The 480,634-nt window shown below is 55.9% G+C and overlaps 156 protein-coding genes across 156 annotated transcripts; 75 read left to right on the top strand and 81 right to left on the bottom strand.

Annotated features, from left to right (window-relative positions):
• Window positions 1-3,814: 3,814 nt before the first annotated feature.
• On the top strand, window positions 3,815-5,195 carry CH63R_08673 (Cell surface protein; the record flags this gene model as incomplete). The annotated part of the gene is made up of 2 exons (XM_018303647.1): window positions 3,815-4,950; window positions 5,030-5,195. The coding sequence occupies 2 exons, from the start codon at window positions 3,815-3,817 to the stop codon at window positions 5,193-5,195; spliced, it is 1,302 nt and encodes a 433-aa protein (XP_018155670.1).
• Window positions 5,196-10,775: 5,580 nt separating this feature from the next.
• Window positions 10,776-11,978, top strand: CH63R_08672 (Autophagy protein 5; the record flags this gene model as incomplete). Its single annotated transcript, XM_018303646.1, has 2 exons — window positions 10,776-11,081; window positions 11,427-11,978. 2 exons carry the CDS (start codon window positions 10,776-10,778, stop codon window positions 11,976-11,978), a joined length of 858 nt encoding a protein of 285 aa, XP_018155669.1.
• A 1,653-nt stretch (window positions 11,979-13,631) lies between these two features.
• CH63R_08671 (C6 zinc finger domain-containing protein) lies at window positions 13,632-17,785 on the bottom strand (the record flags this gene model as incomplete). The annotated part of the gene is made up of 6 exons (XM_018303645.1): window positions 13,632-14,097; window positions 14,215-14,868; window positions 14,936-15,037; window positions 15,109-16,686; window positions 16,749-16,858; window positions 16,979-17,785. The coding sequence occupies 6 exons, from the start codon at window positions 17,783-17,785 to the stop codon at window positions 13,632-13,634; spliced, it is 3,717 nt and encodes a 1,238-aa protein (XP_018155668.1).
• Window positions 17,786-21,126: 3,341 nt separating this feature from the next.
• CH63R_08670 (uncharacterized protein) lies at window positions 21,127-21,512 on the top strand (the record flags this gene model as incomplete). Its single annotated transcript, XM_018303644.1, is given in 2 exon segments — window positions 21,127-21,392; window positions 21,398-21,512. Coding segments are annotated over 2 exon segments (381 nt in total).
• Window positions 21,513-32,997: 11,485 nt separating this feature from the next.
• Window positions 32,998-33,823, bottom strand: CH63R_08669 (Membrane protein; the record flags this gene model as incomplete). The annotated part of the gene is made up of 2 exons (XM_018303643.1): window positions 32,998-33,617; window positions 33,688-33,823. 2 exons carry the CDS (start codon window positions 33,821-33,823, stop codon window positions 32,998-33,000), a joined length of 756 nt encoding a protein of 251 aa, XP_018155666.1.
• Window positions 33,824-34,535: 712 nt separating this feature from the next.
• On the top strand, window positions 34,536-36,050 carry CH63R_08668 (WD repeat domain-containing protein; the record flags this gene model as incomplete). Its single annotated transcript, XM_018303642.1, has 2 exons — window positions 34,536-34,753; window positions 34,826-36,050. 2 exons carry the CDS (start codon window positions 34,536-34,538, stop codon window positions 36,048-36,050), a joined length of 1,443 nt encoding a protein of 480 aa, XP_018155665.1.
• Window positions 36,051-38,536: 2,486 nt separating this feature from the next.
• Window positions 38,537-40,816, bottom strand: CH63R_08667 (Het domain protein; the record flags this gene model as incomplete). The annotated part of the gene is made up of 1 exon (XM_018303641.1): window positions 38,537-40,816. One exon carries the CDS (start codon window positions 40,814-40,816, stop codon window positions 38,537-38,539), a length of 2,280 nt encoding a protein of 759 aa, XP_018155664.1.
• A 686-nt stretch (window positions 40,817-41,502) lies between these two features.
• Window positions 41,503-41,812, top strand: CH63R_08666 (uncharacterized protein; the record flags this gene model as incomplete). The annotated part of the gene is made up of 2 exons (XM_018303640.1): window positions 41,503-41,549; window positions 41,620-41,812. The coding sequence occupies 2 exons, from the start codon at window positions 41,503-41,505 to the stop codon at window positions 41,810-41,812; spliced, it is 240 nt and encodes a 79-aa protein (XP_018155663.1).
• Window positions 41,813-42,543: 731 nt separating this feature from the next.
• On the top strand, window positions 42,544-43,534 carry CH63R_08665 (Methyltransferase; the record flags this gene model as incomplete). Its single annotated transcript, XM_018303639.1, has 2 exons — window positions 42,544-43,303; window positions 43,365-43,534. 2 exons carry the CDS (start codon window positions 42,544-42,546, stop codon window positions 43,532-43,534), a joined length of 930 nt encoding a protein of 309 aa, XP_018155662.1.
• A 298-nt stretch (window positions 43,535-43,832) lies between these two features.
• Window positions 43,833-44,990, bottom strand: CH63R_08664 (uncharacterized protein; the record flags this gene model as incomplete). Its single annotated transcript, XM_018303638.1, has 1 exon — window positions 43,833-44,990. The coding sequence occupies one exon, from the start codon at window positions 44,988-44,990 to the stop codon at window positions 43,833-43,835; it is 1,158 nt and encodes a 385-aa protein (XP_018155661.1).
• A 1,792-nt stretch (window positions 44,991-46,782) lies between these two features.
• Window positions 46,783-47,853, bottom strand: CH63R_08663 (Malate/L-lactate dehydrogenase; the record flags this gene model as incomplete). Its single annotated transcript, XM_018303637.1, has 1 exon — window positions 46,783-47,853. One exon carries the CDS (start codon window positions 47,851-47,853, stop codon window positions 46,783-46,785), a length of 1,071 nt encoding a protein of 356 aa, XP_018155660.1.
• A 466-nt stretch (window positions 47,854-48,319) lies between these two features.
• CH63R_08662 (Fungal specific transcription factor domain-containing protein) lies at window positions 48,320-50,762 on the top strand (the record flags this gene model as incomplete). Its single annotated transcript, XM_018303636.1, has 4 exons — window positions 48,320-48,418; window positions 48,483-48,577; window positions 48,626-49,694; window positions 49,755-50,762. The coding sequence occupies 4 exons, from the start codon at window positions 48,320-48,322 to the stop codon at window positions 50,760-50,762; spliced, it is 2,271 nt and encodes a 756-aa protein (XP_018155659.1).
• Window positions 50,763-50,847: 85 nt separating this feature from the next.
• CH63R_08661 (Dehydratase) lies at window positions 50,848-52,887 on the bottom strand (the record flags this gene model as incomplete). The annotated part of the gene is made up of 3 exons (XM_018303635.1): window positions 50,848-52,050; window positions 52,134-52,345; window positions 52,440-52,887. 3 exons carry the CDS (start codon window positions 52,885-52,887, stop codon window positions 50,848-50,850), a joined length of 1,863 nt encoding a protein of 620 aa, XP_018155658.1.
• A 598-nt stretch (window positions 52,888-53,485) lies between these two features.
• CH63R_08660 (Oxidoreductase ucpA) lies at window positions 53,486-54,295 on the top strand (the record flags this gene model as incomplete). The annotated part of the gene is made up of 1 exon (XM_018303634.1): window positions 53,486-54,295. The coding sequence occupies one exon, from the start codon at window positions 53,486-53,488 to the stop codon at window positions 54,293-54,295; it is 810 nt and encodes a 269-aa protein (XP_018155657.1).
• Window positions 54,296-54,656: 361 nt separating this feature from the next.
• CH63R_08659 (Stress responsive A/B Barrel domain-containing protein) lies at window positions 54,657-55,171 on the bottom strand (the record flags this gene model as incomplete). The annotated part of the gene is made up of 3 exons (XM_018303633.1): window positions 54,657-54,780; window positions 54,841-55,069; window positions 55,153-55,171. The coding sequence occupies 3 exons, from the start codon at window positions 55,169-55,171 to the stop codon at window positions 54,657-54,659; spliced, it is 372 nt and encodes a 123-aa protein (XP_018155656.1).
• Window positions 55,172-55,468: 297 nt separating this feature from the next.
• On the top strand, window positions 55,469-56,840 carry CH63R_08658 (uncharacterized protein; the record flags this gene model as incomplete). The annotated part of the gene is made up of 5 exons (XM_018303632.1): window positions 55,469-55,677; window positions 56,168-56,251; window positions 56,358-56,438; window positions 56,486-56,728; window positions 56,789-56,840. 5 exons carry the CDS (start codon window positions 55,469-55,471, stop codon window positions 56,838-56,840), a joined length of 669 nt encoding a protein of 222 aa, XP_018155655.1.
• Window positions 56,841-57,850: 1,010 nt separating this feature from the next.
• CH63R_08657 (Heterokaryon incompatibility protein) lies at window positions 57,851-58,894 on the bottom strand (the record flags this gene model as incomplete). The annotated part of the gene is made up of 1 exon (XM_018303631.1): window positions 57,851-58,894. One exon carries the CDS (start codon window positions 58,892-58,894, stop codon window positions 57,851-57,853), a length of 1,044 nt encoding a protein of 347 aa, XP_018155654.1.
• A 1,813-nt stretch (window positions 58,895-60,707) lies between these two features.
• Window positions 60,708-61,574, bottom strand: CH63R_08656 (Glutamine amidotransferase class-I; the record flags this gene model as incomplete). The annotated part of the gene is made up of 2 exons (XM_018303630.1): window positions 60,708-61,004; window positions 61,092-61,574. 2 exons carry the CDS (start codon window positions 61,572-61,574, stop codon window positions 60,708-60,710), a joined length of 780 nt encoding a protein of 259 aa, XP_018155653.1.
• A 521-nt stretch (window positions 61,575-62,095) lies between these two features.
• Window positions 62,096-69,713, bottom strand: CH63R_08655 (Non-ribosomal peptide synthetase; the record flags this gene model as incomplete). Its single annotated transcript, XM_018303629.1, has 3 exons — window positions 62,096-69,202; window positions 69,292-69,448; window positions 69,535-69,713. The coding sequence occupies 3 exons, from the start codon at window positions 69,711-69,713 to the stop codon at window positions 62,096-62,098; spliced, it is 7,443 nt and encodes a 2,480-aa protein (XP_018155652.1).
• Window positions 69,714-71,680: 1,967 nt separating this feature from the next.
• Window positions 71,681-73,965, top strand: CH63R_08654 (Asparagine synthase; the record flags this gene model as incomplete). The annotated part of the gene is made up of 4 exons (XM_018303628.1): window positions 71,681-71,837; window positions 71,920-72,389; window positions 72,493-72,576; window positions 72,646-73,965. The coding sequence occupies 4 exons, from the start codon at window positions 71,681-71,683 to the stop codon at window positions 73,963-73,965; spliced, it is 2,031 nt and encodes a 676-aa protein (XP_018155651.1).
• Window positions 73,966-74,257: 292 nt separating this feature from the next.
• CH63R_08653 (GA4 desaturase) lies at window positions 74,258-75,451 on the bottom strand (the record flags this gene model as incomplete). Its single annotated transcript, XM_018303627.1, has 1 exon — window positions 74,258-75,451. The coding sequence occupies one exon, from the start codon at window positions 75,449-75,451 to the stop codon at window positions 74,258-74,260; it is 1,194 nt and encodes a 397-aa protein (XP_018155650.1).
• A 1,521-nt stretch (window positions 75,452-76,972) lies between these two features.
• On the top strand, window positions 76,973-77,764 carry CH63R_08652 (Short-chain dehydrogenase/reductase SDR; the record flags this gene model as incomplete). The annotated part of the gene is made up of 1 exon (XM_018303626.1): window positions 76,973-77,764. One exon carries the CDS (start codon window positions 76,973-76,975, stop codon window positions 77,762-77,764), a length of 792 nt encoding a protein of 263 aa, XP_018155649.1.
• Window positions 77,765-78,277: 513 nt separating this feature from the next.
• Window positions 78,278-80,058, bottom strand: CH63R_08651 (FAD binding domain-containing protein; the record flags this gene model as incomplete). Its single annotated transcript, XM_018303625.1, has 4 exons — window positions 78,278-78,913; window positions 79,008-79,408; window positions 79,489-79,705; window positions 79,810-80,058. The coding sequence occupies 4 exons, from the start codon at window positions 80,056-80,058 to the stop codon at window positions 78,278-78,280; spliced, it is 1,503 nt and encodes a 500-aa protein (XP_018155648.1).
• A 3,203-nt stretch (window positions 80,059-83,261) lies between these two features.
• CH63R_08650 (X-Pro dipeptidyl-peptidase) lies at window positions 83,262-85,139 on the bottom strand (the record flags this gene model as incomplete). Its single annotated transcript, XM_018303624.1, has 2 exons — window positions 83,262-84,141; window positions 84,196-85,139. The coding sequence occupies 2 exons, from the start codon at window positions 85,137-85,139 to the stop codon at window positions 83,262-83,264; spliced, it is 1,824 nt and encodes a 607-aa protein (XP_018155647.1).
• Window positions 85,140-86,358: 1,219 nt separating this feature from the next.
• On the top strand, window positions 86,359-89,187 carry CH63R_08649 (C6 transcription factor; the record flags this gene model as incomplete). The annotated part of the gene is made up of 5 exons (XM_018303623.1): window positions 86,359-86,533; window positions 86,591-86,671; window positions 86,736-87,361; window positions 87,413-88,089; window positions 88,176-89,187. 5 exons carry the CDS (start codon window positions 86,359-86,361, stop codon window positions 89,185-89,187), a joined length of 2,571 nt encoding a protein of 856 aa, XP_018155646.1.
• A 102-nt stretch (window positions 89,188-89,289) lies between these two features.
• On the bottom strand, window positions 89,290-90,975 carry CH63R_08648 (Unsaturated glucuronyl hydrolase; the record flags this gene model as incomplete). Its single annotated transcript, XM_018303622.1, has 1 exon — window positions 89,290-90,975. One exon carries the CDS (start codon window positions 90,973-90,975, stop codon window positions 89,290-89,292), a length of 1,686 nt encoding a protein of 561 aa, XP_018155645.1.
• A 637-nt stretch (window positions 90,976-91,612) lies between these two features.
• Window positions 91,613-93,522, top strand: CH63R_08647 (putative Vitamin H transporter; the record flags this gene model as incomplete). The annotated part of the gene is made up of 6 exons (XM_018303621.1): window positions 91,613-91,792; window positions 91,870-92,039; window positions 92,100-92,974; window positions 93,026-93,061; window positions 93,112-93,252; window positions 93,305-93,522. 6 exons carry the CDS (start codon window positions 91,613-91,615, stop codon window positions 93,520-93,522), a joined length of 1,620 nt encoding a protein of 539 aa, XP_018155644.1.
• A 677-nt stretch (window positions 93,523-94,199) lies between these two features.
• CH63R_08646 (Secreted protein) lies at window positions 94,200-95,887 on the bottom strand (the record flags this gene model as incomplete). The annotated part of the gene is made up of 3 exons (XM_018303620.1): window positions 94,200-94,752; window positions 94,821-94,957; window positions 95,015-95,887. The coding sequence occupies 3 exons, from the start codon at window positions 95,885-95,887 to the stop codon at window positions 94,200-94,202; spliced, it is 1,563 nt and encodes a 520-aa protein (XP_018155643.1).
• Window positions 95,888-98,620: 2,733 nt separating this feature from the next.
• On the bottom strand, window positions 98,621-99,244 carry CH63R_08645 (uncharacterized protein; the record flags this gene model as incomplete). Its single annotated transcript, XM_018303619.1, is given in 3 exon segments — window positions 98,621-98,766; window positions 98,772-98,956; window positions 99,177-99,244. Coding segments are annotated over 3 exon segments (399 nt in total).
• Window positions 99,245-100,849: 1,605 nt separating this feature from the next.
• Window positions 100,850-101,341, bottom strand: CH63R_08644 (uncharacterized protein; the record flags this gene model as incomplete). Its single annotated transcript, XM_018303618.1, has 1 exon — window positions 100,850-101,341. The coding sequence occupies one exon, from the start codon at window positions 101,339-101,341 to the stop codon at window positions 100,850-100,852; it is 492 nt and encodes a 163-aa protein (XP_018155641.1).
• A 1,077-nt stretch (window positions 101,342-102,418) lies between these two features.
• CH63R_08643 (C2H2 type zinc finger domain-containing protein) lies at window positions 102,419-105,286 on the bottom strand (the record flags this gene model as incomplete). The annotated part of the gene is made up of 3 exons (XM_018303617.1): window positions 102,419-102,497; window positions 102,604-103,753; window positions 103,867-105,286. The coding sequence occupies 3 exons, from the start codon at window positions 105,284-105,286 to the stop codon at window positions 102,419-102,421; spliced, it is 2,649 nt and encodes an 882-aa protein (XP_018155640.1).
• A 793-nt stretch (window positions 105,287-106,079) lies between these two features.
• CH63R_08642 (subtilase) lies at window positions 106,080-109,530 on the bottom strand (the record flags this gene model as incomplete). The annotated part of the gene is made up of 11 exons (XM_018303616.1): window positions 106,080-106,224; window positions 106,300-106,469; window positions 106,528-106,705; window positions 106,796-107,008; window positions 107,075-108,387; window positions 108,456-108,515; window positions 108,576-108,636; window positions 108,710-108,818; window positions 108,871-108,934; window positions 108,989-109,310; window positions 109,475-109,530. The coding sequence occupies 11 exons, from the start codon at window positions 109,528-109,530 to the stop codon at window positions 106,080-106,082; spliced, it is 2,691 nt and encodes an 896-aa protein (XP_018155639.1).
• Window positions 109,531-110,738: 1,208 nt separating this feature from the next.
• CH63R_08641 (Gpi16 subunit) lies at window positions 110,739-112,535 on the bottom strand (the record flags this gene model as incomplete). The annotated part of the gene is made up of 2 exons (XM_018303615.1): window positions 110,739-112,131; window positions 112,186-112,535. 2 exons carry the CDS (start codon window positions 112,533-112,535, stop codon window positions 110,739-110,741), a joined length of 1,743 nt encoding a protein of 580 aa, XP_018155638.1.
• A 414-nt stretch (window positions 112,536-112,949) lies between these two features.
• CH63R_08640 (U1 snrnp splicing complex subunit) lies at window positions 112,950-113,824 on the top strand (the record flags this gene model as incomplete). The annotated part of the gene is made up of 2 exons (XM_018303614.1): window positions 112,950-113,306; window positions 113,372-113,824. The coding sequence occupies 2 exons, from the start codon at window positions 112,950-112,952 to the stop codon at window positions 113,822-113,824; spliced, it is 810 nt and encodes a 269-aa protein (XP_018155637.1).
• Window positions 113,825-114,516: 692 nt separating this feature from the next.
• CH63R_08639 (uncharacterized protein) lies at window positions 114,517-115,869 on the bottom strand (the record flags this gene model as incomplete). The annotated part of the gene is made up of 1 exon (XM_018303613.1): window positions 114,517-115,869. One exon carries the CDS (start codon window positions 115,867-115,869, stop codon window positions 114,517-114,519), a length of 1,353 nt encoding a protein of 450 aa, XP_018155636.1.
• Window positions 115,870-116,277: 408 nt separating this feature from the next.
• CH63R_08638 (uncharacterized protein) lies at window positions 116,278-116,778 on the bottom strand (the record flags this gene model as incomplete). Its single annotated transcript, XM_018303612.1, has 1 exon — window positions 116,278-116,778. The coding sequence occupies one exon, from the start codon at window positions 116,776-116,778 to the stop codon at window positions 116,278-116,280; it is 501 nt and encodes a 166-aa protein (XP_018155635.1).
• Window positions 116,779-119,048: 2,270 nt separating this feature from the next.
• Window positions 119,049-122,006, top strand: CH63R_08637 (WD repeat domain-containing protein; the record flags this gene model as incomplete). The annotated part of the gene is made up of 3 exons (XM_018303611.1): window positions 119,049-119,058; window positions 119,285-120,315; window positions 120,366-122,006. 3 exons carry the CDS (start codon window positions 119,049-119,051, stop codon window positions 122,004-122,006), a joined length of 2,682 nt encoding a protein of 893 aa, XP_018155634.1.
• Window positions 122,007-122,578: 572 nt separating this feature from the next.
• Window positions 122,579-124,062, top strand: CH63R_08636 (asparaginase; the record flags this gene model as incomplete). The annotated part of the gene is made up of 2 exons (XM_018303610.1): window positions 122,579-122,716; window positions 122,800-124,062. The coding sequence occupies 2 exons, from the start codon at window positions 122,579-122,581 to the stop codon at window positions 124,060-124,062; spliced, it is 1,401 nt and encodes a 466-aa protein (XP_018155633.1).
• A 666-nt stretch (window positions 124,063-124,728) lies between these two features.
• Window positions 124,729-125,483, bottom strand: CH63R_08635 (Mitochondrial import inner membrane translocase subunit tim-17; the record flags this gene model as incomplete). Its single annotated transcript, XM_018303609.1, has 5 exons — window positions 124,729-124,770; window positions 124,843-124,944; window positions 125,008-125,061; window positions 125,126-125,349; window positions 125,441-125,483. 5 exons carry the CDS (start codon window positions 125,481-125,483, stop codon window positions 124,729-124,731), a joined length of 465 nt encoding a protein of 154 aa, XP_018155632.1.
• Window positions 125,484-126,019: 536 nt separating this feature from the next.
• CH63R_08634 (Acetyltransferase) lies at window positions 126,020-126,538 on the top strand (the record flags this gene model as incomplete). The annotated part of the gene is made up of 1 exon (XM_018303608.1): window positions 126,020-126,538. The coding sequence occupies one exon, from the start codon at window positions 126,020-126,022 to the stop codon at window positions 126,536-126,538; it is 519 nt and encodes a 172-aa protein (XP_018155631.1).
• Window positions 126,539-128,151: 1,613 nt separating this feature from the next.
• CH63R_08633 (uncharacterized protein) lies at window positions 128,152-129,420 on the bottom strand (the record flags this gene model as incomplete). The annotated part of the gene is made up of 1 exon (XM_018303607.1): window positions 128,152-129,420. The coding sequence occupies one exon, from the start codon at window positions 129,418-129,420 to the stop codon at window positions 128,152-128,154; it is 1,269 nt and encodes a 422-aa protein (XP_018155630.1).
• A 32-nt stretch (window positions 129,421-129,452) lies between these two features.
• CH63R_08632 (uncharacterized protein) lies at window positions 129,453-129,659 on the bottom strand (the record flags this gene model as incomplete). Its single annotated transcript, XM_018303606.1, has 1 exon — window positions 129,453-129,659. One exon carries the CDS (start codon window positions 129,657-129,659, stop codon window positions 129,453-129,455), a length of 207 nt encoding a protein of 68 aa, XP_018155629.1.
• A 2,024-nt stretch (window positions 129,660-131,683) lies between these two features.
• CH63R_08631 (Ankyrin repeat protein) lies at window positions 131,684-136,045 on the top strand (the record flags this gene model as incomplete). The annotated part of the gene is made up of 4 exons (XM_018303605.1): window positions 131,684-132,341; window positions 132,501-132,695; window positions 132,910-133,444; window positions 133,504-136,045. The coding sequence occupies 4 exons, from the start codon at window positions 131,684-131,686 to the stop codon at window positions 136,043-136,045; spliced, it is 3,930 nt and encodes a 1,309-aa protein (XP_018155628.1).
• Window positions 136,046-136,521: 476 nt separating this feature from the next.
• On the bottom strand, window positions 136,522-139,543 carry CH63R_08630 (Immunoglobulin a1 protease; the record flags this gene model as incomplete). The annotated part of the gene is made up of 4 exons (XM_018303604.1): window positions 136,522-137,118; window positions 137,174-137,508; window positions 137,628-139,127; window positions 139,192-139,543. 4 exons carry the CDS (start codon window positions 139,541-139,543, stop codon window positions 136,522-136,524), a joined length of 2,784 nt encoding a protein of 927 aa, XP_018155627.1.
• Window positions 139,544-139,713: 170 nt separating this feature from the next.
• Window positions 139,714-140,520, bottom strand: CH63R_08629 (uncharacterized protein; the record flags this gene model as incomplete). Its single annotated transcript, XM_018303603.1, has 3 exons — window positions 139,714-139,818; window positions 139,930-140,256; window positions 140,305-140,520. 3 exons carry the CDS (start codon window positions 140,518-140,520, stop codon window positions 139,714-139,716), a joined length of 648 nt encoding a protein of 215 aa, XP_018155626.1.
• A 796-nt stretch (window positions 140,521-141,316) lies between these two features.
• On the bottom strand, window positions 141,317-142,186 carry CH63R_08628 (uncharacterized protein; the record flags this gene model as incomplete). The annotated part of the gene is made up of 1 exon (XM_018303602.1): window positions 141,317-142,186. The coding sequence occupies one exon, from the start codon at window positions 142,184-142,186 to the stop codon at window positions 141,317-141,319; it is 870 nt and encodes a 289-aa protein (XP_018155625.1).
• Window positions 142,187-143,405: 1,219 nt separating this feature from the next.
• On the top strand, window positions 143,406-145,205 carry CH63R_08627 (Heterokaryon incompatibility protein; the record flags this gene model as incomplete). Its single annotated transcript, XM_018303601.1, has 1 exon — window positions 143,406-145,205. The coding sequence occupies one exon, from the start codon at window positions 143,406-143,408 to the stop codon at window positions 145,203-145,205; it is 1,800 nt and encodes a 599-aa protein (XP_018155624.1).
• A 514-nt stretch (window positions 145,206-145,719) lies between these two features.
• Window positions 145,720-147,397, top strand: CH63R_08626 (Salicylate hydroxylase; the record flags this gene model as incomplete). Its single annotated transcript, XM_018303600.1, has 5 exons — window positions 145,720-145,848; window positions 145,923-146,298; window positions 146,348-146,666; window positions 146,785-146,866; window positions 146,921-147,397. 5 exons carry the CDS (start codon window positions 145,720-145,722, stop codon window positions 147,395-147,397), a joined length of 1,383 nt encoding a protein of 460 aa, XP_018155623.1.
• Window positions 147,398-147,644: 247 nt separating this feature from the next.
• CH63R_08625 (Major facilitator superfamily transporter) lies at window positions 147,645-149,294 on the bottom strand (the record flags this gene model as incomplete). The annotated part of the gene is made up of 3 exons (XM_018303599.1): window positions 147,645-148,138; window positions 148,225-149,018; window positions 149,116-149,294. The coding sequence occupies 3 exons, from the start codon at window positions 149,292-149,294 to the stop codon at window positions 147,645-147,647; spliced, it is 1,467 nt and encodes a 488-aa protein (XP_018155622.1).
• A 2,915-nt stretch (window positions 149,295-152,209) lies between these two features.
• Window positions 152,210-153,168, top strand: CH63R_08624 (uncharacterized protein; the record flags this gene model as incomplete). The annotated part of the gene is made up of 2 exons (XM_018303598.1): window positions 152,210-152,385; window positions 152,445-153,168. 2 exons carry the CDS (start codon window positions 152,210-152,212, stop codon window positions 153,166-153,168), a joined length of 900 nt encoding a protein of 299 aa, XP_018155621.1.
• Window positions 153,169-154,068: 900 nt separating this feature from the next.
• On the top strand, window positions 154,069-156,753 carry CH63R_08623 (Serine threonine protein kinase; the record flags this gene model as incomplete). The annotated part of the gene is made up of 4 exons (XM_018303597.1): window positions 154,069-154,724; window positions 154,781-154,886; window positions 154,945-155,731; window positions 155,789-156,753. 4 exons carry the CDS (start codon window positions 154,069-154,071, stop codon window positions 156,751-156,753), a joined length of 2,514 nt encoding a protein of 837 aa, XP_018155620.1.
• A 552-nt stretch (window positions 156,754-157,305) lies between these two features.
• CH63R_08622 (Amino acid transporter) lies at window positions 157,306-158,556 on the bottom strand (the record flags this gene model as incomplete). The annotated part of the gene is made up of 4 exons (XM_018303596.1): window positions 157,306-157,638; window positions 157,714-158,143; window positions 158,200-158,355; window positions 158,429-158,556. 4 exons carry the CDS (start codon window positions 158,554-158,556, stop codon window positions 157,306-157,308), a joined length of 1,047 nt encoding a protein of 348 aa, XP_018155619.1.
• Window positions 158,557-160,806: 2,250 nt separating this feature from the next.
• Window positions 160,807-161,358, top strand: CH63R_08621 (uncharacterized protein; the record flags this gene model as incomplete). Its single annotated transcript, XM_018303595.1, has 1 exon — window positions 160,807-161,358. The coding sequence occupies one exon, from the start codon at window positions 160,807-160,809 to the stop codon at window positions 161,356-161,358; it is 552 nt and encodes a 183-aa protein (XP_018155618.1).
• Window positions 161,359-163,727: 2,369 nt separating this feature from the next.
• CH63R_08620 (Integral membrane protein) lies at window positions 163,728-164,599 on the top strand (the record flags this gene model as incomplete). The annotated part of the gene is given in 2 exon segments (XM_018303594.1): window positions 163,728-164,568; window positions 164,583-164,599. 2 exon segments carry the CDS (start codon window positions 163,728-163,730, stop codon window positions 164,597-164,599), a joined length of 858 nt encoding a protein of 285 aa, XP_018155617.1.
• Window positions 164,600-175,547: 10,948 nt separating this feature from the next.
• On the bottom strand, window positions 175,548-176,921 carry CH63R_08619 (Peptidase family M20/M25/M40; the record flags this gene model as incomplete). Its single annotated transcript, XM_018303593.1, has 3 exons — window positions 175,548-175,665; window positions 175,732-176,055; window positions 176,110-176,921. 3 exons carry the CDS (start codon window positions 176,919-176,921, stop codon window positions 175,548-175,550), a joined length of 1,254 nt encoding a protein of 417 aa, XP_018155616.1.
• Window positions 176,922-177,342: 421 nt separating this feature from the next.
• CH63R_08618 (Fungal cellulose binding domain-containing protein) lies at window positions 177,343-181,085 on the bottom strand (the record flags this gene model as incomplete). The annotated part of the gene is made up of 8 exons (XM_018303592.1): window positions 177,343-177,568; window positions 178,170-179,581; window positions 179,642-179,817; window positions 179,935-180,357; window positions 180,408-180,528; window positions 180,578-180,653; window positions 180,711-180,925; window positions 180,978-181,085. The coding sequence occupies 8 exons, from the start codon at window positions 181,083-181,085 to the stop codon at window positions 177,343-177,345; spliced, it is 2,757 nt and encodes a 918-aa protein (XP_018155615.1).
• A 1,780-nt stretch (window positions 181,086-182,865) lies between these two features.
• CH63R_08617 (uncharacterized protein) lies at window positions 182,866-183,144 on the bottom strand (the record flags this gene model as incomplete). The annotated part of the gene is made up of 1 exon (XM_018303591.1): window positions 182,866-183,144. One exon carries the CDS (start codon window positions 183,142-183,144, stop codon window positions 182,866-182,868), a length of 279 nt encoding a protein of 92 aa, XP_018155614.1.
• Window positions 183,145-185,475: 2,331 nt separating this feature from the next.
• CH63R_08616 (uncharacterized protein) lies at window positions 185,476-185,721 on the bottom strand (the record flags this gene model as incomplete). The annotated part of the gene is made up of 1 exon (XM_018303590.1): window positions 185,476-185,721. One exon carries the CDS (start codon window positions 185,719-185,721, stop codon window positions 185,476-185,478), a length of 246 nt encoding a protein of 81 aa, XP_018155613.1.
• Window positions 185,722-185,812: 91 nt separating this feature from the next.
• CH63R_08615 (uncharacterized protein) lies at window positions 185,813-186,236 on the bottom strand (the record flags this gene model as incomplete). Its single annotated transcript, XM_018303589.1, has 2 exons — window positions 185,813-186,040; window positions 186,093-186,236. The coding sequence occupies 2 exons, from the start codon at window positions 186,234-186,236 to the stop codon at window positions 185,813-185,815; spliced, it is 372 nt and encodes a 123-aa protein (XP_018155612.1).
• A 3,634-nt stretch (window positions 186,237-189,870) lies between these two features.
• Window positions 189,871-190,456, bottom strand: CH63R_08614 (uncharacterized protein; the record flags this gene model as incomplete). Its single annotated transcript, XM_018303588.1, has 3 exons — window positions 189,871-189,907; window positions 189,982-190,241; window positions 190,316-190,456. 3 exons carry the CDS (start codon window positions 190,454-190,456, stop codon window positions 189,871-189,873), a joined length of 438 nt encoding a protein of 145 aa, XP_018155611.1.
• A 1,150-nt stretch (window positions 190,457-191,606) lies between these two features.
• Window positions 191,607-192,260, bottom strand: CH63R_08613 (uncharacterized protein; the record flags this gene model as incomplete). Its single annotated transcript, XM_018303587.1, has 3 exons — window positions 191,607-191,807; window positions 191,874-192,062; window positions 192,129-192,260. The coding sequence occupies 3 exons, from the start codon at window positions 192,258-192,260 to the stop codon at window positions 191,607-191,609; spliced, it is 522 nt and encodes a 173-aa protein (XP_018155610.1).
• Window positions 192,261-193,531: 1,271 nt separating this feature from the next.
• CH63R_08612 (Hexose transporter) lies at window positions 193,532-195,378 on the bottom strand (the record flags this gene model as incomplete). Its single annotated transcript, XM_018303586.1, has 4 exons — window positions 193,532-194,161; window positions 194,234-194,655; window positions 194,731-195,087; window positions 195,156-195,378. The coding sequence occupies 4 exons, from the start codon at window positions 195,376-195,378 to the stop codon at window positions 193,532-193,534; spliced, it is 1,632 nt and encodes a 543-aa protein (XP_018155609.1).
• Window positions 195,379-197,730: 2,352 nt separating this feature from the next.
• Window positions 197,731-201,106, top strand: CH63R_08611 (Glycosyl hydrolase family 2; the record flags this gene model as incomplete). Its single annotated transcript, XM_018303585.1, has 3 exons — window positions 197,731-199,542; window positions 199,596-199,899; window positions 199,962-201,106. The coding sequence occupies 3 exons, from the start codon at window positions 197,731-197,733 to the stop codon at window positions 201,104-201,106; spliced, it is 3,261 nt and encodes a 1,086-aa protein (XP_018155608.1).
• A 261-nt stretch (window positions 201,107-201,367) lies between these two features.
• Window positions 201,368-202,117, bottom strand: CH63R_08610 (IgE-binding protein; the record flags this gene model as incomplete). The annotated part of the gene is made up of 2 exons (XM_018303584.1): window positions 201,368-201,736; window positions 201,863-202,117. 2 exons carry the CDS (start codon window positions 202,115-202,117, stop codon window positions 201,368-201,370), a joined length of 624 nt encoding a protein of 207 aa, XP_018155607.1.
• Window positions 202,118-203,427: 1,310 nt separating this feature from the next.
• CH63R_08609 (Mitochondrial phosphate carrier protein) lies at window positions 203,428-204,491 on the bottom strand (the record flags this gene model as incomplete). The annotated part of the gene is made up of 2 exons (XM_018303583.1): window positions 203,428-204,279; window positions 204,387-204,491. 2 exons carry the CDS (start codon window positions 204,489-204,491, stop codon window positions 203,428-203,430), a joined length of 957 nt encoding a protein of 318 aa, XP_018155606.1.
• A 1,358-nt stretch (window positions 204,492-205,849) lies between these two features.
• Window positions 205,850-207,500, top strand: CH63R_08608 (Trichothecene 3-o-acetyltransferase; the record flags this gene model as incomplete). Its single annotated transcript, XM_018303582.1, has 3 exons — window positions 205,850-205,934; window positions 206,010-207,000; window positions 207,119-207,500. The coding sequence occupies 3 exons, from the start codon at window positions 205,850-205,852 to the stop codon at window positions 207,498-207,500; spliced, it is 1,458 nt and encodes a 485-aa protein (XP_018155605.1).
• Window positions 207,501-208,438: 938 nt separating this feature from the next.
• Window positions 208,439-209,715, top strand: CH63R_08607 (Nuclear pore protein-like protein; the record flags this gene model as incomplete). The annotated part of the gene is made up of 2 exons (XM_018303581.1): window positions 208,439-209,138; window positions 209,252-209,715. 2 exons carry the CDS (start codon window positions 208,439-208,441, stop codon window positions 209,713-209,715), a joined length of 1,164 nt encoding a protein of 387 aa, XP_018155604.1.
• A 1,053-nt stretch (window positions 209,716-210,768) lies between these two features.
• CH63R_08606 (C6 finger domain-containing protein) lies at window positions 210,769-212,659 on the top strand (the record flags this gene model as incomplete). The annotated part of the gene is made up of 3 exons (XM_018303580.1): window positions 210,769-211,252; window positions 211,395-211,663; window positions 211,781-212,659. The coding sequence occupies 3 exons, from the start codon at window positions 210,769-210,771 to the stop codon at window positions 212,657-212,659; spliced, it is 1,632 nt and encodes a 543-aa protein (XP_018155603.1).
• A 316-nt stretch (window positions 212,660-212,975) lies between these two features.
• On the bottom strand, window positions 212,976-215,039 carry CH63R_08605 (Peptide-n4-(N-acetyl-beta-glucosaminyl)asparagine amidase a; the record flags this gene model as incomplete). The annotated part of the gene is made up of 1 exon (XM_018303579.1): window positions 212,976-215,039. The coding sequence occupies one exon, from the start codon at window positions 215,037-215,039 to the stop codon at window positions 212,976-212,978; it is 2,064 nt and encodes a 687-aa protein (XP_018155602.1).
• Window positions 215,040-216,206: 1,167 nt separating this feature from the next.
• Window positions 216,207-219,300, bottom strand: CH63R_08604 (Sodium/hydrogen exchanger family protein; the record flags this gene model as incomplete). The annotated part of the gene is made up of 4 exons (XM_018303578.1): window positions 216,207-218,462; window positions 218,546-218,875; window positions 218,995-219,078; window positions 219,163-219,300. 4 exons carry the CDS (start codon window positions 219,298-219,300, stop codon window positions 216,207-216,209), a joined length of 2,808 nt encoding a protein of 935 aa, XP_018155601.1.
• Window positions 219,301-222,195: 2,895 nt separating this feature from the next.
• Window positions 222,196-223,188, bottom strand: CH63R_08603 (uncharacterized protein; the record flags this gene model as incomplete). Its single annotated transcript, XM_018303577.1, has 1 exon — window positions 222,196-223,188. One exon carries the CDS (start codon window positions 223,186-223,188, stop codon window positions 222,196-222,198), a length of 993 nt encoding a protein of 330 aa, XP_018155600.1.
• A 1,481-nt stretch (window positions 223,189-224,669) lies between these two features.
• CH63R_08602 (C6 finger domain-containing protein) lies at window positions 224,670-226,292 on the top strand (the record flags this gene model as incomplete). Its single annotated transcript, XM_018303576.1, has 1 exon — window positions 224,670-226,292. The coding sequence occupies one exon, from the start codon at window positions 224,670-224,672 to the stop codon at window positions 226,290-226,292; it is 1,623 nt and encodes a 540-aa protein (XP_018155599.1).
• Window positions 226,293-226,574: 282 nt separating this feature from the next.
• CH63R_08601 (Major facilitator superfamily transporter) lies at window positions 226,575-228,641 on the bottom strand (the record flags this gene model as incomplete). The annotated part of the gene is made up of 3 exons (XM_018303575.1): window positions 226,575-227,489; window positions 227,612-227,747; window positions 227,830-228,641. 3 exons carry the CDS (start codon window positions 228,639-228,641, stop codon window positions 226,575-226,577), a joined length of 1,863 nt encoding a protein of 620 aa, XP_018155598.1.
• Window positions 228,642-230,722: 2,081 nt separating this feature from the next.
• CH63R_08600 (SIS domain-containing protein) lies at window positions 230,723-231,532 on the bottom strand (the record flags this gene model as incomplete). The annotated part of the gene is made up of 1 exon (XM_018303574.1): window positions 230,723-231,532. One exon carries the CDS (start codon window positions 231,530-231,532, stop codon window positions 230,723-230,725), a length of 810 nt encoding a protein of 269 aa, XP_018155597.1.
• A 5,561-nt stretch (window positions 231,533-237,093) lies between these two features.
• On the bottom strand, window positions 237,094-239,069 carry CH63R_08599 (Sugar 1,4-lactone oxidase; the record flags this gene model as incomplete). The annotated part of the gene is made up of 3 exons (XM_018303573.1): window positions 237,094-237,820; window positions 238,033-238,651; window positions 238,763-239,069. The coding sequence occupies 3 exons, from the start codon at window positions 239,067-239,069 to the stop codon at window positions 237,094-237,096; spliced, it is 1,653 nt and encodes a 550-aa protein (XP_018155596.1).
• Window positions 239,070-240,410: 1,341 nt separating this feature from the next.
• Window positions 240,411-241,688, top strand: CH63R_08598 (L-galactose dehydrogenase; the record flags this gene model as incomplete). Its single annotated transcript, XM_018303572.1, has 1 exon — window positions 240,411-241,688. One exon carries the CDS (start codon window positions 240,411-240,413, stop codon window positions 241,686-241,688), a length of 1,278 nt encoding a protein of 425 aa, XP_018155595.1.
• A 2,347-nt stretch (window positions 241,689-244,035) lies between these two features.
• Window positions 244,036-244,707, top strand: CH63R_08597 (uncharacterized protein; the record flags this gene model as incomplete). Its single annotated transcript, XM_018303571.1, has 3 exons — window positions 244,036-244,132; window positions 244,205-244,587; window positions 244,672-244,707. The coding sequence occupies 3 exons, from the start codon at window positions 244,036-244,038 to the stop codon at window positions 244,705-244,707; spliced, it is 516 nt and encodes a 171-aa protein (XP_018155594.1).
• A 477-nt stretch (window positions 244,708-245,184) lies between these two features.
• CH63R_08596 (ergosterol biosynthesis ERG4/ERG24 family protein) lies at window positions 245,185-246,812 on the bottom strand (the record flags this gene model as incomplete). The annotated part of the gene is made up of 3 exons (XM_018303570.1): window positions 245,185-246,275; window positions 246,389-246,696; window positions 246,766-246,812. 3 exons carry the CDS (start codon window positions 246,810-246,812, stop codon window positions 245,185-245,187), a joined length of 1,446 nt encoding a protein of 481 aa, XP_018155593.1.
• A 600-nt stretch (window positions 246,813-247,412) lies between these two features.
• On the bottom strand, window positions 247,413-248,974 carry CH63R_08595 (Peptide hydrolase; the record flags this gene model as incomplete). The annotated part of the gene is made up of 2 exons (XM_018303569.1): window positions 247,413-248,778; window positions 248,862-248,974. 2 exons carry the CDS (start codon window positions 248,972-248,974, stop codon window positions 247,413-247,415), a joined length of 1,479 nt encoding a protein of 492 aa, XP_018155592.1.
• Window positions 248,975-253,256: 4,282 nt separating this feature from the next.
• CH63R_08594 (Glycosyl hydrolase family 61) lies at window positions 253,257-254,359 on the top strand (the record flags this gene model as incomplete). Its single annotated transcript, XM_018303568.1, has 7 exons — window positions 253,257-253,349; window positions 253,407-253,415; window positions 253,482-253,511; window positions 253,575-253,828; window positions 253,884-253,944; window positions 254,015-254,264; window positions 254,316-254,359. 7 exons carry the CDS (start codon window positions 253,257-253,259, stop codon window positions 254,357-254,359), a joined length of 741 nt encoding a protein of 246 aa, XP_018155591.1.
• A 1,291-nt stretch (window positions 254,360-255,650) lies between these two features.
• On the bottom strand, window positions 255,651-256,798 carry CH63R_08593 (Endopolygalacturonase 1; the record flags this gene model as incomplete). Its single annotated transcript, XM_018303567.1, has 2 exons — window positions 255,651-256,535; window positions 256,598-256,798. The coding sequence occupies 2 exons, from the start codon at window positions 256,796-256,798 to the stop codon at window positions 255,651-255,653; spliced, it is 1,086 nt and encodes a 361-aa protein (XP_018155590.1).
• A 5,275-nt stretch (window positions 256,799-262,073) lies between these two features.
• Window positions 262,074-264,009, bottom strand: CH63R_08592 (putative Salicylate hydroxylase; the record flags this gene model as incomplete). Its single annotated transcript, XM_018303566.1, has 8 exons — window positions 262,074-262,156; window positions 262,236-262,457; window positions 262,558-262,667; window positions 262,735-262,953; window positions 263,029-263,219; window positions 263,318-263,596; window positions 263,665-263,790; window positions 263,869-264,009. 8 exons carry the CDS (start codon window positions 264,007-264,009, stop codon window positions 262,074-262,076), a joined length of 1,371 nt encoding a protein of 456 aa, XP_018155589.1.
• Window positions 264,010-264,630: 621 nt separating this feature from the next.
• On the bottom strand, window positions 264,631-267,228 carry CH63R_08591 (C6 transcription factor; the record flags this gene model as incomplete). The annotated part of the gene is made up of 2 exons (XM_018303565.1): window positions 264,631-265,941; window positions 266,038-267,228. The coding sequence occupies 2 exons, from the start codon at window positions 267,226-267,228 to the stop codon at window positions 264,631-264,633; spliced, it is 2,502 nt and encodes an 833-aa protein (XP_018155588.1).
• Window positions 267,229-267,918: 690 nt separating this feature from the next.
• Window positions 267,919-272,720, bottom strand: CH63R_08590 (uncharacterized protein; the record flags this gene model as incomplete). The annotated part of the gene is made up of 2 exons (XM_018303564.1): window positions 267,919-272,398; window positions 272,461-272,720. 2 exons carry the CDS (start codon window positions 272,718-272,720, stop codon window positions 267,919-267,921), a joined length of 4,740 nt encoding a protein of 1,579 aa, XP_018155587.1.
• A 1,056-nt stretch (window positions 272,721-273,776) lies between these two features.
• Window positions 273,777-275,038, bottom strand: CH63R_08589 (GTP cyclohydrolase II; the record flags this gene model as incomplete). The annotated part of the gene is made up of 2 exons (XM_018303563.1): window positions 273,777-273,824; window positions 273,893-275,038. The coding sequence occupies 2 exons, from the start codon at window positions 275,036-275,038 to the stop codon at window positions 273,777-273,779; spliced, it is 1,194 nt and encodes a 397-aa protein (XP_018155586.1).
• Window positions 275,039-277,328: 2,290 nt separating this feature from the next.
• CH63R_08588 (Camk family protein kinase) lies at window positions 277,329-278,288 on the top strand (the record flags this gene model as incomplete). Its single annotated transcript, XM_018303562.1, has 1 exon — window positions 277,329-278,288. The coding sequence occupies one exon, from the start codon at window positions 277,329-277,331 to the stop codon at window positions 278,286-278,288; it is 960 nt and encodes a 319-aa protein (XP_018155585.1).
• Window positions 278,289-280,004: 1,716 nt separating this feature from the next.
• On the top strand, window positions 280,005-282,346 carry CH63R_08587 (Chloride channel protein; the record flags this gene model as incomplete). Its single annotated transcript, XM_018303561.1, has 2 exons — window positions 280,005-280,973; window positions 281,057-282,346. The coding sequence occupies 2 exons, from the start codon at window positions 280,005-280,007 to the stop codon at window positions 282,344-282,346; spliced, it is 2,259 nt and encodes a 752-aa protein (XP_018155584.1).
• A 528-nt stretch (window positions 282,347-282,874) lies between these two features.
• Window positions 282,875-283,297, bottom strand: CH63R_08586 (NADH-ubiquinone oxidoreductase B18 subunit; the record flags this gene model as incomplete). Its single annotated transcript, XM_018303560.1, has 3 exons — window positions 282,875-282,976; window positions 283,092-283,216; window positions 283,273-283,297. 3 exons carry the CDS (start codon window positions 283,295-283,297, stop codon window positions 282,875-282,877), a joined length of 252 nt encoding a protein of 83 aa, XP_018155583.1.
• Window positions 283,298-284,813: 1,516 nt separating this feature from the next.
• On the top strand, window positions 284,814-286,872 carry CH63R_08585 (Serine carboxypeptidase S28; the record flags this gene model as incomplete). The annotated part of the gene is made up of 8 exons (XM_018303559.1): window positions 284,814-285,038; window positions 285,093-285,210; window positions 285,265-285,419; window positions 285,480-285,775; window positions 285,839-286,029; window positions 286,091-286,256; window positions 286,312-286,509; window positions 286,608-286,872. The coding sequence occupies 8 exons, from the start codon at window positions 284,814-284,816 to the stop codon at window positions 286,870-286,872; spliced, it is 1,614 nt and encodes a 537-aa protein (XP_018155582.1).
• Window positions 286,873-287,423: 551 nt separating this feature from the next.
• CH63R_08584 (Short-chain dehydrogenase) lies at window positions 287,424-288,191 on the bottom strand (the record flags this gene model as incomplete). The annotated part of the gene is made up of 1 exon (XM_018303558.1): window positions 287,424-288,191. The coding sequence occupies one exon, from the start codon at window positions 288,189-288,191 to the stop codon at window positions 287,424-287,426; it is 768 nt and encodes a 255-aa protein (XP_018155581.1).
• Window positions 288,192-290,872: 2,681 nt separating this feature from the next.
• Window positions 290,873-291,112, top strand: CH63R_08583 (uncharacterized protein; the record flags this gene model as incomplete). Its single annotated transcript, XM_018303557.1, has 1 exon — window positions 290,873-291,112. The coding sequence occupies one exon, from the start codon at window positions 290,873-290,875 to the stop codon at window positions 291,110-291,112; it is 240 nt and encodes a 79-aa protein (XP_018155580.1).
• Window positions 291,113-292,284: 1,172 nt separating this feature from the next.
• On the bottom strand, window positions 292,285-293,020 carry CH63R_08582 (uncharacterized protein; the record flags this gene model as incomplete). The annotated part of the gene is made up of 2 exons (XM_018303556.1): window positions 292,285-292,597; window positions 292,716-293,020. 2 exons carry the CDS (start codon window positions 293,018-293,020, stop codon window positions 292,285-292,287), a joined length of 618 nt encoding a protein of 205 aa, XP_018155579.1.
• A 3,108-nt stretch (window positions 293,021-296,128) lies between these two features.
• Window positions 296,129-297,564, bottom strand: CH63R_08581 (NACHT domain-containing protein; the record flags this gene model as incomplete). Its single annotated transcript, XM_018303555.1, has 3 exons — window positions 296,129-296,157; window positions 296,181-297,200; window positions 297,252-297,564. The coding sequence occupies 3 exons, from the start codon at window positions 297,562-297,564 to the stop codon at window positions 296,129-296,131; spliced, it is 1,362 nt and encodes a 453-aa protein (XP_018155578.1).
• Window positions 297,565-298,002: 438 nt separating this feature from the next.
• CH63R_08580 (WD domain-containing protein) lies at window positions 298,003-298,359 on the top strand (the record flags this gene model as incomplete). The annotated part of the gene is made up of 3 exons (XM_018303554.1): window positions 298,003-298,016; window positions 298,077-298,179; window positions 298,249-298,359. The coding sequence occupies 3 exons, from the start codon at window positions 298,003-298,005 to the stop codon at window positions 298,357-298,359; spliced, it is 228 nt and encodes a 75-aa protein (XP_018155577.1).
• A 558-nt stretch (window positions 298,360-298,917) lies between these two features.
• CH63R_08579 (Dynactin Arp1 p25 subunit) lies at window positions 298,918-299,676 on the top strand (the record flags this gene model as incomplete). Its single annotated transcript, XM_018303553.1, has 3 exons — window positions 298,918-298,956; window positions 299,033-299,262; window positions 299,358-299,676. The coding sequence occupies 3 exons, from the start codon at window positions 298,918-298,920 to the stop codon at window positions 299,674-299,676; spliced, it is 588 nt and encodes a 195-aa protein (XP_018155576.1).
• A 400-nt stretch (window positions 299,677-300,076) lies between these two features.
• Window positions 300,077-301,450, bottom strand: CH63R_08578 (5-methyltetrahydropteroyltriglutamate-homocysteine methyltransferase; the record flags this gene model as incomplete). The annotated part of the gene is made up of 3 exons (XM_018303552.1): window positions 300,077-300,639; window positions 300,699-301,013; window positions 301,081-301,450. The coding sequence occupies 3 exons, from the start codon at window positions 301,448-301,450 to the stop codon at window positions 300,077-300,079; spliced, it is 1,248 nt and encodes a 415-aa protein (XP_018155575.1).
• Window positions 301,451-302,672: 1,222 nt separating this feature from the next.
• Window positions 302,673-303,959, top strand: CH63R_08577 (F-box domain-containing protein; the record flags this gene model as incomplete). Its single annotated transcript, XM_018303551.1, has 1 exon — window positions 302,673-303,959. One exon carries the CDS (start codon window positions 302,673-302,675, stop codon window positions 303,957-303,959), a length of 1,287 nt encoding a protein of 428 aa, XP_018155574.1.
• Window positions 303,960-304,515: 556 nt separating this feature from the next.
• Window positions 304,516-304,899, top strand: CH63R_08576 (uncharacterized protein; the record flags this gene model as incomplete). The annotated part of the gene is made up of 1 exon (XM_018303550.1): window positions 304,516-304,899. The coding sequence occupies one exon, from the start codon at window positions 304,516-304,518 to the stop codon at window positions 304,897-304,899; it is 384 nt and encodes a 127-aa protein (XP_018155573.1).
• Window positions 304,900-306,290: 1,391 nt separating this feature from the next.
• CH63R_08575 (PRELI-like family protein) lies at window positions 306,291-307,010 on the top strand (the record flags this gene model as incomplete). Its single annotated transcript, XM_018303549.1, has 1 exon — window positions 306,291-307,010. One exon carries the CDS (start codon window positions 306,291-306,293, stop codon window positions 307,008-307,010), a length of 720 nt encoding a protein of 239 aa, XP_018155572.1.
• An 890-nt stretch (window positions 307,011-307,900) lies between these two features.
• Window positions 307,901-309,259, bottom strand: CH63R_08574 (RF-1 domain-containing protein; the record flags this gene model as incomplete). The annotated part of the gene is made up of 2 exons (XM_018303548.1): window positions 307,901-309,084; window positions 309,256-309,259. The coding sequence occupies 2 exons, from the start codon at window positions 309,257-309,259 to the stop codon at window positions 307,901-307,903; spliced, it is 1,188 nt and encodes a 395-aa protein (XP_018155571.1).
• Window positions 309,260-310,334: 1,075 nt separating this feature from the next.
• Window positions 310,335-311,027, top strand: CH63R_08573 (Glutathione S-transferase domain-containing protein; the record flags this gene model as incomplete). The annotated part of the gene is made up of 1 exon (XM_018303547.1): window positions 310,335-311,027. The coding sequence occupies one exon, from the start codon at window positions 310,335-310,337 to the stop codon at window positions 311,025-311,027; it is 693 nt and encodes a 230-aa protein (XP_018155570.1).
• A 1,597-nt stretch (window positions 311,028-312,624) lies between these two features.
• On the top strand, window positions 312,625-313,874 carry CH63R_08572 (uncharacterized protein; the record flags this gene model as incomplete). Its single annotated transcript, XM_018303546.1, has 6 exons — window positions 312,625-313,084; window positions 313,143-313,228; window positions 313,314-313,341; window positions 313,399-313,441; window positions 313,571-313,713; window positions 313,774-313,874. The coding sequence occupies 6 exons, from the start codon at window positions 312,625-312,627 to the stop codon at window positions 313,872-313,874; spliced, it is 861 nt and encodes a 286-aa protein (XP_018155569.1).
• Window positions 313,875-314,946: 1,072 nt separating this feature from the next.
• Window positions 314,947-315,396, top strand: CH63R_08571 (uncharacterized protein; the record flags this gene model as incomplete). The annotated part of the gene is made up of 2 exons (XM_018303545.1): window positions 314,947-315,191; window positions 315,249-315,396. 2 exons carry the CDS (start codon window positions 314,947-314,949, stop codon window positions 315,394-315,396), a joined length of 393 nt encoding a protein of 130 aa, XP_018155568.1.
• Window positions 315,397-315,919: 523 nt separating this feature from the next.
• CH63R_08570 (RNA polymerase Rpb7-like domain-containing protein) lies at window positions 315,920-317,410 on the bottom strand (the record flags this gene model as incomplete). Its single annotated transcript, XM_018303544.1, has 1 exon — window positions 315,920-317,410. One exon carries the CDS (start codon window positions 317,408-317,410, stop codon window positions 315,920-315,922), a length of 1,491 nt encoding a protein of 496 aa, XP_018155567.1.
• Window positions 317,411-318,140: 730 nt separating this feature from the next.
• Window positions 318,141-319,153, top strand: CH63R_08569 (NmrA-like family protein; the record flags this gene model as incomplete). The annotated part of the gene is made up of 2 exons (XM_018303543.1): window positions 318,141-318,739; window positions 318,805-319,153. The coding sequence occupies 2 exons, from the start codon at window positions 318,141-318,143 to the stop codon at window positions 319,151-319,153; spliced, it is 948 nt and encodes a 315-aa protein (XP_018155566.1).
• A 659-nt stretch (window positions 319,154-319,812) lies between these two features.
• Window positions 319,813-321,442, top strand: CH63R_08568 (Hexose transporter; the record flags this gene model as incomplete). Its single annotated transcript, XM_018303542.1, has 2 exons — window positions 319,813-319,917; window positions 320,018-321,442. 2 exons carry the CDS (start codon window positions 319,813-319,815, stop codon window positions 321,440-321,442), a joined length of 1,530 nt encoding a protein of 509 aa, XP_018155565.1.
• Window positions 321,443-321,562: 120 nt separating this feature from the next.
• On the bottom strand, window positions 321,563-322,510 carry CH63R_08567 (Hydantoin racemase; the record flags this gene model as incomplete). Its single annotated transcript, XM_018303541.1, has 2 exons — window positions 321,563-322,243; window positions 322,397-322,510. 2 exons carry the CDS (start codon window positions 322,508-322,510, stop codon window positions 321,563-321,565), a joined length of 795 nt encoding a protein of 264 aa, XP_018155564.1.
• Window positions 322,511-323,078: 568 nt separating this feature from the next.
• On the top strand, window positions 323,079-324,475 carry CH63R_08566 (Actin-like protein 2; the record flags this gene model as incomplete). The annotated part of the gene is made up of 3 exons (XM_018303540.1): window positions 323,079-323,100; window positions 323,226-323,648; window positions 323,745-324,475. The coding sequence occupies 3 exons, from the start codon at window positions 323,079-323,081 to the stop codon at window positions 324,473-324,475; spliced, it is 1,176 nt and encodes a 391-aa protein (XP_018155563.1).
• Window positions 324,476-327,787: 3,312 nt separating this feature from the next.
• Window positions 327,788-329,215, top strand: CH63R_08565 (Serine threonine-protein kinase ssn3; the record flags this gene model as incomplete). The annotated part of the gene is made up of 2 exons (XM_018303539.1): window positions 327,788-327,833; window positions 327,912-329,215. 2 exons carry the CDS (start codon window positions 327,788-327,790, stop codon window positions 329,213-329,215), a joined length of 1,350 nt encoding a protein of 449 aa, XP_018155562.1.
• A 1,831-nt stretch (window positions 329,216-331,046) lies between these two features.
• CH63R_08564 (40S ribosomal protein S24) lies at window positions 331,047-331,878 on the bottom strand (the record flags this gene model as incomplete). The annotated part of the gene is made up of 3 exons (XM_018303538.1): window positions 331,047-331,123; window positions 331,294-331,541; window positions 331,796-331,878. 3 exons carry the CDS (start codon window positions 331,876-331,878, stop codon window positions 331,047-331,049), a joined length of 408 nt encoding a protein of 135 aa, XP_018155561.1.
• A 670-nt stretch (window positions 331,879-332,548) lies between these two features.
• On the top strand, window positions 332,549-333,685 carry CH63R_08563 (uncharacterized protein; the record flags this gene model as incomplete). The annotated part of the gene is made up of 2 exons (XM_018303537.1): window positions 332,549-332,794; window positions 332,873-333,685. 2 exons carry the CDS (start codon window positions 332,549-332,551, stop codon window positions 333,683-333,685), a joined length of 1,059 nt encoding a protein of 352 aa, XP_018155560.1.
• Window positions 333,686-336,142: 2,457 nt separating this feature from the next.
• Window positions 336,143-337,253, top strand: CH63R_08562 (uncharacterized protein; the record flags this gene model as incomplete). The annotated part of the gene is made up of 2 exons (XM_018303536.1): window positions 336,143-336,681; window positions 337,172-337,253. The coding sequence occupies 2 exons, from the start codon at window positions 336,143-336,145 to the stop codon at window positions 337,251-337,253; spliced, it is 621 nt and encodes a 206-aa protein (XP_018155559.1).
• A 2,070-nt stretch (window positions 337,254-339,323) lies between these two features.
• CH63R_08561 (uncharacterized protein) lies at window positions 339,324-339,836 on the top strand (the record flags this gene model as incomplete). The annotated part of the gene is made up of 1 exon (XM_018303535.1): window positions 339,324-339,836. One exon carries the CDS (start codon window positions 339,324-339,326, stop codon window positions 339,834-339,836), a length of 513 nt encoding a protein of 170 aa, XP_018155558.1.
• Window positions 339,837-341,079: 1,243 nt separating this feature from the next.
• Window positions 341,080-342,794, top strand: CH63R_08560 (RNA recognition domain-containing protein; the record flags this gene model as incomplete). The annotated part of the gene is made up of 3 exons (XM_018303534.1): window positions 341,080-341,159; window positions 341,224-342,282; window positions 342,326-342,794. 3 exons carry the CDS (start codon window positions 341,080-341,082, stop codon window positions 342,792-342,794), a joined length of 1,608 nt encoding a protein of 535 aa, XP_018155557.1.
• A 7,603-nt stretch (window positions 342,795-350,397) lies between these two features.
• On the top strand, window positions 350,398-352,328 carry CH63R_08559 (C6 transcription factor; the record flags this gene model as incomplete). The annotated part of the gene is made up of 3 exons (XM_018303533.1): window positions 350,398-350,571; window positions 350,838-350,945; window positions 351,036-352,328. 3 exons carry the CDS (start codon window positions 350,398-350,400, stop codon window positions 352,326-352,328), a joined length of 1,575 nt encoding a protein of 524 aa, XP_018155556.1.
• Window positions 352,329-355,349: 3,021 nt separating this feature from the next.
• On the bottom strand, window positions 355,350-356,788 carry CH63R_08558 (Mannose-6-phosphate isomerase; the record flags this gene model as incomplete). The annotated part of the gene is made up of 2 exons (XM_018303532.1): window positions 355,350-356,564; window positions 356,639-356,788. 2 exons carry the CDS (start codon window positions 356,786-356,788, stop codon window positions 355,350-355,352), a joined length of 1,365 nt encoding a protein of 454 aa, XP_018155555.1.
• A 1,050-nt stretch (window positions 356,789-357,838) lies between these two features.
• On the top strand, window positions 357,839-358,879 carry CH63R_08557 (SAGA-associated factor 29; the record flags this gene model as incomplete). The annotated part of the gene is made up of 1 exon (XM_018303531.1): window positions 357,839-358,879. One exon carries the CDS (start codon window positions 357,839-357,841, stop codon window positions 358,877-358,879), a length of 1,041 nt encoding a protein of 346 aa, XP_018155554.1.
• A 2,263-nt stretch (window positions 358,880-361,142) lies between these two features.
• CH63R_08556 (ADP-ribosylation factor family protein) lies at window positions 361,143-361,932 on the top strand (the record flags this gene model as incomplete). The annotated part of the gene is made up of 3 exons (XM_018303530.1): window positions 361,143-361,392; window positions 361,506-361,652; window positions 361,769-361,932. The coding sequence occupies 3 exons, from the start codon at window positions 361,143-361,145 to the stop codon at window positions 361,930-361,932; spliced, it is 561 nt and encodes a 186-aa protein (XP_018155553.1).
• Window positions 361,933-363,157: 1,225 nt separating this feature from the next.
• On the bottom strand, window positions 363,158-363,868 carry CH63R_08555 (uncharacterized protein; the record flags this gene model as incomplete). The annotated part of the gene is made up of 1 exon (XM_018303529.1): window positions 363,158-363,868. The coding sequence occupies one exon, from the start codon at window positions 363,866-363,868 to the stop codon at window positions 363,158-363,160; it is 711 nt and encodes a 236-aa protein (XP_018155552.1).
• Window positions 363,869-365,073: 1,205 nt separating this feature from the next.
• Window positions 365,074-366,755, bottom strand: CH63R_08554 (Carboxypeptidase 2; the record flags this gene model as incomplete). The annotated part of the gene is made up of 2 exons (XM_018303528.1): window positions 365,074-366,467; window positions 366,527-366,755. The coding sequence occupies 2 exons, from the start codon at window positions 366,753-366,755 to the stop codon at window positions 365,074-365,076; spliced, it is 1,623 nt and encodes a 540-aa protein (XP_018155551.1).
• Window positions 366,756-368,531: 1,776 nt separating this feature from the next.
• CH63R_08553 (C-x8-C-x5-C-x3-H type zinc finger protein) lies at window positions 368,532-370,293 on the top strand (the record flags this gene model as incomplete). The annotated part of the gene is given in 2 exon segments (XM_018303527.1): window positions 368,532-368,897; window positions 368,908-370,293. 2 exon segments carry the CDS (start codon window positions 368,532-368,534, stop codon window positions 370,291-370,293), a joined length of 1,752 nt encoding a protein of 583 aa, XP_018155550.1.
• Window positions 370,294-372,042: 1,749 nt separating this feature from the next.
• Window positions 372,043-373,199, top strand: CH63R_08552 (Capsule polysaccharide biosynthesis protein; the record flags this gene model as incomplete). The annotated part of the gene is made up of 2 exons (XM_018303526.1): window positions 372,043-372,276; window positions 372,348-373,199. 2 exons carry the CDS (start codon window positions 372,043-372,045, stop codon window positions 373,197-373,199), a joined length of 1,086 nt encoding a protein of 361 aa, XP_018155549.1.
• A 385-nt stretch (window positions 373,200-373,584) lies between these two features.
• On the bottom strand, window positions 373,585-374,404 carry CH63R_08551 (uncharacterized protein; the record flags this gene model as incomplete). The annotated part of the gene is made up of 2 exons (XM_018303525.1): window positions 373,585-373,873; window positions 373,998-374,404. 2 exons carry the CDS (start codon window positions 374,402-374,404, stop codon window positions 373,585-373,587), a joined length of 696 nt encoding a protein of 231 aa, XP_018155548.1.
• Window positions 374,405-377,375: 2,971 nt separating this feature from the next.
• Window positions 377,376-378,067, top strand: CH63R_08550 (Phosphotyrosine protein phosphatase; the record flags this gene model as incomplete). Its single annotated transcript, XM_018303524.1, has 3 exons — window positions 377,376-377,517; window positions 377,597-377,688; window positions 377,795-378,067. The coding sequence occupies 3 exons, from the start codon at window positions 377,376-377,378 to the stop codon at window positions 378,065-378,067; spliced, it is 507 nt and encodes a 168-aa protein (XP_018155547.1).
• Window positions 378,068-380,851: 2,784 nt separating this feature from the next.
• CH63R_08549 (Mitogen-activated protein kinase) lies at window positions 380,852-382,505 on the top strand (the record flags this gene model as incomplete). The annotated part of the gene is made up of 5 exons (XM_018303523.1): window positions 380,852-380,964; window positions 381,096-381,228; window positions 381,348-381,414; window positions 381,489-381,803; window positions 381,874-382,505. The coding sequence occupies 5 exons, from the start codon at window positions 380,852-380,854 to the stop codon at window positions 382,503-382,505; spliced, it is 1,260 nt and encodes a 419-aa protein (XP_018155546.1).
• Window positions 382,506-383,719: 1,214 nt separating this feature from the next.
• On the bottom strand, window positions 383,720-384,565 carry CH63R_08548 (Malate dehydrogenase; the record flags this gene model as incomplete). Its single annotated transcript, XM_018303522.1, has 2 exons — window positions 383,720-384,363; window positions 384,442-384,565. 2 exons carry the CDS (start codon window positions 384,563-384,565, stop codon window positions 383,720-383,722), a joined length of 768 nt encoding a protein of 255 aa, XP_018155545.1.
• A 2,574-nt stretch (window positions 384,566-387,139) lies between these two features.
• On the top strand, window positions 387,140-387,838 carry CH63R_08547 (uncharacterized protein; the record flags this gene model as incomplete). The annotated part of the gene is made up of 1 exon (XM_018303521.1): window positions 387,140-387,838. One exon carries the CDS (start codon window positions 387,140-387,142, stop codon window positions 387,836-387,838), a length of 699 nt encoding a protein of 232 aa, XP_018155544.1.
• A 2,435-nt stretch (window positions 387,839-390,273) lies between these two features.
• CH63R_08546 (Metalloprotease 1) lies at window positions 390,274-391,074 on the bottom strand (the record flags this gene model as incomplete). Its single annotated transcript, XM_018303520.1, has 2 exons — window positions 390,274-390,795; window positions 390,859-391,074. 2 exons carry the CDS (start codon window positions 391,072-391,074, stop codon window positions 390,274-390,276), a joined length of 738 nt encoding a protein of 245 aa, XP_018155543.1.
• A 771-nt stretch (window positions 391,075-391,845) lies between these two features.
• CH63R_08545 (acetyltransferase) lies at window positions 391,846-392,619 on the bottom strand (the record flags this gene model as incomplete). Its single annotated transcript, XM_018303519.1, has 1 exon — window positions 391,846-392,619. One exon carries the CDS (start codon window positions 392,617-392,619, stop codon window positions 391,846-391,848), a length of 774 nt encoding a protein of 257 aa, XP_018155542.1.
• Window positions 392,620-394,388: 1,769 nt separating this feature from the next.
• CH63R_08544 (uncharacterized protein) lies at window positions 394,389-395,522 on the top strand (the record flags this gene model as incomplete). The annotated part of the gene is made up of 1 exon (XM_018303518.1): window positions 394,389-395,522. One exon carries the CDS (start codon window positions 394,389-394,391, stop codon window positions 395,520-395,522), a length of 1,134 nt encoding a protein of 377 aa, XP_018155541.1.
• A 999-nt stretch (window positions 395,523-396,521) lies between these two features.
• CH63R_08543 (NADH-flavin oxidoreductase/NADH oxidase) lies at window positions 396,522-398,058 on the top strand (the record flags this gene model as incomplete). The annotated part of the gene is given in 5 exon segments (XM_018303517.1): window positions 396,522-396,734; window positions 396,823-396,876; window positions 397,012-397,074; window positions 397,134-397,352; window positions 397,357-398,058. Coding segments are annotated over 5 exon segments (1,251 nt in total).
• A 453-nt stretch (window positions 398,059-398,511) lies between these two features.
• CH63R_08542 (Snoal-like polyketide cyclase family protein) lies at window positions 398,512-399,015 on the bottom strand (the record flags this gene model as incomplete). Its single annotated transcript, XM_018303516.1, has 1 exon — window positions 398,512-399,015. The coding sequence occupies one exon, from the start codon at window positions 399,013-399,015 to the stop codon at window positions 398,512-398,514; it is 504 nt and encodes a 167-aa protein (XP_018155539.1).
• Window positions 399,016-401,459: 2,444 nt separating this feature from the next.
• On the bottom strand, window positions 401,460-402,431 carry CH63R_08541 (3-ketoacyl-CoA reductase; the record flags this gene model as incomplete). Its single annotated transcript, XM_018303515.1, has 1 exon — window positions 401,460-402,431. The coding sequence occupies one exon, from the start codon at window positions 402,429-402,431 to the stop codon at window positions 401,460-401,462; it is 972 nt and encodes a 323-aa protein (XP_018155538.1).
• A 1,680-nt stretch (window positions 402,432-404,111) lies between these two features.
• CH63R_08540 (Duf6 domain-containing protein) lies at window positions 404,112-405,713 on the bottom strand (the record flags this gene model as incomplete). The annotated part of the gene is made up of 1 exon (XM_018303514.1): window positions 404,112-405,713. The coding sequence occupies one exon, from the start codon at window positions 405,711-405,713 to the stop codon at window positions 404,112-404,114; it is 1,602 nt and encodes a 533-aa protein (XP_018155537.1).
• Window positions 405,714-407,152: 1,439 nt separating this feature from the next.
• CH63R_08539 (Aldo/keto reductase) lies at window positions 407,153-408,335 on the bottom strand (the record flags this gene model as incomplete). The annotated part of the gene is made up of 3 exons (XM_018303513.1): window positions 407,153-407,848; window positions 407,919-407,939; window positions 408,000-408,335. The coding sequence occupies 3 exons, from the start codon at window positions 408,333-408,335 to the stop codon at window positions 407,153-407,155; spliced, it is 1,053 nt and encodes a 350-aa protein (XP_018155536.1).
• A 1,207-nt stretch (window positions 408,336-409,542) lies between these two features.
• Window positions 409,543-411,845, top strand: CH63R_08538 (Ank-repeat protein mbp1; the record flags this gene model as incomplete). The annotated part of the gene is made up of 2 exons (XM_018303512.1): window positions 409,543-409,593; window positions 409,821-411,845. 2 exons carry the CDS (start codon window positions 409,543-409,545, stop codon window positions 411,843-411,845), a joined length of 2,076 nt encoding a protein of 691 aa, XP_018155535.1.
• A 1,090-nt stretch (window positions 411,846-412,935) lies between these two features.
• Window positions 412,936-413,280, top strand: CH63R_08537 (uncharacterized protein; the record flags this gene model as incomplete). The annotated part of the gene is made up of 2 exons (XM_018303511.1): window positions 412,936-413,024; window positions 413,067-413,280. 2 exons carry the CDS (start codon window positions 412,936-412,938, stop codon window positions 413,278-413,280), a joined length of 303 nt encoding a protein of 100 aa, XP_018155534.1.
• A 4,752-nt stretch (window positions 413,281-418,032) lies between these two features.
• Window positions 418,033-418,875, top strand: CH63R_08536 (uncharacterized protein; the record flags this gene model as incomplete). The annotated part of the gene is made up of 4 exons (XM_018303510.1): window positions 418,033-418,282; window positions 418,332-418,369; window positions 418,428-418,585; window positions 418,629-418,875. The coding sequence occupies 4 exons, from the start codon at window positions 418,033-418,035 to the stop codon at window positions 418,873-418,875; spliced, it is 693 nt and encodes a 230-aa protein (XP_018155533.1).
• Window positions 418,876-419,380: 505 nt separating this feature from the next.
• CH63R_08535 (uncharacterized protein) lies at window positions 419,381-420,193 on the top strand (the record flags this gene model as incomplete). The annotated part of the gene is made up of 2 exons (XM_018303509.1): window positions 419,381-419,725; window positions 419,891-420,193. 2 exons carry the CDS (start codon window positions 419,381-419,383, stop codon window positions 420,191-420,193), a joined length of 648 nt encoding a protein of 215 aa, XP_018155532.1.
• Window positions 420,194-420,318: 125 nt separating this feature from the next.
• CH63R_08534 (uncharacterized protein) lies at window positions 420,319-421,362 on the top strand (the record flags this gene model as incomplete). Its single annotated transcript, XM_018303508.1, has 1 exon — window positions 420,319-421,362. The coding sequence occupies one exon, from the start codon at window positions 420,319-420,321 to the stop codon at window positions 421,360-421,362; it is 1,044 nt and encodes a 347-aa protein (XP_018155531.1).
• An 11,352-nt stretch (window positions 421,363-432,714) lies between these two features.
• On the top strand, window positions 432,715-434,433 carry CH63R_08533 (uncharacterized protein; the record flags this gene model as incomplete). The annotated part of the gene is made up of 1 exon (XM_018303507.1): window positions 432,715-434,433. One exon carries the CDS (start codon window positions 432,715-432,717, stop codon window positions 434,431-434,433), a length of 1,719 nt encoding a protein of 572 aa, XP_018155530.1.
• A 781-nt stretch (window positions 434,434-435,214) lies between these two features.
• CH63R_08532 (Short-chain dehydrogenase) lies at window positions 435,215-435,673 on the bottom strand (the record flags this gene model as incomplete). The annotated part of the gene is made up of 1 exon (XM_018303506.1): window positions 435,215-435,673. The coding sequence occupies one exon, from the start codon at window positions 435,671-435,673 to the stop codon at window positions 435,215-435,217; it is 459 nt and encodes a 152-aa protein (XP_018155529.1).
• Window positions 435,674-435,928: 255 nt separating this feature from the next.
• Window positions 435,929-436,150, bottom strand: CH63R_08531 (Short-chain dehydrogenase; the record flags this gene model as incomplete). Its single annotated transcript, XM_018303505.1, has 1 exon — window positions 435,929-436,150. One exon carries the CDS (start codon window positions 436,148-436,150, stop codon window positions 435,929-435,931), a length of 222 nt encoding a protein of 73 aa, XP_018155528.1.
• A 2,279-nt stretch (window positions 436,151-438,429) lies between these two features.
• Window positions 438,430-438,943, top strand: CH63R_08530 (uncharacterized protein; the record flags this gene model as incomplete). Its single annotated transcript, XM_018303504.1, has 2 exons — window positions 438,430-438,708; window positions 438,773-438,943. 2 exons carry the CDS (start codon window positions 438,430-438,432, stop codon window positions 438,941-438,943), a joined length of 450 nt encoding a protein of 149 aa, XP_018155527.1.
• A 1,957-nt stretch (window positions 438,944-440,900) lies between these two features.
• Window positions 440,901-441,263, top strand: CH63R_08529 (uncharacterized protein; the record flags this gene model as incomplete). The annotated part of the gene is made up of 1 exon (XM_018303503.1): window positions 440,901-441,263. The coding sequence occupies one exon, from the start codon at window positions 440,901-440,903 to the stop codon at window positions 441,261-441,263; it is 363 nt and encodes a 120-aa protein (XP_018155526.1).
• A 1,180-nt stretch (window positions 441,264-442,443) lies between these two features.
• Window positions 442,444-444,340, top strand: CH63R_08528 (Multicopper oxidase; the record flags this gene model as incomplete). Its single annotated transcript, XM_018303502.1, has 3 exons — window positions 442,444-442,681; window positions 442,739-443,222; window positions 443,275-444,340. The coding sequence occupies 3 exons, from the start codon at window positions 442,444-442,446 to the stop codon at window positions 444,338-444,340; spliced, it is 1,788 nt and encodes a 595-aa protein (XP_018155525.1).
• A 3,006-nt stretch (window positions 444,341-447,346) lies between these two features.
• CH63R_08527 (Dimethylaniline monooxygenase) lies at window positions 447,347-447,613 on the top strand (the record flags this gene model as incomplete). The annotated part of the gene is made up of 1 exon (XM_018303501.1): window positions 447,347-447,613. The coding sequence occupies one exon, from the start codon at window positions 447,347-447,349 to the stop codon at window positions 447,611-447,613; it is 267 nt and encodes an 88-aa protein (XP_018155524.1).
• Window positions 447,614-447,956: 343 nt separating this feature from the next.
• CH63R_08526 (Karyopherin kap123) lies at window positions 447,957-451,629 on the bottom strand (the record flags this gene model as incomplete). The annotated part of the gene is made up of 4 exons (XM_018303500.1): window positions 447,957-448,830; window positions 448,942-448,986; window positions 449,041-451,342; window positions 451,584-451,629. The coding sequence occupies 4 exons, from the start codon at window positions 451,627-451,629 to the stop codon at window positions 447,957-447,959; spliced, it is 3,267 nt and encodes a 1,088-aa protein (XP_018155523.1).
• A 1,865-nt stretch (window positions 451,630-453,494) lies between these two features.
• On the bottom strand, window positions 453,495-454,359 carry CH63R_08525 (EC5 protein; the record flags this gene model as incomplete). Its single annotated transcript, XM_018303499.1, has 2 exons — window positions 453,495-453,680; window positions 453,787-454,359. The coding sequence occupies 2 exons, from the start codon at window positions 454,357-454,359 to the stop codon at window positions 453,495-453,497; spliced, it is 759 nt and encodes a 252-aa protein (XP_018155522.1).
• A 2,499-nt stretch (window positions 454,360-456,858) lies between these two features.
• Window positions 456,859-458,138, top strand: CH63R_08524 (Homoserine kinase; the record flags this gene model as incomplete). The annotated part of the gene is made up of 3 exons (XM_018303498.1): window positions 456,859-457,288; window positions 457,375-457,673; window positions 457,788-458,138. 3 exons carry the CDS (start codon window positions 456,859-456,861, stop codon window positions 458,136-458,138), a joined length of 1,080 nt encoding a protein of 359 aa, XP_018155521.1.
• A 253-nt stretch (window positions 458,139-458,391) lies between these two features.
• On the bottom strand, window positions 458,392-459,612 carry CH63R_08523 (PfkB family carbohydrate kinase; the record flags this gene model as incomplete). The annotated part of the gene is made up of 3 exons (XM_018303497.1): window positions 458,392-459,128; window positions 459,182-459,376; window positions 459,483-459,612. The coding sequence occupies 3 exons, from the start codon at window positions 459,610-459,612 to the stop codon at window positions 458,392-458,394; spliced, it is 1,062 nt and encodes a 353-aa protein (XP_018155520.1).
• Window positions 459,613-464,950: 5,338 nt separating this feature from the next.
• On the top strand, window positions 464,951-465,693 carry CH63R_08522 (uncharacterized protein; the record flags this gene model as incomplete). Its single annotated transcript, XM_018303496.1, has 2 exons — window positions 464,951-465,121; window positions 465,202-465,693. The coding sequence occupies 2 exons, from the start codon at window positions 464,951-464,953 to the stop codon at window positions 465,691-465,693; spliced, it is 663 nt and encodes a 220-aa protein (XP_018155519.1).
• Window positions 465,694-466,423: 730 nt separating this feature from the next.
• CH63R_08521 (WD repeat domain-containing protein) lies at window positions 466,424-467,628 on the bottom strand (the record flags this gene model as incomplete). Its single annotated transcript, XM_018303495.1, has 3 exons — window positions 466,424-466,781; window positions 466,848-467,299; window positions 467,362-467,628. 3 exons carry the CDS (start codon window positions 467,626-467,628, stop codon window positions 466,424-466,426), a joined length of 1,077 nt encoding a protein of 358 aa, XP_018155518.1.
• A 1,483-nt stretch (window positions 467,629-469,111) lies between these two features.
• CH63R_08520 (uncharacterized protein) lies at window positions 469,112-470,547 on the bottom strand (the record flags this gene model as incomplete). The annotated part of the gene is made up of 2 exons (XM_018303494.1): window positions 469,112-469,856; window positions 469,925-470,547. The coding sequence occupies 2 exons, from the start codon at window positions 470,545-470,547 to the stop codon at window positions 469,112-469,114; spliced, it is 1,368 nt and encodes a 455-aa protein (XP_018155517.1).
• A 3,204-nt stretch (window positions 470,548-473,751) lies between these two features.
• On the bottom strand, window positions 473,752-474,967 carry CH63R_08519 (Phosphoglycerate mutase; the record flags this gene model as incomplete). Its single annotated transcript, XM_018303493.1, has 3 exons — window positions 473,752-474,471; window positions 474,537-474,761; window positions 474,815-474,967. 3 exons carry the CDS (start codon window positions 474,965-474,967, stop codon window positions 473,752-473,754), a joined length of 1,098 nt encoding a protein of 365 aa, XP_018155516.1.
• A 1,304-nt stretch (window positions 474,968-476,271) lies between these two features.
• On the top strand, window positions 476,272-477,834 carry CH63R_08518 (Cytidylyltransferase; the record flags this gene model as incomplete). The annotated part of the gene is made up of 4 exons (XM_018303492.1): window positions 476,272-476,371; window positions 476,431-476,548; window positions 476,617-477,391; window positions 477,481-477,834. 4 exons carry the CDS (start codon window positions 476,272-476,274, stop codon window positions 477,832-477,834), a joined length of 1,347 nt encoding a protein of 448 aa, XP_018155515.1.
• Window positions 477,835-480,634: the final 2,800 nt, after the last annotated feature.

Here is a 480,634-nt window from a genome sequence, read left to right as displayed (position 1 = left end):
CATGGAGCACAGCAGCGTCGGCACGACGCAATAACCAGGGTGCCGACTTCATCCGTTACGGCCTTTGGGTGAATCGCAGGACCGGTGGTGAGCATTTACATAGTTCCTCCGCATGCAGGCATCGGGACCTGAAGTTGCAGCAGTGTGATTCTGCCTTTGGATCGTGGTTAAAGTAAACTGGAGCCACTTGCCGTCGCACAGTGCCACAGACAAATGGGCGTCTTACTAGAGGTCACCGGCGGCATCGGCTCTGGATGAGCAACCGGTCCTGAGTAGCTTGGGGGAGCCTGAACTGGTTTGACCTCATCATGGACCTCGTTCTACTCGTCCGACTCCCATGTTCAAACCTGAGGCATTCGACTCATTGTGGCGTCGAGGACACTTCGAGCATTATCGCCACATGTGTGGCATCGCCTCTTGATGGGGGGGATTATGGGCGCAGCAGACGGCCTCATGTGGCAACCTTGCAAGATGACGTAGACGCGCTGGGAGGAACCCCCCCCCAATGGGAGATCAACCACGACAGCAGAACGAAATCAAGGAAAAATTTGCTTGCCGGCTCGAACAAAGACCGAAGGGCAGACGAACCCGCCGTGGCAAGCGAGATGAGAACGAAGCGGGCAAGGCGGCCCAAAGGAGCCAAATGTAGAGAAAATTAACCCCCCCCCCCCAAAAAAAAAAACAACAACAACCAAGCAACCGAGTGCTGCATACCATCACGATTCACCCACCCCGCCTCGGTTACTGACCGCCTCTCGTATCAGTATTTCAGCGGCCGCCATGCCGTTCCGAAAACAGCCTTGTGCTCCGTGAGGAGAGCGTTTGAAATGAAAGAGAGGACACATGGCGTCTTGTTCCTTGGGCCGCCCCTCCCCCTCGTGACCACACTAACGCTGGCGCCGCCCCCGTTTGGGAGCCTGCCCGTTCTGGACCGCTCCATACCACAGGTGCGAGCATGTGTCTCGGTTGGTTATGGCTGTCGGATGGACACTTGACCCTATTGTTCCTAACTTCATCTCGATATCAACCCCGATCCACTGCAAGTATTCTCCCGTGGGCGGGGCGGTGCACTTCTGGGGGCGGACCGAGCTAGCAGAGATGGAATCGTTGTATCGTTTCCAAATGGGCGTTACGTAGGATGGTCGGTAATCGAGATGGCTTTAGGATTCCACGATCTACAATACAGAATGCCACGACGTTCGGGCTGAGAGGTCAGGGCTGGGTGGGGAGGAGAGAGGAGAGAAGACACGTCCTCTAGACCGCTTTCAAGCTGCCGTGCCGTGATTCCCTTAGCTTTCCCCTCTCCCTCCTTCGTGTTTGGACTAGCTCTCCTGCGACCGCTTCTTCCCAGGAGGGCGCGCGACTGCCGGGTCGAACGGGAAGGCGACATGCGGGAAAGCCGAGCGAGCGCGTTTCATCGGCTCTGGCGACGAAAAACCAACAGGTCACGCAGCATCCGTTGCGCAGGGTCTGGTGAGGTAGTGTAGTGCGAAGGCAAGGGGTTGGGGAGGTTGCGGGACAGTGAGACGTATGTGGCAGATCACTGTAAGGAACAGCGGCAGCGCAGGTCCTGCAGGAAAAAGGTTGGAGGGGATCGGGGATGGCGCAAATAGGACTTCACAATGACCCAATTCTGGCGATCTTCACCCCCATTTTCTAAGGTTGGTAGGTAGGGAAGAATGTTTATTTTTGTTTTTGCTGCGTCGTATTGAGTTGAGGGGCAGCGGAAGGGGGATAGATGGATGGGTGGATGGCTCGCTACCTCGTATCCACATCCATGTACATATGCGAAGGTAGTCAGCTCAACTCTGCGCTGGCAGCCAGGAGGATCTCGAAGCAAACAGAACAATCTCCTCCCTAAAGACATGGAGGGGAGGGAGGGAAGTGCATGTACCTGACTTTCTTGTCCGATGAGAGCCGCATGGCGTAATGCCCCGCTGAGCGGCGTCGGAGCAGGTTACAGGCTTAACAGCTAGCGCCACGGGGCTGCAAAAGCTGATCCATCTATGACCGCATAGCAGCTTTGCATTATGTGGGGTAAAGTGACGCCACAGCGTGCCTCACCAGCCATATCATAGTCTCCTGGAGCTAGCTGTCCCATTACCTTGAGGATCCAGCCAATGATGAAGCTTGCGCCACACGCGGGGCCGTCCAGCCCAGCTTCCGAGCTGCGTCATTGGCGGGGTTTCTTCCCCCCCTGGGCCCTGCCTTGGTTCTGTGGACTTCACATTTCGGGAACGTCAAACCTCGACCCATGTCACTCCTTCCGTCGCCTCACGCCGCACACGCCTCATCTCTCCCTTCGTCAACGTGCAGACCACCTCTCAGACCTCCTTTGGGAGCTCGTCCCAGGCCATCCCCATGCGGGGGGGGAGAGAGAGAGAGAGAGAGAGGCGCGAGTCCAGGTACAGATACACACACGAACGAATAGATGGCTCGGATCACGTCTTTCCTCGTACAACCGCCGCCTTGGATTGCGTTTTTCTCGGCCTGGCACCCGACCAACCGCCATTGAAACCACGCAAACGATCTCCGATGTCTTACAGATTGATTGACTGTTGTCCCTTTTTAGCCTGTGCTGGCATGGGCCGACACAATAGCTGGACACACCCCCGTGAGACACGACGCGCGGCAACTGGTATTTCAACGACCGCCGCACTCGGATGCCCATTCTAGCTTGGCGATTTTCCAGACTTCCCCCCCGTCCGCTGGGGGCGGCAACGAGAGACGAAAAGGGACAGGAGCCGCCCTCCCCCACCACGTGTAGTAGCGTACCTGATCAGAAAGTTAGGTGCTCCAGGGTGAGCCACAATGAGCCAGTCGCCATCGCCCTTGCCACATTCCGTGTCCATCTGCCATCCCACGCAGCCTTAGGACGTCACTAGCCACAGATCTTCATGGCTCTGCAACCACCGTGACCCGCCCTTCTTCCGCTCATGACGACAAACCCTCGATACATTACGTCCTTTCTCTCCTCAAGAGACCCTGAATTCCAGTATGCCCCACTGTCAACAGCTAGGCACTGTATCCCGTACAGCGATCCACCACGCAAGATATGCGAGATTCGTTTTCATAAGGCAGGCGAAAAGAAAAGGCTTGACAAGAACAAGCGCCGTGTCACGCCAGACAAAGGTTCTGGGTCGTCATCCAGCCATGGCAAACTGGGGCCCAGACCCGTCGCCTCGCCATTGGCCGTGGGTCCCGGCCCCCAGTCGTCGGCGGAGTCCACTCCATGTACCGGCGTACCAACACCTCATCCCGACTGGCCGACAGTTGAAGCTTGTATTCCGAACGAGACACCTGCGTCCAAGACCGATGACGACGTATCAACGTAACGGTTCAAGCGCGCCTGTTCCTTCCCTTCCTCTGCGGTCCTTCTCCCAGACCCATGCCGGCACGACGGATGATGGGCATTGGCGCTGACCTGGCCCAGGCAAGCCGAGCATGAGCATGCCAATGCTGTTGCGGATTCCTTGATTGCTGTCAGTCACAGCGCGCCGCCAGTCGACCTGCGTTGCATAGGCTGCATGGGTGCAGGGCAGCCGCAGGCTTCCTGGATCGGCATCGTAATTCTCTCTGATCTGCCATCGGCAAAGGAAGGATGAGATGCGGCCTTCCAGATGCCTTCTCACCTCTATATAACCACCTCAATCTCCCACCCTCATCGCCTTTCTTTTCTTCTCTCCTCATCATAACACAAGATACCCAAACAAACCAACCACCCACTCTAAACACTACCAACAACAAAACCCAACAACTCCTAAGCATCTACATTTGATTTTATTTGATACCCACATCGCGAAATCAGCCCAACATGTCTTCCATCGTCAACAAGGTCAAGGATGCTCTTTCCTCCGACAAGAAGCACGACCAGCCTGAGGGCACTTCCGGCCCCCACACCAACCGTGCCGCCAACGCTGCCGACCCCCGCATCGACTCTGACCGCGACCACCGCGCCAACCCTGCCGGCACCACTGGCACGCACACCGGCACTCACACCGGCACCACGGGCTCCGGCCTGACTGGCAGCCACGGCACTACCGGCTCCGGCCTGACTGGTAGCCATGGCACCACTACTGGCTCTGGTTTGACTGGCAGCCACGGTACCCACGGTACCACTGGCTCTGGTTTGACCGGATCTCACGGCACCACTACCGGCTCGGGTCTCACCGGTAGCCACGGCACTACCGGCTCCGGCCTCACTGGCAGCCACGGTAACACCACTGGCTCCGGCCTTACTGGTTCTCACGGTACCCACGGTACCACTGGTTACGACGACCCCGATGGTGTCCACGGTCCCCACAGTGGCCGTGCTGCCAACAAGGTTGACCCTCGCGTCGACTCCGACCGGGACCACCGCGGTGCTCCTGGCTCCGGTTTGACCGGTAGCCACGGCACCACTGGCTCTGGCCTTACCGGCAGCCACGGTACTCACACCGGCACCACGGGCTCCGGCCTTACTGGCAGCCACGGTACCACTGGCTCTGGTCTTACCGGCAGCCATGGCAACACCACAGGCTCCGGCCTCACTGGTAGCCACGGCACCACCGGCACTCACGGCACTACCGGCTCCGGCCTTACTGGCAGCCACGGCACTACCGGTACCCACGGCACCACTGGTTCCGGCCTCACTGGTAGCCACGGCACCACCGGCTCTCACGGCACCACCGGCTCCGGCCTCACTGGTAGCCACGGCACCACCGGCTCTCACAACACCCACGGCAACTCCAGCTTGACCGGCAACCCTAGCACCGGCGCCACCGGTGGTGTCTCCAACACCCACAACGCTGCTGGCCACGTTGGTTCCGCCGTTGCCGGCACTCACGGCACCGGCCCTGCCCCCAACACCGCCGGACCTCACAAGTCAGATGCCCTCAACAAGGTCGACCCTCGCGTCGACTCTGACCTCGACGGCTCCAAGACCGTCGGTGGTAACAAGACCTACGCCCAGTAAGCGACCATCTACGAACGCGAGCCGATGTACGACCGTCGAAGCCGAGAGAGAATGGGGACTGACGAGCAACCTCAGGGATACCACGGGCGTTGCCAAGGACCCTACGGATGCCGCTCAGGTCCCTCCCTCGGTGCTGGCTAAGCACATCGGTGAGCCCGAGATTGCTCACGACGACCACTCCCACGGTCGTGCGAGACGCAACAGCAAGGTGTCAGCTCAGGAGTTGCACCGCGGACTGTAAAGGTTCTCAAATAATGCGAAGGAATGGAGGGATTGATACCTAGTACTTGCTGTACACTAGCCTGATACGACTTAATGATATTAGCATCGTTAAACTGCTACAACTTGTTCACTATTTGTGCTCCTATGTGAAAAGGTGCTCTCACCACACAATGTTGTGCAGGTTTTAACCTATGATTTACCATGATGCTTCTTCAGCGACATGTTAAATTATCAAACTGACTATTTCAACTTTGCGTTAATATTTATTTTACAACCACAGGATCATTTATAATTCTGAAGCTAAATCTCACATGACGGGTTGAGAAAGGCGAGTCGATGCACAAAGAAGCTCTGCTAGCTATTTCATCATGGAATGTCGAGGACATATCCTGTCTTATCCATCCAATTACCACCTAAACTCCGTCGATTACAGAGAGCTTGATCCATCATGCGGATGGTAAGACAAAAAACCATGGGCTCTCACCCCGCAGGAGTGAGTCCTCGGTCGAGGGGTTGGTCGGGCTGGGTTAATTGGTAACAACCGGCCTCATCATCCTCCCATCATCTCTAGGTCATTATTCACCCGCATGCGACTTTCGACGGGCTCGTCGTGCCCGCTTCTCGACGACACCCAGAGGAGAAAGGGGGAGGGAAGAGCATGCATGCCCAGTATGTAAGGTCACACGACAGTTTCGCCGTCGCAGGTCACGCACAAGAACCGCCGGCGGCGATCTGGATCGTGATGGCATCTCGTTTCAAAGCATACTAGACGCTGCAATGAGACGCATCCCGTCGTCCTTTGCATTGTGCCGCTTCCCCCCTTCTGAAGCGTACATGCCCCCCCCACCCGGCCCCCCCCTTTCTCCTCATCCTCACCAATACGTTTCCACACAAACGGAAATCGCGTTGCCATGATTTTTCCCCCTCAGGTGTTGAGCCTCATCGTCTTTTTTGTTTTGTTTTCGTGGATGGTTGTGTTGGAGGCGAAGAGCAAGTGCCGGTCTCACGTCGTAGTCGTCCTGTGTCGTTTTCCCCCTCCCCCCGTGTCGTTAAAGTGGGAGCGATGCTGACTTGCATGGTTACGGCAATCGCCCGGCACTGTCCCGGACCATCATATCTGTCGTATCTCTCTTTCTCTCTCACACATCTCATACCCCGTGGAATCGTGCACCCCGCCGCCGGCTTTTCTGGCGCGAAAATGCTCCGACGGACTACGACGTGGGCACATGCAGTACCGTTGGAGACGTAGCCCACCCCCCGGCCTCCGGGACCATGAAAACCTTTGTCACCATTCCGTCACGATGCCGTAGACGGGGCAGGGCCCGGGGGGGGAGGATGTGAAGGAGCGGAGATTGGGGCTCGGCGATGTTCGGTGGTGTCGAATCAGTCAGTCGCCTCACACATCCGTCCGTTTCGAAAGGACCGGACCATGCTTCTCTGGAACAGCATTGCCAAGACGTGGTTGTCGCGTTAAATGCCCGCGTGGTCGCATGCAGTGCTGTCAAAAAAAGGGGGGGTTAAGGGGGTAGAGCGATGCTCGGTGTTTGCCTGAGTTGTCATCTGGATCATCACTGAGAACTGAGCGATGGAGAGGTTGAGATCCACCTTTCGAATATCGAACAGGTCGTCTCGGAACCTTCAACAGCTAGCAACGATGCGGCCGCTGCATCTCGCTTGACAATAGATGGAGTGGGAAAAAAGACAGCGGATTGTGTTTTATTCGAGCACAGTATCCATCCATCCATCCATCCATCCATCCATACATCCACCACTCCCGATGGAGTCGCTTTTGGAGGGCCGGCGCCTTAGAGGTCGCCTTGCTTTCTTTTTAGATTGTGTGCTGGCGAACGAGTGCAGTGGTGTCGCAGCGCATCGCCTCGCCTTACGCGCGCGAAAAGAAACCCGACCGATTGGAAGGAAACGAAAAAGGGGGGCCACTGCTGCAACATTCGATGACTCGCCTCACTTAGTGCAGTTCAGAAGGATGCTGTCGAACCGGAGTTTGGCTGGGTGTGATCGATGCACCGGGGAACTTGGCGGCATGGAAATCGCATCGCATCGCATCGCACCGCACCGCCTAACCCTCCCCTCACTCCCCGACATCCGTCAACTGTCAAAACAGGTTGACAGGCAGCACCCCCTTTTTTGTTTTTCCAAATGTGATGGGCCTTGAGGCGAGAGGATCTGTCTAACCCTGCACATTGCCGTCCCCCACTCAGTATCTGGCCGGGGGATGTATCGTTTGGTGTAATGGAGCCTTGGAGGAGGAGAAGCGGTGGCGTTTGTAGAGCGGACTCCCTAAGGACGTTTCCATCTGGGAATCACCCGTCCCTGCCGATGCGGCGAATTGGAGGAGAGGAGGATGGATGGATGGATGGCTAGGCAAAGCAGGCCGGCACAGTAATCTGTATGCACGGCAAGCAAGACACAACCCCAGCGTATGAGGGTTTCTGGACTTAGTTGGTGATTGATTGGGGGGGGCTTCGTGAGGGTTTGAAGGGACCTGGACAAGAACCACAGAGCCCGGAGATTGGGAAGGGAGGTGGAAGTGGGCGCCGTTGTGGCGTGGGTTGGTTTCCACTGGGTGGTGACATGTGCCTTTTTGGGACGAGAATATGATCATTCGCCCCTCGGAACTGAAAGACCTCGGACCCAGTGCCTCGGGAAACTCGTCGAGCCTCGTCTCTCTGATGAGAAGCGGGCTTGCCTTGCTTGGTCTACCCGAAGGAGGCGGCTCATCTCTGCACGGCTGACGGGATGGACGGATCAACACTCACAAGGCAAGGCGGCGGTCGACGCAGGGCGGGACGCGGAAGGGGGGCTGGTCTGTCTTCGAAGGGAATTCCTTCGGGAGGTGGGGAGGGGACCCAGGCCAAAGGACCGAACACCCGGGCAAGGGATAGCGGTAAGGCACGGGAAGGCCAATCTCTGTTTGGAGGACGGCCGGGGGGGGGAAGGGGTGGGAGGAGGGCTAAGATGGATCAGGGGACCTCTCGATTTGCAGATTTTGCCGTTTGACGGCCATCGTGGGAGATGGGGAAAAAAGACTCGAATGTGATGGGAAAGTGATGGGGACGAGCTACGAGGGAGCTATGGTCCATGGAGGTAGCTAAGCAGGGGAGGGGTGTGTATATGTGTGTGTGTAAGCAAGGCACTTGAGGTTGGTCGGTGGCAGGGGGGCAAAGTGAGGGAGACTGTAAGTGTGTTAGTGTCCAAGTCAGTAAGAGAGAGCTTCGCGTCCGCAGAGGTGATCTGACCCTGTAGGCAACGGGCAATGTCACTCCAGGTCACTCAACCTAAGAGGTACATTGCGTTGGGCCAGGCCAGGTTGATGGGAGCTTGAGGGGCGGCTGGATGCGCAAGACGCAGGGAAGAAGAAGGTCGCAGCGCATGTGCTGCTGCGGTGTGCTGCGCAGCTATCTCGTTTGAGTGATTTTGTCAGGAATGATAAGTGACAGCTGCGAGGGAGGGGCGTGTGCAGGCAGGCAGACACGCCAGATATGCTACTAGCCAGCGCGTCAGCCTGCAACTCATTGCGAAAGGAAAGGAAAAACAAAAGCAAACAGAGTCCAAACCCCGAGGAACCCTGAATAGTGTCTCCCGTCGCAAAGCGCTCCCCCAGGAGCCCCCCCCCCGGCCAGCAGCAGCGCAATACCGACAGGGATGCGTTTTTTGGTACTCATCTTTTCGAGAGTCTGGGAATCTGATAGCTCGCGCCGATTGCCGATTAGTGAACCGCGCTAGGACGGCATCAAACGCTAATATTGGCTTTGCCTCATGCTGAGAGATGAGGAAAGCGAAAAAGGGCTGATTGAATAGTGTTCAGTGCATCGCATCCCCGGTGACATTGGGCGCGCAATGCACATCCAGACTCGCCAGCGTTTGACCGCCCGGCGAGAGAGCTGGGATACTATGGATCGCACCAGCTCCCGCGCATCATGCACAAGGAACGGATATATGGTCCCCTATCGGTCGTACGGGGGGGGGGTCCGGGGACTTAAACCCCCGTGGGCCAACGGTCGAGTTGGTTCGTGGTGGTTTATCTCGGAGGAGTCATGGACGTAACGTGCTGGCCACGCGTGCGTTCCAAGACTGGGGGAGAGAAACTCTGCGAGAAAAAGCAAACACAACTTCGAGAGCGAGGTGATCGTCTTGGGGGTGGAAGGATGGGGTGTGTGAGAGCGCTACGAGGTCGCTTGGTTGGCTGGCCGCTATGTTGGAATGCTGTGTAGACTCAATCAGCTACCAAAGAGGGGCGCCTTCGTTCCCGTGTAACCAGAAGGTGCGCGTATTGGTGCTGTTATTTGCTTTTTCCTTCTTTCTTGTTCCCTGCGCCCAAGTGCGCCTACTGCGCATGTCGTGTTGCATCGTGCCGGGTTGGGACGAGGGCGTGCTTTGTGTGGAATGGTGAGGCGTGCCGCCGTAGCTTATACACGTGTTCTTCGAGTGAGAGGCCCGCGTCGGTGTCCCTTTTCGGAGGTGGATATCCAGGAATATCCAGACAGGACGAGCGATTCGGCCGTGGACGCGAAGCGAGGGCGATCGGTCGGGTCATGTGGTATCTGGACGACTGGATGACTGGATGAGCTCTGCCAGGCAGAAGGCAGAGTGTCCAATCGCTTCATGACAATGGCTCCAACCCCCCTTCCCTCGCCCCCCCTTGGGAAGACGTGATGATTCTTGTCGTGTTGTATGGAACCTGTCATACCTGCGCTTATCACGTTCGTTGCGGCGGAAGATACGCGGGCACCAAGGCTCCGACGATGTGCTCCTGCTGTGATTGGGGTTCGTCGGGACAATCATGGCTTGGGGTCACTGTATGACATCTCCAAAAACAAGAATAAAAAAAAAAGCCACACACACCCCATAGGTGGAAGGGGGGGGGTTGCGTGTCAGAGCTTCAGAAGGCAGATGGATGGATGTTGTTGAATTTTGAGTGTTGCGGTTGCAGTAGGATTTCTCAGCTAGGGGCGCCTAGACCACCCCTTTGTCCCTGTAGCGGCCAGGGAAAGAGCCGCTGTCAGTGCTGGGAAGCTCCCTGGAAGGGAAGCCTGACGACGAATAAGCCGCCTGGGCCCTGGGAGGCCGGAGCTGACCCTGAGCCGAGCTGAGCTCCAGCCCTCCAGGATAGCCCCAGGTGGCAGCGAAATGTCGCTTATGTAATTTGAAAGATGCTAGGGTCCATGCATCTCCTCGGAAAGCGGGGCTTCGGTTCGGCCGGGCTGAGCGAGGTCGCCCCACACTCCCGTCCGCATCCCGTCGTACCGTCGTCCGTCATCCGCCCCCGAACCTCATTCACCCTCCACCGATCCTCCGGACGCCCCTGCAACCTCATTCCCCGCGCCCGTCTCCCCGTCGGGACTGCTTCCAATCCTCAGCACTTTCTGGAAAACGGCGTAGCGGCTGCCTCGTGGCACTTCACCAACCCCCTCCCGCGCAGACGACAACTCACGATGATTCCCTGACCGCCGTCTCTCTCCCCCCTCCACCGGAACTTCACCTCATCTCATCCAATTCCGTCTCATCACATTTTTTTACCGGCACCAAAGTGACAGTTGCAAGCCTCATTCAGAAAGAACATCCCTAACCCGGCACCACCATGGCCTCCATCCCCCAAGCCCTCTGGTCCGCCCAGATCCCCCTCCACATCATCCACCCCTCCCACCCCAACACGCCTCTCATCACCTCCCTGCCGCGCTTCTCCTACCTTGCCCTCCTCGTCCCGCGCTGCTCCTCCTTCTTCCGCGCCCCGGTCTCCGCCTTCCACCATGAGGACCTGCTGCTCCGGAACCTGCCCCTCGGCCTGCTCGTCGACCTCTACCAGCCCCCGCTGCCCTGGCGCCTCACCGTCAGCGACGGCGACAGCTGGGACATTGGCGACACCTTTCTCAACTGCGTCAAGGAGGTGAGTCGAGCCGCTTCTGATGAGACCTTGTCTCGCATTTCCTTTTCTCTCCCAGCCCTCCCCATTCCCTGTCTCATTCCTCACTCACCGGAGACCTACACGCTGCCAAGAGGACATGGCATGCCATCCGGATGTCTCTCGTCCGGCTGTTTTTGCTTTTCATCAACGCCACCCAATCCATCACCTGCCCGTTCGTTTCCCCCTTCACCTGAACCCGTTCTTTCCGTGCACCCTGCCGCGAAGAAAGCTCTCCACCACCACCACTTCACCTCACACCCCCCACCTAATCATCTGCATCTTCCGTCTCTCTCTCCTGAGACCGACGCTAACGACAGAGAACCACAGGCAGACTTCGTCCGCTACGGCAACGCAAAACGCATCATGTCCCTCTCCAAGGCCGACACCTCGGCCCTCTGGAACGCCGTCCGCGACAACGACCACGCCTCCTTCGCCAAGATCAACGCCCTCCTCCTCAACGCCCCGACACCCCTCCGCAACGTGCCCCTGCGCGTCTACATCCCCTCCTCGCCGCCCCCGCCCCCCTCGTCAGCACTGGCGGCTCCTGCGGCAGCCTCGTCCTCGCCGTCACCTACCCCGGACTCACCGCCCCCGGCTCCCGCCGCCGCCGCCGCCGACCAGCCCCCCTCCACGGGCGCCTTCAAGGTCCTCCAGGCCCTTGTGCCTCCGACCGTCCCGGGCACCCGCTCCACCCCGCAGACGCTCGGCCGCGCCCTGCAGTCCCATTTGCCGTCCCTCTTCCCCTCGAGCCGCGACCCGGTCCTCGCCAACGTCGTCCTCCACGGCTCGCCCGTGCCCTTCTCCGCTCCGCTCGAGGACCTCATGCGCGAGGCCGCCTACCCGGATGGCTGGCTCTGCCTCGCCGTCGTGCTGCTGTAATGGTAGTGGGGCCGGGGGGGCCTGTACTTAATGTGACTGGAATGGGAGTGGTGGCATTGGGCGTTTTTTGGGAGTTTCAAGCTGAGGGGGGGGGGGGGGGGGGAGAAGTCTTCGTGTTGGTATTGTATGGCAGTAACGTTCATTTCTGTTTTGTAGATAACCCTTGAGAAGCAGGGGCAAGCATTCTTCAATACAGCCCAAGTAATTCCGTCACACCCTATCTGTCTGGTATCATGTTCCAGCCATACCCGTTCTCTTCCTCTCGATTCGTGTATCTGTCTGTTTCCCTTCGGCCTTCGCCGCAGCCAAACCGAGACCGTCGACGCGTTGATACTGAGAAGCCACTCCGTGGAGGAGGACGAGAAGGGTGTGAGACCTTACGCCTTGTCAAATGGCAGCTTCTCCTCTTGCCGAAACACGCCCAACTTTTGATTTTGAGATGGATGGGAGATGGAGATGAAAACTGGTATTCTTTTTTGTCTGTCATGGGGTTTTTCTTCTTCTTTCAATATGATGGAACGTCCCGCCCAGAAACACCCTCCACTCCCGATTGAGAAGGGAAGAGAAAACCAAGAGGAAAAACCGACAAGACACCACCTGTCGACAGGACGCGCGAACAACCCAAACTTCTCCCGATATGCATGTGATGCGGCTAGTACCCAAGAATGCAGACATAAAACAACAACGAAGTCGCCATAAAATAAAATAAAGAAAAGACGAAGACGAAGACGCGAGCGGTGTAATGCTTGAAGGATGTTTGTGTTTGTGTGGGCTGTCCAAGGCTTTCCCTCATGTACGAACAAAAGGCCTCGCAAGCCGGGCAAAACAAGATATAGAAAACAAAAATCCAAAGAAACAACGAGGGGAGGGAAACCCCAATAAACCAAAAACAACCAAAATAAACAAAGCGCAGAACCGGACTCAGTCTCCCGGAGTCACGTCTTTATATATATGCAATGTTTCCCTCCCCCCTCCTCCCATCCCCTCCCTCCTCTTTCCGGCGGCCTCTTTTCCCTCCTCCAGACCCCCCAGTTCCATTCCAGAAAGCCCGTGAAAGAGATGTCGTCTGATAACGACCGGCGCGTGCTGCTTTTCAATGAGCCCCCACCTTTCCCTCCTTCCCTCCGTCAGCCGGCCTGTTGTATCCAGATATGCTGCCCCCCCCCACCTCATTAACCCCCCAAAATCCTTGCTTCGGTTTCCCCCCAATGATTGCCGGGCTTTCCTGGCAACGACAGACCGAGTGGCGGCAACCCTGGACGGGTGTGGCCCAGAGGGTGTCGTTGCCGTGCGTCGTCAATCTTGTCCAGTCGAGGTTGTTTCCGTCCCGGGGAGATCGAAAGTAGATACGAGAAGTGAATCGAATTCGCAAAATGAAACAAAAACGCCGATTCATGTATAATGATGATGATGATGACGATGTTGTTTGGGTATGAAGAGAGGTTCGTGACCAGGAGCGGGGAGAGGCACCCCTGGCCCGTATCATCAGGTTCGTGTCCGGTTTTCCTCCCAATTAGTTATCCCGTTCTCCCCATAGCCACCCGGCTCCTTTCCCATGTGACTGGTCCATCCGACCTCGGCTGACATCTCGTTCGTCGTCGCACGCAGGCCTTTATCGTGTAGGTTTTGACTTCCGCGTATGGGTTGCCCCGTCTACATCTGCATAGGCTGCTGGCCTGGCTGCGCGGGGTATACCGCGTGGCCGTGATAGCTCTGGGCGTGGTTCGGCGGGTGCCCCGATCCGTTGCTCAGGATACGGGGGCCCTGGCTCGGGGAGTTGTGGGCGCTGTGGTGGTTGGGCTCGACAGCATAGGACATGGACATCGGGCCCTGGTTGTGGTGAGTCGGCGGCGGAGGAGGCGGCGGGATGGTTGGACCCGTCATGCTGGCCGAGCTCGAGAAGCTGCCGGAGCCGACCCTGGGCTCGTTGAAGAAGAGCTCCTTCTCGATGTGCTGCAGGATGTGCATGTCGATGGCCAGCGCGCTGGAGGATTGGGCGTGCATGTTGAGCATGTCAATGGTCTTCCTAAAGAGTTCCTGCAGCTGCGTCCGTTCGATGAGGCGATGGAGGTAAGGGTCTTTGTAAGCGGCGGCCAAGATCAAGAGGTTGCCCCATTGCCTGCAAGAATGGGTTAGCCGTTGTTCGCTTCTGCTTCGCAAGAGGAGGCCAGCCAGGGGGGCCAGCCGGGGGCGCCGAGGGGGGGTTGCCCTCCAAAGGGTCTAGCTATCTACTTACGCATGTGCTGTGCCAAAGATGTTGGTCACGAGGAGTCGCTTGCTGTCAACGCCGTGGAAAGCCCGGGTGCTCTGGATGAGGGCCTTGATGCCTCTCTCGGCCCAAGCCTTCACTTCCGGGTCGAGCTCGTCGTGTCCGCGGATGCCGTGAGAGCCTTGTCCCACGAGAGCGGAGGCGTCGTGCGGGTTGAAGGCGCCGATGGCGGCGACGTTTTCCTTGTTCAGCATACCCGAGTCGTCGGATCGTTGCTTGAGCCTCTCCGAGACCTCCAGGATGAACCTGATGAAGGGCCGGTAGATGATGACCCGGGCGCCCCAGTACTTGGCGCGCAGTCTCGCGTCAAGCAGGTCAACCGCGGGGGGGTCTTCCTCATTGAACCTAAAGTCATTGGAAACCCACGTCATGCTTCGCAGTTGTTGCTCCAGGGCCTGGACCTTTCTCATCTTATCGTACACCGATACGTGTTGTTCTTTGGGATCGTACAGCAACGTGTGGATGGTGTTGAGCGTCTTGCGCAGGTACAGCTGTCCGATGTAAGAGTCGCGGACACGGACCGAGAAGTCGGCGTCCATGAGCGCCATGTTGGGCCAGGGCATCTGTTCTTCATAGTCCTGACACCTTGACCGTGGGAGTTCAAGCTCCGCAATGATATCGCTGCGAAGTAAAAGTCAAGTCAGTACGGGTTTGGGGTTGACGGCAGGCTAGGCTAGTCGCCACTTACTTCTCCAACTGCAGGCAGCTCCAGAACGCGAGGAGAATAAGGTTGTCTCGCTTCTTTTCCGGAGGGTTATACACTCCCATCTTAAAGAAGCGGCTCATGTCGCTGTATAGTAGAGCTTTCGTCAGCCGGTGACTCCTACCCCAATCCACCTTTGCCAGTCTTGCATTACTTACCGGCGCATAATCATATTCAGTGCTCGGGCGGCGTTAAAGAACATAGCGTCACTTTCTAGAACCCGACCTAGCTGGCCGTAGTACAGACCAGCAAAGATGAAGGTCTGCGCATGCTTCATAGTCCATCCGGCCATGTGGTTGCCCATAATATCGGAGGCGTAGGCGAAGTACTCCAGCCCCGGGATGATGTCGTAGTTGCGCCTCAGGGACTGGCCTGTCTTGAGGGCGCTGGTGCCCTGCATGGAATGCCGGCGGCTCGGCAGGCTGTTGTTCTGCTCCTTAGGCGAAGGCAGCCCCGAGGACTGCGAGTGCGCCGAGTAGGAAGGGGGCGATGCCTGCGCGCCGGGGGAGGACGGGTATCCGTTCCGGTTGGCCGGCGAGTTGTGGTTGTGCTCGGGAAAGTCTCGAGGCAGGTCGGGGATCTTGGATTCGTGCTGGCAGATCTTGCCGAGGGCGAGGATGACCAAGACAAGAGCGTTCTCGATGGTCCTGTGCGGCCGGCCGGGCTTCCTGGGCAGCGGAGCAGGCTCGTCGGGCTGGTCGCCTGCGGGCGAGCGCTTCCGCTTGTTTGACATTTCCGAGAAGTTTGTCGGCGGCACGAATTTGGCGACGCCGGGAGCGGAAGGCTTTGTCTTCTTCTCGGTCTGCGCGAGGCTGTCCAAGAAGCGCTTGACCAGGCTCCTCAGGTCGCCGAGCGGCAGGATGGGGTGCAGGCTGAGGATGTGCTTCTCGAAGCTGTGCACGTACGACTTGACCGTCTCTTCGGAGAAGTCCGGATGGCCGTCGCCGACGAGGGTGCCGCTGGTGTAGCCAACACTCGTGGGCGGACTGAGCCCTCCGACCTGGCCCCAAGCCTCCCCCGGCGAGGGTGAGTTGCCCGTCTCGGAAAAGTTGTCGTCGATGGCGTCGACAGTGCCAAACGCCTCGGCGGCGTTGCTCCGTTCGTATGCGGCGGCCGTGGCATTGGTGGCTGGGGTCGTTTTCTCTTGGCCGCTGCCCTCGCCTCGGCCGTACAGGCGCAAGACTCCGCGCTTCTCCTCCTGGGCGATGGGATACTCCTGGGGGAACCTGACGCCCTCCCTCTCCAATATGCCCTGGGTCATCTCCTTGATGCCTGGCCACGATAACAGCATGTCGGCTCGGGTAGTGTGGTTGGCGGGGATGGACGGCGCGCCCGGTGCCACGGGTTCTCCTGGCGGCGAGTGGTAATCGGCATCTTCGGCTTCGTGCATCTGCTGGGGCAGGTCCGTCTCGCCCACGGCCATGGGCTGCGGCTCGTCCATGTCCACATCGGGCGCGGGCGGGGGATACCTCTCGAGCATGGGCGCGGCGGCGGCGGCGGCGTCGGCGTCAGCGGCGGCGACCGGCGATGGCGACTTTACAATGGACTTCTGATGGACAGGCGAGTGGTCTGCCGGCTGCATCTCGGGTTCGATCTTGATGTTGTGCATCTTGAGCGTGTTTTCCAACTTCTTCATCCACCGCTGCTGGGCGTCGATCTGGGCCTCGAACTTGGCCTCCATGGCGCACTTCATCTCGGAGATGGCCTCGAGGATGTCGGTCTGTCCCTTGTCGATCCTGTGTTGTCGACCGGTCAGCAAGATACGTTAGGAGCGGGAGGGGAGGCAAACTCGACTGACGCCTTTGGGATGGGGTCGCGATATTTACACTCGACACCCTTCTCTCTGCAACTTTTGCAAGGCTTGGTTTCATCACATTTCGCCTTGAGCTGTCGACAGCTATCGCAAGCCTATACACGTCGAACACGAGGGGGTAATTAGCGCCAACCGGAACATCAAGCAGCGCAACATGGCGCAACGGGGGTACAGAGGGGGTTGGAGGAGGAGGAGGCTGTCCGAGGGCTTCGCACCTGGGAGGCTCGTGTCGCCTTGCGCTTCGCGGTGGACGAGTATTGGATATTGTTATAGATGGACTCTGGAGGAGCCTGGTACTGAGGCGGTTGTTCGTAGTGCTGGGGAGGAGGAGGCGGCGGTGGCGGCTGGGATTGGGCCATGGGCGGAGGGGGGTAGCTGCCTCGGTAGCCCCCCGGCGTGGGGGGCATCTGCTGGGGCCCGCCGTCGTAGCTCATGTGTCGTCTCGAGTCGTCGGGGTAGGATTGATGAGGTTGGTGAGAAGGGTGAGGCGGCGCCGAGTGCGGCGGGGGAGGTAGGCCGTCTGGCGGCGCGCCGCCGCCGGTCGAGTGCGGGCGTCGCGGGTGGGGGAGGTTCTCTTCGTGCGGCTCCCTCTTCACGCTGCCGGGGTCTCTGTTGTTATTGCTGTTGTGGTAAGGAGGGTAGTGAGGGTGGGCAGGCGAGGGCGGGTGTCGGTAGTGGTCCTGCATCGGCGCGTAGGGAGGCTCTTGGTCATGGTGTCGTCGGTCGTCGGGGTGATGGTGTTGGGGCGCCGCGTGGGAAGGGTGGTGAGGCTCGACGGAACGAGGAGGATAGGGCGGCTGCGGCTGGTGGTTGTTATATGGCGCGGGCTGCTGCTGCTGCTGCGAGGGGTGATGAGGCGGCAGAGTATGGGCCTGGTGAGGCGTCGACGGGTGCGAGGAGGATGGAGGCGGAGGCGGCGGCGGCGGGTGGTGGAGTGGCGGTAGTTGTTGATGCTGCGGTGACCACGAGTTGGTACTCGACAGACGGGGGCGTTTGTTATCAGGCTGCCCCGGAGGATCCATGCTTGATATATATGTACATGCGTACACAATGTTTATGAAAGAAAAACAAACTAAAAAACAAGAGACGAAGAGAAAATAGGGTCAGGCCGGATCCGAGAGGAGGGAGTGGGAGCAGGAGGAAGCGGAGGGAAAGGAGGAGCAGGTGGCGGCCATGGACAGACAAGCTATGGGCAACTCGAAGGAGTAGCTGGTCCCAGTTGCAGTCCCGGTCGCAGTCCCAGTCGCAAGTCCCAGTCAGTCAGGACCTTGTCTGGTCCGGTCCGGTCCGGTCCAGTCAATGTCCAGTTACTTGGGCCAGCGCAGCGCAACGCAACGCAACGCGACGCAGACGGGAGGTAGGTGGCGGGGATGGTGAGAGGAGACCAGGAGGAAGGGTTAGGGGAGAAGGAGGAGTCAGGAGGAGGCGAGGGGGACAAGCAATCAAGCAATCAATCAATCAATCAATCAAACAAGCAGGTAGGTAGCCTGTGTGAGTGAGTGAGTTGAGAAGGCCGGACGGGAAAACGGAGGGGCCAGGTTGAGTTTGGTTGGGGGGCGTGTGTGTTGTTTCTTGTGTATGTGTGTGTGTGTATGATGTGTATGTTGTGTGTATGGATAGTTTGGTGTCCGTGGTGTATCTGATCTGGATCCCAGGAGGGAGGGGAGGGGGGGGGGCAGGCGGCGCAACGGCAAGCAATGGGAGGAGAAGCTCGCCGTGTTTGGAAGAAAGGTCGAGTGTGCGTTGCCTGTCTGTGCCTGAGCCTGAGCCTGAGCCGTTCCTCTCCTGACGAGCAGTTGACGGTCGACGGTCGACAGTTGACGGCGGCGTGTGTGTACCGTACACTATACTATGTATGCAGCGTACCTAGGCAGCACGTCGCGCGGTGTGTATCTTGTACTGTGTACGATGTACGTAGGCGGAAGGGGGAGAGGAAGGGAAAGGAAGGGGGATCCTGTATCCGCAGGTTGGTGTGAAAGTCGGGACAAGAGAAACAAGGTACTTTGTCGTTGGTTCGCGTTCGTGGCCGGGATCCGGGTATGTCGTTGGGTTGGGAGGAAGAAAAGGTGCGGGATGGCGAGGGGTGGTGGTAGGTAATCCCGTCCGAGGCGAGAGTAGGTAGGTAAGTAGGTAAGGTAGATAGATGGAGCTTCGAGGTTTGTTGGAGACTTGCGAAATGTCGGTTTTCTTCCCTCTCTCACTTTGCGCCCGGATGCCCAAAAAGGGAACTGACTGGATAAGATGGATGCGCGGCAGAGAGCGTGCGAGGGGCGGGGATCAGCGCCGCGTTGACGTTGGGCAGTGATGGAGATGGAGATGGAGACTCGTCTCTATCTGAGAAGAGTCTGGAGTCAGTCAGTCAGTCAGTCAGCCTGTCTGTCCGTCTGTCTGTGTGGTTCTCTCTTTCTCTCGCGCTGTCGTCGGGTAAAAGATGCGAGCGAGGTGGGGGAGGGATCTCTATCTCTTTTCCTCTGTCTTTCTCTCCGTGTTTCTCTCCGTGTTTCTCTCCGTGTGTGTGCGTGTGTGTGTGTCTCTCTCTCTGTATGTCTCTGTCTCTGTCTCTGCCTCTGTCTCTCTCATTCACTTTCTCTCTTTCGCGACGTGGGAGGTGGTAAGAAAAAAAAAAAGCACGAGCGAGGAAAAAGGTCAAATTGTCTAGCGGCGGCGGCAGGCGGAGGATAGTGGGTGATGGGGATGGAGATGGAGTTTTCCAGGCCGCCTTGCTATGCACACCACCCACCATCCAAGTACACCACCACACACTTTACCCGCCCCAAGACAAGAGATGAGTGGAGTGAGGTAGAGGTTACGTGCTCTAGCGTGACAGTAGTGATGCTTGGGAAGGTATCAAGTACCGACAGAGGGGCGTGTGAATATAGCGAGCATGTGTGTGTGTGTGTGGGGAGCCATGGATACAAGAAAAAAAAGTTGGAGGCAGAAAATGGACACACCCACCACACTTTGAAGGCGGTCTGACTCTCTCTCTCTCTCTCTATTCTGTATTCTGTACAGAGTACAGAGTATCCATCACTCTTTCTCTTTTAACTCTTTTCCTCTCTCTTCCTCTCTCAGACCCCCCCTTCTCCCCCTTCCTTTGCGTTTCAGGGGTCTCAGAGAAACAGCCAGGATGGGGTATGGAACTCGTAGGTCGCATTGTGTGTACTTGGCAGCACTTGAGGAAAAACAGACCCCCGGAGAAAGGGAAAAAAAAATTGATTGAAGAAAAAGAAAGCAGGACAGAACCCCCCCCCAAAGAAGGCACACAAGTAGCGGCGGCGACGACCAGCTGGGATTGGAGGGGGTGAGGAGGAGGTCTGACCAGGGTAAGAGGGGGGGGATCTTCGTGCGAGCGAGAAAGACGAGACGAGAGCGAAGGGAGGGCGTGTCGATAGCATCGCAGCCGTTTCTTCTCACCTCCACCTCCACCACGCGCCGCCAGCAAGTGCGTGCGTTCCTGGCCCCAAGAAAGGAGACCGGGGGGGGTGGGCTGTCATGTCATGTACACACCAAGGCATGGTACGAACGCTCGACCTGCAGGTGCTGAACCGCCTAGAGAGTACCGGCCGTCTGTACCATACCGTCACGGGACGTCTCTCGATGCTTTTGCTTGGCCCTCCTCCTCCCCCGGGAAACTCTCGGGCATGCCCTTCAGACTGGGAATTCACTTCTGCTCTGCTCTGCTCTGCTCTGCTCTATTTTGTATGTGGGCCGCACTGCGTACCTGGACGGCGGGATACCATCTGTGTCATGGTTCATTCATGGTTCATTCATGGTTCATTCATGGATGCGTACCAAGTATCCGAATGCTGCATGCCAGACACCAACACACCGCGTGGGCGTGCCCAAGTATGTCTGGGGCAGAGACTCCTCCTCGACTACCTGTACATCGTGCTCTCTCCCGTAGCTAAGGTTTGTCGCACGCCTCGTAGTATCCGTACCGTAGTCAGGGATGGGCGGTGACCGGCAGAGCTGACCGACTCATACTCCCGACGACACCGCCCTCTCTCTCTTTGTCTCGCACGCGCGCGCACACACACACACACACACACTCTCTCTCTCTCTCTCTCTCTCTCTCTCTCTCTCCCAGTCTTCCACCAGTCTTCCGACAAGTTCCTCGGCGGCTTCCCAAGGCACAATGCCAGCCCGGACGGGACGCGCCGCCCGGAGGAGGAGCTGTCGGAAGCGAAAAAGAGGCGGGGGGCCAGCGACTCGAACCATGGATGGCCCATCCACTCAGCCACGGGTCCGTCCTGCTGCCATCTGACCAACCCCTCTCTCCTCCGCGGGGTCTCATGTTTTTATTTTATATATTTTTTTATATTTGCCTTCTCTTGGTGTCTCTAGTCCTTCCTCGACACAAGTCATGGAACGGCGCATTCAGTCTGGATCATCATGGCCCATGCTCCTGCTCCAGCCTCCAGCCTCCAGCCTCCGTGCCAGACAAACTGGGTATAAGGAGGGTCACGGGGCTCGACAGGGAAATTTGCTTTCCTGGCAAACGCCCGAGCAGAGGAATGACGAGGTTCCGCTTTTTCTTTTTTTCCCTCTCTTTTTCTGGAGACACTCTCTCTCTCTCTCTCAGGAGCTGCTCGAGGATGCCCACGCCCCCTCTCTTCTTCGTCTTTGCCGGTGAGCCCCGTCGGCCCGCGCGAGTCGAGTCGAGTTGCCGTTGACGGGTGCCAAGTCAAGACGATGCGCGCGCGACCCGAGGCGGCGGACAAGAAAATGACGGCGGAGCAATGGGGATAGGTTGGGTAGGTAATGCATCGCTTCATCCCTGCGGGGAATCAGCTCCATCGTCACTTGACCGCTGAACTGAACTGAACTGAGCTGAGCTGAGCTGAGCTGAGCTGAGCTGAGCTGAGCTGTGCTATGCTGGTGCTGGTGCTGCGCAGCTGCTGCGCGATATCTTGGGGTTGTTTTTTTTGTGAGTGTATGCATGTTTCTGTCATGGTTCACGCCGACCGCTACATTGGCAGACGGCAGACAGCGGGCATTACGGTGTCAACCCTCCCGTCCGTCCCGTCCCCAAAGCAGGCGAAGTCAAAGGCGAAAAAGTGAATCGAGTGCGTGCTCGAGTCGTGGAGAAAACAAGCGCCGACGACGTTATCTTAGCGAAGACGTTATCCCAAACACAGTGCCTGCTCTCCCCGCCTTCTAGGTGTGGCAACGTCGTGTCAGTCTCTTGTGTGTGTCTCTTTCTCTCTCTCTCTCTCTCTCTCTCTCTCTCTCTCTCTCTCACACACACACACACACACACACACTCACACACTTCTATCTGCGTTCGAGGCTGTTGTTTGTCAGGACGCCGACAAAGCAGCACACGCCTCGTCCTGGGAAGGAAGGGAGGGGAGGGGAGGAAACACCCCTCCAAAGAAAAGGACAATGGCCAGCGCGAGGGCGATTGTGTGTGTACAAATTATACAGGTATAGGAAGCCTCCGCCCAGCAGCTGCGATTTAGTGTGGCGGAAGACGTTTGGAAGCAAACATGCGCCGACTCGGCGGTCCAAGGGACCGGTACCTGGAAAGCAAATGCCCGGGGGGGGTGGAGGATGGAGGGGGGAAGAAACTCTCGGGGCGCTCAGAGGGCCCTGCCTGCCTGCCTGCCTAGCTTGTCTCGAGGGGTCCTGGGGGAGGGTTGAGCAGCAAGCAGCGCAGCGAGACATTGTGCATGTGGCCGCGGGATCAGATAGGGATAGATAGGATGGAATGGGGGGGGGGGGGAATGGAGGGGTCGACGGCCGAGGGGCCAGGGGGCGTGCGGGGAGACAAAAGGGATATTGCTCTTTTTTGTGCTTCTGCTTCTGCTTCTGCTTATGCTTCGACTTCTACTGCTCTTCGGCGACCACCACTTTTTAGAGTTGCTCACGGAGCTGGCAGAGCTGGTGGTGGTGATGATCATGATGACGGGTGCAAAGGACCTTTTGCTTGCTGAGGTTACGTGCGAAGAAGCAAGGGGAGCAAGGATATATGCTGTTCCTGCTGCTGCTGGCCCCGTCAGTCAGTCGTGAACTCGTCGTCGTCGTGGGTTCGCTGCCGAAATGGAGGGGGAGGGGCACACCCGAGACAGATGCAACAGTCGGCCGGAACACACAGTACATTGTATGTGGTGGTGTTCCTGGTGGTGGTGGTGAGTTGAATTCACTCTCTGAATGGTTGGAGCTGAGGTCCGACCGGGCTGAGAGAGTTTGACGTTGACATCGAGTCTGTAAGTAAGGTACAATTGAAGTACCTACTTGTAAACCTGTACAGTAAGCAGTGCAGTGCAGTGCAGTGTATGTGTACATCATCGTACGGATACGAGCAGGCAGGCTTCGTTTGCCGAGGAAACTCTGATGCGCAGTCGAAAGAAGTGTTTCCATTCTCCGTCCAGTCCACCGTCCCAAAAGGCGCCTTGCTTGCTTGCTCCCTTTTTTTTTATTTGGTCTTGTGACTCGATTGTTTGAGTCTGAGCTTACGCCCGAGCCTGAGCCTGAATCAAGCTCTTACTCCTTCTGGCCTCGTCGCAACAACCCGCAAGGAACTCCAAGCCTCTCCTGGCTGATGGCGGTGTTCGCAACGGCGCCAAAGGGGGGAGGGGGGTGTAGGCGGGGGAGAGATGGGAAAGCCTAGCTGTTGGAGCTTCCTCTCCCTCCCCTTTTGGATCGCAGCCGAGAGAACGCTGCCTTATTGTCGGCCGGTTCGGTCAAGGCTTGAGACTCTCTCAACCCTCCTCCAAATCATCTGGCCTAGCGCGCGATGGCCTCGGGACATGGTGGTGAACTCGCGTTTGGCGAGGCCGGGTGGAGAGTGCGAGGTATTCCTCAAGTCCCGGCCAGCCGCCTCTCATTATGCTGCAAATCTTCTCCAATATGGCTGGCTGGCCGGCGGCTACTCCGTCCTCCCCAAACCCACGTATTCGGTACTCGCCAACCCCGTCCGTCGACGCGCGGATCGCGTCCCAAAATCCGGACGAGACTCCGTACTCGGTACTTTGATGCCCGTCCCCGCCCGACTCGACTCTCGACGGCTCTCGACTTGGAGAAGCTGAGGAGGCCTTCTCTGTCGTCGGAGGCTCTATCAACACCCATGATGTCCATATCTCCTCTCGGTCTCGGTCAGTGTCATCAATTCCCAAAGACCAAGAACAGAACATGAGTCTTCATTCCTCACGCCTTGTCGTGACTCGGCAAGAAGATGGGTTTCCCACGACGGTCGGTGGAGCAAGCGGCTGCCGGTGGGTTGAGCCCAGGAGCCCAGCACGACGTTGAAATTTTTCCTTTTTTTCCTTCTTTTCCCTCCTCCCCCACCTCCGCGTCTCCCAAAAAAAGATGGAAAAAGAAAAGAAAACGGAAAGGGGGGGAAGAAGAAGGAAGGGTTGCAGCGTGCGCCGAGTCCTGACGCTCACTTACTCACTCACTTTACTCACTCAACCACTCAATCACTCACCTCCTCCCGCCCACCACTGCTCGGTCGGTCCGCATTCCCACTCAGAAGAGAGAGCGCCCAGTTCTGCCCTGTAACTTTCGCAAAGAAGACGATGTCTCGGAGTTTGTGGTGAGTTGTGACCGTCACTGGTAGTGGTGATTGCGGCGACCACCCCCCTCCCCCCCTTTGGAGGAACAGGTATCTCTCTCGTCGTCTGCCCCAGGAGATTTGCCAAGGTGCGAAGCGAACCTCGCTACACCGCGAAAGTGTCCGTACGGCCGTTTGCCGAGTTTCCTCAACGTCGGCCTGCCACCCCCAAATAAAACGTCCAGAAGTTGAGAGCCATGGTGCCCACATGCCTTCATGATCAGAATCGGTTGCGCCATGCGCTCTCTCTCTCTCTCTCTCTCTCTCTCTTCCTCTCTCTCACACACACACTCCCTGAGGAACCTGGCCGTCATCTTGTGTCCGTGCCCCCCGGGTTCCGATTCGGCAGGGCCGGCGAGCTTCGCCGCACGTGGAATGTTCACCGTCCGTGGGCCCCAAAGTCTGCCCATATTCTGCTCCTCACCATTCCTACAGCACTAGGTTCTCTGTAGACGTCGCCCATCCATTCCGTGTCATGGGGAAACTAGCTTTCGTGGGGTTATGACGGGTTGTGTTGGCCGGGCCATCATCAACGATGCCGCCGCCACTCTCAAGGCACCTCTGCCTCTCTCTCCCCTCCCACTCGGGCCGTTCGGACCTTGGTGCGTCTCGTGTAGTGTACCCGTTACCGTACAGCAGCCATGTTCGGTTGCTCGTCAGTGCTCAAAAGTTGCGTCACGCCCGACCGAGAGGCTCTGTGTTGTTCCTCGTTGCAACCCACGCCCGAACCCTCCCCCAAGGTCGGTCACATGGGACATCTCGTCACTCCGCGAACCATAGAGACTGTCGAGAGCTGACAGCTCATCGGGGCCTTTGCTGCAGGGTAAGATGGACGCAAGATACTGCGCGCGACAGAATGCGACTGCCGATGAGTGATGTGCCGGGCCCGGGTGGCCCGCAACGGGCTGCCGCCCTGCCCAATCCTATGGACGGCTGAGGCATGCTGTGCTGCACTGCCGCTGCAGGCTGCTTGTTGGTCAGCTGCTCGTCACTCGGAACGGGTCAATGGCTGCCGAGACTAAACCCGAGCACAAAGCTCCGTCATCGCTGAAGGGGCGAATCCAACCGAGGATCGATGATGCTCCACCCAAGTCAACGTGTTGCTAGCCGTTGGCTGCTCTTTGTCGGCGAGGCTGCACAGTGAGGCGTACGCACAGAGCCAAAGGCATCACGGCACAGGGCAACCCGCGGGGCGGAGGGAGTGATGCTCCTGCAGACAGGTAGAGCAAACGTGACAATGAATGCCAGCCATGTCAGCCACACAAGTCGTATCTCGTACACACCCAACTCGCGTGTCCTTATCAACCCCGTCCAAGCTTGTTCCCTGTACGCAAGCTGTCGGCATCTGCAGTTCGTCGCCGGAGGTTTTTCTATCATCAGAGCATCCCGTGACGTTCGAGAGCCGCCGTGATGAAATGGTCCGACCACAGTCGTTGTCGACTTGTCCGTCCATGGCTAGATGGTGAAAGACCTGCAACAGGAGGGTTCGTGTTCATTGCGATTTGTGTAACGGCCTCCATACCCATTCTCCCCCTCCCGTCCGCAAATAGGCACCCCACGCTGCCGCTTTCCACTGCATCGAGTTCGTATCCCCTTCGTCGGCCTTGTCATGCTTGACCTTTATGGGTGTCTGCCTGACGGGGCTCCCTGATCGTGTCAACCAGCACACCCAACGACGACGCCTCAGCGTTTCTTGCCGGTACTTCCACGTCCTTGTCGAAGGAGCGTCAAAGAAAATTTTTGATTTCGAACCCCTCGCTACAGCATAGTCCGTTCTCGGCAAGGTTAAGGCGGCTGAGCGGATGAAAGTCGTTCGGAGCCCGCTCCGACAATATTGACCACCCATGTGTGACAAGGGCTCGGTTGGTCGAATCGGCTGCTGGGCAGACCAAAGACCTGATAACCGACCAGGCTCTGCCGAAATGAGGTAGCTTCGTGATCGAAAATACCTTTTACTCAGCTGCTGACAGACATGCCGATATCATGTGCCCCAGACACGCCGTTACCGTCACCCATGGCTGGTTGAACGCGGTATCTCATCGAGCATGCAGAAAAGAGATAGACAGAGCAGGAAACATGCCGAAATTGACCTATTGATGTCCAATGAGATGCCCGTCTCTAGTCATGTCGACACTGGTGTGCACAACTCTCTGCACCACCCTGCGTCTCCTCTCTCTCGTCTCCCTCTCTCTCTCCCCCTTCCCCTCAAACATGACGTGAACATCACGAACACGCAGTCGCCGAGCTTTGTTGCTGGCCTCGAATCAGTCACCGCCTTTTGTAATCTTTACTACGGTGAGGAGAGTTCGTGATCTGCGGGTTTTCGTCGACCGCCAGTGGGCCGTATGGTCGACGATAAGAGAGGGGAAGCGCACATCCAACTGGCTGGGCTCGAGGTTCCAAGTCAAATCGGCAGACAGATAGATGTTGGTCTTGTGCGACCGCCCACCCGAACCCCAGCAACGTCGTTGGGAAACCGAAGCCCGCTGCCCAATTCCCTCACGGCGCGAGGGGATTGCGCGGGTTTTCGGGACCCCGACTGCAGTACATACAACTGCCGTCGAGGAAGATCTTGCACGCACCCCCTCCTCAGCCTGACCGGTTTCTTGCCAGGAAACCGTGCTCGAAGAGCTCTCCAATTTTTTCGTCGTCTCTTGTCAGTGGGAATGATCGCTTGCTAGAGTTCTGGGGCGCAGGAGTTCCGCCGTTGAGTCTCAGCCCGCAACAACGTATCCCGGATGCTTAATCTTCTCGTCCATCAGCGTGATCGGCCGTCTGGTTCGAGCCCGTGTGGACCGTTTCCTGGCGCCTACTGTGTGTAGTAGTAATAGTAGCTAGGCCTTGCCGCCTTATGCAACAATATCCCCTTGCGTTCGAGCAGCTATTCTGTAGCGCACTCGATAAATAGTACCGAAAATGGCGTGAGTTTGAGTCAAAGAGGTTGCATTGCTAGGCCTTTTCCCTGCCCTAAGAGCCTGCCAACCTGCCCCCTCGACGTCCGTGTGCTTAGCTGCAGGAGGGTGTGCAGCAGAGAGCCACGCACTGCACATCAAGCACGCCAGAGATAGGGCCTTCGTGAGTATCCGAGAACGAATCCACCATCAAGTCACGGGATCGGAAACCGACGTCTCGTACGCTGTTGCTGGATGGGAAGTGTTCCAGCGACAAGATGACAAGGGAGTGGGGGGGGGGCACACAACCTCTGGGTTCCAGAATCAGCCGTAGAGAAACTCAAGGATCGTTGGTCGGCGGGCTCGGCCGGCCGGGGAAGGCGGAAACTGGACTTCTGTTCGTCCCGTCTCGGCTTACAACCGCCCATGAGTATCCGTAGTGTAAGGCTATCCGTACTTGAGCTCCAGAGGCGTGCCCGCGAAAGAGAAACGGCTTTGTTTTTCCAGTCTGGCGCGGAATGCGGGGAGCGAGTCTAGTCGTGAGATCGACAGGGTTCGCGCCCAATAGTTTGCATTGACGACCGAAGTTTGTCCATCGCGAAGCCTGCTACCGTTCCTGGCCGTCCCGAAACGAGCCTACTTCGTACGCAGCCACACTCATCAGCCGGGCATGACGCCCAAAAAAGCAGGCCGGAGGCCTTACGCAGTCACATACGCAGGCAGGCAAAGCAGACAGGAAGACAGGTAGACGGGCAGGCAAACGACGCCGAAGCCCGGCATCTCCCCCTTCGGCAACGAGACCTTGCGTGGATGGATCGAAATCGGTGATTGCAAGTTGACTTTTCCCGTGCTAACTGACTGGCACCGCCTTCTGCCTGCCCCAAAGACTCAAAGCGGAAATCCGAGGAGACGTTAGAGATCCGGAAATTGGCGCACCGTAGACTGGGGACGAAGGTTTACCAGGGCCTGCCGGGACCTTGATGAAGTCCAGGCGGCCATGTTGCAGAATTCATATGCCAGTCTGGCATTGCGCTTCCTGTTCACCCCCCCCCCCCCCCCCCCCCTACCCCTCAACCTGGCGCGTCCATACTCACCGGTCGACGTCGGACGGCGGGCAGTAAGTTGAACGGAGTCGGATTCGTTCCACGAGATGCCACCATCGTTTTGCCTTCTTCTTTGGCTTGATTTTAAATGACACCTGACGACGTTGGCCGTGTGTCAAACAGCTGTCATGATTACGGCCTAGGTCGCCCGAGATGAGCCGAGCCATGCCATGTTGCACTGTTATTACGTCGGCGGCTACATCGTATAAGTCGTCTGATTGTTTATCGTACGCCCGTTACGAGTACAGCATTCGTTGCAAAAGGTTTCGTCCTGCCCAATGACACCTGCCACACTGCCTCGGCGGACAGGAAGTTTTTACTTTCGGAAGGGTTATCATCGACCACCGCGGCGCCTTGCTCCTTTGGAGAATTCGGAGACCCGGCCACAATGACTTGAACTTGCCCAGGGTATCAAGGTGTGTACCCAATGGCAGTTGAAGGTTGATTCCGATACAACGGTGCCAGCAAAAAGATTGCATGGTCCGCCCGTCATCCCACGCTTGTATCATTTCTCAGAATCGTGTAGCCTGCAGGACAGATGAATGACTTCGAACCTCGAAGCGGCCCCACAATGGAAGCTCAAATCCCTTTGCCGGTCACTTTCTCACAGGGCTGTCCTGGACAGAAGCCGGCCCGGAGCCTCGGCGGTGAGGGAAGTCGGTCAACGTCCAGGCTTGATCCCTTCTCCAATTGTGCATTGCATTGCTGCAAGTACTTTGTGTGTAGGCCGTTACCGTCATGTCGAGACCAAGAGCGGGCATCAGTCGTCATGATCGGACAAGATGACAATGTCGTCCAGTTGTTTTCACGCAAGTTTCCGGGTGTGAGATTTGCCGGTCATCGGGGCAGGCTTTACGACCCGTGTTATGACATTGATTTTCAATCGGCCTTGTGAAGAAGATCCCAAGCTGCACGAGGACTTCTTCCTCTCTCTCGCATGGCGTCCAAATTTCGGAGACAGCGCCATAGGCGGGAAAAGAAGTACTCCAACGAGAGCGGAGCACCCTACGTCTGAGAATAGCAACCACGGCGTCTAGCCGGTCCTTGACAATGCCGTTGCCCTCTCCCTGGCTTTAAAAATGCGGCATGTATCCGCAAACCCCGCCGCAGTCAAACAGCGAGATGTCGGTCAGGACTGGCAGCCACGTGGAGGAGGCGGCGCATCGTTATTGTGTGCCGTATGCGCTTCGTACTCCGCACAAGCAAAACTTTTGTGCCGTAGCTAACGAGACGCCGGGTCCAGCTTCGACACAAGGCGGGGCCAGAGAGGGCTGCCAATACACTAGACAATATCCGTACACTAGAATGGCTTATGAACTCCATTCCTCGAGACGAAATCCAGTTTTAGCTCCGGCGCCGAGAGCTCTAGAAGGATGGACCGCCGTTCCACCCACCGACACTACTTGTAGAACAGCGTTGTCGCCACGCCATAATCTGAAACTGGCCGCCGGTCCACTTCGATAGAAAAAGAACCGTCGGTGAGCGTGCAATTCTTGCGAATTTGGAGCAAACAAGTACGAATACTCCCCTCCGTCCCGATGTTGTACTGGTGCGGATACTATGGCCCAGCTCAGGATGGCTGGGACATGCCTGCTTCGCTTCTTCTTCTTCTTTTTTTTTTCTTCTTTTCTTTTTCTGCGCTCGTCGGTAGATGCCGTGCCGACAGCTAGCCCTATTTACCTTGCGTATATCAAGCAGTCGCGAAACCCAATGGCCGGAGACTTGGTGTGCGCCTTAGCCAAAGAACCCCCGGAGAGATGGGCCACGAAGAGGAAACACCAGCGTAGTCACGTATTTGGCTGTGACGCGACGATCATTCTCGTGAGTGATGCCGTCGTTTTTCGAATAGAGAGAAAGAGGCAAGGGAAAAAAAGAAAAAGAAAAAAAAAAACTTGATGATTCTGCTGCCGTGATCTGCTGTTGTAGTGAGAACCACCTGCAGTTAGACTACCGTGACCGGTAATATGGACAGTTGCGCGGCCCACCGTCGAATCCATTTGCCCCTCTCCGAGCATGACACCCAGTCCGTCCAGAGGTATTGCCGACGTTGACGAGATGCTGCCGGATTACCACATAGGAGGTGTAAAGAGCACTGCACACTGTTGTTGCATCGACAGTCACATGACGAGACCGGCACCGAAACTGTGATACGCCCCCTTGCGGATCGCGTGGCCCGCCAGGGATGAGTAAAACTCGACGCTCAGCCGTGATGCCTAAGTGTTGCAAAGCAGGGTGGGAGTCTGGGAGATCCCATCAACCGGTCAAGGGGTTCCGTTGCGCGAGGGCTGTCAAGCGGTCAATGCGAATTATACATGGTACAACAAACTTTCGTCGCAAGGTCGTCAAATGCTGATCTCGATGCCCAACCACAATCACGGGCGGCATTTCCGACTTCATTGCTGTTAGGCGACCGCACGATGCCTCCTTCAGATAGTGAGCCCCTAAATGTCTCCGCCAGCGTTAGTGTCGTCGCCATGGGCAAAAATTTCGCCTCCCAAGGTGATTTCGTGAGAGGGGTTTCCGTGGACTGTATCGAAATGCGCGCGCAACTTGCTGAGTGCAGCAAGACGCGAAAGACTGCAAGTAGGGTAAAGAATCCCAGTGTCTCCTCTTGTCCTAGTCACCATGCCTGTCGAAGGAGGCCACGCCAATCCCTGGTCCCCCATACGATACCTAGTCAGGAAGATACGATCAGACCTCGGAAGGGGGGTTGCAGTCCCCTTTCATGCCACTTTAGGGGTTTTTGGATTGATCAGTGGGTGGCCTCAGCAAATTCTTCCTCAGATGCCATTTCAAATGATCCCCTGAACCAGAGACTTGCTGTCCGATGCCGGCAAACTTGACGTGAGGGCATGGCGCTGCGGCCTTGGTTGCTACACTATTCTACCTCTCTGCTGGACGAGAAGCGGATCCGTCAATGTTGTTTCGCCACCGATATCGTCGAGAAAAGCCCCCTTCGCCCAACAGCAGGCATGGCCGGAGGAAATGATCGGGCTGCGTGCCGGATGAGTCCCCCACGCCGACATCAGGAAAGCCACACACGCCCGTGCCCACCTCCACTTCGGGCCCGATGCGCCGGGTGTCACTTGATGGCGGTCAATGACAGACACGAAGCGTCCAGTGAGGTCTTCTCGGATCTCGAAACAACCATCGCCGGCAAGTTTGGCTGGACTCTGAGGCCAGCGACCTAGGTCCGATTTTGGTCGCTCGCTTTGTGTTTGTTTCAGTCAGTATCTCGGTGGATCCCCAACGCTGAGCCCGAAGCAGGATGAACGAAGGCTTCCACTTGTATCAGGGTGTCGGCCATCTCTGCCAAATGAAAACTTCGTAACAACGGCCGGAGCGTCCAGCGTGCGGAGGCGCTTAACGTGAATCAATGCACACCGTTGGTGGCTGGATTGTATTGTCGGTGGTATGCGTGGCATGTCTGTCGAGCCGCAAGTACAGCGACAAACGAGTGACTTTTGGACCGCAGACCAAAATAGTTGTCAAAACCAAGTCTTTTGAGAGTTTGCAAAGTAGCTGTTGCCACCATGCTTGGGTCCTAGTGGCGAGCTCTTCGCTCTTAACGGGATGCCGCAAGCCGTGTGTAACGAACGAAACGCAAAGGGCGTTGCTATTTCTGTCATGTTACCTCCATTCGGGGCTCAGCAATAGACCGGGAGGCGAGAGAAGATCCGCTGTACTGCCGACGTTTGTATCCATGGATGACATCGCTCTTGTCGAGGCCGGCAACGTCAGCGTCCCACACGTATGGAAGTGCTGTTCTCGCCAGCCATATCCACCGCTTCGCAATTCGATGGGCGACCGGTGTCTTTTGGTTCGCCAAACCCCTTTGCGTCTAAATTGTGTGATACAAAAACGGCTAATAGCAGACTGTATCAATCAGCAGTTGACGCGCAAACCGGCGGGGGCGACCATCATCGAGGGGTGAAAGCAAACAACTTCCAGGTTTGTCCCGGTCTGCGCCGTGTTTGCACGATGTGAGTGGCCTCCCAACAAATGTTTCTTAGCAGAGAGCATGCTCAAAGGAGCAGCGTCCAGCGCGTGCCGGCGACGTCATTTATACAATCGTAGCAGGAACAGTCAAGGAACCAAGTGCCCCAGGAAAGTTCTCTCTGGGTTCAGGCGCGCAGATCTGGTTGCGACGACAGGAGGAAAGACAACCAAATGTAAGTGGGGGCGCTAGCTAAACAGCTCTGATTGCACTTGTCCAAGTCAACAGGCTATTGTAGTGGTCCAACGGCCAAACCCGTCTCGATCTGTCGTAGGAATGGGGTTGATAGATGGAAAGCAGCTGGCGACTAGCAGATTTGTGTAGTTGGGATTGGTCGGCTAGGCTCGGGCGTAGAGCCCTCTGCAAGTCACGCACTCGGGCTTATTTAAACGGTGCTTCCTGACGTTGACTTTGCAGGCTGATATGTTTGTGCTCCAAATTTCAGGAGAAAACAGGGCTTGGTATGGTGCAGATCAACAGATGTCCTGGTACATTGCGGTACCATCTGCCAAGTTGCCGTGGTACGATTATTCCCTGATCAACCAGCGAAGATCCATTCTTTTTGCGGGATGCTGGCAACGGCGACCAACAGAAAAAGTACCAACAAGCCAACAATCGTCAGGGGCTTCGATTTGGGGCGTTGGGCATCGGAGCCAACGGCGTGAACACAGCAAGATCTGGCGGGACTCTAGAAGTCGTCGAGATCGGTCGTAAATTTTCGGCGTTTGGGAGCCCTTTTCCATGAGCCATGGTCGATGAAGTCAACAGACGACTGATGGGGGCTCGAGTGAGCGGCCAGAGGTTGACTCGGGGGGTCGGCGGTAGTGCGTGAGTCCGAAGATGGGTTGGCGTTTGAGGAGATTTCCAGGCCTTCAGTGAAGACCATGTCTCCTTTGTTTCCCAATACATCTCTGCCGGCTTCCTCAAGCAGAATGCCAAAGGCCAGCAGAGCCGACTCGTCCATGCTTCTCTCATCAATGTTTCGGCGGCCGACTTGGTACGAGGGATTGCGCTCGGCACCGCCCAGGGCAGAGTAGAAGTGGCTGGTGTATGAGTGGATGGACTTGAGGAGGTCAGAGTCTGGCAGCGTTGCAGGGCTGTCAGCCAACAGGTTCCGCTCGTGCGCCATGTAGAGATCGAACTCGGCAAAGCGCTCAGGTGCGGCCTTGCGGCGAAACAGCACCTCCTCGGGGGCCAGGGCAGAAGCGTTGACGGGATGTCTGCTCAGCTTGGGCGGTTTGGCATTGGTGTCGGGCCTCTTCCCGTCCTTGACGGCGGCATCCGATTTGCTCTCAAAAGTGATCCGACCTGTGCAATGATTGGCATCGCGTTCAAATGACGGGGGAGAGGGGGTCTGGTTGATTCATCAAGTGCTTACCTGCGACGGCATCGTAGACGTTAGCATGGCGCAGCGAGCGCTTGGCTTCGGCTGCCGGAGGTTGAACGGGACCCAGCTCGCTCGCTTCAGTCTGGTCTTCCATTTCCGATTCGTCATCAACTCTTTGAAATTCCATTTTGAGTGAGATTTGTCGATCGAAACAGATCCGGTCGGCCGACCAAGGTGATACGTTTTGCAGGTGATCAAGACGTGGCTATACTCATGCGATTGAATGCGATCGATGAGCACCGAAGGATGCTCCCGGGTTGAAATCTTCGTGCTTCAAGGCTACCGTGGTTTGACATGAGGTGGCCAAGCACCAGCAGTTCCGGGTTGATTCTTTCTCTCTTATCTTCTTTGCTGGAACAAGAAGAGTAAGACAAGGACGTTTTAAAATTTGAAGTCGAAGAGACGGACAAAGAAAGGAAAGAAAACTGGAATTGCAAAAAGAGTAGGATTATGGACGCTCAAGTCCCTTCACAACTCCCGGTGGCCTCTGAATTGGGCAGGAACCAGCGTCGGTGAGAAAGTTTTGGGAGGTGGGTCTATCAAAGAGATGTGGCCAATGATGTGGCCCCAGTAAGCAGCAGCAAGCAAGAGCAGGAGCAGCAACGGCGGCAGCAGCTTCCGCAACAAAAGAGACTGCTGACATCATCACGACCTTAGACTTACCTTAGGTAAGGTCGATCGATATCTTGGTAAGTACATCTCTATCCATCAACTTCGACTTCCCCTAGTATCAACAACTGTAGCACCGACATCGACATCGACAACGGCTTCGACTTCTGCTTCGGTTTCCACACTAACGAACCCTAGACTTATCCCTGCTGGGTGCTCCACGCTGATGAATGCAGGCCCGTCTGTTTGCCCGCTCAACGGGTGAGCTGAGCCCGGACGGATTCGCGCGAGCCACGACCTCGGAGCTCGTCCGGTCTTTTGGCGCCGCCGCCCACCACCGATTCGACGGCGAGGGCGCCGAACCCGAACCGGAAGGCCGCCGTGTATCCATCTGGGCTCACCGCATTGGCGTCAATGCCCTGGCTCTCGACAAATTCGATGGCCGCCTGTAAGTCGTATTGTTCCTCGCCTAGGTACGTCGGAAGCTCCCCGTTGTCTGACGCCAAACGTCGGACGGTAGCCTTCTTTCCGGCGGCGCAGACGGCTCTCTGAAGCTTTGGGATCTTCATCAAGAGGGAAACGCGCGTGCGTCTCACATATTTCGTCCCGTCGCCAATGTCGCCCGCTCTGTGGGGGAAGGGGCTAACGCCCACAAACACGGCATCACCCACCTCGCATTTTACCCCTTTGATGCAGAGGCGTTTCTCTCCAGCTCATTCGATCGTTCAATCAAGTTATGGTCCACTCAGCGCATGACCGTCTCGGCCAACTTTGACCTGAACGCCAACATCTACACTCACGCAACCAGCCCTGTCGCTAACCACCTCTTGGTTGCATGCGCAACCCAACATTCATCAGTTCGCCTGATCGATCTTAGATCCGGATCTTCTGTTCGATCTCTTGTGGCACACGGAGGTGCTGTTCTCTCGGCAGTCTGGAGCCCCCGTCACGAGCACGCCCTCGCCACAGGCCACGTCGATGGAAAAGTTCGCGTGTGGGACATCCGGCGCGCCTCTGGCTTGGTCGGCCAGCTCGATCAAGAAGACAGTCTCGGAGTCGTACACCGCTTCGACCATGCCGTGGCATCTGGACTTGATTGGAACCATGTTCCTCATTTCCGCACCTCGGCTCGTGCACACAACGAAGGCGTGAACGGCTTGGTATGGACCGACGACGGCAAGTACATCGTGTCAGCCGGCCTCGACCGTCGAATCCGCGTGTGGGATGCCGCTACAGGCGCAAATACGCTTGCCAGTTTCGGCTCCATCGTACAAAACCGACAACCCAAGACGGTCGATATGTTCGTCACGCCCGCCCGGCTGACTCCGATACGTCACGACCTCCTGTTTTACCCAAACGAGCAGGAGATATTGGTCTTAGATCTTCACGAAGGCACCTTGGTATCTCGCTTACGTGTGCCTGGGCTGTCCCGAGCGGCTGCAAGTCAGGGCAGTGGCAGCGGTCTAAACGTGAAAAACCGGACCATGAGCATGGTATGGCGTGGCAGCGGTGGCCATGGGCTTCACAACGGCCCCGTGATGGGTGGTGGGAGTTCCTTTGGCGCAGTCTACACCGCTCACTTGGACGGCCAGATACGGCCCTGGATGCCACTGTTGCCCGGATCCGATGAAGACGATGCAGCCCCTGATCCCCAAGATGCAGACGAGGAAGAGAAAACACGCAAGCGCAAAGCCCTCGATGATGCCTTCAGAAGTTTAATGGGCAGACAGGTTACATTCAACTGATTCTTTTTTGCCCGTCTCTGGCCTGCCTCATCTTGATGCCCAGCTCCTCTCATTAGTGCCTATTGCGAGGTGTTCGAGGCAAACCGAGTCGGTCTGTGAGCCGAACACTTCGCCGACATTGTCTCGACTTCTTGCTGAGGCTGCCCAGAGCACACCCTCTCAACCCTCAATCAGGCATCATGATCCGCAGCTCCCCGATGTCGAGAGGCTGAAACTCGCCGTCCTCCCCTATGACGAACTACATGAAATCACTTGCAGGTTTGACTCGGGCTTTGAAAGGAGAGTTGGGGTGATGCTGACCATCTATTCGCTGGATGGCATCGCCAAGTATCTATCTGAATGGCGCCTCTGCAGAGACCCTTATTCCATCAACCATAGGATTGCATCCTTCTAGCTATGCTGGTGGCTATCTGCTCGACCACTTGGCGACCATCCAGGATGCCAAACTCGTTGTGGCCTCATAAAAAACACTAGCAAGATGATGAAGGGAAGTGCGCCTCATCAACACTTCCTCCCAGGGGTGCCGAAATCAAAATCACATTGGCACCTTATGCTTGTCTCGATTCACCCCATCTCTCAGTCGGTACGAACAGACCACTCAGATCACTACCGCTCGGATGTCCATGCATGAACAGCCATCCACTCGCCTATGGTCCGTCGTACGACGTCTTTCTTGCTATGTCGTTACATCGCTCATCTGCCGCAGATTCCGAATTCAACAAGCTTCACCTTCGTCGCCACCACCCCCCCTCCTCTATCATTCGCTCGGCACTAGAGCTGACGGCCAAACCATCCCGAACACCCCCGAACGCGCCGGAAGCTTCCCCGGCGCCTCTTTCGACCTCCTCTTACATTAGCTCCCGCGCGCCGTCCCAGCATCGTGGTTCTGAATGACCCACACTCCCAATGAAGCCATGGTACAATTTCTTCAAGCTAACCGATTGATTGTACCAATATGCGTAGATCAGCGGCATTTAAAAACCTGCAGCGGGCGATGGCGAGGGGCTGCCAATCGCCATCCACCCAGTATTGACCAGGCGATCCAATAACACCATCGTCGTCGGATCGGAGCAGGGTTCCGGACCGGGTTACTTGGAGATCTTATTTACAGAACGAGCGTCACCCGCGACATCTAAACCGGCATCCAGCCCTCTCGTGTCCGAATTCGTGGGCAATAAGCATTTGAGCCCTTGTCAGTTGCAAGACTATGGGATGAAAATCTGGGCTAGCTTTCACTAACTTTTCACTAAGCTCTCACTAAGCTCTCACTTGGTTCCTACTTGGTTCTCACTTGGTTCCCACTTGTTTTTCGCTCGCTCAGCCAACATGTCGACGGCCCCTTCTACTGCAGACATGATGGTCGCTCAGCCCGCATGGCGCCGTGACGTCCGAATCTCGCCAACTGCGCACTATTTCTGCAAGTCGAACGCCAGAACACGCTATCTTTCGCTCGAGGCCTACATTCCGTGCTCCCGGGGCCTCGTCATCCTGCAAGCTGAACCCTCCCCCCTCTCTGGATGTGTGCTACATCAGGCACCGGATGCTCTCCGCCCTGCCCGACGAACCCCTTTCCCCTGACCGGTCTGAGACTTTCTTCTTGGCACGGAGCGGACGATGCAGGGGCTCTCATGACAGGGCGTGGCCGTGTTTTTACCCCGCCCACCGAGCAAGAGTGAGTGATCGACGGACGGCGTCGAACATCGTCTTTCGGCCCCTCCCACTTTCCATCACACCGGTGCCCGTCCGGGAGAGCAGGCGCCATCAGGTCCTATGTGCAATGTCTTTGCCTGCAAACCGCGGTTTCGGGCGGGGTTTTTTTCTTTCTCGCCAAAGGAGTGGGCCAGCTACAACCGGTGAAGATGGTATGGTCGGCGGGCAGGGTGACCAAGATGGGGAATGAGATGTCACATCTCTCGAATCCGTGCCACGGTAGGATTTTGGACGATACGGATAGAGCAATCGACCCAAAGAGCAGCAACGTGAGGCTTGGTGGTTGAGGATTCCTAATGACCAATTCCGCCCCCCCCCCCCCCCCCCCCCGGCTGTCTTGTATTGTTGGGGGGTTTAGGTTGATCTGGCTCGCCGGAATTCAGCTCGTCTCGAAAGACGTTCGCGAGTTATGGACGTGTTGTATCGCTTCAGAGCCAGGACCCAGCTTGCATTCCAGCAAACGTAGAATGCCACAAGTGGTCAAAGGCAGATGCAGATGGAAGTGTCCCACAGGGCAAGCAACGCGGACCGTGTTTCGTCTCGGCCGGATGGTACGTTTAACGGCTTGAACTTGGTCAAGGCAGAGAGAGGGGAGAGGGGAGAGGCTAATTACGGTATGCTTTATATCGATCGAGCATGTTGTTCATCGCTATAACTATCAACGTTCCCGCCCACCATTGCCTTCCCGATTTAACTCCGGCTCCGGCGCCGGTTCCGGACACATTTCGTGACGGCCAAAACCCCAAGCCTCACAGTCTCTCTCACATGCACAACACCTACTTCATGGACGACGTCGCCGAGGGGCCTCCCCAGCCGTGCTGCTGGTCCGCGCCGGAAAACATACTCTCGAGGTCGTCGAGGAGAAGGTCCTGCTCGCGCGAGTCGTAGCGCAAGCCGATCCCGAAGTCGAACTCCCCGAACCCCTGGCCGGCGAACTGCAGGTCGGTCGCCGGCACGGGCTGGATGTCCTCCGCCGGGCGCGTCTGCGAGGGTCCTTGTGAGAACGAGTTCCCGTGCGCCGAGGACGCGCGGCTCGGGTTCTCGGACTCGGTGGGATCCGACTGCGGCGGCGTGAGGTCGATTGCGTCGTGGGGCGGCTGCCGCAGGCCCCTCCGGGCGGCCCACTCCTCGTAGATCCTCTCGAGCACCCCGTCCCTGACGAAGCGTTCGTACAGGCTTGCCCTGTCTCCGCGTGCGAAGTCGGGGTCGTGGGCGCTGAAGTAGCCGACGACAATGTCGTTGCCAGAGTTGGCGAGGAATTCGTGGAAGCTGCAGACGTCTTCGGAGAGGACGCCGTCGATGTAGGCCGAGGAGGGACGCGGGGTGTTGGGGAAGATGGTGTCCCAAATCACGAACCACTGCTCCTCTTCGGTGTGCCTCGGATCCGCTCGTTTCGAGACCTGCCTCATCCGCCCGGGAGCCAAGCCCCCGCGGTTCGCGATGCAGACCGGCTCCACGACCTCGCAGCGCCTGGCCCGCAGGTGCTCGTCTCGCACATCCTCGCTCTGGAACTCGGCACCGCAACAGGGGCAGGTGATCGGGGCGGCATGGAAGCGGTACAGATGGGTCTTGACGTATTTGATCTTGCTGAGGACCTTCTTGTAGCACTGCCGGTGGTTTTCGGGGTCTTTCTTCCAGAAGGGACAGGCGAGCGTCCTCGCAGGAGGCGCGGGGACCTTCGGCCTCTTGTGTCCTGGAACCAGCTGGATGTCGTCGTCTGAAGCAGGGTCATCGGGGAGGCCGGAGTGCGATCGCTTTCTCGAAGAGCGGCCAGAGTCATTCGTGTTGAAGCTGACCCGTCGAGCCTGACTTCGTCCTTCCTGCATTCCACTTTGCCCCCTTTGCCGGGCTTGCCAGTCTCTGAAACGGTCGAACGCGAAGGTGACGACAGCATCCAAGTGCGGCACGAACGGATCATCGTCATCAAGTTGAAAGGGCTCAATCGGGGAATTCGGTACCGAGAACATGCCGGATTCCACAGAGGACTCATCGCCGCTTTCGTTGAACACTTCGTACTGCTCTTCGACGGACGAGAACACCAGTTTCGGCACGGCCGTTGAATGCCCGTTTACGGGCAATGCGGGCGGTCCAGATACCGGCCGCGGCTGTCTCTGGACCATGGGTCGAGCTGTGCCTTGGCTGGTAGGAGACCACGTCGAGGTCTTGAGGAGGAGGCTTGGTATGCGGGCTTGAGGGCTGTTCGAAACACAGGTGTTGGGTTCGGTCGTGGTCTTGATCCCCGGCCTCGGTGGCCGAGGCTGAGGATCGATCTCTGGCCGCAAAGTAGTTGTCCCTTTGACTCGTCGTAATCCTTTGGGCGAATGGGATGGAGAACGTGTCAGACCAGTAGTCTCCACGACTGATTGCTGGTGCTCATTTGGTGCCACCGATGTCGCATCGCTGATGGTCTCGGTGGCTGCTGCCAAGCTGTGCCGTCGGAGGCGTCTCCTGGGCCGTCTAGGGATGCCCAAGGTCTCGTCGCTGTCGGAGTCGGATGCCGGGCAGCTCGTGACAACCACCTTGGACTTGTTGGAGAGCATCTCAATGTTGACTCTCTGCGCATCGGAATCAGCTCGTCTTTGCTCGCGGCGTCGACGCCGTGAGTCGGAGCCATAGCCCGAGTCGCCCGAAACCCTCTTGCAGTGCCTCTCCTCCGTAGAATCCATCTGTTCTTCCACGTCATCGAGCGAAGGGCTCCCCCGCTGATGCTTCCTCGGATTGTTGGGCTGTTCTTTGACGCGGTACGCCAGGCCCGAGGTTGTCCCCAGCTCGAAGGACGAGTGACGCCGGCTTTCGGGCCGAGTAGATTCGAAGGAGAAGGTGACGCGATCTCTTGATGACGCGCATCTGGTGGGTGTGACGGAGTAATCGTCGTCGACGAACACCACACGGCGAGCGGTGCGGTTCGTTCTAAGAAACTGATAAGCCAGGTCCCTGGAAGCCTCGTCGGTTCGTGCTGATGCGTCAACAGACGTTTTCTGGGGTACAGCACTCTCGTGCTCTCCCGCAGACCAGGCACTCGCCACACGGCTGTTTGCGACTGCTTGGTGACTCATGGTAACGGGTATTTGATATTAGAGCGGTCTCGCAATTGCGCAAAGCGACGTGTGAAAAAAAGTCGAATGGATCGGAAAGAAGAGGGGGAGGGAGGGAGAAGGGCTTTGAAATGCCTCGAAAGGCACCGCCGTATGAATTGCTCAAGAGCGCATTCGCGCCCTCTGCTCTTATGCGGGCTGCGCCTTTCCAGGGGTGTCATGGTGCCCAATCCAGGCATTCGCGTGCGAGTGCAACCAATGATGGGCATGCTGGCGACCGACAAGTCAGCCTTGAACACGCGCCTCGAGGGAGCGTTTGCGAGACGGCAGACAGAAATTGCGCAGTTTCGTGCAAGTACTGCGTGGCATTTCCCCCCCGCGATTTTTTTGTGCAGGTTGGAGGACTCGATAATCTAGCGGATGTTGAAAGCGCGTCCGTGCCGTTCTGGATATTCTCAAGTGAGCAGAACACAGTTGAAGCCGAGCAGAAGATGGAACGGGAGGCATCCTCAGGACGGTATATCAACGAGTGGTCGTCCGGTCAGGAAGAGAGGAAGCATGCATGTCAAAGACAACATTGACGAATATACTCAACCGAAAAGATCCAGACGAAGCCTATCAGTTCCATCGTACAGTGCCGTATCCCAGGTCTGCTACTGCTTTCGGTCGTTAGAAACACCAAAATCCGGCAGCCTTTTTACTTCAAAATGCCCCAAAGATCTGCATCTTCCGCTGCCACTGCATCAAATGGCGGGTGAGTATCCGTACAACCACGACTGGCAATGGCTGGACTTCGGACTGCGTGCTGACATCGGGTGTGCCAGCTCGGTCGCCTACCACGGCGCAGCGCCAATGATGGATGCGTATTATCAGAGTCCCATGGAGATGCCTGAGAGACTGCTCTCCGTCGCTGCCGGCACATCAACAAGGCGAACTACCTCGAGCAGCCGCAGACAGGCGCAGCAGGCTCTGGCAACATGGGACACGCAATGGCACCAAGCTGGCCAATCGTCGTGACCGGCCCTCCCTTCCCCCTTTGCGAAATGCCAGGCAGCGAGCGGCACTAGGTAGCTTGGTTGGCCAGCTTCATGCACGAACGGCATTCGTGTTCTTGCCCGGTCAGACAGAAGAGAACTTCTAGATCGGATTTGAACGAGATTGCCGTCGACGAGGATATTGTGGCAGAAAAGAAAATGTCTTGTCATTGTGAAAAAAGTATTGCAGGCGAACGCGAAGGAGGTAGTCGAAATACAAGGGAAGATGGTCTGTGCTTTAGAAGGTATGGATGGTATGGAGACATTTGAGTGGGACAGGCGGGGTGATTGCGTGATATGTGATAAGGACATAACGTCTGGATACGGCGATATATATCTTTTTGGAGCGGTTTATGTTTGTATAGAGAGAACGTTCTAATCAAACACCAATACATGCATACCCCACTTAGTAATACTTCTTCTCTCTTCTCGCCCCGAGAGGTCGGCGGGCGTCCTCACCCACTTATACGGCAAACCCGGCCAGACCCCGGCACCGCATTGCATCCTTCGCACACCATTTCACGAGTGAAGCCAGGGTTGAGACCTCCTTTCCCTTGACTTATCAAAACCTTTATCATTGCGCTGCATCGTCCACCTCCCTCCATCTCTTTAACTTTTACCATCTATTGCCCACTTACCACCCACCCTTCCCCTCCCCCTTTCCCCCCTACTTTCCCCCCTTTCACCACCAAACATTTAGCTATCACGCCCGTCATGCCCACTCTCACCGAGATATCCGAAGTCGTCGGCGGCCTCGTCGGCCCCTGGGTCTTCCTCTCCTACTCCTTCTACTACCTGCCCGGCACCGTCCTCCGCCTCCTCCGCTCCGCCGACTTCGCTACCCTGACGTCCCCGTCCCGCCTCCAGGACGCCTGGTTCTCCGCCTTCTGGGCCTGGGCCGGCCCCAACATTCGCGAGGGCAACTCGGACCGCATGGTCGCCCTGCTCGAGGGCCGCGTCACCCATGGCGACGTCGTCGAGGATCCCGTCCATCCGCCCGTCAGCGGCGTCGTGCTGGAGATCGGGCCCGGGTCCGGCTTGTGGGTGGACCTCTTTTCGAAGCGCGGCGAGAAGCCTGACGCGTCCCGGAATGGCGGCGGCGGCGGCGGCGGCAGCAGCAGCAGAAATGGTGGCGTGAGACGCAGGGTCGCCGAGGGCGTGACCAAGGTCTACGGCGTGGAGCCCAACACCGAAGTCCACCCCGCCCTCAAGAAGCGGGTGCATGACGCCGGGATCGATGGCACGTATGAGATCGTCCCCACGGGCATCGAGTCGCTCTCCGACCCAACGGCGTGGGGCGGCAAGATCGAGAAGGGCAGCGTCGACTGCATCGTCTCCATTCTCTGCCTTTGCAGCATTCCCGAGCCTGAGAGGAACATCAACGAACTGTATTCGTATCTGAAGAAGGGCGGACGCTGGTATTTGTTTGAACACGTCAAGGCGACACACAGCTGGCCCATCCGGCTTTATCAACGTAGGAGCACCCTGATCGAAGTCATCCAACAAGGCACCTCCCATACTAACGCCCGCTGCAGGTGTCGTTAACCTCGTCTGGCCGCGCGCCTTGAATGGCTGTCAGCTATGTCGCAGCACGGAAAAGACATTGAGGTCCGCTGGACCCTGGCATGACATTGACGTCTTGCAGCCCCCGTCCGAGCCGTGGTTTCAAGTGGTGCCGCACATCCTCGGAACACTCACCAAGTAAATCCGAGTATGGGCATCCCACCAAGGTCGTGGAAGACCCTAGGCTCTAACCCCCCTACCAGCTCGACTACATGTCACAGACAAACGTAAATGATCGTTGCATAACTTGTAAGCAATACTCGCGGTGATTAACGTAGGTAGGTAGCTAGCTATACTGCGCGGCCCTCAGTTCCCATTATCATACAACCCCTCCCTTCGCTCATTACCGGTGCCCATCTCGAGATCTCTGCCACAGTGGCCACCCAACCCCGTTCCGTCAAATTCGCTTTCAGAACTAAGCCAAAGCGGCGGTTACCATGTCATCTCAACCCAGAAAGCATGGCCTGGGCAGCGTGAGACAACGCTTCGCAGTCCTCGTCGGTGCTTTCGAGAATCTTCCGGATGAAGCCGAGAACATTGGGAACATATTGACACAAGACGGGAAAGTTCTTCTCGCAAATGCCATTCAGCCTGCCCCGAAGCCATTCGATGGCTTCTTCCGGAGTCATTTCTGAGGCATTCTCCATATTCGACTGGCCAGCTGAACCAATTTCAATGTGAGCAGTCCGTAGTGACCTTGAGAGAGCACGCATATCAATGCTGTTGGTGCCAACGTAAGCCCGGACGGCTTGGCCGAGCCTTGAACTGTCTGAGAGTGCTTCCAGGATTGAGAGGGCTACGTCCATGACCAACGGAATGAAAGGACACAATGGGTCAGCGACCTCGCATGCCAAGTCCAAAATGTCCTGGAAGCCCTGGATGGTTCGCCTCAATTCGAGCTTGGGCACGACGTCCTTGATGTTGGAGGTGACAGGACATGTGCCGGGCAACCACCCACAGAGTTGGTCCAGGATGAAGCCGATTCCGAACCGGAGTGCGTCGCCGTTGTCTGATTTGATGGTTTGAGAGCTCAGCGTCCAGGGGAGCCAAGGACATCTGTCCGAGTTGGGATGTTGCTGACACCACTTCAGAGCCCGGTGCCAGGGAGGGAGACAAGAGTGTGGCTCCACGGAACACTGCACGTCGACATCATTTCGGGCTAGGATGGTGGCAAAGGCACTGCCCTGCTGATGATGGATGTTGAGTCGAAAGTTGGTCTTCCCGGTGCAATTGTCGCAACAGTGAAACTTGTGGCTGGCCTCGTCAAAAATACAATGGGCGCCATTGGTGTCCTGGACGATGCCTGTGGTATGGTTGAGGCAGAAAGGGCCTTGGCCAAGATGAGAACCGTCAACCAAGGACTCGCCGACGCTTCCATCAAGCAGAGACAGGGGGTAGCGGCCCGTGGAAGGGTCAAAAGAGCCGAGAGTGAAGCAGCAGTGGTCTTTGTGTTGTTGATGGAGGGGGCCATCTTGAGAGAATGCTGTCAATGGCTCCGGATAGAGTGTTGGAGAAGAAGGATTATTGTAGGCGGCTACACGGGCGGCCGTGGCGGAAGCGAGCAGCAGCGGAGAGGCCGAGACAGCGTTGAACTTCATGATTGATGTTGTTGATAATGAAAGGAGTTCCAAGAAAGCAAGAATGACGAAAGTAGAGTAAAGAGTGGCTTGGTTGGATAAACAGGGAGAATGGGGGTTGGTGGTCGATGGAGTCAATGTTGATGTGTTGATGTTGATGTTCGGGGGATGTGTTGAGGCACGAGTCGACGTCCGCTTGGCCTCATGTACCTGTGTGTCTGTCGTCTTAATCGAACGGCAGGAAGCTGCTGTGAACATTGCAGGTACATATGAGAATGGGAAACAGCCAACCTGACAACTCCACCCCGCCTTGCCTCTGAGGAAGGAACGGAGAGAGGGGCATACACCTGAAGGCGTCATGGCCCGGACGCACGCACGTGCTTCTTCACACAACGGGAAGGATCAAAACTGCATTAAGGGGGGGTACCGTCTGCACCTAGAAGGAACGGCCAATCTATAAATGACTTCAAGCAGGCAGGGAAGGTGCACAGTGACGGACATCCCAGGTCCGACTTGTACTCAATCTGTCAGACTGTAGCTTCTCTGCCTGCATTCTTCCAGTACTCCAAGGTTATATGAGAGTCGGGAAATTTCGACATGCAGGAACGTGAATGGTCAAGTTTGCACGTTGAAGGAGCCCGGCGGTGCTCGCTCCTGCTCAAAGTCCTACCTCACCAGAAGCCACACTCCCACGTCTCTCGGCGTCCCTGGCGGAGCCGTTGACGTTGTTCGCCAGAACATGTGTAAGCTTTCTAATCTGTGTAAGCATGGTATTGAACAGAAGACTGAGAAATGGGGTGACCGTTCAGTCACGTATGTTGCTACAGTAGGTTACAATGTTGCCGTGCTGCGTCGTTGATATTGCCAGCCATCTGAACCTTGATACGGACATCAATTGCCATCTACCTATTCAACATCGCCGGGTGATTCCTGGTATCAGAAACCCATCTACATTCATACGTATTGAAGCCGTTTACCGCATTTTCGGCGTGGTGCAACGTTACGAAAGACCGACCGGCACTGGCCGGCACTGTCCCGCAGCGGAGTGGGGCATCGGCGTCCGACTGATTTCGGCCCGAGACGGCACATACCAGGGGTCCTAGTAGGAATTCGCTTATTCCGCGCCGGCCGATGCGTCACTTCCAGTCTTGAACCCCAAGTCCGGCCTTGATCGTATTATGGCACAAACCCTGATGAAACGGGACCCATCGACCCCGGAACTATTGAAACCTACCGACTCTGTACTTTCATTCTAGACCACCTGCGGCACCTGAACAAAATCATCTATTGAAGCCACAGCGAGGCCTCTCCATGAGAACTAACCGTAGGACTAGCTAGGGGAGCAGAAAATTGCGCCAAAGACGGTGCCATGAATTCTCACATCCCTTTCCCTTTGCTTGCCACCCGAAACCTGAACGCTGTTCTTGGTCCGCAGGCTCGTTCGACTCTTGAAACTCCCTCAAAGCCGACTCATGGTGGAACTCTGGCTGCTCTCATTGTTTGGATTTCGAGAAATGTTCGTCCTTGCCAAAAAAAAGCAAGCGTATTCCGGTTAAAAAAGCAGCCAGTTTCGTTGACCTCAAACGGAGGATGGACGATGCATGCTGAGACCCGTGATTGCGAAATGAGAGTTCCCAAACAAAACTTGGACGTGAAATGGAACTTTGTACCCATGAAGAGAAAAAGAGCATCGTAAGCAATGAGGAATGACTGGATCAACTGAATTTTCCAGCTGTATCGCGACGAGATCCCTCGGGCCATTCCCGTTTCATTAGATAATAGGGGAAAGACCTCCTCATAACGGGCTTGCAATTCAACTACTCGCCAGTGTTGTCAGAGGCTGCGCACCAACTCTCACAGCTTCTGCGTTCAGGGCGTCAATCTCTGCCTGCACCAGTGGAATCCCGTTCTTCTCCCGGTCCTGCTGATTCAACTGCTCAATCTCGCCGGGGAAATAAATCCTGTCGACCCCGGCCGCCTTGTCCGAGCCCACGACGCGCTGGTACAAGTAGTCCATCCTCTCGCGGAAGTCGTCCAGGCTCATGAAGAGGTCCGGCTTGACGGCGACCAGGAAGTGGCCGACGTCGGCGGGCTTCGAGGGGTCGTACGGGTTCGTCACGTGGCCCGCGAAGGCCGAGCCGGAGAGGACGCCGGAGAAGACATCCATCATGATAGACAGCGCCGAGCCCTTGGGGCCGCCCATGGGCAGCATGACGCCCTCCAGGGCGGCAGACGGGTCGTCCGTCGGGCGGCCGTCGGCGTCGAGGGCCCAGTCGAGGGGGATCTTCTCGCCGCGCCTCTTGGCCTTGTAGATCTTGCCCCTGGCCGCCACCGACGGGGCCATGTCGAGGATGAAGGGCTTGTCCTTCCCGGGCGCGCCGCAGGCGATGGGCGAGACGCCCATGAGCTTGCTCTTGCCGCCCCAGACCGGCAGCGCGGGGCTCGAGTTGGTGAAGACCAGGCTCATCATGTCGGCGTCGAGCGCCTGCTGGACGACCCAGGCGGCCATGCCGAAGTGGTTCGAGTGCGACACGCTCGCCATGCCGATGCCGAACGTCTTGGCCGACTCGATGGCGGCCGCCATGCCGATGCGCGTCGCGACGAAACCGAAGCCGTTCTTGCCGTCGACGTGGGCGACGACGGGGGTGACCTGCCGGAGCTCGGGCTGGGCGGCGGGGTCGAGGACGCCCTGGCGGACGCGCTCCATGTAGGAGGGGACGCGGTTCATGCCGTGCGTGTCGACGCCGCGGAGGTCGGCGGCGACGAGGCAGCGGGCGACGACGGCGGCGTTCTCGGCGGGCACACCGTTGCCCTTGAGTATGTCCTCGACGAGCCGGCGGGCCTCGGAGGCGGAGACCGGGATCTTTGTGGATTCGTCTGCCATGTTGATGATGTCTCACTTGTGCTGGATGTGGTGGTCGTGTGGGCTCTTGGACATGTGGATTTAAGACAATGCCGAATTCCCGCAAGGCGAAGTGATGATGTGTAGTGTATGATTAGCGACGATTATGTTTTATTTGATTTTTCATATCCGACGTCTGTTTTAGAAAGGTGACATTGATTCACGGCTTTGTATGTGATGGGTCTGTCGTTGAACACGAAGCGGCGGGAAAGACGCCCGAGAGCGGATTTCGCCCGTCTCAACAAAACTCGGACACCGCGGGGAAACCCCGCACGTGTCGTTTTCTCGGCTGTCTTTTCCATCTTCATCATTCCCCGTCCCACTGCGGACATTTCCCGAAACCACCATTTGTCGGAGCTCCCAAGCAGCAACATCAGTTCAGCGCAGAAACGCGGCATCGCAGTCCAAGCCCAGCGTCGATTCAAGGAGAAAAAAGAGGCCCCGGAACATGGCCGACGCAAGCAATCACCGCCACGAAGCCCGACAGTCACGGAGAAACCCCAGGTTGAGGCTGGCCTGTTCCCGGTGCCAGCGGAGGAAGATCCGTGTAAGTGGTTGGATGGACACGCGGGACGACGGGACATGGAAACCGGGGTACTGATCGAACGCAGTGCGATGGACAACTCCCGGCCTGCAACAATTGCAAGAAAGCCGGAGTGGCCTGTACCGACGGCGAGAGTGTCCGTCTCCGAGACCTGCCAAGAGCGTGAGTCGAGCACCCGCTTCCGGTCGGTCTGAGAACCCCGTCTGACAGCGGACCCAGTCAGATCGCAAACCTCAAGGAACGTATCAGATGGCTTGAAGGCATCGTCCGTGAAAGGTGCCCCGATGTGGACCTCGGCCAGGGCCCGGCCGGGGACCTCTGCATGGATGTCGACGGTGACGAGCCCTTCGTATCAGACTCGATGATCGAAGCCAGCAGTGAACAGCCCGACGACACCTTGACAGTTGCAGAACGGAACGCTCAAAGTACCAGGGGGCGATCACTGACGTCCCCGGACGGACAACAAGTCCCACAACCCATCATCCGCTCGGACCCCCGACTGACCGATCCCGCCGCCAGCAGCACTCTCTCCCACGAGATCGGGCTCGTCTCACTCGGCAGCAGCCAGGACCCCAAGTACATCGGCCCGTCGAGCGGCTACTTCCTGGCCCGGATCATGTTGACTTCGAGTCGACAAGACGACCAGACGGCTTGGTCGAGCAGGCCTCCGGAACCCGTCTTCTCGATACCCGCGGCCCTGGTCGAGGCGATGCATGGCCCGATGCCGTTGCCGACGAAGGAGCAGGCGAAACTGCTGGCAGAGAACTACTTCGACGTCATCAACTGCCAGTTCCCCATCCTGCACCAGCCAACGTTTATGGCCCTGCTACAACAGGTCTACGACAGCGGCGTGGACGCGGACCGTGGGCCCACGGGTGCTTTCCAGGTCTTCATGGTCCTCGCCCTCGGGTCGACCGTCCTGTCTCGCAGGACGAGGGTGCGTCTCCCGGCGGAATCGTACTGCCTGTCGGCGATGCAGTACTTGGACCGGGTCAGCGTCGACAGCTCGATCCCGGGCCTGCAGTGCCTCCTCCTGCTGACCATCTTCACCATGCACAGCCCCAACATGCGGCTCAACGTGTGGTACCTCAACTACCAGTGCATCGCCGCTGTCCTGGACCTGGGCCTGCAGCGCGACATCAACACAAACTCCGGGATCTCTCTTCTCGAGCAGGAGATGAGGACCAGGATATTCTGGGTCGTGTTTTCACTCGACAGGATGATCGCGACCATGATGGGGCGTCCGATTGGGCTGCGAGATGAAGCGTGCGACCTTCGAGTGAGTTCTACCGGCCTTATGTGTGTGAGATGACCGATATCATGACTGAAACCCTCTCAGCTGCCGCAAAACATCGATGATGTCTCTCTCCAGAGCTTCAGCCAGCAGCCGTCGGATACTGCAAGCCCCGGCCGCATGGCCTTCTCGATCCACCTGTTCCGGCTGGCGAAGCTCAACTCGGAGTTCAAGTACGTCGCCAACAGCATCGTCCGCGACACCCCCAGATACGCCTATCCCGCGGTGATCGACATCAACGAGTGGCAACAAGGGATGCTCCAGCAGCTGGACGAGTGGCAGAGCGGCATCCCCGAGGCGCCGCCCGACTCCGACTACATTCGCACCGTCTGCCGGATCCGATGCCACAGCCTCCGCATGCTCGTGCTGCGGCCCAGCCCGGCGATCCCGAACCCGTCCCCCGGGGCGCTGCGGAAGTGCTACGCCGCGGCCCGCGAGGTCCTGTCCCTTTTCGACCAGCTGTACAAGCAGAACCTGCTCATCCACACCTGGAACACGTGCCACTCCGCCGTGCTGGGCCTCATCACCATGCTGTACTGCATCAAGATGGTCCCCGACATCGCCAAGCAGACCTCCCTGGACGTCCTGCTGTCCGACTTCAGCGCCGGCCTCGGGGTTCTGGCCGCCACGGGGGAGCACTGGTCCGGGGCGAAGCGGTGCAGGGACATCCTCGACGACATGATGCGGGCGACCGTCCGGTGGATCAGGGATCTCGCGAACCAGCCGTCCGGCGCCGAGGCCCCGGGCCAACGTCGGTCGTCGAGGCTCGAGTCGGCGGGTGTGCGAATGATGAGCCCTTACGACGACACCGCCGGCCTGAACGGCGCGTCCGAGGCCCGACTCGGTTTCTCTGAAGGGATGTCTCACCCGGTAGTCATGGCATCCGTGGCGGCGGGAGGCTCCTCTAGTTATCTGCCGCAGGATCCCTTCGAGGCGTTCCTTGCCAGCACTTCGTTTGGGGAACAGTTGCCGGTGGGAGACGCGGCGAACCTGGACGGCATCATGCGCGGCCTGTTTGACGATTTCATACCGACATACCCCAACTTTAGTTGAAAGGTTCTTTGTGTATACTGTTCCGAAATGAGTAGATTTGTATTATAGTGGATGTGTCAATGTTACAGGAAAAGCAGGAGAGATTCTATGAAGGGCCATCAGCTGTGAGGAAATCAAAGTCGGCGCCTCCCTCGGCCTGCAACACGGAACGCAGATAGAGCCCGCGGTAGCCACGGATCCGCTTCTTGGCCACCCACGGCGCGTTGCTGCCCCCGTTCTCCTCCTCCCTCTCCAACGCCTCTCTCCTCTCGGCTATCCTCCTCCGGATCTCGTCGTCCGAGACCTCGACCCGGATGACGCGCCGCTCGACGTCGCACGTGATGACGTCGCCGGTCCTCACGACGCCCAGGACCGATTCGGGATCGGCCGCCTCGGGGGAGATGTGCAAGACGATGGTGCCGCCCGCCGTGCCGCTCATGCGGCCGTCGGACAGCCGCAGCATGTCCTGGACGCCGCGCTCGGCGAGCTTCCGCGGGATGGGGATGAGCCCGGCCTCGGGCATCCCCGGGTTGCCGACGGGTCCGATGTTCTGGAGGACCAGGACGCTGTCCGGGGTGACGTCCAGCGCCGGGTCGTCGATGCGCAGGGCCATGTCTGCCGAGCCGGCGAAGACGACGGCCGGCCCGGAGTGCCTGAGGAGCCGGCGGTCCTTGGACGCGCTCTGCTTGATGACGGCGCCGCCCGGGGCGATGTTGCCGCGGAGCACGGCCAGCGCCGAGGCCGGGTACAGCGGGTCGTTGAAGGGCTGTAGGCAGTTGACGAGGCTGTCGCGGGGGATGGGCGTGAAGGGCGTGGCCGCGAGCTCCTCGCCTAGCGTGCGGCCCGTCACCGTCATGGCGTCGAGGTGCAGCAGCGGCTTCAGCTCGTGCAGGAGGGCCAGCATGCCGCCCGAGTTGTGGAAGTCGTCCATGTAGTTCTGCCCGCTGGGCTTCAGGTCGACCAGCAGCGGCGTCCGGCGGCCGATCTCGTCAAAGGTGTCGAGCGTGATGGTGCCGGCGACGGCCGGGTGGCGGCCGACGATGGCCATCATGTGGACGACGGCGTTGGTCGAGCCGCCGATGGCCTGCAGCACGGTGATGGCGTTGAGGAACGACTCGCGCGTGAGCAGGTCCTGCGGCTTCAGGCCCTTCTTGTGCAGGACCACGGCGAGCCCGCCCGTCTGCTCCGCGATCCGCAGCCTGGCGGACGAGACGGCCGGCGCGGTGGCGCCCTTGAAGGGCATCATCCCCAGGCCGACCAGGATGCACGCCATGGTCGACGCGGTGCCCATGACGCCGCATGTGCCGCCCTGTTTGTTTGTTTGGTTGTAATTAGCGCGGATTCTGAAAGGCCTGAAGCTTGAACGAACGAGAAGAAAAAGAAGAGACTTACTGTCGGGGCAAGCTCGTCGTTGATGGCCGAGATGTCCTCAATGTCAATCTTGCCGGCCCTGTAAGCGGCCCAGTTGTTGCGGCAGTCGGTGCAAGCGCCGATCCGCACGCCCTTGTGGCTTCCCGGCATCATAGGTCCAGTGACGAGATGCAGGATGGGCTTGTTGGCAGATATGCCGCCCATTAGCTGCGCCGGGGTCGTCTTGTCGCATCCTTGTCTCGTCTGTCAGTCTCACTTCTCTCTCTCCCCTTCCGCCGCCCCCACGCCTCACAGGGGGACTATCGCGATGTCGCCGCACTCACTCACCTCCGATGAGCAGCACCGCGTCACACGGCTGGGCCTTGATCATCTCCTCCGTGTCCATGCTCATGAGGTTGCGCAGGTACATGCTCGTCGGCGACGCGAAGCTCTCGTGGATGCTGATGGTCGGGAAGTCGATGGCCAGGCCGCCGCTCAGCTGCACGCCGCGCTTGACGGCCTCGATCAGCTGCGGCACGTTGGCGTGGCACGGGTTGAAGCTCGAGTACGTGTTGACGATGCCGATGATGGGCCGCGAGAGCGCGTCCTCGCTGTACCCCAGGGCCTTGATGAACACCTTGCGGAGGAACAGGCTGAAGTGGTTGTCCCCGTACGAGGTCAGGCCCTGCCGCAGGCCGACGCTCGAGTCGATCGGCGTCGAGAGGTCGTAGTCGCCCGTGACGACCGTCGCGGGGGGCTTGCCGTCCTTGCCCGGCGTTGACGATTGTTCGCTCATGGTTACTTACGGATGGATGTTTTGGGGGATATCTGGGGGAGGGGGCGGGGGACAGGGGGGCAGGGGAGGGGAGGGAAGGCCACCGTGAAGATGTAATGCGGTGTCGAGAATTATAATTCCTCATCTTATGGTTGGCCAGCAGGATATCCAGTTCATTACTTATCCGCCGTCTCCCTCGTTCCCCCCAAAACCATCCCTCCCTCATCCTGTGGAGTGGGTGGGCGGTGCGGGGACTCGGCATGTCGTGATCGTCCCGTCGGCAATAGCGCGGCCGAAGGTTTCGGCGACTGGGCCGTGAGGCGACGGAGTTTCCCCGTCCGGCGGCCACCGGAGACGGGAATGCCGCCAAATTACACAAAGGAATGGGTGGATGGCCTTTCCGTGTTTTCCTTCTTTTAGATGTTTTTCTTTGTTGGAATAGAGTCGCCTAGCTCAAGCAATACAAACTCATTATCAACCTCGTCATATAATAGTCATATAATAGACAAACACTCACGGTAACCCCGTCGTCAAGCCCGCTCCCCCCCGCCGACCTCTTTTTCCGCCATAGTAACCTACCTATTCTTCCATTTTCCGTTTCCGTCTCCCTTCCATCGCCATGCTCAACCTCCAAGGAAAAGTCGCCCTGGTCATCGGCCTCGGCCAATCAGGCTCGGACGGCTGGGGCATCGGCGCCGCCTGCGCCGTCACTCTCGCCAAGCAGGGCGCCCTCATCTTCGGCGGCAACCGGACCGTCGAGTCCACGACCAAGACCCGGACGGCCATCGAGGAGGCCGGCGGCGTGTGCGACGTCGTCGCGACGGACGCGACGTCGTCCGAGTCCGTCAGGGCCCTCGTGGACGCCTGCCTCGCCCGCCACGGCCGCATCGACATCCTCGTGACCAACGTCGGCCAGTCGCAGCCCGGGTGCCCCGCGACCATGGCCGAGGCGACGTGGGACGCGCAGATGGACCTGAACCTCAAGAGCGTCTACCTTGCCTGCCACCACGTGCTGCCCGTCATGGCGGCGCAGCCGTCCGGGGGCAGCGTCGTGTGCGTGTCGAGCATCGCGGGCATGCGGTACATCGGCAAGCCGCAGGTCGCGTACAACACTACCAAGGCGGCCGTCATGCAGTTCGTCAAGGCGACGGCCGTCATCTACGCGGGAAAAGGGGTGCGGCTGAACACGGTCGTGCCGGGGCTGATGGACACGCCCTACACCAAGGGGCTGTCGCAGAGGTTCCCGCAGGAGGGCGGCTACGAGGCCTTCCGGAAGATGAGGGACGACCAGGTGCCGATGGGCCGGATGGGGGACGCGTGGGACGTTGCCAACGCGGCGGTGTTTCTGGCCTCGGACGAGGCGCGGTACATCACCGGGCAGAAGATTGTGGTGGACGGCGGTATCACTTCGTCCACGGGGCGGGTCTAGAGATGTCATTGCTCCTTTGTTTTCTGTTGAAATACCGCCAGTGTTGTTCTTCGGTTCTCGGCGAAAACTTTCCGTGTATCATGATACCAAAGCTGCAGTCTGACTGAGTATGTGGAGAAGTTATCGCAATGATTGTACGGTTCAATGACAGACGCGGATACCAGCAGTCTGTTGAAGCGAACTCAAGACCAGTTGCGTTTTAGACTGTGCCAGTATTATAGCTGGAAAGAAAACAGACAGTCTTCATTTATGTACATCAAATTAACCAGAGAGTTTCTAGCTTTCCGACTTCCATCGCTTACATCTATTTTTGTGCTACATCGTACTTCCTACTCATTACAACATCACAAGCCTTGCCCTCCTACGCCGAGCCGTTTGCCAGTCCGTTCGCAACAAACTGGCACATGTATTCGTCTTCCTCTGCCACCTCAAAGTCAAACCGCGTGACGTCCTCTTTGAACGGCCAAAGGTAGGTGCTGGTGACCCTGATTGAGATGAGGGTTAGCATCTCTTCCGTAGGTGCAAAACGGGGCCTTCTGGCTTACCTGTGATGCTCCGCGCTTGCCTGGTACTCTTCGAGCGCCTTGCGGTCTTGGTGGAAGCTCAGCAGGGCGAAATGGTACCCCTTACTCTTTTCGATGGGATCCGTGACGGAAGGCCCGCCGACGATCAGGCGGTGGTCCTTGACGCATGGCAGGGACTTGAGCGTCTTGAGCTCTCGGACAAAAGTCTCCTTGTGCTCCTCAGAGACGTCCGGGCGAAATTTAAAGAGAACTGCAGGCACCAAGATAAGATCAGCACTTCTCTCCAACGTGTCCATAGGAAGTCATCGCTGGGACGACGCGATTGGGTCTCACCAATGTGAACCAACGTCATGTTGAGAAAGGGTTGCCGGTAACGAGTCGCTTAACTTTGTTTGAGCGTCCAAATGACTTTGCCTGAATCCAGTAACCTTAAAAAGGGTTCGATGGCTTGAACTATAGGATGACAGATGAACAATGAGTTGGTGGTTGCCTGACTCGAATTTCCCTCCCACAGCGGATCTAACGGCAGGCCAAGCCAATCTGTTGCTTCGGAGCGAGACGGACAAACCCCGCGAGCCACTTAGACAACCCCCCGCATGGCGGCGGGATTCGTCCGCTTGCGGCCCACGCCTAATAACGGCGGACATCTATGCGCTTCATCACGGGGTCGACGAGACATTCGGCACTTGGAAAGCTCCTTCGAGGTCTGCCATTGTCAATGGTCGAGGCTTCTAGGTCTTGCGATGACGACGGAGAAGGCGTTGCAACGCGCCGCTGGGCCTGGGCGCAGCGGGATTTGGACGTACATATTCGTAGACGCACCAACGCACAAGCCTGGCTTCAGCCAAAGGACTCGAGGTCGGTAAGAGGACTAGCGGGTCTTCGGCGCATCTAACGGAGTCCGGTTCGGCTGGGTGGGTATGAGCCATATGCCAACATGCCCCGTAAGTCTAAACGTCGCCCGAGATCTCAGCGCCGGAATCTGCCCCACCCTGCTCCGTGACACGGCCGGTTGATTCTATTTATATGTTTCTCATGCTTTAAGGAAAAGGAAAAAAGGATTTCGTCTTTGAAACATTTAAAGAGTTTCATTGGTTTATAACACAAGCATCTTGTGTGTCTTTGGTTCTTTCTTTTCTGAAGTAAAAGACATCCCAAGTATTGCGTTAGGGTAGAGCTTCAGATGACTGACTACCTCATCATTTTTTCAACTGTTTTGAACTGTCATTTTTCTCTTAGTGTCTTTTTTTCACTGACCGCTTTTATTAGGTGGATATCCCAATATGGAAATATCAGTTGGCTGACTGGGGGCACGCAGTACAGACAATCTAAAAACTATTCCTTCCAGCCTCTTCTTCCTCTTACCTATCCACAACCCATCTACCGCCGTCACCACCATCACCACCACCATCACCACCGCCACCAGCAGCAAGTAAGAATCAACCCCCCCCCCCCCCCCCCCCCCCTAAATCTGCTCCTCTCATACGAATGCCGTTTATTTCTTTCCTCCTTCCTCCACCTACTGACACTCTGCATAGCCAACCTCAAACATGCCAGGCCACAACAACAAGCGCGGCGGCGGCAGCAGCGGCGAGGGACGCGGCGGAGGACGCAACTTTGTAAGCACGACTCTGCTTCAAATCCCTCTGATTATGCACGCTAACAGGGTAATGTATCAGAGACCGCAAAGGCCCACGATCGAGGAGCGCGTGGAGCAGAAGAGGAAGGACTTCCAAAAAGCGCAGGCGGAGCTCCTGCAGGCGGAGGAGCTCCACTGGGCGCGCGCCCATTCCTTGGAACTCCTGGCGGCGATGCCCGAGGGGCCTGGAAAGGAGGCCTTCAAGCGCATGCTCCGCGCCTTCCAGACTTTCCCGAAAAACAAGCCGGAGCTTGTCGCTGCCGAGGGCCCGTACGTACTCCCGACACGCGATCGTACTGTTGCGTCGTACTAACTGTTGTGGAACACCAGGGCCGTGACCGACGAGACGCCCGCCGCCGCCACGACCGACAACACCGAGTAAGCTTCTTCTCATGAATCCGTTCTCCACCTAGGTACCACGCATGTCACTGACATCCCGACCAACAGAGAGGCCGATGCCTAGCCTTCCTCCGCGGTGAGCGCAACCAAGCGCGCTGTCTTTCGGTTTTCTCTTCTCCAGGGTGGTTTACGACTCGAAGTCTTGGGATTTTTGGGGTGTCATCTGGCGTTAATAATGCGTTGAAGAACAAGTAAAGACAATGAGGAATGAATAATTCCCAAAAAAAGCACAGATGTCGCGACTTCGGCGTGATAGTACATGTGCCTATATATCAGTGACTCGTGAGTTTATGGGTCTTGCCTGGATTATTTCCCCTTCCAGCCGTGGTCTGAATATGTCTGTTTTTTGTCTCTCAGCACCAAACCGTCTGATACTTCATTTATCCACTTACAAGTCCAGCTCGGTTGGATGTAGCTCTTAAAGAAAGAAAGTCGGTAGATGTCTCGCTGAACGCACTGAGTCGAGAAATGCCGGGTTACCCTCCTTCTCTCTTGTTGCCAGTCTGCTGCTATCTTCTCAAAAGCGGGCGCCACAGGTTGAAGAGCAAAGCTAACAGAAACCTGAAATGCGTGGCCCAAATAGTAGAATCACTGAATAAGATAAACTAGCTATGTAGGGCCGGAGGGTACATCAACTTGGTTCTTGGAGGCGAGCCGCCGTCCAGCGCGTCAAGGCCCTTTACGCGTCTGAGGTAACGCGTTTTCTCGCAGATTGCCTTCACCTTCACGACTCTTTTGATTTGGACCCTTCTTCACCAGATGCACTGATACTGGGTTAATTTACCGGCTGAGCGCTCTCTTGCTCATTTCATAAAATTTGGCGAAAACACAGAGCCTGCTGACCGGCTAGAATTGCCTCCAAGCCAGGCAACCCGATCTTGATATCTGACTGTCTCCGAACCAAGATGGCTTGAGATGACTCGGAATTGTCTGGATCTCCGTGAGGGGGGGGGTTCGATCTATCATCTATGAAACCCGAGCATCTTGTTTGCACTAGATCAGATTCAACCACATCCATTCCGGATCGTCGCCGACGCACTCTCCATACATGAAACCGTCAACGTACGCATCCCCAATGAAGCTATGAGTCACGAGACCATTCCCAGTCTCATACCCCGGCTCTTCGTGGAGCACGTACGGCACCCTACCGCCGGCAAGTACCATTACCACATCACCAAGCCGAGAATCCGGGGCCACCATGCCAAAGTGCCCTTTCCCGGTCCGCATGAACCTTCGAGCTGAGAGCGTTGCCACCAATGCGTCTTCAAATGCAGGTCTGTCATCGAGTTGGGGGTCCGCGGATGGCACTCCGTTGACGATGTCGCTCCATTGTAGGTAGGATTCATAGTCAACCGCGGGGTCGGCAGCTCTCCAATCGCGGGATTCCTCTCCAACGTGAACAGCTAGGTTTCCACATAGAGTCCTCCAGAACGCGAGTTCCCGGGCACTGGCCGCTTCGGACGATTCGGGTGGGCTGCCAGGCAAGCCCGCCAATCGACGGGCCTCCTTCACGTAGTCTTTTGCTTGGCCGCAACTTGCCAGGTCCGAGAAGAAACACGCAGGGCCGAGGGCCTCGATCCGGTCAATCTCGATGCCTTTCGTGAGCGCCCGGTTATCAGGCCCGATGTGGAACTCTGCCGGAAAACCACCCGACGCGTTGTAGTGCGGCAGCGTCATTAGGTGGTCGACGGACAGGTGGTGGGTGAGGATGTTCTTCGTCATGAGCGTCCAGTCGGGCACGTACGAAGGGATGCCCAGGGACGTTCTCCTCTTCCCCGGGACGACGCAGCTGAGTACGTCCAGGGTCCGCGTCTGCTCCAGCTGCTCCCGGGCAACATCAACGAAGAGCTGCTCGACCGAGATGTCGTAGTTCGGCTGGAGGCAACTTGCCCGTCCCTTGAACTCCATGCCCAGCATGCCGTAGATCTTGTCTCGGGGGTTTGTGCACCGTCGCTGACGGCAATGATGCAGCGTTTCCAAAAAGCTCGCCGCTTGGGGGAAAGCCCTCATGGCGTGGAGCGCCTCCATCTGAGCCATCACGTTGAGGAACGTCTCGCCACACGCGAGAATGGAATGCGGCCCGCAGCATCTGCTTTGTGCGTGTTGCCGAATGTTGACGATGCCTTGTTCCAGCCGCTTACCGTCGACAATAGTCGCTCCGCAGAAAAAGGTAGTCTTTCGGGCGAGGACGAACTCTTGTACTGTCCACACTCGAGAGAACCACGCCGACGAGAAGAGCCTGAGGAGGTTGTCTCTCAGGTAGGGCGTTGAGATGTTTTGACCACGAACCTAACATAGGTCCATCAGCTTCATGTCATTTCAAATCACAGCTGTGGTATTCTTTCGCCAACTCCCTCTTCTTTCACAGGGGGGGGGGGGGTGCGGACCAACCTCTAAATGCGGTTGAAGTGACGGGGCGAAGTGAGCGTCCTCTCGCTGCGCGGCGAGCTCGAGGTATTCGCAAGCGATTCCCAGACCTTCCCATTCGTTTCCGAGGTAGATCAAAACACCGGAAGCTTCTCGGTATATGTGCCCCATGATGCTGACCTGGTGGCAGCGCTCACCGAGGTCTTCTTGGTTGATGCATAGTGCATCGATCCAGACAGTACGGAGTGAGTCTTGCCGCCGTATGTTGAGCAGGACGTCGAATAGGTTGCTGGTGACTTGTACGTCGGCGCCATCCACCTCTACTATTTTTGCACGGCACTTATCTCCCCAGACGTAGGAAATCGCCTCATAATCCAAGGCTTGGCCAAGCGGAACTGTTCGTAGATTGCATCGGATAGGGTCGAATCTTTTGGTTGCAGGCTTCAATTCCAAAAGGCGAATATGCTCGGGTTCGAGCTCCGAATATGTTAGATAGCCACGTCTAGTTTTCTGCTTTTCGCCCATTGCGTTCTTCATGTGCTGGCTGCTCACCCCCAATCGGTCGAAGAATCAAAACGGGGATGTGGGTATTAGACAAACTGAAGGTGGGTTTGCTGCAGTTATGAATGGACTGCTGTGCCGCAAGATGCCCATGGCAAATTTGCCAATTAACAGAGAGGCAATCAAACTTGGCCCACCTTTACCCCTTGCTACCGTTTTCACGGCAGCGAGGGTCTTCTCATGCCCCCCCCATTGGTTCAAGCAGATCGAGCGGTTAGCCCATACGTCAAGAGTCAGCGCTTACAACACCCCGACAGTTACAGGGCGGGCGGGCCATATCGTGTGACTCGTGAGCGCTGTATTCCACAGCCACAGCACAAATTCGAGGACGAAAGAAAAACATCGAAACTGATATATAGAATGAGGATGGATTTGTGGTTGAATTTGTATCGAAGACTTTGCCCTGTGTTCGTACAGCGGAGAGTGTTGCGGATGAGGTTGAAACGTACATGTTGGACATTACAGCCCCGATCGGATTATCGATAGGAAAGTGGAGACGATGGACTGCCTTGGCCAATCAGACCACACGGATCTGTCTTCGTCGCTAGTCCACCCTACGGCAGCCTGCAGGGACAAATCAAGTTTTGAAGGGTAAAAAGCTCCAACTTATTAACACAGCTACACTAACTACTCTGCAAAGGGAATCCACTCTAAACTCTAAGAGCATTAAATACAGCATGTAATCAAAAACTGTTGGTATTACGGATCACTTGAGTGAACAAACGGTTCATATGAGTGAGTATAAAGGTATTCGCGGATTCTGGGGTGTAGATATGTCGTAATAGCTAGGTTATCAATGCTACTAAGTCAGAAGAGCTGGATCCCTCACCGCTTCTGGACAGACAGGTGGATCCTACGTCGGACACGTTCGTCCACTAATATGACCCCTCAGCAGACCCCAATTCAGCCTCGCTTATTTCCACTACTCGCTCGCCCACGCCACCACCCTTCTCAAGATCGCCTCCCCATCATGTACGTCGTCGATACCCTTCAGCCCTTCCGACGGAATCCAGTCTGCACGGTCCGACGCGCCCCCTGTCGCAAATCCGGCAAATAGTCTTGCAAGAGCGGCATCCATCTCCGGGTGGCCTTGGAAGCTGAGAATAGGAGGGCTGTGGGAGAGGAGAACCTCGTTTTGAGAAGAAGATGAGCCGGAGGCGACAGGTGTAAGATACGGCCCGGGGTGGGTCACAACAAGGGCGTGATTTTTTTGAATATTCTATAGTTAAGATAGAGGCACATGTTAGTTTCTTCTGTTGGTTTCTGGTGAGATTTGGGAGAGGGTATTGGGTAGGTAGGTCCATACAAGCGATTCAGTTTTGAAGAAAGCAGCGCCTTGCGAAGTGAGAGGGACGGTCTCAACACCGATTAATTGCCCGCCTCTCTCCTGCGGCACCTGTCCCAACCGCCCTCCAAGAGCCAAGGCAATGGCTTGGTGACCCCAGCAGATACCCAGTAACTTGGTCTTCTTCTTACCACCTGGCTCACTGAGCCCACTTGCTTCGTGAATTTTCACAGTCTCCTGGATCCAGCCAAGTGTTCGCCGCACCCACTCCGGTCTCTCATTCTCCTCGGCGTGTTTCAACAGGTTGAACGGTCCTCCTGTCAGAATCACCAGGTCGTACTCGGACGGGTCCGGGAAGGCATCGCCGCGGATGGCGGCGTGGATGGCGGTCTCAGTAGCACCTGTTCGGGAGCAGCGGAGGAGGGTGGTGATTCTGGATAACATTTCGCTTCCGCCTTGTTCGTCCGGGTCGAAGTTCGCGAGGATGGCGACGCGGAACGCCATTTTTGGCTGGTCTGTTGGGGGGAAATCGTCAAGATTGTTCCCGAAGAGTTGTGTGCTTGGATGATGGAGTTGTGAAGTTAGGGTTTCTGTGTTGGATTAATAGCTGATTCACCTGTCAGACGTAGGGGTTCCACCCTAAACCTTTCTGCCTAAAAGCGGAGAGGGATTCGGCTCTTCCGACCGGCATTGCTGAACTTCAGAGGTACATAGATAGGGGTTATAGGCAGAGTTACGCGCAGGTCATAGTACAAGAGATTTCGCTAGATACACACAAGACAACACACTGAAAAGGAGACTTCTAAAGTGCCTTCCGTTAGGCAGGAAAGGTTGTATTGGTGAGAACGTAGGGTGTGTGGAATGGTGTGGGCGTAATAGGCGCCATAATGAAGACCCTTCCCAAGTTACGCGTAACGTCTGACAGGCAAACCTTTCCTAACAGAAGGCATAACAATAACGACAAGATATACCAATCCATCCCACTGTCTAACGTGAGCCTAGCCGAAACCATGAAACTAACTCTCTCACATGACCTTTTCCCGTCCTGCCAGACTCTCTAGAACCTCCCTCAAGCATCCCACAACATGGTCCGCATCCCGTTGGCCCAACACCATGTTCCCTATCGTCAGCGTAATTTGCAAATTCCCCTCCTTCTTCGGCCTAATCAACACATTCGCCGTCCTGGAGGGCTTATTGGGCAGGCTCCACAGCCCGGTCTCGCAGCTCTCTCCATTCAGAGAACATCGCATGCCGTCATCATCCTCGAAATTCTGAAACCTCACAAAACTCCCAAACTGTGTCCCCGGTGCCCAGTGGGTACAGTGCTCCGTGATGGTCGAGAGGGACAGGTTCTCTACCGGGAGCGTGGCCATGTGTTGCGACTGGATCTGCTCCAAAAGCACCCGCGTGCTGACCGGGTCGTCCAGATTGGGCGTGGTGGGTGGTAGAAGAACCCGGACGGGGATGATATTCAGACACGGCCCCACGATCCTGTCTTCGTAGGGGAGCGAGAGCGAGCGGCCGTGGATGACTTGACCAAAGACCACACTCCTTCCGACCTCCGGCCCCTTTTCGTCGGGTTGGTTTGGCAAGAAGAGCCTCGAGAGCGTGAGAGCCCAGGCCAGCTTCACCAACGTAGCCATCGTGGTACCCGCTGGCGCCACCAACGGCGCTGTCTCGGTCATGGCTGTCACGACGCTCAACTCCTCCTGAACGCTCTCCTCACCCTCCTTTTTTCTGTCCGCGCCATCTCCGCGGCGCAAAATCTGGCCATCCAACCTCGTCATCTCCGCATCGTCAAGGACGTCTTTCCAAACTTGGTATGCCTCATGTGTCGTCTTTGTTTCTGTCACGCACTTGACTTGGTCCGAGAACTGCGCGCAGGGAGCTAGAGAATGGCCTGTATTATCATCATAGGCGGCCGACAGGTCGTCGATGAGGACGTTGAGGGACAGGCCGTCAAATTGGGCGTGCGGGAGTCTCAGTGCCAGGTATCTCTTCTGCCCGTCACGGAGTGAGAGAAGTTGCACCTGGAATCCTTCGGCGCCGTTGATCGGGGGCCCATGGGACATGGAATCGGTGGTGAAGTGCTGTTCCAATGACTCGATGTCTTTGTGGTATTTCAAGCCCACTGAGAGCCTGCGGAGGACGAGCTGGACGACGGAGGCAGTGGTGGTGGTGGTGGTGGTGGTGTAAAACACGGTCCGCAGAATCGAATGCTTCTCCGTCAACCTCTGGCACGCCTGCTGCAACCTTTCAGTGTCGATGGTGTCCGGAAGTGAAACCCACAGATAGCGCGAGTAAAAGTTGTACAGCGTCATTGTCTGGAAATCCGTCGCGGGGAGAGCCAATTCCACTTGCTGCGCCACTTCCTGCGGCAGACCAGGCGGTATTAGTTCACATCCCAGGGCCTTTTCGCTGTTGCTGTCGGTGGTCGACGAGCTTTCAGACGAGTCTTGAGACGTGCTGTCGGTGGTCGACGAGCTTTCGGACACATCTCGAGAGGTGCTGTCCGTATCTGGCTCTGGACAGCAAGAAGCCGCGATCTGTGATAGGATCTGGTGCTTGAAGATCTCGGCGACGCCCAGCCGGAGTCCCTTGCGTCGAGCGAGCGCAGCCACACGCATGGCCGAGATGGAATCACCGCCTATGCCAAAGAAGTTGCCGTTGATGGGCACTTGCTGCGCATCCAGATGCAACACCTGGGCGATGATTTGGAGGATCTGGGTCTCGTGTTCCGTGAGAGGAACCAGCTCTCCGTCCCCTGCTTGCTCGCGTGCTGTGCGGGTGCGAAGTTGGTACTTCTCCCTGTGATCCCGGCTGCCGAGGAGAGTCGTCGATTCTTCCCGTAACAGTTTGCGGTTCACTTTCCCGGACAAGCTGAGGGGAACGTTCAACAAGGGGAGGAAATATGAGGGGAGCATGTATGAGGGTAGGGTGTCCTGGAGAGAGGTGTAGAGGCTCTCGATGGTGGTGTAGAAGTTGTCGTTGGGGTCCTGGATCACTTCCAGTCCACCCTCCTCTCCGACTTCTCCCCAATCTTCAAGCTCGTGCGGCGCGACAAAGGCCACCAAAAACGCTCTCTTCCCTCCTCCTCCTTTCTCCGTGATCTTGACACAATCCACCGCCACCTTGCGGACACTCGAGCACAGCGAGGTGATGCTGTGTTCCACCTCCTCAACCTCTAGCCGCTGCCCGTGTAGCTTGATTTGATCGTCCTTGCGTCCGAGGAACAACAAAGTGCCGTCTTCTCTTTGCCTCACCAGATCTCCCGTCTTGTACACCCTGCCGACCTTGCCGCCCTGGGCCTCGCCGCGGATCTGGGTCAGCCATGAGGGTGGATCCGAAGGAGAAAGGAACGCAGCATCCGTTTTCTCGGCGTCTCCAAGGTATCCAGACGACACGACGGGGCCTTCGACGAGCAGTTCGCCAATGGCCCCGATCGGCACGAGCTTGCGGTGATCGTTTTGGCTGGCCACCCACGATACGGCGCCGGGACTGCGGCCGATACACGCCGGCGGTGTATCTGCACCTGGTAGAATGCGCGAAATGTGCGAGATGACGGTACACTCGGCCGGCGCATACATGTTGAACAACCTCACCCTCCCTGCCCATCTCTCCACAATCTGCGTCGTAAGCTGCTCCCCCGCCGACGCCAGGACTTGCAGCGTAGGCACCTCTTCGGGGTCAAGCAGGCCGATCACGGAGGGTGTCAGCAAAGCCCACGTCACGCCCAAGTCTCCAGCGGCTTTGGACGGGTTCGCTCGTCTCTCTTCCTCGGTCGGCACACAGACCGTCGCGCCCGCGCTGAGTGAGAACAACAGCTCGCCGATGGAGAGGTCGAATGCAAACGAGGCAAAGTGGAAGACACGGGAGCACTGAGAGAGATGGCCGGTGGTGGAGAGGTGATACGCCGAAGTGGACAGCGCGCGGTGCGGGAGCTGGATGGCCTTTGGGAGGCCAGTTGAGCCAGACGAGAAGACGACGCAGGCGGGGGCATCCATGTCAATCTCTGCCAGTCCAGCGGGAGAAGCAGCATCTCGGGTGCTTTTGGAGACATCTGTGACAACCTCCGGATCGAAGACCACCTCCGGCAGCAACAGATCGTTCTCCACCATCGTTTGATGGTGAGGGAAACACACGACTCTTTTGGCCGACAGCACGGTGCACATCGTGCGGAGTCGCTGGACCGGGTGTGAGAGATCAAGCAGGGCAAAGGCTGCGCCGAGTTTGAGGACGGCAAGCATCAGCACCGGCGCCCATGGAGAGCGTTCCAGCAACAGCGGCACAAAGTCCCCCTTGTTCACGCCCGCGGCGAGCAAATGCTGCGAGAACAGGTTCGAGTAGCGCTCTACTTGCGCATAGCTCAAATGTAAACCATGAGAGTGGACCGCCGCCTTCTCCGGCTGCGAATCGGCGTTCTTGCGGATGGTGTGGTGGATGGGCGTCTCGACCCCCGCTGGTAGAACGCCATTCCACTTGCTCAGCCTTTCCACATCCTGCCGTGGCATGAGATCGATGTCGTTGATGATCCGCAAACCACGCGCCTCGGAGGAGGAACGGGAGGAAGTCGAGGACAGGATTTGTTGCACAACATGCGCCATCTGCCTCAGTATACCGCGTGCGGTGTCCGCATCCAACAGGGTGGGATCCACGGCGGCGGTGAAGGTGATGGAGTGCCGGGAGGGGCGGCAAGTGAGGACAAGCGGATAGCTCGCAAACGTCTTTGCGTTGTCGGGCGACTTTGAGCCCCCTGTGCTTGCCGAGGTTTCGAAAATCCTGCTGCGTGAAGAGTGTTGGCCGTCCATCTTTGCCGTCTGTTGCTGGACGACGAGGAGGTTTTGGAACCCACACGCGTCAGCCGCCTCGCTACTCGCTGCTCGGATCCGCGGCAGGCCCGTCTGCTGATGTGCCATCATATTGGCAAAGCCCCTTTGCGCTTCCTCCAGCGCCTTGTGGATGGCTTGGTCTCCCGGAACCTTGATACGAACAGGCAACGTAGCAAGCGTGGGCCCTGTGAGTTCGAGATTGTCCGCATTCCGACCTGTGACTGTTGCGCCAAAGACCACATCCGGAGAATCAGTCTGGTGTGAGAGTGTGATAGCCCACGCTAGGCGGAGAGTCGTGGAGAGTGTGTATTTGGAGTGGGCACTCGTCATGGTCGTCGGGTCGAGAGAGAGGCTGTGTTCGAGAATGATTTTCTCGGCGGTGGAGGACATATTGCTGCTGCTGCTGCTGCTGCTGCCGGGAGGAAAGCGTTCAAATCGTAGGCCGGCAAACTCTTCCCTCCAAAACTCCTCAGCGGCGACATTTTGCTCTTGGGCAAGGAGGTTTTGCACAAATGGTGAAAAGGGTCGGTGAGGCAGAGGTTGTCCGGCATACGCCTCTTCAACCTGCGCCAGAAGGAGATCCAAAGACCATTCGTCAAAGAGCGCGTGGTGAATGTCCAGCCGAAAGGCTTCTTTGCTCAGGTAGAAGCGCACTAGAGGGCTCTTCCCATCAACGGCAATTTCCACCGGTAAGCTTGATTCGTCGTCAACATCGTCGACCATTATCCATGGTATATCACAACCACTTTCAGCCACAACTTGGAACACCCCCTCTGGAACCTGCAAAACACGGGTCCGGAGAACGGGGTTCATCCGCCATACCTTTTCCCATGCCTGTTTGAGTTGTGCGGCAGAGACTTCATGACGTACGGGCCAAGTGTAGCTGCCGATGTACGCACTGCTATGCTGTGCCGTAAGCGCGATGAGGCCCGCTTGGATGTGTGTTGCCGGATAGATGTCTTCAATCTCGTCTCTTGAGAGACCGACCTCCTCGAGAATGATTGGGATGATTGATTGGGGAGCTTCCAGCAGCGAGAAAGGAGGCGGGACAGCTGATGGCTGTGGCGATGATGATGCTTGGGAGAGGGCGGTGCTAGCAGCGTTGACGCCTCCTTGGGCGAGGACAGGAAGGGCGGCCATGTCGGCGAGGGTGGAGTGTTTGAAGACATCCTCGACGTTGATCTGAATCCGTTTCTCGCGAAGATGTGCGGCGAGTTTGATGGCTGCGATCGAATCTCCACCTCGTCGGAAGAAGCAGTCTTCCCTCGAGATGCCCTCCTCGTCGATGTCAAGCGTTTTGGACCAAGCTTGGACAAGAATCTTCTCCGCGGCCGTGGTGATCTCGCTCCCAGCTTGTCCACCACCACCACCAGACGTTCTGGTCCGACGGTCGGAAAGTCCACGAATCGCTGTCTCCTGAAGCAACCCCCTGTCTATCTTCCCCGATGAAGTGAGCGGCATATGCTGAAGGAACATGAATTCAAAAGGAACCATGAACGCGGGCATCCGTTGCGAAAGGTGATTCTGCATCACCTCTTGTAAGCCCCAGCTGCCTTCAAGTTTCGTTTCGAGGCTTGCTGCAGATGACTTGCGGGAGGTTTCGACGCCGAGAAATGCAACAAGCTTCGTGCCACCTCCTCCTCCTCCTTTCGTCTTCACGGCCACCACGGCAGCATGCTGGAATTGTACTGTGGACGGGTCGAGTTGCGTACAGGCCACAACATGCCCTTCCACCGCCGCCAACTCGAGTCGCTGCCCATTGACCTTCACCTGATGATCTCTTCTGCCCATCAACTCCAGCGTTCCGTCCAGACGGGGACTGTACCGGACCAAATCACCCGTCCGAAACGCTCTTGTCCAAGGGAACCTCTCATCGCTCTTCCCGTCTTCATCCTTATTCTCAACAAGCCGTTGAAGAAAAGCCCTCTTCCACTCCGGCTCCGTCTGGAAGGATCTTTCCGTTCGCTCCGGGTCGTTCAAGTACCCGCGCGCAACAGATGGCCCTTCAATGACGAGCTCACCCATAGCGCCGACGGGCGCGAGGCGGGACGGGTCGGTCATGGAGAGAACCCAAAGCGTGGAACCGTTGCCACGGCCAATGTTGGAGGGCGAGGAACCACCACCTGGCTGGACATCCCGCGCAAGAGCTGCGATGCCGGTGGATTCGCTGACGCCGTAGGCGTTGAAGAGCCCGACTTTGTTGCCTACGTCCCCCGTCCAACTCTGAACGTGCGATTCCGTCATCTGTTCTCCGCCGAGCACAAGCCCCTTCAAGCTGGGAACCGAAGCTGGCCGCAGCGTCCCCGCCATGCTCGGCGTCAAACTCGCCAGCGTGACGCCCGTTCTCTCGATGAACCCGCCGAGATCCTCGACACGCTCGCGCTCCGAGGGCACGCACACGCAGCCCCCAAACATGAGCGGGATGAGCATGTCCCGGTTCGCGACGTCGAACGTGTACGAGGCAAACTGCAGCATGCGGGTAGATGGCGAGATGTGCAAGGCGCAAGGGGAGGCGGTGGCGATGGCCATGTGGTAAAAGGCGTCATGAGAGGTGGTGATGGATTTCGGGGTCCCAGTCGTGCCTGAGGTGAAGGTTGCGTACATTGCTTGGGAGGGGCTTGGGGTTTCTTGGCCTTCTTCTTCGGGGGGGTCTTCGTCCGCTGGTGATAAAACCTTGAGGTCCTCACCGGCCTCGCTTCCCAGCTCCACGAACCTGGGAGCAAAGTTTTGCGCCAGTGTGTGGTGTTTCGGCGAGCAGACGGCCAGCTTGATATCAAACGGCTTACACAGCGTCTTGTTATACTCGACTGGATGCGTAGGGTTCAAGAAGAAGTATGCACCGCCTGCCTTGAGCACCCCAAGCAGCGCCACGATGGCCCACTTGGACTTGTCGAATACAAGTGGCACAAAGACCTCTCTCCGAACGCCCAAGTGCCTTAGAGACACCGCCAGCGCAGAAGAGAGGCGTTCGAGTTCGCCGTAGGTGAGGTCGCCATCCCAGGAGGAAACGGCGGTGGTGGAGGGCCGGGAGCTGGCTGTGACCGAGATGACCTGGTGGATGCATTCCGCACGCCCAATCTCCCTGTATGGAATGGAGTTCCATTGCGAGATGCGGGCAATGTCGGCCTCACTGACGAGGTCCAGGTCTGAGATGATGGAGTTGTTGTGGCGTACAATCTGTGCGACTGCTCTAGCCGCTGTTGCCGCTATCATGCGGGCCTGCTCGGGTGCAATAACGGCAGGATTGTGCTGAAGACTGATGCTGATCGTGTCTTGGTGGAAAGACACGGCAAGATCGAATTGCTTTAAAGCTTGTCAGCCTTGCTCCTGGTCTTCTCATGATGCCGAATCCGTCCTGACGAAGCTGGGAGAGAGGGAGACGGGAAATTTACCTTCACAATGTCCTGAACACCTTCTCCCTCACCCTCGAAAACAACCGAGCTTTGCCCCCAAACTACCTTTCCCTTCTCCTCGGGGGCATTCTCGCGCGGCTGGATTTCATAGAGCGAGCGCACGGGTTGCGTCGCCGAGGCGTGAGAGTGCCACCAACTTGATTCATTCCATCAGCCTCCTGAATCCGCTCACTGGCTCACTTAAGAACGAAGCTTGGGGGGGAGAGGGGGGGGATCCCATACCTATTCCCACCGCTCTGACTGTATGAACGAAACCACACATCTTCAGACCCTGTATAGCTCACCAGCGTGACCCCCCATGCCGCTCGCAAGAGGTCTAGCAGGGTTTTGTGCTCCGCTTGAAGCCAGGAGGTGAGGGTATCGCCAGAGAGGTCTGGCACCGTAGTGGTGACGGTGGCCATTGGTTCTTCGCAAGGGCCCTCTTGACTCTGCGCAGGCGAAGAGTGCGTTGTTGGTGTTGGTGGGATGGTCCTTGTGAGTTCTCGTAAGGTTGGGATGGGAAAGTAGGTGGTAGTCAGGGAACGGGCGTGGTTGGTGATGAGTGCCAACTGACTAACAGTATCTCCAGAGTTTAGCGGAGCGGAAGAAATGCTGACCAGACCGGCTCGGGCCCCGGGACAGCTGCCATACAACCTTCGCCTCCTGATGGAAGCAGTTAGTCGGGATGAATCCCGCGAGCTTCTGAAGTCCGAATCAACCGCCGCGGTGTAAATGTGACTTGGGTGGCTGACTGTTGCATCTCGGCTGCTCCCCTGTCTTCAGGAGCTGCTGATCAGCGGGTACACAATACATGGTATAAAATCCTGCCAAAACTCAAAGCGCAAATGTATCATCCGAGGCATATAAATCACGCTTGGCGCTAGGTAAGAGCGCGCTTCTCCTGTGACCTGTCATGTTGCGTAGATCCTGTAAACAGACTGGAAAAGTCTTGGTATTGTCCCTTTTATCTGCCGATCAGTGCCCAAAGGTCGTGCTGATGAGCGTTGAAGAATCCCACATGCAACGAACAAACCAAAAGTCTAGACCGTCGGCTTGTGCTTCCGGCCACCGTTCGAAGAGAGGTGTTGGACTATACGGTGGTGTAATATGAGCCAGCCATAGCGTCGGATTGCGCGGCGGCTGAATACACGTATCGTTCTCAAGAGGGACTTTGAGTTCAGAGAATCTGTCATCGTGGCACCTTTCGTCCTTTGGAGGTGTACGCAATGGTACAGAGCCCCGGTGGTTTTCCGGGCTAGAGCCGCGGTATGCGTTGTGAAGTGAGGCATTTGGTACAGGCCAGTCTCAACAAACCCACATCTTCTTATTCCAAATAAGCACTACAAGAGTACGCTGCAGTATGGCCGGCATAGTGCGTCAAACAAAACATCATACCGCAGTAGTATACGAGTCAGGTAATGTAACGGTCCAGACGCCCGGAAGTCCTGCTCGGGGCCCCCGGGCTTTGCCCGGGCCGGCGCGAAGGCTGGTCAGGCTGTCAAGTCGCCTGGACCCATCCTCTGGACCGCGTCGATCAGATACATCACAAGTAGGGCCGATTTCTTGCGGAGCAGTTACACTTCGCTTGCGTATTACTAAAGAGTTGGCAACGCTTGGTACTACGTGAAGCTTCAACAGTGGGTTCAGGATGCAGTCAAACGTGACCCACTAGGCCCATTATGGGAGTTTGTGATGAATCTAACACAATACGGGTCAAGATGTGAGATACCCGATGGTTACGGTCTAGGTTCAGGAGATGGCATAAGCTCCTGGACCCATAACACACGCTTCAGCCCCCCCGCCTCCCCTCCCCCCCTGCCATCCCGACTTGTCATACTTTGACAAGGTAGCGGAAAGTCCACAAATCTATTCCAGATGCACCCTGCTTTGTACAAAGTACATTCTACTATGTACCCTTGTAGCATTCGGGAACCGTAGTTCCTCCGCCAAACACTCTCTTCCGAAGATGGAGGCTTCCGTGATCCGCGCTCGGCTGGCTGACTTCGGGTGAGGCAATGGTGGAAGAGGAAAGACCCTGACACTTTGCAGTGGGGGGCAGGTGGAAGTCTCATGCTGTGCTTCCGGCCAAAGCAGCATTAGTGCCTCCATCTCCATCAAGACCTTGGTTTCGATCTTGTGGACACTACCAAAGTACTTCTAGAGAGCGGGCACGAGGGGTTTGGGGCATCTGCTGTCGACTCAGAGTAGCTTGTCTGAAATCCGACATGCCTGTGTTATCGATAAGTAGATGATGACTTCGTGAAATGTATAATTATATCCTCTACTGGATTCGATGTTGACTAGCTGCCAGAGGCGTGAATAGCGAGGCTACAACGTCGATTTTCCCCCCATGGTACGCTTTGTTTGAGGCCATTCCAACCCAGCAAACATGTGCGGAATCAGCGCCTTCATGAGCCACGGCTCCTCCCACCGTAGCCCCGAGGAGACCAAACAGGTCGTCGACGAGCTCGAGAGCAGCCTCGACATCATCGTCCATCGCGGTCCCGACGCCAGAGGAACATGGTACAGTGAGAACCACCAGGTCGGTCAGTAGTAATGCCCTTCCCTCGTGAAGCGTCCAATCGACAGCCGTTTGTCCTGACACCACCCTTTCTTTCCAAAAAAAAGGCCTCGGTCACGTCCGTCTCTCCATTCTAGACCTCTCTCCCACCGGCAACCAGCCCTTCCACGACTCCCACCCTCCCGTCGCGCCCACCGTCTCCGCCGTCGTCAACGGCGAGCTCTACAACCACGAGTACTACCGGGACCTCCTCTCACCCGAGTTCCACTTTGTCGGGACTTCGGACTGTGAGATTGTCATCGCCCTGTACAAACACTACGGCCTCTCGTTCCTGGAGCACCTCCGCGGCGAGTTTGCGTTCGTGCTGTGGGACGAGAGCAAGAAGAGGCTGATTGCCGGACGGGATCGGTATGGCATCAAGAGCTTGTACTATACATGGCACGACGGGAAGTTGCTGGTGGCCACCGAGATGAAGAGCTTTCTGCGGTTTGGAAAGGGAATGGAGTGGGGTGTGAGGGAGTTGCGGGAACAGAGTTGGCGGGTGGGAAGCGAGACTTACTTCAAAGGTATCTACAGGGTGAGTATATCTTCCTCTCTTCCTTGGACTTTTGGGCGCTCTGTGGATGAGGCGTGGGGAGAGAGATGACGGAATTGCTGATGAAACGTGATGTGCTCTAAAGGTTCTCCCGGGACATTACTTGGTCGCGAGACCTGGTGAGCAAGAGTATCAGGTGTCTTATTGGGATGTCGAGTATCCGGACAAGGTAAAGACTCTTCCTGCATCTATCTGTCCTATCATTATGGCACATCAACTCTAACGGCCCACCTCGCAGTCAATCCCTGATTCTCGTTCCGCCACTGAACTCACGGAGAACGTCCGCACACGTCTCCTGGAAGCCACCAGGATCCGCCTCAAAGCCGACGTGCCGGTGGCCGTCTACCTGTCTGGCGGCATCGACTCGTCTTCGGTGGCCGGCATGGTGGCCCACCTCATGAAGCAAGGCCACCACCTCGGCTCCGAATCGTCGACCGTGCCGTCCAAGATGAAGTGCTTCACCGTGCAGTTCGACGAGGGCACCGGCGCAGACGAGTCGGCCGTGGCGCACCGCACGGCTGCATGGCTGGGCGTGGACATTCACATGGTGAAGATGGACGAAGAGGCCCTGGTCGCGCGCTTCGAGGACACGGTGTGGAACGCCGAAGTCCCGCTGCCGGACCTCAACGGAATGGGACGGTACGCGCTCGCCGAGGCCGTTCACAAGCAGGGGATCAAAGTCGTCATCACCGGGGAGGGCTCGGATGAGCACTTTGGGGGCTACGACGCCTTCCGCGCCGACTGGCTGAGCGAGGCCGATCATTCGTGGGCGGCGCAGGAAGAGCAACTCTCCGCGGGTGACCGTGACGAGGCGCTACAGACGGCCGTGGCCGCCAGCAAGCGCGGGATCTTTGGGGACTTCACGCCAGAGATCCCCGCTTCCTCCGAGAGGATGATGAATCACGGGTACGTCGTCCCCTCCATCGCGCGCGTGGGCTCTCTCCCCTTCGCAGAGTGGACCAGGCATGCCCACGGGGACACGGCGCCAGAGACGGCCCTTGTCGAGGGCCTCGACGGCCGCGTGCGCGAGAACATCCGGAAGCGGTGGCATCCGTTCCACGCGGCGGAGTACATGTTTGTGAAGACCTTCATGCCGCACTTCATCCTGCGGTACAACGGCGACAACGTCGACATGAAACACCAGGTCGAGTCGCGTTGTCCGTTCCTGGACCACCATCTCACCGAGTACGTCAACAACATTCCGCCGGCGCTCAAGATCCAATACCACCACGGCACCAAGTCCTGGCGGGAGAAGCACATCCTGCGTGAGGCGGTGAGGCCGTTTGTGACCGATGAGATTTACAACATGAGCAAGAAGGCGTACATGGGGCCCAGGAAGTTTTGGGTCGGGGGCCCGTTGTGGCAAAAGGTGACGGAGCTGGTGACGGAGGAAAACGTCCAAGAGCTAGGCTTTGTGGACTGGCAGGCGGCCGAGGAGGCGGTGAAGAGGGCGTTTGAGGAGCAGGATGCATTGTCCTTGAGGAGAGCCATTACGGTGGCCCAATTTGTGGTGTTGGGGAAGAGGTTTGGCGTCAAGAAGGCGGTGCCGGGGCAGTAGAAGGAGAGTTGCATAGATCCATCATCGGTATCCGTAGAAGGGTTTGGCCAGTGGTGATAATTTGCATCCCTCAAGTTCACTCGTCACTCGTTCTTCCACGGGAAACCCATTGCTGCGGGCGCCCCTTTTGCCCCTAGGTATGGGGGACGACCCGGCGTTAAACAATACAACAACAACAATGACAACTCCACACGGGAAACCGATTTACAATCTGTGTTGCCAAGTTATGTACCTGCCTAGGTAGGTAGTTAGTAGGCAGTTCCAATATCATCCATGTCCCGACTCCCCCGCCTCACCAGAACGCCGCAACCCTCACTTCGATGCTCTCTCGGGCCTCCTCCGCGCCATCCTGTCCCACGAGTTCAAAGGCACTATGCACCGTCCCGCCGACGCCCAATCCCCCCTTCCCTCCATCTTTGCGCGGTGCCCTCGCGTTCGCCTCCATCTCATTATCAAACAACTGGATCACCAGGACCTCACTCGGTTCCTGGTCTGCAATGAAATGCCAGTCATGCGCTCCACCCTCCTCTCCATCCTTTGGTGCGTAGGCCAAATACCCCTCGGTATCATACGTAGTCTCCTCGGATGAAGAAGGAGCGAGAGTAGAGGCGGAGGCGGAGTTGGGACTTTGGGGATCAATGACTCGCGACAGGTGAGCTGGGATGGTCCGGTCAAGCGGCTCCAGTTGGGCAGAAACGACGTAGTCCTCCTCTGGAAACTTGTTGGCCGGCGCGAGGGCCAGCGGATCCCGCTTGACTGTCTTGATCGGGCGCCAGATGGAAAACAGCGCAAAGCGCGGGACGCCGGCCTCGTGGTAGTGGTCCTTGAGATCTTCCAACCGCACCCCGGAGGAAAGCAGGGCGTTTTCCGCCGTGATGACGTGCTCTGCCGCCGAAGTGACTTGGTGGGCGTACTTGCGAATGTGCAGTCTTGCGCCCTTGGGCGTGAGGTCGAGGTGGACTTTGGGGGCGGGGGAGACGGTGTTGGACTTGGCGAGGCCGACGATGGGAGGGAACTTGGCAGTAGTACCGCTGCCGCCCTCTTCTTCCTCCTCCTCCTCCTCCTCCCGTTCCCCTTTTCCTTTCCCGGCGTCTTCTGCTGAAGAGCCGGAATCGCCGGTGCCCTCGCTGTACGGCTGCGTCCGCACAACCGCCGCACTCACCACCGCAGTCTTGCAGCCCGTCAATTTCTTCACAAACTCCTCGACCTCGGGGAAATGGACGTCCCTGAGTGCCTTTTCATCTTTCCAGCTCGCGTGGCCGAATGGCTCAGCGTGCAAAGCCGAGTGGTGCCGACGGGCGGTAAACCCATGCACCGAGAGCTTGTAAGGCGAGGCATCGCCCAGGTCGAGCGTGGGCTTGAGGTCTGTGAGTGGAAGCGTGACGACGGAGCTGAACTCGGAGAGGGAGGGCAGCAGGTAGGCTTCTTTGGCCGAGGCGGGCCTTGCGTTGGGAGGCAGGTAGCGGAAGATGCCTTGGTGGGACATGATGATAAGTTGGCGTTGACGATGATCAAGCAAGCGTGTGAACTTTTTTTACACTGACAGGTTCTTCTTCGTTTTACTTATTTCACTACGAGACTCTTTAAAAAACGACGAGGTAGGTACATGAGAAGAACCTGGGGCGCGTCAAATTGCCTCACGCAATTATGCGAGACATTTCTTGAATCTGCACAGTAACCATGCCAAATCCAACAACACGCCAGGAAAGGCAGGCAGCCTTATTAGAAGTTGCACCCCGTAAAACGGAGACTGTTCGTGTCGCCTTGACAGAGACCGGCCCGACACGGTCACACGCTCACTGAACAGCTCTGCCAAGCAGGAGATGTCGTTCCAGCCAACCCTTTCCCGTCTTTTGCCCACGAGTTGTGCTGCCAAACGAGGGTCTTTCTTGCACGCAACGGATCCACCCAGAATCCACTGCCCACTGCAGTCCCATTACTCGGGGATACCCACCCCACGATTCATGCGCAACAAGCACTGAGTACTGTGCGCGTAGGTAGTACATTGGAACCGGAAATAGACAGGCCGCGGGACGTAATAACAGGTACCCCTCCCAAGTGGTTTGGGGAGAATCCTCCGGCCCACTGCTTGGCGCCTAGACAACACGACTCAGGGGTGCAGGGCAGGCAGGGCTGACAAGATATGCCAAAGCTCGGATGGCATAAGTGCGGATGAAAGGGTACAGCCGAACGATGGGCCGTGCCGTGGTGGAGCTTGGAAGAGCATTTTCAACGTCATGGGTAGTAGTACGCAATATGCCCTGGGGCACATACCAGGGGTCCCGAGGTCGGCGTGGCGTCGCGTGTCACGGGCCGGTGCCCGAACGCGACGCCGGGACTCAGCCCGGGCCATCCGGAGCTCAGCGGGGGCTCAGCGGGTCTGTCAGCCTAAACCCCGCCGGTTCCCACCAGGTGTTCTCCCCATTGGAAACACCCCTCACTTCACGTTGCCTGCCAAGATGGAACAGCAAGGCTACGACGAACCAAAAAAGGAAAAAAAAGAAGAAGCCAAGCAAGCCACCCTTGCCTGCATAACATGATGATATCCACGCAGACTTGAACTTCCCCTTCTTCCCTTCCTTGGCTTGAAGTAAACAGTACGGAACGGAACGGACGAGAGAATACCCCGGGCTAATTAGTACCTGGTACAAGATCAACTCGGCCGGGTAACCTCTCTCACTTCTCACTCCGATCCAAGCCGATGATGATGCGCAAAATGCCTCTTGTGATTGTTGCTACAGAACAGATCCACTTTACCTTCAAGGATTTTTCTTGCTTCCGCCGCGGTTGAATTTCCCAATTTCCCCAACTCCACTCCCTGAAGTCGTGAGGACCTCACACATCTATCTCATCTCACCCCGCCGTCTTCCACATACCATCGGTGCCCTACAAAACCCTCCCTTATTTCTCTTAAGCTCCTGGTCGTCAAAATCACACCCATCCCAACACAAACATCAAATCCCACCCCCCCCTGCAAACCCTCACAAGTCACCCACCCGACTGAAAGATGGGCCGCATCCTCATCACCGGATCCACCGACGGCTTCGGCCTCGGCGCCGCCCGTCAACTCGTCGAGCGCAACCACACCGTCTATCTGCACGCGCGCAACGCGGCCCGCGCCGAAGAGGCCAAGAAGCTCGTCCCCGGCGCCGCGGGCGTCTTCGTCGCCGACCTCACCAGCACGTCCGAGACTCGCTCCCTCGCCGAGCAGGCCAACGCAGTCGGGCAGTTCGACGCCGTCGTCCTCAACGCCGGCTTGCTGTACGGGCCCTTCCGCGAGACCGAGTCGGGCGTGCCCGCCCAGATCTTTGTCAACCTGGTGTCGCCGTACATCTTCACCTGCCTGTTGACGCCGCCGAAACGCATCGTGTTCGTCGCGTCGGTGCTGCATCGCGAGGCCAAGCCCGAGGTCGACGACATCTTCTGGCTCGGGAGGGGCGAGAAGGGGTGGAACGACTTCGAGGCGTACTGCAACTCCAAGTTCCACGTCATGTGCCTCGTGAATGCGGCCGCGAGGAGGATGCAGGCCAAGGGCACGTCGGTGGTGGCGATGCACCCGGGCTACGTGCCCACCAAGCTCACAAAGTTCGAGGCGCCCGACAAGATGGAAGACGGCCTGGAGACGTATGTCATGCTGGCCGAGGGCGAATACGACGTGAGTGGAGAGACGGGCCGGTACTTTGATCCGAAGAAGCAAAAGGGCGAGCCGTTGCCTGCTACTGAAGACGTGGGCTTGCAGGAGGCGGTGGTGAAGGCTTTGGAGGACTTTACGGGACTGAAGCTGCCGGGTTCTGCGTGAGGGGCGCCGCTGGTCGATAGATGACTGTCTTTTTTTGCGAGTGGAAATAAAGACGTCTGTTCTCAATTCCATGTTCGTTTGTGATGACCATCTCAAGGCTAGGATGAGAATCTTTCCGCTAATATGACAGTTGTATTTCACTTTCCTACCCGTGGTTCATATGACGAGTACCTAGATCAGCATATGCCAAACCCCCCCTACCCCAAGAGTTGGGTGTTGGTTTCTATCATGACCCATTTCATGTTCAGATAGTCAGTCAGTCACCTTCCTCATTACTCTCAAGTCAGTAGTCTTCGAGTAGACTCATGTCTGCGAGATTATCCTCGGAAAAAGTACGAGACAAAGCGCGTGGTGTTTCGAGCAAGTTCATAGTCTTAACATTGAATTAACCAAACCCTCCGAGCCGAAATAAAGAAGTAGTGCACTCGTCCTGCAAAGCGAAAAGAATCCAAACACACCACCACCAAAGCTCTACGCATAATTAATCTAACATCCCCCCCCACCTCAACTCACCTAAGCAATAGGTCCATAAAAGCTAAACAAGCCATTGGGATCATACGCCGCCTTCACTTCCCGCAGGCGGGTCATCCGCCACTCCTCGTGCCCATACCACTGCTCCGGCCCCTCATTTCCAAACGCGTAGTTCAGATACGCGGGAACGAAATCACGACCCGTGCCTTGGTGGAGAATCTGGCGGAACTCGTTCCCCAGCCTCGCAACCTCCTCGTCCAGCGCCGCGTCCCCGGGCATGTACTGCAACAACGGCCCGACCAGCACATTCTGAGCGCGGTGCCCATAGGCACTCGAATCGCCTGCCTTGGCCTTGACCCCTTGCATGGGATAGTCATCAAAGGTGACCAACGAGGCACTGAGCGCCGGGTTGGTCACGATGCTGTCGGCGAAGAAATCAAAGGCGAGCTTCTGGGCGGTGGTGTTGTAGGTCTCGAGGTAGATGGGGAAGCGCGGGTTGTTGGCGCCGGTGTTTTGGCACGGGCCGTCGGTGGTCCGGACGCCGACGAACTTGGCGAGGTCGGTGTATACGCCAGATTCCGACGAGTTGGAGAGGGGCCCGAGGGCGTGGAATGGGGCGGTGTAGGCCGGATCGACGGCGGTGACGCCTTCTTGCATGAGGAGGATTTGAACAATGGGCTGAGAGAGTAAGTTAGATATAACCCTTGACACACTTTGGGGGGTGGGGGGGGGCCGAGGAAGACGAGAGAGAGAGAGAGAGGGCTGGACTGACTTTCTCGGCATCAAGATCCGGGCTCATCATCCAATAACTCCAGTTGATCAAATCCACCGGCTGCGTCCCGTTCTTCAATATCTCGTTGTTCGTCACCTCGTACAATTCCTCCACCAAGTCGCCGCTGAAGTTCATCAGCTCGAGCGCCCAGTCTGGATGTTCGACGTCGTAGATCTGGGACGTGACGCTGGTGACGATTCCAAAGTTGTGGCCCGCGCCGTTCATGGCCCACCACAGGTCCGGGGTCGCGGCCTCGTTGATCGTCACGAGGGTGCCGTTGGCGAGCACAACGTTCATGGAACGGAACTGGTCGCCAATCAGCCCGTGGCGGCCCTGGAGGAATCCGTGGCCGCCACCAAGGCCGGGTCCGAGATACGAGACGCATTCACATGCACCAGTGACTTCCAACCGCCACATGTTAGCATCATCAGAGGTACGCACACGGGATCTAGATGGGTGTAGGAGGGAGGGACACACTTACCTGCCTGCTTGCCGGCATCCCAAAGCGCGTGAGAGAGAACATGCGACTTGGTTCCGCCGGCCACTGTCACCGTCTGGCCATCTGCGGCAATTTCCACACCCGTGAGCTCATCGAGGGATAACAGGATGCCGCTCTTCATCTTGCCCAGAGTGGTGATGGCGCCATGGGCGCTGTTTGTGGCCAGGAAGGGGAGGCCTTTCTTGTTGGCAAACTTGACCTGTGCGCCAAACCGCCCGATTCCATTATTAGCCATAGATCTACTGGGGAAAGGCGGACAGGAAGTATGAAAAATAAGACAAAAAAGTGGACGATTCTTCTTACCGTCTCGACAACATCGTTTTCGGTGGTAGGCCTCACGACCACGTTCACCGTCGGCATCTCCAAGTTTGACCACCGCGTCGTGATGTTGTTGAAGTCGTCGGATCCCGCATAGAACACCTTGGCGGTGCTCGAAAGCGATGCGACAAGGGCTTGGTAGTCGGCGTCCTGCCGGGACCAAAGAGTGTGGCCATTTACACCAACAGCAGCAGTCAACGCCGCAGCGAGAATTTGCGGGCCGCTGGTATGCATCGTGACTGGAACTGTGACCCTGAGGGCTGTCGAGGAAATGAGTACGAATATGACTGGTGAGGTGATCGGGGAAATACCTGAGATGGACTCAAGATATAGTGCGGGACGACGCATAGTGCAAAAATAGCCCTTCCAAGGGAGACCGGCTCACGACTCATGAGCCCTCACCGACGCGGAACCGGGACTAACGGTAGCCTAATTTCGGAAGCAGGACGGAAGCTGGCAAACCCCATCACCCGCGTGCGTAGGATGCGGATATTGACATCGCGGCGAGTTGTCGGTCAAAGGCCGGGGGGGGGGGAGGTGTTCACAAGTTGACAAGAACAGGCATCAGCTCGAGACATCGGTCTCCTTTCGAACAGCAAGCGAGGCTCATCGCCATCATGGGCCACAACGTGAAGGAAGCTGACTGCATTAGCGCTGCGATACCAAGATATCAACTCGAGAGAGTCGAGAAAAGCAGGAAAGGCTTACAAAAAAACATCTCGTACTGCGATGCGTCTTTGCTCATCCCAAACGGCCCGCTTCGATCGCGGGAAAAAAGTCCGTGCAAGTCCCGCCGTAAAGAACGTAAGCCGTAAAAACGTAAGAGAAACCAGGGGGGTCCATGATTGTGGGCTTGGCGGAGATTCCATTGGAACTTTGGAAAGTCGCCCCCCCGGAAAGAGAGAGTCTAGGGGCAGGCCAGGTACGGTACGTTTCGGGGCAAAGAGTGGCACTTTTTGACCATCACACCGTAAGTCACTACCTGTACACAATATAAATCCTAGGGCCCGGGATGGGGATCTCTGACCAAGTTGGAGAAGTATTGGCGATCATGCCGACTATCGCCGAGTGTGCGGGAAGCCGGGCTGTTTTTGTTGCCGTTTCGGTTCTAGGAGATAGTCGACCCCCCCAGTAAGCTTCTGCTCGCAAGGGACCCAAAGACCGTGGCCGGTCCTATTCCTAGCTTCAAGTACCTATCTAGGCATTCGGCACAGAGAGCTTGGGCCCGGCCGGGGATTAGAACGACTCGGTCAACATGACGCCGAACGCTTGGGGGGCTAGCTGATGTGAGGGAGCCACCAGATAGGAGCATCGTGGAGTATCTTTCTCGCAGAGAACAAGGGAATAGTCACGGGGGAGGCTGTTCAGTCGACACGACGCAATATCAGTGACCAGGAAGTTAAACGTGCCGACTGTCAAGCATAAATCCTTGGCCGGGTCTGAGAAAAGAACGAGACAGAAGCAAGTAGTTTGGCCTAGGGTAGTACCTGAATGGACACCTCTTGATTGAAGCCTGGGAAGAAATCGAGGACCTTCAATCCTTGAGACTTGTGTTGGTTGGGTGAAGGTTGGGCCGACCAACCGGTTGCTTGGGGTGCATTGGTTGTTCGCTATGGAAATCGCCTCATGGTCACTTAACAGTAATATTAGGAGATATCTTTTGCCACGGCCTCGAAAAAAAAACATTCATTCCATGCTATACCTTTATGCTCTTTTCCTCTTGCTTTTGCTTTTCTGCGACTTCGTTGGTGGCTTGTGTCTGCAGACTGAGTTCGGGCTCACATCCTTCTCAGCCACCCAGGTGTCCTCCTCGTGAGGCCTACCATCCCAGCGAATCTTCTATTCCATCTTTCCCTTACGAAACCCAGTCTTCACCACTTGCACACCATCCTCGAAGCCCTCGTATTCTTTCTCAAACGTCTCGACCAGATCGTCATCAAGTAGGTCCTCCCGAGGTTCCCAGCTGTAAGTGCCGTCGACCCAGCGTAGGAAGAATACGTTTCTACCCCATCTTCCTAAAATTCGATCAACTGTGAAGGTCTCATCGACGTCGTCCTTGGTTGCCGGCTGTCGCTGAATGGTCGAGTCAGGCAAAGGGCTATCTGACCGGGGCATAACAACATCGCATTCTTCCCCAGCGAGGAGAGAAGGCCGGATAGATGTCACACACTTCCTCTTGTTTGATGTGTCGCACCACGTCTGCAACTCGTTTCCAGGAATGTAAACGTTCGGCTGGGCTTTTGCCTTCGGTAGCCAAACACCACGGGCAGTAAGCCGGTCGAATCACTGTGTGCGCCGTGACTCCATAGAGCCAGCAGATCTTCGAAGGTGGATGTAGATGGGAGCGGCAGTGGTTGTCCCAAGGCCCTCCTTGGACGAACCATTCAGCGCAGTCGTGGCAAAATATGGCATATCCTTGGGTAGAGCTTGTTGTTCTGCAGCAACATGCTTCCTGTCGCATCCATGCGTATGAGAGCTTGGAGCTCTCGGTTGACTTATCAAGTTAGTAGTTACAGTATAGTAAAAGATAACTAGCAAGATCACTCACATCTTGAACGGGTGCGTGCCGCAAAAACGACAACCGCCACCAGTGGGCTCCTCTCCAGGATATTACAAGACAGTGCAGTCCTTGGAAGCCAGACTATAAAGATCTTGAACCGCTTGGCGCATGGATAGTTTGCCAAGCTTTCTCATTGAGACCATCAACCTTTCGACGCGTTCTAAGTGTAGTTGCATAGACTATAAGAATGAAGTGCAGTTGTATTGTATCCTCATTCTTTCGTGGCCGACATTACGTCCGCTCCAAATCACGTGGAGAACGCGATCAAGAGCCACAACATCAAGATTGTGTTTAGGCTTTTTCTTATCCTCAATAACACGGTGGGCAGTTAGAACATGTCGAAGCCACTGGATTCTATAAGCATAGTGATGTTCCATTTCGATTGTAGGGTAGGACGTACGTGGTAGACCTCACTTCGTTGTGCCCCGCTGGCCTCTGTGTCTGAGTCTCGTAGGTGAACGTTCGACAGAAGATCTCTGCAATGCCAACCATAGACTCTGCTGTTGGCTTCTACAGTCTGAAAACTATTTACAGGATTAAGAAGTTAGCTCTGAGTGACTTAGTGCCTGAAAGCGCTAATGTGACTAACAACCCCCTGTCTATCTGCTCACCTTCGTCGCCTTGCTCATCTCAGGCATCACTCCGCAACGTCAAAAGCAGCCACTTTTTAGTGAGCTCCAAAGTGAGCGAAGGGTATTTGGACAGTGTATTGATGCGCCAATATGTGGAAACAGTCTGGGGGTATTGCGGAGAAAAGGAAGGTCGTTTTCTGGACGAAATGATTCATCATTGACGCGAATGTAACATACATGCGTACACACACACACGTACAGACATACATGAAGGTATGGCGGAGCCACATGCGTGCAGCTGAGGCTCAGTCGTAGAACCTCCACTTGGAGGTCTGCTCCGGGCTGAGACTCTGGTTCAGGAGCAGCGCGCGGAGCAGCTCGATGGGCATCGTGTTGGCCCTGAGGATCCTGTCGTGAAGCTCCTTCTCGCCCATGACACCCTTCGTCAACACCTCCTCCCGCAAGCCGTGCATCTGTAACGCGCCCAGCATGTAGCCGGCCTGGTACAGGGGGGAGTAGTCGCCGCCGAACGACCGGGTGACCTCGCCCTCGGCGTTGGACCTCTCGTGTCCGACCCAGTCGACCAGCATGTCGACGCACTGCTGGGGCGTCATCTCGCCCAGGTGGTACTTGAGCGAGAAGATGATCCTCGCGCACCGGTGCATGCGCCAGAACAGCGTGCCGATCTTGTCCTCGGCGCTGACGAAGAAGTCGCCCCGGTTCCAGAAGACGTACTCCCAGTACATGGCCCAGCCCTCGACGAAGAAGGGCGTCGAGAACAGCTCGCGGTGGGGGCGGTGGCGCCTCCCCATGAACAGCTGGAGCCGGTGGCCCGGGATGAGCTCGTGGAAGGCCGTGGCGCGCGAGAAGTGAGGGTTGTTGCCGCGCATCACCATCATCTTGAGATCGTGGTCCATGGCCGGCGTCGGGTACGAGACCCAGAAGGACGGTCCGCCGAGGAAGAAGGGTGACTCCTTCTGCTGCTCCGCCGAGATCATGAACATACGCCAAGTCTCGGCCACCTCGGGCACCGTGACCAGGTCGTGCTTCTTGACGAAGGCGATGCCCTCGAGGGCCAGCCGCCGCACCATCTGCGGCTGCTGCCCCGGCTCCACGTAGCTGTTTTTGACGTATTCCATGGCGGCCTTCCAGTCATCGCCAAAGCCGTTATCGGCTTCTTCGAGGCTAGATGGCTTGTCAGCGCTTCCTCGAGTCATAAAGAGATCCGGCTTCACTTACCACGATGTATCGCCAGTCCCATGTCCCTCTGCCGCCGCTGGAACGGCGCTCACTCTGTCGCGACGAATGCTTCGCGACGCTTTTTTCATCTCCCGCTCGCACCAATCGTACTGCTCCCTCGCCAGCTTCAGGAGCTCCTCGGGCGTGTAGGGGATCATCTCCGCCTCGAGCTCGTTGAGGAGACCGTCCCTCCCGATCGGCTCGACCGCGGCGCGGATGGACCCGGACCCGTTCTTCTGGGTGAGGCGGGCGTCGATGGCCCCCCTCAAGCCGCCTAGCGCATCGTCGAGCTGCTGCTTGGGCACCGAGCACCACCAGGGGAACAGGGGGTCGTACGGGGCGTAGAAGCCGTAGAACTCGTCGACGTGGCCTCGCAGCTGGTCGATGGTGCTCATGGCCCGTGAGAAGGTCGAGTCGGCTGCTTGGATCTCATTGGCTTGGATGGCCCTTGTCGTCGTCGCTATTCTCTTGACCGTCTCGTTGATAATCATGGCCGTTTTCTTGCTGTCGATTGGGGCCATGTTCTGGCGAGCCTCACAAATATCGACGAGGGCCTGGGCAAAAGGCAGCACGGGTGCCACTTGGCCGTCTCGCTTTCGATCCAGGAGCAGGACACGGATGTTCCGTCTGAGATAGTTGCGAAGCAGCAAAAAGTCGACCTTGTCTTCCTGGCTGAACGTGTCGAACGGCGCCTTGAACAAGCTCTCGAGCTCATCGTTGTAGAACTTCTCGAGACGCCGAGACCTCGTAGGGGAACATTTGATGTTGTAGAAATCCGTGAGATCCCTTTCATCCTCGGTGATTCGTACAATGCGTTCCGTCATGGACTCGAGGTTGGCTGCGGCAGGTTCATGCTGTTTGGCGGCATGGAGATGGATCCAGTCGCCGTCTGGGTCTTTGATCACTGCCAGATGAGGCCTTGATGCAAGGTGTTCTGCGGTCATAGTGATAAAGGGGATGGCTCGTACAGAGATGAAAACCTGTTGGAATGACGATGGATCTATGAAAAGACTTGACGTCTCTCGCAGTGATGAGGGCAGAGGAGTGCGGGGGAAACGATGATGTTGAAGCAAAGGCACGGGATCCAACCCGAGTGGCTTATCTCGGCTCCGGATGCCGGTCCCCTGGAACAGAACAGGACAGGACAGGGGACATAGCACCCATACAAAGCATCCTTCAGTGGGGCCGATAACGACCGTAGCGGGCAGGTGCGCCAAAGCGAAGCTTTTTGGTGACGCCGGGGGTTCCTTGCATGCGCCTGCCTACTGCTGTAGCAATGAACTGCTGTAATTAAAGCAGTGCTAGCAGGCGCTAGCAGCAGTAGGTAGGCAGATACGATGCAGTACTCTATAAGACATGTTTCAAAAAATAAAACCAGGTTATGTAACAATACAGAATCTGACTTAGCACTTAGAAGGGCGTACCTAATTCTTCTTTTATTATATCTTATCAATTCAGCCGAGTCGTCCCTGTAGGCTGCGCTGCCAAACCCCCCGGCCCGGCCCCCGCTCCGGCTCCGGCTCCCCTGCCGCCGACACCGCCAAGGAAGTTCCATGGCATTCACGTCCTATCTCCGATATGATGTGTTCAGTGTTAGGCATGACACTTATACTATATTTTCTTTTACCGTGTTTTTTTTTGTACCGTGTTTCTCTCCATATTGTGTACCTGTACGACCTTTTAAAGGACCGCCTTGGCAACGGACCTTAGTCCTATCTCGGATGCACGTTTCTGACATGATTCTCTCGACAGGGATCATAATATCTAGTTCTTTTATCTTTGTTTTTCTCTCTTTTCGTGGGTGGTTTACGACTCGCGCTTGGGAATGCTTGACGAATAGACCGTCACGGCTTTGGGGGTAATCGGGCGTTGACAATTCGTTGAAGAACAAAGCAAGGGCTACCCATCACAAGAAATCAATCCAATTTCTGTCTCTTCCCGTTTCTCCGCAACAACCCCAGACTTGTTTCCATGCATTGGCGTTAAAAATGCGGGGGACGACGATTGCGGGGGTGCCTCGGTCCTTCGGGGTATGTCGACCGGGCCGCCGGCCCATTCGTCCTGGAACCATATCTAGACCAGCCTCCGCCATACTTGACGCGGGACTGCCAAACCCGCGTGTACCCTGGAACATTCTTGGGCCCCAATGCTCCCCGATCGACCATGGATAACGGGAGTGAGCTAAGCCACCACGGCGAGGCCGCCGACGGAGGCGTTCTCGACGACTCCGGCGGCGCCTCCGAGGCGGCGGCGGCGGCCCTGGCCTGCAACTGCTGCCGGCGCCGCAAGCTGCGATGTTCCCGAGAAGTGCCTACGTGCCAACACTGTCGCAAGACAGGTAGGTACTACGACACGAGGCCAATCTTGGTCGGAACATGAGGTTGACATGCAGCAGGGAGCGAGTGTGTTTACCAGAAGCAAAAGTCCAAGCCAGGGATGAAGGCTGGGGCGATTGAGAACTTACATCGGCGACTGGGTTGGTCTCAGCCACATTCTTGAATAGTCCCGAGTCTCTCCACTAACGCTGGACCAATTATCAGATGCTTTGGAAAGGGCTGTCCACCAGCAGGGACGCACGAACAATACGACGCGGGAGAGGAGCGGACATCCCGAGGCGGAGCATTCGCCCGGCCAGGAAGACTCTCCTGACACCAATGGCGGGCTCGAGAAGAACGCGTACAACATCATGGCCTTCTTCGCCAAAGAGTTGCAAAAGTTCAACTCCAGCAACAACACGTTGGCCGACGATGAACGACGGCAGCAGCGAGAAGCCCCCGAGCAACAACCCACCCGGGCCAAGAGACGTCGAATCAACGACGGCGAGCCCAGTGTTGTTGCCGGCAGCATACCCGCATTGCCGGATGCAGAGACCATTCAGGTGGTCCTGCGAGCTTACTTTTCCCATGTCCATCAGTGGATCCCCATGATCCACGAAGCGAGGTTCCGTCGGCGGCTCGAACACTCGAGTGAGGCCGACGCCCTTGATGTCGTACTCCACGCCATGATCCTGTCTGCTTCGAGGTATATAGACGATGAAGACGTTGCTTCCAGCCTTTTCGGCTCTGTGCAGCAACGGGATGCCGTCAGAGACTGGGTCGTCTCGAACGCTATGCGTAACCTGAGCGTAGAGAGCCACCAAGCCCTTATTATTGTCGCCTTCAACGATGTAGGTACCTGACCCTGCTTACTCTTACCATACAAACTCACACGCCCACAGATCGGCAGCGGTGAAGCAGCCAAAGCCTGGTCACTAGCCGGCTCCCTCACCCGGACCGTCGAGTATCTCCAGCTGACGGTCGAGCTCGACGACGCCGAGAGGCCGTCCCTGTCGCAGCCCTTCGTCTCGCTCGCCCCGCCGGGGAGCTGGACCGAGGCCGAGGAGCGGCGGCGCGTCTTCTGGAACGTCTTCAAGCTCGACCGCTTCATCTCCGTCACCATGGGCTGGAACACGAGCCTCACCTCGGACGACGTGCGCCGCCGGCTCCCGTGCGACGGCATCCTCTGGCGCAAGGAGGACAAGGTCGCCACGCCCTACTTCGGCATCTGGGACAAGGCCGCCGGGCGGATCGGGAACCCCATCGCTTTCATCCCGTCCCACTACGCGCCGCCGGTTTCATCTCAAACCGTGGCGACGACGGCAGCGGCGGCGTCGTTGACGGCGGCGGCGGCCGAAGAGGAAAACCGGACCCCCTCCGAGGCGGCGACGTCCCCCGGGGCCGCGTCTGCCAGCGTCGACATGTCGACCGTCGGCGCGTTTGCCTATTCACTCGAGGCCACCGAGAGCCTCAGCCGAGTCACCAGCTACTTCCTGCAGCAGAAGATCAACATGCGAGACCAACGCGATATCAGCAGCTGGCTGACGCGTTTCAAGGAGCTCGACCTGCGTCTGGTGCAGTAAGTCGCACAGCCCCCCTCTCCCCGTATTATAGCAACACATCAAGCAGCGATTCTGACTTTGAACCCCTCTTTCATGATGCTAGTTGGAAGATGCTCCTCCCCCTCAAGTGGCAGGCCAACACGGCCCGCCAGTCGACGCGGATGGACCCCAACCTCACGCTGGCGCACCTCACCCACAACGCCTCCATGATCCTGCTCCACCAGCTCATCGCCTTCCCGCCGGCCGAGTGGCCCTTCCGCGCCCGCCTGCCGAGCGTCCTGAGCGCCGACACGTGCCAGGCGGCCGCCGTGGAGATCGCCATCATCACGGAGAACTACCTGAAGCACGCGCCCCGCGCGGCGCCCGTGTCGAGCCAGTTCGCCTTCTGCGTCTACGTCGCCGCGCGCGTCCTGCTACTCCGGTGGCGGCACGAGCACGAACACGAACACGGCCCCGGCGGCGGCCCCGCGCCCGAGTTTTGGTCTCTCGTGCGGATCCTCGACCAGATGGCGAGCCAGTGGGCCGGGCCGCATAGCCTGGAGCCCTCGCGGAACAACCTGGCCGGCAAGTACTCTATCAAGCTGGCCGAGATGCACGCTCGCTGCTGGGAGGATCCGTCGTTCACCATCAACGTGCTGGGATACACGACAGAGATCGACCATACGGCCACCTTCAGAAGCTCCCAGGTATACCCACCGGCAAGGGAAAAGTGTATCCAACACCAAGCCAACGCCCCGCGAAGTAATACAGGGCTTGGCAGAAATGGCCAGCCTGTCACGGGTTTTGGGCACGTATCTGCCCCTCGGGAGGATGCCAGACCGACCCACATGGATACCATCGTCGTGGGCCAGCAAATAACTGCCAACGCCCCGGTCATGAACCCGAACCCGAACCCAAACCCGTCGTCGTCGTCAGTCCTCGTCCCATCCGGGATGGAGATGAACGGCGTCGAAACGATGCACCAGCCGGGCATGTACCACAGAGGCAGCGTCGGCAGCGGGGAGCTGAGCAACATCTCCCAGATCCTGCTCGACCAGCAGTTCATGGACATGGACAGGATCATCAGCTTCGACGACGGCATCTTCGGCACGGAATACGAAGGGGGAGGGTGGTAGTCTAGTGTAATATTCTCTATGTCGCGTCCATAAGCCCCCCGTGGAAGCGGGCAAACAACTAAACAACAAAATTGTAACATCTACCCAAATAGTAATCATACTCTACGCCAGACCCATGTTCAAGAGCCTGTTCCCGAACTCCACGAGGTAGTAGTCCCCGTACACGAGGCCGTGGTTGCAGTACCTCCGCCTCGCGTTCTCGTTGTTGTTGGCGGTGCCGTGCTTCAGGATGCCGCCAAAGGTCCTCCCCGCGGCGGCGACCTCCTCGACGAGGATGCCACCGCCGGAATCCCCGTCCCTCGCGAACCGCGCCTTTTCAACGGCGAGGGAGTGGTCCAGCGTGTCCCTAACAATCTCGATGGAGGCTTGGTAGAACCTACGCCCTAGTGCGTGCTGTTGGACGCCCCTCAGGGCCTGCGAGAGCAGCAGCATGCCGTTGGCCGCAATCACCCCGGCCGAAGAGTCTCTCAGGGGGTCCGACTGGTCCTGGATGGGAGCGTCAAAATCCCACAGCGGCACTCGGCGTCCCACGGTCTTCTTCGGCAGGCCGTGATACAGGCCGGAACCCCGCCGCCCCTCTTCGTCCGCAACCGGGATATCGACGCACGATGGTGCCGTGTCGAGCCTGTACAGGAAGTACTCGGCGACTCCGCAGGCAGCTTCGAGGAACACCCGGTCCTTCGTCCAGAGGTAGGTCTGCGCGTACCCCAGGACCGCCCACGCCTGGCCCCGGGCCCACGTCGAGTCGTTGGCGTAGCCCTGCGCCGTCCAGCGCCATTTGAGGTCCCCCGTGGCCGGGTCGATGTTGGCGACGTGGCACGTCGAGTAGTGCTGGCCCCTGTACCCGTCCTTGGCGAGCGTATTCGTGGGCTCCGGCCGGAGGTGCGTGTGCAGAAGCGTGCGGGCGTGGGTGGTGGCCATGTCCGCGAGGGTCACGTCCCCCGTGTGCGCGGCGGCGTAGAACAGCAGGTCCAGGTTGCAGAGGCTGTCGATGATGGCCAGGCAGTTGGTGGTCTGGTCCGTCACGGTGATGTCCTTCTTCAGAAGGCAGTCCCAGCTGCGGATGGCGCCGGCGGAAGGGATGTAGCGGGTGGCCAGGCTGCGGGCCGCGCGGACGATGGAATCGAAGCTCCTCTGGTTGCCGGTCAACTCCCAGTCCCGCTGCAGGGCCGGCATGATGATGAACCCGATGTCGTGGGTGTCGGTCCTACCGGCCATACCGTGCAAGGGGTCGGCCCAGGTATTGCATAAGTCCCGCAAATGCGCGCGGAGACTGGCCGTCTGGAGCTCCGGGCCGGCGTCCGAGAGCCGCATCGTCTGCGGGTGTTTAACGCCTCGCTCCAGCAGGGCGTAGAGCGTCCCGGGGAAGAAGCCGCAGGTCCAGAAGTCGGCGTCGCGGAACTCGTACTGCCCAGCGTCGGGGCCCTCCTGAGGCACGATTTCCGGGTAGGCGATGGGCGTCTTTCGCACCTCGCTCGAGGCGAACGAGACGTTCTCCTGGAGTGATTTCGTCGCGGTGCGGCAGATCTTGGCTGTAATGTTCTCCTCGTAAAGCTCCGAGAGATAGGATGAAAGAGGGAGCACCGGATCGAAGGCCGGCCAGTCTTCGGTCTCAACGGCCGCATCGGACCAAGACGTCTCGCTGCTGACTTCCAGCGATCTATCACCCGGTGTCGAGGTTGGTGGATCGGATGACATGCTGTTGTGACGGCGGGCGGAAATGCTGGCTCTGGACGAAGGTGTTGTATCCACGTCGACTTGAAATGGTTCGGCTTCTATTTCTGCCATAGTCAAAATGAGTAGAAGATTTTAGAAGGGTTTACAAAAAAATAAAAGTTGGGTTCACTTTCAAGAGAAGGTGTGCAAGAAGTTGGGTTGATGGCCAGCAGGGAAGTCATTTTGTATTCTTACACCAAACTCCCAAAGCTTGCCCCCTGATCACCGAATCCTCGAGGCAAAAGTTAGTCATGGGCAATGGTCCGTCGCGGTCAAAGGTCTCTGGTTCCCTGGGGTCGGATCCACGGTCTGTCGGTGGAAAGTTCCCGCGAAGTATCACGTACTGAAGAGGTATTGCCCGGCACCCATGTTTCGGGGCAATCATACCCCTGCGCCCCGAGGACAATCCTCCGAGAGGCCGTCACCGTCTCGCGATGGTTGATCAACACCGGCCATGCCTGCAGGCACGCGGTCTACTCCGCAAGTTGCCCACTGCGGGGTCTGGGGAAATCTGGGCCGAAGCAGATTCCAGCCCGTTTGGTTTTCTTTGTCGAATCCGGGGAATCGACTCTTGACCAGGTCATGCTGGTTTACTTAAACACGCCCAAGCGCTCGAGTTCATCGTCATCCGCATCCATCTACACTATCACATTCATACTTCTACCTTCTTGACATCAACTTTGCAGCGCAGCAGGAAATCACCAGCACCATGGTCCCTCTCCGCTTGGCAGAACGCCTGAAGGCCACCGGCTACGACGACAAGATCGAGCCAGTTCAAGACCTGGGCGGCAAAACTATCGTCAGAGTCAACGACACGGAGGTTGTCGTCAGCTCCGCAACGCAAAAGCCAAACCGCTCCCTGTGGGTGGCATGGATGTACATCTTTGACGTGAGTGCACATTTCCCAACCTCTCTGCCTCTTGGCCGATGCCTTCGGTGACTTTGCTAACATCGATGCGATCGCAGTGGTACCCGAGCCATTACTCCAAGGAGGAGAAGCATCTCGTCAAAAAGCTGGACCGTGTCTTGCTTACGCTGTGCTGCCTGTGCTTCTACATCAAGTGGCTCGACCAGAGTGCCTTGAACACTGCGTACTGGTCCGGTATGAGGGAGGAGTTGAAGATCAAGGGCAATGAGTAAGTTTAATTGTCTATGATAACATGACCATGTGCCTTTCCTTAAGCTAACCGTGCCAGGTACTCCCTCTTCGGCACCTTCTACAACATCGGCTACATGATCTTCGAGATCCCCAGCATGATGATCATTTCGCGTCCCCAGTTCGCCCGCTACTATGTTCCGACGATGGAAACGCTTTGGTCCATCTTGACTTTCACACAGTGTACACTCTCCAGCGTCTCTCAGATCTACGGTACCCGCTTTTTGCTCGGGTTTCTCGAGACACCGGCAGCGACGGGGTCCATTTACCTGCTCACGTCTTGGTACCGCGCCGACGAAGTCTTCAAGCGCGCCGGCGTCTGGTATGTCTCTAGCAATGCTGGTGCCATGATTTCAGGTTATTTGCAGGCCGCTGTACACGTTGGTTTGAACGGAACGCACGGCATGTCTGGCTGGAGGTGGTTGTTCATCATAGACGGCTGCATCAGCATCTGTATTGCCATCGCCGGATTCTTCCTGTATCCCGGCCTCCCGACCACACAACCCAGAGTCTGGTGGTTGACGGAAGAGGAACGCCTACTCGCAGTCGCCAGAATGCAGAGTCAAGGCACCAAGCAGAGCTCCAAGATCGGGAAGCGCATGCTGAAGCGGGTCTTCACACACTGGCACTTTTACGTCGCTGTCCTTACATACGTCTTCTTCCAGTGTACTTCGTATGTATCAGGGCAGATGCAAGCGTGGCTCAAGAAGGAGGCGGACATGAACGGAACTTACAGCATTGTTGAGATCAATCTCATCCCCACTGGCGTCCAGGGGGTGGCCATTGTCGCTGGCGTGCTGGTCACCAGTCTCGTCATGATCTACCCATTGTGGGCGATCTTCTCCGGCGTCACGGCAGTGCTTCTTTTCGCCAACGTCTGCCTACGCGTTTGGAACATTCCACTTGGTCTTCACTGTAAGTTCGGAATCGAAAGCAACATCAGAGACTCTTGCTGACGAAACACAGTCACATGTTACTACCTCCTCGGTCTCACCTCCTGCAGTAAGTTTTTTTAGCTGCCGGCTATGTCAGCTTCAGCTAATTAGTCCTAGTGACACCCATTATCTACCCATTTGTAAACCTGATCATGAAAGACGACAATGAGGCACGCAGCTTTACCACTGGTGCCATGATGACCATCGGCTGGGCCTTTTTCAGCTTCTATCCCATCACCGTTTTCCCCATTCTAGAAGGTAGGCAAATCATCGTCATATGTTTTCCTGTTCAGATATTAACGATTTATAGCACCCGAATGGAAGAAGGGATATTCTGTGAATATCGCGTTCATCGTTGCTTACTGGACAATCTTCATGATCGGGCAATATCTCTGGCGCCGGGAGGAGCAGACCAAGAAGTTCGACATCAACCAACATGGGAACTCCGATGCGGACGAGTTTGTCAAGCCGGAGGCAATCGAAGTAGAGATTGATGATGAGAAGATGAAGAAGGAAACAAAAGCCTAAGGGGATTATGTCTTGGGAAACAACTGGGGGTATCCGGTGCTCCGGAGCGGAGCGGAGCGGCGCGGCTGTATTGGGACCGGGCCGGAACGGAGCGACCGCCGCCCTAGAATATGAGAAATCGTTCTGGGTCGGTTCTTTTCCAGATTGGTCAGAATCTCATCAATTATTGAGAGTCTGTTTAATAGTTTCATCCGAACTCTGTCCGACTTTCTTTGTTGTCGTGGAAAGATTTTGGAGGATGTTTCCTTGTTTTCCCCTGAATGAGGAGGACCTAATTCAAACAATTCCCCATCGCCCATTAGCCTTAGCATGCTTCGATCACATTGTTGCTAAGCTGATGGAGTCATTTAGTTTCTCTATTTCGCCGTACGGGATGACAATGAAGATAGAGACCGTTTGCTACCGGAGATGTGGAACGACTCAGCGCCGCCACAGCATCGATAGACGGTTGCCATTCTGCATTATTATTAATGCCAAGTAGAAGAAACGCAGATGGTGTTTCTCGCCTTCTGTTCGATCACAGTTCTCATTGCTATGATGATCTCCGAGTGTCTCTGCACATTCGGCCGTTTTGCGAGCCAGGAGAATATTTGGCACTAACAAGACTTAGCCAGCTTCTAAACCCAGTCGGCCAACAACGTTGCTTCGTAAACACCAACTTACGAACTGCTGACTTTCTAACACTGACCCTCAACAGCAACAACCTCGGACATGCCGGTCTCGATGCCCTTGCCGCTGCTCTCGACGCGAACAAACCGAGCAGACCCGGCAAAAGAGGCCTTGGTCTCGAAGCCCGTCTTGTCGACCGCCGCCTTCTCCTCCAACACGTCCTCGGAGGCGCCGCCGAACACGGTCCACCTCTCGTTCTCCGTCGCGCCGTTCCAGCTCATGTAGACCTCGGTCCGGTTGTTGCCGGCGCCGCAGGCGAACGCCTTGGGCGCGTAGTGCGGCCTGCCGACCCACGGGTACCGATGGCCGCGGTAGCTCTGCACGAGCCTGTCGGCGCCGAACTGCGCCGTGAAGACGCACTCGCCCGCGGCGTCGAACTCCTTGATCTTGGGCGTGCTGCCGTAGCCGACGACCACGTGGCCGCTGCCGTCGTCGAGGACCTGCACGTTGCCCTGGGAGACGGCGAAGATGGCGTCCGACGGGTCGATGAGCTCCCGCTGTAGGGCGGCCTCCCAGGTGGCCGTGTTGACCGTCAACAGAATGCCCGAGGTCTCGTTGACACTGTATTCGTGAGTCAGTGGATTTTGCTCTAGGACGAAAGGCAGTTTAGAAAAGCATTATCGCCTTACCCAGAAGCAACGCCGCTGTTGTCGTTGTTGAACAGCGAGATCAAGGCAGTGCCATTGCCCTCCGAGTGGATGCGGGCATCGTGCTGATAGCAGAAGGACAGACCATTCTTGAGGGCGAAAGAACCACCGGTGCGACCCTAGTGTTGTCAGCTTGATTTCATCGGGGCGATTCCAAGACAGCAAACGGAACGTACGTTCAGAGTCCACTCGACAGACCCGTCCTGAGCAATCTTGAAGATGGAGCAGTAGTACCGCGAGGACACCAGGAAGCCGCCATCGGCAAACCGTTCGATCGAGTTGATGTGGAACGGGCCCCAAGGGTAGGTCTGGTTACGTCCGAGATCCCCCAGGGGGTAGACCGCGGCAGAGTCGGCCAGGGGGATCTCGTCGAGGTGATCCAGGTGGCTCCACCGGAAGAGGATCTCGTTCGTCTTGATGTCCATCTCGAAGAAGAGGGAGTCGACGACCCAGCCGTCCGCGGGGCCGCCGACGGAGGTCAGGTCGGCCTGCGTGACGTTGTTGGCCGGGACGTACATGGTGCCGCGGGGCGTGATCAGGTCCTCGTGCATGTCGATCCAGCTGCCGTCCGCGAGGCCGGACGCGTCCCAGCCCGCGAAGGTCTGCAGGTTAAGGCCATCCTTGTGCCTGGCAAGGGTGACGTTGTAGATGTTCCTGTAGGTCTGGTCGTAGATGAAGACGGCGCCGTAGCCGAAGCCGTAGGGCTCCGGCATCGTGATGCCCGTGTACATGGTCAGCACCGGCTCCCCGTCCAGGGTCTGGGCGCGCCAGGCCGAGACGTCGCCATAGGGGCCCTCCCAGATGAGCTCGTTGTCGTTGCTCATGATGAAAACGGAGTAGTTGTGGGCGCCGGAGCCGGACTGGTCGAAAAACAGGTGACCTTCCGCAACCTCACCGGTCTGCGTGATCTTGAGAGACGGGGGCTGCAGCGCGGGCTCGGAGCGGTAGGTCTGCCATGGCCAGGGGTCTGCGGTGCTGTTCTGCGCCGAGGCCAGATGGCCGAGGCCAAGGGCGGCCGTGACGGTGAGGAGGAGGGCAGAGCGAACCATTGTGACTACAGTCTGACGATCGGTTAGTCAACAGGAAGCGAGGCCTTGGGGGGAAAGAAGTCAAGAGGCAGAGATGACGATGGGCGCGAAGCCTTTTGTATTCCGCAAGATGTGGGCGCCGTTGTGCATTTTCCCGACATCGGTCATTCGAGTTCGAGTCTTCGACTTTGACTTGAAACTTTCTCCATGGCATTGATCTTGCTACCCTCTCCGGTCTGCTCCTGACCGTATGTCATGCGGGGCACATCCGAGGAGCAGTCTGGCTTTTCCCAGACCATCATCGTCATATGTCTCCATCAGATAAGATGAGATTGATTAATCAACAACCATCAACGGCCTCACGGTTCCGGGTTGTGGGGGATCCTCGCATGTTTTGGTGGCATCGAGCCCCAGTATATAAATCAAGGCACCCACCGTGGAGGCTTGTTTTTTTGTCAACACGCATCCACAACACTTCGTATCGACATCCACAGAGGCATCCACAGCGGCAGTCGGGAGTCATCGCGACTGAGATGGTAATGAGGACCGACTGCCGTCTACCCTGGTGCTTCGTTGAGTCTGGTGGGAACCGGGGGGAAGGCTTTTGTGTTTGTCGGTGTCTTGCGTCAATCCCGATGGGGTTGGAAAAGCATGCCGCGAAGACTGCCGAGACGAGGTGCTCGGGACTCCGGAGTTCCTCACGAGCAGGTGCCGCCAAGTCCATCGATCGCCAAGGTGCCGGACTCGGGCCTCTCCCGACTGCCGGATCGGAGAGTAATTGCAAATGGAGCCCGGTGGGCCCTCGAAGCTCCCAGGGACATGGCACCTCGGAGATTTCTGGGCACGACCCGGGCAGACAACCTCGTCGTCCGACTCCTGCTCCGGTTTCCGATATTAAGACCGGAGCCAAGTGAGAGCAGGCGTCGAATCCTGTTTTTAATGTTTTCCAGGGTCTGGCTGTATGGTTATTGAATACTTGGTGTTGGCTGTCCAGGTAGATTACACAAACGTCACCTGTCTGGAGCATCACTGTGAGCAGTCTCAAATGACCTGACGGTTTTGCCTAGGGCCCTCTCCGGTGCCAAATGCAAATCTCGGGAAGAGGTGCATTGAGTACCAACCCATGCAAACTACTATTTAAGCTTACTCACTTTGTTGCAACAGATGTATGACGTGCTTGGTCCACAGTTTGATGTCAAGGAGTGATCGTTGAGTGTAAGTTCGACACTATACTAGCCTCATCTGCGATCTATATGAATCGCTACAAGAAAGACATTGCAAGTAAGTCTTAGGCAACAGGAGAGAAAAGTAGAGACATGAGTTACTCGTAGCGGTGATTTGGTCCAACTTTCTGTAACAAAAAGCCTCTAAAACGAGACCCTATGGTCATGGACTAGAAGATTTCATCAAAACTTCTGACTGCAACAGCAACGAGCCAAGCCTACACATCCGCGTCGCAATCGTTTGAGAAAGGACTGCATCTCTTAACACGAGCAAACCAACGGGCCTTGGCCTGACAACTGGGCAACCCTCAGTCGGCAGGGTTGCCTATCCGGGGTGCCGCGGCACCTCCAAGCCGGCTTCAAATTCCACAATATATGCCTTGCGACAGTTCAACTGGGCGCGGGCAAAGTCCGATGGGTGTCGACAAGCAACAGATCCATGTTCACTCTGACGACGTATCACGCTTCAAAGACACAGCGATCGTTTAGGGGAGTAGATGAGATTGTTCGTAGTTGCTGGGTGTGTTAGAGTGTGTAGGAGGAAAAGGTTCTAAGTAAAGGGGCAGCAATCGACGGAGGCCATAATATGGCTGGTGGATCCGCGTGATCTGATTGGCTCAGCCAGGCCGCCATCTCCATTTTCCCGATCGATAATCCGGTCGGCATTCCAACAATTTTGATACAATGTTTGCTAGCCACTTACCATGAATGGCTGAACAAGGCGAGAGTCTGATTGCGCCCATGCAGGTCATTCCAAGGGTCATCAAGGAGCCTTGCAATCCAGGACTCGTCGTACGAGAGGCAACCAGCCGCAAGCTCAACCCCAGAACTCGTGTCTTGAGATCCTGAGCAGCCCACAATGGTCTCTCTCTTCCTCGCACCTGTCGCCTACTGTCCGAGTCCGATCGAGACTGGTCTTGACACAGACAGACAACCGTGAAGGGGACGGTCATGCAAGAGAGATTGGAGGACCACGGTGCAGCCATGCCGCGGGAGGTCTTGCACAAATTCATTGGGGGGAGGCTCTCAAGAGCCCGTATTGCATAACGGGACGCCTCTACTGATCTGGTTCGGTTTCGACAGTACCGTGGAAACGGCAGCTGAATGGGCCCACCCAGGTCCTGTACACAGCTCATTGCCAACCCATGTTTCGTAACTGGAAAGAACAAGATTGGTTCGCGGACAACCGCCGACCTTATTGACCAGTCGCGTTGGATGCAGGAACCAACAAGTGGAAATGACGCCACGAAACCCCCTGGAGGATGGTAACGACCCCCCCAGCGTTTCGACTCGTGCCCGTCCAATGGGGTACGGTGCGTTCATGTGCCTCACATTGCGATGGAAGAGGACTACGTGGGTGGCTTGCACAGGGGCTTGGTCTAGTGGAGAAAAGCTTTCCAGCGAGCGACGGATCGACGGGAAAATATGGTCGACCCGGCTCGCGGCACTTAGTGAGACGCTAGGAAGATTGTGTCCCAACGACCGCTCGGACGGGCAGGGCGGCTTCCAAAGGTGAGGTGGGAAGAGTGGCTCAAGTACAATGGTTCATGTTGCTGCTCACCACCACCTCACTGTGGCTTGCTTCAAACACTGGTATGATGGTGATCGACGTGGGGCAGTGCGCAAAAATAAAAAATAATAACTTTGGGCAGAGACCATCCGTGTCAAGGTAGGCAACTTACGAAGGAGACAGTTTGATGAACATTGGAATCCAAGCGTCTCGTGGCGTGCGGAATGCTTACTGGGAAATACTCCTTTACCGGGGTAGAAGGGTGGTGGCGTGTGGCCCAGCGGCAATCTCTCAGAAGGATCCGAGAGACTCCATTCCCGTCCGTGGTTGTGTTTGTTGTAGCAATAGGCTCGAGAACTGAAACCACGGTCAGCGGTTGTTTCAAGACGAATTTTAGCGTCATTAAAAGAATGAATCAACACCCAAAGTCATACATCCAATGGAAGTAAAATATTGGCGCTCATCGCACGTCACAAAGGCTCGAGTGACAGCTTGCGTGGAAACTGCGAATAGTAGAGGAAATCTAATCATGTGGTGTGGGAGGGGCAGGAAAGAATGAGAATCATGTAATACTCACGTTTGGTTCAAATGCTGACTCCGTTTGGCGGTTCGGTGACCGTTGTTGAGGATGAGGAGGCAGGCCATATTTGTAGTCGGGAGAAAATTTTATCATTAAATAGGCAACTTTTAGAATCTCACTGTGGAGTGGGACTAGCAAAGGGGCGAAGGACCATCTTCCGGAGATACTCCGGGCCGGTCAGTCGAGCAGGGAGCGCACAGACCCCCAAGTAGACCCATCTTGTTCATTTATACAAGGGGCGTTAGTCATCATCTGCTACCCCTTCTCATAGGTAGTACGTGCCCAAGGGACTTAGGTACATACATACGCTAAAATCCTACGGGGGCAGAGTGGCGTGCCGTCTGTCGTCTCAGACTGGACCAGACCACCGTCTAGGCCTGGTTCAAGGCAGGCAGCCGTTGGCGCAGCCGTTGGGATTGGTGTGTTTGGTGTGTGTATGCGGTTGGAATTGGGAAATTGGAAAAGATCAAAAAGGATCTTTGGTGACGCCTGTTTTCCTTTTGTTCTGGTTCCCCCCCTCTCTCTTCTCTCTCTCCTCCCTCTTCCTCATCAGCACACACACTCGTTCTTTTCCATCCCATCCCATCATCACATTCGTTTGAACACCAACACGATATAGCCCATCTGTAGTGTAATCGTCCACACTAGGTACTTACTCAGTCACTCGTTAACACCCAAAAGAAAACGAAAAACAGATACATCATCATCATCAAGAAACTCCACAACAACGACAACAATGTCCTTCAGAATCGTCTCCTCCCTCGCCGTCTTGGCCACCGCCGTCCTGGCCAAGACCGACCTCGCCGGCTGCGTCTCCTCCGACTCCATCTTCACGCCCACCCAGGGCGGCACCCCCTACGCCACCCGCGTCTGGTACCTCCCGGACACGGGCGAGATCTGCGCTGCCCTCGACTGCGGCGGCGGCCGCGCCCCTCCCAAGACTACCGTCCCCGGCTGCGCTGCCTACGAGGGCACCGAGACCTACTCGCCCTCCTTCCTGCCCCTCAAGACCACCGCCGCCGCCGTCGTCGCCCAGACAACCCTGCCGACCATCACCACCTCCGTCCCGGAGACTGCGGCCGTCACCACCGCCACGGGTATCGCCAGCAGCACCGGCACCGCCACCGGCGAGAGTGCCCTCTCGACAGGCACCAAGGCGGCCGAGACCGAAAAGGTCGAGAGCCTGACCGGAAGCGAGGTCGCCACCTCGCCCGCTTCGGAGCCCACCACCACCACCACCGCCGTCGTCTTCCCCGACGTCGGAGGCAACGCGACGGCCACGTTCTTGGTGTCGACCACGTCGGGAGCCAGGCGCCAGACCTCCATCCTGGGCGGCGGTTCTGCTGCGACGGCCGTGACTTCAGCCACCAACAGCCCCAACGCCGCCGCCGCTCCTACCGGTGCGTCCCGTGAGCTTTTCGGTCTCGTCGCCGGCGTGGCCATTGGTGCGGTTCTGTTGTAAACATGGGGTTTTTTGGGGGGAGTTTTTTTTTTTGGATTGTTTTGTTGCTTTTCCTGGTTGGAATGGGCGCTGGTGTGACCACGTCTCATGAGACATACGAACCAGACCTCATGAGAAAAAAGAGTCATGATTTATCCATAGACAGCTTTGTAATGCAATAATACACACACACACACACATATACACACACGGATCCGCCTCGTGTCCTTCATACGGTCCCGCCCTTGAAAAAGTCCGGGACCCTCTCCAGCAGCGTCTGGAACTCCTGGTCGGCGTTCGTAAACTCCCACCCGCCCTCGAGCCCGTCGTCCCGCCCCGTCTCGACCCGGAACCCGTAGACGTTGGTCCACGTCCACCTGCCGACCTTGCTCGTCCGCGGCGGCACCATCTCGAACGTCACCCAGCAGAGCGCGCTCTGCGACGAGACGACGTCGACCCGCCCGCCGCCGCACAGCCGGATGTCCGTGCCGAGCCCGCTCTCGTTGAGCCGCCGGAGCTGCTGCAGCACGCCCTTGGCCGCCGTCTCCCCGCCGCCGACGACGCTGACGCCGCCGAGGGTGAAGCTCGTGAAGTTGGCGAGGTAGAAGGACGCCAGCGACGAGGCGACCTGGGCCAGCGGGACGGACGCGTTCCCGCCTTGCTGCGTGGCGAGGCCGTAGGCCGTTATCGCGGCCTGGGCGGCTTCTTTGACGTTGACCATTGGAGATTCACCCTTTTGGAGTCACCCTGAGAGAGAGAGAAAGAGAGAGAAAGAGAGAGAGAGAGAGAGAGAGAGAGAATCGGGGGAAGCGAATTGGATGGGGCTTTATGAGTCGCGTGACTAGGTGAATTGCGCGTTGGCTTTTGGTGGAATAGAGGGCTGGTGAAGCTTTTGTATGACTGACGTCGGGGAGAAGAAGCGTCGTCTTTCGGATGTCCTCGGCTTCCGCAAGCGGCCGGTAGGGGCACGTGGGTGGCTGGCCGCTTCTGACGACGGCGGGCCACCGTTACTCTCCGGACACGGTTGCCATCCCGAACGATGCGAATGGCTCGCGACGACTTTCGGTGCGAGCAAACGCTGAACGTCTTGGGCAGTGGGCGTCACTAACAGTACACGGATGTCGGCAGTAAGGTTCGCGTGCTGTGCTCAACTGATTATTAAATCCAAGGAGCGCCCGCCACGGGGCAAAACCTTGTTCCCCACGGGGGTTGGTAGACCCGACCCCACCTGAACGGCATACTGTATCATTCGGGGCCTGTCTAGTTGAACTCCCCCGGCAGGACAATGCACAGGGGCGGTTCTTGGGAGCGTAGGTTCTACCTGTATTGAGGTCTTGTAGGTGGTCAATAAGGTTGCTGGGGCTGCCGAACCGTGTTTCTGGACGGGATAACTCCGTGGCCATCCATGCAAAGCTTGTTCGCTGGACTTTGAGTCGATTGCTCCGTGTTTCTATTCTAACTTTATTCTAGCAACGTGCCACTTGTGGTCTTTATACCTGTAAATTAAGAGGGGGAATCCCCGGTCTCGCTCCGCCAAAGCCCGTGTGCCTGTATGAAGCCAGCGTCGCTGCCCGGGCCCCGTGTCCGCCTTCCCGCTCCGACCGGGCCGGTTTTTATGGGGCGGTGTGGGACAGCCGGCCCGAGATTTCGATACGGCCCGCCGACAAGCCGTCGGTCAAGTATCCAAAATTGGGTGTGGGGGTGAGTACTGATGTTATCTTTGCAACATAATTCGAGATCATCATGGCATCGTTCGAGGCGCAACGCACGTAGCGGACTTCCACGCCTTTCCGAGCTTTTACGGCAGCCCAACCTGCTTCTTGAACTCGGCCAACCACTCGGGCGTATCGGCCGGAGTCTGGTTCCAAGGGTCGTCGCTACAAAAAGAAGAAAGTAATCCGTTAGCGAAGACCGATCTTCCATCAAAACATTATCCTCCCCCTTTAGTCAATATGGGGGGGGGGGACGACGTCGTTCACTCACTCGTCGTAAAAGATCCAGCGCGCCTGGTACCGGATCTCGTCGTCCGTCGGCACGTGCTTGTTGGGGTTGTTGGGCGACATGGAGCTCGCGACGAAGCGCGAGAGCTCCCCGGCCAGCCGGCCGTACCGGTTCGGGTCGTTGAGGAAGAAGGGTATGCCCTTGGCGCTCGGCTGCTCGGTCCACCCCAGCGAGAACCCGGACCCGGCGAAGAGCGTTTTGCTCGTCTGCAGCCGCGAGTAGAAGTCCTGCGCGCCCATCACCGACGCCGATGCCGACGCCGACGCGCCGTCCTTGAAGAGGTCGTCGGGCATCAGCCCGGGCCCGGCCCCGGGCGGTTGTGAGTACATGACCGGCTCGAGGAAGCTCGCCAGAGCGTCGCCGCCGCCACCGCCGCCGCCGCCGGTGGCCATCCTGTCGCCGGTGCCCGAGGGGACCGGCTGGCTCCCCGACCCCAGGGTCATCTGGCCCAGACCCCCCAGCCCGCCGCCAAAGAGCCCGTTCATCGGGTCGTCGGCCAGCGACTCGAGCGTCGCCTGGACGGGGCCGAAGTCGAGGTACGGGTCCCCGACGAACTGCTCGGCCCTCTGGCGCAGGGACTCGATCCAGCCGGTCGACTCCGAGATGAGGCGGACCAGGAACCCGGCGAAGCGGCGCGAGGGGTTCGTCGAGGACGCCTCGACGCGGTACAGCGTGGCGCAGGCCTCCTGCTGCAGCTCGGCGTCCGAGACGGCGAGGCCGAGGCTCGTGTGCTCGCGCAGGTGCCGGCACAGCTGGGACTCGAGCTCGCAGTCCTCAAAGATGTCGGCCTTGCCCTTGATGCGCAGCTGGCTCATGCGCAGCTTGGCCAGCTGGTTCATCGGGCGCAGGCGGGCCCGCGCCGCGATCTCGGTCGCGTCCATGAACAGGTCGCGCAGCCAGGAGCTGGCGGCCGGGTCGAGGTCGGGCGAGAAGAGCTGCGAGCCGAAGATGATGGTGCACCCCTCGTAGACGAGGTCGTCGTCCGACGGCAGGGCCTCGTGCGCCTCGAAGAAGTTGCGCACAAAGTACTCGAGCTCCAGCTTGAGCAGCTCGTACGCGCTGGGGCACGTGTCGGCCGGCCCGTCGTTTGCGCAAAAGGGCACCGGGGCGCTCTGCTCCCACTGGATGAGGTCTGTTTTCTGGCGTGTCAGCGAGGTCGAGGATCATTGGTTTTCTTCTTCTTCTTTTCACGAAGAGGGGAGGAAAAAGGGGATAGTGAGGTAGGCAGCAAGGGTAAAAACTTACATGGAGGCACCGCGTTCTCCAGCTTCGCAAGCACCGAGGGCTCGAACCCCCAGTCCCCTTTCCAGTCCGACATGGTGATGCCGTCGCTGCGGTAGTGGTCGGCGATGTGGTCGCCGCGATGGGACCACGACTCGAGCGCGGCGTCGCAGAACCCGCACCTCGACCGGATGGCGTCCGTCGTGACCTTCCACTTCTCGGCGCACTTGGTCATCTTCTTGGTCCTGTGCACGAGCTTCAGGTGCTGCCGCAGGTGGTCTTTGCGGTAGAACGTGCGCTCGTCGAGCGGCCTGTCGGAGCAGGCCGCCTGGTGGTGGCCGTCGAGGTGGTGCTGGTCCGGGCCGACCTCGTCGCAGTAGACGCACAGGATGCCTCGCTCCGGGTCGATCTCGATGGCGCCGCCGGGCGAGCACACCCACTCCTCGAGCGAGAGGTGGAGCGTCTTCTCGTGGCGCTGCCAGTCGTACTTTGTCTTGAACGTCTCGGCGCAGAAGGTGCACTGGTAGAGGTTGCGCGTCTGCATCAGGCTCTTGGGCTTGTCCCTCTGGCCCTTGGCCATGGCCCGCCGCCTCCGCCGGCTCGAGTCCTTCCTGATGCCGTGCGTGGGCACGGGAGACGCGTTGGAGCCGTACGAGTACGCGGAGCCGTTGGACCTCGAGCCCCTGCTCGAACGCGAGGTGCCGACGCTGCTCACCGACGAGGCGTTGTCGGACGACCTGGCGGACGACCGCGACCGGTTCGAGAGGCCCGACCGCCTCGACGACGACGCGGCGACGGCGCGCGAGATGTCGGACACCAGGGCGGGCTCGTGCTCCGGCGGCGAGTGCTCCCACCTCTGCAGGGGGTTCATCTGCTCGAACGGCATGGGCGTGGGCCGGCGCGCGGGGATGTCGATGGGCCCGGAGCCGGGCTCCGTGAAGGACGGGACCCGCGGGGAGGCGGTCCCGTTGGCGCAGAACCGCTTGCGGCGACGCGTGTTGGCGAACCAGTTCGTGAGCTGCTGCTTGCTCAACCCCGTCCGCTTCTGCAGCCTCTCGACCTCCTCCGGCGTCGGGTAGGGGTACCGCTCGTGGTTGTCGAACCACGCCCTCAGGACCCTGATGGTGGTGGAGGTGAAGCGGCTGCCGGCCTTGGATGTTGTCTCTGCCGCGGAGGCGTTCGTGTCGTCTGCGGTCTTGGGGTCCAGGTTGCCGTTCTCGACGACGTCGGAAAGCATCACACCTCCGGAGATGCTTGAAGACGGCGATGCCATGGGCTCGTCTGGTTGTTGCGTGTCACCGCTGGTGGGTTGAGCCTGGTTATGACTGGCGGAGACATCCTCGTAGACATCTTCTGCGGAGGGGAATAAGCAGAATTGACTGAAGTCGAACTCGATGTCATCCGGGAGCACTGGGGGCAATTCCGTTGCGAAGGGGTCCGCCATGCTTGCTTTTGGATGTCTTGGAGGATGTTTGGGTCTTAGTCTACGCCCTACGAGTGACAATATTGATTTCAGGGCTCAACGAGAAATCGATTCCAACCACACAAAGCCAGGCACCGTTATGTGCCCAATAAAGTCAAAGTTGAAGAGAGGGAGACAGAGAGAGAAAGAGTTCGCGAGCTGCAAGAACACGTTCAACTCGCTCGTCCTGTTCCAGGAGAAATTGGGGACGCGGATGTGGGGAATCGTGGGTTGACATGTCAATTCAGGGCGGAAGTCTTGCATGGAAATTCCCTCCATCACACTCTGCCAGCCATCCAATAGAGAGTCGCAAACAACTCATCAGCGCTAGCCGCCGTGCCGCTTTCGTGCCGCTATTGTGCCTCCGAGTCCGGTCTAGACCATGCAGAGCGGCCAACCCCGTAGGTGTAAGACCGCCTGATAGTAAGACCGAATGGAACCCTGAAAAGCTAACGGTTATAAAAAGGATCTTCTAGAAGATGGGGGGGTCCTGAATGACTGTTGGCTTGACTACTAGGTGAGTTACTAAAAGCAAGTTCCCAGGCTATGATACGCACTGGATTTTGGAACGTGGACATCACAACGTCAACACCATCTTTGGAAATGCATATTTACACATGAACAGCCAACGCCCAGCCAAACGCAACCTTCTTCTGCGATAAGCTCAGCAAGTGGTAGGCGACTGCGCCGCACGGAAGTGTGCCAGTTCTTCCACTCCCCCTGGGCATCATCTCCAACTGCGGACGACGGCAACCTCTGCAGAAGGTATCGAGCCCTAGAACCCGGATACACCGCCAGGTAAAAGACGCCTCTCATCAGGCTCCGTCTGGTTGCCAATGACCTCAAAGTCGCGTCTCCAAATATCCCAGTGGCCGCTCTTGGTGGCATCGCCAAACGGAGACAGCGCAGCAATGCGCATCCTGTCATGTGTCAGTCGACATCGGAGACAGCATTACACCGAGTCCGCCCCCCCCGAATACCAAACATGTACTTACGTGTACTTCCCCGCCTTGATCTTCTTGCCGTTCGCCAACCGTCCCAGCCACCACGCCGCGTACAGGGGGTAGTTGTAGTCGTCGCGCGACAGCTCCGTCAACGGGCCCCTGACGAGGTCGAACTCGTCGTGGAAATCCGGGTCAAAGTACGCTGTGTGTCTGTCGTTGTCCTGGCCCGGAGTCAGCACGTTGATGTAGTGAAGTGTCTCAAAAAAAGACGAGACCTACCCAGGTCGCCGCCATCCCGACGAAACCACCTTTGCCAGGGATAGGCGGATACGTGCCCCAATCCGTCTCCTTCCAATCGACCTCGAAAATGTCCCACCGGAGGACCTGGGCGCCGTACCGGAGCCGGACCTGGAGCTTCGGGAAGTCTTGCTCAAAGTACGAGAGGTTGAACGTGAAGCTGCAGACCGCCGTTAGTCTTTGGAATCCATCCTAAACACCACCCAAAGTCCAGCATTTAGAGAAAGTGCCATACGACGGAGCGACTCACTTGGACTTGTGCAGGATGGGGATCGCGCCCCGTCCCGAGTACATGGTGGGACTGTTGTCGACAAACATTTTTCTGAAATTCTTGCGGACGTCCGAGGCGACGCCCATGTACGGCACGGCCAGCTCCTCGCCGTTGGACCCGTGTACGAGGATCTTGCCGCTGTAGAGAGGCATCACCGTGCCGTTGAGGCCCTTGGGGGGCGCAAACATGAACCTACAGACACACACACAAAATGTTAACTCGGTAAGGATTCTGGTGTTGAGAGACCGGTAAACTTACTTCGCCTCCCTGGTCTCGCCAGGTCCGACGACGAACTCGCCCTCGGGGAACGTCACGTTCGGGACGGGCGTCACCTCCGTCGGGACGAAAGCCGTATACTGCGGCCCCATCTTGATGGACGCCGCCGCCGTGTCGTCCAGGACCTCGTACCCACCGGCAGCCTGGACACAGAACTTGTACGTGACCGGGCGGGTGCAGTTGTTGGTGATGTTGACGTAGTGCTCCGGGACGAAGTTGACCGTGTCGTTGAGCGCGAACTTGGCAAAGGACAGCTCGGAGCGGTAGTCGAGCACCTTGGTCGCGTTGACCAGCCCGTTCCCGAGCTGGAAGACGGGCGCCCAGACGCCGTAGTCCGTCATGTTGTTGCCGTCGTACCAGCGGGCCGAGTCGCAGCTCGCGAGGATCCGCGCCGAGAGCCTCTTGCCGAACCCCGGGCCGTGGGCCGCCCTGCCGCCGTGCTTGCCGATGTAGAGCGCGGCGATGCCGGCCACGTACGGCGTCGCCATCGACGTGCCCGACATGAGGCCGTACTTCCCGCTCGGCAGGGTCGAGAAGATGTTGGACCCGGGCGCCGCGACGTCCGGCTTGATCTGGAGGTCGTACAGCCCGCCCATCGAGGTGAACTTGGAGCCGACGACGGCCGGGTTCCGGAGGCTGACCAGCGACGCGTGCGACTTGTCGAAGAACCGGGCCGTGACGTTGGCGCCCTGCTCGAGCGCCGCGAGGATCTGCACGCCCGCCGCCTGGTCCGTGATGCCCTCGACCCGGAACGTGGCGTAGTCCCCCTCCAGCGGGAACAGGCTGCCGTCGTTGAAGAGCATGACGTGCTCGGCCCCGGCGGACTGCAGCGCGTACCGCTTCGTGGCGCCGTTGCAGCCTCCCCTGGGCGCCAGCACGAGGGAGCCCGACAGGTTCCGCGCGTCGGGCCCGAGGAAGCGGCAGCCGACGGTGACGTTGTAGGGGTCGAACGACAGGGCCGTGACGGGCAGGCCCGAGGCGTTGGCGTTGACGGGGAACGGGTGGGCGAGGCTGCCGTGGAAGAAGCCGAAGCGCGTCGTGTTGACGTCGCCGTTCGCGTACTCGAACGTCACGTCGAACGGCATCCCGGGGACGGCCTCCGGCTCGGCCGAGGCCACGGAGAGCACGTTCCGTCCGGACTGGCCGTTGTCGGCGAGAAAGGCACCGCCGGCGCCGTCGTTACCCGCCGAGATGGTGACGACCAGGCCCCTGTCCACGAGCCGCGAGGCGATCTCGGCCCAGACGTTGTTGGAGAAGCCTCCCCGGCCTCCGATCGATGAGGTGACGATATCGGCCTGCAGCGTGGTTAGAAGGGGGGTGAGACTCGGCGGTTGTTATGTGTTTTGTTAGGTTTGAAACGTACACCGTCCTCATACGCCATCAAGAAGGCCTCGATCAGAGTTTCTTCATCCGTGCCGCCGCTCTAGAACCACAATGTCAGCGGTGGTGGATGGTTGGTCGAGAAGAATAGAGTCCCGGTTACATTTCCGGCCCCAAAGACCTTGTAAGACAAGATACTGGCTTCAGGTGCCACGCCTTGCCAGCTATGCATAGGTCAGCCATGGTGCCATCCCAGAAACCTTCACGAGGTGTGAAAGCATGAATAAGAAGTCTTACCTGTCTGACCGTCCCGCAAGGATGCCGGTAACGTGTGTGCCGTGCCCTATCTCGCTTTCCTCATAGGGGTCGCTGTCCGGTTTCTTGAAGTATCCCTCAACCGGCCACTCTGTGGTACAGATCAGTCATCCTACTCCAACAATTCCAGCTCGATGTCCTACCTGAACCGCCTACAAGATCATAACCGCCGACGACTTTGAAACCCTCGCCAAAGCCCCCGCCAAGCTGGACACGAGTATCAGCATCCGTCGTCTCACGACAGAAAAATGGCCTACTCACGGCAGGATGGTCGTAGTCCACGCCGGAATCGACGACGGCGACCCTGACCCCCTTACCCAAGATGCCCTGCTCGTGGAGCCTCGCGACGCCGGTGGCGCCGTGGATGGAGTAGTTGGCCACGGACACGTCCCGGCCGAAGGTGCGGCCCTTCTCGGCGAGGGCCATCTGCACCGGCCTCGACGGCCACACGTTGCGCGCGCCAAGAAGGATGCTGAGGTCCTCGGCGCCCTCGCTTGTCGTCTCGACGCTGACGCCCGTGAAGACGTCGCTGCTGAACGTCTTGTACACTTTGCCCACGCTCGGCAAGGCCGCAAAGTCGGACCTGAGCCGGTTCAAGTCTGAGTTCTGTCTCGTTTCACCTTGTCAGCGATTGGCTATCATGGACATGTCTGGGGGAAGGGCATATGTGCCTGTGGAAGTTCCAGGATGAAGCGTCTGGGCCCGGCGGGCTGGACCTCTTGCGGGTGTTCCGCCGTGTGTCCGAACCGAGCAAAGCTGGCGCCGGCCAGGGAGAGGATCGAGACGGCGTTTCTCAGCAACATGATGGGCCAAATTCAGTTGTCGTCCTTTCCTCTGTGCTCAATCACGATGAGGATGAGAAGTTGGCTTCAGGGAAACCGGCCGTCGTCCTCGGGCCTTCATATGAGAATGCGAGACACCACCCCGCCAGGCCGCTGTCTGCCTCTTGATCCCGGCCCGGGTTCCTGTGGCTGAACATCCATGTGCGATGCCGGCCGCGAGGGAGCCTGCAGTTCTCGCCTCGTCCAACACCCATGGAGAGACAAACATAAAAGGCCCGCACGTCTGGCAAACGTGACCTCGGAAGAAGGGTCGTTCTACGCGTCCGGCGAGCTTGGAGAGAGATCACTGCCTCCAGAGCTTGTATGTTGCGGGAGCCGGGTGGACCAAAAAGGCTCATCATGATGCTGGGGCCCAGGAGCAAGCAGACGGCTCGCCGCCTTTTGTTTGCATTTTCTTTTCAGCTCGACTAAGTCCGACATCCAGACTCGGAAAACAGACCAGCATGTCTTGGCCGAAGCCGACGATCTTGCCTTCACCGCACTCTATCTAATGGCTGTGACCTGTACCTGTATGACGACAAGAATCAGCGTTCCATAGCAATCTCGCAGAAGGGTGCACCCCGTGGCAGTCCGCACGTTCCCACCGATGTCCACAGCATCCGTGTAAGACATCGGCTGGGAAGCGTTATCAAATCATGTTGGGTCATGCTACCCGTCTTGAGCGACCTTGAAAGACACGAGCGTGGCGAGGTTCTCCATATACCTGTATCAGGAAACCGGCAGGCGACAGTGATCAAATAAATACCCTTGATCTGCAGACCGGCCCGAAAGTCGAGAGACATGATGACCCTCAGAAATCATGGACGCATGCGAGATTGGGTTGCACGGGCTTCATCGACTGTTCCATTCATCCGCGAGGCTTATACGTGTGATGCATCTAACCGTCTCCTGAGATCTCATTACAAGGGATGGCAGCGGATAGAAACGTGACGCTACGCGTGAGCTCATCCGTGCTTGTGGTCGCATAGCGGGTCATAGCTGTTCACTCTCCGGCATTCACGTTCAGGCTCACTCATCTTGCACGGGATAACACAGGGGCTCTGGGTCGGGACCTAGAACATCTACGTGAAACGGAACACAAGCCTGCCGAAACATATGGCAAAGTCACCCGATGCTTGTTGCAAGTAGCGAGAACACAACCTTTGCGCGGAAAACATAAACATGACTTTCTATTTTCTGGAGAGCAACCCTTTGAGCTTTCCCAAAAGTGCGCCAATCTTGGCCTTGAGCACCGGACTGGGACCTTCGTCCGCGCCAACCAGCCTGCGAACTAGGATGTTATACATCCCGCCGAAGGCGAGGGCGATGGCCGTTGAGGTGAAGATGATGACATTGTATGGCATGCTGAAGTCTGGTGTGGGAAGATTCAGCAGCAGGGTCGTGGTGCGCGTGCTCTGCGTACGCGGGCTCAGCGTGGTAATGACAGCCGCAGCAATGTCGAAGCCGCGGTTGGCGTCGGGGGGGTATTCGGTATAACGCAAGATTGACTTCTCGAAATCGTAAGTAAGGAAAACGGTCGAGGCGGGAGGGATCCGCATGCGCAGCTCGAGCTGGGTGCCTCTGGCACGGTCGACGGCTGGGCGATAATATATGTCCTCGACGATGGACGGCTGCGAACCGGTGGATCCCTCAATGCGAGCGTTCAAAGTGTGGAGGTAGACCCTCATAAACCACGGCAGAGATTCCATATAGATGAACTCAACCTCGGTATCCTTGCTCGGGTTCGTGAGGATGGCCTGCATGCCGCCATGCTCTTGCCCGTGTCCAGTGAAACTGCGCTCGGCATAGATGAGAGGTGTCGGCGGCTCGACGAGTTCCTTGGTCGGATCCTGACCTTCCTTGTCCTCGAGAGGGAGGACGATCTCGAGCTCCGACTCTGAACCAATCTTGAAGCATCGCGATACGCCGTTCGGGTTCAGGATCTCGGTAGCGCCGCCAGAGGTGAAGACGCCTCTCGAGTGAGGGACTTCGATGCACACTGGGGGCACATCGTCGTCTGTCAAGGGGCATGTTCCCTTGATCGACTTGCCAAACAGCTGGAACAGCGTCCATTCTTGACCGGTGGTGAGGCCAAGCGGATAACACGTGTCATCGGAGTGGTAGGGTTTCGTGGTGTCGCACTTAAGCTCGTGCGCTGGCGGCGGGCGAGGAATCGGGTTATCTCTCGGGCGTTTCGATCGATCAATGTCGAGAACCATGTCGATGGTCTGTTCAATCTGCAGAATGCACTCCTTGCCCTGGGGGCACACGGGCTTGATGTCAATGGCCATGCTCTGGAACGAGGAGTCGAAGAGCTTGTGACCGTCCAGGAGACTCGAGATGCCAGCCTTTCCTTTGCAGGGGAGCAGCTTCAGGAAAGGAGTCAGATTCTCTGTGCAGACCACCTCTTTCGGGAGAACGCCGTGCAGGAGCTGCATGTTGGGAATAGAGGCCTCGGGGTGGTCGCCCTCGGGTTGAAATGACATGACGGGTCGGGTGGTGCGGGTTCCGTCGACGAAGTTAAGCGATGCGCAGAAGAGACCCGAGAGTGCATTGGTGAGCGTCAACCACTTCTGATCGGCCCTGCGAAACGATTAGTATTTCGACCATGCTGAAAACCAGAGAATCGTGCCATACTCCTCGTCCGTCTCGGCTTCGAGCCATGCCCACAGCTCTACGCCCGTCCCGCCCTCGCGCTGACCATCCCACGGCCGACTCCCCCAACTCTCGGAGTCCCACCGTCCCAAGCTGAATCTCAGGTGCAACTCCCGCGTGCCGGCATATTGCAATATCTGGCCGAGCGACCGGGGAAAGTATCGGAAGTTCTGCGACTCGAAATCGGAAAGCGACGTGTTGGACCGAAAGTTGAAGCTCGCGAGCAACGCGGAAAGGGGCAGCGGCCGGAGGTTGAGCTGTTCGTGGTAATCCGCGGCCAGGCCGAAGGACGCCAGGAAGGAGGCAAGAACGATGACCAGGAAACGGCGCATCTTGACGCGGCCGAAAAGAAGAGAACGAAAGTGACGTCTGCTGCTTTCGCTCTCTCCCCTGCACAGCAGCGCATGGATGGTCCCCTAGGAGTGCAAGTGGGAGCCGCGGTCGCGAGGGTCGCTTGGAGATGTCGAGGAAGGCGGTGGACACTGGCATAATTAGCCTTACGTAATCGACCTTGTGCAGCTCTCCACTTTCCGCCCCGTGGGTCCACTCCGACTCGGACCTGTGGCCCATTCCGCGTGCGCGCGACACGCTTTCTTCGCCCAAGTCTAAACTTTTGAGAGATTCTTCACATCCCAACGCCAAAGCACCCAATTCTCCCCCACGAAACGCACCACGATCGACGACGTAGCACGGCCATTATCAATACCGACGCATCACGATCCCCGGTACTTCCTCCACGACACACAATGGCCGCGGAACAGAGAAAGCTGCTCGAGCAGCTCATGGGCGGCTCGGCCAGCAGCCGTGGCGCCTCGCTCTCCATGACAGACCCCAAAGTTTGCAGGTCGTTCATCGTCGGCACATGTCCCCACGACCTCTTCACAAACACCAAGCAGGACCTTGGTCCGTGCCCGAAGCAGCATTCGGAGGCTCTCAAGGCCGAGTACGAGGGGTTGTCAGACAAGGAGAAGCAGAAGTACGGCTTCGAGTACGACTACATGCGCGACCTCCAGAAGTACATCGACGACTGCAACAGGAGGATAGACTCGGCGCAGCGCAGGCTTGAGAAGACACCCGACGAAATTCGTCAGACAAACGCTCTGGTACGCCGCTCAATGCTTTATTCTTCTCGTAGCCCATCCCGTCACATTAGCTAACTATGTTCTAGCTGAAAAGCATATCGGAATTTGGCTCCACCATCCACAACGGTACCCTCGAGGTCGAGATTCTGGGCGAGATGGGTGAGGTGTCCCGCGCCATCGACGAGTTCTACCGCGTGCGACAGGCGCAGCAGACGAAGGTCGACCGCGAGAAGGAGCTCAAGGCCCTCTCCGACACCTCGGGCCCCTCGGGCCACCAGAAGCTCCAGGTCTGCGACGTGTGCGGCGCCTACCTCAGCAGGCTTGATAACGATCGCCGCCTGGCGGACCACTTTTACGGAAAGATGCACCTGGGCTACGCGCAGATGCGCAAGACGTTTGACGCGTTTCCCAAAGACATGCGCCACCGCCAGCGGGCGCCGGTTGAGGATGACGGCATGGGGCCCGGCGGGCCCAGGGGTCCCAGAAGCGGCGGCGGTTACCGCGGGAGGGGCGGCAGGGGATACCGTGGCGGATGGTAGGCTTGTGAGGAGGCCGCAACTAGAACGACATCGAAGACGACGCCTCTGCCGACAAACCGTCCACATCAAGGGCCGGAAGTGAGGAATCGTCGCGACGTTTTCCTACGTATCCCTACCTATCTCGAGCCAGGGTGAATTCCAAATACCCACGACTGGCACAATCACCTCAGCGGACGACGACCAAGCCCCAGATCCGCCACCTCAAGGGCATGGTCTCCAGCATCTACTCGAACAGAATGCAAAACGTGGGTGACGAACCACCGGAGTTCCGTTTGCTTCATACTAAGTCTTTTAGGACTCGATCACGCCATCCGAGGGCGACCCGGCGCTGGTCAAATGAGTTCAACATACGCGCATGGTGGGAGACGAAGATTACCGGGTGCTTGTTGGCAATGGTGTATTTGGCCTCAGTCGATAGGCGACGAGGCCCGGACAACTTCCATATACTTACGTCGACGATGGGGGAGCGCCCTTTTACATTTCGACGCCCAGGTGCGCCTATCCAAAATGTTGGGGTTGGGGGGGACCATGCTCGGAAGCGAATTATAATAAACCCCCTAAAAAAAGTCCTACTCATTTTCTCGTCCGTCGCGGCATCCAAAAGAAATGCATCGTCGCTTGTTTTGTGATCCAATGTGATCCAAACCCATCTCCGCGCCTCGCGAAAACAAAACCCTGGCCGTACGCATGCTTTATTTCGCAGCGCCAGCAGCAGCAGCGCTCTTGAGCTTGGCGTCGAACGCCTCCATCTCGTCATCCCACCTGCCGAGGGGCGACAGTACAGGCGGCGACACATCGCCGCTCGTCGTCTTGCCGGGCAGGGCGGGGAACTCGTCGGTGCTGATAAGGGGTGCCGGTGCGGCGGGCTTCGCGGCGGCGGCGGTGATGGGCTTGGTCTCCTGCGCGCCGTTGGACGCTGCGGGGTGGTCGCGTTCGTACTCGCCGCCTCGGCCGCCCCGCCCACCACGTCCCTGACCGCGACCCCGACCACGTCCGCGGCCACCTCTGCGGTCCTCGCCGGCGCCGCCGTACCGATCTCCACCGGCATCGTCCTCGCGAGCGAACCTGCTCCCAGAAAGCCCCGCGCCGGATCTGGTGCCGCGAACGCCGCCGTTGGCGCCGCGGAAGCCCCGCTTCTCCTCCTCCTGGGCGAGCGCGTCTTTGCCTTCGTCCCAGCCGCCTTCCTTCATGCTCATGGCCTTGAGCTTTCGCTCCCTGTTCTTGGCGCGCTCGTCGTCCATGCGCTTGCGCTCTTCCTCGCTCCGCCGCCGCCTCTCCTCGTCGAGCTTTCTGCGCTGCCGCGCCGCCTCCATGCCGCGCGCGTAAGCCTCGGCGTGGCTGCGCTCGTCCTGCTCGGCCTGCTCGAACTTGCGTGTCTTCTCGGCATTGAGGATGCGCATCTGCTCCATCTTGGCGGCCAGCTCCGACTCGGTGAGCTTGGTCCGCGGGTTCGCGCCGGACCCCAGGCGCGCGGCGGCATTGAGGGCCGTGTTTGCGCCGGGGGTCGCGCTGCCGGTGGTAGTGCCGGCGGCTGGGCCCGTGGGAGCGTTCTGCGGCGGGTTCGGTGCGGGCGATGCGCTCTTGACTGTGGCAGTGGGCGAAGCGCTTGCTGCGGTAGCGGGCGCGGCTGGTGTCGTGGGCGCTGTCGCGGTTTGCGCGGCGGGACCAGTGGGCGGTTGAGGAGTCGGCGTCTTCGTGATCGGAGGTGTTGACGCGGGTGCTGGGGCGGCGGGTGCTGGGTGGCGGGGTGAACGCGGGGCAGCGGCGGGCTTGTCAGCGAACCTCGAGTTGGCCAGCCCGCCCCTAGGTGCGGTAGGCGGTCGTTTCGCGGCGGGTTGCTGTTTGGGAGGGGGTTGCTCGACAGTCTTCGGAGCGACTGGTTCAGGTTTGGGAGCCTCGGCGGGGGGTGTGGCGACGGCGGCGGGAGGGGCAGCGGGAGGAGGAGCTGCGATGGCGACGGTCTCGACAACCTGGGAATCGCTCACAGGTTCAAAGTCGTCGAAGAAGAGATCGTCATCCGTGCGGCCTCCGAATTGGTCGTCCATCTTGATTAGGGATAAGTTGAACAGATATCGTGGCAAAGAGTTGAATGATTCTTCCAGAAGTCCACTGCGGCAATACTATGGGATATGGAGCAAACGCACGAGAAGTTGGCTGGCGAAGTTCGAAGCGCTTGGTTATTTGGATCGCTGCGAACCATGTCTGATTGGGTAAGTGGGGGGGCAAAGCCCAGCGCGGATTGAATCCTAGAGGGAAGGACGGATGGAGAGAAGGAACGAGGGGTCATTCGGATTTACTCTCGGCCCGAGAACCATCGAAGCAGGTCCATGCCTAATCACACAGTGTGGATCCATTCTCCCATAGCGCATGGTGGCCCTTTCCAACCCGTTGAATGAGTGACATTTCCTCTCTCCCTGAATTTTGTTCCATCCATCATCTAACCTGTCCGAATCTCATCGAGTCTTGGAATTGATGCTAGCCCCCTGCAGCTCGCTGACCAGCCTCTCTCGCAAAGCATCGTAGCTGTCAACCAGCGGAATGCCATACCTCGCACACACGACCTGGACGTTCCCTCGTTTCTTGTATCCCTCGGAGCACGCGACGATGGCCTTGCCAGACCGAGCACATAGACCCAGCTCGAGCAGGCTGATGTGCGCCTCGGTGTCTGGCTCGAAGTAAACGACGATGATGTCGGCCCTCTCTTGCATCTCGAGCTCCCACTCGACCTGGCCTTTGAACCTCGCATCCGAGACGTCTTCCCTCCAGGTGCTGTCCCAGTCCGGGCGGAAAGGGTTGAAGACAGTCACCGGGAGATGGGAGATGGAGTCGGCGAGATGTTTGCGCCAGTCTCCTTTGCTCGTTGTGCCGGCGAAAAAGACGGACCTGCCAGTCATCGCGGGTGGCCGCTCTAAAGGACAAACGACCTTGCCGGGGTTCGGTGGCGTGCCCTCCATGCCGCTCGATTGCTGGTGCACTGTGCTTGATATCGATGCGTCAATGTGTTGATGAGCCCGGTCCGGTTGTACGGATGCTTCCTGTGTATCGTGATGAGAAACTTCCACGGCTTCCTGGATGCGGTCAGGTATCTGGTATTGTCTGGACATTGAGTCGCCCGGGTGAGATCGGCTACCGGATCCTACAACTGATACAGGCAGCCTTACAACGGAAGATGGTTGCATTCGGGCTCTTCCATTGGCCATTTCCTGGTGGATTCGCAAGTTTATGGTCCACACAGCTCCAGGGCCCGATGCACCCTTATCCGGCCAAGTCCAACGCCGCTTTGGCGACCCCACACGGCCGCCGGGGTCGAGAAGTTGTTGGATTGATGTTACTGACATGCCCGGTGTTATCTTTACAAGAAGAAGCGAGGCAGGTCCATCGCGTTAAGACAATTGCCTCCTTCGTGCAGTGAGATATTTGGCCAACGACGAATTCCCAGGGAGTAAAGGCGGAATCCGAGTCATACCTAATTTCAGCAAGAGGGACGACCCACCGATTCTCCGGCAATTTCTCCAGATGTCCATCTCCTTGCTCTGTGCTGTACTATAGGATTAATCTGAGGATGAGGATGATGGACGGCTTCCGGCGGACTTCTGCCGAGTGGTCTGCGGGCAAAAGAGCGACAAGTATCAAGAATAGAAGAGACGCACGGAGTCACTAACACCTTTTGTGACATGACGACACAAACAGTAGGCGGCTGATAACACCCATGCTATCAAACGCGCCGCTCACCGGCGCACCGTTTTCGTCAGTGGCAGTGGTCAGCGGTCACTCCTCCCCCCCAACAGGGCAGCTGACAGGGTCTTCGGAGGATCACCATACGCACCCTAGATTGGGAGGATTTATGCCACCTTACTGCAAAGAAGCTCCCAGCTCAGCACACCATCTTGCGGTGAGCTACGCGGGTGTTGAGGCCCTCCCCAATCCTCGCATCTCACACCAAATTGCCCTTCCCCCAGGGAGATTCGGCGAGCTTTCCGAGGGCTGTCTCAGCCAGGTGGCTCCCCCCGACTAGATCAGGCGGCCGGCCCCTCTCCATCGAGTGGATGGGAGAGACAGAGCGAGGGGTTCGGTAGAGATTCAGGTGGGAGCTTGGCGGCCCGGAGAGGCACAATGCGAAGCGAACGGGCATATGTATCTGTCTGTAATACGAGAGAAGATGTGCAATCACGCAACCCGATCTCGGGCCCCCTTTTGGCATTTTTACGGACGTCGTCCCCCTTGGGCTGGGGCTCGTATGTCCCGCCGGGGCAGCCATTCTTCCTTTTCTTCAAGCAATCTCGTTTCTCAAATACCGCCTCATACCAACAACCAAGACGATTGTCGTAACCTGCGAATGATACCATCCCTCCGAGTGTTGCGTCATAAAGCGGTGAGGGACCCAGGAAAGTTCAAAGCCATCGAGACCGCCGTCCCGTACAAATAGACAAAAGGCTCTCTATCCACCCGCCGTTGGCCCGCTCTCGTTGGGCTGGCTTTTACCCCGACATCGAAGCGGATTCAACTTAGCAGCCGCTGCGGACCCCCTTTTTGCTCGGAAGCATAGCTGCGGACATCGCTATCGTCGTCGTGTGCCGCGTCGTCTTTTGAGAAGCGATGGCGGTGGTGTACAAGTCGGGAGACCACGCCCCGGGCGAGGACGACTGCGAGGGATGCCGCAAAATCCAAGAGGAGCTGACTGAGTTATCGGTCGGATCCGAGTCCTCTGAGGAATACGAAGATGGTGAGCCCTCTTCCTTTTTTCTTCTTCTTCCATCTGTATAAGCCGTTTCATCTATCTATCCTGCCCTTCAACCAAGAGTTTTTCCCCTCCTCCCTCTTCACTCCCTAAGGGGACAAGATTGTAACCAGTGTGACAAGTGTTACAGGTGTTCAAAACAGGATGAAGAGGAAGAGAGGGACAGAAAACAAGCCAGTGGGAGAGGGAGAGAGAAGCAGGTAAAGCATGACAGCCAACTGCCCCTGAAAATACAGCAGTGGACCTGGGAGGCGCGGGAGCTAGAGCCCTTAGAACTGCAGAGGAGATCCACCCCCCAAAACCCAAAAGTTTGGCAGTTCCGGGGGATCCACGCCAGGGAGTGTCCACTGTCGAGTGCTGTCTTTCCCTCTTAGCGCATTTCGTCATTCGCCATTTTTCTGTTGCGATACCGCACCCGTCGGTCTTGTCTTGTCTTGCCTTGCACATTGACTCTCGCCTCTATCTTCCTCTCCTCCTCTCTTGGAAATGCGTCACGGTCAGCCACTCCTCCACCTCTCCCTCTCCTCTCCTCCCCTCTCCTCCTCCCTCCCCTCCCCTTTCCATTGTCTCAGCCGATCCGGAACCATCTCTCTACCTTGAGCAGCCCATTCCTCTGCTCTCGTCCGGTCCAGCCGCTGCCCGTTATCCGTTACCCGTTACCCGTTGCATTCTCCCGCCCTGAGAGAGCCACGAGACTGACGAGCCCGCCTCCCGCGCGACAGAAGACACAATGCCCTCGGTCATCGCGCCCTCGGACCTTTCAACGACCCTGAGCGACACGGAGGACTGCCCCCAGGTCGCCCCCGAACTCCTGCACAACCTCAAGCACGACAGTTCCGTGCTCGCCCTTGCCGTCAGCGCCGAGAACGAACGCATATATGCCGGCACCCAAGATGGCGAGATTGTTGTGTGGTCGCTGGCTACCTTCCACCAGGAGCGTATCGTCCAGGCCCACAAACGCAGCGTCCTAAGCCTGTACCTGACCCCCGACGGCTCTATGCTGTTCTCGAGCGCCGGCGACCCCATCATCAACGTCTGGTGCCCCAAGACCATGAATCGCCTGTATGAGATCTACAGCACCTACGACGTTGGCGACATCTTCTCCGTCGCCTACAGCGCCCAGCACGACACTGTCTACGTCGGCGCCCAGAACACCTCGATCCAATGGGTCAGCCTGACGGATCCCAACAACCGCGTGACTCACGACTCGTCCCAGCATCCTGACCGCCGGAACCACCGCTTCTTTGACTCGCGAGCCGTCGGCGGCACCTCGACCCCGCGCCGCAACGACGAAAGATGGGCCCTGATCCCGCGCTCCGAGAAGGTTGTCGAGATACACCCGGGCGCTCTGCAGATGTTCGCTCACTACGGCTACGTCTACTCGATGCTCATGGCCAAGGGCCCGACCGTTCTGGTGGAACCCGATGAGGAGGTGCTTATTTCGGGCGGAGGCGACGGCACAATCAAGCTTTGGAAGCTGGGCGCCGAAGGAGACGACCAGGCGGCCGAAAATGATCGTGAGCCGGGCTTGCAGGAGCTCATGTCGCTTGGCGCCGATGACGCCGAATCCGTCATGTCTCTTGCCATTGACGGCTCGTTTCTGTACGCCGGCAAGCTTCAGGGGGTTATTGAGCTTTGGGACCTCGACACGAAATCCAAGTTGAGGGTGATCAAGGGGCACAGGGGAGACGTCATGACCCTGCAAATGAGCTGGGGCTACCTTCTCAGTGCTTCGCGGTCTGGCTCTGCGAGCGTATGTTCCCCTTTGTATCGTTCTCACTGTTCCCTGCTGACGACATTCAGAAACACACGACCGCTCACTATGGAAAGTACCAAGACAAACGGGCTGCCAACATCAGCCAGAAGTACCAATGTGTCGCACGCTGGAAGGCACATGAGGGCAAGGTCCTGTCGTCAGCAGTGACGACCTACAACAACAGACAGTACTACATCACGGGCGCCAATGACGACGACGTCGCTATCTGGCACATTGACTGCTCGTCTCTCGAGGAGCAGAAGGAGGTTGACGAGGCCAACGACGTGATGATCAAGACCCTCGGAGAGTTTGTGTCATACCGGACTGTGTCGTCGCGTCCCGAGTTCGCCGAGGATTGTCGGCGAGGCGCGACATTTCTCGGATCGTTGTTCAAGAGGCTCGGAGGCCATGTTGAGATGCTGAGCACGGAGAGCAGCCCGCACAACCCAGTCGTTCTGGCCAAATTCGACGGTACGCTCGAGCCGGCCGAGAAGAGGAAGAAGATTCTCTTCTACGGCCATTACGATGTCGTCCCGGCCGACACCAAAAAGGGCAAGTGGGAGACGGATCCCTTCCAAATGAAGGGCATCAACGGGTATCTGTACGGCAGAGGTGTCAGTGATAACAAGGGGCCAATCATGGCCGCACTGTATGCAGTGACGGACCTGCTGCAGGCGAAGAAACTTGCCAACGACATCATCTTCCTGATCGAGGGCGAGGAGGAATCGGCGTCTCGCGGTTTCAGAGAGATTGTCCGCAAGAACAAAGACCTGATTGGCGATGTCGACTACATCCTCCTGGCCAACAGTTACTGGCTCGACGATGAGGTTCCCTGTCTCACTTACGGACTGCGCGGCGTTCTGCATGCCACCGTCTGCGTCGACTCCCACCTGCCGGACCAGCATTCCGGCGTGGACGGCTCTTACATGAACGACGAGCCTCTATCAGATCTCACCTCGACGCTGTCGAAGCTGAAAGGCCCCGGTAATAAGGTGCTCATCCCCGGGTTTTACGATGACATCTTCCCGGTCACAGCCGAGGAGGAGACACGCTACGACGACATCGCGTCAACGCTGATGCGGCAGAACCCAGAAAAGGGGCCCGCCGACAAGCTCAAGGGCGCGTTGATGGCCCGCTGGAGAGAGCCCAACCTGACGATTCATCGATACAAGGTGTCCGGGCCCGACGGCAGCCTGGTGAGCAGCCACGCGAGCGCCAACATCAGCCTGCGCCTCGTACCAGGCCAGGAGGTCAATGACGTGATTGCGTCGCTGAACTCGTACCTGGAGAGCGAGTTCGCGACGCTCGAGTCCAAGAACTCGCTGACCATCAAGGTCGATAATAAGGCGGAGCCCTGGCTCGGCGACCCAACCAACGCCATCTTCCAGACACTCGAGGAGGCCATCATACAGGCCTGGTCTTCCGTCTTCGAGGGCGGAGCGGCCGACGACGGCGCCGAGGGGGCGGCAGCAGAGACGAAGGAGAAGAAGCCGAAGAAGCCACTGTACATTCGCGAGGGCGGCTCGATCCCTGCGATCCGGTTCCTCGAGAAAGAGTTTAGCGCACCTGCCGCTCACCTCCCCTGCGGACAGGCGAGCGACTCTGCCCACCTGGACAACGAACGTCTCAGGGTGCTGAACCTGGTGAAGAGTAGGGAGATTATCGGGTCTCTATTCGCCCGCCTGTAGGTTGCAAAGAGAGAGACGGAGACGGAGAGGGAGAAGATACGGATGGGATGCATTTGTTGGTGTTCGTTCATCGGCTGGTGATTACGGCGTTCCGGAAAGGGGAGCATAAAATCAAGCACGGCTCATTTGAGGATCTGCATCAGAAAAGTAGAGATGGATACCCAAAAAATCAAAAGTATTTACTAGACTGAACAAATGCCTGCTTCCTCGAGTGTGAGATGTGCCGGGACTGGTGAGATTTATGATTTATGCGCAGCGCCGACTGACTCGCCCGGCAATGTCACCTCACCACCCCTCCGTTGACGTGATCCGAACATCGGCGCGCGCTGAAGCCGAAAAGCCACGCCGTGTAGAGCTTCCCAATTTGGTCCTCGGGGGGGACTTTTATCTTATCGCGAACAACAACACACCTCATCCACTATCAGTCTCCGTAGGTCTTAAACTCATTCACACCTGTTCGCATCACTCTTTTTTTTTACCAATTTGCATCTCCAGCATCAAGTTGGCTCTTGGTCTCTTCGCAGTTCCCTTCATTTGAATATTCACTCAATTCTGTCCCAAAAAACCACACAATGGAGTATAAGCACCAGTCCCCGGCCGCCGTCAAGGTGAAGCCGCGACTCATCATCCACGGCGGCGCCGGCAACATCAAGCCGTCCAACCTCGCACCGCCAGAGTACGAGGCCTACCGCCGCGCCCTGCTGACCATTGTGAGACCCTTCACTCACCCCCATTCTCCCTGACCTGGCTCGTCCCTTGGCTCCGGTCCTAACACAATAACCCCTCCCCTCAGATCAGCAAGACGAGCGCCTACCAGACGACCCCGCTCCCGTCGTCGTCGACCGGCAAGCTCCCCTCGGCCCTGGACGCCGCGGCGCACGCCGTGTCGCTGCTGGAGGACAACCCGCTCTTCAACAGCGGTCACGGCGCCGTCTTCACGCGCGACGGCATCAACGAGCTCGAGGCCTCCGTCATGGTCTCGCGCGGGCTCAAGAAGCGCGGCGTCGGCGTCACGGGCCTGCGCCGCGTCCGGAACCCGATCCTGCTGGCCAAGGCCCTTCTCGAGCACGGCGAGGAGGACCTCGGCGGCGACCCGGAGAGCAGCCGGCCCTCGTTCTCCTCGTCGTCGTCGCCGGTGCCCGCTCAGGGGCTCGACGTGCCGAGCGCGCAGGGCCACACGCTGCTCCACGGCGAGACGGCCGAGACGCTGGCGCGGCGGTACGGGCTCGAGATCGTCGACCCGGCGTACTTCTTCACGCAGCGGCGGTGGGACGAGCACGTGCGCGCGCTCGAGAGGGAGAGGACCGGCGAGGCGGCGACCTGCACGTGGAGCGCCGAGGAGTTCCTGCCGCAGGGCACCGTGGGCGCCGTGGCGCTGGACGAGGACGGGGTCGTGTGCGCGGCGACGAGCACGGGCGGGCTGACGAACAAGCTGACGGGGCGGATCGGGGACACCCCCGTCGTCGGGGCCGGGTTCTGGGCCGAGGAGTGGGCCGAGGAGGGGGATCCGACGGCGGCGGCGAGGGGGCCGTTTGGCGTTGCGGGCCCGGCGGTGACGATCTCGGAGAGTCTGAGGGGCCTGATGGCGGACTGCCTCCCCTCGTTGGCGATGTACAGCCCGTTGCCGACGGGGCTCGGACGAGGAGGCGCAGTGACGACGACGCGCGCGATCGCGGCCTCGGGGACGGGCAACGGGGACTCGTTCATGCGCGTGGCGGCGGGGCGGACCGTCGGCGCGGTTGCGCGGTGGAAGCCGCTCTCGGGCGCCGACGCCGTGTCCTTCGTGGCCGGGCCGGGCGGCGAGCTGCAGCGGAGCGCGGGGAACCGGTGGCGCGTCACGGGGGAGGGGGAGGGCGGCATCATCGGCATCGAGGTCGTGGTGTCGCGCGACGCGGAGAGCGGCGGCGTCGTGGGCGCGCGGTCGGCGATCCTGCAGGACTTCAACTGCAACGGCATGTACCGGGCGTGGATCGACGACGACGGCAAGGCGTACGCCAAGATCTACCGCGGGGACGTGGAGGGCGTCGACGTCGGGGAGTTTTGCGAGAAGTGGTAAAGTGAGCCTTTTCAAGGTCTGAGATCTTGGAGAGGTTGGGGGGGGGGAGGAAGGGGGAGGGAGGGGGGGCAAAATTGTTCAGCGTTTATGGGCCAGGTAGACGGCGTGTTTGATGGTACAATATTTGAACAATATCTCTATCCACACAGATTCAGTACGCCCATCATCAATAAAAGGGGGGATTCTGCCGTCCTGCTTCTCGGATCCATCCAAATCCTGGTCATATCAAGATGCGATTCCTTGCCACCTTGAATCTGCCCAGTCGTACGAAGTTCCCCCTTTCTTCGTCCCCCCCATGTCTAAAGTCCACACCCCCCCTCCTCTTCGCGAAGGGTACCGGTGGGGGAAAAGTCCTGCCTCAGTGATCCTAGTCACTCCTCTCCCCTCCGATGACTGGAAAGCTTTTTATAGTACATGGAACGCCGCTTCCCGTCCTTTTTCCTATATGCAGATTAAAAAAGAACGGCGCCGTTCGTTTTCGGTGCTGGTGAAAAAAACAAGAATAGATCGGGGCCTCGCATCAAGGGGAGGCATCGAGCTGGAAGAGTAGAGGTGGGTTTTTTGTTTGATGTGCTATGGTTGTTGGTTGTGTTTGTTTCGTCGGCGGCCGCTGGATGCCGCTTTTCGGTAAATATAATAGCAAGAAGCGAGAGATCGGGTCGGTTTTTAAGCAAGGGCTCTCTCGTCCGACGGCGGCGGCTGAGGCATCTGGTACGGTAACGTCAGCACATTTTGACTCCTCCATCCGGGAGTGGGAAGGGGGGAGGCGTTGCAACTCACCTCAAGCTTCGTGCTTCCCGCAAACATCTTCTGGAAACCGATACCCACGCCTTCAATGACGGCGAGCAGGACCGCGCAGCCGATGGCACCGTTGCGGGCGGCCTGGGTTTCCCGGCGTTAGCTTGGCTGTGCGCGCAACGGGGTGTTAATCGCAAGTGTACGAACCTTGTATCCACCACGGATAGCCAGAGCTCCTCCGGTGAAGAAACCGGCTGTGATCTACACCCTGGTTGTCAGAAAAAGACTTGTCGAAGCTGCATCAGCCGTGAATTGGAGTGCGTACGCTGTTCCAGGGGTCCTCCTTCTGGCGGACGCCCTTGACGGCGCAGTCAAACGTCGAGAAGAGGCCACCCCAGACGCCGAAGTTGCCGCCGAGGACGGGGGCGCGCATCTTGATGGCCGAGATGGCGCCGATGCGGCGCTCGCCGTAGGGGCTGTTCCTGTAGCCCTTGATTCCGTGCCAGATCGTTCCTCCTATCGCGCCCATGGCGAAGGCACCGCCGAAGTCTGTCATCGCATCGCGTTAGTTTCTATCTCGGTCCGCGACGGCCTCCGCGTTCGGGGGAGAGAGAGAGAGAGAGAGAGGGTGGTCACCGACCGTTGAGGATGACCCAGGGGCAGGGGTCGCGCGTGTGATCCATAGCGAATGTGTTTGGGGGGGAAAGATGCGATTAATAGGGTATTCGACGATGGAGGTTCTCGTGACGGCTCGAAATGGCAGGCGAGCTGTTGGTGGAGTGGCGTGCGATGGCGGCGGTCGTGGAGTTTTCGGTGATGAAGGAGGGATCTCGACACGCGGTTCGGATTACAGCTTTGCTTGCGGCCGTGGCGGACGTGCATGCGATGGATGGAGTGACGAACAAGTCGAAATTTTTCGGCCGGCGGCTTTTCGGTAATTCCGTCTGTTCTTTTTTTTCTTCTATATTCTTTCGTCAGACTCCTTATCTTATCGGGTCAGCTTCGGAAGCCCCGCTTCGGATCGGATAGCTCTCCACTATCGGAGGGGGTGCGGAGGTACCTCGCAATCGTCTCAAATAGGAAATCTGCTTACTTTAGCCTGTCCAGGGACCGGGTTCTTCGATTATCTATGTTCCGTTATTTAAGTAAACCCAGAGAGTCAAACAGAAGAGTCATACCCAACCACAACTGATTCCTTACAGTTTCTGGACTTGCCGAAATGGCCGAACAAACTTATGAGCCGAAAGCCTCTGTTGGAGGCCACACCCTCGCGAGAGCTAATCTCGACGATGTCCCGGCGATCCAGTCCATGACCAGGGCGGCTTATTCCAAGTACATCGACCGCATCGGCAAGGAGCCGGCGCCCATGAAGGCCGACTACAACGAGCTGATCAAAACGCAACTGGTCTACGTGCTCCGAAACGACAAGACAAACGAGGCAGTCGGCGCCATTCTCCTGCGACACGACCCCGCGACGAAAGCACTCCACGTAAACAATCTAGTCGTCGCCCCGGATGCCCAGGGGCGCGGATACGGACGAGTTCTCATGAGGTGTGCCGAGGACGTGGCCAGAGTTTGCCGGTGCACGAACCTTCAGCTTTACACCAACGTCAAAATGTTTGAGAATCTCGCCTTGTATCCTAAACTGGGCTTCGTCGAGACGGAAAGGAAGACGGAGGATGGGTACGAGAGGGTCTTCTTCCGCAGGGACTTGGAGGAGGGAGTTCTGAGGCACTGATTGGCTGTTCCCGACGATGTCTTTTTCTCGGCATCTAACCTTTCCTTTCCTTCAACTTTGATATCAAGTTAGGATGGCGACAACGAAGTCTCTTTACTCCGGATGCATGTGAAGCAAAACAAATTTTGAACACTGGGTGGGCAATCTACCCGGCGCAAGCTTGGCAACCCGAGGCTCAATTGTAGTATAAAGTATTGATCACCCAACAAGCCTTAACTATGTCACAGCTTTTTGTCTGGCTAGGAATTGATGGCCTGCTATCGAAACCTCATGTAAAGCGTCCTTCACGATCCCGGCCGAGAAAATCGTCAGCATTATGCCGCAACATGAAAGCAGAGCCGAACGTCGGGATGTATCACTTGATAGGGTCATCAGCGGCGAAATGATGCATCTGATGTTCGAGTCTCCCCCAACAATCTCCTCCCCTCTCGCCACTCCTTCAACGTCGACAGCGATGGAAGAACCCCATGGACGCGGCTTGAATGAGCATGGTGAGCGCTGCCCGACTTCATCCCTGCCCATACCCGAAATACCCATTGCAACCCAAACACCTACCTACTCCGAGTCTGTTGTCATTGCTCTTGTTTTCTCGTCACATTCAATATTGATTCCAAATCCAGAGAATCGTCATTCTTCTACCACGGTGTTGGAGAGAATGGGTCCCGACACCGATCGGCGAGATACCCCATGGCCAGGTAACACCTTTCGAATCATTGAAGGATCAACACGCAAGGCAATTACCTTCGCGGACCAGCAGGTCTCTCTTAGAAAGCCCAAGGGCGACCGCAACCCGAGCGAGATGTGGTACTGCATTGAGAAGGATGGTTACTTTGGATTCCAAAACCCGAGAACGGGTAGGTACCTTGGGCACGACGGCAAAGATATAGATAGCGGTATAAGGACAACGAACTACCTACGTGAGTGGGAGTTATGGACGCCGCGGAGGCACCCGGAGGGCGGCTACCAGCTCCTATCGCCGTCGGCATCCGGGTCAAGCGCATTGAGGGTGGTATGCGTTGCAGAGAACGGAACCCACCTTACCAGAAGACACCACGGCACAACTGTGTGGGAGTTTGTTAGGGTTTGATAGGGTCTTGAGCTTTGTTATGGAACTGCAACTTGGGAGCACAAACCGGGAGTCAGGAAGAGCAACAAGCTGTCAAGCTGCCTCCTCTGGATGTACGTAGGCTTAGGACATTGAAGACTCCAGTTACAGAGACAGGTGGAAGTCGCGCTACGAGTACTGAGCACCCAATAAGCCTACACTAAGAGAGCAAAACTCTGAAAATTACTGCAATGCCAATGCCTCATGTGCATTGAGATCTCCCTACTTGTCCGGTTTAACCAGTAGTGCATAGGGCACATCTCGGTAGGGTCACTGACAGTAGAGAAGCTGGCAGCGCACTCCAAGGAGAAAGATGGCGACGATGACATCCTGCGGGCTGCAAGTGCTTTCAGTGTTGAGACAATCATTCCAGAATTTAGCACATCTGCTTACAAAATCTATTCAAGGAAGCATGGTCATAATATTTTACTTTATCATTACAGACATAACACAGCACTCTTCTTTCAAATCTTCCCCTATTCGTCTTCAGACTGGCACCAAGTCACAGCTACTGAATACCAACTCGTCGCAGGTGCGGTCTGGGATCCGGAACCCTAGGCAGCTGGTGTCTCAGGTCCGGATGGCCGGCCAGAAACTCGGGATAAGTAGCGTCGCGCTTGGGAAACACCTCACCGTTGTCCGACTCGTCGTCATCTGTAAACAACTCGCCGGCGTCTTCGTCCTCATACGTAGCAGCAGCAGCAGCAGCAGGTACGCGCTCGCCGCGCCGACCCAACGGCCTCGCCGGGTTGCCTTGCTCGCCCTGCCGCACCCCGCTGTTGTTCATCCTGTCCTGGTAAGCCATCGCGGTTGCCCCGGCGCTTGAGACGGCCTCGCCGTTACTCCCTCCGGCCCAGTGTCTGGGATCCGGCGCATGCGTGCCAGGTTGAGTCCTCAGGTTGTTTGCCTGAGTTGCTAATGGCTGCTGCTGAAGACTGGGGCCGTAGGTCCGAGGATCGCTCGGCCCCGCTACGTCCTCTCCTCGGCGCCGCGGCCTTCGCGACCTATGCGGTACTCCTAACCATGGCCTCTCGTCGGCTGGGTGACTGGGTGCCGCACTTGGTATAGTGTAGTCGTTCTGGTCGAAGGTCACTTGACCTGGCGAGCGTCGAAGGCCATATCGATTGGCTAGGGCAGGGTTCACCCCGCCGTCGTGGGTGTCGCGGTACCGGTTTCGCGGGTAGCCCGACGCTTCGGTGCGAGGATCGTAGTCGTCTGAAGCTGTCCCTCGGTTGAACGAACGCGAGGACGGTCGCCGATAGTGTCGCTGTCCCGGATCAGATCCTCCAAGTATGTCGTAGATGATGGTCTCGACCTCGCTCCGCAACTCGGGATCGATCCGTGATCCTCGCGCCGACCCCCGGCCCGCTTGCGTTCCCCCGCGAAAGGCCGCTCCCGAGGTCGAATCCTGTGGTTGGAGCATTCTCTTCCCGTCCATGATCTTTGCGATCTCCTGCATCAGAACGTCCTGATGCTCACCGTCCCGGTCCACCCACACATCTCGATCGCCGTGTACGGACCGCGCCGAACCCGCGTAGCCTCTCCTGCTGCTATCCATCCGTGACGGCGCTCTACCAGGCTCCGACTGTGACTCGGACAGGCTTGTCTGGATCTCTTTACGGATATCGTTGACAGCGTCGCGGATATCGGCCTTGAAGCTCCTCTCAATGTCTTTCCGCAGTTGGTCAACTTTTACATCCATTTCCCACTTTTGCCTCTCGGCCTGGTCCCGCTCTCTACTGGCTTGACGCAGGTCCCTTTCGCGATGGCCCTCCATTTCCATGGCCCTGACCCGCCGCCGAAGGCGGTTCACCTCGTCTTCTTGCGAAGGAACTTCGCCAGGGGGAGGTCGCGGCCGGCGTGGTCGAAACGGAGAGGCGTGTCTGGACTCGCGAGGCGGATCGGGTGGGTGCTGGGTGGGCATGTAGCCCCCGTAGGGCTGGGTCCTTGGGGCGGAATAAGCATATGGGGTGGCTGGTGCGACTGGAGAGAAAGGTCCTGGGCCTGGCGGGGCATACTCAGGGGCCGGAGGCCACATCGGTTGGGGACCGTATGTGGGAGGTAGCGTGTTGTTGTGATACGGGCTAGCCTGTTGGCCGTTCCAGGGCCCTGGAATCGGCGCAAAGGGATTCTCATGTGCCATGTTACTCTGACCGGGTGGCAAAGGGCCACTGTGTGTTGGGTGATGCTGAAAAGGATGGAGACCAGGTGGCGGCTGCGGTTGTGTATATCCGCCTCCTGTCGAAGCGTACGTCCCTAAGGGACGAGTGTATCGAACAGCTTGACCACCAGATCGCGGATTGGGTTGGTTTTGGTTCCAGTCACCTTGGTCGGCGTAGGTCTCGTTGGGTATCGGGTTCCTGAGGTGAAGTGGTCTTTGCCGTCGGGAAAGAGGGTTGATACCGGGACCAGTCTCGGCTCTGTCGTCGCGGTAGGCAGACTCCTCCGATTCTGAATCGCTCCAGTTGCTGGCGCTGTCGCTATCTCCAAAAAGACTTTGCTGATGGTGAGGTGGTGCGTTACGATGGCCTTCATTTCCCGGGTATGGGGATGGAGCCAGTTGAAGGTGACCCTGCAATTGCGCAGGCTGGTGCATAGTTCTGCAGTGAGTATATCTCTGCCGATGATACTACCGAGAGATACGCCTTTCTTGCGCAGCTCAAAACTCTACAGTCGCTTCTCGTGATAGCTGGGGCAAGCGGGCGAGCGCACGAGGTCGTGAATCATAGGCGAGGAGGAGCTGAATTGCAGAATATGGACGGCTTAATCCCCCTAGTCTGTAACAGAAGGACGGTGTCAGATTATGAGAAAGAGGGGATGTGGCACTTGGGGACATGGCTGATGATGCTGGTGGTGCATCGACGTTTGTCGGCACTCGATTCGCCAACTCTTCATCCATGCTACCGATGGTCTGCTGGCATTGCATGTTGCCAACTCGGGTCTCTTTGGTGTGAGCCTGTCTCAGCCAGGATCTTGATGGCGTAAAGGACGGTGTCTCGCAACCCTTTCGTCGTTGTGATTTCTTTCCCCCAGCAGCTCGGCACGTCTTGGGCCGCCTCCGCCTTCGGTTGCCTCACGGGGCGCAGAGTCTGCCTAGCCATTGCCTGCTTCTGTGGCTGCAGAACTTGGCCTTTATTTCATGTAAAGCTCGATGGCCATCCGGAGTACTTTTCTGCTTTTGACAGTCTGCATTGGCGCTAGAGGATGCATGAAGCCATCCATGTCAGCTTCACGGCGCAGCATCGGAGTCTAGCAATGCTGCCGGGTATTCCGGCATCCCATTGCAACGGCGACTAGGCGCATAAGAAGTAAGGGACTTGAAAGGCGCTGCTGGATGACCTATGGTAGATATCTCGGCAACACTTACATCGATGTCAAACGATGCCGCCTGTTGTGATACAACAGATCCCGCTAGAGACACCGGGCCTTGATTGAACAATCTAGAGATTTTCGGGATGGCAGTATTAGCGTAAGGCTGGCTGTTGAACCCGAAGATTTAATGGTGTAGGCAGACTGACATGGAAGATGGCATGCATGCAGTGAACTCCAGTAGTGGCAGCCTGCTCAGCCCACAGCAAGGCGATGCATGCATGCTGCTGCGCATTGCGAGTTGGTCTCAAACGAGGCTGTCGGACCAATGAGGGTTGATCTGGCTATCGATGGTTCCCTTTGACTGAGGGGTCACTTGACCTCTCGAGAGCTTCCTGCTTACCGGAATGTAAAGCGAGGGCATGCTCATGACGTGCATTAGCCGATGTCCACTAAAGCATGATGGGACGTTACTGCGGAGGTTCGAGTATATTGCTTTAGAGTGTCTCGAAACAATCGGATCTATGGACAATTGTGGCCCTTCTAATTATCTTGCCTGTGAGCATCTTGTCGACATTGTTGCTGGGTTCGTGTCTTTGCTGCCATCATCTTACTACTCGTCTCATTGCTAGGTAAGTTACTGATCGGTGCGCCCCCCAACAAGTTGCATTGTTAGATAGAATCTCCTAGACGTTGACAGTATCCCATACAGGACGACGCTGCATTGTCCAATGGATCCCCTTAGCATCACCGCCTCGACTATTACCGTGATACAGTCGCTTTTGGTGACTTACGACACGATCAAACACATCAAAGACCTCCCTAAGGCATTCGCCGAGGTGGGACGCAACCTCCCCTTGGTGAAAGAAACGCTTGACCTCGCCCAGCAAGCCCTCAGCATTGACAGGCCCGACGAGAATGTCAAAAGTGCGATTCAGCCCGCTCTCGCGGACTGTTTGAAACGAGCCAAAATCATCGAGGATATCTTCAGCGAGATTGAGCCCGGAAACCAACAGAACAAGGGCGCCAAGGATTGGTCCGCCTTCGTCCGTTTCTACCGCAAGAAGGTGGTGCCGTACGGCAAGGCGAACAAGGTCGAGGCGCTGATGCAGGACATCCTGAACAAGCTGAAAGTACTGGCCATCCACCAGGTCTTCAAAGCGCACGCAGAGTCTCTGGGGCACATTGAGAAGTTGGAGGATGCCATCAAGTCCCTAGCAGAAGTCGAGCCGTCCCTCCCAGACTCGGAATTCGATGGTGGCCCTGCTACCAATGTCACGCAGCACATTTCCGACAGCGGGAGGGGCCTCGTCTCTACCGGACACTACTCGGAAATCTCCATGGGAAACACGGCCAAGTATCAATCGGGGGGCGGCGCTATGAACTTTGGTATGGATTTCATGAGATCCCAAACCAGAGACTGAAGGGCCCGTCGTTGGAGAGCTGACGCGCAAGTTGGGATAGCGTATTATGGGTATGAATCTAATCGGATCGGTTAGTTCAGTCATGAGGATTCTGTTTTCTCGAATAGTCGTTCACATACGATAGAGTGCGATCCCAAATCCAATCCGGTCGAATGGCTGAAGCACATCTCGAAGCCGCTTGATTTCGACAAGATTCATATCGAATCGTTGCAGATTGCCCAAAAAACTCCCAAAGCCGGCCGGTGGTTTTTAAACTCTGCAGAGTTCAAGGACGAGTGGTGCGATGGCACCTTGCGGAAGCTGTGGTGTCATGGCATTCGTAAGCGCATGCCTCCAAGCCAGCTGAGCGATAATGTGTGGGCTGGAAACTAATGATACATCTCCAGCGGGTACAGGCAAGACTGTCTTGTCGTATGGAATCATTATTTCCTCATCTCTACATGTCGTCTGTCGAACCAAAGCTGACAAGGTCGTGTCTAGGTCCATAGTCATAAATCATCTTCAGACTCGCTTCTCGTCTAACCACGAGATAGCCTGCATCTACGTCTACTTCAACCACAGGCAACACCAAGACCATTGCCTGACAAGGCTGCTTTGCACCTTAATACTTCAACTACTACATGGCACCAACCACGTGTCACCCAAGATTCAGGAAGCACACAGCGCCTGGAAAAGTAATCAACAGATGCCGTGTGAACGCGACTATCTGAAAATTCTCAAGTCCCAATCAAAAAGCTTCAAGAGGATCTTTTTCGTCGTAGACGCTTTGGATGAATGCCTAGACGACACGGAAACCAACACACTAAACAGCTTCCTAGAGGCCTGCCAAGAGCTCCCCGACAACTTTCGGCTGCTGTTTACTTCGTGGCCTGATCCCAAGCTCTCAGCCCTGATCAGGCCGGGCTGCGAACTCCCTATTACCGCCAATGATGACGAAATCAATTCGTATCTCCGCAAATTCATCGAAAGCCGTCCCCAACTGAACGGGATAGTAGAGAAAGGCTGCAAGACAGACCCTCTGTTTAGGGATAAGACTTTGGAGACCATTGTTCAGAAGTCACAAGGAATGTAGGCGTTTGAGTTCCTAGCTCGCCAGGTTTCCGCAGATCATTGACACTCCTATTTAGGTTTCTCCTCGCTCATCTACATATTCAGTCCCTGGCTTCTACTCACAGCCTGGCCACCCACAGCTTGGCTGAGTTTAAGAACAGTTTGGCTCAACTGTCCACAAGTCCAGATGCCGTTTATGCAACGGCGTTGGAGCGAATCAAGAAGCAAGACAGGCCCCAGCGCCAGTTGGCGATGAAAGCACTCAACTGGCTGGTACACGCGGAAAGGCAACTCAGCGTCGACGAGCTGGCACATGCCCTTGCGATCCACACTGGCGTGGATGAGTCCAGGTCTGAGCCATGGCAACTACCCAAAGCCGCCGAAATCATCGGTATTGAAGACGCCCTGATATCAGCATGCGTCGGTATCGTGGTCGTCCTCCCAGCCACGGACAACAAGAAAACTGTTCGTTTAATTCACGCAACCGCCGAGGAGTACATCAAGAGAAACCAAGCGATTGGCTTTCCCAATGAAGAGGCGATGTCAACGTCAATGCTGACGAGGACCTGTCTTGACTGTCTCACCAGGATACCATTGAGCATCGGAAGCCCACCCGAGTCAAGTATAGATGACATTTGTCAACAATACCCTCTCTTCAGGTACGCCGCAAACTTTTGGGGCATTCATCTGGACAAAGCAACGAGTTCCAAGGGAGATCTGTACAAGCTGGCCTGGCGTTTCGTCTCGGACAAACTCAAGCTCGACACCGCGGTGCACGTCATGTCTGACCCCCGGATCTCGCACGAAGCAAACGTTTCCGGAGTGCATATTGCCGCCTTCTTTGGCCTCGAGAAGCTGGTCCGGAAGGCGATCGCGAACAACAAAAACGTCAACTTCAACGCGCAGACCAAACGCGGCGAGACGCCGCTGCATTGGGCCGTAACCCACGGGCGCCGTTCCTTTGCGGAGTTCCTCATCCAGGAGGGCGCCGAGCTGAACGTCCCAAACGTCGACAAGCGGACGGCCCTGCACAAGGCGATCATGGCAGGAGACAGAGACTTGGTCGACGTGATTCTGACTTCTGGAAGCCTGAACCTCGAGCTCGAGGATTCCGAAGGCTACACCTGTCTGAGAAGAGCGGCCAGATACGGACAGCTCAAGACCGTGGAGGCGTTGCTGAAGAGCGGAGCGGACGTGGACGCGGCGGACAAAGACGGCTACACGGCGTTGCGATGGGCAGCCCACGAAGGCTACAAGCCCATAATCAAGTTCCTTGTACATCACGGGGCGTCCGTTAGGACCTCGGGTCGCGGCAGCTGGACCCTGCTCAACTGGGCGGCGCAGGAGGGCCAAGACGACATGGTCAAGTTTCTCGTCAAGTGCCGCGTTGACCTCGACTCGACGGACGCCGACGGCTTCACGGCCTTGCGATGGGCGATGAAGTACAACCGCTCGACGACTGCGTGGCTGCTGATACAGGCCCGAGCGGACGTCAACAAGCCGGACAACCGAGGCACGCAGCCGCTCCACGCGGCAGTGCAGAGCTGCTGCGGCCCGGACAGCAGCAAGGCCTCGATGAACCTCCTGTGGCTGCTGTTAGAGAACAAGGCTAATGTCAACGCGCAGGCCGGTAAGCTTGGCCAGACACCTCTACACCTTGCCGCCGTGGGTGGAAGCAGCTCTGTCGTATGGCTGCTCCTGGAGAACGGGGCGGATCTGAGGCGGCTGGATTCCAAGAACCGCACGGCGCTTCACTGCGCCATAACGAGCAAGAACGCGGCGGTCTGCCGGACACTGCTCCAGAAAGACGGCGACTACCTCGTCCACGCCGTGGATCAACACGGGCTCACCCCGCTCCATGACGCCGCGCTGGGAGGGAGCAGTGCCATCGTCAGCCTGCTGCTGGAGAACGGGGCGGATCTGAGATGCGTCGATTCGAACCGACGCACAGCTCTCCACTGTGCCATCCAGGGCGAACACGCGGAAGTCTGTCAAATCCTGGTCCAGAGAGGCGGCAACCATCTTGTGCTCGCGGTAGATGACGAGAAGCGGTCTCCCCTGCACCACGCGGCGTCTTGGGGCAACCTCTCCGTCGTCGGCATGCTCCTGGACCACCAAGCACCCATCGATAGCCAGGACAGCAAAGGACTGACGGCTCTGCACGTAGCGGTCTCCCAAGGGTACGAGAAGGTCGTTGAGCTCCTGCTGCAGAGAGGGGCCGGCACGCACGTTGCCATTGCCAAGCGGAAGAGGACGGCGATGCACATCGCGGCAACCTTGGGGCATCTGGAGATTGTCGAGACGTTGTTGCGGCATGGCGCGGAGGTGGATGTGCGGGACAGCAGAGGGGAGACGCCGTTGCACCTCGCAGACGCCCACGGCCACAGAATGGTCAAGAAGTTCCTGGTCAAGCGTGGAGCCGATGTTCAGTGTTTGAATCGCAGAGGCTCGACGCCGGGGTTTCCGAAAGCCATGCCCAAGGAAACGGGAGTAACTGACACGGTCCTCCCGGTGGTTGAAGATGAGAGGGTCGGACTGAACGGGGCTCCCATCCAGGAGGAAGTAAAAAACTGGTGGAAAGGGGACAAACGGTTTGCGGCTCGGGTAGAAGACGAGTAGCACAGGTAGCAACTTGGCGGACAAAACGATGGATACTGCTGTCTGATAGCAGCATTGTGTCTAGAGAACCGGCGCACACGTGAAAAGATGCTGGATATCTTATCATGTAAGAGACGGGCTCACCCGCCGCGTGTTAAAGGTCGTTTACCTATTCTCGATAGTCATGGCTTGATTATGAACGCCGTGCTTATACCCTACTCCGCTAGAAAGACTTCAGCTCCTCGAATAGGAAGAAGTTGCCATGAACATTACAGTTCTCGGAATGAAGTGGTGGCCATGAACTACATGAAAAGCTTGTTTCACTCGATTCCATTCACCTCGAGCACTAGGACCGACTAGCCTAGATCATGGTTGCTTTGAGACTAACGACTCTTCATCGTCAAGTGTTATTGGCGAATTACCAGAGCGTCAATTATCGTCTTCTTCTCTCTAAACCTTTCCACCAGAATCCCAAGATACGATCGGCCGTTTAGCCCTCAAGGTTGACCGACGGCGTCCTTCATGTTCTGAGTACGCCCCGCCGGCTCCAGCACCGGGAATTTGCGCAAGATGCGAGGCTTGAAACTCTGCTCCGCCTTGGGGTGCGACTCGCACTCGAGCAGCTTCTTCGCGCGCGGGTCGCTCTCGCAATCAAACTCGGGCACGTCGTCGCACGACATCTTGCCGAACCCCCGGGACCCGTTTCCGCCCTTGTATTTGCACTTGCGTCGGTCGAAGAAGGGCTTCTCCCCGTCGATCGGCGGCGGCCAGGGTACGCTGTTGAGATTCAGGGGCTCGTGGAGTTGCAGGTGGCCCATCGGGTACTTGTTGCACGGGTCAAAGTTGGCGGCATCGGCCGCCATGACGGGGAACATGTACCACGCGCCTTCACGCAAGAGCTTCTTGCCGTCGTCGTCGTCGGGCGCGAGCGTTTCGGTGTAGAAGATGGCTACGGCCTCAGAGGGGGCTGGGACCGGCTTTTGGCTGGTGGTTGGATTGTCTTTGATTGGTATGACGACGAGGGTGTCTTTCGATGGTGTCGTGGCCGGCTTGAAAGTTTTCGTCGGTGTTACGGTGGTGGGCATAGTCGGCATCTGCGAGGATTTGGCGGTTGTGTAAGTTGACGATGGAGAGGAACTGCGTCCGTACGGTCCTCGTGTGAAGAAGATTGAAGTTGATGAGGTTTTTGTGATGACCGATGTGGTGGTTTGCGAGGAGGAGGAGGAAGAGGAGGGAGAATAGGAGAACGTAGTGCTTGTCGACACGGTGCTTATCAGGCTTGTTGACGAGGTTATTGTGATGGCCGATGTATTGGCTTGCAACGAAGAAGAGGAGTAGGAGAAGGGATAAGAGGAACAGAACGAAATGTTCCTTGTAACGGTGTTTCCCAGGCTTGTGGACGAGGTTGTTGTGATGACCGATGTGTTGGTTTGCAAGGGAGAGGAAGGGAAGGAAGAGGAAGAAGAGGAAGACAACGAAATGTTCTTTGAAACGGTGTTCCCCAGGCTTGTTTGTGTGATCGAGCTGCTTCCATTACCAGGCAAGATCGGAGATGTAGTCGGTACCATGAGGGTGATAGTATTCAATATCGATGAGGACACACCAGTCATCCATGTTGTTACCGAGGAAGAAGAATTGCGTTCGTACGGACCCCCTGGAACTAGGGTCGACGTTGGTAGGAACCCTGTGCCCAACGACGTGAGGGTTTGCGAGGCCATTGAGCCATTCCTCGACAAAGTAACTTCGATGCCTGCTCGTTTACTAGAGCCGCCTTGAGACACGGGAGGCGAGGCAGACACTCCGACAGACGCGGGCGTGGCCGAGATCGGATTCTTGCTTTTGTTGGGAAGCTCACAAACCTGCCTGCGTTCAACCTTCTTGTCCGACGGATCCTTCTCGTCTGACGGGTCCGACTTGTCCGGCTCGGACGAGGAAGAGAAGATCTGCCCCGGCAGCGGCGGCCACTTATCCGCCCGGTCACCCGCCGGCTGTCCCTCCACCCAGAGCCGCCACTCGGCCTCGTCCTGGCAAGTCGCCGCGGGCTGGTACTGCAGGAGAATCTTGCCCCTGACGTTGCGGCGGGACAGCCTCCCGTGGTACTCCGGAATCGGCATCAACTCTCCGTTGACGATCAACTTCCCCGTCCATTGGAAAGCCGCCCAGTTCTCCGGCCTCACGATCGTAGGGTTGTAGTCGACCACCTCGACGGGTATGTCGCCGTACACCTCCGTGACGGCCGTCTGCAGAGCCCTGACCTGGTCCGGGTACCTGACGGTGCCCTTGCGGAAGTCGACGTGCGCCAGGACCTGGTGAGGTATCCTTCGGCCCCTGGCGTCAAAGTACACCTCCGGGTACGTCCATTTGCGTGGCGTGACGATGAAGGCCTTCATGTTCAGGCTTGTGGGCGTGTCGGTGGCGCCGTCCTTGCTGTTGCCGAACATGACGCCGGCGTCGCCGTCCTCCGGGTGGTCCTTCATGTCATTCAGGCCATATTCGTAGAACTTGTAAAACTCCATGTCGGGCGGAATTCTGTTAGGGAGTTCTACTTCGATCAAGTGCTCGAAGGGGTCCATGGTAGAGTCATCCTCGTCCAGGTCCTCTTCCTCGGGGTCCATGGTCGTCTGCCAGATGTGGCTTATCCACGCGCCCTTGCGGGAGACGAGGACGATGGAAGTACACCCGAACAGCCCCTCGAGCCCGATCGCCTCGACGTTGTCCTTGAACGTCGTCCAGTTCGCGCTGGGGCCGTCGTTGGGGCCATGTTCGACGAGCTTCGGGGTGTACCTTTCCTTCTTCGCGGTGTCCTCGGCGATCGCGTCGATCTGGCTGACGATGAAGCTTTCGTGGTTTTCGTGATCACTCGGGTCAGGCCACTTGCCGAGGCTGGGGTCGCCTCGTCTCACAAGGCCTTGAGCGGCAGAGTCCTCGGATCTCTCGATCTTCTTTATAGCGCAAGCTCGGCCTCCGCAACTGTCGGGGCCACATAGAATTGCCGATGGCATCGACGTATACGTTGATGTTACTGTCGTTGCTGTAGCGATGACACTGCATTGCTTGACGGTTGTGTAGGCGCTGGTTGAGCACTCTGCTTCGGCAGTGTTTCCTTTCCAAAAAAATGGAGATCAGCAAAGCTCTGGAATCTGGCCTCCTTGACGAAAGTGGCTCACCTCGCGCCACGGAGCAAAATATGCTCTTTTGAGTGGCAGTGACGGTAGCAGTGCACGATGATGATGTTGTGGTGGCTGTCGATGAATGTGTCTTGGTCCGAGTCTTGGATTTCGACTTGTCATCATCGTCGTCCTTGTCGTTATTGTCGTCCTCATCGTCGTTCTTGTCGTCATCTTTGTCATCGTCTTCCCCATCCTTGTTCTTCTTGGGCGGACAGTTGCCGATTTTGAGTCCAAGCAGCTGGATGCAAAATTCCGGGATGTCGATCTTGATGTTGGGCGGGAACTTGACTATGCATCCAAAACAGATCTGCGGGGGGCCAACAAATGGAATGATGACTAGGTTGATCATCGTCAGTAGATGATTGGCGAACTTGGGGTGATCACTTACTTGGGACGATCGTGGAATGGTCACTGCCCGGAGAAGTAGTCGTGATATACCTTGGGGATGTGTACGTAGCGCCTGTGAGAGTTTGGAAGCTTACCCCCGTTGGCAGAGTAGTCAAGGTCTCGGGCGGCGGTTCAGTTGACGTAGAAGAGGCTGTTGAGGCTGGAGAAGCAGTCGACAGGCTGGTACTCGACCTGGTACTCGACAGACCAATCCTCGAAAGACTGGTACTCGAAAGACTGATACTCAAGGAACTAACGGTTCCCAAGCCTGGCTGAATGCTGGGAGGTCTGTTTCTTCCTGGAAGCAGTTCGGTTTCAATGGCGGAAGAGGAGGTTATGCTGTATGACACTGATGAAGATAACGAAAAGGGAGCCAGAGAAGTAGTGGTCTGTGGTGTTGACGACGGCAGCACAGTCGGCGGTACAGTCGGCAGTACAGTCGGCACCAAAGAGATCACCGGTGGAACGGACACCAAGGTTGACGACGGGTCTTTGACTATGGTCGTCCCGAATGATACCGACGAAACCACAGTTTGAATATCTACGACCGTTGTCGTGACCTTGGCAGTGGTGTTTCCAACGCTGGGGACACCAGGGGTGCTTCCTGTTCCCAACGTCGATGCGGATGTCGTAACGATCGTGGTTGACGAGATGTGTACGGCCGCCTGCGTGTAGCTAGTCAGTCATCTCTACTGCCTCGCAAGAGGTCTTTCTGGGGCTTACGCTAGTGGTGTTGGGCCAGATAATGCTGTTGACCTTGCTGCAAGAACCGACTCCAATTTGGCATGTGGTGTGCACTCCTTGGCCCCAGGTGGTGGTGGTGTTGGTGGTGGTGTTCTCGAAACGGCGAACATAATAGAGCTGGCCTCGAGACTCTGGACTAGCAGGTGACAGCCCGAAAGCGAAGGCTTCCAAGCAAGCCAAGAGAATGAGGAACATTTTCGTGACTCGAGAAATCCAGGGACAGTCAGGTTCAACCAAAAGAACGAGCCAACCTTAAGGGGCAACGTCGGAAGGTGGTTCAGTGTGAAGAACAAGAGGTAGTTTGCTTCAATTTATGGGACACACTATCCAGGCTCTGCTGTTTACGCGGGGTTTCTCTGTTTGGTCTACACGGCGTTGATATGGCCGCATTGTGGGGAATCTTTCATTTCCTCCTTGAAGTCAGAAGTGGTAGTCGAGTTCTCAAGTGTTACACGAGCTAAAATGAGCCGCAAAATGAATGCCAAACGGCTTTGAAGCAATTACTCCTGCAGCTTGAACATCCTGCTTGTTTGCCCGTTTGACACACCAAACCTCTGTTGAAGCGAGAAATACGACACTCTGTATGACATTGAAATGGATTGGGAGCAGAAAAATTGTTTGCGGTCTTTGTGCTTGGGAACAGGTTTCTTCCTGTCTCCATCTGTGGTTCAACCTGTTGAAAGAACTCAGTAATTCTGTGATCACCCCCCCCCCCGCCCCCCATGTTCTTGCATAACGTTGTTTATGGCTACTCCCATATATGTCTGTCAAATCTGGCTAACGCATCTTATGTCTATGGGTCGCGCAAAGAGTGGCCAAACCAAAGACTTAGCAAATCGACGGGGGTAAAACATCTCTCGTGTAGTACGCAGTGTGTAAGACAGGTAGGAATGGTAGGGACTAACAGTCAGAAACACAATTGGGGACGAAATTCTACAAATGAATGATAGGACGCCTTCACCATCTTTGAGATTAACAGTCCACAGATCCCTCAACGTATTCTGCCTTGAAGGTGAAGGAGCCATAGTCGTATCGCCGTAACGAGCGCCATGACAGACCACCGGTCTCCCAAGCCACCAGTCGCGCCGTCTCCCAGAAACTCGAACCTGAAGGGCTTCTTCCATGACAAGGAGCCCTTGAACCCAGCAATGGCAACGACATCAGGCGTGTCCCGACTGCTCTCGGCTTCGCCCACCTGGTTTGTCCGCGACTTGAGTCGCACAAGCTTGTAGACGGCCTTGGCGTCCGCCATTTGATCCTTGTCCGCTTTCTGCCATTCAAAGTCCTCGCGACGGAGCAAGCCACCGTGTTCCACCTCAACAGAGAACCGGAAGCCGAAGGTGACCTCGTTGTCGAAGATGCCCGGGCGCATTATCTCCGTCACACCGTTTGATATCCCTTGCGGCGTGGCGGCTGCACCAGCTGGGGAGTTCAGCGGTGGTAGTGTGATGATGCTGGCCGTCGAAGCGAGCGTCCAGCTCGGCTCTTCGCTGATGGTTGCCAAAGCGGCATCCTTGTCGTCGGGACCATTGTGGAGAACTAGGCACGGTTTTCCGTCGTACGTGCCGCCGGCAGCGATGAAATGGGACGACAGGGCGTACAGCTTGTGGTTCGTACTGTCGCCGACATGAATGGTGCGAGTAAGCTTCAGCTGCATGTATGCGCTCAGAGAATGGGGGATCGGGTGGTGCAGAGAAAGAGACGAGCTAGTAGAGACGTTGGCACTCTCTGAGGCTGGAGAGAAGCCAAGTTGGGCTGCGGAACTCGATGAAGCTGTGGCGGCATCGCTCGGTGCGTAAGGAGGCGGCGGAATGCTGCTCTCGAGGGTAGCTTCAGCCCCAGCTTCGGTGGGCTTGCCCATGGTTGCGGTGACCGGGTTGGTGCTTCAATGTGCGTGGGTAATGTGGAAGATTGTAATTAGCGGGTGACTCGGCTTATCCCATGCCTGCTCCCATGTAGAGGTGAATGAGACCTGTGCGTGGTTTATGAAGACCAAAATTGTGCAGAAGGAATTTGGAAGCCTCGACTTCTCTTATAATTGTTGTCCTTGGTTGGCGTTGGTGCCTATTGAGGGGGCGCAGCGGAGCAGGCAAACACACATCCCCTCCCCTTTGCTCACACCTGCAATATTTACTGGGTGTCAAGGGTGTGACGGACCCAGCAGGAGTGACATGGGGCTGCGGATATTCAATGGATCCTCCAGCTGCGGCCGCTTGAAGGATGCAGATCTCGGAGACGTTCCGCCTTGAGGAGCAGTTGAAGAGCTGCAAAAGGGCTGAAAGAGTTCATAACTCATGAAATGGTCCTGCTGCTGGTTTAATATACTTTGACCTGTTTGGTCACCGACATAGGACTGACCTGAATAAGAAAGTGGAAGTGGTAGGTAGAGTAGTCGCCGCGTCTATCAGCACATTTTAGAACTGTTCTGTGCGATTGTTGCGATGTCTAGTTGTGACATAGAGAATTTAACAGATCAGTAGATCCAAAACTGTGTATATGTAATACCTCAAAAGCAACAACACAGCCAGTGAGCACAAACCCTGGGTGAATAGGTGAATACAAGAGCACTCTATCGAACTACGAGTCCAGGGCCTTCATACTTGTTTTAGTGGCAGGTGAAATGGCTGTATAGCCTAGGTGCTCACTTCGATTATGGCCCTAGATTTCTTTCAAGTTGAGGATTGGCATTTGGACTTTGTACAGAGCCAGTAGAAATTCCGAAAATAGGAGGGTCAGTCGAACGATGGAAATAAACCAACCCTTCCAGGAATGAAGCATTTTTCACTGCACGCCGATTCTACGCACCGCCTATTACGCAGTGAACCTACCCCAACCAACACCGATGATGATCATTGACTGTTTCATTCGGTGATCTTAGACTTGAGCCTTCAAGTTATGTCTGCCTAAAAGGAGGCTGGGATTCGATGTTAGTGGGGCTGAACCTGGCGTACATAATTGATTACCCCGCGGCTTTAAGAAAGGATCGGGCTAGAATATCTTGCTGACTCTCCTACTTCGTGTCGGCTTTTCTTTCTCGCCTCCTCTGCGGACGCATGGTATTCACCAAACTGGCCTATACGATGTATAAACCCCTCAACACCAGTCAGAGGGAGACGAGACTCGTCACAATCCTTCCAGGTCGGTTTGATGATGCGGTCTATTGCGAGCTGCATGTCATATCTTTGTCCAGCAGCCCTGTTTACGACGCGCTGTCCTACGTCTGGGGCGATCTGAGAATCACGCGAGAGATATTCGTTCAGGGAACTGCCCACCAAGTCACTGCCAACCTCGAGGTTGCGTTACGCTATTTGCGCCAGGTCGATAAGCCGAGAGCTCTGTGGATAGACGCCCTTTGCATCAACCAGAACGACATTCCTGAGAGGAGCTCACAGGTCGCCCAGATGGGCCATATCTACAGGGGTGCTCGGGAAGTCGTTGCCTGGCTTGGGGAGGAATCAGACAACAGCAACCTTGCTTTCGATCTGACAGAAGCTGGATCACGTTTGTCATATTGGTGCCGCGGCCTCCAGTCGGACGGCGATCCGACAACATCGTCCTTCGGCTCGGAGCACATCCGTTCTTTGGAGATTTTAACAAAAAGGTTGTGGTGGAAGCGAATATGGACGTTTCAAGAACTCATCCTGGCAAAATCCGTCCATTTTATCTGCGGAAACCGCAGCATGGACGCTGCTACACTCTTCGCGTTTGCCCGAGTGTATTTCCAACACGTCAATACTTGCGACAAATGCGATGCCTCGCAAGCTCCGCACCAGGAAGATATGCTGCGGCTCGGCGAGATACTGGCCCCTCTAGTCATGCTGGACCAGTCGCGCCAAGATGCTGCGGGCTTGTATATCCCCCACACGGTACTCCTATACCGCAGCCGAGACTGTACGGATTCGAGAGACAAGATCTACGGATTCATCGGCTTGGAAGCAGCCAACAACGCTTCACCCTCCCGGCTACCAGACTACTCTCTCCCAGTGTCCGATGTCTACGCTCAAGCAACTCGCGACTTTATCGCCACAGAGAAGCAGTTGTCCGTCTTCTCTCAGCTGCTGCCCCGATGTGCGCCGCACAAGAGCCCTATATCAGACGACCTACCGACCTGGGCCCTCGACCTGACTGCCGCTGCCACTCCTCAGGTCTCGATAGACATGTACACACGCATGACGAACCTCCGGCTCTACAACTCCACCGCACCCGGGACGTTGACGCTGGGACGCCGTGTGGGGTTGAAGAAGCTCGCTCTCATGGGCAGGGTTGTCGGGACGATAGGTTCGCCCCTCGGCGAGCCGTGCCCGGCGGACCGTCGCGCAGACGCCAACATTTACTACGCATGGCGGCACTTTGCGAGAGTGGACGATCGATACGACGAGCCCTACGCCGGGCAAACGCACGTGGCGTACGGCGACGCGTTCTGGCAAACTCTCTGCGCTTCCGTCGTCCCTGCGCACTCCAGGGTCGCCGACTACGGAGACCTCGTCCGCGCGGATCCGGAGAGACACCGCGGGCTCCACGACGCGTGGTGGCACTCCCTCTTACCCGACGACCTTGCGGACGCCAGGAGGAACCTCCGAATCGACCACGACATCACTGCGAACGAGATCGCGCAGTTCTTCTCCTGTGTCAGCATCGCCACTACCATGAGAAGGCTGATGGTGGAGGAGAGGGAGCATGGGTGGATGGGGCTAGTGCCCCAAGATGCCGAGGAGGGCGATCGCATCGCGGTCATTGACGGTGGCAAAGTGCCATACATACTACGCCCAAGTAAAGAGGAGCCGGGATCATGGTGTTTGGTCGGCGATGCCTACGTTCACGGAATCATGGACGGCGAGGCCGTAGCGCTGGGCGAGCGTCGTGAAATACTGCTTGTCTAGATTTTCTTCAGTCTTGATTTACGCCCTCCTCTCACCACGATCTTCATCCTGAGGGCTTTTCTTTCCACTCGTATAGCCTTCCCAGACTGGTCTTTGGCAATTCACCACGTTCCGTCCAGGAATGCAAAGTCGACGCTTTCATGTCTACACTGGCTCGGTGGAGTGAGCCAATGGCTTTCTATTCAAGCAGAGGTCAAGTGGAGAGAGTGATGTTGCGTCGAGAGCCCGAAAGCAAGATTTCAATACCCAGGAGGCCGCCTTAATATAGACTTGGCGATGTGTTTCAACTGTGCAAAGTCCAATGCCGAGAGCTTTATATCGCGCGTAACTGGTTGTTTACAGTCTGGCTCGGTGGGGCTCCCGTCCGCGGGGTAATGCAGACCAGGGTATCTGGCATGATGCGCCTCAGCGAGGCCTTAAAGTAACGGCTACTTGCATCTTCAATCCGCAAGGCCTCTTCTCTTTTTTCATCTCGTTTCCATTGCATATTTGCTTCGACGTCACTCACTTAACCATGAAGGCTGCTTCGAGTCTGAAAGTCATCATCGTCGGGGCGGGCATCGGCGGCCTAACTTGCGCGATTGCTTGCCGGCGAGAAGGCCTCGAGGTCGTGGTTCTTGAAAGAGCGAGCAGGATCGTACCGGTAAGTCCACCGATCTACTCAAACCAACTCACCCCATCTCGTTACGGCGCAAAGTATCTGATCAACTACCGCAGATGGGTGCTGGCATGCAGATACCGCCCAACGGCGTGAAAGTCGCGCGGCAGCTGGGCTTCCTGGAAAAGCTACGACAGGTGGCGACCACGATAAAGGCGGTAGAGCTCCGCCGATACGACAACGGCAAGCAGCTCGGCGAAGTCACCGAAGAGCAGTGTCGGAAGGAATACGGCGATCCGTGGATGGCCGTCCACCGCGCCGATTTCCACCACGCGCTGTGGCGGACGTGTCAGGAGCTGGGAGTGAGCCTCGACCTGAACATGGAAGTCGAGAGGATCGACTTTGAGAACGGTACCGTGTACATGGAGGACGGGGATGAGATTTCCGGCGATGTCATCATCGGCGCCGACGGTATGGGTGGTGGTGGTGGCCCTGGTAAGACGTTTGCGCAAAGAATCGTCGCTGACATGTCACATGGGCAAAGGTCCTCAGTCCGTCTGTCGCGCGCAGCTCCTCGATACGCCTTCGCCGCTGATTGACACGGGTGATGTTGCCTATCGGGCGGTGCTCCCACTCGAGTATCTCAAGGCCCTGAACGACTCGCGGGTCGACAACCTCTGCGCCCAAAACAAAGTCATCACATGGCTGGGCCCAAGTCAACATGCAGTCCTTTACTCGGTCCGAGGAGGGCGAGAATTCAACCTGATACTGATTCGGTCAGATCATGGTGAGCCCGGGGACCTACCACACCAGGGTGGCGATGCGGGGGAGATGAGGGACTACTTCGCCGGGTGGGATGGAATGTGAGTCTATCTATGCGTTATCTTACTCTCACAACTGTTTGATGAACAGGTGATGGGCGGTATACGACACGTAAACAAACACGCAATTTCAAGATTTGCAGACACTGACGGATTACAGACTGACCAAAATCATGTCTTTGGTATCGCGAGTCCAGAAGTGGAAGATCTGTACACCATCAAAGGTGGACCCGGCATGCAGGGTCTGTGTGGTCCCCTGGTCCTTCTTCAAAGTCAGAATACTTACAGGCTTGCAGGGCTGTTTTGCCATCCTCGGTGATGCTTTTCACTCGAATCTTCCATACCAGGCGCAAGGAGCAGCAATGGCCATGGAAGACGGCGCCTTCTTGGGCAAGATCCTCGGCCTGGCCACAGAATATGTGCTTAGTGGCCGTGAGGATGCCTTGGATGCGGAACCTTCCGGAACACAGCTTCGAAACAAGCATAAAGGAGATGTCGATTTGAAGAAACTCGTTCCCGCTGTGCTGGAGAGATACGGGGCGGTGCGAGGCACGCGAGCATCCGACGCTGTACGCGGCGAGGGTCGCACGGAGCCGGTCCGGAAATGGTTCCATCTGCCCGATGGCCCCGAGCAAGAGGCAAGGAATGCCGCGTTATCGCATAACGACGCGAGGGACAGGTCCGCATGGCGTGATGACTGCCTCTCCTTGCTCGGGTACGATGTTGTTCAAGAAGCTGAAAAGGTCACTGCAGCGGTCTTGGAAGTACGATAGAGCCCCTTCAGCAAAACATGCTCAACACTCTCCATCTCCTCTTCATTTGCTGTTTCTATGGTAAACAAGGGAGCATTGCTCTATTTACGACATTATTTAAGTGCAACTTATACTCAACTCCACTTCCCCATCAAGCGAATAACACTTCTACGATCTAAGTAGCAATAATTCCCAATCATGATAGTAAATGACTTTTCCGATCCTTGATAACATTTAATCGACATTTGTCTCGTGAACTCATGGCAGCTCAGGCATCTCTCGTATACTCGGACTTTTGGCGCCAGACGTGGCCGTATCTCATAATGACGACCGGGATGGGCGCCAAACACATGCTGAACGCCCCCAGCATCGTGAAACCCCAACCGTAGCCGAATGTCTGCACCAGCGGCCCGCTGGCTAGCGGCAGGAAGGTGCCGGCGAGGCACCGCGTTACGATGACGCCGGTCATCGCGGAAGCGGAGTACAGCCCGGCGGCGTCGACGACGTAGGCCGAGAGCGGCAGGGAGGCCATCAGGAGGGTGAAGCCGAGCATTGCCACCGACAGCAGAAGGAAGCCGACGGGCAGGTGGAGCTGTGCGATCCAGCCGTACGCGGTGATGGAGAGAGGCAGGGTGAAGGCGCCGATGATGACGAGCGGGAGGCGGTACTCGGGGCGTCCTACAGGGTCGTTTCCGCGGAGCTTGATGTAGATCCTGTCCAGACTGAAGTTGCTGACCAGGACACTGATGAAGGATCCGACGCCTGGGGTGTGTTAGAGGGTGAGTCGTCGCCAGAGGGGGGATCTTTCTGAGACCGAGATCTTTCTGAGACCGGAATCGAGAACTTACTGAACGACATGAACGAGAGACCGGTGAGGGCGGGCGAGAACCCGTACACATCCTGCAGAATGCCGGGCAAACTGATGGACATGACATAGAAGAAGGCGAAGGTCACGCAGCCAAAGAGAGAGAGCCCCATCAAGACGTGGGATTTGAACAGCACGTGGAACGGCCGCTTGACGGACTCCCACAGCTTGAGCATGCTCTTGTGGTCGTCGACGCCGGCCGGGTGCAGGGGCGCGCCGTGCTCGTCGGCGTGCTTGGCGGCGCGGCGCCTCAGGATGGTCATCTTGTAGGTCTCCCGGAAGCAGGTGAGGAAGAGCAGCTCGCAGACGGCGGCCAGGCCGGCGCTCATCCAGAGGACCTGGCGCCAGCCGAGGGTCTGGGCGATGGCGCCGCTGATCATGGGGCCGACGGCGCCGCCGATGAGGGGCGCGAGGGAGACCATGCTCATGGCGGAGCCGCGGTTGTCCGGGAGGAACATGTCGCCGATGATGGCCGGGTTCAGGACGTTGGAGGCGACGGCGAGGCCGGTGAGGCAGCGGGCGGCGATGAGGAGCGGGGTGCTGGCGCTGAGGGCGGCGAGGACGGTGGCGGTGATGAAGAGGATGTTGGCGGCGTTCATGACGGGGTAGCGGCCGTAGATCTCGGACAGCGGCGCGATCAGGAGGGGCCCCGCGGCCTCGCCCAGCTCCCAGATGGTGACGAGCAGGGCGCTCGCGGGGGAGTTTGTGCCTTCATTATGGTCCAGGTCTTCTATGATGCGCGCGGCGACGGGCACGACTGAGATGCAGGTGAAGGTCCTGTAAGTGGGTTAGCCCCCGGCCGGGAGGGGAGGGGGCGGGGAAGGGAAGTCGATGGGAAACGTCTACTATGTACGAGGTGCTTGGGTCAACTCACACAGTGAAGGCCGTGAGGGCCAGCAGGCCGACAATGGTCCACTTGAAGGGCGTCGGCCACTCTCTGGGGTTGTCAGAGTCGCCGTTGGGATCAAAGTCGAGCAGGTGCTTCGATAGGTCTTCCTCGCAGAGAGGGTCCTCCACCAGCAACGGCTGCTGCTCTGCCGCCATAGTCGCCATCTTCCTTGTATGTGTGCTTGTGGGTGCGTGTCTGCGCTGAGAGCGAGGGTGGAGGGTTGGTTTGCTGGTCGACAGGCAACAAACAAACAGGATTGGATGTTGGTGTGAAGAGAAAGCAACGGCGATGGGCGCCAGAAAACAGAACAATGGACGACGACGTTACCGCTCCTGCAATGCGCGAGTTGCGTGCTCGCCCCACGGCCTTGGTCTATCATCCTGGACCGGAAAGAAAAAAAAAAGAAAAGAAAAATTCGATGGCCGGGGGTGGGTGGGTGGCAACAGTGGGGCCGAGATATCGACCGTCCCACGTGACACCCGTTTGGGTACGAGGAAACCGTGGTTACCCTCAACCACAGTAACAGAAACAGATGGTACGTGAATAAGCCGACACCGCCGCAAGAGTCACTAACCAATTCGGTGTTGTATTGTGCCTTGGCGCGGATTCTGGCTCTCTGTAGTTGACGCCTTTCGGTGGGGGGGAGGCCGCTGTCGAGGGAAAGGCGCGCCAGATGGCCCAACACCCCCTAACACATCAGCACTAACATCACGGGTCATTGTGAACCGACGCAGACCGACCGCCGGGCCGGCCGGAGGAACCGACTCGGAGCGCCGACTCCGCACTACGCTAAATCGGGAACTCTGCAGGGTCTCTGCAGGGACCCCTGCGGCCAATCAGCGACGTTCCCCGGCCCGGTAAGATTCAGGGACCAAATGCCCGCTATACCTCGGAATCTTATCTTGGTATGTTGTTTTGTTTTGGGCGGCATTCTTTCCGCTTTCTAGCTCTTGATCATTCTCAACAGGTGTGTCCGAACGAGTTGACAACCTAAATTGGAATCAAGGCTTATGTTGTACACACCGCTTGCTGCATCCTTCAATATCATGAGTTTGAGATATTGCTACTCTGGTTAGGGAAGACAGGTCCGAAAGCTTGAGTACAGATCCGCTGAACTAGGGCGATCGATGCCCATCGCCAATCACAATATAAATCCAACCATTAAGTGCTGACTACGGGCTGTGCTGTTTCTGAAGAGATAATTGGCGGTTTTCTCTCTCAATCGTCGGAGGCCCTGTCCTTTTCCATTGAGTTTCACAAGGACGGGCGACTGGGTTTCTCGTTCCATTCAAAAACAGAATGCAAAAGCAAAACAGCAAGAAGAGTCTAGCCATAAAATCCCTCTCTTCATCGAAAGGTCAAGGTGCCCGCATAAATCATCGTCATCATCCAGGCAAACAACATGACGTAGCAGAGCGCGAGCGTAAGCTCAACCTCCCTCTCAGACCCAGCCAGCTTCAGGAGCGTCTGTACAAGCATGGTGATCTGTATGATCAAGAGAACTCTATGTCCCGAAGGCTATTGTCAGTAACGGCTTATGATTTCATCATTTTCAACATGTCTACAGCTTGAGGTACGTACGGCAGGCGACTTTGACCTATGCGTGAGATGATTCGGAGCATCCTAGGGGCGGTTTGGTGGCAGATGACGCTTGAAGGTGGCGTATCGAGGGCTGAGCTGTTTGGTTTGGAGCCATTTGCGTTGCTTGAAACCGTGTAGCCACTCAACTCGGCTCGTGGCTCGGCAGTAGACTGCCCTCGAATATGTGCCATAACAGGGTTCGTAAGATGTCTGTACTTTGAAAGTACTGGTGGCGATGGAAATCAGATTCGAGTCTAGAGCATCCATGAGATTTGAGAAAATCAGTTGAGTCATTTGAGCTCATGAGCGATGAAGGAGATTGAAGTTTGCGAATGAAGCAAGTGGTTTCATACTGGTTTAAGCACATTCAGTATGCATATGTCCAACGATCGGATCTAGCTACCGGCTTGGCTGGGACCCGGAAGGTGGCGCTGAGGCCCACATCACAACAAAAGAGGGACAACCGACAGGAACGCTCGTGATTGTGGACAGTGGAGAATGAAAACAAGACTGGCCCTAGGACCTCATCCCAGTACCTCATCGAAGCAGACGAAAACACATGCTCTCAAAAAACCTCATATCTGGATCTGGCGGCATCCAAGAACTTCGTACTTTGGTGTTGCAAAATATCATCGGGCCGCGGACTTGAGGCCGCATTGGTCCACATCTGAGATCGGATGGCTGACCCCGTTAGGTCGTGATGTAGTTTTCAAGAAAGGATCTTCCATAGACCAGAACCCGGTAACGAAGGAAGTGGACAACCTAAAAGATTACAAGGACGTAATGTGACAGGTTGCTAGAAGCACTTTGAGGGGCAGTGTGGATGCAGCTGTTGGTTGACGACCAACACGTACCATGCATAGCAAAAGGTATCGTCTTAGGCCCGCTGAAGTAAGTTGCCGAGAAATTCGTTAGCCCGGATTAAATTGGGAGCCTATGAGCAATTTAGTGGCTGACTGTGGATATAACAGTTGGTTGGAAACCCATACGTACCATGAATTATGCGGGAATGAGACGACAAAGGTGGGTCGCAGAACGTCGTTCCCCGTAACCTCGCAGGCATTGCAACAAGATAGCCGTAGGTTCAGGAACTTGGATGATCAAAAGAGATCAGTCAGTATACTCAATGGTGTGCTGTGGAGTCTTATTTCTCAAACAGACAAAGTGGCTTGTTGAAACATCCAACCTAAGAGAAAGAAAGACATTAGCGTAGCGATATAGGCCTTAATTGTATGACAAGAACAGTATTCAAAATTCCGGGTTGGATTTACCAAAAGCTTCTTCTGATTGAAACAGACTGTAAGGTCTCTCAAGAAAAAAACATAAATACTGGACAAGCTCCTCATTACCGTTTTTATACCCGTCCAAGCTCACCCCAGCATCAAATCCGATCTTATCAGCAAACCTCTTTTCTTGATCTGCTTTATACCAAGTATCTCTCGTCTTTTTGGCCATCAGAGTCACCACAAAGCTTCTTGTTTCTGCTGCCTTCGCCTTGATGGTTGGCCAGCTTGCCGTAGCTGCGCCTTTGGTGGATGCAGGAGGGCCCAAAACCGTTGTCGAGTTTCGGACTGTCAACAAGGTACATGCCGTAAAGGCCGCTTTGGAAGAACGTGCGAACACCTGCCAGAAGATTGCTCACACCCTCCGCACCATTGGCACCAGCGCGGTCGCGTAAGTTTTCATGGGCCCCAGACGCTCCTGCTGATACCGTTTCTGATCAACCACTCTAGTGTCGTTTCTATGTCAACAGGATCGGATCTGGCCGAGGTTGTCTGTCGACTTGCCGGCGGACTGAACTGCGAGGATTGGGCAAAGGCGATACGGCTCGGTTTCTTGCCGATCTACTCATACGCCTCTTACACCAGCGGGGCCGTACCCGAGACTGGTATGAGACGCGATATTTACGGTGACTTTGGCAATGTCATGCTGCAGGGGTGGGAGAGTGCGTTCATCGACAGCGGCCTGGTTTATGCCTCCATTGAGGTCTTGCCCCATGATGCCGAAGACGCAGCACTTGAGAGGCGCGACGGCGATCCTAAACTCTTGACCCGGATCCACTTCAGCGGCGTTGTCGATAGCGAGACGGGCAGAAAGCACGAGATTATTGCTAACTACTTTGAGGGCAATAATACCGTCCTGCACCTGCCCGCATTGGAACAGGCGGCCATGGCCTCTCGGGATCTCAGCAAGTGCGTGGGTGCTACTGGCTTTAAGATTTCATACACTACGCGCGCCCAATCCCTTCTTACGCGCAGCCACCAGCAGGAGATGTCGGGATACATTGCTTCTGCGTGGTCAATTGCTGCAGAAAACTACCGTCTGGAAGACTACATCGGGCTTGCCAAGACCGATCACAATGCGAACTTCTACTGGCGTATCATTCCCGAGCTCTACGGATTCGGTCTGAACTATGAGTCTGTAGACGTCTGCGGCGGTATGGCCGGTTATCTATAAGCTATAGGACGGCTCAAACTTTTTTAAGGACCTTTTCCTCGTAGATAGAAACAGGGTTTCAGTCGTGAACAACGAACTGTGTGTCAGTTTCACCACATGGGTGTTTTGGCTGGAATAACGCAGGGTGGCTCGCCTGAGGGCAATTAGTATCAATAACTTGTTCCTTCTCCATTATGAACTCATCTACATTGATACTAGGACAAACAAATCAATTCTGCTCTATTTCAAATTGTTTAGATGCTGGAGGTGCAGCATCATCCTCCCTGATGGCCGATGACAGCCCCTCCTGCATATCACAATTGTCTGCTAGAACTATCAAATGAGAAGGAACGGAAGGAATCTCGGCATTTGAACAAATTCATTTCCAAGACAAAAGAATAAAATGGCTGCCTAGAGGCTCTTGTGCTCAAAAAATTTGAAACTTCTTTAATAATAACTAACGCCTGTGGCGTCATTCGAGACGGCAGCATGAAATTTTCGAACCAAAGTTGATGAGCAGCGTTCCATACTTACGCCACAAGGCAACAGGTTGATCCGAGCGCATAATTAAGTGTGGGGACAGACATGTTACTGAAAATGGACTACTTCCTGCGCTGGTAGTCGCTTCAATGAGAGATCAAGTGCATCCGCACTAGGAACTAGCGGCGCTTTGAAGCTTGTTCGTGTGACGGCAGACACGGTCCTTTCGGCTGGGTCCAGCGAACTAGAATCCTGCCCCTCTAAGTGGAAGATCCGTGAATCTGAGAGCCGCATTAGTCTAGGTCGATACCCCGAATCCGGGAAATGGATGGCGGATGACGGTTTGTGTCGAGGCATAATCACAGGAGGGGCCCTCAGAATGTGGCTGACCCTCGATTGTACAGCAAAGTCATTAAAACAAGACGAATGTCCCCCAAATGAATGACCTCGAATCAGACACCGGATTGCTTACGACGCTCTTCATTGACGTGGCTGCATCTTCCTCGCAAGAACCGTGGAATGGATGGCACATCGAAGGACAGCTTGCCGCCGAGCTATCCAACGCCCTCTGCCAAAGATCATCCTCAGCCAATTCCGCCAGTGTCCCAGCCTCTCACTCCCGGGTCCGGTTCTTCGGCTCAGTTCAACATGCCATACAGCCCCTATGAGCCTTTTCACAACGCCCCGATGATGCAACAAGAGTCTTCGCCGAAGCGCTGGACAGAGTCCAAAGCATACAAATCTGGTCCGGAGTCGCGGGAGATCCCAAGCCGCGACAACTATCAGAGCGCCCAACAAGTTTCTCAACAACACATGCCGCCCATTACCGTGGCTCGGTATCGACGGGAGCTCTTTTGGTGGGCCTTTCGTTATGCCGTCATCGCAGTGGTCGTCTTTGTGGCTTTTCTTGTCCCCATCATCATTCTGAGCAACGACGCCGATGTTGTAGAGGAGAGTACCCCTGAAAGAATCGAAGCGGAACAGTACCAAAACCTCATGTTTTACATCTGCCTGTGGTTAGAAGTCACTTGGCTGGGAGCCGTCGGTTCCGACTTGCTTGGCCTAGGACTTCCATACCTCTTCAGGTTCATCGCAAGGTAGCTTCCCAGTCTCGCATGAATCTGGTTTGTACAGCCATCCCTAATCTCTCCAGGTACACCAACTCGGCCCATCAGAGATACTGGCGAGTTCTCAAGTTTATGCGGCGACCAATTGCTTTCCTCGGAACCACGGTCGTCACTTACATTTTCTTTGCCGCTGTCAGTCTCCCAAACATCCCAGTCTTCGATCCCAACCTAATCCCCGCCTCGCCCACAGTGTATCAACGAGAACGAGCTTTTAGCCGTCAATATCAACAAAGCCCCAGACACCTTCGCTTGGGACGATGCCGTCGCGGACGTCCTGGAACAGATGACGCTCTGGGTAAGCTTCTACTTCCTCGAGAAGCTCTTCATATCCTACATCGCGGTCCACTATCACTACCGAGGCGACAACGTCAAGATCGCTCGGACCAAAGACCTCCAGAATGCCCTGATCGCCTTGTACGACGCCTCGGTTTTTCTGCACCCGCCACACCGAGAGCCCTTTGCCGAAGAGGACATGCTCATCCGCAACGCTAGAGGCGACTCCCACGACCCAGGCCGTGTCAGGGTCTCTAGCTACCTCGCCCGGCTGGGCATCGACGGGTACAAGATGACCAGTCTGTTCGGAAACTTCATTTCCGCCGAGCCCAACGCCCACTGGCTGCGTCCAGCGAGCACCTACTCAGTGATTGAGCGCGCGTGGGCCAACCCCGTGTCCGCTGCAGCCTTGGCGCGGCGAATCTGGCTCTCCCTCGTCGCCGAAGGCAAACCAGGCCTCACCGTCGACGACATCATCGAGGTTCTTGGCCCTTACCGCAAACACGAAGCGGTCGCGATCTTCAAGACGTTGAACGAGAACAACAGCCCCGACATCCGAGTCGAGGAATTCATTGGGATCGTCACGGAGGGTGGTCGGACGCGGCACCAGGTCTACAAGAACATGGAGAACATGGACCACTGCATCAACACTTTCGACTGGTTCTGCCTTCTGATACTCGCCAGCGTCATGATCTTTTTCATCAGTAAGCCAGGACGATGCGTTTTCTACCGAGAAGATCGAGGGCTAACTCGTGCTGCAGTGGTCGCCTATGTGCCGGCGATCAAGCAGATTCAAACCATCCTCTCCAGTCTCGCCATCGGCCTCTCGTTTGCCGTTGGCCGCACGTTCCACCATCTTCTCGTGGGGATCGTCTTCGTATTCTTCGACCACCCCTACGACGTCGGCGATGTCGTCAACGTCTACAACATGAGCTCGACCAACGGCACCACGTGCCTCGTCAAGCGGCAGTCGCTGTTGTACACCGTCTTCCGGCGACTCGACAACGGCTGCGACCTCCAGATCCCCAACGAACGGCTGTCGCAGAAACGGATCGAGAACTTTTCGAGGTCCGGAATCAACCGGCAGGGCGTCTCCCTGTTCGTGGACTTCAAGACCGGCTTCAAGGACATCGTCCGCCTGCGCACAATCTTGGAGGAGTTCCTGACCCAAAACTCGAGGGACTACGTTCCGGACAGCTTGGGTCTGAACGTGGTCAACCTCCACGAGCTCAACAAGATGGAGCTCCGGTTGGCGTTCACCCACCGCAATAACTGGTCCGACGACAAGCTCCGCTCTCAAAGAAGCAACAGGTTCCACTGCGCCTTGGTTGCCGCCTGCCGAGCCATCCCGCTCTACAAGCCCGGCGGTATGGCACCGAAGTCCGGAGAGAATGGCAATCCGATGTATACTGTTCAGCTCGACGCGACTACTGAGCTGAGCGACAACATAAAGAAGGAAAAGGATCGTCGACAGGGCCTTCGATGGGATGAAATCAAGATGGACGTTCCACAGAACGCATATGTCAATGTAAGCGAGGAGGAGGCTCTGCAGGCCAGGAAGGATGAAGAGGCTCAGAAGGAGAGGCTGGCCAAATTGTCGGAGGAAGATGCCTTTTCCAGGCTTGCAAGACTCCCAACAACCTCCGGGAGAGCAGGAGTCAGCACTGCGATTGAAGTTGAAGCCACAGCAAGGGGATTGCGGCAGACTACAAGACCTGGCAACTGATTGATACCAACGGGGCTCGGGATGCCATGTCTTTTGACATGGTAGACATGGTAGCGTGCCATTGACATGGACTGGCTGTAAAATAACGTTGAGAAAATAACTCGATTCCGGGAGGGGCTTCAGAACCCAACCCGAACTTGACTTTGATCAGGAGTATGATTGCATCAGGCATATATTAGCTGACAGGTTTTCTTGCAAATAGACATCCGACTGTATTGATGGTTACCATGCAAATGGATTTAGTGGAAAGCGTCAACGTAAGGGGCCGAAATAAAGTCATTGTTAAGGTGTACGGCTCCGTAGGCGGCTAGGTGAGGGATGAAGGAAGCATATATCCAGTTAACGATTTATCAAGACTTATTGATGAAGTCTCATGACATGCGAGTGAGCAATGCAAGAACAAAAATGGCAGAGGACTATCGCAATCGGCTGGCTTGGATTACGAGTTTCTATTTCCGTCAAAATCTCAAAGGCTTGACGAGGACGTTTCTCGGCATCAGAATATCCGCCACCCTGCAGATTGCAGTGATTATCCCATGGCGCATTATATAACTACTTCTCCGCAACAACGTACTCGGCGCAGATGACATCGCCTCTGAGATCCATGACATCCGCAATAGTCTTGTTGGGAATGATTTCAGCCATCCACAACACGTGGTTCAGAGTGGTGTCGTTGCCCGGATCACCATCATAGTCGAGGTACGCTTTGGAGGGGGGAAGCCAGCGGTTCTGCTCCATAATGAATGTCGGAGGAATGAGTTGGCCGCTCATGTCCGTCAGGCGGGATGAGAGGTTGGCGAGTTGCCAATCCCACCAAAGTCGGTCCAGGTTGGCGTGGTGCAGGAAGAAGAGGGGGTCACCAGGGCTAGCATTTTGGTTTTCCATCTGAGAGACCGGCTGTTAGTTTCCATCGTACAACATGAATGGGACATCTGTAAACCAGTGTAAGAAGATACTTACAGTTCCGCCGGTTGCCAAATGACCGCAAGAATGGGGCGAATCAACGTAACAGAAATTGGCCTCGTTGTAGTTCGTCTTCTCGAAGCACACATCGACATACGACTGGTTGGCAAACGTGAAAGCCGTCTGGTTCCACTCACGAGACAAGCAGTACTCGTCGTAGTAGTTGACGCCCCAAATCTGATCCATGCGCAGGGTTGTGTTGGCAAAGGGGCCGTCGACGACGCAGTTGGTCCCGCTGGTGGTGTTGACGCCGTTGGTGCCGAAACTGAACTCGTCGGCGCCCCAAACGGAGGCCTTGTCGAGTGTTCCGTAAACCTCGAGATCATGCTGCTCGTCCCAGTATGGGAGCGCCCCAGTGTAGCCGCATTCATCCTGGAGGAGCATTTCCTGCAGACGCAGATAGAGACGGTGCCAGGGAAGGAAAGCACTGCATTTGAGATTAGCAATCTGTCTTTTGTCATGCCGCGAGGAGGGAGGCCGTACCCGACACCGTGGATGAAATTCGATTGGACCACATGGCACCATTGGAGCTCATCGTAGCGCGTCTTCGCGCCGGTGATGCCACTCTTGGCAGGGGAGTCCATCAAGCACTTGACTGCTTGAAGATACTCGGACTTTTCATCGTTGCCGAGAGTATGCCTGGAGAAACATTTTAGCTTCGAAGCGAGACTAATGTGTATGAGAAGATGTTCCATCGAGTGACAGAACTTACCATGCTTTTCTTTGATTCAGCGATGTGCAAGCCGAGTTCGAGAACGTTCCGTTGCCGGCAGGGAACAGAGGTGAGGCGCCAGCCAAGCCGATTGCCGAAGCCAGGCTAAAAAGGGTGAACCACTTCATGTCGATTAGTGACACAGTTGCAGCAGTCCAGAAGAGTTCTGCAAAAAGACTAACAGTGAAAGAGGCAAGAGACAATGTGCAAGATTCCTTGGGTTCCCCCATACTTATCAGAAGACGGTTTTGCCAAATACCATAGTCTGCCCCCCTGTCCCCTTCAGACCTACATGTCATGTTTAATCATCCTCCGGGGTCTCGGACTTCGGGTACCCACCATCTACGCAAAGGATTGCGAAGGTGCCACGAAAGATGTCGGCTATGCTACGCGAGGCTCCACAGATCCCGTTGTTGATTTAGCGATGCTTGAGATAAAGATCCGACCACCGTGCTTTTCCCTTCGAGTTGCCTATAGAGTGGCGTACTACAGGGATGTTGATGAAGTGGTGTTCATCCCAAAGCTACAATTGGCGTGGAAGTAGACCGAGAGCGGGATGCTAATTTCTATCTTGTGGGCCCCAGTTTCCTGAACAGCTTCCCACATACCGAAACTCTGGGCCTGCAGGGGTTGAAAGACGGCTATTTCAACGAATAGGGTCTGCATCGTGGAGGTGTTCGCATCACGGAACTTCTCTTACTGGACGTTTATCTTGCAGATGAGTAAGATAGACTCGGGTCCGGAATCCCACATTGTATTCGCTTCTCTGGTGGAACCCGAGTACTCGTAATCAGGCTCAGCAACAGCGATTAGATAGATAGCCCCGTTCGTACCCGAACCCATAGCAGGCTCTCTCAAGGAGTACGACACCGTTCCTCTTCACGGTTCAGAGTGTCTTCGCTAATTTGGAATGTCTTGCTATGGTCATGTACTCTTACGTAGATAATAACTTGGTCATGGACCGCACGCAATTCGTGCTGTTAGCACCGCGGTTCGTAGCCTGTGGGCACTTTGAATGTAAAGTTGTGGCTTGGATGGCTTGCTTACACAAAAAGCTGCCACTCCTTCCAAGTCTAGTCACATAGGTTGAGTTCATACTGAAAGACTGTAACATGTCCTAAAGACTCCTGGTATGCAACTCGATTTCATATAACGTTACTATAACTAAACCTTTAGTAGCTATGGATGATGACTAAGAGAATCAGTATAGCGAAGCAGGTGCCCCGTTGCACCACCAAGATATGCATCACCTCGGGTTAGGATCTGGTGTCGATTAGAAATGAAACATCATTAACAAAAGCCAGATACTTGCTAAGTTAAGGACAGCCTTACTTCAAGATCTTGAGGGGGTGTGGGGGACAGTTCTGTGGTGACTGAGCGGGGTAGATGCTGAAATGAGAAATTTTGTTTGCTTTACCTGCCTTGTGTCCTTCCTGTGTGCCGAACACGGAAGCAATAAGAGTACCCTTACAAGGCTCGAAGACGCCTGATTTGATATGGTTTTTTGAAGCCCCCATCCGAGGGTTTCTTTTAACCCTTATCTCATCCTGCAGGATTGCTGTCTAACCAAGAACGGAACAGACTGTGTCTAATTTTCTTTGGATTTCTCGAATAGGGAGAGTGCTTATGGACTACATCGCTCTAACCGAAGAAAGGGTCAGAATTTCCTATTTTGACTGTCTAGACTGGCTCTTCATGTAAGTCCCTCGCTAGTTTGATTCATTCTAGGCAAGTCCAAGAAGAAACATTGTGTACCTTGTTGGAACGACACGGTGCGTGTGCAATCTCTAGGTCTTGGATTACTTTCCAAGGTACACTGTAGGATGAAATACTTCTTCCGTGAAGAAAGCTTTACATAGTTCTGTAAACTGATGGTTTGAAAAAATTGTCAACTTGTCTTTATATTTCATCAAAACATATCGACTGCTGGCCCAAACACAACATGATGTAGGTCACGCGTGTTTTCTGGACAAGTTTAGCTCAGTCTTTCCTAACAAGATTTTAGATAATGAAGATGTAAGCTGACTGCGTTGAGGGTGTGAGTGGGCTGATAATTCTCTCTCGTTATCCAACAAGATACCGCTTCAATCGCCCGTCGTGATTGTCACAGCCCTCTTGTGGTCAGGCGACCCGAAGCTCTCGTGACATGGGCTTGGTATTATATATAGGCCGTGAGTCTCCTCTGGACCGTCGCACTATCTTTGCCCATCACAGTCAGAGATCAACTCAGAACAGACCCCTTCCGACCACAAATCCGACCTGCAGTGTTCGGCCCTGGGTAGCTGCCCTACTCTGTTGCTACTCTCATCGCTACATTGCGAATCCTTTTTTCAAGTTATCAATAGCAACGCCCCTTTTCTCATTTCCCAGCGAAAACAATGAAGCTTCAATACATTACCCTTTTGCTTGGCGCCGTTGTCCATGTCCAGGCATGCATCCGCATCCATGCACGTCACTTTCAGGCGCCATGGCCAGAGAAAGATAGCCTCAGCATCGAAATCTGGGACGACGACAGGACTTATTACATCTGTCCTGCCTGCAGCTGGGAGTCCTTCTCCGACCAGGGGTGCACGGTGCAGTGCCATCAGTTCAAGATCGAGATGGGGGAGTACGGGAAATCTGGCCGAGTCACCAACACCAACAACGGATACTCGGCCAAATTGTCGATCAAGACTCTTGCCAAACCTGAAAACTGGTGCTGCCTCTTTGGCCAGAACGGCAACTGTCGAGGCCAATGCACGGTTTGGGATACTTGCCTGACGGACAACTTCAGCAACTGCGACCAATACGCCTGCAGGTTGTGTGGGGGAAAACAGATTTGCGGCATCAGGGATAAGCGGGACCTGGTTGACGGGTTTGAGTATGACGACTTTCTCAACGGCACAGCGAACCAGTTGGATGTCAATGGTGTTTTTGGCAATAAAGAATAAGGCGAATTCAAAGAGGCAAGGTCTCTGCTGGGATATACGTTGAGGACATGGGGCCGTTCGTAGTTGCAGAAGAGTGAACTCAGGGGATGCTTGCTTCATTGATACACGAACATATCTGATCAAAATTCCGGTCCCATCCTTTCCAGAAGATCTAGTTCATCCAAGCTTCTCCACGTAGCAATTTTCACACACCAGGTTTCCGCCGACAGTAGCAGATTCTTTAGGCAGCAGTATAGTAGAATTGATCGACCGGGGGTAGCCAGCAACCAGGCCGAGCTAGTGGGACCAATCTCATGAGAGAATTACACCGTTGTTTGGACTGAAGATTAAACTAATCTGGAATGCACGTTATGCCACGTTCAAATAAGTCAAACTGCTAAAGAAAGACCTTGATTTACTGATTGTTCTTACCAAAATATTACCGTTGCCAAGTTTGGGCGACTTCGATTTCTAAATGCTTTCATCCATGTATGAAGCTTACGGCAGAACGTGCGTCTCATCGTTCTCGCGATTCGTGGCATCAAAATTCAATAACGCTTTCCATAACCCAAGAAGCATCTCGTTGTAGTATGAGCTGATGTCTTTTCCACCTTGAACGGGGTTTAATCTCGGGCTGGGGCTGTGCACGACTGCTGGAGCACCGAGGGCATTTGCTAGAGTCCATAGCCGCGCTAATTGAACCTCCTACGAGGGCCGCGGCTTTAGTGTGAGTCGAAATGAGTCAAGTGAAGTACCCATTGCTCGTGTTGTGTGTCCCACCGGCATTGGGTCCTAGGCAGCAGCATTTCGACATCTCCAATTCGACATGACACTCTCCGTCGACGAAACCTTCGGACTGAGACACCGACGATATGATACCAAGATACGTCCCTCCAAAAAAAAAAGCGTATACCAACGCCCTGACCTGCCTCTGATCAGGCCGTCAACAAGTCGGGGTCTTTTCCAGGATCCGATTGCGCTTGAGATCCTTGATAGGCTGAAATTTACCGCTGATCAAGTTCACAGGGCTAGCTCAAGACTCCCTCGACTTTTTCTGGACAACACACTTAGCAAACGATTATACTACCAATTTTTTACCCCTCATGATGCGCCTAGGAAAGGGGAAATCAAAAGGAGAAGAACCCACAGACACTAGTTCTGGCAGGAAAACTCCGAGAGGCTAGATTTTGTGGTCCGGAGTCCTGATTTTCGGTTCAAACCAGCGGTACGCGTATATTTTGCGCGGAAACCTTGACAAAACGAAACCCCCCTGGAATAATTCCGGGGAGCATACCCCATTCCTGGTGTTTCCGGCTCTGCGTCCTTTTGGCTTGCCAGCTTGCTGACGCAAACATGCTCATTGCTCAAAGGGCGTTTGACTGATGCCTAAAACCCAATGCGCAACGCCTTCTTGGCAACTACAGAGTCTCCTTTCTACCTGTTGGGAATTCCTCGAAATGAAACCCTTCACAAGGTAGTACCTGGTTCTGTGGAGTTAGGTGACCAGCTCAGAGGGTTCGCTGACCTTTACGGTCGTCTGAAGGCCTTTGTGTCCTCGGCAAGAATCACACTTTTCTTCTGCCAAACTCAACAGCGGTTACTGCCTGCCGAACCACCTTGCTGAGTGCTTTGAGAGCTAAAGCATTTTAAAACTGTACTATAAGCGGGAATAACCTCTATGGTCAAGATACGCGGCAGTGTCTTTTCGTGCCGGATTCCATTCACTGACATCAATGGGACGGGTATCGGGCCGCATCATCTGGGCGGTGGGATGCGTATCGACACGAGACCAGCAGCGGGTCTTTACACAGCCCGTCGAAGTGCACAGTCCGCCATGAATAGTAGTCGTGACTCGTTCCCTATACGACAGTGGCTTGTTGCAATGGATCTCCAGGGTAATTTCCTGAGAGAACAAAGGTGTCTGTGACGTGGAAAAGGGTCTCTCGAGGACGTTCACGGGAGAACATAAATGCCTGAGAGAATCCGGGTCTTGTCTCAAACAGCTCAAATAACCACTGCCGTTGGCTTCATCAGAACCAAGAAGCATCATCATGTCCTTCGCTCCATATCTTGGGACACCATTTCCAGTGGGGAGCCTTACCCAACGCTTATCATTTTGCGTATTTCACTTTCTCTCCGGGTCTTTTTTCTATGACAGCGTCCACTGGCTGGCTCACCATTCCCAGCGGTCTCGGTTCCGGGTACTTCGGCTGCTTGCAAAAGCGCACGCCATCCACCATCAGTACTTTGACCGCAACTTGAGATACAATGAACGGTTTCGCTCTCAAAATCTCATATGGCACCTGACACTAGAGCTGTTGTGCCAGATGATCGGGAGCTCAATGAGTTGGACATTCTGTCTCCTGGCATTCCGCGGACTCGCGCTCGACATGGCACCGGACTTGATCCTGGTACTCTTCCTTCAGGTTGCTCGGACAGCTGTGGTTGCCTGGAACTCCGGCCACGATTCCAATCATATTCCCTACCCGCGACTTCCAAAAGACCCCTTCACGTTTTTCGTTGGGCCTCAGTACCATGCGCTACATCACATCGACCCTCTCAACTACTTCGGGTCGATGACACGCCTGCTCGACTGGTGGATGGGCACCGCGGTCTCACTCAGGGGCCGGCGCGTGACGATGACAGGGTCTAGCGGAGCACTCGGGCAGGCTTTGGCTGAACAGCTCCGCCTGGAGGGCGTGCGATCCATCTCAGCCCCCAAGTTCGGAATCGACTGGGCGTACGACGACTATTCCTACTTCGAGTCGGCGCTCCAAAACACCGACGTCCTCATCCTCACCCACGGCTCCAAGAACGGCAAGCACGACTTCGAGGCGAACTGCGAGTCCGCCGTCAAGATCATCGAGATCTTCAGAGAGTCTTGCAGCCGCCGCAAGCTCGGCCTCTTGCCGGAGGTCTGGTACGTCGGCAGCGAGGCCGAACTCCACGGGGCCTGGACGAGCGACATGCAGACCTACACCGGCTCGAAAAGGGCGTTTGTCCGCCACGCGAGGGCCTTCTACGACGAAGAAACTTTCAACTACCGCCACATCGTCCCGGCCGCGTTCGCCTCCAGCATGGGGCCAGGGCTCGTGAGCGCGAGGTGGGCGGCCAGGGTGGCGCTGTGGTGGATACGGAGAGGAGCAAGATACGTGCCCGTTACGTACACTGGGTTGGCGTTTGTCAACTTTTTGAGATTCAAGCTGGGGAGGAGGCTTGCAAATGAGCAAGGTCGCAAGCCGCAGCGTTCAACGTCGCTTGAAGGCGCGGAACCGGGCGGCAAACAGGCTTTGTCATTAGGGAGTCTTTGAGGAGGTGTAGATTGCAGACATAGAAATAGGTTCAAAATCTGTTGTAAAGTAGAACTACTTCGTAAGTTACATTAAATTACATAAGTTATGCAAAGGTAATATATAATTAGTCTTATAGGTATTTCAATTTAAATTTTTATATAGAATAGATCTTAGGAAAAATTAACTACTATTTACTCTCTTATTTCTAAATATATAGTACTTATTATAGTTATAAGCTTAGCTCTTTAAGTAAAACCCTACTATTATATTAAATACTAAAGTCTTAAAAAATTTATATTTAAACTCTAAGCCTTAAGGAAACTATAATTTAAAGTACTATTACCCTCTTAATATATTTTTCTTAATAAATACTAATATATTATTTGCAATAACTACTATTAATAAGTTTATTAAGTTACTTATAAAATAATAATAGCTATAATAGTATATTACATTTAAATTTTAAGCCTCTAAACTAGAAGTATAGGAGTATATTAATTTAATAAAGGAGGTAGAAATAATAAATTAATTAAATATATTTATTCTAGTATATTTCCTAACTTTAAGTAAATACTTTTTAGAAATTAATTAAGGAAAAAATAAAGTAAATTGCACTTAAGAAATTATACTTAGAGTAATTAAATAATTTAATACCTACTATAAAGTAAAAACTATAGAGGAAGCCTAGTAGAAAGAGAGAAAGAAAGTAATTCTTACTTTATATACTTAAATTAGAGTAATTATTAACTAATTCCTACTAGAATTAGTATAAATAGAACTTCTTAATAAGGGGAAGGTATTACTTTATAATTTTATTATTATTTTAAGATATATACTTAAATTAAATAAATTAGTAATTCTTATAATTACTTAGGAGGAATATAATAGAGTTCTAGTAAAAGCTAACTTAAATATAAACTCTACTATTTAGTATACAGAATAGTACTAAGTCTTCCTCTAAATAAAGTAATATAAAATACTTAAAATAAAAGGTATTTTAATAATTAAGATTTTCCTTTAGGTAATTAGTCTTAAATTCTCCCTAATATAGGGAAATAATACTCTTATACAATTTATTAAAAATAAATAGACTAGAGAGAAAATTTATTCCCTCTAGACCTTTAGTAAGATATTTATTTCCTTATAGTATAAGAATATAATTATAAAAGATAAAAGTAAAATAAGTAGAATATATATATTCCTTATTAAATAATTTAACTTAAATAACTTAAATAACTACTAAGGAATGCAATTTAAAAAGAGTTAGAGTAGAAAGAAGATATTTTATAAGTATTCTTATAATTAAAAGGACTATTATTCCTATTAACCCTATAAGTATTCTAAAGTAGAAGTTACTTTAAGAGAATAATTTAAAAAGTTCCTAAAAGTAAGAGTTAATAAGAAAGTAGCTACTAATATTCTTTCCTACTTAGAATTAGAGGAATAGTTTAACTTAAGGGTAAAATTAATTAGTAATAATTAGTATAATTTAAAGAATAAGACTTAAGGGGGGGGAAACTAAAAAGCTCTAGAATTAGTAGTATGTATTAGTATTAATTTAAATCTATTAGACTCTAAAATTAGAAATTCCTCTAGTACTCTAGCTATTTTTAACTATAGCTCCTTTAGACTTTATTTACTCTTAGACTCTATAGTTCTTAATAACTATAGTACTACTTACTTAATTAATAATATTAACTTATTAATTCTAGAATTCTATATACTTTATATAAAGAATAAGTTTGTAGAAGTAGGAATAGCTACTTTTCTAATTAGGAGAAAGGGGAAGTAACTACTTAAAAATACTCTTATAAAATTAAATAGAAAATAATTATAGGACTTTATACTTAAAAATATTATTTATATTAAAGACTTCTATATTAATATTATTTTAAAAGTAAGACTTTAAAAAGTAGAAATATAGTATTATAGTCTTAATTATACTCTTTAGTATAGAAATATAAAATTATTAAGAATTATTAAGAAGCTTAATAGAAAGTATAACTTTATCTTCTTTAAATATAACTTTATTTTATATTACTTTTCTAAAATTCCTATAAGTACTATAGGAATTATAATACTAAGTAAATAATACTTAAAAAGAAGAATAAGACTATTATACAATCTAAAGGGTAATTATATTAATAATACTAAAATTTAGTATAAGAGGGCTAGCTACTTTAAAATTAAAACTCTAAAGTATTTAGTATTAAATACTTAGGGGGTAAGAATTAAAGGACTAATTAGACTAAAATATAAGTACTATATAATAATATATACTTTAAAAGTTATTTTAAAATATACTTTAGAAGGAAGATTAATATAATTATACTATAGAATTAGTTTAGACTTATTCTACTACTTAAAAGAGTATAATAGTAGTATATAAGTACTTATAATTAAAAATAAGTACTCTAGTAGGTTCTTTATTTTCCTAAAGGTAAGTAAGACTACTAAGGAAGTCTTTTCCTCTATATACTACTTTAAAAAGTAAATTTAAAAGTAGAGAGGTCTCTTAATTTATAAGATTTAATACAATATTAAATACTCTCTAATTGCAATTATAGGAGAAATAGTATACTAGAAATAAGTAAAAGAATATAGTATTAAAATTAAACTCTCTCTACTCTATATAAAGGAACTAGTAGGAGGATTAAAAAGGGCTAACTAAGAAATTATAATTAGAGTACTTAAAATAATAGTTTTAATTAGCTTCTTACTTAAAATGTAGTTAGAATGCATTCTTATAGTAGTCTTCTTATATAATATAAGCCCCTATAAGAACTCTAGTTAGTACTTACTAAATAAAGTAGAGGAATTATAGTATAAGTAATATTTCTACTAGTAGTTACTATTATTCTTAATATTTATAATAAGGAATTTATACTCCTATTAGGGAGGGATTTTTATTTATAGCTACTAAGTGTACTTCTTAAAATGTAAATAAGAGTAGAGTCTAGAGAGAAAATAATTTAAAGTAGTTCTCTAAGTGTATATTAAGTACTTTATAGAATATATACTAAATATATATAATCTATATAGAATATAGATTCTATCCCTTAAATAAGTAATTATAATATATAATATTACTTTTAATAAAATAAAGATTTATTTGCTTAAAAATGTGCATTTTGCACTCTAATAGAATATTCTAAATAAAATTCTAAATAAGGAAAATACTAATTTAAGTAAAAATTTAATTCTTAAAATACTTAGAGTAATAGAAGAAAGTAAATACCTATTAAATAAGGAAAATATCTCCCTACTTAATCTCTTTAATAAGTTAACTAATAAGGAGAATACTATAAACTTAGTACTAAGTAGTTAAGGGGATATAATACTTATACTAATAATTATACTAGAAGTAATAAGAGTTTAATAGGGTAAATTAAATTTTATACTAGAATTTACAATCTCTAGTAAAATCTAAAGAGAAAGTACTTAGCCTAGTAGCTTACTAGAAATAAACTCTAGAGAATTATATTAAAATAATATACTACTTACTCTAATAGGAGAAGTAATATAAAATGTAATATATATATATACTAATAATTTACTAGTTAAACTATATTATAGTACTATACTATATAGGGGAGAATTCAACTTTAAATTAGAAAAACTACTTAGTAATATAAGGGGGGTACTCTCTATAGTAAGGCTATAAGTAGGAAATACTTAGTATACTATAAGCTAAAAGTAGAATACTCTACTATAGAGGTAAAGTAACTAAGTAACGAAACTAATAGAGAAATCTTAAAATAATATAATACTATATAGTAATTTACTAGAATAGGACTTATAATAAGTTACTTAATTATCTTATAATACAATTATATAAGCTAAAGAGAAACTCTAGCTTATAATTTATAATTAGAATATATTTTTTAATATATACCTACTTAATTAGTAGAAAGTATATAAAGAATTAATCTAAGAGTATATAACTCTTTACTGCGCAATTTAAAGTACAGTAAGAAGAGTATAGAATTAGTAAAAGTAGAATTTGTACAAAGAGGACTTACAATTACTTAAAATTTAAATTGCAGACTTCCTACTACCTCCTAACTACTAGAAAAATATCTTTAAACTTACTCTAATATTAAGAAAGATATTCTTTTAAGCTTATAATAAAGAAATTAAAAAGCTATATAATAAGAGTACTTAAATTATTATTAATAAATATAATATAGAAGGAAAGCTACTTCTACTTAAATAGGTATTCTTATATAAAGTAAATGCAAATAAATTTCTTATATAATATAAAGTAAGAATATACATTAGAGGGGACTTACAATTAGTAGACCCCTTATAATTAACTTATGCAGTTATACTTATAGCTTAAATTTTCTATATAGTAATAGTAATTATAGTATAATTTAACTTAGAGGAATACTTACTAAAATTATAAATGCATTCCTTAATACAACTAAGAATAAATCTCTAGTTATATACTTACTTCTAGAGGAATATAAAATTCTAAGTAAGTTAATTAAATTAAAATGCGCACTGTATAAATTACAGGAGGTACTTATTCTATAGTATAAGGAATTTACTAAAATACTAAAGTGCATTAGACTTATCCCCTTAGCTAAGGACCCCTATCTCTTCTATAATTTAAGTAGAAAAGTCTATATAATATTCTTTATAAATAATATTCTTATTCTATACTATAAGACTAATATAAAGAATAGGAGAAAAGTAATTAATAAGCTAAAAAAGGCGTATAAGATAAAGAATTAGAGTCTAATAGAGTACTACTTAGGAATTAGAGTCCTATATAATAGAATATTCTAGAAAATTTATTTTATTTATAATAAGTATATTAAAAAATAACTAATAGATTTAAATTAGTAGATAAACTATCCCTAGTAATTCTACTACTAATAATTAACTTTAAAAAGAATTAAGGCTAAACTATAAAGGAAGAAATAAAGAAGTACTAGGAGAAAGTAGAATTTATACTATATACTGCAATTATAGTCTACTTAAATATTACTTTTGCATTTGCAATTATATTATAATTCTTAATAAATCTATTTAAATTTTACATTTAGGTAGTAAATTAGATAATATAATACTTATATACTACTTAGTACTTTAGAATTATATTTAGTAGTACTAAGGGGGTATTAGTATTACAAATTGCATTTAATACCTCCTTTACAAATAACTCTAAAATATAAAAATTATTATAAAGCTATATTATCTTAATATTTAGTAGACTTATTTAGTAGAAGGTAAATTAATAAGTAATAGTTACTACTTTAACTACTAAAGCTAAACTACTAAACTTAGAAATTATAGGGAAAGAGATAATTACATTAAAAAGGCTCTTTAGAAATATACTTCTAAATATAGGGGATATATAGAAAATCTACTGCAATAACTAGTAAACTATTTATTTAATTATAAGTAAAGGAGAGTACTTACTAATAAAGCTCTAATATATTAATATTTAGAATATATAGTTAAAGTAGGAATACAGTAAGGGGAGCTTAAAAGTAGTCTATATACTAATAAATAATATACTAGTAAATAGATTAATAAAGAACCTACTAAGAGTAAAGTTTAAATACTTTAAGTTACTTCTAAATTTTATTAATATACAAATTCTAATTAAGAAAATTATTCCTCCTAACTAATAAGCTTAAATATAAAAAGTAAAATAACTCTATAGTCTAATTAATTAAGTATTTAGAAGTAAACTCTTACTTAAGAACTCTATTTAAATTAAATTCCTCTCTAAATACTTATTCTAAAAAGAAATAGTAATTGTACTCTATAGTTTATCTATAGTAAACTAACTACTTAAACTTATTAAGTAAAGTAATTATAGAATTTACTATTATAGGGGATAGAGAAAATAAAGTTATAAGTATAACTAGTATAGTATATAATTTAGCTAACTACTTACTTTAAATAATAAGTCCCTTAAGAATAAGAGTTATAGGAGTAATAATTATACTTAGAGGGAATTTAGTTTAATTCTAATTTCTACTAAATTAACTACTAAGTAGAATATTTAACCTAAAGGGAGGGAGTAGAGTACTAGTAACTTGCATTTTAGTATATTCTTAATAATACAGTCTAATTGGAAGAATAGTATTAATAAGTAGAATTTAAAATTCTAAATTAATTAGAGTAAAGCTACTTTTAATTATTGTATAACTAGTTGCAAGTATATTTATAGTAGTAGACTCTCTATTTAACTTAACTTTATTAAATTTAAGACTAGTAGTATTTAATATATAATAAATTAAATTACTATAGAATTTCTTATTCTATAGGAATATTAATTAGTAAGGGACAATTTATAATAGAAAGATAAAATATATATAAAGCTACTTATTAGTTAGCTTCTCTAAGTAAATAAAGGCTAGGAAATTTAAAATAATTAGTTAAATATAATTTAGAGTAGAAATATAAATAATCTTCCTCTAGTAGTATTAAATATACTTCTAGGAGATACTATTAGATTTGCAAATTCTATTATAATACTCCCCTTTAGAATTATTATAAAGAGTACTCTTAATGCAACTAATACAAATAATAGCTTAAACTAAGCCTTTAAGTACCTCTTGCAGTTTTTAATTATACTTCTCCTAGTACTATTACTTAGAAATAGGAAGTAAATAACTACTTAAGCCTCTAGAATACTTTAAGTTAAGACTACCCTTAGGAATAAGCTTCTCTTTAGGAGGGGGAGTAAAATAAATATCCTCTTTAGATAATAAATTGCAGTAATTAATACTCTTACTAGTATAATTTTTAGTATTATCCTCTATTTAATTACTCTTACTCTCCTTATTATTACTATTTCTACTACTAGTACTACTAGTAGAAAGATTATCTCTACTAGGAATAGTAGAGTAGGAGGGATTATTACTAGTAGTATTTTATAGCTAAGGAGTTTAAATTAGAAGGTCCTCTTTAAGGGGGAATTTATTCTTAAGGAATTAACTAGAATTATTATTTTTACTAGAGGGGTTAGTAGAAGAGCTAATTAGAGATAATATAATTAAGATTTAATTAATTAAATAGGGAGGAATCTTCTACTAAAAATAGGGAAATAAGTAAGTACTTTTAGAATTAGTATTTAATTTCTACTCTTCTATATAAATAAACTAATTATAATAATACTTCTCCTAATACTAATAGTAAGCTTATACTTTCTTCTCCTATTTTAATTAATTAGACTCCTTAAAAAGCTTATTTATAGGAATAAAATTAGGAAGAGGCTAATATAAAGGGGCAATTAGCTTAAGTATTTTAAGACTAGTAAATATACTAATAGAGGAGGTAGCTTTAGCCTTATAATAGTATATATACTTAGAAATATAATTAATAATAGGAGACTTAAGTTAATTCTTCTCTCTAGAATAATAGTAATTAGAAGAATTAGTATTACTAAAAGAAGAATAACGTAGTTCACAAGTGAGTGAGCCACACAAGTGAGTGAGCCACTTTTCTACTACCCGTACAACAATGTGTAAGAGAAATCAACCACAACGCCTTAAATTAATTTAAACTATTTAGAATCCTCTTCTTCAGAGGTAGATTCAACTTTCTGACATGTGCGAGCATTATGTCCAGTCTCTCCGCAGATGCCACATCGTCGCGCGCGCGTTTCTGTCCTCCTCGCACGACCACTACTTTGACCTGTTTCTACCTGTAACTGCTCTGTTACATCAATTTGAGACTTTATATCTTTTGCCTGATTGATTGTAAGTGTTCCACCTTTCTGAAGCTGTTTTTTTTTCGTACGGCGACGGCGGCTCATACGCTCATTTGCCTCTTGATACTCAGTCATTTGTGCCTGCATCAAAACCTGGTTATGGGCTACCACCATAATTCCTTTCTTCAGCTGCTGCATATACCCAATAATTGACGTTGGGGAGCTATTCTGATGTCGTACGATGCGATTCGTAATAAAATCAGAATGTGAATCGAATTCAATTGGGTTGTTTGGCGTCTTTGGGACCCAAGCTGCTGGTAAGCCAGCAGAAGAACCTGGAGGTGATGGCGTACGAAGCTTCACATCTAGCTGTGAAATCACATGTTCCGGATCGTACGGGACAAGGCCAGTTGCTCTAAAGCCTGCTTGAATGTTTGATGTTGTCATTGCCTTGTCGTACGCCTTATAAAAGGCTGGGAGGAAGTCTTCCTTTGCAATATGCGTAATGTGCACCCGCATAAGGACCTCAATTTCTTGGCCGTACGCCCGTTTTAAGGGACTAAAGCACCCAACATCAAGCGGCTGGAGCTTGTGCGATGAATGAGGGGGCATACAGAGCGTAATAATGTTCTGCTCCTTGCAGTATAGCTCAAAATCGACAGAATGGTGGCTTTCGTGGCCATCAAGGATGAGGAGGCGGTAAGCACCCTTCGTACGACTCCTTGTATGGAAATCAAAGTGCTGTACCCATTCTAGGCCTTTCTCATTTGTCGTCCAACCATTTTCTGTAAGTGTAATTACCCAGTCGGGTGGGAGGGGGCTGTTGCACGTCCAGGAGTCAAGATGGACCTTGCCTGCAAAGATGATGTACGGCGGGATAGAATAGCCGCACGACCCAATGCCCTGGATTACTGTAACCCATTCCTGATTCCCTTGTTGTGCTCCTCTTGGCTTGCCACGTCGTTCAGAGGCTGTAACAACCATTTCAGAGGACATCTTGCCCATCGCAAACCCAGTCTCATCAAAGTTATAGATATCGGTATCGTCTATCCCGTACTTCGCAATTGTGTTTCGTACGAGGGAAAACCACGCGCGATACGCGTCCGGATCTTCGCAGAGGACTCTCTGATAGTCGATTCTTCGATTAAAACGCGTCTGGAGCTCAGGTCGTCGTCGTACGAAGTTTGAGGCCCAGTTTGTTCCGACGCGTCGCGCGCCGCGGTCGCGAAGCAGTCGATCGGCCATTTCTCGAACAGCACTAAGGCGTGGCGAAAATGCTCGCGAATCCAGGTCAACGATGTATCGTACAATGGTCTCCTCTTCGTACGAGGTTAAATTCTGGCAGGGTGGTCGGATATCGCGTCTGGCAGGTTGGCCATGGTATCGTCGTTGGAGGGTTGCACGAGATACTTTGTAGTGAGATGCAGCCTTTCGCACGCTTAATTTTGGGTCGGATCTGAGCGCATTTAGCGCTAGGACTAAATCGCTTTCATTTGAATGTTGTACCATAGTTGTAGGTGGAGAAAAATAAAGGGAAAAGTAGGTTGTACGAAATTCTAGAAAAGTGGCTCACTCACTTGTGTGGCTCACTCACTTGTGAACTACGTTATAGGGAATTATTATTATTAGAGATAAAGTAATTAGTATTAGTAGAATAAATAATAGGAATAATATTATTAAATAAATTTAAAATTTAAAAATTAGTAGCTACTATACTACTTTGCAAATAAAAGAACTTATAGTTAGAATTTTTATTTATAAGAGAAGGAATTAGACTAAAAGAATAATAGAATTTAATTTCCTTACTTTCCTATAGGGGGGTAGAAGTAAATATTCTATAAATTAGGAAGTTAAAAATAAAAAGTAAAAAGTTAGAATTATTAGAATTCTTAATTTTAGTAGGAGTAGAATTAAAAGAGTTAAAGGGATTAATTAATTTAAGTATTCCTATATATTAAAAATTAAATATTAGTAGGAAAATAGTTAAAAGAAACTATAAAATAATATAAAAGTATAAATTTAATACAAATAATAATTTACTTATTTAATAATTTAGAGAGAATAAAGAAGAAAAAGAGAAAAAAGGAAAAAGAATTATAAGCTAAAAAGTTAAAATAAATACTAATTTAGCCTAACTGCCTACTAGTAAAAGTAGGAGCTAAAAGGAGCAATAGTACTTTCCTAATTATAATAAAAGTAAGTACTAACTACTAAATTTAAAAAGAATAATTAGAATAATTATTATAATCTACTAAAGGAAATTGAAATCCCTTTTAAAATAGTTATTTAGTTATATAGAGGCTATTTAAAAATACTATTTACTTAAAATTTCCTTTATTACTAGAAATAGAGTCTATATATATAATTATTTAAATATAGTTATATTTAGGGGGGTATATTATAAAGTAGAACTACTTTATAAGTTATATTAAATTATATAAGTTACATAAAGGTAATATGTAATTAGTCTTATAGGTATTTTAATTTAAATCTTTATATAGAATAAATCTTAGGAAAGATTAACTACTATTTACTCTCTTATTCCTAGATGTATAGTACTTATTACAAAATCTAATTGTAGTTTAGCGTCTATATATTTTAAGTCTATATAGGTAGTTAAGTTTCTCTTTTGTATACTTCTAATGTAGCTTAATAGGGGAAACCTAGCTGCCTTTAATAAGCTAAAACCTTAATTTAAAATACAATAATGTTTCTCCTATTAAGTAGTGGGCCAAATTAGCCAGTTATCTTTAATGAATAATATGTGTAATTGCGCGTCGGCTGAAATTCGTCCATCTTTATTGCAGTCTTTTGTTAGGCTACAGCTACCGGCTGTCATTGGTGTTTTTTATGCTGCTTCTCCTGCAAACCTTGAGCAATAACCTGGATTGACTTGATCGCCGGCGCACTACGAGGTAATCAACCTTGCCGTACTTGCGGACTGAGCTTTGACACTCATTGCATAAGCGAAATCGTAAGGCGAGCAAGGTTGTCCACGGCCTTCTAACAAAGCTCTGCCCTACGGTCATACCGTCTCTCACATGATCTCTGAAAAGATGTACCTAAATAGCCCCTGCTGGTAGACCTGCTACCAAAAGCTATCCACTAGACACCCTGTTCTTATTCTCACGCCACAAGGTTCCTGCCTCCCTCAGGTAAGACCCGTAAAGCTTGATGGCATTGATGCTGTTACCCCACGTCAGCCACATCCAATAATCGATCGTCCACGGATAAGCCACTCACTAGTTGCTCTTGTCAAGCTTTTCGTTGGTGCTGTGCTGCCCGTCCGTGGGCCTCCCAACGGGAAGCAACAGGACGTTTTTCTTCAGGATCTTCTTGAAGTCCAGGGCGATGGGTATACTGAGACGATGTTAGCCGCCGAGATCAGTAGATTGAGAGTCTCCAAGGCCGGAAGTCACTACTTACCTGCCACCCTCGCACGTCATGGCCGGGTCGACGCCCCAGACATTCCGTGTTGCCCGGATCGCCGCCTCGTAGTTCCAGTGGCCGGCGTCCTCGTAGAACCAGTCGCTCGGGTACGCCTCGATCTCGATGTCGTTCTTGCTTCCGAGGCTGGCGAACCGGTCTTGGATGTGCTTCCGCACGATTACGTCGATCTCCTCCGCCTTCATAAAGGGCACGGTCCGAATGCTGAACTTTCCAACCAGCTTGGCAGGGATCGAGGTGACAGCCCCGGCGCCGGGCAACGCGTTCTCGATCCGGTGGAGGCTAAGGGACGGCTTCTTCCATCTGTCCGGGTGTTGTTAACGCAACGTTCAGGCGCCAGACGGAATAGAGGCTTACCGAGCGATCAGGGCATCGGCCTGGTTGTCGTGGAGACTTCTCCCCCCCGTACCGCCGTACAAAGAGTCCTCGGAGATGTTGAGCTCTTTGTAGCTCTCGTACTCCTTTTCCGTGACGGGTTGGACGTTGTCGTAGATGCCGGGGATCAAGATCTTTCCGTTCGAGTCCACCAGCGACGCCATGATGTTCACCATGTCGATCATCGGCTCCGAGATCTGGCCGCCAAAGCCGCCGCTGTGGGCGTCCTGCTTCGCGCCGGTGATGGTCACCAGGTAGAAGATGATGCCCCTCAGGCCCTGCGGGATGCTGAGCTGCTCGTCGCTGACCCACACGACGTCGGCGATGCAGACGACGTCCACGTCGGCGAAGTACTTGTCCGCCTCCTCCTCCAGGGCCTCCCGGAGACCGAAAGACCCGTTCTCTTCCATGCCCTCGAAGCAGAAGACCAGATTCGCCGGCACGTCGACGCCGACCTCTTGGAACGCCTCGATCATGTTGATCCACCCGATCAGGGGGCCCTTGTCGTCCGAAGTGCCGCGCCCGCAGAGCCTGCCGTTGTCCTCGACCGTCATCACGAACGGCTCGTGCTTCCAGCCGTCCTCGAGGGAGGCGGGTTGGACATCGTAATGGCAGTACACGAGGACTGTCGGCTTTTGGGGGTCGTTGCCGTATCGTCCCAGCACCAAGGGCGGAAGCTCAAGGTCGGTGCCCGTTTGCTTGCCAAGAGGTTTGAGTGTGACGTCGATCCCGACAGCTCTCATCTTGGCGGCGACCCATTCACTCATCTGGCTTGGGGTCAGCACCGGCAGCATGACGAGTTCACGCTCTTGCTGGGTCTTGTAAGGTGTGAAATTTGTGTTTGGGTTCGTACCTCGAATACATCCTTCCTTCGGTCTGCTTGGGCAGAAATTGATGGGATCTTGACTGCATCCCCAAGTCCTGTAGCACATGCGTGAGTAAAATCGGCGTGCTCCCAGAAATGGGCGCGCGGTTACATACTTTCGATGAAGACGCTTTCGAGCTCATCAACTCTGGCAGGGGTCAGCATGGTAACCTTAACAAAAGCTAACGAAAGCGTGCATTCGATTTACTTTGCATAAAAACTAGCCAAGGGGTCGTTGGCACCCGGGGTAGGAGTCGACGTCATTGTATTCCGTTTTCCGTATTCCGTACGTCGTTTCGCACAGACAAAGGCAGATACTCGACAATGATTCAAGATACTACATAGCACTCTCACCAGCTTAGTCTTGGTCGAGGCGCTATTTTGACGGCCTTCGCGAAGAGGGGCGGGAAGAGGGGAAGTCGATGATTCCCAGCTGGGCCTAGCTGCATCGGGCCCACGTTGAAGCGAGATCGGACACTGGACGCAACTCGTGCGTCGGCAGCGTGGGGGGGCCCGGTGTTGCGGTCCACAGGCGATAGATTGCGGGTGGAACGAGAACGGCTGGTTCCCGCTGCGCTATAATTATGTCATGGGGACAGTATTCCGTGATTTCATCATGGCAGACAGGCTGAGCTTTGAAGTGCATACAGACGAATCGGCAATTGTGCTTCACAGGGGACATTTATGGCTTGGCGTTCTTTCGCCGGCCTTCGCTCTCCAGCCTTTGTTATTCGTTACCTAAAAGGAGTTTTTCGGGCGGCTACCTGAAATGACATCTGGCTTTAGTGGGCACATCGCTCGTTGCATGTCACCCCGTTCAAGCCCGGTGCGAACACCGGAGTCAACGGACCGAAGTGGGGCCGGTCGGACGTCGTCTCCGGCACATCAGAACCGATCAGGAATATCCGGATAGCTGACCACCGACTGTATCTTCTCGACGCAAGGCTTCGGAATGACCGCGAAGTAGGCAGATGTCTACTAGGAATAGTCCATAAAACATGATCTGCGCGAGTTGGGCTTCCAGGATCAAAGTTGTGACGCGGTTGACACGAGGTTTATTCCGACTACCTGATTTTCTACAAATAAAAAGCAGCCATGAAAACCTTCTCATTGATATGTGACTGCGAATCTGCCATCAAATACGACCAATTGCTCTCACGATAGTGCTTACACGCACTGGGAGTACCACTCGTTCGCGTACTTGCAGACGAACGGCGGCACGCACTGCGTCGGGCCGTTCCAGTTCGGCCCGCCGGCGCACTGCTCAAACTGCTTCGCCAGGTTGGTCGCCGTGGAAGCCGGGGCAGAGCTCGTGGAGGTGCGGACCGCGGAGCTGGAGGAGATGCGGATCGTGGAGGTAGAAGTCACGAGGGTGGTCCTGACCGAGGACGTCGAGGACGTCACAACGGCCGGCGAGGTGCTGCTGCTGCTGCTGGACGGCCTGCTGGACGACGTCGGGGCGGCGGAGGTCTGCCCGCCGCCGGAGGAGCCGATGACGCCCGAAGCGTAGAAGGCGCCGCGGCCGTTGGTGCCGACGTAGACCAGGTTCTCCTCGTTTCCGGAGCCGGCGAGCTTGGCGCTGTCAATGGCGCCGAAGCTCTGGGTGCCCTGGAGGTCCGTCCAGGACGCGCCGAGGTCGGCGCTGCCGTAGAGCCGTCGGCCCGCGGGGCCGGTGCCGAAGGCGTAGAGGTTCCAGTTGGAGCCGGAGCCCTTGCCGAGGGCGACCTTGTTGGTGTTCGTCAGCGTAGTGGAGACCAGGGTGAAGGAGGAGCCGTAGTCGGTGCTGTGGAAGATGCCGACGTTGGTCGAGACCCAGACGTCGCCGGCCTTGACGGGGTGCGCCTCGACGTGTCGGATCTCGGAGGCGGAGCCGAGGGATCCCGCGGTGGCGAAGGTCGCGCCGCCGTTGGTGGAGCGGTAGAAGCTGCCGCCCGAGCCGCCGTAGAAGACGGTGTTGTTGCGCTTGTCGCTGGCGATGACGGCGCCGGCGGGGATGCTGGCAACGACGGCGAGGGAGCCCTGGTTGGCGCTCCGCTGCACGCCGAGGGTTGCCGTCGACCAGAGGATGATGTCAGCGTCCGCCGAATAAGCCACCGATCCGCCGTATTGGGTGGTTCCCGCGGCGTAGTTGATGTACCAGCCACCGCCGCCGTCGGAGCTCACCGCCAGTTGCTGGGTTCCAGCAACATTCCCAATCCTGACTACGTTCGCAGGCTTGTTCCCGGCGTAGTCGACGCCCACGGCGCTAGCCCACATCGGGGTCGTCCAGGTGGTCTGGGGCGAGACGTCGAGGCTGCTGCGCGTCTTGTAAGTGAAGCCGTTGTTGTCGTAAGTGGCGGCGAGGAGCTCTGACCCGCCGGGGGCGCTGGCGAGGTCCTGAATGGACATCTCCTCGATGCCGTCTGCCAGGGACTGGATGTTCAACTTGGCTCCCGTGTCCCAGTTGGTCAGGTCTCGGCCGCCGAAGATGGTAAGGCCAGTGCCCCACAGCCAGTGGTTGGAGTCGGTAGGGTCGATCTCGAGGGACTCGATCATCCAGCCCAGGTCCTTGGTGTCGACGTCGAGGAAGTTGGTCTTGATCCAGGGCGCCTAAGGTGTGTCAGTGGTTGAGTTGCGAGCGTCCACCAAGGAGAACGGGAAATGCCTTACCTTGGGGGAAGTCTGGACGTAGCTCAGGTTCTGGTTGCCGTCGGTGCCCCAGGTCCAGATTGGCTTCCAAGTGTTACCAGAGTCGGTCGATCTGAAGAGCTTTGCGTCGGGCCACCAGCTGTTCAGAGAGGCAACGATCAGGGTGCCGGGCTTTTGCAAGTCCACACTCAGCCCGCCTGGGTTGCGTTAGCATCTGATTTCGCAGTTTCTAAAAGTTCCTCTTCCACGTAATAGCCACAGATACTCTGGCCTGCCAGGGGTAGAGACTTAGCAGGGGTGTTCATTTGACTCACCAAAACCGTGGTACAAGTCCGGACCAGGGGCAACAGGGGTGATATCTTTCCATGTCCCGGCAGCAATGTCGTATCTCCAGACAGCACCAGAGGAGCCATCATAAGGGCCGGTGCCGTCAGAGTAGCTGATGTAGAGAGCCTTTTCGGCAGGCTGAATCCTTCCCTTGTGGGGGAAGTATCGGCCAGGCTGGCCGGCGACAGCAGACCAAGTAGATCCAGCGTCGTTGGAGACGTAGATGGAAGACGTGGCATTCTCGGCAACGCCGACAAAGATACGAGACGTGGCACCGCCAACGAGAGCAGAAGTGGGGTCGAAGGTGACGAAGTTCAAGCCCTGGATGTCACCGCTGTACTCGTCGCCGGCAGGGCCAGCGCGGAACGTGCCGACGGCGGTGAAGGAGGAGACCTTGGAGAAGCTTGCGCCTGGGTAGTGTGAGAGGACGAAGCCTGACTTGGGCGTGGGTTTTGCATACCTCCGTCGGTGCTCTTCCAGAGCCCGTTGCCACTTCGGGCGCCGAAGTAGACGATGTTGGAGTTCTTGGGGTCAACGGCAAGACGCTCTCCGTTTCCTCTTCCCGGCATGTTTCCGCCAACCTGGCATATGTGTTAGTCTAGCGAACCCAGAGGCTTCTGTCATTGTTACCTTGAAGGGGAGGCTTGCGAACTGCCATGTCTGTCCCCTATCTGAACTGCGTGCAATCTCTCCGTTGTTCGGGTCCCTAGAAGAGGGTCAGCAGACATTCCAACACCAACAAGAGGTCCAAGCCTATTCTCACCAGCTGTTGGTGTAGGTTCCCACCGCAATGAAGACCTTCTTGTCGTCTTGCGGATCCAACGCAAGTGCGTCTACGCCCCATCTCGACCATTTGGAATCCGAAGCGAACTCGTTGGCGTCGGTAACAGCAGTCCACGAGTCGTCAGCGTTGAGACGGTAGAGGCCACCGATGTCGGTCCTGGCGTAGGCGACGCCCTTGGTAGTAGGATGGAAAACCTTTCGAACATAATCAGCTTGAGCCTTTTGTAGCGACCTCTTGGAATCCTACAATGGAAGGCACAAATCCGCCACCAGCACCCGTTTTCACACTCTTCCATGTGAAGGCGGCCTGGATTGGAGCCGCGAGGGCTGCCAGAAGGAGGTTGGCGTACTTCATCTTGGGCCACCGACTGTTATCGAGTCGTCGAAGAAGGGACGCTGAGTGGCCTCTGAGACTATACTCAAGGTGAGATATGGATCTTTGGAGAATACAGAATAGGAGAAACAAGATCGACGCCGGCGGCTGAGCTCAGTACTATAAATGAAAGCCTAGTGCCTCTAGCCGTTCCTTCAACGGACCTTGGAGAGAACGCGGGGCCACAACGGTGAGAGCGGATAATCGCCTCCTTCCTGTGGGGAAGTCGAGCACATTATCGCGACTCCGCCCCCCCGGAAAGGGGGCGAGTCAAGACTGCCACGCTCAAATTTCCATCAATCAATCAGACTCTGTGACGCCCCGCCGGATGAGTTCGCGGCAACAAGCTTGCCGACGTGCCAGAGGCACTACGCCCGTTTGTATATGAAGGAGGGAATGCTTCCGCTTGGAGGATCCAAAGCTGAGTCGAGGGTCAGGAAAAGGGAGAGGAGAGAGGTTCATCCGCGCACGCAGGTCCCAGGCACCCCGTTGCAGCCAAGGCTGTCTTCATCCGCCAGTTCCAAGATCTTGGAGACCAGAAAAGGAACGCGAATCCTGTCATCCGGGTCATCACATGATGGTTTGTAAGAGGAATGGTGGGTGGTGTGGTGGGTGGTGCGGTGTGTGATTACCGGGTATGGCGTGATGTGACAACGGTCTGGTTCCTCGGAATCGGGTTTTCCTCTTCGATCACGAGACGCGTGGGACTTGCTCCCGCATTCCCAAATTGAGGGTTGTTTTCCTACATCCGACGCGAATCGGCAGCGGTGGCAGCATCTAGAGCAACTCTGCCAGGGGACCGCTGTCGGCAGCAGCTCATGCGGGGGGCATAGCCGACAGGAACAGCTTCGAGGTTGTGTCTTTAAGCTTCTGTTCCCGGTCACATCCCTTCCCACTCGTCAATATTCTCGGTCCTCGTTCGTCTGGTTTTCAAGTTCTTTCTCACTTTCGTCGGTCCCCTTCAGTTCCTTTGATTCGCGTTGTCTGAATGGGACTCAGGGAGCAGCATCAAACGAAGAAAGAAGGCGACGCCCGGCTTTCCGCCCCACGATTCGGATCCCACCGGATCTGCATCCCCATGAGCTCGCGGGGTGGCATGGAACCAGGCCAGATGCGGGAAACGGTAGATGGCCGAATCGGGAAGAGGTGGACGGCAGGGTCCGAATCCCCCCTCAAAGCGGGAATGCCGCCGCGTAATTGGTGGATCCGATCGGGATTGTTGGTCTGGGGTTCTTCGGTGTAAAGATATGGCCACCCGCGTGGTTCGGGACCTGACGAGGAGACGACATGTCGGATGACGTGAGAGGAAGTCCAGATTGTATTATCCAACGGCGAGTGCGGAACAGGCTTCCTGACTCAGTGTCCGTATAAGGCTGGGGTGCTGCGCTTTTGAGACAACTGCAAGAACTATCACGGTAATGAATCTCGCTGTAAAATTATTTGGCTCGCTCCATGTTTAACTCTTCCTAGACCGACTGGGTCGCGTTGGGAAGATTTTTGGGTCTCATTAGACAGTTGCTGCTTGATATCATCTCTTCCGAATCCCAGCAGTTCGGAGTCGGTAACTTAAGAACGACAGACCAGAGAGCAAACAGAGCCTCCAACAGGCTCTCTAAAATTCTCATTTTTCTTTCCCATTACGTTTGAGTTCCCAAGTATTCAGGTGTTGTGCGGGTAGAAATGGGTTTCGGGGTGCAGCCTGGGTAAGAACTGATGTAGTCCCCCTAATAGCAGATCAATTGGTCCGCGATAATACGCAGGATCAAAGGTTTGGAGGACAACGGCTCACAGCGTCGACAACCGCGGCATGGCTCATTGCAACGCCGGCAAGAGTACAGTCAAACGCTGCGTTCTTAATAGTGCAGCTGCAAAGGGACTCAACAGCCTGCTTCTCTTTGCAGGAAAGATCAGGCTTCTCAGCCGTGTAGCCGCGCAGCTTTAGGACCTCGTCCTTAAAAAGGCGGCGGACAACGACTCTAATATCGTCTCGGAAGTAGCTCGAGCGGATCTCGTCCGCGAACTTCCTCTCCACTTGCTCCATTACCTTCTCCGCAACCTGACTCTGTATGAACTTAGGGAAGTATCTCAGCTAGTAGTATTCTAGGTCCAGCATGCTCTTGAGTTCCTAGGCGACTATTGTCCCCAAGACTGGAGGCATCACAGGCGCCGAAGCACCGCGGAAATACTCAATCGGAAAGAGATGGGGAAGGGACGGGGAAGAGATGGGAAAAGAGGACACCACTCACACACGAGCATCATTTCACAGGCTCGCAAGATGGCTTGACGGAGCTACGGGAAACGGAGGAGGTTGTGGAAAAGACTGGGATGAGCGCGAGGAGAGAAGGACTAGGAGATGCGCAAAGACTGGGGTGAGCCTGGGTAAAGGGCACTGAGGTTTGAGAGAAGAGGCAGAGAGGGAACATGCTGAGGCGAATCTTGGACAGTGAGGAAGTCTGGAAGGAAAGGGAAAGGGGCCTGCTGGAAGATGGATTTGGGATCAAGTGATTCATTAGATCACGATCATATTAACTGCTGCAGACACCACACCATGGTAAGTTGTTGCCTCCCAAACGAAGGCACAGGCTAACGCTGCACAGTAACCGTCTATAATGCAGTCAACAGCTTTACAAGACAATTCGAGGCTTCGAAGTCACATCCACTGCCTGCAATCAGAAGTCCAAGAATACCAACAGGCGACGTTGTGGCGTTCGTCTACTCGCTCTCGCGACACAAACATACCCATTCAACCGGACGCTTTGCTTCCATGGCCGACGCGGCAACATACACAACACCACTCCATCACGCATGCCCAAAGCGCCAGCGAGGCTATCGTCAGCAATACACTTCTCGAGTCACTAGACCAACGGGACACACTTCCACTCTACCACGCGTCCCCGAGGCGCCAGTGAAGACATTGCCAGCCATGCACTTCCAGAGCCGACGCGGCAACATACACAACCTCACTCCACCACGCGTCCCCGAGGCGCCAGCGAAACTATCGCCAGCCATACACTTCCCCAGTCACTAGACCAACGGGACACACCACAAAAAACTTGGACGGCACTCACTGTTCGCTTGAAACAAAAGCTCGTTTTCGCATAGTCGAAAGGCCTCCGGACGCCTATCCGCTTGCGGGAAAACTCTACAACCTCGACTGAGGCACTCGAGCACCATTGGCAGGAGTCCGCTTGCGGGAACACTCTACAATCTCGACTGAGACGCCCAAACACCATTGGCCATAGTCCGGCGTCATCATCGACGCTTTCCGTCACACAGGGCAGCCAGTCTGAATATCAGAACCACGCATGAGTCCATGCGACGCGACATCCTTACAAAGCGTCATCCACCGTCCACACGATCTAACACTACTCAACACCATCCAACACCATCCAACAATACAAAACACACATCCCCATTGAACCAAATCGTCCAAAAGCAGGCACCGGACCCCTCCCAGCCAGATAGAATCAATGTTCATAGACATAGACTAGGCAGTAAACATTTTGATGAACTTATGCTCCGTGGACTTTGACCTGCTGTCGTGAAAAGGGATAATTGCGGGAAGGCAGTTGTGGTCCCACTTTTGTCACAGCAACTGTCTCTTTGGGATTGTGCCACCTTCCTCACGGCTGGACCGACGTAGATGGTAGTGTATGACACTGAAGATAACGATGGCACAGGTGCAGGTGTCACGAGGATATTTATAAGTGATGGTTCGCGGGAATCGGGGCTGCCAAAATGGCGGTTCGGAGTTAAGTGAAGGATCGGGGTTAGGGTGGGCTGCCCCACTACGGGCCACTCACTCACTTCGCGGGCCCGCGGCAGGCTCATAGCTGCACCAATCGAACCCAACGAAGTGAAGTTATCACCATATCTATCTGTCGTGAAGCAGAACTGCTCCGTAGGTCACGTTGAATGACACGAGTCACTCGAAGGTGACACGTGACCGATCTCACGGGTATTTCAACCCGAATCTTCGTGTAGAATAGATCTTAGAAAGATCAACCACTGTTCACTCTCTCATTCCTAGACGTATGGTGCTCATCACAGATCTTCTTGCAGAAACCCTGCCTGCGTTCAATTTCATGCCAAATGCATACAGTGAGTCAGTCCCCTCGTCATTCTTCATATACTGGAGTGTGGTAGGGTAATCAGTCCTACCAGTTCGACTTTCTTTTCTTGATTGCGAATTGTAGTTACATAAGTAAGGTTTGATTGGAAGAAGGATATAAGGACGTAGGACGGATTAGAGTTAGACGAAGAACAACGCAGAATCACACACTTTTCTTATAATCATCCCTTGGACTGAACTAGAGCCTTTCCTATGATCTATCTACCTTGGGATGTGATAACACATGACGATCGGAAGAGTTTACTCCTCTGATCGGACTAACTTCTTAGACATAAACCTGATCGGGACTTCAGTTCCTCTAAAGCCAACGCCATTGAGACCAAGTACGGCCTCGAGAAATGTGAGAGAGGGTTTGCTGTTACGGCGACCGCTGCTGCCCTCTCCATCACCAATCCCACCAGAATCCTTCTCAACTTCAGTACTGGCCCGGCCCTCGTCGCTCTCATCACTAGCCTGCGGCTTAAGGACGTTAGCGAATGATACCATCTCAAGATTATGATACAGGCAAGAAAGCCAAGGGGAACGGGATATACAAGGACTGCCATGGATCGGAGAGAGCACTTACATTGTGCCGGCTTCAGGTTTGGCTGTGATCAGCGCGGGCGCTGTTGTTGTGGTTGTTGTTGATATTGCTGCAGCGGCTAGCATCATCTCCTCCATTCTCAATCTCCGCGGCACACTTTCTTAGCTCCTCCGCTTTCTTGGTGTGCTTCTCTGCTTCGGCTTTCAAGCGGCTGACCTCGGCCTCGAGTCGTTTGACTTTGTCTTCGTCGGTCTCTTCTGTGGCTGACTGGTCTTTGCGCTTCTTCAGCTCGCAGTTAGTAGGCAAAACGAGTTTTGTAATCCGTTTCACTTACATTGCGGTTGTTTTTGCTCCGGCGTCGGTGGGCGACGTCGCCACTGCTACCGCCAAGCAAGCCGTTGATGAAGTCCAAAGCTTCTCTCTTTCGGTTGTCGTTGCGGCGACTGCCAAAGGCGTCGAACAGGACTCTTTGGGCCATTTTTCTGTTGTCGACGCGGGGACGCGTCATCTTCGTTTTGTTTGGGGACTCGCGACAGAGACTGCGGGCGCGAAGTAATAGATTTGTGAAAGCCTCTCAGCGAAACTCTCGGAGCAAGTTGTCACAGGCTGGGTTCGCACAGAGTAGTAGAGTTGCTAACGGGCGGGTAGGGGTCAGTTGGTTGTATTATTTCGACCTGCCCCTCCTATCCAGGAGGGCAGAGTTCCTCGCCTTTTCTACCTAACTATCCCCTCCTCAGCCAAATAATCTTCCGGGCCGTTTTGTTAGGGCACTACTGCTCCCCCAGTGCCCCTCCAGTGACCCCCACCTATAACGTGTGTCCCCCATACCCAACTTCACTGCTGTAGGATACTAGCCCAGCCATTCGGCCCTAACACAAGTTACGCCCTTACGGTAATGAGTAGTCGGACCATTCGGCAGGGCCTTCTGAAGGGCCTCCTTCCCTCCTGTCCTCCTGACTCCCTGTCCTCCTGCCTTCCTTCCCTCCTGACTCCGTGTCCTCCTGCCTCCCTGCCCTCCTGCCTTCCTGCCTTCCTGCCCTCTGTCAAGTGCTGATTTTATCACTCAGTGAGGCTGATGCGTGAGGGAGCAATCTAATAGTAGATAAATCTGCTTCGGGTTTGGAAGAGGTAACGTTGTGACGCATAAGAATCCATGGGCTTGTTGACTCGAGCGCGTTCGACTGAGGATAATGGGCCTGATCGCGGCATTGACAACAATACCATTGCCGCCCAGACAAGCAGTCTCAATTCGTGTGTCCGATTGATACATATCATCGAACACGGACAGGGTGCCGCACAAAAAAAAGACAAGTCCTGTCTTGTCGCGCCGAGTGCATGAATCTCAAAGCCCTTGAACGATTGAATTTCGACCGGCAGTAACTTCCGTGCAATGACCTATGGCGTTGGACTCGCCCATGGCCTAAGCCCAATTGCCTGACTTGAGCGACAGACCCCGGAACTGAAGTGCGTTCTAAAGTCGTGTTTAGAGGCTCAAAGGCCAAGGAAAGGCACAGAGAAGCACAAAGTGTCCCAGTTTCCACAACCTCGTTCCCCCCTTCGTTCAATGTTTCGATGTGCTTCAGGCTTGTTGGACGCTGCGCCGCGTCTCTTGGTCTTGTTTTTCGCGCTTTCCAAGCCTCTCCAGCATTCCGAATAGTATGCTCACGTGTGAAGTAATTGATGAGCTGATGTTTACAAGTATGCGCCCCTTTTTGCGGCGGGTTTGATTGGGCAACGTTTGCACGGTGTTCAGTCTGGGATCCCGACTTCTGCTAGTCAGTCATTAGGCCTGAGGGCTTTTCCTGGTTCTTGGGCGGATCACCAGCGCTGTTTTCTCTCCATGGTATCTTCCGGCTATGATGGACAATGATGCGAAATGTGCTGACGTAATATCGTAGGGCATCCCTTACCTCAGTGGTGGCAGGAGCTAATGGCCCCTTCAGGTTCCGGGGGATGTCCCCACTTATCTCGACCACAGCCGAACATCCATGCTCCACCCGGCACCGGGACAGCTCCGGTCATCTCCTTATATGACAATCCTGAGCAGCAGAAATTGGAGACTACTTGGTAAGAATAAGACAAATTTCACTAATGATACTTATCTGCTCTGAATAGCTTGAGCTGAGGTCTATATTTCTATTAAAACTCGGATATGAGATGCTAGGTTTAGCTAAGTAGGGCTGGAAGTCTGATCCCAGACAACCTGCCCCTCGCGCCCAATCCGGTCTACTCGCGCTCATCCCAGTCTCCTCCACATCCTCCTTCATTTCCCGTAGCTCCGTCAAGCCATCTTGCGAGCCTGTGAAGTGATGCTTTTGTGTGAGTGGCGTCCCCCTTTTCCCATCTTTTCCTATCTCTTCCCCTTCCCTTTTTCTTGAACCCTTTTCCCCCGAATCATTTTCATGTGGCGTTCTTTCTTCGTTCGCTCTTCTTCAGGTTGTTGTGTATTCGTGAAACGGTCTCCTCGCCATGCTATGTGTTTGTAAAGCAGAATGTGTATGAAGTGCAGTTTTGTGTGTTTGTAAAATGCTACGTTCATGCGATGGTATTTTTCGTAGAGCAATGAGTCTCCCGAGCCTTTTTTCGGGTTATGAGTTTGCAAAGCGGTATTTGTAGAGTGGCGTTCGGGGAGGGGTGTTCGTTGGCGGTCTTCGTGAAGTGGTACCTTGCGGAGGCATGTACTCGTGGAGCAGTGCATGTGTTTTCGAATGGTGTATGTGTGTACAATTTCAGAGCTAGACTTCAAATCTGCTTGGCGATGTTCTTGTTTACGCTGGATTCTTCGCTTCGTGCCAACGATAGCGGTCAACTGCATTTCTCTGGACACCTGTCAGCATCGTGAGATCAGGACTCCAAGCGACCCATGACCGGATCTTACCTTTCTTGAAAGTAGTCATAGTGAGATGGGTCCTTGATGCCTAATCCTGAAGCTTGCGAATTCTTTGATATTGGTGAATGGCGAGCTGAGGTGCCGAGGTAGATGTTGGAGTGTGATGTAGTCAATATGTGCCAGACATGCCGAGATTTGCGTGGCTGCCTGAGAAGAGCTGGTGAATGTGTCAAGTAAATGAAGAGCTTCAGGCCACAAGTGACAGAGGCATTGGTTTCCATGGGGAACATGGGTAACCAGTGTGTGTCATTCCTGACCGTATACTTCACGGCCTGTTGCTTTCGGCGCTGGTGGCCGCGCATCGTGGTCGAAAGGTATGGACTTTCTCTTGAGTCTGGAGTTGGGTCCTGCTCGAGTGCGAGGGATTTGGAGAGATCGGTCAGAAGACGCGCCTCGTGAGTCTCGCGCGTGTGTGTATGTGTGTGTGTGAGTGTATGTGTGAGTGTCTTGCTGTTGCGTGTGTGTGTGTGTTGTTAGCACCGATGCATCCGATGCTGTATCCACACCGCCCCCCCCTCTCTCCACCCTCAACCCCCAAGATTCCCTTGACGGCTTGGCTGATCAACGAGGCCATTTACCTCATCTACAACCAAACAGTCAAGGCATCATCCCGAGTAGCCGGTTGAAGCGAGCAGCCCCTAAGGTCCTCGAGCCTCGAAACCATGCCCCGTCAAGGGACGGCATCATCCCGAGTAGCCGGCTGAAACGAGCAACCCCCAAAGTCCTCAAGCCTCGAAACCATGCTCCTTCAAGGGACGGCATCAGCCGAAACACTGTCATGAATCGGTAAGCCCAATCCACTCCAGCATCCAGCCGGCGGCCACCTCATGAGGGGCCGGAAGAACACGTTGAACCTTTTCGAACGTCGGTGATGTGACACCGGAAATCAGAAACCCACAAGTCCTGCAGGCCAAGATTCAATACAAAACATCCAGAGATCCCCAAAGAGGGAATCCTTTTGGTCAAGATCGGCGAGGGAATTATGGAGAACGAAATCTTATGCTTGGAATTGAATGCAGTCATCCTCCACTGTCTTGTAATGTACAGCCCTTGCGTTGTTCTTCGACGCATTATACCATATTACCCCCAAAACCAAGACATTCCGTTCGTCAAGCATTCTCAAACGCGAGTCGTAACTCACAGAAAAAGCAAAAGACAGCGGGAAAAAAGAGAAGAAGAAGAAAAAAAAGAAGGAAGGAAGGAAGGGGAAAAAAAAAACCAACTAGGCCTTGGGGCCGGCGGTCTCCTTCGTCATCTGCCTGTAGGTAGGAAAGGAAGAAAAGTCAGTGTCATGGAATGGATAAAGTAAGATAAATAGCGAGTAAGTGCTTACTGGTCCTTGGCGGGCAGGAGGGCGGGGATGTCTCCCCAGTGACCCAAACCCCGAAGGGCCTCCTTCAACAACTCTTTTTGATGGCCTTCGGCCATCTTGCTGACATAAGTCAGCAAGAAGGCCTTGCCGTTCACGAAGGCAATTGCCTTCTCGAGCTCGACCGCTTTGGCGGCGGCCTTCTGCTGGGCCTCTTCGGCCTCGGACTTGAGGCGCTTCACGCGGGCCTCGTCGTCTTCGGCCTCTTCCTCGGCCTTGCGTTTCTGGGATTGTTGTCAGCATCATGGTTCATGTAGAAAGGGACCCTTTCCAAGGGCACACACACACATAGACTTACATTGTTCTGATTGCGGTTGTTGCGGTCGCCGCCCCACCCGCCACGACCGCCGCCGCCGCTGCCGCCGAAGGCCATGGCCAAAAGATCCTGCGCCGCACGGGCGCTGTTGTTATTGCTGCTGTTGCTGCGAGGCATCTTCATTGTGCCTAAGTTAGCATCTGAACTATCAAAAACGCTGACGAGAAACTGGAAAAAGAGTAGAGACCACCTAAGGTTCTTGAGGGGAGGAAGGAAGGTCGATAAACAGAGAGGAAGAACTGTTACTTACGATGTGTGTGTGTCTGTGTGTGCGTGCGTGTATGTGTGTGTATGTGTGTGCGTGTGTGTGTGTATGCGTGTGTGTGCGCGTGTGCGTGTGCGTTTTTGATCGAAAAGAAATTCGAGGGCGAGAAATTTTCGGGAAAAAAAACGACTACAACGATGGGCACGAAGAAAAAAAAAAGAAGAAGAAGAGAAAGGTCTGAGATTGAGAAGACCAAAGGCAGCCCGGCGGCAGCCCGGCGGCAGCCCTGCGGCGGCCCTACTGCAGCCCTAGAGCTAGCCCAATACAGTAACTCAAATACCAAAGGAAGGAACGACTCTTGAAGGTATTGATGATCTTGTTCAGCATCCGTCATTGATGGTCTAGGAGATGCAGAGAGACTGAAGTGAGCCCGGGTAGGAGGACACTGAAATTTGAGAGAAGAGGCAGGGGGGGGATATGCTGAAGTGTATCTTGAACAGTAAGGAAGCCTGAAGGGAAGGGGAAAGGGGCCTACTGGAAGATTAGTTTGGGATTAAGCAATTTAATAGGTTACAATTATATTGACTACTGCAAATACTACACTATAGTGAGTTAGTTGCCTCCTGAATGAGTACATAAGCTAATTCTGCACAGTAACATTCAATATAATGCAGTCAGCAACTTTATAAGACGATTCGAAGCTTCGAAGCCACATCCACTGCCCGCGATCACCAAACTGACGGGTTGTTTTGAAGACTCGAAACGCATAAACAACCTCCATCTCGAAAACCCAAAACACACTCAGTGGTACGGGTTTACCGATTCAAGAAGTCCAAGAATGCTCACAGGCGACGTTGTGGTTGAAGGGGGCACAGCACCGGGTGCAGCGGTGCTGGCAAACACACACACACATGGCGAAATTTTCGAGCGACGCTGTACAGGATGCGCGAGCTCTAGGGGATTCGACATACGAGCTCAAGCGATTCGGTCCGCGGAAACCGTACAGTGAGTCAGCAGACGGTCATGATTGACACACACTGGTTACCCGCCCCCCGCCCCCCCTTCCTTTCAGCCTTTCCCATCCTTAACTGGTCCTCGGCGGGCAGCAGGGCGGGGATCTCTCCCTAGAGATCTAAACCCTGGAGGTAGAACCTCCTTGAACTCTTTCTTTTCATGGCCCTCGGCCTTCCTGCTGACATAGAAGGCTTTGCCATTGATGAAGGCAACTGCCTTCGCGGCCTCAGCCACTTCGTCCTCGGCTATGCGCTTCTGGGATTGTTGTTAGTACCGAAGTTTCTCTAGAAAGGGACCCTTTCAGAGGGCACATAGACTTACTTTCTTTTGATTGTGGTAGGCGAAGGCCTCCTTGAACTCTTCTTTGTCTTGGTTGTCGACTTTCGCCAGCAAGGCGGCCTTGCCATTGATGAAGGCGATTGCCTTCGCCGCCTCAGCCGCTTTGACGGCGACCTTCTTCTGGGCCTCCTCGGCCTTCTTCTCATCGGCCTCGACCTCGGCTATACGCTTCTGGGATAGTTGTTAGTACCGAAGTTTCTCTAGAAAAGGATCCTTTCAGAGGGCACATAGACTTACTTTGTTTCGATTGTGGTAGGTGAAAGCCTCCTTGAACTCCGCTTTGCCATTAACCAAGGCTTCGGCCTTCTTGAACTCGTCCTGCCGGGCCTCAGCCTCGGTCGCCAGCTTAGGTCTGCGGGTGCGCGGCATTTTGATGGTCTATTTCGTCTGACTTGTTCACGCGTGCAGATCCAGGGCTGGCGAAAATGAAGAAGAGAGGGAGGTGGTTAGACAGGTGGGGCGCTTTGATTTAAAGGAAGGAGCTCCTGCCACAGACCTTTATGGCTTCCGGGTTCTCTCTTGGGAGAGTCATGTTAGCTGTTACCCCAGTTTCTCTCTTGCCCCTTCCATCTCAGTATGGTAGGCATGTAAGCAGGCTCATGTTGAAGGTTCCTTCTTCCCAAAGGGGAGTCAACAACATCACGTGAGAGGCGCCTTAGCCACCCCAAGGAAGGAACGAGCTTCAGCTGTTTCCAAGCAGTTCAGCCGATGTCTCTCTTCTTTTAATCAGTTTGCACCTTGTGGTTTATCTAGTTTTACAAAAAGAGAAAGTCGATGAAGCAACTAGCATGGCGCTCCCTCAGAGCAAGAACGATCTCACAGGCAGCGCAAGTCGCACCAACGACACCAAAAAGAGCTTGCGCAGGAAGCCGCCGAGAGAAGAAGAAAAAAACCAAAGGTTTCAGAGCGTCACTTCTAGATTGAAAAGACCACCTCGAGGATGATTTATTATGGTTTTCTCGAAGGACAAGTCGTCGAGATGAAAGGACGGGCTTGCTCTGAGGCCCAAGAGGATATGACTAAGTCCTCCAGGTCGGAGCAATTTCATCCCTAGCGATGGATGGAAATATATACAAAAATTGTTTACCGCGTGTCCTTGTTCTCCTTTTGATGTTGTTGTTGAGGACTCCAATACTGGCAGGCCGCCGGAGCTGTCCCGGCGCCGGGTGGGGCACGGATTTTGGCTCTTGTCCGAAAAGCGGGGCACCGCGGGGTGTTCGGCAATCGGAGGAACCGGGAAACCTTCTCGACCCATCAATTCGCAGACACACCACTTTCGAGACCGGGAGGCAACAGGTCTTAGGAACTTGGGAACTAACATAAGGTCGAAGTTTCTTGGTCCCATGCTTCGGGTCCGTGTTTCTCGCGCGAACGCCGCGACCCCCGCGGCATCGGCCTACGCCGGCCTGCCATACTGCTTGACGCGCAGTTTGCGAAGAACCTTTCCGCAAGCCCTGCCACTGTTGCGGGTTGGAACGATTGACATACTCTAGAATTTTCAAGTTCTGGTGATATGTAATTCAAAAAGTGTTCCGCTCGATGTAAATCTTACTAAGATACGTGACCCGGTCCGGCCGTCACCCCGGGTACTACTATACACACAAACCTTGACGCTGTACACTGTAAGCTCCAAGGAGAACCTAAAGGCCAGACGTAGTCTCTCCAACATTTACGACATTTCCAGCTCCGTCGACCACAACCTTAGTCTTCTTTGTCGATTCCTTCCTTGGGTTGCGTGCCTCGAATATAGACTTGAGCTCTTCCAAAGTCTTGCCACTTGTCTCCACGAAAAAGAAAAATATGATGACCAGCTCGATACAGATCCAAATTATAAAGACAAGGTAGAGACGCCAGCCTATCTCGGCGATCCCTACACTGATGCCGTAGGTGTTGATGATGATGGCGATGTTCAAGAAGAGAAACGAAGCCGCGGAACCCTTGGCGCGGGTTCGGTTCTCAAGGCACTCGACAGCGTACAGTGTCTGCAACGGTGTAAAACCCCAGGAAAAGAAAATTCCAAAGAGGTAGATGGACACAATGACACCGTATGACAGGTTTTGGTTCTTCTCGGACTCGGCGGTGAAGGCGGTCAGCATGACGTATGAAGCAAGAGCGCCGATAAGCCCTGCCATCATCATAAATCTCCTGCCGAGCTTATCGAGAAGCGTGGCGCCGTAGATGGCTGCGATGAGACTGAAGATGGGGTTGATAGCCGTGAGCAGAAGCTGGGTGCTGTCGCTGGTGATTCCCGCCTGCTTAAACATCTCCGGCTATTGCAAATATTAGTTATAAGCTCTCTAAGCCCAAGGCATTAACAGCAGCCTCGAATGGGTTTGACGTACCATGAAGTAGGATACGACGTTGTTTCCACTCCATTGGCCGAAGAAGGCCATCAAAACCACCATGGCGAGCCGGTAGCGGGCCGCCCTGGTGTTGAACAGCTCACGCATGTCCCACCACGGGTTCTCGTCTCTCGTGAGGCGGTCATACTCGACGATTTCCTGGTATTGAAGCTGCACGACGGGCGAGCTGGCGTCGCCATCACCGTGGTACTTTGCGAGGATGGCAAGAGCCTCTTCGGCGCGGTCGTGGGAGATGAGCCAGCGGGGCGATTCGGGGAAGAACATGATGAAGCACATGACAACGGCGGGCATGCCGGCCTGGACGAGGGTTGGGATGCGCCACGCCCAGCTGTTGTTGAGGTGCTCGTTCGTTCCGTATGTGGTCCACCCGGCAAGGATGTTTCCGAGCCACCAGAATGTGTCTAGAGAAGAAAGTACGGTTAGCAAACGGCCTCAAGAGAAAAGACGGCAATGTCAGCTGAGAGACGTCTACGTACTGTAAGCGCCGGCCATGGTTCCTCTGTACTTGGGGTGCGCCAGCTCAACGATGTATGCGGGGCCGGCCGCTGAGGCGAGTGAGGCACCGAAACCCAACACAAACCGGCCGGCTATAAATTGACCAAGCGTATTTGCCGGAGTCTGAATGGCAGTGCCGACGAGGACAATGAAACAACCAATCCAGATACAAACGCGACGGCCATAACCGTCTGCAAGCGGAGAGCAGAAGGGGAAGCTGGCGACTTGGCCGACCTGGTAGATCATGAAGACGATGCCGGTGGTTGACCCGGCGCCGGAAAGGCCGAAGGTCTTTTGGTACTGGGGCATGGCGTTCTGGCTTCCCATGAGGGAGCTGTCTGTAGGGGCATTAGCTTCTCGCGTCCTGTTTGTGGTCTGGTTGGTTAGTGCTTTGTGGGAAACATACCGAATCCGTTCATGGTCGAGACCAAGTAGCCGATGGAGAGGATGAAGTACAGCTTCAACATGTTGGGCGACCAGATGTTAGGCGGCCGCTCTTCAAGAGCAGCGGCGAGGGCCACGGAAGCGGCATTGATCTCCTTGACCTCGCCGGCGGCGGCCTTTTCGTCGAACGGGGTGTTGTCATGCTCGACCTCGGGGTGAGACTTGGAATCTTGAAGGGTCGCCATGATGACTGAACCTATCCTCGGGTGTGGATGGAGGGGGGAAAAGAGGACGGGGGACGGAAAAAGACACGAGACGCGTACAGAGAAACGCGGGAGGGACGATGGACTCTTTTTAAGCAAAAAGACATACCCGACCCCGGCCGTGGGCATTGAACCAGGGCCGGCCACCGGTCAACGGCGGTCCAACCAAGGGACCGGGACTGGACTGGACTGGACTAGACTAAAGACGACTACCCACCGTTACATGACATCTCCATTCTCCTCCCACACAGACGCCCCCCTGTCCCTGTCCTCCATGGGGTTACTGTTTGACAAGTCCCCACATGGTTCGGGGACGAGCCAGACAATGCCACAACGGAGCGAGCTGCTTTTTCGTACGGGGAAGACGGAGCCGCGGCACGTGGGCTGGTCTTTCTGAGCGGAGATTTTTTAGTGTGCGCACGATATGGGGCATGAATGGCCAGGAAATGATGTGACTTGGTTCATTCTACATAGTAGATCCAACAAGTGGTCTCAGCACGTTGGAGTAAAAAAGGTGCCTCCGCAAGTGTTGCCTCTTCAATGGGCCTGGTGACCGGCCTACCCCATTTCTTCCCCAAACTACGGGGGGAGAAGTCGGCACCCGGTGTCGAGGATATGACGTGTGATTCGCGCGGTCGAACCATGTCTGTCGACCTGCGATGCACAAAAGGGCCGACATGGGGGCTGGGGCAAGTTGAGGGGGGGAAAAAAGGTCAAGCAGGCGGCGAGAGGTCAGGTTTGGACACGGTGAGTGGCATCAGCCAAGGTGCGGGCGAACCAACACAGGTGACGGCATGCCGATCCGGTGGTGTCCCTGGCCGGCACGAAGCCCGCCAAGTTTCTTGATTGTCTATGTACAAATGTCCGCAGACTGCAGTCCCACGCCCGTTGCGGGTGCGGCGCAGCAGGACAGATCGATCGTGTGACGGAACGATACGCTTCAATGCCGAGGCTCAACTCGCGGCGACCAGGGGGGGTGTTGGTGAGAAATTCACGAGAGAAAAGAAGAAGAAAACAAAAAAGGGAAGGGGAAAAAAAACCCTTCTCCTGCCTGCCCCGAAGGACGACGAGGGGGATGAAGTCCGATGCGGAGTCTCCTCCCCGATCCCCAGACGGGGTAGAAAGCCGAGGCCCAGTTTCGGCGCTAGCCCCGACTTGGGGGCAGTCGGGTGGATCCTGGGGGAATTCTTTCAGCGTCTTTTCCCACACAACCCACGGCGGAAAGCACCGCGCGCGAAAGAGTGGGGAGACCTTGGGAAAAGTTCACGTGCGGGAGGTCGACAGAGCGGCTCATTGGCTCTGTGGCCGGGTGGGCGAATGGAGAAATTCTCGGACGGGGCCCGAACCTGACTCGGGGGGCTGGTCTAGAACGGAACACGAACGGCTCGCGTTCAGGGACACGGTCAGTAATCGGGTGGGATTATTGAAAAGAGTGAAAAGCGACGATGGTGTCCTACTCAGCTGCTGCTGTTGTTGTTGTTGTTGTTGTTGTTGTTGTCGTCGTTGTCGTTGTCGATACTTTGTACTGGATGCCACCAGTCGGCGACGGAGTCAGTATGACAGTTCTAGACAGCTGGTGCCAAGTACCCTGTGGACCAGCTCGAATAAAGCACGCCGACGATATCCGAACTAATCCCGGCCGAAGCTCGGTTTGCCATCGACGGTCCGTGCCCCTCCGGGTGTTCGTCTGGAACCGACAGTCACATGATCTCGGCTGAGAGTCACGTGTATTGTGTATTCCCCCGCAGCCCTCAGTCCTCAGGCCTTTGCGTTGCAACTCCAACTCACTCATTACATAACGCATGTGGTGCCCCTCCACGACCAATCATCAGCTCCCCCGCTTCCCCCAATCCTTCCCCTTGCAGCTCGCAAGCGGTCCCTCGTGATTCCCCCGCACTCCCAGACGCTGCACCGTCTCAGGTGACGTTCTGGACGGACATGAGCGACACGCAGCTCAGAGCTCGGCCTGCGTGAGGTGAGACAAAGAGGGAGCTCTCGTTTCCTCGTTTTCTCGTTTCCCAGGTCCAAACACACAGCTCCAAGCTCCATCTCCATCTCCATCTTCTCCCTCTCCGTCTCCGTCTTAATCTCAATCTCCATCCCTCCTCCTCCACTGTCAGGCCCTTCGTGAACTGCCTACATCCCGTCCGTCCTTCATATCCACCTCTCGTGTACACCACCTCTCCTTGCATGCCCTCATCTCCGTCCGCCGTGTCGTGTCTCCACTGACCCCGTTCTGTCTCTCCGTCCCTTTGCCGTACCTGAATCCCCTCCCGAGTCCTCCCCACCCGCAGCGTTCCACCCTCGGTCGCCGGTGCCGAATCTCGTATCACCATGTCCGACATCTCCGATCAAATCTCGGATGACTACGTCAACATCTCATCCGAGACCGACCTCCATCTGAGCGTCTACATGGAAAAGCTGGGCCGCCATCGCCGTCTGGATAGCTCGTCAAGTGACGCCTCATCCAGCGAGAGCCTATCACTCACCGCCGCCCGCGACGCTCCCACGCACACCTTTCCCAAGAACCTGCCGGACTGGAGCAACCTCAAGGTGATCCATCGTGGCACCCTGCCGCCACGGAGCTACTTCTTCCTGTACAACAATGAAGAGGACGCCCTGACCAGGGACACCTCCAAGTCCAAGTCCAAGCTGCTGTCCGGGAAGTGGAAGTTCCACCTGACCACATCACCCTTCCATGAGCCCCGCGACTTTTACAAGACCGACTTTGACACGTCTGAATGGGACGACATCGTCGTCCCCGGCATGTGGCAGTGCCAGGGATACGGCAAGGGCCCGCAGTACACCAATCTCAACTTCCCCTGGCCCGTCGACGCTCCCAACATCCCCTACGATGATAACGAGTGCGGCCGACACGTGACGACGTTCCAGGTTGGGGACGACTTTGCCGACCACCAGCTGAGGCTCCGCTTCGAGGGTGTTGATTCCGCCTTCACCGTCTGGGTCAACGGCAAGGAGGTCGGCTACTCCCAGGGCGCCCGCAACCCTAGCGAGTTCGACGTCACGGACCTCGTCAAAATCGGCGAGGACAACGTGCTCGCCGTCGAGGTCTACCAGAGGTGCGACGGCACCTACCTCGAGGACCAGGACCAGTGGTGGCTCAGCGGCATCTTCAGGGACGTCTACCTGCACGCCTTTCCCAAGTTCCACCCTGTCGACTACCACGTTCACACTCTCCTCGATGATGACTACAAGGACGCCACCCTCCGGGTCGACATCGAGCTGGAGCGCGGCGCCTACGTCGACATGAAGCTCCTCGACGCCGACGGCGAGCTTGTCGCTAAGGACATGCAGATCTTTGACCGCCACAACAGCTTCAACATCCGCGTCAAGAACCCGCACAAGTGGACCGCCGAGACTCCCTACCTGTACACCCTCGTGCTCAACTTCAAAAACTGCAGCCTGGTCCAGCGCGTCGGCTTTCGTCGCACCGAACTCATCAAGGGCGTCTTCTGCATCAATGGCGACCCAGTCAAGTTCCGCGGCGTCAACCGCCACGAGCATAACCCAGACTCGGGCCGCGCCGTGCCCTATGAGTTCCTCAAGCACGACTTGCTGCTGATGAAGCATTTCAACGTCAACGGCATTCGCACCTCCCATTACATCAACGACCCGCGCTTGTACGACCTCGCTGACGAGCTCGGCATCTGGATCCTCAACGAGGCCGATCTCGAGTGCCACGGCTTCGGCGTCCTCGGCAACAACGCCGGCGACTGGGCCTCCAACAACCCGGACTGGCGCGAGGCCTACGAGGACCGCGCGCGGCAGATGGTCCAGCGTGACAAGAACCACGCCTCCGTCATCCTGTGGTCCCTCGGTAACGAGTCCTTCTACGGCTCCAACCACCAGCACATGTACGACGTCATCAAGAGCATCGACAAGTCCCGCCTCGTCCACTACGAGGGCGACGGCGGCGCCCGCACTGCCGATATCTACAGCCGCATGTACGCCTCCGCCAACGACATCGTCAACCAGGCCTCCGAGAGGGACTGGAGCAAGCCGCTCGTGCTGTGCGAGTACATCCACGCCATGGGCAACGGGCCTGGCGGCATCAAGGAGTACATCGATGCTTTCTACAAGTACCCGCGTCTCATGGGAGGGTTCGTGTGGGAGTGGGCCAACCATGTAAGTCTAACCACCGAAGTGACTGTCGTCTCGACTGACACCCTATCCTTCAGGGCCTTCGCACCAAGAACGAAGAGGGGGAGGAGTACATGGCCTACGGCGGCGACTTTGGCGACGTGCCCAACGACTACAACTTCGTCTTTGACGGCCTCTGCTTCGCCGAGCACACCCCGACGCCCGGCTTGGTTGAGTACGGCAAGGCCATCGAACCGGTGCAGACGCTCGACATCAAGGACAACGAGGTCACCATCATTAACCGTTACGACTTTATCTCTCTCGACCACCTCACCGCTACCTGGCACATTGTCGCTGACGGCATGGTCATCGGCGGCGACCAAGAAGTCGACATCCCCAAGGGTTTGTTCACCCCACTCCTGAGTTAAAGTTTTATCATCCCGACTAACAAACCATTCTCACAGGCATCAAGCCGCACACCGAAGCCCGCCTCAAGATCAAGGGCCTGCCCAAGAACCTCACCGCCGAGGCCTATCTGCACATCGACTTCGCCCTCGCTCACGACACGAACTGGGCCAAGGCCGGCCACCGCGTCGCCTTTGGCCAGCTCCCGCTCTCCAAACCCCCATCCATGGCCGCCATCCTCTCCTCCCTCTCCAACCCCTTCGTCGACCCCGTCCCGCACGTCACGCAAGCCTCGCCCTCGCTCCTCGCCATCACCTCCTCCACGGGCCAGTCGACCTGGTCCCTCCACCTCCAGCTCGGCACAATCACGTCGTGGCGCAAGGCCGCTCGCCCGCACCTCGAGCTCCTGACCGAGCCCCCGTACATGGACTTCTACCGCGCCCTCACCGACAACGACCGCGGCGGCCGCTTCGGCCAGAACTGGCAGGACCGCCGCCTCCACCAGACGCGCCACTCGGTCAAGCGCGTCGCTTGGCGCAAGGAGAAGCGCGGCCTCGTCGTCGACGTCCACTCGCGCATCGCCCCGCCCGTCCTCGCCTGGGCCGTCGACACCTGGACCACCTTCACCTTCCACGGCGAAGCCGTCTACATCAAGGTCAAGGGCAAGCCCAACGGGCCCCTGCTGCCGGACACCTTCGCCCGCGTCGGGCTAACGTTTGGCCTCAGCGGGGTCGAGGAGGTCGCCTGGTGGGGCCGCGGGCCCGGCGAGAGCTACCGCGACAAGAAGATGAGCCAGGCCTTTGGCAACTGGGAGCAGACCGTCGACGACCTCTTTGTCGACTACGAGTTCCCTCAGGACGGGGGCAACAGGACCGACGTCCGATGGGTCGAGTTCCGCGGCCGGCTGCCCGAGGGTGACGATGACAACGACGGCAAAGACAACGAGGAAAAGCCCGTCGAGCGCCTCATCCGCGCCCGCTTCGGCGACCTCGAAGGAGCGTCCTTCTCGGCCATGCATTACACGACAACCGACCTCGACGAGTGCACGCACCCGTACGAGCTGCACAAGCGCAAGCGGGAGGACACGGTCGTCAGGCTCGATTGGGCGCACCACGGGCTGGGGACCGGGTCATGCGGGCCGGCCACACTGCCGCAGTATGAGCTGCGGTCGAGAGACTTTGAATTCGAGCTTGTTCTGGACTAAAGAGCTGGACGGCATGTATATCTGTACGGCAGACGACAGGCACGCAGGACCTTGCATCAGATTGTAAACCAAATGATCCGTTCACAGAGCGCACAGCATCAAATCATGTCATGACAGTGCTTGATGGTGATACTTTGTATTATACTACTACTGCTAATCGCATGGATGTGTCAGGCCCACAGCCTTGGCCCCGTAGGGTCTCGTTGGAATTTCAATGCCACACTCTCTCATACGAGGTTTCAGTACGCAATGCCATACTTCTCAAGCTCTGGTGTACTCGTACGCCCCGATCTTGGTCTCACTCGGAACGGCCAACACGCCATCCAAGGCGACACACTGGCTGTCCCACACCGCGCCCGGCTTCGAAGTCCACCGGGCCCTGAGATACGACAACCCACCCGCCTTGCTGTCGGGGCAGGCATAGATGTTGGAGTAGGCGGGGTCTCCGCCGAACGTGTAGAACCGCAGCAGATGGGTCCCCTCGATGTGGGGGGCCTTGACGGGTGTCTTGACAAAGGCGTTGAAGTTGGAACCGGGCGGCATCGCCGTGATGGCGCTGTCGCCGCCGGGGGTGTAGGAGATGACACCGTCAGGGTCAGCGTAGACTCTCTGTCCACCCGGCTTGGAGATCTGGGGTTTGAGAGTGAAGCGTCAGCGGCTGTGGGGTGGAAACAGAAGCACACAGGGACCAGTGGAAGTGACCAGTGGAAGTGATCTGCATGTAATGTGTATCACGGGGAAACATCTGACACGAACCTGTAGCTGTCTGAACAAGTCATCAACGACCGTCGTGTTGCCGGGCGGGCAGTTGGCGCCGGAGAAGTCTGGGCAGTACGTCGTTGGCCGGAGGGCGCCGATCCAGAAGCGGCCGTCGCGCGCGTTGATGGTCAGCTCTTCGGGGCTCTTTGTGCAGTCTTCGAAGGGCCCGGAGGTGTAGGCGAGCAGGGTGAATGACTCGGCGGCGACCAGGGCCACGGGGACCAGGATGAGGGAGAGTGGCTTGAAGAGCATGGTTGCGGAAGTGGTCTAACAGAGTGGTGGTTGCGGGGAGTCTTGCAATGCAAGTCTTGTGGCTGATTGATGGAAGATGCTGGGTTGAGGGGTCTGGGTGGGATGTAGTGAACGATGGATGATGAGGTTGGAAGAAGATGCTCCTGTCACACACTTGTGGGCTAGGATTGATCAGACCTTGGAGCCAGAAGTAAAGGGGGCGATGCCTCAATGGGTAAGAAGGAGGATGGGATTCGAGTGAAGAATGTTAGGCAAGAGAGTGTCGTGTCTGAGCGTTGTCATAATCTTCGCCACCGCCGTCGAGCAGCAGCCACTCTTAGATGGCTGTGATTCCTGCCCAAGCGGTCCAAGTGTGCTCATTGGAGTTTCCTCGATTTCGACATGTTAGCCGTGGGAGGTGAGATGGTATCCTGCCTCATTCCAGTCAAGGGCCCTGAATGCGGCGGACTCCTTCCATCACCTACACTATTAGTCTCGCAGGTATTGCCCTATGAATGCCGCTTTCCTTCCCAACAGGCTTTTGAAGCCGGCTTCCCTGTAAAACATCATTGCAATATTGACAAAATTGGAAGCATGAAAGAGGGGCATCTCCAGAACAGCGGCGAAGCTTGTGTTCAACTTTTGATTCGCTTGCTATCGCTGCTCTCGGCGCTCGCTCGGAGGCCGTGGACTGAGATTACCATTGCTGGGCCGTGGGTATGGATAACTTGTAATAGTTGAAAGGAATCTCCGCCTTGGGTCTAAGATGCTCCACGGCTTGTAGGGGCAGATAGTTCATCTTGTTGCCGTGCTTTACAGCGACCAGCTGGGCATCGTAGACGCAACTCTTGCTCCTCAACTCCCCCCCAGCCATGTTTTACTTGCTTCCAGGTACAACATGCGAAGGCAAGATCCAAGCATACAGAAAAGAGTCCACACGAGTCAAGATCCATGAGCTCCGGCTGGGAGAATTGGCGGGCCCGGACAGAGTAAATGCCGTAACATCCGCGCGTTCCACGGGCCCCATCCAGGTTTGCGTGCGAGGGAATAATCATGGTAGGTTTCTGGGCTGATCGAATTCGTTTTCGAGAGTGAACATTTAACATTTGGATACGGTTAGATGTCTCACGAATGTAAACAAGTATGACAGTATCTCGAGAGAATAAGTTGATGGATTATGTCAAGTGTAAACCAAGCAATCGCTCATCTGCCCGCTTCTACCAGCCGGAACCAATGCAACCGAAACGCCAGACCGTCCCATACCCCTTTCTACCCTCTAGACGCGTGAACGCAACAATCCGAAGTGGTAAAACTAATAAAAAAGGTCCCATCTACAGAGACTGTTCCTTGTGAATCTCAATGCCGGCCGGCGCACCAACCAGCGTCTTGCACTGCGCGTAAATGACAAACTGGCCGGCGACCAGACCGCAGGTCATGACGATACGGGGGCCCAGGCCCGTGAGCAGCAGGCGCTTGGGACCAAACTCCTTGGCGAGCTGGATCATGCGGCTCGTGGCGCCCTGGTTGGGGTCGCCGGCGCCCTTGTTGATGGCGGACAGCAGCGTGTCGGCCGGGTGGGACAGCACGGCGGCGGCGACACCGGCGACGACGCCCGAGGCCAGCTCGACGCCCGTGGACTGCAGCTGGGTCATCTTGGCCTTCTTCTCGGGGCCCATGGCGCGGTAGATGACCTCGACGGCGGCCTCGTGGACGGAGAACTGGCCGACGGCGTAGGGTACCTGCTTGAACAGCAGGGGCACGAAGCCCGAGTAGAAGCCGCGGAAGCCTTCCTCGCGGGCGAGGCGGGCGAAGCCGGGGACGAGGCCGGAGGCGTAGTTGCGCTGGGAGACGAGGCGGATGCGGGTGGCCTCGAGGGGGCAGAGCAGGACGTCGGCGAAGACCTCGGCGGTGGCGCTGGCGCCGAGGTAGATGGCGGTGCGCCTGTCGACGGCCTTCTCGGGCCCGCCCGCGAGGGTGATGAACTTCTTCTTGAAGAACTCGTAGCCGGCGAACTTGCCGCCGCCCTGGACGAGGTAGCCGACGGCGGTGGGGCCGAAGCCGGTGAGCAGGGCGGAGGCGCCCTCCTTGGCGACGATGGTGCGGCCGGCCTTGAGCATGTTGAGGCCCTTCATGGCGTCGTCGACCTGGATGCGCGTCTTGACGACGTCGATGGGCGTCGCGGCCTGCGCGAGGGTGTGAGTATGGTCGTCGTGGTTGTCGTGTGAGAGGAGGGAGGGGAGAGAGAGAGAGAGAGAGAGGGAGAGAGAGAGGTTCATAGGCAATGGCTTACACCGTGGGTGAGAGTCGCCGCGAGGGCGCCGGCTCCGAAGAACTTTGCATAGTCGACGGGGGAGAAGGTCGGCAGCTCCGTTTGTGGTGATTTTGCGGCGGCCATGGCGGATGTGTGATGATGTGTGCTCTTCTCGGTCCTACTGCTTCTGAATCTTCTCTCTTCTAGACGCGTCTCGTTGGTGGTGATGAGCTGGTTGGAAAATGAACTGAGTGAATTCAACGGAAATCAACGTGATCAAATGGCAGGCTTGAAGAACGAGGATGGAACGTGGCTGGCCGTGAACGGACGATGTAGGTTTAATAAACCAACCCCAAAGAAAAACGTAAAAGGGGACTAAATCACCTACCCGGGCATCATCGTCATTGTTCCCGGAGACCTTGGCCCTGATCCGGGAAAGTGGATCCGCAGGAGTGGATCCCGAACAGTGGAGCTGAGTCATCATATGCCAATGACGTCAGCTACCCGGTTATCTCCTTTTTTTTGGGCAAGTGACGGAATCGCCGGTCGGCTTCTTCGGGGAACCATTTGCAGGGACTTACAGAGCGCGCGCATACACACACACGCACACGCACAAGTGACAGCACATGGCATGACTCTGTACACATCACATACAAAACGTCAAGAGACAACGGACAAAAAAGGCCGAACCCCGATCCAAGATCCACCCTCTCTGCGATAAGCTTCCCGTCCGATGCCGTTCGTCCCGACCTGCGGCTGCTCCCGCGCCGCGATTTCAGGCGAGCCTCCGACGTCTCGAGTGGCCATGCTTCGAGGTCCTGATCTTGACCCGGGACCCCATAGTCCTTTGTCTGTCTTCGATCGATAGTCTGGTTCCTGGGTCTTGATCCACACGAAGGGTAGGCGGGCTGACAAGTGCTGCCCTCCGGCATCATTCCCAACCAAGTGGTTGAGGGTACCCTTTCCGCTTCCCCGTGATAAGAACTGGCCGCATCTTCCTTCTTTCTCTTGGATTACGGGATGCCGGCTGCTCCTCATTCCATCACACCGATGCCTTAATGTCAACTACGGCAGACGTGCCTACTCACCCGTCCTTCCCCATGGGCCGTGCTTGTCATGGTTGGGCGAGAGCGACCCTGGTGTGAAGCTGCAGGCATGGGCAATGAGCCATGAACCAGAGTCAGGAAGCACACGACTGAGAGAAGGCAGAGTCCTCCAACCCAGCTCAGCTCAGAAAAAGGTGACGCCAGACATATCACGTCGGACAGGCCCGAGTCGATCGTTGCGACGTTGCCTGCAATACTGGCAGATCCGTGCGGTCGTGATACACCGGTGACCGGACTTCATTCTTCACCCTGGTATCCCATACCACGTCGCATCGTTTGACTTTCCAAGCACTCCTCGCTCTTTTTTGTATTTCCAGCATCACTTCGTCAGACCACATCATACGCATCACCACTTACACGCCCGTTTCCATTACCCCCCACGCGCGGCACGCCATCATGTCGAATCCCCCTCCACCGAGTGGGCACAACGCGCCCTCGCTCGATACGGTAATCCATACTCTCAGTCCTTTCGACCAGGCCGGTAAGTTTGCTGCTTCCTGTTGTCAACCACCATGTCGTTCTCGAGTGGCACTCGGTTCTGATCGTCAACACCCAGCACCTCGTTTCAAATGCCTCCTGAGATCGTTCGTTTTCCGCCTCTCCAAGCTCCCCAGCGACAAAGAGTTCGCGATTATAAAGTACAACATACTCGAAAGGCTCGAAGCCGTCATGCTGGAGTATCCGTTCTTGCGCGGCTACACCAAGTGCGGCCCAGATGGCCTGATGGAACTCGTTCCCGGGCCACAGGACAAGCCCGGTTCCAACCGATTTCGGCGGTCGTGTCCACGAGTCCTTTTGACGTCTGAGGATTACGCCGACGATTTTTGCAGAATCAGGCATCGAGATTCATATTCTGGCCTGACGGCAGCATCCATCCGGGATAGCGGTTTTCCGCCGTTGCCCTCGCGCGACGCAAACCACAACTACTTTTTTCAGGAAGGCAGACAGCCTGCCATGACCCTTCAGGCCGACTTTCTTACTGGGCAGGACACTTGTTATCTCATTCTTTCTTTTGCCGTCCTTTGTACCCTGGCCGACAATGCGTCTCTGGACTTGATCTACAAGACCTTCGGCGTAGGTCTACCCCCAGGTGACCGGCCCTTCTCTTGCGTAGAACTCAATCCGCTCAACCACCGGTTGGACCTCAGCCTGTACCGGCCCGCAAGACCCTCGACCGTCAATCGCATTCCCGAGTGGAAGGGCAGAAGGATGCAACGTATCAGACCAGAAAATCTCTCGGCAAGTCCTGTGAATGTCATCTTCGCCATATCATCCGGTTCCGTGGACGATCTGGTCTATCTGGTCAACGAATACCTCAAAGGAAAATCCAAGCTTAGAATGGATCACGATATTTGTGTGGCCGCCTGGTGCTGGGTTGCCATTACGGAAGCCAGGGTATGGCGACTCGACCCCAGGGCCGAGACATGCTTTGGCATTTCCATCAACTGCCGGTCAAAGCTGAGGCCGCCCTTGCCGGTAACCTTCTTTGGTAACATGACGCTCAAAGCATTCGCGAGGACCACCGTTGGGGCGTTGGTCGGGCTCCAGTATGTTGCGCACTCCATCTTGCAGCGGCGCATGTACCCCTGCCTTGATTGCCTATGAGGCAGTCTTGTTCGGATTCTGGACGTTGATATCTTCACAAGATTGCTGACAGGAGCGCAGACCACTTCCGCCCTGCTGCGACCCAGCCCGATTCCACCGTACCAAGTCGCCGGTCGAAACCATCGCTGCAGCTGCGCTCTTGCTCCGCGAGGCCATCGATTCGCTCAACCACGAGTACATTTGTCGGCGACTCTGGGCCCTTTCAGGAGCTACAGTCAGTGCTATCAGAAACGTGAGCCGTTCTTCCAACCGAAAGACGCGCAGCAACAACGAGGGCGTCCAGTTCATCCCCCTTTCCGACTTCGCTGCCGAAATGGACTTTGGCATACCTTTCACCGCAGGTGGTGGCCTCCCAATACACTGTCGCCAACCAGCGGGCCTCCAGGAAGGAGTCGTCTACCTACTCCCCCGCAACGCGAGTAATGGGAGCAATGCGTCGTAGGAGATGCAAATGTGCCTCAACAAGAATGACTGGGCAAATTTTGGCCAGTACGGAGATATCTGGGCCGAGGCAGTTTGGGTAATGGCGAGTTCTTAGACTCCTTGTCAGTGATCAATAACCGGGGAGAGAGAGATGGCTTTTTGGGGGTTTGTTCCTGCAGACGCTGGTCGTCGCGGCGGTCGACTTTCCAGGCGACTGAAGAGTATTGCTGTCAGCAAGGAGAGCGATATGTTGTATCGTGTTGAATAGTTACGAGTATCGTACAGCGTACATGAAAACTACGAGATAGAGAACTGAAACAGCGGCTTTTGACCCGAGAAATAGACTCGGGGTCAGTGACGTATACAGGGTACATTGACGGATGTGGAAGCCGGTGGGAGGATCAGACCACCGCCGGGATGCTTCCGAGATCTCGGGGGCCGCGCTCTCCGAGCCAGCCCTACCTGGACCTTTCAGATCGGTTTCAATTGACCGAACAACGGCAAATGGCCCACAAAGAACAAAAGGCATGGATGAGCCCCCTTCTAGCGCAGAGGTCTTGGCCAAGCGTGGCGCAATGGCTCGAGGCTCGGAGACGAAGCCCTGCGCCACGGACGAGACGGAGTTTTTGCTCAATGCCCACGGGCTGGAACGCTTTATATAGCAACCTGACTGAAAAAGGATACGAGACCCAACCCCCCCCCTACCCCCTATAGAAAACTAACTCTGTGAGATCAAAGCATCAAGGAGCCTCAAAGGGATATAAGCTCGCGGCATTCATTAGGATATTACTTGGACTGGACGAACGAGACGGCAACCGACGGCGCAGGAAAGAGTCAATCGTTTCACAAGTTTCTTTCCATCTCTCTTCGCCCTTTAGATCTCTCTCTTACCCTGGTCTCGTATTCAGAACCACCCAACCCACTCGCTTCCAGAACTCACAACAATTGCAAGGCAAAATGTCGCCGCTTCCGGAACAAGGCACCCCGGCACTCACGGAGATGGATCGGAGGGGGGACGTCGTCTTCGTCGTCGGGTCCGCCGGCGACGACACACCGGCCCGGAGCTTCCGCGTGTGTTCCCGGACCATGGCCCGCGTGTCGCCCGTGTTCGACCGGATGCTATTCGGTCATTTTGCGGAATCCAAGTCGGCGGTCGCCGCCGCAGCCGCCGACGCCGTCAACGCCGCCAACTCCACGGATCTCCTCTCGTTTCCCGGGACACCCGCCGCCGCCGCCGCCCCGACGGCCAAGGAGTGGACTGTCCACCTGCGCGACGACCGGCCCGAGGCGTTCGACCTCTTCGCGGGCATCGCGCACGGCCAGTACCGGCGGGTGCCGCGCAGCCTGTCGGTGGACCGGCTGTACGAGCTGACGGTGCTGACGCACTACTACGACGCGACGCCGGCGCTGACGCCGTGGCTGCAGGGGTGGGTGGCGGGCGTCGGGGAGGGCAGCCACAACGCCGAGATGAGCAGCGGCCACGTCGCGGGGCGGGACGGGGAGCTGGTGATGCCCAAGGTGCTGTGGATCGCGTGGGAGCTGGGGCACAAGCAGCTGTTCGAGGGGACGGCGCGGAGGTTGGTGATGGAGAGCTGCGGGAGCCTGTTTGGGGAGGAGAGCGGGCTCGGGGAGCTGAGCATGCCGCCGGATGTCATTGGTATGTTTGTCGCCCTATTTTCTCTTCTTTCCGAGCGGCCGCTGGGTTGCCCGTAGAGGCTCCATCTATGTGACCGGGATCCTCCTCGCTGACACAAACACACACACACGCAGAACGCGTGGCGGCCATCCGCATCGAGACGATCCGGTCCATCATGGACGTGTTCCGCGACCTGGTGTCGAAGCTGGTGCTTGTCGACGAGGGGCCGCGGTGGTGCCGGCACGCGTCGTACATGGGGCCGCACCGGTGCGAGAGCATGATCCTGGGGAGCCTGACGTTCTGCCTGACGCGGGCGGGGCTCTGGCCGGTGCCGGCGGCCGAGGACGTCGAGGAGAGCGTGCTGACGCTGTACTCGACGCTGATGAACCTCGTGATCCACGACATCGGGCGGCCGTCGGTGGACGGTAGGGGTGGCGGCGGCTCGTCGTCGTCGGGGGTGGTGGTGGACCACGCCGAGTGTAACCCGCGCGGGTTCCTGATGGAGCGGATCAAGAACATCCTGGCCGAGGTGGGGAGTCCCGTGTCCGAGGGCCACCGGAAGCATCTGGACCGGCAGATTCAGAGACTGCTTGTTTGAGTTGTGGATAGGCTGTTGGGTTGGCGGTGGTGCTGGTGGTGCTGGTAGTAGTAGTGGTGCTGGGATAGAGGAATGTTTTCAAGAGGAGTTTTTCGGTTCGATAGAGGTTGGGGATCTTGGGAGTTGTCGTGATGGGCCTGTTGTGTCCAGAGGCCCCGGGGTGGAGTTTTCGGGGAATGGATGGTCAACGAGCAGAGATGGATAGCTGCCATAGGATGGGTTTTTAGACATTCGGCCGCTTGTATCACCACTTGAACAACATAAACGGAATCGGAATATACACACAGTCTGGCCTGGGCACTGCAAGCTGTCAACCTTTGGAGCCCGGTTCTAGTCCAGACGGACAAGTTGGAGTCATGTTGAACACATGATCCCTTGATTCTGCCTTTTGGATTCTGTCAAAACAGTCTCGATAAATGAAATGTTCACCAGAGTATTTATCAAACGGCTTCCCCATGATAAATGACGTTTTGTGTTACGATGAGATATTACAGATTGAGCACAATCATCCATCCCGGCTTCACGAGCTGCGAGCAACCGAGATCATGGGACATGGTAGCGAGACGGCATTCGGATTGGAATACTGCAGTCAGTTGTGAAGTTGTTTGAGTGGTTGCTGCTCATTGTGTGGAACTCTCTTAAGGTTTGAGATGTTCCCATCCCAGTTGCCCAGGAGACCTTGGACTCCACGAACCCCCACCCGCCTCGCCTTGACTCAACTCAAGTGCCGGCACGGCATCCCGGTCCATCCTTGTCAGCGGGACCGGCAGCAACTCTGTTTGACGCCGCTAACTGCGGCGCTGTCGCCAGTGCATGACAGACCCTGGAACGAACAAACCATGATTGTCCGTTATCTTAACAGGGCCAGGTTCTTATCCACCGACGTATCGTTCGCTGCCAGCACCGACGACTGCGAGTTTGCACGTCGATGCCTCACATACACTCTCGATCCGACGACTCTAGGTAGTCCCTCCTCGTCAGAACTACTTGAAGCGACGCAGGAAGGCTCGTCGTCACCGTCGCTGAAAACCCCCTCACAACGATCAACAAGCCATGTCGCGAAGCAGAAGCGGCTGTCTGACCTGCAAGCGCCGCCACCGCAAGTGCGACGAGACGCGGCCCGACTGCCTCCAGTGCCTCGGCCAGGGGGTCGAGTGCGGGGGGTACCGGACCATCCTGCGATGGGGCTCCGGCATCGCGTCGCGGGGCCGCTTTGCCGGCGCGCCGGCGCCCGTTGATGCTGTCGCTGTCGATGCGCCGAAGCCACCGAAGCGGAAGAGGACGACCTCGGCGCCGGACCGAACGGCCGGGGAGAGCGAAAGCCCTGGCGTGTCCTCCGAGTACAGCTCCCCGAGCTCATTTCTTCCCACCAGTCGCAATCATGGCATCGGCACGTCGGCTTCTGCGCATCCCGGGTCGTCCGCGGCCGGCCCGAGACCGACGGACCGGACTGGGCTGAGGCCGGAACCGGAGCTGCCACCAAGCCAAACCCTCTCGCCAGGTCGTACAGAGCAGGATCGTCGTCTTTTTGAAGAGTGTAAGTGTGTCACGGTTTCCAAGCATGGGGGTTCCTCTTCCAAGCATGCGAATTCTAGAATCCTGAGCGTCTGATGCCCACCCGCGCGCCAACACAACCGTATGACTTACATCCATCCTCCCCTTCCTTCCCCCCTTTCTAGTCAACGAAACCACCGTCTTTCTTCTCTACTCGGGTCGCCGGGACGACGGGTTCAGGGACGAGCTCCGCCGCCTGGCACAGAGATCCGAGGCCCTCTGCTCCATCCTGCTGGCGACGCACCTCTACGTCTCCAGCCCGGCCAGCCCGCCGCCGTTGTTCGAGGAGTACTACGTCCGCGGGCTCTCGCTGTTCCGCAAGCAACTGGAATCGTCCGACGGGACGGTGAACGTGGGCGTCATGCACGCCGGGCTCTGTATCTGCACTCTCAACGTACGTTGCCCCCCGCACCCCCGCCTCTCCCTGCTGCCTCGGCACAGCTCCTATGCAACACACACCTCGCGCCATCAAGTTCGCATTTGTGTGACTCACTCGCGTCTTCCCGCACAGCTTTTCCAGAGCGCGCCCTGGTCCATCCACCTCGAGCTAATGACCACCGTCTACGGCCTCGGCGGCGCCCTGCACGGCTCGCCCGTCCTCGCGGACCCGGACGCGCAGTTCTCCCTGGAGATCATGGCGCTGATGGACATGCCGACCTTCGTCCGTGGCCGCTCGACGCTGACGCTGGGCATCTGGAGTCGCGTCCGCCAGGCGCAGCATCTGTGGCAGGACGACGCCGGATCCCCGCCGGCCGAGAGGTGGAGGAGGGGCGGCGTCGAGCTCGTCTCCGGCCTGCCGCGGTCCCTTCTCGACATCTTCTCGACCGTCGAGGACGCGTCCTCCGAGGCGGCGTTCCTGGCCTGGCCGGGCGAGGTCGGCGAGGTGCCGCAGGTTCACCTGTGGGAGGCGTACCGTCTCGCGGGCGTCCTCACGGGCCGCCAGCTGAGAAGGAGGAGAAGGAGGAGGAGCACGGGTGGCGGTGGTGGCATCGGCGGCGGCGGCGGCGGCGGCGCGACGGCGGAAGACGTCGCCCCTTCTCCGCCGGAGATGGTGTCTATACCGCCGACAGACGTTCTCCTCTGCCGCCTCGTGGCCGCCGTGGACGCGCTCTGCGACACGCGCGGCCGGCCCGAGCACGCCCAATCCCTCGCCGTCAACTCGCTGACCTACCCGTACGTGGCCGCCCGGCTCGAGGTCGCCGCGCTGCTTCGCCACCCCGACTGGCTGCGCCATCTCCGCCGGGCGGCCGACGTGTGCCAGCCGTACGGGAGGACGGCGAACGCCCTCCACATCGCGGAGATGCTCGACGAGGCCTGGGCGCTGCGGGACGACGAGTACGACATCGACGAGGGTTCCCGGAGGAGGAACGTCGAGGTCGCCCTTTTCTGAGCGCGGCCGGCTGGGTCGATGGCCCCGTCCGGCCTCGCCGGAGGGCGATTTTGGCGCTCGATACTCGGTAGGACATGGTAATGCACATCAAGGCCTTTATGTGACTCCGTATGCGAGGTATGGCCAGTCAGTGGGCGTTTGAGGGTGGACAGGCAGGGGGGGGGGGTCTTGATCACGATACGAGCTTGAGGAGTGTCCGATAGGAAACTGTTTAAACGAAGGGGCCTTTCCATCTAGGCCATTGTACTACCGTTCCAAAGCAAGCCAGATAAAACATGAGTGTTACTTGCTACTGTCTTAGAGTCCACCTCCTCTCTCAGGCAACCTTGTCCGCGATAACCTCTTTGTCGGCCACGACGGTGTTGTTGTACGCGGTGACGTCCCGCGAGTACAGCTCCGTCCCCGGCGTCTCGTACGTGCCGTCGCCGTCGAGCCCGCGGAGCCGGAAAACCTGGCGCGTCCGTCCCGCGCCCGACGTGACCGAGTTGTCCGCGTACCGGGAGTAGTTCGCCGTGCCGTTCCTGTCCGTGGCGACGACGCTGCCGGCCCATCCCGCCCCGCCCTCTCTCCGGAACGCCTCGAGGCCCGTCGGGTAGACGGTGTTACCCTGGACGTGGAGCCTCAAGCCCTGGTCGAGCCGGGCCCAGAGCGTCAGGTTGCCCTGCGGGAGGAGGAACGTCGTGGTGTTGCAGTGCAGCGGGTACGAGAAGGTCCTCTTGTAGCCCCCCCAGCCGGGGCTCCCGGACGTCTCCTCGCCGGTCGTCGAGAAGGTGTTGACGGCGCCGTGGCCGTGGGCGTAGAGGCCGCCGGCGTTGGAGTACGACAGGCGCTGGCTCCAGGACGCCGTGCCGCTCCCCTTCTGCGTCGTCACTTGCGAGGTGATGGAGAAGTGCCGCGTCACCGCGACGGCGTACTCGAGCGACTCGTTGAAGCCCGTCGCGTTGCGCGTGAGCGTCTGCGAGAACTCGATCTTCGGGTCGTCGTCGTCGTCGTGGTCGTCGTCGTCCCCACCTACGACGCCCGTCGTGACGCTGTCCTCGTCGTCGTCGAGCCAGAGGAACACCTTGCCGACGAGATACCAGCTGCTCTCCGTCGTGTCCGACAGCCTCGCGCTGGCCTCCCCGTCGTCGACGAGCCCGACGACGCGGAGGCCGATGGTGTGGTCCGCGCCGTCGCACAGCAGCGGCAGCCAGGGCGTGATGTCGATCTCGTGGTCGCGCAGGTCGAAGGCGTCGATGCCGACGACGGGCCGGTGCAGCTGGGGCACGACGCCACCGGTGTAGACGACGGGGAACGGCCAGCGCACCCCCGCCAGGCGGCCGTCGATGAGGACCTGGACCTCGCGGAACGGGGAGTAGCCCGGGTAGGTGCCGACGTCCGGTTCGAAGGCGGCGGCGGCGGACTGCGGCGCGTTGGACCACCAGAACTCCTCTTCGCCCTGCGCCTTGACGGAAGAGGAGAAGACGGCGCGGTTCACGTTGCGGGGGAAGCGGAGGAGTGCGGTGGCGTCTTCCTCGGGGTACGTCCAGTAGCCGGCAGAGGCGGCCACGACGACGGCGGCGGCGGCGGCGGCGGTGTTGGGGTTCCCGGCCTTTCGTCGCGCCGCCACCGCCGCCGTCGCCCTCGAGACGGGGAGGATGAGGTCGGCGGGCGGCTGGCCTCCCGTCTGCACGGGGCTCCTGAAGAAGGTGGCCGTGAGGGTGGCGTTCAGGAGGCCGGTGTAGACGTCGTTGACGACGTTGTCGAGCTGGAAGAGCAGGGTCTGCGGCTCCCTCCAGAGCGAGAGGTAAGGGGTGACGTCCTTGGTCCAGGTCCAGGTGATGCCGCGCGGCGTGGGCTCGGCGGTGGAGGTGGAGAAGAAGTTGACGTCGCCGAGGTAGGCGCTGCCCCAGCGGTCGAACTGGCGGCCGCGGACCTCGACGGTGAAGTTGACGACGACGTGGTCGAAGTCGAGGCCCCGGGGCGGCGCGTAGGTCCCGACGAAGGGGTTGCCGTAGCTGTTGGCGAACTGGTGGTCCATGAGGGTGACCGTGACGGCCTCGTCGGCGGCGGGGCCGGACGGGAGGAGGACCGGCTCGGCGACCTGGAACGTTTCCAGCAGCGGCGTCCTCGTCCTCGTCGTCGCGGCGATGGACGGAGGGTTGTCGTCGGCGGCGGCGGCGTCCATGTCGTATGCCAGGCGTCCCATGTGCGCCAGGGGATGCTCCTTTCGAGGCCGTGGCATCTCCAGTTCCGGCTCCTGATATCGGACATCACCAGGACGCTGAACTTGGAACTGCGTGCCGCACACCAGGTCCGCCAGGGACCCGATCGCAAGGGCCATCAAGAAGAGAGCATTGTTGCTACCCCGCCCGCCTAGCCGCCGGTTGCTGTTAGACATGGTGTTCCCAAGCTGTCGCCCAGCTCAAGGTCAAGAGATGATGATATCAAGATGTCGTCTTGTGTGTGAAGCAAGCACCTATAGGCGAGGGAGACGGATGGATGGAGGGGGATGGCAGTGGTGTTGTAGTTGATGGGGGGTTGTGAGGGGGAGCATATCGCCCGGCATTCCGGCGACTGGCGGGGCCAAAGCACCCAAAGCGGCAGAGCCGACAGTGGCTATGATGCGATCGCCATAGCGTCTCGTCACCTGGACAAGGGAGAGAAACTCGGCCGGGGCTGTTGCGTGAGTTCACTGAAGGAACCTTGGGATTGGACGTGAGGGGATGGTGGTTGAAATGATATCAACCCAGCATTTGTTGTGCTAGTTGTTTGTTAATGGCTAGAATATTGGAATATTCAAACATAACGCAGCATTATCCAAGGATAAATAAATAAATGCTCGCTCATCCATAACGCTGAGAGGAAGTCCAATACCAACACAACAATCTTCTCGTACACGATTCCGAGACAACCCGACGTGTTTCAAAGGTCGCAACTTCCTTCGCATACAAACCAGCATGCTATCTATTATAAAGCTGCAAAAGAGGAGAGAACTACTTATTGCAATTCACAATAGGTTATTACTGCTATACCCAGTGCCTTGTAAAACAGAGAGAGTATTGTAATTGCTAATCTTTAAGAAAGGATGTAATAGACTACAGATCGGAGGAGAACGTTCTCTAAACCCCTATAACTGCCGCAGACTAGTTATGCAACCAAAAATTGATAAACCACCTTGTCGAACGAACGGTCAACCATCACGACAAAACAAAAGATTGCGCCGAGGGAGAATCGAACCCCCGGCTCCCCGACGCTGCTGGATGGCAACGGAGAATTTTACCACTAAACCATCGGCGCTGATGATCCGTCTGTTGGATGATAGACGAGCTAACTTGTGGGACTATCATGTGTGCGTTGGGGTGGATCGTTAGGGCAACGGGATTTGAAGAGGAGGATCCATCGCGACGATGCCCTCATCTCCCGCACTCAGGGAAGAGGGTCATTGGGAAGTGGGGGGCAGCAACATGGATCAATCAGATGTATTTCAAAACCATCGGAAGGAGGGGAGGGATATCATATCATGCTCAGTCTTGTAAAACAAACAAACAAAACCACGGCCCGGCATCTAGTCCCTGCTCGAATCCACGCTCGTCTTGCGCTGCATCGCGTTCGGGTCCTTGGCCGGCCGCTTCGCCTGCACCACCAGCAGACTCACGTTGGCCGCGCCGGTCTTCTGGACCTCGGAGATGAACTCGGCGGCGACCGGCCCCAGCGTCTTCCGCGGATCCACGACGGACGAGTCTCCGAGCGTGTTGGGCCCGGCGCTCTGCTGCTGCTGGTACTGCTGCTGCTGCTGCGTCGTGCCGGACCGGCCGAGGACGTACGTCGTGGGCCGCTTCTCCCCGGCCTGCAGGGCAAACAGCCCGGCAACGATGGCCGCCGTGGTAGTGTCCTTCCCGGCGGCGCCGGCGGCACCGTCCAGCTTGCTGAAGGTGACGCGGCCGGCGACGGAGCCGTGGATCCGGGCCCGGATCCGGACGAACTGCATGTTGGCCTCGGCGTCCGGGTCGGCGGCGTCGACGACGTCCACGTCGAGGTTCTCGTTCTGCGCGAGCTGCAGGCCGAGCCGCACCGCGAACAGGTCGTCCTCGGCGCCCGTGTAGAGCACGCGCACCAGCTTCCTGCCGCGCCTCTCCGCCGAGAAAAACCGCGCCGCCGACGGGTCCTGCTGCTGCTCCGACACGCTGACGGCCCCCGACGCGGTCCTCGTCAGCTGCTGCTGCTGCTGCTGCCTCGCTCTCCTGGCACTGCCGCCGCCGCCGGAGGACTCCGCAGCGGCCGCCTCGTCCGCCTTCTCGAGGAGCGTCGCGTCGATATACGTCGCCACGGCCGCGACGGGCCTGGCCTCCTCGAACACGTCCGCCACGAGGCTCGGGAAGTCGCCGCTCGTGATCGGGTTCCCCCGCGTCGTCGCGCTGTAGAAGGACGGCAGCTCCGAGACGGTGCCGGTCTCGCTCCAGGGCACCAGGACGAGGTCGCTGCCGAGCCGCGCCGCCTGCGCCGCGAGCGTGCCGGCGTACGAGTCCTCGGGCACCACGGCGATCTGGCCCGAGACGAGCACGTCCCTGCTGGCGGTGCTGGCCGACGTGCCGAAGGCCTTGATGATGGGGTCGTGGCCGGCGTACTCCTCGATCTCCGAGACCTTCATGACGGACGAGTTGCGCTCCGTCAGTCCGACCAGGCGGCAGCCGTGGATGCGCAGGAGTTCGCGCGGTGGTAGTTCGTTCTCGTCGTCGTCGCCGCCGTCGCCGTCCCCGGGGATGTGCACCGGTTGCTCGACGAGACCTTTCTCTCCGCTCCGATGAGGCTTGTCATCGACGACTGCTTTTCTCGAGTCTGGACCACCCCCCTGCCCGCTCGTGAACAGGGAGATGGTGGATAGCAGACTCGACAGGCCGTCGGTCCGGAGGTAGACCAGGAGCTTGGTCGCGGGCTCCCTCCTCTCGTTGGCCTCGTCCTCGCCGTCGGCGCCGTGCCGGACGACGGGCGTGCCGTCCCAGTTGATCTTGCCCCTCTTCCACAGCTCGAGCTTCTGCTGGTAGGACGGCGGGTAGAGCCACATGACGAGGGGCGTCGTGGCGAAGGTGGTGACGAGCGCCATGACGACGAACATGGTGAAGGTCCGCGTGCTGAGGATCTTGGCCTGGAGGCCAATGTTCAGCACGATGAGCTCGACGAGCCCCTTGCAGGACATGAGGGTGCCGATGGTGAAGGACTCGCGCCACACGAGGCCGTTCATGCGGGCGCCGGCGGTGCCGCCGACGACCTTGGAGAAGAAGGCGACGAGGATGATGGCGATGACGTACCCCCACGTCTTGCCGCTGTCGAGCAGGCCCAGGTTCGTGTTGATGCCGGACAGCGCGAAGAAGAGCGGGACGAAGAGGGTGGCGATGAGGTCCTCGATCTTCTCCGTCAGCTTGATGGCGAAGCCGCCCTCGTGCGGGCACATGAGGCCGACCATGAAGGCGCCAAAGATGCTGTGGACGCCGATGATGGAGGTGAAGAAGGCCGAGGCGAGCACCATGACGAGCGTCAGCGCCACGACCCCCTGCGTCGGCCCGTTCTCGAGGCTGCGCGTGCGCCGGAGCACCCACATGAAGCAAGGGCGGACGGCGTAGGCGAGGAAGAGGGCGAAGCCGACGGAGACGAGGAGGATCCAGACGGCGGTGACGCCGGCGCCCGAGTTGACGAGGGTGACGCAGAGCGCGAGGAGCACCCAGCCGACGACGTCGTTGGTGATGCCCGACGTGAGCACGATGACGCCGACGGTCGTGTTGAGGAGCTTGAGGGACGTCAGGATGCGGCAGAGCACGGGGAATGCCTGGTGATGTGTTAGTTGGAGGAGGGTGGGACAAAGAGTTACTTGCTATGGAGAGTAGGAAGGGGAGTGAGTGTTTCTCTTACCGTGATGGCGATGGCGACGCCGATAAAGAGCGCAAAGACGCCAAACGAGATGGGCGCGATGCCCGGGTCGTCGCTGTACTCGTGGTACAGCCCGTAGGCCAGCCCAACGCCGCAGCCAAAGGGGATCGCCATGTCGAGCGTCGCGACGCTCACGGCCGTCCGCCAGTTGCCGACGAGGAACGACAGGTTGATCTCCAGCCCGACGAGGAACAGGAACAGGACGAGGCCGATGTTGGCGACGAGCCGGAAGGGCGCCATCGAGTTCGCGGGGAAGATGGCGTCGGTGAAGCCGGGGATGCGGCCGAAGACGGACGGGCCGAGCAGGATGCCCTGCGTGCCGGGGGTTCAGCTTTTCTGACGCATAGATCTCAGGGGAACTTATAGGAACTCATGGGAACGCAAGGGAGCATATGAAACGCATCATAGAACAGAGGAAGGAGGATACTCACGGCGATGACTTCAGCAATGACCTTTGGCTCGTTGATCTTGCTCAGAGGCCAGTACAGCAGCCTCGTCAGGGCTATAACGATGGTCTAAACAGCGGCATGGCCACTCACTGTTAGCTGCGCGACTCTCGGGAAACCCCATTTGCGAGGTTCGTTTGGGCTTTTGCGCACCGCCTGGATGATGAACAGGATGATGGGGTCCGACGGGTTGTAGACGGACGGGTCCAGCCCTTCAAAGATGCCACCCTGCGAGGGGGCTCGGTTGCCCGTCGGCGTGGGCGTCGCCGCCGCCGCCGCCGTGGTCGACATGATGTTTGTTCTTTATCTTGCACTGGCTGCCTCGTCACGGAGAGGAGTAAAATTGTCCGATGTGTGTGTGTGTGTGTTCTGTTCAAGGCGAGGGTCGATGAAGGACGCCGGAATTAGATGTATATATCCTCAACGGCGTTTTTCTCTCGACCTTCTGAACAAGAAGGCTATGAGGAATCAAAAACAGCTCGGAAGAGGTGGAGAGGAAACAAACCAACTTTAAATCCAAGAGGCGGAATCGGCGGGGTGAGCGAGTTTAAGACAATACATCCCCCCGTCTCCCATGGCCCATGCCCCCCCGCAGAGAAGAAGCTGTCTTGTAGCTCCCTTCGCTGCTTAGCCGTTGAGCTGCTGCGGCTCGCCATGGTGGGATCTAGACCTTTCCGTCTTCGGCACCGTGGTGACTGGAATTCGTATCCCCCCCTCCAGAGAAAGTCAGAGACAAGCGGCTTGGCGACTGGAAAGTGGCTTCACACCTCAAGAAGGGAGGGATTGCACATCTCTTGGGGTTGGCGCCAGGGGTCCTGGACTCCTTGGGGGGGAGGGTGGGGCTGTCATTTGTACGAATACACCATAGGATTCAAACGATCAACACGACGAGAGAATTAGAGATGCCCCCGGAGTGGCTTGGGAGGTCTTGGGGAGGGGGAGAGGGAGATATTTGGGGAAGGGTTGCGCCCGTCGTGTGATGTGCAGCCGCATCACGCCCGCTTCCCTGTGCGTAAGCCGGCGTGTTGACAAGCCAACGGCGGCGTGATATGATATGGGCGAGAGAGCACGTAGTCGGTTTCGGTCCAGGGAAAAAAAGCCAAGATGGCGGGACACGGCCAATCCTTCTCCAAATCAGCCAGCTCGCTTGCCAAGGAATGCCGTCGGGGAGGGGCCCGACGAAAGATGAAGATGGAGAGGGAGATAGAGGGGGTCACGCTCCTTTCCGGTGGCTTTTCGGCCAAGCAGACTGGACCGCAAAAGCGCGGTCTTGGAAGGGTTTTGTTCGTTACCGTACCATGTGAAGTTGAGATTCGACATCGACTCTTGAGGTTCCGTTAGACTCTTGGAGTTCTGTTAGACTCTTTAACGCGTGGTCTTTGACGTGTCTCGACTAGTGTCGTGGTGGTGTGAGGAGGCGCCGGCTGGCCACTACCACTGCTAGTTCTACCACTTCTAGTTTTACCACTTCTATCACCACCACCACCACCACCACCACTACTACTACCGCAGCCTGGATTCCCGGTTATTTGGTTGAGTTGGGGGGTCTGGACCTGTCATCCACTGCGGTCCGAGGTGGATACTACCCTCCCCCGCATCGGACTGTGGTTTCATGGTTGGACAAGTTAGACGGACTCTTGGAGAATGGGGCCGGTTTGGCATGGCACAGAGTCAGCTGCCCGACTTTGTCTGTTCACGAGAGGGGGTTTTTGTAGAAAAAAGAAGAAGAAAAACCGCCAGTTGATTCTCGACATCCGTGTTCCAACTTCTCTCAGCCCGGCCGACGGTAAGCTAGAGAATGCGAGTGCCCAAAGCCCGCCCCTTGTGTGGCGTCATCGAGCCCTGGTTGTCCCAAAACCAACAAGGCCTTTTAGGGGGGGAGGACTCGGCGGGTTTGGAAACTCGGCGCCTTTTGGGGGAAACTTCGGCGGGTTGCAGGTAAGTTGGGCCTATTCGTATGGTTGATGTCTCCAATTCCAACCGGGACGGACCCCAACTGCACACAGCCACAGCTACAGCTACAGCAAGGGGGGCACCCTGGGGCGGGGGTTGTTAGAGTCACAGCAGCAGACAACATACCCACGACTGTCCCGAGGGCTTCCCTACTGTCAAGACAAAACACCACCACAGAGTGCTTCCTCAAGTTTGACTTTGGGGCTGTGCCCCCCGAGCCTAACGGCGCCGATTCCCATCCCCAACTGAGATTGCGACGTACGTACCAGGCCAAGAGAACCACCGCCCGGATGACTTTGGCAGCACGTCGCCAAGACAAGCAAAGAGCTTGGCCCCGACTGTCGACTGCGGTGAGCAAGCAGGCAAGCATGTGTACATGCATGCATGCAATGCAATGCAACAAGGAGGAAGTGGGAGAAGCATGTGCTTGCGGCACAGCAGATATAGTACACCGCCCAGCCGCATCGCCAAAGTCCCTACTGAACTTTTCCGAGACGAATCGTCACTAAAACAGGCAATATATATCTTAAAGATCTAATGTCAGTCTCCCCTAGCATTCGGCACCAACTTTTCTACATGATGACATGTTATTCACCCTTGCCTTTGGTGGGCTTAGGGAGGCTTAAATCGGGCTCCAGTGGGATCGCGGTACTTAGGGCAGTGCCCCTTGTTATCGCTCAGCAATCACATCCTTGATAGTCTAGTGGTTAGGATATCTGCTTGTCATTTAAACGATTCGCAGGGGACCGGGGTTCAATTCCCCGTCGAGGAGATTCTTTTGACTTTTGCACTTACATTTCTTCCACTCACCGAATCTAGTTTCTTCTACACCGAACCCTTCCACGGCAATCATCAAGCAACAACGTCCTTGATAGTCTAGTGGTTAGGATATCTGCTTGTCATTGCACAGCAACAGCTCGCAGGGGACCGGGGTTCAATTCCCCGTCGAGGAGAACTTTTGCCGTTGCTATCAAACGTATCTTTTTGATGTTGAATTATTTTTCTTCGTAACCTATCACGGGTCCAGCGTCTCTTGAGTTGCAACTGTTTTATCAGTTAGGGCTGTCGATCCGCAGAATATGTTGTGGAGTTGCGTTACGGTACGACGTTCTGCTGCGGTGTATGCACATTTGTTATCACTAGAAAATCACATAAAAGACTACTAACATGATCGCTGGCTCCTCAACACAGACAGAGTCTCTCTCTCTCTCGTCCACTTTGACGGACTCTTGTTCAAGTCAAGATGTGACTCCCGCCGTTTCCGACCACGACGTAGTTGGGCCTCCGTTGCTCCCCGCCCTTCTCCCTGGCCTCCTCCTCGAGCCCCTGCTCCAGCGTCTTCCGTCCGTATTGCATGAAGTAGCCCAGGATCCCCGTGTACTGGAGCTTGTCGTCGTGCGTGTTGACCCAGTGGCGGACGCCGTTCTGCCGTTCAATCTTCAGCCCGTTCGCGACCCCCTTGGAGATGACGCCGACGCCGCACTCGTTGAGCGGGTGCAACATCGCCACGACGCCGGCCCCCGGCTTCGCCCTCATCGCCGCCTCCACCATCTCGGGCTCCACGCCGTGCGGCGTGTACAGGATCACCTCGTCCTTGGCCCCGTCCGCCGCCGCCGACGACGACGTCCCGATGATCATGGCGTGGTATATGTACGGGTATGCGCCCTTCTCGTCCTGGAGGCGGAAGACGGACAGCCACGCGGGCATCCCGGGGGTGGCCGGCCACGTCTCGCCGCGAACGAAGTCCGGCACGACCGCGACGTTGTCGAAATGCTTCAGCGCCGACACCGCGGCGGCGGCGCCCGACACGGCGAAGACGCTGATGGACGGGTCAAAGGTCCGCAGCGTCGGCTCGTGCAGGTGGTCGGCGTTGAGGTGCGTGATGAGCACCGCGTCGAGCCACCACCGCTCCTCCGCCCCCTTGGCGCCCCCGCACGCCGTCTCCGTGTCCCGGATCCAGTCTTCGATGGCCCCGATGCTGCCAAGCGCCGCGTCCTGCTTGAGCCGCATGCGCAGGACCCATTTGGAGAAGCTGTCCGAATGACCCCCGAGCCAGGGGTCCAGCAGGATGTGGTAGAAGGCCTTGCCGCCGCCGTCGCTCGCGCCGGCGTCAGGTCTCGGGATCGAGATGAGCCAGGTGTTGTCGCCGTTCACGTAGGTCAGGATCGGTCTCCTCGGCGACGCTTCCGCCGAGGCGAGCGTTTGAAGGAGTCCTGCACGGTCCATGACGGTGTATGCAACGCTCGTCGTGTGTGTGTGTTTATGTGTGGATTTGTGTGTGTGTGCAGTTGGTTTGCTGTAGGTTCCGTGGGTTCCGCAAGTCAAGCGGGCGGTCTGGTGGTGAGGAGCAGAAGCCGTTCGCTCTAGATGCGGGGGAAACAACCAGATATATGAGAGAACCTTGAAGTGGCACAAGGGACGTTTTCCAGCGTGTCTATGCAGGATGCCTATTTGAGAGGTCTCACGGCTGATTACGAGAGATGATACATAAGCTGGACACGTCTTTAGCGCCAACTTTAGTGCTGACTCGTGGGCTGTGTTGGGAAGGATCTCCGTCTCAGTGTGTGTGTGTGTGTGTGAAGCCACACGAAGAGAGATACTTATATCTGACCACCATTACTGGTACCGTGGCTCCAGGGCAATCTTCATTTTTATCATCATCGTTGAAGGGTCCGATAAAGCCTCGTCAATGTCTTTGCAATGCCATTTAGGTGAGGGCAAAGTCGCCGGTTGCCGCTTAATGATAGACGCGGCACTTGTACCGCATCTCTGCTTTGAGAGCTTTGATTCCACGATATCCGGTCCCACTTCACATTGATATCGAGAGGCAAGTAATGTTCAAGGCCGTGGACGCTCCGCTTCAAACGGCTCTTCATTCGCTAAATTTACAGATGTTGGAAATTTTTAACTAGCTTACGCGCAACACATGGCCTTCAGAGAGCATCCCAAGCTCTGTGCGGAATAACTTATTCATTAAAGGCAATAGTATTCAATACCCTAAGAGCTTGTGTTGGCTTAATTCCGCAGAGATGCTGTTAGTCGGTTCTACTACTGAGAAGTCCTTCGCAGGATCACAAAGTCATAAAGAATTCGACATGTGCATGTCTTTTGTTTGTAACCACACACACCAGCCTTTTTAAGTCTTCTCCGAAGTTCAATCTCTCCATCACTTTCTCTCACAGACCTTCCCTTCTTTCCTTCTTACCGATTACTACAATAATAGCCTTGTTTGTCTTGTCAATGTCTAGCAGTGTCAATTGTACATGCATACAGACAGAGACTTGCTATTGAATCAGACGGCTGACTCGCCTGCCGAGTTTCTATTGGACGCGACCCCTTGGGAATCCACCGTCTCGGAGGTAAAAAGGTATCTGGCGTCGGAACCAAGGTCGCGTTCCATCACGATTCATGCGACCAAAGAAAACACTCTCGACCACCGATGTTGTCCATACTCGATCCCCCACAACCGTCGCTCGTCGGCAGAGCCAGGGCTTAATTAGTGACGAACAACTGAAGACTATGGTTATAACAGCGGCGCATGCTGAAAAGTCCCGAGGCGTCCTATCAAAACTATACACACACCATCCGCGTCAAGCCATGAACTGGCGTCACGATGGCCTCTCAAGAAGTCCGCAGACGCTCGAGAAAGGGTCAGTCAGCCTCACGCCGGACACGGCCGCTCCGAGGCCCGGCGTTTCCCCCTCGACATGTGCCGAGCTCCGTCTTACCGTGAAGCAGGATGCGGAACATGTCGAACCGCCCGCATCAAGTGTGACGAGACGCGGCCGTACTGCACGCAGTGCGGCCGTCGCGGCGTAGCGTGCAGCGGCTATCAGGTCCAGCTCAAGTGGGTTGAGATCAGCGACATCGACCCGGATCCCCGACGTCCGGTCAAGAGCATCATCAAGCCGCGAAGCTCGTTGACGGTCGGCCCGTCCAGGACGTCCGCCGGGTGTCGGAAGACAACCGGTCCGCCCCCGTCGATTCCACGGAATCCGTCCCCCGGCCCGCGCCTCCACTCCTCGTCGGACGTCTACATCTTCACTCACTGGGCCGAGTCCCTTCCAGACCTGGTATACCCCAACCCCGACGAGTACGCCAGCATACGCGGCCCCTATCTCGCCTTCGTGTTGAGGAACAACTCCGTCCTCCTGCCGGCCGTCCTCGCCGCCGGGGCCTCCCACCTCCACACCTTGGGAATCGCTACGCCGACCGATGTCCTCGAGAGGAAACAAAAGGCGCTCGCCAGCATGGTGGCCTGCGTGAAGCAGTCCGCCTTGTCCTTCGCGCACAAGACACTGCCGGTCTACCTGACCGAGGAAGCCATCGCCGCGACCTCGGCACTGGTCGGCCTGGAGGTGATGCAAGGGTCGCCTACGTCGTCCATCGTACCCCTTCTGAGGGGCATGAAGGCCCAGCTGGAAGAGAGACGGCGGGCGATACAAGGAAAGGGCGGCGTTTTCCACGTCGATCAGCCGACTCCCATGCTTGCGATAAACACAAAGATGATGGCCTACATCGACGCGTTGTGCTGCGTCCCATGCGCGAGGAAGCCGGTCTTCGATCATCGGTTCTGGCGAGACTTCGTCGTGCCTCACTGCCACGTCTCCTTCGACGGGGGTCCCGACATTGTCTTTGGCTACTCGACGCACATTCTTCCCTTGATCGGGGACTCGGCGTCTCTGGTCAGCGACCTGATCAATAAAAGGGTGACGCCGGAGGAGTTCGTCCAGTCTCGACGCCGGCTACTAGAGGCGCTCGATTTCTGCCGCCGAGATCTGCCGCCAGTCCGACATCAACCGGGCTGTGCCGAGCACCTGGTCGCCTCGGCCGGGAGTCTCCAGATAAGGGACTCAAACGCCTGCCTTGCGGCAGCCCTGGCACATGGCCTCGCGACGCAGGTTTTCCTGCTCCGCGCGGACGAGAACGACCCGAGCACGCTACGGACAGAACGGCCGTTCAAGCACCCGTCGGCGTTGGCCGAGCAGCTTTCAAGTACGATCGCTGCTGTGCCCATCGCCACGCATGCTGCCACCATGATGATATGGCCGCTGTTCGTGCTCGGGTGTGAGAGCGCGGCGACGAGTGCGAGGCGGTGCCTGGTGGAGGGGTGTTTGGAGAGCATGCTGGCTAAACACACGATGCTGAACATTTCTGTCGCCCTCGAGCTGCTGCGTACCAGGATTTGGAAGGATGGCAGGAGAGAAAGGAAACCAAGCCATGAGGAGAGTTGTCTGCTTCACGAGGAAGACCCTCCATCACCGCCGCAATCCCAATCCGACTGGGTCAGGTTGTGCTGGAGAGAGAAGCTGGAGCTGTGTTCGGCGTAAGAAAGCAGTCAGTCCGCCTCGACTCCCCAATGATCAACGAAACCGCGCGCAAGAAAGATCTCTTATGATCATTGATGATATTTAACTCGAAGAAGAGCTCTTTAACTACATGGTATGGGAGGAAACTATTTCTACAGGAATATGGTTGGTGACTGGGTTCACAGCTCAGTTCAGTTTGGGTTTTTGTTCAGTTAATCGACATAAGGAAAAAGGGGGTATCTTTCCGGGCTGCTTCTTCCGTGGCACAGAGGAAGAGAGAGTTATAAAAAAGAGAAAAAAAAATCACGCCATCTTCTTCGCCTGCTCCTCCAACGTCCGGATCAGCTTGCTCCTCTGCCGGATCTTCTTCCCCCACTTGAAGAAGACAAAGGGCACCGGCATGAGCGCGACCTCGGCGACGCCGACCGCGATGCCGGCGACGCGCGGCGTCAGCGCGGCGTACATGCTCTTGCCCACCAGGACGAGCACGGCGCCCAGAATGGAGCGGAACACGAGGTTCCCGGCCGACGCGGACGTGGCGTACATGCCGAAGACCTTGGAGATGTAGCTGGTGCCGTAGATGAAGACGAGACCGAAGCCGTAGCCGAAGGGCACGCCGGACAGCACGCTCCAGTAGAAGGGCACCTCGACGGGCAGCGAGGTCAGGGCGAAGGCGAGCTGGCCGACGGGCTCGAGGACGGCGCCGATACAGATGAGCAGGACCGTCGCCTCGGGCTCGGCCTGGCCGGTCTCGGGGTTCTTGGGCTGGCGGTTGACGAGCCTGCGGAGCAGCGGCTCGGTGGCGAGGACGAGGGCGATGCCGACGAAGACGCCGACGAAGGCCAGCCCGGAGATGGCCGTGGTCCAGCCGCGCTCGTTCTGGTAGACGATGGGGAAGGCGACGTAGGCGAGCTGGACGATGGCGTAGATGACGGAGATGTAGACGTTCCAGAACATGAGCACGGGCTCGGTGAAGGAGAGGATGAAGGGCCGCGAGACGGCGGTCCGGATCCGGCGGAGGATGGGCACCGTGTCGTCGAAGTCGGACCAGTACCGGTGGTCCTCCTCCTCCCGCCGCTTCTGGGCCGCTTTCTTGCGGAGGAGCGTGGGCCGGTACGTCTCGGGGACGGTCATGATGAAGAGGGCGCCGACGGCGGTGGAGATGAGGGACATCCAGTTGAGGGATCGCCAGCCGAACGCCTCGACCAAGAAGCCGCCCTGTCACACACTGTTAGTCTTTGTGGGTTTTTTGGTGGGTTTGTTTTTCCTTTGCCTCTACACCATCTGTGTGATGATGATGATGATGATGATACCCGTAACGGAGGTCTGGTGCTACTTACCATGAGCGGTCCGAGGACGGGCCCGTTGAGAGGGCCAAAGGAGTACACCGACATGGCCAGGGGTAGGTATTTGGGGTTGGTGATGTCCATGATGGAGCCGCCGACGTTGGACAGCATGACGCTTCCGGCAACGGCACTTCACGTTTCGTCAACATGTTGATCCTGGAGCAGCGCGCGGTTTGTACAAGGGGAAAAAAAAAAACGGGAAGCACACTCACCCCAGGAAACGCGCCACAATCACCGTGGTGAAGTCGGTCGCGAGCGCGGCGACGGGGATCAGCCCGAGGAATATCGTCAGGCCGCCAATGTACATGGGCCTTCGCCCGAACGTCTCGCTCAGCGGCGCCATGATGAGGGCCCCGAGGGCCAGGCCCACGAGGTAGAGGGAGATGCCCAGCAGGGGCAGCGACGGGTTGGTGATGTGCAGCTCCTCGGACATCTGGGGGATGCCGCTCGAGTAGGCGGTCGAGTAGATGCCCGTCGCCAGCGTCGTGAAGGCGAACATGCCGACGACGAACACCCGGTACGCCGTCGACCAGCTCTTGGGGTCGGCCGGGTCGCCGTCCCAGAAGTCGACGCGGAAGGCCTTGAGCGCGGTGGGCACGCCGCCGTAGTCCTCGTCGTCGTCGCCTTCGCCGCCGTTCTCGCCGCTGACGGCTTTCTCGTACTTGTCAAACTCCTCGACGTCGAAGTCGAAGTCGGGCACATAAAAGGACCATCGCGGCGGCAGCGCCGTCTTCTCGTTGAAGACGCCCTCGATGTACTCGTTGGCGACCGGGTAGTACGACAGCCGGCTCAGGCGTGGCAGGCGGGAGAGGCGGCCGGAAGGGGGAGGCGGTTGGAAGCGCTGGCTCTTGCGCATCCACGAGCTCCGGGGGTTCACGCACGAGTGCCGGCCCAGCGGCGGTGGTGGCGGGAGAGGAGGCAGAGGAGGCCTCGGCGGGAGGGGGGCGAATCTGGTCTGCTTCTGCCCCTTCAGAGGGGAGGACTGCAGCCTGGCGGGATCAGGCACTTGCAAATAGTTCGACATATTAGTTAGTGGTGGTTCATACTGCTATGTATGGTATGGTATGGGTATGGTCTGGCATGTGTATGTAGCCTTTCTCTCCTTCTTTCCAAGCGGTGAGAAAAGGAGGGAAAGATTCGGTCAACAATGGAAGTGATAAACTAACTGGCAGAGCCAGAGAGAGGTAGCAGGGGAAATCGAGCCCGCTCAAGGACGGGGGACTGACCCTATCAGGACGGCAAAGAGGTCCGAGAGGGCCGCTGTTCTCGCTTGCTGTGTGCAAGACAAGGCATGGTCTTGTCTTGTCTTGGATGAATTGACGTCTGGTGTAAGTCTCACTCTCAGCAACCCAACCCAACACTTCCCCTCCCCACATGGCATACGTCGTTGTAGACGCCAGCCCGCGCGGGTGGCTGACGAACTTGCTCGAGGTTAGGGACCCCCCCGGCGCCGTTGATCGACCGGGGGGGGGGGGGGTCTCGTCTCCTTGGGCGCGGATCAGCGTCGCCGCAGCGGTAGACCCAGACACGATTAATCTCTCTGAGGACTCCTGAATCAACGAGATCCTCGCGGCTCCACCGGTCGAAGTGGCGTGCAAAAGCAGTGCACGCACATACAGGTAGTAGAACATAAAGGCCCTCCCCGGTCACTACGCGTCGAAACCCCACGTGCCGTGACGGGCTGGGCGTTACTATAACAAGACCCATTTTAAGGGACTCGCGTCTCGATGTATGCGGTGGGCCCCCGCGCGCTGTTCGCAGCAATGCGAATGCTGGGCTAGACCCGTTGCCGGGAAGCCCCTGTCGGCCCTTGGTCCCGACTCAAATGGATTACTGGATATGCACGGGCGATCTTCCTGCAGGGGGGGTGGGAAAGGATGAAGACGAGATGGCATGGCATCCCATCCTCTGCCAAAGTGAGATTGACAGGGGGAACAAGACAAGGGCGGCGAGAGCCGCGTCTGGGGCTGTGTGGGAGAGAAATTGCAACTGAATCCGTCCAAGACAGGGGGGGAGGAGATAGAGAGATGAGGGGGGGGAGGGTCTGGCTGCAGAAGCCAAAACAAACTCATGGAGATTGCTTGTGACAAGCAGGTGGATGTCCCAAAGTCCCAGATCTCTCGCAAGAGAAGCAAGAAAGCAAGCAGGAATAGCAAGCAGAGCAAAGTGAAGCGCCCCCCCCCCCCCCCCCCCCCCCTTCCCCCCATCCCACCAGCCTGTGGCAACAGCTCCGCAAAAGAAACTTGTTCGTTTGGGATTCTCTGCTGGTGAGACCCGCGGGAGTTTGGGCAAGTCTACCTACCTGCAGTCGGCATCGTAGACCGGCAATAAGCTTTGGGGGCTTTTGGGTGGGAGGGTGGCATCCCGATCTGGAGTTCCTGCAGGCGATAATGTAATACACGTGGGTTGTGTACGACGGAGAACGAGGGGCCCAGGCAATCAGGATGCAGGAAGAGAAGAAAGCTGAGCACTCAACCGCAAGTAAGCTACTGTGGCAGTCGTGTCAATGCGAGACAGTCTCGCCATTGCCCTGCATTAGCGTGAAGGCAACTGCAACGACGTCCATCCGGATGATATGGTTATCATCTTGGCAAATCACTGTTACTTCCTGTTCTTGGTGAGGTTGAACAGCTACTGGTACTACATGTCTCAACGTGGGGAAAATCCCCCCAAGTTCGATTAGGTTTACTCGAGACCTTGTGATAATCATGACATCGGGGTTGGTTTATACTGGTCCGGCTCCAGCTCTTGCTTATTCAACTCACTAAGAATGAGTTACTCCCCGGAGTTTTGTATGCACCAAACAAGATGAGAGTTTTGGTCTGAATTGTGGTATCGAATATTTGAGAGGAATTCTACGGTGATCCCCAAGAGACGCGCTTGATCTGATAAAATGATACTCATCCCAGCAAGATATATGTACAAAGAAGATTGAGGGAGAAAGAAATAAACACCCGGTGAGCAGCATGAGCTCTTTGTTTCCCTACAGCCTGACGGAGATCCTGTACCCCGAACAAGTAAAAAACGCCCCGCCCCTTTAAAGCAGAAGAAGTGACTTGATCCGCTCAACAAAAAAACACACAAAATCCCCCCCCAACTGTCGCTCTATTTGGTCTTGAAGGCCTGGCCGATGGCGCCGCCCGGGTGGTTCTTGGCAAAGACGGACGAGACGGACGGGTACATCTCCTTGGAGGCGACGTAGGCCAGGGCGTCGCCGACGGCGATGGCCATGGTCGTCGACGTGGTTGGGGCCGAGACGCCAAACGTCTCCTTCTCGGACTCGGGGATGGGGGCGGGCAGCAGGATGAGGTCGGGCCGCTGCCTGGCGATCTCGCACGTCTCCATGCAGGTGGGCGAGGTGAGCAGGACAAGCGGGCACTTGCGGCTCAGGTGGGGGAGCAGCAGCAGCAGCTCGGGCGTGCGGCCGGAGAAGGTGATCATGATGAGGGTGTCGTGCTCGCCGACGATGCCGAGGTCGCCGTGGAGCGCCTCGGTCGGGTGGAGGAAGACGGCGGGCAGGCCCAGGCTGCTGAAGGTGGCCGTGAGCTTCTTGGCGATCCAGCCCGACTTGCCGACGCCGATGAAGACGACCTTGCCGCGGTGGTCGCGGTGGCGCACGAGGGCCTCGACGGCGCGGTGGAAGCCGTCGCGGCAGACGCGCTCCGAGGCGTACAGCTGCGTCAGCGCCATGAGGGCGTTGGCCTCGGTGCGGAGGACGTGGATGGCGCCCTCGAGGCGGTCCTCGTACGAACCACCGCGGCCGCCGCGGTCCTCGTGGGTGACGTCTCTCAGGGGGGATCTGGGCATGGGGGACTTGGGCCCGCGGATCTCGTACGACTTGGCGAGGTTGACGTTGAGCTCTACCGGGCCGCGGCTGCGCATGCCCATGGCGGATCCAGAACGAGGAGGGACCATTGTGAAAAGGTGATGAGATGTCTTTTTGTCTTTGTTTTTTTTCGGGTGGGGGAGAGAGAGAGAGAGAGAGAGAGTGAGGAGAAAGATGGAAACGTTTTTGGTTTGTTTTTGGAGAAGTGAAGTAGTGAAAAATGGAGTCCCGCTCTGAGCTGTTGAAGAATCAACCCTGTTGATGTTTGTTGAAGGAGAATGAACAAGAAGAAAAAAAGAAGAACCCGTGGTGAGGCGAAGTGTGACGGTGATCTATCTTGCTGATGATGATGATGAACCATTCGAGATATGGGGGGTGAGGAGATCCGCTCTTTAATACTGGTCAAAGGGGCCTTCTCAGCCTCGAATTACACACACCTTGGATATGTCGATATCTCCAGTGTAAGCGAAGAAGAGTTGAACGTTGGACGTGGAGCGGAGTCCCTCAATTTGGTCCACAGGGAGGCCCCCGGCTCGAGCCCGTCACGGACGATCTGCCGTCAATTTTTTTCATACCAATGGCTGCCCAAGGTGAACCCATGCTTCACCGTCGGGGAGACAGACGAGCCCTTCATTTACTCGGAGGGTGAAGGAAGTCGCAGAGTCAAAAATAGCCCACAATAAACAACGGGCCAAGCAAACCCGTCTGTATCCCGTTCCCTTCCCTCCCCTTCTTCCCTTCCTTTCCACTTCCCTCCCTCCCTCCCCTTTCTGCAACGGCAATCTGACGCGAGGGATCGTGCGCCCTCGGGGAGCCAGGCGTATGCCGGATGCTGCCAGGGGAGACCCGCGATGTTGATATCGTAATCAGGGACCCGACCCCCTCGGATGGTCGGACGTATAGCTTCATCTGTCGGGGACGCGGTCAAGCCACACCGACCAGGTCCTGGTCCCACACAACGCACTATCCGTGCTTTGCCATGACATGAATATCATCTCTGGGCACCGGCGCACCTGCATATGCGAGTAAGGGGCGACCGCAGGTCTTGGCTATCTCCCCCAAACTCACCTCATCTCCGTCTAGGCTCTAATCCTGGATGAGATAGAGAGAGAAAGAGAGAGAGAGATACTCAGATCTCTCACCTGGAACATCTGACTAGACCAAACTCTAATGCTTATCAACCTCCTCCCCCCTGCATGCCCGCATACAGCTTTTCCATCCTGTATATTGCCTTATTTTTTTGGTTTCCAAACGGCCGGCTCATCTTGCCCTCGGGCGTCATCTTGGTCATGAGCTGGGCGCCAAGGGAACGGCACGTTGGACGTATACTAGCTGGGCGCTGGGCAAACATGCTGTGCATATGGCGGTGCATCACAGGGCATAGGAATTCTAGAGGGGGCCGTCCGTGTTGATCTCGTAGGTTGTGGTTGTGGTTGTGGCTGTTGCTGTGATGGTCTTGACCTGCTACGTCTCGTCTGATGAGAGAAGTCAGACGGAGCTCTCTTGGGTTTCCCTATTCTGTTTGAGCTTCCAGAAGGACGCTATTGATCTTCTTTCTTCGTGACATCTGAAACCGCCTCTGCTTCGATCCGCTGCGGAACTCGGCGAGAGCGTTGGGAACTCGCCCCCTTTAGTCGAATCAAGAGACAGAGGGAAGGAAGACTGGCAGCAAAGTAATTAGGATGGGAACCCGGCGTCCCACCACTCTCCTGCGGCGGCGGCGGCCCGATTTTGGTTGTTGAAACGGCGCTCTGGAGACGGGCTGTCTCTCGCGCTAGCGAGTGTCTGCCGGTCCCTCCCCGGTGGGCACAGGTGAACGAAAGGGGGGAGCCGCAATATGGGAACTGAGAGAGAGAGAGGGGGGGGGGGGCAGGGACTGCGCGCCAGCACGGGAAGTGGAGGATGGGTGACCATGGGTGGTGAAAGGCTGCAATAAACTGACTGACCTGTGTGGGAGGAGTCAAGCTGGAGGGGGGGGGAGAGAGGGGAGGAAGACGCAACGTGGATGGCCGGGCTGTGTTTCGGCAGCTTTAACCGATAGATTAGCGCCGAGAAGCGCTGGCATGGCAGAGCCTCCTTGACCTGTCACCAGCCACAGAAGGGTGACCTTGGGAAAGCAGGAAGAGAGGGTGTGTGTGTGCGTACTTAGGGGAGAGTGGGAGTCGGAGAGTGAGTGAGAGTGAGAGTGAGAGTGAGAGTGAGAGTCGGTTTCATGTTCCGGTCCAGTTGTTGTCGATCGACCACATTCTGACTAAGTCGAGCTAGGTTCAAGGGCCTAGTTCTGCGCTGATTGTCCGCTTGGCAACTTTGCTGAACCCGACCTTTTGGTCGGGAGGGGCCGTCTGTGCTGGCCGGACTGTACAGGCATGCACTACGTATGCAGCAGTGTAATAGTACGATGTATAGGAACCACTGGAAGCTGTCAGGGAATGCCCTTGGTTGCTCCTCAAGAGACAGCTTGCGCAACTGTACAACGTAGGTGCACCGGTGTACCATCGTAGTAGTGTACTGTAGGGTCAAGGACTCGAGTCTCACGCATGGCAGCACTCTACAGGTACTGTACACAGGCCGGTAGGCCTAGGCCGATACTACAGACAGCCATACCGGACTCCCGCATACATGGACAAGAACACAAACCCCAATTGCGATCACCGCTGCTGCGGCTTGGCCTTGTCTTGGCTGGCACGCGCGGGGCCTGGTTATGAATTAGCGTTTGCTCTGAAGACGATTTACTTGAAGTTGGCTGTCTCTTGGTATGTCTAAACACGGACAAACTCACCTGTTCTCTCGGTCGCAGATTAGGACCGGGGGTCGATGCAGGCCAGCGATCGAACCGATGGGTCCGGCCGATCCTGTTGGGACTTGGTCGTCCGAGACTCTCTCTCTCTCTCTCTGTGTGTGTGCCTAACTGAACTAACGAAAGGAGAGCGAGTCACATCCACCCCTTGGGGGGAACTATTCTGGGAGTGCAGATAGAGCATAGAACGGCAAGCATGTGTCGTACGCCAGACGTATATGCTGCACGTCACCTTTGGCCTTTGACGTGACAATCGCTGAATGACAGGACGAGCTCCCACTCCCATCCATCCCCGCCCCCCCGTCCCCTCGGACGGCGGCCGTGCGGGACGGCCTTTCTTCTGATCTCTGGCGTCGTCTTTTGATGCAACTGCTGTCGTGTGCTCGCTGACGACTGAAACGCTCAAGTCAGAACCTCATCAAGCGCGTCCCTCCGTCTTCCAACCGTCTCGGACCTACCGCCCAAACGACGAGAGATTCTGCGGAAGTTCAAAACAAAGGATCCAGAAATTATTATGGAGTGGCAACAGCGCAAGGAAACAAAAAAACCGTGTGAAACCCAGCGTGTCTTCTTTACGGGGGGCCCAGTTCAGAAAAGCTCTCCTCTCCTCTCCACCGGCGAAGCAACTCCACCATACGGGTACGATGGGCGGCATTGCATTGCCAACACGGGCTACTCGGCCGCGCCCTGCTCGTTCAGGTACTGTTCCCCTGGGCCTGTCCTGTTGCATCTCCCACCAAGCTTTCCCTAGGTTGTGTTTGTTAACTTCTCACCGCTCACCAACTGCCGAGATGTCGGTGGTGTCCATGAAGTGTGGAGCATGTCTCTCTCTCCCTTTCAATACCGGGGCAATGGACCCCCCAAGACCCCCCCTCCCGGTCCCCCCAAGTCCAGTCTCCAGAGCACGTTCTACGCGGCCCCGGCCATCCCCCCCCTCCGTAACGGCCGCTAGAAGCCTAGCTCAGCACAAGTGCCAGAGCTTCTTGTAAGCCCCGACAGGTTTAATTTGACGGGGCCACGCAACAGAATAGCGTGCTGGCCGGGGGGAGTGCCTCTCGAGATATCACATCGAGGTAACCGGACAAATCACCACTTCGCGGGTACCCGCCACAACAATGGTCGCGCGGGCAAGCGGTTCATCTGACGTGACCCCCATACCAGCCTCTACCTGTAGACTCCCGGTCATTGATATGATTGACACGGCCAAATGCTGCGCTGATGGGAAAGTTTTCGTGCTTTCCGCCGTACCTGTAGGATTGAAAACCAGGTTGCCGGGATGTGGGCGGTTTGGGTTGTTGAGTGGCCCTTGGGGGGCGGGCGGGTACTCGGGTGAAACTGAGAGAAAAGGGAAAAAAAGATATGGCGAGACACACGGGCAGACGGTACACTTGCCAGAGGAAAACAAGGATAGCCCTTCATTAGACGGGCGCCAACATCGTCCATTTTCGTCAAAGGCCCCGGGCTCTGCTGGAGTTGCGCCACGCGTAATGGCTGAGGGAGGCAGGGAGGGGGTTTCTCTTGTTATCGAGAGCCATCGAGTGTTTTGCTACCAAGGAGGATGTTGCCAAATCGTCTTTCCTTCTCCCACGTTCTCATGCCAGACCTTTCTCTCTCTCTGTGACTAACATGGAGATTACATGCGACGATGCGACAGCCCCTGTAGCCTGGGTGCATCAGGTCCTTCGTGTTGTTGTCGTTTGGCATGTGAGAGTCCCGGCAAACACATGCCGGATCGTCATACACGCCTAAAAGGTGTAATCATTTTAGGTTTCTGCTTTATTTTCTCCGGCTGGCATGAGGGTAGGAATACCCGGGGCGCCCTCCCCGAGATTCACGGCACACATACGTCGTATAGTATAGTATAGTAATGCTCAATCTGTAGTTGTAAGCACGCACCAACCGCGAGGGCCTCGAAGGCTAGCTATACAATCCAGGGATCAGTCATTCTCTCGTCCATGCACCGTTATTCACAGCCTTAGTAAGAACACGATAACAGAAGAGCGTTGGCTTGATGAGTGAAAACGTACGAGCCGGCATGGACTCTGGACGGTGATCAAACCCCCGTCGATTGTCGCTCACCCGTGCATCCCAGCGGCCACCACCGGCTTCCCCTGACAGGTATGACAGATGACAGGTACGGTGGAAAAAGACGCGACCCATAGAGTTTTCCTCCATTCCTCGGAAGAAACTGAAAGAGAATGAAACTAGAAAGGGAAAAAAAAAAATGACAGCAATGATCGTAGCCCGGGGCAGTGGTCACGGACCCCCCTCCCCCCTCCCCCCCCCTGTGTTGCCAACCAAGATTAAAGGGCGACGATCAGAAAATCGGGCAAGGGGGGGGACACAACGTCGGACTGATTCTGCGAAAAGGGTTGATGGAAATCACTAGGGTAAAGATAATCATTACAAACCAGCGACCCGCCCCCGTCTGCGTGCCCATCGGGGGTGGATGCCGGTGATAGCTGGACGCTGATAGCTGGACGCTGATAGCTAGACGCTGATACCGAAAAAGGAAGACGACTCCTAGATTCAAGGGACTGGCTGGCTGCTGTGGTTGGAGGCAAAGCAGGATGATGCGGGCAAGCGTATAAGCGAACACAAGCTGTGCCGTGATGCCGAGTCCCGGTCCAGGTCCTGGGTTCAAAGAAGAAGAAGAAGAAAAGTGGCAGTCCTTCTTTTTTGTCCGCGGAGGAAATCAACATCTCCCGCCCAAAACACGGTACGCTGATTCAGGATCAGCCTCCTTGCGTTCCCATCTCGGCCTCAAGCGAGCCGTGTGTGTTGTCAAACGAAGTGGTGGGTGCCAAAAGAAATCATAAAATTAAGTCTTATGGTGAGATACTACTGTCCCTCTCATGCCTTCTCGGCCTCCCCGGCCGCCTCCTCGTCCCCTAACTGCGCGCGGGTGCCGTACACGGTGACCCCCCTGCCGGCGTCGTGCCTCGTCTTCTCAACCTCCTCGAACGCGAGCAGGGGCGTCTCGGGGTCCAGCACGAACTGGCGGTGCCAGGGCCCGACGAACAGGCCGTCCGGGTCGACCTCGTCGCGCACGCGGCGCCACCGCTCCAGGTCGTCGCCGTACCACGCCGCGAACTCGTCGTTGCGGACGTCAAAGTTCTTGGCCCAGTGCGGCTTGCCGCCGAGGTCGCGCATCAGCCACTCGAAGCCCTGGAACCAGCGCCGCAGGCCGGGCGGGTCGAGGTCGTAGGGGCGGTACATGGTGGCGTTGAGGTTCAGTGTCGGCCCGTCCTTGACGGTGCTGTCGAGGAACGGCCGGTTGCCCTGCTCGGCGCTCGTGTGGACGGTGGCGTCGCAGACGCGCACCTCGACGGGCGAGTGGATGTACAGGCCCTCGGCCGAGTACGGGATGCCGTGGGCGACGTAGTTCGGGTCCCCGGGCTGCAGCCTGTTGATCCAGGACCCGAGGCGCATCAGGGCCTCGGGCCCGCGGTGGAGGGGGATGGCCCACTCGTTCACGTACTGGCTGTACAGGCAGTTCATCCACAGGGCTTTATCCATGGGCTGGACGGCCGACGAGGTGTAGCCGTTCTTGAAGCCGTACTGCATGCCGAAGACGAACCTAGGTGTCCTGTTAGCTTTTTTGTTCCGGCCCCTCTTCGTCTGAAATGCGTTCCAGGGTATCTCTCTCTCTCTCTCTCTCTCTCTCTCTCTCTCTCTCTCACACACACACACACACACACACACACACACACACTCATTCTCACTCTCATTCTCATTCTCACTCTCATTCTCATTCTCACTCTCACTCTCACTCTCACTCTCTCGACTTACCATTCTACCCAGGGCAGGATGCGCGGGATGTAACGCGACAGGTACAGCAGGTTGTGGTAAATGTGGTACCCGAGCGCGCCGTCGTAGTAGCCGACGGGCGGGTCCCGATTCTTCTCCCGGCCGGACTCGAGGTCCTCCTTGGTGACGACGTCGGCCTTCCAGACGACGGCCCGCCTCGTGTACGGCAGCCACCAGACGCGGACAAAGTCGGACTGGGTCCACAGCTTGTTGTCCTGCTTCCAGGCGTCGAGCATGGTGGCGTCGGCCTGGATCGTCTGCTGCCACCGCAGGCTGAAGGCCGGCACGGCGCGGAAGCTGACCTCGGTGATGATGCCGAGGGCGCCGAGCGAGAGGAGGGCGCCCCGGAAGAGGTCCGGGTTCTCGGCGGGCGAGCACGCCACCGTCTCGCCGCTGGCCAGGACGATCTTGAGGGACGAGATGGCCTCGGAGAGCAGGCCGTGCTTGAGGGTGCTGCCGCGGGTGCCGGTGCTGATGACGCCGGCGATGGTCTGCTCGTTGACGCTGCCCAGCACGGGGAACGAGAGGCCGTGCTTGTTGAGCTCCTCGGTCAGCTGCCAGAGGCGGATGCCGGCCTGCATGACCACCAGTCCCGTTGCCTCTGTTGGAAGAGAACAGAGCCGTTAGCATGTGATTGGTCGCCCATGTGATGATGCTCCCCCCCCCCCCCCACCAAGGCTCAAAAAGGTGAAGAAGGGGTTTCTGTGCTTACCATCAACAGACAAGACCTTCTTGAAGCCGTCTAGGTTGACGAGCCAGTTGCTCGTGCACGTCAGGTCGGACGGCGAGTGGGCGTGGCCGACGGTGGTGATGCGCCGCCGGCATCGACGGGCGAGCTTCACGGCCTTCTCGACCTCCTGCTGCGACTGCGGCTGGATGTACAGCTCCGGCAGCGAGGCAAAGGTGCGCGCCCACGTCGCGTGCATATGCGCCGTCCGGGCCCGGAAGGGGATGCCGTCGGCGGCGGCGTCCTCGATGATGCCGCGCACATGCGGATCCAGAGACGCGATGGCAGACATGGTGTTCTCAGACAACACGTGGCAAACCGTCTTGAGAGGATTCGAGATGCGAAGGCGATGCAAGACCCTGAAGATCTCTCTCTGTCTCTCTTTCTTTCGTTCTTTCTTTCTCGCTCTCAACAGGTTGGATGAGGCTTTGTAGAACTCCTCTTCGAGACAATATTGTGAGGGAAAACACTCACTCAGATGATGTGAACAACGCGGCCCAAGGGAAATTTTGAGGCTAATGACGGGTTATATTACAAGACTAGTTTAGCGTCCGCTGCGGGGGGGTGGCGGGGCCTGGCCTCGCCTCTCACTGCTCTCCCATTGAGTTTCTTTCTTCTGGTGTCCCGATGGGCCGATGCTCTGCTCTGCTCCGCTGTGCTGTGCTGTTCTCTGCTCTGTTCTGCTCGAGCCTCTTCAGGGATCCGGTTCGGTGGATGACGAGTCGAGTCAAGGACTTGGAGGAGTCGAGGACCGTGGCTTGTAACGGGAAGTTTCAGATGAACATGGATGGATGCTTGAAGATCTCCTCCCCCCCCTCCCCCCTCCCCTTGGCCGGTAGTTAGTGTGAGCTAAGACTAAAGGTGCAGATACTGACATACAGGTGCATCGTACTCAGGCACGAATAACAGTGGGAATTTTGCGATACACTCATCTTACAAGGGGTCCCGGTTTTCGAGGGTCCTTGATCCCATCCCTTCATGACATGCCAGTCAGTCACTCTCATCAACCCCCATGTTTTGCGCGGTTTGTGGCAGGTTGAGACGAGGCCACAACGCGCAATTCGGCCCATTGATCCATTAACCCTTTGAAATGGACGCCCAAAGGCTTGGCCAGGCACAACAAGCTAGAAAGTACCCAGACGCATTCAACTCCACACACGCAACAGAACCTTACGTTGTAAGTATTGACGAGACAACTCGCTCCGAGTCGAGCAGAGTCTACATACAGCAAGACGATGGACAAGCTGGGATACCCGAGGCGAGTCCCCCACGGAAGACGTGCCGGAAGAGCTGCGAGCTGTGAGCTGCTGCTGCTGCTGCTCAACCCAGGTGTCCCTTATGGTTAATAAGATGGTGTTCCTGGACCAAGAGCCTGGCAAACCCCCGTTCAGACCCTTGAGGACCTATTTCTAGACCGATCCCGCGGTGGCCCCCTCTTACACAAATCGTGACAACCATTTACACACTTTCTCTCTCTTTCCCTCCAGCTTAACGCTCGACGTTTTCCAAGAACCTCCCACGTTTTTTTCCTTTTGTCCAATTTCTCATGAAAACGTCGCATTTGCAAACCCCAACATCGAAACCATCTTCCCTGCTCCGGGACCTCATCGTCAACCCATTCACATCAGAAACCATGGCCACCACAACAAGCCTCGACCCGGCCGCCCGGCCGCCCATCTCCTCCGTCCTCCCGCCTCTGTTCTTGGGGACGGCGACGTTCAACACCCAGCACGTCAAAGACCCCCTCCAGATGCCCTACCGCGAGATCGTCTCGAGGGCCCTCGAGCTCGGCGTCAACGGCTTCGACACCTCGCCGTACTACGGCCCCTCCGAGGTCCTCCTCGGCGACGCGCTGGCCGCCCACGCCGCCGCCACAAACGCCCCCAGAGACTCCTACGTCCTCGTGACCAAGGCCGGCCGCATCGCCGGCAACGAGTTCGACTACTCGCCCGCCTACGTCCGCCACTCCGTCCTCCGCTCCCTCAAGCGCCTCAACACCACCTACCTCGACCTCGTCTACATGCACGACGTCGAGTTCGTCTCCCCCGCGGAAGTCCTCGCCGCCGTCCGCACCCTGCGCCAGCTGCGCGACGAGGGCCACATCCGCTACGTCGGCATCAGCGGGTTCCCCGTCCACGTCCTCTGCGGCCTCGCCGAGATGGTCCTCGCCGAGACGGGCGAGCCGCTCGACGCCGTCCTGAGCTACGGCCACTTCACCATCCAGAACCCGACCCTCGGCCTGCCCGAGGTCGTCGCCGGGCCCGACCACAACGACGACCGGAGCCCGCTGCGGAGGTTCCGCAACGCCGGCGTCCAGGTCGTCCTGAACGCCAGCATGCTCGGCATGGGCCTGCTCACGTCGACCGGCATCCCGCCGAGCTGTGGCCCCGAAGGCGCCGCCGAGCAGGGCAAGGCCGGCGTCATCGCGTCGTGGCACCCGTCGCCTGACGAGCTGCGCGCCGCCTGCAGGCAGCTCTCGACGATCGCGACTGCGGCCGGCGAGCGCCTCGAGACCGTCGCCCTCCACTGGTCCATGGAGGAGTACGCCCGCGTCGGCGCGCTCGCCGGTCTCGGCGTCCAGCTGCCGGGTCAGAGCGGCCTGCGGGTCGGCGGCAGTGTCATGGGCGTGACCAGCACCGCCGAGCTGGAGCAGACGGTGCTGGCATGGCGCCATGTGCTCCAGGGGCTCGCCGGTGGCGGCCCCGGTCGGGCCCCCTCGACCGCGAGGTACGAGAAGCTCAAGGCGCTCGTGGAGCAAGAGATGTGGCCGGCGCTGGGCGTCTGGAAGGGCTACAGCTGGGCCAGCCCGGACGACGGCTTCGAGAACGAGAGGGCCGCGGAGGACATGGGCTCGGTGCCTGAGGAGGATGAGCTGATGAACTTGGTGACCAGGATCCCGAGCAACTTGTAATTTGTAAAGCGATGAGCGTTGTCTTTTTTTCCTTTTCGGTTTCGATATCATGAAACCAATCGAAATCTTATCTCTTTCTGGCTTGATTATGAGAATGTGTGAGAGTCATATGCAAATTACTGGAAGGCTTGTTCAAAGATGTTGACTAGGCTTGTGGTTGCATTCTGTCTCCCTTGCCAAGGCGTCAACTCACCCAGCCACTCAACATCAGCTTGAGAGTATTTTGAGGCGAAAACCTCTCTCTCCTGTGTGAATATTGATTTCAAATTCATCTCGTTTGCTGGTGAGTGGACCATGTCATGACCTCGCCCGAGGCACGTTCCCCTTCCAACCGTCGTACGACAGCTTTAGGATCGAAGTATGATTTTCTGCAAACCATTATACTTATCTCATTAGCAACTGTGAGCGGCTGGTAACCAAAGGATAGTAGACTCTTTTGGCTCCGTAGCAATTTCATTTGGTTCTATCGAATCTCGGATGAGCTTTATATGGTGTTGAGCACTGCCAAAAACAACCGTAGACATATCTTCAAGACTACAAGCGATGCTGGTTAAAAATTCCACTGTCGAAACCAGACTGAAGAGTCTTTGATCATCCAGTGCGGCATATGAAATGATACCTACCCAGAAAAGGGATTTAGGTCAGTTGAGGGTGTCAAACGCCAGTGAGGTCATGTTTCAGTTCCGCCAAACTGAAGTCAAGCAGAAGAATGTGGTGGATCCAGGCAATGACGATCCATAGCAACCCAGTCTACCGCAAGCTGCCCGGCATGTGAATGGGTCGACGCCGGAAAGCTATTGGAAGCCTGCAGAACACAAATTGACCGATGACCTTCCAGTCACCACAAACTCTGCGTAACACAGGTTTCCACCCAGTTGCGGGTTCGTATCTACACTTGACCCTTGTGGAAACTACTCAAAAGTTCTATCCTGGTTTCATTGAAGTCGACGCCTTTAGTGGAATCGATGTGGACTTTGGTCCGCCTGGGCTGACTTTGCCTAGACCTTTCCAACCTATGGGTGTATATGTAGAGTTACATTACTTCTATACCCCATTTTCATACGGAAACACAGGAGCGTACTTGTCAACTCCTGTTCCCAGCTCCTTAGCGTTTGTGGTCACGATGTAGAAAAAAGACCTTTGTGTAGCCAGCTGGGTCTCCCAGAGTGAGGATCTAGCTGGTTACTTAGTGCTACACTGGTCCTCTTGAGGTTAACTTGCCCTGGCCTTGATATCAGAAGGCCTCTCGTATCCATCAAACCTTTCAATCATTGCCGTAAGGTCTTTGCCCTTTCTAATCTCTATGGTTCAATGGCAAGAGCCTAATGTAGCGATCGACGGAGACCGGATTCTACCTGACTCTGAAATCCAGTGAGACGATGTAATGTGCAAACTGTCGCGTCTGGTTTTTCTATCAGATTGAGCTCTTCCATGGAAGAGGAGCAGACGCAACGTCCGAGAACAAAGTGAGGAGCAAGACACCATGGCTGGGTCACCTCACCGTGACAATGGTACACAGTCAAGTTGAGTGCCAACCCCTCGTGCCACCCTAGATACTTGCGTTCTGAAATGGACTCGAAGACTTATAGTTCAAATTCCTGTAGTTAGGTAGTCATTGACTTCGCATTCTTCTGATTGTTTTAAGCAAATCCCAACGGCGAAGTGAGTGGGTAGTGAGCTAACTACCGTCCTCCTTCAGAAATCACAACCTAAATCTTCGCATACCTCTCTAGCTTCCGCAGAGTCCTATGAACTGGAACCTTCTTGATCTTTCATCGAACACCGGTTTGTTGTCAGCTTGCACACTAGGCCGGAACCTGCGGATCGGTTCCAGACCATCTCTCCAGCATCCTGAGCTTGGCAGGAAGGGCGGCGGCATCGAAAAAAGGCGGGGGAATCCTAAGCACCTGCGAACAGCTTCTTGTCGAAAGAGGAAAAAAAGCACAAACATTAGGTTCGCCGTTACAAACATGTCCTAACGTGGAAACGTGTGCGTTGTTATATATAGGTGGCGGAGCCGTTCCCCTTCATTCCGACAGGCGATCAGCGTTTTAAAATCTGACTCATTGGCAATAAGCTAGGCAACTCTATATAGATTATACGAGTAACGAATGACCGCCAACGCATAGCCGGCTCCCACAAAATTTCATGGCGAACCTTAACCTGTTAATTACAGCCCCTTTCTTGGTTTGCTTGGCACATCCATTCTCCCTTGTGGAGCTCCCTTATAAACAGCCCCCAACCTCTCCCCGGGAGTCCCGGTTGGCATCTTGACGTCCTCCGAACGAACTACACCATTCCCTTACCGTTACGACTCCAACAGACGAAAACAGAAAAGCAGCTCGCCATGTTCGCCTCCATCATCCTGACTTCCCTTGTTGCCGCAGGCAGCGCCCGCGCCGCCATAGCGCAAGGCAGCTGGGGCATTCGTGCCGACTTCTCGCGTAAGTAAATTCATGCCTCCGACGTAGCTAGTCTCCCAACAACAACCCCCGCTAACCGGAGATATTTGCTAGGCTGCGACAGCGGGACCCCGCTCGAGGTCGTCCTCGACGGCGCAAACGGCCCGTCCTCGCCGGACTACACGCCGGCCCCCGGCATCGTCGACTTCAAGATCTCGTCGCCCTTTGACGGCACCCTCGTCATCAAGGTCGCCGGCGCGGTGGGCCTCGGCTCGCCGTACCCGCCGCAGCAGGTCGGCGTCCACGTCTTCGCCGAGCCGACGGCCGGCGACCCGGGCGTCTGGGCCAACGCGACGGTGACGCCCGGGCTGGGGCACCCGGCGCCCATCTCGCAGATCTCGTGGAACACGCGGAGCGACTTCACGGTCGCGCCCGTCGACGGCGAGGTCGTGTCGCTGGAGACCATCTTCGACGGAGGCAGCTTGGAGGTTTTCTACGTGAGTCTATCCCCGTGTCGTCTGTGGGAGGGGGGGAGTCGGGGTGATGTTGAAAACGTTTTTGCTAATGGTGGTGAGTTGTAGTGCGGCGTTCCCGACGGTGTGCGGCCTGTCGCGTAGAGAGGTTGTCGTAAAACGATCCGGCGTTGTTGGTATAGGTGGAGGAATATGTATTGCCGTAGGCAAGAAGAACTACCTTAAGTATTCACATTTACTAGCATATGCCTGATATGCTCTGCAGCAACGAGATAATGATACTGAGTCACCGGAAGATCAAATTAAACACTGTCATGATCCATTAACGCTCCAAAGTGTGGTCAGAACGACGGGTCAAAGAGCCCTGCTCATACTTCAACAAGATGCTGCAAATGTTTTGCAATCTATTTGACGAAAACATGTTGGTTAACACCGGCGGCATGACGCTTCTTAACCGACCCAGCGCTGCGTGGACACGGCGCAACTTGCCTATTCTGTCTAGCCTTTTTATGTCAACCCCGAATTACCACATGGCAATGTGAATAGGGTCCTTCGCCATTCGTCCAACTGTGCGTTAGACTAGCAGTGCGGAGGCAGGAATCCCCCCTTGTCGAAACCGATCTAGTAGATGCCGGGCAGGATCCTCCACCTGACGACCTTCTTGTACTTGACCCAGTCCTCGCCATACTTCTCCGCGCAGGCAGCGTCGTCCCGGCCTTCGCGGTGGATGAGCAGGATGGCGAAGTAGACGACGTAGAAGTAGGTGAAGATCATGCCCCAGCCGCGCGCGGCGCCCTGGACGACCTCCCGGCCGTCGAGCATCGTGACGGCGCCGGAGACGGCGCTGCCGGCGGTCAGGATCTGGTAGCCGGCGATGCCCGTCGGCAGGCTGAAGGGCGAGGCCTGGAGCCAGTCGCCAAAGTAGTTGATGTGGCGCGACACGCCCCACCAGCCGCCGGCAAGCAGGCGCGTGCCGCGCTTGGTCTGGATGAAGGGCATGTCCTTGACGCTCGGGTGGTCGGGCTGCGTCCGGAAGACCTTCTTCTGGTTGTTGGAGGCGCGGAAGATGTACAGGCCGGTCGCGAAGACGGCAGAGACGGCGGCGACGCCGGCCCAGCCCAGCTGGACGGGGAAGACGGAGAGGTAGCGGGCCTGGGTGGAGTAGAGGAAGGGGACCCAGGCGATGTCGCCAAAGGTGAGCATGAAGCCCAGGCCGTCGGTGGTGATGTCCATCATGGTCAGCAGGCCGGCCTCCATGTACTGGCCCTCGAGGACGTAGTAGGCCTGGACGGCGGTGGTGAAGAGGATGCTGTCGGAGAGGTAGCCGAAGGAGCGGTACTGCTTGGCGCAGAAGGCGAGGTTGAGGATGACCCAGCCGGTGAGGCCGGGCCGCATCTCGAGCCAGGCCTTGATGTCGACCTCGCCGAAGAGCGGCAGGCTGACGCGGGGGTTCAGCTCGCGGCCGATGTACAGGTCGTAGATCAGGCTGCCGGTGTTGCCTCCGACGGCGAGCTCGCGGAGGTCCGGGTTGCCCGGCTTCACGCCGAAGCTGGCGACATAGACGTAGATGGTTATGACGTAGGCGATGATGATGTTGGCCGTCAGCAGCTGCAGGTAGTTGTCCGAGATGTAGGTCCAGACGACGAAGTCGGCGCCGTGGAGGTAGGTGCCGACGGCCAGGGCGGCGAGCTGGACGACGGATGCGCCAAAGGCTATGCGCGGTGGAGTGTCAAAAATTATAGCTTTCCCAAAGAAGGAAAAAAAAAAAAAAAGGAAGAAAAAAAAGGAGAAGAAAAAGAATTCGCGAAGCTGTGGTGGGACTTACCATTGAAGCGATACTTCAAGGCCTTGCCGGACTGAAGCAACTTCGTGCCGACCAGCTCCTGGGCGGGGAGGACGCGGTAGAGCACCAGACTGAGGAGGTAGTAGGCCAGAGTCCAGCCCATGACCTCCCAGCTACAGAAACCCCAGATGCCGTCGGCGGGCCACGGCGTCTCGGCCCTGAGCTTCTCCAAAGTCAATGTGCGAGGGCTCAGGGTGGACGGGGCCGGGCAGCCGGTCTTGTCGTTGCAGACGAAGAAGAAGGCCCACAGGAGCACGGGGAGCCCGAAGACGATAGCCGTGGCGCCGGGGCTATGCGCGGTGAGGTTAGCGGCGAAGTCCAGCCAGACGTATCCGGGTGCGTATGTGTTGGTGACTTACGGGCCGCCAAACTCGTAGTTGTGCTGCTTCTTCTTCTGGGGAGCCATGGCTGCTGCTTGGCTTTGCGTATGACCAAGTAACTGGGGAATACTGAGAGTTCTAGTCTCTTGAGTCAAATTGATTTGAACGTTTTGAAACACCGGGATTCCCTGCGAGTGAGGAGTGTTTGTTGGTGTGGAAAAGCGAGAACGAGCGAAGCACGCTTTGGTTTTCCCCTGAATTCCGGATTACTTTCAATGCCTATTTATTAATTAATGATTTTCTGTTAGGGGGGGGGAGAAAATTGCGGAGGTGGCCCGTGCATGTGGCCTCATTTTCATTTCATCGTTCCCGGTGCCGAGACGAGACGCTAAACCGAGAAAGGGGGAATTATATGTGGATCCCCGGTGCCCGGAGGACGCGATGAGCGGGGCCGGGCCCATTCCGCGTTCCGCACCGTCCGGATCCGATGGATGGGCCGGAGCAGCTCGATTCTCACACAGCCCAGGGTTTCGTATTAGGATAAGTTGTATTATCATTCGGCATCAACACACCGGCGCCATTATCATTATTATGACTATTCAATACATCAAACTTCGTCATCTCGTCGTTCTTCACCTGCCCGACCACAACGCCCCCCGAGTCACACAAGAAACAGCAACGCTCTTTTAGTAGATCTTGTTCACGTCGTTGTGCGAGCACGTCTTGCCGTGGCGCGAGTGCTCCGCCAGCTTCTTCCACCGGCGGAACTGCTGCAGCACACCGGCGCGTCCGCGGAGGACCGGCGTGGTGTCGGCACGGGGGGGGACGCCCTCGAGCGAGTTGGCGAGCGTGGCAAGGGCACGGCCGGCAGCCTTGGTGTTAAGGGTAAGCGCCTCCCAGTTGATGTTGTCGATGTCGTCGCAGGCCAAGTGGTAGCAGGGGTCGTTCTCGCCCTCGCCGGTGAAGATGGACGCCGTCGGGATGCCGAGCTCGACGAAGCCGGCGTAGTCGGACCGGCCGTCGAACTCGGCGTCCGAGACAACCTTGCCGTTGGCCTCGAGGTAGTCGGCCAGGAGTTTGGGCCCGATGCCGCTGTTGTTGTACGAGGCAAGCTCGTAGATGGGGTTGGGCGACGCGATCATGTCGTAGTTGAAGTAGTACTTGATCTTGTCGGCCTCCTCCGAGCTGAGGTTCTCGGTGTAGTAGTACGAGCCGACCAAGCCGGCCTCTTCGGCCGCCCACCACGCGAAACGGATCTTGTGCGGGAACCCGCTGTACTTCTTGACGGATCCCATCAGCTGGAGCAGGCCGGCAGTGCCGGAGCCGTCGTCGTTGATGCCGGGGCCCTCGAGCACACTGTCAAGATGAGCCCCGAGCATGATGACCTTGTCCGGGTCACCCTCCTTGGTCTCGGAAATGACGTTCCACGTCTCGCGCTCCTCGAAGATGGAGTCGACGATGAGCGTCACGGTGACCTCGTCGCCCGCGGCAAGGGCGGCGCTCCAGGCCTCGCCCGTCTCGAGCGTGATGATGCCCAGGGGAACGAGGAGGCCGATGTTCTCGGCGCCGAGCGTGGGCTTGACGATCTCGTTACCGGGGACCTGGTTGTACAGGATCACACCGAGGGCGCCAGCGGCCTTTGCGTTCTTGATCTTGTCAGAGATGGCGCACACGCCGCGCTTGACGAGCGCAAGCTTGCCGGTGGCGTCGATCCCCTCGAACGCCTCGGGCAGGCACCCGGAGCCGTTCTCGTCGTCGACGGGGATGTCGACGAGGGGCGCGGTGATTCCGCACGGCAGAGGGGTGGCGGTGTTGTACTCGGCGCTGAGGACGATGACGTCCACGCCGTCGGGGCCCGTGACGGAGATGGCGTTGGTCTGCTCAAAGGTGTGGTTGAAAGGCTGGAGCCAGGTGTTCATCTGCTTGGCGAAACGCGTCTGGGCGCGCTCCAGGACGAAGTCGACCGAGGCCTTGTATCCCGGCGTGCCGAAGGCGCGAGTGCCGCCGTTGTCGCGGCCGATCTTGTTCAGGTTCCAGAGAATGCGCTCAAGCCTGTGCGAAAAGGAGCCGGGTCAGTGATGATGCCTCCCTCAAGCGATGGGTTATACAATGGGCTTGACAGGGTTCAGACTCACTCGACGGTCTTGATGTCGGCCTCGATCTTGTCGGCAGTGAGAAGATCGGTGGCCAGGGTGGTCGAAGCCAGCGCCAAGGCGGCGGCGGCGGCGGAAAGGTAAGTCGTCTTCATCTTGGACAGATGACGATGAACAACAGGGAGAAGACCAGGTAGGAGACCGCGAGAGAAGCAGGGCGGGTTGATCTCACAATAGATCCCGACGCACCGAGCAGCGTTGACGCCTTCTTATAACCCACCAGGCCAAGTCAACGACCTCCAGCCGAGCTGCTTGCCCCTACATGCTGCCACCCCCCCCTGGCATGCGATGTTACGCTGCTGCGGCAACACTGAGTTGCCAATCGACAGTTCAAGCTTTGAGCTGAACTTGGCATGCCTGCCCCTCGGACCTGACCGAGACAGGACGAATGAAATGTCTCAATTGCTGCTGCTGATAAGCACTTCTCGAAATGGTTGCCGGGGGATCTGTCAGCGTTGACTCGTCAGGTCGAGTTCGACCAACGGCATCATCGCCTGCGATATCATGCAGTTGACAGGGGAGCCCCGCTGCAAAGAGGCCAACTTTTGGGGAAGAAACTACAGAAACTACAGATACAAACGGGGACGACAACCTCGGCTGGATTTTGCTGGGTATTGCTCGTACGCCACGACGTAGCCCCATGCGGCAGGTGCCAAGTCTTTTTTTTAAATCATATCGCCAGTCTGGCCGGCTTGCAACCAACAGCCCAGCCCCCCCTCGTCAACCAAAAACACCTGCCCATCCTGCTTTTCTGCCGCGACAGGGGGTGGGCTGATGGGGCTTGCATTCTCCATCTTTCTCCATGGTCTCCGTCCAAAGACACCACGCGACGCCTCGCATGTCTTGTCTTGTCTGCGGGGGTTTTGTTAGTTGGCCGCTCTGTGGGCCATCTCACTATGCACCTGCTATCTTGGGGCCTACTACATCATGCTGCCAAGCCATTAAACAAGGTCTTTGGCCGGGAAGCCGGCTCGGTCTACTACCGTGACAGTCATGGCCAGCATCGTGCCAGAATTCCGGGCGGTTGGTTCTTCGCCGTCGACCTCACATGAGCTCCCGCCTTGGCTGTGTCCCTCTTGTTATACGGAAGGAGAGATAACGCATCTATCACTAGCCTAAAACATGTCATACTTATGTGGCATAATCTCCAATGCATGGGATGTTGACCAGGGACAAGACATTTGAAGACATTATTACCCGAAGTTCCAAATTCCAGCCGATCAGCATCCCCTTGCAAAGTAACGACGGGCGATGGATAAAAGGGTTATCGCTAAAGACTTTGTTTGCCAGCCGAGACCAGCAGCGTTTGTCCGACGAACCGTTACATTGCATATGGCCTTCAATGATCAGTCTCGCCTGACCCGGTTTCTTGTTCCGGTTTCCGAGATCGTTCGACTCGGTACATGGCAGCCAAGAGTGGGGGGGGGGGGGGGAACATGCATGCTCTGTTGACGGACTGGAGATCCTGGATTAACTTTGCGATAAATAAGCTTATGACTAGCCCTTTGCTTAAGCAAAACACTACGAGCTTGATTGAACGCGCTAAAAAGGATGTCAACCCGCCCCTCCCGTCGTGTGCTTTTTAGACGTCTCGCTCGGCTTTCCGGCTGATCGAATCACTGTTTATGCAAACTTCGCTCCAGTGAACGTTGGCTTAGAACACACAGTGCTGCTACATGCATCTTTCCGAAGGATTTCTATGCCTTCTCTGTCAAGTCCTTCCTTACTTTACTTCCGTAGCGGACGAAAATAGCACTACCCACCCCGTAGACCGATCCACCCAGGTCACAATACATAATACCTTCCACATTTCTACTCACTCATGAGCTCACGCAAATCACCCTCCGGCCATTGACGGTTGTCGCAAGTTCCAAATGGATCTCACGCCGCCCTTCAATCTGCCACTGAGCCTCCAATCAGCTCTGTGTGTTGCGCTCCAAAGCTTGGAGAGGCATCATCTTCAAAAGTTGTTTCGCACCCCAGGACAAAGCTCATAGGCATCGGCCACTATCCCTGTACAGTCCTACTGAGACGAGTTATCTATCAAGCCAACGTAGCTTCCGTCGTTTTCTTTCTTCCTCCATGAGTCTTGGTCATTAAATCTGTTGCTGGAGTTGCCGTTTGCCATAATATTTTTGAAACAGCACTCCGGTCACGACCAGATCGGCAGCGATAGCGACGGTGGCGACAAGCAATCATCCGGCTGTACCTTCTCCCGCCGAGATGTTGACTTAGGTTCATAATCGAAGGTGATAAGTAGCGATAGCTGGAAGGGCGTTATAGTTTGCTGTTCAAGATGTGACTGGGCTAAAGTGATGATCACAGTTTCACTGACATGGGCGTATCCCAAAAACGACTTCAGTAGAAACTGAACGCCATCCTATCCAATCACTTTAGTGAATTTAGTCCGATATGGTAAACGCAGAGAATCGCCGGCCTTTAGGCGTAGCCGACATGAACATGCAGCGTCTGTTTCGAACCGGACGCATTTCTTTGGTTGGCCTTGGTGCCAGTTTCGTTGGCCGCAGTGTCCTGCCACTCACTTGTCGATCTCCTGGCCTTGTGTTCTACATTTCATAGCACCTGTCTTGAGTCCTGGTGTTTCTACTCGACGATGCGAGGCCGACAAGCCGGCCAGCGTGGAATTCCTACCCTGACCCCGAAGACGCTGGGCACGAAGGGCATGGCTCAGCCGTTCAAACAGTCTGTGCACCGTTTGACCACGCTCAGCTCTTACGGGAACCCGTCCAATACAATCTATCCCTCAAGCTGTGTATAGCTGCAGGGCAGTCACTTTGAACCATTTCCGTTGCGGACGCGACGGCCTTCACAATTGGGTCATATCGCGGAGCCGGAAACCCCGAGGAGCGCCAAAGCCATCATCACCAGGCGGACCCAGACACAGGTCATGTGTGCTGCGAGCGGTGGACGTCGGCGTCGACCGCCCGCGTGCAACCGCCGTCAACCACTTCAGAATGGCCCATCTGCTCTGCCGCATACATACGGGCGGCCGCGGTTCCGGTGGCTGTTTACCAGCTGGCAGCCACTGTTGTCATCGTCACGTCGCCAGAGGACATCGTCAATAACGGCCCCCCATCATGTCTTTTTAGCATACTCATCCGCCAATGGGATCTTGCTTGAATAGAGAACATTCAAACTGATCCTACTCCTCGGCAAGGTCTGACACTGTCGAAGCAGACAAGTCGGCCAGGAAGTCACCAGCATGGTCCCAAATGAGTTGGCGAAAAAGCTAGCTTTGAACGCCCGCTTAACGATCGGTGGACGCCAGTCTATAGGCATACGCAGGGAGAGTATCACTATTCTCCTTGTATTTGGGTGGCAGTCATCCCTGGCTGAACCAGGTAGTCAAAGTTGGCACGGAGGCAAGCGGTACGACACTGTGGACGTGAACCAGCTTAGGATTCTTCACAAGATCCGAGTAGTAATTGTAACAGAACCATTACTACTTGCTTCCTTGAGTCTTGTATGTAACAATTCGTATTTTGTTCACTCAAATAGTTACCACGAGGTCATCCGAGACTGGGTTCTTTGTGGGGAGAAATTCTGGTTCTAAATGCACGACTTGACTGCGGATGCCGGGCAAGCCTGGGGCCTCAATCCCGATCATGATTCATTATGTAGTCCCGGTTCACAGTTTCTCACAATTATATCGCTCAGAACCTGCGTAAGCCATGTACGTAGCGCACCAAGCGAAGGGTGATGACATTGCCGACTCCCCCGCAATATAAGTCAATGGCACATGGCATCACGAACCACCTACCAAGCTTACCATTTCCTGCAGTCAAGACACCCCGAGTTCAGGTTACTTAGTCTCTTAGCTGAACCTTTATATTAAAACACGGATTGTATTGGCGGATGACTACCGACGATGCCAGGTTGGCCAAGTCAGCTAATTGGTGGAATCCCCGCCTTTAGAGTGTTCGTCGGGTTATTCCCAACCTCATTGGCAAACGGCCCTTGTTGATATAATCAACGCGAGCCATGGCGCTCGCTCTTCTGGTTCCGATGTTTCCTTTTGTGTTCAGCCACACGGTCCCCGTGATGGGATGCCGCGGCTGCTAGGCGGCACAGGAGGCGCGCCAAGCACACTCTCAGCCATCGCGGTGTATTGGATTGAACAAAGGGTGAAGCTGACGGAGGTAAGCAGGTAAGAACTATCTTTTCGAACAGGGCGGGCATACTGATAAATATCAATGAGATTTCCCCGATCATGAGCAAGTTTCCGGATTAAACTGCTCAGTCTCGGCTAGGATTCGCAACTCACCCCTTGCAACTCATCTGCAGTGACTGAACGCCTTTTCGCCTCGAACAGCCTTTGAAGAAGAAGAGGAAGAAGAAGACGCATTCCTTGACAGTATGCAGATCGCTGCTTGCATTCTGGGCCTGGCGGCTCTTGTCGCCGGTCACGGGTACGTCGATAACGCCACCATTGGCGGAACCTACTACCAGGTATGTCACTTCTTTCAGTGTGCACCAAGCTTGACTTCGAGGCTGACACTCTTTTAGTTCTACCAGGTGAATGATGATCCCTTAACTTTCCAAGATAGAACGTCGTGCTGTCCAGATGGCTAACAAAACCAGCCCTACGCGGACCCTTGGACCAACCCGGCCGTAAGTTTGAAAACTGTTCTCCCGTTGAATAGGTTCGGTGATGTACTAATATCCCGTTTCCAGCCCCAACGCATCTCGCGCCCCATCCAGGGCAACGGCCCCGTCGAGAGCGTCACTCTGGCCGACCTGCAATGCGGAGGGTACACCGCCGGCGGCATTTCCGGCTCCCAGCCCGCGCCGCTCCACGCCCCGGCCGCCGCCGGATCGACCGTCACGCTCCGCTGGACCCTGTGGCCCGACTCGCACGTCGGCCCCGTCATCACCTACATGGCGCGATGCCCCGACTCTGGCTGCAACAGCTGGCAGCCCGGTACCTCGTATGCATACCCGGGGGGTCTCATGGTGGCGAGCATGGCTGACTCGAGTCCGTAGCGCGGTCTGGTTCAAGATCAAGGAAGCTGGACGCACGGGAACCTCCAACACATGGGCTTCTGTACGTTTCAAACAACAAGATTAGTCGCCTAGAGAGAAGGCCGTATCGCTGACCAGACGCCTTCGAACAGAGCGCCCTCATGGTTCCCAATTCTGGTTACCAATACACCATCCCGTCTTGCCTGAGACCCGGCTACTACCTTGTCCGCCACGAGACGATCGCGCTCCACGCCTCCTGGGCCTACCCGGGAGCCCAGTTCTACCCGGGCTGCCATCAGCTGCAGGTTTCCGGCTCCGGCACCAAGAACGGCTCGCCGTTGGTGGCATTCCCCGGCGCATACAAGGCGACCGACCCCGGCGTCACCTACGATGCTTTCAAGGGTGGGTGATAACCAGTTGTGAGCTTTCTGATGATGGCTGACCGTCTCCCAGCAACCCCTTACACCATCCCGGGTCCCGCTGTCTTCACCTGCTAGAAACCCTGACCCATGGTTGTCGCCGGCCAGGTTGAGATGCGGGCATTGCCCATGGTTCATTGACTCTGCATCTCTTATTTCTCTTCGTGTACATAGTAACTACCGCAATGCATTTGCGGTCTCTGCCTCGAGTCGCTTGGATATTAACAATCATAAGCAAGCAGTGAATTTATCTATTGAAAACCAGCCACTGCCCGCAATCTTCTTGAGCCTTCTGAGTTCTAGGCACGTGTCGGAAGCCTTGCTGCATAGGCGCCATGCATGCATCCCTTACTAGCCCCTGCATTCTGCAACGCTGCCCATTAGGTGAACCACCCTTTGAACATGACCACGCATTCCTGTGTAGACTTTATCAATGTCAAATCCCAACATGCGATCCAAAAAGCACAATCCTGTCCACAGGTCAGAGGTAATTGAAGTAAATTTTGCAAATTAAGTCATCAATCATATCCTTGATAGTCTAGTGGTTAGGATATCTGCTTGTCATTCACACGATTCGCAGGGGACCGGGGTTCAATTCCCCGTCGAGGAGATTCTTTTGCCATTTCTTTTAGTCCTTCTGAGGTAGGACACGCTTGCTTGTTGAATGCCAACCATCGCCGCTTCATCATCAACTAATCCCCGATAGTCTAGTGGTGAGGATATCTGCTTGTCATTGCTTTGCAACAACTCGCAGGGGACCGGGGTTCAATTCCCCGTCGAGGAGTTCTTTTGATTCTATTCTCTAGACACAGAGTCGAATTTTTTTCTTTAGCTCCATCCTCTCTCCACAGTATTTTTTCCCGCCTTGTATGAAGTAGATGGCAGCTGTTTTGTTAGTGCTTTCGGAAACGGGGATCTTATTACAAGGCCCGTTATTAACGCCAAGGATGCCATGTCGAGATCCTTGTCGTTGAGGTGGAGAATGGCATGTCGTTGATCTCTTGGAAACCATGGAAGCGGATCAAAGAGAGTCAAAATTGCGAGCAACGAAGACGGGTCAAGACGGAAGAGAATTGCATCCAAAAAAGTAGGCTGGATTGAGTATGTAGGCCGGCCGGAGACATCCAAAAGGCGGCCGGCAAAAGAGAAATATATACACGAACAAATTTTGCGCTCAGCCAAACGTTCTTAGACCAAACCACTCAAAACTCGTCCCTACAAGAGCATCGGCCAAAAATAAAAATAAAAGGCACTGCTGATGTCGTCGACGTCAACCGTCAGAGACTAGCTCCCGCGGTAGACCGCCCGACGACTCAAATCAGCCCCTGGGCCGAAAATCTCAAGTCCCGCAAAAGGGGGAGAGAGACGTTTAGCAGGCAGCGCCGCCGCTGGGGATGCCGGAGCACTTGGTGGACTTCTTGCCGCCGGTGACGCTGACGCCGCTCCACTTCCAGTTGCTGCAGGCACCGGAGGCGCAGAGGATGTAGACGTTGGTGCCGGAGGAGGCGACGGTGCCGGTGACCTTGCTGAGGGTGAGGCCGGTGATGGGGACGCCGGCGGTGGGCGTGCCGGTGGGGGAGCCGTTCTCGTAGTCCTGCTCGATGACGACGCCGTACTTGGCGATGTTGGACAGGGTGATGCCGGTGTACTGGACGTTGGAGACGGAGCCGGTGGCGCCGTAGACGGTCTTGATGCGGACGCCGTTGTCCGAGTTGGAGATCTTGGAGTTGGAGATGACAATGTCCTTGACGACGTTGTTGCTGCGGCCGCCGACGGAGCCGATGGACAGGCCGTGGCCGCCGGAGCAGCTGCCGCCGGTGAAGGTGATGTTGGTGCCCGAGTTGATGGCGAGGCAGTCGTCCTGGTTCTTGACGACGGCGCCCGAGATGTAGACGTTGGTGGAGGAGCCGACGTCGAAGGCGTCGGTGTTGTGGCCGCCCTTGGTGTCGCCGAGGGAGTTGTCGAGGGTGACGCTGAGGACGCTGAGGTCGGTGACGCTGTTGATGGAGAAGGCCTGGACCGGGGTGTTGAGGGCGTTGAGGTTCTTGATGGTGGACTGCTTCAGGCTGTGGGCGTAGAAGAACTTGGGCTTGGTCTTGCCGCCGTTGCTTCCCTTGGTGTCCCACCAGCGCTGGCCCTCGCAGTCGATGGAGTGGCCGGAGGCGCCGTCAATGAGGATGTTGGTGCCGGAGAAGGAGATGAGGGGGCCCTCCCACTCCTTGTAGCCGAAGGTGGTCTTGCCCTGGAAGGTGACCTATGCTCGCGTGTTAGTGGGATTCCCGACCTGGTGAGCTAATAGGCTCGGTTAGTACGTACGTGAGTGCCGGACTTGAGGCCGGTCAGGTCGAGGGTGGTGCCGGCGGGGACGACAATGTCCTTGAGGATGATGGCAGTGCAGCTGGCCTTGCCCTTGATGGCGGCGGCGGCATCGGTGAAGGTGCAGCTGGCGCGGGCATCAAGAGGCGCGGCGATGACGGAGGCGGCCAGGGCGCCGAGGGCGAGAAGGGTAGAGACCATGTTGAAGATGAGGATGATGATAACAAGAGCAATATAGGAAGATTTGTAAGGGAGTGTGTGACTTGATACCCAGTATCAGTATGTTTGAGATATAAAAAAACGGAAAAGGAGCTCGCAAGGAACAAAAGAGCCAAGAATTGAGAATGGTAAGCTGGAAGAGATCTGAGTGGGTTGGATGTCTTGGATCTTTCTTGGCAGTCTGGGGGAGGAGCTGCAGGTCGGTTTATATCCAAGTCGAAGGATCTCTTGGCACAGCCCTGCCAAGGCCTGTCAACGAACGGCTCATGTTTCCCGCGCAATATTGGACGCTCCAGAGTCCCAACGTTCCATGGACGAGGGGGAGGAAACACTGACTGAGTCAGGTAGATTGGAAATGGAGCCTTTGGGCTCTTGCGTGAGGCCATCATCTCAAGAGACAAACGTGAGCGCCGGGGTTAGACCTTGCATGGGGGGTGAGGGGGGAAAGGCCATCAGAGCGACAGAGACCCCACCGCCGACTCCTGAAATTCGGGAATGACGCTGGATTCTAACCACTGGCGCCGGCTCCGCGATTTGACTTAGACAAGCTTTTGCTGTCTGCGCCGTAGGCTAATGCCTGTTGAGCAGGGCCGCCCGGCACCTTTCCCGATCGAATCTAGCTGTAGGCCCGTTTGGCCAAGTCGACACCCCTTTCTCCAGCTTGCCGAGTTCCGTCGTCGCAACGCGGGATCGGGAGGAGGAAGGAGGAGGATACTGTTACCGAGAAACAACGAGCGCAAACGGCACTCTTGGTTCTTGAAAGGGGGGAGCTCAACATGAGCCCGGGACGCGTCACGGGACATCCGCTCATGGCAGGGGATGCCCCGGCACAGGCCAGGTGGTTGGTGGAAGTTTGTGGTCAGACATTGTGAGCTTTAAATTGATCAGAGTTGTACTGATCGTATCCTACCCCGGTGGGCCCGGGAGGCTGTAGCTTGCTTGTAGAGACTGTGAGTTAGTTGGGCGGTGGTATCACGGCTCGATCGCGTATAGTTCAGGAACTTATGGGAGTGGAGATTGCGTTTGGTTGCAGTCGAATTGACTTTATTCGGAGAGAAACTCCCTCCATTTCAGACGATGTGGCATATGGATGGATGGCCTGTCCTTCCCTGCCCCCGCCTCCCCCCCCCCCCCCCCCCCCTTCTCCTCTGTCTGCCCACGTTCATTGGCGGGATTGTCTCTGTCCCTGTTCACATTGGAACGGTCATCCTCGACTAGGAGTGTTCTCGAGCGAGTTTAGCTTCACTCGTCACGCGTCCAGCCAGAGCAGCATACGAAAGGACAATGATGCCACCCAGAAAACCCGGGGCCGACTGACGGGGCATGTAACTCTGCGTGTTTATCCCACGCGGGCCACAGCAGACATTCTCCCTCTCGCGGCGCTTTCTGAGCCGGATTAGAGTTTGAGCTTTATTCGTGTTGACGCGATGAAACACAGGTCATCTGAATGGCAACCGGGGACCGAAGTCCTGAATTCGCACCAGTCAAAACTCAGTGTGTCCAATTTCAACGTCGCATCTGTCAACTGTTTTTCCGTCTTTGCCCCGCGGGGGGGGAAGGTCGTCAGTGTCTTTTCAAAACTTGGAAATCGACCAACACATGACTCCCTGTACGCATCACAGCTTCGACACCCGTTGTCGTCGCCAGTCTCGGATCGCGAGCACGAGTGATTTTTTCTCGACCGTCGGGGCAGAGACACGCGTACTGACAAGGAATTACTTATTCCGGAGGGGGGCCGTCCCATTTACCTGGAGTTGCTACCCCAACAGCAATATGGAACTCGGCACCCAGAGGTAGGTGGGCAGCAAAAAGGAGACGAACACAATGCGATACACTGGGCCCCCCGCCCGGTAGGCGACGGCACCAAGCTCCAAAAAAGCACTATTCCCATAGTCTATTCGACGCGCATGAGATGTCTTGTCTCCTCTTCTTCAACGACTAGGGCAATCCACTGACTGACTGGAGCGAGCAAAAATAAAACTGGGCCCTCTCTCTCTCTATCTCTCTCTCTCTCTTTCTCTCTCTCTCTCTCTCTTTTTCTCTCTGCACGTTTCATTCTCCCCTGATCTATAGTTTTCAGTGCTGGGTATAGCAAAATGCTGTGTTTCCTACTTTTTTTTTTATACACATTACTGTGTACCTGTGCGACCTCAAGAGGGACCACCTTGGCCGCGTATCTTAGTTTCATTCTCCCCTCTCAGAGCACATACACAATTGGAGCGGACCGAAAGGTGACGGTGGCGGCCCAGCAAAAAGTTCGCTCTCGCAAACTCCGCCAGCTCTAAGGAGAATTAAGGGGTCTAGACCCTTTCAGTCTCCCTCGCCGGAGATTTAGAAGGAAAATTGGCAAAATGGGCCCATTGATGATGCACACGTGCCCCCGGTGGGAAAGCGGAATCCCGAGTCCGATCGAGTTAGTACTGGGCCCCCGGTTTCCTCATTTCCCTAATCTCGCAACTGGTTACTATGCGCCCACCCTTGCTTGCTTCGAAAACCTCGAAGCAGACTAGTCTCCTGAAGACATGCGCGGTCTAGATCGTTCCGCTGAACAGGTCTTGGCCGCAATTCGACGTATCGCCGCTGAAGGATGAAGAACGTTGCCCGGGGTTTTATATGAGATGCTTTCGACGGCGTCCCGCGGATGCCTTCACGTCCCCGTTTTTGTCGACGAGGTTATTGTTGATGTTGTTGTTGTTGTACGAACCTCATCCGTTAGAGTTCCGTGGCGCGGCTCTCGACCAATATCGGTAGAGTTGCATTTGCCGCACGGAAAAAGAGCGCGCGGCAAATTTTGGCTCCGACTCCCCATGTCACTCGGCGGACTTGAGAGCAAGCTTTCTAGTTGCAGGGACTCTTTGTCCGTTCCCAAAGTGGGAGAGAACGACAGAGAAAAAGAGTTCCGCTCGCGGCATCACAGGCTGTTGCGCGGCAGACACCACACGGAGCGACGAGACAGGCGCTGCCACAATGGCGGTGTATCTATCCAACGGCTTACCCGGTCGTCGGTCTCTTTGTTCGGCAGTTGCCTTACGAAGTACTCGGAAATCCAATACCCCCAGCCAAAGTCCCCAGCCCAGATGCCATCATTTGGCCGAGCCCCCTTTCCCCTACCCCGGCCAGGTTGCAAAGTCTCATCTCCTCCTCGCCCACCCTCCGCTCCTTCGATGTTGGGCCTTATTTAAGGACCGGAAATCCGTGCCGTTGGGATATGGAACAGATGCCCCTCGTCATCATAACTGCTGATGAATGCCCGTCGTTTCAGTTTCTGTAAGTCCTGTCTTTTGCTACGCGCATAGACTCCTCCCGATTCGGAGGGTAAAATGATTCACCCCGGCTGTCAGAGACAGCAGAGTCAGTGTATCGTTGTAAATCCTTGGAGGCTGGCATGATGCGGTACTGAGCCAGCCTTTTGACTTTGGGCGTGCCACGTCTAAGCATCGAAGAGATTCAAAGACAGGCAGGCGTCAATTTAAAAAAAGAACGCAGCATCTGTACCAATTTACTCCTTCTACTTCACGTGATGGTTCTCCCCTGAACGACACATCTATAGACGCACTGGTAGAACATCAGAATGGTTGAGGAGCGATTGCCCTTCAGATATCACTGATCGTACTTCTTACCTTCTACGGGAACGATCGCGTGGGTGTCGTGCTCCACGCCACGGGCGACATGAGAAACAGCTTTACCCTTGAGACCAAGCGTAGCCACGACTTGGAGAGCACTTTGAATCAACCGATGAAAAGGATTTCGCTGCAATGGGTCGATGCAAGACATTTCGACGTGGAGGCAATGCTTATCTACGGAAAGCACAAAATCGACGACAAGCCTGTCTGCGGCTTTGAGGCCAGTGCACACAAGGCGAAGGCGCTCGGGGAGACTCTGAATACAGTTGGGGATCAGGTAGGCTTGGCACTTGCTGCTTTCTCTACGCGCCTGGAGCCAGGCAGAGCCCCTTTATAATTCTTTCTCACCTATTTCCTTTTCTTAGCGGACCTCGGCACACACCACTAACCGGGCTTCCAGACCATTCCGGGCAACGAAACCAACCGAGAAGGATTGCCAGTCGTGGATTGTAGAGGCCGCCGGCCACCTTATTCAAGACGGTACATCCAGTCCCGAGGTCCCTGTTATCTTTTGGCAATTCGACAGTAACTGTGTGTGAGGCACAAAAGCACCGTCAGTCAGAGGAATGTCATCGCATGCTTCTAGCTTCCTCTCTGTTGTGTTGTGTAGTATTTTGACTGCAACATGTTTCCATACCATCTTTGGCTCCGTCTTTGCCCTGAAATACAAGAATTGCATCCATCATCTAACTTCAAGTGTCCAATTCTATTATGTATGCTTTTGTGCTGTCCTTAAGGCGTGCACTAGAAATACTGGACACATTTCAAATCTTGCAGCGAGGAGGCTCTTAGTTGGCTACTACCCTTTATTGGAGCTATCTTGCAGTTAGGGGGACACGACTGCAGAGAATACAAACTTAGTATTCGTTGCTAGGAAAACAGTGTAAAAGCAATAGTACTTAGCTAATGCTAAAACAATATGTGCAATTCCCTTAAAACTAAGGATTACAGAGGGAAACACACTTACACCTACAAACTACTCTAACATTGTAAATTCATAGGTATTTGGGAGCACTTCAGCAGGAAGCAAAACCTTAGATGCAAAAGAACTCCTCGACGGGGAATTGAACCCCGGTCCCCTGCGAATCGTTTAAATGACAAGCAGATATCCTAACCACTAGACTATCAAGGATGCGCTTGATTGATGCCTGAATTCACGATCATTGTTTTCAAAACAGGAGGAAGAGAACACAATGTAACTAGGCAAAAGAAATGGCAAAAGAATCTCCTCGACGGGGAATTGAACCCCGGTCCCCTGCGAGTTGTTGCGTTGGCAATGACAAGCAGATATCCTCACCACTAGACTATCGGGGATTAGTGGATGTGTGCATCCAGTGATAGTTGGTTGAAGATAACTTGGAAAAACGGCGTACATAAAGTCTGTGCACGATTTACTAACAGTGCCAGCCCTAGCCCTTTCAGTGCATCATTGCCCGACTCTGGACACTCATGTCTTGCAACGTGCAGTAATGATGTCCTGGTCTAGCGTCGATAGTCGACTTACACACACGTAAGGATTGATGATATAGGTTCCCTGCCAGCTGCCTGCTGGGTAAGACCTCCTCCCCACACGTGTTGTGCAAGAAGTTGGAACCCCCCATCCGCCACAAGCATCCACAGCGTGCAAGTTCTTTTCAGCGATCCTCCTTCAGAAGCTCAAGCGCATCGCGGATGACGTCGTACTCATAACTGTACTTCTCCACGTCATCTTCGGTGTCTAAAAAGAAAAACACACACACAAGTCAGCCGGGGGGCCTCTACACACATCAGACACGGGGGACGAAGGCACGACTCACGGGGAACATCGCCGCTGAAATACCCGCGCTGCTCCGCGGAGAGCTGAGACGGGTCCCACCTGTGCTCCGACGACAGTAACTGCGTCGCCGCGACGCGACACCACCTGAGCTTGTTGAACATGTCCATCCGAGCCGGGACCTCGTCCGCCGACTCGACCTGGGAGAGGAGCACGCCGAGCGCGGCCGCGTCTTCGATCGCCATCGACGCGCCCTGTGCGCGTACTGGAAGAGTAGTAGGTCAGATGACGGTCGTTCTGAAAGAAAGATGAAACGACATGGCGTAAGGGGAGGGGATGGAAGGGGGGGGGGGGGGGGGGCTTACGGGGAGGCATAGGGTGTGCTGCGTCTCCGATGAGAACCACGCGGCCACGGGCGAGCCTCTCGAGCGGCGCCCGCGTGAAGAGCTGCCACTGACCGACGTCCTTTGCTTCACTGAGATCACGGCGTGTTAGTTTACCAGATCGTACAATGGGCTGGCACGCAGGCGTGGAAAACGTACCGACAGATAGACTGGATCGTCTCGGGGAATTCGGCCATGACCTTGCTGGCAAAGCCCTCGCTCTCGGATATGTCGTTTCCTGCGCGAGAAGAAGGAGAGAAAGATGAGTGAGCGACGAACAGGCATTTCACGGCCGGGGGGCGAGCAAGGTTCGACGTACCAGCGGCGTCCATGCCAAGCCGTGGAGGGTAGATGAGTCCGATGTTCTGGAGGGATCCCCTTGAGGCCGGTGATTTAGTTCGCTGTTGGCCAGTATCACAACATGGGAAGGGCGGTGCGAAAGACATCACGTACCCTCGGCAGCCGTAGATGATGACACGCTTGTCGACGTTATCAACCACCCGGAGCGACTTCAGGCCGTCGACGAAGAAGCCAGCAACCTCCGGGTCGGCCAGCACGGTTTCGGAGGGGACCAGGTAGCGCATGATGGACATGTGGTGCTGCGCCCGAGGTGCCTCCTCCACGACGCGAGACACGAACGCGGACTGGGATCGGTGGCGGCGTCAGTAACGATACGGGCGAGAAACGATCACCCCCGTCTGAAAGGGACGCTCGAGAGAGATGAAGACGAGAAACAACGCACCCGGATACCGTCGGCCGCAACCACGAGGTCCTTCCGGACGCTCGTGCCGTCTTCGAACCAGAGCGTCCCGTCATCATCGACGCCGGTCACGGACGTGCCGAGGTGGAGACGGGCGGACCGCGGCCTCTTGTCCGTCGGCTCCGTCGCCAGCCTCCTCAGCTCGCTGTGCAGGTCCACGCGGTGGAAGAAGCAGAAAGGGGCGCCGTACTTGGGCGTGAAGTCGGCGCACGGCACCACCCGTTTCTGTCCGAGGTCGGAAGGGTCGGTGAAGTATATGGACTAACATGCGAATGCGGTTAGTCATCACGTTCAGTACTTTGGGGGGACTCTTTGGTTCGAGGACTTACGTCTTCCGAGGTTGTGGCCCTGGCTTGCTCAAAGTCGAAGCCGTAGTGCGCCAGGATGCGGGACGAGTTGGGAGGCGTGCAGATGGCGGCTCCGACCTCGCTCTTGAACCGAGACTTTTCATAGATCTGCCGCGGACACAAGTCAAAAAAAACTGTCTATGGATGACGGGAAAAGTGACGGGAGAGGTAAGGTTCGGGACCAACTTCGACGTCGTGGCCGCTCTCCAGCAGCGCTACGGCCGCCATCAAACCACCAATACCGGCGCCCACGATGCCGATCCGCAGCTTCCCCCCCCGAGTCTCTAGTTCCAGAGACCGTCGTTTGCGGGATCTCATTGGATTCATGAAGACTGCCGTCGCGGATGGTCATGGCTACTGCGGGTGGTCAGAAGAGGCGTTGCGTATCGGTATTGATGACTGCGGGTATCAAGACACCTGTCGTTGCTCGGAAAGGTTTGTGAGACAGGTTGCAGGGACAGATCATAAAGGAAGACTTGAAACCGGCTTAAATACCCGGAATCGATGCGGCAACATCGCGGGTTTGAAGCGTATCGGCCCATTGCACCTCAACGGGAGCCGAAGGTGGAGAGCCGAGCCAGCCCTCCGTTACGCCGGCTCAAGATCTCGGCTCCTCTTACACCACTTCCCGGGCCCATACATTGCCAAGAAGGCCGATGATCTGCCTTGGCTCTCACGGCCCGAGCCTACATGTGCAGCTGGACTATACCTAATGTATCTCCGGACATGCCTCATCGATGATCCACTTCCTCTTTATCCTCAGTCTCATCATGGCGTACCACATCCCGTCGCCCCGCCGCCTTCGGCATATGGGGGAAGCAAGCCGAACACGTCCTCCATTGGCCATCAAGCCAAATCGTTTTCACACCAGAGGAAGCCAAATACGCCAAGGGTGAATCATACGGCACAACTGGGGCCCTCTTTCATGACACGGATCTACATCATACTTTACCTATTCGCCGGCCTCTCAAGATCACCCAGCACAAGACAAACCTCCTCAACACCAGACGGCATCCGCACACCAGTCCAGTTCCCCTCGACCACACCCCTCACACGCCTCGCCACGCCCGCTGCGTCCTCAAGCATAACGGCCGTCGCCTCTCCCTCCGCCCCTCGTAACGCGAGATGGACACCCTCGCGCACCAAATGCCACTCCTCCACCCCGTCCCCGTCCACGACGCAGACCCCCATACCGCCACCCAGACCCAGCCCCTGACCCGGACCCGGACTCTTCCCCAACACCCTCGACGAATCGACTCCGTGCCGCCAGAGAACCGTAGCCGCCTGCAACAGCGCAACCGCGTAGACATCACACAGCGTCCCGGCCGGGAACCGGACCGCCGCGCGCACCGCCCTACCCGCCCGCCACAGCGCGCCGCGGCGCTCTGCCGACTGCAAGTCGGGGACCAGCGCCGCAGGAGTTGACTGCGATCCAGAGCCGTCTGGGATCGCGAGAATGTGCATGTGGAGGACCTCGACCAGCAGTTCCGCTTCGGGGGAGACTTCGACCCCGGCGGTCCGCGCCTGGGAAGTGAAGAGGTCCAGCACCGAGGCGAGCTCGACGCGCCTCGCCGACAATATCATCGAGCTCCAGTGTCTTCCGGCTCCTCCCGCTCCCGCTCCACCGCCGCCCAAGGCGGCGAGCTGCTGGACTTCTCTAACAAGCGTCCAGAACCCAGCGAGGAAGCCGAGCACGGCAAAGCCCTCGTCGACCAGGCCGCGGCACTTGGCCACCAGTGTCGGATCATTCATGACGTCCCTTAGACACAGAGACGACGGTGCCATTCCCTGCTGCTGCTGCTGCTGCTGCTTCTGCATCCACGACGCCATCTCCTCCCTCCACTGAACCGCAGTCCGGGCCTTCCACATCCCCCTCGGCGTTGGGAACGGGACCCTCATGTCGAGGTACGACGACAGAACCTGCGTCTCGTGCGCCATCGAGACGTGCGCGTCCATAATGTACGCAGCGTACACCAGCCTGCGCCGCGCCTCGCGCGCCGCCCAACGCCGCCACGCGTCCCCCAGTTCCTTACTGTCGTCCCCGAGAGCGAGCAGGTCGTCCAGCGCCGGGCCCTCGGCACAGGATCCAATGGCGCCTTTCAGATGCCCGCCGTTCTTGATGAGGACCTGTATGCTGTTGGCGCACGCCTTGGCGAAGGCCACCTTGCGTCGGACGCCGCTGAAAAAGGCCATGTGCTGCTGGAGGAAAAAGGCCTGCGAGAGTCCAACGTCGCGCAGGGCGGCGTTGTTGCCTTCCCACTGTCCAAGCAAACGTCAGTGGAACGTGAAGAACGATTAGAGAGAGAGAGAGAGAGAGAGAGAGAGAAGGGGGAAGACAAATGTCATAAAACTCACGCTTCGGAATGACGACACCCAGACAACCTCCTGCATCGCGAATCCGAACCTCCGCGCCACCACCGACCCGGTCCCGAGCGCTCCGAGCGCCACCACCATGCCCAGCAGCTCCGGCCGCTGCCCATCGAGCTCCAGCGTCGGGAGATGCACGACGCCGTTGATCCCGCCGGCCCGGCTCGCCTCCGCCCATCCCTGCGCGTAGACGTCCACGAGCGCGCCCAGCGCCCCCGTCGACGGGAACGCCGCGAGCACCGGCGCCGCCGCCGCGTGCGACGTGTTGTCGAGGATCATGCGCACGAGCGAGTTCCGCGCCGTCGCCGAAAAACGCGGCTCTGCCAAGCCGGCGCTGGGACCTGGGCCATGGCTGGGCGGTCCAAGGTTCGCCTCGTCCGCGGCCAGATGCAGCCTCTCCATCTCCTTGTTCTCGCTACTTTGCGGCTCCCAGAGGCCCGTTGCCGTTGACAACGTCTCGCAGGTCTGCGTACTCGCGGGCGAAAAGCCGTGTTGCTGCACAACGTTGGGCGCGAAACCCGGGGTGGCGGCGGTGTCTGTCGCCGTCATATCGAATTGGCTCTGTAGGTACGCCATGTCCGCCATCGCGAGGTCCCAGTCGACCCCGAAAGAGAAGTCCCCGGCCATGCAGCCGTCTTCCTCGTGCGTTGGTGTGCCCTCTGAAGCGTGCGGGCTGATGAGATAGGGCATAGGGGCGATGACGGGCAAAGGTGCGTTGGGGAGTGCTCGGCTGGCTCCAGGAGGTATCTCATTCTGGCTAGGAAAATCGGCGTCGATCCAGGCGGGATCCTGCTGTCGTTGCCCTTCGTCGGCCTCGCCATAGTCCCTGACATCCCCGTACTCGCACCTCGCCCCCTTGCCCGTACACCGCAAACAGGGCTTCCTTTCGGAACACTTCACCTTGGCCTCCTTGCACAGTCTGCAAGCCTGGCCGACTCTGACGCCTGCACCTAGCACCCGCGTTCCGGGCTCGTCGTCGTGGGTCGCCTCGTGTCTCCTGAGGATATCCAGCCTCCCAAATGCCTTGCCGCACGACCTGCAAGGATAGGGCCGCTGCTTGGTATGTATGGACCGCACATGCCGTGCGAGGTGCTCCGTCCGATGATAGCGTCGTTGACACTGAGAGCACTGATAGAGAGCTTGCTTTTCTACTCCCCGGTTAGATTCGTGTATATGCATGCCGAAGGATGGTTGCCGGGTTGTGGTGTTAAGGGAGGGAAGACAGAGTTCTGCTATGAGTGGGATGGACAATAAGCTTATCTCGTACCCGCGGAATGATCAGTGAGAGAAAAAGTATCATTACACGCACTAACCCTGTCTGTCACTCGCTCATCTGCCGGAGGACGAACCAAGCCGGTACTTGTCCGTGGCTCCGCCTTCGGGCGTCGGCCAACCTGTAAACTCCGGCTGCCGTTCGCGCTCCGCTCTCGGCGCTTGCGGATGACAGACGAGCCGAATTGTTGCCCGCCTCCAAGTGGCGAAGAATACAATCGTCAGCCCAAACGGAAACAGTACCCAGCACGACGTACTTCGGCGTTGACGAATCTAGATGATGTCAAGAGCCCTTGTGCCATGCAAAAACGGGCCCACCTATACACAAGTCACCCGACAGGAGACTAAGCCACGGGCCGTTGAGGCGCATATACACTGCTATCGTTATTCATACGAATCAAGTAAAGAAAGTACCTGCTGGGTACGGGTATCGACGCCCCAAGCCAAATTTCCACGTCGGGGAAAAGCTAATGATACAGGTCCGATCCGCCAATGCCTTGTTTACAAATATGCTCACGAACACACACACACACACACACACACACACACACATCCCGCGCACACTGACAATCAGCGACTGCCAAAGAAAAGCCTATCCTAGAACTTTGGCGATGGCTTGCGTTGTCGTCTCCCCCTCGTACCAGGCCTAGGAGGCAGTGAGCTGGAGGGGATGAGTCCCCTTGCGCTCGCTGACCCTGTTGTCCGTCTCTTCGCCGGCACGCTCATGGCCCGCGAGCCGGCCCTGGACGACCTCCTTAGACTGCTCTTGTTGCTGTCGTCCTCATAATCCGCATCGATACTGTCTTCCGCATAGCTCTCTTGAGGTGGTGAGCTGGGCGGGCTCGACGACAATGTGACGACCTGAGAGCCGGGAGGAACCAGAAACGGAGATTCCCTCCGTTCTCGCCTTCGCAGCAGAGGCTTGATATCCCGCGTCCCGGCAGATGGCGAGCGTGTCGTCGATATTACAGCGGGCTTGATGTCGGGCATGTCTACAGAGTCGGATAGAGATGATGGGTCTGGCTGGCTGGAGTTGGGAAAAAGCCGCTTTCGTGTGCTTCTTAGATTCTGCGGCAGCTCATCGTGTTCCTCTTCTTCGTCCTCATTGCGAGCCTCGTCAACCAAACGCATGGCCGCCTCGTACTCGTCGTCACATTGTACGATCGGTTTGCGAGATGCGATGGCCGACACCACTTGAGATTGGGAAGGGCTTTGTGTATGCTTGTCCAAGTTTTGTTGCGAGGCGGTTCGGGCCAGGCTTTCCAGCGACGGGAGCGACTCGTCTGTTGAAGGCGCAACAGAGCCCTCCTGGGCCCTCGTTGGCGTCTGCGCTCTGGGTTTCGGGGTCGACGCATCAGCATCGAGGAAAGAGCCGTCCCCCGTGTCGCTGATCTGCGGCAGGTCATCGCCCAAGTTGAAGCTGTAGTCATCAGGATCAAGTTGCCGACCGCTTCGAACGCTACTCGCAGAAGATAGCGGCGCGGCAGCTTCTCCGCCGTCACCAGTGAACCCCACAACAGGATTGGCCTCGTTGCCTGCTTGCGACGTGCTATCGCCGACCATGCTCTCCTGGGAAAGAGGAGACTTTGACACGACGCGGGACGCTCCCGCAGCCTCCTGCATGTCTAGCAGCTGGCGGGAAGGGCTGCTGGTTTTACGGCGGATGACGGAGGGTGAGACATCCTTGCGGAAGCCCGCTTCCTGTATCATGATGCTGATCTCATGGCGGCGGTCCGAGGAAATGGAGAGAGCATTTCCATTCAAGCTCTGGGAGTCCGCTTCTTCCGTGGTTGGCGCCGGGAGTTGGTCCCTGGAATTGCTGTTCCTTCCAGGGGTAGGCACATTCTCTTCGTCTATGGGTTCCGCACTGTCCATCTGCATACCGGAGGCGTCGTGACTAGTGTGAACGTCTCCCGAGGTAGCGTCAAGGTGGGGGTTACTGTCCATGACGACTTGAGGCTGCGCGTCATCCGTATTAGCCTTGGCTTGACCATCCTTTGCATTGACTGGTAACTGACTTCCATCTATAGGCGCCTCGGACTGGCCGGGATTCTCCGCATCGATGTGGAATGGCTCGGTGTGGCCGTCATAGACCGTCTCATGAACGATGCTGTCCGTCGGAGCAGCGCTTGAGTCTTCCTTGCCGGCGGCTTCGGCCTGGTCCTCCAAGGGTAGCTGCAGGATCTTGGGCTCGATGAGGTCTGTGTAGTTCAGTCTGCGGTATCCCTGGTCGGGTTCGTCGTCCACTTCATCTTCATCGTCGTCGGGCGCTTCAAACCGATCGTAAATCCTCTCTCCCGTGTCTTCGTCGTACTTCTTCTCCGTCTGGCCAACATTTCGATCTCGCCGAGCCAGAAGGAACTCGAGATCCATCGCTTCCTCATCATGCACTCTGACGAGAACGCCAGTCAGGCTGACAACTTCGGGCTGCCAGTTGGTCGCAGAAGACAGGAGCCACTGCTTCCAGGTGATAACCATGCCCAACTTTGCTTCCCCTGCCCGGAGATCCGAAAGGGTGTTCAGGTCCGAAGGTAGCGAAGGGAGATCGTCAATGTCTGTCGCTTGGCTCCCCTCAGCAGTGGCTTTGGCAACTATAGGTTCTTCGTCCGGCGGGTCATCATAGTTGAGAGTCGTGTCGCCCTCCTCCAAAGACTCGACAGCATCCGAGAAGGTTACGCCAAAGCTCTCCCCAGCTACTCGGCGCTTCTTGGACACTTGGGAGTCTCCGTCCTCGTAATATTGAGCCTGATTGCGCTGTACGCGCTTACGCTTGCCCCCGCGCTTATTCTTCGAACCAAACCATTCCTCCACTTGCTGTTGGGGGTCCCACCGCTGGACAAAAGGAAATGGCGGTTCCGAGAGCTCGATTCCGTCATGACAGCATTCTACGGCTCGGTAAGCGATTTTCTCGCGCCAGGCTTCTGGGTCTTCCTCTACCGGTTCTTGTGTTCGGGACGATTCGCCAGGATGCGGCGCCGCCTCGATCAGACGAGTGTTGGTGTGTGGGCGAACGCCCTTCATCAGGTCTTTTCGGATCCGATCTTCATCGGCTTTGGTTTTGGGGTTCTTGAGGCCCAGTGACCCCATTAGCATCCGGCGAGTGGCCCCGATGTTTGGCTTCATCCGGCGCCGGGCAGTTGCTTCTTCCACTTGCGCATCAGAGGGTTGCGGAGCCTCTGTGGCGTCAGCGCCGGCGATGGAGGGTTGATCAACTTCCATCTCTTGCGGGCTAGGGCCGGACATCTCCAGTGATGATTCTTGGCTGAAGCGCTCGGCTGGACCGTCAGATGCAATCGCGTTGAGCAGTGCTTGCTTTCTCGCGAGGAACGCTGCCGCATCTGCACTGGCCGCGAGAGCAGGATTCTGAGATTCTACGCCGTCTTGATCCGACATGGACTTGCCAGCCGCCAGTTGCTTGGCAAGTTTTCGCCTGGCATTCCTCTTCTGAGTTTTGCTCAACCCTTGGCCTGGAGGAACATTAGGTTGCTCCTGTGCAGGTGCGGCTGCCGCAACTGGGGCGGCTCGAGGTGCCTGTGCGGGTATCTGTACGGGCTGTTGTGGTTGGGAAGGTTCCAAAAGTCGGTGCTGGCCGGAGAGAGTCTTGCTGGGAATCTCCTCAGGCTCAGAGTCAGACTCGGAATCAGAATCAGAGTCGTCGCTGCTGCTGTCTGCCTCTGAAGAACCCGAGGATGAGCCTGACGAAGAGACAGAGACAGCGTCATGCCTTCTTGAGGGACGTTGCTTCGCGGCTGTAACACTTGCGTCGGCACTGGCAGCGCTTTCCGAGCCCGAATCATCATCCGGACTGGAATTTCCCTGGCCATCAGAGTCTGCGTTGTCTTGGTTCAAGACCGGCCCGGCACCCTCTGATTCATCGGAATTGTCCTCGTCGTCTTCATCGTTATCGTCGTCATCGCCCCCATCATCGGAAGAGGGTTCTGACGAGTCGGCTTCGTCCTCGTCATCGGAAGGTTCCTCCACCTCCTGATCCGAGTCGGATGCTGCGGCTGCGGCACTGGAACCAGAGCTCGAATCCGAATCCGAGTCAGAATCAGAACCAGAGTCAGAAGACGAACCCTCTTCTACGCTTTTGAGGTCACTATCCCCATGGGCATTGTGGTTGAGAGTTGTGGACAAATTCTCGTCGTCGTCCTCTTCATCGTCCTCATGCTGTCCGGAGCCATGCGAAGCCCTTTCGGAGGGACTCGACTCCCTAAGAACGAGTTCCCGTCCCGCGTTGGGTTCGGCGTGTCGGATGGGGCTGCTAGACAAGCTTCTTGCCTGGTGATCCAGGGTTTGCTTGAGACTGAGGCGTGCGCTGAAGGCTTTACGAAGCTTGCGGTATGCCTTTGCTGAATCCTTGTTGTATCTTAACAGAGCCTCCTCGATGGCGGACACCTGGGCATTCGGGAACGCCGCTCTTAAAGCTGCAATCTTGTCCAGAGTATCCAGATCGAGGCGGTGTCTGGCAGCTCGTGCGTTTGACCTGACGAGCGCGTTGCTGGCAGAAGGCGCTGGAGAGTGATCTGAAGCGTCAAACGAGTGAAGACTGCTGCCTGGTCCACTCGATGCTCTCTTGCGTTGGATATTCCATAACTCCTCGATTATTTCCCCTTCTCGCATATCGGCGTTGTCTTCTCGAAGCAGTCGCAGCTCATCCTGGATGTCGGCGTCCTCTGAATCCATGTCGTCGTCCTCAGCTGCATCGGGGCTTGGTTCGAAGTCCTCCTCGTCCTCAGAATCGTCATCCGTGTCGGCGTCGGCGTCGGCGTCGTAGAATCGAGTGCGAAGCTTGACGCTCGCTGGGTCATCGTTGGCTCTCGTGGATCCATACTCTAGCATCGGAAGCTCGTCACCGTCCTCCGAAGGAGAGTCTTCCTCACCGTCGTCGTCGCTACCGTAGGTGATTCGAGCCTTCTTCCTGGGTGGGAGGGTGACGGCAGGGCGGTCTCGAGGGGATCGTAGCCAGGAGCGCCCGAAAGCAAGGCCATCAACGAGGTGTCTTCCGTCGACGGATATTTGGTGTCGGCCGCTCAGTCGTCGTCTCTTGAGATCGCCGGTCAGAAGAGGTCGAATACTAAGAAGCAGGCGTCAGCTTGGATCAGGCGGAAGGGCAGGAGCGAAACAAGAGGGGCTTACAGGACTTGGTCATCGTCCTTGAGGACCTTGTTCACAAGGTGGAAGTGGACGCATTCGAAGCCGTCGCCAGAGGCATCCTTAAGCTCGACGGCGTAGTCTTCCAGGCCCCATTCGCCGCTCTCTAAGGGAACGACCTCATTGACCTGGGCCAGAAGCTTCGAGATGGTCAAGTCCTCGTCGGCGGTCGCGTTCCAGAGAAGTTTGACATCAGGGACGCCGTGGCGTCGCACCACCAGGCGCAAGCGCAAGTCCTTCGCCATCTTGGCCGCGTGGAGGGGTATTAATTCGTATGGCGCGCGGTGTGATGCATGAAGGATCGAAGAGATCGCCGTCGGTAAGTTTGTATCGTCGGATTAGAAAGAGATAGAAAGGGAAAAAACCAGTGAGAAAGGGATGGAAAGAGAGGCAGAAAAGAGAAGGAATCCGGTAGAATGAAGCACTGGAAGATGGCAGACGGATGCGAGTTGATCAATTAGACGCGTCGCAAGGTCGGACACAGAGAAGGGCAAGAGCTGTGGCAGCTCCAACCAACCGCGACTTCTACGATTGACGCAAATTTGTGGAAAGTGGGGCCGGACCGTTGAGACCAAGCCGATGTACCTCTGTACTTGTATACGTACCTGTGCACCTTTCTGCCTACCTAGGTACCTAGGTACCCAGGTACACCCAGGTAGGTGGGCACGATAGAGGGCTGCCTCGGTAGCAAACACCATCAATCAGGCTTCTCTCGGAAGGGTATCACCAAGTGAAGTGCTTCCTACCTATACCAAATAGTCTTCATGCAAGACTATCTCGGTCCAGTACAGGATATCTAGGACCTGGCAATGCGACGAGAACCAGAACGTTGGCACGACCTGGAAACTCATGAACACTGAGGTCCATCTCGAGAACTGCCCCAAGCCAAGCAGTGTGTAGTACATGCTGCGACTGTCCTTCACCTCGCTCGGTTCAATGATGCTTTATTGCGCCAGCATATCTCTGCCTACTGGCCTCCTAGATACTCAATCATGACTTCTTAGTCCATCTTTTTTTTTATCCATCAATTGCTGCGAGTCCAATATCCAACGGTATTCGTGAATACCTCCAAGTGTTGTTTTGGGGATTTTCAAGATGACAGAACATGCCCAAAGACGCCCGACCCCCCAGGTATTCGTCTCACAAAACAATCCAAACGCCGTGTGTCTACCCCCCTAGGAATGCTTTGATCACTTCGACCGCCGACCAACACAACCTCCATATCTTGTCCACCATCAGCGCAGCGCACCTATGTAGGATATATATATATACTCGTGCCGCTAGTCACCCAACCCAAGCCCTCACGACGGCATGCCGCCCATGTCGAGCATGTGTCCCATCTTTTCAATCTGCGTAAGATAAAAGTTAGCAAGGCCTATTCGCACTTGGGAAATCGGGGCCTGTAAAACAGGCGTACCTTTGTCTTGAGGTATCCCTCCACCTCGTTGCTCCGGAACCCGCCCCTGCCCTTCCAGGAAAGCGGCACCATGGCCACGCGCTCGGTCACGCGGACCTCGCGGTTCGGCCCCTCCACCGCCCGGATCTTGTCCGGGTTGTTGGTGAGCAGGCGCACCTCGTGCTGGCCGAGGTCTAGTAGCATCGACGTCGCGAGGCCGTAGCTGCGCGCGTCGGCCGGGTGGCGCAGCAGCAGGTTGGCCTCGACTGTGTCGGAGCCGAGGTCCTGCAGGTTGTACGCCTTGAGCTTCTCGCCGAGGCCAATGCCGCGGCCCTCCTGGCGCAGGTAGATAATGATGCCGCCGCTGGTGTTGCCGGGCAAGCTCATAAGCCGCGCCGCCTCGTCGAGCTGCTCGCCGCAGTCGCACCGCGCCGACCAGGCCGTCTCGCCCGTGTAGCACTCAGAGTGGATGCGCACGAGCGGCGGGCCGCGATGCGCGGGCGGCTCCTCGGCCACGGGGGTTGCGACACCGCCGGACATTCCGCTCGTCGAACGTCCCGGAAACAGGCGGCCAGTGTAGGCACCGCGGATCATGCGGTCCATCTCGGTCTCGCCCGGGCGCGGCGCGTCGAGCGAACTGCTCCGGATGTGCGGGCCGAAGACGATGGCTAGGTGCTCCTTCTTGTCGACGTTGTTCTGATAAAGGTGCAGGAACATCTCAGTGCCGTTGACGGTGGGGATGCGCGCCCGCACAATGCACTGGACCTCGGGCAGGGTTTCGAGGAGTCGCGGCCGCTTGGTGCCGCAGCCGCCGGTGGGCACGGAGCTGTCGACGGGGACGCCACGCGGGGCCTCGCCGGTAAGGGGCGTCGAGGTGCCGGGTGTCGCGGGCGGCGTGAAGGCGGGAGACAGCAGGGAGGGCGGCGGGATCTGGGCGCCTGAGGTCGTCGAGACGGCGTCGTCGTCTTCGGCTCTCACGGAGGCGACGGCGGGGTTGGATAGGTCCAATTGCTGGGGCTCCGAGTTCGCGACGGCGGCCGAGGCATTGTCGGAGGGGCCGTCTAGGGGCTTCGTTTTCGGAGAGTAAAAGGACGGGAGCTGGTTGGTTTCTTCGTGCCAGTCCTTGGGCGCATCAGCGCCGTCTGGCCTTCCTTCGAATCCGGGCATCGCAGGCCGCGGGGAGAGGGTAGATTTGATATGAAGTCGCGGAAGTGGGGGGAGTAAGAGGAGGGGGGTGGGTGGAATTGATGCGTGGATTAAGTTGAGATGTAGAAGGGCCAACTCCGATAGGTGTCCGTCGGTTGGGTGTAGAAAGAAGAGAACAGACACGAATGGGTGAGCTTGGAGTGGGAAGAAGCCAGTGGTCGCAAGCAGGTTGAGCAGGGCAATGACGGCGAATACAATTAAACCGATGACCGGTTCCGCTCCGAACAGCGAGGTGGTGAAATGCGGTGGATGGTCGTTGTGTCGCTGGTGGTGGTGGTGTCAATTAGTCATGCAGCGAGGGGGATGACAGTGCTAGGTGCAGTGAGAGAGTGCCCTGCGCATTTCGCCGAGGTTCCGCTCACACACGCGCGCGGGGTGTTCCAGTGTTCCAGTGTTCCAGCGTCCAAATGTGTCTCGAGCCAGGATTTCAGGGTCTCTTTGGCGGGGTCGGCTGTTTTCCGCTGAGTGTTCGCCGTTCGGGAAGCCCTATATGCCAATCAGAGCGCCACGGCTTTTGGGTGGGGCTCCGGTCAGCGGCTGATTACATCATCACATCCTTGAATTGGCTAATCCAGACCGTCGAACTTCTCATTTGGACGGACTGCAGCTGCGCAGGTTCACTCAGCATTTACCCTTCATCAGGGGTTTTTTTTTTTTAAGTTTCTAACAAAGAGGACAATCAAAAAGCTACCAAAAATTCACCGTAAAAGAATGAAGCGGACTTCGAGAATGCAAAACAGCATACTGCCATACTTGAACTACTCGGAACCCGAGGGCAACCGGACCAAGACATGATCCAATGAACGGACGCCCCGCTTATGGAATGTTCAGTCCTTAGTCAGCCTTGACAATCAACCGCGCGCTGCACGAAGCCAGAGTTCTTGGCAGTAGCCAGCCAGTAAGCCAGAACCCACCCTCACCACCATCATCGACATTGCTCACAGTCCCTCTGGCGCATGGCAACAAGACTCAAAACGTCGCGTTGGCAACCTGGCAAACCCGGCGTCCTCGACAGGTCGTCGGCGCCCGAAGGTGCACACGGCCTCCCATCCGATCTGCCCCTTTGCGCGGGTTCCTGCATCGGCTGCATGCTCTTTGCTCATCCCGGCCTGCCGAAAACCTTTCCATCGGGCGGGATGCACATGGATGATGGGATGGTTCCGGTAACATCAAACCCCTCTAGGCCTCGAGCAGTTGTTGGATGTCCGTCCAACCGACACGATACCGTATGTATGGTTGACCAAGAGTGTATCTGTACTCGAGTCGCGGTCCCGTTCTCTTGTGCCTGAGTGAGTGCCTTTGGGTCAAATCACCATGGAGCGGCAAACACGCTAGCCGAGTCAGGATGGCTTAGGTCGCCCCCTGTCCGCGAAACACAGACGTTGGCGTTTGGCGTTGGCTGGCGTTCGTCGCGTTACAATGCATCATGATCATGGATGTGCTGTCAAGTGAGTCACAGCCGCAGCAACAACCAGTGACCACAACCTCCCGTTTCAATCCTTTCCTGACCGCATCCCCCTCCCCCCAGTTCCCGTCCAGGCAGAACGCGGCTCTCGCCAGCCAGACTCCAGACGGCCAGAATGCTATGCCAACAGCCCGTGCGAGTGACGCGGGAACCATTGGCCGACACGCTCCCGTTGTTGCTGCAAGCCTGCACGACGCTACGCACCGTAACTGGATGACAGCCATCGTATGCGAGGCTCTTCCCGGGCCGACATAGTCGGTTGACTGCCTTTGTTTACACTCCGACTGTATCCACCAGAGTAGCACGATGAAGCCAACCTAGTGGTTGTCGTCGATTTGTTTCTTGTTGTGGCCAACACGCTGCCCTCATCCAGTGGATGTGCCCTCCCCCCTGCCACATGTGCCTGGGATACGAAAACATCGCCAACTGGCTCACTCTTACTTTTACTCTCACTCTTATTCTCACCTCTCACTGTCTCACTCACTTACTCGTGGTATAAGAAGTTCGAGTGACTTCTTTCGTCTCACTGCATCTCCCCTACCTTCTAAACAACACAATCTGCAAGCATCATACAACAATTACACCACTCATTTAGGGGACCTCGACAATATCGACTGTTCATAAGATCACCACCACGAAGCGATACCACATCTCGCCCACCGTCACTCAGCAACATTAAATCATACTTCGTAAACTTTCACTCACCCACATCAACTTGACTTCATCAACATATCACTGCCATCACTACACTCCCTCGAGCATCTCGACTTACACACGTTCTTGAAAATGGAAAACACAAACGTCATCGCCTGGCTGCTCCCTTCCACCACCAACCAGCCCGCTCTCGAAGCCATCCGTATGCCCCAAAATAACACCAGAAGGGTCGACACGATCCCCTCATCATACGAGCCCGTCGTCCAGACACCAAACCCTGACGCCGCCGCGCCCTCGACGCCCACCATCGACCCCTCCGTCCTCACCCAGACCTCGTCCTCCTCATCGCCACCCCAACCCAGACCCCGCCCGGCCCTCGAGCTATCCTTCACCAACCCCCCCAAGAACCATCTCGGCTTCGTCCTCGGCACCGATCCGGATGCCTGCGACGTCGTCCTCCCCCCACTCCCGGGCATCAGCCCCGTCCACTGCCACATCACCTTCGACTCCGAGAAGCGCCTCATCCTCCGCGACACCTCTGACGCCGGCACCGCCGTCTGGTACGACGCCGACAGCAACGGGGACCGTCGCCGCGAGTCCTGGCTGCTGAGCAGCGGCTGCACCTACGGCTTCCCCTCCATGGTCGATCGCGTCGTCATCGACATCCAGACCGTGCGCTTCCACGTCCTCGTCAACGACGCCCACCTCCTATGGCCCGACATCTACCAGCAGAACGTCGACGCCTTCATGTCGAGCCTCGCGAGCGGCGGCACTGTTGCTGAGAAGGCACCAACGTCGTCGTCGCCGCCCGTCGTGATGGACCGAGACGGCGACCTGGACGTGTGCGACTTTTACTACAACTTCGACTTCGAGCTCGGCTTCGACCTGAGCTTCGACTACGACTACGACTTCGACTTTGACATGTCGGACGCCGAGGACGGCGACGAGATGGACTTCCTCCCGCCGGTCCCCTCTGTCGTTCCGCCCGTGTACGTAAAGTACCTGCTCACCTCGGACGACGGCATGCCGCCCGAGACGTACCTCTGGAACACGACGCGGCCTTGGGAGCCGATGGTCAAGGTCGCTTGCTGAGGGGGGGAGCGCCACTTATACGTTTGTCTAATAGGAGCAAGGATATGCATGAGAAGCGTTGAAGATTCGTGTACCATCAGTCTACGGGGTTAATCGATACCATTTTTCTTTGTACGGTGAGTGTTGGGAGCGACGGTTTTTTTGATAGCACAGTAGGCTGTGAGATTGTAGATCAAATAGCAAAGAACAATCCAAGAAACTAAGACCAACCATGTAAATGAGAAACTCTCCCATGACGTCGACTTCGTGAGAAGACCTGTTTCGAAGCAGCAGCAGCAGCAGGTATCATCGAAATGCGTGTAAATGGTCCCGCTTAGCTCACAAGCACACTCACTCGAACAACCCCCATTTCGATGCGTTCATCTTGCAGGCCACTGTCCACATTCCCTACGATCCACATTTCATCTTTGAGATCTGGGGGGGCAGAGATCTCAGAGAGTATTGACATCGCACCCACAACTTCCCCGGCATCGCAGGATCGGGTCCGGGGATCCTCAACAACAATTAGTAGAAATAGCTGCAACCCCAGGCCGGGGGCGCTTCTTTTTCTCCTCCTGACCCTGACAGCAGTCGTATTTTACCCAAGGGGAAGCCAAGGGGGAGGACGATTTCCCTCCTTTCAGCCCTGATAGATGATGTTGCTCTCGGGCATCCTGGCCGCGCCCAAGATCATTGCGAGTTGATCGCCGCGCTGTTCTTTTTGTGACTCGAGACGTGCAGCTGGCCTGGTCCGTCTGCTGCGTCCCCCGTGTCGGGTGTAAAACCTAGACTTTGATCATTGCAAGTAACTGCACATGTTACCCTTCACAAGAACACCGGTGTGAGAACTTGTCAGTCGAGGATGTGCAAGTGCATGTGTAAGAGTTCGCGACGCCTTGTAAGACGGTGAACGGCCATGTCGAATGTGAGAGGATCACCTCGTCAACCGCGCACACCTGACTCGTCACCTTAATCGAGGACCATCATTCCCAGCCAGCAGTGCCTGTACAGTAACTCCAGCAGACACAAAACAGCATGGGTGAATGGCATCCGCGTGACCATCTTACCTCCGCGGAGAAGACGAAATCAGATCCGCTTCCGGGTTTGGAGAAGGCCGGGGGGGCGGGGCGTTGGGAAAAGTTGGGGTTATGCACTCGACGGGAAGATCCAGGGGACCAAAAGATAGCGCGGGGAGGACGAGGAGAGACGCGAGATAGAGGGCGCATGACCGCCCGCAACACTCCACCGCCCATCTCCAAAACGCCCGGCGACGCCGCATACCTACATGCCTACATACATACCGAGGCGGCGGCGGGCGAGACAACGATGGGACTACACTATCTGACAGTGACCGGGCCAAGGGACTAAGATGATACCAGGCACCCCCAAAGACCTTATCTGTCACGCACCGCCTCCCCGCGGCCTATCTCCACCACCATCTGTCTCCCTCCCCCCCCCCCCCTTCCCTTGAACCACGCGCCCTCATAGCGTCGAGGTCTCTGCGGGGGCGAGGCTGCTTGCTTGGGAATGACGTCCGTGGCATGGGGGGTGGGGGGGCTCACAAGTGAGATAGTAGACCCAGGACTGCTTATATAGACTGTGCACGACGCCCGACATCTCGAGAGGATGGTTTCGAAGCGTTGACACCACGCTGCCCTGCTCCCCCTTGCCACCGCCGGCTCAGAGATAAGAAACCAATCCGGCCGGAGAGATAGCAGATAAAGGGAACAAAAAAAGATGGCCTCCGATAACACGCCGTCACCGCCGCCTAACGAGACGAGCGCTCTGCTCCCAAAATCCACCAGCCGGATCTCCATCCCGGGCTTCTTCCGCTCCGCCTCGCTCTTCTCCCTCTCCAAGGCCGACCAGGCCCTCGGCCAGTCCGCACCGTTGGGCGACCGCCTGCCCTACAACGACTACACCACCATCGATTGGCTCCGCGACTTGACCAAAGACTCGTCTCGCGCCCGCCGTCTCCACGCCCGCCCGGGCATCCGCGGCCGGCTGTTGCGCTGGTTCGACCAGAGCCAGGGGTGGATCGCCGCCGCCATCATCGGCCTGCTGACGGCCCTTGTCGCCTTCGTCGTTGACGTCTCCGTGGCGACGGTGAGCGACTGGAAAGAGGGCTACTGCGGGACGAACGCGTTCCTCGACCGGGGGCGGTGCTGCTGGGACGTCGCCGAAACCGACTTGTGTGATGCGTGGAGGCCCTGGGTCGACGGGGAGCAGGAGGGTGGATCGTACGTCGCCGGCTACGCCATCTACGTCCTTTTTGCGCTGCTGTTTGGCGTCGTCGCGGGAAACGTAACGATGACGACGAAGACGTCCCTCCCGGCCGTCGACGCCGACAGCGTGGTCACGACGGGCACCATGGCGGAGGGCAAGACGATGTACATGGCTGCAGGCAGCGGTATCCCCGAGATCAAGACGATTCTCTCGGGGTTCGTGATCCCCCACTTCCTCGACCTCAAGGTGCTGGTCGTTAAGGCCGTCGGTGCCACGTTTGCCGTCTCGACGGGTATGTGTCTGGGAAAGGAGGGCCCCTTTGTGCACATCTCGACCTGCGTCGGCTGGCTGGTAGCCAATTGGTTCCCCAAGTACCGCGACAACCCGCGCAAGATGCGGGAGATGCTGAGCGTGGCGTGCTCGTCTGGTCTGTCTGTGGCATTCGGCGCGCCGATTGGCGGTGTGTTATTCAGCTACGAGGTATGTAGGATATCGTGGATCCAATCGACCGACCGACTGGGTGTGTGGTGTTATTGGTGTTGTTGATGTTGACGATTGGACAGGAAATCAGCACGTACTTCCCACGACGTGTCTTGTGGAAGGCCTTTCTGTGTTCTCTCATTGCGGCCATCGCGCTCAAGGCCTTGAATCCCACGGGGACGGGCAAGCTGGTGCTGTTTGAGACGAACTACGGCGTCGACTACGACCCCGTCCACTACATCGTATTCGCGTTCCTCGGGCTCTGCGGCGGAGTGTTTGGCGGCGTTTTCTGCCAGGCCAATTTCCTCTGGTCGAAACGCTTCCGCAAGTACGACATCGTCAAGAAACACCCCGTCTTCGAGCTGTGCGGCGTCGTCCTCGTCACCGCCCTGCTGCAGTACCCTAACGTCCTCATCCGCGACACGGGCGACGTGTCGCTATCCAAGCTGCTGGTCGACTGCAAAGACCCGACGGGCGAGTGGATCTGCGAGCAGGAGCAGGGCAGCGACAAGACAGCGTACATGCTGCGGCTGGCGGGCGGCGCCGTCATCAAGCTCCTGCTGACCATCATTACCTTTGGGTGCAAAGTCCCCTCGGGTATCATCATCCCCGCGCTGGATGGCGGCGCCCTGTTCGGCCGGCTTATTGGTCAGTTCATCGGGGACATATCGCCCGGCATCTTCGCCATGGTCGGAGCGGCAGCTTTCCTCGCGGGCGTGAGCAGGATGACGGTAAGTCTGGCAGTCATCATGTTCGAGCTGACGGGCGAGGTGACGTATGTGCCGGCCTTCATGTGCGCCATCTTGACGGCCAAGTGGGTTGCGGATGCCATCTCGTCCGAGTCGGTGTACGACCTCTCGCAGCACCTGCTAGGCCACCCATTCCTCGACGCGGAGCAGGCCTATGAAGTCGTCCGCCATCGAGAAGCCACGGCTCGCGAGCTGATCCCACCGCCGGCAACAATGAAGGAGATCACCCTTCGGACGGGACGGGAGTATCGAGTGCGGAAAGACGTGCTTGCAGAGAAGCTGCGGAAGCTCAAGGGCAGAGGGCTGATGGACGCGGGACTCGTGCTGGTTAACGCTTCCGGCCTTCTTTTCGGCTACTGGCCCGAGGTGGAAATAGAGTACGCCTTGCAGATGGAAGACGAGGGCGAGGAGGAGATTGACGTGCGCAGCGAGACCATGACGGAGCTGATTGACCGGACGCCCATCACCGTCAGCGCCGAGGCGCCCATGGAGTATGTTCTGGAGATGTTCGGGAAGCTGGGGCCGAGGTACATCATCATCGTCGAGCCAGAGACCGCCAAGGTGCTGGGCGTCGCGCTCAAAAAGCGGCTGCTAGACTTTTTAGATCGGGTGAAGGAGCATTGATGCATTGACTGGGACTTTTTAGGCGTAAAACTTGAGCGCGGGGTTGTGTTTTCGGGAGTTTTCGTATCTAAGAGAATCTGAATGCGTTCCTCGTTTGCAGTCTGAAAAGAGAGAAACTGGTCAAACTGTCATAGGCGCTGTGTCGGGGCGTGGTCCTACCGTGCCTTGTTCGGTCTATCGTGCCGCGCTTGTCATGATGCCGAATGTAGGGCTGAGTCGGTGACCTTTTCTGACGAATTTGATTGCCCCGGCCATGGTTTTCTTTGGGCCCTTCTCGTGTCCTTCTCGTCCCGCCAAGCTTGCCCCCCCCCCTTCATCAACGCAGTGGAATCGAATACTCGAACGAACGGCTGTAATCGCAAAAAGACGTGAATTCGGCTCTCGATCTCTATGGCCCACGCGGCAAGACCAACCCTCGTTTGCCCTTTTTCTTTTGCCCGGGACCTCGGATACCAGGTTTATGTACACAGACGCGCGCCGCCTCCGGGCTCGTTTCGTCGCCTTCCCACGCACGCTATCCCGCCTCCCTTAGTTGCTTCTCGTACCCTTCTCGGCGCGGAGCTCGTTCATCTTGGCGACGCGCTTCTTGAACTCGTCGTACTGGCACTTCTCGTAGCTGTGACGCTCGTCCTATTTTCAAGGGGATCATTGGTTAGCGAACAACGTGGTCCTTTCGGGTGATGTGATCGGCACGGTCGGAAGAAGATGGACGTCCCGAGACGCGGGATCGGGAAGGAAGACGAACATTGCACTTCCACGGGAGGTACCAGGAGTCGACTCGGCAGCGGTTGAGGGGGATGAGGAGGTGGGCGCAGCTGTCGCGGTAGGCGAGGGGGAGCTTCGCATCCCGCATCTCCTCGCGGGTCGCTTCTGTGAGGGGTTGTCAGCCATTGCGAGGGATTTTCAGTAACAGAGACATAACGAACCCCTTGGTGTCGAGTCTCCGGCCATTTTGACGGCAATTGGGGGTCTGTGATGGGCGAATGAGGCTGTCGTCGATGGGCAATTGGCGTCTGGATCGTGAAATGTCGTCGGAGCTTGCGATTCGACGGTGGAGACTGGTAATTCCCTGGCGGCCTGGTTTGTGAGGCACAGTAGGTGATTGCTTTTTGGCGTTTATGATTGGTCGCGACGAGAGAAGACCCACCCTACGACGATTGTCTCGAGGTGCGCAGCGCAGTGCAGTGCACTCAACTCTCTTCCCTTCATGTTCATTCACTCGAATACTTGAAAACAAGGCTTTCCCTCTTTCTGGTACTGGTATAGTTTTTGCCGTTACTTTTCTTTCCTTTGAAACTACTTTCCTATTGTTCATTTTGCGTTGAATCAATTTTTTTTAGAAAGATTGCCTCGCATACTCTGCAACGATGGCCATCGTATTCCAAGTTTCAAGAGCTTCAACAGCACTAGGACGAAAGTCTGTCAATGTTCCAACTCGAGTGAGTTTGGTATCACTAGACACAAAGCACAAACACGCCTTTCGATTCAAGGCTTGGTTCTACCATACAACTATATACAAATCTAGACATTATCTCCAGACCATATTGCCATTAAGACTAGAGACGGCCGAAGCCGCAAGTGTCCAAGAAGTCATTCGATAAGAGCTCAGCATTACCCAGGTGTTCTAGTCTGGCAACTCGTTTGCTGAATTCCGAATTTGGCTCTACTCTCCATTTACTTATCCCGATAGGAACTCGGTCTCCTAATGTCTTATCATCCCAACCCACATCCGCCTCTTCTCCTCATCGGCACATCGGCGTCTCGGAGACCCAGAAAACAACAGGACCAATCTCTCGCAAGGTCACAACCAACTCCCACCGACCCTGTCCTACCTTTTCCACCTTCCCATTGACGCAGGCCGTTGCGTGGACCGGATACAATAGTTCCTGCCGGACTGCCGGAGCGTGCCAACCGACCTGGGGCCACCGCCGTGTCGACTTGCTCACCTTCCGCTTCCGGCTAACCCATCGGCCCACGCCGCCAGTTTTCACGACTCTCCAGTGCCCTATCAGAGCGACCCGGTCACTCGGCCATTCTGCAGTCTTCAGGCTGTTCTCGTGGAGGCCGTTGCATTCGGCGGGCTTTTTTGGTCAAGCGCACCGTTCCATTCGGACCCCCCCTGTGCGACCACCGGGATCATGTTGCGGCTTCTATCTTCCGCCATCTCTTGGAAAGCTTGTTCCCCCCAGACGCTGCGATATGGGGCGCTTCACATTCGCAACTACGACGTAATGCATGCCCAGTGCATGGCCTATTGAATACTAGACTGCCCAAATCCTTCCGATCATCGCTTCGTCTGCCGTCAGGGAAACCGATACACGCTCTGGACCCATTTCAGTCCGTCCCCTTATAATGGCCGGCCCCTCCGTTTCTCGTCCGGCGGGCTGCTTGTATGCTCGACGAAACTCCCTTGGTCGTGCTGTGCTGTGAAGTCTAGTCTGGTCTCCAAACCAGTGTCTCTGTCGCCATGAAGGTCTCCCTCGCCTTGCTCAGCTGCCTAGCAGCGGCTCAGGCCCATCTGGCTTTCCAGCCCATCCAGCCCCCTCTGAGAGCCGAAGACGACGAGGGGCTTCTTTCCAAACGCGAGGCAGGGTTCTTCGAACAGCTCATCGACCACGATGCCCCGGAACTGGGCACCTTTCAGCAGCGCTACTGGTGGAACGCCACCTACTGGAAGGGACCTGGCTCTCCGGTACAGACATCTCTTGTGGACAAGTTCGACAATCGATAAACTAACCGCCTCTAGATCGTCCTTTTCACCCCAGGCGAAGTTGCTGCCGAGGCGTACAGCGGTTACCTGACCGATCGCGCCCTCACCGGCAACATTGCCAAGGCAATCGGCGGTGCCGTCGTCATGGTCGAGCGTACGAGCATCTGCCACCAAACAGGCTCATGAGGGTGAGACTGACATCGTGCAGACCGCAACTGGGGAACGTCTTTGCCCTACACCCTCCAAGACACCAAGAATCTCCAGCAGCACACCATGACGAACGCCGTCCTCGACTTTGTCAACCTCGCCCGCAACCTCGAACTGCCTTTCGACACCAACAGCAGCAGCAACGCGCCCCAAGCTGTAAGTTCCCGCCCGCTCCGATAACGTGACGAATCCGGAAGAGCTCATTGTCTCTGTTAGCCCTGGGTTTACACCGGCGGCTCCTACTCGGGCGTTCTGGCCGCCGCCATCGCCAAGCTGGCCCCGGGAACCCTCTGGGCATACCACTCCAGCAGCGGCCCCGTCGAGGCCACCTATGACTACTGGAGCTACTTCCTCCCGATCCAGAAGGGCATGCCTCAGAACTGCAGCCGCGACTTCGAGCGCATCATCGACCACGTCGACAACGTCCTGGTAACCGGCACCGACGACGAGGTCTACGCCCTGAAGAAGAAGTTCGGCCTGCAAGACGTCGCCCACAAGGACGACTTTGCCTCGTGAGTCTACGCGTGTTTGAGTGCAAAAATAGTAGTGGGGGACCCCGGCTGATCAAGACGCAGCGCCCTCGTCGGCCCCCTGGGCTACTGGCAGTCCATCCAGCTGTACTCGGGCTACTCCGCCTTCTACGCAATGTGCGACGCCGTCGAGGGCGCCACCGGCAACTTCACGGCCCCCAACGAGAACGGCGCCGGTCTCCCCAAGGCCCTCGACAACTATGCCAAGTGGTGGAGCTCCGAGTACCTTCCGGGCAGTAAGAACACACGATCCGCATCTTACCTGGTAACCGTTCAAGAAACTCACCGTGGACATAGCCTGCGCATCGTACGGCGTGGCGGAGTGGCAGGACCCCTCGAACGTGGCCTGTTTCGATAGCTACAACGAGACGAGCCCCATCTACACCGACTGGACCGCCGACAACCAGTTCGGCCGCACCTGGTACTGGATGTTGTGCAACGAGCCGTTCTTCTACTGGCAGACGTAAGTCGATAGGTGGTCCGCAATCTCAAATAACCCAGCCCTGACAGTATCACAGCGGTGCTCCCGAAGACCGCCCGTCCATCGTCTCGCGCTTCGTCACTCCCGAGTACTACCAGCGCCAGTGCGATCTCTTCTTTCCCAAGCAGGGGAAATTCACCTACGCCTCCAACAGCGGCAAGACCGTAGAGGACCTGAACAAGGCCACCGGCGGATGGCACTTCACCAACACCACTCGTCTGATCTGGTCGAATGGGTGAGTTGCTTTTATTCCCTCGCTCAACATACCTGGATAGCGCAGGCGTCACACGCACGGCGTCCCCGATTTCAAACGAGTTGCTAAAACGTGGATAGTGAATTCGACCCCTGGCGCTCCTCCTCCGTGTCGAGCGAGCTCCGTCCCGGCGGCCCCCTCAAGTCCCGCCCCGGTGCCCCCGTCCACCTCATCCCCGGCTCGCGCCACTGCAACGACCTGCTCGTCAGGAACGGCGACGTCAACGCGGACGTGAAGGCTGTCATCACTGCCGAGATCGACCAGATCAAGACCTGGGTCGACGAGTTCTACGGCGGCAAGGGGAAGTGCAAGCGCCGCGTGCCGGAGTCGTCCGATCTTCTATAAGAGTCGGGTGTTGCTGTCGATCCCCGTGAACGTCCATAGACTCGTCCATAGACTCATCGACAAACTTGATTTATACTTTACGGACCGAATCTCAACTACACTTGTGACCCTGTCTTCGCTAGTCACTACTGCCCGCCTACGGCGATACGGTGTGTCTGCAATCGCCACGGGGACTGTATCTTATCATGGAGGCGACGATGGAATCGGCTCTTTGCAATTTAACGATGTCTAGACTCACAAATCGTAGGAGCTGAGTGGTGTCCGCATGACTTAACACAATGCAAGGAGACAATGTCACGCAGCCATTTTGGCTAATGGTTAGAATCTTACACGCTGGACGCCAAAAAAAATGACGAACAGTCATCGTGCATAAAAACAACCAAGCCAGCATATGAATCATTAAAGCCATAAAAAAATCTCATAAGTCTACAGATCTAGGTTCTATAGCATGCCTGATACACCCTGCCAGCTTCAGCAGGTGATCCATCTATAACTGGGCAACGTGGCGGGCAGTCCATTATACGTCAGGGTCTCCCAACGCTGGAGAAACTCTACCAAGGCAGATCGGTGCCGTCGTAGTTCTTGAATGTGCCGCTCGACTCCCTGTTGGCCTTGTCAATGGCAGCCACCAATCCGTCGACGCTCTGCTTCACGGTGATGGCACCGAGCGTCTTCAGGTCGACGCCCGAGCTCTCCGACAACCCCGACGCCATGTCCGTCTCCACCAGGCCCGGGTGGAACACGACGGCCGTCAGCCAGGTCTCCTCGAAGTGCAGCCTCCGCACGAACCAGTGGAGCGCGGCCTTGCTGGCGCCGTACGGGCTGAGCGCCGGCAGCTGCGCGACCCCCTCCGCCGCCCCGTTGCTCCCGAGGAGCGACGAGATGCCGACGAAGATGGGGTTCTTGGATGCGCTGGCCTTGAGCAGCGGCGCCGCGGCGTCGAAGAGGATCAGCGGCGCGACGGAGTTGATAGCGAAGTGGTCCAGGGCGGACTTGAAGTCGACCTTGGAGACGCTGGCCGGGGTGTGGGAGATGCCGGCGTTGGCGATGACGACGTCGAGGGCGGCGATGCCGTGCTCCTTCTGGATGGTCTCGACGGCGGCGGCCGGGTCGGACTCGACGGACGAGTCGATCTTGACGACGATGAGCTTGGAGCCCTCGCCCTTGGGGAGGTCCGCGAGGGCCTTGGAGGAGGCGTTTGACGGGTCGCGGACGCCGGCGATGATTGTCGTGGAGGGGCGCTGGAGCAGGAGGGACACGAAGCCGTGGCCGATTCCGCGGTTGGCGCCGGTGATGAGGTACGTGAGGCCGGAAGACATTGCGAAGCAGTGGGCTAAATGGTCAAAGGTCTAACTGAGGGTTCTTGAGTCGTCGATTGCGACGCTGTGATGAAGATTGCTGGTGATTGGTAAGATGGAGAAAGCTGTTGATACTGAGTCTGATCATTCCACGATCTGGAAGAGCGGGCAGCAGCATCTTATATATAATGATACGATGCCATGGTTGATTGAACCGGTCACCACTGACTGTCGACTCTGCTGGACACAGAGAGATGGGCTGGTACTCCGTCGGCGCCATAGCAGCAGCAAATGGACATAATGGTTGTCCGTCGCCGAAAAGTGGGCGGCGTGCCCGAGGACACCGAGGAGCCAGATTGGTAAGCGGCCTCCGTCTCTACTCTTTCAACCATAGCGCACGCGTCAAAGCATGGACTCTGGCCAGCTTGTGGCGGTTACCGCGAGAAGCAGCACATGATGCACCGTCAGACAGTCTCCCAGATCACTCATCTGAAAAGATGCAGTCCCCACAACGATACGCGTATGTGACGATGACGAGGAAAACGGTGCCTTGTCGGCATAAGAGGAGACATCCGAGAGGGCTCGCAAACTAATCCGGAATTCCGTGATGGATCTCACCCACAGCTCCGTCTGAGACCGGTTCGATTTTCAAGATTCGGTCTAGCACGTTGAACTGCCGTAACCCGTCTAGCGCGGTGTGAAACTCAAGCTTGGGTTCAAGTTATGGCTGACGCCGCACGCGATATCACACCATTTGCAGAACCAATCGTGAAAAGGACGTCCCAAATAAGATGGATAGTAGTGTATCCGAGTCTGTATTCTCAGTACACACACCTCTCTATGTACTGGGATACTTGCACAAACACCCCCCGTCTTCTCCCTGTGAACAAGCCGGCGTGTTGGGATGAACCTCCATTCCTGACTTTTAGCAGTGTCGTTGGATTTAAGCCACAAAGCTTTCTGAGGCTACGAGCTTACACAGAAACCTAGTGAGCCTCTGCGCTTGGCATCGCACATGGGGCATACCACCCCCCCTTCCCCCCCACCTGCCGTCTCCGAGAGAAGATGATGGTAGTAGAGTTTAGACCATTTAGTCAGCGCCAGTGGAAGAATCAAAGACAAACAGGTTTATTGACAGCGCAACTATAGAGCGTGTTGTTTGTGAAGATCATTTGTCAGCCTCGATGTCTCGGAGCCGGTTTCGTAGACATTTATGTTTAGTGATCGCGACCCCGACTGTTCACTAATCTGCACGGCCCGAGGCGGGGATTGCGTGCTCTCCCCCTCTGCCTTCAGGGCTAGAGAGCCTCGAAGGATTGGCTATCTTTTCAACTGAAGGTGGAATGATTGAATGTCTGTAGACGTTTTGCAGTAGGCAGTCCTGTGCAGAATTATTCAGCACGGGGCAAAGATCACCCACGTTTCGGCCAGGTGGTGATAATCAATAAATCGCGGGCTACTCTGGAGCATTGAGGCTCACTCCATTCGGAACATCCACAACTTGGCTTCCCGGGTCTTGGCTAGCAGTGTGAGTTGGCTGGACGGGGAAGCATCCTACCTCCGGAGTCGGCACCGTACGATTGTCGGCCCCACTCGGCGCCGGTTCGACGGCCAGCAAAATCCGTCTGGTCACAAATTGTGTGATGCATATCTGCTGCAACTGAGTCACTGCTCCAACAGTTGAAAGATGTTACTAAGTTGCAGCTCGCTGTGAGGTGGCGCTGCACAGACTGTTCGCCTGGCTGGATTAATCAGTCCCGCCCGACTAGATATGTGTTGCTGGCCTGCTCATTGTCGTAACGTCTTCGTCAACCATCGTTCCCTGCTCTAGTCGGATGATGGGAATTGATACTACATCGTTTTATAATGCTAACTCCCTATTGCCTTACTAACTTATAGATAATTGCAACTCTCTTAGGAGCTCTATACTTTTAAAGAAGTCCTGCGACAGCAGTAGATTAAGTCACTGTCTATGTGTTACAAGTAAGACAGCAGGCGAGTATGCACGACAGCATTCACAGTCACGAGCAGTTTGTGTAATATGGTTTGGTATTGGAGGGCGTGAGTCAGCAACCAATCAATCCCCGATAGTCTAGTGGTGAGGATATCTGCTTGTCATTGTGTGAACAACAACTCGCAGGGGACCGGGGTTCAATTCCCCGTCGAGGAGATTTTCTTTTGCAGTTTCTCTTGATCTTTGACCAGTTTCTTTTGCCCCTCCACCTTCACTCAATCCTTGTTGAACTACAACCATTGCAATCCACCACATCATTCAGTTAATTCCCCGATAGTCTAGTGGTGAGGATATCTGCTTGTCATTGCAATGCAACGATTCGCAGGGGACCGGGGTTCAATTCCCCGTCGAGGAGACATTTCGTTCTATTTTTGCACGTTGAGCATTATAGTGACGGGACAAAATTCAAGTTGTCCTACACCTTGCATGCGCAGGCCTCCTGCAAATGGTAGTATATGTACTACTGACAAGTAGATAAACTTACTGTATTGTCTTGTATCAACAACGCCTACTGCCTCCGCTTTAAGGCAGGCTGTGTAGAAATGTTGATCTTTTATAGCCTTCATTGAACAAACGGCGGCTTACTCCTATAACATCATCTACTTGGTCCGACTTCGCTTCTCGTTTCTATTTCGAAGATACTTCGAACCTCTTGCGACCTGTGAGAACAACAGACAGCCCTTGCAACATGATCACCTGGATCGGAAACATCAACTTTGTCAGCGCTCTCCTTCTACACAGTTGCCTGACCGTCCTCATTAAAGAAGCCATCAACTTGGTTTCCGTCGTGCTCTTCCTCGCTCCATTCAGGTGTTTTGAACAACCGAAACCGCCTATCGCCGCGGGCTCACTCATTCTCGACGACTACACCTACGTCCTCTCCAACGACAACGATAGCGACTTGGCGGAGCTTTACTTCACCAGATGAGTCTGTCCGTACAGGTGAGGTGTTCTGATAATGACCACCAGATATTGGCGGATATTATTTTGAGGCTAGTCATTGCCTGCAACAACTCTCACCATTTATTTGTCTTTGCGAATCTGAGAACCACTCAACTTTCCAAAGATCTGGCGGGCACATTCAGGGTAATATAATAGACCGGATCGGTTGATCGTGGGCTGCCGGGCTCCAGTCCACTTCCCCTTTAGACTTCCCGAACTTCGAGGGCCAGCCTCTTGTACCGCCTATCAAGTTGTGATAGGACAGTCATCACTATCCTTCTGTGTTCCCCATCGCCAGAAAGTGAGAGTGTCCTTGACTCCTCGTCGCCAACCTGAGTAGCCCGATCTCTTCCCCCACCGGGTCCGCCGCCCCGCCAGCTAGTTTGCAAACGTGGCATCGGTTCCGTGGTCACCGTGGCTCAAGAAGACCTGGAAGCGGGTAGGTGTTCCGAAGATGGTCGGCGGACATAGCTCAGTTGGGAGAGCGTCAGACTGAAGCGGGTTCCCTGTGGAACTTGAGAAACTTCATTCAATCAATCTGAAGGTCGTGTGTTCAATCCACACTGGCCGCATCTTCACTTTTTACAATTCGCTTTTTTTCTCACTCCATATTAAACCGTCTGTTCTATCTACTACCATCGATTTTAAAGTCAAAAGTTTGTGGGTACTGACTGACAGACTGACTGGTTGGTTTATTCGATTGGTTGTGTGCGTGAAGTAAGGATTTATTCAGTAAGCTTGTTCGGTTGTTTGTTGTACGTGTGAGTAAGTGAGTCTGTCTGTCTGCCTGTCTCTCTCTGTCTGCCCAACTCGTTGGTACGTTTGTATCCGTGTAGCAAGCACTTCAATTAAATTTTGGCAGGTAACGTCCAGGAAAGCAAGATGCAGGCAGACAGAGAAAACATTGATCGATCGGGACGGCATCTCTGAATCGAGCAAGCTTCTTTTCCCCAGACGACGTAAGCATACTTACTGATGAGATTGCCGAGCAAAAAAATAACGAAGCAACAAACTTAAACCGTCGCCTTTCTCGGAAGACAAACATCGCTGCATCAGGTGTGTGTGTATGTATGTATGTATGTATGTATGTATGTATGTATGTATGTATGTATTTATGTCTGTCTGCCTGTCTGTCTGCTGGCCTTTTAAAAACATTGCCTATGGTCCAAAGACTCCAGACTGACTCTTTGCATTAAAAGATTCCTGCTCGTTCGCGTAATCCTCTCTTCGCTTCACTCCGTCGTTTATTCTCAACCGATCTGTTGTCCCCTTTCTGAGTTGGCAGCATCTCGGCACAGCGAGGATCCTCTTGCCCGTGAACTCTCTCCAGTCCACCCGAAACGGAAGATACTTATTCGCGTACTCCCCCTCGTCATCGTCCATCTCTATGATGTTAATTTGAAACACCTCAGGATCCGGATCATCTGCGGGGACCAAATGTTCGAAAGTGACACCATAATAGTCAATTTGGCTGCAGGTAGTTGCAAAATTGGCCACAGTTAGCCAGCCATCTTCAAGTGAAAAGCAGCCTGAGGTCACACCTCTTGCCATGTCGAAGGAGGGGCCCAGTGTCATGTTTTGTAACTCACTTTAACGGTCTTGCTTCCCTGACCCAGCCTAAATATTCATCACGCACAATGATGTCGTTTGGAACGTTGGGGCGAACCTCGTGGCCATAAATTGTTCGGTACGCCAGTCTTGCTAGCAATGGCCCAGCCGGCTGCGGGAATGACGTTGGGATCTCACTGACATGCCACGGTGCTTCTGGAAAGAGCTTCTGGACGGACACCAGCGGGCCCTCGATTTGGATGCGGAGTGGCTTGTTCAGGGGCGGCGGATGAAGGGGATGGGCCGGCGAGCGCATACAGGGCGGGATGTAAAGCTCAGGCGCCATGATGGAGGTTTCGACAGGGAGGGCTGATGATGTAAGATGCGACAGCTGAGGACACCGTCAGGCGGGTTTGTTGAAAAACAACGCTTTAATAGGATGTAGATTAGGTTATCAGCTTTATGGGCGTTGGATGTTCGGATTGAAACTGCCCGCCCAACATTGATTGGTCCTCGACGGCTTCGCCTTGATTGCCTCTCTCTGAGTCCTTGACCACTGACGCGCGTCAAATCCAAGCTGCATGGTAATCAATCATATTCAGCACCATGAACATAAAAGGCCGCTTAGCATTATAATCTTTTCGATTGAACATACAAGCAGCTCAGCCAGCCCGCTTCCTCGGCCGAATAATTGATGTTTAAAGCACCAGATCCATCAAGTCATACTCAACAAAGTCTTCCCAGGCTGTCCGGGGCATCTCTTCCTGCCTGAATTCTCGATCAAGCTGATAATCGACAAACAGGTTTGCAAGGTGTTGAACAGTTGAGCAAATCGTTGACAGCGGACATAGCACCGGGCTCATCTCAAGCAATCGCACGACATACTCAGTTATTAAGGATCAAAAGTTCTGACTGCCGCCATTGAACCGGTGAAACACACGTAGTGATCTACATCAGGTCATTCTTGAGACTTTTTGAGGTTGAGGACTCGATTGTAAAATTGACGGCACCTTTGAAGAGGCGCTGGTTGCGAAGTTTGAAACCGTAGGCAGCATAGTCTGCATAGATCTCTAGGCCGACGAAGTGTTAGTCCAATGATTGGAGTATTTGATCTTTGATGTGTTGAGAGACAGAGTCATCGTTGTTAAAACTCTTACTGCACAATGGGAACTTGTCACCCTTTTGTTTCTAGACATTGTTCTCAGTGCCAGCGACATTCTTGATCGGGACATGCACTTTTTCCACCCAAGACAGGACCTCCGTTGTCGAGACCCAAATGCCATTTGTACTACGCAAGTCTTCTGCGATAGACGTAAGGCCTCCATCGTCTGAGGGACCACCAGGTTGAGGGTAGACAGGACGGAAATGAAAGCGGCGGAGGTGTGCTGCCGTCATGTCGAGATTGCTGTAGGGCTTACGGGCAACACACTGCTGACAATTGGACAGTGGCCTGGTCGTTCGCACTGGTACATACAGCTATCTGTACCCCTCTTATGGCAGACGAATCTGTTGATAGCCCTTGTTTGCCTTACGAGAAATTGATGCGGAGGCAGTGTTGCTAACCGGAGGAGATTGAGATATTCGTCTGCCGTAATACGGGAACAGCTTTTTGATGCTGAAAACTGTTACTGATGGTATGCATGTTCCGCAAAAGTGTTTTGTTTGAGAACGTGTCCGTCTCAAGGTTCGTTCATGCCAAGGGTCGACCGGAATTGCGTCCCAAGGCTGGTATGTGTCAACGGCTTTGATCGAACTGGCGACGGCAAAATCAACCTCGTTGTCATCTTGGCCTTATGTCTTCAAATTCTACTGAAGGCGTGTAAGGGAGCTTAGACCAATCAGGTGAGAACTCAAGGGGGTTGGGCAGAATGCGGGTGCCCCGATCAGTTATTTCAAGAAACCTGTCCCCTGGGAGGGAATCAGTTCTTCCCTCAGTTAGTTGATTGAGTGGACTATGCTTTGGAACTGGATCAGTTTCGAATGGCGTGGCAATTTCTTGCTTCAGCATTGATGAAAGTGACGGTAAAGGGGCCACAACTTCCGGTGCCTTCGCGCTCTTCCTCTCCCTTGCCACAATTTTACCGGCGTCAGGCTTACGTCGTGATCTGGGTGCGGGGGTGGAATCGTGGTATTTTCTCCCGTGCTTCAGAAGTGCCTGCGCCGACGCAAAAGGCGGGTAATGGCAGCCTGAGAAGGTGCACGAGAACCGTCGGACGTGGGAAACCTCATGTTCGTGGAGGAGGTTTTCGGATTCGAATCCTATCGTGGCCTGGTGGCAGGACTTTACTCGGCATGTGAACGCCGAGTTGCCAACCTGGCTTCTGAATAGCTTGATATCATCGGCAGAAACTCCCGGAAAGTCATGCTGGCTGAGGAGCTGCCTTAAGACAAGTTGGTAGAACACCAACATGGCCGAAATGCCGTCGTTTGAGACAGCAACTTGCGGTCGTGAAATGCTATCATCTGGATCTGCTTGGGGTGTTAGCACCATGCAGCGCCAAAGGAGCAGCTCTACTCGCCATTAAGGTTTAGAAGCTCGGCTTCAAGCGTCTTGACCGACCTAGCCCTTAAATACTTCCTGACATGCTTCAAGAGAACAGGGTATTGGCTCAGGGACTGCAATGGGTCACCCGACGTCTCCGTACTGTATTCCAGCTCGGCGCCGGTCCAGGTGTCCGCCGCATCCAGTCTATAGGCCAAGATATTTGCCAGAGCAAGAAGACTGGAGGTTGTGGCGTTAAAACTAGCAGATTGCACATGGAAAAAAAGATAATCAGTCCAGTACTCCGTGGCGTAAACGTGAAACCCGTGAAGGCCTTTGATCAGTCGGAGTTGTCTGTCGTACTCTTGGTAACTATTGTTGAAGACCGTCAGGCCCGATAGAAGACAGGCCACCGTCGCCAAGCCATGTTCCTGGAGCGTTTCGTATTCGTCGATGAGCAAGTTACTTGAGTGACTCTGAAGGAACCTGGATTGCATCAGAATCAAACATCGTTGGTATTGTCTACACAACTTACAGCTTCACTGAAGAATAAATGAAAGTCACCGCAGTGGTTTGTTTTTCTTCGAGTAGAGGCCCGCAAATATCAAGTATGTAGTCTGGGGCCAGGTGACTAACGTCCGGGTCTCCAGGGCTGAACGTTACAGCCGACAAGAATTCGAGTCTTTTCAGCGGCCGCTTTTGGAAAGCCACCCAGCCAAAGATACACCGAACGCGGTCGATGGACCGATCGTCCAGCTGAACAAGGATCCGGGTAAGTATTCTTTGGTAGCTGACCAGCAAATCAGTACAGGTAATCTATGCGAGAACTGGGCATGTTAGTTACTCACAAGTCTTTAAGCTTGGAGGGAAGTTGATTTATGGATGTCTTGATCTCATCGCCGCTATAGAAAAGATTGGTTGAGAGGTAGTCAAGAACCAGTCGAGCATACAGAAACATTCCTTGAGCACATTCTATGAGTAATCGGACTTTGCAAATAGTGCTGGAAGATGTGTTTGCACCTACCGTCAGCTTTCTTAGCAATGCTACACTCGATATCTTCGATTTCGTCTCGAGTCAGGCCAAGCTGCGTGAACCTTCGGCAAAGGGACTGCAGCCTGTGCGATGCATACTTCCGGATTGCTTTCTCCATGTTGACTTTCTCGTTGGTGAGAGATAGTTTCTGATCGTTTCTGAGATGGGTTGAAATCGCTATTGAAGCTTGGCAGGATATGAGGGCTTTGCAAATGGTGCCACCACTTGCAGACGAGGACGAGCTCGACGTGATGCTTTTCATCAGAGTTGCCACGCGAGCTTGCTTTCCGGGCTGGCACTCACCAAGGCCATCAAGCACCACCCAAATGTACTCTGTCTGACCTGGCTCACCACAATTGACCTTGATAAGGTCTTGTAGCAGGTGTTCGAGGGCGGGGACGGTAGGAGCTCTCTTGCCCAGAATGTACTTGTCGTAGACGTGCGCGACTGAGTCGCTGTTTTTCTGAACAAGCTGCAGAAGCAATGACCGAAGAATTTGCTCGTACATTGTCGATGAAGCATAAGAATCGGAACAAAAATGGTAAAGAACGAACCTCTTGTCAGCCTTCATGAAGTTGATGAGTTCCGCGCATATGAAGGACTTGCCGGACCCAGGAATGCCTTGCAACCAGAGCGACGGAGTGTCTGCTTTGCGCTGGAGCCATGCCCTCACCCTAGAAGACTGAATGAACCATGAACAGGTCCCAGGGTATTTTCTCGCCTCTGCTGAGATTGAATCAAATATTGCCAGTTGATCAGACTCGTCATACTTGAGCCATGATGTGATGGACTGGTACTGCTTGGCAGATTGCTCTGCTTCTTGGTTGCTGAGGTTCTCCAGGCTCTCTTCTCTCCATTGACGGATATCTTGGCGCATTTGTCGAGACTCGACTATGTTCAGAGCATTGGTATCTTTGTCGATCAAGTCGCCATGTTTTTCCATGTCTCCGAGGATGTTGTCGAATCTCCTCTGCAACCGGCCCCACGAAGTGACGAACAGGAGCTTCCAGCCTACTACAAGTCAGCAAATGAGCATGATGTCAGTCAAGGAGAGTAGTTGACCGTTGCGACGAACAAACTTGTAAGCATGGGTATGAAATTGCAATATGTCGTCGTAAAATGCCGCCAATGATTGCTGGAAGCCATGGTCGCTGGCATATGCCTTGCTGAGAAGCTCGAACCTCGTCATGAAGGAGGCAATGCGCGAGTACCCCTTCATGATGTGCTCAAACGCCTCGACGTACTCGCAGGCAATCCGCAGGATGAGAGTGACAGGTGCCCAAACCCAAGACAGAAAAGGCGTTCCATTACAAAGAATTTCCATGACCTTCGAGTAGTGCTCTATGCCGTTGAGTAGAGGCGTCAGCCGGCGCATGTTTCGAAGCGACTGCCGCGCAGCAAGCTGAGACTCGATATCCAGCGCAGCCTTGTGCACATCGCTCGTCGCCGATATCAAGCGTCTATCGCCGGAGGTCAAATGGTATTTACGTTCCCCTGATCCCAAACCGCACAATACGCTGAAACTTGTTATACAGCATCGTGTTTTCAACATGGAGAATGACCCTGGACGTTGTGGAGGAAGCATTGAACCAGGCAGGAAAGACAACTGTCCGATTCGACGGAAGTGTGTCTCAAAAAGACAGGCATTCTGTAGTTGAGAGGTTCAGAAAAGACCCAGGCGTCTCGGTCATGCTGTTGACACTGTCATGCGGTGCAGTCGGGTGAGGCCTGCACTTGTTTCCCCTCATATTCGCAGTAGCCACAGCTAACCGCATACAGATTGACACTTACCGTGGCGTCTCGAGTGTATCTCATGGAGCCTCACTGGTACGTAAGATGATTCCGTGGCTTGTGTATTGATGAGCTGAGATGGGCCTTTCTCTGCAGGAATCCCAACCTCGAAGAGCAGGCACTTGCTCGCGTGCACCGAATGGGACAGACTCGCGAGGTGACAACCGTGCGTCTCTACATGCGAGACTCCTTTGAAGAGGTAAGCTGTAGTACTCCATCAACATGGACGATTGGAATGTAGTGGGCTTGGTGCTGACGATATACTCAGCAAGTAATGGAGGTTCAGAAGACAAAGAAGCAGCTTGCCGGACTGCTGCTGTCGCCGCACGACGGTAGCCAGACGGACGACAGTCTGAGCGGCTTGCAGGTGGGTGGTTGAGAAGAGAGTCCTCGATGCAGCCCTTGTGCGCTAATCCCATGCAGAAACTACGATCACTTCTTTGAGAGTGGTTCTTCCCATTCTAGTGATGGCACATACGGTGATGACAACAAGTCAGCTGGGCAAGGTCCAGGCTGCTACTACACTTAACTACACCTGCAACATGTAGGGTACCTGCGAGGTGCTGGTTCAAGATGTGTTAGTAGGTAGTGAGCTGTGCCGCGTTGGGCCGCCCAGATGGTGATAAGTGAGAAAGCATATAATGCTACAAACCAAACATGGTTCATGGTAAAAGAAATTGAACAAGTCTGCCAAGGTCCATATAGTTACTAGAGTTGTCATGGTTATATCCATCAAATCGTTGTCACGTTGACAAAATATTTGTCGTGGCTCTGGAAGCCGGTCAACGCCGTCTGACAGGCGGCACCGGACCGTCCCGGGCCGTCTTTGGCGCGCCGTAATTCCGCCCAACCCACGTCTCACAAGCCCGTACCAAACGCGAGTACTGTCATTGTCGGACGAACACTCCCCATCCCGCACACCAGTCCATTGCCCACCATGTCGCGACGACCGGCAAAAGGAGACTACATCGAGACCGTACGTTTTCTCAATGGCCGAGTCCACAATCTCATCCCCTCTCCCGAGCCCGCCTGGCTGACCTGACCGCGAACAGGACACGGGCAACAAGGTCGCCCGCAAGGCGACGCTCGTCGGCACCCAAAACATCATGCTGGGTGGCAAGACCGTCATCCAGCCCGAGGTCATGATCCGCGGCGACCTCGCCCGCTCGGCACAGCCCTCCGCCGGCGGCGCCCCCGCGAACAGCACGGCCGTCGCCATCGGCCGATACTGCTTCCTCTCGCGAGGCACCGTGCTCCGGCCGCCGGGACGGATGTATAAAGGGTGCGTTTCCCACGTCACGATACACACCTGCACACACGCACCGAGCCCGTCAGGTTCCTGTGCTTTTGCCATTGCTGACCGTGCCGCTTCCCCAGGGCCTTTACGTACCTGCCCCTCCGCATGGGCGACCATGTCTTCGTCGGCCAGAACGTCGTCATCCAGGCCGCCTCGATCGGCTCGCACATCCACATCGGCCGCGACTGCGTCATCGGCGAGTTCGCCATCGTCAAGGACTACGTGCGCATCCTCGAGGGCACCATCGTGCCTCCCAACATGGTCATCCCGAGCTTCAGCGTCGTCGCTGGCCAGCCCGCCCGCGTTGTCGGCGAGGTGCCCGAGGGGGGCCACGAGGCGTTTGAGCTGCGCGAGCTGTACAAGACGGTCGGGAACAACCCACAGCCTTTGCCTGCGTAGGCAAGACGGGTTCCAGTGGCCGCGGAAGTGCGTGGGAGGGCGAGGGAAGGGGGTGCGACAGAGTCTTTCGGGTGCGAAGCAAAACGGCGTTTGGCGTGTGTAGGTCGAGCCAGGTGCTCAAATGATACCCCTGTTTTCTGGCGACACGACGGACCTCATATGGAGTGACCAGTGGGCAAGTATCCGCCCAATTTTTCTCAGTGGCCCAAGCCGTCTTCAATACCAGCGAAGCATGGGAAGCGGACGATGGGAGCAAGTCATGCCATGAGCTATTATTTCTACAAACGTTGCAACATCCTTCCAACTCACGAAACCAAAAAGCGCACGGCTTTGGACATGACACCTACCATGATATGCACATCACGCCGCAACGCCGATACCAAGCCCACCCTACGCCCTTTCAAGGCTCGCCCGGCCAGATGGATTCGGCCAACCGTCTTACCAGCTTCAGCTTGTTCATCATGTCCTCATGCGAGATCGAATTGCCCAGATGGTGGCTCGCGAATCCACACTGCGGGCTGACCCCGATCCTCGACAACGCCTGCTCGCGCGTCTGGCCCGCACCCTCGGCCACGAACTCGGCCGCCTGGAATACCCGCCCCCTCAGCGTTTCGAGGTCCTCGAGCTCCGCGAACTTGGATGTGACGACGCCCAGGACGACGTTCTTGTGCGCGGGCAGCGCCCGAAGGGGCTCGAACCCGCCGGCGCGGTCCGTGTCGTACTCGAGGAAGTAGGTGTCGGCGTCGATGTCGTTGAACAGCCGCGACGCGACGCGGCCGTAGCCGCCCTCGGAGAAGTGTCGCGAATAGGCGGAGTTGCCGCGGCAGAGGTGGATGCCAAGATGCATGTCGGCGGGCCGCGAGGAGATGCAGTCGTTGTACAGCCTGATGTAGGACCGCAGCAGGGCGTCCGAGTCTTCACCTGCGTCCTTGAAGCCCTGGAGCATCTTTTCCGAGCAGAAGTCTAGGCGAGCATCGTCAGTCAGCTTGGCGCTGAACAGTCGATTGCTAGGCATCACTTACACGCCAAGTTGGGGTCGTCAATTGTAACGTTCCGTACGCCATGGCTGTACAGGACATCCAGTTCGGTGCGGTACGCCTTGGCGATGTCGGCGAAGTACTCTCCATCATTGGCATAAACGTCTTTGGGGTACGCGTGTCCCTTCTGGTACCGCAGGTGATACCATTCGGGCGCCGGGAGGGTCAGCTTGGCCTCCTTGACGCGCCCGTGCGGGACGTTGCTCTTCAAGAATTCCCACTCTCGCAGATATGTACTGCCCTTGTGCTTGATCTTACCGGTGCAAACGATGGACTCGCCGGGCTTGTGGTCGCTCTCGACTGGGGAGAACATCATGACCATTGTCAGAAACGACGCCCGCGCACCGAGGTATGCGGACAAACTCACCAAAAGCCGCAATGTCCGGCACGTACATGCGGAAAATGCCCCGGCTCGGCGCGTCGACCTCCTCGAAGCCCTCCAAGCCGGTGAAGAAGTTGCCCCAGAACTGGTGGCGGCGGTATTCGCCGTCGTTGACGGCGCGGAAGCCGAGGTCCTGCTGCGTCTTGACGATGGCGCGCACGCCCTCTTCCTCGAGACGGTTCAGCTCCTCGTCCGCGGCGATCTCGGCGGCCTTGCTGCCGTCCAGGGCGATGCGTTTCTCGGACAAGGCCTTGGGCCGCAGCAGCGAGCCCATGTGCTCGGCGCGGAAGGGAGGCTTTTGGTGGTTTTTGGCCGCCATGAGTTCCTTCTGGACGGACGGGGCTAGGAACTGCATGTTTGATGAGCAACGGGGGCTTGGGTGCCCTGTTGCTGTTGTTGCTGTATAGACTTTGATAATTGGGTCGTCTGCGAACGCGAGTGGCCTTGTCAACGGACGGAATGGCACATGAGCAAGACGGATTTCAAACTTTGGCATCGGGTTAAGACGCGATTTGCGGCAGCCCTAGAATCCGCTCCCTGGTCCTGACGATGTCATCACGGTCCATCATCGCAACTTCTCTCGAGCGCGTCACGCCTACCGCTGCCCCCGCTTTCCCCGCCATTTGGTCATAAGTTGGGTACACAGGACCCGATGACAGCTAGCTACAGGAAGCTCAGGGTCCAATGATGACCACTTGACAGAAGTCGTTTAGGCTGTGTCTGTCGTCTCAAGCGTCGAGGTGGTGTATGTGGTGGCAATTAGCAACCAGGAAATGGGTTGTCGAGCCAAGCGCATGCGCCGCAGCAGCACAGCGGTGGAGACGGCAGAAGATTCTCGTTTAAATAAGAGGAACTGTTAGAAGCGGTCCATAATAGATCGACATGAAGCTTGGCTATGCATCGATGTCTTGAAGGGTACGATGTATACTGTGACTGAAGTATCGGGGCATGTCGATTCCCGGTAATTCTGCAGTAGGAGTCCAAGAAGGATAGGTGTAAGCTAATTTACCCACCGCTATTGCCTCCCATTGCACTTGGAGAGTCTCAATTTTTCTGATTCGGAAAACAAACAACTTGCTAATCGTTGGAATCTCAGTATTCAGAACATGTATCTGCAAGGTACCTAGAGCCATACCGTCATAGCCTCGGATTCGAAATCCTTATCGCTATCTTATCGAACCTTATCGCATAGCTTGAGTGGGGTCTGGTGGCGAGGTGTCGCGACGGTCCGGCGGACATCTAGGACCCCGCCTCGCCACTGTTGCATTGTCATAGCCTCCCGAGTCCCAGCTTCAAAACTCCTGAACCAGACTGCAGCATTACAGGTTGTTGCTCCTGTACACACCCGTCAATTGCAGTCCAACTTATGAGAAATTTCATCCAGTCCAATCCAATTGACACGCATCTAGCCCGCCTGTACCCAGCTTCGTCGGATCTCGAAGCGTACCTCGACCACATCTCGTGAAACAAGCGCCCCAGCTTATAACTGACGACACGTCTTTTGACGTCTCTTTCTGAACCCCGCTTTGTTGATTATCGTCTCTAATCGAAAGACATCATTTTGATCGTATGCAAACATGTCTACCTCCATCAACGACCTTCCGAATGAGATCCTGGCCCAGATCTTCTCCCACCTGGATCGGCCCGCGCCATCAGACTCGAAGCTGCATGACCAGCCATCATCGTTCATGCTACAAAATCTCTTCTTCGATCGAGACCTCAAAACAACTTCTCTCGTCTGCAGAAGATGGAGGGGTTCTATCCTGCCTGTCCTCTTCCGTCATGTCGTGTGGACCTTCGACCGGTTCGAGTTGCCGCTGATGGAGGAGACGGGAGACCCAGCATCCGCGATTGACTTTCTCGTTTTTGTCAGAGCCAACAACCTGACAAACTACGTCAAGACACTGACAATGTGTGTTGAGGATGCTATGGGCGGTCTTTCCTCGGACATAACCAGCAGTGCCACTCTCATGGAAACCGGCTTCGCGAACAAAGCTTCCTACAGCGAGGACTACAACTGGGTTTGGAGGACCATCTTCGAGCACATCGATCCTCTACGGCTGACAATCATCGCATCGCCTCGGGTACTCGCACAGTTGTTATCCTGCATGCTATTCCTCGGAGATGCGTGGAACTTCTCCATGCCCCAACATGTCTTGTCTCTGTCACGCAAAGACAAGAAGACGGCCATGAAAGAGTACATATCACCTGTCGCAGCCTCCTCAAAACAGGCACCTACGCCTGAATCATCGCATCGAAAACGCGTCTCTTGTGATCTTTTCACCATCCGTCCGTGGCAGGCCCTCCTCCTCAACGAGGGCTCTTCGACCCGCGTCTACAAGACATACGAGTTCTACCTCAAGCGTCCGCCCTCTATACTTGGCGCTCTCCTCGGAGCAGAAGAGTTCCCCAACGACGAATCGAAGATCGGCCCATCCATTCGCGACCTATCCTACGTCGGCATCTTCCCCCTTTCGAGCCACTTCAGCACCCTCGTCCAGAACATCCCTCGCCTCGAACGCCTCTTTGTGCAGCTTGTGCCTCGGAACGACATTCTCCAGGACGTCGACGAGATGCGCAACGTCGACCTCGCCGACCTTTGGATGGAGCGCAACACGGCCTACTCGATATTGTTTCGCGAGCTCTTCGACCCGGACCCTGACAGCCACTGGCTCGACCTCCGGGTCTTCGAGAGCGGCGATGCGGCTGACAAGGAGGCGTGGGATATGGCCGTGCAGTTTGTGCAGTTCAGCGGCGTCAAGGGATGGAAGGTCGAGAGCGAAGGAGTCTTCGTGCGGGACGGCGAGGACGGCTCCGGCGCGCTGTTCGGCATGTCTCAGTCAGTGGTACCGGAATCGGCATGATGAATTCGGGGCGGTGCTAATGCAGGCCAAAGTCTTCCGAGTCAACTTAGACGCATGGCGTTCAATGGCGTTGCACCCCTGCCTGTCTCCAGTGTGTCGCTCTACATGGGAGATGCCACAGCGCCGTAGACGGGATATCAAGGGTAAACCCACGAGTCCGCAACAAAACTTCATCAGTAACACATACGGTTTACTGGCAGCCCCTCTTAAGGTGACATGGACGTGGTTAGAGAGTCGTACAGGTCCCACGTTACTCACCTTCTCGAGCCACTGGACGATGGCACGTCCGGTTTGCGTCCTTTTTTGGGCTACGTACGAGATACAAAAAGCAGTATGAGAAGATCTAGGCGAAAAGCCTCGACTGTTTGCCACGTGCTGCCAAGCAATCCATGGACTCTCGGTGTCAGGAAGCTGGGGCGGGGAAGGGGACAAGGACTCTTCCCGTGTCCTTCCTCCTCCTCAATCCAGCCCCTACCATTCGGTTTGTTTCCCCTGTACTATGCTTCGGACCTATCATTCTTACGTCTTCAGGAGAAAAACGACAACACGGCTCGCCATGCGAGTAGAAACAGCACTTGTCTCGACAGTCGTCGCCTTCGCTTCGTCCCGAACGGCACGAGCCGATATGACTTGTGGAACATCGGCGTCACTAAATACGCGCCTTGCATGGAAAGCTCACATAGCATGCGCTGCAACACCCGTACGAAAGACGAGTGTCGGCCGAACGGCCTCTGTTGGAATCCGCGAGGCAGGTCGCTTAGGCGCGGGAGCTGCATCGATCCGACGTGTAGAAGAAACGACGAAGTGTGGAGGCTTCAAGCGCAATCCACTATCAGGCCTTGGCCGTTCAAGCCCTTCAGAGCTCCCGTGGGAAGCATCGGGACCTGTCGAGTTGGGAGGGGATCCTCTGCCACCGACAAGGGTTGAAGCACCGAAGTAGCGGGCGTAGTGATGCTTCTGCTGGTTTATGAGAATCAATTGTAGACCTGATTTTGACGTTTGAGAACTCGGGTGCATTTGGTGTCGGTTTGTTGAATGATATTGAAGGTGAGGCAAAGCAGTCGACGTAGAGAGGAAACAGATGTATTTTCTGACTATTTCTCTCGCGTGAACTGGACACCACACATCGAAACTAAAGACCGCTCTTGATCTAGATCAGCTGAGGTATTGAAAGCATTTACATCCTGCTTGAATCATGAGTCCACAGGTGTGTGGGCGGTTACCACTGTCAGCGAAACGATACCGAACCACGAACATGGCTTCATCGGCCACAGGACCGAGTAGGTCGGACCAATCAGATACCGAAGCTCAGGCTATTCCATGTACTGTGTAAATCATGCCCAACCCAGCAAACATATCCATCGGCCAGCCGCCGTTGCCGCGAAGTGTTTCAGACGTAAAGTTTACAGCCACATGGCGACGGACTTGCTGAGCTGAGGTTGCGTTTCAATGTGGGGCCGAAGGTGAGGCTTAAAGAGTGTTAGCCCCGGCGTGCCGGACAATGACATGGAAGTGACAGCTCACCACCTCTCATAGCTCTCGGTGAGGAGAAGGTCGGAGTCGGTGTACTCCACATCATGTGATTTTGCCCCCGCTGGGTGGCCCAAGCTCGCCTGACAAGAAGCGGATGCAGATCGATCATCTGACCAATAAGAGCCTGCAGCTTTAGCAAGCAAAGCCAATTGGCGGCGTTTCTCAGTGGCTGGAAAGTCCCGGTGTGCGACGGCGCGGCGTGTCGGGGAAGGGAACGAGGACGCCCAGACCAAAAAGAATGGTCGCACTTCTCCCCCCAAAATCAATCGACCTGACCGACCGAATCGAACCACACACGCACGAGCACTACATCATTACTACGGTCGTCCCCCTCTTATACCTCCTCCTCCTCCTCCCACTCCTCCTCCTCCTCCTCCTCCTCCTCCTCATCATCCCCCTTTCTCTCTCTCCGCATCCGCCGCTTCTCTTCGTTTCTTCCTCTCCCTTGTTCGCCCTTGGCCATTCACACGACGACTCACGATTTGCGCTGCACCCAAACCCCGACGCCGACAAAAACCGAAAACCCCGGTGCCCGAGCTCCCGGATATAGCTTCAATTTTCACCCTCAACTTCTCAAAACAACCCATACATCTCTCTGTCTGCCCATCTTTCTGCATTGGGCCCCCCCTTCTCCGCCGACAGGCTACTCGATGTCAACGCCTCTTTCGTCCCGACGAACGTGAGCGCCATCGCAGACCCGAAGCACTCGAGACAACGACTATATCGAAATCCCATTGCAGCAAAACAAGAAGAAAAAAACTACACGAGACCACCCCAACCACTTTTTCGCCAGCCAACATGGTCCTCACCCACACGACGAACCACACCTACTCCCACCCTTTCCCGACGGTGACGCTCGCATACTTCCTCCGCTACTCGTCCCCCAAGCTCAACCCCTTCTCCACCCATGTCCTCAGCACCGACACCATCGACAGCCGTCTCGACCCGGCCACGGGCAGGCTGCACACGACCCGCATCCACCTGAAGAAGTCGCGCATGCCGGCCCCCGTCTTCAAGCTCCTTCCGGCCTCCATTACCGGTGGTGGCTCCGCCGGCGAGAAGGCGACCTACGTCCTCGAGACATCCGTCATCGACATGCGCGAGGGCTGGATGCGCACCGAGAGCCGCAACCTCAACTTTATGAACGTGCTGTCCGTCGTTGAGAAGCAGGACTTCCGCCTGCCCGCCGACGCACCCCGCGACGCCGCCACTACCGACGTGACCACCACCCTTGTCTACAAGTCGCGCCTCGGCGAGAGGCTCCGCGGCGGGAAGAAGGACCAGGCTCCCTCGCCGGCCGACCACCCTGAGCAGAAGGACGGCCGCTGGATGCCCGGTTGGATGAGCGGCATTGGCGCCCGCGGCGTCCAGCGCAGCATCGAGAGCATCGCCTCGAGCAAGACGCAGGACCAGATGGGCAAGAGCCGCGAGGGCATGCGCGTCGTCCTGGAAAGGCTTCGCAAGAACGGCGTCGTCGGCGTGCTGGAGATGATGAGACGCGAGCGTCAGTTGGCCTGATCTGGTGATGGCCCTCTCCGGGGACTCGATCTGACGAATGCAACCTTTTGGAGCGTGACCTTGCCTGAAGGAGAGAGAGAGAGAGAGAGAGAGAGCACACATGTAAAACCATTCACGGCCGATATTCTGCAGGTCACGCTCTGAAGGTCACCCCCCTTGTACCCCTAACCCACCCACTTGTTGTACATTATTCCAGGACCATAGCGCGGCGTCTTTATGGCTTTTTTTTTATCGGCGGTTGGCGAGGACACGGCAAAGGAAACCAAAAATCCAAACGGCTCGCGACGGGGAAAACAAGAAAAATCTAGGGCTTCCTCTGTCATGCCGTTCTTGTATGACATTCCCCTCTCTTGTATTTGGGCACCGACGTAGGTAGTTGAAAGTGTTTGATATATACAAGACCCTCTAGTTGTTCCAATTCGCGGGCGCCACCCGGTGATTCCCATGCGAAACCGGTGTCTTGCTCCGTCATCTCCTGCAAGGACCATTGCGGTCCGTGGCTAATATGCTCGGACGGCGGCCTACGGGCGGTCAGTTTAAGCATGCGGCCCCGGATCTTGGCGTTCTGCACGATTGGTTTTTTTTTTTTGGACGGCTCCGGGCAGCACGAGAAAACGTGGTTAGACAACAACCCTCTTTTCTGGGCAAGCCAGGATATCCCGTGGCACGAAGACAGCGAGGTGTGGATGAAACAGTCCATTTGTCGAGATGAATCATCTTGATTGCCTCGCCAGCACCCTTGACCTTTGAGGGGGGGGGGGGGGGGGGGGGGGGGGCTTGATTCCGAGTCCCAACTTGCAGGCCCGTCTGTGTCCCTCTTTTTTGGTCTAAATAATAATCTACAGTATGAATACAACACCGTTACAACGTTAACGTTACCACCTACTACATCACTTTTCCGCCTTCTTCACGTCCGACGCCGCCGCGGCAGCGGCAGCGGCCTCCTGCTCCGCCATCATGGCCGCGATGTCCCCGGACACGAGCCAGTCCTTGACGGCGTCGACGATCTTGTCGAGCGACTCGCCGCCGTCGATGACGTCGACGAGGTTGTACACGTCGACGCCGGCGCGGTGGTCCGTGACGCGGTCCTGGTTGTAGTTGTACGTGCGGATCTTGTCGCTGCGCGAGATGCGGTGGCGCGAGAGCACGTTGTCGCGCAGCTGCGCCGCCGCCTCCTCGCGGGCCTCGCGCCGGATCAGCGCCACGCGCGACCGCATCAGCTTCCACGCGTCCTCGCGGTTGCGCGACTGCGACCGCGAGTCCTGCATGCTGACGACGGTGCCCGTCGGCGCGTGCGTCATGCGGATCGCCGACTCCGTCTTGTTGACATGCTGCCCGCCGGCGCCGCGCGCGCGCATCGTCTCGATCTTGACCTCGGACGGGTCGATGTAGAAGTCGCTGTCCGGGTTGTTGAAGTCCTTGGCCCCGTCGCCGCTCTCCTGGAAGGACGGCAGCACCCACACGGCCACGGCGCTCGTGTGCACGCGGCCGTTCTTCTCCGTCGCCGGGATTCGCTGCACGCGGTGCATGCCGGCCTCGCCGCGGAACAGGTCGTAGGCGCCCGGGTCCTGGATCTCGATGACGGCCTCCTGCAGCGCGCTCTCGCCCGCCGCCGTGGACAGGTCGCCGGCGGCCTCGACCGTGTCGTACTTGATCACTTGCGAGCGGTAGCCCCTGCGCGAGAGGTACTGCTTGTACATGCGGAACAGCGTGTCGGCGAAGAAGCGGCCCTCGAGACCACCGGGACCCGGACGGATCTCGAGCAGGCAGGGCATGTGGGCGTAGGGGTCCTTGGGCGTCAGCGAGGCCGAGAGCTTGCGCGAGAGGGCCGAGAGCTGGCCGTTTGTCGACTCAAGCTCCTCGGCGGCCATGTCCCGGAGTTCCTTGTCCTTGGAGCCCAAGAGGCCGTTGAGCTCCGCGATGGAGCTCGTCGCGCGTTCCCATTCGCGGAGGGCCGTAGCGACGCTCGAGAGCTCGCCCATCCGGCGGGCCGTTTTGGAGTCAAAGTCGGATTCGAGGGAGCGGGCGAGGGCATCGTGTTCGGTCGTGAGGGCGCGCGCTCGTTGGAGGAGGGCTGGCGGGAGGTGTGCGGTTGTGTCTGCGACGAGGGGAAGTGGAAACCGGGTTAGCTGGGCCCTCGGGGCGTGGACGAGGGGCGCGATGGGAGCTTGCCTGAGCTAGCACGGCGGATGAATTGGGTGCTGCTCCTGGGCTTCAGGAACCCTCCCAGGCAACGCCGACACACCCATGGCGCCGCGTTCATACTCGGGGCTGGAGGGGAGCTGAATGAGGGGGACTGGCAGGTGATATTTGACAGGTTTCGGGGAGGAATTGGTTGGTCGCAGCACGTCAAAAAACCAAAAAAAAAAGTTCAGTCGCAGATGGTCACTCTGTACCGGAGCTTTGATACAAATTCCAGAATTCCATACATCCCATCCACCCAAAAACCGTCTTACGTAATGCATCATTCCTCCCACTAACACGCACCATCAAAGAATTGAGTTTCCTGTCATCAAACCTCTCCCGCTTAATATTATCGAGTCAATTTGGTCGAGTTCACCATCTTGATCTACTCCTCGACAACTCTCGCCTTTAACCATACCACTTACAAATACCCTTCCCTCGCTCATTGAGTGCGGCTGTTCTTCAGACATCATCAACTAGTTGCACCATGTCTAGACTCCCGCACAGCTCTCCAGCTTGGCTCTGCCCTACGCAGTACAGGACAAGGGCCGGACTGAACTCCGACGACACAAGGTTTTAAACCGAATACCATTGCGGAAGCTCTTTTCTCAGTATCTTCCGGCTACCGCTAAGCAACAGGGCTTCTTCTTCCTCTTCTTCTTCCCGGGCTAGTAACGCCCTTCCGTTGACATGCGCTTCATGCGACCACCCAGCCGCACTCCACATTTAACCGCTGCTCGCTCGGCGGGCGTGGAACACGCTACGCCTTTCTCGTGTTTTAATGCAGCAGCTCAGCTACACCATTTCTCTGCATAGCCCGCAGTTGGGTTAAGCTTGAATACTTGAGGCTGTATTGGTAAATACCTAGTCTGGGCTGCAGAGTACTGTGCAGTGGAAAGGGTCGCCCCGCCTGCATGATCCTTCGGTTGCCAGACCGAAGGGCGCGAAAAAGAGTAGCTGGGAAAGCACATCGCCAGATGAGTCAAGCCGCTAGTGCGGGTTGCATATATCAAGGGTCTCTCGTTGAACACTAACGATCATCGATCACCGTCCAACACCTCCGCTTCATTCTCAACCCTCATCTCAGATAGAACCTAGGCTCGAGCATCCCCATACTTCTAACCCCCGGCGCCACTCACAATGGGCCTCGTCCTTTTCATCGCCAACAAGCGCTACTCCAGCTGGTCCATGAGACCCTGGGTGCTCCTCAAGGCCCTCGGCATCCCCTTTGAGGAACGGCTGCAGACCTTCACCGCCGGCCTCCGCCAGCCCGCATTCCTCTCCTTCTCGCCCACCGGCAAGGTCCCGACCCTGCTCGACGGCGACGTCACCGTCTGGGACTCCCTCGCCATCGTCGAGTACATCGCCGAGGCCCACCCGGCCGCCTGGCCCCGCGACCCCGCCGCCCGCGCCTTCGCCCGCTGCGCCGCCGCCGAAATGCACGCCGGCTTTGACGCCATCCGCGACCAGTGCTCCATGAACGTCGCCCTGCGCATCGACCTCGGCGGGCCTCCCAACGCCGCCCTGCAGCGCGACCTCGATCGACTGGACCAGCTGTGGACCGACGGCCTGACGCGGTTTGGCGGTCCGTTCCTGGCGGGCGGCGAGTTCACCGCCGCCGACGCCTTCTTCGCGCCCGTTGCGACGCGGATCCAGACGTTTGGGCTGAAGGTGTCGGAGCCAGCCATGGCGTATGTGCAGACGCTGTTGGAGCACCCTGCTGTCAGCCAGTGGATCAAGGACGGCATTGCCGAAACCGCACGGGAGCCGTATCATGAGGCAGATGTTGTGCGAGGGCGCAAGGTTCTAAAGGACTTGTCTCCGACCCAATGAGATTCCGGGTCATCTCGTGAACAATGGGATAATGGTTAAGTAGTAGCCTCTGGACCAAGGTTATCGTCAGTGAAGATGATGTTGTTGCATTTTGTGACACTGCGGTTCTCTGAGTTTCGTTCAATTCTTCACCACCTTTACCAACGTCGAAGCTGCTCCCAACAGACATATTTCCCGCAAAACCTCGACTGTCAGTCTCATCGCCCCAATAAAACGTGTTCAAGCAATGTAATCAATGATAGGCTCAGAAAGTGAAGTGTTAGACAGGCTATGAACGGGCTACCGCCAGTGAGCAGTCATGGTCCGCCGAGTCTCAGTCGGTCCGCTCCCGTATTGAAGAGCAAAATTGGCCTTTTTGTTGACCACCGACATAAAGACCATCCGCTACTAACCGGTTGGTTACTGGAAGTCAACGGCAGCTAGAGGATAGCAACTAGATATGAGCAATATGTAATGGCCAACAGAAGCAACGATACTGACAAAAGCAAAGGGATGTAGAAACCCAGGGCCTGCAGTTGCAGTTGCTTCTTTTGAGATAGACTCAATTGTCACTTGTTCAAAGGAGAAAAAAGGGCCACTCTCCACAGGGTAGTTGAACGCATATGGTCAAGAGGAAGGGTGTTGTCTGTAGTAGTTTGACACAGGTAAGCCACGGAGGCTATATGCCAAATCCGTCGGCGCAAGCCCACACTCGCGGCGACCATGACCCAGCATTCGGAGGCACGACGAGCCGGAACGACAGAAAAAATACGGACTGTCGACTCGGATCTCGGCCATCGACAACAGGCCGGCCCAAAACAGTGCTCACAACGGCTGTAAAATCCGGCAGACCAAAAGCCGCGACTCAGCTGGTGCGTTCAATGGGTCGGTCTTCCATTTGTGGGGTACCTGGAAAGAGTTTGTGAGAGTCGACCGTTGTGGGGGTAATAATTGCCGATTTTGTCGTCTCAGTCAACCAATTAGCAGCAAGCTTGCAAACAATTCATCAGCCCTGATGGTCTAGCGGTATGATTCTCCCTTAGGGTTGTCTTCACGACGATTCATTTCTGGGAGAGGTCCCAGGTTCGATCCCTGGTTAGGGCCCAATCCTTTTGCTTTTTCTACTCATTAGATGTGAAGTTATCCTCGGTTTTTGATGGATGTGACTGACATCTTCACCAATTGTATGAAAATGAACGGTTGGCTGACGGACGACATGACTGAAACTCGGTTGGGGGCGTGTGGGTGGGGCCCGAGCCAATGTCGACTGGAACTGTGACTTGGTATCAACGCCTGTCTTTTTACTGCTGGTGTTTGTGTCGAAGGAGACTCGAAGGGAGTGTAGTTGATATGAGAAAAATAGATTGTTGGTGTGAACTTACGGCACAAGGGCAAACGCAGGTTGGTCTCAACAGGTCGGCACTTTCCTCGAGTTGAATCCCAGAGCAAAGACGGTACGCGCAATGCCGGCCTGCTGCTGCCTCTGGATACTTGATGCCCTCTCCCCCTCCCCCCATCCTCCCCTGCTTTCCATAAACAAACCCCTATCGAGACTCCGACTCTCATCGTCTCGATACCGAATTCTCGATCTACAACTCAACCCAGAATCAGCACCAAGATGGACTGCTCTCGATGCTTCGAGTGCTTTCTCGGCCTGCTCTCGGAGCCCCAGCGGCAGCCTGCCGTCATAGTAGAGAAGCAACTCGGTGTGATCACCGAGCAGCCTGTTCGATCCGCTCATGATGCCGCCGGAGAGTTCATCGACATCCTCCGCACGGCTGAGAAGGGGGGCAAGAACCTCGAGCGCCGCCTCAGGAACATTGTCACCGTCAACTCCTGGACTGAGGAGTTGGCAAAGTACATTCTTCGGGGTATCGAGTACCTCGTCCAGCATCGCGACACCATTGGCCAGGTGGTCAGGGATGCCATGGATAAGGCTATCGAGGCCGCCGAGAGCGTCTTCCAGTTCGCAAAGGATCACCCCGTCTTCGTGACCCTCATCGCCATCGGCGTCTTGGTTCTCGTCTCCCCCTGGGTTCTTGAGGCCCTCGGCTTCGGCGAGCTTGGTCCAGTTGCCGGTAAGTCATATCTCACGGCCCTTGACACATGTTGAATCGACGTTGATGTCTGCCAAAGACACGTTCGCCGCCTTTTGGCAGGCTCGTTACGCCGGCTATGTCCCCAAGGATTCCCTCTTCTCCTTCTTTCAACGACTTGGCATGGTATGGAAATGACTTCTGTCTCGGGTCTGGGGGAGGCCTCGGGTATAGGCTAAGCTGTAGCCGTGTCTACACAATCACTAGATAGGTTGGTAACCAAGTAGCAAGTAAATACAGTACGTAAGATGAAGCAACATCCCTTTGAGCTTGCTCCCAAGGCAACCTTAGATCAGGTGATTTCTTTCGTTCGATGAACTACTTAACTGATGTTCAAGGGTAAGTATTAGTTACAAGGGTTCTCTGTTCCCTCATTCATCTTCCATATTCCCTCTGCAAGCAAAATCCCTCTCAACCAGACAACACTTACTTACCTTATACCACTGTACTGTTCTTTTTCACCAACAGAAACAACAACGCACCAACCACCTCCATTCATCCAGCAAACGTCGCCAAAATGATCGAGTTCTTCATCGTAATTCTTGTGATCGCCGCACTTGTGCCTTTTTTCCTGTCGCTCATCGGTTTCGGTCCTGTCGGCCCCGTCGCCGGTTAGTTTTCTTCCCGAATGTCTTCCAGTGCTTGATCGACTACTCATACGTTTCTTGTAGGCTCGTGGGCTGCCTGGTGGCAGTCCTTCTACGGTGGAGCTGTCCCCGGTGGCGGGTTCTTCGCCTACTTGCAGCACATCGCCATGACCTGGCAAATCTAGTCTCGACTTTAACACGGATGGATTGTATGCTGCGTTGCGACGAACTCTGTGTCCCTCGGAGTATCGGAGGGATTAGAACCATGGGAGGACTGGGAGCTACAGAGTGAAATAGGACGTGGCGTAGTGATGTTGGCAGATGATGGCGCTCAAGTGTTCAATGGCTACTTTTAAACCATTTGAAACTTTGAAGCTCTTGCAGAAGGAAACCGTCCGTATCATTGAATGCGATCTAAGTCGAGAATCACCTTCAGTTTTACCACCTCAATCATCACTTCACTCTGTCCTGTCCTCACACCACTCTGCCAGCAGGTCTGTTCGATTCAAGAGGATCGATCCATGATACTCCTCGTCACACCACGAGAGTCTGATCATGCACAACGTCGGCAACCTCGGCGAAGATGAGGCTCCCTTGGCCGTAGATCCAGAGAATACACCAGCAGCCATGTTTATGATTTGGGTTCCTAAGTGAAAATTCCCCTAGATGCTTGTCTCGTTTGCCCAAAAACTGCATTTTCATAGTCGGGTTGGAATCAGCCATCTCAATTGCCTCTCGGAAGAATGAGCTGATTGAGTATCGTTTACCAAAATACTGCCTGTCTAAAAATGACGACTTCCTGTGGCCAGAACGTATATATATCCATGTAAAATCCGTAAGCAACACCTTTGCATTGTCCAAGGGGTTTTTTTGCCATTGGATCTCCTCTCCTTTGAGACAGGAGAAAATCAAGCCGCGGGATGTACACTTGGTTCCAAAGACTGCATTCACTTGCCATCAAGTTGACCTCAAGATGAGGAGAAGATCAAGAGATAGGCCCTTTGGCTCCCATGCGTGTGAAGAAAGGCATGGTCAGGACACACTCTCGTCCCGGGCTTCACCCACTCTTACTCTCGCTCCCTTTCGACATCAGGCAGAACCAAGTCCTCTCCTTCCTTCATTTGTTTTCCGCAAACTCCAGGTCGAGGACTTCATTTACATCGCCTCAGAAACACACTCAAAACACCAAACTACCTACACAAAACAGTCGACACCTCTAGATACCTAGAACAAGACCTCTGGATGACCCCCGTAAATATGGTCCTCCTCGAAATGACGACCTACCTCATTCTCCTCATCCTCACATTCTTCCGCTTCCTCCTCGACAGAGGCTACTACCTCCTCATCCGAGACCTCGGCTTCATCATCGTCATCCTCCTCGCGTGGTTCCCGAACATGGTCGCGGGCATGCTCATCCGGTATTGCGTCATCCCGGTCTTCTCGTGGCTGGGTTTCGGCCCCAGGGGCTCCATCGTCGGTGAGGCTTTCCTCTCGGGTGCTTTGTCATTTCTTTTTGCGAAAAATCCCTTTCGGGAGCGAGGCGAGTGAGTGGCTAACAGTGTCAACCCGCGGGAGGGTTTCATAGGACGCATCGGCCCCGAGACTTGGGCTCGCTATGGCGACTTCGTCGAAGTGCCGGAGCTTATTGCTTACATGCAATCCCTGGCGCTTTTGTGGCACTTTGAAGAAGATGGCGTTCCGGCATAGGAAGATGGTGGCGTGTGACGGATCGGAAGGGCGATTAGGACGCAGAGCTGGGTATCGCAGGTCTGGAGACGGCCGGGGCACGGATCTGGTCTGATCTCCGTCGACGGAGATCCTCTCATACGAATTTCATGGCATGGCTGGCTGGCTCTGCTAAGAAACAGAAGGATACAAACCCACAACGATCATGCGAGTCAAGAACGGCGAAGGCAGGAATGCTCTCTCTCTTCTGGGCACACACAATGCTACGCGGCGCAGCGTCAAGCGCGCTCATAAGCGTACGGATCATCCAAGAGTAGTTCGGTTTGCAGTTCGAGAGCTGCAACAGTGGCACTACAAAAAGTACAGTCCCTTTGCTTCCCGAGCCCAACATTATCCGGACATGGGCGTGTAAGTGTTGTATCATTGTCAAAAGTTTTTTCCCTAATCCTCAAAACGCCCGAATAAAAGCCATCATCCCAGGGTAAGGGGGGAATCATAGACGCAGAGAAAGAAAAGGCCATCCGGTCATCGGCCGGCATTTCTCCTACGCCTCCTCGGCCGAGATGCCCGTAAACGCCTCCTTGCCCCCGGCCTCGTTGTCCGTCACCGGCTCCGTCGTGTTCCACACGTCCTGCCGCAGCGCCTTGTCCTCCTCGTCCTCGACCACGCCGAACTTGGTCACGCTGAACTCGGGCATGCGGCGGCGCTCCTTGGAGAGGATACCGCCGCTCTTGCCGGCGCGGCGCCTGCGCTCCTGGTCAGCATCGTGCTGGATGGCGGCCTTCTCGCCGGCGGCGTCGAGCATGGTGCCCTCGAGGCTGAGGTAGCCGTGGTCGCCGCTAACGCCGACGTCGAAGGCCTTGATGCGGAACCGGACGCGGCCCTTGACCTTGTCGCCGGCGCCGTCGACCCAGAAACCCGTCGTATGGATCTGGCGCACGGCGCCGTGCTCGTCCTCAGCGGCGCGCGCCGAGGCGTTGTCGTCGTCGTCGTTGTCGAAGGGGTCGGCGACGTAGGACGCCGCCTCGGCGGAACCGGCGTGGACCCAGCGCCATTCGGGCGGCAGGCGGGCCGACTCAATGCTGGCGTTGAACTTGCCCCAGCAGACGACGCCGATGTGGCCTTCGTTCTCGAGGTTGATGCTGCCTTCCATCCAGGCGCCGCGGCGGGGCAGGAAGAGGTCGACGTCGACGGTGACGTAGCCGAAACCGACGGCGTACTCGTCGACGGAGACGAGGTCACAGTGCTCGCTGTCGTTTGTGGCGGCATGGCGGCGACCGGGCTGCTCCGAGACGGCAACGTTGCGGAAGGCGAGGAGGACGCCCTTGAGCTCTGGGACGTAGCGGTTCACGAGCGGCTCGAGGTGCTGCGACGCGGCGGCCGTACAGGGCGTGTCCCAGCCTACGGGGTAGAGGGGGAGGTATAGGGAGACGGTCTGGGTGAAGAAGGGGAACGAGGGCTTGGAGGGCGCGTCGGGGGGTTGGTGGACTCGAGATGTTGATTTCGTCTTGGCCGGGGAGTCGACGTCCATGGCATCGCCGTTGTCGTCGTTCTCGGCTACGGGATCGGGGGTAGCTGCCTTGGTCTTCTTGGTCTTCTTTTCCTTCTTTTCGCTTGCCGGTGTGGCGGCGGCATCGGCGAAGGAGCCCTCGACGTCGTCCTCGGCCTCCTTGTGTTGTGACTTGCGCTTCTTCTTCTTGTCCTTCTTCTCCTTACGCTCGGCGTCCGACGCATCTTCCGCGGCGTCTCCTACCGACTTTCTGTGCTTCTTGTCCTTCTTCTTCTTTTTCTCGGGCGACGGCTCGCCGTTGGTGGTGTTCGTCAAGGCGGCCAGGGAAAGGTCCTGGGATGCCACGGGAGACTCATCGTCGTCATCGTCGTCCTGCGCCACGCCTATGCTCTTGGTGCGCTTGTGCTTGCGCTCCTCGCCAGCCTCGGCATCCTCCTCGCGCAGGCGCTTCTTCTCCTTCTTGTCCTTCTTGCTTTTCTTGTCGGACTTGTGCCCATTGACCAACGGGGAGTCGGTTGCCGCCATGATTGCGGGCTTGTCGGTATCGAGGTCTCTTTGTTGGGTTGTCTGTCGTCGATCTCGCCCGGCGGGTCGCGAGGTAGCTGCGTTCCCGATTTTTTCGATTATATAAAATAAAAAAAAAGGTTCACGTCTTCGCGGTTTAAAAAAATTTCTAGGGAAACTTCACCGATCGGTGGTGGGGTCGCCCGTCTCCCGCGCCTGGGCCGTTCAGCCTGTCAGACAACACGGTACCGACAGGGGTGGATAGATGGGGCCAGAGGTACGTACCGTTCCCGGTGTAGTTCGGGGGTTTTGGGAGGTTGACCGCCTTCCTCCTCCGAACATCGAGCTCGCATTGCACTTCAACAGCAATTGAGAGCAATTGACCAGTGTCATCACCGGATCTCGGAGCGGTGCAGCTCGCTCCATTTGATGTGGAGAAGGCCGGTCGAGTTGGGGACCGCTTACTTGCGGGATATGGGCGCGGGATTGGACGGTCCTCGCATCCGTTCCCCTCATCGCGCCCTTCGCTCCCTAACAAATGCCATGCCCCTCCGCCCTCCAAGCACGTCTTGAGATGGCGTCAGTCCCGAGGGGGTCGAAGCACAACTTACAAATGCAGTTTCGGCGGGGCGACTCTGGCTGCACTCGTACTTCCACCTAAAAATATGTCCTAATAGTATCATCTTGCTTTGCAAAGAACCGCATCCATCGTCACGTATAAGAACACAGTAAAACTTGACGACCCATCACCATGTCGACTTTCAGACCTTCCAAGATTCTCGTCTTTGGCGCGACGGGTAACATTGGCCTTTTCATTACCGAGGCCTTGCTGGACGCCAGCCCCTCGTTCGGTCAAATCACCATTTTCACATCGCCCGCCACGGTGGAAAAGAAACCGGCGCTGCTCGATGGCTGGAAGAAAAAGGGCGCCAAGGTTATCAGCGGCGACGTCGACGATAACGAGCAGATCCAGGCCGCTTACAGGGATGCCGATACGGTCATCTCGGCACTGGGCAGGAATGTCATTGAGAAGCAGATTGACCTGATCAAGCTGGCCGAGGAGACCGACTCTGTCAAATGGTTTTTCCCCTCCGAATATGGCACCGACATCGAGTACAGCCCCAAGAGCGCCGACGAGAAGCCTCACCAGGCCAAGCTCAAAGTGCGCAGGTACATCCGCGAGAACGTCCGGCGGCTCAAGTACACGTACCTCGTGACGGGCCCGTACGTCGACATGTTCTTGACGCTGCCCGCCGTGGCGCAGGAAGCCGGCGGGTTTGACACGGCCAACCGCAAGGCTGTCCTTGTCGAGGATGGCGAGGGCAAGGTCGGCTTAATCACCATGAAGGAGTAAGTCCCAACCCCCTCCATTTGTTTTATCGGTCACAGAGGTAGTTCGTACTGACTCCACGCAGCGTTGGCAAGACTCTGGTCGCCTCGCTCCGTCACCCCGAGGCATCCTTCAACCGCGCCCTCAAGGTACAGTCCTTCGTGGCGACCGGCAAAGACATCTTGGCCGAGTATGAGAAGCAGACGGGTGCCAAGTGGGAAGTGGTCTACTCGCCGCTGCAGAAGCTCAGGGAGGCCGAGGAGAAGGCGTGGGCCGATGGCGTCCCTTATGCGACCATCTTCACTCTGCGACGCATCTGGGCCGAGGGTGGCACGTTGTACGAGAAGACGGACAACGAGAGGATCGGGCTTGGGCCCCAAGATGTCGAGACGCTAGAGGTGGCCGTGAAACGGTCATTGGGTAAGGCTCAATAGAACCATCCGAAGAAATAAGCAATTGAACATTCATGTGTGGCAGATGTCAAAGCAAAGCTATGAAGCGAGTTGTGTGAAGCATCAACAAGCAGAGTGTTTTCAACTCCAATTCCCTTTACACACAACGAAGCTACCACTCGGACCTATATATAGGTGATTCTCAAAATTTTCTTCAGATCTTGTCATTACATCGTTCTGCTCTGAAGCCGTTGTGCCCGGATTCACTTGACATAGGCACAGTACGGTACGCAAGCTTATTGAAACAAACAACTTTATGATTTGGCTGGATAGTGTGCAGCGGGGACGACCGCTAGCCGCCGACGGGCCCCGGCCCCCGCTGGTGCCAGCGCGTGGGGTTCTTGCTCAGGTGCACCGGATCAGGACTGAGGAATTGCTGAAAGCGGCGTAACAGTGAGGTGTCTTAGGTGTGGCCGTTGTGGAATGTGGGCAGCTCCCCCTGCTCTCCCCCCAGCTCTCCCCCCAGCTTTCCCACGCCCTCAAGTCCGTATTCGCTTCGTCGTCCCGACTTCCACTTCTACCCTGAACCGAGCTGAACTGAATCTTCCAAACTTTCCCTCCTCATACACCAACCAGTCAGTCCCTGGATTCTCTTTTGGACGACACATAACCCCAGATTCCCGATAACAAGTGTCGTCAGCATGGCTCCCTCAGGTCTTCGGCAGTGCATACACGATGTCAGCCCCTACCTGATTGTCCTGATTCTTGTCTCGACCTTGGGACCCCTGCAGTTCGGCTTCCATCTTGTGCGTATTGAGTGGCATCCCTCTCCGCCCATCCTGAGCTCCAATTGCTTAATCCAGTCACGCGAGGGACGCCTGCTAACCACCTCCGACTGTCCGCTAGGCCGAACTGAATGCGCCGCAAGATGTCCTCACCTGCCGCAAGAAGTCCATCGCGGCCAAGGGAGTCATTGTGGAATGGATACACACCAAATCCCCCCCCGAAACCCATAGCTGGCTTCCCGACTGTATCCCCATGACTGACGCCGTTTTCGCGACCGTCTCCTCCATCTTCACCGTCGGCGGCCTTGTTGGCGCCCTCTGCGCCGGGCCCTTCTCTTCGAAGCGCGGCCGACGCCCTGCCATGAGGGTCACCGCCATCTTCTTCGTCATCGGCGCCGTCATCGAGACGATCGCCGGAGCGCCCCCCGTTCTGGCCATCGGCCGATTCTTCACCGGTGCCGCCGGCGGTGCGTCGACCGTCATCGTCCCCCTGTACATCAGCGAGATCGCACCGCCCAAGGAGCGCGGTCTGTTCGGCGCCATGACCCAGGTTTCGATCAACGTTGGCATCCTGATCGTCCAGACATTGGGGTTCTTTTTGAGCTACGGAAAGGCATGGCGGTGGATCCTGGCCGCGGGTGTCTTCGTTGCCTTGGCCCAAGCCTTCGGCTTGCTGCTGATTCCCGAGAGCCCCGCCTGGCTCGCTGCCAACGGCGATGTCCCGCAAGCCCGCCGCACCCTGCAGCGGATCCGCGGCAAGAACTTTGACATCCGCGAAGAGGTCGAGAGCTGGGACGGCGAGGTGAACGCCGAGCAAGAGGGTCTTCTGGCCCAGGCCGAAAGCGTCCCGCCCGTGTCTCCTGGTCTCTCGAAGCACAGCTCTCCCGTCCATCTCGGCTTTTTCCAAGTTGTAAAGGACCCGCTGACCCGCCCTGCCATCGCCGCCGTCGTCGGCATCATGTTTGCGCAGCAGCTGTGTGGCATCAACTCCATCATCATGTACTCCGTGTCTTTGTTGACCGACGTGCTCCCCGTGAGCTCGGCCCTGCTGACGATCCTGATCTCCGTGGTCAACCTAATCACCACCGCGGCATGCTCTCCGCTGCCAGACAAGCTCGGTCGAAAGAGGTGCATCCTCATCTCCATCATCGGACAGGGTACCAGTTCGCTCGTCCTAGCCCTCTCCATCCAGTTCGGAGTCAAGATCCTGTCGGCCGTGTCGGTTGTGACCTTCGTGGCATTCTTCGCGGTTGGCCTGGGGCCGGTCCCTTTCATTCTCGCCTCGGAACTGGTGGGACAGGAAGCCGTTGGCGCCACTCAGTCTTGGTCTCTGGGATCCAACTACGTCGCAACGTTCCTCGTTGCCCAGTTCTTCCCCATCATCAACAAGTCGCTCAACCAGTGGCTTGGAGGTGCCGGCTGGGTATACTTCCTCTTCGCTGGGTTTGCCCTGCTGTTTGCCCTCTTTGTTTCCGTCAAGGTTCCTGAGACAAAGGGCAAGAAGGATGCCGATGAGGTCTGGGGCCGAACTCGACGACTTGATTAAGACACACAGACGCACCCTCAACTATTCGCATGTTTTGATGTGTTATTTGTATGGGAAAACATCTGGCGTTGGGTTAGAGATTCGGGTGGTAGCGAAGGGGGTATTATTAGATAGACTGGCTCAAATTTGGAACAAGCGCCTGCTTCTGACCGTTTGCTCCAGTTGCAAAATGCCGGCCTTGACGCCGTCGACAATGAAGACCTGCCTGCCCTTGGTCTCGCCGTAAACGTCCATTGCTGAGTTGCGGATGATATCTTCCAGTCCAGCCATGCCGGCGCACCCCATGACGACGCAGCGCACATCCCCGCTGCCGAGCAGCCTTTTGGTGGCCAGCTCGAGCTTGGCCCTAACCTCGGCTGGACTGACGTGGTGGAAATCCCCGGCCATCAGGCCCGTCGACGTGACGCCGCCGAACTTGACGTTCTCGGACTGGTCCCTCTGGCCCAGGTAGCCCGTGACGCCCCGGCTCAGGTGCTCCTCCCAGAACTCGCCCGTGGTGACGACGCCCCACTTGGACGAGAGGTACGAGGCGGTCGAGCTGTGCGGCAGGAGCGCCGTCGCGGTGAGGACGCTCGCCTCGAAGATGCCGGTGACGGCGAGGGACGCGTGGAACTGGCGGGAGAGCTTCTCGACAAGCGTGTGGACGCTGTAGCAGGCGACGAGCACGCCGTCGTACTGGTCGAGCTTGCCGCTGTTGACGAGGTCCCGGACCACGACGTCGGTGCTCAGCCGGATGTCGTCGTCGCCGTCGATGCTCGCCGGGCTCTCGGGCGGCGCCGTGTACGTGTGGACCTCGAGGGACTGACACGAAAGTCAGCCTCTTGTGCCTTTTTTTCTTTTCTTCTTCTTCTTCGCGTCTTTCTCAAAGGGGTGTGGGCTCTTTTTTTAAAAGACTGCCTGTGCTTTCTCAAATTTCTTTTTTGTCTTGGAAAAATCTCAACCCCCCCGGCTTACATCGTGCAAGGGCATTGCTTGTATAGCCCTCTCCATGCCCCTCGTCATGTCCTCCGAGGAGTTTGGGTTGATCACGAGGATCCTGATGTTCCGTCGAAGCACGCGGGTCGTCATGATCACTATCTTGGACGGAAACAAAGTCTTGAGTGTGTGAGTATCTCGGTCAGCACACCCGAGTGGCGCTCCAAATTCGGGTGAAAAATGAGTGTGAAGCTACCGCAGGTACTCCACGTCCATCAAAGCTCCATCATCCATGTCGAGCGTCCCGCCGAACAGCGGCCTTGGGATAAGTGGATATTTCTTCCGTCAAATGTGGAGCCTTGCCGGTCCGCTGACGTTGCCGCTACGTACCATTAGGTACGCTACAGTGCTCAGAGCTCAGTGCTCAGCGATCAGTGCTCAGTGACAGTGACAGTGCACCCAGCCAGGGAAGATGGTCGCTGCGGGGTATCACGTGATAGCTCAGCCACCTCCCAGAGGCTAAGACGATCCAGTTGTAGCACAGCACAGCAGAGCAGGAGACTGGAAGGCAGCGAACCCGACCCAAACCCCACTATCGACGACACAGACGTAACAGCTTCCAGGGCGCTCTCTCTCCCCCCCAACCACACATCATCTCACCTCCCGCCCCCTCCCACAGAAGCTATCATCCCGCAAGCTCAGAGCTTCTTCTGCTTTCACAATGGCAGCCGAGGCCCCCATCGGTAAGACGCAATCGCCTTGATGCAGCATTAGTAGCAGCAGCAACAGCAGCCGTTGCTTGGACGGCTGCTCTCCCCCGTCCCCGGTGCTGCGATTGGCAAGTGGTGGCTGACGACAAGATCCACAGTCCTCGACGGAGGAACAGGTTTCCTCAAGGTCGGCTACGCAGCGCAGAACTTCCCCGAATTCCAATACCCGTCCATCGTCGGCCGACCGATCCTGAGAACGGAGGAGAAGGGCGAGGACAACGATGTGGTCATCAAGGATATCATGTGCGGTGACGAGGCCGCCGCCGCCCGGACGATGCTCCAGATCAGCTACCCGATGGAGAACGGAATCGTCAAGAAGTGGGACGACATGCAGCATCTTTGGGACTACACCTTCTTCGAGAAGATGAAGGTCGACCCGCGCGGCCGCAAGATCCTGCTGACCGAGCCGCCGATGAACCCGCTGCGCAACCGTGAGCAGATGTGCGAGGTCATGTTTGACCGCTACGGATTCGGCGGCGTTTACGTTGCTATCCAGGCCGTGCTGGCTCTCTATGCCCAAGGTATGTTGCGCCCGTAAGCTTGACGAGCCCTCAATTGGAGGATTGGCATGTATGTGGTATGTATGCACGGAGGGGAGCTGACATTGGTGTTTCCAGGTCTTAGCTCTGGTGTCGTCGTCGACTCGGGAGACGGTGTGACCCATATCGTCCCCGTGTACGAGTCGGTCGTGCTGAACCACCTCACGCGCAGACTGGACGTGGCGGGCCGAGACGTCACGCGCAACCTAATTGCGCTCCTGCTGCGCCGCGGATACGCGCTCAACCGAACGGCCGACTTCGAGACGGTCCGCCAGATCAAGGAGAAGCTCTGCTATGTCTCATACGACCTGGAGCTGGACAAGCGGCTGAGCGAAGACACGACGGTGCTGGTGGAGAGCTACACGTTACCCGACGGCCGCGTCATCAGGGTGGGCAGCGAGCGCTTCGAGGCACCGGAATGCCTGTTCCAGCCGCACCTCGTGGACTGCGAGCAGCCGGGCATCGCCGAGTTCCTGTTCAACACGATCCAGGCGGCCGACGTGGACGTGCGGTCGTCGCTGTTCAAGGCCATTGTGCTGTCGGGCGGCAGCAGCATGTACCCGGGTCTCCCATCGCGGTTGGAGAAGGAGCTTAAGCAGCTGTGGCTGACGCGGGTGCTGGGCGGTAACCCGGAGAGATTAAACAAGTTCAAGGTCCGGATAGAAGACCCGCCGCGCCGGAGGCACATGGTGTTCCTCGGAGGTGCGGTGCTGGCCAACATCATGGCCGACAAGGAGGGCATGTGGGTGACCAAGGAGGAGTGGGATGAGCAGGGACCGCGCGTGCTCGAGAAGCTCGGCCCACGATAAAAAACAAGCGGTTGCTGGTTTGGTGGCCCGTCTTGTCTGAGTTGTTAGTCCTGGTGGTAGACCTAGCATGCATGTGGCACGTTTTAGAGCCTCGTTTTCTGTTTTCTAACGAAAAAGTCGATGGAGTCTTTTCATGATACCTATCAACGGCATTGTGTTCCGACGTGCGTGTTGACATCAATGAGGAATCATTGAGCAAGATACCTTATCCAAGTGGAAGGGGGCTCTAAGCCTGCAAGATTGCCAACACGGTGTGCCAGGGCAGACGGTTGACACTGTAGCCCAAAGGCGACGGCGGGCTTCCCACTCCCAGAGATGGTCACCGCCGCCTCGTCTGGCGTGCCTTCCCTTCGTGAAACGTCAACGCCAACTCATTTGTTTCTCTTCCTCTCTATCTCTTTCGCCTCCGGACTAAATCTCCTTTCCTCTCACTCACTCTCCACTTCCATCGGTTCATCCCGACAGACCCGCGCGCGCGCGCGCTCACTCATCCTTGGATCGCGTCGCCTGTTGCTTCTCTCGCATTGGGATGTTCTGCCCAGGCCTTTGCTGTTTCTCCGCACTCCCATTCCGTCATCGCTTGTGATCGCAACACAGTAAACCCCGAAACCAACCCACGCGGCGCGATCTCGCATTGCGGGACTGTACAGAGACACACGCACACCCATACACACCATACATTACACAGGTTGTTCATCACTTGCTTGCGCCACCGAGGGGATTGGATTGCCGTCCGCCAGCCGCGCCCGCATCGGAGCTGGGTCAAGCCCCCCCCATCTAACATCGCGCGACTCGAGAGAAGGAGGGAGAGGGTGTCCACGAGGCCAGATTGGTGACCCCCCTTTACCCTTCACCCGCGTGTGCAGAGAGATCCGCCCACCACCAGAGACGCCCAACAGGCTGTTCAGGATAAGCTCACCAGCAATTCTGGGTTTCCGGGCTCGCATATTCCTTTTTTTTTTTTTTTTTTTTTTTTTGCCGTGTCATACGCGCCAGGCGCATCTGTCTCCAGCGGCATATTAGTCATTCAGAAACCACCGGGCACGCACACCACCATCGCCGCCTTCGTACCCTACGAGAAGACAGATATTGCGCCATTTGAGGCCTACGCATGTCCCTGAGCTGATCCAGACAGACCGTGGACGGACAGACCTGACTGATCAGGCCTTGACATCTTCCCTCGCTAGATTGGATCATTGGCCCTGCTTCGCCCGGACCGACCTTGGCTCGTTTTTGGAGACTCTGAGCCGGAGCTACATCACTACGGTTTCCCTACCCTATCCCAATTCCAGAATTGCGCCGAACAATACCCACTGAAGAACCTGAGCGCCCCGTTTTCGCCACGTTCCGGCGGAGTTTCTCTGGAACAGACCAAAGCAACCGTCTTGGTTCCCGGGACAGGGCAGTTTGAGGGTTAATCTCACAGACTGGGGCGGATAGAGAACGACCGCAATTACCGGTGCAGCATTGCACTTCCGACTCGAGCAAGCGAGGCACGAAGCTGAGAGTGAGGTCTGAGACTCTGAGAGAAAAGGAGAGGAACGGGGCTCGGAACACCAAGAGGATACGCGACGAGGGAGGACCCCACGAATCAACGCGGCGTGTGTTTGGGGGAGAATAACCGGGACCAGTTGGAATTCCGAGTTCGACTCCAAAACGGATATCAGAGTCAGCAGCGAGCCCTCGCGTCGGATGATGAGTCTGACCAACCCGTCAACCGTTGCCTCGGGCCCCAGCTCGGTGCGGACGGGTAATCTCAAGAGGAGCGTCCAGGCAGCGTTTGAAGGTAAGTTTTGGATTTTTGCTTGTGGTTCGGTGCATGTTCATCATACACTTTTTCTTCTTTCGTTTCCGCAAAGGCTCCCCGTAGCTCTCGGCTGTCGCTTTGCCCCCCCCTCAGCTCCCCAGTTTTTGCCCTCTCGCCTGACTCGAGTTGCTGTCAAAGTGTCGTCGTTCGGAAAGGCAAACCAAGAGAGGAGAGAGAGTGCCGAAACGTAAGAGTGAGCGAGATTAGCAGCGTGCGGCGAAACGGGACGGCCAGAGTCTGTTGAGCAAGGAAGCCACTCTATGCCACGCTGCCGACCTTGACGAGACGACGACCTTCAAGACCTGCCCGTTCGTTACCCTTATTTGATGCCGCTTCTCTTCATGTCCAGTTTTATCCACCTTTTCCCCTCTTGTTGATCGACGGTCACGTCCCCGGGTGTTCCATCCGCCTTGCATATCGAATCGCATCTCGTCGATTGCAGCCAGCCCCTCCCACCCCTAAATCCTGCACATCGTTTGTCGTACTGCACACCCACCCACAACTCACTCGATTTTCACTCACTCTCTCTCTCTCACCCTCACCCCTGAATACGGTTCCTCTCTGCGCCGCTGCAACTGCACAGAGTTGCAAACTTTCCTGCCAAGTCAAGACCAATTTTTCGGAGCTGCAAACTGCTCGGGATCGGACCCAGGGTTCGGTCTCGCCTGCTTTTGCTCATCATTCCCATTCCCTCTCACCTCGAGTCTGCATTTTCGGTTTGCCCCGTCCCGGCAAGATACTCATTCGTCCACACCACCCACTCAGAGAGAAATCCCAGCACATATCCCAAAAATCAATCCTTTCCCCCAATCCCAATCATATTCCTGGCCCCCCCTCCCCTCCTATTCCATCCTACCGGGTATCCCGCCTTGGGAGAATACATATTTTGGGGGCCCTGCATCTGCACCTCTCTGCGAGTCTCCCCGTTTTCATTCTCCACCGCTCCTTGCACCCCATCTCACGACCGACCGGCGTCCGCTCAGCCAAAAGGGAAAAGGGTTCCGGCGCAACGTCGCGAGAACTGTGTGCCGCGAGGCGTGTTTCGTCGGGTGGCAAGCTGCATTTTTCCGCCGGCGCTATATTCTCTGCTCGGTGCTCACTGCCCTGCCCTCTCTGTCTGAAGCCTAGAGCCACCAGCCCTTCCTCCCCCGCGAAACCCACCCGCCCCAAGCTCGTTGCATCATTCAGGCTCTAGACGAGGACTGGACCTGCCGTTGGAGATCGGCGGTGAGCTCTGCCTGCTTCGACGTGCCGTATCGTATTGTCTGTCCCACGCTTGCCTTGCGGCTATCGTCAGCTGCGTGCCGCTTCTCAAAGCCTCACCTGATACCTCTTCCTGACGGACGCAAACCTCCCTCCCCCCTCTTAAAAAGAGATATGTGTCGTCTGTGAGCCAGTAGTACATACTGTGTTTTCCTCCCACATCGATCGTCCTCTCGCCGGCCCGTCCCATACACACCCCATCTTGTTCCGTAAAGCGTAACTTTCATACTCTTTAAACAAACATGTGGAGGGGCGTCGGCTACGGCGGCCTGCATTCTCACAGCTCCTGTATTTGACATCCTTTCCCGGTCCCGTGTCGGTCTCTGCTTGACTCACCTCCAGTCGTGCTGACCGAAGTTCTCACAGACCCGGCGGACCGCGGCCTCGGCCACATCAATTACCAGCCCAAAGTCCGCGTCATCGAGCGGTACAAGGTCGTCGGCTTCATCAGCTCCGGTACTTATGGCCGTGTCTACAAGGCCCTCGGCCGTCAGGGCCAGAAGGGCGAGTTTGCCATCAAGAAATTCAAGCCTGACAAGGAGGGCGAGCAAATCTCGTACACGGGCATCTCGCAATCCGCCATCCGCGAAATGTCCCTGTGCAGTGAGCTGAAGCACGCCAACGTCATCAAGCTCATCGAGATCATCCTCGAGGACAAGTGCATCTTTATGGTCTTTGAGTACGCCGAGCATGACCTGCTACAAATCATCCACCACCACACCCAGAACCCGCGCCACCCCATCCCGCCCCAGACCGTCAAAAGCATCATGTTCCAGCTCCTCAACGGCTGCCAGTACCTCCATGCCAACTGGATTCTGCACCGCGATCTCAAGCCAGCCAATATCATGGTCACCTCGGCCGGCGAGGTCAAGATCGGCGACCTGGGACTGGCCCGCCGCTTCGACAAGCCCCTGCATTCCCTCTTCAGCGGTGATAAGGTTGTCGTGACTATATGGTATCGCGCGCCGGAGCTCATCCTCGGCAGCCGTCACTACACCCCTGCCATCGACATGTGGGCCGTCGGCTGCATCTTTGCGGAGCTACTGTCTCTGCGACCCATCTTCAAGGGCGAGGAGGCCAAGATGGACAGCAAGAAGACAGTGCCCTTCCAGCGGAACCAGATGCAAAAGATTGTCGACATCATGGGATTGCCGTCCAAGGAGCGGTGGCCGCTGCTGACGGCCATGCCCGAGTACCCCCAGCTGTCGACTCTGCAGCCGCCCATGACGCCGCACCACCACGGCCATCACGGCCACCACCGCGGGCACGGCTACGGCCACCACCCGCCCGCACCGAGCGGATCGAACCTCGAGAAGTGGTACTACAGCACCATCTCCCAGGGCGCCTCGAGCAGCGCGACGTCGGCGCCGCAGGGCAACGGCGCGCCACTGGCAAGCCTCGGCGCGGAGGGGTACAAGCTGCTGGCGAGCCTGCTGGAGTACGACCCCGTGGAGCGGCTGACGGCGGCCAAGGCGCTGCAGCATCCGTTCTTCTCGACGGGCGACCGGCTCAACGCGCACTGCTTCGAGGGGCTGAAGAACGAGTACCCGCACCGCAGGGTGAGCCAGGATGACAACGACATTCGGACGAGCAGCCTACCCGGGACGAAGAGGAGCGGGCTGCCGGACGACTCGTTGGCCAGGCCCGTGAAGAAGTTGAGGGAGGTGTGAGAGAGCAGCCAGCCCAAGTCATCTCCTGGCGTTGTGGTGGTGTATGAGGGAAGGGCTAAAGACATACATGGACTGCTACTGGCATGGCATGGGCGTTGCGTTTCGTCTTGGTATCGAACACTGGAATAGAACGGTTCGGGGTTGGCGAAAGAGTGGCGTTGCAACATGGTGGTTTCTTTTTAGTGCTGGGATTGGGCGGTGCATGAATACCATTACAGGCTTCAATAAAAGATAATTTACGAGCAACTCGCGGAACCCCTCGGTGACGAACCCAGGCCCCTCAAGACGTGGACAGTCAGTCTCCTTGAGAAAGAGGGTAGATTCCCGATAAATCCGCCGGTGGCAGAAGGTCGGTTGGAACCTCTTGTGTTCTTTGCGTTGTCAACGCCCTCTGGAGTTGGATCGATCGCTCCCTGGACAAGACTTGGTCTTTGGATGGGGATGCCGAGACGGGTTCCCAAGACGCAGTTTCAATGACGAAGGGAGGCACTCGCTCAGGATGCCTATTTGAGGTGTAGGCAAGCAAGACCCGAACTGTCTGTCGAAACCTTACGACAGGTGTAGTTTATGCGAAGGGGGTCGGTCACCTGGATGGCGTGGGCGAGTGGGAGAGAGAGAGGACGGTTTGGCAAAGAGGTCGTCGCGGACCGTGGTCACTTCTCGCCCGTCTTGACGATGTATCGTATGATGATCCGGCGCTGGCATCAGTTTTGATGTTAACTAGAAAGAAGTGTAATCAGCCAAGTAGCCCCCCCCCCCCCCCCCCCAATCTCCTCTCTTTTGTTTTCCCGTCACTAGTGTTTCTATTTTATTTTTTTACGTGAAGACAGAGGAGGGGAATACTCTGTCTAGAGCGCACGTATTGTGGGAGATTGCCACGGAAGTCCCCTAGGGCGCGCTGTGAAAAGGCAGCAGTAGGGATGCATCAGACGGTGGCCGAAATGACTGTCGGCAGAGTGGACGGAGGGCTTAGATGAAAGGGAAACGGTCGAGTTCACGGTGCTGACGGTGCTGTCAAAGAGAAGAGGCAGAAAAAAGACAAATAAATTGTTGTTTTTTGCACCGTCGGTTCATGTCTGACGTCTTCAATGGCCTTGAAAGCAGCAATTTTCGGCTTCGGTGGGATGGAAGTATGGGTGGCGCCAGGCTCGGATCGGTTGCCTCGCGGTATCGTAAGGGACCATCAACGCGTCGAGGTCCATAGACCGCCATCGTCTGCCATAATGCGTTTGCGAGCGAGCCGTTCCGGGCCAACAGCTGGCAGAGTGGCAGAGTCAGATAGCACGTCGCAATGCCCCAATTGTCCAGGTGGGAAGGCTCTCCCACTACTTCTCAGACACGGCTAGGATGTCTCGTATCAGACATCAACATCACATTCAAGAACCAACTGCGAGGGTGGTCACTCTAGGCTACCGTACGGAATATTGTTGGGTGAACAGGCGTCGTGGACTAGACTTGGAGAACCATCGGGATACGCGTGTTTGATGCATTTCGTATTTGAGAGAATCATGAACCCATTCCCCCGTTTCACGCCGCGTTGACTCTAGTAGTTTTGCGCGGCCGGCCATAAACCCGCCGGACCGACACAGGGACGATGCAAAAGCCGCATTGTTTCGTCGTATAATGCACATGGCCGCAGCCGAAATGGACAACCCCACGAGAGCGAAGACGAGGGACGTCCCCCCACCGGCGGAACAACAACACGAGAGCCCAAAGACAACATTTTGATTCGTATGTTTTTTTGATGTTCCACCAACGCCGCCCACTGTTTTGCGGATGATCCGGGGGAAATCCCTCGCATGCCTTAACCCTAGGCAACAAAGCGAGATGCTTATTCCTTCTTCTTCTTGGGACCCTTGACCTTCGCCGTTCCGCGCAGAGTCTTCTGGCGGTTCTTGCGCTGCTTGCCTGTGGAGCGCGAGTAGTGTCAGCCATAGGTTCACTGTGTGAAGGGTGATGCTTCACCACCGCGGCATGTGTTGATGTGCGCCTGGGTCGTCTGGGCAGGACAAGTGCTTGTCCGACCCAACGGCGACCGGGCACAGCCGTGGCAGCGATGGGATGGGGACTCGACGTACGCTGCTGTCTGCTGGCCTTCTCGATCTTGTTGGCGAAGCCGACGCGGACCAGTCTGTAGTGGGGCTCGAACTTCTTCATGGCCTCGGGGGAGTCGTAGACGAGGGCGAAGCCAGTGGTCTTGCCACCACCGAACTGGGTGCGGAGGCCGAAGACGTTGATCTGGTCCTTGGTGGCCTTGTACAGGGAGCCAAGCTTCTCACGGAGCTCATCCTTGGAGATGTTGGCGCGGCCGGGGTGGAGGATGTCACTGAGCGAGAAGAACCGTCAGCATTCCCGGACGCACACGCAGCAAAAAAAGTTTTTGGTTTCCCCCAATCGATCCTTTTCGCACACGCCCGCCTTTCCCGTCCGTTCGCAGCCGTCGAGTATGGCTGGTGTGTCGTGATTCGATGTGTCGGTTTGATGATGCCGTCTTTCCCGGCTCCTCCTCGTTCGATGTTTTTCCTCGTGCGCGCTTTCCTTCCTTCGGGGAACAGAGATAATCTGGAGGGGCAAACTCACACGACCATCTGCTTACGGCCAAGCAGGGGGTTACGGATGAACTTGCGAGTTCGCAGGGTGACGGGGGTGTCGACGTCCGCCATCTTTGCGGTCGGGGGGCGGGCTGATCTGTCTGTCGAGATGGGTTGGCGCTGGGACAGAAGAGTCGGAAAGGTGTGGTGTCGTCAAAAGTTCGCAGAGTGGTTGTGATGGGGTCTGGGAGTTTTCGCGCGCAGGCACGCTTGTGGGTGGAAGCCCTAATTTGGTGCCTGAGGCGAGGAAGGCCGCACCAAAAAACCGAAATCATGTGGGACCACTCACAGTCAGCTGACTGACTGCTGTGGCTATTTCTTGATTGGCGGGTGATATTACAGTGCGATATAATCTAGCTTGTTTGTGAGAGGTTCAGGCGACAAGCCCACACTGCAGTGGTGTTTGCACAGTGCTCGTCGTGTTTTCCTGACCCAGCACTTGTTTCTTCATCTTTCTTCGCATCTTGGGCATCTCGACGGAAGAGTAGACTTCTACGAATTGTCGACTGAGGGTGCTTAGTTCAATCAATATCTTGCTTATTTCTTTGCGACAGAATAACTTTAAGGCACCAACTGACGTATTGATTCTGTCTTCGGTCTTTGCAAACTCATTGGTTGGGTGGCACACACGGATTGCGAGAAGTCTTGCAGGGGTCTGTCAGCAAAACTTTGAAGCCGTAATTTCGACCAAATCCGGCAACACGCGACATTCTCACGAGTTGACAATTCTCGCTGCCACATCATGGCGAACACTTGTCTCATGCCAAACCCCGTCGAACGGTTCTGTTACCAGTATCTTCAACTAGAATCTGTGCTCGACTTCCCTGCTCCTGAGGTAATCAGACAACAAACAGCACAAGACACCATTTACAAGAAGCTCTTTTCGGAGGAGGGACCTCGTTACAGCCCTCCTGCTAGGTATCGTCTAAAAGTTCTTAAAGAGCTTGTCTCACGCATCGAATCGGGCATTGAGGATTGGGACCAGCATGTGAGCGCCTCCTTATTGCATGACGCCGTAGCTTGACGATCTGCGGTCAGTTACGGGCATCTCTCTAACCGTTCCCAGGAAGTCTCGGAGGATCTCATGACAGCATTGTCGGAATCTCTCGCGGCTCCAGTGCCCTCTGAGATATCTTCAGCTCAGCAGAAAACCTACGTCACCTATCACCTCGGTAGTCTCGAGCAGAGGAGCTCCTCGGAACCACACTTACACACGACTGACATCACCCTCCTCGAGTCCCGCTCGCTGATCTCTGCTTCTGGCACCACGGGCCTCAGAACTTGGGAGGCCGCGTTGCACTTGGGGCAATATCTCTGCGTAAACCAAAAGATCATCAAGGGGAAGCGCATTCTCGAGTTGGGAGCGGGCACTGGATACCTAGCCATCCTGTGTGCGAAGCATCTCGCCGCCACCCATGTTGTTGCCTCGGATGGGTCTGATGATGTTATCAACAACCTCCCGGAAAGCCTCTTCCTGAATGACCTGCAAGGAAGCACTCTCGTCAGGCCCATGGAACTGAGATGGGGTCACGCAATGGTGGGCACCGAAGACCAAAAATGGAACAGCGGCGAGAACGTCGACGTTGTCATCGGGGCAGACATCACCTACGATCAGAGCATCATCCCGGCCCTCATCGCCACTCTCCAAGAGTTATTTGCCATGTTTCCGGCCATTGAGGTCTTGATATCCGCTACGCAGCGGAATGAGATTACGTTCGAGGCGTTCTGTAGTCGTTGCCGACAGTGCGGGATGGGCCTGACCTATGTCGACTTTCCCATACCCCCAAGGGAGCAACAGAGGGGCCCATTCTACAGCGATAGCGTCCCGATTCGAATCTGTCGAGTTTTGGCGCCTTCAAGAACGGGCGTGATGTGGTGAGGTTAATTGCGGGCGGGCCGCAGTTCGGGTGAGGACCACATCACGCCCGTCCAGGACACGCGACACCTCGGGTGAGATCCCGCGTATTCACACATGCAACTCGCACATGTCGAGACAAGCGGAATTGCGAGTAACGATAGCATCTGAGTCGTTACGAGGACCGATTTTAGACCTCCATACATATCTGCCCCCCGCACACCATTGCCTATCAGTGCACGTATAGCGAGCAGCATTAATGACAGCACGCCAAGGTTATTGGCGGCCGACTCGACACCTGTTGACAGAAGATCATGAGAGAACTCCTTGTCAGGCGAAGCGGCCGGCCGGCTCGCTGATACTTCTTCGCATTCCACGACGAAGGTCACTTGGGTGCCAGCAATGATTTGCAACAACATGCGTGCAGATCGAAAGGTCAGGGTCCAAGCTGCGCTCCGGATAAGGTGATGCGTCTCAACCATATTATTACTAGCAGCAAGCCTTTCCGAAACACGAGAAGCTTTAGTCAGTGAGGAGGGGGAGACGGGTAACCAAGAGTAGACGGGCGTCTTTGAGCAGGGGAAAGCACGGCTGTCACGGTCCAAGGATGAAGATGCGGGACTGTAATCAGCCCACGGCACCGACCGAGATCGCCATCATAAGGAGATGGACAACGGGATTTCCGAGTCATCATACCACCCCGAACAAGATGCAGTGGAAGTTCCGCGAACCAGTTGATTTATCGGGTTGTCGCCTGTCAGCCACCATGCACCCAAGCGCAGCTTCCCCGCATTTTGAGGCCAAGCCGATGTGGTCTGATGCTCCGGCAGTCTCAGAACGCGGAGAGAGTTCAAGGGCACCGCATGCGTTCAATAAGAGGGGCGGCCGCCTTTCGTATTGTTGCCATCCATGATTCTCTCAGTCGGCCGACGTGCACCCTAGAAACTCAATTCACGGGATAAGCTTTTTACTCGGCTGGGAATGGGGGTTTACGCAAGGTTGTATTTGGCAGACGGAACGGGGATGACGCTCCGGCTTGATGAACGACGACAGCGACGACGACCACAGCAATGATATCGCCGCCGATGACCAGCTGGGACGTCACATCCTCATCAAACTACTTCAAGGCGTGGCTGAGTTGTCGATAAGGACGGCAAACCACCGCGCAAGCTCGGTCAGGATGACGTTGGGGGTCGTGTGGCTCGCACCAAGGAGCTCACCCTTGCACATCGACGAGAAATGCAAAAGTCTTGGGGGAGCTCGGTGATTGGGCGGGCTGGAATAAGTGCGTTGCCAATACGTCGGGGCCGTGGTCTGGCCCATTTGAGACACCTTCTTTCTCTAGCCTCTGGCACATTATTGGGAAGCAAACATGGAGGGAGCATGGGAGTGGAAAGGCGGAGGCTAGACAGGGCAGGCAGAGAGCGTCTAACCGTTGAGGCAAAGCTATGAAGTCATCGCATCCGCCGTTGAGGAGTATCGAAGAGTCTCGACGACTCGAGGGCCGGAGCTGCCCCCCCTAATGGAAGTGCGGTTGATCTTGTTGTAGCCTGTCGGAAGGGGTGTGTGTGTGTGTGTGTGTGTGTGATTTCGCAACTTGTCAAAAATCGTTTGGATCGCCGGTCGGTCACCCGTCCCATCTGTTAGGACCACGAAGGGCAGACAGGCTTCTCTGCAAGGTACGCACCCCGTCGTCGTGGTCTCGTGGCTGCGTTTTTGCGTGCGCTGGCTGTCGATCCCTATGTATGGAAGTCTTGATTGCCGGGAAAGAGAACGGATGCTCCCCGATCATTTGATGATGCGTATCCCAGACTCGATGAAGCATGCAGACGCGCCAGGAAGCCCAACTGAGAAGGTGAGGTTTCTCTCCGGGAGCTTGTCCGTTTGCATACCCGCTTTCGCCGTGGTGGATGCGTGGCTGTTGGCCGATACTGGAACACTAGACACACCCACTCACACATCATCCGTGATGTATCCGTACTCCATAGGGAGCTGTCAAAACGGAAAGTATCTTATCGCCCCTTGGCTGCGCTGCGCGGTGGGTGTGTTGCGCCACCGCCGGTCGGTGCTCGCCGTTGGCTCTCGGGGTCTCATATCTCAAAGCCTGTCTCCATCCCAGGCCGTGCTTGAGGCCAAGGGTCAATCGAGGAGTGTTGCCATTGGATCTCCTGCGATACGCCTGGAGAGAAGGAAATAGGACATTTTCTTATGGGGATGCCGCCTGGAGCAATGACCACACTTTGTCTGGGGGCAAGCAATGCCGCATAGCTTCAGTTCGATCGAAGCGAACGTTGGTCTCTGGAAGGGACGGTTTAGCCCGATGAAAATTACCTCATCGAAGGAAAAGTAGGCAGAAAACGTGGGATCGCTATGTGAGACCAGACGGGTCGTCAGCCACATGGGCTTCCTAGGGAACATGCGTACGTCACTTTGTGCTCACATTCATTTCATCTTCGTCTTGCAAGGGACTCAAAATACAAAATGCCACCAGCCTCATCGGCGTCAAGCCTCTCATTTGATCCTCTGAGACAGGCTGACAACACTCACTCACTCACAAAGTCGTCTACACCAAGTCATTTGTTTACACTTGCTGATACCGCCGGTCTTCCTTGCATTGCTATGTATCATTGTGATATAACGTGGAACACCCCCGACCCGTCGGAAGACCAGCATCAATCCCATCATAGACCACAGGATCGGCAGCATCAAGGCCGACAATCACGAGAACAGAAATCCGTCGTCCCGAACGAGACAAGGACGCAGCATCGCGACCATTTCGGCTTCGTCAACCTGCTGGCATCCAATCCGGCGCTCAGAGGCAGCCGGTCCCCGTTCGCCAGAGACTTCCTGGCATCGCATCATCATCATCATCAGCAGCTGCAGCAGGAACCTACCCCCTTTGCCAGCAATTCCAGCCACGGCCGACGCGCTAGCGGCCAGCTGAGGTCGATTTCTCCTCCAAGAGGACTCGTATCTTATCAACGAACTCTGCTATCGCCTCCACCTCCGCCAACCGCATCGTCGGTATCACAATCTCCCCCGAGTCGGCACTAGCAGCGCCACACCGACGCGACCCTGCACATCGTCGTCACGTCCGCTCCCATTTGGGTAGGAGGGAGAGACTCTCGCACCACCAGGGAATCTTGTCATATCAGTATCACACACACACCATCTCGTACCCAACTGGGTTGACCAGGTTGCCAAACACCAAAGATAGCGCTACTATAAACGCCGTAGGCTGCGCTACGGGACAGAACAAGGCCTAGCCACAACGTGGACCACTTAGTCCAGCTCTCTCACCCTGGGCTTGCATAACAAGACTGCATGAAGTGGCCCTTCTCCTCTTCCACCACCTCCTCCTCCTCCTTCTCCCCGTCTTCTGCTTGGAATAGCGCAACATCGAACCGGTTTATTGCACCACCGACAGCGAACAGGCCTCCACCCCCCCTTCCGTCTGAGTCTGAGCTGGCGGGCGCGTCTACTGAGACTTACAATACGACTTTGACGCAGCAGAGCACGCAACGCACAGCCGGCGCTTCTTCGTATCCTCACCAGCATCACATCCGGCCTGGACCCGGGTCTATTAAATTGAACCAGGGGTTGTGGAGAGCACTTCCTCCACACCCATTTCCCAGACATCCATATCCCCGTCCCATCCCGTCTTACGCTATCGGCCATCAACATTAGGCGTTATCACCGCGCACACAAAACCACACCTTACGCAGCACAGTACAGATAGATACAGAGAGAGAGAGAGAGAGAGAGAGAGCCAGCCAGAGAGACATCCACGTGTGCCAGGTCTGGCCTCCCTCTCGAAAGCAACCATCCTCGAAAAGTTTACGGTTGCCTTTGCCACGGTCCACGGACGACGGAACACCACCACCACCTCCAACTCCCTAGTCAGCAAAGTATTTTTTTAGTTTGTAGGGCTTTGACTTTTTCTTCTCTTCGCAGCGGCCAACCTGAACCGCTCCATCAAAACCATCGTGGGCTCTAAGAAAGCTTCCCGGGCCTCCTCTCGGTTGTCGGCCGGCGCCATACCATACCATACCATACCATCCCACATTCCCCTTTTCCACGCCCGCCGCTTAGGCTTGCGGCGCACACTTTTTTCCCTATTTACTCCTGACTACCGAAGGCCCCCTCCCCCTCCTCCTGCAACGCGGGTACTCCGTTGGCATCTTTATTAGTAGTGGAACTCCCTCGCGGTTCGCTTGACACACGCACCCAACCGTCGACCACATTCCGACCGGTTTTTATAAACGCCTTGTGGCTTGCAGCGTTACTGAAATTGGCGCCATCGACTGTCCCATCTGGGCCATCTCCACGAGGACGTCCAAGCTTTGATTGTGGTACCTGAGTTGGCTTTCGTTTTGGGGGTGTTTGCCGGTCGAGATCCTGGAATACCCAATTGCACACCTACACCGGAGAGCGGCGAAAAGGCCATTCTTGTCCAGATTGTCTTTCTCTCTCTCTCTCTCCCCTCCCCTTTCTCACATCTTACTCTAACGCCAATCCGTTCATCAATATCGGGTCATCCACAACTGCCTATTAATAAAATAGGCCATTCATTGACTGCCGGGAAGCCGACAAGCTGAGTTATCCTGCATCCATCTGTCTGCATCGAGTCTGCATCGAGTCCGCATCAAGCCCGCATCGGACGTGCACACCGCAAACTGCAGAGAGGCACACGCACGCCAACCACACGACGCAACACGCAACACATAACAAGCACACCTTACCTACATATTACTTGATCCCATCCCATCCCCTTGCCCTCTCAGCTCTCTTCCCCCAGACCGGGCCTCAATCTGTGACCAAACACCTGCCCGACAGCGACCACGCCCTCTTGGTTTTGCTGCATCTTCTCCTCTTTTTCACATTTATTACCGACAGTTGCGAGGGAGGGGCATCATCGAGACCCGTTCACCAGCAATCCCCGCAAGGTCCAACGCACGCCCACCCGCATCTCTCCTCTCTTGCACACACCCAACGGGAAGGGGGGCAGTTTTCTGGGTTCATTTTTTTTGAAAGGAGACAAAGGACACCGGCCCCACTTGGGATCGACGCCATCGACAGGGCGGGAGCTCCAGACAGTCAAGTCAGGTACCCTCGTTTGGTATTAGTACTCGACACCACCTCCTCGTCGAACCGCTGCACTCGAACCGTCAACCCCGAGACCACGAGTCAACTACTCTGTTCGTCTACACTACCAGCCACGCTCACCGACCGGTTCTTCTTCTTAGCAACGCCTCTTTTCCCCCTTGTCAAGGAATCGAGAACAAATAAAAATCATTGCGCACAGCAACCAGCTAAAACCAGCCTACACATATACATACCTACGTCGAGAGCTTACTGTGGTGTCGCTTGGTTCCCAGTCAAACAACATCACATTGACGACATTAGCTCGAATTAACCCACCCATATATCCGCCCATCTCATCACACCACCACACCAGCACCTCTCCAGGGCACATCGTTCATTGACGATACGGTTGGAATACCTATCGCCTTCCTTCTCCCGGTTCTTCAATAAGCCAACACCAACAAACTCGCCAACCTCTTCTTCACCAACCCATCACAGCTTCCCGATGGGCTCGTCAATAGCCCAGAGACACATCACTTGCACATTACAACTACCATACCCACCAACGTCGGCAAAAATGGCAGCACCCTCTACCCTTCCCGTCTCTTCCCAGGAGCAGACGTCCAACTTTGCGCTGCAGCAATATCTCGCCCTGCACTCCCAGCACGAGGAGCTTCGGCAGCACCTGGACCAGATTCGTCCCATCACGACCTGCAACACGTCGCTCTCGTCGTCGCCGTCGGTCTCGCCGACCCGCAGTGCCTGCTCCCCTTTCGGACAGTACCCAAACGCGTCGTCAGGCGGGCGCAGCAGGCACCACAGCCGGAGCCGGCGAATGTCGCTCTCAGGCCTCAAGGCGCGGCGCAGCAGCTCGCTCGCGCCCATCGCGGACGAGACAACCATCTGGGCCGTGGCCGAGGAGGAGCAGCGCCTCTTCGACGTCAATGAGGGCATGAAGCGGGCCCTGATGGAGCTCCTCAACTGCGAGCAGGTGCGGAGTGACAACTCGTTCCGCATGTGGGTACAGTGCCGCCTGATGGACACGGAAAAGGAGCTGCGCTCTGAGCGACGACGCAAGAGCGCGCCGTGAGAGACGCAGCAGCAGCCATGACGGCGGCGGCGGCGGCGGCAACAGTCTTGCGGAGCGACACGAAAGCGTAGCATTGTCTTGTCTTCTTACCTACCTAATTTCCTGGAAATTTCACTTGGAGGGCGTTCGACTGGGACAGATACCACGTTATTCAACGGCGTTGAGGGCGCGCGCGGGTTTCTGACATGAGCCGGGAAAAAAAAGGCCATGAATGAATGGCATGGCCAACTTCTATTGGGGGCTCTGCAGCATCAGAATTGGGAAAAGCGGTGCATACAGGCGAGATATCGTTATGTTATTATTTCATCTCGCCTGTCGGATATTGGATATTGGGTGTTCATTGGCGAGATTCGGCTTCACACCACAGGCCCAGCCATATTTCTATGTTTTCTTTTCCAGCTTTTTGCGTATTTTCGGCGGTTGTAGGATACCACAGACACACAAAGCATAGAGCTCTTGTCAATGACTGAAACGACACCAAATTACCAACACACACAGCTGGCTTCTTTTGCCTGTCTTGTTAATTGGCCCTATTGGCTTTTTCCCATCCCCCCTCCCTTCTCAGTGAGCATGAGGATACGCTCGTGATGCTGCATGCGAGGAAAAATGTCGATGACATGTTGCACATGTATGCTTCTGAAAGTCGTGAGAGTACAGGGGGGGCACACAGAAGGGGAGATTGTTTGAACCATGCTGTGGCGGTACCGAGAACCACAATCAGACGGCCAATTTTATTAGCAAACAAGCAAAAACAAATCCACTAGGGGGAGAGAATATGGAAGCTAAAAAAAACAACCGACAGCTCCCCAGAAGCTCTAAGCATAAAGATTTCATTAGCGACCCACTCTATAGCCCCATGCCCTTTTTGATTCGTCAAGAGCTCTCACTGTGTGAAGTACCTCAAGCACGCCGAATGTACACTATGTGACGAGGCTTCTCGCTGCCGCTGTCGCTGCCTCGCGGATTCAAACTTCAACATCACAAACATCGTGGGCCGTTACACGCAAGGCCCAACCCCGTCAACGACCGCTGAGAGCCACAGATTGCGACCCTGAAATCGGCCACGTCGGAAACTTTGTGGCTGGAGGCCTTGTGCTTTTGACCAGGCGATTAACCAACGCTCGGACTGCTCTTTGTTGAACGATTCGCGGCGCAGAACGAGACGGTTAGTGTCGACGACTGCGACAACATCCATTGAGGAACCGTAGCACACGCAACACGCGCAGCACAGACAACCGTCATCATGTCGGTTCTTTTGGAAACCAGCTCGGGCGACATCGTCATTGACCTCCTGGTCGACTACGCGCCCAAGCTGTGCGAAAAGTAAGCCTCACCTTCCCCGGTCACCCGCTTCACGGCTCTCGCTCAGCTAACCAAAGCTCGCCAGTTTCCTGAAGCTCTGCAAAGTCAAGTACTACAACTTCTCGCCCATCCACTCCGTTCAGAAGAACTTCTCCTTCCAGACCGGCGACCCCCTGGGACCCTTGTCGAAGGAATCCGATGGCGGGACGTCGATATGGGGCCATCTGTCGGGCGACGGCTCTAAAAAGATGTTCCCGGCCTTCTTCCATCCAAAGCTGAAGCATCTCGAGCGAGGAACCGTGAGCATGGCTACGGCGCCCTTGGATTCCGACCCGGATACCCGCGTAGCGGCCTCGCAGTTCATTGTCACTCTGGGCGACGAGACGGATTACTTGGATGGAAAGGCTGCCGTCTTTGGCAAAGTCGTCGAGGGTTTCGACGTCCTCGAAAAGATCAACGAGGCCATTGTCGACGACAAGGGACACCCGCTCATCGACATCAGGATCAAGCACACAATCATCCTCGACGACCCGTATCCTGACCCGCCCGAGCTTCGGGAGCCCAGTGCTTCGCCGCCTCCCACCAAGTCACAGCTCGACACAGTCCGAATCGCGGACGAGGCCGCCCTGCACGAAGATGATGATCTGGACGAGGAGGCTATCGAGAAGCGGCGGAGGGACAGGGAGGCACGGGCGCAGGCTCTCACTCTGGAAATGATGGGCGACCTGCCGTTCGCCGAAGTCGCTCCCCCTGAGAACGTCCTCTTCGTCTGCAAGCTCAACCCCGTCACGACGGACGCGGACCTGGAGCTTATTTTTGGCCGCTTCGGCAAGATCCTCAGTTGCGAGGTGATCCGCGACGCCAAGACGGGCGACAGTCTTCAGTACGCCTTCATCGAGTATGCTGACAAGGCGTCTTGTGAGGCGGCCTACTCCAAGATGCAAGACGTTCTGATTGATGACCGCCGTATCCACGTCGACTTCTCGCAAAGTGTGAGCAAATTGAGTCAGGTCTGGAGAGACGATACGAACCAGAAGCGTAGAAAGCACGCCTCCAGAGGCGGCTGGGGAGGTGTCGACGAGCTCGAAAAGAGACGACAATACCGCGACGAGTATGAGCGAAACGGGGACAACTACGACCTTGTGTATGGAGAGGAGGAAATGAAGGGTCGTCACCAACGTACCAAGGATCGCCGCCCTGAGCCAGAGCGGCTACCAGAGCAGGACAGAGATCGGCGGGACAAAGATCGCCCTAGAGAAGAACGGGAACGTAGGCGAAGCCGAAGTCCAGGCCGTCCAAGAGCCAGGGATAGGGACAGGGACAGGGACAGGGACGAAAAAGGGGATAGAGATCGTTATCGATCGGACCCCCGGGGTTCCGGACGACGGTACGATCACCAAGACCGACGACGGGACGATGATGACCCTGGTCGCAGAGACCGCAGAGATTGGGACAGTCGGAACCGAGGCAGGGATCGAGGCTCGGAGAGACGAAGATAGCAGCAGCATTAGCATCGGCAACAACATCGGCGCAAACCATGCATCTCATCATTCGTCGCTTTTCGTCCACGGCAACAAAAGACAGTATACCCATCCGCCGGTGGTCAGCTCACAGTTTGCGGCTCGCAGCTCGCAGCAGCAGCAGCAGCAACAGTAGCAGTGCGGTCGATGCCAGATGTAGACGTCGGGAAATACACATACAGATTGTCGCCAAATGTCGCCACTGCCGTCGTCGTAAGGCTCGTGTTTCATGAATAAAAACAAAATCTCGTCAACCTTTCAAGAGGTACAAATAGCGGCAGCCTGTACGCAAACCAACCCTCGTTGCATCCCTCGTCGGCCAGCAAAGTCCGGATGTGGGGGATAGAGGAGAAAATCGTCAAAGGTGAAGCCGTGGCGCGCCTCGTCGTGTCACACATGGCTAATGAATGACCTACTCGAAGCAGAAGTCTGTCTCATTATTCCACCTTTGCAAACATGCTATGGGGGGGGGGGGACCTTTTCCCTTTCTTTCTCCACTTGGGGGAGGCCATGCAAGTAAGCGTCTTCCCGGATCCCCGCGACACTTGGGAACGATGCACCTCATGCTGTCGCGGAGCGACGTTACACCAGCCCGCTGCCGTTTGATGAGAAGCTGTCATCTGTCAGTTGTCATATCTTCAAGGCGGTTCCTGTGTCCTGGGGGATGCTTCTTGGCAGCATCTCAACGGACCATGGACCATAGATCATGGAACAAGCCATCTCTCACAAAGTCCGCAGCCGCCAGACCTCGTGCAGCCCGGCATTGTGCAACAACGCCTTTGACTTGTCAGGTCGTCGCCATCCAGCTTTGCCACATGTACGGAGGGAAGGGCGAGCAGCCCAAACTGTCTTCGGAACAGATCTCTATTAGCGAAATTCGTGACTTAGAGTCGACAAATGGCCGACCTTCATCGCCAACGGCCCGTCCACGCTGCCGTCTGCAATCTCATCAAAGCGACGGTCGACCAGGTGGCCACCGAGGCAGGCCTCGCCCGCGAAAACCTCCGCCCCTCTCCACAGGCATCCTGTAACATTCGTCAGCTGCAAATTTCGCACGGGGTCACGAGAGTAGCAGCATCTCAAGTCTCTCCGCAGAGCTGCAGCGATTATTTCCGGCCAGTAGGCATCACGTCTCAAGTCTGTGTAACGGGCGTCTTTCCTCAGTCAGAGACATTATGGCCGGAGCTCGCCCGCTGTGTTACTTTCTCCCTTCTCTCAGCGTCAATGGCCGGGCGATGATGCTGGGTTCCAGGCGGAGGAGGCCGATTGTCTCCCAACGCTGTCTCTGTTCGAGCCAAACCACGGCATCCTCGTTGGCACAATGCGTCCAGACCTAGCACCGAGACAAATCGAAAGGCCCAAGCCCCTCTTCCAAGTCCCGGGGTTCCTGGACCTGACATGACGTCCCCCATGGCTCGACGTGGGTAGTGGGGGAAGGGGGGGCAAGCCGGATCGGCTCGTCTAGTCTTCTCTTGCACCTCCTTCGCCTCCTTTGGTGCATGGCCTGGAGGCAGTCTCTTAACCGGAAAACCTCGATCAAACCGCCCCGGGCTGCCCCGGCGTCGTCTCTTCCCCCGGTATGGCTTGTCAGATGACATTGTCCCCTGGAAGCCCGATCCAATCGCTTACTGTTTTGTCCTACTAGCCGGCTGCCGGCATGGAGACACCGGTTCTGGCCATGACTGGTAACCAAAAAGATACATGCAGCGCCCCGGCAATGGCTGCAAAAATTTTCCGTTGTCAACGGAGCCGTCGAGCCATGTGCGTTCTGTCAGCCCTTTTCTTCCCGTCAAGAAGCAGGCATGCACAAGAAATGCCCGGAAAGGAGGCAAGATGGCGGGAATGGATCTGCATCACAGCAGGCTGATCGCCCGTCGAGACGTCGTCGCCTTTGACCGGCCGGGTTTTGCTGCATGATATCAGCGATGCTGTTGTGCTACACCACCAACGACTTGTCAGTCGACTCTCGATACGAATTGCCCTCTTTGAATTTCAGCGAGACTCGCCCTTGTCTCAGGGTTGCGGCGCATGGGCTTCTTCTTTGAACTCTTCGTTCAGGTCAAGCCGTAAGACCTGCTTTTTGTTCGGATAGCGAGGGACGAGTCGAAGACGTGTCTCATCCGCCGCTCGCCACTGATAGGGGGGAGGGTTGTTTAGGCAATAAGCTCATGCGGAACACAAGTGTGGGTTTCGAGAGCTTGCAGGTCGTCGATCTTGGGCCCCCTCCGTGAGACCGACGGAGAAGCCTCGCGGCGCGGCGGCAACGTGTGCTCCACGGTCCCAGTCCGGCGTCTATGACAAACCGACGGTGGAAAGGGGGAGAGAAGCTTCTCAACGGATCGATGCGACCCGCAGGAGACGCGATGTCAGTTACGGACGTTAGAACCGCGATGGCCAACAGGGACCCGTCGGCTTCGAGCATGTGCGACGACATATTCTCGGCGGACGACACTTGTTTTATCCTGGTCCCTGAGGGCTGAAGGAGGCCATCCATCCCAAGGGCGACGCCACCGCTGGGGGAGAGTAACATACTTAAACTCATGCAGGACATCTACCCCTGATTCGAATGCACGAGTATATTGGACGAGGTAGCATTGCAGCCTCCACTTTCATCCACCTCTCTCTCTCTCTCTCTCTCCATCTCTCGCTTCCCGTCGTCGCCACATCACCAAGTGTCGAAAAATCAGACCGCCCCAATGCGGGACCAGCCGTGGAAGCAGGCTAGACGACGCGTTCCCATTTCGGATCTTGGAAGGGCAAGGGGCCGCAGGGATTTGACCTGACAACGTCAATAGACATGCATTTCGCCCGTCCATAAGAAGCTACAATACAACGACGGTAACGCCTAAGCGGGAGAGGGCCACACACACATACCTGTCTTACCACACATACCACACAGCACATGCACACGACGCGCATGCGCACACAGATACACACATACATGTATTCAAACAAAAGCACACACGTACACACGCATGCATGCCACATCGCCCTGTGCCTCAGCCGCCTGTTTGATATTTCTGGCTGCCGCTGTCTCTGCCGCTGCCGTCGTCATTTCTCGACCCGCGTGCCTCGTGTCGTAGCGTGCCCGGCTGCCACCTTGAACTACGAGGAAGGCTATTCGCGGGTTCATCGCGACTGTAAAGCTGAGAGGCCCAACTGAATACCGGTTGCCAGCCAAGTCAAGAATTACCATGGAGTGCAGGGGCAGACGAACGATAATTTTGCGGACATGAGGTTTGCAACTTCCGTGACTCCAGCCTCTCTCTTCAGAGGTTGGTTTGCAATACCTGCACGACCGGCCTGGGTCTGGCAGAACAAAATGGTACAACAGAAGATGTGCTTGTTTGGTAACTCAAACTCTGGAGAGTCCCCAAAGTGGCCGCTTCATAGGCCTCCTGAGGAGGGCTCCGCGGCCGTATATGGCGGCCCATTCATGCAATCCGATTGCCCAACCGTACATGTTCGTGCATACCTACTTACATAGTTGCATATGTACATCCGCACGTAACAATGTACAGTACATTGCTCTCAAGCAAACAAGACGCTGTTGCTGCCGCCATCTCGGAGGGTCGGGGGGGGGGGGTTTCCAGGAAGAGTCCGGCTGGTGCAACATCACTGCGGGTCTACCATCACCACCGACTTTGCATGTTTATGTTCCTCTTTTGCCAACCGTGGTCGGGTTGTTCGACAGAAGATCTTCGCGGATGCTGCCGTCGGCGTCGGGCTGGCAGATGCAAGGTGAAGTTTGCTTGCTGCCCTGGCGGCGCAGATGACGCGCCTATTCCAGCTAATGACCATCAGCACTAATAGTAGCACCACCACCACCGCCACATCACATCCACACGTCCAAGATGCTCATATCTCTCGGTGATTTTTTCCTCCTTTTTTTTCTTTTTCCCTTTTACCGGTCCTGGGAATGTTTGGCGAACGAAACGGCACGCACGCAGGGCACGCACCAGCTGCAGCGTCAACGGTCGCCGGTCGGTGATTTGCTTACCCCCTCACCCCTCCCCCCCCTTGCCTGCTTTTGCATGGAAGGGAATTCTTCTCCTTTCTTTTTTTTCTTTTTCTTCAACGACTGGCGGTGTCACTTGGACCGGGGAGCACGCATGTGTGCGCGCGCGCGAGAGAGGGAGAGGGAGAGAGAGCTAAAACCGACCGTTCTGCGACCTTCTTGGCTGATTCGTCTGTTCGTTCGTTCGTTTGCCCGGCCACTGCTCAGCTCAGGCGAGAATGTGATGGATGATGGTCGCTCGATTTTTGCCTTGATCGGTTCTATCCCCAGGATATTGCGGTGTGTACGTTGATCATGATGTTGATGATGAAGGAGGACAACGCTTCGTTGGGGGTCACACAGGAACGAGCGGAACGAGCGACACGCACACAATCGTATTCCACTGACGATGGCTTGCGTCACGTAACCTTCCAGCTTTTCTGCAGTTCTTGGGTTCTCTTTCAATGTTGAGGCTGTTCCCATGCTTCCTCCTCCCTGTCCCTCTCCTCTTTCTCTCTCTCTCTCTCTCTCTCTCTCTCTCTCTCTCTCTCTCTCTCTCTCTCTCTGTTTCTCTCTCTGTCGTTGAAGTACTCTCCAGACCCAAGTTGCTACGCGGGTGACTTGCCCCATCCCCCATCCCCCAATCCCCAATCCCCAATCACCCCCAATCAATGCATCGATCAGACTTGCTAAAGATGGCCTTGCTTGGGTCCATGCATTGTGGCAGGGTCGGACAACCGAGTGCCATGGTTTGCCCTCTCTTCTCCTCTCCTCCCCCCCCACGTCCCAAGTGGGACCGAGATGGCCGCTCTGCCAGACGCTGCCGAGCGAGTGTTTGTCGTGTAGTGTTCTTCGACGTCGTTTGGCAAAAGGGCACCTTTCCCTATTTAGAAATGCCCTCCTTCTCAAAGCAGATGCCACCCTCGTCTTTTCGGGGGGGGTTTTCCCCCTCTCTTTTCTGGATTCCTGTGCTCCCTTCCTGTATTCCACCACAGGCTGTAATTGACGATTGTTGAGCATTGGGTCTGTGGAAGTGGTTGGGGACATTGAGAGAGCCTGGCTTGCTGCTGGATGGCTGAACAACTGGCTGGCTAGTCGATCTATCATGATACATGTACCTCCTCGTCTTGCGAGTCCGGGCCGTCCAATACAGTGCTCGGTCTGGTCGTTGAACGACCTGCACCAAGCGTCTACAGCAAGTCTCTCGGTTATGACGACGCCAACAACAACAGCAATCCGGCAGTTCTTCAGCAGCAATCGAAGTTCGATACAAGGGGTGGGGGAGGGGTGTCAGTCCAAAGAAGACGACAACCCGCGTGTCCAAAGTCTGCTTTTCTCGGAATCTCTGTGATCTCCTCCCTGGGGGGTAGCGAGTCACATGTAGCCAAGGGTGCGGTTTCTCTGAAGCGGATGCTGGCGATGATCGAGGCAACGTCTCGCCGCTCCCCTTTCTTCTCCTCGAACCGGGGAATGAGAGGCGGAAAAGATGCCGTACCGACGTGCGTCTCATCTCGCCGGGGTCCGCGGTTCCAAAAGTCCAAGGGGAGGGTAACCAGACCCGACGAGGGCTGGAGAAGTGAGCAGTCTCAAAGTGGAGGGAAAAAGTCTTTAGATGGTTCACACACTCTCATCCCACACTTCCCCCTCCAAATTGTTCCCCCAAATAGCTGCAGAAAGCGAGATTCCCGGGTCCAGATTGGCCCAAACAACCCCAGACCGACCCTCCCTAGCGGCCGACACCCCATACATTATCCTACGATACCAAGATGTATGTGTACCGACGTATAACCCATCCCAAGATTCAGATCGCCCGCCGCACACTGGTCCCTACCGATCTACCGAGACCCCTGCTCGGCTGTCCACCGTCTGCCTTCCACTCCTCTTTCGTCGCAGTGGGTAGGCTAACGAGTGCCTCTAGACCCCTCCGTTGGTCCCCTCCCTCTCCCCTCCTCCGTTTGCTCTTGTCTCCCTCCTTCGCCAAAGCCTACCCCCGTCATTTCCCCAAATCCGCAGTACAAGTTCGACGGAGGCCACAGGCGAGAAGAAAAGAAGTAGAAGGAAAAAGCCCCCCCCCCTCACAAAAAAAATCCCAAACAACGAAAGAGCATCAGAGACTAGCCGGCATCCTGGGCTATCCACCACATACATGCCTCCCACCCCACCCATGACCATGCGTGTTTGTCAGTCGTTGCCAGAGCCGATGTGGGGAGGGCCTCTTGCTGCAAGCTCCCGCGGGGTGCAACATGCAGTTGTATGCATGGACGGGCCTTTGCCAACTGAGAGACTCTACAATCGCCACATCTTGGACTATGTCCGGGCCGTCAATCTGCTGGCCTGCCTCTGGGATTATCTGCTACGGGGGCCTGTTTGGTCCCGTCCTGTCTAGGTACCTACAAGGAGCCTCCTCATCGTTGCAGCAGCCTCTCCCTCGCCGGGTTCCATGACACATGCTGTGCATTGTGTCCTCAAGCTTTCAATTGGGGGGGGGGGCGAGGGTAGCGGGTAGAAGGTAGCCGGTAGCTGAGAGGGGGGCGCATACCTTGTAAGAGGGGAGTGTAAGCGTGAGTTGTCGTAATTTTCAAGGGTCTGATTGTTCGTTGCTACCTCTACAAAAATAAGTGGAGGAGAAAACAAGATACAGACGTCAACGAAGTGAGAAGGGGTTGGCATATGAGAAGCAGAAAGAGAGTGACCGAGATAGATAGAGAGAGAAGAGATACAAACACGCACACACACATACATACACACACATAGACATATACACACAGCTACTTGTTTTTTCCAGCACGGATCGAATCAACGATGGCGGTGCATCACCGGGATAATATAACACTGCGCCGGCTGCAGCTGCTTGGTTTCTCCCAATCTTTTGCATCTATCGATCCTCTCTTCCACCCCGTCTGTGGATTTCCTCCCTCGCCTTTTTCGTGTGGAACGTTGATCTAGTCTCGATTTACCAGACCTGGGGAGGTGGGGTTTTCTTCTTCCTCTGCTTCTCCCATTTCCTTGACACTCTCGGAAGACGGATTGGATAGCACCTTTTTCTTTTCTCTTTTCTCTTACCTCTTACCTCTTTTCTCCTTTTCTTTTTAAGAACATCCAACGTCTTAAAAAGGAGGCGTGGAAGGGCAAAAAAAAAAAAAAAAAGGAAAAACAACCCTCTCTGACGGAAATCGGTCTCCCAGATCCCACTCACTCACACATCCCGTCGCATTGCCTGACCTGCCGTCACCTCCTGACTTTACTGAGTCTGTCGTCATCATCTGGCATCTCCTCCCGTCCCTCGACGACCGCGACAACATCGACGACGTCAAGTCACGAGTGTGGGAAGATAGACCGAGAAAGGTGGTCCCTTTCTTGCTGAAACGAGACACACAGACAGACGCTGGTCACGACAGCATCGGCACTGTCGTCCCCTTGCGAACGCGAAGCACACACACACACACACAAATATACACACACGCACTTACACACAAATTCGAGGCGACCAACCCGACTCACCAACACTTAATCATCTGCAGAGACGCTTACATCCTCATCCTAGCACTGCCGAGTACCCAACCAAGCCTCAAGGGCCAGGAGGCTCATATTCCCAACCCTTCTCGCTTCCTGTAACAGCGCGCTAAATCTTTCCTACACCAAAGGTCTCCCCTAGCCCCGTTCACAATCATTATCACCATCACACATATCCCTTTGGCAAGATCATCCGAGGGCCCACCCACCACCCATAACCCCCCCAACAATGGTCACCCCGAGCTACTACGCGGACGCACGACGATATAGCCGCCAGGATCCGACCTACGGCTACTCTGACCGCCCGCAGCGACTCTCACATTCATCCGAATCGCGGTCTTCGACCATGACTGAACGAGAGCCCGACACCGATACCCCACCGCGCAAGCGCATCGCCGTTGCTGTAAGTAGCCCTGCCCTTTTTCTTTCCAGTATTGCTATGTTTCCCCCCTTCCATCCTTGGAAGACTTGATGGACGCCATTTCCTTTTTTGTATCCTTTCCTTCTTCGAAACTCTCTTCGAGCACATCGTACCTTAAGTTCTCTTCCGGTGTAAGCGGTGGTGGAGTCGAGGTCCGAATAGCAAAGTCCGAGGGAGACACCAAAGAAGGGAACTTGCATAACACATCGGAGCGGAAGACAAGAGTAAAGATCTAACCGGATCGACAGTGTGGCCGCTGCCGGAAGCGCAAGATTCGCTGCAGCGGAGACCCTGGCCACGGGCTCCCGTGCCAAAACTGCAAGGCAGCCGGCGCCGATTCCTGCATGTTCTTACGAGTAAGCCCACGATAACACCCATCACCATGCGTCTCCCGCCTCCAACATGGAATTATGACGGACTAACGTGCCTTTTGCCACCCCAAAAAGGTCGCCTCAACCGAAGCACCCTTTGTTACTACATCGGAGTTTGCGTACGAGATGAAGGCGGCGAGGGCATACCAAGCGCATCAAGGCATGGCGTCACCCCTGACCGCCTCACCGCCGCATTACGCCTCCGAAATCCACGACGGCCTCGCCCGCTACCCCCCGAGCTCGACGGGCTACTCACCCTACACCGGCGGAGGGAAGTACTACTCGCCCGCGGCGACCATGCCGACCTGGTCCGCCGCCGCCGGTTACTCGGACGACGGCACCGGCGCCGTGGACTACAGCGCCGCCGCCACCATGGGCTACTCGTACCCTTACCATAGTCACGACCCGGGCTACTACTACCGCATGACGGCCAAGGCCGCCGCCGCTGCCTCGACCGCCGGAGACTTGTATGCTGACGCCGCGGCGAGCTACGGCTACGGCAGCAGCAGCAGCGCCGCGCTACTTCATCGACCCGCCGCGACAGTATCGGTGCATAGCGAAGGGCCCAGCTTCTCTCTGTCCAACGTCGCCGCCTCCCTGCCTCATGCGGGCGGTAGCGGCAGCGGCGACCGACTCCTCCCCAACCCGACATCCCGTCTGCCCAACACCAACGTCCTCGCCTATCGCACCGATACCGGCGCCTCGGCTGTCTCTTACGCCGCTTCGGCGTCGTCGTCAAAGTCCTCGGGCAGCCCGACATCGCAGACCTCTCAGCCCACAACGGCAGTCGCTGAGGTTACGACGGCGTACAGCGCCCCGGTCGTCGGATCGGGGAGCTACGAGTCGTCCTCGCTGTCGGCGTACCCGCCGCCCACGCACACCTTGCCCTCGATGTCGCACCACCGCCTCTCGACGGCGGCGGACATGACGGGTTACCCGCCCTCCTCCTCGACGACCGGCGGTGGCGGCGGCGGCGGCGGTGGTGGCGGGGACTCCATCTTCAGCGCCGCCGAGACGAGTCTCCGCACGCACGGCTCCGCGTCCGAGCTGAGCTACAAGTACACCGACGGACCGTCCGCGTCATCATCATCAGCCTCCTTGTCAGCCGGACGCCGCGGCAGCGACGAGACTTCGGGCCCAAGCTCGGGCTCGTCCGGCTCGCTGTCAAACGGCCAGCAGTACACCGTCACGGCGCCCTCGGCGGCGGGCCTGTACGCCGCCGTGACGGGCCACGGGCGGCATCACGTCTCGCAGTACATGATATCGGACGACGTCGCGGACGACGACGACCACCATCACCATCACCACCAACACCGCCATCACCACCAGGCGGACCGGAGATCCGCGTGCGGCTTGTCCGCGTCCTAGAAGAGGAAACCTCCGGCCGGATGGCTTTCCTCGAGTACGATAAGCGTGCCGGCGGAGGGAATCAGGGGGCCCCCTTTTTCCCGCGACCGGCACCCCAACGTGTTCTTTTTTTGCACCATTTTTCCACGTTGTTGTTGTTTTCTGCAATTTTTCTTTCATTTTTTCTCCAAACGCCCGCCGACATCCCTGTTCACTTTGAAAGCGCCGTTTCGATACATAACGACGCCCCATTCGGAAAAACACCTCTAGCATTCGGGCAAAGGTACGAGACGATTCAAAGAGCATGGGTGAAGGAGAGACCTTGTCCGACCCTCCATGAAGCTGTCGAACACGGGGGGGTTGGGGGGACCTGGCTGATCCTGGTGGCGTCCTTTCTTCTTTCACACTGATTGCATTTCCTGCGGTCATGCTCGCAGACGGCCGGCTCAACCAATGCGATTTCCAATAAAGCACGAAATCCCAGGAACGGCATCCTTCAATGGTTCTATCTTGGGACTTTTTCAGGCGCCAGCCACGCAGACGCCACGGGATTGTATCCTCGAAATCCTCGAAGCCCTTGGTTCGACACGTAGGGCTTCCTCCCGCAGAAAGCTCGTAAACTGGAAACACGGCGGCCTCCTTTAACAGAGGTGACGTCCTTGCAAATCGCTTCTGTGGGAGCGGGGAGCGGGGAGCGTTACACACACACACACACACATGTCCATATGCATATACCGTCGCCCAACCTGGCTTGCCCTTTTCGTACGGCGTCGACACAGAGGACGCCGCATACGCTTTCTCGTACGTCGTCGAAACAGAACCGCAGGACCCGCTTCCCTAGGACGCGAGGTGGCTTTTCCCTTTTGCCTTGGCGTGGGTCCAGAGCCAGGCTCGGGGAAAGGCGGAGGGCCAGATGGAAGAGAGGGCAGATATGTATACTGCGCCTTTGCGGCCCAGCGATGCAGCTTCGGCGACCATAATCACCAGCGAAGCATGCCCCCCCGTTGGCACTCGTGCGGAGGAGCCATTCCAATTCTTCGGCAAAGGGGGGGCCTGGATGCAAGGGGCCCGACATCTCATCCCCCCCCTTTCTCTTCGTCCATGACGAGGCTAGGCTGACCGTTGAGCCCCTACACCCAATATGGCTTTGCTGCCGGTCAATGGCACTTCGAACAATGTGCTTGAGTGCGTCTCTATGTGCGCTGCAGAAGTCTCTATTTGCCCCGGAGAGAGAACAAGGGGCAGAAGAATCAGTCTCGGACTCTGACTCCAGCGGCATCATGCAGCTACCCGACACAGAACGTCCGCCCTCAAAACCCCCCGATCCCTGTTGGACGCCTCCTTCTCTCTTCCACCCTTCGTCGCAGACCATCTCACCATCCCACTCGCTTCGGATTTAATGTCGACCAACAATCAACGGGCTATGTCCCTCCACCCCCCCTGGCGCGTGCCCGCCCAACTTCTGCCCCTCCTTTCGTGTTCCCCAAGGGAATACAGCTTCCGGTTCCGAAGTGTGGCTTCTCGTCCAGCCATTGCAGGAACAAGAGGTGGGAGGCGGTCCTTGGGAGTTTCTTGTGCCTCAAATGTGCAGATCACATTGAGGCGTCCGTCCATCCACTCTTTCATCTCCCTCTGTCACCAGTTGAGACTTACAGACACAAACCAACTTACACACAGCAACAACCCTGGTCTTTTCACATTCCGTTCCCTCCCTCCTCACTTCTAATGAATGCTATCTTTGGATCCCGCCGAGAGAACCGACGTCGTTCCTTCGCCAATCGCATTGGTTCCCCGCAGTTACTTCATCTGCCTCTCTCTGCCCCCATCTCCCTCATCTCCAAGAGGTTGGGTCTTGCAGTGCGGATATCGGGGAAGAGGAGGGGCAAGCTTCCACTTTTTTTTTTGGCTTGGCTCATTGGACCGGGGGGATACGAAAACAAAACAAAGCGTGTGCTTGTTTGGTCTCTCGGCGTATTCATCATCACCATCGTGTTCCTCGTCTCTTTCTGGCGGCTCGATGTCTGCTTCTGCGCCAGGTTTGCTGCAGCTTCCGGCTGTTTCCTCATCCAACCCCACACCGGAGTGGAGAGAGGGGGAGGGGGCGGGCATTTTGCATACCGTACATCCTCCTCCCCCTTCCAAATTGTTCTTGGTGCTTTCACCCGTCTTCTGGTGGCTGGTATGGACCCTTACGCCTACCACCGCCTTTTTTTCTTGGCGACTCTGACCTTTTTCTTTCTTTCTTTTATGTAGGGCTGTCTCTGTGCAAGTCTCACCAATCAAATCATGTCTTTCTTTTTCTTAAGGCTTCTCTTGCTCGGGGGAGGGGGGGATCATAAAATGTAGTACGTTGGGTAGGGGCAATAAAAAAAGAACAACACAAGAGCGGGATATAAGTAAGTGGTTGGGCATGGGATCAAAAGGGCACTTCGGATGGGCCTGGGGAGAGATGGATTCCCCTCCCTGCTGCGGGATAGTCAACGGTAATGAACGGGATGAAACGGTCCTCGGAAAGCGGCGATACACAAAAGATCTTGAGTTTGCGTGGGCATTCGCAAAGTGGCAGGGCAACACGAGGGGAAGTGAGACTATTCACGGAAGGGTTCAGGTTTGGTTATAGGGTCGTTGGCGAGACATGGGGTTCAATAGGAGGTGCTGGGATACGATAATTAGGGGCATTGTTTGGGTCTTTGGTTGAACAACTTCTACGATCTTGTCCATCAGGCTGTTCTTTTCTTTGTTTCTCGTTTCGAATTTTCATTTCAAACGTAATGCGCGAGCCGTATTCCCTCCCAATATCATTCATTCGGAAGATTCCTGGTCTGGAAATAGGACACGAGAATGATGCATCAGATAGACCGGACGAAACCGGGCCAGTAAAGGGCATAAGAACAGAGCACTAATACATTTTCAAACTGTCTCTCGTCGTGATACTTGCTTTGATTCGTGATTGCCTGATTATTATACTGGGTATGAACCACTTCCCAACGTCTCATCCGTGGTTGGATTTGTGCATATGTACGTGAAACCCATGCGCTCTTTTTACAACTTGCCTTCCGCCTTTTCGTCAACCTCGCAAAACGCCTTGAAAGTAACGAACTCGTCATCCTCGTCGCCGTCGGACTGCAGTACCAGTTCTGCAGTCGAGCCCACGAAGAAGACGTTCCCCTCGCTGATCTTGTGCACCGTCGGGCCGACGGCAATGGTGCCCCGGCCAGACGTGCAGATGACGATGCTGGGGCCCTCGAGCGGCTCGAATGTGGCCTTGGAGCCACTTCCCTTCAAGAGCGACCGGATGACGCTGAACTCCTCGATGGGCGGGTCGTAGAGGATGACGGCGGAGCCAGAGCTGTAGGCGGCGCGGTTGAGGGTGACGTAGGGGTACTCGGAGGGAGACATTTTCTGCTCGTCAATGGGGGCGTAGTTATAGGTCAGCATGTCGACAAGCGTGGGCACATCCTTGAACTTTGGGGTGAAGCCGGCGCGTACGACGTTGTCCGAGGCAGCCATGCACTCGATGATGTCGCCCGAGAGGTAGGCGTGGATGTCGTCGGCGCGGAGGAACATGGCTTCGCCGGGCTCCATCTTGACAAAGTTGAGGAAGAAGAGGACGAACAGGCCGATGTCGGCCCCGAAAGAGCCGTGGAGGCGGATGATGAGCTCCGACAGGGTGTCGCCGCCGGTCGTACTGATGCCGCCGCCGGCGAAGTTGCCGCCTTCCGACTTGGCGAGGGAGACGAGCTTCTCTGTCTGCTTCTCAATCTCCTCGGGCGTGGCGGACAGGAGGGAGGCGAAGGCGTGCTGGAGTGCTTTCTTGTTCCGGTCCTTAGTCGCGGGGTCTTCGCTCTCCTCCTCCCCCTTGATGGTGCTGATGAACTCGTCGGCCTTGTCGTCAACAACCAGGCTCTTCAGCGGCGGGACGGTCGACAGGAAATGGGAGATCTCGGCGAGCGGGCGAAAGCCACAGAGGCCCTCAAAAGGGGTGATGGCGATGGCCATCTCGGGCTTATGGTTGTCATCGGGATAGTTCTTGGGGTCGCGGGCGTGGAGCTGCTCGGCGAGCTTCTTGTTGGGGTGGGCCTGGATGGATAGGGCCTTGCTGATGGACAGGACCTTGAAGAGGAAGGGGAGCTTGGTGCCATATCTAGATGCGACGGGGGCGGAGAGCAGTTGCTGGTTCTCTTGCACAAGGTCAAGGAGTGTTCGACCAGACTGGACGTCTTTGGATGGGTTCGAGGGATGTGTGCCCATCCACAGCTGCGGTGGTGTTAGTGGCCACCAAAGGAATAGAAAAAGGAAAAGGAGAGCGAGAGGGGTGTTCATGGTCCCACCTCTGCGTATGGCTTCTCGGCCTCGATGCTGAAGCCGTCCGAAGGCGTCGTAGCAGCAAAGCGCGCAGCTGCTGATTCCTCGCCCTTCTTACCCCATTCATACGAGTTGACTCCGCATTGGAGCTTGAACAGAGGAACTTGCAGAACCATTTTGTAGGGTGTAGAGCTAGTCACAAGCTCAAAGGAGACGAACAAAGGTAAAGGACAAGGCCCAATAGAGAGAAGATGCGACAACGGCGACTATGTCGTACTATTAAAGTTGGTAGTGCGTACGATGACCCCACCATTGAATTTGACGTCAGGGAGAGAGCTTCACTTGGAGGACCCCGCAAACTGGAGCCAAGAGCGACCCAGACCCCTCCATTTCCCTCCGGAACGATCATCGAAGCACGGGCCCCGGGCGAGTGGTCGGGCCGCCCTGCGGAAGGTGAGCTCCCGGGACGTGATTGGCCTAGCATGGCATTTGCAGCTACCACCGGCTCCACTTCGGTGATTCGAGGCAGCGACTGTCATCAACGATGTCGATTGGGCCAATGAAGCCCTCGCATCTCCCACCGCTCGTCCTGAGTGTAGCCGCCCGGTGCCGCTTGTATTCTGCCGTCCACATCCCCAGGGCTTCCATCTACGCGTCCGTCGTGATCTTCCGCGACCTGGTCAATTTCAAAGCTTAATCATTGGTCTTTCCCCCTCTTTTGAGCTTACCATGGGCTGAGGACTTGTTTACGCGCCTCTTCTTTTTTCTTTCGTAGCATCATCTTTGCGCACAGAGATACCCAGAGCGCAAGACAAGCTCCCCCCATACCTATCTGGCCAGCGCGACCCGACTCGAGTTGCGACAAGCTGGCGACGCAACGCCCAAGTGAGCATCGCTTCTTCCTTGCACTGTCAGTAGCCACATGCGCACTTGCCCTCTTCCTGCCACCATACCTCAACTCAAACTTCCTCTTCTCAACACCGACTCTTCTCCTTCAACCAAAGCAAACATCGTACGCGACCCAAGGCTGACGTGTGAAAATGCCACAGAAACCGGCGCTCAAGAACGGCAAGCCTCTTCCCCGTGGCCGAAAGAGAAACCTTCCCAATTTCGAACCAATCCCTGCGACGCAATCTACTGGCTTGGGTGCCACCGAGGAGTCTGCCTAGAACAAACGCGACTCGCCCAACACCCAGCCTCGCCCTCTGGGCCCACCCCAGGCCAAGATGTCCCAACGAAACCGAAGCGGCCGCGGCTCGAATCGCAACAATGGCAGCGGCCACGGCGAGGAGGTACAGCTGTGGGAGTCGGCCAAGGAGAAGTTCCACGAAATCGTCAGTGGTGTCAATCAAGAGAACGACAACCTGGCCGAGCTGTTGAAGCTCGACAAAAAGGCCGCGATTGCTAGCATGGACGGTGGCAAGCCCTCTGGCGCCGATCTCAACAAGATGGAGCAGAACTGCCGATCAGGAGTCAAGCTGTCTGAGAACAACTCCAATAACATCAAGAACCTCATTGAGCAGCTTAAGATCCTGAAGGCCGTGCAGCAGGCCAAGGAAGCTGCCGAGGCTCCCGCGACGACGAGCACATCATCGCGAACCGGCAGCTCTACTCGCAACCGAGATGCCGCGTCGGCCGCAATATACGACTTCGACGGTGCCGGCGACTCCCCCGTACCTAGCCCTATCGGCGGCAACTCGCGCAAGTTTGGGGAAAGAGGCAGCAACCGCGACAGCATGCCGCCCAAGGCAGATAGCGTCGAGCCGCAGGGATCAACGGGCTCCAACACAGCGGGCTCCTCGTCGGGGGCTCTGGGATCGAGCGCTGCGTCGGCGGCGCGCAGCAAGGTATCGTTTTCCAAGGGCGACAAGGTCGCGTTCAAGCGGAAGAAAGACGAACCGCAGCAGGGCGAGGCACCTTACGACTGGATACTGGGCGAGGTTGTTGGAGTCATGGGCGAAGGCAAGAGCCGACGGTACAAGTGTCTGGATGTGGAACCGGAGGACAATGTCAAGCCGAAGGAGTACAAAACATTTGCTTCGGGCATGATACCGATCCCGGCTGAGAACCAGACGCATACTCTCGCCAAGTTGGAGGCTGGCAAGATGGTACTTGGCCTATACCCACAGACGACGGCATTCTACGCAGCGGACGTTGTCGGCACGGAGCCGGACGGCAAGACGGTCAATCTCAAGTTCCACGGCGAGAACGACTCCTCGACAACGCATCAGGTGGAACGTCGCTATGTGCTGGAATTTCGGCCTTAGATGGCCAGCGGCCCCGAGCGAGAGAGCGGGGGGGGGGTTGGGGGGGGTTGTGTTAGCGAGAGCCATCAGCGGGCGTTCGCTTAAAGTATTGCGTTGGATGCGGCGTATTGGCCTAGGGATCAACGGCCCGGACATGGGATCTCATATCGTCAAGTTTCATTAAAACAAACAGAAAGGGGAATATGAATGACGCGGCGGGTCGAAACGGAGTTTAACACGAGTATTACGAAGCAAGCAAGGGTTAGCGAATAGCGGCAACCATGGTCCATATGTAGGCTCATAATGGCACTAGAAATGACCACGGGCACGGGTACGCGAGTCTGATGTCGCATGCTCCCTGATTTTTTTTCTCCCGGGTTGCAAGTCCCGCCTCTTTGACGCTGAAGCAGCCTTCCTTCCTTTCGTATGCAAAGGTAAGGTTTGTATGCGAACAAGACGACTTCGCAATCAAACTCTCTTCTCAATGTTGGCTTGGAGAAGTGTCAAATTGCGTCCCCTGACTCCGGCATGGCACGTGCATGAATCGAATGCCGCGATGGTGGTGTACAACTCTACATAGTGTATCCGCAGCGTACCTGCAGGTCGCTAAAAGTGCCCATTGGTCAGATGACAGCAAAGGTGTGAGTGGGGGGCAGGGCCGAGGTAAGGTGTGCGCGGGAGACGTGATTGATGGAGGCGCCTCGAAAGGTATCGATGAGGGAGCGAGAAAAAGATAGGCTGAGAGTCGTATTTGGCGGCGGAAACAGCTGAAGAGCCGCTGCCCAGGGGAAATTGATGATGGAAGAATGCGAGAGTGCGAGACCGGGACGCGGAGGGGGGGAGAGGGCCGATGAAGCTATCCCCAAAGGAGAGAGCAGGACCCCTTGGTGCCCTCGTCTCCACATTGGATGCGGAAAGAAAAAGGTACACAAGATGGGTCATTGGTTCGGTGCGGTTTCCTCCCCCCCGCCTGGGCGGGAACGGTACCGGTTATGGGAGACTGAGAGTGGTTCTTCCCCGGTACGTACCCGAATTGAATCTCCGGTCCCAAGAGGGACAAGAGGGACAGACAGATAGATAGATGGGCAAGCGCAGCCAAGGGGGAAACGCCGTGAAGTGTGTCAAGTGAGGACGGGCTGAAAGGGAAGGAAAGACGAGACCCACAGCATCTATCTGTCTGTTTACCTATCTGTCTGCTTGTCTGCATTGTTCGCCGCATCGTCCAAGATTCAATATTTCCATCCGACGTGATTTCGACTGGAATTGGCCCCCCCCCTCTTCTCCCCCTCTATCCTCCACGCCCCGGAAGCAAAAGAGCGAGGGCAAGTCCGAGGTAAGGGAGGCAAGGACCAAAGTATAGTAAAGGTAGGTAGGTAGGTATCTATTCATTGATGTAACCATGACCCATTGATGAATTTGAGCGCTCGCCTGACCAACAACATCAGCTTGGAGATGGGACCCCTCTCCCCCCCCCTTTCAGCAAACGTTGAAACGCATGAGGAGCCAAGCCGCAATTCCTCAATCCTGACGGCAGCTCTAGACGAACATGGCGTCCTCTACACTAAGAGTAATGGCATAGGTATAGGTACTTGACGGGGGCAGGTACTAGCTAAGTGTATGCAATTCAAATACGCTGTGTCCGTATTGTTTCGAAAGACGCGGGTGGCATTAATCTCATCCCAAATATAGCTGTGAAATGGCCCGTTTCGACACACACCCCCCCCCCCCCCTCCCACATCCAACACCAACACACGTCTCGGTCCACGTCCCAGTTCCATTTCCCTCCCAAAGACCAATCGCCCGTCAGGTCCCACGCCCGAGCGAGCAAGAGTAACCCCCAACCCCCGGTCCCCGACACTGCTACACTGCTGTGCTGGTGGACTGGAGTCAGCGCACCGGCAACTAATCGCCAAAGTTGCTTTCCTTTTTTTTTTTTTCTTCCCCTTCCCCTGCGATAGCTCACCACACTACGCCTCTCACTCTTACCCACACCCTCATACACACTCTCTTTTCTCCTACCTAACTTATCCTGCCCGAACCTGAATCCTTCCACCCCACGACAGCACATCTTGGGATTCAAGCACGCGCAACATCCGGCCGATCGACCAATTGCTCTGATATCATAATATTGCTGTACGAAGTGCGAGAGGGAGCGATCCATCGTACGTTGCGACGTCCCCTTTTAACCCGACACCGCATCACGCCTGCCCACTCCCGACCCCTCGACGCCCTCCGACTCCCCTTTGACCTCTACACGACGACCTACGCACCCCCGACATTCACAATGGGTGGTCAACTCTCCAAGATGATGGGCAAGATCTTCGGGTCAAAGGAGATGCGCCTGCTGATGCTGGGCCTCGACGCCGCCGGCAAGACCACCATCCTCTACAAACTCAAGCTCGGCCAGGACGTCACCACCATCCCCACCGTCGGCTTCAACGTCGAGACCGTCACCTACAAGAACGTCAAGTTTAACGTCTGGGACGTCGGTGGCCAGGACAAGATTCGTCCTCTCTGGAGACATTACTTCAGCGGTGAGTCTCCATACTTGCTTCCCTTCCCCCTCCCATCTTCTTTTCCGACTGGACAGATTTTTCTGTCTTTTCGTCTGAACAATTGCGCTGACGAGGCTTTCCCCTCCACGCAGGAACCCAGGGCCTGATCTTCGTTATCGATTCGTCGGACCGCGCGAGAATTGAGGAGGCCAAGTCGGAACTCCATAGGATCATCAATGATCGCGAGATGAAAGACAGTCTGCTGCTGGTCTTTGCGAACAAACAGGACATCAACGGCGGTGAGTTGGACGCCAGCTTTCCCGTGAAACCAAACCGCTGCTGCTACTGCTGCTGCTGCTGCTACTGCTGCGTCTTCTCTTGCCATGTTAAAACGCTGACGAATTGTTCATCACAGCTATGAAGCCGCAAGAAGTCACCGAGGCCCTGTCTCTCTCCAAATTAAAAGACAAGGTCTGGTATGTCGTGCCCAGTTGCGCGACGACGGGTGAAGGCCTGCTCGAGGGCCTGGCCTGGCTGTCAAACAACGTTAAGGCACCCCCTGCTCCGGCCAAGAAGTAGACGACGAGACGACCGACATGCCTCATCACCACTATCCTGATCCTTTACGACTCATCGAACTAAGCTATCTATCTATCCATACATCCATCTATCCACCCGCCCACTCAACCCCCATCTCACCATCCGCAATCCGCATGCGGCTTCGGATTGCATACCGAGGCATCAACCGTCCCCGAACCGAGCCCCTCTGGGCCACAGAGCCCCCTTTTGCCATTCGAGCACCCATCACGGCCCCGACGACGGACGCAGGAAAGATGCCTCTGCGAGGGCGCGCGCTGTCGAGAACCCCACCGAAGGATAAGCGGTTCTTCACTTACCTACCTAATAATCGATAGCGCGACAGAACCTTCACCAACCCACTCATGGCTATTCTTCCTTTTCTTTTTTAAACCAAAACTCTTGATGTAACGTTTTTAACTACGCTGATACGGGGAGAAGACGGATGGGAGGGGAAGGGAAAGGGAAAGGAAGGAAAGGGGCTGCCTTTCTCTCATTCATCGCACGTTTTCATTGGGCTGCCGGGATTTTTGTTTCTTTTTGTTTCTCTGCCCATCCTTTCAATATTTCTCCGTCTCTCTGGTTCTATTCCATGTTGTCATTCTGAAATACCCGAAGCTCTTAGAAGGCGAAATGAAAAAGAACGTTAGTTTGAGGAGGGGCCAAAATGGCAGGTAGTGTTTTTTGTGCTTTTCTTACACCCCTTTTTCTTCTATGAGTTGTATTAAATGATGTACAAGAGATTGTCTGAAATTCCTGCTGTCCTTTGTCTGTTCCACCGGCCGGAACAGAGGACAATGCTTTTTTCTTCTTCATTTACGCCGTCGCCGTGAGACTCATGAGCATGGTCTATCTCGTCATGTCATCATCATGCCATTACTTACCCAGCCAGCTGGGCGATCCATCATTTCATCATCATCATTTATCAGGGGCTCAGCGGGACAAGCGTCTTTCACTCGCTCTGGCCCCTCTGCCAGCCACGCGAGAAAAAAAGACCCGTCGACTCGAAACGAGACCAGCCGGTGGGCGCCACGGTCCATGGGCTCTGCCGGACCCTGCCGGCGGCACTGAGAGGCGCGCGCTGGGGAGCGCGCTAGTCATGTCAGCACGGCTGCGCGGGGCGCCTGTTGCGAGATGTGAATGCCTCTTTCTAACAGTCGCGTTCGTCTTGAGAGATGCTCCCCGCCGACATGCATCATTATTACGCGGATCTCGGCTCATAGCCCTCTCAGCGCGCTACGAGAGCGCCGACTAGACCGGCGACGAGCACCCACATGCCCACCCTCCGGCTCGCCGAGGGTGATCCGGCGGCGTTGTTGGCCGGCGCAACCAAGATGGGCCGGTGCCAGCCGCAGTGGACCGAGGCCTTCCGCGTCACGCAGGAGTAGTACGTCGTCTGGTAAAACCCCAGCTCGGCGAGGTTCGGCTCCGGGCGCGGGGTGACGCCGGGTGCGGGCGGGATGAGGGAGGCGTAGTCGCGGGGGCCGGAGTCCGTCGGAGTCTCGACAGCTGCGGCGGCGACTGCAACCGCGACGGCCGGGGCGGCGAAGCTGGTCGGGGTCGTTTGCCGGGTTCCTGTGGTGGAAAGGAGCGAGTCCCGAGAGGGTTTTCTGTGCAGACGGGCCGGGCCGAGGCGGAGGGGAGGTCTGCGGGAGAAGCAAGGGGCGGTGGAGTTTATGGCGGGGGACGAGGAGTTTGAAGGGGTTTTGGGAGTGAGGGTCGTGTAAATTGGGGTCGGGGTCGGGTCGGTCTCTGGTACGTCTGTTGAGACGGGGATGGCGGTCGGGAGGAAGGGCTCGGGTTGTAGATGCTGTGACGAGCCGGGTCGGTCTGGCGTGTTTGTGGGAGTGGAGAGTGGGCTAGTTGGCGCTGCCGGCGTCGCCGGGAGAGCGACGGTCGAGGAGGCGAAGAGGACCAGGAGGAACGAGAGGGAATGCATCGTCGGGATGCGTCTTCTGGCGTCGTGTCGTTCAAGTAGGTAGGTAGATAGGTTGGGATGATGGGCAACGGTTGTGAGTAGATGGATCAGTTTGGTTCAGGCGTGTGTGCTGTGTCGAGGCCGGCTCTCGGGGTTTTAAGGATGGGAATCAAGATATCTCGCGTGGAGTTGTGTGTGAGAACAGAAGTGGACAGCGAAACGAGGCCGAACAATGCAAGAGGGTCGTGGAAGGCGGGAACTATGACATGGCGGACGTCGACGTCAACGAGGAGAGAAGAAGAAGAAACACATAGAGAACGAGACAAAGGTGAGGAGGTGTCGATGATGCGAGAGGACCGGCCATGTCTTTTTATCCTTCTTTTTTTGTCGTCATTGTTTTTTGTCCGAGAAGTATCTGGAAACTGTGGCATTGGGACTTGGAAACAAGGCTAAAAGATGGAATAAGGGTGATGGCGTGGTGGTAGTGGATGAATGGGTGGATTGGTTGGTGATGGTCTTCAACCTCCGTGTGGCATGCAGGAGGGAGTCACGGCGTCGCGTTCCAGGCGGTGGATGACTGGGGCGTGTTCGTCCCCCCCTCTCCCGGACAGCAATGGAATCTTTGTTTTTTGGGGGGAGGGGGGAAAGGGTTCCCCGTTCTGGAAAAGCGAGGACGAGAGCCCTAGGGGGGAGGGAAAGCTGCGTGTTTGGGTGTTGCAGGGACGGGTAAAGGTGGAGGGGGCACGCGGGTACGTGGACGTACGTGTGTCATGTTCGCGACCGGGTGGAAAAGAAGTTGTACAGAGTAATTAATGGGTAGTATTTTTTTGGAGTTGCATGTTTTGGGGTGGTGCAGGTGCCTGGGGATGATTGGATCAGACGGGGTTGGTGGTGCTCGGGGGATCACTAGCGCTGCGACTGTCTGAAGTCACGGAGATTTCTTCATAGGGGATCACGGATGGTCATTGGAGACGTTCTAATGCGGCTGGTTGTAGGTCTCTGGCAATCCAGGTCGAACCTGTTACTTAGTTTGTTTCTCAACCCAGTCCCCCCGGGACCGGCGCTCGGAGTTTGTGGCTCCGTCGCTCCGGTCGCTAGTACTGCCGCACGAGTCTTCCGTCCCCGTCCCCGCTCCTGCTCCCGCTCTCGCCGCTCTCGCCGAACCGGCCCCACCAATCCCAATCGATCGGGTCCCGCGCTCCGGAGGTCACGGGCCCGTCGCCTTCCTATTGCGCGCCGAGGACCCTGAAGACAGGGTACTCGTCCCCGACGGACAGGTCGATCAAGTTGTACCGCGCGAAGCTGGCGTTGTTCTCGGGCTCGAGCGTCACGAACGCGAACGCGGCGTTCTTCTGCCGCGTGCTGACGCGGAACCCGCCCCTGGGCACCCGCACGACCTTCCGGCTGGTCGAGGTCGTGACGGTGGCCTCCACGACGCCCTCGTACTTGCTGTCCGCGAGCGTGAGGGTCTCCACGGTGAGCACCTCGGCCTCGGCCGCGAAATCCTCGGAGAGGGTCTCGACCTCGACGCCGAGGATCTCAAGCTTCTCGGCGATGTCGGCCCACGCGCGCGGGAAGACGTAGGCCTCGGGCCGCGCGCGCGTGAGGTCGATCTGCGTGGGCGTGCTGTTGCGGAACTGAACGGGCACGCTGACGACGGTGCCGCTGCGGACGTCGACGAAGTCCCACGTCGCGTCCGTCACGCGCGCGCGGTCCACGACGACGATGTCGCCGGTGCCCTCGACGAACTCCCGGCGGGCGGTCTCGATGGTGGACAGGACCTCTTCAGCGTTGTCGACAGCCGTCTGGACGAGCGCCTCGATGGCGAGGGAGCCTGCCGCGACGCGCCGCTGGAAGTGTTGGTCGGCGAGGCGGATGCCGCGGGTCTCAGTGAGGAAGGATACGGCCTGCAACAGGCCGGCCGAGTTGTGGCCGGCGCGGCTCACGGAGCTGGGTTCCGTGAGCACGGGGAGGTCGGTACCGCCGTTAGCGGTGAAGTAGGCGCTCGTGCGGAGGCCGTGGCGGCGCACGCGGTCCTGGATAGCCGTGAGGAAGAGGCCCTCGCCGAGGGCGCGGATGGCCGGGTGGATGTTGGGGTTCTTGACGTGGGAGACCTGGACGTCCTGGGCCTTGAGCCATTGGCGCGAGGCGCCGAGCTGCTGGCTGGCGGTGTACTCATGAGCGTCGAGGAAGACGTGCGGGTCGTAGGCCGAGAGCAGGCGCTTGATGTCGCGGGTCTGACGGCGCTGGAGGAGGGCGTGGTCGCGGTTGGGATCGTAGTTGGAGACGAGCTCGCGCTGGAAGTAGGCGACGCCGTCCGGGTTGTAGCGCGGGAGGACGAGGATGTCGGCCTTGGACAGCACGGAGAGGGTCCAGGTCTCGTTGGCGGCGAACTTGCCGAGAAGGGCGAGCACGGCCTCGTCGCCGGCGGGCTCGTTGCCGTGGACGCCGCCCTGGATCCAGATGCGGAGCTTGTCGGCGGGGGCAGCGGCAGCAGCGGCGGAGGGGGAGGATAGTGAGAGGTTGACGTAGGGAATGGTGCGGCCGTCCTCGGACGTGAAGGGGGGATGATGATAGGTCAGCCAGCCGTGTTTGTCGGCAAGGCCGCTGAGGAAGGAGTCTGGTCAAGGGTGTCAGCGGCGGTTGCATTGTGTCAACCCGAACGCGCGCGGCACTCACCCAGCGTGTCCTGGGTGGTAGGTCCGGATGTGCCGTTGCTCCACCCCGCGGGGACAGCCTCCGGATTCGTGAAGGCGGGCGACAGGAGCTCGACGTCGACGTCGGGGAAGAGCTTGGAGACGAGGTCACTGTCCCGCGTCACAGGAACCTGGTTGTCGGCATACTTTGTCTGGGCCGAGGCAATGCCGGCGTGGAGGAGGCCAAAGGCCAGGCTGTCGGGGACGCGCATTGCCAATGGATGAGAAACGACGCTCGAGGAACCGGTGTTAGTCGTCACTTTCGATTCACTTCGACTTCGCGGGACAGACAGGTCTATATGTCCATCCTCGCCGGGCCGGAGTGGCCATCAGTCGTGATTTGCGCGCGAGATTGAGCCGCTCGCGGAGCGTGGCCGGTCGTCATGGACAGCGGGCGGTTCTGAGAAGGGAGAAGGGAGATGGTGCGAGCCGTCCCCGCCATCGCGTCAATCATCGCGTGAATTATCGCGTCGTGGTATGCTTTTCCCAAGCATCGCGATGCAACATCTTGGCGGGTAGCTTATTACCGCAAGAGGTAGGTGTCTTTCGCTTTTCGCGGGGGTCGCGCAATGCCCCCGGGGATAATGTCGGGGTGTTGGAGTCGGGAAGAGCCCGACAGCCACTGCATCTTTGCAATTCCCGGGTGGCTCCGCGGGTTGCGTCTCTTATTTTTGAGCAGTGCCGACGATTTTGAGGAAGGATGGATTTCAAATCTCGAATTGGTTGATACCATTGGCCGAATTGTAGCTGGGAATATCGCAATATCTGCATCCTAATCGTACAACCCGAGCTTGGCAGCACTCGGCACCAAACGCCATTCGCCAAGACTAAGCATCATCGGAGTGTCGCGTACTCTTTGAAGGCAAAAAGAGGTGTATTCGTATATATTAGCCGAAAGGATGTCAGCGAGTTGCAGGGTGGTGTGGGATGGCGCAAGAGCAAAGACGAAGCGAGGGAGTACATCATTGCGTTTTGCACATTCCAAAAATAATTCGTTTGTGAAACCAATTGTCTGGCAACCAACCTTGAGAGAAAAGAGATAAGACAAAGGACAAAAAAATAAGTGAATCAAACAACAAAAGACATGCAACACCGGGCATTCGCCGGTCGTCTCCGACCCGACTACTACTCCGGCCCTCACTGGTTTATCGATGGGAGAGCGGACGGGATCCCGAGTTCTCCAGTGGGTATGGTCGCATGTGAAAGCCGTAGGGATGCAAGAGATTTATGTTGGAGGTAGCCACATGGGCGCTGGCCTGGCATCGGATCTTCTAGGCCGTTGGCTCAGTTTTTGAAGATGAACAGCGACCCTGCCTGTGCTACAATGACGTCACAAAGATTTAGATGAGAACCATAGCGCTTGATGACAAGTTCAGGATTATAGCCAGGCGTTGTTAAATGGTCAACGTGCTAGAGAGGAAGGGTTCGGTTGTGCATGCATATACGGTTGGTTGTAACGACTGATATGCAAAGGTATAATAAAGAGGTGTTGGCTACAGGAATAATCAATCAACTGTGCACTTAATAAGGTAGAGACAAGAGAGAGAGCATGTCCTATTGAGGGTAGGATAAGCATAGTAGCGTTTACTAACCCCCACAACAGCTGTAGAGAAGCCTAAAATGCGGGGGGGTTGAAGCTGTACCGCCCCCTCTTCTTAGGTAGTAGGATGCTAACCAGTCTAGGTAGGGGGAAGATGGCAAAAAAAAGAGACAAACGAAAGTTTAACGTTGATTTCTCGTGCTTTTAGTAACCTGGCTTTTACCCACCCAGGTTATCCGAATTCTGCAAAGGTCCTGCAGAAGGGGGCCTCGCTTCATCCCCCGGAGCTATTTCCCCCGGACGGCGTGTCCTTGCAACCGATTGATAGGGTGTACCTCAGTATGCTTACCTCTCTCCTCGCTTGCTGGACAGCGGCTAACACTTGTACAGGCGTGTACAGCGAAAACCACCACGCTGGCCAAAAAATACCCCCCCTTTCATCGCTACGATGCTCAACGACGACGAAATAGAAAGGGCCGCAAGCCAACTCGCCGAGTATCGAAGCAGTAACCCATTGCCGCAGATTCTGGACCAGTACGCGAACCTGCTCGAGGATTACAGGCGCCTCCGGAGCGACTACGAGGAGGAGCGCGATGCGAGAGAGAGATACAAGCAGCTGGCCCGCGACCAGGAGCGCAACCCCTTCGTGCTCGTCCTGGTCGATGGCGATGGCTACCCTTTCCACGAAAGGCTTCTCGACAAAGGCGCCGACGGCGGGAGCACCGCCGCCCAGCTGCTCAATGAGGCCGTTAAGGCCGACCTGCGGAACAAGGGCCTCGAGCAGTGCAAGATCATGATCCGCATCTACGCCAACGTCGCTCAAGACCCTTGCGAGGGCCGGCCTCGTCGGCGCCGAGAAGCGCTCCCTCGGTCCCTTCATCGCTAGCTTCAACCGCTCTTACGGCCTTGCTGACTACCTCGACGCCGGCGAGCTAAAGGAGAACGCCGACTTCAAGCTGCGCGCCCTCATGCAGTTGTACGCCGATAACGCTCAATGCAAGCACATGTATCTGGCCTTCTGCCACGACGTCGGATACATCGCCGACCTAACCCCCTACGTGAGGGGATATAGTAATAAGTTTACCCTCATAAAAGCCCCTGGCACCAAGTTCCATACCCAGTTCACTAAGCTGGGTATGGACATTGTCGAGTTCCCCGGCGTCTTCCGCCAAACGCCCCTAGAGATGGCGGTCCCGGTTCGGCCCACTCACAATGCACCCGCGTCCGCCGCCGCCGCCGCCGCCAAGGCCGACAACGCACCGCCCCCCTGGACGCCGTCGGCGGCAAACCGAGCCCCTACCGGGTCATCCCTATCACCCGGCAGCGGAGACGCAAGACAGGGGAACGTCTGCCGCTTTCACGCCGTCGGGAAGTGCAAGTATGGAAAGGCTTGCAAGAACATCCACGTCGACCGTGCGACCTCCAGCACCAAGTGGAGGAGATCGAGTCCAGATGACTTAGTCTCGGACACCATCAACTCGTTACAAGACCCCGAGGTCAGGATATTCCCGGGCTCTAATTCCCAACCGTCCGCTACAACTCCAGCCAAAGACGGTACGAACCACCAGCGACAACAACAAGAAAGCCATGAGCGTGAGATCCCGGAGCTAACCCGGGCAGACTCGGGCTTCGCCTCGTCGTTACCCCAGAAGCAAGATATCCCAGAAGGCTGCATCGCGGTCAACACGAAGAACTGGCGCCTCGATCCTTACATCCCGCCATCCGATCCCACAATCTCCAATCGCCTGAATGCCCGCATCAGCAGGCACCGGGTTTGTAATAACTTCCATCTAAACGGGACCTGCGACGCCGGCGACTCGTGCGAATACGACCACAACCCGCTTGACGCCGAGTCCAGGAGTGCGCTCGAGTTCATCGCGCGCTCGAAGCCGTGCTCGAAGCGCGGCGGGTGCAGAAACGCCAAGTGCACAAACGGGCACATATGCCAAAACTCACGCTGCAAACACTATGGCGGCAAGGTACACTGCAAGCTGCCTTTCCTGTCCCACACCGAGGACTTGACGGTGGATAGGTTCATCCCCGCCGACATGAAATCTTTCCACAACAATAACAACAACAACAATCATACTTCACAAGCCTGGGCTGCTGATACCAGCAGTACGAGCAGCAACGCTGGCGAAGACGAAGCTTACTACCCCGTTTCGACACCGACTCTGGGCGAGGAAGAGGAAGGAGAAAAGTACTACTAGAGGCAACGCATGCAATTCCGGAAACTGTGGAGCCGGCATACTCGAATGAATGTCTGCCTTTTCTATCTTTTTTTCTTTCCTTCTTTTTGGGGGGGCTTGCTTGGCCAAGCGACACGGCACACCACCGTCTGACAGGCGGAACAAGAGTTGGTACCACTTACCGGCTCAGATCAGCAGTCAATGTTCTGCTCTCTGATCCCTTTGGATGTACGGCTTAGGACAAAAAACCCCAAGCGTGTTGCATACTACTACCACGACACAACCGTCAAGACGGCGGATGTGGTATTTGGAGGCTTTTCGACTTGATTGATCAACCAGCCGAGGAGGGGATGCAGAGAGAGAGAGAGGGGAGGAGGAAGAGAGAGCGAGGCAGGGTCGATTATCGACTCGACAACCAGAGACTCAATCCATTGGCCTCTAGCCAAAAAAACAAAACGAAACCTGGACGAATGAAACGACATGAGAATTACATACAAGAACGACACAAAACGATTGGACTGGGCCACGATAATCGGGCAAACGCTGGCTACCTAAGAACCTGGCATAGATGACACAGCCACATGGCCGGCTGCATGTGAAAGATTGGAACATGACCGTAGCGGCCAAGACGATGGCTACTTTAGCTATTCGAAAATGTAACTATCTAATGGCTAAACGGTTTGATTACGTGTTGAGACATAGAACCTATGGGGGGGTGCTGGATGATGCGTGGACGGGGATGACATGCCGGTGCAGTGGCATATCCAAATGTCACGTACAGAATGCAGGGTACAGAGAATCGTTCAAGCAGATTTTCAACCAGCAACCGACCAGAAACTCCGGGAGACCCGAAACTAGAGCTAATGGGAGCCGATATCAGCCCGATTCTCCGGTGGCGTTGAGCAAACCAATTCGACCGAGGCCAAGACTCAAGAGAGTCATTTGTTCGCACCCCCCAGGGGAAGCTGTAAGAGAAGAAGAAAAAAAAACCAAGGTTGAGTTTTTTTCCCCCTTCCAGGGGCAAACAAGGCTGAGCCGAGGTCCAGCAGGTTGCCCTACAAGCTCTAATTGGGCCCAGGGGTTACCCCCAAACTTCCAAGACTTGACGTCTAGGGCACGCTACGTACTACGACAAGCTCTAATGCTGTCACTTGCACCGAATTCCGCCCGAGTGGGGGTCTCCTTTTCTATTTTCGGTTTTATAGCAAGCCGTGATAACGGTATTGAGTGACCGCGCTCGGCACATCAACGCGCCCAACAGAACGACACGCACACCAACCCACCCATAACCCCCCAACGACCGCATCGGCACCCCGGCGAGGAACAAGAGGGCCCCGCAATAATTATCGCAGAGCCAGGAAAGAGAAGGCTCCTCCCTCGACCCCCCCCCCCCCCCCCCCCCCCGTCGTCCCCGATAAACTAAGGCCGTAGATTCGCGTCTTCGGTGGTTGTTAAAATCCAGGATTCCCCATTTCCTCCCTCCTCCCGATGCCATCTTCTCCCTCCCTTCTCGCTCAATGCTCCAGCACGCTCTGGTGCCACATCCGCTCCTTACCGCTCTGGGCCTTCGTCCTCGTCGTCCTCCTCCTCGGCGCCGTCCGCCAGCGCCTGCTGCCTTCCCCTTCTCCCCCTCCCCGACGGCCCGCCGCCGCAGTCGTCGCGGATAAGAAGAGACAGTCACCGTCTCCCTCGCCTCGTCCCGAGTAGGCCCCGAAACCTCGCCGGGTACAGAGCAACAAGACCCTCCCTCCCCGTCACACACCGCCCACCATGGCGTCCGCAATCGCAAAGGCCACCCGCACCGAGGCCGACTTCGATCGCTTCCCCGTCCGCGTCGTGCGCTTCATCCGCCTCGCCACCGCCGGTGGCCTCGCCTACGCCGCCTACCGCATCCACTGGCGCATCGTCCTTGCGAGCTTTTTCACGGGACCCGGCCGCATCAGCCGCATCCTGATGCTCATCTTTGCCCTGCTGAACCTCAAGAACATGCCCTTTGTCTGGACCGTAAGAGCCTTCTTCTCCCCTTCCTCCCCCCTGAGAACATGGACCACAGCTGACAAACCCTCCGTGCCCAGTACCGCATTTGGCACGCCATCATCTACCACTGCTTCATCCGCAAGTCCCCGCGCCTCGGCCCGCGCTCCCTCTTCCGCCCCATGATCTCCCAGTCCCACGCGCCCATCATGGAGATCGACTACAACATCCACAAGTCCAACTCGACCTACTTCGCCGACCTCGACGTCTCCCGCACCCACCTCTGCACCTACCTTCTCCGCCCCGGCTTCCGCCAGCTCACCCACAACGCCACCACCAAGCTCGTCATCGACCCCAAGTCCGGCAAGCCCGCCCGCGGCCCCCTCGGCATCATGCTCGGCGCCGTCCACTGCTCCTTCCGCCGTGAGATCACAGCCTACTCCCCCTACGAGATGTGGTCCCGCATCCTCTCCTGGGACCGCAAGTGGCTGTACGTCGTCACCCACTTCGTCCCCCGCGGCACCGCCCGCCCCACCGAGTGGCTCGACCCCAAGTTCGGCACTGCCCACGTGCGCCGCAGGCCGTCGTCGGGCAGCGGCGACGCCGACAGCGCCGCCGCGTGGGAGAAGAAGATCTACGCCACGGGCGTGAGCAAGTACGTCTTCAAGATCGGCCGCCTGACGGTCCACCCGGCCGTCGCCCTCGAGGCGAGCGAGCTGCTGCCCCAGCGGCCCGGCGGCTGGACCGGCGGCGACGCCGGCGTCGGCGACGAGGACGTCGACCTGAGCGACGTCGCCGACGATGGCGCCTGGGACTGGAAGATGGTCGAGAAGAGGAGGCGCGAGGGCATGAAGTACGCCGCCGCGTTCGCCAGCATGGACGACCTGCACGGGTGGCTCGACGGCGCCGACGGTGGCGACGGGAGCGCGCTGGGCAAGTTTGGCCCTGGCTAACCCATGCTAGGGGCTTGGGGGTTTGGGAGTTGGTGTGGTAGGTCAAGAGACGATGATACCCGATAGATGGAATTACCTGCCTAGATAGAATATTAGACCTACATACACACACACCGTTGGAAAGATCAATAGGGGTGTGTGGGAAGGAGCTTTGGGATAGACAGGTGTCACACTGAAGATCTGGTAATAGAGCTAGGCATGCATGCGCATAAACAATAGAACGAGTATGATCCTCAAAAGAGTCACTCTGGCGGTGGTTATTTCTCTTATTTTTTTTTTCTTTTTCTTTCACGCTAAACTCCGCGACACCAAAAAAAAAATGTCCTTCCCTTCCTCCTAGCCGGCCTTGATGCAAAAACTGGGGTCCTTCAAATGAATATGAATATTAAGAAAAATATAAAGAGTAGGTAGCTGCGCAAAGAGCCCGGTGGGACGATGGCACTCCGTCGTCGGACGGACTTAGAGGGCAAAGGCGGCGGCGGCGGCGATGGCCCCGGCCCAACCGGCGGCCTGCAGTCTGTCGGCGGCGCTGGGTGCCGTGCTGGAGGTGACGGCGGCGGCCCCCGTGGCGGTGCCGGTGGAGGTTGTGGTAGCGGTGCCGGTCGTGGCGGCGGCAGAGACTTGCCCGCCCTCGCCGACCATGGCGCAGATCTGGGTGGCGAGCTGGAGGACCTCTGTGGGTAAACGCACTCTTTAGTCAACCATTCAATTTTTTTTATTACAAAATAAAAAAAGGGGTTTCTTCAGTTCTTCACACCAAGTAGAGTCGAGCAGGAAAGAGAAAGAAACAAAACGTACTGGCTTGATCCGAGGAGTTGCAACCGGACGTGGCGAGGCAGGGGACGACGGAGGAAGTCAGCTCCCCGACCTTTGAGCACGAGCACGTGAAATCCGTGACGTCGCAGTTCACCGCCTGGGCTCCATCGCGGATACAGGTGACGGCGCAGGTAGGGATCTCTTCGACAAGCTGGTCGATCGTCTGCGCGGCCACGCTGGCGGCGAGGAGAGAGACGACGAGGGTGTACTTCATCGTGGCTCGGGTGTCGGTGGTGAGATGGTGGGAGGGGGGTCTCGGAGTGTTGGCGACAGTAGTCGGGATCGGGGGGGTCGTAAAACTTCGATGCGGCAACAAGCAGAGCGTGTGGGTGGGCTATGGATATTCTAGCAGAAGCACTTCGGGAAATCAGGCGGAAAGCTAGCAGCATGAGCGAGGATGGCGTTCTTTATAAGAGAACACGGAGGAAATGCACGCCCGGCCAGGCCGTCGATTTGGCAGCAAAACGATGGACGGAATGAACAAGTTCCAGCCAGACAAACTACTCAGAGCTTCCAAACGCAGCCAAGACGCCGTCTACGCCGACGCGCTGTTGGTGTCTCGCACCCCCGGATCAGGCAAGGATGCGGACATGACAATGGAAAACATCGGCGAGTGAAGCGAAGCGGGTCAAGAGACCGACCTCGCTGCCTCGGATTAATGCCCGCCTGGGCCGTGTCGTACCTGCATCTCTGGCAGGAGGGCCGGCTGTCATGTCATGTCAGTCCAGTCCAGCGATCACTAGCCAGCCGCCATGGCGTCTTGGGCGTGAGGCATCTCCTCTCCTAGCGAATTGGGACGCTTGGGTTAGTTTGCTTTCCTCTGCCCTTTAGTGGCCCAGGGCGCACTTGCTAGTCGTGATCCATTCAAACAAAGACGGGCTAGAGTTGATTCGTCGTCGGTCGGTAGCGGTCAGTATTTCCCACTATCAAGGTCTTGACCTGGTGTCGATTCTCCGCAACCATCCAAGCGCGTATGTTGAACGAGGGACAACGACCCTAGCACAGCTGAAGAGTTCTACGTGGATATGCATGCCGTGGGGGTCTGGACCTCCGGAAAACCCCATCGTTCCGGTGACTCTTGCGCTTCGGGGTTTGCAATCATGACGTTGACGATGCCTGTCTGCGTTCTGAGGAATGTTGGTCCAGGGGACGTTGATTAAGCTCACCCGACATCATGTAAGCTTTCTGACGACCCCTGCCAGAACTGTGGGCCGGGAGAGTTATCGAGTCGCTCGACCAATCCCACCTGCCCATTATCCGGCGAACGGATCGCGCTGAGAGCACCTGCATTAGCCCTCCTTCGATCCCATAGTGTGTGGTCTGTGTGCCGTGCCTCTCCCGCAAACCAGAAGATGGGACGGCAGGGTTCTCATGAAAAGTCCGCCTCAGTTTCTCACTCGGAGCTCATGAGAGCATCCGTCTCTGGGCAGACAATGTGGAATTGGTGAATGGACTAGGAACAGACACCGTGTGTTCTGTTATTCTATGCGGTCGCCATTGGGCTGGTCGTCGACGCATAGACGACATTGTGTGCCGCCTGTCGCCAAGCTGTTCGAGACCAACATTTCCAATAACTTGTTCTTCCAAGATTAATATCTTGCATCTAGTCGTTAGCTCATACGGATACATTGTGGCGCGGTTTGCCTTGCCCAATCCGCTCGGTCGGAATCCTAAAGCGCGCGGGGAGACTACGTCTGTAGTAGCACCGCCCGGTCGAATTCGACCCAGGGTTCAGAGACTGTTCACTGTTGGACGCTTACTCGAGATCGTATACATAGACTAGCATGCCGCCCTGTCCTGCCAAGTAAGACGCGGGAGTCGCAGAGGCGAGTCGCATTGCAAAAGCTTGGATGCGGTGCCATGTGCGTCGAGAAAACGGTATCCGATATCAGTTTGCCCAAATGATGACGGACCCTGATAATCCTGCCGGTGATCCAAGGGCATGGTTCTGCCGGTTCTCAGCTTCCAGTTTTGCTGATGCTACCATGTCCCATGATTCGGGGGGTTGATCGGCCGGTAGAAATCTTGGTGGACTTGGCAGATTCCTGCACTGGTTGATTGCCATGGCGAAGGAGACGCAAACGGAATGTCGGAAAGATCAACGAGCAATTGGCCGAATTCGAGACAATGGGTTGGCGCTGTTGTTGGCCACAGCCTAGTCGCTTGGCCGACACCGTGCTCAAGAGCTGTCTCAGTCTGCTTAGTTTCCAGCAGTCTTGCATCCGATGCCGCCGGGATTCTCGCATCTTCTTGGTAACGTCCATGTGGTATCGTGATTTGGATGCTGGGCCAACATGGGGCGGGTGTGTCCGCTAAGGCTACGCACACTTGGGTCGCATGGCGGTGCTGGAGACACACGCAGAGCTTGACGCGTGTGGATCTCGGTTTTTGGCTCCAGGCGACCGCTGAAAAAACTCACGTCCGTACCTTTCGATAGGTAACTTGAGGTAGACAGAGATGGGAGAGGGGGAATCTGACTCAAACCTGGGGGCGCAGATGGCTTTTGTCCTTTATTAGGCAATCTACGGTCCTCGGTTGCCTCGCCGCGCATCAACGGTCCCGCCGCATTCAAGTTGGAACGGAGAGGGGCATCGTTAGCATCGATCGATCAGGAATCAGCCTTCTCCGCCGCCTATGTTGCGCCGGCCTGCCGGGCTTATAATTGACCTCTCCTCCGCCTAGCTAGAGCAGATGCTGGATTCGGGGCATCCAGTGTGGGGGATGAGAGGGTGGTTAACGCTCGAGTACGGGATGGAGAACTAGTACTAGAACAAGTGAGTTTTTATCGACAGCGAAGCGCGATCGAGAAACGGCAGGTGCAATATTTTGTTGAGTGACCTTGTATTCTATTGGATGGAGTGCGGGTACATAGATGGGAATCACAGCCTGGTAAAGGATGTGGGTTTCGGATTGGGTGCAAAACGGAGTTGTAGATGAGCAACAGATGGAGCCAAGACCAAATTAAATCTCCGTGCTGTATCTGTATCCGTTCATCATTAATCAGAAGAATGGCACAGAAGGTGTGGGAAGCGGAGTGTTGGGAGTGGGAGACGAGATTGAAGCGCCAGAAGGCGCAGTGAGGCGGTCGACCTGCTGGTGACGACAGGGGAGGGGGAGAGGGGAGCCCACTTACAGTACATACAGTGTCGCAACGAACAGATCTCACGGTGCACCATTGCCCCTCCATCCACCATCCATCCCACCTATCGACCTGCCTAGGTACCTTACCCAGGTACCTTATCCAGATATTAGCGGCACCGCGGGGCATTCGGTCCTGAACAAAGTCAGCTTCGGCAACGCGACAAGAACTCTCTTTCTCCTACCCATCCAACTCTCAGCACTGCCGAAGAGAAGAAAAACATGACGGAACAACCGGTGTCAGTCCTCTTCGTCTGCCTCGGCAACATCTGCCGCTCGACCATGGCCGAGGGCGTGTTCCGCAACATTGCGCAGAAGCCGCCGTACAAGGGCCTCATCAGCAAGGTGGATTCCTGCGGTACAGGTACGCCGCGGATACGTCATGGAATAAACCCTCACGATTTGTCGCGCACTCGCTGACACGAGAATGACGGCACAAACAGCGGCCTACCACGTTGGCGATCCCCCAGACTCTCGCACGATGGCGACTCTCGAAGACCACGGTATCACGGACTATTACCATGCCGGTCGCAAGGTACGGACCCCTCGGCCCCCCTTCCCCCGGGCCTACAGACACATCCGCCGACGAGCCATCCGACGGTACCTTGAGCAACTAACGCGAGTTTCTTCCCAACGAGCAGGTGTCGCCATCCGACTTTAACAAATTCGACTACATCTTCGCCATGGACCGATCGAACCTGCGCGACCTTCAGAACCTCCAGCAGCGCGGCAACCCGGACTCCAAGGCCAAGGTAATGCTGTTTGGCGAGTTCTCGGGAGGCCGGAGGCCAGAGGTCGTGGACGACCCGTACTACGGCGGCGACGAGGGCTTTTCCAAGGCCTACGAGCAATGCACGCGGTTTTCCGGCAACTTTCTGAAGCACATCTTCCCTAACATCGACCCCAAGGCGTAAGGAACGGGCAATTGGCCACGGGGGAAAGGGTGAGAGAGGGGGAGGGCAGACGGGCTGGAGGGGAGAGGCGACCAGATGGCGCCGAGCTGTGAAATGCAATTGGGAGGCGACAGCAATTGCAGCGGGGATTCGATCCGACGTTGGAAAGAAGACGAAAAAGTTTTTGTCGCCGGTGATGATCACGCCCATATCACGGCGTCGGGACGGGGCAGGGAAGGGGGTCCGCAGAGGTATGGGGCGGGACGATCTGACAAATGGGACAAAGTCAGCCGCATTGGTGAAATGAAAATTGCCGCATCCAGAGATGTACAGGCAGGCATTGGGAGAGAGGGGGATTGGGGGGCATATCAGCGTGTCTTGTTTGTTTCCACAGTTGCGAGTTGCATATAGAAGATGGTAATCCTCACGCAGTTCAGTCCCATCACCGGCCAATACAGAGTGCAGGAGCGAGGAGCGAGGACGACTGGCGACAAGAGTTAAAACGGAGTCCGGGACGCCGTTGAAGATGGCCCAAGGTGGACTTGTGCCTAAGCGAGATGGACTCGGGACGATGCTAGCGCTCTCGTGCAGCCGTGACGACTTGGCTACTTGGCGTCACAGAAGACTTGGAACGGATGGTCGGCTAGGAGATGGATGGTAGTAGGGATGGGAAGAGAGAGAAGAGGAGGGAGAAGAGGAGAAGGAGGAGCTGAAGAAGGAGGAGGAGGTCGTTCAGCCTTACGGCCACATGGGAGAGGGATGGATTCAAGGCAGGTCGCGGTGGTGGCCGTGATGGCACGGCCTAGCGTTGTCATCGCAGCGACGGCTTACGCCGAGCTGGACCGCCGACAGACTACGACCAGAAGGAGGAGCGCTCCGTGCTGACTGTATATTCCTTCGGGGGCTATGGTTTCGGCCTCGATCTACCAGAGCATCAGATGCTGACGTTGTATGTTGCTTGCTTTGGATACAAACCTACACATACCTACCTAGGTGCCTAGGTAGATATAGATAAGTACATACAGTGTAGGCCACCTAATTATTTCTGCGCTGACGGATACAATCCTCGAGCGAGGTGCGGCTGAAGCGGCCTGCAGGAAGGTTTGGACGGCGCCCGTGGCTCCCTTGCTTCTGACAAGATCCATAGTCGGGCTGCTGATTGAGATGAGACCCGGCTCAGCTTGATGATGCTGTGTAGATTTCTGGGAGCATGTCTCTCTGGTCACTCGGGTGAGGCCGAGCTTGCAGATTCACGTTCCGTTCCAGAGACAGGAGTAAAATAAGAGCCCCCCGCCGGTCGGGGGCACTTGCAACGAGGGGAGAGATTGCCGTCTGTGTATACTAAAACTTCCGCTGTCCTTTCCCTCCCCCTCCCCCTCTGAGAAGTGCCCTCTTTGTGAAATGAGTGAATGAAAGAATGGATTGTCGCGCGGTTGCAGAGCTGCAGTTCCAGTCACGGACTCGCGATGCCCAGCGGCTGCTACTGGCCACCCCGAGATACATGGGGGCCTCGCCCGGGACGCGCCAATCATGGGCCTCAACAAGCTCCGTGTTAGCAAATCAAGTGCGGGACCGTAGGTGTGAAGTGTGGATCGTTTCCGCCAAGTCGCTTCCGGCCTAACGTCAGCAAGCATGTACCACCTACCTCGTACCTTGGGAGCAGCAGGATGCATCTGAAGCCGCAACCTGGAGACAGCTAGCTGCTACTGCAGCTATCTCCAGCGCTGTGACATGACCAGAAACGACCGAGAACAACTTGTCTATCCATCTATGATCTTGGGTTCCTATGGATGACCAGGTACCTACGGGCGGACTCGAGGATGCAAGGTAACGGCAACAGGACGCTCGCTCCCAAATCAACCCGAGGGACCAGCAACAAGCACATCGTATCGTATCCCGTCAAAGTGGCCCAGTCCCATTCCCATTGCCGGGTCTCGTCCAATCCAAACGACAAAGTCCACTTGAATGAAAGTGTGACAGGACAGCTTGCCCCCCTCCCCGCCCTTTCTCCTTTCCCGTTGCGGTCCAGTCCCCTGATGCTGCCCGCCCCTCCCCCCTCGGCTCGTGCCTTTGACCTTGACCGCGACCTGCCTGTCCCGTCGCTTTTACCTTCCTCGATTCACCATCCACCCATCCATCCATCCCAGGTACACCACCAACGCGGCCTTGAACTGAACCTTTAAGCCCGGCCGTCCCATACCGCCGCCGCCATCCCATTCCCCCATTTGAATTTCTTACACCCCTCCCCCCTCGTTGTCCTGGTCCTGTCCTAAGGTATCCTTTCCTCGTCTCCTATCGTACAATATCTATCTGTCTCTTTCTCCCTCTCGCTGCCATTCTCCTGTCTTCCTAAGTTCCTCCCCCTTCACATCCAACCCCTCGCAAGCAAGCAAGCAAGTCAACAGGCATAACCGCGGGACAAAGACGAGAATTGCTCCGGCGACACTGCATTGTCATCCGTCGTCTTCGACCGGCCATACCTATAACACCTTGCCGCATTCTCCCCCCTTGTCGGCCTGACTGTCTGACCGTCCGACTGTCTATTTGTCTCGACGAGCCATTCCTTTTTTTCTTTCCTTTTTTTTTTTTTTGCGTGAAGCCTCGCTACCCTATCTGTTCCGCAATTGTCGCATCGCATCGCATTCCTTGCTCACTTCCCCACCTTTGCCTCGATTGACTCGCGAAAAGATACCCCTCGATTTCTCGACATCTTCGACACGGCAACATTCAAAGCACCGGAGAAAACCCACAGCACAGCGTTCCTACCGACGGCATACCCGCCTAACAAGAAAACACCTCGCAACCATGGCCGATTTGCAAGGACGCAAGGTCTTCAAGGTCTTCAACCAGGACTTCATCGTCGACGAGAGATACACCGTCACCAAGGAGCTCGGCCAGGGAGCTTATGGCATTGTCTGGTGCGTGCGACCTTTCCTTACTTTCCTTACCTCCTCATCCTGTCAGCCCACCGACGCTGCTGCTGCTGCTGCTGCTGCTACTGCCCCGCCATTTCTGCCCAGAAAACTGATAACTGTTCCCCCGTTCGCAGCGCCGCCGTAAACAACCAGACTCAAGAGGGCGTTGCCATCAAGAAGGTCACAAATGTTTTCAGCAAAAAGATCCTCGCCAAGCGCGCATTGCGCGAGATCAAGCTGCTCCAGCATTTCAGGGGACATCGCAACGTGAGTCCTTGTGCCATCTGCCCACCCAACCCGAAGCTGTCCTAGCAACCCCGCGCGGCGCCACCCCCCTCGCCTGCACGAAACGCCATCGACAGAATGCTGACAGCCAGCCACAACAGATTACCTGCCTGTATGATATGGACATTCCCCGACCCGATAACTTCAACGAGACCTACCTCTACGAAGGTACGCACCTCATCGTCATTGCACGCCCCGTGTGCAACCCGAGCTGGCTTGCTAACCCGTCTTGTGTGCTCTAGAGCTGATGGAATGCGACCTGGCGGCCATCATCCGATCCGGCCAGCCCTTGACCGACGCCCACTTCCAGTCCTTCATCTACCAGATCCTCTGCGGTCTCAAGTACATCCACTCCGCCAACGTCCTGCACCGCGACCTGAAGCCCGGTAACTTGCTCGTCAATGCCGACTGCGAACTCAAGATTTGCGATTTCGGTCTGGCACGTGGTTTCTCCGTCGACCCCGAAGAGAATGCTGGTTACATGACGGAGTACGTCGCCACAAGATGGTACCGTGCCCCCGAGATCATGTTGAGCTTCCAAAGCTACACCAAAGCTAGTACGTCGTCCTGGTGCAAAGCGCCGTGAATTATCTATGTCTGCATGAAGTGGCTAACGGTGTACTGTAGTTGACGTTTGGTCGGTTGGCTGCATTTTGGCCGAGCTACTCGGCGGCCGCCCTTTCTTCAAGGGCCGTGACTATGTCGACCAGCTGAACCAGATTCTGCACATTCTTGGAACCCCCAACGAGGAGACTCTCTCCCGCATCGGTTCGCCCCGTGCCCAGGAATATGTCCGCAACTTGCCCTTTATGCCCAAGAAGCCTTTCCCCAGCCTGTTCCCCCAGGCCAACCCTGACGCCCTCGACCTCCTCGACCGCATGCTGGCCTTCGACCCCTCGAGCCGTATCAGCGTCGAGCAGGCCCTCGAGCACCCCTATCTTCACATCTGGCACGACGCGTCCGACGAGCCCGACTGCCCCACGACATTCAACTTCGACTTTGAAGTTGTCGAGGACGTCGGCGAGATGCGCAAGATGATCTTGGACGAGGTCTACCGCTTCCGCCAGTTGGTCCGCACCGTCCCCGGAGCTACCCAGGCTGGCGGGCAGGCCGCTGGCCAGCAGGGCGGTGCTAGCCAGGTTCCCATCCCATCAGGAAACCCTGGGTGGACTTCCTCGGACCCCAGACCGCAGGAGTACGCTGGCCAGGGAGGTGGCTTGGAGGCCGACCTTGCCGGTGGCCTCGATCACCGGAGATAGAGATGCTGCACTTCTCGTGCACAGGTGCGCGCCCGCCGGGCGTATGAAGGAAGAGCAAACGCCGGTGTTGGCTTTTGTAAACTGGCGGGCAGGTTCAAGGCTTTTGGATACGGTGCCACGTGGACTATGGCATTTTGAATATGGAAAGCTGGGGTCGCTTGCAGGCATGGTTGTAGACAGCAACTCCTCATGTGCGAGGGAAGAGAAGAAGAAGCAGAAGAAGAGAAGGACAGGGACAATATTATTGGGGAAATGGGATCGCCCGAAGAGGTTAAAGAACACGACAAAGATGAAAAGAAGTCTCCAAATTTACCTAATTCCCTATAATGTCCTCAGCGCGCGCTCTTGAATGGCACATCGCCAATTGGCGCTTGGCAAGCTTGGATGTATCGATTGATGCGGCCAATGTTGCTTTCGGTCGTCTCATATACCGGTGGTTGAGGTGGCCGACACGGCGGCTATGTAAGTTTCAGTTGATAAAGACGATGATTTCTTTCTTCCTTTCCTTCTTTTCGATTATCTTGCCTTCTCGGCTGACTATGCTCCATGCGGACACGAATCCAAGTCAGTCTCGTGGCCAAGACATGATCGGAGAGGACTGCCACTAAACGTGTCTACGGGGTAACGACAACATCAGGCAATCTTCGCCCCAGGCATGTTTTCCTCATGGAGTTGGTTGCTCTATCCCCAGGGCTGAAACATGTTCACAGCGAACATTGTACACGGGAGGAAGGACACAACTCGCGGTGATGAACAAAACCAACTCTCTTTTCGCCGACTCCTCGAAATATGTACCGTTGAAAGTAGAAAGAGAAAAAAAGAAGAAGAAAAAAACGCCCAGTAAATACATGTGGGGAAAAAACGGGTAGGGAAGAGAGGGGAGGGAGACCGCCATCTCCTCATCTACGTCTCGAGACGGTACGATGCGCCGACCCAACCTCCGCATTACATCTCCCGTCGACCCGTCTGATGCGCGCCCGGGGTATATCCAAAGTCTTGTGAAAGAGTGAGATGAAAGGAAGCTGATTGCAATGAAATGTGTTGATGAAACAAGAGTCCACCCACCCTTGCCACATGCACCACTGACTGACTGACTGACTGACTGACTACTACCATCTAACTCCGTTTGAAACCCGATTTATTTTGAGCGCCAAAGAAAGGAGAACGCTCTCCCAAACAGGAGAGACTGAAGGGACCGACGGTATGATTCTCACTCAAGCGCTGGGGCCGAAGAACCAGTAGTAGGCCGCGTAGGGCACGCTGTCGGTGGCGCCGACGGTGGTGCACTGGTGAGCGACGCCGCCGGCAGTGACGACGCGGTAGACGGCGGTGACGCCTCTGCTGGCGCCCTTGTCGCCCAGCAGAAGCCAGTCGACGGCGCCCGTCTTCTCAGGCCCGACGTCGGCGGCCGAGGGGGCCTTTGTGCCGTTGAGCTTGCCGCCCTTGAAGAGGTCCGCGCCGACCTCGAAGGTGGGCACGCTGGCGGCGTCGAAGAAGTGGACGCCGATCTGCTTGAGGGGCGCGATGCTCGGGAGGGCGAGGTCTGCTGGGGCGGGGAAGGGGCAGGAGGCGGAGGCGCCGAAGCGGGTAGTGCCGTCAGAGACGAGGGGCAGCGGGGAACCCCAGAGGGCGTTGGTGGTGAGGCCGTTGAAGAGCTCGACGGAGGGGAGGGCTCCGGCGCCGGCGTTCGGGTAGAGGGGCGCGGCGTCGTAGAGGGCGGCGAGGGCACCGGTGGCGGTGGCGGCAAGGGTCGTCGCGCCGGTAGCGTTCGTCGTGGCGCAGGTGTAGTTTTGAATGCCGTGGCCGAGGGCGAGGTGCTTTAGGACGAGGCCCGCCGCGACTGGGGGAAGCTCGACGCCTTTTGCGGTGGAATTGTGTTAGCCATGGGCTTCATCGAGAGAGCATGTACCGTGTAAGTCGATGGGATACTACTCACCATTGCCGTTGACGGGGAGGATCGGGGGAGGCTTGGAGCCGCAGCCGGAGCCGGCCTGTCTCCTTGCGGGGGCGGCCGAGACGAGAGCCAGGGAGGCCAGTAAGAGGAAGGTCTTGGCGAGCATGTTGGGCTGTTTGTGGTGGTGATCGGCTTGGTTCTGGCGGGGTGTCGGATGGGAGAGCAAAAATGCGGAACTGGGAGGTAATGTAGATATATGCAATAGCGGTAGCAACCAAGCGGCAGGTAGGTAGGTACGCAAGGAAGAGACCAAAAGAGAAAGTCCTGATCTAAGAAAAGATTGACCCCGAGGAGATAGGCAGGTAGTGTCTAGAAGGGAGTAATGCGGCGGGCCGTGTTGGAAGTGGCCTTCTTGGGGGCCGGGGGTGTGGGTAATTCGGGCTGAATATAGATAGGTACGGCGCTTACAAGCGCTGCTACGACGGGGGTGGATAAGACGGGCTTAGGCTTTTGTTTTTGTTTTTTTTGGACCGAGACAGAAAGCGAAGCTAATGCGGGCGGGAGATGGAAGAGTAATATAAACACACACAAAGAGGTGTGGGAGATATCCCTTGGTAGCAGTGTGTTCGGAAGACTGATGAGAAAGAAATAGGCAAAAGGGCCGAGTCAAGGAGTCCGAAGACGAGGCGTTGGAGAGACGGAGAAGGTTTGTGTTGTGAGACGGGCCAGAAGAGAAGACATGGGACGGAGCTGGAGGATAGACTTTATAACGAGTCTGATGATGGCGAGCGAGAGAAAGAGAGAGAGACCAGGGCTTCAGCTAGGAGACAGATGGATGCGACCTCCCACCACCCACCCCCATCTATCCATACCCGAACGAGGCGCATTCTGTTCGGGTCTGACAAGGCACGTTTCCTTTCCAGAACGCAAGGCGGCGCAGGGGTCAGAATGAGGGTCTCCGTGATGGCATCCAAGGACCAAATGTGTCTATCATCGCGCGGAGGATTGGGTGCGTAGCCCCGGTCCATGCTAGGAGTACATGTTTCTTATGTCTTGAAGGTAGGGAGGGTTACCTTGCCATTGTCGTCCAGCATTAGGTAGCTTGGACCCCTCAAGGCGAGGCAGGGGAACGAACGTCTTTGGGGCCGTGGGACTGGGATGGGTGTCTTTTGCTTCTCAGGAAGATAGGGAGGAAAATAAAAAAAAAAGGTTTTCTTCCCTGGTTGGACATGAGACGAAGAAGGAGACGAAGACGGATGTCGAGGCTTGCGAGGCCAGACGAGGAAACGGCAGGTCCAAAAAGACAGTGCGGTACGTACCCGAGAAACCCTGCCTATGCTCTGCGGGGATGCCTGGTGCAATGCGCGGTCTAGGTCTCAAGGTAGCCACTACCAAACGTTGTGGACACTGAACGCCGAACGGGGGACGGCACGAACGCTGCTGGAAGAGGGGTGGGGCCGTCAGTGGCTGGGAGGGGCCTGTTTGCCGGCCACTGTCGCCTTCTGTCGTCCTCTGCAACGCCATGGTCACTTTTCACAATATTCCTCTGAACCGTATTTGTTCTCATCTCTCATCCGTCTCTTCGGTCAGTCGTACGCTTGACCTTTACTTACTCAACTAGCCACCGCAAAGCTAGGCCTCGTACACGGCCGCGGATGCTACGCGCCCTGCACGGCGAGCATGGCGAGTGTCCTACCCGTCTTACTGCATACTCATAGTACCTAGTTGTGGAATCAAAGGCCCAGAAGCACACAACTCCGGAGAATGGTCACCACAGCCGACCACGCTCATATGTCTATCTGATAATACAGATACCATCCTGCCACACAGCCACAGGTCAGAACTTACCAAGCCCACGGCATTCTCATGTTCCGGACAGGCTCCCGCCGAGTCTCGATGACTGAGCCTGGCGAGGCGAAGCACCAGCTTTGTCTGCGAAGAATGACGAGCGGCGCCGTCTGCTCTTGTCAGCACCGAGCCTTGCCGAAGCTGTGCTCTACTGCTTAGTAGGAAACTGCGGCGTCTACCGAGTCGCTGACAACAAATCTGGGACTTTCTTGGGACTTCCTTGGGACGTTGAAAGCGCGCGGATCCCCAGAGCCAAGAGTCTTGGTCGTCTCTAACTCCATTTCTTGGCCCCAAGATCCTATGGGCTTTGGATGAGCATTCGGCCGCCCAAGATAGCCGACACCGTGCCCCTTCGGGTTGGGATGGCCGCCAAGGGAGCTTTAGGATTCACGTCTTGGTCCATCTTGGGTCGGCAAAGCACTTCATTTCCTTTCTGCAACCCACCAGTTTCCATGCACATTGCCAATGTGGCTTGCTTGTGCCAGCCAAGGTCGTGTCCGACACGGACACTGTTGGACCTTCGCGGGTGGGCGCGGCTAAGCTGGCAATCCAAAACCCTCACAGCGACTCCATCTTCGTGCGTCTATTCATTCCCCGCCGCTAATCCGCATTCAAGCCTCGATGACTGGCTGACGGGGTGCTGTGCCATGCATGCATGCTTTTGCTAAGCAAGACACTCGACTCACAGGAAAAAAGCACGGCTGCTCGGGGAGCCGAGATCTCTGGATCCATCTGCGCGCTGACTGGCTTAACAAGCAGCTGCTAATAGCTTGGACGGCTGTTTCTTTATTTGGAGAACACCTACCAGTGATCGAGAGATCCCAAATACCCTCCAATGCAAGGCGGATGACGGGAGGGCACCCATCCGTGTGGCTGGTCATGACCGTCAGTCATGCAGACGTTCTTTCGGCCGTCAGATATTGACTTCCACCCTGGAAAACCGGCCGTCGTTCACTGCACGACAGCTCCCGATGCAGCTGGCCGTTTCAACCGTTGCCGTCTCCTCGGCGTTTTTCACCCTGCATCCAGCATACGTTTTCTTGCAGCTGACGCACTGTCCCACGGAAACAGTGGCGAACAGGACCGACCATTGACTGCTCCACTGATCCCCAGAGCCGTCACATCGCAACCGCACTCTAATTCAGACGCGAATGGAACTTGCCTTCTCCTGAGGACTGGCAAGCAATCTGGGCTCGACCTCCTCTCTCGAGAAAGGCAGTCCAATATCAAGAGTATGAAACCTCGCGAACATTGCACGATGTTTGGAGATCTGCAATACCACACCAGTGACAGATCTGGTGCTACTGCCTTCTCTGGACCATGGTGTTTAAGGTCCGGCAAAAGTCTTCAGGGGCAACGCCAGTTTGGCAAACTTGCATTTACGACGTACCCTGCTCTCGACCCGGACGTCGCCAACTTGTCTTCGATGATTCCTTGCCCACGACTCGGTGAGTTCTCAGGATTGAAATCGCCGACAGGACACATCAAGCTCCGTGCCATAAGCTTTAGCCTTTCGTTCGAGTCTAAACCCTACTACGTGCCTCCGGGCTCACGTCACGGAAGGGCTGAGCAGCAACAAAGACCCGGTTAAAGGGAACCGTGGGAAATCGCAACTCGCCTGTTCGCTCTACTCAGCTCCCATTTCGATCTCAACACTCAACCTGGGGCAAGTGAATTGGTCTGGATAGTGACAAGCCACGAACAGACACGGCCGGAAACCTAGCTTGCCAATTCAATCCCAGCCCTTTAGCCGGCCGGGAACCATCAACATGGGATGAATATCTCGTGTGTTGGAAGACGTCTCAGACATTCCGCGCCGCCCGCAACTCGACTGATCAGCCAAGAGATCTGGCAACACTAGTCAGAAATGCCAAAGTCAATTCGAACTGACCGACTCGTTGCGGGCGATGCCGTGAAGACCACGATGAGGGGAACTTGTTCTTCCAGAGTTTCCAAGCGAGGGGAAACCTCCCCGTTTCAAACGGCCGCTAAGCTTGTAGCCCGACGTTTCAGAGCCCGCTGCACTGCATCATCTCCGAATCCCTTCGTTCTTGATCTTCAAGTTTCAATCCACCCAAGGATTCCTGGCCCACCGGGCAATCCAACAATCCACACAAAACTGAGCATCCCACTTCCTCGCGAAGCCCTATTTCGGAGTTCATCCAGACTTTCCTCCTTGGCGACGATCAAACCGATTACCTATCATTGATGAGATGACCATCACCCACTTCCAAGCATTTTCAGCGACAAGGCTACTTACTGTTTGCAATGGCTCCCTGCGACTCTGTTGCCCTCTTAGCGTTCGACGTCAGTTTTTCAATCGACTTTCTACCTAAGCCAGGATCATGTATCGCCTCGAAACCGAGGTACCTCCGAAGGACCGCTACCTGCAGCGCAGACCCCGAGAGTCACCATGAACCACTGCACACTGACTTTCCAACCCATAGCAGTATTCAAGGCACCGGGATGGCAAAAGGCCTTCTCGTATGTATAGCTCGGCCTTCTCCCGACATATCGACATACCGCGGCCTCGTTGGGGTTGTCTTAAAGTTGACTAGCTTCAAATTGAGGGGTTCGCACACGCAGGAAAGCAGCCATCACACGATCCTAGGCTCCCAACCCCCTCCCCGCAGACTCTCGGTGGACCGCAACGACTTGTTGCACAGACAAGGTCTACCGACTCGAGCAGCACGCAGATGAGCTAAAGCACGGCCTGCCGTAGTCCATCTGCACCTAATCTACTCTTATCATTTCCGGTCGATGCTCAATGGCCGTGGTAGTGGAGCGCGTGGCCACACGGCGTTCGTCCGACCAATGGCATCTGCCGTCGGTTAAGAGGGCGGGCGGGCGCTTAACTCGCATGCCAACGTTGGACTGCCTGCTGCAGTCAGACAGACATCACAACAGCGTTCCACCAACATTTGACTTTATTGACACCGCGTCCAGCCGCGGTCTGCCGACGAGGTTACTCTCGTTGTGCTGGCTGCTTGCTTTCATGCCCCTCCGCTCCTTCGGCCACTTGGCTGCTTGGCCACGAGGAGGGAGTGCGGCGTGAAGTGCGCTTATCGCTTATGAGTTTGCGGTGAGGCGTGATGCTGGAGGTGGTGATGTTGCTTGTTGGCGCTAATGGCGCGGATATTCTGTGTTTTTGCCGATGAGAACAGACTGTTGGAAGGTCGAAGGAATTGCAGCTGCAAGCGTCCCTTGTCGACTGCTTTTTCACTTCTCACCTGATGGATTCCGTCTGCACTGACGAGGCGTGTTGGCAAACATGCTCGGCTATGGCGGTTGTTGGCGCGCTGCTGGTTGGTCAAGATACGTTGGGACTGACTGCCTCCCTGCGGTGGCGCGGGCCTTTGAGGCTGTCTAGCTGGCCACGAGGCAGTCTTTTACCGCATAGGCATCTCTGACGACAGGTTTGGAGTCATGGTCTGCCTCGAAAGAGGGAGTTGAGTCGTGTTGGTCGCCTACTAGAATATTTGAGAGGCAGGATCCTCTTCTTCCCAGTGTTGACAGCATCCAATGCGCACGGCGTCCAGGCCGCCATCTCGGCGATGAGTGTAAGCCGGGACGCTCTCAAAGTCCGGTGACGTTTGCTGAGAACACCCCGCGATCGTCAAATTTAGTCCCAGTTCCAACAGTCATCAGTGTTGGTGGAACCAAACTCGGCCGTTGGAAGCGGAGCACGATTGGATTGCCTACTGCCGTGTATGGAACTAGAAGCGTGCTCGGCAGGGCGGGAGGATAACCGAGTTTACTTTCTATTGATGAGGGAAACACGCCATTTCCCATGTATTGCCCGACGCATTCTACGAGTACTTTTGAGAGCTGTCACCTATGGGTCGTCTGGGGTTAGATAGCGCCATTCGCCCTGAACGCCGACCATTGTTCTTGCATCCGCCTGACCTGCCCCGGGGTGAATTCGTTCCAGCAATCGCTAAGCAGGCTGAGTCAATCGGCCGTAGCGCATGCAGCAAGGCTCTCGAAAGGACGCTGGGGGGAGGGCAGGAAAGAAAAGGTGGATTCTTACTCTGCTTGGTAATTCATAAAGTTGTAAATGGGATCCTCGCCCGGCAGGTCGGGGCAGGTGTCCTGGCCCACGGTGCAGTCCCACGAAGACGTCGCCTGCGCGGGCGTGTCGTCGACCTGGTCACCGCCGTAGCAACCCCCGGTGAAGGTGTGCGCCAGGCCGAACCAGTGCCCGACCTCGTGGACTGCCATGAGCCCGCGGTCGTTGCCTTCCCGCGAGGCGCCGCCAGGAACGGTGTTGGTGTCGACCTGGCAGCCGTCGAGGACGAAGTCGCGGGAACCCGGGGACGCGGACGCGACGGGGTAGAAGCAGCGGCCGAGCGTCGGGTACAGCTCCTGGACATACAGGTTGAGGGCGCCGTAGTCGCCGCGGCGGAGCGCCGTCTTCATGTTGACCTCCTCGGCGTGGTCGGACCAGGAGGCGTTCACGGTGCGCGTGATGCCGGCGAGGGTCATTGCGATGCCGTACCGGCCGAAGACGTCATGGAGGACCCGGAACTGCTCCTCGAGGACGGTTTCCTAGGTTGTGTTGATGAGTTAGTCATTCCGATGATGGGGGGTGGGTGGAAGAGGGGTACTCACGCTCACGAGGCCGGTGTCGTTGGAGGCGATGGCGTGCACATACACGGGCACGGAAATGTTGGCCGCGATGAGGCCGCTGCCGCTGCTCCTCGCCACCGACGCGTGCCGAGAGACCGAGGCGCGACCGTCGCCGGGTTCCGGGGTCCCGCAGAACGCAGCCGGTCGTTGCAGGGACGCCTGAGCGGCCGTTGCGGCGACGAGCAGAGAGAGGAGCATGACGAGTTTACGGCTGCGCAGAGACGAGGACGGTTGTTGAACTCGAAAGCAACGAAGTGTGAGGGGGCTCTCGAGAGAGTTGGACGCTGGAGCGAACGTTGAAGTTTTGTCACGAAGCTTGAGAAGTGAGAGAGAGATTGGCGCCCCCTTATGCCAAGGGCCTAATTGGAGGTCTCGTATTCTCGGGAGGTCCGGTGGACGCCGGACGGGGTTCAAGGGCACGTCATGACAAGGATGTTCCGTCAGGGAAGGTGGCGGAGGGGCGAGATGGAAAGCGATGCACATAGGATACTGATCAGATGTGATGAACACGGCGCCTGATAACGTACATGCTTGCTGCTATCGAGCAACTCCAGTTGCTGTCGCCTTTTCCCCAGTACCTAGGCGTTGGAGTTGCAATCGACGATTCGTGGTTTTGACCCTCACACTGGATGATGGTCTTGGCGTCGGGTGGGTGATGAGAATGACACCGTGATAGAGTTACCTAGAGTGCGCAGCCGCTTTAGCTGTAGTTAAACACGACTGACTGGTGGGCTAGTTGTAAACCCCAACCGAGGCAATAGCCGATTGGAAATTGATAGGGAAGACGTTGAGACATTGAGCATGCACAATCAACCAGGTAGGCAAGAAATACTTTGCCGGCACAAGTTGGCTACAGAGGTAGTTGAAGACTATTCGACTATCTCGTGAAACTACAACCAAGGCAACCTCATAACTTTGTGGTGGCCTGATGAAGCAGCATATCCGATAAACCCACATCCAGAGGCCATCTCACACGGCAGTACTATACTTTGGTCGGAACATGTACCTGAATGTGTACACTCCCCAACCTTGATTTCCGTCCTTGTCCCCCGGCGCCCATTCGTCCAAGTCATAACTGCTCCTGCCGACCTCCTCGAACCCAGCCTTCGCGTACAGCTTGTAGCTCGTGGGGGAGGCGTGGATCCAGCACGGAAGGTCTTGGGAGTCGGCCTCCTCGAGCCCGTGCCGAACCAGTCTGGTCGCGATTCCCCGGCGCTGGGAGCGCGGTTCCGTCGCCAGCGCCTGCAGCACCATGTACCTTTTGCCGCGGAGGTGTTTGTCCTCCCAGGAAGTCATGTCTCTGTACATGAGCCCACCCAGCACTCGCGCGGGATCCTGAGGCGCGCTCTGATCCTGGTGTTTCCGCTCTGCCGGGGTGTCGGCCTCGACCTGGTCCTGGCGTGCTGCGGTGGTGTCTGTTCTTGTTTCCGGTTCCGGATCTCGAGTAGGCGTGGACTTCTCTGGGTATCTGGTCTTGACGATCCAACACGACCAGCCGACGACGTGCCCATCTGCGCTCACCGCTTTGGTGAGCTTGGCCGCGGGGTCGGACATCCAGAGCCGTATCGACTTGTCCATGAGCGCCTGGTGGGCGTTCGCGTCGCGGTTGAGAAGCATCAAATTCGAGAACTGGTCCGTCTTGAAGGCCGCGCTGTGCAACTCCAAGAGAGCCGGTACATCGTCCGCCGTGATGGGAGAGAGCGAGACAGATAGAGGCGTATGCTTGGCATCCTGACGGCTCATGTTAAGGATGGAGGACAGCAGAGAACAGATTCCAGGAAAGAGGTACCAGAGGGGGTGGCTTGGTGCTTGGGTAAGAAAAGAGACAGGAAGCAGTGCCGTGTTGTAATGTTTGGATTTGATTGCAGCCTAAAACGCACCGTAGTCTGTAGTGACAACGAAGCGGGGTAGTATTGTGCCGCAAACCGACGCCAGCTATTTGAGGCAGGTAAGAAGGTAAGGAGAGGTATCTGACATGGATATCTATCTCGTTCGTGTCATTTAGACAAAGCTATTTTCGCATAATAACCAGCCATTTAGGCTACCACCTAATAATTAACAGACATATTTGATGTATCTAAGCACAAAAACAAACAGATTCTGCCATGTAACCTAATTTTGAAAGATGGTCTAGTGTCCTTTTACTACTCTCGTCATTGGCTATGCTAAGCTTCCAAGAATTTGTTAAGCTGGGTTACTGCGTCGATCATGTCTAGCGCGCAGCGTTGGAGCCGGACGGTGCCAGATCAAAGGGTGACGGAACAAAAACTGTGGTTTCATGAAGTATCTAACACATAATACATGTTCCTGACTTGGTTTCTGAGACCTGAAAACTTAGGTGCTCAGCGACAATGAACTTGGCCCTTAATAGACCTAGGTATCCAGCATATGTGCATTCAGGCTTTCCCTAAGTCCTGACCTAGTCAGCAACAAGCAAAACGCAACGCCTAGGTCTTCGCTGCTTGAGAATATACATGCCAGCATTTTATAGCCTTTGGATTCCATGTCTTTTTAGACACCAAAATGCATTGTAAAAATTTGTCGATCGTCCTCTGAGAAGCAGGTTTCGTATTTTCGTACTTTCGTTTCCTGAAATGGAACATCGGACTAGCTAGTATTCTCTGCGTGATCTTGTGCAACTGGGCAGATCGATCTTTCTTACAACACGGAGACTTTTTGTTTTTGTTTAGTGGTACCCGTAGTTGACTCTGCGGGGATCTGATGTCAAAGGAACGAGCAGTTTGCTTATTGAGGATACTATGCTCTTTTTCATGTATGAAAGAACAGCATGCCAAACAGATACAAATAAACTGGCAGTGTACGACCTTAAAGTTCTAGCACCATAATTAAGGAACTGGCATCACTTTGGATGACCTAGTAGTTTTATAGTTGCTTTGTGACTTGTGCACAGTGTCATTGGGCAGGGTAGGGATTGGCAGGGAGGACGGGATAAAGATGCCAAACACTGCTCTCCCTACGCTTATCATTCATACTCAGTGTAACGTGCTGGGACTTTGCGATATTTCTTGGAAGCAAGGCAACTGTCACAGCCATTTTACACAATTCAGCCCCTGATTTCTTGGTGGTTTCTTGGTAAAGCCGCATGCGGCCGTCGGTCAACGGATTCGACTACTCCATGAAACGTTTGGCCATCTGTTGGGTAAGGTGCGACAATGGTGGTTCAGTGCTGCATCAATTACATAGAATTACCAAGCGTCGAGAAGTCCATGGACTCGAAGACGATAGGAAGGACTGTTCGATCCCATTACGTGAAAACAGGTTCTTTGCATCAAGAAATCTGCATACGCCCGCCCACTTCAAGCAGACAGGTGGAAAATGAGCGCAACGATATAAAGCATGCGCTGTCCTACTACCGAACTCATCATTTAAAATTTGTTCAAAATGCAGACAACAGCCCTGGTCTAATCTTCCAGGATGGGACTTGGTTGTCCCACTCGCAAGATCTTGCCGCAGACTTTCCTTTCCTAATCAATCAATCAATCCAGGACACGATGTCGAAAGCAATCGGTTTTATGGCTAACCTTGCCGGCACGTTTTTGCCCTCCAATCTCGTCGTTCAAATCGGAATTCCCGACAAGCCCGTGGCAGAGACCTGGGTGACGGTTGTCGCCGGGGCTGGCGGCAAGAACCACGATGCCGGAGGGGATTTCCCATCCGTCATCGTTTGGGACGACAACGGAGACCTGATCGGAACCCGCTACAAGTATGAAGGTGACGGGGTCGAAGCAGGTACCGAGGCGACCTACAGGGTTTGGAACAACAAAAACGGCATCAAGATAGCCGACCCGCACTACGTGATGCTTAGCCACGACAACGACGCGACTTGCATCTCAATGATACAGGTGTCCAATGGCCGACTGACCGCGGCTTTCTACGGCGACACCGGTGCCTTGTGCGGCCAGGCATGGTATTACAGCCAGCGGACGCTCAACGGCCTCCACCTCAAGACAAAGTGCGTTTGGCTGGACGCGGACCAGTCTAGCGGTAACTTCAACGCCCGAGCCTTGAGTTTCCATACCAGAGACATGATACCCTCACACGACAAGCTGATGCTGTACAACAGCTCGCCACGCTGGCTCTGCGAGAGCACGCCGCGGTTCTCATACTGGAAGAACCTCCTGCCGTTGGGCCAAATCGTCTTTTTCGACCCGCCCCTGAAATACAAGATGGACTCTCTCGAAAAGGGAAGGGAAGGCGTCAATGAGAGCCCCGAGGACGCCATCGACAAAGTCCAATACGACAAGATGGTCTACAAAAAACAGGGCGAGCCTAAGAAAAAGCACTACTGGCGCAACACGCCCACACCACAACGGCTGTCCAAGAGGCAGGGCTCCAACATGAACCCGGAGCACCTGGTCTTGACCGAGCTCCCGGGGCAAACGGCTCGGGAAGTTTGCGAAGACCCCCGCTCTGTCGGATACGACATCGTCTCGTTCGTGGACATGAAGTACTGCGATCTTTCGGAGAGGAGACTGTACGACCTTTGCAGCGACGCCACCACAACCAACTGTTTCGATGCCAACAGTACGAGCTTTGTGGGGAATGGCGCTCTCCTGCCAAGAGATGAGAACTCGGCCGCAGGCGGGCCTAAGAAGGCTTACAAGTCGAGGGATTTCTGGAAATAACGCCTCCACACAACTTGTAGTCGGAGAATTCAAAACTCGAACAAGCGACTGTTTGTTTTACTGATGGTGCCGGTGTGACTACTTAGCAGTATTATGTCTGTCAACTTTGAGTCCTAGACCTGGACTGTGTAGAGGCAGACGTAGTCGTTGCAGAACAAGTAAATGACTGACGTTAGTGAAAAGAAAGTAACCGCGAAGCCTTGTATTTGCCTGTGAACACCTCGTTAGATGAACAGCCCCTTTACACATCCTAGTGTTAGACCGCACAAGTAGTAAGGAACTTTGTCGCGATGGTCTCACACAAGTGGAGTTAATCAAGTGAGGCAGTAGGATGACCTGAGCCTGGGCCGGAATGTTAGTCCGGTCTCGTACCGGGCCGCTCCACTCCGCACCGAGCGGCCTTCGCTTCGTCTGCGTGTCCGTGTACAGGGACTCCTAAAATAAACCCCTTATTTAGAGGAAACAAGCCATTCTCAACCCATCATCTTCAGATGCACATGTATCCCTCCACTACAAACCCCAGTATCACTAATCGTGTCTTTTAGGGAACGGGATTGTGACATAATTCATTATTAAAGTTCAAGATCACTAATCGTGTCTTTTAGGGAACGTGATTGTGACTCACGGCCTGCCGAGGCATCCGCTTTTTTGAGCTCTCGCAACATGTAGAAATGTTGAGATGCCGATGCAGGTGCAGGTTCTCGCTTGCCCTCATCATTTACTTGTGTGTGTGGTCAACGGATCGACGAGTTGCGAGCCAACAACTGGGCTGAGAGGTAGGGAGATTTCCACTTGAGGCGTACGGGCTCCTCAACAAATCGTTTGAAGCCGCGAGAGTCCGTCTCCGTAACGGTGTTAAAAGCGCTGAGTCTTTCACCATGAAGTTGCAAAATAGTGTAGATGAGCAATCATTACCCCCCCCTGATTAGAAGTCTGGCAAATCACGACGCTTCAGCAACACGCCTCCTACAAGTCGTACAGCACTTGTCATCCAGCATCATGGGTTCCACCTCTCCTCCTCGGGAGAGCAGAAAGCTCTTCTCGCCTCTCCGTCTCGGAGAAATGAACCTCGAACATCGAGTCGTTATGTCGCCGTTGACGCGCCTGCGCTGTCCTGGTGGGTTTCCGACCTCGGTTGTTACGGAGTATTACACTCAAAGAGCAACGAAGGGAGGGCTACTTATAACTGAGGGGATGCATCCGAGTTTGATGGTGCGTTGCTCCTACCTTCCTGGCCGTGTATTATGCCTGGAGAACATTGTTTTTTGATAGAGTAGTTCAAAGGCTGACAGTGATTCAGGGCGGGGGTTACTACGGCGCACCAGGCATGTTTGCGCCGGAGCATGTGAGGGCTGTACGTGCAGATTTTCCGCTATCTTGTCAACTTTTTTAAAAGACTTTTTTGATACGGGCTGTCTTTCGAAAGAACTCTCGGGGTTGTGTTTCACCTCGTCGATGTTTGCAGAGATCATTGCTAAATTTGCTGCAGTGGAAAAAGGTGACGGATGCTGTGCATGCCAAGGGTGCTTTCATGGCGTGCCAGTTGTGGCATGTGAGTTCTCCTCTCGTGATTATTCCAAGCTTTAGGTACTCATCTAAAACCACCATTAGGTCGGGCGAGCGGCAGTCTCAATCTCGCTCGGCGGCCGCCAGCCATTGAGCTCTTCTGCAACGAACATTGGCTACTTCAACAGGACCACACCTGGAGGCTACAAAGTGCCTAACGAGACAGCCAGACCGATGACATTGCAGGATATCAAGGACACAATTGATGACCATGTGCATGCTGCGAAATGCGCGATCGAGGCCGGGTTCGATTGTGTCGAAATCGTAGGTCACATTACCCCGTTGGAGAAGGAGACTGGAGTCTAATGAGACGAAGGCGTCAGGCAACGGTTATCTGCTAGACCAATTCCTCAACAGCAACGTCAACCTGCGCACCGATGCTTACGGAGGCACCAAAGAGAACAGAGCTCGCTTCACGCTTGAGGTACTAGACGCAGTGATCGCCGCTATCGGGGCATCCAGAGTGTCGATCCGAATGAGCCCTTGGGGAACGGTTTGGGTGCCGCTGGATGCGGATCCGATAGCGAACTACCGTTATGTGCTGAGCGAAGTCGAGAAACGAGGCGTCGCGTACGTATGTCTTACCCAGCCGCAGGCCGACCTGCTGCTCGAAGAGAAGACCAAGTGGGAAAACATGTACACAGCTATCAAGTTGGGGAAAGTGGCTGCTACGGTCGAGGATCTCCATCTCGGGCACTTCCAGGAAGTACTGAAGACGACACCGATCCTGGCGAGCGGAAGCTATGATGGCGAGAACTGCTTTGAGGAGGTGGAAAGGGGTGAGATGGACGCAATCACGTTTGGCAGGTGGTTTATTAGTAACCCGGATCTTGTGGCGAAGCTGAGGCTGGGAAAGAGGTTGACCAATTGGAATCCGGCGACTTTTTATGTAAGTGCGGGCATGTTTGAGAGTGATGGTTATACGGATTATCCCTTTGGAGAAGTAGAGGACGAAGAGGCAGCGAAGTAAGAGTTCGCTGTCTTTTGGATTGCTGGTAAGGAGAATCCAGACGGTGGCCGTCTCCAGTCTGCAAAGTAGAGGCATTGCAGTAGTAGAATGTAAAGAGAGTTTTGACGTGCATATCACCTTTACTACGAAAGACAGTGAGAGACATATAACATTGTAACAAAACTGATAGAGCAGACCAGACAAGCCAATGTAGAGTTTTGGCGCAATTCTATGCTGTGCATAGACAACGCCAATCACTTGCCGAGTCTTTGATTCCACCTTCTCTTTTCGGAAGTCAGACTGGCAAAGGGGCGCCGAGAGTTCGGATACGGGGTTTCTCCACATTCTCTGATACCCCGGAGGATGCAATGAACCACCGTTTAGATAAGGCAAGAAAACTGACATTGAGGAACGATGCAGTTTACAGCAAAAGTCACATGTGTGTATTTTTCTTCTTCAACTGTCGAGCTTTGCCTAGAACATTGCGATCGGGTTGGTGGCATTGACTGGGCGTTGCTGCGCCACATCCCAGTGCTCCATGATGCAAGTACCGTCGAACCTGAACACATCCACGACCGCGAAGGGCTCCCCTCCCCCCGCCAAGTCCATGCGGTAGTGAATGTAAGCGGTGTTGTTCTCCAGGGCCGTGTGCATGATTGTGTTGTTGACCGAGCTCGGGGAGACAAAGGGCGCCAGGACGTTGAGCGTGTTCTGGCGGCCGGAGAGCGCGTTGGGGTTGTGCTGGATGTAATCCTCGGCGACGTGGTTGAGAAGGGCCTTCGTGGCGTTTCGCTCTTCGTAGAAAGCCTCCATGAACTCTCCGAGGATCGCCCTTTGCTCCTCGGGTGTGGCCGGACGCGGTGGGCAGTAGGGTGCCGAGGAAGCTGAAGTAGTACCCTCGCAAGATGGAGGATCAGCGGCGTTCGTCGCCCATGCCAAAGCGTTTATGCTGAGAGCGAGGAATGAAAAGGCCCGCATCGTAGTTCCGGATTGTTGAGGAGAGAGTATGATGTATCGTTCAAGTCTGATGGCGAGTGAGTCAATGCCGGGGCGTGGATCAAAAGGGATTTCAATCAGGGCAGTCTTATAGTCGAGACGGACATCAAGAGACAAGAGAACTCCGATAATAATAAATATTAAATTGCTCTTCTCCCGAGAGGTTTTCTGTTGCAGCTGATAGCAGTTCATCCATAGTACGTAATGTGCCACAATGCTAAGAAAGTTTATTAATACGCATCCTTGCCCGGCACTAGCTGGGGAGGTAGATCTGGATATAAGGCCTTTTGTAATCATCGCCAATGTGTTGGCCATTTTATTAGTCTCTAATGGCCTTCTCGAACAACTAACTTTCAACGGGTAACAACGCAATGCCCTCCCTAAACTCAGACTGTGACATCGGCCACCTTGGTGCCGCGTGGCGTGAATTTGGGTGTCGCAACTGATGGTATTGAGACTACAATATGGTTGTGCAGTCTCAGTATGACCGTCGGTTGCGATATGCAAGATTTACCCCAGATCTTGCTTGACAATATGGAAGAAGAGGGGACCCTTGGTGGGAGGCTACAGTTGGTCGGCACCCTGCCGAGCGAGGCCTGCCGGTGGTGCGTGGCTTGGAGGGTTTCGGAAGTGGAGACGGTGACGGACGGTTCCTTGTTCTTGAGTTGATGCGTTCCGAGTCGACTTACTAATGACACAGGCATTTCGAACTGACAAAGAGACGAAGGACTCTGGAAGCAAATTGCTGCCGTGATAGATCATAGGCGGCAGGGTTCCAAAAACCAAGCGATCCGAGAGACATGTGCAATTAGCCGCTGTGTCTGATACTCAGTGCTGAGGTACATTCCAAACGTTTTTATCTTGCGGATGATGCGATGCATCGCCCTACTTGGCAAAACAACATGAGATATCGATGCCAATGAAAAGCTAAACCATCAGGTATTTCTACATTGGACATCTTGAGATGTGCATGCAAGCAACACTCAAATTTTATATCCGCAAGGCACGCGTGAGCAGGCACCTGTGGTAGGGCAGATGACCATCTCGCAAACCCTGAATCGTACCGAGACAGATGCTTGTATCCGTGGAACGCTTCCAATACGTGGCGTTCTTTTTTTTTGCTTCTGCAGCAATGTTGCATCGGCGGAGTTGGCCTTCTTGTATATGCTGTTGGTTGTCTACGGCTAAGTTCGGTGTCGATGTAACCGTTGCCAATGGGCTTTGAGTGATAGTCCTTCTACCATTTTGTCGGAACCAAACTCGAAAGCGGGCCCACTCAGCTATTGTAAACGATCAAGCACAGAACCCAAAGTTACAATTGTTTGATGGACAACAACGCTGAGCGATCTTCGTAGTCCTCGATCATGCATTGGCATATTCACCGATTGTTTGCAACGAGTCAGGTATCTTTCCGAGGTTCCTTATGTGTTCCAAAGTTTGAAGCTGGGGGTTCAGAATCGTCAACTCGAGTTTGTTTCCTTGTCTATAATTGTGAGTGTCTGATACTCTGTAGTTTCAACTTTCTATTCACTGTCAAATTTACCACCGCGTTAAACCAAACAGGACCCGAACCAAACTAGCAGGACAGAGTGTTTATTGTTCGCTTGCAAAGATGTGTTGATATGCAAGAGCCTTGACAAAGTGCCTGCTTCTTTTGAACAATCTAGTGATGAATCTGTTAGGTTGATTCTTCTGTTGACAATAGTAGTGAAAGCGATCCAAGGCCTTACTGGCATAACTACTGATTGGGACCGACAGAGATGGCTGAAAGTCTCCGAGCACGAGTCACTGCATCGATTAAGTCACGCACCGGAGGTATGGCGAAGAGAATAGAGCCTATTTTCACAAAAGCGGTGAACTAACTTGAAACTGTACAGCAGATAAACTGCTTCGTGGAGCAGAGAAAATTTTCGCTTGCAGAACCAACAAGCAGACTTGTGCTGGGGGGGGACACATGGACGGCATCTTGTTCTTGGGCAAGAGTTCGAGTGCCGCAATCACAAACCCTGTGCCTGCCGGAATCAATCTTGCTCAACTGTGAGCAGTAAAATCATTCCATGATACATATTTGGCCCCAAAAAGAGGACTGATTGACAATTTTGACGAGAGCTACCTTCTACTGCCCGTAATCGAGCCCCGTCACTTATCCGCTGCTTCTTCAACAGCAGCAAATATGGAAAATTATAGGATAGTTAACGCCTGTAATCAGTTAAGCGCATAGGTCGTACTCCACCCGTCTCACCGTTCAGGCACACGGTACGTAAAGGCTTCATAGGCGGTCGACACTCGGTTGACTGCCAGGTCCCTGAGCGTAAGATAGTCCGTCATGCCCCCACTCTCGCAGCATCATCGGTGTAGCTGCACAACTCCCCGTCAGAACAAAGCCTCGCACAAGCAACGTCACGGCCCGGGAGCAGGACCCTCACTCACTCATCCTTCCGGGCCTTCTCTTCATACGCCAGCCGCTTCCCCTCCAGCGTCTCCCTGATCTTCTTGAACCAGAGCCGCTCGGGGATGCATCCGGCGACCGCCACCTGCACCGCGTGCATGAACCAGGGCGTCACCTCCAGCATGCCCCTCTGCGCCGCCCTCCCGACCCTGTCCATCACGGCCTTGGCGAACGGCCTCGCCTCGGGCGTGCCCGACCGCACCGCGACATCGTTGATATTCGTCCTGACCTCCCCAGTGCCCAGATAGAGCACATCCACGGGCGACTTCTCGGCCTTCATCTCCCTCGCAAGCGCGCGAGTGAAGGACTTCACGAAGCCCTTGGCGGCTGAGTACATGACGAGGCCCGGGAAGCCCTCTGTCGCGAGCGAGCCGACATTGAGCACGAGCGACGGCCCGTTGCGCGCGAGGATCGGCAACATGAGGTGCGTCAAGCGCGCCATGAAGCGCGCGTTGAGGTCGAGGAGCGCGTCCACATCGCCGGCGGCCAGGTTCCGCAGCGGACCGATGGGCGGGCTCGACGCCGGCGCGCCGCCGACATTGTTGATGAGCACGGTGACGTCGAGGTCGGAGATGTCGTCGACAGCGGCCTGGACCTGGGCCGGCGAGCTCGAGGCGGCGTCGAGCACGACGAAGCGCACGGCGACGTCGCTCTTGTGGCGGCGCATACACTCGGACTCGATGAGGGCGCGGGCGTCCTCGAGCCTGTCCACGTTGCGGCCGACAAGGACGATGTTGAAGCCGCGCAAGGCGAGCTCCTGCGCGCAGGCCAGGCCGATGCCGCCGGTAGCGCCGGTGACGAGGGCCCAGGACTCGTAGGGGCGGCCCTTTTTCTGGTAGCGGGTCAGCGGCACCGAGGGGAGGATCCAGACGGCGAGGGCGTCGTAAAGGCGGTAGGCGGAGTACAGGACCGAGACGAGGCCGACGACCTTGAGGGCCTGGTCGATCATGGTTGCAGAGTTGATGAGGTAGTAGTGTAGCCGGTAAGAGAGGCAGGGTAGGAGGGATGTTTTTTCTGCGGCTCAAGTTGCGAAAAAGTCAAGTCAACTTTGTTTCAGTGGGTTCGTTCAACGGCGCTTGAAAAAGTGCATCGATATTCTACCGTCAGCTCTGGCTAATCTGCCGCCATTTTCCATACAAACGTGTGTGCCTACCCCACCTTTCCCTCCTAACACATGTTTTTCTCTTTCTCGGCCTAAAAAATCCATGGAAAAATCCTGGAAAGATATCATCTTAAGATGTTTAAAGAAATCCGGTTAGAACTTGGGTTTAGGGCTCGAGTTAGGATTAGGAATCGATTTAGCATGAGGAATATGGGATTGGCTTGGTTGAGATGTTTAGAACTGGCGGCAGATCGGCCGGATTGGCGGCAAATTAGCCAGAGCTGACGGCGGGGTGTCGTCGCCCAAGAAAAACGAAAGGGACGTGCTGCTGGTTGCCGAGCGGAATAGAATCCACCCCTGTGGACGCGGATCAAATGTCGCTAAACGAACGCATCTTAGTGTGGTTAACCACTGGCTGTAGAATGACAGGGACCATTTGTTCATTCCCAAAGACTACCTATGGTGGAAGTCAACCTCATCAGCCTCGGGCTACCGGCCTCCGATTCAAACAGTCAGAGCAATACCACGTCGCTAATCTCAGCGACAAGGAATCATAGTCTATGCAACCCCGCCAACAAGAACGACGTGCATGGAATGCGGCGAGCTGCAGCCAAATATCAACCTAGTCGTCGGCCTTACTTACTACACCCTCGCTACATTCCAACCTCGTCCTGAAGTTGTCCAGGCTCTTCAGAACCATCTCTGATCCAAATCTCTCGAGTGGGTAGTGTGAAAACTCATGGGGGCCGCGCCCCTGGTGGCGACATGGAAAGGGAGAGGGAAGATCTATATTTCGCCTGTTCAACTTTGGTCTTCTCCATCTCGCCGGACCGACTTCCGAACTTCGTGACTGGCCTGTCAGGCCGTCAACCCTGTTTCGGGGGATTACGTCGACAACACTAGGGTCCCGACGTGGATCCCGTCTCGGGCGGGTCGGGCTCATCGCTGGAGCACCCCCTGTTTCAAATCTATCGAATTCAGCAGTCTCTTCAAGATTCCCACTCACTTACCTCGCGGCCGAGGACGAGTTGCGCGTACATACGCAAAAGAGGACAGCTGGCTGCGGCAGGTTACTGGGATATGGGAGAAGCGTAAATATGCCCTTGCGAAAAGTCAGTCAGTGGGGGTTTGGCTTGTGTGCTGCGGAGCAGCAATCGCAATCCTATTGAAAACGTATGTCCCGTGAAGAAAGAGACTGCCGTCTAGCTGCGGCGGATAATGTGATATCCCGCTGCTTTTCCAAACAAGGCTTCTCAAGTGACCCTGTACCCAAAATCAAATCATCTAGTGTATGCCGAAGTGCGAACCGACAAAGAAGAAAAGAAAAGTGAAAACACTAAACAGCAGGACCGACACGACCATGCCGTTGCAGTCCATCCCGATGCCATATAATTCCGCCGGCCCCCATTGTAACGATGCCAATGCAATATGTAAAACACACAAAAGCAAAACCAACATGACCGCCGGACCCCCCCAACGCCGTCGGTGCGGAATCTGCCAACACCGTGTATGCAATGCAATGCGAACTTAATCCACGCGTTCATCCCTGTCGCTGTCCTCGCCGCTGTCGGTGAGGTCCACGGCCTTGGTCGCCTCGATCTCCGTCATCTCGCGCCAGGTGCTCCAGCTAAGCATGCCGAATGCGATCATAATCATGACACCGCCGAGGAGAGCCGCAGCGCTGAGAGGTTCGCCGGTGCGTAACCAGTCGGTAATAGCGACGATGAAGATGGTCAAAAGGCTGGCAACGCTGGACAAGACAGGGCTTGTCAGGCTGATGAGAACCAGGAAGCTCCCAGCAAAAGTGGCGTTCATGACGACGCTGAAGAAGAGCATCCAAGCCGTGTAGCCCGTGGGCAGGGCGAACTCCTCGATGCCGGTCCAGTGCAGGATAGGCAGCGGGATCCACAGCACGGTAAGGGTGAAGGCGCCGATGCAGGAACCAAACGTATTTGCGAAGACCATGCCCCGGCCCGGCGAGCAGCCGTCGGGCGGGCAAGCATAACGCTTGTATAGCACCTCGTACAGACCGTAGAGCACGGAGCCGACGCCGATCACCAGGTTTCCTTTCAGACGCTCGCCGGCAGCTTGGTTGTGGGCGGCGTCGTTATCAGTAGGGCTGCTGTCACCGTATGCGACAATCAGGACGCCGGCAATAGCGACGAGGACGGCGAGGGACTTGTCCATACGCAGGGGCTCCTTGAGTAGAGGGACGGAGAAGACGTAGGCGAAGAAGGCCGAGCAGTTGTAGATGGCCGTCAGATCCGAGGGAGTCGTCATATTAACGGCGACGTACCAACTCAGGCCAGCGACGGTCAGGGCACATGTGACGAAAGCGGTGGTACGGACGAGGTAGAACCACGGCGACGTGCGAGGATGCGTACCAGGGCGTGTCAGGTCGAGGTCTTGCCTCTGGACCATGATGGCGGTGGTGTGCACCAGCTCGCGGTGTCGGCGCCAGAACGAGGGCCACGATGTTTTGCGCTTGTTGATGCGCAGTATCAGCAGCTGGACCGGCCAGAGCATGGCCCAGGAGCCGTGGGTCAGGTAGAGCATGCAGTATGCCTTGTCCCAGTGCAGCTCCTGCTGGATGTAGGCGGACAGCTCGGTCTGGATGACGAAGGAGAACAGACTCAGAACGAGGAAGAAGGCGGCGTAGATGTATTTCTTTTTGGCATTGGCGTTGGCCGTCGAGGGAGAGTGGTTTCGCATGGTAGAGCCGCGAGAGAAGGCCGGGCGGTTCGGGCTCAACAAAGGGCTGGCTCCGCGGGAGCGAGTGGAATAATTGCGGCCGTCATCGTCGTCGACTTTGGAGTTGAGGAGAGGCTGCCCCGAGCGGGAGTGGTGGTTTCGGAGGAGGGGCGGTCGGTGGTCCATATCGTCGTCGTCGTCGTCGTCGTCGTCGTGGTGCTTGAAGTACTCGTCGTTGCCGGTGCGCAATGCATCAAACTCGGCCAGGCGCTCGTCGAGTCCGGGGCTCTGTCCAGGACTGGTGGTTCCGCTACCGATGTAGTCTGAGATGTTGGAATCGCATGTGGTTGCGCTCAAGGGAGGGTTCTGGAAATGGTCGAGTCGCGAATGGGGGAGGTTGAGGGTTCCGTCCGGCCCTGTGGTGAGTCTGGGAGGCATAAGAAGGGATGGACCAAAAGAGCGTCAGGTAGGGGAAAGGGGGTGTGGGAACAGTAGAGTAATAGCGAAAGATAAGAAGCACAAGAAGTTTAAAAAAAGACTAGGCAAAGAAAGAGTGACTTAGAATAGGGAAAACCAATTGCTGCAGGAGCTGCAAGGAGGCTCGAGTGAGAAAAGGGAAGGGAGTGGAATGTGAGTGCTTGTGCTTGGGAGACAGACCGGTCGAGTGTCGAGTTCAGTTGGACACCTTTGGCCTGGTGAGTGAGTGGGATGGTGTATGATAGTGGATACAACACGTAGACTCGGGACGCAGAAAGATGCGAATCCCCAGTGCGCATTGCGCTGGGACGACGTCAAACCCAGAAAGCGCCTTTGGTCTTGGTGAGGAAAAGTACCCGGTGTGTACCTTTTTGCTGATGAAGTTGGTGACGAGCAACCTGAGAAGGACCTCCGCTCCATCCAGAACTTCAGAACTTCCAGCCTGTTCATCCCAGTAAAGTGCCTTTTGATAGGTCACAACCCCGCCAGCGCCGAGCTGCTAACTTGGCTGACTTGCTGCTGCTGCACTGCTGCTGCTTGCTTCACTTGGCACCGGCCGGAAGGGGCGGTTCGCGCGGAAGGGTCCCATATCTTTTCCCATCTTTTGATCTCCTCTCATCCCAGTCCCATTTTCATCCCCCCCAGCCCCCACACACTCTACGATACTCGGGTGAGGCACACGCAACACCACACATCCCTCCGCCCCAACCTGACTAGGTACACATACGTACACACCAGCACACCAGCACACTGAGAATTGAGACCAACTCAACAGACCTCCGCCGACACACACGCGACCACCACTCGTCTCATCCGCTCTCGTCCATGCGTCCAGCCTTCTGCCCTATCGAGGTATCAGACCAGGTACCCAGATACCACGCCCCTCGCCCAAATCTCGCGCCCGTCACAAGTTGCGGTCATGAGCGTCGTGACAAGCCCCGTCACCTGCGCCTGCGTCCCGATAGACTGCCCCACGCCGCGAGGTCCGTCTGCAACCCGCCGTGTCTTAGCGTGCCCGGCTATCATAGTTGGACCACTGCGGCGGTGCGTCGGTGCGTATGAGGGCCTCAAAACACCAGCCTCAGCCCATCCTACGCCATCACGCATACTGTCGCATGACTGGCATTGGCTCGCTACCATAGACACACACACACACACACATACATACACATGCGCCCACTACAGATGCACACTTGTCTCGTTTGAATCATTCTAATCACTCACATCGTTCCATCCCGCGCTGCCCGATGCATCGAGTACAAAGTCGCCTCCGTGTGCGTCAATTTTGACATCTGATACGGCCGTCTGTCCGGAATTACAAGGCCAAAGGCCATCAGCTACCCAGACAGCTCACCCCTCAAGAAAGCTTCCCTCCTTTCGCGCATCGCCCTCATCTGGCATCACTTGGCCCCGGCGCTGAACAGGGCATCCCGGGTGTTGTACTTGTACTCGAGGTCCAGGTGCCAATAGTTGGTCGTGTCTGCCTTGGAGATGGCCCACGCCTGATCCAGTGCCTGGACAACCTCTTCGGGCAGCGGTCCTTTCTCAAGCTGGTTGAGGTTGTCCTCGAGCTGCTGCACGCTTGAGATGCCAATGATGATGCCGTCGTTGCCATCCTTGATCTTGAGCCCGGAGTGGTGCACCGTCCATCGCAGCGCCGTCTCAATCATGCTGAGCCCATTCTTCTCCACCGCCGCCTCGATCGTCTGCAGCGCCTTGAACGTGCTCTCACGGAAGTATCGCTTCCGGTAGTTGCCTCCCGTGCCGTGGTTGTCCGAGAACCGGCCCTCGCTCGGTACAATGTCTTTGGACTTGATCTTGCCCGAAAACAGCCCGCCCGCGAGTGGGTTGTACACGACGAGGTCGAGCCCGTACCGCCGCAGAGCCGGAATCAGCTCGGGCTCGATGCTACGAGTGATGACGTTGTACATGCCCTGGTACACCGTCGGCCGAACCCAGCCGTTGTACTTGCACGTCAACACCACCTCTGCCACCTCGAACGCCGTGAAGTTGCTCAGTCCCAGCTTGACGAACTTGCCCTTCTTGTGGAGCTTGTCGAGAGCCTCGAGAGTCTCGGCAAATGGTGTGGCGCGGTCCTGCGAGCCAAATGTTAGTTGCTGTTGGTCGCTGGCCTTTTGGTCATATAAGGACTTGAGCGACTCATACCGCAGCATGGAGGTACATGATCTAGACGGTCACGTTAGCGTCTCTCGTCACTGGTCACATCTCGTTATGATCTCGACTCACATCAACGCTGTCGGTTCCCAACTCCTTCAAGCTCGTCTCGACGGACTCGACAACCTTGGCCGCAGCGTGGTCGCCGGGTTGTCCGGGATACTGGACCTTGGTCGCCAGCGTCAATCCTCTCTCCTTCCACTTGGCTTCGCGAGTAAAGGCCTCCTGCTGTCTGCCAACGTAGACGCGGGCCGTGTCGACCTCGTTGTAGCCGCGGCTCTGGAACACATCGAGAGCCTTGTTATACGTATCCAGGTCGGTGATTCGGGCACCGTCAGCTTCCTTGGGTCCGAAGGTCATAAGACCCAGGATGACACGGTCCTTGGGGTTTGAGGCAATGAGAGGCATGATGACGTCTGGGGATCCCTGAGTAAGATGAATGAGTCAAAGATGAGGGAGAAGCCAAGTTGTTCGGAGGGCTGTAGGGAGAAAAAGGCACAAACCTTGAGTTTTCTTCTTCTTCAGAAAGAGGCACGGGCTTTCGAGGTTTTATATATGAGGCTTTTTGCTCCGATATCGACGTTCTTGAGATGACAGAGTGTTTATGCGTCCACAAGCGATGTCGTGATCAGATAGACTCATAGAGAGACGAGCTCCGGGTGGACACCAGGAGGGGAGTCAGGAACCCCACCACCATCTTGGCGGGGTAAGATGCTTCGCGACAGCTGAAGACGTCACGGTCCGTTGCCGTTACATCCATGGATGGAAGGATTGATTACTAATGGGTGACCAGTGGTCAGCGTGTTGCAGCTTGGGGCGTCGGCAAGCGCTTGATTGTCCGGGAGTAAACTCTCGCTTTGTTGGAATAAATCCGTTTAAGTCCCGGGTGTTTGTCACCAAGCACAAAAACCGCAAAGCCGCCTTGTGAAAGTGTCTCTTGCTTTATCATGGTATCAAAAAGGAAACGCTGAATAAAATACAACATGTAAGATTGCTAGATAGGGAAGCACTCATGCCCATAGAAGCAATCTCTTTCTTTGAGCGGAATCTAGCCAAGCTGGTAAAATGGTCTTGAAGCCAGTTGCTACATGAGTGCCTCACAAGTATTCAATACGCGTAGGTATCCGAGGGTACGCTGACAATGGGCAGAAAGACGGGACGGGGTCGGCCGCTTGAGCTTGGACCATTGGACCATCTCCAGCAGTCTGATGGAGTTCAAAGAGCACGTGATATTCTTTTGGAGCGAGGGCCCCCCACTATCCGGTGCCGACGCTCGGACCATACCCTTGCGCGCTGTTTAAAGTATCTCTCGCGTAAAGTAATCTCTGAAGGCGCGTCTCGCGTCACCGACGTGCCACTTCCATCCCCCGAAGTGCATCCACTCAAGCTGGTGAAATCTTCCGTGAAGCCGCTCCGCAACGACAAGCCTCACCGACGACCCTCCTATCCGCCAACTCGCCCTGCCCCCGGAGCGAAACGCCGCACGACTTCGTCAATCGACAGCGTTCTCGTCGATTCTCCACGCCGCCGACGACTGAACCGGATTTCCCACTGTGTCCCCTGACCGGTTTCCGAGGAGTCGGCAGGGCCTGTCCCTTGCTCCAAGCTGGCGACGATGGTCAAGGGCAATGCGCAACCTGGCATCTACAGTGCCACCTACAGTGGTGTAAGCCTACGCTTCCCCAATTCCAAACAAAATCATCACACGGGCCCGAGAGGGTTGCGATACTGTTGTTCGAAGCGCTTGGCCACACTCGGCGCTTAAACTCGCGCGGCCATGAAAGGGGGTATATGGTCTCAGTGCCAGTGCCGAATTCGAGTGTGTCCAGTGACATATTGACTTGCTACTTACTATCAACTGGCATCACATTCGCTGACCTGGCATTCGTCTAGATTCCCGTCTACGAGTTCCAATTCGGAGATGACCTCAAGGAACATGTCATGCGACGTCGGCAAGATGACTGGATCAACGCAACACACATCCTGAAGGCCGCCGGCTTCGACAAGCCCGCCCGAACACGCATTCTCGAGCGCGAAGTACAAAAGGAGAAGCATGAGAAGATTCAGGGCGGTTATGGGAAGTACCAGGGCACATGGATCCCCCTCGACAAGGGTGTCGCCCTCGCCCAGCGGAACAACATCTACGACCGCCTGCGCCTCATCTTTGAATACACCCCAGGCGACCAGAGCCCGCCGCCAGCCCCCCGGCACACAAGCAAACCCAAGGCACCTAAGAAACCCGCAGTGCCCAAATGGCCCGGTACGAACATCCAACAACAGCAGCAGCAGCAACTACCACCACCGTCACAGCCCTCTGCTAACTCGATGCAAGGCGTGCCGCCGCCTCCAGAAGAGTACGATGTCGGCGACTCGGTCATGAACGACGATGATACCCCAGATAACCTCACCGTTGCGTCCGCCTCGTACATGGGCGAAGACGACCGTTTCGACATGTCCCACCACTCCACCGGCCACAGAAAGAGGAAGAGAGAAGAGGCGATTCATGACCTGACGCAGCAGCAGCACTCTGTGTATGGGGATGAGCTCCTCGATTACTTCCTTCTCTCTAGGAATGAGAAGCCAGCATATCGCCCCGAACCTCCACCCAATTTCCAGCCAAATTGGATCATCGACTCGGAAGAGCACACAGCGCTTCACTGGGCATCCGCCATGGGCGACGTGGAAGTCATCAAGCAGCTGCGTCGCTTCGGCGCTGGCTTGAACGTGCAAAACGTGAGGGGGGAGACTCCCTTGATGCGAGCGGTGCATTTCACCAACTGTTACGAGAAGCAAACCTTTCCCCAGGTTATGAAAGAGCTCTTCGACACCGTCGATGCCCGGGACGCGTCTGGTGGCACAGTTATCCACCATGCGGCAGTGATGAAAAACGGGAGAGTGGTCAGCCATTCGTGTTCGAGATATTACCTGGACAACATCCTGAACAAGCTGCAAGAAACACACGATCCGGCCTACGTCCAGCAGCTTATCGACGCCCAAGACGAGCAAGGCAACACCGCCCTCCACCTTGCCGCGCAACGGAACGCACGGAAATGCATCAGGGCGCTTCTTGGCCGTCAAGCGTCGACTAACATCCCCAACAATGAGGGTGTGCGAGCGGAGGATCTCATTGCTCAGCTCAACGCCACAAAGAAGGAGCGCGGCCCTCAACGCTCATCGTCACCTTTTGCGCCCGACTCCCAGCGCCACGTCTCTTTCCGCGACGCCATGCCTGAGAGAAACATCAGCAGCAAGAACCTCGCCCTCTCGTCATTCAACTCGGAGGCCGCAAACACGGTGCACGCGCGCATCACGCCGCTCATTATGGAGAAGTTTCAGGACCTCGCGGGGAGCTACGACGAGGAGCTCCGCGAAAAGGACAATGCAGAAAAGGAGGCCCGCCGCATCCTCTCCAACACGCAAGCCGAGCTCGCCGCCGTGCGGCAGCAGATCGCCGAGCTCGAAGCGCAACTCGAGCCAGACGAGGGCGCGGCGCAGATCATGAGCGAGGCCAACCGCGCCAAGCACCAGGTCATGTCCCTCATCACCCACCAGAACCGTCTGCACGTGCAGCAGGCCGTCGACCAGGAGATTAGCAAGCTCAACGGTGACGTCGACGAAGCCTCTTACGAGGACCGCCTGGCTCTGGCGAAGCAGCTGCAAACGATGGTGTCGGAACAGCGGCAGTCCGAGTCCGACTACGTCGAGGCCCTCAGTATGGTCGGCACGGGCGAGAACATTGACAAGTACCGCCGTTTGCTGCGCAAGTGCCTGCCCCCGGCCGACGCTGAGAATCTGGACGAGAACCTGGACAACCTCATCGAAATGATGGAGGAGGACCGTGATCTGCCGGGCGATAGCTCTGGTCTTGAGCCCATGGACGTCGGGATGAGCGGCATCGGCATCGGTATCGGCATCTAGACACTGGTCGTTGAACCGACAAGGATGGCGCCAAGACGAGTGGGCAAGGGCAAGCACATCGCTGCGTATCTTGGGCAATCAGCAATTGGATGTAAGACGTAGGAAGAAGCTCGACGCACCCCTCGCCTCGTCCAATCTACGAGGCGGTTGTTCGGGTAAGTCTTCGACTTGGTACGAAAAAGGGTGTGTCTTCATAGAGGGGTTCAGGATCTGTCGACTTTTTGATGGTTTTTTTTCTCTCTTTTTTTATTTTATTTTTAGGCTCAGGCAGGGCACGATTGGGCAGGCAAAGCAGGCTTTTTTTGCTTTGAACAACTTTTTATCCATTTTCCACGGGCGTTTGGAGGGTTGGCGAGCCAAGGGGGGGGGGGGGGGTGGGGGACTGTTGAGAAGCGAAGCTGTTGGAATGGCTGATGGACACATGGGCGCGAGGCCATCGCGCGATACGCCCACGCGCAAGCGCACACAAACGTATGCCCGGTCACCTAGACCTAGGTCTTGTGTAATATTCTAGCGTGGCTCGAAAGAGGACGTGCCATGCAATCATAACGAGGTTTCTCACGCAAGACTGGACATGACTAAACAATGACTGCTCGTCACACTACAGACGACTGTTTCCCCGGTGATGCAGATGCTGATGCTGCCTGCCTGCCTGTTTGCCTGCCTTAGCGGCGGAGAGCGGAAAGAGTACCCGGCCGCTCCCTCAAAGTCAACTGATGGCGGGACGACAGCAACACAAGACAAGGATGAGGCCGTCATCGTTGGACTCGATCGGGCTCGTTGCCAGTCCCAACCGCGTCAGCCTGGCCGTTCGGCAAAGAAGAGATTTCTCGTGAGGCTGGCTGACATGGCATCCTGGCAGCCAGCGCGGGGCAATCACAACGCCTCCTCTCGCCCCATCTAGAGTCTGGGGGTCCGGAGGGAGCAGGATCTCATGACCCACGGCGTCGCGTGCAAACCATGAGATTTTAGGAGACATATCACCTCTTTCGGCGATGCGACGGCAGTCCGGTTCGAGGGACGAGACGAGAGGGGAGATGGTGTGGGAGAGGTGTCAGCTTAGCCATCATCGACTGTCATCGCAACAACGATGCCTGGACGCCGCCAGGAAGCCCCCCCTCCTGACACTCGTGTGTCGCCCGAAGCGCCCGAAGTTATGAATGAATTTACGCCAGCGTGGTATGTCTTGGCAACTGACCTTGTTCTGACTAGAATCGCGAGCGGATTTTGGGCTATGTCGAGAGGCAGGGCTGACTCAACTCGGGCGTCATCGGAACAGAGCCGCAGGATCCGAAGTCCGGCCCTGGAGCACGTTCACGACCGACAAGCCGGCAAGATTTCGACGGGATGTGGTGTTCCAACGAGCCTTGGTCCTCCTAAGAGAGGTGTCTCTTCGCCAAGAATCATGCTCACCATGGTTACACTGGCGGTTTAGTATCTTGGCATGGTTCATCAGTGGGTGTGAGATGCAACAAACATCGGCAACATGCCGAGAGCAGAAGACCAAAGCATCCCAGCGTGCAGCAATAGCTGAGGCTGAGAGGTGTCGTGTATGGTCCTGTCGCTTTCGAATGCGAGGCCCTGGCGGTGGGATGGTGCTCAGGTTGCCACATTCAGTTAACCTTTCCCGTGGTGATCAGAATGGTGTCATGCCCAAAGAGTGCAAGCTGCGAAGACAGTGCCGAATGGGCGGCGACGGCAGAGCAAGCGCATCGCCCTTTGACTCGTGCTATCTTCCCCCGACATGGAAGTCTCAGTGGCGCACCCGGCTTCCCTTTGTCGGTTGAAGAGGAAGAGAGGACTTCCCATGGTTAGCAGCGGATACATTTCCTTTCTTGACTGGGCGGTCAGCCGAGTTTGCGGTGACATGGGGACGGCGAGGCAAAGGCTATCTGGTCAAGTTTTTGAGGCGATTACTTGGAGCCTGCCCATGCAGTCGAAGCAAACCGAAACGGCGATGTTGCATCCACATGCTAGGTAGCCAGTCTGGCAAGCCATTCGAGGGTGGTCAGCCAATGGAAATCCAATGAGCAGGGGACGTGCAAGGGTTTGGGCAACTAGTAGATGAGGGGGTCGATTAACATGCTGACGCGAGTGCATGGCAAAGAACCGGGGGATCTTCGTAAGGCTGAGGTGCACGAAGGGCCCCTGAATGGCTTCGCATTGTTTGGGTGGTATGGAGTCTGGGGGTCGAGATGTGCAAGGGGAGAGCAGGGGAGGCTGTTGGCGACGCGGCGTGAATGGCCGTGGTGACTGCGACCACGAGGACTGACGTCGAGATGGTCCGGTCCGCTGACGCCAGGTACGAATAGATTGTGCCCTTGCCGTTGGGCTTTGGCCGTGTCAAGGTCAAGTTTGTGACACATCTCGATGGATGCATTGCAGATTTCATGCACGGTGAGGTGATGGTTGGCTGCATCTCAAGGTGGTTGAAGCGAGACGGCAACAGCATAAGCACTTGGCCGAATGCCCATGGGCTGGTCCGAACGAGAAACGGCACAGTACTTTTTTTTTGCTCCCCCTGGCTGACAGTCGACGGGCAAATACTGTCGTAAGACGCTTTCATTGCCTTGGATCATGTCTCGGCGATTTGGTTAGGAGCGCGCTATACGACTCGTCTGCAATACGAGAAGTTTGGCGGTGGCGATGTCGAGTTTTCACCACAAAACGAACTCAAGCGCTTGTTCTGATCCCAGTACACCCTCGCGACAGAACAGTGGAGGCTCTCTTCCGGGCCGCCGATGGGATGTGGGCGGCGACCAAGAAAAGAAAACGGCCGCCTGGGCCCAATTCGTGCTCTCCGGATACGATCAGCGGGGGGAACGATTGGGTGAGACGTCAGCTGAATGGGCATGGATGCAACACAACGTCTGCACCGTCGAGTGATGCGCAGAATCTGTCAAGCTGCCGTCGCCGGACTGCCGTAGCGGGCATTGCTTGGGAATGACTTGCAGGCTCTTTTCAGGACCCGAGTGGTGGCCAGGACAAGTGACCAACCAACCAGGGGACGGCAATTGTAAGAGATTCGTAAGGAGGCGAGAAGAGAAAGGCATCTTTCTTTCCTCGTAAACCCGTCAATGGAAACTTGCAAAGGCGACCTCGTAACGGGCGCCCAACAAACAGGGTTGGCCAGGGCCAGCATCCATGAGAGGAAGAGAAGTGACAAGGTGAGAGTCGTTGGCATAAATGGGGAGGTCGATCGACAGCGTTGTGGTTGGAGGATAGGGCTCCGCGGAGGGCGACTAGGCCGCGTCGGCTCCGTGGCTCGGCGCCCCGTTTCGGAGGGCGTCTGATCCGAATCTGGATCTGGATCTGGATCTGGATCCGAGAAGAGGGGAGGGAATCTCCAAATACAGTTGTCTTGTAAACCCATCGATTGAGACGCAGCTCTCGTCAGGATTTGGTGGGTTGACAGCGTCACGTCGTCGCCGGGGTCTCGTATTTCGATTTATTTTGGGCTAATCCGTCCCGCCAGGGTGAAAGGACAGCGTGCCATTCTCGCGTTGGACGGCAACGTCGGCACAGGAATAGACGCGTCGGAGGCATCGCGACTGACTGGGGCTGTTTCGTTACCGTTGCATTGGGCAACGAACTGGAGATGACGCACTGGGACGCTGAAATGAAGTCCATGCGGTACCTAGACGACGACGATGACGACGACCCGTTGGTGGCTGTGTCTGCTACGTGCGGCCGCAACGGATCGTCACGGGGATTGGCATTGGGGGCTAAACTCAAGCATGTCGAGGTTTGGTGTCAGGGCCATTGAGAATCTCATTGAACGAACGATGGCTGGGAGAAGAGAAGGTCTGGATGGCCCTGACAAGCGGGAGCAAGTGCAGTGGTCAGAAGCAGCAGCGGCTTGCGACTGAAAATGCCTACCAAACTACCTAACTCGGGCGCGCGTCTGAGGTACGGAGGGATGCGCATCGTCTCTCGGCCGATGTGGAAAGGGGTTTGATCGGCGGGATACAAGGTTGATAAATGACACATGTCGTTGGTTGGATATGGTCACTGGTAGTCGCTTCTTCGAGGACCAACCTGCAAGACATACAGACAATGAGGGGCGAGATGCCGCAAGATGGTGGTCAAACGAAGCGCTGAAAGCAGCAAGTAAGTAGGTATCACCCTACCTACCTTATTAGACTAAGGTACGTTGCCAAGGCGGTCCCTCTTAAGGTCGCACAGGTACACAATATGAAGAAAAACACGGTATAAAAAAAACCACAGTATAAGTGTTATGCCCAACACTGAACACATCATAAGGTTTCTTCAGAAACTCGGTATCATGGAGGCTTCCAAGCCCATAACCACCCTATTAACCAATCTTGCATCCAGGTAGCTGGCATCATGACCTACCTTATTAGACACACTCCTGTGTCGGATTCATGTGGGGCGGACCCGATTGATTGGACGAGGCAGCCAGTCACTTTCCAGGACTCCTCCGAAAGGGGCAGTTGCGCCTGGCATGCGCGTGCAGGTATCCTGGCGGCATCCTCCATGGTCCTTCCCCTTGTGTTTTTCAAACACAGACGATGTCGAAGGAAGGTACGGGCACAAAGTACACTGTAAGGATCAGCCACTGGTGATGAGAACAACTCTGGGTACAGGCTAGCGGGGACTGCTTCATAGCATTGGATTGAACTGACAGTGTGGCTTAACCTTCTTCCAAGATAGTATCTGTCCCTACCCGGGCCTTGAGACATGCTGTGCGCTTGGGGAGGAATGACCCCACCGAAACATTGCATCCACTGCCAGGTAGGTACCATTAAAGAGGTACCCACCCAGGTCTAAAACAGGAAAGAGCGAATGAGAAGCCCTTGCGGCTTCGAGGACAGCTGAAAGACAAAAGACAGGAGCCGGATTTGCATCTTGCCAACCCAAACTCTGACCAGACCATGATGTTGTCGGGCTCGACGTTCAGCCGGCTTGTCGCAACTTTTATCGCACACCACTCTGGTCTGCTACTCCATTGTGCCCTCCACTTCGCGCCATTCTGAAGATACTCTCCCTTTGCGCCCCTCTGGGACCCAGCCTGCTTGCATCCAGGCGCCAATATAGTGCATGCCGTCTCGTCTCGCCTCGTCCTTCATCCTCCTGATCGACTCACTCACACACTGTCTGCACGCTCGGCAGAAGTAATTGATACCCACTAGGCGGATTCTTGCTACCTGCTGGGCGTTTCGCGATTTCAGGTCCGCATTGGCTCCTCCTCGCATTGTCTCCGATCCTACGGCCACCAACACCGACAATCATTCTCGGCTTGGCCTTGTCAAGTCAATTGGGCATGATGGGTAATGGGGTCGTTCGACATACTCGCTTCCTCACATACATCCTTCTCCCTACTCGTCCAGCCCGACGAGGCTCGGGCTTCCCGTTACGGCTGCTCCTTGTTGAGCCTAGAAGCCTGTGTTGACAGCATAGCATGACTGAACCCGTTCTCGCTTTGTCCAGGTCGTCTTACTGTCGCTCCATCATCCGCCATCGTCCATTGCTCACTTGCTACCATGCACGCGCCAGTCATGCAGGCTCAGGTCCCTATCGCTGATTCTCTGTCCCGATCCTTTCGGCACGCCGGTTTTCGGCTGTCACTGTCTGTGGCGAGATGCATTGTCGTGTACTGGTTCGTTGTACCTAAAATTTGATCGGCCTACCATCACCAACACAGTCGCAAAACAGCCAAGCCAAGAAATCCTAACCAGCCCAACTCCGGCGGCGTCTTTCCTGTGCATTGCCAACCTCCAGCTCTATCTGCATTACAATAGTCGCTTGACCTACCTAGGCAATCACTCACTCTTGAGGGGGACGCATCGATCGACACCACAGGGCTGGCTGAGGAGCCAATCGAGTGATGGAATAGGCCTAGAAGAGGAACAAGCTTGTAGGTATTCCACACCATCGCTGCCGCTAGACAGGGCAGGGTTCCGGATGGCGTAGCTGTAGGGCTCACCTCAGCTGAACAGGTCCCCCGTTCCACTCGCCACGCTAGCCGACAAATTTCCCAGTTCCCAAGGTTCCAAAACCTCGTCGGCAAGGGCCATGCAAGCTTGCGTTTGCGACTTTTCCTGGCTCCCGACCGGTCATCTGCCACCATGGAAGGGCTGAGGGGCCACAAACCTACCTGTTCCGCAACATATGTCACCGAGCCGTCGTTGTAAATTGTGGATTGAGTCCATCCATCAATGTGGATATGTCAGCAATACCCCGACCGGTGGCTGGCTCCAAGAAGGTGGGACTTACTATGAACACGTACGCCATCTTATGGCGAGACTCGACTTTGTATTGCTTGCGACCTGCGTTCGATCTGATACGCGCTGGTTTGTGCCGGCCTCTGGAAGCCTTCCGGTGCCGTGGCTACCAGTCACAACGTGAGATCGCTATGGAAGCTTGCGCCGGGCTTCGTTGTACCAGGACACAGCGAAGCGTATCGCTCTTAGTGGGTCAGTTGGGGACTCTTAGTGGTCACCGACTTACACGACCTGACCAAAGACCGGGACCAGTCCAGCTCGGTCTTCCTAGTCTACCCTGTACGGGTGCCCACGGATGGGGTCCTTCGAACGAGGATCATGTTGGGCTGAACGACAGGGATCGGCTGTGCTAGCCCCCCCTCCCCCCGGCATCGATTCCAAACAAAGTCGACCCCAATGTTGCTCCCCGTCCGAAGAAGCAGCAGCAGCCGCCAACAACGCAGCACAAAGTCAAGAGTCCGAGGTTATGGAGTGTTCCTCGGTTGGCGTCTGCTTGTGGAATCTGCGGTCACTTGCATCAGAACTACACCGCCTTCAGTTCACAATCCGCAAAACAGCAACTTGCCATCCTCTGTCCCATTAGCAAGGCCCTCCTGCCTATCCGCATCCTTATCAGAGCCGCCGCGCCCGAGCACGACCATATTGCTGCCAGCTTCGGTGCTGACATTACCGCCTCCCTCGACCAGTCAATACCAATCGAGTCAAGGACCAACAAGACTCCGTCGCCTACTCGACCCAAGGATGTAAATTTAATCACCAACATACATGATGACCGCATTTCCTAAGCATCATGGCGTCCATTGTGCCCGGGTATCTTCTCCACTTTTCGGCGCACCCATGGTCACTCCATTCACGTCCGCTTCTGCAACGCCGCTCGAGCTCGAGGCGTCTCCAGCTGGGAGAGCGACCACTCCAAGCAGATAAATGCACGCCACTGCATGCACCGCATTGCGGCAAAATCAAGAAAGGCGTTGTCGCCATCGTGACTGCCCCAGAGCGTCCGAGGACCTGACTAGTGTGACTGGAGGGAGCAAAAGAGAAGAGGCTGACTGAGAATGAAGACAGCGCGCTCTCTGAAAACGGGGATTCTGGGCCGAGTTACTTTTCGTTCCACGCCAGCCAAGGATGTTGGATTGTTCCCTCACCGCACACCTCCTTTGTGCCGCACACCCTCCCTACGGCCTCGACTCCTTCTTCTAGTCATCTCATTATCTCATTCCTTTTCCTTCCTTTTTTTTTTTTTTTTTTTTTGCCGAGCCAGATCTAGCGATACGTTTGCGAGCTCTCCCCATGCTTCGTCTGCCGCGACATGGGCGCATCGCACATCGTGTCTATATATGTTACTCGTTACCCGCTCCCACCTTGTCCACAATCATAATCCTTCCACCCCGCCAGCGCTTCGTCTACTGTAGGCCCCCTACGAATAGGCCTGCCCCCCGTCCCGATCCTCATTTGTTCCTGTGGCCGCCGTCCTTCGAATACAAAAGGGCTGTCGTCGTCCATAGACAAAGCATTGTGTGCACTGCACATAAGTTGTCTCATCCCCCGTTGCGACCTGCATCTGCCAAGGACGTAAAGGAGCCCTCAACCCACTCCAGTTTGCAAACCCTTGGGAACTTTGGAGCCTGCCTTGTTGTAAGTCTGCCGTCTTGTACAATCATTGGACGATGTCGCTGCGAGCGACGCGTGGGAACCGTTCAACTTCAGCCCATGGGCTGGTCTCAGAGCTCACGGCGCCGCAAAATGAGCCTCGCGCCGGCCTAGCGCGCGGCATCCACTCGAAAATAGCACCATAAAAAGGGGCCAAGCACTTACACGTCCATCATGCAGACAGACAGACATACAGACAGACAGACAGACAGACATACGCTACTCCTCGTCACTCTCCCTTTTTTTCTCTCCTTCGGCCTCACCCGACCATTCAATCGGATTGTCACTCGGCTTCTTTCTCTCTCGACCGACAGCAGATGCGACGGCCGAGGCCCACCATCCCAAGTCCCTAGTCGCTTATGTCCAGCAGCGCCTTTCCATTACTCGCAAGCCACCGTTAGGTCTTGGCCGTGCCGCAAGACACAGGCATACCCCAGACGACGTGCCAACTGACTGCACCGCCCACCGACTAAGGTACCTTTACTTCCTTGGTGAGGGTGGCAGACGGAGGAGACCCTTTTTACGACCTTCCAAGCCTAATCACTTGCCAAAATAAGCCGGCCAGTATTTAAGCAGCGATGCCCGCTGTCACTCATCCTGAGCTGGGCTTGGGCGAGCCGCCCTCAGCTGCTCGGTCTTACCACCACGTCTCCCTCTCGAATTTCTGCACGGGGCTTACCCTGCTCACTATTCTGATCATAATCCGTCTGGTGGCATGCCGTGTTTTCGTCTCCGCAACGAGCAAGAAGGACAAGGCCGTTCAGCGACACAGCCTCGTCGTAGATGATATTTCCCATCTGATCAACCAGCAACGGCTGCATCCTCTTTTCGTCCAGGAGGGAGGCTGGGCAATGGAAGAAAAGTCACGTAAAGTCAACAATAGCACCCAGGACGCCAGGGTTCGATCAAATGAAAAATCGTATTCGCAAGTCAACTGCGTGGCCGGCGATGCGGATTCGAGGGAAACTAAGAAAAGGGGGAGCGACGCGACGTCGCGGTCCGGCATGCCCAAATTAGAAAAGGTTCCAGGGCTGACTTCCGAAGAATTTGTCCTGTCAGGACCTCCGCCTCCGCCGCCCCTGACACCTCCGGAACTATCACCCTCCGTCTTCGCCTACGACGAACGGAGGAGGAGCTTCACCAGTGGTGTTTCAGAACTTGACGCGTCCTTCTTCGAACAGCCAAACCCCGACTACATGTCGTCTACGTCGATAGGCACCTCGACAGCAACACAGAGGGCGCATGTTATGCGATCCTCTCCGACGCCTCGGAGGAGGTCCTACACCAAGACGTTGCCCATTGGAGAGCCAGCTCATTCAACAGGGCCTGTTCTTGACGAGGTCGTTATGAGCTTCTCTCCGTCGTCATTCCCACCTACGTCGCCCCTATTGCCAGGCCCTCCCCCTATCTACGGCGAGATCCGCTACGACGAGACCACAAATCAAGAGATTTTGGTGCAAGGAGAGATCATCTCTATTCTTGACGATGCTGGGGTCGGGTGGAAACGTCACACAAGGGTGTACGGAGGCGGCGTTTGCCTTGCTTGCGCAGCATCCTGTGACGATGGCCACCATGGCGGTTTCTACGGCGAGAACGTTTTGCCAGAGGAGAAGCGGTACTAAGGCTCTGTAGTGGAACAAGAACCACGGTCTAATCAGTACTTGTCTACACCCATCATGACAGGTCGATTTCTCGGGACATAGAGGGAGACGGAAGCAGGATGTCATCAGCATCAGGGCAGGGCAAAAATGATCCGGCTTTCAATCTCACACGGGAGGGTTTTCGACCTTGCCTCGTTTCAGTAACATTTTTCCTTCCTTGTATATTCGCCCATAGGCCTCACGGCATAGGGGGTTGGGTCTGTTCGATCTTGTTTAGGCTTTCTTTTTGTTCAGTTTTGGAGAGAAGGGCCGGATGCTTGTAATGGGGGATAATGCTTTTCTGGATCGTGTTATTTTCCTTTCTCTCTTCCTCGACAATTATCACGCTTGATGATGTTTACGATTTCATGACGATGACGGCACCGTTTTTGGTTTTACAGTTCACAAACTAGGAAGGTGCGAACGTCTGTGTACGTACGCGTGTGTGTCGTGGGCGATGGTTCTATCTTGTACGAGTTAAGGAAGATGAAAGAGCATTGTGTCTTCTCCTCCCTGAATGACGGCGAGGGACCGAGACGAAGCGTATGTGTTACCCAAGCACTTTGCTAGAACTTCGAAAAGCCTGGGGACAAGTTAAATCCCTCCGTTGCCTGCGTGATGCGAGCTACCTTTCCTGTGATTTTGACCGTCTTCGAACTCCTTTAATCGTCTGCCACTTCGGGAGCACCGCTGATGCGCAGAGTGCGCCCCGCCCCCGGGCACCACGGCCCCCGACGTCCCTATTCAGAATGCGGTGTCTTGTTCGATGCCCAACGGCGTAGTTGATCCGCTGTGGACCGAGGGTCTTGGTTGTCTCCTCGGTACTGGATGCTCGAGAACTGGCCGAGGAAGTTACTCGGGTACAGCCCATTAAGGAGAGTCGGCTGCGGTCTACGACATCTCCTCTGGGCTTGTGGAGAGTTGTTGGCGTAATTCCGATTATTATGAGTTTTACCCGGGGAGTTGTAGCTTGAATGAGACGGCGCAATTACACCGACTATTCTACTCATGTCGGAGTGTCGTTCTACGCGGAGAGTTATCTGCTGGTCGAGGAGCCTTCGAGTCCACAGTTTTGAACGGCTGTTCCCCTGAAAGCAGCGGTAAGAGGGCAGTTTCCGTCATTTAAGCAACTTTTCAAAGCCTGTTTTTCCTGTCTGGGATGCTCAGATCATCCGGGGAACCGTAACAAGCGGCAGTCTCTCTTCGTGGGCCGCGCGCTCCGGGCACCTGAAGCGAGAGAGCCACACAGAGTCTTTCTTCCTGCTCACGATGGCTGACGATGGACCTCCGCTTGCGGTTGCGGCGGCCGCGGAAGTCCAACCAGCCAGGGTAGAGCGACTAGATGGTCCACCGTCGAGTCCCGCAAGAAGAAATCTCCCATGTGACCTTGGTTCGCGTCTGGGATGCGCTTGTACCTGGACAACGCTGGCCGGGCCTCCTCTCACACCCCAAGCTTTAATACCCTGGGCCATATCCCGGCCCTTTCTCCGTCTCACGTCATCCTCGAGACATTTCAGAGCCCTAGATGAATACCACCGGGCCTCAAAGACGGAGCGGAAGGTGGGGTCATCCTACTTGGGAGGCCGGGTCTCGTTTAGGCTAATGGATGTATATTCACATCCTCCCATGCTGTCAGGGCGAGAGTGAGCCGTGTATAAGAGGAAGGGAGTGTTGACACCGCTCGTCGTCTTCTGGGGTTGACGGTGGCCGATCAATCAACCAGCTACGCAGTTCTATGCTGTAGCTCTGCCTGACGGCTCATCGCTCCTCCTCCAACTCCCTTCCGTAGGCCATAGATGGATTAGTCGCTCTTCCCTGCGGGTTGGGCAGCCTTCGTGACAATCTTCTACAGACAACGGGCTGCTGTACAACACTTCACACGCGGGCCCCGCTTGCTCTCAAATTGACAGAGGTAGTGGAGGTGACGTGTAGGATTCTTTTCGACGAGCAAACCCGCTGTGGGCTGCCTGGAGACGAATGAGTAAGTGAAGGAAGCAAGAGGGCGACGGAGGTGGGCGTGTGAGTGAATACCGTCCCCGTCACTCGACGATCGACGGAACACGTTGGCCATCTGCAATTGCGTGACGATCATGGAACATCCCATATTCGCGGAAGCCTACGGCGCAAGGATCCCTTTTGGGATCCAGAGGGCGGAGGTGTTCCCTCACGAGTGGAAGGATCGTAGTGGATGCCATTTCCACGTCAGCTGCCTCGTCGCTGACCCCCCTCCCCGTTCTCCTCCTTCGCCAGCCTGTGTACGAGCAAGTGGCTTCCGGAAACCGACGTCGCCAGTCAACGCCGAGTGCTTCTCTCTCTGAATGTTACCCTTCTGGGCTGGGAACCTGGCTTTGTTAAATATTTCCAAGCGGCGGGCCGACTTTGGTCGAGTATCAGGCTTGAGCGAACGCTCGCCACGTGGGAGAGTCGGTTGCAGAGCGAAAAGGAGACGTGATGGACTCCTGCTTGTCAGGTAGGGTCGTAGCCGTGAGACAAGAGAGCCGCAGGATCCGCCGTCAAGAGCCTTCACCGGGGTTGTCCATTGGTTTGATATACGAACCGTCACCAGGCGCAACAGTTGATTGGGCGCGCGGTAATCATCGAGGCAGAGTTAGCGCCCCGAAGGAACAGAAAGCCGAGTCATCATTTATCGCAGCCCTCTCAGCCCTACGACATGGCCTAGGCTGGGCATGCATGAAATGGCTTCCGTATAGGTTTGGCGGGAGGGGTCGTTTCGTTGCGACACGTCTTAGCGAAGGTCTGTTGACGTGTTTGTTCGGCGAAGTGAATGTTGAAAAGGGCGACGTCTATCCGATCGTCTATCTTTTTGCAACGTGACTTTCCCCGAACTTGCCCGTTCAACGACACGAGGTTCTTCCGAGTTGCGGGTTTTCCATAATCAACATTGTGGATTCACTGTCGAGGACGTACGAAGTGGCAGGGCCGGGTTTGCCTCGAAACGCAGCGAATTCTTCCCGCCTAAGGGGGAATACCGACGATTCGGTAATGCGGCATTCTTTTCTGATGTCGGCGACACTTTGATGAAAAGGACTGGCTACCTGAACCATATTGGACCACCGGAGTGCGTGTATGTTTCCCTGCCATTCTCACAACCAAACTTCAGGGTATTTGTTGCTGATACTACGCCAGACACGTTTCCATAGACCGGATAGGGGGTCTCGCAGGCCACATCATGCTCGCACACAGCACCCACAGCAACAAATGCAAAGAAGACAGAAGTCTTGGAATCGCCTAGCTCCGGGCTTGATCCCGGGCCTGCCGGTCTTCGGACAACGTCGTCACTGCGGGCTCAGAGAAAAGCAGCCGTGGTCCTTGGTGCCGTCGAGAAGAAGAGCCGGCGTCCGGGCGTGGGAAGCGGTGAAGAAGACGACATCGCCGAATAGGGCCCACGGAGAGATGGCGTCCATCAGCGTTAGCCATCGAGCAACCCATGCTCCCGCAGGCCGATCATTCGCCGTGAGACTCAGCCTGTCTCTTTCTTGCACGTTTCCTGGCACCAGGTGACTCAGCCAAGCTTGGAACTAAACCGTCTGCGATTAGCAACGTCGAGTTGAAAGCAGAATCACGAAGCATACAGCGTTAGTGCCTGTGTAGCTGGCGTCTAGGTCCCAGTCAAGACTTTGACAATCTTTCATCGAATTTAGGAACACCCATCCGCATCAGACCGACCAGAGCCTACGGGCCGTTGTTGCACCATCCGCGACGAGAAGGTTGGTTGCCGTGTAACGTTCCTACGTGTTAACACTCCCTCTCGTTGCGGGCCGTAACGAGCAACAGCCACGTTGAGCACAATCAAAAGGACGATGCTATTGATCTCAAAGCAGAGGATCCGTCGGCGTCAAGGCATATCCTTGCCCAACCAATGTCGTCAAATGGAAGCCTAACAGCCGGGAGCCCGGAAGCAACCTCACTTTGCCAAGGTCACGGCTACAAGTTTCATGTTTGGAGAGGCACCATGTTGAGCGAGGGGGCTGCGAACACTCGAAGCCCAACATGGCCCTCGGGGCGGTCGCGCATAGTGAGCGACGTACCCCACGTTCCTGTACCTTGCGCGCTTGTTGGAACGTAGATCTTTGGTAGCCAAGTGCTTAACCCAATGTCACAGAAGAAGGAACACGCCGTTTCGCCCAGCGCGTGTCAACCAGAAGACGATGGCATAGATCTGCAGGGTATTGGCCGAGATTGACGGAGAGTGGTCAATAGGACGCCCCGCGTAATCGCGGCGGCGACGCCACACAGAGAACATCGCCATCAACATTACGCGCAGTTGGCAGTCGACACAACACCACTCAAGAGATCGGCATCGCGATAGACGGCGGCTAAGGGGGTCAGGTAGCTAGGCTGGGCGATCGAGAGTGTTGGAGGGCGGGAAAACAACTTGAGTGGTGCCACGTTGGCGATCGGTAAGCCCTTTTTGACCATTGTCAATTGTCATAACACAAAGTTGCGAAAGTGGCTGCGGTATGGCTGCAGCTTAAGCGCTCGTTGAAGGAGAGGGCTTGCAGAATGCAGGATGCAGGTGGGTGAAATGTCGACAGGCAACGCAACCGTAACAGCAGCCTTAGAACAACGGTCCATTAGTTCGGATCCCATTTCGTCCTTTCCCAATTTCCCCCGCATGAGTGGGCGTTACCCTGCAAAGCTCGTTTCACGAGGGGACTCCTTGTGGTTCCCAAGCCGATCGACGGGGAGCCAAATAGGACGGCTGTTCCACAAGGCCGCCGAACTCAAGGAGCCAAAAGAACTCTGGTGTGGTGAAGCGAGGGAGGGGGGGGTTTAGAATACAGACTGGATGCGAACAGGAAATAGGGGAAAGGTTCCGGTAATGGCGATGTCAATCATGTGGCTCAACAACCCCTTCGCCTCCCCCTCATACGAGACAAGTAGTGTACTTCGTACACGTGTAGAAGGTTCCAAGGCCATGTCGATTCCGAGATGACATTGTAACGTCCCAGGCACAACTCCTCTGTTCCCGCGGAACTGGGATGGCCGGCGTCGCGTCTCGGGCGCCGGCCGCTGTCAGCAACGTGGGCAAGAATTGCGAAAGAAATGAGGGTTTGGGATTGACTGGCTGGTGTGGCTTTGCGAGTCGTGCGGCGAGAGCCACAAATTCCTGCTTCGCGCAATTTGGAGGAGGCAAGACGCGGCAGCGTCGCGAGACCCGTATTTCTTCAAGGTAATTTAACTCAAGGCGCGCCGGGAGGGGCGACAGTGTTATAGTCGTGAATGCTAAGCTCGCCGCCGTCATGTCTCGTTCACCGCGGGCCTGAACGGCTTTTTCGGCTCCTCCAACGTGAGGGGAAAAGCTGGCCATCTTTTGTGATCTGCGCCACCCGACACTATACAAGGAAGGTGTCTCGGCTCTGGTCTCCCAGGAGAAGGCCACCTGTCAATGTCGGGATGTGAGGCAGTGGTAGTCTAATGTAGCGTAGCAGGAAGACTGACCGGAACACGCTGTACTTTGTCTAGAGTTCGACATCGGGCAACTGAGATGAGAGTGAGGCATCCCCCTCCTTCGGAAGCCTCGCTGACAGTCACCGCCTCAAAGTGGGCATCCCCCGTCGAGATCCGTCTTGGATGTCACCTTGTGGTGGCTCTTCAGGAGGTTTGATATCCACATCCTGGCGGGCGCACAGAGCCGACAACACCGTTAGGGAATTTAGGGACCTGGGAGACCTCCTTTGTGGGTGTGTCTCAGGTTCCTTGCCCCTTGCTGCTAACCTTGCAAGGCGTGGCCTCCCCAGGCACGCATGGCCAAAAACAGAAGCGGAACACAAGATCTCGAGAGGCAGTGCGAGAGGAAAGTCTCCGGAGGTGAACCTGGGGGTGCTGGGTACGCAGGTTCGTAACCATCTAGATCATGCCCCCCCCCTCCAGGGGCTCGATCACGACCATCGCTTATCCTTTCTTATTCTCCCCCCCGTCCGTTCTCGTAGCCTTGGTCCGGGCGGTCGGTGGGAGAATAATAAGTGTCCCCAAAAGGCCTTTGGATTCCGACTTGTTGTGCGCACCAAGTGATTGAGAAAGACACACATCATCCAACCATAGTCCAGGGCGCCATCTGGCTTGAGCGTGCGTGTAATGAAGGGACACATCATCTTGGAGACTCCTTTGGGCTGATTTTGGCACCATGGTTTTGGGTACTGAAGCTTCCCATCACGTTTGAGCTGATGAGCCCCAGTGGTGGTTGTAAGATGGCAGAGTACCTCGTCATGGAAGGCGAGAGGCTGGCTAGAGAGGCAACAGAACCACCGATGCTATGTACCACGCTACCGAGAGAAGTGAAACAAGCTCCCGTAAGCTTTGAGATGGGAAACAGGCCAGCATGTGCCGAGTTGGGTAGATGCTGGAAGCGAGACGAGACAGGAGAAATGGCTGATGTCGCCAGCCCCGAACAACACCGTCCATAAGCAGAACACAGCGGGCGGGCGGCATCAAGCTTCATGCCGCCTTGTTTGAGCGAAACGAGCGGGATGGCCGGATAATCAGAGATGAGAGTAGGGTGGGGATGAATAGCCGCAAGATGAACAGATTGCATTGCTCTGAAAGTCTGAAATGCATTTTTTTCTTTACAAAGATATGATGAATGACCGCCGAGTTGGGAAGCCTTGGCGGGAGGGACGCGGCGTCTGTAGTAGAAGGGTTGTGTGGCGGACGGGAGAACCCCTGAAGGAGGCCCAAGTAGTCCAAGCTTGCCATGGGGATGGCGGGTGCCATCGCCGTGTTGTCGGTGCTAGTTTTCTGTCGTCCAGTGTGCGGTAGAGCGTCGTTGTTTCTGCCAAAGTTCTGCTTCCCCTGGGCCCGGTGTCATCTCTCGTCTGTAGTAGCGTGGCTCATTGACCAAAACAAATCCAAAACAGACAAGAAGACCTGCGTGTTCTTGAGCGAGTGATGACATTCCAACTTCAACGAGGCCTGCTATGGTATGGTGGAGATCCCGGTCGACGATGGGTGGTGCATGGTGCCCCCCGATCGGGTGACATTGCCGTTGCCGTCAACCATGGCTCGAACCAGCGGCAACCTTTAGATCACCAGAGTCTCATGGCTGGGTGCACGCTGAAGGGGAAGAGGGACACCTTGGCAGCGTTTGAATGACGGTCGATACTGTCGCTGATTGATGAGGTGCCGACCTGCTGGGCAACTGGGGCATTAAGGTGAGGGAAACGTCCGTGGGCGCTCAGAGGATGTTGTATGGGTGCATCAGCAACGGCTCTACGTTGGTAAAGCCACAAATAGAACGACGCGAAGGGGGGGGGGGGGGGGTTGGGGGGGTTGGATGGATGATACCACAGGTGCTGGGTTTGCTCGTCATGCGATGGCGAACATGTTCCATAACGTCAGTATTGTGATGCAGCCAGAAACCGTAATGGAAGCATGTTCGATGTGTTCGTAGCAGCAGCGTCCAAGCAAGAACGGAAGCTACGTATACCGTCGCAGGCTCTCGAGATAGGGGAGCGGCGATCTGGGCTTTAGCGAAAGTTTAGCCCCCGAAAACGGCCAGTACAACAGGAACCCTGAGCAGCGGTTGCTGTGTATGCATAGGCAGGTACCTAGGTGTTCGTAGATAACGGTACACGGCAGTGCTGCGATGGGACGGTCCTTCACAGTGTCACAGTGAGACCATTGTTGATGTAGCCAGGGGGTTACTGCGTCCTTGTACTCTGTCGGAATGGCGGGATTGCAGAGAGCAGTCGAAGAGCTCTGTGGCATGGCCAGTGTGTTTTGTCAGAGGCGGATGGGGGAGTCGGAGCTCCCTCGTGGACGACGAGAAAGAAAGCTTCCCGTCACACCAGGCGGGATGGAATGGCAGAGGCGTTTGTTGTCTTGGGCGCGTGTCTTGGACAAGGTATCCGTAAGGGCGCGGAAGTCTGAGCGAGTGCCGGGGGTTGAGGGCTGTGGAATGCGTCTGGGGCGCAGACGAGCCCAAGTGCAGCAGCTGGAGCTGGGCAAGCGCGGAGGATTAGGGTGGAAAGAGTGCAAGGGCGAGCGAGGGTTCATCGTACTGTCTCCATCCGTAATCGTAGTAGGTGCTGTATTGTTGTGTTCGTATCATGGTGTTCTAAGTCGACTCGATGCATTGATGTTTGGAGTTGTGCATGCATGGGAGACTGGAACCTGGAACCAACGACAGATGGAAGGGCGGCGGCAGTGAAGGGTTCCAGTGCTGTGCAGCGTGCAGCAGCAACTGCCACGGCCAGCGCTAGCCCGGAAATTCGCTCTCAGTGTAGGTGACAGACGAGCGGGGAGGAAAGTGGTTGGCGCGTCGAAGTGGTGGTGGTGGTGGTAGTGGTGGTACCAGAGGGGCATAGAGCGAAGGAGGAGAAGAGGGGTACAAAGAAAGATACATTGCTGTTGCCACCGAGCAGGTGGGGGGAGGTCCTGTCCCCCAAGCCTCGAGTCACGTCTTTCAGCCTGGAAAGGACTGGGCGGCAATTGGCCAGAGAGGCCACAAGTCATCACACAGGCTAACCCCATTTGGGATGTAACAGCGTAGATTGAGGCAGGAGCTGCTGCTACTGCTGTTGCTGCTGCATGGGAGGCTCTGGCAAATGCAATGCATCGATGAGCAAGTTTGGCAGCAGCAGTAGGACGACAAGAGGAAGGAGCACCGAGCATCAGCCGTTCTCCATTCGTAGGTACAGCATTTGCTTCCTTCGTTCTTTTCTTCTCGAGGCATTTAAGTAGAGTGTTGCCTTACCAATGAATGCATCGTAGTCGTCGCGCTTTGCATCGCAGGGCCCGGGCGCATGCAGGGCAGTTTGCTCTGCAGCAGTGGACAATGAAGAAGTGGAAGGATACCCTTTTCCTTTCTTTTCTTTCATCTTTGGACGGCGAGGGGCAAGGGCAGGCCATCACAGCAGCAGAGATACAAAAGGCCCGCCCGAGGAAGAAAGAAACGGCATTGCGGCCGTCCGTCACCACCAGATCACCCATCCCTGGCCATACCTAACTGTACTGTATATCCCGTTTCCCGTGTAGGCTCATTCCTCGGCCGCAGTCGAAAAGCTGTCAACGCCGTCGGCGATGCCGCACTGCCGCACTGCCGACTCGACATTGATTTTGATTTTGATTTTGACAATATTGATTTCAACGTGGGGGACTCTATTAGAATTTTCCGCCCATGTTGTTGCTTTTTTTTCTTCCCTGCGAATCCGTATTGGCTGGTCGGTGCACTCCTTGTCTTCTGGATTCTGTGTTGGTTGAGTGGACAAAGCAGCATAGCGTCTTCTGGACGAATATTCGCAGTCGAATGTGGGTGGCTGCTTCCATTGCGGCCCCAAATGCAGATTATCCCCGTTTCTTCTAGCGTTGGGCACCCGTAGTGCATTGTTCATAAAAGGACAAAAAGCAATTAAACAGAATGAGGTGCAGGGGCAGGTACATCTGAATCTGGTCTTTGATGGTGTGTGGAAGAGTGGGGATGGAAGGGAAGCCCCCTGCCCTCCCAGAGCGTCTTTTCCTTCCCACTTCTCCCATTGGTGCGTGTTGTCGCCAGTTCGTTGCAGCTCTCCTTCATCATTGGCCAGGTCCTCGCCTCGAGTTGACAAAAGCTGGGTCCTGTCTGGCCTTGCCTTTGCTCCGCTTTCTTTGGGCTCCCCTGTGCGACCTGCTTTTTGGCCTTGCCTTGAGCCTGTCCGCACCTCCCCCTGCCTTACCCTTGTCGGCCGTGGTCGTAGACTGGTGGCCTTGAGCCCCTGTCCCTGCGCTGTCCCCTCCTGGTCTCCTGTTTCCTGGCCTCTTGACTGACTGGATGGGACGGACTCAGTCTGAGTGTGTGTGTGTTGTGGTGTGGTGGTGTGGTGTGGTGGGCAAGAGAAGAACCAGTAACTGAGCCGGCGTTAGCTGCAATTGCTGCCGCCGCGGCCACAGCACCCACCCCCCCTTGGCTGGCTCGCTGACACTTCCCTTCCGACCAGTCCACTCCATCCTTTTTTTTCGTCCACACAATCCATCTCCATATCTGTCGTCCACTTGCCCCCCATCTTGTCCTTCTACATTTGCTCTTTTCTCTCTCTTCAGCTCACCGCCCTTCTTTTTTTCCCTCCTTCAACTCTTTCTCCCCTCCCCTCCTCTTCCCCCCCGCCGCTCTGGTCTGCGATTTGTTCGTTATCGTCGTCGTCTTTTTTTAGAAAGGAAGCGAAGAGAAAAAAAGGAAAGCACAGGAAAAACAAACTCGGCAAAAGCCCCAATCCTCTCGCATTCTCTCGACATCTGTCTCGCATCGTTTTTTCAACCACCACAAGAATTCTTTGCCGGTTCTGGAAGGCTTTGGCTCGCCAAACACTCTGCACATTTGCAACATCCATCACACAACGTTCTCAACACCGTTTCCCGAAAGGAAACAAGAAAGAAAAAAGAGGCAAAGAAAGGAAACAGGCCTAAATCCATTCGCCAGCAACCGCATTTCTGCATCTGCATCATCGCCAATCGACAACCATCAACACTTCCAACCCAATCCGAGAAAACACCTTTTAATCGACTGTACTTTACTTCGCCTTCGTTCCCGCTCCATTTATTTTCTCCTTCGCAAATACAGCAGGAAATCCCCATACCTCTCGTAATCTTCAGCGCGCTCCACCTTCGCCCAAAGCAACTGCCCCGAAAACTCTCCAACCAGCTCCGCAGCTGCCTAGCATTCTTGTTTTTTTCTTCCTGGAAGGAGTCACAGTCGTCCCTTCGACTACGCTCTTTCCAACTCGGTAGCGACGATCTCGAGGCTTGCCCCGCGCCTACTTCGTCTCGTCAGGTCCAACAAAGAAATCTCGTCCTTTGTGGTTGCGACTTGCCTCGACCACAACCGCTTCCTGCCAAGTCTGCTCTCTCCGACAAATCGAGCGCCGTCTAACTTGACCTTCCGCCGACACCTTCGTCGCCCATTCCTTCATCGTTGCAGTCATTTTATTTTCCCTGTCGATTACGCGACCATCTAATCTCAACGCTCGCAACATCTCGATTCTATCCAAAATACCACCGGTTTTTGGATCTGAACCTTTTGGCTCCTCTTTCCACTCGACTCTGCCGACACCCATTCGTTGCTATCCACGAACAAGCTCCGGATACTCACTTGGATCGGTCAAATTCATCACTGTCAACGAACGATTTTGACAACTCTCTCGAGTACCATAATATCCCCCTCCGACGCCCTAGCCCTGCGCATTCTACCTCGACTATCCTTCTTGTAATTTGACCCGGTCGCCCCAGCTGTTTGCAAGGCCACCATACATTCTTTCCCCCTTTGAAGAGCTCGAGAACCAGCTCGCTCCGGTTGTTCCGCTGTCTCAGCTCCGCGCTCGACACCTACCTTCTATCTGAGCAATGGACGCAGGCGGTCTCGCTCAAATGAACTCAAACAACTTTTCCTCGGCCAACGGCCTTGCCTTACCCGGCGGAGGTCTTGCCTCACGTCGGGGTGGCCCCGTGAAGCCACTCTCTCTCTCCAGCGCCACCCCGACCAGCAATGCTGCTGACAATGGAGCCCCAACTCCCCGAACCAGCCGTTCTCACCTGCTCGCAGGCCTGAGGACTGCTCCTAAATCCGCTACTGCGACCAACTTTTCCGGTGCCAACAGTGTCGCTTCGCCCACTACCCAGTCTTTTGCGAGAAACAACATGAACTCCAACATGTACGCTCAAGTACCGGGCAACCAGTACAACGGTCCCAAGACTGCGCTCCCCCGGTACGCAGGTCAGCAGCAGCAGCAGCAATACATTCAGCCCCAGCAGCAGCAGCAGCAGCAACAGACTCACCAGTCTGTCTCCACCAGCCAGCACTACAGTGCTGAACAGGTCCTTGCGCCGCCCGAGATCCACTTTGATGAGCAAGAGCAGATGGATCCCAATCTGTATGCCCAGTTGGTGGCCACCAATATGTACCTTGCCCAGCAGCAACAGCGCCTGCAGCAGCAGCTTCTCAGCGTCCAGGCCGCTGCTCAGCAATTCCAGGGCCTGAACCTACAGGGAGCCCAGCAGCAGATCCAGCAGCAGCAATTGGCCATGTACCAACAGCAACAGCAGCTCCAAAGCATTCAGCAGTCCATGATGGGGCAGATGGCCAACCAGCAGCAGCAGAACGTCTACACGTACTACGATCCTGTCACCCGCCAACAGGGCTACTACGTCGACCAGGGCCAGAATGACCAGCAGGCTCAGATCGCTCAGCTGTACGCTGCACTGGCCCAGCAGCAGCAGCAGCAGCAGCAGCACACACCCCGCGTTCAAGTTTCTCCCCCTCCCGAGAACCACGCTTCCCCATTCCGCACTTCAACTCCTCCCAGGCGCTACGAGTCGCCCTCCGAGGTGGCTCCGTTGCCTCCCCCATCGGCGAATGCCTTCCGCCGTGGCCATAAGAAGGTCATGTCTTTGGCCCTGAACGGTAACAATCAGGCCAACCTCTCGCCTTCCCAAGAGCCTCCCAAGTCAGCTGGCCCTAAGACGGCTTCTTTCCCGCTCACCCCCCTCTCCGGAGGTTATGGACCCGGTCAGGGCCGTGCCGGCGAACACCCCGTTCGCCAGCCCCGGGGCCCACCATCTATCGAGGAGCTCAAGGCCAAGCCCACCGCAAAGGAAGAGGGCAGCAAGAACTTTGCCACCCGTACTCGGCGTTCCGCTGTGCACAATCTTGTGCGTGCTGGACGTGAGCGCAGAAAGGGCCCTGGCAGCTCCAACGGCAGCATGAGTCCTGTATCTGAGAGTGCCGAGGAGGAGTCGAGCACTCCTATCACCGACAACGAGTCGGATTCTGGCCACAGCGGATCGGGCAGCCTGGCGGGTGACATCGACTGCTCCTTCCCCAGCTCAAGGACTTCCACCAACGGCAGCTGGGGTGCTATCGGTTCCGACCGCCCAGGCTCGCGTCAGAGGGCTCGCAAGAGCGTCGGCAGCGTGAGCAGCAACGAGAGCAGCGAGAACAGCTTCGCCAGCGTCTTCAAGAACTCGGCTCAGCGTGCCGGGATCGAAGTGACGGACGGACAGCGCAAGGCGCCCATGTTGGTCTTGACCAGCGCCGAGAAGCGAAAGAGCGGCATCATGGCGTAGACTTGTTGGTCTCTGGACGTTACGACGACTATGCGCACCTACATCTTTCCTTTTCACGACCTGCACAAGGGACGGGTTGATCCCAAACTCCTTGGGCCGCAGGATTGAACGATGGGTTGGACGGACAGGCGCGTTCTCACGAATCAAACGGTGTTTCTTTTCAGGAGGTTTGGCGGCTTTTCATCATATTCCAGCACTCGAAGCTGGGTTGACTTAAAACAATTCATCTTCACTTCTTTTACATTCTTAACCTAGTCATCGGGTTATCGACAGTCTCTCATTGATATTTCTCGCTTGCCTCTGGACAAGGAGCACCTTGGAGGCTCACGTTGTCTTGGTTCGGACGCATCGAGAGTAAGATATACCATTGGGAAAGAGGGGGCAAGGAAAGATTTGGCCAGGCTTGGTTTTCTCTCCTTTCTCAGCTGGACATGGAACTTTGGTTTCTACGCGACGGGCCTCGAGACGAATTCCTGAGATGGAAGGGAGACGAGCCTGGGTGAACAGAGACAGCCACTTTTTCGTTTTCTCTTCACAGTCCTTGTGCAAGTCCTTTTAACAGTTCGGGAAAAGAAACAACACAAACACGCAGTCGCCTCGTTGGGCCTGGCTGGAAGGTCGGGTCGACGATTATGACGGCGGCTGCCAGGACGAGAAATGTAGTTAGTTAGCTTAGGGTTTTTGGCACAATACAGCAGATTGATAGCCAACATTTGGTCCATATGACGATGAAATGAATGCAGTGACTGTATGATGGATGGATCATATCCGTGACTCACAATTACGACTTGTTGCCGTTGTTGAACGACTCGGTTATCTTGTCGAACATCTTTTTCCTGTCCATTTCAACATGGGCAAAGTTCTTGGCCGGCCCAACGATGATTTCATCTTCATTCCCCTCCAGCAACGCCGCCCAAGTTTCCTCGGTGAACTCGTCGAGTGGCATGCCGAAGTCAGCCTGGCCTGCGGCGACAAGATCGGGCTGCTGGGAATGCAGCTCGGTCCGGACGGCGGGCGGGACGACTTCAACGACGCGGATGTGAGCCGACGGCCCGTGGGCGGCAAGCTGGGCGCGGAGGGACCAGGCGAGGGAGTGAAGGGCGGACTTTGTGGCGCAGTAATTCGGGCAGCGGGGGATGGGGACGAGGGCGAGGCCTGAAGAGACGAGAATTATGGAACAGCTGCTGGTGGTGATGGACGACCGGAGGGACTGGAGATGAGGGAGGAAATGGGTGATCATATGCACGGGGGCGAGATAGTTCGTGGCGAGCTCCGAGGACACGGAGGACAGGGAGATGGAGGATGGGCTTGTGAAGTCCACACTGCGCTGGATTCCCGCATTGAGGATGATTGTATCGAGGGACGGGTATGTTGACGTGATCCTTGGCGGGGGTGAGTATTGGTTACAGCTAAAGGGAGTTCAAGAGGAGAAGAGAGAAGGATCACGAAGACGGTACCATGAAGAAGGTAGAAGAACCGTGATGGAAAGTTCAACTCATTTGTCGACCCATGCCGGCAGGGCCTCGAGGTCGGTGACGTCGAAGGGCTCGGCGGCGACCTTTTCGGGCCCGTGGGCGGAGACGAGAGCGTCGAGGCGGTCGGTCCGGCGCCCGACGGCGATGACGTAGGTGCCGTTGGCGACGAGGCGGTCGGCCAGGGCGAGGCCGATTCCCGACGTCGCGCCCGTGATGAGGGTCGTCTTGGATGGAAAGGACATGTTCTTCTTGCTTGCTCGGACCGTCTTTGCGTGCGTCGTTACCGGGTGGAAAGATCCTGACCCTCGGTATCGGTTTCAGGTGCGATAATGGAGCGACGTTATCGGTGAAGATGTTTCGAACAGACGGCTGGTGGTGAGGCGGGAGGAGCAGAGATGGGATGGCTTGAGTTATGCGAACGGGCGGCAGTCGGAGGATGGAAGTCGAGACGGTTTGTATTTTGGGAAGCGGGAGTCTCGACCGATGTTTTGTGAGAGTTTAGGTACCGAAACGCCCCCCCGCCTAAAGGATACGGCGGGGCTGCCGGGGGCGGTTTGCGCGAAGTCCGGACGATGTCACATCGGGCGGGGTTAAGTGGAGTCGAAGCCGGCCGTGGTTCGGAGGCCGGGACAGGCCGTCTTATGCGTCTTTGCTAAGGAATGGAACTTGGGCCGACAACAACACAGTGGTGGTTATCGCGAGAATCGGCCAAGGGTGCTTCAAGGTATTATCGCCCTCCCATCGACCTTGATCAGCAACATACCTCGATGTATTATAAGTACAATAGATGAGCAAATGGAAAATCTTGTACCCCATAGCAGGTATTCAGGGTCAACGTTGATCTTATGTCAACTGATATCAAGCCAGGTGTGTATCTATTCTACGTTGAAAATCAAGAAACCACCAGCAGTTATGAGTTTCAGCCCATGTTCTTCACTGTTGACACGTCTAGAATACATGTAAAATCAACCCTTCTTTGGATTCGAGCTTCTTGAGGTAGAACCATAGATTCTGGATCTGTTTCACGGATTGCAAATGACGTAAAACCTTTGGCGAGGTCATCTCTGATGGCTGACGCTCACTCGCTCAATTATAGAGTGCAGGGCGCAAAGTGCTGACGTTGGATATGGCCCATAGCGACTGACTGTCATCCATGCTCATCACACAGGGCAGCTGGCTCGCTAGCTAGACGCCTTTCACGCGGTTGCGGAACTTGCAGGATGTGGTGGGGATTTTGCTTACTTATGAAAACGTTTCACCGCGGCGGCAACTGATACAACTGAAGAAAAAGTATAGTCCCAACCCAGAGGCATCATCTCATCTCATTCTGTGATGACGATATATCGATTCTGGGCTGCAGATTTCAATGCCCATACAATCCCGTGTTTAGCAGCCCAGAATTTGCGCATTTAGACAAGATGTACCACATGAACCAGCCAAGTCAGGACTGAAAACGCGGGAAATGGGTGAGCATTCAATACCTCACCTCAAGCCTCACTCGCTGCATGGAACTGCCTGGTCAGTGGCGGTGGAGGTGCTGTATACAAGAGCTCGAGCTGGGGACCGTGTCGAGAGATTCAGTTATTTGGAAGCAGTTCTCGGTTCCGGTCGTGGCTACGGCTCCTCAAACATTTCCAAACCCGCAACTTCCACTTCTTGATTGTCACCGAAAGAGGAAAGTTCCGTTGTTCCAAGTCGGGAGTCTGGACTTCCTGGAATAAGCCACGCGCGCACGTGCCCGCTCATTGTGGACCCATCCAGATGGGCCGGTTCTGGGACGGGCAGGTATGCAATCCCTCCATCATCTCAACGGGCCACGGAACTTTCCTTGTCCAAACGACTCATCTCCTTCAGTACGCCTTTGAAGACACTACCGCGTGATTCTTCTCGAAGAAACCACACCAGTCTCGAAATAAACGTCACTTAGATGGGGATTGAAGGCGCTGCTGCCCGCTCAAAACTCGCCTCTAAGCAAGCGTTCGTCGAAAATAGAAACAACTTGAAGCTCCTGACACTGTTGAGGCGCCCGGGTTCCAGAATTCGGAGGATTCCCCCCCTTGACGTCGGCGCCAAGGCTCGTGACTGTGGCTGATTCGTGGTACAGGACGACCTACAACGTCTCAGAAGACGAGCCCGCAGATGATGACGACTTCCTTCGACGTCGGATGACTGCACGCCGTCAACTTGCCCGCGGCCCTCTTCGCTCCTCTGGGTTGTTTGCACATCGACCCTCTTAGACGACGATGCCAAGAGCGGCTGGGAATCGCCTCTTTGACAGCCGCTGGTGGATTTGGATTCGCCTTTCATTCCAACGTGACGTGGCAATTTGCGTGGCTGGCGCTGTGGCTGCGGTTCCTTGTGCAATCTAGTGTTTCGCGGGGAAAGTCAATGCTCTTCAGCCCTGCTGCTTCATGATGCGGTGAAGCTTCTAGGCTGCAGCTGAGGTTGGCCTTTGCATATTACCAACCAGCCTCTGGAGTACGACAGACGGGTCATTGGCCCCTTCGGATCGACAATCACCATGTCGCCGCAGACCACGCCACTTGCCTCGCTCGCTCTTCAGAACGAGTCTACGGCTCTGCCCTCCGCTCGAGGCGTTCCTACCCAGCCTCACCTTGTGTGCGGCGGCGATGTCGAGAGTTCATCATCACCCAAGATTAATTCCAAAGGCGACGACGGCCCGCACGGCTCATCGAGTCTGAGCTTTTCGTGCCAGGCATCGATGCGCGATGCACCAGCCATTTTGACGGCCAGGCAAGAGGCTACCAGTATCGGCATGTCCAGACCCACGAATTACGAGGTTGACAGACTGCACATTATACGCTTGTTGGGCGATATGGAGGCCAATATTGCCCACTACTCAGTGCTTGGCCCGATCTTTCCTAGCCGATGGCAAGCCGGTTCTTTGCCTTCGCCTCTTCAATTTCATACCCAAGTTGGGCATCCGGGAAGATGATGAGATGCTTGATTTGCGATATGCCGTCAACTTTGCGGGCGCGTGGCATCATTTGACGAACGCGCCGGCTCCGGCTTGAAGCAGCACAAACATATTGGGATCCGATCGGATGGACCATACAGTCAACTCCTTCATGGTTGAGAAACTGGGGTTCTTCGGTGGCTTGGCCGTTTCGACGTGTCCGGAGGGCATCGACCGTTCAACCAAATCATTATGAGAAACGCCCAGCCTCGGGCCAAACACCATGCGTCCCGACGGAGCGGTTGGCATCCTCTTTGGCAGTCGAGCCACTTTCGTGGCCACCAAGCCTTCACTCGCATCGGTCCTATCTATTCAAATGGAGAGGATGCTCACTAGCGACGGTTGCCGCTGTGGGTGGCGAGCAGCAAGTTCATCGTTCGTTCCTCGACGTTTTGGCCAGCACCCACTTACAAGCGAGCTAAATCTCGAACACCCTAACTATCGAATATCCGAGTTTTGTCGGTGCGCTTCGCCTTGGCAGCCCCCAGCCTGCAAGCTTCGGCGGCCAGGCGGCTGGGTGACTGTAATCGATTCTCCCATTCAGCTTCCATCCCAAAAGAAGCTCGACGAAAATCCCGTAGGCCTGCCACCAGGCGTTGCATCCAGACACCCTAAGCCTCTTGGCCTCCGGCGGCAACAGGAATAACTCGCTTGGGAGGTTGCGGAGCACACTTGGCTCACGACATTGTCGTCACTTGGAGGGACCTCTATACTACCTAATAACGAAGCATGACACGTTGACGATGTGGATCTCGATCAACGGCATGTACGCGAAGACAGAACTTTTAGACCCGTAGAACTATCGCCACTCTTCTTTTCCAGGTCTGGGATGCAGTGCCCCCTCTTCTGGGAAATCAACCTGCTTTGCGCGCCACATCCCGCAATTCCGTGCGTGCAGATCTCTGTGATCACTCATGCGAGAGCGATTAATGACAAAGCGGGCGGAACGGGTTCTTGGCTGGTTTTTGTGCTCGGGGTCATCGGCCGGAGGTTTCGAATGCGAGTGTGGTTGGAATACCCAGCCGACTGGAAGGGTCTGCATCCCAACCAGGACATAGATATCCAACGGACGGTTCATTAGATGGGCAGGCCTTTTGTCAGCGGAGGCTTGGGGGACGTTTTAATTAGTCCACAGCATCATGAGAACCACACAGTCCTCTTCGAGGCCTCCTGGTCTAGATAGTGCCCTGGATACACACGTGACTGAGGTTGTGCCTGCTGGACCTTCTCCCGTGGGCAAACGGATACGAGTATCTGGTTCAATACGAAAGTGAGAACGCGTCATCACGAAGGTAGCAACGTGAGGTTGGGCGTCTTTCGATCGGATGAACTCTGCCCGGCAGTCTGGAAGAGTTCCAGACTGCCGGTGCGGCCAGAGTTATGTGCGTCGCCGAGGGGCACATATCCGATAGAAGGGACCGTGGGATCGTGACAAAGCCGTCCGGAGTTTGCCTCCCTTGCTGGCCACATCGTGTACAAGGCTTGCTGCGCAGTGTAACGGTGTAACAGGACTGCGTCATCTTTTCATCCCGCGCATGCCTCGAATAGGGTACGAAAGAAGTTACAAACACTTGTCAGGGAGGAATGGGCACGTGGCGACGCGTTCCGTAACGAGGTCCTGTTTCCCGGCAGTCTGGAGAAGCGGCGGATGCTTCCCGTTCGTTGAAACATCAGGCCACACCTATCACAACCATAAGCGGAAGGTTGTGACAATGAGGAGACTTACGATTAAGACCCGAATGTCTCGAATGAGTGTTTCTTTTTTTCTTCTTTCTTCTTTCTTCTTTTTAGTGGCACAGAGGCGCCTCTTGGAACGCTTCTTCTCGCGGTCGCCACCCCTATTGATGGCCCTCAGGTTTCAGCCCTTGCTAATTTGCACGGTATAAGCGGACAAGCCTGACTTGCGGTGATTAATCTGGCGAGTCGTCTTGTGGCTGTGAACAGCTCTTTGGTGTCCTCCGGCTGAGCATTGGACCAGTGGAGCAGTGGCGGAACGACGCACATTTGGCAGCATCATGGAGCTCACACAGGCTATTGCGTGTCCACCTGGATGGAAGATTCCGAAGGTGCTGGCGTTCTTTCCAAGAGCGGCCGCCGTAAATAGAGAAGGCGGAACGCCGATGCAAGTTGTGCATTGCGCATTGTGCATGGACGTTGGAAAGGCTGGCAAGCCGCGGGTCAGGTGCTGGGGTTCCTGGGGATATTCGAGGCCTTCGAGGTTCAAGAGGAGCGTTATGGCATGGCGCATTGGGCTTCTCGGCATGAACTATTCTGATGGGCGAGGCGTCGACGGTGCCTGGGAGTCTGCTTACCAGCCTTGCCTTGTCGAGGAAGATGCGAGGCGGTCCGCGCGCCCGATCAATTTCAACGACAGCTAGTCCAGGTCAAGCCACTTGTCTGACCATTGAGGCTGTTAAGATTGCAACCGGCATAGCGGCCGGACGAGCTGCATTGGCGCGGCGCCAACATCGAAATGGGTACTCGCACATACTGAGAGTCGCATTGGGGCTCTCTCTCCTCACTCGTCCTCTCAGGAGGGTACAAACAAACCCCTGCTTGGCATGCAATGCTTTTTGCTCGTCTTTGGACTCGGCAGACCTACTGGCCCTTTGGTTCCGTGGGACGTTACGGCCAGCCGTGATCAAGAATGGTAGATCTCGTGGTGATCGCCGACCAGGATCCTGGGTTATGGTCAGGGGCGAAGTCTTTTTGGCCTGCGACCGCGTCTAATAGTCTCTGGCGTTGCTTTTCCTCGTCTTTTGTTATTCTCTGATGTGCTGACATCATCTACTTCAGCTGTCTGATTCTCTCTCTCTCTCTCTCTTTCTGTTCTCCCCCCCACTCATCCACTCTCACTCTCTCAGACATTCAATCTTTCAATTCTTCTCTCACTCCCAATCTCTCCACTCTCAATGTCTAGCTCGACGCGCCGCGGCCAAGGGCAAAGACACGGACCCTCGGCCAGCTAGTTCAACGTTAGCTCCGCAGAGCCAAAGAGATTGGGGGAGCAGAGACAGGAGCGACTAGAAACAGACCCGCGCCGCATCATGACGGCGACGATGGATTACAACGTGGCTAAGATGAAGATGGAGTGCGTCCATGGCTTTGACCCAAACTACACACCCGCAACTAGAGCGACAAATGACTCGACCTGATTGGGTCTGAGATCTAGTCTGTGAGCCTTGAGATTGCACCCTGGATCTGCGAGCAGTCTCTCTCCCCTCTCTTTCTGCACTGCAATGCTCCGCGCTGCACTACCTACTGCACCTGGCCACACACTGGACCTCCTCGTCCTTCTCGGACACCTCCCAATGCGAAAGGACCGCGCCACGGCGGACGGCAGATCACCCTTGCCTGGTCACTGGTGCCGCCCCCCCCCGGCCGCGGACTAAGCAGAGGCGGGTGCCTCTGTCTCTTCCATATATATCATGATCGTCCTCCGCCTGTCCATGGGCCTTTTTTGGAAGAGAAGACATCAGCTCACTTATCCTCCCTGGATCTCAGTATCAGATCCTATCCATTCACTCATTCCGTCTCTTTCGTCTAGCAGTCGTCAACATGTCAGTATTACGTTACCTTCTTCCGACCCTGACCTTGGCGCTGGGAGCCATCGCCGAGTCTCGCAACATTCAGTTGGACCTCACTTGGGAGACGGCCTCCCCCGATGGCTTCGCCAGAAAGATGATTCTGGTCAACGGCCAGTTCCCCGGACCAAGAATCGAGCTCACCGAGGGCGACGACGTCACCGTCAAGGTCACCAACAACATCCCATATCCCGCGACCGTCCACTACCACGGTAAGTTTCGACGTCGACCTGGTTCACGTGGCAGCTCATGACTGACCCTCGACATAGGTATTGAGATGCTGAACACCCCCTGGTCCGATGGTGTCCCCGGCCTCACCCAGCGACCCATCCAGCCCGGCGGCAGCTTTGAGTACAAGTGGAAGGCCACCCAGTACGGTGCCTACTGGTACCATGCACACTACGAGGGCCTCATCGAGGATGGTCTCTATGGCGCCATCACCATCCACCCTGCCGCCTCTCACCAGAAGCCCTTTAGCCTGATCTCCAGCGACGGCGCCGCCGTCCACGCAATGGAGCAGGCCGAGAAGAAGGTTGTTCCTCTTATTTTGTCCGACCACCGCCACATGATCTCCGAGGAGGTTCACGATCTTTCTGCGGCCGCCAACATCCAGTTCTCATGCTACGACTCTTTTCTGTTCAACGGAAAGGGTAGCGTCCAGTGCCGTACCCCCGAGCAGATTGACGCGCTCTTGACCCAGGAGCGAAAGGATGTCTTGGCCAACGTTGCCGGTGCCAGGATGACCGACAAGGCGTAAGTGACTCGTGGCTCAGGGCTTTGTGGATGTCCGACTAACACACTCCAGCTGCATTCCCGCTGCCATCGTCGCTCGCGGTCAGGGAGACCTGAGCAAGATTCCTCCCGGTGTCTTTGATGGTTGCCAACCTAGCGATGGCGGCCAGGAGACCTTCAAGGTTGAGAAGAGCAACTGCGACACTGAGAAGTGGGTTGCCTTTGACATCGTCGGTGCCTACCACCTGCACACCGCCATGTTCTCCATCGACAACCACTCCATGTGGGTTTACGCCATGGACGGCGCCTACGTCCTTCCCCAGGAGGTCGAGGCCCTGCCCGTCACCAACGGTGACCGCTACTCCGTTCTCGTCAAGTACAAGCAGCAGGGTGACTTCACCATCCGGTCCGCCTCCCTCATTGCCACGCAGATGATCAGCGGTACCGCCCTCCTCCAGTGGCGCGAGAAGGGCCAGGCTGAGCCCCAGATTGTTGCTTCTACTCCCTGGGTTCGTGACAACGGCCAGCCCGTCTCCCGCGACGTCCGCGTCTTCCGCCAGGCCCTCGCCAAGCCCTACCCTCCCATCACCATCCCCCGCAACGGTGACGCCCTGCACAAGTTCGTGATGCACGCCTCGGGCGGTTCTTACTACTGGGCGCTGAACGACACCGTTCTCCTGCCTGCGGACTACGAGAACGACACCCCCGTCCTCTTCGGCGTCCAGGCCGCAGAGTCCGACCCCACCATCCTCTCGACCAAGAACGCCAGCTGGGTTGACATGGTCTTCCAGGTTGGCAACTCGCCGCAGCCTCCTCACCCCATCCACAAGCACGGCAACAAGATGTTCCTGCTCGGCAGCGGCACCGGCGAGTTCACCTGGAACTCGGTCGAGGAGGCCGTCGCCGCCAATAGCACCGGCTGGAACCTGGTCGACCCCCCTCGCCGCGACGGCTTTGCGACCCCCAACGCTATCAACAACCCCACGTGGATGGCCGTGCGGTACCTTGTCGACAACCCGGGCCCTTGGTTGCTCCACTGCCACATCCAGAGCCATATCATGGGTGGCATGTCCGTCATCATCCAGGACGGCATCGACGCTTGGCCCGTCACGCCGCAGGAGTACGTCAACTACGCTTAAAAGAAGTGATGACCAAGAGGGATCACATTGCCCAAAGCACATGCACAAAAGAACAGTCCCCTTAATCGGTGTGTCGAATTATGGGAATCCTAAACTAGAGATGGGCGGTTACGGCTCGGCGCGAGGGGCGCGGCGGCGGCGGCGGCATTTGCGTGCGATTTGTTAATTTACGACCAATCTGGTTTGCCAATCTCCTTTTTCCCTTTTTCTTTTTTTCTTTCCATTTGGTCATGCGCGGGGCATATCTTGGGACAAACCCTCCTATCCTTTCTCACTGTTACATATTAAGACATCATGCAGTAATCATTGAATCGATAATGAACCTTTAGACCGCTTCTCTCACTCTTTCTCTCGTGTTGCCTTTCGGTGTCTTGACCCCGGTGATGATCAGAGGGTGGCTCAGTACCCTTGAGGGGTCTTGGGTTTGGGGTCGACCCGAGAGTCATGTGGAGATATGTCGTCGTCGGACAAGACTCTTCTCATGAGGCTGCGTGACGCCCTGTGGCGTCACTTTCGACCTCGACCCAGTTGCCTCTCAACAAAGTCCGGCGACCGCCGCACACAATTAAATGCCCTGCCTCACCGTCATACCTGCCTCGTCACACAACGATGTCGTGAGACCTGCGGCAGTGGGCACATCTCTTTCTCAGCATCGCCTCATCGCCCACTCTGAACACCCGCCAAGGTGGGGTGGTGGGGCGAGAGGAGAGAGGTGCCTGCCCGGCCGGGTACGATGCTAGATATCAGGCACAACACTTATACGGTGGTTTTACCTTTATACCGTGGTGTTTCTTCATATTGTGTATACATCTGTGCGACCTTGAGAAGGGGGATCGCCCTCGCTTCGTGTCTCAGTGACTGAGGTCGCACGGCATCGAGGGGGCCTGCGAAGGCGATCAAGCTGTGTGTTGGTGGCGGTCGGAGGAAAAGTCGTAGTCGTACGCGCGTGTGCATGCATAAGCATGCCAGTATGCGCGATGTCAACAACCGTCCGCATGTGTCCCCTTCAATATCATCTCACATGCAAATACATAAAAGATGAAGAAAAAAAAATCCATCTTTGCCTCCTTGCCGCATCTTTCTTCTTCTTTTCTCTTCCTCTTCTTCCTTTTATTTCTCCTTCTACTTTTCCCTTAGCTTGTCACATCTTCGAGAGAGTCTGTTAGCAAGCCGAGGCAGCTAGTGCCGATCTGTGATGTCTCTCGCTTGCCAGGTTCCAATCGGACTCAGCCGGGAACCTGAGCGCTGACGGAAGCTTTTTTCGCCCGCCAGCCTGGTCTGGCTGGCACCTACCGCCACAAGAGTGTGCGGTTCACTTGGGGGGGAGGAAAGACTACAGAGTCAAGGGAGGGAAAGACGGAACAGGAGAGAGAAGACGGGAGAGAAAAGAAAGCGCGGGGGGGTGGCTGTCTCGGACGAATAGGGGCGCCCAAAACCGAGCGAGACCTAGGTGCATATGCAAATCTGCAAGCCACTCTAGGTCATTGTTGGAAAAGCAACAACCCGACAGCAGATCTGCCCCTTCCCATCCCTCCCCTGAGATCCCAGGGGCGGGCGGCCACGGCACAGGCGCGCACTGCAAAACGCAAGCTCAGCCTTGCCTCGAATCAGATAGCCATTTGGCCACCGAGGGGGGGAGGGGGGCGTTCGTTTTTGGGCTCCAGTGTGGTGGTAAGTGGGTGGCTTCTTAGACCACCCGGTATTGGATATGATTCCAATGCAGGGAGGGGGGGAATGGCGTTGCGGAAAGCAATCAGTAGACCGGCTATCCGTTCCTTGGTCCGTTGGTTGATGATTTGGAGGCGTGCATGCGTTAGCGTGACGCAAGCCTTATTTGAGTAGTTTTGAGTGAGGTGCGCGCGATGTCAAGTGTGACTGACTGTTTTGGTCGTCTCTCTGGTGCGAGTTGCAGGGGGGGGGGGAGGGATCTCGGGAAAGATTACAGGGGAGAGTTAAAGGAAGGGCTCGCAGGCAGTCGGTAAATGAAACGAGGCTTCGAGTCGGATTGAGTGTTGTTGGCCGCCGGCGGGCTCGCCTATTCCGTGTGGAAAACGAAAACAGCAGCAATGCCAGCTCCCAAGGCCCGGGGCGACTTTGCGTTGCCGTGTCAACTGGCGACACATCAACAAGAGCCCCGAGGCTTCGGGCTTCTTCGGGCCGTAACGGGTCTCCTTTCTACTCGTCACAAGATGCTCCAGAACAATGCGTACCGTGTTGGGACCCTCCTGGCGTGATTTGTCGAGGAGGCAGACACGTTGCTGATTTATCCAGCTTCCGTGATGCAGTCCGGTTTCATGAACCATCGGCCCGAGAAGTGGAGACTTTTCCGCCAGAAGGAGGCCGACCGGCCGGCCAGATCTCGGAGAGGAATGAATGTGTCTCAGCGCGCGGCATGCCCGACTTCAAAGTCCGAATCGGAGCTTGGTAGAAATCCGGACATATATCTAAATGATAAGAGGATAATACAACACGGGACGAATGAAGAGCGGCCCCGTCCGCGGCCAACCTTGAAGGCCGTTGTCCTCAACAATGAACTGCACTGCAGAAAACCTTGTTTTCGAACGTACCACGTGTTTGAAAGGAATCTCGGTTTGCCAGACCTTGTCGACTGTACGTACATTCCCTCGCGACCACGGCGATTGGTTACTTTCCCAAAGGCTAGGGGGAAGATACTACTTGCGTGGAGACGGGTCCTACAGCGAGGCGTTGCAGTGTTAATCGCAAGGTCTTCCTGTCGGTGTTCCCATCCGCAGAAGGCCAGTCAGTCTCACACGACATCCCGTGACGAATCCCGTCGTCGTCTTATGTTTTCCACGTTCTCACTCTGGTTGCATCTCGCATCACGTTGGCGACGCCAAACAAACGCGTCGCCATCATCGGCGCAGGCAGAAGCCGGACTGAAAAAAGATCGCGTATGGAATGCTGACGCTCTGCCATTTTGTTAGGCCCCGGCGGTATTGTAGCGACAAAGGAATGCCGAAGGTGTTCCGTCATGCCTGCGGCGAGATGCCGGCCGAGCTCCGGCAGGATCACGGCATCATCAACCAGAACATCACCGCCCGGAGCGACGTCGCGGAGAAGCTGCAGACGGGAATCTTCACCCTCCGCCGGTCTTCGATCGCGTCCTTCACCAACCGAAAGCTAACTCGACAGGGTGGTCACGAGTGGAAGCCCGTTGAGGGCGCTGAGGGTCCCGTCTGCCGTCTTCTTTGGGATGCCGGCCCCTGCGCAGTGGAGGCTTTTTGGCGAGGAGGGCAAGCCGGAGCTGGCTGAGGAGACGCTGCTCATGACCGCCGCGGGTGCGGGCGAGCTGAGCGAGGGAGAGAATAGAGCTCATTTGAAGCCAGGTGGGTTTGTTGCATGAACCCAGGTCAACTTCTCAGCCAACTGGGATGTGTTGTCACAAAGATTATGCATATTGCGCGTGGGACAAAAAGTAGAACATAAAGAAGTTGATAGAGCATTGGGAATCATCCAGGTCTACCGTGGTAGTCTATGAACCTATCTACAGACTAAGAAATGGGGTCTCGTCCACTCATCACTCATTAAGAGCCCCTTGGGGCAACACAAACTTTTCTCCTTCCGCCGCTTGTTCCTTTTGCAAAATCTTCCAAACTTAGTGAAGCAGCGAAGCGAGCTTCTGGACCAGCTGGCGGGTCTCGGGCTCGAGCTGCTCCTCCGGGGGGCTGAGAACGGCCTGCAGGATAGGCAGGATCTTGGGGGTGAGGTTGACGACGGTGGGGTTCTGCTGTTCGTACAGCTTGGCGATGGCCTGGTAGATGGGCGCATTCTCCTCGTAGTCCTCCTGAAGGGGCAGGACGTCGACGACGGCGGGGAGCACACGCTCGACAAACTCGGGGTTAGGGTTGCGGAGGATCATGCGCGAGATGCAACCAGAGACGTTGTCGACCATGCGGGACTCCTTGATCTGCAGCAGGGGCTCAAGCTTCTCCAGAACGGCGGGGTACTGGGAAATGGTCTGGTTGGTAGACTGGGAGTTGAAGATGAGCTGGCCGGTAGCGTAGGCAGCGTTGGACTTGGCGAGGGAGTCGGGGTCCGTCAGGCGGTGGAGGAGCACAGGCAGGAGAGAGTCGGTGAAGGGGGTGACGGCCTCGCCCATGTACTTGACAGCCTCGGCGATGACGCCCACAGCGGTGGAGCGCTCGAGGGACTCCTGAGAGCTGGCGAACTTGAGGATGGGCTTCTCAAAGATCTTCCACATCTCGGCGAAGTCGCCGCCGAGAGCGGTGGCGAGACCAAGGATGACGTCCAGGGCGGTGTCGATGACGAGCCAGTCGAACTCGGAAGAGCCCTCGGCCTCCTGCTCCTCCTCCTCGTCGCCGAGGTCCTGCTGGCAGGGGTGGGAGCGGGTGATGAGGGTGCCGAGGATGGTGATGCTCTCCTTGAGCAGGTCGTCGTGGACGAGGATAGAGGGGCCGCAGGTCTTGAGGGTGGCCGCCATGTTGCGGTTGATCTCGGTGATGACGGTCCTGAGAGTGAATCGTTAGCACGAGTGTCCCATACGAAACGATGGTCATGAATGAACGTGGAGTTGCCCAATGGGTCAGATATGATCAAACGTGTTCTCAGCAACCGCACACATTGTGTACGTCTGAGTGAGCTGGGTATAACGCGAGTTACTCATCCTTTAAGGGCGGGGAATAGGGTGAATTGAAAACCAGGAAACATGTGGAACATACCGTTCAGTGTCCTCTTGCCAGACACCCTTGGTGGCATCAACAACCATCTGGCCAAGGTTGACAATGACCTCGTCGGGCTGCTGCTTGGGGGGGAAACCAGCCTGCCACTTGGTGCCGGTCGACTCCTCGAAGAGCTGCCAGACACGGCTGTAAGAGCGCCAGAGGGTGGAGATGGCGGCCTTGCGGGCGCCATCGTAGGGGTGCTCGGCGAGGGGGGCGACCTTGCCCATAGCGTCGCCAAGGTACTGTCTGATGGCATCAGGGCCACAAGAGTGGGTGATGACGTCGCCGAGAACCTCGAGAGCGATCTCCTGCTCAAGAGCAACGGCGGTGACACCGGCGAAGTCGTCGAGGTCTTCCCAGTCGGCGTCCTCATCCATGCCCTCCTCGTCATCATCTTCGGCGGCGGCCTTGAAGTTGAGCTTCTTGCCGCCGGAGAGCAGCAGACCCTCAGGGATATCCTCCTCCGTAAGGCCGGGGATGGAGACAGACTCCTCCTCAAGCTCAAGACAGTCAAAGAGACCCTTGAAGACACCGGGGAGGAAGTGAGCAAACTCGTTTCCGTAGACCTTGGACAGGGAAGCCCAAAGAATGAAGCTGGTCTCCTTGAGGCGAGCATTGTCGAGGCTGAGGGCCTCCTCGCTGGCCTTCATGAGATCCATAACGTAGGGCTGGAACTCCTGGGCGCCAACGGCATCGGCGATGCGGCCCATGGAGTCGCAGACGGACGAGCGAAGGGCAAGCGCCTCCTCGCTGTCCTTGATGGTGACGTACTGGCCGAGAGCGCCCATAACATCGTTGAAGTAGGGCTTGAACTGCTCGCCACCAAGAGCGGAGGCGATGGCGCCAATGGCACCGGCGGCGGCGGCCTTCACGGCGAAGTCCTCGTGACCGAGGAGCTTACCCATAGGGACAATCAGCTTGGGGCCGAACTCGTTGATCAGGTCGTCCTCGAGTCCCTCACCGATGAGGGAGTCGAGGGCACCACAGGCAGCACGGATGATTCTGACACTCTGCTTGTCGGCGGAGCCGGCGACGGCCTCGAGGTTGGTGAGGAGGGCGCTGATGAGTTCGCGGTGCTTGGGAGAGAGCTCGTCGGCCATCTCGTCGGCGAGGTGGATGAGACCGACAAGGGCAGCGTGACGGACAGAGCCATCCTGGTCGTTCAAGAGCTGAAGAACAACGGGCAGCAAGGGCTGGAGCTGGGTGGCGATGAAGTCAGGAGCACCCTCGGCGGCAGTGCCGAGAGAGAGAATGGCAGACTTGCGGTGACCGGGGTTGGGGTTCTGAGCGAACTGAGTGAACTGCTCGAGCAGAGGCACAATGACCTGGCGAGGAGGCAGGTCGCTGGCCAGCTGGTCGATGAGAGACAGAGCGGTTCTCGCGGGGGAGTTGTCATCATCCTCGTCGTCGGTGTCGATCTCGGTGACGACTTGCATGCTCTTGGACATGAGCAGAGCACCCATGTCCTTCATGGCCTGGAGCTTCATGCGGCGGTAGCGGGCGCACTGGCTGAGGAAAGCCAGGGCCTGCGAGCGGGCATCCTCCTCGACGTCGGTGTTGACGGCGAGGTCAATCATGAAGTGGACGAGGTCCTTGAGGTGGGCGGCGAGGAAGGCAGAGTCGTAGCCCAAGAAGGACTGGAAGACCTCAAACACGTCTCTGTAGTGGTCATCGTTGCCCTCGGAGATGGCGTTCTTGAGGATCTCAACCATGGGCTGGATGAGCTGCTGGATGAGCTTCACGCTATCGGTGTCCTCCTCCGGGTCGACGATCATCAGAAGAGCGCCGACGGACTTGACGGAAGTCAGGCGGACCTCAGCGCTGGCAGGGTCGACGATGGTCTTCTGGACGAGGCCAAGAAGTTGAGTGGTCTGCTCGGCGAAGTGGGTGGGGTCGTTGTCGAGGAGAGCATAGAGGATGTAGGAGCCAACCTCGCGGTGGGCGACGTTGTCGGAGGTGTTCAGGGACAGGAGGTTACGAACGAAGTCCTGACCCTCGCCATCCTCAAGGTCGAGGCCGATGGCGCAGGCCAAAAGGCGCGACTTGGAGCGGCGCGAGGAAGCAGACTGGTCGTTCAGGATGCTGTCCAGGATGTGTTGCTTGGCCAGCTGTCGCTTGTCGGCGGCAAGCTTCGACCAGTGTCTGGGGGTCAGGCGCAGAGCCTGGACGGAGGACAGCTGACGGATGGCGGCGTCATCGTGGGAGACGGTGATCTCGATCAGCAGGAGAAGGGACTCGGGCTTGGAGTAGTAGTTCTTCTGCAACTCGGCCGTGACGGCCTTGACCTTCTCGGTGTCGGCTGGAGAGGACAAAGCAGGTTAGTAAGAAGGAACTCGCAAGATTTTTCTGGTGGAAGATGAGGAAGAAAAAAAAGCAACATATAAATAGGCGAGAGCCACAAAGCGAAAAAGAAGCGAGGGCGAGAGGAAATGAGGGAGGCTGGCTTTCGGCCAGGTTTGCTGCCGGGGTGGCACAGGGCGACGGAGATGTCCCAGAGAAGGGAGGGGGACGAGGAAGGGTAGAGGGAGAGAGAGACTCACGAATCTGGCTCGCTTGGAGCAGCTGGACCAAGTTTCCTTTATCCATCTTGTATTTTTCTTCTTGTTGGGTATCTCGTCGTCCTCCTGCGCTCAAGAAAAAAAAGAAGAAGAGAACACAAGAGGGGAAGAACGGGAGCGAGGTGAGAGAAGAAGGGGAAAAGAAGACTCGGCGCTACGGATTTTTAATCCAGAGGGGGAGGGGGGGGAAGCCCAGGACAGGGTGCCAGCCAGTCCAGTTGTTTTTGTTGATGCCCGAACCACCTATGACAGACAATTCGTAGCTTCAAGAGGGGGAAATAAAATAAAAATAATTTGTATCATACAATTAAAAAAAAAAGGCACCAGACACAAAATTTTAGGGGACCAGCCGTGAAAATTTCGAGAAGAGCCCCGCCACTGCAGATAAGATAACGAATTGAAGCGCTCTAGAAGCAAAGAAAAATTCCTGCAAGGCGGGGTTTTGTCCAGGCACCCCTCCCTCTTCAGCGTTGATTTCGACTACGGTACGTACCTCCTCTGCCCCTCCATTCACGTGCGCTTCGCATCGAATTCTGCTTGTTCGCACTGCAGTTTTTTCTTCGTTCTTTTTTCCGCCCTTCTTTTCTTACAAGTGGACTTCTTGCAGATGGAGGTGGAAAAATCTCCAGTGCTGCCTGGCCAACCCGGGCTTCCAGGGTAGTCCCGCCTCGGTTCCAACAGCCAGTTCTCTGATCTCATTGTGCAGCAAACCAGGAGCTCTCTACTCAACGCTTGCTGTCTCACTCTCATTTCTGCCACGTGTGTCCGTAACGTCAAGGAACATGTAGTCTAGATCTGCTCCAAGCCATATATCCTCCGCCATTTCCAGCTCTAGCATCTTGCGGATAGGCTTGGTTCGTGCCCTCGACAGGTTGTCGCTTGGTTCCGGCCTGCTAAAGGGGGGAGAGGAAAACTTTCATTGGATGCTAAGCTCTACCGCTGGGCCTCGCCACATCGATTGTGGGCGGCTCGGTCTCGTTTCGATAGGCAAATCCGCTTCGGCGCCGCTTGCCGTAACCGGCTTGAAAGACTCCACTCCCGGGCCGGACTGACAGACGGAGCACTGTACCCACCAACGACCCGGAGTCGGAGCCGGCTGCCGTGAACAACAAGGTAACGCGTGGGGGCGAAATCATTAAGCCGCTTCCAGAGATGGCTGGGTATTTTCTTACCAACTCTGAATGGCACCATCTCTACCCGATTGCTTTCCAAAGGCCTCCACCATCATGTCTAATCACGCCGACATGTTGAAAAGACAACTGTTTCATCCGTAGTCGGTGCGACCTCATGCGGTACTGAGATGTTCCAGGCCTATATTCCTCCTGCTTAAAGTTTTACCCTCGAAACACCCAGACAATGCATACTAGGGTGATGGGGAATAGATCTCTGACTGGAAGCTGTTGCCGGATGCTGACCGACGGTTGATGCAGCGATTCGAGTAGCAGATGAGTTCTTATAGATTATTGAAAACATTTTGGCAAAGAAGGCAAAGAAGGAAAAACCTCCGGTGGTACTAGTGCGCCAAGAAGAGTGCGGACCTCCGGGCAGGCAAGCAAACACCAGCCTCGAGGATACTCTCACTGGGTTTCACACTCACTAGTTAGAAACCCCGGGCGTTATAGTTAAAAAAGTCAATCGTTTTCCAGAGGACCCTTCGAGCTCAGAGTTTTGATCAGGGCAAAAAGCCGTGCTTGATTAAGTTTTAGGTATGTTCTAAGGAATGTATCGTGATATGCATGATGCTAAATGATGGAGGAACGACGGTTCAATACAGTGTCGAGCTGTCCATTAAACCCAGCCGGCCATTGATGCCCAACCAATTACTACGCTGTCGTATTATGACGTGATGTGATCTTCTCTTCATCTCTCGCTCTCTCACTCTCTCATCGTCCTCTACAGGCCGCAGGCGTTAAGGCCGACCTGGGTAGCCTGGGCCTCGATGCGGCCGAGCTGGACGGCCTGGCCGTTGGTCAGGTCGTTCAGGGCGCCGAGGGCGAGGTTGAAGCCGGAGCCGGCGTGGTCGACGGCGAGGACGTTAATGCTCTTGCCGTTGTAGGTGAGCTGCCAGCAGGTGCCGCACTATTGCGTGTCAGACTATGAGAAGGGCTTTTTTGAAAAAAAAAAAAAAAGATTTTGGAAGAGACAGAAAAGCCTCTCTCAAGTAAGAAGAAGGAATGCAACTTACGCTGGGGGAGTTCCAGCCGGCAACGGCGTCGACGCCGCCGATGTAGGGGAAGCGGGCGACCTGGCCCTGGTTTTGCCAGCCATATCTGGTGATGAGGCCGTTGGCGCCGTCGGAGCACGAGACGGAGGTCAGGGAGCGGGCACCATCGTCGTAGCCGGTGTCGTAGGAGACGGAGACGGCCGCGGCGGCGGCGACAGAAGAGAGGAAGGTGACGAGGCCGGAGAGCTGCATTTTGGCTGTGTGTGGTTGGGAGTATGTGATGAGGGTGGTTTGGCTGTAGGTGGAGCTTTTGAAGCTTTGGTCTGGAGAGTTGTTTGTAGTAGTCGGAGAGGTTGATGAAGAAGCTGATGAGAATGAAGACCAAAACGAGATCTGAACGAGGTGCGTCCTTGGTCTCTCTTTATACAGCTCCAACAACCCAGCTGAGTCCGATCCATCAGCGTCTTCCATCATGCTCCATCGCGAACCCCGAGCCAAGGCGGGCAGTTCCCGCCCTTGCGGCAACTTGCGGCAAACGAAGCAAAGCGGAGCAGGGCACCCGTGACGCTGTGGTCGCTCCGGCAATAGCATCATGTCGTGACATGGCCAGCACAGGACCCTTGGCCGGCTCGGCGGAGTGCTCCATCTCGCATGTCACGTCGTATGAGATGGCTGCCGGAAAGGTAGGGTAGACTAAGTTTCCCCAGGTCGTGATCTCTTCAGTTCGTATTGCGAGTGAAGAGACGCGAGCGGAGGTGTTGGTAGGAAAAGGCGAATGCTACCCAGGAGACTAGGAAGCAAAGGGAGAATGCAGTGCCGATCACAGATCTGGGTACTGACGTGGGGACCGGGCCACTAGAATGTAGCGAGGGTTGTTCTCGTATTCACTAGCCCGATACCCGCCTGCGTTGGAGCTGTTTGCACTGGGATTGGGGAGAGAAGAGGAGAGAGGGGAACAAACATGCGATCCCTCGGAATGGCTGCAACGGACTGGCGAGGGGCGTGTGGTTTGCGAGTCGACCGAAAAAGCCCGCGCCACAGGGCTGTCATCCGGCTGTTTTTAGCATCCAAAGAGCGCTTGGATTGATTCGGGCTTAGCATGGCTGGTCCCGCCGCTCCTATTCTCCGTTTGACAGCCTCTTCTAGCATCAGGTGGGATATCCGATCCGCATCCATCTGTGTCGGGGGTTTTTTATTTTCTCGTTTTTCGTTTTTTCTTTCTTTTTGTAACCAAGCCTGTCTTGTGGCTGTCGATCTCTGTTCACGCTTTTACCGCTGTCGCAGCGGAGCTTTTGTCTCCTCTTCTCTTCGAGGTTCGTGCCGGAGTGCATCGGGCAACGACTCCAACAGCCGATTTCCCACCTTGTTGTTCTCCACAAACGGCCACCGTGCCTGGACGACAATGAGAGCGGGACGCAACAGTCAGGTGGTCTCTCTTTTTTGCCCTCGTGTCCGCAAAATACACTGTCTCTTCGCCAACGGATGCGTCGCTGCGACCCTGCCTTTGCTACCGGGTTCTGCCGCATTGTCTGGGCTGTAGTTCCTCCCAATAGGACTATGGTGAGGCTTAGACTCCACGCGTCGAACGTCGTTGGCTGACGGTTGCGGCAGACACCGGTCCACGGTTCTTCCCCAAATCCTGCCGTCATCGTGTCCGCGGACAGGAAAGGGCGCCAATGGGCGCCGTCGACGAGGCTAACAGACACAGCCGCTCACGATGGCAAAGTTCGCCCATTGATATGAGTGCGCTTCGCGCTGACCATCCGCAGCGTTGAGCAACGTTACAAGCGCGCAAGCGCGAATTGCCGGCCGCAGGCTCACTCGCCCGCGAAAGATGGGCCGATCACCCAGTGTAAGTGGCGCTGCCTCCCACGGGCAGTCCGACGCATCCGCAGTTCGCCGCCATACACTGGTTATTAGACTGTGTCCGCCATCAAGCGGAGGAATCAGGATAGATGCAGAACATGGTCCCAAAGGGTTTGTCGCATCAACCCACACAGGCAGCAGGCATGTATGGAATGGGATTGCAACTCCGCAGCTCCAGAAGTGCCAACGCGAAGACGGCCGACCAACCGACAGGCATCCGCAATGGACGGTGGAGCTCGCGGGTTCTCGGCGGAACGCGGCAGAACACGAGCTCTTGTCTCGTTCCCCGCTTGCCCCCCAAAACTCACCGGTAGACGTTCGATCCTCGAAGCGGTGTACGATCGTCGCCGCGACAACCTTTCGGGCCCCGAAACGCTCGCATTCGGTACGCGATGGGGTGTGCCTCACGTCTCGGTGGAGGTTGCAAGAATCCCGTCGAGGCCTATGCTTATCGGCTGGCAGAGATATCTGAGGCAAACTGGGAGGTTGAATGGACCACGAAATGGACGTTGTTCGAGAGATCGGCCACTGTGGTCCAAATTGCGTGCTATCGACAAGAGTCGAGTATCTTGACCGTCCTGGGTAGGTAGGTGTCCGAATTATTCGAAGTATCGGTGCGCAACGTCACCGGCTACATGCCCTCTTTGAGCATTCGAATGGCCCCTCGGGCATACACCCGTAGCACAAAGTTCAGCAACAGGCTCCTGACATGAGATGTAGTCAGAAGAAGAGGTTGTTATTGGCAAGGAATCCATCTCCCAACAAGTGAAAGCCAAAGGGGAGAGAGAGGGGGAAGAAATGGCGTGATAAGATAAAGCGCCGGAGGGCTACGGTTCATTGGCCAATGACAGGCGGTGAATTCACCCCGCACTGATCGTAGGGTTTCCCCACCACGACGAGCACCAAAAAAACAGCTGCCGGCCGCTGAGACGCTCCGGTCATCGGGGCGATTGCATTTTTTTGAGTCACGAACGACATCCAGTCAGGCGATACAGACTTTGGGGTTCACTCTCATCTCACTGCTTTGCGACCGGACTCATCCTCATCTCATTGAAGAGACACTCACTCATAAGATTGAACCACCGAGGCTCACCGAAACCCCTTCAATTGCGACCACGGAAGACTGAACCACTCACTCGGCTCATCTTCCAACCTCCCCCCCACCTGCCTTTCAACCTACCACACACACACACACACCCTCGGCACGACTTACACCGCCTGCCCATCATGTCCAAGGAGACATTCGTGATCAAGACGCCCTCGTCGTCCGCCAACATTGGCCCGGGCTTCGACGTCATCGGCCTCGCCCTCTCCGTCTACCTCGAGCTGCACGTCACCGTTGACCGCTCCAAGACCACCTCGGCCGAACCCCTGAACTGCCGCCTCACCTACGAGGGCCAGGGCGAGGGCACCGACGACATCAGCCTCGACCCCTCGGTCAACCTCATCACCCGCGTCGCCCTCTACGTCCTGCGCTGCCACGGCCAGCGCATGTTCCCCGTCGAGACCCATGTCCACATCAAGAACCCCATCCCCCTCGGCCGCGGCCTCGGCAGCTCCGGCTCCGCCGTCGTCGCCGGCGTCATGCTCGGCAAGGAGGTCGGCCATCTCGACCACCTCAGCCTCGACAGGCTCTTTGACTTTTGTCTGATGATTGGTGAGGAGAAGATGTCCCCCCTTGGGAGCCCCCCGCCCAAGATGAAGACTGGCGTGCGTGCGCTCACACACATGGGAATCCACCAGAGAGACACCCCGACAACGTCGGCGCCTCGCTGTACGGCGGCTTCGTCGGAACCTACCTCCGCCCCCTGAAGCCCGAGGACGTCCAGCGCATCGAGATCCCCCTGAGCGAGGTCCTGCCGGCCCCGGCTGGCGGCGTCGACACGGGCGAGACCCCGCCCGAGCCGCCCCACGGCATCGGCCACCACATCAAGTTCCCCTGGGCCAAGGAGATCAAGGCCATCGCCATCATCCCCGATTTCCAGGTCCCCACCCACCTCGCCCGCGAGGTGCTGCCTCCTCACTACACCCGTCCCGATGTTGTAAGTGAAGTGACCCCCATGTCCGATCATCACGTCCCCTTTCCCTGCGCCCCCTTCAACCTCTTCCTCCCCTCCCCCTCCCCCAAAATCCATTGGCTAACCTCTTCGTCGCAGACCTTCAACATGCAGAGAATAGCCCTCCTCCCCGTGGCTCTGGGCACCTCGCCGCCGGACCCGGAGCTCATCCACCTCGCCATGCAGGACAAGATCCACCAGCCCTACCGCCAGACCCTGATCCCCGGCCTCGGCCAGGTCGTCGAGAGCATGTCGCCCAGCACGCAACCGGGCTTCCTCGGTGTGTGCCTCTCGGGCGCCGGCCCCACCATCCTGGCCCTCGCAACGAGCAACTTTGAAGAGATCGCCGGCAAGATCATCAAGATCCTTAAGGAGAACAACGCCGACAAGGACGTCGGCTGCCAGTGGAAGATCCTGGAGCCGGCCGAGGGCACGCAGGTCATCCGATGAAGGAGATACTTGGGAGGTGGGTTTGTTCATTCCAGGGGCTGTTTGGATTTTGGAAAGGAAAATGAAAAGAGGGTTTCGTTCAACGAGAAATGTATAGGTCGGGAATTTTAGAGACTCCTTATGATACCCACAGGACCGCCCCATTTCTCGGTCCCCATGGGACAGCTCCAGCTCCAGCTCCAGTTCTCTCTCTCTCCCTCCCTCTCTCTCCTCCCCTCCCCCCCCGCACGCGTCCCAGAGCCGGGGTCACTGGTCACGTCTCGACCTTGGCTATGTACTGCCTCAGTCTCTCCTCGAAGTCCTCCCCGTTCCAGAATTCCTTACCATTCGCCATCCCCCTCCTGGGCGGGCCAATCTGCTCAATGACGAAGCTGGCCGCGACGGTGCCGTACGCGGACGCCAGGACCTCGTCGTGCGTCTTGGCGAAGGCGGCGGCGAAAGCGCCGAGGAAGGCGTTTCCGGCACCGGTGGGGTCGACGACTTTGGGCGAGCCGTAGTCGTGAAAGGGGGGCAACCATATGGGCTCGGCTCTCTGGCGGATGGTCAGACATCCTTGGTCGCCGCACCTGATGACTGTGATTCTCCCTTTGCTAGGCCGCTCAGGGGCAGATGAGCCACCGTGGAGCATCTCATCGTTGGAGAGTCGAATGGCGTGGGACTCGACGAGTGCTCTGTTGTAGGGGATCCCTGGGCCTTCCCGTACGCCCATCATGCGCAGCAGCTCGTGATCGTTTGGAGAGCATATGCCTAATGTGTGAATAACTCTCATATGATCATCCTCTGTATTAGAGATGCCGATGGATGAAGGCTCCCAAGCAATCAAAGGTCGAGAGCCGTCTACACTGGCGCGGCGTGTTCTGAGGGCGGCAACCTGTCGCTTGAGGTCCTCAGGCGTCGCCAGGACATGAAAAACGGACGAGCCGAGAAGCCGACCCGGAAGTGTATCCACGTTTGGGAGGAGCGGAGGCGTGGTGTATCGGAAATGCTTTTCTGCCGTCGACGTCAACGTGTGCCCCAAGCCCGTAGGGTGAATCAATACGAACTCCCAAAAGCGTCATTCTCGTACTCCAGGAGACCCCTGGTCGAGCATTCGCCGGGTCTCTCTTCCAAGTGCACACTGACGCCCCATTCTTCGATCTGTTTCCTCACCAAGGCGGGGAAGTCCGATCCGGCGACGATGAGGCAGCAAACGGCCGCGGACTCGCTCTGCGGGACGGCGAGGCGGGCGCCGAGAGTACCTGTTCACCGGATGACTGAGCAACACGTCGGGATTCAACTAGAGAAACTGGCAAGCCCCAAAACAGATGGCGATGGGGGAAAGGGGAGGGGAGAGGGGATGCTGACTGTAAAAGCCGGAGCCGCCGGGGATGTCGCGGAGGACTTTGCCGTCCGGAAAGCGGATCTCGTCGAGAACAACCATTCCGAGCGAGACAAAAGCCGGAGCCGGCGCGGGAGCCGGGTCCGGGATGACCATGATTGGCTGTTCCCCCCTGGCATACGCCGGAATCAAGAACAGATCGCAATGGACGGCAAGGTTTTGTCGAGACTTGAGGGAGTTCAAGCTGAGAGACACTCCCCACCCCTGCGTGGGATGTTCCTCTGTGTGGGCGGGGAAGTGCAAATTGATTGGATCGTAGCTGCCACGGTCTCTACGCCCTTGGAATGCAAAGCGATCCGCCATCCATTCATCCTGTATTGCAATACCAAGCATCCCGGCCCGTCTCTCCCCTCTCCCTTCCGCGAACCTGAGAATGGCAAGGATGGATGCATATCACGCTGGGCTCTGAAGGCCTCTTACTACGGCGAGCGAGCGGATTTCCCACGTTCTCCATGGGCATCGTCGCTGCGGGCGTCTTTGTCTTAGACAACGCTCCCGCACCAGGACGTCGCCGCGTCGCCCCGGGACGAACATCCATCTCCCTGACAATCATCCATCCAAGATGCTCTCTGCGTAGAATGAGCGGTGAGCGGGGATCGAAAGCCCATTCGTCGCGTCCACCCAATCGGAGGAGCCGGATGTCAAACCACGCGTTCCCGATGGAACGCTCAGCAGGTCGTGGCTCGCGATGCGCTTCCTTGTTGCGATCCTTATCAATCTGTATCTTGCATTGCTCGCATACATACCTACCTTCTCAGACAGCATTGCATCTGCATTCGCATACAGCATGCATGCACACACTACTCCTCCAGTCTCCAAGGCAGAATAAAGTAGAGCATATCTACTACGCCGACCTAACTCGGTCTTTGATCGCTGCCAAATATGGTTGCCACCCGAGGAAATCGAGGCCGAGCTGGACGTGCACGAGACTTGCCAGAAACAGCCACTCGCCATCCGCCCTTCCATCTTTACGTGTCGTCGAACATGTCTTGGATTTCGACCTGGCAATTCCTCTCTTTCTGACAGATATGGTTACTGGGCGGCCGAGGAAGAAACGAATCCCTAAAACGACCAAGCCCTGCCCTGAGCGAACCGGTTCGGACACGCGAGGCATGGCATCATTCGCACGGCCGCCGCCGATCCGAACGCCAGTCTCCAGAGCTGCTGACGGCACAGAGCTGTAAAGAGAAGCAAGGCCGAACTGGAAACCCGTCCGTCGTCTTTCGAGACGTCTTGGGGTGCCGGGCCACTGGTTCCTTTGGGATTCTTCGCACAGACTGGCTCTATGTTTCCGGATGGGAGGGAAATTGTCCGCGACCCCCACGGCCACGGATTGGTCCGAAGTTCGGCGGGTTTCCCTCTCCTTCTTTGGCAAGCTGTGTCACTGTTTTGCATGGCGCGGGTATCAGGGTGTCGGGATTTTGTGCGCACTTGGGCGCTTCTCGAGACACTCGTCGCCACTGACACCTACGTCGACGCAGTCTTGCGTTGTTTTGCGGTTTCTGATGAGTTCATGAGAGAAGTAGGGCCGAGTTCGTGGAACGACTGACAGAAGATTGAGACGCCGTCCGAAGTGTAGCCCGCATAAGCCTCTTGGTGAGATTGGCGATGGACACCACATAGGGACGGAGAAATTGAGTTACTCCGCGAACGCAGCAACAAGTGATGGGGGATGCTACCGTTCGCTCCGGACGGCACGCTAGTCAGCCGGACTCAGGTTGCATGCTGGCTTACACGCAGTTCTAGCACCTTGCACCGCGATAGATACGGTGATCCTTCCATCCTGTCCGACTCGCACGACGAGTATGCTCGACGGTGTGAGGTGCTAGCTAGACCAAGTCATAGGGGAGTGTCCGTCGAGAAGGTGAGAGAGAGAGGTGGGTGGAAGGTTTCCCAACGATCTGGCCATGCGCCGATCGGTCTGCCGTCTGACCAATCATGCCGAGTCCATTTCCAGAAATGATTCGATGAAAAGCGGCGAGCGGCATCCATTCCCCGGGCGGCTGGGGCCCTCCCCTCGTCGTGCCAGCCCCGAACCTCAAGCGGTGAGACTCAAGAGTGGGAGCCCTGTGAGTTCTCCATGTCGGATTCGCACCATGTACAGATATCTGGGTTTGTTTATGGACCCCACAGTCGTTTCGTTCGCCCTGTTCTCTGCCAGCCTGTCGCATTGCTTGTATCGACGCCGGCGATTGCAATTTCCACCAGGCAACGAAGTTCGAATGGTTAATTTGGCCCTGGCCCAGTCTACAGAGCGATCATCGGGGCTCAGAGAGTCTCGTCCATCACGCAGGTTCACTGGCCAGTCAAATTGATGTAGATGACCCCATCCAGGCATGCCCAGCCGAGAGGCAGGCGATCATGGGGTCGTAGGCCGCAGGTCCCTCCCCCGGCGGCAATGCGGCGGGGAGATACGCTAAGCCTGGTAGGTCTTGGTCGGCAGGCGTGGCAGGGGGTACAAACCAACCCTTTCGAGTTTGGGACAACCCAAAGGTTGGAGAGGAGAGTGATGGCGGGAGTCGAGGTCAGAATGGTCGTGGAAACCGGCAATAATAAGACGGGGATTGAAGAGAGGAGAGTAGAGGAGAGCCGAGGAGAGGAGAGGCATCAATGCATGTTTCGGCCAACAATCGTCCTGCCGTGACTTACTCCTATGTAGCGGCTCCGATGGTTCGTCCGAGGCCCCTCCCCCCTCCCGCTCCCGATGCGTGATAAGATTCGTCGGCGGTCGAGTGAGGTGTAGGAGCGACGACTGTCAGTGGTGCGAGGGACACAGTGTTGGTACCGGTGAGTGTTTGGTGTGTGTGTTCTATGAGCGTGTACGGATATTCGTAGGTGCACTTAGGTAAGAAGTGGTGTGGTGGAGCGGCGGGACCGGGGACGATGACTGCAATGCTGCATGTAAAAGTGTACCGATGTACCAACGTATCCCAGGAGAGGGAGAGAGAGACCCATATTCAGCTTGGCCCAAGCTCCTCAACGTCTCGAAGCTTTGGCCTCTTCTTTCTCCAGGAGTTTGGCAGGCAAGGAAGGCGCCCTGTTTTCTGGTTCAGTGTGACAGTGGTTCCTGCTCGCCTCGACTTCCCCAGTGGACACTGTGAGGCAGAGCTGGGCTGGGGCAGTGAGCGGGTGAATAAGTATACGTAAACCAGTGGAGGCCATCTCAGCTCAACAAGCATTCTGACAGGCAGTTGTATCCCTGAACCCCTGTGTCCCTGAGCCCGCTTGACATTAACGGCGGCAATGCTGACTTCATACAAACAAACCAACAAACCAACAAACAACCAGCAGGAGTAGCAAGGCGCGGTGGACCAAGCACCCGTCTTGTTCATGCGACGGCCTGGGTAGTAATGATACGGTACGTCATGTATGGAGGACGTCTTTACACTGCCCGAATTTCTGTTGAGAGCGTGTCCTGTCCAGCAGCCCGGCCCGTTTCTTATCGGTATCGCCGGTGGTGGTGGGCGGGTGGGTGGAAACATTGGAACGTGCCTGTCTAATGTTCGCTCTGGGTTGTGTTCTATGTGTTGGACATACCTTAGATAGCCCGCGCCTAGGAGACTAGTCAACATGAAAGAAAGGCACGTTCGATACGGAGACCCTCGCGCTATAGCAACGCAGGACTAGTATTGCTATGTACCACATGTAGTGCTCCTTTCATCCCGCCCAGTGCCCGCCTTGGCAGGGTCACGAAGAAAGCTACTTGCCTCATCACCGTACCTAACCCAACTCCAGCCAGCCCCGGGCTTATCACATCGTCGCCTCATTTCTGGCGTTTCTTGCCAAGTACCGGTTGGGGGTACCCACGACGCTCATCGGTTCTGCAAGCGGCAGCCGTTCCATCTCGAGAGACATCGGGAAGTTGGAACAGCACACGGGGCGCCGAACGCCGCCAGAGTCGGTGGTCGGAAAACTTGTCAAAGGCCCAATCCACGAAACCAGATGCCAGGTCCAGCGGTCACCGTACAAGATGCTTACTGCCCTAAGACACCACTGGACACGCTGGACACGCCACACCCGCATCATGCCCCTCCCGTCGTCAGCTCACGCGCGCCCACTACTGTGCACATCGGCCGGTTCGGGCCCCCCAACTCTTCCCAGATTTGGCGTAGTCTTGACTTTGCCTTTTTCTATTGCTTCGTACTAGAACAAGGCCAGAATCAGGCACAATACTTGCACTGTGATTTCTATCACTGTGTTTTCCCTCGTATTGTGTACCTGTGCGATCGCGATCTCAAGAGTAGACCACCTTGGCTACGTATCTCAGAGCTAGAACAAGGCGAACGCTTCCGGAAAGAGACGATTGACTAATGCTCACCTTCTGGATGTGCAAGTTGCATAATGGCGTGCATGTCCAAGACCGCTCGAAAACGGCGGTTGAATGCCGACACGTACATTGCATGCCCCCCCCCCACCCAACCAACCAAAAATACATCCTAGGCCTTGTTCCCCCCTGATTGGGTCCCTCTCAACAATACATACCGGTACAGGGCCATCTCTCTCTTACACTCACTCAAACCCACTCAACTCGCTCTCACTGATTGAGTCTGGTTCGTACAGGTCCAGCGCCGGCAGAACTAACTTTCCAACAGGGCACACACAGCTCGCCCACTTTACTCCCGGCAGCCGGCTCTTCCTCCGCCAGCAACCCAAACCAAAAAGAAAACCGTGGGACGGTGGGCCAAACGCTGGTCGCCCACACCGGACCTCCGGGTACATCCACCTACTTTGTAACCTCGCACACGGACGGTGCGCGTTACCTACCGCGTCAAGTACCTCTGCCCACCGTCAAACCCGTTCCACCACCGTTCTCATCCCGTCCATCCCCTCGACAGACCTCCAGAGAGACAGACACAGAGAGTCAGACAGCCAAGGAACCAGACAGAGTCCATCCTATCCCATCCCATCCCTCTCAATCCAAACCTGGCCCTAGCCCATCTTTCTCTTCCGCTTCTGGTTCCAGGCCCAGGGGTGTCTGTGTCTGTGTAAATGGTGTGTGGGCAAATGCTTGTCTGTGGGTGTGGATGTGCTATCTGTAGCGTGTAGCGTGTGAAGCTCTGTCTCTGATCTCTGATCTCCAATCTGTCTCCCGCCCTCCTCCCCCTCGTCCTCCTCCTCCTGCTGCTGCTCCCTCGTCCCTACTTCCGTGCGTATATCTGCCGTGCGACTCCCCTCCCCCTCTCTTCCTCTTTCCATTCAGCCGTTCATCGTCCCCGTAGCTCTCCCATCCGCCCGTGTCAAATCCAATACTCTCTGTGTTCTTACACCCATAAACGCCAAACAATCCTCAAGCTTCCCTCTCGACTGTCCCGTCCTAAACGACACCTTCTCTTCAACCACAGCCCATCAAACTTCTAGCCTGGTCGGCACTTGCACCCCAAACACAAACCACTCTCATCAGACCCTAAACAACACCAACCACCCGCCCGCCACCATGTCGCGCATCACCGCCCCCGTCTCGAAGCTCACCCGCTCCATCAACTCGGCCGCCGCCGCCAACCGTTCCAGCGGCCTCCTCGAGTCGCACTACAACGTCAACCACGGCGCCGTGCTGATGCCAAAGTACGCCGAGCTCCTCAAGAACCGGAGTCTCCGCGAGCATGATGTACGTCTCCCCCTCCCCTCCCTTCTCCAAAGTCGAATGCGGCAAACACAGCAGAAACCACTAACACCACCCGCCCACAGTCTGCCCGCACCCTCACAACAACCCACCGCCCGACCCCGCAACCGACACGCTCTTCCCCTTCCCACCGTCAGATGCAGACCTTCTCCTCCTCCCCCGCGTCATCTGCGGGCCCCATCGCCTCCATGGACTTCACCACACTCCCTGCGTCTTACGAGCCCCTCCCGGTCAACGAGTTCGCCGGCATGCGCATGCCCCTGCTCCCGGACTCGTTCACCACGAAACACCAATCTCTCTATGAACAGGTCCCCGCCGCAGAGGACCTTCCCCTCTCGAGGCCCGAGATCTCCGTTGTCGCGGCCCACCCGGAGAACGTCACCGCTGCCGCCCTCACCGAGGTCGAGGCCTTCGGCGTCGACGGCGTCGAGCTCAAGTGGGCCCACGAGACCGATGCCGCCGCGCCGGTCGAGACCCACCAGCCTGGCCTGAGAGACCTGTGGAAGGGCCTCGTCGACAACGTCGTCGGCACCCAGCAACAGAAGGCCGCCTTCTAAACGGCGTATCACGCGCTGCTGAAGAGCCCAAATGTGAGGGAGGGGGGGATGACGCTCATCCTTTCCCTCACAAGGCCCACGCTCCTTTTCTGTTTTCTCTTCTTTTTGTTGGTTGACAGAAACGGGAGAGAGAGAGAGAGGCGATGATTATCATGATGTGAAACTACAAAGCAAAGCGGCTGGATGTTACTTGTTCCGTTGAACTCGCCTAGGAGAGCAGTTGCAACGGGTATTTCTTTGGGATATTTTCTATATGGTTTTAATTTACTATGGGTGGAATCGAGTCGGAATCGGACGGATCAATTCCACAAGGGGATAGAGACGAAACTGGGTACGGGAAGCTTTATGAATTCTACGGCTCGACTTGGATCTTGAACAAGCAGATCCGATTAACCAACCACACCTCGCTTCCATGACCAACACCGTGAACCTGTGCAAGGCGCATGATTGTGATAACTTTTGATTTGCCAATTTGGTATCGCCCTGTGCCTTACACTCCTTGTTTTCCGCGAGCATGATACCGCGATTCCATATAAAATTGCTTGTTTGCTCAGACCAGAGAGCCTCTCCCAATTCTTCTTGCACTCCTCCTCCCTCGTACATTACACAGGCATCCCGGCGCGGCTGTCTGCCTCGATCGCTTCGCATCTAGCCTCTCGGTACGCATGCGCCGTAGCCTGATCCGGATTTCCAAAAACTGTCTCCGCGCGACCTCTCCCCCGCGCCTCATTCACCGCTTCTTCATCGTCGGGCGAGGCTTACACTCGTCCGCCTGTACGGGGTGAAGCATCACCTTGATGGGGTACTGCTGAGTGTTGTGCTGGAAACCCTTGCTCCAGTCGTAGCTGATGCCGTACGCAAAGATGGATCCGTTCTTGTTGAAGGTCGTCGCCGTGATGCTACCACCGACGTTCGGGTATCCCTTCAGACGGTGCTTCGCGTCCTTGTCCCAGAAATGGAAGGTGCCGTCCGAGCCGGCGGTGCTGAAGGTACCATGCACGGGGTGGAAGGATATGTCGTTGACAGCGTAGACGTTTGTGACATTGTTCGCCGGGGGGTCACGGTGGCACTTGAAGGAAAAGTTGGAGCTGCGGATAGCGTTAGCCGTCTGTCACTCGGCCATCGAGTTCGTCATACGCGTCCAAAAAACGTACCTAGCATCCTTATCCTCGACATACTGGATCGCACAGCGGCCCTCGATACTGCCAATAGCAAAACCGGCGCCGTCGGTGAAGCAGCTGACGACTCTGGTCTGCCACTTGAGCGGGCTCTGAAGTGTCTTGTAGAACTTTGTGGGGTTCTTGAGGTCGACAACATTGATGTATCGGTCGGCCGTGCCAATGACGAGTAGGTCGTTGCGCACGTCAATCGAGTACACGCGCTCCTGGCACGTCAGCGTCGCCGCCGGTGTGGGCGACCGCATGTCCCAGTACTTGACCGTCTTGTCCCAAGAGCCCGACACGGCCATGGTGCCGTTGGCCGAGTCGAAGAAGCGGACGCACTTGACCGGCTGCTCGTGCTCGCCGATCTTGATCGTTTGCTGAGACGCGAGGTCACACGCCTTGACGGCCTTATCGGCGCCGCCGGAGAGGACCTTTGTGCCATCCTGTTCGACCATAGTTAGCAGATGCCGAGCGAATCGAAGTAGTCCAACTATAGGTTTCGTACCTTGGAGAAGTCGCAGTTTAACACGGGTCCATCGTGTTCGTAGGCGTGTCGTCCCTCGCTCTGGCCGTTCTGTGCAATCTCGTATATCCTGACCTTCTTATCCCAACTGGCCACTGCCAAGAAGTCGCTGGCCTGGTTCTGAGCGGGCGAGAAGGCAAGATCGGAGATGCTGTCTTCCGGGGGGTTGCTGAGCGCAATGTCCTGCTTCAGGTCGCCAACAGTGTTGCTCGACGAAGAAGAGGACGCGCTGCCGAACAGGCCCGACATGGTGTCGCTCGTGTGTCGATCGAGCTATGTGTGGTGTGGTTGTTTTTGATTCGAGATATCCGGACGAGTAGAGAGCAGTGGGGTGGCGTCGGGGTGCTGGGTCGGACGATTGAGGGGGGAAACCGAGGTCGACGACAGCTTGAAATAGCTGCTGAAAATCGGTCACTGGGGTGAAGCTCCGGCCCAGGCAAGAAGGCAGTCGCGATGCGAAAAGTGAACGCTGATCTCCCATTGGCTGCAAAAGCCACAAGGCTGGGTGCCTGGGTGCCTGCCTCCCCGTTTGTTTGGGTACCTTACCAAGGTGCTAGCACTAACTCAGGCCACAGCACAGGCAAGCCACATCAAGAACTTTAGGTCCAGCCCCCACCAGACACCGCCACAAGACACCGCCCCACTTGCGGCTCGACTTTTTCTTTATAAAAAACTTCGAGCTTCAAGTCTTCTTGCAGTTTCTTCTTCTTCCCTTCAACCCCCCTCGTCCGACAAATCGCCATCGAAGCTTACAAACAGAGACGTCCTTCTTTGAAAGGCGTCTCGGTCCTTTTGGACCAAGAACCAAGCTTTGGGAGAAAGTCCCCGGACACACGTTGTTCTACCCTCGGGTGGAATAGAAACGCCGCGGAAACGCGCCGCCATAGAAGCACAGCGGCTGACCTCCAAGACCTGCGTCCGGACACAATGGCCTCTCTTCTCGCCCCGCCTCGTCGCTACATCGTTGGTTGTTGGCTCTGCTCGAACCCCTAGTTTTTTGATCTTGGGACCCTTTGGACGAAGATATGAGTCCGCGCCTGGGATCGGGAGACTTGGTGTTTGGGTAGTGCTGGTGCCATTGATGACAGGATGGCCGCGAGGGAGAGGCTGCTTGCCGGGCGAACTCAAGGGTTCGTCGGAGGAGTTTTTCGTCTAGATCGATAGGTATGCGATTGCCCGTCCTCCCGGTTCGCCGGGTTGGGCGTGTTACTCGATGGGGCTTATTCTTGGTGCGAGGGGGGTTCAACCAATGGTCGACATTTTTCTCTTGTCTATCAATAACGGGGCTAGACACCTACACTCTGGGCTTCGTGGGAAGTCTTCCTGTCTATGATGTCCTGGATTGGCGGAGAGAATTGTCTGATCGATTTCCTTTTCATGTTCGATGATGATTACCAAATAGAGTCAAGCACTGAGGTGAGAGTCCTTAGGGGCCGCCATTGTGACGACAAAACATGCGTTATGGTATCTGATGAACACTTTTTCAATCAAGTTTTTTATTCTTATCTCAATCATCAAGATTGTAGCTTGAGCTCCACTCGCCTCTTGTACCACCCTTGTCATGGAATAAATACAAATAGCAATACAGAAATATGAACTTGGTATACTTGAAAAGTCTTGGATATATTGTCTTTGCGCCGAGCCGCGGCCATTTCTCATAAAGGCATTTCTCCCCCGAAAAGAAACTCCTTATAAATGCAAGTCATTCCACACATGATGCCATACATTCTCGTCACATTAAGCCCCCGAGCACGACCTTACCGATATTGGCCACCTCGGTCCTGATGTGCGTTCTGCTGCTGTCCTCAAACTCCTTGACGACGCCTTGCACGATGATCTTGCGTACCTTGGCGTCCGCTTTGGCAAATAGTTCTGCCACCGGCGCCGTCGTTTCCCTCGGCGTAGGGACCAAGCTCAGCACCTTCGTGTAGACGTCGATGAGCACCTCGCACAGCGTCGCGAAGGTCTCGTAAAAGTCCGGCTCGAACGGCAGCGATGGCGTCAGCAGGTGAGTGTACACCTCTCCCGGAAGCAAGTCGTTGTCGCTGGACGCGAACGACATGACGCTAGCGCTCGCGCTCGACGAGCCCCCGAGACCGCCATAACTGCCGCCACCCGCCGAGTCCGAGTCGAAAGGGTACCCGATATCGTTGGCGCCGCTCGCGCTGCGCCGCGACTTTCCGCCCTGACGTCGGAACATGGACGGCAACCGCGCGCGCGAGAGCGAGCTCGTGGAGCCACCACCTTCGCTGTGTAGCTGCTGGAAGGATTCAAACTCTTGGAGGAGGTTGTTGAGGCTGCGGAGAAATTCGATGGGGGTATTGGCGTAGAGATCGACAATGGTGGGGAGAGAGAGACCGAGCAAGAGGTAGTTTGTTGCGCGACGAGCGAGTTTCCGCGATTCGAAGGATGGCATGCGAGCCACGTCGGGCTTGTCGAAGAGGATCGTGTTGAACCAGTATACTCGGCCTTCGTGACTGTAGTTCGAATCGAGTCAGTCGTCGGAAGTAGGCGATGGAAGGGGTAGGGAGAATAGAGCACATACGCTTTCCGCAGATAATCCAACGTCGATATCCTCTTGTTTGCCATCTCCTGCATCTGCATGTGTAACACAACGGACTCGCTTGACTGCCACAAGTTTGGGTGCGTCGCGGACGTCGGCGGTGGCTGCAGGCGATCGCTGGGCGCGAGGCTCACTGAGCCGGTCTGTGTACGGCTGAGCATCCTGGAGAAGCTGTCGGCGGAGGCAGGACTCTGGATGTTGTCTGTGTCGCGGGTAATCTTTGCGGCGGCGGCGAGGGCGAAGTCGGGGAGTGCAGGGGGGATGTTGCGGTCGGTGACTACGACATTGCCTCCTCCACCGGAACTGGAGCTGTTGGCGCGACGCTTGGAGGACTTTGAGGGGGAACTGAAGGAGGTCTTTCGGCCGAAGGAGTTCTTGCGATCCTTCAACAGCAGGTTGGTGCCGGATGGCTGTTGGAGGGGCGGCGGGAAGAAGGGCGAGGGTTGCGGTGGTGGTTGCGACTGGGACTGCTGTGGTTGCTGTTGTTGCTGTTGCTGGTCGCCTGATGATGTGCCAGGGCGAGACTTGGAGGAGGAAGAGGAGAAGAAGGAGGATGAGAAGAAGGGTGCATTTGCGGTCGCGGGTGTTGGGCCTGATCGCTGCATGTCTATGAATTGGAGGGGGGAGGAGGGGGGGGTAGGGACTTGTTGGCTGAGCCTAGGAAAGTGCTGGAGACGGGAACCGGGGACGGGTACACACCGTACGGGAGACGGAGGCGTCGGGGTGGTTCGTCAGGGAGGAAGTGGGAGGAGGGGGTGTGTGCCAGCGACCAGCAACCAGGTTCAGGAGCTCGACGAAGGAAGAGACGGCGGACGAGGGGCCGGCTCGATCAGCGGGTTGCTCTTTGCGCAGGTCCAATCGTCCAGGTGCAGGTCAAGGTGGTATTGGTCCGGAGCTCTGGGAGGTGAGAGATGGTGCTTGGTGTACTGCCGGCTGGGTCGTCGTGGTGTGTAGCGTGTGGTCGAATGGGGTGTTTGCCTGGGAGGATTGCCCGTGGAGGGACTTTCTGCTTCCGCTTTCCAGGGTTGGTTGTTGCTAAGACGGGATTGTTCTTTTTTCGGTATGCTCTCGCTCGAATCCTCCTTCGGCCTTTCGCTTGCGGGTGACTCTCCTCTCCCCGCCCCTTGCTTGGCACTATGACTTGCTTGCTTCGTCCGCTCGCTCTCCGGTTGGTTGTTTCGATGTCTCGAGGCCACTTTTCTTGCCGGGTTTCTGCTGACGAACAGGTTGTGTGTGTGTGTGTGTGTGCTGCAGAGTGGAAATAGCTTCGATACTCGCAGGAGCAGCGGTGCGTTTGTTTCGTTCAATGGCGGCGGAGAGGAGCAGCGTAAGATTGGCACGAGGCCCCTTGCTGCGGCACTTGACGCAGAATGCGATCCGGACAGATTGGGGCTAGCTAGCAGCGACAGCCTGCAGGTTGAGTTTAATGAAGAATGGAGACGAGGGGCAGCGGCACTGCGCGGGGTGAAGGTTGCGACGCTGCGTTCTCGGGAGCCTTGACGATTCTATGACGGTGCGAGATGCAGGAGGATGGCCTGGATGGATCGTCAGGGCGGAGGTTCTTTTATTGTGTGTTTTGTTTTATTGTTGTTGTGGTTGTTGTTGCTGCTGTTGCTCCGATGGTACGAAAAGTGGACGGGCACAGCTGGGATCTGGTGCTTTTAGGAGGGACTCGGAGAGGTGAATGTTCGGTTGAACTGGGTTGGACTGGACTAGGGGTTTGTCCGAGGTGCTGTGTGTCTTATTCTCGTCCCTTGTCGGTGTATCTTGCACCGGTCGGTGTTTGGTGGTTGATTGACGTGTTGAGGATTGAGATGTCGAGAGGCAAGGAGCAGTAAGAACACAGAGTATTTTGATTCGATGTGGCCGTTCGCAGCTGTTTCTTTGTGTGTGTTAGGTATGATGCCGATTTCAGCAAGTCGGAACAGGACGCAATCGAATACGTTCTAAGACCCTGGCGGGGTCCGGGGCTTTATTTAAGTGCAAAAATGGTTATCGAGTCGCTGGCTGAACAGAAGCATATCTGGGGCTGCTTTTGGACAGTACAGAGCACGGAGAAAAGATAGAGAGACAGGCAGAACGGGAGGAAGAGATAGTGAAATCGAAGTACCTAGCAATGCGACGCAAAGGAAAAGGTCAGAATTTGGGGGGAAATCCCCGAGCCAATTGGACCGCAATCACATAAACAAATAACAGTTCCAATTTAGCACCGCTAAGGGCGAGGCCCAACCGCCATCATCGACAACATCCATATCGGAGTCCAAGCCAAGCTCCGTTATCCTTGCAGTCCAGCGATATCCTTCGCTGCTAATTCCGCTGCCCGCGACTCGACCGAAGGTTATTGTTTATTGGGTTTTTATTTTATTTTTTTCGGCATTCCCCCAAGTTCAAGGAACGCCTCCATTCCCGGGTCGCGAAGGAAAAAGAGGCAAGGCCCGGCATGCCCTAGCCGGCGCTTGTCACTTCTCGGTCGGGGCCGTGAGATGCGGAAAGTTTCGAAGTGGGAAAACCATGACCAGGGATGGTATCGGGAGGAATGTATTGCGACCGGGACTTGGTCGAACCGCACGCCACCACATTCCTCGCGGCGTCCAAGTCACACATATTCAAGGCCAGCCACCATCACGTCGACATGTCCGCTCAGCGCAAAATAACCCTATGCCTCACAGCCGCCGGCAGGTAAAGGATTCTAGAGTAGGTCGTGAACATCATCTGGAGAATCCATTCCTCAAGCCGTACTAAGCGTTCCCTCCACCCCCGTCTCGGCGTCACCCTGCCCATTCCGGCGCTCCTTCGCTGCCACTCGCATTGCTAAATAAGTCTGATTCCGTCGTGAAACCGATTCCCCTCATCACCAAGCACACCACTCGCCGCACACACACACACACACACACACAGAAGGAGCACGCGCTTTCCCCCCTCCTACACAACATCCGTGGTACATCGACACATCAACACAGCAACGCCAACATGCTCTCAATGGTCACCAACCGCATCTAGACCTACCAACCAACCACTTCCTTTCCCCGGGCCAAGCAGATCATCTGACCCTAAAGCGTCCAAGCACAAGCACCCGCACATACATGCTCACGATCTATCCAAAACCAGACCGTCGATTCTCTCGCACTGACCAGAGAAAGGAGGGAAAGCCCCGAACGATCGCCAAGTGCCCAAAGCGCGCAGAGCTACGGCCTTCGGGCAGTTCACAGAACCCACGAGCACAACGCCCTCCACGTTGGTCCTTCTCCGCGAAGACTCTAAAACATTCCAGAAGCTCGAGTCCCGTTCCCACGTGGGGAGGACGGACGCCCGGCGAGACGACGAGGAAGGCTGCGCGGTCCTTGTTTTCCCACCCACGCGACCGGGCTTGTCCTCGACCCAAAGCCACGCTTCGCCACCGTCGTCAGGAATGAAGAATGTCGTTTCGGTGGCACAACCGGGAGGGAGGGGCGAATGCTACACTGCACTACCACGAGACAACCTGTCACACCAGTAGCCCTTTCGTTTGGCGAGACGGAAATGAACGTGGCGTTCTGACAACTGCTTCTTGCAACAGACATCCATTACTTCAAGTGGCCAAGCCATCGCCTCAGATGAATCGACGGCTCATTCAGATGGCTTCTCGTGATAACTAGCCGGCTGCTTCGGCCAGACATTTGGCGGCAGCTGCTGTGATTTTGGAAGCGCGACGGGCCGACCATTTATCATAAACTTGTAGGTTAACCTATTGCCATTACATTACAGCTATCGGGCCTATAATTCCTACAAGAGGATGAAAACATTCATCTCCCCTTTTTCTTCTTCCTTTTTTACATGGCCTTCAGTGTGGCGGCCGGCAGAAGCGCCGACGTAGCCGTTGCGCAGACGCATCCCTGGCCGGCGATGCTAGTGATAGGCGGGGCGTCGCAGGTCGAGTACGGCTCGTGGGCCGCAAACGTCGGCTGCGGCTGCGGCTCGACGACCTCGGCCTTGACGAAGACGGGGATGATCTGACCCGTTGACAGGCGGAAGGCGCGGTGGTTCAGCGACGCGAGGAGCTTGGTGATCTGGCCCGAGTGGGCCGTGATGCTGAGCCACGTCTTGTCGTCGGTGCGGAAGACATCGTCGAGCACCTCCTTGGACCGTGCCGCCTGCGCCTCGCTCGTCTCCGCCTCGTCGCGCCGCCAGAGCTCGTCGTACTCGGTGAAGCCGGCCTCGAACTCGAACGAGGGGAACGTCTCGGCAATGTACGTCTTGTTAGAGCGCCAGTTGCACGTATGCACCGTCATGCCCTCGCGGAACCCCTCCTTGACGATGGGCGTGAAGGGCTTGTCGGCCGGCAACTCGATGTCGCCAAAGGTGATGTTGGCCGTGAAGCCGCAGCGGATCAGCGGGCTGGTGTAGTACGACTCGAAGTAGGGCATCTTCTGCGTCGCGTAGCGGTCCTTAAAGTAGGCGTTGGCCTTGTTCGCCTCGCTCTCGCCCGCCGGCGTCAGCTGGGCGTCGGCCCAGCGAGCGGTGGTGTTGCCCTCTTGCTCGGCCCAATAGCACTGAGTCGCGTTAGATCGGTGGCAGTTAATCGGGGGGAGGGGGTTGGTATCCGGTGCAATCTTACGTTCCAGGCGGGGGTGCCGTAGAATGACTCGGCAGCGTTGTGCCAGCCCTCACCGTGGCGGCCCATGAACAGCACCTTGTACTGCGTACTGTCGCTCTTGCGGCAACCCGAGTTCAAGTACTGAATCCAGTGCTCGAAGCGCTGCCATTGCGTCTTGACGCCCTCGGGGTCGAAGTGCTTGTCAGTCGGGTACGCCCTGTCGATCAGGCCGAAGTTGACCGTCGCCTATCGCGTGTTAGCGGGGATCAGCTTGTCTCAATGTGCCGAGATGGACCAACATAGTCGAAGCCGGTCGGGTTGGTGCTGTTGTCGTCCTGCAAGAAGTAGCCAGGAACCGACGTGTACTTGATCTCCTTTCCCTCGGCCTGGGGCCAGGCGGCGAGCGCGGCGGGCGCGAGAGCGAGGACGGTGGAAAGCACGAGACCCTTCATCTTGCTGGAGGCGATTACCGAGAGAGGAGGACTGGATCTGGGGAGAGCTACATTGCAGCGTTGTATGCGGGGGGAGAGCCTCTGGCTAAATAGCACCGAGGTCGACGATCCCCGCTCCAGGACCCCCGTTGTTTTTTCAACACCATTGACGCGCCATGCCGGGTCAATTTGCCTAGATTGAACATCGGCGAGGCTCAAAGTCGAGATGTCATCCGAATAACCTGGCTCCCCGCGGACTTGGAAGAGTTGTGTTTAACGGTCGAAGGCGGTGATCCCTGGCGGTGACCAATGGCTGGGCAACCCGTTGTGCACGTGGGCGGTTTTCCAGTGGCCGGGTTCGGGTGTCCCTGACAGCGGATGGGACCCAACCACGTTTTTCTTTGGTCGTTCCTGGATGCTCTCTCCGTCTTCTCTCTGTCCCTCTGCCTCTATCTCTAGTCAACTTTGATGGAGACAACCAAGGAATTGATTGAGGCTCATTCAATAAACATCCACTGTATCGGGCGAAGTGGGGGGGGTTCCTCGGTGAAGATACCGTTCGGGGAACTTGCTTCGATCTGGGCGCACACCTCGCGCCCGTTATGAAGGCCCAATGACGAAGTAGGAGGATGCTCGGCAGATGAAGTCAGGAAACTTCCGTAGGGAAAATAAAGTAAGTCCTGCTGGGAGGAAATCAGCTGACAAGTGGTTCGCGGGCGCGGCAGAGGCGCGTACCAAAGACGCTGGTCAGGAACATGTGCCAATGCATACCCACACCGTCCGATGTAGCGTTACTTTTTTTTTTGTTGGGACGAAATTGGAAGCGAAGGAACGGGTGAACGGTGAACACATACGGACACACATACACACGAACACGCAGAGACACATGTGAAAATGGCCATCGGACCAATTCGGTGCCGCGGCGTCAGTGGAGGAGGCACAGAGGAAGAGCCTGGAAACGACCCCGTGGGCGCCGTTGCGTGGCCGGTCCGGCCGCTGGGAGCTCGGGTGGGTCTCGGCTATCGCAGTGGCGCTGGAACCTCGCCAATCACACGGCGCCGCTACGGGGGCGGGACATCGCAGTCCACCACCACCAGCTCACACGCTCATCAATGTCATGCCGGCTGCTGCGCAACTCACAGTTTCCTCATGTGAAATCCGCCAGTCGGTGAAACGAGCCGGGACTTCAACTGCTTTTTGTCGACGCAACGTCGAAAACTTTGTTTCCTTTTATCGGGAAGCAAACCCACATCGTTCTTTAGCCAACCCCTACCACGGAAACCTCGAACAACTCCAACGACTTTCCGCGCACATCATCATCCACCATGGTGAACACCGACCCTGAGCACCCCCCTGGCGAGCCCGCCCCCGAGATTCTGGAGGAGCGGATCTGGATCGACGGCTGCTTCGACTTCTTCCACCACGGTAAGCCGCCAAAGGAGCTTTGAGCTCATCCTGCGAACCAGCCTTGCTGACATGCACAGGTCATGCCGGGGCCATCGTCCAAGCCCGCCAGCTTGGCAGCGAGCTGTACATCGGCGTACACTCCGACGAGGCTATCCTCGAGAACAAGGGCCCAACAGTCATGAACCTGCAAGAGCGGTAGGTCCCCTCTAGGTTTCAATCAACCAAGCCGTGCGCCAATTCATCCCACTGACGCCTGTCATCAGCCTGGCCGCCGTGGACGCCTGCCGCTGGGTCACAAAGTCGGTCGGCCGGGCCCCCTACGTCACGCAGCTCGAGTGGATCAGCCACTACGGCTGCAAGTACGTCGTGCACGGCGACGACATCACCTCGGACGCCGACGGCTACGACTGCTACCGCTTCGTCAAGGAGGCCGGCCGCTTCAAGGTCGTCAAGCGCACGCCGAGCATCTCCACCACGGACCTTGTCGGCCGCATGCTCCTGTGCACCAAGTCGCACTTCATCAAGTCGCTCGAGAGGCAGCTGGCCGGCGACGAGGGCCAGGGCACCTCCGAGGCCGAGATCAAGGCCGATGGCGCGGCCATGACGGAGCGCATGAAGCTCTACGCCACCGACGAGACGGGCAAGAACCCAGGCGTAGAGGTGTGGTTCTGGACCGCGTCCGGGGAGGCCAAGGCCGAGGCCGCGGTCGAGGAGAAGGGCGAGTTTAGTCGGTTCCTGCCGGGCAAGGGCCCGCGGCCCGGCCAGCGCGTGGTCTACGTCGACGGCGGCTTCGACCTGTTCTCAAGCGGGCACATCGAGTTCCTCCGCCGGGTCGTCGAGGCCGAGGAGGAGCTGGCCCGCGGGGAAGGGTGGTACTCGGAGCAGGCCGTCAACGAGCGCGTCGGCAAGGGCGGCGACTACCCGCCTGCATACGTCGTCGCCGGCATTCACTCAGACGACGAGATCAATCACTGGAAGGGCATCAACTACCCCATCATGAACATTTACGAGCGCGGACTGTGCGTGTTGCAGTGCAGGGTAAGAGAGACACCATCAAGATAACCGTCCCCATTGGATGGGGGGAGGGAGACGATTTTGAGAGTTCACACGCTGACAACGTCACACAGTACGTCAACGCCGTTGTCTTCGGCGCGCCCTTCTCGCCGACCAAGGCCTACCTCACGACGCTGCCATGGGGCACGCCGGACGCCGTGTACCACGGCCCGACGGCCTTCATGCCGCTGACGTACGACCCGTACACGGCGCCCAAGGAGATGGGCATCATGCGGGAAGTGGGCGAGCACGAGTTCGCCGGGGTCAACGCCGGGACGATCGTGCAGCGCATCATGCGGAGCCGCGACATGTACGAGGAGCGGCAGCGCAAGAAGGGCATCAAGGCCGAGAGCGAGTCGGCGGCGCGGGACCGCGAGGTGTTGGAGGAGGAACAGGCGAGGCGAGAGGCCGAGAGGGCGCGCCAGTGAGAGAGAGGGGGGGAGACAGGATAAGGGAGAAACGGGGAACGGGGAAAGGGGACGTTTTTGAGTTCGGTCGGATTGCGGTTTGGGGTTTGGCCGCATTTTGATAAAGTTGCACGGCCATTAGCATGTTTAATTGGATACCTTGGGTGAGCATATCTCACGATCGAAATGTTGGGGGGGGGGTTGAACGAGCATTGACCTTCAACAGGTCTAGAGCCGAGTGAAGGAGAAACACGATTTCAGACGACGCTGGGAAGGGGGGTCATCATAACAACACTATTTGCTCATCTTGTCTGCTGGCTACCGAGTGTGAGGGTTCCGGTGTACTTTTGCTAAGTGCGGGTGTGTTAGACTAGCAGAAGCGGGCAGCCGAAAGTCCAGCATCTGCCCAGACCGCCTTCACCGGACACTGGGCGTTGGAGACGAGATGGCAATTACAAGTTAGATGCCATCATTCCGGTACCAGGAATGATGGCTAATGTCAAGCCACACCGATACCCCGCCATTTGAAGTCAAGTGACCAGCTCCGCCCAGTGACGGGGCGTCCACGTCGTCTTGAGGAAGATGGGATGTTCCGACTGCGCAGAGGACGGCAACGATACACTTGCAGCTGAAGCGGTCGGTATGCAGCAGTAGCAATACCGCAACCGAAGAAGAAGCCTCATAGGTTGGGGATCAGAGGACTTATACATCGGGGCAAACTTGGCCATTTCCCTACCCTCACGTACGCTCTCGACGATCAATAGGCGGGGGGCGTTGGCGAAATTTGATGACGATAAAGGAGCTGTTGATCGAGGTCTATCAGACGTAAAGCGTGAGAAAACATTGATCTTGATCATGGCTGAGAGAGTGTGTCAAAGGAGGGGTGGCACATGGCAGGCCGTAGGAAAGAGATCCGGGCTTCCGGTGCATAACAGCACGCATGCGCATGGCGATGGTGATGTAGCATACAGGCTGACGGCATGCAGTGTCGAGGTACAGTGGCAGGAGAGACTGCGCCCGATGGTTACACTCGGCACCTTGTCTCTCAAATCTTGCGGCCGATGCAATGTTCGAGAAGGAACCGATCTGTTGGAGACGGAGCGTTGGGTGTGACACCGCGTGTGGTGTCGTCCTCCTTCCGTCAGCAAAAGTGCACTCGATATCTGTACCTTCCAGGTACCCCACGTCATCGCCTAGATTCGGCTATCATCGGGAGGGGCAACATGGAATGCCGAAAGGGGAAAGGGCCAGATAGCGATAACGCCTTGCGCCCAATTCCGCTCCTTGGAGCCCCCGTCCCCCGGGTCGCTCCCTTTGGCGGGGCAAATCTACTTCAACTGTGGATTCCGCCCTCTTCAACTGTTCAACACCATCTGGCCGCGTTTGACTTTGGTTGACAGGGTCCCCAATTGACTCGAATCAACCGCTTCAACACCCTGTCAGCATGTCGACGGAAGGGCGAAAGGCGTCCTTGGCCGAGCGATGTCGGACCTCTTCTCCTCTTGTCGCTGACGACGCGCAGCCGGTCTGAAGCCAGCTCATGGGCACAGTGTTTGTTGCGCTGGTCACGCATTGTCGAACGAGAGTGCTTCCCACAGCTTCGGACCGCGCGCAGCAAAGCCGCAATGGGGCATCCCCAACGTCGACGGTCGACCGACTGGAGCCGTGCCCGGCCGACGGACGGCTTGTGGTGGGTCAACCAACCAACCCACACTGCGACGCTGCGTCGCTGCGTCGCTGCGTTGCTGGCTGCACATTTGGCCCTGCGGCGGCGTGCGGGCATGTACCTGCCGCTCTATTGACCATTGACTAATCCCCGACGAATGGGCGGCCGGGGCTTGACCTCTTGTTTCGTCACAGATTTTTTTTCTTCGATGCCCCCTCCCCCAAGAGTGCTTGCTGAGCTTCAGACGCAAAACGCAGCGTACAGGCATCGTTGAATGGGATGGATGGTCCTCGGCTGTAGCGGGTAGTTGTGGGATTGCCCTTTTCCACCCCCCTTTCTCTTTTTTTTTTTTTTTTCGCCATCATCCTCGGCTCGCCTCTTCCTTATCTCTGGACAATAGCTGGCTGGCTGGTCCGAGGTGGCTGGTGGGGACTTTGGAGGAAGAAAAATTCTTTGTTGGACCCCGAGAACAGGCTTCGATTCGATCATGGCTGAAGCACCAGCAGGAGGGAGAGACAATCACGGCGTGAGATGAGACGAGATGAGATGTGAGAGAAAATTCCATCGCAAATCTGCTGCCACGCCGCCTCAGAAGTGCTCACGCGATGACGGATCCCCGGCCGGGATCCACTCGACAAGTGCTCGGGCTCGGCACTGGCATCTGCCACGATGAATGAATGACTGGATTGCCCTTGGATCTTGGGACACGCTCAACGGCGGCACGCATTCCTCGCCCCCCCTCACTTGGGGTGTCAGCTGGGGATCACGGGAATTGGAAGACGGTGAGGCAAACATTCCGGAGCGTTGACAGCGTTTGGGTCACTTTGCCGTATGTGGAACACGAAACCCGGACTACGAGAACCATTTTTCGTGCTAGGTATCGGTTGGAATGAATCGACCTTGACCTACTGAGTAGGTAGAGTAGGTACATGGAATCTGTGTCATTCATCTCTCAATTCTACGTCCACTTACTTCCCTTCATTTACACGCCGTCTAGACTAACAAGGTAACTAACCAGACCGGACGCCTCATTGCCCTTTTCTTCTTATTTTTCTCCTTTTTTCTTTCCTTTCCTTCCCCAGCGTCTTGGTGTCCTTCGCGCCCTTCGCAACCCCATGCACATCCATGTTCCATGCACGCACTGCACAGACAGGG

The sequence above is a fragment of the Colletotrichum higginsianum genome, chromosome 6 (genome assembly GCF_001672515.1).
Source record: "Colletotrichum higginsianum IMI 349063 chromosome 6, whole genome shotgun sequence".
Lineage (NCBI taxonomy): Eukaryota > Fungi > Ascomycota > Sordariomycetes > Glomerellales > Glomerellaceae > Colletotrichum > Colletotrichum higginsianum.
The sequence above is the reverse complement of the archived record's forward strand: the minus strand, read 5'-3'. Positions and strand labels throughout refer to the sequence as shown.